General features: G+C 43.6%; 3 protein-coding genes across 6 annotated transcripts; 2 read left to right on the plus strand and 1 right to left on the minus strand.

Annotated features, from left to right (window-relative positions):
* Positions 1 to 30,857: 30,857 nt before the first annotated feature.
* On the plus strand, positions 30,858 to 49,678 carry LOC113178849 (histone-lysine N-methyltransferase SETMAR). 2 transcript variants are annotated; one of them, XM_026383133.2, is made up of 2 exons: positions 30,858 to 31,038; positions 40,141 to 41,764. In XM_026383133.2, the coding sequence occupies exons 1-2, from the start codon at positions 30,922 to 30,924 to the stop codon at positions 40,930 to 40,932; spliced, it is 909 nt and encodes a 302-aa protein (XP_026238918.2). In that variant the 5' UTR covers positions 30,858 to 30,921; the 3' UTR covers positions 40,933 to 41,764. The 2 variants fall into 2 exon arrangements, 1 of the variants encoding a protein (XP_026238918.2); XR_013342514.1 differs by lacking the exon at positions 40,141 to 41,764 and adding an exon at positions 48,618 to 49,678 and having other exon boundaries at positions 30,950 to 31,038.
* A 12,065-nt stretch (positions 49,679 to 61,743) lies between these two features.
* Positions 61,744 to 146,382, minus strand: Sumf1 (sulfatase modifying factor 1). 3 transcript variants are annotated; one of them, XM_026383109.2, is made up of 10 exons: positions 146,101 to 146,382; positions 136,026 to 136,199; positions 131,984 to 132,058; positions 112,000 to 112,082; positions 110,330 to 110,452; positions 109,488 to 109,602; positions 108,799 to 108,882; positions 102,487 to 102,600; positions 73,167 to 73,226; positions 61,744 to 62,841 (listed from the first exon to the last, which is right to left on the minus strand). In XM_026383109.2, the coding sequence occupies exons 1-10, from the start codon at positions 146,368 to 146,370 to the stop codon at positions 62,731 to 62,733; spliced, it is 1,209 nt and encodes a 402-aa protein (XP_026238894.1). In that variant the 5' UTR covers positions 146,371 to 146,382; the 3' UTR covers positions 61,744 to 62,730. The 3 variants fall into 3 exon arrangements, with proteins under 3 accessions (XP_026238894.1, XP_026238895.1, XP_026238896.1); XM_026383110.2 differs by lacking the exon at positions 108,799 to 108,882; XM_026383111.2 differs by lacking the exons at positions 102,487 to 102,600; positions 108,799 to 108,882.
* Positions 146,383 to 168,898: 22,516 nt separating this feature from the next.
* Itpr1 (inositol 1,4,5-trisphosphate receptor type 1) lies at positions 168,899 to 476,398 on the plus strand. Its single transcript, XM_077793448.1, has 61 exons — positions 168,899 to 169,035; positions 169,859 to 169,935; positions 194,092 to 194,199; positions 198,399 to 198,469; positions 283,555 to 283,670; positions 292,430 to 292,516; positions 294,782 to 294,940; positions 296,696 to 296,794; positions 297,912 to 297,995; positions 298,977 to 299,123; positions 301,891 to 301,986; positions 303,306 to 303,350; positions 307,142 to 307,296; positions 312,436 to 312,535; positions 313,546 to 313,706; positions 314,327 to 314,468; positions 315,742 to 315,900; positions 318,241 to 318,413; positions 319,383 to 319,502; positions 320,663 to 320,857; positions 322,665 to 322,916; positions 323,601 to 323,742; positions 324,437 to 324,617; positions 325,704 to 325,891; positions 327,981 to 328,119; positions 328,738 to 328,796; positions 329,614 to 329,775; positions 329,865 to 330,035; positions 330,501 to 330,563; positions 331,841 to 331,978; positions 334,807 to 334,932; positions 337,404 to 337,604; positions 339,703 to 339,954; positions 341,236 to 341,361; positions 342,868 to 342,996; positions 346,372 to 346,492; positions 349,762 to 349,946; positions 353,821 to 353,969; positions 354,860 to 354,971; positions 367,409 to 367,444; positions 368,785 to 368,832; positions 373,995 to 374,127; positions 376,068 to 376,258; positions 403,761 to 403,941; positions 406,095 to 406,348; positions 413,066 to 413,266; positions 414,867 to 414,977; positions 417,388 to 417,483; positions 420,167 to 420,289; positions 421,491 to 421,595; positions 424,817 to 425,009; positions 430,877 to 430,999; positions 436,514 to 436,689; positions 440,862 to 441,026; positions 445,490 to 445,685; positions 447,226 to 447,318; positions 448,711 to 448,850; positions 449,269 to 449,434; positions 451,459 to 451,619; positions 467,178 to 467,339; positions 475,085 to 476,398. Exons 3-61 carry the CDS (start codon positions 194,108 to 194,110, stop codon positions 475,169 to 475,171), a joined length of 8,238 nt encoding a protein of 2,745 aa, XP_077649574.1. The 5' UTR covers positions 168,899 to 169,035; positions 169,859 to 169,935; positions 194,092 to 194,107; the 3' UTR covers positions 475,172 to 476,398.
* Positions 476,399 to 546,072: the final 69,674 nt, after the last annotated feature.

The following is a 546,072-nucleotide window of genomic DNA, read 5'->3' on the forward strand; positions in this document are numbered from 1 at the left end:
CACTGAGTTAAACTGAGTTGTTTTGTAAAGCATCGGAATGTTCAGGAGCTATAACAAAATAATTATATAAATCAGAGCACAATGACAATCCCCACTGCTTTATATAATCCACACTTCCAGCCTCCAGGACTTCCTGATGGAAGGTGGGGAAGGGGAAAAGTAGAGATAGAGGAGATTAAGAATCAGACACATAATTCCAGAAATGAAAAACACTTCAGAGATAAACTAATTCAGTAATTCTCAAACCTTGGTTTATATTCTAATACATCTGAAATGTATTTAAAATGAATTATCCTCCTCATTCCCATTCTCCTTTCTCCCTAAAGAAACTCAGGAGTTTTGATGAATGGTGAAACTGGCCACCAGTAATTTTATCAAGTTCCTCAGGTTCTTCAGAAGCACAGGTGGGTTTAGGAATCACTGATACAGTCCACTGACATTATATAAAGTGAGAAAAATAAAATTTGAATAAAGAACAAGAGCAAAATGGAAGTCCCCAAGTTTCCTATGCCAAAAGACTTCTTTCTATTACCTAATCTATGTACATCATAATCATATTGTGCTTAATATTAAATGAGAACCAGATATCATTTTTGGATCTAAGGGAAAAGATTACTCAAGATTACTAATCTGTGGAAAGAGTCGGGTTGCAACAAGAGCTAGAAACAGTAGTACAAGACCTCCACTAACAAACGTAGGCCATAACCAGGTCACTGGTGCTGCAGGAAGAGCTTCCTCTGAGGGTTTAGCATTTCTGGGCAACTTCCTTTAAGAAAAACCCATCCAGCTAGGCATGGTAGAGCATACCTGAAATCCTAGAGGCTTGGGAGGTTGAAACAGGAGGATCACAAGTTCAAAGGCAGCCCCAGCAAACTTAGCTAGTTGTTTAGATCCTAAACAACTGGCTGAGGCAGGAGGATCATGAGACCCTATCTCTAAATAAAGTACAAAACTGGGCTGGGGATGGGGCTCAGTGATTAAGCACTCCTGGATCCAATCCTTGGTACCAAAAAGAAAAAAAAAAAGAGAAATAAAAGGAAGAAAAGCCCACCCAAAGTTCAAAGGTATTAAAAGTGATGGTTTAATCAGATCACCATCATCATTATCATCATCAATTCATGCATGTTAAAATATACTGATTATCAAAAGGAAAAATTCTGTAAAGGAAACTTGCACTATAAAGGAAGTTCTTATTTAGCTGAGATATAAGAAAGCAGTTTGGTCCCAAGTATTTAAAGATGTTAATTGCATACCCAGACTTGCTTATTTGTCTGACATCTTTTGCATTTTAAATTTTAATATTTTCATAGAAAAGACCTCAATGTCTTTTTGATGGCAGATGAGATCAAAGGACAATAGAAAACTTGAAAAGCTTGGAAGAACATTATGACATGTTCTATAATTTACCAATAATTATCAGTGAAAGAGGTGACGGCTTTTTAAAGCACTGGAGACTGAACCCATGGCCCTGTACATGCTGGGAAATTACTCTACCACTGAGCTAGGTGATGACCATGATGTTGTACCAAACACTGTATTCATCTGATAAAACTTTTAAAATATTATTTTTTCCATTCAAAGGGGATCCATCCCTAAGAAATTCATACACCTCAGACATAATATTTTCACTGAATGGTCATATAAATTTAGCTGTAATTTTAAAGGATAAATTGTTAGAATTAACTAGACATGAAAATTGAAGATGAATTTTGATAATACAGGATCACCAGCTTATTTTTAAGCAGAAATTTAAAAGGAATATCTTGAACTTGCTAAACTTGTTTTTAAATTTCTTGAACAGTCATCAAATACTTTTGAGAGTCTGGTTTCTCTAATTGTAGTGTCTACAAAACAGACCATAGAAATAGTGTATATACTCATTATTTCTTACAAGTAGAACTGTCATCAATCCAACTAAGATTAGATAAATTAACAAGCAAAAAGCAAATTTATTTGTCACACTGAAAATGTTGTATCTTGATGATGTATATGGTATTACTTCAAAGTGGGTATTATAGGCATCTGGCACTTGGAAACACTGTTCCACTTATAACATTTTGTATAACTATGATGATGAAACAGCAAACCATTCTGAACATAATTGAAATCCTCCATATGAGTTGTTCTCAAAGTTTTTAGTCCATTTCACATCTGAAAAATGATTGAGGGGCTGGGAGTGCAACTCAGTAGTAGAGCACATGCTTAGCAGGCATGAGACCTGGACTTCAAGTGGAAAGAAGGAAGGAAGGAGAAAAAAGGAAAGGAGGAGAAAAAGAATGAAAATAAAGGCTGGGAGCGGTGGCACATGCCTGTAATCCCAGCAGCTCGGGTGGCTGAGGCAGGAGGAGCGTGAGTTCAAAGAAGAAACTCAGTGAGACCCTGTCTCTAAGTAAAATACAAAATAGGACTGGGGAGGTGGCTCAGTAGTTGAGTACCTCTGAGTTCAATCCCTAGTACAAATAGGAAGGAAGGAAGGAAGGAAGGAAGGGAGGGAGGAAGGGAGGGAGGGAGGGAGGGAGGGAGGGAGGGAGGGAGGGAGGGAGGGGAAGGGAAGGAGAAAAATGATTGTGGATGCCAGACCACAATTTAAGAACAATTGCTCTATATTAAATCATATGGGCTTTGTATTTTATAGGTATTCTTTAAAATTCATTTCCAGTAATTTGCTTTTCTACATTTTAGAAAAGTACTGGTCTGCAAAGAACTGAACTTAAAAAAAAAAAAACAAACAAACAAAACCTCTCTTACCACAGAGAGCGTGAGAAAAATTGCTCTAATTCGACCTGCACAACTAAGACATTCCTATTTCAACACTGAATGAGTCATCAGCCATTCAGTTGACAGATTAAGTTGATTAGCATTACATTGAAGTACTACATGAAAGTCATGACAACCTAAAATAGCTCATTAAAAGCCAGGTATGTGAATAAAATTATCCAAATGCTCTTAACCTTTTTATTCTGTCAATTCAAAATTTCAGAATGTAAAAATAAAAGGTCAAGGCCTTTCAAGAGGTCAAATGTGTATTTTTAATTGAATGGAAACAGCCTACCTATCCATCACAATTAGATGTCCATATAACAGAATACTATAGAGTCATGATGAAGAATTAGTTTCATGGGTGCTGATGCACAATTGTTGCTAAGATATTAGAAGGTACAGAAGCAAGTCACAGAGAATATATGCTGTAATTCTATTTATCCTGAGGGATATATACATGTCTCTATGCTTATAGCTGCAGAAATTTTTCTGCAAGAATTCAGAACAACCAGGCAATAGTGGTTGCCTTCTAAATGGATGGGGGCTTGGGCTTTTAAATGGGAAAAGATGTTATCATATTCTCATTTGCCATATATATTTAATATATGCATATGATTATAACAAAAAGGATAATTAACTTTATAAATTCCTTAACTAAAAGAGAGAGAAAGAGAGGCCAAATTAGAAATCTAGAGAAACTACTGCTGCTAAAGCATCCTTAAAGGAGAAGACAGCACCCACTCAGGACAGTCTATGTCTCCAGGCTGGAGAGCTATACTTCACAAAGTCTTAAGACAACTGAAGGTGATAAATGACCCTTGATAAGATCCTGGGTTAAAAAAATTGGGGAACCTAAAGCACAAAAACACTACAAAACTAGGTAAGCTGTACATCATGAAAATTTAACACTGAGTGCAACAGAAGACACTACGAAGAAAGTGAAAAGACAACCCATAGAATAAGAGAAAATATTTGCAACCATACAACCAAGAAGGATCAGCATAAAGTACAAATACAGAAGGGAATGGAAGAGAGGTCACCAGAACCCAGGAAGGATTGGGGTTGGGGGGAACCTAGTTCAACAATTTACAGCAAAACAGTGGAGGAATTACACCTGTCTCTTCTTGAACACAGTAGGGTTAAGGCCACCTATGATGTGTTTCAAAATGACTAGAAAAGAAGAGTATAAAATCCCAACACATAAAAATGATTAATGTTTGAAGAAATGGGAATGCTTATTATCCTGATTTGATTGTAGATACTGTATACATACATTGAATTACCAAAATGTACCCAAGAAAAATATACAACTATTATGTCTCAATTAAAAAAAAAAGAATGAGACACTCCTACAACTCAACAATAAAAAAAAAAAACCAATTTAAAAAACAGACGAAGGATTAGAATAGGTATTCTTTCAAAGAAGTACATAGAGAGGCTCAGCATCATTAGTCATCAGGGAAATGCAAATTAAAGCTGCAATGAGATAAGCACTTCACACTCACTAGGATGGCTATATTAAAAAGACAGAAAATAGCAAGTGTTAACAAAGATGTGGAAAAAAAATAGAACACTCCTATATTGCTAGCGGGAATGTAAAACAGTGCCATTGCTTTGTGAAACAGCTTGGCAGTTCCTCAAAAAGTTAAACAGAGTCTCCATATGACCCAGCAATTCTTCTAGTAGGCATGAGCCCAGAGAGAACTGGAAACACATGATTACACAACAACTTGAACACGAATGTCCACAGCAGCATTATTTATGAGTCAAAAAGTAGAAGCAAGCCCGATTCATCAGCGGATGAACAGATAAACAAAATGTTGTGTCTATACAATGGACTATGATTCTGCTTTCCATTAAAATGAAGCACGGGTGCATACTACAATATGGGTAAACCCTGAAAAATGTTAACACAAAGTGAAAGAAATCGGACCACAAAGGGTTAGATGCTAGATAATGTCATTTATAAGAAATATGCAGCTATAAAGACAGTAGATGAGTGGTTGCCAGGGACTGGGAGAAGAAGGAAAGGAGAATGACTACAAATGACTTCAAATATTAGGAGGTTTCTTTTTTCAGGGTGATGAAAATGAGACGGTGGTGGTAGTTGGACAACCTGGCAAATAAACTAAAAAGCACTGGAGGCTAAGGTGGGAGGATCACCTGTTGGAGAGCTGCGGGGCAACATAGTGAGACCATGTCTCGGAACAAACAAACAAGGAACCCCACTGAATTGTACCCTTAAAAGGAGGTAGGCAGGCAGACAAGCAGGCAAATACAATAATACACCATCAGCTATTACTAGAGAGAGAGAGAAAGAAAGAAAGAATGAATGAATGAATGAATGAATGAATGAATGAAAAAATAGGGGCTGACTTCTTTTTTACCACAGGCAGACATCGGACTAGACAATGCATTTGCTGACTTAATATTATCAATTCAGGGGGGAAAGAGCATTAGATAGATATGGTATGACTACCATATTGGAAAAGGGCTAACTCTGCTCCCTTTACCCAGTAACCAGTTCCTAATAAACAGTATAAAAAATGGATCCCATTCATGCCTGCGAGAGAAAGTAGATAGATAGATAGGGGTTACATTCTTGATGAGGATCACCACAGCCCAGGGCAAAAAGAATGTGACATGGTGCTGCTGACTGGAATCAGCCAGAGAATGTAGCCAAGCCCTGAAAGGACCTTCATTGTCCAGAGGACATTAGAGTTGAACATATCAAAGAGTGGGACACTTGTCAGCAGAGACTGTGGAAGTGACTATACTTTCTATGGAGCTCAGTAACCAGAGTGGTTAAGGCCAAAAATCTGTAAATTAGAGATGAGATTGAGGATTTTAAATGAAAAGGACTGAGCTTTCAAGAAATGGAATGAGGCTGTTCTAATCAGAGTGCCTGAAAAGTTATGCAATTGAGCTATGGCTGCATTCTCTGTGGGAGGTAGAGGTTCATCACAGCAGAGCTGGAGGCTATAAATGCAAAAAAGAAAAAAAAAGAAAACCATTTTGTGTTTATACTCTGAGAGGGGACTCATAATATGATCCAAGCTACATATGCCACCTCTGCAGGCTGGAAGATAATTTTTGAAATGGGACCACTTTCTCCCAGCTCCTGGCTTTATTTAGGGAGCCAATTTCCTAAGATTCTCAACTTCAGAATGCATAAAAATTAGTGTACCAGATGGTATGCACACCAAAAAACTGCATGTACTATATTTTATGAGATATTTAAAAGGATTTTTAAAGGTAATTTTAACTATATCATAGAGCTGAATTTAAAGAATCCCCAAAGCTGTATTCTTTAAAAAGTGTGACCCAACTGTAGTAAAAACATACACATAAGAGAGGACACTAGTCATCTATTAAAAAAAAGAGCAATTCCAATTTTGAAAATTATTGAGAATAATTCTCAGTGTTCTCACCATCAAAAAATGCTAATTATATGAGCTGGTGATGAAATGTTAATTAGCTCTATTAAGCCATTTCTCAATGTATATGTATTTCAAAGTACCATGTTATAAATATTTATAAATTTATCAATTAAAGTTTGTTAATTTAATTTTAAAAAAAGAACAATATCAAGAATCATCTTATAAAAGCACTGCTTATGGAACCTACGATCTAATCAAAAACACCTGAGGCTTTAAAAAAAAAAAAAAAAAAAACTTTAGACTACTCAATTCATTGAACTTGGGTTTGTTTGGTCCATACTATGTATTATGGACCATTGGGATTTTAAAGATGAAAAGACAGAATGCTTCCTCTTGAGTATCTCATGGTAGAGGAATTTAACTTAACATGCCTTAATTTAAATTTTTTAATAAAACAAGTTAATCTAATAGAGAAAAGAACAAAGAAGATAGGCAGGAATCTCTTATGCAGGAAGACTTGATAAAGAAGGTAGGTACTTGAGATAAAAGTGTAAAAGCTTTGTATATTGCTTTCCTAGGCTGCCCTATCAACACACCACAAACTGAGTAACTTAAAAACAGAAATGTATTATGTCACAGTTCTGGAGAGCGGAAGGCTATGATCAAGTGTGTGCAAAGCCATTCTCTCTCTCTCTCTCTCTCTGAAGTCAGCAAAGGAAGGATCTATCCCAGGCTTCTTCTACCTAGCTTTTGGTAGTTGTTCGGCTTCTGGCAGGATAACTGCAATCTTCAAGTAGAATTTTCCTTGGGTGTGGGCTTGTGTGTGTATGTGTGTGTCCAAATTTCCCCTTTTATAAAGCCTCAGTCATGTTGGATTAAGGCCCACCCCAATGATCTCATCTTAACTCAATCATCTGCAAAGACCCTATTCCAAAAAAGCTCCCACTCACAGGTTTTGAGGGTTAGGACAGGAACGTTGGTGGTGGAGGGTAGGGGACATAATTCAACCCCTAACAACTTGACAAGTAGATGAGCAGAGAAGGAGAACTCTGGGCAGGCAGAAAAGCATGTGTGGTGGAGCAGGCGAGAATGAGGCTGCACAGGTAGGAAGAGCCTCCATCATTGAGAACCTCACCTGCCCATGAAGCCTATCCTTCATGGGGGAGATGCAAGACACAGAAAGACCTAGACCTGCAGTGTGAGGGACAGACAGAAGTACAGAAGCTCTATTATAAATAAGGACACTCTCTGTAAGGATACTGCACTTTTGATTCAGAGAAAGGATGACAGAAGGTGTTGATTTCACTGTGGGAGAGAGAAAAAGCCAGAAGAACAGGATGTTTACTTACTCACATACTTAGTAGGTAGCAGGGCCAGCAATGAAAACAAAAAAAGGCTTCTCCAAAAGAGTCAAAATAAATATCGGGACAATAGTTACAAGTCAAGGGTGAGAGAAATAATTGGAAGAAATAACTAGAACTGTTCAGAGAAATCTGTATGTTAAGTGAACTCGGTGTATTAAAAGTGAGGGTGGAAAGGAGAATAAATACATGTATTTACATAAAGAAAAATTGGAAGGATTTACAAGAAACTATTAAAAGTTACTGCCTAGAGGATAAAGTGTTGAGAATAGGGAAGGAAGAGAAGCAGGAACTGGGCCAGTGGAAGAGGGTTGGATGAGACTCCTTAACACATACTTTCTATATTCTTTTAAGTTTTTATCCATTTGAACATTCTTCCCTTTCAAACAACAATATAAAACATTTTGTAAAGGAAGAGCAATTCAGTAGAACAGCACAGACAAGCAAGAATACAGAAGATTATATAGGTACTTAGAAACGGGCTTTAATCTTTTGGCAAAAATCTACAACTTTAATTCTGTTTTCTTAACATGACTGATTTGTCATTATCATTACACGTTTTATTTAACGTTGTTTAGAGAAAACATCTTTAAAGACTTAGCATGGGTTAAAAAAAAGACAGCTAAATCCAATAACAATGTAGAAAAATTAGAATCAGTAATCCCTATTATCATTTTGTTAAACCACTAATCTCCATGAAACATAAAATCAATGTACTTATCCAGCCCCAGAAAAAAAATCACATTCAAATGAATAGGAGGAAAAAAAAAAAAGGCTTTATTGCAGTTTTACCAGAAAGAATGCCTGGCTACAATGAGATATAATACTAAGACTTTAAAATGTTATTTTTTAAGGCAAAGAAATGTACAGGGGGAATGAATGTGGAGTTAATGCGTGGCTATTCCTATTTAATTTCTACAGTCATTAATTAGAATAAAAATCGATTCACCTAAACTTTCCACAATTTCTCTACTCCCCAATTCCTGCATTATCAGAGCAAAGAAAAAAAAAAGGAACTGAGAGTAGCAAAAAAAAAAAAATCCTTAGGGCAACATGAATATCTCTTAGACCCTTTTCACTAAATTTCAACCCTTTCATACTAAATGGCACTTTTCAGTGAAAATGATACCCTCACAGAGTGGGAGGTGGGAGAAACGTCTCTCAGCCAATTTGTATCTAGAAGAAGATTCTGAAAGAAAATCTTATTTTGAAACTATGGTCATAAAACTCTTCTCTTAAAATAAGATGTCTGATTTTTGTCCTGCATCGATCAATCATATATTGCTTTCCCCGTGACTGCCTTTCAAGACTTAATATCTCCAAACACCCTGCCCAATAAGAAATCCAAAAATGTCTTCAATGATTGGATGCTCTATCCAATGAAAAATTATTTTCTTATTGGAAATGGCTGTCAAGCTATTTTTATTGCTCTCCTAAAGACTCAATCTGTGATCATATACTACACTTCTCTACTCCGAGAACAAAATGTTCAGATTACATATTTTGTCATTTTGAGGGCCCAAAAGGTATGGATACTCTGAATTGGGTACCTTTCCCCTGAGCATCTTTAGACTATTAGTGATAGGAGAAGAAGTCTGTAAACATGTGGACCCAGTTTGTTCCTCTTAGTGTAAATCTCTTAAGAAAACTGCCCCCATGTTCAACTTCTGAAGGCATCAACAGAGTACACAAAACCTCATGAAAGGTTCCAAGTGCCTATGTGTGTTCAAAGACACCAACGGCATTCCCTCTTCTATTACTGTCAAAACAGAAGTATATATTCAACTAGAACCATCTGGCTGGGTTTGTTGGTTTGTTTTCTGACTGGCTGTTGATAGGACAAACTGAAAGGCCTTAAATGTTGGCCCTGTCTCCAAATCGCCAGAAATTTCAACCTCATGTACTTGTGTTTTCTTGGATAGAGCTCTGCATCTATAGAAATTGTCCGTTAAATTTCAAATAAAAGTGAAATGTTAACAAGTTAAAATATTCTAAGTAACTAATGTCTTTAGAGGGATCATTGGTTTATTTGACAACATAGCAATAAAAAAATAGCCAACAAGGGCTGGGGCTGGGGCTCAGTGGTAGAGTGCTCGCCTAGCACACATGAGGCATTGGGTTTGATCCTTGGCACCACATAAAATAAAATAAAATAAAGGTTATTGTGTCCAACTACAACTAAAACAAATACTTTTAAAAGGAAAGAAATAAAGTAGCCAACAGTGTGGGTAAATTTTGATTAAGGGAAAAAGTACAAATATTCAATACCATCTAGAGAAGGCAGGGGTAAGTGTTACTACCAGAAAGGAACTGGCTTGGTCTATTCAAGATGCCATACAGAATGTCATAAACTGATGGCTTATAAATAACAAGAAATTATTGCTTATAGTTCTAGAAGCCAGGAAGACAAGATCAAGATGTTAGTAGACATGACATTGGGCGAGGGCCACTTGCTAGTTCAGAGGCAGTGGCTTCTTGCTGTGTCCTCACATGGAGGAAGGATAAGGCATCTCTCTTGGGCCTTTATCATAGGTGCATTAATCCCCCCATTCAGGAGCCCTCTGCCCTCCTGACCTAATCTCTTTTCAACCATCTCCCCATACCATCACTTTGGGAATTACGATTTCTACATGTCAGTTGGGGAAGGGGAAGACACAAACATTCCAATCATAGCAGGAACTCTAGGAAAAATACCAGGGGAAGCTAAGAATGGGAGAAGGCTTGCTCTGCTTTTCTGTTTGACACATAGCCAGCCCTGCCCTGCGGTCCACTTCCTGTTACCTGCATGTCAATGATCCAAGTTACATAGGATCCTTTACATATCGTTCACTCCTGTGAGATTTTCTTGCCACCAAAAATATCTTAAAGTATGTTCCTCCAAGGAATTTGTACTAGTATCAGTAATTACTTCAAATTGGAGGAAGATGGGGTGCAGATAAATCTTCTAGGGGGAAAAGAGGTACCACAGATTCCAACAAAAAATGTGAAGAAGCATTTGCTATTTGGGGTTATGTGCACCTTTAAATGAGAAAAGATAAGGGAAAGAAATATATTGCTTTGACTGTAAATGTAATTTCTTAAAAATATAAAGATTTACATGATTTTTATATGAACATGATGGATTTGCTAAACTTGCAATCCTGTGTAAAATACTCTAAGAAGCACCTGATAGTCCTCTCAAGTAAAATGAGGTTAACTTCTATTTCTGAGCTGAATTTATCACATTTGTAGAACTCTATGTGGATGAGGTCTCCTGTTCCTTAGCGACCAAATGATGATGTTTCATATTTGGGGCACAACTGTAAAGTTACCCCCATAAGCATAGCCAAACCATTATTATTCATAAAATAACTTGTGCTTACAGTAACCTAATAGTATTTCCTTCCCCAAGATCACTAGCAAGGGCTGCACAAAACATCTTTACATTATTCCTAGAATTGTGCCCAGAATGAGTACCTCTACATACTACGTTTCAAATAGAGCTACTTAAAATAACGAAGTGGCTAAGACCAAACATCAAAATACTAATAGGGGTAATTTGTTATGTGAAATTACAACTGATTTTTCTTCTTCTTTTTTATTAAGGTGGACACAATATCTTTATTTTATTTGTATGTGGTGCTGAGAATCGAACCCAGTGCCTCATGCATGCTAGGCGAGCACACCACCACTTGAGCCACATCCCCAGCCCCCTGATTTTTCTTCTTTGTGACTCCCTAGAGTTTATGAATTTTCCACAATGAGGATACATGATTATAATAAGAAAAAAATACATATGGCTATTTTTAATCCTGACAATGAAGGGGGATAGTAGGGGATAGGAAAGGTAGCAGAATATAACAATTACTAATAGGGCATTATGTAAAATTGTGGATGTGTAACCGACGTGATTCTGCAATCTGCATTTGGGGTAAAATTGGGAGTTCATAACCCACTTCAATCTAATGTATGAAATATGATATGTCAAGAGCTTTGTAATGTTGTGAACAACCAATACAAAAAATAAAAAAATAATCCTGACAATGAAATTTCCCAAGCAAAATTAGTATCTTTACATGAGTGTGAATTATATGTTATTAATACTTCTTTTCTAGTATTCAGTACTTTCTTTCACATATCCTACATGCTTGTGTAGATATGTCATAATTATAAGCTCTCTAAGGATACATGCTGGCCCTTATTCATATTCATACCCTCCCACAGTACCTCATAGTACCTCATATTTGGTAAGTGGTCAGTAGTTATTTGAGAAATACATGACATTTCCAAGATGCAAAAAAATTCAAATTGATTATCAGAGCATATCATGAAAATAAATCTAAAATTGTCCACCTATACTAGTGAAAAATGAGAAATAACTGCAAAAATATCCACCTCTCTGATCCACAATATAGTACACAGCAAGAATATATTGTACCTTCTTTGTAAGACTCCTTAAGATCCATCATACCTATCATTAACATAATACTTAATGTTCATTTATAACACTGTGGACTGCAAATAAGAGTCATCAAGCACTTTTTGACAATAAAAGTAAAGGTTATAATGAAAAACTATTTGTTTATTTATTTTGGTACCAGGGATTGAACCCAGGGGCGCTCAACCACTAAGCCACATCCCCGTCTCTTTTTTGTATTTTATTTAAAGACAGAGTCTCACTAAATTGCTTGAGATTGGCTTTGAACTTGTAGTCCTCCTGCCTTGCTCCCAAGCAGCTGGTATTATAGGTATATAACATCATACCTGGTGATAATATATTTTTTTTCAGTTCTTTCAATGTACCAAACCCTAAAACTTGGTCAAATGATATTTGCTAAGCTCAATGGTCTAAAAAAATGGTCAAAACTAAACTTTTAAATGTAATATTACAAATAAGTGATTTTCACAATTTACTTGAACCCTAGACATGGAATATAGATGCTCCTCAATTTATGATGTTGTTATACACAAATAAACCCTTTGAAAGTTGGAAACACCACAAGAGTTGAAAATATATTTGACATCTGACTTCCTGAACATCACAGCTGAAGACAGTGCACCGCAGACTAGCAATTGTGTGCCCTGTGATCCCTGGACTGACATGAAACTGTACTTGGCTACCACCCAGCGTCCTGAGAGAGGACTGTACTACATATTGCTGGCCCCAGAAAAGTTCAAAATTCAGAATTTAAAGTGCTGTTTCTACTGAACGTCTATGACTTTCACAGTATTAGAATGTCAACTTCAAAAACTGTGGACCAATTATATAGAGAGAAATTTCAAATGGTATTTATAAGGGTCAGAAAAAAAATTAATGTAAATTCTGTTAGTTTAACAGAAGCCAGGAAAAGATTTAGAAAAATGAACAAGACCACTGACATAAATAAAATCTCCTACTTATTTAAACTATAAATCAATTCACCTTTTTAGAAAATAACCAGTTATAATCACCAAATATATCAAATGTACAATATCTTTTGGTCTAACCATTCTATTTCTAGGATTCCGACCAACCAAATCATCTTATTTACATATAAGATACAAATATAAGAATATTCATTAAGACCTTATTTGGACTATGAAAAGCCACAAACATCCTAAAATCTACCTAAAGGAAAATAAGTTCAAATAAATTACAATAGAAATGTCTAATGGAATTCTGTGCAACCATTAAAAAGAATGAGATAGTTTAAAGGTTGTATTGACATGAAGTGATTCCATTTGGGGAAGGAAAAAGTATTTACATATATTTATACATAAAATTATAAAGTTCTTAGCTAGGCGCTGTGGCACACACCTGTAATCCCAGAGGTTCGGAAGACAGGAGGATCGAAAGTTCAGAGCCAGCCTCATCAACTCGGTGAGAACCTTTCTCTAAATAAAATACAAAATAGGGCTGAGGGTGTGGCTCAGTGGTCGAGTGTCTCTGAGTTCAATCCCCAGTACCAAAAACAAAGTTCTAGACATTAACTTGGAGACATGGGATGAACATAAGAGGACTTTAGGTATTTTTGCATTAATAGAATTGTGGGGTTTTATTTTGTTTGGGGTTTGGTTTTTGGTTTTTTCTGGTACCAAGGATTAAACCTAGGGGCATTTAACCACTGAACCACATCCCAGTCCTTTTTTAATTTTTTTATTTTGAGACAGAGTCTCACTAAGTTGCTTAGGGCCTTGATAAGTTGCTAAGGCTGGCTTCAAACTTGCCATCCTCCTGCCCCAGCCTCTCCAGCCACTGGACTTACAGGTGTGTACCACCATGCCTGGAGCATTAATCAAATTTTTATAACTATGTACTAATCTTTCATTCATAAAGCACATATACATGTGTACAAGCCACTAAGACATTTTTGTACACTACTCATAAGAAGTTCAAATATTAGTGATAAAATTAACTTGGGGAAAAGGGATAGAATTATGAATGATTTCAACTTTTCCTCTCTGTTAACCCTTCTTTCCACAACACACATGGCATATCTATAAAATCAGAAAGCATTAAAATTACTAAATAAAAATTCCAGTGAAAAAATTAGAGGTCTCCCAGAGAAGCTAACTGAAAATACAAGGTGCATTACAATAATAAGACCTCATTTTCCTAAAGCAGGGTCTACCCCCAGCCTTGTATATTAATAAATCATCATGCTACATGTCCTTGAAAAAAACGCAAAGAGACACGTTAGGTTGTCACTGCCTCCCCTGGAAGGGGAGGGAGAAGAGAAGTTATAGGGCTTGAGGAAATGGAAAAAATACTTTTTAAAACAGGTTTGTGATCACAGGTGTAAAATATCTATTTATTAGATAAAATAATGAAGAAAAATTAAAAAAGCTTTTAAGAAGGAAAAATGCCACCAAAACTGCATTTAAAATTGATTTAAATTATAGGATGAGAAATTTTTTTGTTCATGATGTCCAGAGGCCCAAAGAAATACCTGAGTGTTATTAGTCCCAAGCAACTTAATAACCATCTATGTCCTAAGCAAGAATACCCATTTGGAAGGATAATTTGCATAAAGTACAAAAATTATTCTTAACCACATTTACTTACTAATGGGATGTGTGTGTTTATTGGTCAACTGACAACTTCTCTAACCTTGGAATCAGGTTGGATGCTGTCACTCATTTCCTGTGCCACATTGATTTTTAGTGGTACTAGCTTTGTATCATAACAATCACTAAAAACTCAGCCACCCAAAGATATGACCTCACTGAAAGGACTATAGTAAGATCAGTGTTGAAACTATGAATATCTTCAGCTAGCAATTTACACAGGCATTGAGTACTATTATGTTTCCCTTGAATATTTAAAATATCCTACATAATACCTGTAAGTCCCCTTCTGAGGCCCAAGAGACCTAAGTGCAACTTGGGAACAATGGATTCTTAGAGCATAGAATGGTCTTCCCTGTCACCTTGTTGGTTCTACATTAGCCACTTATTTATGCTTAGAAAATTCTACTATATGAGCTAGGCATGGTGGTGCACACCTGTAATCCCAGCGGCTGGGGAAGCTAAGGCAGGAGGATCTCAAGTTCAAAGCCAGCCTCAGAAATTTATGAAGGTACTTAGCAATTCAGTGAGACCCTGTCTCTAAATAAAATATAAAAAAGGGCTCAGTGGTACAGCACCCCTGAGTTCAATCCCTGGTACGAAAAGTAAAAAAAAAGAAAGAAAAGAAAATTCTACTATATGGCAAGTGTGGTGGTGCACACCTATAATTCTAGTAACTCTGGAGGCTGAGGGAAGGAGGATCATAAGTTCAAAGCCAGTCTCAGAAACTTAGCGAGTCCCTGGGCAACTTAGGAAGACCCTATATCAAAACAAAAAATGTTGGGGATGACTCAGTGGTTAAGTGTCCCTATGTCCAATTCCTGGTGCCAAAAAAAAGAAAAAGAAAATTCTACCACATCAACTAAGCAAAGAGTAAAATAAATTAGCAAACCTTGAAGTACGGGGAAATGGGATGCTTTTTAAGCCTCTCTGATAATTAACAGATCTGGATAATTCATGATGCTCTTCTGGCACCCACAGTTCCTCCCCCAGCCCTTGTCTTTGAGCTCCCTCTTCTAACTCTACAGGGGCATGAAAAATTTTATAGTGATTCCAAGTAAAAGTAAAATCACGACTCCTGAGAGCTCAGGCACCTGTTATCTTCAGTTCACATCTATGACTATTTAGCACCATGTCACAAGAAAACACCTAGGAAAGGTGAGGAATATTTAATAATATTAACCAAGTTCCTGATTGCTTCATCACTGATACATAAATACCAGTTTCCTAATTTCAGTGCATATATCTAAGCAGTAAGCAAACACTCCTGAAAAGGGGGAGAATTATGCATGGACTGAATATTCCTCTTGGCAGAGTATAAAAATAACTTCAGCTTTAGGCAAAGAATTAAGAACTGGAAATTTTTATTTTTGTGTGCTTTTTCACTTAAAAAAAAATAAATACATTAAAGCTTTCGAGTGGATATAGAAGCATTCTGAAAGAATTACTGTGATTGGCCTCCATCCCCCAACCAGCTGTTTCCCTAAGGTTAACATCTAATTAGTCCCCCTGACCTAGGTCAGTATGGCAACACAGCGGCCTCATTCAAAGTCGAGAAGCTGTGGAGCACTGTATTTCTAAATGAAATCTAATTTCCACCCTCCAAGGAAGATGGTTTGGGGATTTTGCAAAGTTCCCTTTATTGATTCCCTCCTTATTTACTGTTTTTCTATGAGAATCAAGAAGGACCTCGGGCCATAAGTGTGTCACTGTTCTTTCTACCAACTGCACCTCATCCTTCATTATCTTGCAGCTTTTTCCACTCTAGTCCATAGCATAATTTGCTCCTGGTGGGATATAATGTCACTGCATTCAGAGTGAGGGCTATTTTAAACTTTATCCCAGGCTCAACGAATCCAAACCAAAACTGAAATACGTTAAAAACAAGTGGGGGGTGGAGGAGGAGATGGAGAGATGGGCAGTGACAGAGAGGAAGCCTGAGAAACAAACAGGAGGTGAAAGAGCAGCTGGAGGCAGAACACTCTCCCTCCCTTGGGGTTGGGCAGGAATCCACAGATCTCCCCTCTGTCTTGGCATTTAAAAAGTTGTTTACCATTCCCAGAGCATGTCCTGCATTGCCTGCCTAATTAAGTGTTCAGGTCTATTGTAGGAGACCGGGCATTATTTATCAATCCCATTTTACGGGTGAGGAAGCAGGCTCTATGAGAGCCAGGACTACACTGGGCCCCTGTGATGCAAAATGGAAACTCAGGATACCTTGAGGGCTGTTCTGACATAACCGCACCAACATTTAGAAACTTGAAGAAAGGAAAGGAACCTAAGAGTCCGGGCTTTCGCTCTTATCCTCAAGCAAATGTGTCTCAATTCTGTCACTTCTGTTCTTGAAGTTGTGCTGGGAAATCACCCCTTCCACCTCCTAGTCCAATCCTTCCTCTGATCTACCATCTGTCTTAATTCAAACCCATTTTCTTTGTTACTATTATCTCCATGGGGTAAAATGTGTGATTGTAAAGTTCTAACTAGAGCACTCTGAGAGTTAAATGACCACTCAAAATATCACTGAGGACAACGGCCAACACACAGCAGATGTTTAATAAACATGTGTTGAATAACCAAATGAACAATTGATAAAGGAAAACTTTCTTATTGTAAATGACTCTAGCATCAAATTAAATGTGTGACAGATAAAAAGACTTAACTTGTATCACAACTGTTTAAGTTGTATTTTTGCAACTAGTGGAAGATGTAAACACAAGGAAATCCAGATATAAGTCATGATGAGCAAATCACATGTGGTATAGTGACAGGCACACTGTGGCCATTCAAATCTAGTGAACGAATTTAAATTATGCTGTTTTGAGTTTTTAAATCACAGGGAAACTTAACGACATTCCTGATTCTTATTTATTCTCAAATAAAACCTGTTCCCTAGTTTCATATCTCTGTACAGCATCTTATATCTTTGTCAAACTCATTCACTCGGTCATCTTAGAATTTCATACATTATCAAGCTATCACATATTTCTCTTAGATTGTGTAAATGTGTAAATTCTCTAAACATACCACAGCAAAAGAAATAATTTCCCTGAAATTTCTCATCACAATTACTACAATCATTTTTTTTAACTCTTTCCTCATTTCCAATAAGGAAAAAACGTCCTGTCTGTTTCACATAAAATGGGTATTTTATCATTTGCAGCTAAAAGGAGAAAAAAAGCGGGGTTATTGCACCACCTTGTGGTTCAGTAGGGTATTCCCGTATAGAGCCAAGGCATATTTTAAGAATAAGATGAACACTGAAGGTTGGTTGTTCATGTTTTCCCCACACCTTCCAGTATGTCTGCCCCCATTTCTACATCTCCAAATCTCACCCATTCCTCAAAACATACTTAAATAGCCCCATCACAGAACCTTCTCTAACAGCAAAAAAAATGGCCAAGAAATAACTAAAAGAAACTATGCTCAAAACATCCATGCCACTTTATCTGGTTCCTCTTATTTTCTTCATATTATAATATGAATCTAGTAGCTCCTCTACTAGATTCCAAGTATTTTGAAGGCATGTGGACAACCACCTTCAGAAGTATGCAGAAGGCACTCCAGTCATATGTACTGATGCTAAGATTAATGCTAAGGTTTAATATTCGGAAACTTTTGCAAGTCTGTTGTTAAACCGTTGTAGGCTTGAAATAAACCACGTGGATTTACACAGTGGAAATCAGAAAACATTGCCAATGAGAACACTAAAAATTTGTTTACCAACTTTAACTTCTCCACAAACTCACTTTTTCTACATGTAACATGCAGTGGGGAGAGGAGGTGATATTGTATACCTCACAGGGTTGTTGTGAAGATTTTTTTTAAAAATAGTCCACATAAAAGGCTTTGTCTAGTGACTAGCATATAGCTTGTGCCCAGTAAGTATAATAAAACAATCCCCATAACCCTAACCTAGTGCTTTGCAAGTAGTGCATCTCAAATGCTTAATTATTAAGTATAGATAAAATCAGGAATTTCAAGGGGGAATTTTAAGATATGTTAACACTGATGGTAGTTTCAGATTAACAACAGGCTATATCATTACAAGGATGTAAGCTGTTTACTTAGAAATCATTCGGACATTTTGCTCTTCCCCATCCTCTCATCCTATCCCTGCTCTCAGGCTCTCCCCCACTTCTTCCTCACCCCCTTTTAGCTCTAACTAGCTCCAGATAACCTTCTGCATTTCTCTCCCATTCTGATTCACTCCCAAGTGCCTTCCTCTTTCCTTATTTTTACCACTGTTGTTCATAATGCAAAATAAATAATTTATGCCTCATTTTGCTTCATAAAAGGTTTGCAGTGAATAATAGATAACTTGGTTTTATGTTTAGTGAGTAAGCATTTTATATTTCTCCAAGGAAAGAAAATAAAGTAGTGTTTTACCACTTTTGCATTGATTCCATGTTCCTTCTTGGTCCTTGGCAGAAAATTTTGTATTGACCTTTGGGGACAGGCAAAATTAAGTTTCCAAGTGCAAAGTTGAAAACTGAATTGCCTGAATTCTAGATACTTTTTTTAAAAAAGAAAACAAGAAATACCCTTGTCTTTTAAGGTTGTATAAGCCTCATTCCCAAGTGCATGCTGTCTCCCTGCTCCTCTGATCTGGATTAAAATGGTTTGTATGTTCCATTTCTACCAAAGGTCTCTTGCCCGCCCTCCTCTGGGACTTCTCTCCCCTGCTCCCTCTCACCTCTCTTCACCTACCTCACCCCACTCCTAACATGGTATTTCTTTAGCTACCAGATGGCTTCCAATAGCTAACTATGTTTAAGAACCTTCCAGTAGCTTCATTTGCTTGCTAAAAAACAAAACTGAAAATTGAAACAACTCATTAGTTGCAAAAACAGGCCTAGAATATGATTTACTCCAGATGGCTTAGAATAAAATTACAATTGTTCAAATGTAAATGTATTCATCTAAAATAAAATTTCTTAATTATTATGAATTGGTACAGAGATGTTTTTAATTCAGGGGGGAAAATCAAGTATAGATTTTTCTCTAAGATGATTACTTGCCCTAGAATATACAAATGCTGTCCAGTTACTTCTCCTTTAAAAATTACAGACAGGCTGAAACAAAGAACATGTCATCAAGGCATTGGTCAAATATTAGGCATTTTGTTTGGTGGAATATCTACTTCAGTGCTGATTCACAGAGTGCCTGACCCCAGAATATGTAGACAATGCAGTGCATCAAAGGAAGAGGCTTCACCCAAGAAGCAGAAATAAGATAGGTGAGTCAGATATTAAAATTCCAACTAATACACAGGCATCTAGAAGATTAGATAACATAGTATTTGATTCATCTCTTGTTCTGTCCCCAAGGACCCTGTCAAACACAATGATTCTGTTCCCCACCAACTGTCATCACCAAGTTGGCTATACTCTGTACTTTCTCTTTTGTGTCTGAAAGCCAAACCTACAGCAGATGGCTGGACTCAGTGCCAGAGAAAAGGTAAAATTGGCTGTCTCACCTGAACAGGTGCTGCCAGATTTGATTAAGGCGAAAGTCCCAGCAACAAATACCTATAAAAATCAAGGGTTTAGCAAGCACTATCTGAACTTCTTTTAATTCACCAACTAGAAACAAAAACCTTCTTTGGGGGAAAATTTTCTCTAATTGACAAAGAGATAAAGAAAAACTCATATATTTCGTTTACAGTGAGACTGGTTTCCTGTGTCATCAACCCTGTAATTTCCAGGCTTTGTAAAAAACACATTATATTCAACATTCTCCAAAGCTGAGCTCATGGATGGATTCCAGAACATGAAATTTAATCCTCCAAAGCTGAAACTTCACTACAGCAAATATATTTGAAAATATTTGGTTCTTTTTGAAAAATCACTGCAAGTTAAAATTTAGAGCTAAATGAAAAGTGAGAGTTTCCAACAAGGGATTAAAACCAGAATTAGAAGAGAGAATTCAGTGCTGAGTGATATGATCAATCATTGATTAGCCACATAATATAGCTATAATATATAACAGAAAGTGGAAGAGTTTTAAAAAAAAAATCCGTCCTGAAGTTCACTTTCCCATAAAAATAACCTCCTGGCCTTCCACACTAAAGCTGAAAGGCTCTGGAGTTAGAAGAGCCACCTATGTTAGCTGAGTGACATAGTCACAGAGCAGTATTACCTCCATCTACTTATTTTAAAAGGACAAAATGATAAAGAGAATAGAATTAGAAATCATTTCCATGGCCATTCATAAGTTGATGATTTTCTCAGCATTTTTACTACTACCAAGAGAGACATAATCATACATTCAGTAGATTTATACCATTCAGCCCCCTTGGCTCTCAATTAGTTAAATCATAGGTAATAACAGTAGAATGTCACAAGGCAGAAACCTCAGTCGGTTAATGGACTGTTCTCAGTAGTCAGGCTCCAAAACTAGAATATTAAGTAGTGAGATCAATGTTGCCTTGGAGGCGATGAACCTGATTGTATTTTTCAAAGCCCAAGGGCAAGCCCTTAAGAAAAGCATCTCTCAAGTTACATAATGCCTTTCACTACATAAAATTACTGTACATTCAAATAAGATAGAAAAAATTTCATGTATTTTTTAATTTTATGATTTCTAATCCCTTACTTCCTCCACAGCAACCAGAAGGCAGCCTCTGAATATGGCTGAGGCTTAGCAATACAAACAGAGAGCAACTTTATCTTTAAAAAGCCAGAGTTTCAGATCTGGGCCCAAACCCCACTCTACCACTCATGTACATGGGATACTTAAAAAAATTACTTAAATTTATCTGCATTTCAGTTCCCAGATATTGTGCAATAAGGTGATAAGACTGCCTAATTGATGGAACTGTGGTGAGGATTAAATTTAAAGTATATGTAATGTTTTGTATGGTATCTAGAAGTGTGTTATCTTATACAGAAGCTACTAGCTTTATGTAGCTATTTAAATTAATTAAAATTGATTTCTCTGTTATACTAGCCACATTTTACGTATCCAATAGTCAGTGTGGATGGTGGCTATTGCTTTGAACAGCATGGATACAAAACAATTTTATCCTCAGAGAAATCTTTTGGATAAAACTAAAAAAACGGGGCAAGTACTCAATAAATTTGATATGATGATCATGTTTTTTCCTCCTAATCGATTTCTCTAAGTTCTCATGCTTGCCCCAGGTGTTACTTTGTCAAAAGGAAACCAATGATAAAATAGAAGTGTATTTATTGTTATTTTTTCACTCCCAAGAATACTGGAGTTCTAAAAGAACATGGGATGGAGAAAGCAGTACTTACCTCAAAATCTATCAAACAGAACTTTCCCCATTTGATGGGGATTTTAGATCTTGTGGTCAGACACTAAAGATCTTGTGCAATGAGGTAATAATAATAAGACTGCCTGCCTAATTCATGGAACTGTCTAAATACTTATTGGACTGTGAGTCTAGGGATACGAAAAAAAAAAAAGTCTTCATATGTAAAGATCCACCTACTTACAGCAGGGATGTTGACTTCAACACATTAACACTAAGATAGCAAAAAAGAAAAGGGCCTTTCCACTGTACAATTATTTTCATACCAAATTTTTTCCTGGTTTGCTTTACACCATACTTTTTTCTTGCTAAATATATGTATATATCTTTTCCAGAGATATTTTCACCAAGTTAGTCTTGGAAACTTGAGCAAAATGCTTTGCATTTGTTTCTTGTTTGTTCACTTGGTTGGTTGGTTTCATTCCCTTTTACTTTGTGTCAGCTGCTAGGCAGGAACTTTTAGAAGCAAATGCCTATGCTTGGTGGTTGGCGGGTGCCCCTTTCGATGACTTTTAATATCCCTTCAAGCTGTTTTGTTTGTTTCAGATAAAGCCTTCCAGACTTAACCACAAGGAACCAGCCAAATCCTGGAGGCACTCCAAGGCATTCTTCTAGGTGGCCTAGAGTGGTTTCTGCTCATTATAATCTCATAATGCTGAATTCTCCATCCAGGAGGCATTCTGTCTGCCATTTTTGAACATGGGATGCATACAGTAGTACAATCTCCAACAGAGCATACTCAGAAATGTGCCCACCCCTATGTGTGATGGGAGTCTCTCCAATATGAATATGCATACATTTCCCTAATAAAATCCCCTTGCCACCTGTGTTGAGGGAGACGGCTACTGTGGGAGCTATCTGGCTGCAAAGTAACAAACCTTCCTTCACTTTTTATCTCCTCGTTGTGCTTATTGCCTCTATGCTCAACAAGGGGCGAATGTACTGTGTGTGTGTGTTTCTTTACAGTTCCAAATGCCAAAACTGTAGCTGGGAAGCTACCAGAATGCAAAGGAGGTTAGGAATCTATAAGTTAAGAGACTCTTTGATTATAAGAAGGAATATATTCTCAGGTGACACTTGGAGGTATCTTCTGAAATAATTGTATAGGCACTTATAGATGTAGGTTAGATGTTTGGGTGAATTTCTTTGTAACATGACTAAAAAATAAAATTTAAAAATACACACACACACACACACACACACACACACACACACTCCAAACTTCAAAAGATACACATTATCTTTGCTTTCAAAATTACATGTAAGCCAGGTGCGATGGTGCACACCTGTAATCCCAGTGACTCCAGAGGCTGAAGCAAGTGGATTCCAAGTTCAAAGCCAGCCTCAGCAACTCAGTGAGGCCCTAAAAAACTCAGCAAGACCCTGTCTCTAAATAAAATATAAAAAGAGCTGGGGTTGTGGCTCAGTGGTTAAGCATCCCTAGATTCAATCCCTGGTACCAAAAAACAAACAACAACCACAACAAAAAAACTACATGTAGGCTGGGTGGCACACGCCTATAATTCCAGCAGCTCGGGAGGCTGAGGCAGGAGAATCACGAGTTCAAAGCCAGCCTCAACAACACTGAGGCACTAAGCAACTCAGTGAGATCCTGTCTCTAAATAAAATACAAAATAGGGCTGGGGATGTGGTTCAGTGGCCAAGTGCCCTTGAGTTCAATCCCTGGTACTGCCCCCCACCAAAACAAAAACAACAAAAAAAACCCTACATGACCATATGTAGAGAAGGCTGTCTGGGTATCTTATTGTAGTTGAAAAGGAAGAGTCAATTATAAGTTGGAAGATCCAATTTTAAAAATTCAAAAGTTCTCTTTATAGGTGAAAATGTTCAGGTATTATGAAAAGCTTACTATCTAGAATATAAAATGAAAGTGAAAATAACTCCAAGCTGTGCTTTTCAAGGTCAAGTTGCAAACAGGGCAACTCCATTCTCACAGCCTTGGCAGAGTCTGAATATAAATTTGTTCATAGGTTTCTCATGAGTGAAATTAATTCCTTGCTGATGCCATTTGAGGTTAAATAAATACATAATTCCCTTCTTTCACCCCTTCACCAATTATCAAACAATCTCCACTTGAAAGCACACCATTACGGAATATTCTATAATCATCAACCCTGGATATGACAGCTAATGTACTCACACTAACAATATTCTGACCATGATTTTATCTTTATGTTTTTTGCTGTCATATTGTCATGGGGAATTATGGATTTCATAAAACCATATGCAATATAAAAACACAGGACAAGATGCAATAGTTTTTTATTCTGCTAAAAGCATATTTACTAGCAGCCTAAACATAAAGTACTACATTTTGGAAAGCATAAATTACATAGGATCATAATTTTGGAAGACACAATTCTCAAGTTATTTTAATAAGATGCCATATTTTTTCTTATGATAAAATGATCCATATACCCTACACTCTGACAAAAAGTTTTAGCTACTAAAAAGACATTATTTTCTGAACAATTTACTTTATACTTTTGCTATTTTTCAACAATACTGGGCACAAATTATGTGCAATGTAACTAGTAACTGTCATTACTATATTATGTTTTCCACTAGATAGAAATTTCATAGTTTTTACTACTGTTTGATGTTGTAAATTTCTTTCCATATTATTTTGGAGGGGGGGTTCTTTGATGAAAATACATGAGAAACGCAATGATTTTTTTAAAAACATAGCTTACCTTTACAGTGAACAAAAATTCACAGACATAACTAACTTCTCTAAAGAGCTTAAAGCTAATTATCTAGACCCTGCTCTTCAATAACAATAAAAATAATGGTAAAAATGTCATCACAAGTGTACCTAGTACCTTTACTGGTCAAAATTCTTTAAGTAAAGTAAGAATAATCACTGACTTCACCTAAACTTAAAGGAAAATTTTGTTGTAAGAATACAAGGGTGATAAACAGACACTTCAAAGAAAAAGAAATACAAATAGACAACAAACGTGAAAAAAAGTTCAACATCTCTAGCAATCAGAGAAATGCAAATTAAAACTGCACAGTCAGAATGGCCATTATTAAGAATACAAGTAACAATAAATGTTGACAAGAACATGGGGAAAAGGCACTCTCAGATATTGTTGGTGGTACTGCAAATTGGTGCAACTACTATGAAAAGCTGTATGGAAATTCCTCAAAAAATTTGGAATTGAACTACCATTTGACCCAATTATCCCACTCCTTAGTATGCACCCAAAGGACTTAAAATCAGCATGCTACAGTGACACAGCCACATCAATGTTTACAGCAGCTCAATTTACAATAGCTAAGCCATGGAACCAACCTAGGTGCCCTTCAACAGATGAATGGATACAGAAAAATGTGTTATATATACCCAAGAGAATATTACTCAGGCACATAGAAGAATTACTTTATGACAATAACCAGTAAGAAAATGGATGAATCTGGAGAGTATCGTGCTAAGTGAAATAAGCCAGTCCCCAAAAGCCAAAGTCGAATGTTTTCTCTGATGGAAGCTAACCCAAAATAAGGGGAAGAAAAGAAGCTCAGTAAATTAGACAATGGGAAATGGAGGGAAGGGAGGGGGAATAGGAAAAGGAAAGACCGTTGAATTAATCTGACATAATTTCCCTATGTACATTTATGAAAACATCATAGTGAACCCCATCATCATGTATATCCACAGAATGGGGTCCTAACTAGAATAAGATATATTCCACACTTATATAATTATATCAAAATTGATTCTAATGTCACATATAACAAAAAGAACCAATAAAAAACAAATACAGCCAGGCACAGTGGTGCATGCCTGTAATCCCAGCAGCTTGGGAGGCTGAGACAGGAGGATCACGAGTTCAAAGCTAACTTCAGCACAAAGTGAGGCACTAAGCAACTCAGCGAGACCCTGTCTCTAGACAAAATTCAAAATAGGGCTGGGGATGTGGCAGTGGTTGAGTGCCCCTGAGTTCAACTGGCACACACACACAAAAAAGAATCCAAGTATACCATGTGAATCAAAAAGGGACTAGAATTTGAGACAGCTACCAACGACTAAAAAATTTCCTTTCGAAAAAAGGACTTTCATCTACTTCTCCATACATATAAAGCTACCTCTCAGCTACCAAATCAGTATTAGCTCTTATTTGGTCTCACCTCATAAAAAGAATCACGAGTGCACCTAGAGGCCAAACTCATGGGCCAGGGGTTAGGAGTTAATCATATTATATACACATAACTGCCAGTAACACACCTCTGTGAGATGGGTTGGGAGGGGACTTGCACATTCTCATAGGGAAATAGGCACAAAGTTGGAGAGAAATTCCCCAAAGTATCAACTATTTTGCATTGTTCTATTCCTAATGATTTCATTTACACAATTTTATTTGATAAAAGGATGCAGTGCCTATCTATGCCCACTTAATATGTAGTTATGCTAGTTCCTATTGGAAAGCTGACATTCCACACTATACTACTCCTGCTGTCATCGACACTGATATATAACTTCTGTTAACTTTAGTCCTTTTATTACTAGCCATACAGAATATCCCAGAAGATTAACTTCAGATAGTTCTTATGAAATTTTGATGAAAAAATGACTTCTGAATATAGTTCTGCAGAACTTCATAAAAACCCGTGCCCTGCCCTCTAAAAAGCAATGGTTAAAACATCTCAAAGGCCACTTTTGTTGAAAAAAATACAACAGGTCAGACAGTTACATCCCATAATCTAGATAATTCCTCAAAGATAATTTGACCTATAAGAAGTTAGTTTTACTATATTGCATTGCTTTCTTTTTATTTATTTATTTTTCTCTATTACTGAGCAGATTAGTTTCTGTTCTGCCAGTGAAAAGCAATTTGGATAGCCGATGTGATATTCAAGTCCAAGGCCCATTTATAGCAATCAATTTGGAAAACCGATTAATGTAGAGGGATACAGGTTTTTCACCATCCAACTCTAATGGTTTTCAGAACAAATTCTGATGATCAAGGCTCCAGGTCAGTAAAGAGCAGGTGTCCAGAGAAAACAAGATAGGTTTTTAGACCTAGAAAAGATGAAAGACATTCTGCTTGGCATTCCGAAGATTGGTTATATCAGCCTGCAAACAGCCTCTCATTATTTTAATCTCACACTCCATAAAATACGTTTGGATTCTTCGCCAGCAAGATAAAAACAAATTAAACTGAAGGACCAACATGAACTGAATATCTTATTGTGATAGCACCATCACTGACAACTTCATAAAAAAATTAAATGGATCCTTCTAAATATTTATCCAAACAGCAGACAGTATTACCAAGAAAAGAGACAAAAAAATAAAATAAAATAAAAGCAGCATAATGGACTACAAATACCAGAGTGAGGTTCTCCTCACTGTTCCTATAATTCTTTCTATAATGATCTTACTGTCCTTAATACTTTCTTTATGTATGTAGTTATTTGTTAGATTGCAGACTTTCCTAATTCCCCATGTCTTTTTCATGTGTGTATTCCCCAAACTGGTAAACAGCACTGTGTATATAATCAGTGTGCAGAAGCTTTTACTAAAATGAAACAACAGCATCATCTTTGAATACATGCAACATTCTCTGTGGTTCATAATTCCTGAAAAATGAAATGAATAGTATCTTCAGTCAATCAGAAGTTCCTCTTTCCTATACACACTTTTCTCTTCATTCCTTAGCTCTGTGATCTACTGTGTGGATAGCTCAAGCAGTATCCTCACAGAAAAGGGACATCTGAGGCCTTTCTGCTGCTAGTCTGTGGCTCCTGCCTTATAAACTTAGAGTGAACCTAATGCCAAGCATGGCCAATGATAGTCCTGTTAGTCTGAACATTTAGTTGAATTAAAATGACTCTATGGTAGGTGTTTCAAGGACACTAAGTAATTAGGTGGGTTGGTATGTATAACATTCTTAAACAGTCTCTAGCACATAAAAATAACTCAATAAATTTTAGCTGTTATCCATGATCAGAAACTGACAAAGTATGAAGTTAGGCATGTCCAGATCCTGTGATCCTCGTCATTACACTCTGGTTCTTTTCTTATAGAATTGACTCCCCATCTTCCTCTCTACATTTGCTCTCAAAAAAAGGAGTTTTTATTCAGATGTGAACTTCAGTGCAAAATTAAGTGACTGTATTACCTGCCCACAGATACCCACCTTTATAAGTCTGATCATTTTTTCAGCTGTAGATGCACACAATACCTTTATTTTATTTATTCTTTAAATGTGGTGCTAAGGATCAAATCTAGTGCCTCACATGTGCTATGCGAGTGCTCCACCACTGAGCTACAACCCCATCCCTAGAAGTCTGACCTTTTTTGGTACCCAGGATGAACCACATCCCCAGCCTATTTTGTATTTAATTTAGAGAGAGGGTCTCACTGACTTGCTTAGTGTCTTGCTGTTGCTGAGATTGGCTTTGAACTCTCGATCTTCCTACCTCACCACATCTAGCTTATAAATCTGATCTTAATGTATTCTCCCAAACCTATTAATGCCAGGTATAACCATTATTACAATTACCTGAGGAAATAATGATGAATTATGAATGCAAAGAGTTCTGTTTTTTAAGAAAACTAAACTGGAACACTCTGAAAAGATTTAGGAAAAAAGCAAGTCACCAAAGTTATGCTATTGAAGTGAGTGTGGGTGAGAAAAGCACAAAAGATGCAGTGAGGGTCGTGACCTCAGATTGCTTCGTTACCTTTTACTTCCTGCCTCACTTTTTACTGTTTTGGGGGGGGGGGTTTGTTTTTTTCAGTGCTAGGAATTAGATCTAGGTCCTTGAATACTTTAGGCTCCACCATTGAGCTACTCCCAGCTCTTTCCCCATTAAAGATCAAAACCAGATCCCTGAATAAGCATACCATTGAATTCTAATCAGTAACTATATACATACTCACATACAAACTCATGACCAAATATCAAAAGACTAGCAAATATATGTACTGAAATTGCTTACAGTGAAACAAAATGATTTTTTCTCCACTACCCACTCTGTCGTTCAATAAGAGGGCTTTGCCTGTGAGTATATTAAGGAGTTGCAGGGACTATGAGAAATGGCATAGAAAGTAAAAGAACTCAGGGAGTTTTGAGCTTGAGGAGCCTACAGGAGAGAAAGTAGAAATGCCCACTAATTAGGAGGAAATATGTAACTGGGGAAAAAAAAAAAAAAACATGGGAATTGAAGACTGGCCTCCTAATCCTTTATATCTGAAGGTATGTGAATAGATGTTTTTACAAGGACGGTGAGAAAATGACCAAATCTGAGTGACACCCACATTTTAGAGAGAAAGGCGGGAAAACGATAAAAGGATGCTGTTGATAAAAATTTTAGGAGTCCGTTGTTTTGGACTAAGCTTCTGCACTGGGCCACAAGGGACTAGACTATAAATAAAAATGGAGCCAGTGGCAGTGGCTCCTCTCTGTAATGCCAGCTACCCTGGGGGCTGAAACAGGAGGATGGCAAGTTCAGGACCAGACCTGGCAACTTAACAAGACTCTGTCTCCGAATAAACTAAGAAGGGCTGGGGACGTAGATCAGTGGTGCGATGCATGTACAGAGAGTCTGAGGTTCAACCTCCAGTAAAAAGATAAAAATAAAATGGAGTCACACTAAAGGTGCATGTCACTCAGCTGAAACTAAGCTGCTTATCTCATTTTCTGGAGAAAACAAGGTTGGGAGAGAACAGCCAAATATCTATAAGGACTTTCCTTTTCCTTAATCTTTACAGCACACACAAAGTAACCTGATTTAACTAATTGGTTACTTTTCTATTGTTCTTGTAGCCAAAGTAACTTTGAATAACCAATTGGTTTTTGCTCACTGTTTCCTTTTCCCAGCCCTCCTCTGTAAAAACAATCTCTTCTGCTCGGCCCATCAGTATGCTTATGCTTATTCTATTGTATGGAATGAAGTGTTGTCCGATTCTGGGATCAAAAAAAATAAAATAAAATACAAATTAAACTCACAAAGATCTTCAACCTGCTGTAATTGTGTCTTTTGACAAAACTAAGATGAAAAAGACAGCAAGAGGGACTGGAGTTGTAGCTCAGCAGTACAGCGCTTGCCTAGTACCAGTGGGGCACTGGGTTCCACCCTCAGCCCCACATAAAAATAAATAAAGGCACTGTGTCCATATACAAGTAAAAACATAAACTAATAAATAAATAGATAAATAGGTAGATAGAAAAATAATGCCAGCAAGACCCAATCGCACTCAAGATGCTGGTCCTACAGCAACTGCCAGGGAAGGTTTCCAGGAGAAGCTGGGCGAGGTGGCGCATACCTGCCATCCCAGCGACCCAGGAGGCTGAGGCAGGAGGACTGAAGGCAGCCTCAGCAATTTAGCGAGGTCCTAAGCAACCTAGTGAGACCCTGTCTCAAAATAGAAATAAAAAAATAATAAATTAAAAAGTGCAGGGGATGTGGCTCCGTCGTTAAGAGGCCTTGGGTGCAATCCCTGGTACCCCGCCCCCCTCAAAAAAAAAAAAGTGTCCAGGAGAAGCAAGACATCATTAGAGATAAGCTAAGGCTTCAAATAGTCCACTGGAGGCAGAGAATTGGAGGCTCCCCGGGTCCTTCGCTACCTTTTTGCGACGGTCAGGGAGCGGACACCCCCACCAGAGAGGAGGCGGTACCCTCACAAATTCCTCAAGGGACCCCAGAAGTCTGTTGGGACCCCTGGGCGCAAACACTAGCTGCCGTCTTCCCACTGCCCGGCGAGTCCCGGGTCTTCAAACCCCGCGCGCGGGTCTGCCGCCTCACCCCGTCTCCTCAGCCCCGGTCCACGCCCGCGCCCGGCAAGGCCCCTCCCGCGCTCAGGAGAAACTCAACACATCCTTCCGTGCTCCCCAAGTTTTGCCCGTACCTCACACGGTTTTGTTACTAGCGGCTAGGCTTTGGGCTCAGAACAAGGGGGAGACAGACCAAAGCCTTGGAGGAAAGCTGAGACAAGAGGCGGGAAAACCACAACTCCCAGGAGGCAGTGGGGGCGCGGGAACCACCGCTCCCGGCATCCTCCGCGGGGCTCCCGCCCGGCACCGCCGGTGGCGCCGCGTGAGAAGGCTAAGTGTTCGCGGGAGTTGTGGCGAAGAAGCGGCCTTTCGGGATGGCAGCGTCTGAGGAAGAGACTGAGGCCCTGACAGGACTGCTGGATGTGGCGCGCGGCCTGGAGAACTTGCCAGTGAGCGCCTGGCCCCCGGGGGCGAGGCCTGCGCCCTTCCAGGTAGGAGCGGGGCTAGACGGCCATGAGAAGGCTGAGGGCAGGGGCGGGGATAGACGGCCTAGAGCTGAGGGCAGGGGCGGACCTAGGCGGCCGAGAAAGCTGATGACAAGGGCGGAGCTAGACGGCCAAGAGAGCTGAATGCAGGGGCGGGGCTAGGCAGCCGAGAGAGCTCTTGGCAAAGGCGGGGCTACACGGTTGAGGGGAGAAGGGGCGGCGCTAAATAGCCTAGCGCTGAGGGCAGGGGCGGGGCTAGACGACTGATGGCCTGGAGGAGGGGCGGGGCTAAACGGCCTAACGCTGAGAGCAGGGGCGGGGCTAGATGGCTGGTGGAGTGGAGGAGAGGCGGGGCTAAACGGCCTAGAGCTGAGGGGAGTCCCGGGGGCGGGGCTAGAGAGCTGATGGAGTGAAGGGGCGGGGCTAGCAGGCTGAGTGAGCTGAGGGCAGGGGCGGGGCTAGGCGGCCCAGAGAGCTGAGGGCAGCCGCCAGGGGCGGGGCCGATGCCCTTCCAGTTCGGGGCGGGGCTAGATGTCTGCGACAGGTAGTCGCGCAGCTCCCCCACCTGGTGGCACTTCTCAAACTTACTGGAACTGCCAGCAGTGTGGACCTTTTTTCTTACCTAGCCACACAGTTATTGGCTCCTGGGAAAAGTTCAGAAATGCACAGGCTTGGGTCTTTTTCTATAAACCTGTCGTTAAGACCTTAGGAAGGATTTTGTCCTCTTCTGTCCCTCTGTCCCTAGACTGGCAATTGCCTGCCGTGAAATACCTGAGGCTTCCTGAGGTCCCTTGGAAAGCTCCCTTACAGTCTGGCTTTTTGTTCAGGCCTGTCCTCAGAATGCAGTGAGACATCCAGAGAAGATAAAATCAGTTACCTCTCTGGTCTCAGGTGCCTCAGGTGTAAGATAAGGCTTAAAGCCTAGTAAAGGATCTCAGCCCGAAGTTGAAAACAGCCCCTAGAATCTTGGCTGAGGGATCCCTCATGCTGTGAGGTCTTGAGCAAAATACAAATTACCTTTGTGAAACCTCAAAACCCTCCAGTGTTCAGTTTAAATAATAGCACCTCTGTTCCCAATGGCTTTGAGAATTAACATTAAAATTCTTAGTTTGCTGCTAGAACTCAATAATGCTCACTCCTATTACTATCCCGAAGACCTCTGTCTGACTTTCACACCACTCTGATCTTGGCATAAAAGTTGCCTGAGGAATTCAGAATGACAAAAAGTTTAAAAAGAAACCAAAGTATGTCAAAGTCAAGAGATTGATATTGAGAGATCTAGATTCAGATAGAGCTTAGCCATCTTAGTTATTTAAGAGCCTTAGTTTCTTCATCTGCAATAATTTAAATATTTATAGCCCTTTCACATCCAGTATTAACATTGAGTCCTATGTGCCTTTTCTTCTTCCTGGAGTTGTTGTGAATTTCAAATGAGATGACAAATTCAATGGCAATTTTCAAAGAGCATGTAGGATATTAATGTCAGAAATGGTTATTATTCTCTCAAACAATAGTTTATGGCTAATAATACAACTGTCAATATTTGTAGTGGCAGGTTATGGTTAATAATACAAGTGGCTGGTGCCATATGAAACACTAATCCCTGAAAGATTATTGAAGACCAAACATTGCTGAATGCAGTTCTGGTCAGAACACTGATGTGTGTTTCTTCATTCAACAATAAGGGAGTGCCTGTAGTGTGCCATGTTCTGTTAGGCCAGGCCCAGAAGCTGAGATGCTGAATCAGTTTCCACCCTAGGGCTATAGAAAGTGCTTGGGTACCTTTATGGTTTTGGCATTTTACTTAGAGCTTCTAACATGATAAATGCAGTTGTATTCCATTAATTATTATAGCAAATAGTTATTGAAAACCAAATATATGTAAGGTGGTGAGTTGAACCTCAGAGAACACAATGAGCAAAGAAATGTATTTCTGGCCCTCAAAGATTTAACAACTGAGTAATCTTTTATTAGGTTTATTAGTATTTTATTTTATTAGTATTTCTGCAACTTCAGTGTTGCAGAGTGTGGAGGTGGTGTTTCTATAATCCCAAGCAGCTCAGGAGGCTGAGGCAAGAGATTGACAAGTTCAACCTGGGCAACACAGCAAGACCTCATCTCAAAAAATAAAATAATTCACCTTAAGGATGAAATTAACACAAGAATAAATTAATTCATGTATCTTCTTAGAATCCTCATAATCATTAATGTTCATAAATCATGGGGTTTGACATGCTAGTTATAGTTTTCAAAATGCACATTAAAATAAATACTTGTCTGTTGTCAAATGGGGGAGGAAGGAGACAAAGGGAAGCCTTATGATTGATCTCAGACCTGCAGCTGACAGCAAAAATGAAAATCAAGAGACTGAAACACACTCCTGCAATATTGTAGCTACTTGTATATGTGCACAACTCTTGGCAGGGAGTATTACAAGAAGATAGGATACTTTCCTCAAGGAATATAGTCTTACCAAGAAGCTAAAACATGCTTGATAACATTTGAAAGACACGCCTTACAGTATGTTCAACTAAGGGTTTTGCATGAGATTTTAGGGATGGAACCCAGGACCTGGCACATGCTAGGCAAGTACTCCACCTCTGAGCTCCAGCCCAGCCCACCTCAGCTAAATTTTTTTCCATATATTCAGGGAACAAAAACCAGTCTTATAAAAGGTCAAAACAGCTTGCTTTTGCCAAACCCTTTCTTCACAAAAGTATGCACACAAAAGAATTAAGGCATGAAAAATGCAAGGTAAAAATAACTTTGTGTCTGGTTTGCTTTTGGGTATTGTGCAAAAAGGCAAAAAGAACATTCAAATATTCACATTGGAAACAAGCACATCATAATGTCATTGGTGTTGAAAGCCAAGTAGAAAATAAATTAATTGATTTTCTTAAGCTAAGAGTCAGATGTAATCATTTTTTAGGTCTCTGAAACCAGCTTCAAACATTATTTTTAAGATCTCAACTGGACCTTGATGAGAATTATCTGGCTCACAGTCTCCTAATAACTGCTTGGAGCAAAAACAAACTTAGAGGCTAGAGGCCAAGTACAAAGATTCTTGTAGCTGGGGTTTCAACACAACCAAAAAAGGAAAGAAGATTTGCACAAAACTTTTTGAGATTCAGAATGGAGGCACAGGTTTTAAGCCCAGGATATCATGCAATGTCATATTTCAGTTTCTAGGGCTTTGATACAGAATGTGACTCAAAAAGCCAAACTTCCAGTTAAAGGTTTTATCAAGAGCTGCAATCAAACAATCATGAAATATCTCTGCAGCTCCTGCTCTGTGCCCAGGACTCTGGATAGGTACCCACTCCATAGGTACCCACCAGGCCATATCCCAAACCTGATGACCATGCCTGTCCTATTTGTTTAAAAGACAAGACCTTCACACTAAGCACAACTAGAGGGCCCTACAGTCTGTGACACTCAAACCCTGAAGTTCATGCTGTTAATAAATGCTGATCTACTTCAGAGAAGGAAGAAATTATGTGGGCAAGAGTAGCCAAAGTATATTTGCTCTTCAACTTGCTGTTTCCTGTTTCCATTTTGGCTTCTTGGGTAATTATTGTTTTATTTTATTTTTTTTAATTCTCTTCAATTTTCTTAAAAACACACACACACACACTTGAAATCTCCACCCAGTGTTTCAAGGATCTGGTTTCTAGGGTATCATTTTGTACTGACTATTTTGCATGTTCCCTACTCTTTCCTGAGCAATTCAGTACTCTGATACATAAAAAGAAAAAAAAATTGTGACAATGCAAAAATGATAAAAGTCCCATTCTTCATGTTCTCCTTTATATTTTTCTGGGTGGTCCCACATCCCAGCACATGTATATGAGAGGTATTAAAGCAGTATTTGTTGATGAATGAAAGAAGTCTGGGCTGGGTCAGCTCTTGGCTTTTCAACACTCCTAATGTATAAGCAATAGAAAACTAATTTTCAGACACAGTTTTGGCTTGAATATGTCTGAAGCTGGAGAGTATAACTCCAGAACTTTCTCCTTTACCATCCTACTAAACTGCCTGTGTGTTTTTATTGAACACTGATATGACAGCCACTAGAGTAAACTTTTTACATGGAATCTTTCACTTTATTTTGCTTTACAGCAACCTATGAAACAGATCAAAGTGTTTAGAGGGGTTAAGTAATTTGCCAGAAATGTTATAAATATTACATCTAAATATAGTATCAAGAAGAATTAGGAGAAGCTAAAATTTACCACCCCAAGAATGAGTATCATCCCATCTTATCATTGCTCATCCATCCAAAGCTTAGCAAGTCATCTGCCCAGTCACCATGCTAATGAGCCTGGTTTTGTATATGTCTCCTTCAGGAAAGGCCATGTTCTGCACTAGAAGCTTTCCACCACTTGACCAGTATTCCCAACCACAGTCATGGGTTTTCTTTTTATTTCTTTTTTCTTTTGGAACTGGGGATTGAACCTAAAGGTGCTTTATCACAAGCTGCATCTCCAGCTGTCACACTCAGGGTCACTCCAGGTGAACTGGGCTGCACGAAATATCCCTATAAGAGAGAGATACCTTTTTCTTTGGGATCCTGTGATGGCTCCTCTGACCTGAAGGGTCTGCAGAAAGAGAGAGAGAGCATGTGCTGAACCCTTTTTTTTTTTTTTTTTTTTAAGAGAAGCCATTCAAATGAGACAAGGGGTCAGGTTTCAGGGGGTTGAGTCTAGCTTCATGATATCTGCTGTCAGCAGGTTGACTGACATCTATGAAGGCCACACCCAAAGGCAGAGCAAGAGAAGGAGACACACAAAAGGGTGTTTCCATGGACCATTCTATCCCACCAGGGCAAAGGGTAGTATTACAAAGGAATAGGTGATGTAGCTCAACTCCATGGGTGACATGCCTACATCTGAAGTCACGCCCTCAAACTTCCTGGACTGGGGCAATATCCAGGTCACTATGAGATGTAGCGACCGGTCAAAGCCTTTCTGCTCCAGGATGGAAGGCGCGAATCATTCAGAGTGTCTCCCCACACGCAGCCCCTTTTATTTTTTATTTTTAGACAGGGCCTCACTAAGTTGCTGAGGTTGGCCTTGAATTTGCTATCCTCCTACCTCAGTCTCCTGAGCTGCCGGGATTATAGGCATGTGCTGTCACAACTGGAAGTCACTAGTTTTCTGTGTGGCCTCCTGCACACTCTGGTCTAGTCTCACCCTCCATCTGGACACCATCTTTGACTACAGCCATTGCCTAGACCATCCTCAGCTTTCCCCCTACTGCATCAGTCAGGATGCATTTGTTTGTAAGAAACAAACAACACAAACTGCCTCAAGCAAAAGAGGGAACAAATTGTCTCGCATAACAGAAAAGTCCAAAAGTGGATAGGCATGCCTGGATCCAAGATTCTTGTCAGTGCCATCAAATGGTCCTTCCACCACATTCCCTCTTCCTCCTGCTGGAGCAGGCTGTCCATTCACACATCTGTCTATGTGGCAAACTGGGGGATGCCAGGCAGACACTCTGCAGTTTAGCAACTCCAGTGGAAAGAGAATGCCGCTCCTCTACTGTTCAGGAACAAGTCCCAGGGCTGCACGGCATGGATCTAGCTTAGGTCATGCGTCCATCAACAACCAAGCAGTGTTAAAAAGAACAGCGTCTAGATCCCTGTCCAACAAGGACCCTCATCCAAACCACGGAGGCCTCACTCTTCCCAGCAGTGAGGGGTCTGCTGGGAAGAGTTGGGGCTGTGTTATCAAAAGAATGGAGCTGGGTGGGTGGGAACCTGTCTGTATGGCTACCAGGCCCACACTGTGCTCTCCCCACACGATGGAGGAGAAAATGGAGACGAATAAAGATAAAATGATTTACAACAATCACAGCAGGATCAATGACTACACCCATCAAAAAAATCTATATTCTTTTTAAACAGGAAATTTACCCAGAAGTCTGTCTTATCCTCCTGAAGGTATCTGTGACTCATTTGGCATTTACTGTCATTTGTAACCTAAGCCCCTAAAGCATGTTAGATTGTGCATCAAGTTTAACTGCAGAACTTTTAAAACTATATCACATTTTTGCCCCCACCCTCACTTCAGGTACTGGGTTTTGAACACAGGGCCTCACAGGCTACAGGTACTCTACCACTGAGCTATACACCCCCATCCCTTAAAAATATAACATTTTAGTTGTAGATGGACACAATGCCTTTATTTTATTTATTTTTATATGGTACTGAGGATCTAACCCGGTACCTCACATGTGCTAGGCAAGCACTCTACCACTAAGCCACAACCTCAGCCTCCACATTTTAGAGTCTTTTAAATTAAGATTTTAATCTAAGATTTCCAAAAATTTTTTAGATTCTTATTTTTTTTAATTTGTAAGTAAAAGTAAGCAAATGAAACTATTTTTTTCAGCAAGAAATAATATGGTCTTCTAGTTAGAGCACTGCAGTAAGTCAAACTTTATTTTAAAAGGCATTATCTATGTCAAAAATATTTTAGTGATTTATGTAGTACATTAAAAATGTGTACACTTTGAAGAACAATTCCTTGTGAAAACTTTACAAAGAGATGGTGAAATCTTCATTTCACAAGTACCTCTTGTCAAATGTGACGCACACTTCTAATCCCAGTGACTCAGGAAGCTGAGGCAGGAGGATTGCCAAGTTCAAGGCCAGCCTCAGCAACTTAGCAAGATCTTGACTCAAAATTAATAAATAAATTAAATAAAAGGCTAGGGAAATAGGTCAGTGTCAAAGCTCCCAGGTTTAATCCTTAGTAATGCAAAGATGGGGGGCGGGGAGATGCCTGGGTAACCATTTACATTTCAACATTGAGAGATAACTTCTGCGTGAGAAGGCACTCATTGAATTTGACTGATAGAGGCATCTTTTCCCAAGCCTTCGTTCATCCCTTTAGAACATCCCTGCTGAGCTAAAACTGTAAGAAACACCAACAGGTCTTTCACTCTGCACCCCCAAATCACTTTTTAAGCAGAGTGTTAGCCTGCCCCCACAGGTTCTCCCACGCATCACCTCCTCAACTCTCGCCAGAGATGTCAATCCTCCCCCACCCCCAGCTCAGCATTTTTTCTTAAGCATAGGGTTCTGCACTTAACTGCATAGCTCCGCTGAGGCCTCCACAGGGTGTAGCTACATGCTGTTCAGTGCCTTTCAAAATCCTGGGTGGGAGACGTCGTGTCAATGGAGAGCTGGCTCCATAAATGAAGGATGTGCAGTAGGAACATTCCTCTAGGAGCTCCAAAGTCTGTCCTCAAAGGAAGGGCCATGCTGCCGGTGCCTTTCGGAACTGCCCTTACTCAGCTACATGGGGCAGCATGCCAGTGGACTTTATTAAGAGTCAGAAGAAAAATCATCCCTGGAAACCACTTCCTGGAAAAGAATGGAAGAACATGGGTGAAAGTTTTCTCTGGTGCCAATACTGGGAGGTCAATGCTGTATCTGAACAGTGAGATTATTCTTTACACAGAACAAGCCTTACATCTGATCACATGTCCATCTTGGAAATTGCTGCACTCAGATGGAGCTGAGAGCCTGCTTCTATTACACACATTGTTATGTCTAGGATCAATGGATTGGCTTGGTTTTATTTCCCCTCTCACTTTGTATTAGTCAGCTTTCTGCTACTGTTACAAAATACCTGAGATAATAAACTTTTTAAAAAGAAAGGTTAATTTTGGCTCACAGTTTTGGAGGTTTTGGTGTGTGCCTCAGTGGCTCCATTGCTTTTTGGCCTGTAACAAGGCAGAACATCATAGTGGGAGCACATCATAGAGGAGGGTACTCACCTCATGGCAGTGACTAAAGAGGGACAAGAAGAGGCTAGAGTCCCAATAACTCCCACACATACCCCCATGACCTCCCAGTAGGCCCCACCTCTTAGAGGTCCCACCACCTCTCAATAGCACAGCAGGCTGGGACCAAGCATTGAACACACAGGCCTCTGGAGTACATTTATCAAGCCCATAGCACACCTCATCTTCTCAATTGTTGTTCATTTATCTTACCTCTTTGTAAATCTCATTAAGTCCTTTTTGGAAGAAGGGGGTGTAAATAAGTTAAATTCCATATAAGAATTATTCTACATGTAAATAAATGTGCTGGGCTCCTGAGGGATACTCCAGTCTTCAGGGTTTGAAAACAGGCTTCATGGTGACGGTGAGGAAGTAACCAGAGACCAGCACTCACACAGATTCTAGCCTTAGGGTTTTCTTATTTCTCCATAACACTTTATAAACATGTTTTGAAAGTACAAGTACTTTTTAAAGACCAAGAAATATTAAATATTTTCATATTATCTTTTTATCCCTTTCTCACTTAATAAAAACAGAATTTACATATATATTCCATTTATAATGAATTTGTCTATTATTTATGTGAAAAATACCATTTTTTGAAATTTTGTCTGCAATTGACTTCTCATTTATCCCCCTGAAAAGGATCTGAAGTAAATGACAATAAAAATATGTACATGCACTGTCCTATAAAGGTAACTGCAAAATCTAAGCTAAAACACTGAAGTGCATGTATGTAGACATTAAATTCAGAGAAAGCACATTTATCTTGTTGTTATCCTTAATCCTAAAATAAAACCACACACATTTAAATCTAAAACTCGGGGCTGGGGATGTGGCTTAAGCGGTAGCGAGCTCGCCTGGCATGCGTGCAGCCTGGGTTTGATCCTCAGCACCACATACAAACAGGGATTTTGTGTCAGCCGAAAACTGATAAATAAATATTGAAATTCATTCTCTCTCTCTCTCTCTCTCTCTCTCTCTCTCTCTCTCTCTCAAATAAATAAATAAATAAAAACCTTTCCTTCTCTCTCTCCTCTCCCTTTCTCTCTTAAAAAAAAAATCTAAAACTCGATATCTTTTAAATTGGAGAGACAGCTTTTAGGGCAGTATTTTGGTGAATTATGTTTTGTTAGCTTTGTTTTGTTCTGCCCTCAATTTTATGTAGGCTAGAAATAGGAAGTATCCAAGCCAAAAGCTATATGATGTCACAGGTATATGACGTGTCAGGTAGCTTTTCACTACCTGATGTGACATGTGTATGAGTGAGTGTGCACATGACCTGCCAGATCGACTTGCAGTGTTTTTTTGCAGTATACTCCTGATCATGTCGTGGGACCTGGAGCAGACATCGATCCCACTGAAATAACCTTTCCTGGATGCACATGTGTCACCACTCCCTGCGTCCCTGGCACTTGCTCCTGTCTCCACCACGAAGAGAACTACGATGGCAGTCAGTGCCTTAGAGACATGGGATCATCGGAAGCCACGTATGCCCGGCCTGTCTTTGAATGTAACATCCTGTGCCAGTGTGGTGAGCACTGCAGAAACCGAGTGGTGCAGAGGGGTCTGCAGTTCCACCTCCAGGTGTTCAAGACGGAGAAGAAGGGCTGGGGACTTTGCACCCTGGAATTCATACCAAAGGGACGGTTCGTCTGTGAATATGCCGGGGAAATTCTGGGATTCTCTGAAGTACAGAGGAGAGTTCACTTACAGACAGCACAGGACTCAAATTACATCATAGCCGTCAGGGAACATGTTTGTGACGGGCAGGTGATGGAGACCTTCGTTGACCCCACCTATGTGGGGAATGCAGGAAGGTTCCTGAATCATTCTTGTGAGCCCAACCTGTTGATGATTCCTGTCCGAATCCACTCCATGGTACCTAAGTTGGCACTTTTCGCAGCCAAAGACATTTGGCCAGGAGAAGAACTCTCCTATGACTATTCGGGAAGATTTCTGAATCTAATGGACAGGGAAGCCAAGGAAAGGCCACATGATGAGAAACTGAGAAAACCGTGTCACTGTGGCGCCAAGTCATGCCTCGCCTTCCTGCCCTACGACAGTTCACTGTACTGTCCCTTGGAAAAGCAGGACAGCAATTAGGAAGGCAGTTGCCACCCAGTGCCTCCCTCCAGGTGCAGGAGTCCAAGGGCAGTGGGCACATGGGACTCAACTCACTTCTACTTTCCCCTCCGTAAGCAGCTTCCACTCTAGGCAGGTCTGCTCAGTGCCCAGCAGCTTGCCAGGAGGGCAGCGGTTGTCTGCCTGGCTGTAGTAAGTTAAATTCAGGAATGTGGCAGAGACTACAAGTTGTCCACCAATATCCTCCCTCCTCCCTGCCCTACTTTTATAATAGAATCCTCATTTTTACCTAGTTACGTGACTAACCAGAGTACTTGTCTTCCTAGTTAGATGTGGCTAGGTGATTGTGCTAAAGCTTACAGGATAGAAGCAAAAATGGTGTGTCCTTAAGTGGAGATATCCTGTCCTTCCCCCTCTTTCATCCTGTAAGCTGGAATGTATACATGAAGGCTGGAGCCAGGGCAGCCATCCTGAACTCCAAAATGACCCCAGGGAAGGGTCACAAATAGCAAATCAACACGAGAGAGGAGCATGGGTGTCTGGTAATATAGAAAATGCCACTGGTTACGATCAGACCCCTTTGGAGACTTGTAGGTGAGAAGTAGTCTCTCCCTTATTTAAGCTACTCTTATTCTGCACTTGCAAGAACCTAATCATGATTCAGGGTGCACACCTTGTCCTAGGATCTAAAGTTGGTCCTTTTCAACAGATTTTATCAGTAATAAAGCTAATTTTTCACCTGCATCTTATATATCATTTGTTTTTAAGCATGGATTAAGGAAAAGGCATTATTATCACCTGTTTAAACTCTAATAATAATCACCAATGACAAAAAAAAAAGTAACCATGAAGGTGACGTCGTGTCATACCTAAAAGAAAAGGAAGCACATTGTAAAATTTTCACTCTACAGTTGGCTGTACTCTAGAGCTTGTCAGCCTCACTTCTTCATGTATCAATAACACAAAAATAACTTTGTCACCACCACAGAAGGCTTGGAGGTTTCATCTCTCATAAGCTTCTGGAGAAACAAAGATCTTTGCCTTCCCTACAGCAAGAATATTGCAAAAATAAAATTACTATGGAAGGGCTGGAGGTGTGGCTCAGCAGTAGAGCGCTTGCCTATCAGGTGCGAGGCCCTGGGTTTGATCCTCAGCACCACATAAAAATAGATAAACAAAATAAAGGTATTGTGTACAACTAAAACAATAAATATTAAAAAAATTACTATGGACGTTAGACATTTTGAAGGACAGTTATTTGAGGCCCTACAGTATTATTTAATAAATAACTTGATTTCTTCCATGGTACATTTCAACCCTACCACCAGGAGGCCCTGCCCTTTAATTTAAAAGGGAAATCACAGATATCCATCTGAGGTAGAACACCCTATTCCTGCATAATATCATGTTAGCTGTGTGCTTTAACTTATAGTGAAATGATATATGAATCCTATTTCAGTAAAGCTGGGTTTTTAGTAGATGTGGTTAACATGCTCTCATAGCATTATCAGGAGTGATTCCCCGTGGAATGAGACAGCAAATCTCCATAAAATGCCCCCAGCTACAAATGTACAATGTCAAAGTCTTCCTCCAAACTAACAGCCTTCCTTTCCAACCTGCAAAGCTTCCTTTGATTTCTGTGAAGCAGTCCAATTTTTTATAAGTCAACTCGTAACCTTTCCTCCAAAATGGCCTTTCTCCTCAGAAATTCTCCTCATGACTGAGTACTTCAGAAACAATAAGGAGATGTCAGAAGGAAAATGTCTGCCTGTTTCCTACTTCCTCTCACCCTCATATATGGTGGGAATATCACCATCTGTGATCCAGGGATATTCACAGAGGACAATCTTCCAGTGAAGAGAAGTGGACACAAACACCACCAGCCGTCTTGATGCTTCAGCCAGAGAAAAGAATTTTTTGTTTTTTGTCCTCCTGCACTAGTTTATTCTTAAATAGCACCAAGGCCTGGAATTCCAGTTCCTAGGGTTAAGTTCAAAGATCTTTTACTCCAAGTCTTTTCTAAACGCCAAGCTAACTGCATTTGGATTATTGACATATTCTTTAAAATGTCAACATTTTTGAGAGAAAACATCAGAAAATACACTTCTGGGCTGGGGCTGTGGCTCAGTGGTGGAGCACTTGCCTTGCACGTGTGAGGCATTGGGTTCAATCCTCAGCACCACATAAACATAAATACATAAAGGTATAGTGTCCAACTAAACTAAATATATACATACATATATAAACCCAAAATCCCTAAAGCCTATTATCCCCACCTAATCATAAGAAAAATACTGATAAATTAAAATAGGCATCCTACAAAATTTATCATTATCAAAAACAAGGAAAGTCTGAGAACTGCCCTAGCCAAGGTAAACCAAGAGACATGACATCAAAAATGCCCTGTGGTGCCCTGGCTGGGGTGCTGGGGCTGGGGCTGGGGCTGGTGCGGGTAAAACCAAGGAATGAACTATGGGCTTCAATTAATAATGATGTATCAATATTGGCTGGATAATTACAGCAAACACAGCACACAAAGATGGAATGGAATGTGAATGTGCCATAATTAATGTTAATAATAGGGTGAGCTGGGTCTGGGTATATGGGAGCTCTGAACTATCCCCTCAGTGTTCCTGTCAATCTGAAACTGTTCCTTAAAGTCTGTTATAAAAGGAAATGTACAAGGTTGAATAACTATGTCTCCAAAGAAATGCACACACAGCCAGTAAGCACATCAGTTATTAGGGATAAGAATCTTGCAAATCAAAGCCACTATCAGATACACTTCACTCCCACCAGGCTAACTGAAAATAAAATGACTACTGTTGACAAGAATGCAGAAACTGGAACCCTCACATATTGCTGGTGGGGTCACATAATGGTACAACTACTTTATAAAGCAGTTCAACCCTTTATCAAAACAAATAGTTACTACTGCAGTATCTACAGCCAAGACAACTGAAAACATGTCCACAAAAAAACTTGTGCATGGAGCTGGGGTTGTGGCTCAGTGGTAGAGCACTGGCTGGCATGTGTGAGGCCCTGGGTTAGATCCTCAGCAACACATGTAAATAAATAAAATAACACACCCATTGACAACTAAAACATATATTAAAAACAAAACTTCTGCATGGCCAAGTGTGATATACACACCTGTAAACCCAGTGGCTCAGGAGGCTGAAGCAGGAGGGTCACAAGTTCAATGCCATCCTCAGCAACTTAGCAAGGTCCTGAGCAACTCAGTGAGACCCTGTTTCTAAATAAAATACAAAAAAGGGCTGGCGATGTGGCTCAGTGGTTGAGCACCCCTGAGTTCAATCCCCAGTACAAAACAACAACGTAAAAAATTTGTGCATGAATGTTCAGAGCAATATCATCCATGATAGCAAAAAAGTGAACAGTACCCAAATGGCCAGTAACTGATGAATGAATAAACAAAATGTGGGGGAATATTATGTGACCATAAAAAGGAATGAAATACTGGTATGGATCATGATGGATAAATTGGAGGCATTATTGAAATTGAAATATTTTGGATAAATTGAAAACATTATTCTAAATGAAAGACAAAATGTCATAAACAGTATGATTCTGTTCATATGAAATACCCAGAATAGGCAATTTGATTGATAGAAGAGACCAGTGGTTGCTAGGCTATGGGGGTGGGGATATAGGGAGTGACTCTGCTAATTTTGAATAGGTATATTAGCATTTTTGAAGGATTTAGAATTTAGTGATCATAATTATACAACTTATGATAATTTAAAGGGGTGGATTTTATGTTCTGTGAATTATATCTCTAAAGCTATTATAAGAAGAAGAGGAGGGAGTGTAGGAGGAGGAGGAGGATAATGTCCCACATGGGTGCCTTTCACTTGGAAACTGGTAGTCTGTAACTCTGAATGTTTGTCTCAGTATTAACACACTTTAGGCCCCATGAAAATGCTTCTCCACCTGCTTGTCACAAAATAAAACCTAACTATGCCTAATGCTGGGTGATGTTTGGGGACTGGGCCATTTGCTTTCAGAGTTGGACACTGCTTTGGGTACAGGCAGAACGGGAAGAACAGACATGCTTGGTTTGATAAGAAAAGATGTAAGTCCATTAACTTAGATCCATTTTCTTAGCAGGAATACACTTGCTCCTTGAATAATTGTGTCTGTTTTTCTTATAGTGTAGGGTATCATTTTTCTTTCTTTTTTTTTTTGTAGTTGGACACAATACTTTTATATATATAGTTGTAGATGAACATAAATTATTTATTTATTTGTTTGTTTATTTATTTATTTATATGCGGTGCTGAGGATCAAACCCAGGGCCTCATACCTGCAAGGCAAGTGCTCAACTAAAAAAAAAAGAATACTGCTGTAGGGGGCTGGGGCTGGGGCTGTGGTAGGGTATCATTTTTCTTGCTTTTCTTCCTCTTCCAGTTTGTAATTTCAAAGGTCTTCACAAACTAGCAAAGTATTCATTATAGTCGCATGAGGAGGCTGAGAAATATTTTGCAATTTTTGACAATTCATATTACATTTATATTTACATATTTATGAATTTAGAAGTTTGATACTGGCTCTTTTTATTATTACATGTGTTTAAGAGCTGGAGAAAATTACAATAAAGTGGTAGTAGTTTATATGATGAAATTAAAATGTTTCTGTTTTCTGAAATCTTTTTCTTTTCATTTTATTTATTTATTTTTAATTTATAAATGACAGCAGAATGCATTACAATTCTTATTACACACACACAGCACAATGTTTCATATCTCCGGTTATATACACAGTATATTCACACCAATTCATGTCTTCATACATGTACTTTGGATAATAATGATCATCACATTCCAGCATCATGGGTACTGGGGATTGAACTCAGGAATGCTTTACCACTGAACTACATCCTCAGCCCTTTTTATTTTGAGAGAGTGCTTGCTAAGTTGCTTAAGGCCTTGCTGAGGCTGGTCATGAACTTGCAATCCTCCTGCCTCAGCCTCCTCAGTCACTAGAATTACAGACGTGCACTACCACACCCTACTGAATAATAATTTATCATATATGACCCCGTTACAAGATTTGAGCATGATATATAAAATTCATGCACTCAGCCTTGCATGGTGGTGCATACCTGTAATTACAGGAACTCCAGAGGCTGAGGCAAAAGGATTGGAAGTTCAAGGCCAGCCTCAACAACTTAGCAAGGTCCCAAGCAACTCAGCAAGACCCTGTTTCAAAATAAAAAGGACTGAAGGCATAGCTCAGTGGTAAAGTGCCCCTGGACTCAAGCCTCAGTACAAAAAAAAAAAAATTTTTTTCATGGTTAGTTGTCAACTCTGTCTCAGTAGAGTAAAGCTTTTTCAAATTGATGTTTTAAAAAAAAATCAAAGAGCTACAGTGCTTCAAAAAAAATGGGTCTTGTTTGTGATCATGAACAGAATAGCTATGTGAAAATCTCATTTATAACAATACAATTTATAATTGCATTAAAAGGCCAGAAAAACAAATTTTATGGGAAAATATAAAATGACTTATGAATCAGGTCATTATTTTATTGCCAATCCAAACACCATTGGGTGAGCTGCGTGCCCAGGCATGAGCAAAGATAATTAAATTTAGACATTTTCCACACTTTTGCCAACTTTAAGTCACATAAAACCAAGGCTCTCTATGTGGTTTTCATCCTTGTAGTTATGAGGATACTCTCACTGAGGAGGAAAATAACTTGTTTGTGACTTTTAAATGTTCCCACATACTGCATGTGCTTCTCCCAGATTCTCCTGGCCTTGATGCTCCGTGGGAGGTAAGGAATCCACTTCCCTGTTATCAGAGTCAAATTATTACACAGAGGCTACTTTACACCCCCATTATCATATTTCAAGCCCCTGTCAACTGTTCCCTGCCACAGCCGCTCAGCCTCCAGCTTTGACATTGTCCTGTCCGTCCGTTCCCCACAGTGCATTCTGGACTCTCTTGATGACTGCTCATCGCTCAGGATGACAACTGAACTTCTAAACCTGACCAGAAGGTCCCTGCCTACCTCTGCACCTCACCTCTCCCTCTTTTCCTTCATTTCTCTGAGGAAAAAATGAGCCTTCCCTCACCTTGCCCCTTCACCTTGCCCTTCACCCTGCCCTCCACCCAAGCCTTGCCCTTAACCTTGACAACAGCGATACTTTCTGGAGGAAGCTTCAAGGTGCAGGTGGCTTAACTTGGCCTTCAGAGGCCTTGCAATGTGTGTGCAGCTTTACTTAGTGCTGCACTTATCTTTGCCTTGTTTGCAGAATACTCTATTGTTTTCCTCATTCTGACGTCTTTTTTTTTTTTTTTTTTTGGATATTGCTGGAATTTCTTAAAGCTCCATCTCCAGGCTTGTTTACATGGCTAAGAGGTAGCTAAAACAACAAGAGAGCCAGCCATCTCTCCTACTACCCAGTCTCTCCTTCCTTCCTTTAGAACCTGGCCCATGTGGGTGGCCCTCCTGTTCCTAAACAGGCCAGCAGGGGAAGCAGACTCTTAAGACTGGAGCACAGAAGATATTAACATGGGGTGCTGCTAGGACTAACACCTGTGGAATGGAACAGAGGGAAGAAGAGTGGACAAGGGTGAGGTAGACTCTCATCCAAGACCTCAGGCAACCCCCAAGGAGCTCTGAACGAGGCTGGCCCTTCAGGGTTGCTCCATATTGTAGCCTGGAGTGTGGCCTTCACATTCCTGCACCGATCAGCCATTTGCTGTAGTCTGCCCCTGGAAAGAGGGCTGCCTGTGAGGGCTGAAGCACTCTCAGCAGTTACAAGAAGAAATCTTTGGGGCTGGGGATGTGGCTCAAGTGGTAGGGCGCTAGCCTGGCATGTGTGCAGCCCGGGTTCGATCCTCAGCACCACATACAAAGATGTTGTGTCTGCTGAAAACAAACTAAAAAAATAAATAAATAAATATTTTTTTAAAAAAAGAAGAAATCTTTCAGGGGGATCTGGCAGTGCACACAACACCCCACCCAAGTCTCCCAGGAGGCTTACTACATAAAACAGCCTGCTTGGCCCAGACTCATACAGGCCTTGATTTTGTAGATGGGCAGGTGCCTGGGACTGTGCATTTCCAGCTAGTGCCCAGGTGATGCTGGGCTGAGGAGCACACCTGGAGCTCGACTGCTCTGCATGCTGGAAGCACAGAAAGCTTAGCCACTCATTTCTGCCCCTTCACATGGAGCTCACCGCTTGCTGCCCTGGGCATCCTTTTAGGAGCACATGTTATGGCTCATGTTCTTCAGTGAGTACATGGAGAGCCACTGTAGAATCTGAGCAGAATGAGGACATCACCATATTCATATTTTAAAATACGGCTACAATGGGGAGAAGACTCAGTCGGGGAGCAGAGGGAAGTGGCCAGAGAGGGTTCAGGTAGAGCAGTTAGGAGGCTGTTTAGAGTAGTGCAGTAAGAGTTGATAGTGTTGTGGTTTGGGTATGAAGTGTCCCCAAAAGCTCATGTGTAGAACAATGCAAGAACTTTCAGAGATGAAATGACTTGAGCATGAGAGATTAATCCATGATAAGGATTAACTGGGTAGTAATTGTAAGCAGGTAGGGTGTAGCTGGAGGAGGTGGGTACGGGGTTGTGTCTTTGGGGTAAATATTTTGTCCTTAGTGAGTGAAGCGCTCTACTTCTGGTTGCCATGACCTTCTGCCATGATGTTTTGCCTCACCCTGGCCCAGAGCTATGGAACCAGTATCTGTATGGACTGAGACCTCTGAAACCAAGAGCCCCAGATGAACTTTTCTTCCTCTATGTTGTTCCTGTCAAGTCTTTGGGTCATAACGGTGAAACAGCTGACCAGGACAGGTATCACCTTGAACTACTAAAGATGGAGAAAAACAGTAATTATTTAAGCGGCAACAGACGCACTACACATGGAGGATAAGAAAATAGCTGAGGGGAAGAAGGCGCTACAGATTCTGCTTATATAAGTGGATGAACTGAGCATTTCCCAAACACAGAAGAGAAACTTCTGGTAGGACATGACAGCCTCAGACACAGAGCATTCACAACTTTGATTCTTTCTTCTTAAAAGTCAAATTGCAAATGTTAAAAAAAAAAAAACTCCTTAATTGCTTCATTCCTGTTCTTTCTGTACACACATTGACTTTTCCCCCCACACACAACATTCCTAGCATAAGGAGATGTATGTGCTCTCGTGTGTGTCTTCAGGGAATGCCTCTTTGAATATTTGACTGTCAAAAACTGATTTAATTAATTGTTCATGAAAGAAACATCTCGTTCCGAACTGGCTGCACCAAAAAGAAAAAAGAACACAGGGGCTGGTGCTATTACCAGAAAGTGCACAAGAATCTCGCCAAATCTGTTCACCTCAGACCCAGCTCTAGCCACTGTGATGGCAACATTAAAGAAAGAGAAAAGAAGAGATGACACAAAGGACAGTCTGATCAAACAGTGCAGACACAGTGATCAGTTCAAGCATGTCTCCCACCTGAAGCAGAGATGCTTAGAATAATGATGCCCCCGGGAGATGAAGAATATCTCGGTGATTTAAAAGGAATATTGAAAAAACAAATTTAAAAAATAAAAGGAATATGGAATGCCAGGATGTCAGGCTTTAAACTTAGATTTAAGAGTTAGGAGTACTTCTCTAGTTCTCATAACGATATATTTATAGATAGATAAAGGTAGATACACACACAAACACACACACATATACTTTTTAAAAAAAATCTACCAAATGAACAAAAAGTGTTTTGTTTTCAGAACAAAAAGTGTTATATCAGACAAAAATAGGTTTTAAAAAATATCAGAATCTTGGAAGACTTGTAAGACTACAAGCAAGGGAGACCTGGGCACTTGTCATTTGCAATGGGTTAAGTTATGACAAGTATTCATTAGTCATCTCCTACTGGCCAAAAATCAAATGGATTCATTTTCCATTTTAAACACTTTTTATTTTTTTACTTTCATTTAAATATTTCTTTTTGCCAATATATTTATATTTCTGTAACTGGTTAAACTTCTTGCCTTCTTTCCTGGACACTGCTACAAAATATATAATAAATTCTCTTTGCACTATTTTTTTAAACTAAGAAAAAAATCACTAGGAATACTCCAATCCCAGTCTCACCTTGTTCATTTATAAGTAACACCACTCTGGGGAACATTACAGGTTAGTAAATCATTTATTCCTTTTTACAAACCCAACTTAATTATGAGACTAGACTTTTATATCTCATAGAGACTATGGTATCTAAAAGTCCCAAAGCTCCAAGTTCATATTGCAGATCCACAGGTTCTAACCAAGAAAGCTCCAAGTTCATATTGCAAAATCCACAGGTTCCAAAAAAGAAAGCATGTGTCAAGCAGATCCTAAAGGCCGTATAGCATTAAGAAGTTGCCAGCAGGCTGGCTTCAGGTTCTCAATTCAACAAATGCCAAAGGCTGAGGTCATAAGCTCACATTTATTAAGTGCCCACCACATACCAGCTATTGTCAAGGTCCTTCATTCAATCCTATGATGAAGCCTTCTGTCCTCATTGTTCAAAAGTACTATAAAGTAAGAATCACTCCTTAGTCATATGTGACTGGCGTCAGGTTTTACATCAGCCCTGGGTCCTATTTACAGAATTCGAGAGTAGAGGGGTCCTTAAAGAATGTGAATAAAGGCTCTGCAACAGGGCCATGCCAAGGCGGGTGGTTTCTCTAGCCTTGCTTTCCTCCTGACTGGTTTTCTATTATTCAGAAGAGAAATAAGGAAGTTTCCAGTAACAGGGCCATCAAGATGGACTCGGTAGTGCCCACCAAGAGCAAGTCTCATCTCACAACCCTCCTTTCCTTCCCCTACAGGAGAGCTCCACAACCCTCATTTTACAGATAATTCAACTAAAGCTCCCAAGAGTCCCCACAGCTTAGGAGTGAGAAGGGGGATGTGAAATTATATAATCCCAGGCCTCGTTTTTATACACTATACTTAGCTTTCAAGAGGGAAACCTTGCACAAGAAAGTACATCTTTCTGCATGTACTTTACTGGAACCCAGGGCTTTCTGCATACAAGGCAAGCACTCTACCTATTGAGCTATATCCTCAGTCCTCCCCTACCTCCCCCAGTTACTTCTAACACAACAAGCTAGGCCTGGTCCAGGGACCAGCTCTGAGAACCATCACATAGAGTGGGAAGAGGGATAGTTAGGGGACGAAGCTGATGAGACTAGGTATATCAGGTCCCAGATTTTCAAACCAGATTTTAAAAAAACCTCTCTGGGGCATATGAGGTCAGAAGGAGCCCAACCAAGCCATATGTAGGAAAGGTTGGAATTATGAACCCCGTGAGGGGCTCCGGATCACCAACCATCAGGAAAAGAAGCAAAAGGGTAACCTCAGCCAGTTAAGAGACCACTGTAAACTGTAGGCAGAAAGAGTTGAAGCACTTTACTCCTGAAGCCTGATTTCATTAACCCTGAATCACTTTTGCAGACTGGAGTCATTTGCAACCAAGACTGAACTGCTCTGATGCCTAGGGTTGAATGTCAGCTACAGAAAGCAGGCAGGCTGCAGCACTGGGCCACATGAGGACCTGTTTGATTTCATTCATTCCCCCAACAACTGTTTCTGAACCCCACAGAAGAATACCCACTTTGCCGAGTTACCTTAGCTGTCCTCAGATTCCTTTTAAGACAAAGAACCATTGCAATGCTGCAGATTCCCTGTGCTGGGAATGTAAATTCCTACTGTCTTTTCAGAGGGCTGTCAATATCAGTCACTATTTAAAATACCCACAGGGGCAGAGGGTGTAGCTCAGTGGTACACTACTGGTAGCACATGTGAGGCCATGAGTTTGATCCCCAGCACCATAAAATAATAATAAAAACGACAACCATATGCTTTGATACAGTAATTAAGACTCCCAGGTGTTTGCATACCATAGCAATATTTGCACAAATTGGCTAACTAACAGATACCATGAGGTTTCTTGGAACATATTTTAACAATGAAAACTGTATATAAGCCAAATATTCATCAATTGGGGAATGCTTAAATAAATTAACTCTTTTTTTTCTTGCTAGTGCCTCATATGTTCTAGGTGGGCACAGGATCAATCACTGAGCTATCCCTTCAACCCCAATTCAGCCAGAGCTACAACCAGCTAGAGAGGAAACAGGAAAAGAAACGTTGGGAGGGGGGACCACATGAAAATCAAAGGAAGATAGTAGAGGAAGGGGACCAGAGGGTAGGAGACAGGAAGAGAGGGGGAGAAGTGCTGGCAAGTGATATTGGCCAAATTATGTTGTTTTATTGTGTGCATGTCTGAAAATGTAACAAAAAATTCCACCATTATGTACAACTATAATGCAAAAGTAAAAATGTGGAAAAAATTTAAAGTAAATAAAATGTGCTGCACCTATATAATACTTTCATGAGGTGTACAAAATATTGAGTGAATAATATTCATAGTATGTGACTTGTTTTTTTTAGGATGCTGGAAATTGAACCCAGGACAGCACACATACTATGCAGGCACCCTCCCACTGAGTACATCCCTGACCTGGTTCGATTTTATTTTATAAAAACTATAAGCAAAATATACACATTTATGTATGATTTCTATGTGACTATATGTGTATATGTTTACAAATCATCAGTATTCACTATATATCAATATATGTGTTATATATATTTATAAATGCATAGAAAAAAGTCTGGAAAGATGGACTAACTATTGATAGTAGTAACCTACTGGCATGGGGTTGAGAGAAGAACAGAAGTCAAATGATAAATGACTCCTACACTACTTTTAAAAAATTTTTTGTTTAGTTTCTGGTCTTATGCATTTTATTGCTCTGATAATTTAAAAATAATTTTACAAACTTTTGTCTAAAGAAACTTGATGTTTAGGAATAATTCCTAATAAAGATAGTAGAACCCGGTGCAGTAGCACATGCCTGTAATCTCAGTGGCTCAAGAGGCGGAGACAGGAGGACCATGTGTTCACAGCAGCCTCAGCTACTTAGCAAGGCCCTAAACAACTCAACAAGACCCTGTATCTAAATAAAATATTTAAAAAGGGCTGGGGATGTGGCTCAGTTGTTAAGCGCCCTTGGGTTCAATCACTGGTACCAAATAAATAAAGGCAGTAGAAGAAGTTTAGAAAATAGTGAAAAGATGAGAATTCATTCTAGGTATCTCTTCCCTTCTCCTCCCAACCCTCCCAAATCCACAGCTCCCCTAAATAAAAGGTTCCCCAACTTTGGAGATGATTGATTTAAAAAAAACAAAAACAAAACCTACAAAAATACAATCAAGAAAACAATCTTGCCACTAGAGGGGGAACATTACACATAAAACATCTTTAAACTGACATTTCACAGAAACATTCCCACAGATGGCAGCACAACAATGGGCTCCCAAAGAGACTGTTCAAGGCTGAAAGCCCACAAGCCAATAACCAATGATTCAGCCTGTAGCTTGCCTAATATGTCCTGAAGCAGAGGTTTCATTAATAAATATCAAATTCCCACTGTGAATGTGGTTGCGTCTTAGCAAAGCTCCCCCTGCTGAATTGGAAATCAACACATGTTCCTGAACAGAAGCAAATGTGCAGTTGGAAGCTGCCCTGAAACTGTCTTAAGAAACCATGACGGATGTTGAAGCCACTGGTAGAGTTAGGAGAAGCGACTAAGAAACTCCAGCATCTTTTCCCAAAGACCAAGGACTCAATCTTGCGGGGGATGTCCTGCCACGTACTTTTTCCGATGGAGCAGGATGCCTCACACTTTCCACTCCATCCTCCACTCCCTGATCTCAGCCCTTCATCAGCTGCACTCCTCTCAGATTTGAGCCCGGCACAAATAAGCTGATAATGGACCATTTGATTGTCATTACTTCCAGGAATGAATGTGTCCCATATACTCAGCCTTCTCCCACTCCACCCCTAAAACAAATCCTTTAGTTAAAAAAAAAAAAAAAAAAAGTAGTACTTTCAGGGGGAAAAAAGATGTGATGAAAACATTTCTTTTGAAAATGTGGGGCCCTAACTTGGATTTTTCATGGCCACAGTGAGATGCTGCAGTGTGACTAAGCACCAACCTTGAGAGTGTGCTATGGATTTAACCCTCCTGCCTCAACTACCTTTCCTAGAAGTACTTGCACTTAATTCTCAAAATCTGAAGAACAAATAGGCTTAGCAACTTGTGACCAAAGTCACGAATCTGTAAGTGGCAGGATAAAACTTTAAACCTAGACACTCCGGCTCCAGAGCCCATGTTCTTAACCACTAATCCATTCCACTTCCTCACTCTTTCCCTTGTTTTCTCCCTGAGGCTATCTCTTGCCCTAGTAATCTCTAGTTGACCCATCTCTTCCCACCCCACATGCAGAATAAAACTGCAGATTCAGTAAAACAATAGGACAGAAATTACAAAAATGGCATGAGTCCTGATTCTGCCTTATTCAGCCCTGTCACCCAGGCACCTGCAAACACTTAAGAGTCCTACTTTCTTTCCTACTTGTACACTGGGAATTCAAACCAAGAATAACTACTTCCCCCTATTACTGTGCTTTGTATTAAATCAGATCATGGACTTAAGGCATCCAGCACAGTGCCTGGCACCTAAGAGATGTCCCAGATTGTTAGCTGGAAGGTAAACCAGAGAAGATGTCAGAGACAACAATTTCCAGCACAATGAAGACAGGGTCCAGCATGCAAAAGCAAACTGTTTCAGAAAGAAACACTTTGACCTTTTTTGGCTTTATTACACAGTCACCACTGGAAGGGAATAAATGCAGAGTCCCACCACCATGTAACCCACCATGTAACATTGGGTGGAGGCTGTAATAGTCCAAGAATTTTTTTATTTATTTTTTTGATGGGGCTGGGAATTGAACCCAGTACATTTGAGGCAAGCATTCTACCAATTCTACCCCACCCATTTTAAATATCTGTAGATGTAGATGGACACACTACCTTTATTTTGTATATTTAGTTTTTTTTCTGTGGTGCTGGGAATCAAACTCAGTACTTCACATATGCTAGGCAAGCGCTCTACCACAGACCCATAACCCCAGCCCCACTCCAAGAATCTTGCATAACATGTACCTAATACTTTGTGAAGCACTTTTTGGGATTCCTATAGCAAAGTGATTGCATTTGCAGAACTAGGTAGGGTAGGCCATGCTCAGAATTTTCTTTTGGAGAAACTGGATCCATTATCACAGTCTCTGTGAAAAATATGACAGCCCAAGTCAGCTTCTTAACTTGCTCTTATAGTCACTGGAACCCACTTCTTCATCACCATCCTCTGAAGAGCTGGAGAAGGGATGGTCATTTTCTCCCAGAAAAGACCTAGTCCTGTTTTCTTCCCTAGATTGGCGGCTATCAAATTTGGGGGTCTCAGGATTCCTTTATAGTACTCTGAAGAACATTTTTAATGTGGATTATATTTGGAGACATCTAACATATTAACAATTAAGACTGGGAATTTTTTAAACATAAAATCTTATAAAGCCACTCCAGGAGCTCTCGGGCTACACACCATGTAGTCTCTGGAAAATTCCGCTGTATACTCATGAGATATTATGAGTGAAAAGGGTAAGTAACATCATCTAAATACTACTAAAGAAATAATGCTGATGCACAGACCCATGTGAAAGGAGGCCAGAGTCCCTAAACCATACTTTAAGAACTGCTAAGTTAGAAAAAACCCACTACACCAATTCCCATCAGTCTCCTATGCCAAACCCTAAACTATTGTCCTTCAGACAGCATCTTGATGTTTACATTAGGTAACTGATGAAGTTAGAATCTGGATCCAGGGAAGAATAAAATGAGAATGTAGAATTGAAAAACAAGGCAGAAGTACCTGAACAAGTCTACCTCTAAAACTGATGAAAATGTCATTGTGCAAACAGTGATTAAAAAGGAAGGAGAACAGAAAAAGGAGGGCAGTGGTGTTGGCCATGAGTTTGTTGATCAGGCCTATGAGATTGTTTTCTGGTATGCCCACAAATGACATTTTCATCAGTTATGAGGTAGATTTGAGAGGACAAGCCTCAAAATTTCACAATATATTAATGACCAGATCCAACTTTCCTTTAGGAAGATAATTTTATGGGATGGATAGGCCGTGTAGTATAGGGGGATTTCCAAACTCAGAGGTCTGGATGCCAGCATTTTTGTTTTGTTTTGTTTTAATGGGGGTCAAATTCAAACATTCAAGTGCAGTCTTTTTTTTTTCCTTGCTCTAAATCCATTTGGTGTCTGTTGATGGCTGCATCTCTATAGCTGACCAGACCCATCTGATCAGCTCCTGCACCTACCCAAGTGTGTTGTGCTAAACAATTTAAGGCAAGTATTAATATTAATTACATTTTACTCTAGAGAACATTATCCCCTAAATGCAGCCCAGGTAAGTAGGTGGTCACGTATGGAATCCATCCTAGATATAATCCCAGGTAACCTCACCCCAAGGCTCTTGTTGCAAGATGCCCAACTGCCTGTTTAAAAAAAAAAAAAAAAAAGCAACAAAAGAGATTAAAAGGCATCCTTTCTATGTCGTCTAAAGTTAAATAGGTAAAATCATACTTGGCAAGTTTGGGAGTAGAGAAAAATTGTGGACTTTGAAAAAGCAATTAACAAGGGGCCTTCCCCACAGGCACAAAGGAAGTGTAGGTGCACTTTTTATCAGTGCCACCTGGCAAGGAAAGGCTTATCTCTTTTCCCCTGATGGCCTGTTAGCCAGTTTTACTTTTCCCCTAAGCATTAATTCAGAGCGTCTAAAGTTACCCTGCTGAGGTGCCAAACTGACATGTTGCGAGAGAGAGTCCCTCTGATCAGTCTTCCATTTCCCTCAGCAAAGAAAACAAGGGGTTTGTCAAACATGGCCCAGATCCAGGGCAGGGAGAGCAATCCTATCCCAACTTCAATTATTCTGAAACGGAATCGCCTTGTTGCCTGACAACTGTGACTAATTCCAAAGGTCCTACCGGCCTTCTCACCATGATGACTTTGGGGTCAATTACCATTTGGGGGCAGATTAGAATCTGATCTGAAGCTGAAAAATTCCAACCTTCATCGGTGCTAATCCCTTGAACTTTCTAATCCTAAAGAGGACAAGTTTCAGAAAATAGCATTTCTCATTTCATCTCCTACCTGAATATCGTCTGTAACAATTTTGCTTAATCAAAAAATTAATTAAACTCCTGCCCTAATGGTCTAAACAGGAGTCACAGGAAGGAAGGAGTGCTGGCTAGCTGCCAAGGCTCCAGCTGAGGCTCCTGGAGTTAATAATTTCCATGGCATTTTAAGCATGAAAAACAACAAAGGCCAGATTTCACTAATAGCACAACCGATCCTGGCAAACCCATAAAAACGAGGCCTGCTTTGGGGGCAGTTTGTATTACAGAGAATTAAGTTTTCATAAGTAAAATGAAACCATCAAGAAACTGGCCTTTCTTCTATTTTCTGATATTAATCTGCAAACTTTGTAATAACTACTGGCATTAATGAAAATGAGTCATGAGTGGCTCTGTTGAGATCACCCATCAGGGACAGGGGAACAGAGTCTTGTAAAATTTCTAGTAAAATGAGCTCCCTGGAAAACCACCACCTCTTCCTCACTCTTGTTTATTTCTTGTACATTACATGAGATTCTGTGCTCCACGGAATGAATCATCTCTTTATAACCTACGTTGTAAACTGGTACCCCACAGGCTGAATCTGGCTACAGAAGCAATTTATTAAGCTTTCACAGTGTTTTTAAAATCTGAATTGGCTGCCAACATTAAAAACTCAGAAGACTTGATGAGTTTTTAATATCCTGCTCCTCCCGAGTGTCCCATCATCAAGCAACTCCATGAAGCCTGCTTTACCTGGTGACGTTTCTTGCCTGGCTCTGCACCTCCTTTCAGCCTCCTGAGAGCCAGCCTGCACGTCAATTCTCTCACGAGCACACCACTCATGTCAAAGTTAATATCTGTTGAAGGAAGCAAAGAGAAAGAATCACAAGCACAATATCCCTTAAATATTTAAAATGATGCCAGACACGGTGGCTGATCCCAGTGGCTTGGGAGGCTAAGGTAGATGGATTCCAAGTTCAAGGCCAGCCTCAGCATCTTAGTGAGACCCTGTCTCAAAATAAAAAATAAAAAAGGCTGGGGATGTAGCTTAGTGGTAAAGTGCCCTTGGGTTGGGATGTAGCTTAGTGGTAAAGTGCCCTTGGGTTCAATCCCCAGTACGAAAGAAAGAAAGAAAGAGAGAGAGAGAGAGAGAGAGAGAGAGAGAGAGAGAGAGAGAGAAAGAAAGAAAGAGAGAAAGAAAGAAAGAGAGAAAGAGAGAAAGAAAGAGAGAAAGAAAGAAAGAGAGAGAGAGAGAAAGAGAGAGAGAGAGAGAGAGAGAAAGAAAGAAAGAAAGAAAGAAAGAAAGAAAGAAAGAAAGAAAGAAAGAAAGAAAGAAAGAAAGAAAAGAAAAGAAAGAAAACTTATACTGGTCCCTTGTATAAAATTCCTGAGGTTACAGAACAGAAAGCACCATAAACTATTGAAGGTATTTTTTTTCTCCCAAAATATTCCTTTTGCTAAGTCAACTACAGATTTACTACACAAAGTTTTAAATTGCAACTTGACAACTCAGGATAAAAACATGATCTCTTTTGAAAAGGTGATTAAAAAGAACTAATTCTGGAATTCTCATGGATGAAAGGCCACTACTTTATTATGTTAGCAACAGAATTATCAGAAAGATAGTCCCTGGAAAATAGAAATGAGCAACACACTATTCTCCCACACCCTTGCACAAATCAACACTTACGTAAATAAATGTTCCTTTCCATTTCTATTTTTCCTGAAGGGTCATGTGGACAATTGAACTGCTTTGTCCAAAAGGGGTGGGGAACAGGGAGGAGGGAAATGTCTATAATGATGTAGATCTGCATTCTATTCTAAGCTGTGGAATGAACCGTGCGAAGTTTGAGACATCTATGCCATTTGATGTTTTCCAAGAAGGAAATGTCACTCTTGATTACCACCACCATCATCGCCCCCCTCCCACCCCTTCTAATCATGTTTACAAGACAAGAAGGAAGATACGCCTACATCCCACTCAACTAACACCCTGAAAATAAGGAAAGATTGTCCAGGACTCCGGACCAAAACAGACTGGAGAACAAGCTTCAGATTCCTTCCATGCTTCCATGGGGGTGAAAAATGAGAGTTAGAAACCAAACTAATATGAGAGCTACCAAAGTTTCAATAACGAAATTCACCCATCAAACACATGATTTGTTCTGCTATAACTTTTTTTTTTTTGGTTTTGGTTTTGGTTTTGGTTTTGCAGTACTAGGAATTGAACCCAGGGCCCTGCTCACTAAGCTATATCCCCAATCCCAATCCTTTTTATTTTATTTTGAGACAAGTTCTTGCTAAATTACATAGACTGGCCTTAGCCTTCGGATCCTCCTGCCTCAGTCTCTGGAGTCACTGGGATTATGGGCATGTGCCACTACACTACACCCATATGTTTCTTTAATGCAAGTAAGAAACCAGGCATAGTCGCAAGCCTATAATTCCAGCTATGGGGAAGGCTGAGGCAGGAGGACTGCAAGTTTGAGGCCAGTTTCAGTGAGACTGTCTCAAAAATAAAGAGCTGAGGATGTAGTTCAGTAATAAAGCACCCCTAGGTTCAATTTCCAAACAACAACAATAACAAAAACCCTCCTGGGCTTGGGTTGTGACTCAGTGGTAGAGTGCTTGCCTACCATGTGTGAGGCACTGGGTTTGATCCTCAGTACCACATAAAAATAAATAAATAAAATAAATGCCTATCAACAACTAGAAAAAAAAATTTTAAATACCCTTCTAAGTGACTAGAAAACTGAAGATGGAGGATAGTAGGATGTGGAAGTCGTGCTGGATTACAGATGATCCGAAAAATGTTTTGGAACAAAGAGGCACAATTTAAGAGCAATTTCCTTGTAATTTAAGAGAAAATCTTAGCAATATATAAAACCTTAAGAAAAAAATTAAAAATTTTTTGGAAGCACTGCACCTTTGTGGATTCTAGAATTACAACACTTTCCACCAGGCTAAGCTTTCTGAAGGACTGAAAAGGCAGATAAAGATGCTAAGACACTGCCCCCCCCCCAATAAAAAAATCATGTAACCACATCTATACTCACTGGGTAGGCATGGTGAGGCCCACCTGCAATCCCAGCAACTCAAGAGGCTGAGGCAGGAGGATTGCAAGTAGGACGCCAGTCTCAGCAACTCAGCGAGGCCCTAAGCAAAAATAAAGAATAAATAAAAAGGGGTGGGGATGTGGTTCAAAGGCTAACCGCCCTTAATTACATTCCCTGGTACAAAAAAAAAAAAAAAAAAAAGAGCCTATACTCCCTTGAGCCAAATCCCCAAGCCCAGATTTTTTACCTTTTGATGGAAGCAGCCTCCTTGAGGAGCACATGCCTACAGGAGCTTATGTCTTGGAGGCGGAGGAAGGAGGCTCCAGGGTAGTGCTGCAAAGGACTGGCCAGCTACAACGCTGGCTGCAAATGCCAGTGGAGATTTAATTAAAGTGCTGGTTTCATTCAGATAATTGTTTTGCTAGTGCTCTGGCACAATGAATGAAGTTCCTTAAGTTCTGAGTGGTCTGCCTTTGCCCCTCTTTTTTCCTTATGCTATTTGTGCACAATCTTGCAGGAGATGAGGTTCTTCAGGAATACATCTATGGCACTAAAACCAAAATAATCATACTGACAAAAACATCAGTCTGCTCATATATCAGTATTATAAAGTGTAGTGACTACTGCTGTCATCAGGGTGCTCTTCAGTTGGTAACCTACACTTGTGGTTCTGAAATAAAGGGCTTGTTAGGATTTTATGTAAATGTGCTCTGATTTTTATGCTGCTGCTAAAACATGCAATTCTAAAAGGCTGTGCCCAAAAGCACCCAAAAATATTTATGCTACACAACATTAATTAACAAGACAAGAAATCAAAATATGCTCACTATAAATATAATACTGTAAGAAATGAATGCAGGTGGGAGGTAACAAGTAAAAACAGAAACTGTACAATCATAGTGGTGACTTTGAGAATAAAATACCTTCACTCCTACATTAGCTACTTTTTACCAAGGTTTCTTTGTTTCTTCCTTTTGCCTGGGATTAATCATCGATTCCTGGAAGTTCATAGAGAAACACTTTATATCCACAAAACAACTGACCAACAAATGTAGCTAAACAGACATTGTTCAAGATTGTTCAAGACAAAAGTTTCAATGCCTTACAAGGTTATGCACAAGGTAGCAACCACATGTAAACACTTAGGAATGTGACTTGAGTTACTTTTGAAAAACTGACATAAAAACAAGCTTTTCCTTCAAGTGATGAGCTCTCGGGGATCCCTAGGACTAAGGGACTTGGATGGGTTCTAACAACAGGGACCTGAGGTTGGAAGCCATCCCTCTAAGACAAGGAGCTGTGTCCTGGAAGTGAAGCAGCTGCTGGGTTTGACAGGACGACCGGACTGAGGCATTGGCCTTGGATTTTCACTATCTACAGTGGCATTAAGAAGTAAGATCATAGTATGGCTCCTGGCAGAACAGCCTTGCTTTTTGGAATAAAAATTGTCATCAACTGCCCATATAGCAAAGTTAACAACTAGCTAATGGACAAGAGAAGAAGTCAAAATATATTTATTAATAAGAGAAAAAGTCAAAATATCCTCACTATACATAAATGTATGCATGTGGGAAAGTTTTCTAGCAAATAAAATACACAAAGATCACAAAGTTGTTTCTTTAAAGAAAAACAGAAAGTAGGGAATGAGAAAAGGAACCAAGGAGAGTGAACTCTGACGTGGTGGACACCAGTTTATTTGACACAGAACCTGATTCGAGCATCTGATATTCCATAACCCCCAGGATTTCCCAGTTCTCTGTTACAAAATACAGCATGACCTGGATATGGTTAATCCAAGGTCTCTTTCTTCTTCTATACCCAGAGTTAAACAGGTTTCCCCATTTAGTACATATTTCACATTCACCAGAGGCTTTGGGGAGAGGGGTAAATAGGGCTTATAACTGCCCCTCTGAGCCAAAGGCACTTAATATTAAAAGATAAAGCACAGTAGAGTCACCCACGGACATTCCTGGTTCAGAGTACTGAACAGTAACATACCATCGCTGGTCCACGTGGGATTCATCATAACAATGTAAAAGACACCGATTTCCTTGGAAAAACAAAGTGCAGTGTGAATATAAACAACTCACCCCCCTCACCCTCTTCTGAAAATAATACTTAGAACTCTCACTTTACATGATTAGTATCACCCCAGATTCACACACAGAAAAAAAATAGCTAAAAAATAATCTGTCATAAATTTTCACTATGTAGTAATGGTAGAATCTGATACCACTCACAGAATCTGAAAACCTCAGAGATGATGTTGTCCATCCTCTGCTTCAATAACGTGAGGAAACGCAGGCCCAGGCATGCACTGTTGGCCCCGGGATCTAACCCTGTAATGGAGCCAGGTAGGACACAGGCCTCCGGAAGCTCAGTGCAAGGCCCCTGCTCTCCCCTTCCTCTTATTTAAAAGGCTCTCAAGAGTAACATACAGCAATGATCTGTCAAGATGCACCACACCATAAAGCGCATGTGCTGACACAAGCCAGCGATTTGGTCTTGCAAGACAGTTCCTTTGGCCACTGGGCAGATATGTCACCCACCTCCGTCTCGGGGTGGGAATTCTTTGCACAAGACTGTTCAAAGTTCTGACGGAAGCCGAGTGCAGGTGAGAAACCGACTTCCTGGATTTGGGAAGGCTCCTCTTGGCTGTCAGTCCCTGGTGGGCAAGTGGTCGGCAGCACAGCGGAATCCCAGATTGGAGGCAGAGCTGTCGGGTGTGTTCTGGCTCCGCGCGGCACAGCGATACCTATAGCAGTAGGTCTGTGCAGAGAGAAGAGGTGATGTAAGTGCTTCTGGAACCCTCAACTTAGGGCTCAGGGCTCTGAACTGCACAGAGGCACCAGCTGTGGACAAGCAATGCCACCCGCAGCTGGATTTCCCCACAAAGCTCCCTCGTGATGCTTACCGGGCATGCTCTGCAAAAAGCAGCCTGCTCCGGTTAACCTCACCCACCAGTGTCATTGACCTTATGACACACACACACACACACACACACGGAACAAAGAAGCTGGTGTCATCATTACTCATAACAACAAAAAAGAAAACTATACACCCTTGGTAACTTATGGCACACTGATATGAGAGTCAACAGCCACTGAAAATCGTGTTCTTATGCAATTATTTAATCACACGGGCAATTCTCATGCTGTGGTGTTAAATGAAAAAGAACACTAAATGGTATATATGGTTGACCCCCATCTGTATAAACACAGAAGCCAAAGTGGAGGGCAACTGGAAGACTTAGAACACACTACTATATATGAGGTCACTACCTTTGAGCAATAGGGTTTCAAATTTTCTATATAGTATGCATATATTAGTTTTGACATTATAATAATAAAGACAAATGGCAATCAAGAAAACATTAAGAACAACATGACAACATCACTTACAAGCCAACAGACTGCCAAAAATTAGCAGGAATACCACAGACAAGCAAGGCTGTGGGGAAACACTGCTTTAAAAAAAATCCTTGTGAAATTGAAATTACAGTAACTCATGGAGCTATACAGTTGTCTGTGTGTTTTGTTTATGTATAAATTGCGAAGAGCAAGGTACAAGTACATAAAGGCACACAAACTCACTGAGCACCGAGTACATGCCAGGCAAGGTGCTGGGTGTATTCCTCTGTTATTTCATTTGATTACAAAGTCTGGAGACACTGAACAAGTTATTCAAGATGACTGAGTTGACAAAGGAAGTAAGATCCCAACTCGGGTCTAAGTATGGCGTGCTTGCCTCCCCAGCAAGATTCTGCACCCCTGGAAGGAAGGGTACCACCCTCTTTTCCCACCATACAACACACAGGTCCTGCAATGTACACACACAAAACACACACACACACACACACACACACATTCAGGACAGCACACAGTAGGTATTCAGGGAATGAGGATAGATCACTGGATACAAACACTTCAAAAGCTCCCCGATTCCAAATATAACTAGACATAAAACTGGGATTGTTCTGTGGTCCAACATAACTGTAAAAATAAACTAGCTATCCTGCGCATCATGAGCACAAATTCTGAGCTGACGGGGTCAATCTCGGGTCCCTGCCAGCTGGGTCAAGACTCTGCACAAGAACCATGGAACTCATGCAAAAGAGATAATTTGTGGAAAGGAAAATAGGTCGGCATGCATAGTTCAAAAAAAAATCTCTATTATTCTCTCTTCTCTCACAAAAGTCAAAGGCTTCTCATCTTCATAAAAATTATCTCTGAAGTTGACAGAGCAATTATTTAGAGCACTTCCACCATAAAAAGAAAGACATTTGCTTTCTTTTCTAGAGACAGAAAAACAATAGTGACTAACCTTCTCATGTTCTTTGTGGCCACAGAGGAATATGACATATTACCTCAGGTAGACAAAGGGACAATGAATTTTAAAAAGTACTTAAAATAATACAAAATGAAAGGCATCTATCACTGTTTGACCCCAGCAGCATGGAAGCTCTCAGACGTTGAGAGGTGGCCACATGGGGGGACACAGCAGAAACCTCACTCCACACGGGCTCTACCCATGGGCTGCGGGGACACAGCAGCTCCCACAGATACCCCAGAGTGCCAGCAGCCACAGTGCATCAAGGATCAAGTTCCAGGGGAGACAGGCAGGCAGACAACTCTGATGTTCCTTCCCCATGATTGTGTCACATGTGTTGAGAAACAATCCAGCATTTCCTGATCGCCTACTGTATGCACCGAGAGATGAGATCCAAGCCAAGGCCCAGTCCAGTCTGCTAGAGAGCACAGGCTGGTTAGGAAACAAAGAGCACACATCGAACAGCTACCAAACACGCTCGGGTTACACCACCTCATCACAGGGGTGAAAGAACTGGCCTTGCAGAAGTCAGGAGAGGAAATACTACAATATTTGTGGAAGGCAATACTTGACCAAGGTGGGACATATATGATTGCAACAACAGTTCTCTGACTTTGGGACACACAAGAACAGCCCAGAGCACTCATTTAACATAGAGGTTCCTACGCCACACACCAGGAGATTCTGATTTCCTAAGTCTGGTGTGGGGCCCAAGAATCTGCATTTGTAACAAGCTTCCTCATGGGGCACACTGTGAGTGGCCCTGATTTATAGGACTTAGAAAGGAGGAAGGAAGAAAGAGTAAGTGGAATCAACAATGACGTTAGAAGCATGAAAAAGAAAAACATCAGGCAAATTAAGAAGATGACAACAAGACCATAACCTGGCCAAGTCACAGCATGCTTTATTTATTCATTAAATATAGGACAGCTTCTAATATGCTGGATGCTATTTTAGGCATGAGGGATATAATCAGAGTAAGACAAACAAGATACCTGTTATCAGGGACCTTCCACAGGGAGTGGCTGGACAATAAAACACTGATAAACCCAAGACTATTTCTGGCAGATGTCATCTCTGAAGAAAGTGAGGCAGAGGCTAGGGTTTGGCTCAGTGGTAGAGCACTTGCCTCGCACGTGTGAGGCATTAGGTTTGATCCTCAGCACCACATAAAAATAAATAAATAAAATAAAGGTATTGTGTCCATCTTGAAATAAAAAGAAAGAAAGAGAAACAGGGAAAGAGGACTGAGAGTGACAGAGGCAGCTTGACCTGGTGTTCTGGAAAGAGTGCTGAGGCTGTGGCACGTGAGCTGAGTTGCCCAAAGGCTTGGAGAATGGGGATAGCCATGACTGGTACAAAGATAGGTAAAGATAAGAGGCAGGAAATGCAGGTGGATAAAAAGGACAGAGTCACCTTACACTACTCTCAGCACAGAGAGGAGTTTGGACTTGGTAGAAATGAAAACTGTGGTGAACTTATATTTTGCTGATTTACTCATCAGCAAGGGCAAAATCCAAAGCTCCTTAATATTTAACCTTAGGCAGAGCCTTTCCGGATAAAATGGAGCTATTTCCAGAACTGTTAACACACCTCACCTTTACTTTTACAAAATCATGTAAAGCACTAGGCAAATGAAGTCCTTATAACTGTTACTAACACTCTCGATCACACAAACTCACTTTGCTTGTCTTATCTGACTTCTTGGGTCACCTCCTCCTCGCTAAGACAAGGGAAGCACTGGCCAGTTTTTCTTTGTCAGCCCTTAGAGATGCTGTGTTTGACTGTAGGAAAGTTTTATTTTTCCATCAATGGCAAAGCTGAGTGGTATCTCCAATGCTATGATATAAGACTCTGATTTCTGTTGAATGGGTCTATGCCCATGTACTACAAAACCCAAGATTTAAGAACTCTGAAGAACTATTAGTACTCATCCAGAGCACTGTGTTGAGAAAGATTTTCCAGCTATGCGGTAGAAGAAAAGAAATCTGTGATAGATTAAAAAAAAACTTCTACCATGGCCATATTTGAAGGAAAAATAATTCCTTCATTTTTAAAAAAAAGTACATAAAAAGTTTGACAGAAAACCATCAAATGGCAGGGCACAGTGGCACACACCTGTGATCCCAGGGGCTCTGAAGGCTAAGGCAGGAGGATCGAAAGTTCGAAGCCAGCCTCAGCAACTTAGTAAAGCCCTAAGCAACTTAGCAAGACCCTATCTCAAAATGAAAAATAAAAATGGCTCGGAATATGGCTCAGTGGTTAGGCACCCCTGGGTTCAATTCCCACTACAAAAATAAAAAGAAAAGAATACCACCATCAATAGTAGAAAACTATCAATAGATTTCTTTAGGAAGAAGATGGATGATTTTTGATATTTTCATTTTTATCTTTATATTCATTTTCCCATTTTTATGCAAAAAAAATTTGCTAATACAAAGAGAAGCTTAAAAAAAGAAAAGTGAAGAACTTAATCCTTAAAACAAGTCTCAGTGCAATAAACCTTGAGAGCCCAGGTTCATTACCTGTGAAGAGTCAATTCCCACCATCATTCCATTTCAAATGCACTCATTCACTCTGCAAATATTTATTAATAAGCTGTTCATTTTAAATGTTAATAACGAGCAACTAATAGAGCAGACAATTAGAAGAGTAAATGGCCTGCTTATAAATGCCCTCACTGCTCTTTCTTGTTTATCCTAACTCTACTTTTAGCACTTTCACTTTTAAAAGGTGGCTGAAAAATGGGTCATTCTATTAAGGACAGGAGTAGTAGGAAGGGCCTGTTTCAGCCCCATTTCATCAAAATAGCTAATTACTCTGTGAAATTGGTCTCCGTATCTGTGCTAAGAATTTGACCCTGGACTCAGAAAATCAATCCCTTTAAGATAATGACTTAGCAGCCTTGGGGCTCTGCAGTCAAGTGGGACCTTAATATTGCTCTTGTGAGGGAAAGGTTATTTTTAAGGTAATTGCAGCACGTCTGGAATAAAACCTTCTAGGGAACCATGCCCCACCACCCAGGTCTCTGGATTTCCCACCTAGAGCTCTTCTGACCAACACCAGACCAGCTCCTTCGCTCACCATCTTGGTGGGTGGGTGGGTAAGCATTTCGTCATGGACTGCTCTCAAGACCCCAGAGGTTCAATCTAACACCACCAACAACCACAAAACTAGTATTTCTCAAATACCTACTATGAGAACTGTTCTAATAACCTCAAATGCATATTCACTCAATTAATCCTCTCAATGATCCTATGAGGAAGGAATTATTTGTATCTGCATTATATACAAGAGGAAAAATGGAGGTTGAGATGTTAACAGTGTCCCCCTACGGTCACACTGCTTCACAAGCATGGATCCAGGATTCTAGCCAGCTGAATCCCATCCCCACCTCTGCTCCTAACTTACATTCTGCTGCATCAACGGCTTCTATGCCCTCATCTCCTCACTAAAGTTGTACTTTAGACAGATTTTCAGAAACTTATGGAGGTCATCAGAGTTCACTTTCCCAGGCAAACTAGCTGTGGACCAGGATCAAAAGTAAGCTATCTTCTGCGAAAGGTTAATTTTTCTCCTCTCTCTCTTTTGCTTTGCTTTTTGAGACTATGTTGCCCAAGCTGGCCTTGAGTCCCAGTCAAGCAGCTGGGATTAGAAGCCCATCACAGAGCATGGCTCTAAGCAAGGTAATAATAAAAAGTAAATTATATTTTTCTTCCTTCTTATTGAATTCCTTTCTTTTATTGATTTGTCAGCTATGACATGACAATATTTCTAGAATTCTAACTATTTAGGAGTTTGGTTTTGGTTCCTTCTTCAAAACAGAAGGGGTAAAACAATTATAATAAAGATAATGATTCAGGATAAAGATGAGAGGAGTAATGTGTGTGTGTGTGTGTGTTTACTGGAGACTGAACCCAAGGTCTTGAACATGAGAGGCAACCACTCTCCCACTGAACTGAATCCTCAACCCTCTATTTTTTAATTCAAGACAGGATCTCACTAAATTGCCCAGGCTGGCCTTAAACTTGAGATTCTCCTGTTTCAGCGTCCCAAGTAGCTAAGACTGTTAAGATTTATGTTTTCTTTTTTATCAAAGTTAAACCTGCAATGCAACAAAGTCATATTTACTGTTTCCCGGGTGGAGCAATCTTAAGTTAGGGAAATGTCAGATGGAGCCATCTTAAATTAAGGAATCATGTGATCAGAATGGAGCCATTTAAAAAATTCTCTAACGGGTACCTAATCACAACTGGGCCCTAGTCCATGCCTACCCCAATTTTAAAATTAGCTAATTGTGTAGACTGTACCCCCAAACTCTTCCTATCAGGAGCAAGGGGCAGTACCTCATTAGGGTAAACCCTGGTGGACTGCCTGCGCAGGCGTGTTTGCTCCCTGGTTTCCCCTTGGGAGGGCGCCCTTCTGCAGAAGGAGCTCTGACAACCCACTTCCCAGCATGTGTTTGGTTTCGTCTGGCACTAAATATTACTAAACTTTTACCAAGTACTTACATGTGCTGCCATTTATTCCTCATAAAACCTCAGAGTGACTGTGATTATGATGTGCCTCTTCCAAATATGAAAACTGAAGATTGGAATTTGCCCAAGGTCACATACCTAGCAAGCAACTATTGTGGCTCTCCTTCCCAGATCTAATTCCATAATTCATTTCTTAATCATTTTGTAAAAGCTGCCACTCTTAATCTGGTAGAAAGGCTAACACTGCTGTTTTCCTAAATTGATTGAAATAACCACAAAAACCTATAGTATGTACAATTTACTGGCCAAGATCATGGCATTGCCATTTTTCTCTGGAAAAGGCTGTAATTCCACGAAGTTTTGTCATTCTCTATTCTTTTCTTCTGAGGATACTCCCATCACTCTGAGCCTGACTAAATTCAAACTTACCCTTCAGGTGGACTAAGAAAAGTTTAAGTTATATAAATAAAAACTTTAAATCCACCACTATTTTTATTTAATTTATTTATTTTTGGTACTGGGACTGAACCTAGGGGCACTTAACCATTGAGCCACATCCCCAGCCCTTTTTATATTTTATTTTGAGACAAGGTCTTGCTATGTTGCTTAGGGTCTTGCTAAGTTGCTGAGGCTGGCTTTAAATTTGTGCACCTCCTGCCTCAACCTCCCAAGCCACTGGGATTACAGATCACACCTGGCTTACCACTAATTTTAAACAAAGACTTCTAGCTAATAAATCAAAGGAGAGTGATAAAAATTAATTAGCCCAAAAAAGACAAGAACAAAAAAAGTAACAAAAAACAGATGAGACAAAGAGAAAAACAAATATCAAGAAAGCACATTTAAGTCATCCATATCAATAATCACAATAAATATAACTGACCTAAATACCTCAATTAAAAGGCATATTGTGCCAATTAATTCAATAACTTGAATAAAATGGACAAATTTCTTTACAGTTACAACTTATCAGAACTTAACTGAGGGCTGGGGATGTGGCTCAAGTGGTAGCGCGCTCGCCTGGCATGTGTGCCGCCCGGGTTCGATCCTCAGCACCACATACAAACAAAGATGTTATGTCCGCCAAAAACTAAAAAATAAATATTAAAATTCTCTCTCTCTCTCTCTCCCTCTCTCTCTCACTCTCTCTTTAAAAAAAAAAAAAAAGAACTTAACTGAGTAGAAACACCCTATATAACCCATCTATTAAATAAATTTATAGTAACAACTTGTTGTGGTTTGAATGTGGTTTCAGTGTCCCTCAAGACTTCATGTGTTGAAATTTAATCCCCATTGTAAGGTATTAAGAAGATGGAAATTTAACCCCACTAGTATTTAAGGTGGGGCCTTTGAGAGTGATTAGGATTAGATAATGTCATTAGGTAGAGACCCCATGATTAAATCTTGGGGGTTTTATAAGAAGAAGGAGAAAGACCAGCACACACACATATATGCCCTACATATAGACCCCCATATCTTGCCTTTGGATGCCCTACACCACTCAGAACTGGGCCAGTAAGAAGGCCTTCACCAGATATGGCCCCTTGACCTTGGACCTCCAGAACCATAAGGCAAAATAAACATCTTTTCTTTAAAAGTTAGTCTGCCTCAGATATTTCATTATCGTAATGAAAAAAAAAGACTGATACACAACTCCAGGCCCAAATATCTTCACTGGGGAATTTCATCAAACATTTCAAGAAGAAAAAATATTATTTTATATGAACTCTTTCTGAAAATTAAAGAGTTCATTCACTCTATGAACACAGCAATTCCTTGTACTAAAACCAGATAAGAATATCAGAAGAAAACAATAGACCTATACAAACCACAAACTAGATGCAAAAATGGTCAACATGTTAGCAAACTGAGTCCAAACTATGTAAAAAGGATAACACACCATGACAAAGTGGGATGTATCCCAGGAATGTAAGTAGAGTTTAATAAGTAAAAATCAATTAGTATAAGTCATTATATTAACATAATGAAAAGACCAGACAGTTACCTCAATAGATGCAGAAAAAGCATCCATTGCTAATTCACATCTATTGCTAACTTAAAACAAAAACAAAACAACACAAATAAACTAGGAACAGAAACAAGCATTCTCACTCTAATAAAGAACATCATGAAAAAACTGGAGCTAATACCATGCCTTATTTAAAAAAAACTGAACATTTATTTCCCAAGATCAAGAATGAGATGTGTATAAATGTCTGCTTTACCGTATCCAATATTATCCTGGAAATTCTAGATGATGTAATATACAAGAAAAAATGATAATAGGCATCCAGATTAAAAATGAAAACTGTCTATATTCACTAATCATATGATCACTTTTGTAAAAAATCTAATAAAACCCATAAAAACACTACTAGAACTAATAGAAGAGTTTAGCAAGGTTGAGGAGAACTCAAGATGAATACCAAAAAACAGTTATACCACATAAGTACATTTTATAAAAGTATATATTAAGTTAAAAGACATTTTAAAAAGTCAACTGGGGGGCTGGGGATGTAATTCAGTGGAAGAACATGGAACTGATATATTTTACTGTTCTTTACTTATTTGAAATGTTTGCTTGTTTTATAATCTTAATCTTCCCTACTAATTCTTGATAGAATAATCTGGTTCCTAATTATTCAGATTAAACAGATTCTCAATTAATAAAAGTGCCAGATATCAGAGACATAACTGGTGATTTTTGGGTTTTGAGACACTACAAAGAGACATTCACCTGTTTTCCATGAAAGTCTGATTCCCCAACAAGAAGACTGAAATATACTTGTAGTAACAATTTTAATAAGATAAATAATCTGGAACTAAAGACTGTGATATGTATATGAACAAATAAATATATTAGAACACATGTGGTGATGCTTTTAATTTTAAATTAAAAACAGGATTTTAAGGTGGACACACCTATAGTCCCAGCTATTCAGAAGGCTAAGGCAAGAGGATCACTTGAGCCCAGAAATTTGAGGCCAGCCTGGGCTATAAAGAGGAACACCCATCTCAAAAATAAATAAACAAATAAAATAAAAAGGCTTTTATGAAGCTAAAAATGTCTGCTTCTTGTTATAATTGTAGGTGTAAATAATATATTGAAGTCAATTCTATGAACTTCCACTTGAATCAATGGATTAAAATTCTAAGTTAGGGGCTGGGGATGTGGCTCAAGTGGTAGTGTGCTTGCCTAGCATGCGTGAGGCACTGGGTTCGATTCTCAGCACCACATAAAAAATAAAATAAAGATATTGTGTCAACCTAAAAAACTAAAAAATAAATATTAAAAAAAATTCTAAGTTAAAATGCTGAAGGCACATTTACTGCAAACTCACACCTGTACATAATCTAGAGAGATTCTCTTTAGGACAGCAGTTCCCAACCTTTGCTGTAGATTTTCAATGCCTAGAAAGCTTTAAAAAATCCTGATATCCATGTGACACCCCAGAAAAATCAAATTAGATGAGATCTGTGGGGTTGGGGGCAGGCATCAGCACTTTTTAATAGATCTCAGCTGATTCCAAAGTGAAATAAAGTTTGAGCGCTAAGACTTTAGGGCAAAGTTCGCTAGTGCTTCCATTATCAAATTAGTAACTTAATTTAGAGCCATTATAGATAGTTTTAAGTCTCTAACAGCCTGTCTGAGTAAAATACTGTGCAAAGCTTCTTAGCAATAACCATCTTCTTATAGGGACAGAGATAGAAGCTAAAATTCTATGACTAGAAGAAAAAAGGGAGGAGATAGGAATCGATTTCAAAATGCTCCACCGAGTTTACCCAAGAAAACACAAAGTCACTCAGACTAACCAAGAACTGTCAGCTTGGACTATGAAATTAAGCCCAACCAGCAGACATGTTCTCAAACAAAATGACAGACTGACACTTATCTCACAAGGCACATCTTTACATCTGGGGTGCCTCCATTCTGGTATACCTGGAACACCACCCACTTAAAACTCTCACCCAAATCTTATCAGAGAAATTTATAGAAGGCTCAAATATTAAGGATGTAGTTGTAGAACTTGCAGGCAAGAAAATGTACTAAGCCCACCTTGACAGGTGGGACATCAAAGGCCTCCTATAGCATTTGGTTAATAGGCATTAAAAACCTCTACCTCTGCTTCTGCCACTTCTCCCCATGCCTGTGACCAAACTTGACACAACTCTCCTACTTGTGTTCTGGTTTCAGTGGGGATAGGTATGTATGAGCAGAAGTGAGTGTGGGGCTATTTCTATAATGGATCCATAAACTGCCAAAACAAAACGTAGTAACATACTTACCTTATGGCACATGTAGGAACCACCTTTCTTCACTCTGTCTTTCCCAGAAGGAGGGCCTTTCTAAGGATAAAGAGAAAAAATTCCGTTAGTCCAGACAACATGGGTGCCCCTCACAGAGTGGAGAGTCCACTTGGGCTCATCTGGCCATCTTGAGTTTACTTCAACTCTTCATATGCATTTATTTCTACCTGGGCATTGCACCTGTATCCTCACACCTTCCCAAATGCCCTCCCACTGACTTCTAAATTGCATGTCAAGTTCCCACTCTTTGATGAAGTCTTTGTGACTATAGGGAGCAATCCCGTCTCTAATCCCATTTCTAGCCTAGATGCCTGGGTACAAAGCCCTTTGGAAACATCTCTTGCCTTCTCAATACTGACATGCAAATTTATCCTGCATTATAACTGGTTTGTTCAACCAGAAGGCAAGATTTTTTGCATGATGTTGTTACAATTCCACTCTGCAATACCCAATAAACCCATTGCCAATTTAATAATTTTTTTATTATTGAGGCCTAACTTATAAAGAGTAAAAAACACTTTTTTTTTAAGACCAGAGATTGAACCCAGGGGCATTTAACTACTGAGCCACAATCCCAGGCCTTTTTATTTTTATTTTCAGATAGGGTCTCACTAAGTTGCTTATAGCCTTGCTAAATTGCTGAGGCTACTCTTGATCTGCTGCCTCAGCCTATTCCGAATCACTGGGATTACAGGCATACACCAACACACCCAGTTAAAATCACTCCCTTTAAAACACAATATCAATGAGTTTTGACAACTATATACAGCCACATAAGATAATCAAAAATAAAGAATATAGTACCTTTAAAAAATAGATTTGTAGAGTGTCAACTCTGAACAAGGCACAGTTCTGAGCACTTTGCAAATATTAACTCACGTGGCCCCACAACCACTCTGCAGTTAGGTTAGGTAAGTGGCAGAGTGGGATTCACACCCAGACAGCTCTACTGCAGGGTCCATGCTCCCAATCACTCTGCCTTGCTCCCTGTTAGCAACCCAAACTGAAGCAAACTGGGGACAGCCTAAAGGAGGCAAGAAGGAGAAGTGACTGTCATTAAATTAGGATCCAGATTGAGCAGCCTAAAGATGACTGTTTCTTCTAGAAAGAGCGTCAGATAACAGGGCAAGGCAAATGAAGATCCGGCAGCTTCCACTGCCAGATTAAACGCCTCAGCACCAGGAAAGCCACGCAAAGGGCATCTGAGAAGTACCAACAAGCTCCTGTGAGCCGGAGCCCCTCAGGGGAGCAGGCTGGGGTAAGGATAGCTATGCTTTTGCTTTGATCTTCAAAAAGACAACTAATAGCACAGCCTTCTGCTCTATTTATTGAAAACAAGAGAAGCTGGACAACCCTCTTCCTGTCTTGATCTCCCTATTTCTTGTCAACAACCTATTGTCAAGGGCCATTGCATAAGTGGCAAAAGTTACAAGAACCACATTTTCTCCAAGTATGGCTGATGTAGCTGTCCTGTGAATGTAACGTGTGGGCAGAAGTGCATGTTTTCTTCTAAGTATTTCCAGACACTCAGAAACTGTCTCAGGCAAAGTCACTGGCTCTTCGTTATTCCTCTACTGGGTCATGGTATTTCCAAGGCATTAAGGGCTTAATGTTAAATTAATAAACTTTATTGATTATAATAGGCAAGCGGAAAAATATAGAAAGCTACATGCAAAAATAAGGACTAGCATCACAGCTTTCTTTCCAGGAATATCCCAAACCTGACAGACATAGCAGCAGAATCCTCTGGTGAGTTTACTATATAAAAGCAAGACATTCACCAGAGCATAAATGGAAGTATTCACAGCTGTGTATCTGTCCCATAAAACGATCACACTCTCTTGGATTAAACTTGATTGCAAATTCTTTTTTTTTTTTTTAGTTGTAGATGAACATAATATCTGAACATAGTATCTTTATTTTATTTATTTATTTTTATGTGGTGCAGAGGATTGCGCCCAGTGCCTCGCACATGCTAGGCGAGCGCTGTACCACTGAGCCACAACACCAACCCTTGATTGGAAATTTTTGAATTACACTACTTCAGCTGGTTCTCCAAATGCTGTGACCATGTACTGAATGACAGATTAATTCTGATTGAGGCCTCACTGTATCTGCTAGTATGCAAGATTAAATTCTTCCGTCAAGATACATCTAAGAACAAGGAGCTGATTTGCCAACACGAAGATGTGAGAACCTATTCCAATAACCCAAGGCTGCAATCGATCAATGAAACACTCATCTCAGTGACAGCACTACTGAGAGTCATCCCATGTTGATTTGATAGCAGCAGTTAACACTATTCAGCTGGTTGCTATAAATAAGACTATTTTTGCTGGAAAACGTCATGACGCAAGATTAGCCACAACTGTCGAAAATGCTTACCACTTTGCCAAAAGGCAGAAAAATTACTAGGAGGATGGACTAGATTGAACAGAGTTCCAAAAATTCAGGGTCACTCAGAGCCTTAAACGTTGTGAATTATTTTACTACTCTACTAATGAAGATTTTTCTAATCTTCATTAATCTTTTCAAAGAACCAGCTCTTTGTGTCACTGATTCTCCCCTGATTCTTGTGTTTTCAATTTCATTGATTTCTGCTCTTTTATTATTTCCTTCTTTTTGCTTACTTTGGGCTTAGTTTGCAGGCTTTTCCTCTTTTCCTTTCTTTTTTTTTTTTTCCTCTTTTGGTGCTGGGCACTGAACCAGGCTAAGCACCTGGTGACCTTTCCTCTTTTGTAATGTATACATGCACTGCTACAAATTTCCTAATTAGTGCTGCTTTTATCAAGTCCTGCAAATTCTCATGTTGTATTTCCCTTTTCCTTCCATTCAATCTATGGCTTGATTTGCCTTGAATTTCCTTTATGACCCAAGGATTAGAAGTACGTTGCTTATTTCTATGTGTTGGGAGAGTTTCCTATTACATTTGTTATTGATTTCTAGTTGGATTTTATTGTGGTTAGAAAACACATCCTATGTGATTTCCATTTTTAAAACTTTTCTTAGTGAGGTTCATTTTATGGTATATGATATGGTCTATCCTGGTACACATCCCATGAGCACTTAAAAAGAATCGGTATTTTACTATTGCAGGGTAAACTGTTCCAGAAATGTCAAATAAATAGATCCTGTTGGTTGACAGTATTGTTGAATTCTTCTATATACTTGCTAATTTTCTAATTGTACTATTAATTGTTGATAAAAGGGGAACTAAAGTCTCCAAATATTCTTGTGGATTATTCTACTTTTCCTATTTGTCTTTGCTTCTCATATTTCAGGTATATTCATTAGGCCATAATATTACTCTGTCCTCTTAGTGGAATAAACATTTTGTCATTAGATAATGTCCTTCCCTGACTAGTAATTTTCTTTGCTTTGAAGTCTTCTTTAAATGCTATTAATATAGCCATTTCTGCTTTCCTATGAGTAATGTTTGCATAATACCTTATTCCATTTTCAATTTGCTTCTATCACTATACATGAAGTGAGTTTTTTGTAGATAGTCTATTATTGGACTTGTCTTTTAATGTATTTAGACCATGTACTTTTAATATAATTTTGATGTTGAGACTTACATTTGTGATTTTATTTCACTTTTTGTTTCCCATCTGTTACCTATTCTTTCTCCTGCCTTCCTTTGGATTTCCTCAAACAATATTTTGTTCAAGAATTCCAATTTTTTTTTTTTACTATAGGGCTTTTCAGTGCATCCCTTTGTATAGATTTTTTTTTTTGTAGTTGTAGATGGACAGCAGGCCTTTATTTTATTTGTTTATTTTTATGTGTTACTGATAATCGAACCCAGTGCCTCATGCATGCAAGGCAACCCTCTACCACTAAGCTACCGCCCCAGCCCATATATAGCATTTTTAACAGTTACTCTAGGAATGTGTGAACATATGTGAGAGAAATATACAGACACACATGCATGCACGCCATCATACAACGATATAACTGGTAAAATGACACAGTTAATGGATGGTTTGTTTTTGTTTTGTTTTTTTCAGCCCTTTGATTATGTCACACCACTAACTTCTGTTCTCTATTGTTTCTGATAAAAAATAGTAATTAATCACCTTATTATTGCTCTCTATATAATTATTTTTCTCTTATTGCATTCAAGATTTTCTCTATCTCCCAACAGTGTGGTTATGATTTGTCTAGCTGAGTTTCTCTGTTTGTTTATTCTCACTTACGTTCATTGAACTTCTTAAAACTATTTTTAAAAAATCAATGAGATTGGAAAATTTTCAGAATATTTCCTCAAATTTTTTTATCCCTTTGTCTCCTCACCATCTTGGGCTCCCATGAAACATACTGAAATTGTGTTAGAATGTGTGATACCATTGCACAGGACTATTCTGATTTTCTCCAGTATTTTTTTTTTTTTTTTTTTTGCTCTTTGATTTGGATAACTGCTCTTGATCTACCTTCAGGTTCACTGATTCTTCTATCATTTCTAATCTGCTACTAAGTTCATCTATGGAATATTTCATATCAGTTAGTGCACTTTCCAATTTTAGAAATTCCATTTGGTTCTTTTTAAAAATAATTTCCATTTGTCTGTTTGTAATTCCCTATTTGTTGACTCACAATATATTTTGTGCTGATTCTTCAAATGATATATTCTTCTTTAGTTCTTTAAATATATTAGTTGCTTTCTTTTTATTTTTTTTTAAAGAGAGAGAGAGAATTTTTAATATTAATTTTCTTTAGTTTTCAGCGGACACAACCTCTTTGTTTGTATGTGGTGCTGAGGATTGAACCTGGGCCGCACGCATGCCAGGCGAGCGCGCTACTGCTTGAGCTACATCCCCAGCCCCCTTTGTTTTCTTTTTTGGAGATAAGGTATGTCATATTGCCCAGAATGGCCTCAAATTCCTGGGCTCAAGCAATCTTGCTGCCTTATACTCCCAAGTCACTGGGACTACAAGCACATGATTCAGACTGGCCTTATGTTAGCTGCTTTTAAGTCTTTGTTAGATCCAACATCTGGGACTACTGAGAGTCAGCTTCCATTTAAATAATCTTTTTCCTTAGTACAAGTCGCACTTAAGTGACAGTCTGCATGTTCATCACATATTAGCTGAAAAGTGGGTATTTATGATGTTCCTACATATAAAATGCAGTGTGTGTGTGTGTGTGTGTGTGTGTGTGTGTGTGTTTGTTTGTGTAGATCAATACATATAACAGCAACTTTGGACTGTTTTTTTTCCCTGAATTTTTCTGAAGGATGTGGTTTTAATAACTTACCTGAATATTAACTGTTTAATCTGTTTTTTCATCATCTACAACCATTGATGGCTCCGCTCAAATTTTTTATTTTCCAACCTGGCTCCCTTGAGGTCGTACCTGTGTTGCATACTTTAATGTTCAGCCAATTACTTAAGCAAAGGTTCTGATAAAACACCTTGAGCCCATGAGGCTAATAAGGAATAGCATTCCAAGTGTGAATCATCAAATCCCCCAGACCTTCACCTTGCTTGGCTCTCCTGGGTCTTCCCCACCTTACACTTAGCAATGACTAAAGATGGATGGCTGAGCCTAGCAAAGCTTATCCCTTTAAGGTCTCTTACGTCCATGATCTCCCTTTTAAATATCTGGCTGGTCCTCCACCCATTCCACGTCAGAACTGCTAACTTGGGTTAGTAATGCTGCAGGATTTTGGGAAGTATTCTGAGGTGAAGCTGATGACTTTAGCTAACAAAGCCACACATTTTCAGTGCCCACTTTCTCCATCCGGAGTCAACACTACCACCCTTTTGCTGTAAGGCAAATGATTTTTACCACCATCTCAAAGCTACAATTTATTTTTGCAGACAGAGGATATGAGATTAGTCCCAGGTAAGAATGTCGGGTATTCCCAACCATTCTTGCCCAAAGGTCTACAATTTTCTCAAGAATAAACACATCTCAATTTTTTCTATGTCTTTGGTAGATTTCCAGTGCCATGTTTGTTTTCTGATTTAGGAATCACTTGATCTCTTCATATTGTAGTTACTGAAACAAGGACCCAACCAAAAATATCCAGATCCCCCAACAAGTATGAAACTTGTTGAAATCCTGATTTTCGACATGCCAATTATAGAAAAACATTCATCAGATATTAAGGAAATTTGGTAATATTAAAGAATTACTGTTAAACTTTTTTGAGATTTGAGAATGCCACAAGAGTTGTTTACTTTTTTAAAAAGCATACTGAAGTTTTTTTAGGAAAAAATTTCAAACGACATTTGGGATTTGTTTTAAAATAACCCAAAGATGTTAGATTAAACTAAAGTAGATAATTATTAATGTGACAGCTTTACAATATATCACCTTCGCTAGAATGAACCTCATGTCCCCAAATTCTCTCCCGTTTCTGTTTCTGACGAGGGTGACCTATAGGAAACATTTACTGGGAAAGCTGGGAGAGAAGAGAAGTAGCAGCCATGGTGTTTTCATGCTCAGGAGACTGATATGCAGACACCAGGCTGTCCTACAGCTCCTGCTACCCTGCTCTGGATCCTCCTTTGGCTTTTGTGACTCTGGGGCAGGTGTAGTCTGAGCCCTGGGATAAAGAACAGTAGATTCGTGTACATAAACCCACATCATCAAGGCTAAAGCCTTGGTTCCAATCCACCTGGATGGACTCGAGGGCATGTTTACAAAGTTCAGTTCACCTCTGCTCCCCCACTGGACATCACCTTTCTTTCCAACTGTTTTCTGCCCAGACCTCAAGTCCCTGCACTAGACTAGAGTCACTGCATAAGGTGACCACTCTGTAACAGATTCTGCATTTCACACACCTATATGACTGAATCATGGCTGGCAGAGTGAACAGTCATTAAGCTGATTTATGGGCATATTCTATTTTCAGTTATATTCTAGTATTTTTAAAACAAAAAGCCAAAAAGGTAACATAGGCACAATATGTTAACATTAGCACATACTCTCCTTATAAATGCAGCCATTAAAGAACTCTTACTACTGCTACCTGAAGAGAAAAAAAAAAAAAAAGAAGAGGTTCAGCGACAGGGTGTGAATTTCGTACCTTTGAAAATTTGCATTCATGAATTATTTGGGGTTATTTTATTTTTTTTAAGTTATGGATGGATACAATACCTTTATTTTATTTATTCATTTTATGTGGTGCTGGGGATTGAACCCAGTGCCTCACATGTGCGAGGCAAGGGCTCTCTGCCACTGAGCCACAACCCCAGCCCTACTTATTTGTTTTTTAATGAAAAAAAAAAAAATAGGAACACATTCAGTAGGATAAAATCCAAAATGCTCTGGCATGCATCAGGGTAGCTCGGGAAGAAGCATCCACCACACAGACTTTCCCTTTATACCCGTCACCTCTTGAAACACCAGATGCTGGCTGATAGCCCGTCAGCTACTGGTGGACAGTGGGCAGGTTCGGAAAGACAATGCAGTTTACAACCATTTGGATCCTTCCTGTACCCCTAATGGGAATCAGAGCTTCACAGAAAAGGTGGGTGCAAATGATTTACTTCTGGGGAGTAAGGTCCAGGTAACAGAAATTAGAAAACGCCTTTGGGAAGCAAAGAGTGCAAATTCCCTGCATCCAATAAAATAAAACTTGGACCTTGAAATTTTTCAAGTTTCCAAGAGAATGTTAGAAGACCTTTTAACATTTATTGATGAAATATCTGTTCAGGTTAGCCAAAACAGATGGTCTACAAACCCTACATCCTTCCTACCTTACATTACTACCATTTATCTTCAAGCCCTGGGACAATGAATTTCTCCTGTTCTTGCAGTGATACTTGATTATTTCTGCCTAATATGCTCATCTGCACTTGTTCATTAAACTCCAATTCATCTTGCATTATCCATCCAAATGTTAAAATGTTATCTTTTGTGTGAAAGAGGGTGGATTTGGGGATTGAACCCAGGGCCTTGTGCATGCTAGGCAAATGCTCTACTACTGAGCTACATAGCCAGCCCTCTTTAATTTTTACTTTGTGATAAGGTCTAAGTTTCTGAGGCTGACCTCAAATATGCAATGCTCCTGCCCCAACCTCCTGAGTAGCCGAGATTGAAGATGTCTACCATACCCGCCTGGCCTCAAATGTTCTCTTTTATGAGGGCATTGGCTCCAGTTTCAGACAACCTGCCTGGGTTCAAATCCTAACTCTAATACTGACTATGAGATTGTGGGCCAGTTAGAACCCCTCTATCTCCCAGGCTTCTCCTGTGTAAAATGAAGATAATATTTGAGCCTACTTACTGTATTAATATGTGGATTAAATAATATACAGGAAGCACATAGCAAATAATGAAGAATAAATGTCACTGATGATACTTTTACAAGTTATTAGTTAATAACTAACTCAGGTTTCCCAAAGGTAACCATAAATTTAGTAATCTTGGTGGCATATAATTAGCTCTTCAAATTCTAAACCCTCAGAGACCACTTGGCCTAGTTTTTTAAAGGTCAAATTCCCAAATGGCCTCCAAGTTTCTAATAAAATATATGGCATATTAATAACTTATAGGATTAAAGACAGACTTTTATATTACAATGAAAGTACTTAGCAAGGTACAGAGGCAGTCACCTCTATACCTGCACACAAACATCCTGTGGCCATTAGACACAGCAGAGTGAACTTCAACCTCGAGGCACTTTTAAAACTCTGAAGATGTTATTTGCCTTTGCACTACTTTCTTTTCCCTCACCCAGCTCAAATTATACCATGAACATCTGAGAGGAAAACTAAAGCTCATTATTTTCAATTTGACAAGGGCAGCTGTCCTTTATTTAAAATATTTGTGAGAAAATCCAGCAATCCTATTGTTACCTTATAAGTGTTTGAATCCTGGGAAGTAATTTTAGATTCCTCCCTTACCCTCATCCCAACATCCGACTGGTCTGATGAGCTTTGCCTCCAAAGAAGATCTCTAAAGGATTACAGTCCATCATCTCCATGGTAACCTGCCTGGTCCAGATCACCAGCATTTCTCATCTGGACCAACTACAATAGCCTCCTAACAGGTCTTGAGGCTTCCAAAACGGTACCTCTACTGTGATAGAAAGAAAGCAGATCAGGAGTTGTGTGGGTATAGCAGGCAGAGAAGGGCGGACCAAGGGATTACAAAGTGGCACAAGAAAACTTTTTTAGTGTCTTAAATGGTGATTTCATAGATGTATTTCCCTCTATCCATCAAAGCTCATCAGCATTAATGATTCTTTAGGGGCTGGGATTGTGGCTCAGTGGTAGAGCGCTTGCCTAGCACAGGTGGGGCCGGGTTCGATCCTCAGCACCACATAAAAATAAAGGTATTGTGTTGTGTCCATCTACACCTAAAAAAATAAATATTAAAAAAAATTCGTTCTTAAAAAAAATTCTTTAATGACTTCTATTATAAAGACAGTGTGTACTTATGTTAACATATTGGGCATATGTTACTTTAAAGTATTTAAATATAAAGCTGTTTGAAAATGAAAATAAAGAAGATGACTTTTTTTATTTTTTAGTTGGACACAATGCCTTTATTTTCTTTATTTATTTATTTTTATGTGGTGCTGAGGATTGAACCCAGGGCCTTGCACGTGCTAGGCGAGCACTCTACCGCTGAGCCACAGCCCCAGCCCCAAGAAGACGACATTTTTAAATAAAATATGACATCTAGGATTTGTTTCAAATAATCCTGAAGAAAAAGTTACCAGGAATAAGGAAGTTGAAAACACAAATAAAACAAAATTAGTCATGAGTTGATAACTATTAAAGCTAAATATTAAGGTCACTGGGGTTTAATATACTATTTTTTTTCTACTTTTGCATGTTTGGAATTTTCTGTAAAAAAAAAAACAATTTTTTTTTAAGTTAAAGGATACAAAACTGTGAACCAGGATAAATGAAAAGAAGAAAAGACTATGCTTTCCAGGGCTCCAAAATGTTAGCAATCAAAGACTTCCTTAGAAGTTCAAGTGCAAAAAACTTCAGAGTTCATAAGGACAGATTTTACTCTCCACTCTGTAATCTTGAGAGGTGGGTGTGATCCTTGGAGAGTTAAGCTGCCCTTGTCCTGGTTGGCTGAAGAGGGGCTCCCTGGCACACTTGGCTTCCAGGCAAGCCTTCAAGCCAGCAGATCACACGGGCTCCCACAGGCCTGGTTCCAGCAGCCTGAAGTTTAGGGTAACAGAAAAGTCATCTTGCTGTCTATTTGAAAGATTCCATGCACGCTGAAGCAGCATCGCTGTTAAGTTACCAGGCACTACAACAATAAGCAGCTCAGAAACCGGCTAACAGGAGCAGTGTTTGTATCAACAGACATAGCTTTGGCTCACCTACCTTGAAAAGGAATTCTCTTTTCAATTATCTCCACCATCTTTTCAGAAATACTTTGTTTCAAGCATCCCAGAAATTAAAATGACTGGCAACTCTGTTAATTATGCTACCTGATATTTACTGGAAACATCCCAACCCTCATCATCTCATCTGATTCTCACAATAACCCTGGAAAGCAGGAAGTATCATTATGCCTATTTTAGAGATGAGGAATACTGAAGCTTGGCAAGATGAAATAACTGGGGTGTCAGGTCACACGGCTGGTAACAGAGAACCATCAATCAAAGACCATCACACCACACACCTTCAAACTTACCCACCCCACCTTGCCGATTCCAGTCAGGTTTTCATCGCTGTGACCAAAAGACCTGACAAGAACAGCTTAGAACAGGAAAAGTTTATTTGGGTTCACAGAGGTTCAGTCCTTGGTTGGCCAACTCCATTGCTCTAGGCCCAACATAAGACAGAACATGGTGGAAGGGCATGGTGGAGGAAAGCAGCTCAGAACAGGACCACCAGCAAACAGAGAGATCTGCTCACCAAGGGCAAAATATAAACCCAAAAGGACATGCCCCCAGTGACATACCTCCTCCAGCCAGCCACTACCTAGATATAGTTACCTTCTAGTTAAATCTATTCAATTCAACTGGATTAATCCAACAATTAGGTTACAGCTCTCAAAATATAATCATCCCACCTCTGAATACTCTTGCATAGTCTCACACATGAGTTTCTGGGAGCCATCTCATATCCAAACCAGAATAGTGCCTAACCAGACCAACTGCCTTCTAGGCTTGGAAGCACCTGTAATGGAGGTGAGTATGTGAAATAATAAAGTAAAATATCCCAATAATGTCATTTTTTTATATCCAGTGTCAACATGACAAAGGATTTTAGGAGTGGGCAGATAAAATCATTAGTTCAAATAAAGCTTTTTGAATCATGTGGAATTTTATTTATCCCCTAGGATAAGGACCAACAAAAAAGAAACTGCAATTAGCTTCAGTTATTGCATGAAGAGAATAAAGAGGAAGGTAAAGCCTAAAGAAAGGTCAAAGATAGAAAAGCAGAGATCAGACAAAAGAATCACACATTAAACACATAAACCAAATTAACAACCCCCAAGCTATTTTCTCTGTGAAACTAGCACGCACTGTCACAGCAATGACCCTGTTAGTGAAATGAATGAAAACAGTCATTTCCTCCATGATAGGTTTAAAAGGAAAAGAATTCTCAAAACTAACTAACACCACACATGATGGCTCTTCATTTCCCAAGAAAGTATATACCTTTCATAGTCCAAGGTCTATGGTAACAATTCTTGCCAGTTTCAGAGTAATGCATAAAACTTGGTACTTAAAATACTAATTCTAATGGTAGAATAAGTGGCACCTACGTAAACAACAGTAGCTGATATTTACTGAGCACATGTTCTACCTGGGTATTGTTTTTCTTGTTTTCAATCTGCAAAACAACCTTAGACACAACTTCTATAAGTTGTGTAAAATCACGTAATTTATTATTCAGATAAGAATACTTTCAAGGAGTGAAAGGGAAGCTATCAACAATCATGCCAGGCACAGACAGAAACCATGAATGTCTGGGTACTGAGTCTTTTGTACCATTTTACAAATGAGGAACTGAACAGCCTGCCAAGGTCACTCAGCTAGTAGGTGGAGGAGCAGGGCTCCAGTCCAGGCTGCAGCTCCAAGGTCAGACTCACCCCTCGGTGAAGTGCACCCTGTGCCTTCAGCACTCTATGCTGCCTCATAGAGTACCATAATTTTTAAGTAAGTCTCTCAAGTGTTTCAAATTGTAGTGCATGAACATTTCTATATTTATGAACCCCTTTCGAGAAAACAGCTTAAATCCAAGGGAAATTTGAGTCAAGAGTTCATATTTGTTTTTATTTTAAAATATTTTTAGTCGCTGATATACACAATACCTTTGTTTTATTTATTTATTTTTATGTGGTGCTGAGGATCAAACTCAGTGCCTCACACGTGCCTGGCAAGCCACTGAGCCATAATCCCAGCCAGCCTCCATATTTGTTTCTATTCATTAGCCTGTGGATGGAGCCAACATTGCACCTGGCTCAGTGAGCAACTCTCAGGCTCTCCTGCTCCTTCCACTCAGGGTTATACACACCAAAAGCAGCAACACCTACCATTAGGACATCTGTACTTAGGGCGACACCACTCGTGTCATGGGTGGTTCACTGACTCAGGCCACCTGGGTTTTTCTCCCACACCATGGACGCCACTGCTCCACTTCACAAAACTGCTTGGTTGAGTTTCATCGACTGGAATGGTTTTCAAACACTTCCATGGACAGGAATAATAAAGTAATAAATACAGAGGAGTTGACATTTTCCTTTCTTTAAAAAATAAATGACAATTGCCCTAAAATTTCAATGAACCAGAATTCGGGTGGGAAGTGTTTTGAGACTGCTAATAGACATGCGGTTTAAGCAATGTTGTAGTGCACATTCACATTATACCCCACACAAGCAACATCTACTGTGCTTTGCCCTTACTATTCTATCTGTCCTCACATGACACAGGACTTGATTTGCCACTCCACCAGGGTCTCTGTTAAATGACACCTCACCCAATCCCTCCTTCCTGTGTGTACCACATCTCTCTCCCCTTTAATCCCAGTTGTGGTGTAACCAAAAATAAATATTTGGTCTTTTCCCAGTTCCTGGCACAGAGTTGCTGAAACCCTTGGCAACTCTAGAATGGAGAGCACCTTTCTTCAGTATGCTAATGAGATGACTCAGGGCCAGAGGGGAGAGTGGACAGAGGAGAGGCCCAGCAAGCGTCAGGATAGAGCTGGGTGCCACAAAGGCAGGGCCAGGATTGGAGGGATGGCACTTCTGGCCCCACCCGACTGGACACGGGTTTAAATCCCCCATGGCCTATGATTTCTAATCAGTTGAGCTCCCATAAATCCTGAGGCGGTGAACATGTGCACGTGCTGGGACAGGGCTTCACCTGGAGAGGGCACGGAAGCCCTGTGCCACCCTTACCTTGCCTGACGCATCTTCCCATTTGGTTCTACCTGGGTTGTATCCTTTATAATAAGCCAGTAACCACAAACAAAGTGCTTTTCTGAGTTCTATGAGTTGTTCTACAAATTATGAAACCTAAAGAGGGGGTTGTGGGAACTCCCAAATTTGCACTCAGTGAGGACACCCAGTGTCACTGGAGAATTGGGGAACAGGTGTAAGAAAAAAATATGCATTCCCTATTGGAGAAATACCCACACATTTGGTGTCAGAAGTGGTATCAGAAAAAACAAAACACATAGCTAAGCATGGTGATGCTTGCCTGTAATCCCAGCAGCTCAGGAGGCTGAGGCAGGAGAATCTCAAGTTCAAAGCCAGCCTCAGCAACTTATCAAGGCCCTAGGCAACTCATGGGACCCTGTCTCTAAATAAAATATAAAAAAGAGCTGGGGATATAGCTCAGTGGTTACGAATCTCTGGGTTCAGTCCCTGATGCAAAAAAAAAGAAAAAGAAATAAACAAACAAAACATACTAGTTCTTACTACTTCCTGAAAAATAATAAATTTATCTTTCTTCTACTACAAGGCAGATAGCTTGACAGTATGCTTTATCATTAGAACTTTAAACAGTGTTTGAGATTAGTGATGTGTAGCTACTTGCTGAATCAGTGGATGACCACTCTGTTATGGTTTAGATATGAGATGTCCCCAAAAGCTCATGAGTGAGGCAATGCAAAGGGTTTAGAGGTAAGAGGATTGGGTTATGAAAGCCTTAACCTAATCAGTCTTGTGAATCCACTGATAGGAATTATTAACTGGATGGTAACTAGTCAGGTAGGGCATGGCTGGAGGACGTGGGTCACTGGGGGTGGGTCTTTGGGGTTTTTATTTGGTTCTTTTTGAGCAGAGCACCCTCTCTCTCATCTCATTGTGCTCCATTTGTGCACAATGAATCCAAGAGCATTCTGTTGTCACATATAACTGATCCTTCTGCCATGATGCTCTGCCTCAACTTGAGCACCAAGGAAAGGAGCCAGCTGTCTGTGCACTGAGACCTCTGAAACCATGAGGGCCAAATAAATATTTCCTTCTTAAAACTCTTCTTGTCAGGTTTTTTGAAATGAGAAAACTGACTAAAACCATCAGCCTGCACTTAAGTTTCTATGTAATGACTCTTGGCCAGAAAGCAGAGATTCAGCAAACAAGGGAAGAAAGAAGAAAAATATGTTAAGAGGCCCCCATGATTCATCATTATAAAAGCACAAAATAAAAAGTCTTAAGGCAGACTGCAAGTAGAAAGTGACCACAAAACCTAGAGACCCCACAGGAAGATCCCAGGCAGACCCCACAGGAAGACCCCAGGCAGGAGGCATCACCAGGGTGCTGCCACCCAGGACAAGTACTGGGAGAACCAGTGTCTAGTTTGGTCCCTCCACTCCACTGAGTTCCCTCCTTTGTCAAAGGCAAGTGCTGCCCGAGAGACCCCATGAAGTCTTTCCTCCACTGCCATTTGCCAAGAGCTGGATCTTTGGATCCCCAGATCCTTGCATCTTGGCACCTTTTCAAATCAAGCTGTTTCACATACTCTGGGGACCTTTCCTCAGATTTTTGCAGAGATGTGAGATAAACAACTGCAACCTTCTGTAAGATGCCTCATTCAAAGGCCTCAGCTCTCCCGGCCACTCTCCCCAGCTGGCGGGCAGGAGGGAGAGAAGACAAAGTGGAACAAGGCCCCAGGAAAATGGCGACATGTGCTCCCCTGTGCAATGGCAAATACGTACGCTTAAGAGGCTTGCATTAGTACAACGGTGGAAAATCAATGGTAGTTTCTCAATGCAAGGATAAGAAGCATCTAGATAAAAAATGGTATGACTCTACTTCATGTACAACCAGAGAAGTGAAAAATTGAGCTCCATTTGTGTACAATGAATCCAAGAGCATTTGGCTGTTATGTAAAACTGATTAGAACAAAAAAGAAAAAGAAGCATCTAGGTGCTGAAAACCAGTCAACCTAAACCCAGAACACCCACTGTTAAGAGAAAGAATGTCATGCGTGGACCCTGCAAGAAGAAACTTTATCATCTATGAGCAGCTGGATGAAATGTGTCTCCTACTACTGTAAGTGGTTCTTTAATCCCAGAAAGTTTACAATGCTCATGTACAACAGAAAAGAACATTTACGGTCTGTCCAATCCCAGAGGGATTCCTTCTAGACTCTTCAGTCTGCTGCATCCTGAAGAGGAGTGTACAGTGGCATCATCTGACACAAAGACAACTTCTAGGTCAACTTGGACCAAACCATCAACATGACACCAACATCCAGATTACACTTGCTGAGAGATCTGCTCCAGACTCAGTCACTTCTATTTCTCAGATTGACTGTGAAACCGCTCAGTCCTATGAAGGCCAAATATAGCTCTAACCATCACTTGAAGTGAGAAAAATAACCAGTTACATACACTAAGGCTTTATCACATTCTCTTAGGCTCTCTGTCTTCTGTGTTCTGTTTTCAGGGACAATTCATTAGCAAGTTAGGAGAGAATAAAGCAAGTAGCTTGTATCAAATGATATTCTTAGTTAAACATTATTTTCAAAGAACCACTTGACAACTTCCATGCTTTTACTTGGACATTTCAAAAGTGCATAAGTGTTTAAAGCTCAATTCTGTATGTTCTGGCACTTGATTACATGCAGTGTTTACTTCCTGTGCTGAGTATAATGTGGAGACTGTCCACAGAAAGAAGTGTTGTAATTTATAATTGCATGCTACCAGATGGCATCTCTCTTTCCACATCCCTAACAAGGCCCAGAATAAATGTCTTCCATGGATTAGATTCAGAGCAAGGTATAATTTCATAGCTTTCTAGCTTATTTCATTTAAATTTCCCTTACATTTAAAACACAGTAGTCATAATTGGCATTTATCAAGAGCTTGCTACACACTGGCTTCTCCGCTGAACATTTTCTTTACAGTATCACATTGCAAACTCTTGATAATCCCCAAGGGAGACCACCATTTCCTTTCTTACAAATGAGCAAGCTGATTCTAAGAAACCTGCCTTGGCTTATTGCGCTCATGGATGACTCAGCTGGGACTTAAACACGGGTCCATTTCCAAACTACAAGCTCTCGACACTCCTACTTCGTTTCCTCCTTGCATGAAATTAAATACGCTTGCATTTCTATGGATTTGGTGTGTTTGCTGGCTTCCTTATCATTTACAACCTCCATGAGGGAAAGGGATCATGTCTGTAGATTCCCTGAACCCAGCACACAGATCCGACACTTAGCACATTGCTGATAATTTTTGCTAAATAGAGAAAAGTAGAGTCATCCCTCAGAGTCCCCAGGGGCCAGGTTCCTGCCTCCCAAGTCCCTTGTATAAAATGGTGAAGTGTCTGCCCATAACCTGTGCACATCCTCCCCTATACTTTAAATGATCTCTGGATTACTTACAATACATGATATAATGTAAATACCACATAAATAGGTGTCATATTATATTGTTTAGGGAATATTGACAGGGGAAGAAGTCGACACATGTTCAGTAAAGGCACAATTTTTTTTTTCCTGAATATTTTCAACCTGCACTTGGTAGAATCCTTGGATGAAGAAGTCAAGGATATGAAAACCTGGCCGCATTCACTTATGCAAAGAATGACATGTGGATATGCACGTCACTATATTAAAAATGAGTCCACATTTTTAAAAAATCACAGCATAACCTGATTAAGAAAAAATAGATAATTTAACTGTTCTATTTTTCTCTTCTGGTTTTATTTCCAGAGCCTTAGGGAAAGAACAAATGAGTCACACTGAGATACAGGGAAGTCACTACAGGTAAGCTACAGGAATGGGAAATGACACTACATTATTCTTCAATTCATTAATAAGCTAGATGCCAGATATAAAAACAACAACTTGGCTAGTCAACACTTTTTAAGAACAATTTAATGGAAATAAGAGATGAAGGTAAGAAACAAAAGAAACTGACTTAGAATCTCAAGATCTTGAAAGCTGTCGGTGTGATTCTCTGCCTCCCACTTGGTTTTGGAAGAAGTCACAGCATGACAGAGCAGTCCACGGTTCTTAAATTATCTCTCATATTTATAACATTTCTTGAAACTCTGATCTAACATACAAGGTTAATGGTGAAATATTAGTACATGGAAGGAGCATCCCTTTCTATTTTGTATTTGAAATAATGTCTGGAGCCCAGTAAACATGGACAGGTTTGGGGATCATAAGAGCTGGGATTAAATCCTGATGGTAAAGGAAGCTCAGAATCTGGAACAAAGTCAAACCTCTCTCCTATGGGGCGCAGTGGCACACGCCTATAATCCCAGCAGCTCAGGAGGCTGAGGCAGGAGGATCATGAGTTCAAAGCCAGCCTCAGTAAAAGCAAGGCACTAAGCAACTCAGTGAGACTCTGTCTCTAAATAAAATTCAAAATAGGGCTGGGGATGGGGCTCAGCGGTCAAGTGCATCCGAGTTCAATCCCCAGTACCCTTCCTAACCAGAAGAAAAAGAAAAAAAAAACCTCTTTCCCCTTCCTGAATTAACATCAGAAATGAGTGTGATATGTCAAGAGCTTTGTAATGTTTTGAACAACCAATAAAAAAAAATAAATGTTCATTAAATGTGAAAAAAAAGAGAAATGAGTGTGATAGTGTGGGCCTTCTTTCACATATAGTAACATTTTGAGTGTAAGTGAAGGGTGGGGGGCACAGAGGTACACAGGAAAGCATTTTGTACAATTTAGGAGGGGAAAAAAACTATATAAATGCACTTTGACTTTACTTCTCACAAAGGCACAAGGCAGTCTGGGGAACAGTCTGAACGACTACGCCAGGATGCAGAGTCCTAGGCATGTCCCTTCATTTAATCCAGTCTACATTTTACATTAATAATCTAGATTATTAATGAATGGAGAAGACCACTCTCCTCCTTCCCAATCCATTTGTAATGATTCCATCTCTGGCTCAGGAATACCATGGGAAAATTGTCCACGACTACGGAGAACTGAAAATCATTCACGTATATGGACCGTGAAGAAGAATTATTCTGTGGATCACAATATAGATGCACGTTAAACTCTTGAACACCAAATGTAATGAAAGAGACTTACATGAAAATGCAAAGCAAAAAAAAAAAATCAGGGCAGAAATACCGCAGGAATAATGAAGGATAAATTGTAGTGTCAACAAAACACAATCAGTCTAGGGAGGTCCCAGATATGAAGTCATGGGAAAGAAGCTCACAGAGGTGGAAGACAGGAAGCTAACACTGGAAGAGGAGGTCTGGCACTAGATGAGTGTTAAGCTGTCAGTTCCTCCCCAAAGCACACCAACACAAGAAGATTAAAAAAAAAAAAACTCAAGCAAAGTCAGGCCCGGCAGTACAAGACTGTAATCCCAGGGACTTGGGAGGCTGAGATAGGAGGATCACTAATTAGAGGCCAGCTTCAAGAATTCACCAAGACCCTCAGCAACTTGGCAAGAGCCTGTCTTAAAATTTTAAAAAATAAAAAGTTCTGGGGATATAGCTCAGTGGCGAAGCGCCCCTGATTTCAGTTTCTAGTATATTAAAAAAAAAATAAAATCCAAGATGGTAGAATGAGATGGACATGATTATCCTAGATCCATGACGGCACATATGCCTGGACGCTACATCCTGTATGACCAGAGAAATGAAAAGTTGTGCTGCGATTGTGGACAATGAATAGAAATGCATCCTGCTGTCATATACACCTAATTAGAAGAAATAAAGAGAGAATTCACTCAAAATGGAGGCCTGACTCCACCTAGAATTCGGAGTCTCTGCCTCAGCACAGAAAAACTGTTCACACCTGACTTTTTATCAGCTGTGGGCATAACTAAGGGAGCCAACAGACAGAGGCTCTGCAAACCCTTGGCCCTGTTGCCCCAGTCCATTCCACGTAAAGAAAGGTGCAACGAAGGAGTAAACCACCTTTGAAAAGAAGCCATAAACCTGGACTTTGGTTCCAGCTTCCTGAGCATCAGTGGACCAAAACTGCCTATTACTATGCAAATGGTAACTGCAATTAGGAATTCTGAAATTCAAACTTTGCGGGCAAGGGCCAGGGGATGTCTGTGTCTGCCGCCAGCACAGAATAAGTACTTAAAAATGCTGTTAAACAGAGGAAAGGAAGACAACATAATCCAGTCTATTAAACAACAAGAGATGGTGCTGACAGAGGAAGAATTTAAAGGCAATGTCCCAACTGAGAGATGCTGGAAATAACCATTAGTTCTCATTTATTGAGCACTTACTACGTGGCAGGCATAATGCTAAGAGCATTAGTCACTTTTTTTAATACTCAGAACAACGCAGTGTTGGTGAATTTTATTCTTCCTTCTGTTGTATAGATGAGGAAACAGAATCAAAGGACTTCACCATGCTGTCCCGGTCACCATGCCAACAGTGGCAGAGCTAGGATGTGGACCGAGGTGTGAATCATTTTAAAACCGTATTACCCTCGGCTTGGCATGCTCGCAGACGGCCTACTCTCCAAAGCAGCCACAGACCCTGGAAGGGCAGCTGCACCCCGGAAGGGCCTGCCCAGGCTCAGCACAGCCCACACGAGGAAGCATGAAGCCCCAGGAGGGCGAGAGGACTCCCCTGCAGCCCGCGACATTTTACAGCTACATGGCAGATGGAAACAGGCTCCTGACTTCTCCTTTGTCACTTAACCAGTGTCCCATTCCTCAGTGCAACGCGGGGAACTTGACCAAGGACAACAAGCAGCCACATTAGCAAGCTCTCTGCTCTTGTCACTGACCGATTCTGTTACAACCCAACCCATCGTGCTGACCTTCTGCCACCTCATTCACAGAGCATATGGCTCTCCCTTCCCAGGAGGGTGATGCGCTGTGAAAAACAGAACCAAAAGCCTTTTATTGCACATACTGAAGCAAGGAAGACGATTCACAAGTCACTGCAACACCCCTAGTTGGTTAGCCCACAGAAATTCCATAAACAGCTCCATGTTCCCACAAGGAGTGGGGAACACACTGCAGAAAGACAGAAGGAAACAACTCAGCGCACACAATATACACAACATGCACCCGCAAAGCACACCGGCTTCTTGTACAGCCACTGGGAGCACGGAGGAGGGCCTGCTCAAGGTTGAAGGGCCACGCAATGGCTCAAGGTGCACAAGGCAAGGCACTCACTGAAGGAACTGCTTGTCCTAAAGTCGCCAAAAGGTCAATGCCTGCATTGTCTTTCTTATCTTTGGAGCCCCCTAACCTAGCAAAGTGACCTGGTGATTGCTGCCAGTGTTCTAAGGGGACCTTGCTGAGAAGCCTTCAGGTCCCACTGCAGAGAACAAATATTTCACCAAGGCTCCGCCTCAGTGTTACCCACAGAAAATCTTAACCTGATGGACCTTTTGATCCTTGTGCTCAGCATCCAATCTTACAGTGGGACCTGTCATACATGCCTATATCCCCCAAAGCAGGTGTAGCTCCAACACACACCAAGTGCTCAGGAATGTGGGCTGACTCTAGTAGGCTCTGTCTTGAACCCTGTTCCATGCACAGTGTTATCAGCGACTTAAAAACAGCCCAGTCTGTTAGTTATAACAAGTTGGAAGGTAAAGCTACTATAAATCAAACATCCCTAATCTGAAGATCCAAAATGCTCCAAAATCTGTGACATTTTGAGTACTGAAATGATACTCCAACTCTGATAGTTCAATGTCCACAAACTTTATTTCCTCCCAGTATTATTCAAAAGTGTTATATACAATTACCTGAAGGCTATGTGTTTAAGGTGTATATGAACCAGATGGATTTCTTGTTCAAACTTGGGTTTCATCCATGGGATACTGCATTACGTATATGCAATATTCCACAATCCCCAAACATCCCAAATCTGAAACTCTTCTTGTTCCAAGTAATCTAGGGTGCCATTCATAGAAAGGGACTTCAGGGATGGGGCTGTAGCTCATCGGCAGAGCTCTTGCCTTGCACATGTGAGGCACTGGGTTCAATCCTCAGCACCACATAAAAATAAACAAATAAAATAAAGGCATCCTGTCCATACACAACTACAAAAGGGGGGGGGGGCTTTATTTTTCACTCATGATATTCAGAGGATTGTAACAATGTTGCCCTGAATAGTAAGTTACCCAAGGTGCAGCAGAAGAAATGGAGAGAGTTATCTAGAAAGAGAACAAATAAATGCTACAATTGCATTCAGGCATCTGAGAACTTCTGAGCTCAGGACAGAGGGAAGACATGTTCCCCTTCTCACCTAGGGCAGGATGAGGACCAGTGAGTCAATCCTCCAGGGGGACTGTCTTGGCTGCACACAGGCACCTTCAAAAGGTGAGACATCTGCTCACCCAGCAACCTGCCAGGTGTCAGAAAGTTCCTGCTCCCTGGGAAGGTTTTACCCTGAGGCTGCAGGATCACAGCTGCCCAGGGCATCAAAGAAGGGATTCCTGTATCCACTGCTCCCCCAAACTAAGGAGGACAGGGTGTACTTTGGTGTCCTGTTCTCTTTGCTCAAGGAGAATCAACAGTTATAATAAGAGGTTCTGAAGGCAATTTTATTGTGAAGTAAAAACAAAGACTATTTCTATAATAATAGACTAGAAAGAATTAACACCATTTGCAAGTAAGAAAAATGTATTTGGAAAATGTGTGTACAGGATGTAAATATCTGAGCTATCTACATTCATGGTTATTTCTATTTCTCAATAGTTTTTTGGTTTTTCTTTTAGTTTTTGTTTTTCTAGATGAAGAAAAAAGTGCAAAGGAGAAACATAGTACTTCTTCTGGAACATTTTCATCTTCCTCTAAGAAGAAAAAGATGAAATTATTTTCTGAAACACAGTCCCAAGAGGCTGACACTTTGATCCCCTTGCTTTCCCTTTAGCCCTTCTTAAAAAATCTTAAATATATATATGTGTGTGTGTGTGTGTGTGTGTGTAATATATTTTTTTAAAGAGAGAGAAACTTTTAATATTTATTTTTTAGTTTTCAGTGGACACAACATCTTTATTTTATTTTTATCTGGTGCTGAGGATCAAACCCAGCACCCCGCGCATGCCAGGTGAGCGGGTTATTGCTTGAGCCACATCCCCAGCCCAATATATATATATATATTTTTAGGGCTGGGGTTGTGACTTAGTGGTAGAGTGCTTGCCTAGCATGCGTGAGGACTGGGTTTGACCCCCAGCACCACATTAAAAAATAATATTTTATATATATACTTTTTTTAGTTGTGGATGCACACAATGCCTGTATTTTATATATTTCTTTTTTATGTGGTGCTGAGGATTGAACCCAATGCCCCACACTTGCTAGGCAAGCACTCTACCACTGAGGCACAACTAAGCCCTCCCCTTAGCCCTTCTTAAGTATAATTTGCAGCCACATTAATATTTTATTTTATTTTATTATTTTTTAAGAGAGAGTGAGAGAGGGGAGAGAGAGAGAGAGAGAGAGAGAGAGAGAGAGAGAGAGAGAGAGAGAGAGAGAGAGAGAATTTTTAATATTTATTTTTTAGTTCTCGGTGGACACAACATCTTTGTTGGTATGTGGTGCTGAGGATCGAACCCGGGCCGCACGCATGCCAGGCGAGCGCGCTACCGCTTGAGCCACATCCCCAGCCCCAACACATTAATATTTTATGAAGTGAATGCTATTAACATTTCCAAGCTGGTTTGCATTTTGAACAAGAGGCTACTCCTTCACCTGATTGACTGTGCCTGCCCCAGGAATGTCCTCTTTGAAAACAGTGAGTGAAGGCCTCAAGGGAGGTAAGGACTCCTCATCGGCTCCTTCCCAGCACCTACTGGACACTGGAGGGTGCTTGCTGAGCAGGTGAGCCTGTGGGTGGGCGAGGCAATCCCAGCAAAGGCAGAGGATGGCGTGACTTTGACCTTTTACCTTTGGTGCCAGGCTTTGTCTTATCAAGGGCCATCTAGTGCCACAGGGAGAGGAGGACTAGAAGACAGTCTGCAGAGCTCTTTAGTGTTTTCTTACACACTGAGACATGCATCGGTGGGAGGCCAGAGGCAGGGATGTAGGGAAGAGGAGCGATTCAAGCATAGTGGTTTGAGACACAAAAAAGGAATGCACGTGCAAGCCGAGGCCAATCATGGGACGGTGAAGTATCTAAGAAGGGTTAACAAGTCTGGCACCTTCCCACATGTGGATCTCAGTCAGAGGACTGGCACGTGCCCAAAGTTCATTTAACATGCCACATGTGGATAGGTGAACTTCAAAACAAGTGAAGATCAAACTCTACACCACCAGGGCACAGAAGGTAGGTTTACAGCTTGTCTCATAAATTCTACGCCAAATGGAAACAGCTCTGAGAAAAGGTGCACATTTCCAAAATGTCCAGCATTAATATAATCTACTGTACAACCAAATCCAAATCCATTGTGTAACAGATTCATATTATTTCTGTTGACAGAAACAAAACAGATCTCTAGCTAACATGTGGCAAGCTGCAGGGGTGAGGAGGAACACACTCTGGAACACTTTGTTCCCCCGGGCTCCGATGTTAGGATGACCGATATGCCAACAAAAGACACAGGTTGGAGGAATACCAAGAAATCACCACTTACAGAGCCAGATACGGTGGCGCATGCCTAGAATCCCAGTGGCTCGGGAGACTGAGGAAGGAGGATCAAGAGTTCTAGGCCAGCCTCAGCAACTTAGTGAGGCCCTGGCTGAAAAGAAAAAAAAAGACGGGGGGGCTGGGGATGTGGCTCAGTGGTAAAGCCCCTGGGTTCAATCCCCAGTAAAAAAAAAAAAAAGAAAAAGAAAAAAATCATTATTCATAATTTTCTTTCCCTTGCTTCCACGGGCCAACATTCCTCATTATCTCCCCTACAAGCATGTAATATATCAATAAAACAGCCAAAACATAAACAAAACAAGGAAAACACCAACAGCAGAGCCCTCAAAGTATAGAAAGTATTTTCCCACACACTAACAAACTTAATTCCACAACAGTTTCATGGGAGGGGTATCATTATTCCCAATTCGTACATAAGGAAGTTTAAGAAATATTTTAAGTTTAGAAACATAACTTTATTATTAAAGTTATTAAACATTATTATTAAGATATTATTATTTAAAACTAATATTTTGGGGCTGGGATTGTAATTGTAGCTCAGTGGCAGAGTGCTTGCCTAGCACATGTGAGGCACTGGGTTCGATTCTTAGTACCACATATAAATAAATAAATGTCCATCAACAACAAAAAAATTTAAAAAAAAAAAAACCTAATATTTTGACTAATTCCAAGACTGGAGTCTTTCCCTGGGGGCAGGGGTGGCAGGGAAAGAGAAGCCCCTTAAGTGCAGCAGTGTTTTCTCAGAGCAGGAAGAAAATATTTTAGATTACTCTGTCCCATCACATCTCCGTCTTCCTCAGAAACCAGCCTGGGACTTGTCTGCTGAGGGCGAGGAGGCAGATGTTAAGAAACTAGGATGTTACATAAGGTCTACTTTTTTTTTTTTTTTAAGAAAGCACTACGTGCTGTCACAGATTTTTTAATGGATTTTATGGATTTTGCATTTAGGCAACTGAAAAAAAAATACAGACCACATTTACCAACAAAACAAAACAAAACAAAAAACATTAGCAGGGCATGGTGGTGCATGCCTGAAATCCCAGCAACTCAGGAGGCTGAGGCAGGAGGATCACAGTTCAAAGCCAGCCTCAGCAACTTAGTGAGACCCCAAGCAACTTGGTGAGACCCTGTCTCTAAATAAAATAGAAAAAGAATACTACTAAGCCATACCCCAACTCTTTTAATAAAGTGCCTCTGGGTTCAATCCCTGGTACCAAAAAAATAAAATAAAATAAAATAAAACATTATTGGGTTAAAATATATCACAGTGATGGCCACATTGTGGGCAGCGCCTGTGTGGAAGGACACAATACCATTTTAACATGGGAGCTCTGAAACCACCAGAAAAGGACAGCCACAGGGACACATATACACACCCAGCACCAAACCAACCCTCACTTCATATGGTCAGATACCTCATCCTCTCAGGACTGTGTGTACACAGCACACAAGGCTGCTTCCATAAACTGCTTTTGCCATAAACGACTGCCCAATAAAATAAAAATTAATGATTAACTTTTGCTCCCTGAAAGCCACTGAAGAAGAAAACAGGTATTTCCTGAATAGCCTTTGCATAGAGGGAACTGACTTTTCCCAGGCTCTATAAAAACCTTTACAATTATTTGCCACCAGGACTTAGTCTTAGAGCTAACATAAATATGTGACACCTGAAGAAGTCAGATCTTGGGTTGAAATGCTTACTAATCATAGGTGTGTTGGGGGTCAAAATTTTCCTTAAAAATGCAAGCTCCTAACCAGCGTTTGCTTTTGAAATGCCTGGAGTCTGAACAGTGATCCCACCCCCTCCCACCATTTCTACATATCTGGAAGTGGAATATTGAAGAATCAATGACTACAAACTAGGTTCTTTGCTAAGCACTAGAGATACGCAGCCATTAGGGAAGAAAGGCAAATAAATTAAGACCTAAAAGAAAAATAGGAATTAATCAGACCAGACAAGAACTACTAGAGCTAGAATAATTTGAGTTCAAATCCCAGAGAGAAGGGAAACCCAGAAAGGTGACCTTATTTTCCCTAGAGGTCAACTGATTCAAATAGCAGTAGATATGCAAGAGGACTTTCAATAGACTCACAGCCTAAGGTGGGGAAAAGGAGTTCAGGCCTGAAAGGAGGAGAAACCATGGTAAAACCCCCCAGACAAAGTGGCTGGCACTTTGAAAACTCTTCCCAGGCTGAACTAAAAATAGACCGGTCCTCAAGGGACTAAAGCTCAACTTCAGATCTCAATTCCTGACTGCACTGAACTAAGATGAAATAGAAGTATCCAGAAGCAAAGGTAAACATGCTCTAGAGAAGGATCAAACTATCTAGATCTCAAATAACTTCTATAACTTTTTACATACAATGTCTGGTATTCAATCAAAAATAACTAAACATGTGAGAAAACAAGATGTAACCAAAAACCAAAAACAACAACTGACATTCCTTATCAGAGGAAGACATTAAACAATGATAACTAAGGGGCTGGGGTTGTGGCTAAGCGATAGGGCGCTTGCCTAACATGTGGGAGGCCCTGGGATGGATCCTCAGCACCACATAAAAATAAATAAAATAAAGGTATTGTGTCCAACTACAATCAAATTTTTTTAAAAAAATGATAACTAAAAAAAAAACAGTGAAATAATAGTACACCTTGAACACAACAGATGAAATTTTTGAAAAGACAATACCAATGAAGCCAGAATTAAAAATAGGTAGTCAACATAGATGGATGAATGGAGCCAAGGTGAGAAAAACAGACCAAACCGGTTTAGGTCCAAAAGGTTAAGACTCTGCTGAGGGAGATTGAAATGTGAATGTCCCCTGGTGGATACTGCCCTTCCCAAAGAACTGTTAATATAGCAACCCCTGAGCAGACAGGGAACTGCTAATTAATTCACCCTGCACCCTGCTTCCTGCTGGGATCACTCCCCCCACACACACCCCCACACCCTACCCCTTCAGCCCACCAGTTTACCACTTCTTCCTTCCCTACCTGCATCTCCCAGTCACTTGTACAGGATGAAGGGAAATGAACAAGATAAGGGGCAAGAATGTAAAAGAACAAAGAAAACTTTAGATGTATAAAGGGATGGGACTTCCTCATCCCAGGGGTTCCACCTTTTGGGTCCCCTTCCTCCTTAGGGGAGAAGTCTGTTCTACTACCCTTTAAATAAAGCTTCTCCCTTTCTACTCTCCACTTTCCTCGGGGGCTTGTCTGATGTTACATTTCAGCATTCAGGGGAGCAGGACTCTAAGCTAACGGATAACTGGAAGTTCACCAAGTGTTGAAAAGAACAGTTTTGTTCCTTTTCTTTGGTTAAAATGGAGGTAAATATAGCAAACTGTTAACACATCTTCAATCTAAGTGGTAAGTACATAGGTATCTATTATACTATTTTCTGTACTCTTCTGGATTTTTGTGACATTTCATAATTAAATGTTTAAAAAAGAAAAAGGTGTGGCTAAAGGGAGATGAGCAAGGGCCAGATTATTTTAGGCTTCAGAAGTCATATTCAGAAATCTTCATTCTGCAGACAGTAAGAAACCCCTTATGATTTTAAACAGGGAGGTGACAGCATTTGACTTGCTCCATGAAGATCACTCTAGTTGCAAGACAGCAAACGGGGTGAGGGTAGGAAGCCCAGCTGCCAGGAAACCTGGTACAATAAGCCAGGTGAAAGATGATGACAGCTCGTGCACTGGAAATGAAGGAAAGCTGTAAAGATCCGAAGGATGGAGTGAGTTTTCTTCAGTCCTTACAACTGCTGCCCGGTCAAATCAAGGCCACTGAGACAATCACAAATCTAAAGTATGAGCGATTTCATTAGAACAAGGGCAACTTCCAGGACACAGCCTGGGACTGGTAAAATAAAAATTAAAAAAAAAAAAATCTGGATTTTTCTGCAAATCCTTAGAAGAAGCCCCAGCAGTTATAAGACTGAAAGCTAATAAGCACTCAGCTCAACACCAGATGGCCAGATAGATACATTCACAACTTGCCAGGATTTCTGAAGCCTTGTGCACCCTTCCAAACATGCAGATGCTTTTTATCTGAGAGGGAAAAAAGCCTATTTCTGATTCTGATAGCAAATGCCAAGTCACATTTTGCCAGTAGAGAATGGCATCCACAAACTCCCTGAGAATTTTGCAATCTTATTCTCATTTTGAAGAGACAGGCTGTCTTTCAGTGCTACTTCCACAGGTCCCCCAAGAAAGTAAAAGAAAAGGAGGGAGAACAACAATTTCTGAAGAACTCAGCTGCTGCCTTCATACCCAAAAAAGTAGATCTGTGTCTCTAGATTATGCACATTTTTTTTCTGTGAGGACAAATTAAGCATATCCAACAGAAACTTATCTGCACTTTCTGAAAAATGACCTGAGTCACAGAGTCTGACAAGTTCTTCAATAACACTGAGCTTTTTGACCCTCCAGTGGGGAGAGGCTGGAAGAATTCATTTTCCTTATCATTGTGTTTTGTGCTTGTCCAAAAGTATTCACTAAGCACACCCAGTTCTCAGTGTGGACAGCTTACTGTTGTCCTTTGGGCTGATTTATGAATGCCTAGTTTTCTAGATATGGAATTTTACATAAAATTTTCCCCCAATCTGTTCACACAACAAAAAAATATTCAAAGATGTTCTTTTTAAAGGAAGAGCTTTCCAAACATATGCCCATTTAGCGTTTTAATTTTTATGTATCTTGTACGAGAGAGTGGTTTCAGAGGTAGGAAAATATACTAGCTTGCATTCAACAATCCCCATACCAGAATAGAAAAAAGGGACAAATTTGTGAATAATGTCATTCAAAGTCTGATATATGAAGAGGTTCAAGAAATAAATAATCACTGAAGGACCCAACTTTCTGGCTCAACATTTATTCAACATTCTCATTTTGTCGAAATAATTTGCTGAATCAAAAACTTGAACCCATCAAAATTCAGCCAAGTAGCTACAAGAAAAATACCACCTAACAGATCTTAGGAGTTAATACTAAAACATTAATGAATTTTGCACAGTTATTTATATATCATTCTTTGATCAAATTTATGAGATTGAGTATAATTTCTCAAGTATTAATGACCATTACCATCCAGCAGCTAACTGAAGATCATAGGGGCTGGGGATGTAGCTCAGTGGTACATATGCCCAGCACGAATGAGGTCCTAGGTTCATCCTTGACACCAAAAAGGGAAAAAAAAGCTCACAGACACTTTATATGACACTTGAAGGCTACAAGCAAGGTATGCTTAGTGTCCCTTTAGAGAAATTCAAGATTGATGTCGTGAGAACAGAAATCCTTGCTCTCGTCTGCCAAGAGGACAGAGCTACCTTCCAGGATACGAGCTCAGCGGAAGATACTCACTGGGTTGAGCACTTCTTCAGCAGAGTGGTGGACGGTCCACCAGTCCGAAGTCCACTCCCACGCATTCCCCACTATGTTGTATAAGCCATAACCATTGGGAGGAAAGGCGTCCACCTAAAAGCAGAGAAGGGAAATGCTGTCAAAGCACTGCCCTCGTTCAAAAGAACCTCTCTGGGGCAGAAATGTGCTAAGAGCTATAATTTCAGAGTAGAAATACTAATTTTCATTCCCAACAGTCAAAATACAATTTGACCAACATGAAAACAAAGAAAAAGGCATTTTTTATTTTACTTTGAGTCCTCAAAGGGATTGTAGGAATCTAAGAGGAGTTTACATTAAATAGCATGGAAGGCTGTGCAATTATTTCTGATAGACCGACTAGAGCTGATCATATGTCAAATCTCCAATGGTGTGTGTTTGTGTGTGCTGTGCACACACGTGTTCACGGATGACAGTGGGACCTTCAAGATCATTAAGAGGAATAGCACACTGGACTCACTGTGAGTCTTGTCCCCTGAGCTCAGCTCCCCGGCCACAGTGTCTTTCAGCACTGACCAACGCCAGGTCCACTCTGTCTTCTCCATCAGCCCCCTCCGACCTGCCTGAGCCATGACCATTAAAAACTGAGAGGATTTGTTTTTATGGAAAATGTGAACTCCTTATTGAGTGTACCTGAAATAGTGGGTTTGCAGTCTCTGGCATATGGAAGTCTGAAGCAAATTACATATTCAGGTAGGAATTATACCACATTTGAAAGGCAGGTCAGACAGTGACGCATAAAATTGTTACAGTCATAGCCTGAAAGCATCCAAAAAAAGGAGGGCAAGAAAAAAATCTTTAACTAAACAACAGTAAATGCAGAACAGATTTGCTAGTTTCATAACTTAAAATTTCTCCCAATCTTTTTTTAAAATTTTTATTGGTGCATTATAATTACACGCAATAGTAGCATTCATTATACCATATTTTTGTATGCACTTAATTTGATAGATCTCATTACCCAGTACCTTCTCCTTCTTCCCTCCCCTCCAATATTTTAAAAGAAATTGTGAGCAGAAAGGAAAATTTCATTTTTTCAATGAAAAAAACAATCAGGTTATCCTTGGAGCCTTTTATCTTTTGGTAAATGTGTGCTTTTTCCATGCTAACGAAGTAGGACTGAAAGAATGAATAAAATAACATTCATTTCTATGTGGCTTCAGATGGTTTCACATGTACACATGAATATGGAAGCATCTGCTGCTTGGGCAATTCAGAGCATTTCAATCAAAGTTAGGAAGCTACTCTGAAAAGAAGCTCATCTGATGAGTTGGAAAGTCGAACACTGTTGACGCTCTGCCTCCACAATCACCATTCATTCTGGAAACAGCAGTACTTGGGCACTGCTTCATTCAGTTACTCCAAGCCCAGCAACTACAGGCAGGGAGAGGTTCAGTGTGACTAAGATCCCGAGAGCGTAATGAGGGAGGAGAGAAGAAAATACCGGAAACTAAAAATCCAGTTCTAAAAGGCAGAAGGGACAAGCGGGTAACAGAGGGAGAGAAAATGCCACAGAAATTCCAAGAGGGAAACATTTCTGGCCCCAGGTACTGTCCCCCACAGAGGTGGAGGTGTCTCAGCAGACACTGGAAGACAGGTCTGAGACGGGGAGAGGCCACAACACGAGCTGTTTTTTTTTTTAAAAATCTGGAGAGGGTCAGAAAGAAGAAATTCATGTGCTTCAGTAAGGGAAGGGGAGAAGCAGGAGAATAAGCACAATTTTAAAATTAAACATCCTGGAGGAAGGATTTATGGGGGGGCCGGGGTGCTTCTAGAAAGAACAGACAGAGCCACTCTCAAGAGCCAGGCTGAGGTCCCAACTTACCAGTTAACATCAGGCAAGTACTTCAACCTCTCTGGGTGCTACTGATCCATAAATGGAAAAATAATGGGACCTACCCAAAAAATCTGGGTGTTTTTCTCCCCCCTTTAAATAATCTGATGTTTAACTGAGGTAAAATCAGAAGGTCACCAGCCCCTAAATTACTGTATGTATTTCTTTAGGAAAAGTGAAAATTTCAACTACTCAACGTTAAATTAATCATATTAACCAGAGCTTACCCTCAGGAGCCTCAAAAGAAAACAGATACAAGACATGGGCTTCTGACAAGCTAACCTTCAGGTGAACAAAGTGATACCCATTAAAACCAGAAAGAACTCAACGGTACGAGGGTGACCCAGCAAAATGTAAACTCAATTCTTTCTTTTATTTATATATATATATATATATATATATATATATATATATATATATACTTTTTTTAGTTGTTCATGGACCTTTATTTTATTTATTTATATGCAGTGCTGAGAAGCAAACCCAATGCCTCACACATGGTAGGCAAGTGCTCTACCACTGAGCCACAACCTCAGCCCCTGCATTCAATTCTTTAGGCTCACCGTGGTCCAAGTATTTTCCTTGGTTTCAAGTCAGATATGAAATAATTAAATGTATGAGTTATCCAGTGAGGAAGCCACTTTACGATAGTATATGTGCTCTCAACTGTCCAGAGCACATGAATAGCAGCAGAGCAGCTCAGGGGGACTCAAGAAAAGCCTCAATTGAAAGACAGAGGTCACAATAAGTCTCCAAACATAGGTGGGGGTCACCTCTCCCTGGCTTTCTTGCTTTCTCCTCAGGTCTGGTTTCTCCAATTGGTCCTTTTTTTTTTCTTTTTTGGTACTGGGGATGGAACCCAAGGGCACTCAACCACTGAGCCACAACCCCAGTTCTTTATATTTTTTATTTTGAGACAGGGTCTCCCTAAGTTGCTTAGGGTCTCACTAAGTTGCTGAGGCTGGCTTTCAATTTGGTGATCCTCCTGCCTCAGCCTCCTGAGCCAGTGGGATTACAGGCATGGACCACCACACATGTATCTCAAAAATTGGTTCTTTCGAGGCTCCTGGTAACTGTTCTAACTTTGTCTTAGTAGCTTCCATGGCAACTTCTTCAGGTAGGAAGATGTGCTGATCTCCCCCCATCCAATGTTCCAGCTCTAAATATCAGAAGAATGTCCTTATTTTGCCACAAATTTTGTGTTTTTCTGCAACAGTGCACTGACTTGAGAGGACCTAGCTCGATTTTCCTCGGCAGCCAGGTAAACAGAGCTAGGCGCTGCTGTAGTGGCAAGTGCTGTACAATATAAGTGCATGATGGCCCAAGACAGCTGTATCATGGCCTTCTGCTAAAACAGGCACTTCCATCATTTGTCCCATCCTTCAGAAACAGTTATCAAAGACCGATCCAAATGAGAGCAGAGATGGAGGCCATTACTCTCTCAACTGGGACTGGCCCATCTGGGGACCTCGTGATCCTGCCCAACTGCTGATCATGTGGCTGCTTCCACACTCTGGCCTTCAAAGATATCTCATGTGCATATCGACTACTGAGACCTGCACCTACCACCCGCCCAGGAGCACCCTCTTGGCTTCGAGGTTTACAGCAGTGGCCTTCCTTGTCACAGCATGCCATCCTTGAGTGGACCCAGGCTGCTGAAGCCCTTCTCCTGCCAGTCTCTCGTGGATCCACAGCCAAGAGGGCCAGGTGCCAGCTCTACACTGCAGTGCCATCCATTTTCAGGGATTGCTGTGTGTACAGGTGAGTTGTCACACACTCCCTGGCAGATTCCAACTCGGAGGACTGCTGCGGCCGTAACAGCCATCCCCTGTTCTGGGGTCTGACGAGCACCCACATCAGCACCTCCAATGGCACTCTGTTCACCCTGCAGCGCCACTTCTGCTGCCCCATGGTGGCCCACTAGGCACCCTCAGCACAGTGCTCCACGCAGCAAGTTGGGCTCTTCTCCCATTTGAAGTGGAGAAAAGGGCTGAGATCATCTCTTCCCGAAGACCTCCAGGCATGGTCTTCACTGAATAAAACTATGTCCTGGGAGGGCAGCAGCCGTCCTGAAGGAACCTTGGGAGGAACTGGCTACCTACCACATGGTTTGATTAGTCTTTGCCCCTGTGCAATCATGCATTTCCCATGGGTTTGTGTTAATTAATCACATGCATAACTCACACATATGGAATTTGATGCACACACATAAATGCACGCATACACTTACTAAAGGGCTATTCTCATGCAATTTCTTTTTTATTTCTATTCTGCTCTGAAAACTACGATGCTGAGGATCGGGGCAAAGTGGTCAAGGAGGTGGGTGCCGTGGCCTCCCCTCCAGCCTGGCTCTTTGGGTCCCGAGCTGTTTCCTCCTCTCCCCACTCAGCCCAGCTGCTGGGAGCACTGTGGATCTCCCCAGCTCACAGGTGGTGGATATTGTATTGTCCTGGGAAATAGAAGAGTACTTTGAGTAAAAGGTATGCCTCCCAAGTTCAAGTGCCACTTACATGATGAGGATGTCACTGGTTCTGAAAAGTGAAAGGGCGCATACCTAGGAGTGGAATCACGAAGTGATAAGTAACTCTAATGTTCAGCCTTCTGAAGATTCACCAAACTGTGGTCCACAATGGTTGCAGTTTCTTACATTCCCACGAGCCCCTGTGAAGATCCAGCTCCTCCACACCCTCTGCAGTGCTTACTGCTGTCTGTCTGCTGGGTGCAGTGTGGTCACATGTATCCCCCACATTCAGGTTTGTTCAATGAACGTGTCAAAGTTGCTGGTTTTCACATGTGTTTCCAGTGTACAACTATAATAAGCATATGTTCGTGTCATGTCTTCTAAACCAAGTAAGCTGGATCATAAACCATTTTTATACTTTGATCAGCTTTTATTTTAGATATGTTGAAGCTGTACTGTTAGGTATATAAACTTACTGCTCTTAAATCTTAAAAAAAAATACAATGCTGAAATCAGGACAGGTCACATTAATTTTCAGTTTCTGGTAGGTCACGAGCTTCTCTGTCCTTCATCTTTTCCAAAAATGACTTGGTCGTTCACTTATTTTATTTTTTAGCAGCAATTTTGTAATCCTTTGATCATGTACCAAATAAACACAAATCAATATGGGAAGCGTTATTTTTGTGTCAAACAAAAATACAAATGCTTTCAAAACATGACAATTGTTTGAAAGACTGTTGGAAAAAAAAATGATTCTCTAAACAACAAATTTAATATAGGGCTATTTTCCCAGAAGATTTATTTCCTCAGTGTGTTAAGAGAAAATGAAAATGTTTTGGCTCTACTCTGAGTGATGGCGTCCCCCTCAAAATTCATGCTGAAATTTAATCTCCAATGCAACAGTGTTAAGAGGGGTGGTCTCTACAGGGAGGGTGACTAAGGGATGCTGCGTGATTCTGCATGGGATTAGTACCCTCACAAAACAGCTCTAGGTTGAAGGAAGCGCTCCCCTGTCCTTCTGCCTCCCAGACAGGTGAGGGCACAGTGGTCAACCCCTCTAGAGGATGTAGCAAACACCACGGCTGCTGGTACCTTGATCTTTGACTTTCCAGCTGCCCGAACTGGGAGAAATAAATTTCTGTTTATAAATTGGCCTGCCAGTGGTGTTTTGTTATAGCAGCACAAATGGACTAAGACAGTTTTTTTAACACGGTTTCATTAGTGTATGATTATGCAGCAGAAGAGCAGGAAGATAGGAACTCTTGCAGGCCTTCTAGAAAACACAGGGCCATATATTCCAAAGTCTTAACCAAGGAAGTTTTGTAGGGCTAGGGATGTAGCTCGGTCAAGCACGTGCTTAGCCATGCACAAAGCACTGGATTCAATCCCCAGCACTAGAAAAAGGAAGAAGAAAAAAAAAAGAACATTTTCTAACCTTTGACTCTTTAATTTCACTGCTAGACATCTGTCTTTTTTTTTTTAATACCTTTGTTTTGTTTATTTAGTTTTCTTTGTGGTGCTGAGGATCGAACCTAGTACCTCAGGCATGCTAGGCAAGCGCTCTGCTACTGAGCCACACCCCAGCCCTACGCATCTGTCTTTTAAAAATCAGAGACAGCAATGCAGCTCCATATTTATTTATGAGATACTCACTGTATGTTTTACCCCCTCAAAAAAAATAATAACCTAAATCTGCAACAATCAGAGATAAATAAAAGTTTATTCCTTTGACTGTTTATCCAGCTGCTGAAAGAAATGTATTGGTGACAACTATTCATGTAAAAAAAAAAAAAAAGAAAGAAAGGAAGGAAGAAAAAAATGTTCCCTATATTAAGTAGGTAAAAACAGGATTTTAAATATTGTGTCCAGTGTGATCCAAATGCGCTATGTAAAAAAAAATCTATGATGTACATACACCAGAAACACGTATGCCAGCCAATACAGTAGTTCAGAGCACGAGCTTTGAAAACACACCGACCTGGTTCAAATCCCAGCTGTGCCACTTTCCTGCTAGTGCAACCCTGGGCAAGTAGTTAACCTCTCTGTACCTCAGAATGCTCACCTGGAAAATGGGGAAAATAGTACCTACCTTACAGAATTGAATCAACAGTAAAAGGGACAATTCATGCAAATGGCTAAGCACTATGCCTGGCACACTGAAAGCATTCAACATCCACTAGCCAAGAATGAACAGAAAGGAAAAGCACTAAAATGCTACCAAGGATTCTCTCTGGGTGGCACAATACGAGATCAATTTAGCTTTCTCTTTACGGTGGTCTTGTTTTTCTAAAATTTGTACAAGTCTACCTTATTAAGGGATCAGGGGGAAAAAATACAGTATAAAATTGGGGGCTATTGGCGATTGGTGGCCAATCGCCAATAGTCCCCACTACTAGGGAGGCTGAGGCAGGAGGATTGTAAGTTCAAGCCCAGCCTCAGCAACTAAAAGAAAACTCAGCAACTTAGCAAGTCCCTGTCTCAAAATTAAATTAAAAGGTCTGAGGATGTAGCTCAGTGGTAAAGCACGCCTGGGTTCAATCCCCAGTACAAAAAAAAAAAAAAAAAAGAGAGAGAGAGAGAGAGAGAACATCAGATTAAATACTAGTGTTGTCCCTGTGACAGCTGAACGCAGCCGCGGCCACCCTCCTTCACAGGGTCACTACTCACGGGTGCAGTTCCTTGGAAGCCGTCCTCGGCAGTGTTGGTCACTGGGAACTCGCCCTGCCAAATGTTGGCATAATGTTGGCCTCTCGGCTGCAGCTTGTTGCCCCAGGGGAAAAGTCTGTTGGAAGAGACACGGGCATCAGCCTGCCAAAGGGAACGGCTTCTGGGTTAAAGTCAAGGGACGAGGGAACGACACTCTTGCTCTGAGTGAGCTTTTAAAATATACATATATATAGAGAGAGAGAAGAGCTTTTAATCGGTTTTTCCTAGTTTCCTTGTAACAGCTCATGTCAAGTTACCAACAACCTCAGTCCTTCCTGAGCACTCGGAAGGCTGGAGGCCAATCCCATCACTAACAGCAGGACTTGGGAGAGCAGGGGAAGGAGGCCTCATCCTGGACTTATTTGGTAGCGTGATCAGGCAGCACCACACCACACTTTTTTATAAAGCCGTGGCTATTTTAAGGAGCTTTTCCTAGAAGATGTGACCCAAACATGAGTTTTCTGTCTCATAGCTCTAGAAGCGAAGAAATACCACCGCTTCAGAAGATGCCTAAAATAAGAAAATGCTAGCAGCGAGGCGGCCTGCCAAGCCACTCCAGGGACTAACAAGCAGCACGTGAACCGCTGGAAGTTGCTTCAGGGCTGCAGGGAGCCCTGTTGGCCAAAACCTGGCTTTGGGGACTGCAAAAGGTCAGGGGGTCGCTCACCAGTGTCACCTAAGTAACCTCACAGGGAAGAAGAAAACCCTGGAAGAACAAGAGCTGCTTGTGTTCAACTTTCTGAGCAAAGAAAGTTCCATGGAGTTAAACAAAAAAGGTTTGGGCAACATGAGGCCATCAATACCTATTCTGCAGCCCTCCTCGACAGCTGTACTCCCACTCAGCTTCTGTGGGCAACCGCTTCCCTGCCCACGTGCAGTAGGCCACTGCGTCATTCCAGGAGACGTGGAGCACAGGATGATTTGGCCTGGGGAGGAGGGAGAGCAGAGTGAACAGAGGCTCCAACCGGAACAGGAAACAGGAACTGGCATGTCTACTCATCCTCGGTTTGGTTGGTGACCCCGTGATGAAAAACATGACCATGCACACCCCAGAGCTCCATGCACTTATTGGGCCTGCATTAGAGTTTCTGTCCCCTCCACAGGGGGATCCACAATGGATATTCTACAGGTCAACTCTAGCTCAGCCTCAGTTTCCAGAGAACCCAACCTAGGGCACCCAGCCTCAAACTCTGCATCTTTTCTATGTTTCCACAAATGACTGACTGGTCATATTTGCCTGGCTGGAGCAGATCCCAACTTGTTCTCCCTTTTCCTCAAGGGACAGAGGGAAGGGGAAGGCATCTTGGATTGAATCCCCTGCTCACTTTGTCTTTAAGTGGTCTACACATTCTGAGTTCCTTCCACATACATCTTGGAGTTTTCTACAGTAATTACACCAGGACTTTCATGTATTCTTTCAACGAATGTTTGCTGAGTAGCTATTATCTGCCAGATACTATTCCCAGCACTGATAAAAGATGCACTTTTCTCAGAAGACTGACTCAGCCAGCCATTCAGTTTACTACATGAATTTAAAAATACATCCCATGGGGAGGCAGCGCCACGGTAGAGCACGTACTTAGTATGCACGAGGCCCTGGCTTTGATCCCCAACACTGCAAAAAATAATCCTCTTCGGATTTTTCTGCCTCCCTTCTGCCTGCTTTTTTCCTCTCCCCATAAACTCAGGAAAGAAGTTACGAATAGGGAGCTCAGGGGCCAGCCCTCCTGAAAGATTTCTGACTTTTGTCGAGGGGCCTAACCCTAAAGCTGAACTCATGTCCTCCCAGCTTCCAGCAATCAGGAGAGCCACCAGGAATGCTGTGAAGATAGAGACTTGAAAATGCCACCTGAAAAATGAGGTTAGGAGAGCAGTCTGCTTGGGCCTGGAGGGACGGATCCTAACCCAAACCCTCTCCACCTCCGGGCTTCAAGTCGACTCTATTTTTGCTCGAGATAATTACTTCCTTGCCACCCTGGAGACTTGCTGACCGACTTGCTGCTCTGTGGTTTTGTAGTCAGATGGTAGCTCCAAAGTATGTCAGCCCGGGACTACAGAGCACATGGATCCCACACTCAAGGGCCACCTGGCAGGACACAAGTGCCCATCCATGAGACAGTTAGTCCTTCCTCATAAAGATGCACTCACAAGGCAGAACAAATGGACAGACTGGAAAGATTAAACATGACATGAGATCTGTAACAGGCCTGTCAAAGGGGGAAATCTGCAAGAAGATACTCTTTGACAGGCAAATGAGGAAGGAAATAGGCCATCTATTAAGAGCCTGCTGGGAGGCCGCAGTGTTCAGGTCTTCACAGACATTATTTCCCGTCATCTCATTTTCCTACCAATCACTGATGGTTTGTCACTCTTGCTATAATCTTATAGCTGAAGATGGCCACTGGGTTCTTTCTCAAGAGCACAGGAATCTGTTATGGAACGAAGCGTGTCACCTGGGCCTCACCTGACTCACCTGTGCAGAACAGTAGAGTCGGGCCCCTCTGGGTGTCTCCAGTTAGCGCCTTTAACAGGTAACCACCAGGGAGCGGCTGCAACCTCGAAGCAACCCAGAAGAGGCTGATGTTAGCCACTGTGACGGTCAAACACTGCACTTGGCACCAAAGCCCCATCTGGGTTACCAAACATATACCTCTACCAAAATATCAAAAGATTGGTTTGTAAATCAGTCTTCAATGAAAGTATCAATTGATATTATAAAATGTTACAGTGGTGAAATAAGTATGTATTTAAATGATGCGTGGCTCTAAGATTATATATATCTGGCATGAACCCAGGGGCACTGTACCACTGAGCTACAAGCCCAGCTTTTGTTTATTTGTTTGTTTGTTTGGGATAGGGTCTTGCTAAGTTGTGAGACTATCCTCAAACTTGTGATTCTCCTGCCTCAGCCTCCCAAGTTGTTGGGATTATAGGTGTGCGCCACAGTGCCTAGCTTCTAAGAATTTTTAAAAGATGCACTACTGGGGCTGGGGATGTGGCTCAAGCAGTAGCGTGCTCGCCTGGCATGCGCGGGGCACTGGGTTCGATCCTCAGCACCACATGAAAATAAAAATAAAGATGTTATATCCACCGAAAACTAAAACATAAATATTAAAAAATTCTCTCTCTCTCTCTCTCTCTCTCTTAAAAAAAATGCACTGCTGACTAATCCTCTGTGATCTCTGACAAATGGAAGACAGCCTGTACTTCTCCTTTTTAAAACATGGGGAAACAATTAACCTTACCATTAAGTATGGGGCCAAAAGTGAACCAAGGTGGTCAGAAATCAAGTTGAATCACTGAGGAAAAATGGAGTATGTTTTTAAAAGACCTTGGTTCCATTTCTAGCCCCACATGGGCTGTGTGAGCTGGGGTAAATTCACTACTTAGCTAGCCAGCCCCTGAGAGCCTCATCTGTGAAATGCTTCCCCTACCTCAGAATACGGAGGAGGCCAGATCTTGGAAAGGCTCAATAAACTGTTACTTGGATCTTTAAGGTTCTGTTCATCTTCTTAACAAAAATAATAACAGCAGGGGTCCTCAGTTAGTGAGCGGTGAAGAACAAGTCTTTGAAGCCATCAAAACTAGATTTGAATCTTGGCTTTGCAGTTTACAGTGTGACCCTTGGCAACATGTTTAAGCTTGAGACAGCAACAGCACCTACATGTTGAGTTTTAGCAAAGAGGAAATACAGCACAAAGGGCTTAGGACCTCAGCTCTTAGCAGCTTAGGCTAATGACTCAAGGAGCAGTCAGTAAAGGGAACCATTCTCACATGATCTTCCCCATGACAATCAGTAACAAGGACAGGCTCAAAAGATAGTAAGTGAAGAACAGAAGTTTGCAAAGGAGTCTTCTAATATAAACTCCAGCGGTCAAGGTCATCTCCATGACAATGGTACTCTCCATCCACAGCATCCTGCTCAGCATGACTGAGTGGAAGTGACAAGGAGCTGTGTCCCTGCTACCAGCAATAGCTGTAACTGGAAGCCCCAGACTCCGTTCTCACTCATCCTTCCTCAGAGCTGGGATCTTCCAAGAAACCAAGGCCACATGAAGACCCCCTTCAAACCCCGATTCTTGAGACCAAGTCAGAAAGATTTAGACATGACACTCAGAGTAAGAGGAATGAGTTTACTGAGGGAAAGCAAAAGGGAAAGGGGACACTCTCAAGGGAGAGAGTGGGTTCTCTCAGAGAGGTACTATGTATCTCTCCTGCACACCAGGTTTATTGGTGATCCCAGAGAAGTTTCCAGACAGTTCCACCCAGGTCCACCTCTTGACACAACAGGGTGACTTCAGACTTTCAAGTCCCCACTGTCATGGCAACTGTAGGTCACCTTGGCGCATGCTGACCAGTTCTAATTGGATTCTTGACTGTACATTCTTATAGATTTTATGGTTAAGAGGAACTATCCTTACGTCCCAGAGTTTCAGGATCTGGTCACAAGAGTCTCCTGGGTTCCTCCCATCAGCATTATCTTGGGCCTGCATTTCTCTTGCTGAGGAATGTAACATAGCTTGTCCACCTAGGCCAGTCAGGGCTGCAGATAAATGGCTTCTTGGAAAAAAAAGCCCATGGGCCCATTCTATAGAATTATTCTCTTCATCTCATGTTCCCACTATCCTCATCGGTCTGATCCCTAACAATGTCAACGAGCTCAGGACATGCAAGGTCTCGATCACAATGGGATGGCAAAGTCCATTTCAACACAGAAGGCATTATGTCCTCAAACAGCACTTCTGCACGCGGGGTCTCACCCCAGAGAACACAGGGTAGAAAGGCAGAGTTTCTTTCTGTTTCATTTGTGGCACTGCAGAAACTCATCTGAGACATCCTCCTTGACTGGACCACTCCATGTTCAGGTGCCAGTGACAGACAGTTTGCCACACGTCAAGGGAAGATGTGCACAGAGAGCCGCAGTCACTCCACTCTTGTGTTTCAATGCGACCTTCAGATCACTCACCCGACCCAACTCCACCCCCAGCACTAAGCACCCCACAGGAAGTTCTAGTTCTTAAGTTTAAAAAAGAAAAAAGGCTAGCATAAATAAAAATGGCAAAATACAGAAACATGTAAACCTTTGTTAAATTTGGGGTAGCTTTTCTCCTCAGACCCTTTTGTGTTTTGAAATATTTTCTCTTTAGCAATTAAAAAAAAAAAAAAAAAAAAAACAACTCACAGTTGGGTGTGGTGGCCCAAGTCTATAAGCAGAGCTACTCCAGAGGCTGAGGCAGGAGGATCGCAAGTTCTAGGCCAGCCCTCGCAACTTAGTGAAACCCTGTCTTAAACTAAAAAGGGTTTTTTAAAAGGGCTGAGACTATAGTTGCAGTGATAGAATACCCGTCTGGGTTCAATCCCCAGTACACAGAAGAGAAAAAAAAAAAATCTCAATGGTTTATCTTTCCTACTACTAATGGGTACTTGGGCATTTCCAGTTTGGAGCTATTTTGAATTGTGCTGCTTCTGTGAATATTCTTCAAAGAGTCTGTGACCTTTAATAAACATGCGCATGCCTTTCCATGCTCTGTACACTGTGGAGAGCAATTCTGAATCGTGACACCCACACCCAGCTTCAGCAGAGACAAACACAAGCCTATCAGGCAGAAGTACCCCCCCAGGATTTCAGGACCTTTTTAAAAGGGGAGCTCCCTGGGTGGCTTACCAACAGAAGGCCTGGGCGTGTGCTCCAGGGGCCAGTCAGGCATTCTTATCTTTTTTCCCCTAATTCAAACTGGTTACAAATACTTATTGAGTGCTACTGTATGCCAGTCCCAGAGCCTAATCCCTGAAGGGGATCTCAAAATCCCAGAAAACCCCAGAGTACCACTCAGGACAGTTGGCACAGTCACAATTTTTACAATTATTTGTTTTACATAAAATAATTAATTCTGTGATTGCAAAAAGTGGAATACAAGTGTGACCCTAGTCATCTCTTTTTCCTTCAAAAACATGTCCAAGATTCAAATCGGTGGGTCTCTCTCACCTCTCTCTCATTCTAGACGTCTGCTTTCCATTGCAGAAAAAGAATATTTCTTTTCTGAAATTTATCACATTACTCTAGCAACCCATCCGAAACAAACTGTTAGCTTGCAAGTCACAGAGTCATAGAGCCATGAGATCCTTGGCAATCTCAGTGATGTGCACAGAGAAACAGGGCACAGCCTGGCTCAGGCCTGGGGAAGCCAGGACACCACTGTGCCTGACCAAGTATCAAAACCTAGTTCTTTGGTTCAAAACACTGAGATCTGAAGCAAGTATGCAGAGACATGTGCATAGCATATGACACTGTTCTAAACAAAAATTACAAAATAACCCAACTGTCCCTGGTGTTCATCCATACCAAACATACTGCGCAGCTAGTCACCCAAAAATGCTCTGACATGGGAACACACATGTTGTGTATTAAAGGTGACATGTACCATACACACTGATTCTGTTTCTACAAATACATACATAAAATGATACTGGCATGACCAGAAGAAAAAGATTCTAGAAGAATATACATGCATTTTTCAGGGGTGAAGGACTGGGAGAGGAATACTTTTTAGGAATGAACATGCAACACCAAAAGGTTTTCTCAACCTTGGCATTTACCAATTTTGTTTGTTTGTTTGTTTGTTTTTCAGGTACTGGGGACTGAACCCAGTGGTGTTCCACCACTGAGCGACATCCCCAGGCCCATTTTTATTTCATTTTGAGACAGGGTAGCCCCCTGTCTGAATCACCCTGGTTGACCTTGACCTTGTGATACTCCTGCTTCAACCTTCACTAGGGTTACAGGCATCCATAGTGCTACAGGCCATGATGGCACACATTTTAGGCCACATACTCCCTTGGTGCAGAGGGGTGCCTGTGCACTCTAGGAAGGTCAGCAGCATCTCTGACCTCCACCCACTAGATACCAGTTGTAGCACAAAACTGCAGAACACACAAAAAAATATCTCCACTGTTGCCAGATGTTCCCTGAAAGGAGCAAATCACCAGCTGGACCAATAATCAGGGGAAGAGATTACTCTTCTTAAGTGTTAACATATAGTTCATAGTAACAGAGGGTCAAAGCATCTTACCCAGAGTCAGCTGCCTGGGGTTTAAGCACAGTAGTTCATTTACAAGACACAGGCTCCTCTGGCTCTTTGCCCTCTCCAGGCCCGAGCTCACTCATCTGTGAAACAGATGTAAAAAATACTACCATCTACTTCCTAGGCTCGCTGTGAGGACTAAATAAGGAAACCTATGTAAAGCACTCGGGCAGGTAAAGAGGAAGAATCGCAGCAGTGTCAGCGTCATTATGGGTATTTTTCATTTACATTACTACAGGGTGCAACATTCTTTTGGAGCTTTCAATGAACAAGATCCTAACTAGTCAAAAGCCTTCCCCAGTAGTTCTTCAGCGAGGCTCACCCACCCACCACTTCACCCTTTCAGAATACTGACAGGCTAAGAAAAGTACCAGAGAAGAGGAGGTGGTCAAGGACACGCTGAAGAACTCTAGGGAAGAGTATGGAGTGGTGTCTTCCACCGAACCCACGATGTGAGAGTCATGTTCAGGGAAACTGACCCACTCCCTGAAATAAAATGCACAACGAGGGTGTCGGTGGTGCTTGGGCACCGGTATGGGCACCAAACAACACACCTCACCGAATGTGAGACAGGCCACAAGTCACCACTGGAACGGTCAGATGCAGAGTCCCAGTCCCCCTCTGACACATGCAGAAAGGAAGTCAAGTAATCAGAATCTGACCAGAAGGACTGGTGGGAACGGAGGCAGGGCCTCCCTCATCCTTACCAGCAGGCCCTGGAAGAGCCAAGGAATTTTCTGGTCAAATTCATGCAACTCCCATCTGATGACACCAGACATCTTTCTTTTCCTAATGTCACTGTTTCTTAACTCAGCATTAAAAAAAAAAAAAAAAAATTGTTCTTGAACCCCTGGTTCTGTCTTGAAAAATGAACAACTTTTGAGTTGTAGATTAACTAGTTTATCAAGATTACATGCAAACAATGACATTTTCCATTCCTTTTCCTTTTTCAGGAATAATCTCCAGGTGTGTTCTTTACAGAGCAGAAGCAACATGAATAGACTGACATATATGCTCCAACGCATCATAAAAAGAGAAGTTGTTTTGTGTGTGTGTGTGTGTGTGTGATGTGATTGTCCACCTACACATTTTCTGCTCGACTGAGACAACTTCCAGAGTTACAGACTCCCTTATATCCAGGGGGAAAAGGACTTTAACATGACCTATTTCTGGTCAAATCTCCATAGCAACTGTCTTGGGTTTTAAGTTGAAACAGCTGTACCAGCCAGCCAGTAACCAATTACAGTGTAAATGGGATCTGCGTGGGCACTGATGTCCCCTTGAGACATGGACTTGAGAGAGCAAAGACATCCTTTCCCACCTCTCCCAAGAGACATACCCAGATCTGTAGTAACAGCTTAAAGAAAAGGAAAGGGGAAGATAGCAAAGGTGCCTTTATTCTTGCCAGAGGTGATAAATTATGCTTCTTATACACACACAGCCCAGAATAAAAATGGCACTGGAAAAAGACAGAGTGTGGTGTAATTATGCAACATCGAGTGTAAAGATGTCAAGTTCACAACTTTACAACTGCTCTCTTAAAAATTTAATGCTTTTAGACAAGCAAATTAAAAAGATGGACGTTTCTTGAAATGTAGTATAAACATGACAGTTACCCCTATAAAAACAGCCTGCAAGAATTTTTCAACTGGCACCAGTGAACAATGAGAAATTACAGATCCATTCAAATTCATGAAGTATAAATAAAACTGGAGGGGAATCTAACAACTGAAAGAATCAAATGGAACTGTGAACACCCAATACAATGCAGAAGGTTGGAGAGGAGCCTTAAGTAAAGGGAAAGAGTGAACTGTCATCAAAACAGATAGGTAGTTGAGTCTGACAGCTTATTTCAAATTAAATCTTAAATTGGGTACCTTGACAACTTGATACATTCTATGGAAAGAAAAATGCATGCTTTTTCAGATAGGCCAACACAGTCATTAAAATTATATGAAGAAAAACATTTCTAGGGCTGGGTTGTGGCTCAGTGGCAGAGTGCCTGCCTCACACATGTGAGGCACTGGGTTCGAACCTCAGCATCACATGAAAATAAATAAATAAAATAAAGGTGTCATGTTCATATATAATTTTTAAAAATATTTTTAAAAATATTAAAAAATGAAAAACTTAAAACACCCACATAAAAAATATGCTAACTCAAAATAATTCAGATACTTAAAATGGCCTAAAAAATTCCATTAGACATCATCCCCAATCTCACCACCCAGAAATAATGATCACAAACATTTCCATATATATGCTACTAATAATTTTTTGATGTGTCTCTCTACATGTTGACATATCTTTTACTGAACTTTTACCATACAGACATTTTTATAATTGGCTATTTTACTTTTAGTAAATGGTGAAGATTTATACAAGTATTTACAGTTTTTCCTTTTAACAGATGTGAGAATTTACATTGAAAAACAAAAGCAGGCAATATTAAATGTTCGTTAAAAATTACTAATTTACCATTGAACTACACATTTCACTTTTATATTCATCTTCCAGTTTCACCAATAAGCATATATGTTTTACACAGTTTTCTCAAATTATATATGGGTCATTTTCATTGGTCTTACTAAATATTTCTCTAGGTTTTAAGTGGACTCACAACAATCATTTTTTAGTGATTTCATAATATTTCTGAAGACAATCTATCACAAATTACCAATCTCTAAACACTGAACCATTCAGTTATATTCAAGTTTGTCCTTGCCTTTTTGCTTTATCGAAAACATGACAGTGAACATCTTCAAACGTCTTCATTTACTTCTGCTAAATTTAAAGACGCAGGGACTGAGGTTGTGGCTCAGTGGTAGAGCACTTGCTTCGCACATGTGAGGTACTGACTTTGATCCTCAGCACCACATAAAAATAAATAAACAAAATGAAGGTATTGTGTACATCCACAACTAAAAAAAGAAAATTAAAAAAAAAATTTAAAGAAGCAGCATGAGGACTGGGGTTGTGGCTCAGCGGCAGAGTGCTCACCTAGCACGTGCGAGGCCCTGGGTTCAATCCTCAGCACCATATAAAAATAAATAAATAAATAAAATAAAGGTATTGTGTCCAACTACAACTAAAAAATAAATATATTTTTAAAAGGCAGCAGCATGACTATACCTAAGAGTATGTCTTTATAACTCTTGCTAAAAAAATCATCATCTTCAAAAACTCATCACATTAATTTATGGCATAGGTAATTTCCCTCTGGAAAGAGAACTGAGTATGTATGTATTAATCATGGCATCCCAGATGAAGGTATTTATTAGAACTCTTTAGAAGGAGGATCTATTTAGGATATTTAAATTGCTAATGGCTTATTTGTACATTTTTTTCCAACGTATGAGACAGGGAAATTAAATACAGTCTGAATGCCATTTGATTGCATCTGAGTTATTTCTTGATGCTTTACAAACGCCGAAGCTTCTGAGAAGAAGGGCCAAACAGAAAGTGAAACATAGACAAGGCGATCTAAGAGAAGATTCTCCTACACAGGTTGCCTTTAGAGTAAACGACCAAATAAATAATCAGAGCTGTCTTAGTCCATTGTTGTGTTGCTATAACAGACCACCCGATTCTGGATAATAAATAAAGAAGCTTACTGAGCTCTTGATTCTGTGGCTAGAAAGTCCAAGTGGCATGGCTCCAGATGTAATGACAGTCACTGGGCTGCATCACAACATGGTAGGTAAGTAGAAAGGAAACTGGATGCATACAGAAGGGGCCAAGCATGTGTGGTAGCCTCACACAGTAACAACTAGCTCTCCTGGGAATTAATCCAGGCACATGAGATCTCACCCACTCCCTAAAAGATGGGCACTAAAGCCTTCCAAGGACAGTGCCATCATGATCTGATCACCTACTAGGACCCATCTCTTAAAGGTTCCAACAGCTTATTACCACTGGGCCCAAGTTTTCCCCAGGTGAACTTTCCTTGTAAACCATATCCAAACCATAGCACCACCTATTATTTGAAAAACAATGAAAAAAGAAAAGCATCCTCACCCCACACAGCACTATAATAAAAGAGGACAGGCACTCTTGTTGCAAAGGCAACCCAGGCTCACATTTGGAGATGACCTACTTCTGTCCCATGGTTAGAGACAGGCATCTGCAGAAAGCCATATAATGCCATGGATCAACTGCTGCCCCTTTAAACAAGAGTCTGCTACTGTATCAGCTAATCTCAGCTAAGCCTGCAAGGACAGAGAACAGGCTGTGAGCACTTCACAGCTGACCTCCAAGGTTGCCGGGCTAGCAAATACTCTTTCTCCCTACAGCTGGATGCTATACACCAGTGGCAGAAGGGTGACTCCCTGGGGTGCACACTGTGCAGGAAATACCTGTACTTTTCATGATACTGTGTATTTTGCAAACTTCTGCAAGAATAGGGAGAACAAAACAGGCTTGGGGGGCTGGGGATGTGGCTCAAGCGGTAGCACGCTCGCCTGGCATGCGTGCGGCCCGGGGTTCGATCCTCCAGCACCACATACAAACAAAGATGTTGTGTCTGCCAATAACAAATAAATAAATAAATTTAAAAAAAAAAAAAAAAAAAACAGGCTTGGTTGGAGAGTGGAAACCCGGATCCCCAAGGCCAGGTATTGAGTGAAGTTCCAACACTGCTACATGCTTAACATGTGACTGCTTACAACGCCACCAGATTTTAAAGGTAGAAAGGATGTAGGACACATTCTACTGAAAGTCCCTCATTTTAAGATGGAAACAGAAGTACTGGAAACTTGGTAGTGGCAGAACTATGGACACAGGCTTTCAGTTCATAACTCTTTCCACTATTCAAGCATCTCCCAGGGGCTATTTGTAGGTATCTTCCATAAGATGTTAGGGGTGGGGGGTGCTGTAGCTCAGTGGTAGAGTGCTTGCCTTACACCTGTGAGGCAGTGGGTTCGATCCTCAGCACCACATAAAAATAAACAAATAAAATAAAGGTATGTTGTCCATCTACAACTACAAAAATAATTTTTAAAAAATGTTGGTGAGGAGAAATGGTTTACCATGAAAGTAGTCACAGTGGGTATAAAGGTCCTAGGTTAATCAAAGTTAAACTATTTTTAACTACAGGACTTCTGGGAGTCTTTAAAATGCTAATGTAGTGTGGGCTAAGTCTTGGTCAAATGCAGGATGTGGTTTGCACTTGAGTGGAGAGGTGAAGCATTCCTGGTCCCCATCCTGACTCTCCTATTACAGGATTAACCACGTGAGGTTGGCTTGGCAGTTTACTTAGAAGTTTCAGAGCCTGTGTTTTCTCAATTGGTAACATCAGTATTCCAAGAAAACTTACTTAATTGGCTTGCTGTGAGGACTGAGCCAGGTGTTGGTACATTACTGGACATCTATAGTATGGATGGATTCATGATGTTACTCTGTGCTCAGCCCTGGGGATACAGTATATGATCTAGAATGGAGACAGACAAATAAGCAAATAATTGCAAGTCTGTGGTAAGTGAGGCCAAGAGGAGCTCAGTGAGTCACGGGAGTCCAAGGAAAGGCACCCAATCAATGTCAGGGGATGATCCCACGGATTCTTCCCATTGTAGGTGAGGAGGTGGAGAAAGTAGAGGCGGGGTGGGGGTGTGCGCAGGGCTTTCCACACGGGAGGCCATCCACCACTATACACATGATCCAGCAAAGGTGGGCATTGATTTTTCTTGTCAAGTAAAATGTACCAAAGATCTTTAGAACCTTAGCTCTGGAGGGTGTGGGGAGATCAACTAGATTCAACCAGCACCCAAAGGCATCCTCTCTACCATGTTTCTGGGAAGAATAGGGATGAGGTAGGATGGATACTGGTTCCTATGTGACCTGGTAATTCAGATTTATACCTGTTACCCAAGAAGAATTAAAAACATTTCATTTCACTCCCAAAAGTACCCCAAGTCGGGCCTTTACAGTCACTCAACCAACAGTTGGTCCCCGCAGTCTCAGTATGAACAATCTGTCAGACATCACTTTCTGTCGGGCAGCCCATCACATGCAGATCCTTCTAAGAAACAGAGTTCTGATTTACAGCTAAACTGATATCCCTCCCAGAGACCTCCCACCTGCTGGCCCTGATTAGGTTTCCAGGGGCCACATAGCATGAATCAAATTCCTCTTTCATTCGCCTTTCAAACATCTGTAGAATAAGCTACACTCATTCACCTCTTAGGTCTTCTTTAGGTTTGGGAGCCCATTCAACCTTCTTTCAGCTCTCCCATCTCAAAGTTAAGGGCATCCCCATCTCTCCCCAGTTCCTCAAGCCAAAATCCAAATGCCCTTAGATTCCTCTTTCCTTTTCTAGGTTCTCAGAAGTTATTTTCAAATATCAGACCACTTTTTATCATCTCTACTCCAATCACCCTGCCTCCCAGCACCATCACCTCTCCCCCTGGACTATCACAAAGCCACACAAAGCCAGAGTAGTCTCTCTAAAAGATCAGTTAGATCCAATGGCTTCTAACTGATGTTAAGATGACATTCAGACTCCTCTGTAACCCACCACCTGGCTCCAAGCCCCACCTCATCTTAGGTGGCCCTCTTCTGGATAAACACCAATTTTAAATACAGTCTTTTCAGTGAAATATCCTTTTGTAGTGAGAGAATCAACTCCTGGCTTAAGGGTTGAAGCAGAAGTCTGTGGTGGGAAGAGTGGCAGGCAACAGGTGCCCCCTCCGATGGATCTTGAACTGACTAAAACCATTTCCCCTTCCTGGGCCATAGCTCACCTATAAGAGGAAGGCTTTTCTGCTGGGTCATTTTGGAAGTTCTATTCATTCTAAATACTTATTAATTCTTAAGTTGATCTTGAAGCTGGCCAGGCTTTCTGATCAACAGTCTACCTGTCTCCTAGGGAGGTGGATGGTACAAACCCCAACATTTGGGGCCAGGAGATATCAGCACCATTTTTCTTTCTTTTTTGTTTTTTTTTCCTTAACTTTTAAAAATTTAAGCTTTCATTTTTTATTTAATTTGTTTTTATGTGGTGCTGAAGATCAAACCCAGTGCCTCACCACACTAGGCACACAACCCCAGCCCGCCGTTTTTATTTCTTAAACCCAGTTAAGCATCAAAAGGCCCATGACTTGAAAAGAAATTTATGGATACCTTACACAGGCATTTCTAATCTGAACCTCTGGGGCTCAGCATGTCTCAAATAAATTAATTGTGATTAAGTGCCTTGGAATGGGTTGGGGAAAAAGAGAAGCTGTGTCTGTTATCCTCTTGTATGGGGCTCTCTTCCTCTAGCCTTATCATGGTTCACTTCCTGAGCTCATGCCACACTGACTGCTCAGTCAGGCGAACAAATGCTCTCTTCAGAAAGGCACAAGAGACAGTGTTACCTTCTTATCACATCCAATCAGCCAGGCCTGGACTGCCTCCCCCAGAACTCAGTTACCGTGAACCCACCTTAACCCTGATGACAGACCAGTGTCTCTAGCCAAGGAAAAGCTGACTGTGTAACCGACACAGGTCATATCAGGTCTGAGTCCTGCGGCTTTCAAAAACTAAATGCCTGGCAGATGATACCCAATGGTATGCTTTCATATTTTTTTTGACAAATACATATTAAGTGCTTATTAAGAGACAGTTATTGTGCTGAGGACATAATGGTGAATACAACACGTGAATTCCCACCTACCCTCACAGAATGAATGTAAGAGAGGGTAAAGTATTCAAGAAATATCTACACAAATAAGTGTCATCACAAATAAGTGGATGAACACTACGAAAGGAAGGCATGAGGAGCCACAGGAACACACCCGGGGAATGTGGATGTCAGGAGGGTGTTCTGAATGACAGCCCAGGGCAGGCTCAGCTGAGACCTGAAGGGGGGAGTTACTGATGGGCACGGGAGGCCTTCTGCTGCAAGCTCTGCCCTGTGGTTTCCAAAATGAGTTCCTCCTGAAGGGTCCCTTCAAATACCTCTTCCTCACTCAGACCTTCCCAGAGCAATAAGCTTGGAAAATCCCCAGCAGCCAACAGGTGTCACAGAAAAGCACAGGACAGTTTGAGAAGAACAGCACAACCAGAGGAACTGTGCCCACCAGTAACAAGTGAGGGGGAGCCCATAGGAAGAAGGAGTGAACACGTTTCAATAGTCCTGCCCCAGGAACCCCCTCATGGTGCCGGAGGCCCCAGAACTCGGCACCACTATCTGCTGACACTGGGGAGGGCTCCTTGGATACACCATGTCATGGCAGATGGGATCATGGTGGGAGCACACTCAAGAGGAAGGAATTATGTGGCAAGACGGGAAGCCAGAGGGGGGTTCAGAGGTGAGGCCTGCTCCTTCCTCACAGTTCACCTTGGTGAGACCAGCAGCAAACCTTCTAGTGGCAGCACCTGCAATGACCTAATGACCTCCCAATAGGCTCCACCTCTTATTTTATTTATCAATTTTATATTTATTTATTTATTTATTTTCATACTAGGGATTGAACCCAGGGCAGCTGACCCACTGAGCCACATCCCCAGCCCTTTATATTTTTGAGACAGGGTCTCACTAAATTGCTTAGGACCCTGTTTAATCGCTGAGGCTGGCATTACAGGCCTGCGCAATGGAGCCTGGCTAGGATATGCTGCTAAAAAGTCTACCACCTGTCTATACTGCCACTCTGGGGACCAAGTTTCTAGCACATGAAACTTTGGGGACAAACCATATCCAAACCAGAACAGATGTGGTTCAAATTAAAAAAGAAAAAATCCAACACACTGTTTCAAAATATTGGGAATGGCAATAAGAAAATGATATGTGAATAATAAAATAAATCCTAATCTGTGAACTCAGATGAGGTACAGAAATTAAAAAAAAAATACAACTGAAAATAAAACAAAAAGTCTTTTCAGAAATATTGCTTAAGAGGCAAAAGTCAAAAAGGAAGAATATGTTAAAGAAAAAGATAGAAATTGTTTAAAAGAAAGAATGAACACTAAAAATGGGTAAAAAGAATCCTACATGGGCTGGGGCTGGGGCTCAGTGGTAGAGCACTCGCCTAGTGAGGGTGAGGCACTGGTTTCAATCCTCAGCATCACGTAAAAATAAATAAATAAAAATAAAGGAATTGTGTCCACCTACAACTAAAAAAAAAATCTAAAAAAAAAAATCCTACAGATTCCTGAAGACAGGACACGAAAATAGTAATTTATTTAAAATTCTCTTGATGTTTAAAAAATTGTGAAAGTACAACACATAGAAAAAGCAAACTGTAAGTGAAAAACACTAACCACAAGGACCAACAGCAAGATACTAGATAATAAAGAAAAATAAATCCTTGGGTTTTCAGGCAAAAGTAATGAGTAACTCCGAAGATGAAGAACATGAGATTATCAGCACTTCAATCCAAAAGAAAAATAAGTATGTAAAACACTGAAGGAAAACATGTGAACTAAAGACTTCATGTCCAACAAAAGTGACTGTGAAGTAGAAAGAGTACTAACAAAGCACTGCCAACATGTGAAAGTCTGGAGAACAATGTCCCCTGGCTACTCCCTGAAGAACCTGGTTGAGAAGAGCTTTGTTCAGTCAAATGACTGGGGCCACACTGTCACAAGCACCAACCATGTGGTTCCTTGTATAGCTAAGCTTCAACAGGAGCTGAAAAGCAGAGAGTACTCTATGCATGGACATATGTTCCAATAATACAGAACTAGTGCGACTATTTTAAAACTGGGGAGAAACAGGAAAAGCATATATAAAAGTCTTGGTTTTTTTTAAACCTGTTCTTGGTAATTACACTGGTGATGATAGCATTGGTGTTGTTATTTTGAGACTGTTATGTATGTAATCTGAGATGAAACAAATGAGTAATTATGGACTACTCTAATTCTATCCCCTATGTCCTTGGGAATCAGGATTACCGGTGTCAGGAAAAGAAAAGGAAAAAAAAAAAAAGGAGGAAAAGATGTCATGCAGAACAGATTTAAAAACCTGACGTATCAATGTGGACTCACAGGGCATTGTATCTTAGCTCTGTCCACTGGGAGATCTAGAAACAACCACAAACCTAACAGCAGCAAGTTCACCTGGAACCTGGAGAAGGTTTTAGAAACACTATTCTCTAGAAAAAGTAGTGTCTGCTTAGAGTAATGGGCAATTCCAGGCAGGGGAGGGTGATATATCCTGCCTTAGAAAAAGCAAAGAAGCTACAAAGGGTTCCTAGGGTCAGTTCAAAAGGACTCAGAATCAGCTGTCCAAAGCAGAAGGTCAGAATGGGGAGTAAAGTGCAAGTGTCCTATTCCATTCTGTGACGATGGCACATACATGGCAAAACAACTCCATACATACATGGTAAAACAACCCTGGAACTGTTTGCTTTAAAAGGTATATTTCATAGCATGTAGATTATATCTCAGTATAGCTGTTAAAAAAGAGAGAGAAAAAAAAAAAAAAGGATTCCCAAGAACTTGAAATGGCATCCAGTGCTCAAAAATCAAGGGATCATGATTCCAAGTGAATCAAACCCACAACATGAGTTTAAATTCTGAGTTCATAAAGAATGATTTTAAAAATCTGGTTCCAAGTACATAAATCTACATTTATGATAAAACTGCACAGAACTGTATACACACAGAGAATGAATACATATAAAACTGGTGAAATCAGATGAAGACGAGTGGGTTGGACTAATTTCCAATTTTCTGGTTGTGAAAATATAGTATAATTATTTACTATGAGAACAATAGAGGAAACATAGTAAGGGGTATACAAGATCTCCCTGCATTATTTCTTTGCAACCACATGTGCATCTATAATTACCTGAAAAATGAAAAGTTCAATTTAAAAAAAGAAAAAGAAAAAACCCATCACCTATACAGAGTAATGGGAAATCAACTCATTATTTTAAAAGCTAGTAAAGATTCATTTACCTATTTTTCTTCTATGACCCATATGAATGGTTAAGAAAATAGTAAGAGGAGCGAACTTACCTCTTTTTTATTATTATTATTATTATTTTTAGTTGTAAATGGACACAATATCTTTTTATATATTTATTTTTATGTGGTGCTAAGGATGGAACCCAGTGCCTCAGTGAGGTACAGCCCCTGCTTGAGAACTGACCTCTTTATGAAAATATCCCCATTAATAAATGAAAAGAGTAGATAAATAAATGAAAAAGAACTATTTAGATAATCACTCTTACAACCCCCAATAAATTCCTGGAGTTAGCCACCAGGTATTAACAAGAGCTAGCATGAAGAGAAGCGGAAAGAGCACGTATCTGATGCCTCCTACGGGGGAAGACACCACTTTAATGTCTTGCCATGGAGCGAACATGGGTCTGATCAGACCTGAGGATGTGGTTACCAATTAGCAGGTCACCGATGACAGAGAGAAGAGCTGAACTGCACTGTCAGAGCACAATCAGCAAAATTCAGATATGGGCCAGTCTGCAGGTCCTGTATTCTTCCAGGGATAAACCAGGAGGGAAGACAGGGGGATGGGGCAACAGAAAGGAAACCTACAGATTATAAGAGTCTCAAAAGACACAGGTTTCCTTAAAATGGGTAAGATTAAACTTGGGACATAACCTGGATGATAATACTAGAAAGAAACTTAAGGGTGCATCTGCTTTAAAAAGCAAGATAGGGGCTACCTTAGGGACAGTAGGGGCTGCTGGACTAGGCAGCCAAATTCTAATCCCTGACCTGTGTGATGGTCACAGACATGTCTGCCCTAGGATAACTCAGAAAGCTACCCCTCTGTTATGTCACCTTTCTCCATTTGTATTTTATTTTGCAATAAAAAGGCCTTCAAAAGTGTGTGTGGGGGGGGCATTGTATCACTAGCATAACCTGCATAAATTCAAGGCAACATTTAACATAAATAATGAAAATAAGCAATACTATTTAATTTTTAGCTACAACGATAGCCTGAGAAAGATTCCAAGCCCTGTTTTCATCTCCGGGATATATAAAGAACTCAAAAAACTTACCATCAAAAAAAAAAAAAAAAAAACAACCCAATCAATAAATGGGCCAAGGAACTGAACAGACACTTCTCAGAAGAAGATATACAATCGATCAACAAATGCCAGGTGTCATTCTGACCGGCTCTCAACACAACATCTCTAGTAATTAGAGAAATGAAAATCAAAACTACTCTAAGATTTTATCTCACACCAGTCAGAATGGCAGTTATCAAGAACACAAACAACAATAAGTGTTGGTGAGGATGTGGGGGAAAAGGCACACTCATACATTGCTGATGGGACTGCAAATTAGTGCAAGCAATCTAGAATGCAGTATGGAGATTCCTTAGAAAACTTGGAATGGAACCACCATTGGACCCAGCTATCCCACTCCTGGATCTATACTCAAAGGACTTAAAATCAGCATATTATAGTGAGACAGCTACATCAATGTTCATACCAGCTCAATTCACAATAGCTGAACTGTGGAACCAATCTAGATGCCCTTCAGTTGATGAACGGATAAAGAAACTGTAGTATATATACACAAACTGTAGTATATATACAGCATTAAAAGAGAATAAAATTATGACATTTGCAGGTAAATGGATGGAGTTGGAGAATATCATGCTAAGCAAAGTAAGCCAATCCCAAAAATCCAAAGACTGAATGTTCTCTCATAAGTGGACACTGATCCATAACAGCAGGGACAGAGACAGGGGAAGAATAGAGGAACTGTGATTGGGCAAAGGGGAGTGGGAAAGGGGAGGGGGTATGGAGGCAGGAAAGATGGCAGAATGAGATGCATATCATTACCCTAGGTGCATGCATGACTGCACATATGGTGTGACGCTACATCCTGTGCAACTAGAGAAATGAAAAGTTGTGCTGCAATTGTGGACAATGAATCAAAATGCATTCTGCTGTCATATAGACCTAATTAGAATAATTAAATAAATATATTTTTTAATTTTTTTAATGTTAAGGACATGACAGCATTCAAATGAGACTCTATGACTTAATCAAATCTTGAGACACATCTGAAAAGGGAAGATACTGCTCATTATATGATTCAAGGTGATTTTATGCTTTCCCATATACCACCTAATATCATCTTAAATTTATCTTATGAATCATTTCATGTCCTATGCTTCTAGAAACACTGAATTTAAAAAAGATCTATTGCTGGCATGATGGGGCATACCTACAATTCCAGCAACTGGGGAGGCTGAGGCAAAAGAACTACAAGTTCAAAGCCAGCCTCAGCAACTTAATGAGACCTTAAGAAACTTAGGGAGACTCTGTCTCAAAATTTTAGAAAAGGGCTGGAGTGTAGCTCAGTGATACAGCCCTTGGGTTCAACCCCACTACTGAGATGGGGAGAGATCTGATGCATCAAACTAAGTCAGGCCTCAGGAGATGAAGAAAACAAACCTGAGCTCTTCTATCACCCACAGATTGTATTCATTCAGCCTTCTCCAAACAAGCTTAAAAGGTTTGCTTTTCCATTATGAGCATTTAAGCAAGTGACAACACTGAGATCCAGTAAGAGGTACTTGTCCTCATCCTGGTTACTGGTGCACACACTTCCCTATGCACTTACAAGGGCACCTTTGGAGCCCAGCAATAATTCACCTCTGCCTTCATGCCCAATGTGTTTGTAGGTTCTCCAGGGACAAGACGTCCTGTATCTGAACGCACAAAGAACAGAAATAAGCACATATGCCCTCCCTCGCCCCAACTCTGTATCTTAAAACAAGACACCATATCCCAAGCTGCTGGGTCATCAACACCAGCAAGAATTGACCACCAAGCCCTTGGGAAAAACAAAAAAAAAAAGATGGGGAGATCAGATTACATAACAGACCTGTAATATAAACTTGCAAAGAGCAAAGAAAATGTGATATTCAAATGGAGCCAAATCACATTTTTCAAACACTTATCTCAAATACAGAAAAAGTGACCTGACTCACTAAAACATGGTTTGAGACTTGTTTTACTTTATTCCCCTCCCACATCAAGTCTTGCTACATTAGTTTGAAATGAAAGAAAATGTGGAATGCACTAGCTCAAAAAAAAAAAAGAAAGAAAGAAAGAAAGAAAATGTGAGCCAGGATAGCTCAATCTTTCGGGTAGTGCTGCTCTCCAGAGAGGACATAATGCCGCCAACACATGAAGTTCAGGAGTAGGACTGTGGAGCTCAGTGGTAGAGCACTTGTCTAGCGTGCACAAGATGCTGGGCTCCATCCCCAGCACTGAGAATAATAAAAAGATGAAATGCAGGCAATAATTCAAAGGAAACTATAGGGAGGTTGGAACTAGATTCATCTTCAGATCTGTTTGTTTGTTTGGTACTGTGGATTGAACCCAGGGGTGCTTAACCACTGAGCCACACCCCAGTCTTGTTTCCTTTTTATTCTGAGACAGGCTCTCTCTAAGTTGCTTAGGGCCTCCCTAAGTTGCTGAGGTTGGCCTCAAACTTGTGATCCTCCTGCCTCAGCCTCTGGAGCTGCTAGGATTACAGGCCCATGCCACCATACCCAGCACATCTGCATCTTAGTCAGTCTCCCATGAGTAGACTAACCCCTCCCCCACTGTCTGCTATTGCCTCTGCGTTCTCTGCCCCCTTTGCTGCGTGACTTTCCAGCCTGGCCTCACACCTTCCCTTGTTCTTAAATTTTTGTGAGATATATACACAAGCAAATGCATAAACGTCACGACCTTGCTGAAATGGCTGGTACAGGAGTCTAAATTAATTATGATATAATTAATACATAATCTCTATATATACACTGCAGTAGTACAGCTAACATAAAATTGAATCTTCTCTAATTTTGATCAATATTCAAAAGAACAAGGAGGTAATTATTTAAATAGTGCTGTGAATTCACTCGTCCACCCAATGTATGAAATACTTCTATTATTATGGAAGCACACTGCACCATTTCCAGACTAAGAGAAACACACCTAGTTCAAATCCCAAGGGTCCTCCCTATGACACAGTACACCCCTGCCTCTAAGGACCAGTTCCCAGCCTTCATTATGAACATTCATAGCAAAGGGCCCTCCGTGGAAACTGCTGTGACCATGTGAGTTCATGAATGTCAGAACAGGAAGCTCCGTCTCCACCTGGCCCCTGATGATATCAAGAGCACGGAAACGGACATTCAGTTGGCTCTCCAATCTCCACACACCTATGATAAAGAACACCCACTAGTGTTTGGAGCTGCACTTAGGAACACAATGCATAACTGGGACGCCCAGGACAGAAGGCAGACAGACACTTCCTCAGATACCATCCACCTGTGGGCCTGTCACTCTGGGCAAATCTGTAGCCACAGAATGGCTAGGTATTAGGAGGGAGAGGAAGGGGGCCCTTGAGTTTGGATTTCTCACCCAGACCTTTTCCAAGGAACCATGAGCAGTAAAGGAGAGCCTGTTAAAGGTTACTTACTGCCTGCTGGATGCCAGTCTTCACCTGCTCGCTCAACATGCCTTCAAAGACAAAGGAGTCGCCAAACTTCTCAGCCTACAGGGAAGGTAAGAAATAGAAACCCAGAGAAGGTTGCAGTGATGTGGTGCACGCAGGCCATCTTCTTTGCACACTGCTAACGGGATTCTTCTCCCAATGAACCTGAGTTTTTCCTACATCTTCCCACAAGACCCAGAAATGACTTATAGTCATCTGGTTCCCTCTTAAAACAGGTTAATGTCGCTCTTTGAACCTATTTTCATTTAGTTGTTAAGAGTGCTTTACCACTGAGCTATATCCCCAGCCCTTTTTCCAATTCTGAGACAGGGTCTTGCTAAGTTACCCAGGCTAGACTCAAACTTGCAATTCTCCTGCCTCAGCCTCCTCAGTCTCTGGAATTACAGGCATGCACCCCTGCACAGGGTGCTGAGATTAGCTTTTTAGAACAAACTGTTCACATTTACCCAAGTTTACAAATAGCCCAGGGAAATAACAGAAATCTATACATATGAGATTGTGTAACCCAGCCTTGTCCTTTGTCCTCCTCCTGGAATTCAGCAAAAATAACTAAATGCCACTGCTGATATTCTGACACATTCTGGCTCCACCAAGGTATTAATTGTGTTTATAAATATCAAGTGGTTAATTTAAGCACTAGATGGAAACCTGAACTTTAATAATTCTATTTAATATGAACGTCTCAATCCCTCACAGACCTGGTTCTCTTCCTTGCGTGAGACCTGGTTCTGAAAACTGGGTCCTCTGTCCCTTGGCATCTGTGACTCTACTCCTCCTCTAGTTTTCCTCCACATATCTGACTATTCATCCTCATCCCCTGACATACATGGTCTCTTCCTACTGTTCCTAAGATGCTGCTGTTCTCAGAGCACTGTCCCTGCTTTCTGCACTTCTCACACTGGGCCAGCAGCCTCCAGCTCTGTGACCATACCTTGGCCTGTGAAAACCAGAGGCTGCTGCTCCCCATCCCTGGGGATTCTGATTCTGGGGGCTGTGGCAAGGCTCAAAAACTCTGCCTAGGTCACACCTGTAGTCCTGACACTAGTGGTTCCAGATAAACACACTGGTCAACCGCTGGGCAGCTTCCCATGTTGTTACTTTAATTATAGCCGCACTTCCCATGACTCCAGAGCTCTGCCCTGGTCCCATGCTGTCCTCACCTGATGAGACTGACTGAGCACTGCATCCTTGCACTTCAGGCCTTACCCTGGCACCTCAAGCTCCCCTTCTAGGTGGCGCTTACCATCCTTTCCTTGCCCCAGATGTTGTATTTGCTGGTGACATCACCATGCCTAAGAACCCAAGCCCTTTATTCATTCCACAAACACTATCTACCCAACACCCACTATGCGCTGGATTTGGAACTAAATGAGGGGACACAAGGTCAATATCAGAAAGGCATGATCCCTGTCTTCATTGTGCTTAAGTGTACCGATACAGAAAAAAATCATGCCCAATGAAGAAAGAAAAAAATGATTATAACTTCATTTCACCTTGTAAGGTAAAAAAAGAAAAAAAAAGTTCAACAAAAGCCTCCTTCTGACAGAGTGAACAGAGGTAGTCTCCTTGAAAAAGTGATAATCAAGCTGAGATGACAAGAACAAGCAGCAGCCAGGCACAGTGGACACATCTGCAATTCCAGCTACTCGGGAGACGGAAGCAGGAGGATTGCAAGTTCAAGGTCAGCCTCAGCAAGGTCACCCTGACTCCCAAAAAATTAAAAAAGAAAAAGAAGGAGAAGGAGACAGCCTTGTAAAAAGAGGATAAGTAAAGCAGCTGTGGATTCCAAGCAGAGGAAAAATACGAACTAAGCTCCCAGGCTGGGAAAGAAGGTCTGTTTCTCAAGGAGTAAAAACAAGACCAGTGGGGCTGGCAAGGGGCGTGGGATGCAAAATAAAGTTGAAGGGTGGGGGGTGGGGGGGAATCTGTAAAGTGCTACAAAAAAATGAAGCATTTTGTCCAAGATAGGGCATCTGAGCCCCCGTACCCAACAACCTCTGGCATCATTCTGAAGCTTAGAAACCTCCTTCTCAGAATGAAACATTTAAATGTATAAAATAAAATCAATAAGACTATTAAAACAATCATTACATCCAAATATTAATAAAACAAATGGCTGTTACAGTCACCTGTATGCTTTTTTTAAAAAAATATTTTCTTTAGTTGTTGATGGGCCTTTATTTTATTCTTTTTTTTTTTTAAGAGAGAGAGAGAGAGAATTTTTTTAATATTTATTTTTTTTAGTTTTCGGCAAACACGACATCTTTGTTTGTATGTGGTGCTGAGGATCGAACCCGGGCCTCACGTATGCCAGGCAAGCGCACCACGGCTTGAGCCACATCCCCAGCCCTTTACTTTATTCTTTTATTTTTATGTGGTGCTGAGAATCAAACCCAGTGCCTCACACCTGCCAGGCAAGTGCTCTACCATGGAGCTACAACCCGAGTCCCACCTGTATGCTTTTTATTAACATATTAAGTAAGATCTGATACTAGTTCTCATAATTATCCTGTTTCAAAGTGGGATGAATGCAAAAGGTATTTCAAGATATCTGGAATAATATCAAAATATCTGGAATAATATCAAAATATCTGGAATAATAACAATAAGAAAATAAATCTGTGATTTCTTTGTCGTTTTTTTTTTTTTTTTGTACCAGGGATTGAACCCAAGGGTACTTAACCACTGAGCCGCATCCCCTGCCTTTTTAAATATTTTATTTAAAGAAAGGGTGCTACTGAGTTGCTTAGGGCTAAGTTGCTGAGGCTGGCTTTGAACTCGCAATCCTCCTACCTCAGTCTCCTGAGCCACTGGGATTACAGGTGTGCGCCATCGTACCTGATGAAATCTGTGATTTCTATTGGTAACAAAGTCACAGTACTAAGTTTACCATGGTTTGTTGTCTGTGTCATAATTGAAGGGCATGCTAAATTTCAGGTAGAAATATCCAGCTGAAAATTTTCCTCCTCTGTGCTCATGGATGCCTAAATTCTGCTTATTCTATCTAATCTTCATGGAGAACCCTGGTCTAAGGAAAGCCTTCTTCCCACGAAATCTTCTAACTTTAGCAGAGTACTGGCAACTTGACCTTGGAATATTCTTTCCAAACAAAAAGAACACGGAAGTTTGCTTATGACAAATATTATAAAAAAGATTTATAACCACTTTGTATATTTGGGGAAATTTCAAAGAAATATGAGAATGCAAAATCCTATCTGAACATTATTTTGCTTTTCATATGCACTCTCAAATTAATGCTTTTAAATTAAAAAAAAAAAAAGATCGTTGGTGCTTAAAAAAGGAAAAAAAAGAAAAGAAAACAGGAACTCCACATACTCAAGACAAGGGGAAAGTTTTTGGCAAGAGAAAATGGGATGCATTTTAGAAAACAAGTCTATTTCAGAGCCTCATAGAAATGCTCATAAACTCCAAAGCTTCCCCTTCCTGTTCTCATTTAGGGCAAACATCCAGTTCCAGAGCCCTGATTGGTGGTTCAGTGACCACGGGATAATGCCAGGAACTGCCACAGAGGATCCTGTGAACCATCGAGGCACTGGAATAAAGCCACAAAAATGAAAACCTGTACTCCGGCATCTATCATTCCTAAAACATGTAATGCTTCTGGAACATCCAAGTTGCACGTTATTGACAGGGAAGAGTGGCCTTATTTTATGTGACGTCTGTTATCTCAAAAAGTTGAGTGAACAGTCACCATCTCTGGCATGCTTGAGCATTAACACAACATACCTTTATGGTTAAGGACACAGGCTCTGGGGTCCCACTGTGCAGGCTGGAATCCCAGTTCCATCAGTAACTAGCCCCACAACTTAGAGCAAATCACTTTTCTAACCCTCAGCTGCTACCTGAAGAATAACCCACTGCACAGGGTTTCTGGATAAATTAAGTGAAATACATAAATAAAGGGCTTATGTTCACTGTGATTTAAAGCATTTCTCAGAGCGATGGAAAAGGATTAAGTTCCCCCTCTTGTCCCCAATCACATTACCTCTGTCAAGTAGCCAGTGGAGTTCACAAACTTCTCGAATTCGGCATTACTGACTTCATAGGCATCCATATAAAAGGCATCAACAGTGACTCTCCTTGCAGGGGCTTCCCCGTCCTGCTTTATCTGAGGATCATCTGTGCCCATTGTAAACACTCCAGCAGGGATGGGGACCATCTGCAGTGAACAGGGAGACACAGAAGTCATGCATCCCAGACAAACTGTACCTGGGCAAGGCGTATAGTTCTCAGTCCACAGTAAGCACATATGCTTGCTTAGTAACCACGACCAGGAAATCACCATAAAATTAGCAAAATCACTCCACACCCCAATGAAGGTGAACCATGAACTAAAAAAAAAAAAAGGTGAAAATTCTTTAGGAAAGTAATTTGTTTAGTCCAAATTCTACGTGTCCTAAATTTGCACACAGGATGCAAACAGGATTAATAGAAACCAAATTGTCTAATGGGGAGCCACAGGTGCCGGGAGAGCATGCCACATTTTTTCATTACATACATGTATATATTTTCTTCGACATTTTCAATTCTTTCATATTAATTTTAAAAACAAACATAAAAATGCCATATATAATATCTCCAAATACTCACTGCATTAATTTTTTTTTCTTTTTTGGTTTAAACAATGGAAATTTATTTCTTAGGGTTCTAGAGACTAGAAGTCCAAGATCAAGGTGTCAGAGGTTTGGTTTCTTCTGAGGCCTCTCTCCTGAGATTTTAGATGCCCACCTTCTTACCATGAGCTCATGTGGCCTTTTTTCTGTGTGTGTATATCACTGGTATCTCTTTTGTGTGTCCTAATTTCCTCCTCTTATGAAGAAGTCAGATTAGCCAAAGACTTCTTTGTGTGTGGGGGGGTGGGCACCGGGGATTGAACTCAGAGGCATCACTGCATGAATTTTCCCCATTAAAGATAATGGGAAGGGCTTAAATCACTGAAACAGAAAAATCTGAAAAGTTTACTAAGGGCTTATGTTTTGAATAATTCCTTACTATGTTTTGTATAATTCCTTACCAAATTGCAATTACTTTCTTCCTATCTACCTTTACAAATGAACTTAAACTCCCAGGGGGAAGAGACTGGGACTGTTATGTTCACTAGTTCCCAGCTGTATTCCCAGCACTGAGGACAGGGTCTGAGGATGGTACAGAAAGTTTTCAGTTAAAAAATGCAAGTCCAGGAGCTGGGCATGGTGGTGCATGCCTGTAATACCAGAGGCTCTGGAGGTTGAGGCAGGAGGATCTCAAGTTTGAGGCTAGCCTTGGCAACTTAGCAAGGCCCTAAGCAACTTAGTGAGACCCTGTCTCGACATAAAATATGAAAGGGCTGCAGATGTGATTCAGTGGTTAAGTATCCCTGGGTTCAATCCCTGATACCCACCCCCTACAAAAAAAAAAATGTAAAATGGTGAAGGCAATACATAAAAAACTCAGCAGGTCCTCAAGAAATGAACAAAGAGTTAACATAGGACACCCCCTTGTCACCCCCAGATACTTATCCAAGAGAAATGAAACTATGTCCACACAAAAGCATTCACAGTAGCGTTATTCATAATGGGCAAAAGTGGGAACTCAAATATCCATCTTCTGATGCATACGTAGCAAACGTAGTGTACCTTAATTGGAAATAATGCTCAGTCATAAAAAGAATGAAGTGCTGATTCATGTTCCAACATGGATGGACCTCGACAATGAGACTCGAGATGCAAGAATCCATTTCTCAAAGGTCACATATTGTGTAAACTGATTCATGTGAAATATCCAGAATGAAAACACAAACAGAAAGGGGTTGGTGACAGTCAGGGGCTGGGGGAGATAGGAATGGGAAATGATTGCTAATGAGTATGGGGTCTCTTTCAGGGGTGATGACATGTTCTAGAATTAGATAGTAATAATGGTGTGACTACACTAAAAAAGCAGTGATTGGTGCAGTTTAAGAGTGAATTGTATGATGGGTCAATTATATCTCAATAAAAAGCAGACTCTCAACCATACCATCTGTCAGAAGTGCACTCTGCAGATGCAATGTCTAACTTTAAAATCACCTCAGAGACTGCTTGGCAGCTTAAGAATTGTCAGTCTCTACAAACAGGACTTCAAATCAAAGAGGAAAAAACAAAGAAGTCAAAGAGATAATTACTTGAGATAAAAAGAAAGAATACAGCTTAGCAATAGGAGTGGAAGAATCACAAAAACAAGATTGGAAGAAACAGAAATCAGGAAATGAATGATTATCTTTGATTCTACTTTCCATTCCAATTGACTCTCTTTGCTGGTGATTGCTACAATTCTGTGCATGCATTTCCTGATAAAAATGGTACTATTCTAATCTATGTGAGTAATAAACATAGCGTTTGCCCAATGTGTTTTACTATTCCAAGAAATCATCCTTGGCTACTTCCGTTCCCTAATCCCAGCATATATATGTCACCCAGCCTTTCTGATGCTGCTACACATATCTCCCTCACATCTCTCCCTCTTTTCTATTCCCAGGTAACTGTGCAGGTTCATATCCCTCCTTACTTCTAAATCATCCACCTTCCATTCAATCATTCATTCAGCAAGTATCAAATTCCCATGGATGGCTGGGGTGTTGGGGCTCAGTGGTAGAGCACCTGCCTAGCAGATGTGAAGAACTGGGTTCGATCCTCAATACCACATAAAAATAAATAAATAAAATAAAGATAAAAAGATCATTAAAAAAAAAAAAAATCCTGCAGGGCTTTCTGCAAAACTCAAGCCTTCTATGTCCAGCACAATTTATAACAGCTCCATAACAGAAACAGGCTGGAATATTCTCTCTCAGCCTCTTTCCACAACCTAAATGTTCATTAATTGTGGACTAGAAAATGGGAAATTAAGCAGACTTAAGAAAGAAGAAAACCAGCCACAGTGGTGCACACTTGTAACCCCAAGGACTTGGAGACTGAGGCAGGTGGATTACAAGTTTGAGGTCAGCCTCTGCAACTTAGGGAGACCCTATCTCGAAATAAATAAAATGAAAAGGGCTGGGGATGTGGCTCAGTGATAGAGCAATCCTGGGTTGAATCCCTAGTACCACAGAAGAAGAAAAAAAGGAAGTATCTAACATTCTGATAGGAATCGATCTGACCAAGATAAAGAGCTACGTGAACAAAGCACATTGCACAATCATACACAGGAAGTGCTGTCATTTGTAAAGAGAGGTTGTGGAAAGAGGCTGAGAGAGAATACAAGACTCATATATTTTTGTATTTGCTCCCATTTGTAGAACACAGTTCTGAAAAAAATACACAAGAAATGCATGGGGTGGTTGTTGGAGGGGAAGGTTAATAGATAAAGTGAAAATTTCTCAGTATTCACACATATATTTTAAAAAATTTTCAAAGTACCATCTATTTGAAATGTAAGTGTCAACCTGATCACATCATTTTCCTACTTAAGTTATTCAAGAATTCCCATGACCTTTCAGGGTAAAATATCTAAACATCAGAGTCTAAGTTCTCTCCACCTTTCCTACTCTGTACTTCAGCTGCACTTCTTTTTTTTTTTTTTTTTTTTAAAGAGAGAGTGAGAGAGGAGAGAGAGAGAGAGAGAATTTTTAATATTTATTTTTTTTAGTTCTCGGCGGACACAACATCTTTGTTGGTATGTGGTGCTGAGGATCGAACCCGAGCCGCACGCATGCAAGGCGAGCGCGCTACCGCTTGAGCCACATCCCCAGCCCTCAGCTGCACTTCTTGAACCACTCTGCCTCTGTAGATGGTGTCATTGTTCAAGGATTACCCCCAGGAAGACTTGCCTGCCTACCCATCCCTGGCTGCCTGGGTTACGGGTGTCCCATTTAGGTTCCTCTGATCCAAGCCTCTATCTATCCTAACAATTCTCTCTCTCTTGGTATCTTAGTTAGCCGTTTTCATCCCCCCTAGATCCTAGGCTCACTGGGAACTGGAAGTTAATATTCTCATTTCTATATTCCCCAGCACCTAGCATGGCGTGCAGTTCTTGGTAGACATGCAAAAAATCTTGACTGACTGAATGAGTGAGATCATGAATATAATGAGGATTTATTATTTGAATTATTCATAACTATAATTATAGAAATTCGATTTCATTTATAACACAGTCCCAGACATGGGTGACATGTCTGTGTCGCAGTGAAACCTGGGTAACAGCCTCAGCTCAGGGACTGAACTGGGCGGCCCCATTATTCTCATTGTTGTCTAAGTGTCTAGGACACAAGATTCCGCAGTCCTTAGAAGTCAGAATTTTAAGCAGCTCTACAAAGAAGGAGGAAAACTAAAGACTTGAGGCAAAAGTTTCCAGAATACTCTTAAAATGATTATTAAGTGGATCTAATAAAAGGTTCCATAAAGGACTTAGAGAAAAAAAATCACGCTTTCCAGGAGCAGGCAAGTGGGGCCCGGAATGAGAACACTTGTCCACCCCTGGGCTCAGACAAGACCCACAGGAAGCTCTGCCTGTTGTGCCTAATGGATTTTTACAATTACCTAATTTTTTTCATCCCCTTCTGCCTCAAGGTGAATACCAACAAAGCTAATACCATCGCCACCTCCACTGTGGACTACTGGCCTAGTTTCTTTTTCTTCTTTCATTAACCGCCACAGCACTGAACAGACTTAAGTTTCCATTCCGGAGGCGATACACAAAATAGTTCTGCACTGCTGAAATTTCTAATGTATACCAATAAAGTCAAGTTTTCTGTCCTATCAATATAAAATGTCCCTCTAGTAAAACCCGTAGCAGAGGCGGTTCACTCTTCAGGACCCCAATCCAAATAAAAAGGCCCTTTGAACTGAGTCTTTATGGAAAGTCCAGGGTCAAGGAAGAATTCATTCCTCCTGAGTCTCTTCAGCCACCGCACAGCATCTGCCACCGCCACTCAAGCCAGAAGCCTACCTGAGGTCAAGAGTGACTCTGTTATCACCGTGAATGGGCCACACACTCAGGCCAAGAGCAACGGGCATCTATCTTTATAATTTTTTTTTTTCAGTGCTAGGGATTGAGCCCATGACCTGACCTCATCACTGAGTTACGCCCCTCGTCCCTACTATTTTTGCCAGTTCCTCTACTTCTTTTTTTTTTTTTTTTTTTTTGAATTTTTAATATTTATTTATTTTTTTTTTTAGTTCTCGGCGGACACAACATCTTTGTTGGTATGTGGTGCTGAGGATCGAACCCGGGCCCCACGCATGCCAGGCGAGCGTGCTACCGCTTGAGCCACATCCCCAGCCCAGTTCCTCTACTTCTTGTGAAAGTACCCAAAGTCCTTTTTGAAAACCACTTTTTAATGAGGCACATGATTCTAATACCAGCTACTCAGGAGGCTGAGGTGGGAGGATCTCAGTTCAAGGCCAACCTAGGCAACTTAGTGATACCCTGCCTCAAGATAAAAGGGAGTTGGGGATATAAATCAAGGGACTGGGGATATAAATTAGCAACAGGACAACCCTGTGCTCAATCCCTAGTGCTGCAAAACCACCACCACCAAGAAAGGACAGAGAGAGAAAAAAAAGAAAAACACCTTTTAAACTAAGTACCTGTGGCCCAAGTGGGACTGGATGGCCCGACTCCACCTCCTGTGACTCAGGCCTGGCCAATCATAGCATTCTTTTTTCTTTTTATTTTTTCGGGGGGATGGGTACTGGAGACTGAACCCAGAAGTACTTTAGTCAGTTTACCACTGAGTTACGTTCCCCACTCCTTTTTATTTTTTATTTTGAGACAGGGTTTCACTAAGTTGCTTAGGGTCTCACTAAGGTGCTCAGACTGGCCTCAAACTCACAATCCTCCTGCCTCAGCCTCCTGAGTTGCTGGCGTGTACCACTGCAAATGACCTGTGGCATTCTTTGACCACACAGATGAAACTAGGAATAAGCCCATGACCCAGGGAAAGTTCACCTTAGAATGTTTGCTGGAGCTACCAGGAAAGAGGAATTCTTTCTCCTCCAACTAGTTTATCAGTAGGAAAAGAGATTACCTGAAGGCAAAGATAATACAAAAGAAAGAAGATCCAAGAGACAGAGAGACTTGCAGAAGTTCCTGATGCCTGAAATCTCACTATGTCTGAGGCCACAGAAACTCTTGAACTTCACAAGCGTAAGAAGAGTCCATAAGAGGTCCAACCAATTTTTTTTTTATCTGCTTATATCAGTTTGGCTTTTTGCTTTCATTTTTTGTTGGGTTGCCTGGTTTGGTTTGGTATTGGGGATGAAACCCAGTGGCACTTTACCACTTAGCCACATCCCCAGCCCTTTTTATTTTTCATTTTGAGACAGGGTCTCAGTAAGTTGCTTAGGGCCTCACTAAGTTGCTAAGGCTGGCCTCAAACTTGTGATCCTTCTACCTTAGCCTCCCAAGTGGCTGACATTACAGGCATGGGCCACCACACCTGGCTTACACCAGTTTTAATTATCATTTGTTTTTTAGTCATTCCTATAAGATTTTTGTCTTATACACAAAAAGAATATCATAGCCAACTCGCTTTGTGTAGGTCTGCTTCCTTTTCCTTCTTTCCACTCCTCAAATCAAATGCTAAAGGCTAAGCAGAAAGTCTGGTAAAAAAAAGAAAAGAAATAAGCTCTCCAGATCTGTCTACAAACTGCAGCCTTATCCACCCATACAGAGCTTATTTATTTTTACCATTCTCTCACCCTCCTGCCTCCGCAGACATTAATCACACATGGAATGACATTCAAAGTTTCTTCCATCCCGATGAAGCCTTAGTTGCCTCATCTGTAAAGTGGGAGATTCGATAAGTCTCACAGGGTTCTGGGGAAGATAAGTATAGCAAAAGTATATTTTATAAAGATGTCTTTCAAAAGTATCTGATATCCTTTATTCCTCAGGTAATCTTTCAATATTGTATCCACATAAAAGGCAACAGATCATTGGAGGAATTGTTACAGAATGCTTAAGATATGTGAGGTACCTTGGACACGCAGAGACTACAACGGGTCTAAAAATGCTTTCATTTTATCTATTTAGTTTGGCGGAGATAGACAACTCTGCCAATAAACTAAATAGATAAGTTGCCATCAGAAAACAACAACCACAAAATATGCTACGGAAATTCAGAGGAAAGAAACCCTACTTTTTGTAAGAAAGGTTTCACAGAAGAGATGGCCATCAATTGTGCTTTTATGCCAAGGCAGTGTCACACCATCAGAAACATCCTCAGACAAGCCATTAACTGACTTTATGCACAGAAGCACCATACACACTTTCGGCACCTAATGACCCTAAATGCCTTATAAGTTCCTCTTCTAAATGATCCATGGAGACTAAAACATCCTGTCACTTTGTTACAAAAGAATAAGTGATATGAAACATTGTTAGGATAATTTTCTCAGTAAGAACTGTATTTCTTAATCAGAGGGAATTTAAGTCAAATTTATAATGCACGTTATTTCCCGGAGATTCTTACTACCATACTTTTCAGTGAAAGTGCAAATTTCTTGAAAGCCTAGTATTACTTGCTTCTTTGTGTCCCCATTTTACCAAGTGCTCATTAAATCAATTAAAATGCAAAAGAGAGGGCTGGGAGTGTAACTCAGTGGTAGAGCCCTTGCCTAGCAAGCATGAGACACTGTGTTCCATCCTCAGCACCAAATAAAAACAAAAAAATAAAATAAAGGTATGTGTTCATCTACAACAACAAAAAAAATTGTCTTAATGCAAAAGAGAGAGAGAGAGAGAGAAAAAAAAAGGAATTGCATCTAACAAAGGTGTAATCCCAGCGGTTTGGGAGATTGAGGCAGGAAGATTTGGAGTTCAAAGCCAGCCTTGGCAATGGCAAGGTGCCTAGCAGCTCAGTGAGATCCTGTCTCTAAATAAAATACAAAATAGGGTTGGGATGGGGCTCAGTGGCCGAGTGCCCCCCGAGTTCAATTCCTGGTACCCAGAAAAAAAAAAGTGTGAAAAATGTCACTCCCAGGAAACCTTAAATCATTTACATGTCCCAGAACACACAATGCTTCCTACACAGTGCTTTGGGCCAAAGCTATTCTCCTTGGAATGTCCTTCAATATGACCCTCAATCCTCAGCTCCTGAAAATATCTCCTCCAAGACCTAGCTCAAATGACCTTTTTAAAAGGCACCTCTTAACATATTCAAGAAGCAGGAAACCCTTTTTCCTCTCTATGTACTCTGTACATTACTCTGCCTATCATTATATACAAAATTATACTGTTACTATTCACAAAATTATACTTATGTGTAGTTGTGTGTGTGTGTGTGTGTGTGTATGTGCAAATGTGTTTGTGTATCTGAAAGAATGAGAGACAGAACCTACCAGAGTGGAAATGCTATGAAGGTGGAGAACAGTTCTCTTTCTGTTCTGTATGCCCAGCACACACAACCAAACAAACATTGGTTGAACCAAACCAAATAAACAGAAAACCAAGAGGAATAGAAGAACTACCACTATGATCATTAGACTCTCCTACAAGATTGTACTTCCTAAAATTTAGAACAAGTGCTGCCAGAATTAAACTAGTCATTTGCATATAAACTACAACATTTAAAACCAAGGAAAACAGGTGAAGAACTACCTCCCATGAAGACACTGGCCTTGATAACAAGGTTACTTTAGGATCAATGATTGGGTTGAAAGTTTGTGAGCTGTGTTCTCATCAACTACTAATTTTATGAACGGCTTGGAATGCCTCCAAATATTATAGAAAGTGAATACAAGACTGGTCAAAGATGACCCAGGCAATATTCAGTAAGGGCACAGAACCACTCTATAGGGACAAAAGATATGTGTCTTGTAAATGTAATTCAAAAGATGATGGTGACTCACATTCCATTCTGGAACCCACAGAAAGGCAGAGCATATAAAGATGAGAAATGTTCAACACTGGCCACCAGTTTCAAGACAAATTTTTGAAAAAGATCAATATGCATATGCAAATAAGACAGCTGTCCTGTTAGTTACAAAATAGATTAATAAATAGGCTTTCTCCTTAGAAAGAGATTACCAGTTAGCATGTAACTTAGAGGGGGTTAAAATTAAGTATGATCAACATCAACTAAAAAAAAAAAAAAAGTAATCAGGACCTCCATAAAAAGTAAACACCAATAATGAGGCCCTTGCCCACATTATCTTTAAAAAAAAAAAACTTTAAAGGCCAAAAAGTGTACAGAAATAATGAGAAGCCCAGTTGTCAACCTCCTATACTCCATACCTCAAGGACTAAATCATTGTCCTAACTCTACCACCCTCAGTGTCTAGTTGAGGGAAGAGACAAATATTCTTAGTAATTGTTATGTCAAAATAAACACATACTACTGGGACAGGATATGGAAATAATGAAGGGGAGGGAAGCAGAGGAGGTCAGGTAAACCAGCAGTGGATGCTACCTCTCACCCAAGTCCTGAATATTGTCCAGGAAAAAAAAAAAATCCCAAAGGAAAGAAAACTGGGATGGAAAAAAGAATAGGGTACACGAGGTATACAGATGTACCGGAATGCAAAGTCCCTGGCAGGTAGGATCAGTACCACCAGTTGTTATTGCTGTTTATTCTGTACAAATCCTAGCCCCTCCACAACCAGCCACTGTGCAAGACATAACAGTTAAGTAAGAAATAATAAAGCAACCAGTTGGCTGCGACCTTCCTAGTGTTCAACGTGACAGAGTAAACTGTCCAAGTCCTTGTCCTCAGGTAGCACACCATACAAGGCAGGCGATTGCAAATCAGTGCAGTGCAAAGACGGAGACGCTGATCCTAATTTCCCTACAGTTAGTAAGAGAGGAATTGGGAATTTTAACCCGAACTTATCCGACTTAAAGTTCTCAGGTGGACCACAGGACGGGGGAGGGAGGAAGGCGGGGAACTGAGTCCAGGGCTCACAACCACGCGGAGCCTCAGGACGCAGCCCGCCCGGTAGGGGCGGGCAGGAGGAGCGCACGGACGAATGGGAGCGGCAGGTGCGTGGCGCGGGTGTGGCTCTAGCCTCGACTTGCCTTCCGGTAACCTTCCCCTGACCGCGCCCATTGCGACCGGGTCCTAGAGCGCGGCAGCCCCCCCACCCGCCAGAGGGGAGTCGAGGGCGCACCTTGGCGGGAGCGAGCGGCCGCTCTCCTGGGAGCGCGCTCGGGGCGTTCACCTCCCGCGAGTACCCGTGCGCGGCTGAGGAGCTGCCGGGGGCCCCGGGTCGCTGAGGCGTGCCGCAGCCGCAGGAGCCTGCGAGGGACGCCGCGCCCGCACCGGCCCCTGCCTCTTCGCCCCGCGCCGCCCCGCACATCAGCAAAAGCAGCGGCAGCAGGAGCTCGCGAGCGGGCGCGGCGCGGCGTTCACCAGCCGGCCCTGGCGCGGGCGCAGCCATGTTGTTCCATGAGCCATGTGACCCCCGTGGGTCACGTGGCCACGCTCTCGTTAAAGGGACAGCCCTTTATTTCTCAACATTTTCTCCTTTCATCCTCACATTTCTCCTGTGATATGGGTCTCACAGAGCCATGGAGTGGTTTTTGCCCAAAGTCACCTGGCAGCGAAGGGTCAAAAGCGAAATTTAAACTTAGGGAATCTAACTTCAAACTCTTGAGTTTTAAACTGTTATCCTCTCCTTCATGGAATTCAATAAATTTCCCTTGACAGGAAATAGAGATGTTGAAAGATACCACAGTAAGGGATAGAGTTAGGGAAATCCAGGCTGCGGGACATGCCAAAGGGTACCTCCCAAAGTTTTATCCCACCCCAACAGTATCTGTACCACCTGGTGAATCAATATTGTCTTTTTTTTTTTTTTAATATTTTTTAGTTCTCAATGGACCTTTATTTTATTTATTTATATGCAGTGCTGAGGATTGAACCCAGTGCCTCACATATGCCAGGCAAGCGCTCTACCACTGAGCCACAACCCCAGCCCTAGAAATGTACCTTTCCCTTGCGCAGTGGCGCAGGCCTGTAATCCCAGCAGCTCAGGAGGCTGAGGCAGGAGGATCAGAGTGCAAAGCGAGGCACTAAGCCACTCAATGAGACTCTGTCTCTAAATGAAATACAAAAGCGGGCTGGGGATGTGGCTCAGTGGTTGAGTGCCACTGGGTTCAATCTCTTTTACCCCCCACCAAAAAGTAAATGAATAAATAAATAAATAAGCAAAGAAATGTAGTCTTGACGGAATCTCTGGAAACAGTAACAGTAATGGGTGGTTTAACAAAATCTCCAGGTGATTCTAATGTACATCAGTTTTAAAAAGCACTGTTCAGTTTTAAGAGCTACAAAATGCAAAATTAAAAGATGAAAAGAGAATTTACTGATTAAAATTGACCTAGCAATCGTCTGCCCTGGTGGCAATGTCTCAGCTACTTAGCCTGCTGAAGTGGGAGGATCCCTTCAGTCCCAGGAGTTGGAGACCAGCTTGGGCAATATAGCCAGACCCTATATCAAGAAACAGACAAAAAACAAAAACAGCACCCAGATGCAACACGTGAGCCTTATCTAAATAATGATTCAAACTGAAGACATAAAATTTATTTATCTGTATATATTTTTAGTCGCTGATGGACCTTTGTTTTATTTAATTATGGACCGTTATTTTACTTATATGTGGTTCTGAGAATCAAAACTAGTGCCTTACACATGCTAGACAAGCGTTCTAACTCTGAGCTAAAACCCCAGCCCTACTGATATAAATTTTTTTGAGATAGTTTGAATAAGGGATAGAGTTAGAGAAATCCAGGCTGCAGGAAGTGCCAAATCTTACCTCCCGAAGTTTTATTACACACCAACAGTATCTGTACCACCTGGTGAATCAATAGAAATATTGTCTATTTTTATCTGGAATATTGTCTATTCTTATCTGGAATGCTTGGAACTGAAAGTTTTTGTTTTTCATTTTTTGTTTTTGGCACAGGGATTGAACTCAGAGGCACTTGATCACTGATCCACATCCCCAGCCCTATTTTGTATTTTATTTAGAGACATGGCCTCCCTGAGCTGCTTAGCAACTCACTAAATTGCTGAATCTGACTTTGGACTCCTGATCCTCCTGTCTCAGCGTCCTGAGCCACTGGGATTACAGGTTTGCACCACCACACCTAGTTGAACTAAAAGTATTTCAAATGTCAGATTTTTTCCAGTTTTGGAGTTCTGGCATAGACTTCACAGGTAAAGCATTTTTAATCTAAAAATGCAAAATCCAAAATGGTCCAAACTCCCAAACTTTTTGACCATAACATTAACACTCAAAAATCTTCCAATTTCACAATCCTGAAATTTTTTTTTTCCTGCAGTGCTGAGGATCAAAGCAAGAGCCTCAAGCATGTTACATCCTTAGTCCTAAATTTTGGATTTTTGAATGGATTTCAAAAATGATATTCAGCTTATAAGAATGAAAATGTGATCACTGAATCAAATTATGATATTTGAAAAAAAATAATTACTGAAAATTTGTTTTAGGTTTTTAGGAGTAACAATAGTATTTGTGACTGTGTTTCCTTAAAAATTACTTTCTCAGCAAAAAAAGAGGGGGCTGGGGTTATGGCTCAGTGGTAAAGCACATGCCTCACATGTGTGAGACCCTGGGTTCGATTCTCAGCACCACATAAAAATAAATAAATAATTTTTTAAGAAAGAAAAAAAAAAGTCCCTTTCTTAGAGGTATATATGTGGAGCAAAAGATACGTCATTGAGAATTTGTCTCCCCAAAATGGGCAATGAGATGAGTAGCTAAGGAAAAGTATAATTGGCCATCAGTTGATGACTGTTGTAGCCGCTTGATGAGTATCCAGGTGTTTATTTTATTATTCTGTCTTGGCTTTAACATATTTTTTTTTTTTAAGAAAAGTCCTTTCCTGGGCTGGGGTTATGGCTCAGTTGTAGAGTGCTTGCCTAGCATGTGTGAGGCACGGGGGTTCAAACCTCAGCACCACATAAAAGTAAATAAATAAAATACACGTATTGTGCCCTTCTACAACTAAAAAAATTTTAAAAAGAAAGAAAAGTCCTTTCCTCCTTGTGGACTATTTTACAACAGCTTTTACACATTTTCTCCTTCGATTGCAACCAGTTGACAAGAGCAAGCTGTACTCTGCCCATTTCATCATTGATGAGGCTGCAAGTTCCATGTCTGAACCAAAGTTTTACGTATTTACTGTGCACAATCTATATTCCACAATCTAGGTCAAAGGTCATCTTTATTCATCTCTTTCAAATGGTCAATCGCAGCACACGCTGGGTCAACTGCTCATCAGAGACCTGAAGGTCTTTATTGTCGTCCCGTGAGAGCATTAAGCTAGAGGCTCCATAAAGGTGAGAACCCCGATATTTTGTTCGTCTGTATATTGGCAACGTTGGGTGTGTGGGAGACTCCGTGCTGAAGTATAGCTTCCGCCTCGCAAGACTAGATTCCATCTCGCGAGAACATCACGGAATCCCTTATCCCTCTCCAAAAGGCGCCAACCGGAAGAGCGTCACCCTGCCAATCAGCACCCGCCACGTGGCTTACGCAAACCTTGTTAAGCGGAAGCTCTCAAGCTCACGCTGTCTGTCTTCTTCATCTCCTTTCTCTCCTCTCTCTCTTTCTCTCCGCTCTCTTCCTCTGCTGTTTCTCTTTCTCTCTGCCCTCCTCTTCTCTCTCTGCCTCTCCTTTTCTTTCCCTTCAGGCAGCCCCCCCCCCAATAAATCTCTTGTTTGAATCTCCACCTCAGGTGAGTCACGCGCCTTTCAGGCACAACGTGGCAAAGGTCGGCCCCATGATAGGCCCTCAGGGTGCACATTTCTTGAATTAATGGATATATATGAGTAAATGACAGAAATCACTATCTTTCTCCGAAGAGGAAGAAAATTCTTAAGAAAATGATACGGGTTGCAGACTAGCATAGAACTGTGTTTAAAACTGCTCACTTAGCTGGCGCAGTGGCTCTCACGTAACTTCAGGTAAGCCATTATAGAAGATAAAGTAACTTTACTATTAGGTAAAGGATGAGCAGTGTCCAAATAATCTCATTTTTAACAGGTTATGTCTCAGCAAAACCAAGCAAAATTACGCAGCGTACTGTGTTGCATATCTGTAATTCCAGCCATTTAGGAGGCTGAGGCAGGAGGATGGCAAGTTCCAGGCTAGCCTCAGCAATTTAGTGAGGCCCTGACCAACTTAGGGAGACCCTGTATCAAAATAAAAATTAGAAAGGACCGGGGATGTAGCTCAGGGATAAACCAGTAAGGTGCTCCTTGGCTCAACCCTCAACAAACACACACACACACACAAAAAAAAAAAAAACACTGGCCACTTACTAGAAATATGTGTGCATAAGAATGATAATACCTCCTTCTTGGGCTAAGAGTGCAGCTCCATGGTAGAGCTCTTCCCTCACATGCCAGAGGTTCTGGTTTTTGTTTTGTTAATCGGAAGTTGGACACAATACCTTTATTTTATTTCTTTATTTTTATGTGGTGCTAAGGATCAAACCCAGTGCCTCACACTTGCTAGGCAAGCGCTTTACTGCTGAGCCACAATCAGAGCCCAGGATCCTGGTTTAATCCCCAGCTCTGCAAACAAACAAACAGACCCTCCTTCTTAGAGGTTTTATGAGGCTTAAAAGAGATCAAGTATGTAAGGCTTAGCCTGATGCCTGACATTTAACATATCTCCAAAAACGTTTGCTGTTTTTAGGAATCACTGTCAAAGATGGAACTTTGTGGGTTCCCCAGGAAGAACATTCTTTGTCCATCATAGAACTTCTTTGTTGTCACTAAGTGAAAAATATTAACTGAGAAATGCTTAGGTGAAGAAGCCTCTGCTCAGTCAGCTCTGTATAAATTAGGGTGATTCTCTAGATGTTTTCCTGCCTTGTCTCCCACTGAGGTCCTTATGCAAGCTTTGTTTTCCCTTTCTCAGTGCTGGGGATGGAACCCAGGGCCTCATGCAAACAAGGCAAGTCCTCTACCACAGAGCCACATCCCCAACCCAAAAATTCTTATCTGTTGCTATAACTTTTAGATACAAGTCTTTTGTTTTCTTTGGTTTGTATGTGCATATGTGTTTGGTTTGGGTCCTACTGATACTGCCAGTTATGGGTGACTGAGTCCTGCTCCCTCACACATTGAAGTTTGAATGTTAGAGAAGCACACTGAGGCAAGCAGATAAAGCAGGGTTTATTTAAAAAGGGGTAACATAGATTTCTCCCAGGAGGGAGAAGCGGACCATAGCTGGTATCCTGGTATCCCAAGAGGCGAGCTGTTCTGCCCTTTTTATATGTCCTAGGATTCCTTTGTTCTCCTGCCTTTTGCCCCTTATCTTTTTCCTTCCCTTTGTGACTAGGCCTGGGAATGCTCAGTGGGATGGCCAAAAGGTGGGAAACAGGTGGGTGGAAGGGGGAAGGGCCAGATGGAGCAGTCCTGGACACTTTAATTAACAACCTTATAGCTCCCTGTTGGGAGGGGCTATTCCTGGGACAGGTTACCTTAGCAACAGGTTGGAGCAGGGGCAGGTTCTTGATCTGGGTGGAGGAAGGGCTCTGAAGGAATTAACATTTCAATCGGTCAGGGGACAGTCTCCAACTTCCTGGACTCACTCAAAATTGGCCTCCTTGATCTACCTGACTTGATTTACCTGTCTAGACTGACTGACTGTCTAATTCTGGCTTCAGTACTGGGGATCACACGCAGGGCTTCTCTCATGTGAGACAAATGTCTTACCTCTAAGCTACACCCCCTTTTCCGTGTCTATAGCCCTCGATGCCACTTCTCTCTAATGAAGTTAGTTGAAGGACCCTGGGTCTGGAAGTGCCTTGTGTATTCACTGAACAGCTAAGAGACTGGTGTGGTGACAGTGGCATCAGCAAGGGTTAGACTATGGGAAAGAGGGTCAGAGGGCCAGGTTGTGTGTTAATGGTAGAGAATTTGGCTCCCATGCGAGAGTCAGCCCACATGGTTCCTGAGTCCCCTTCCAGTTAGCTAGGTCTAAAGATACACACCCTTTACCAGGGCTAGCTTTAGGCTTTTCAGTTTTGCTAATTTGTGGTGTAGCCAGAGAGAAGGTGGTATTCAGAGAATGTTGTGTTAGTATTTGTGTCCGCTTTTGTCTTTCAAATACTTTTTGTCTTCTCTCCCTCCTGGAAAGCATATGTGTGCCCACATGTTCTTAAAATACTAAGAAAATACATTTCAAAGACCCATGGGGCAGGGGCTGTAACTCAGTGGTAGAGTGCTTGCCTAGGGCACAGGAGGCACTGGGTTCAATCCCCAGCACCACAAAGAGAATAATAAAAAACAACAACAACAAAAAAAAAAACATAAGGGTCTGGGTTGTAGCTCAGTGGTAGAGCACTTGCTTAGCACGTGTGAGGCACTGGGTTCAATCCTCAGCATCACATAAAAATAAATAAATAAAATAAAGGTGTTGGGTCCATCTACAACTAAAAAACATTTTTAAAAATTTTAAGACAAAAAAAGAAACCTAAGCCTGGCGTGTTGGCATATGCCTGTAATTCCAGGGATTTCAGTGGCTGAGGCAGGAGGATCCCAGTAGGAGGCCAGCATCAGCAACTAAGTGAGGCTCTAAACAACTTAGTGAGACCCTGACTCAAAAAAATAAAAAGGGCTGGGGATGTGGCTCAGTGGTAAAGCGCCTTTGCCTGGGTTCAGTTCCCCATTAACCAAAAATAAAACAAAAACATCTAAGACAGGATCTATAAAAAAGCAAAATTGTCAGGCTGGGGCTGTAGCTCAGTGGTCCAGCGCTTTCCTCACATGCATGAGGCCCTGGGTTCAATCCTCAGCACCACGTAAAAATAAATAAAAGTAAAGATATTGGGTCCATCTACAATTAAAAAATATATATATATATTAAAAAAAAAAACTGTCAGGCTTCAGTGGATAGGGGTATTACTCAGAGCAAAGCACTTGCCTGGTCTTAAGGCCACGGCAGGCAGCTCCTGGGACCTCAGAGGCAGAAGCACTTGAACTTACTTCCCACCCTCCAAGATCTGCTTCTCTCTGCATGCTTACTTCTTCTCTTCCGGTTGGCCCGCCTTCCTCACCCTCTCCTTTTAATAATTTGTTTTGTTTTGTTGGCTTTACAGCTTCTGCTTAGTCACATTTCCTGTTCTAGCATGCTCTTGACCTAGGTGGCCTCAACACTACCACGCAGCCTCCTTCAGCTGCTGCTAACTCAGGTGTCTGTTTCCCCATGCAGCTGCCACTGTGGGGAACCCTGGGTTGCCTTGCTCCTCCTCCTCAGGCCACCTCCCTCAGAGGAGTCAGGTTAGCCATCTTCTATCCAATCAGTAGGTCATGCAGACAAGGTGCTTGCACCAGAATCACAGAGAGGCATCTTTATTTTTTCACAGTACTGGGGAATGAGCCCAGAGGTGCCCTACCATTTTTAGTTTTTACTATTTGTGTATTTATTTATATTTTAGGAGTAGTTGGACACAATACCTTTATTTTATTTGTTTTTAATGTGGTGCTGAGGATTGAACCCCGGGACTCGCATATGCTAGGCAAGCACTCTACCACTGAGCCACAACCCCAGTCCCTAGTTTTTCTTTTGAGGCAGTGTCTCACTAAGCAGCTGCCCAGGCTAGCTTTGAACTTGTAAATCCTCCTGCCTAGGGCTACCTAGTAGCTCAGATTGTAGGCTTGAGCCACCCCCACCTCACCTGGCACTAGAAAGTCTTTTGAAAGCAATGATTGCTGGGCTTGTCCCCAAATGTTTGAGATGGGTCACAAGAATTTGCATGTCTATCATGTCCTCGGATGACGCTGATTCTGCTGATCTGGATATTTTATAACTGCAGCTTTCTTAAAGTAAGCCTCCTGCACTAGCCCTCAGTACCTGTGTTGGGTAAGGCTCCCCCCAACCACCTCTTAGCAATGCTGGGGGTGTGGTAGGCTCTGTAATTAACAACTCTAATACAGCTTTAAATTACCCTTCTCCAAACTTACCATATGTTTATCTTCTGGATGTTCCTAGACAGTAGTAATTGGAAAGAAAGATGAGAAGAAGCCAGAATGGGACCAAAAGAAATTTAGATGAAGCAAAACATGCTTTATGTATCTTTGGAAAGAAACAGGAAGGAATATTATCAGAAATCCCCATCCTGGGTCCCTGTAAAATCCTAGCTTTCACACTGTTTGAAGTCAAGTAACACAAGGGAGAAGGGAGTCCCGGGTTTTTCAAGAATCAGAGCTCAATTGTAAAGGCAAGATCGATAGATATTCCAGATGCTTCTATAACAGCATTTTTATTCGTATCCATTTATTAAGAAAACGAAATGTCAAGATGCTGCCATGGAGCCAGTATACGAACAAAGGAAACTGCAGAGTAAATCACATCGCCACCTGTATATCTTTAAAAGTCACAAATATGCGTCACACTCTTCCAAGCCTCCACCAATGCTGAGCATATGCACAAATTCTTGTCATTTGGTTTCCTGTGAGTCTGTGACCAAAACTTGGAAGATCAATGACAAAAGAACTTTTTTTTTTTTTTTTTTTGGTACTAGGGGCACTTAACCACTGAGCCCCACACTCCCAGCCCTTTTTTATATTTTGTCTAGACTGGGTCTCCCTGAGTTGCTTAGGGAGTCGCTAAGTTGCTGAGGCTAGCTTTGAACGCATGATCTTTTTTTTTTTTTAGTACTGGGAATTGAACGTAGGCACTCGACCACAAAGCCACATCCCCAGCCCTATTTTGTTTTTTTTATTTAGAGACAGGGTCTCACCGAGTTGCTTAGTGCCTTGCCATTGCTGAGGTTGGCTTTGAACTTGGGATCCTCCTGAGCCGCTGGGATTACAGGCGTGCAGAATACCTTCTTTCTAGGCAGATGAAAATCATCATCCCTATGTGGAGCAGCCTCGCTTAATGTGGTGGAACTTGCCACGGAGTTGAGTTGAAAACTGGACTTTGACTCATTATATACATTAAACTTCCATGAGCCTGAGTTTCTTTGTTTCCTAACAGTGCCTTACTGAGATCAAGTGTGCAAGTATAAGAAGAGACACATGAACACTAGAAGATAATTCTGTGGCATCACGGTGCTTCTAAGAGATGCTTCTTTCCCATTTTATGGTTTCTGAAATCTGGATATATTTTATGAGCTGTCAATACCTATAATTTGGTACAGTTCCATTTCCCTCCTTTTAAAAGTAGAGGTATTGCTGGGCACAGTGGCATACAGCTATAATCCCTATGGCTCCAGAGGCTGAGGCAGGAGGATCAAAGTCAGCCTCAGCAAAAGTGAGGTGCTAAGCAACTCAGTGAAACCCTGCCTCTAAATAAAATATAAAATAGGGCTAGAGAAATGGCTCAGTGGTTAAATGCCCCTAAGTTCAATCCCTAGTACCCCCCAAAAATAAAAAAAATAAAATTAGAGGTTTGTATTTCAGTAAATGGAATAAGGGAAAATTCCTTTCCACACTTTGCTAATTGACAAATAAAATGTGAGTTCATCTTCTCTTCTTGTTCCTACTGAATTTTGCAAATGTAATCTCTAAAAGAGAAGACTGCCCTATACTATAAGAGAAAATCCTGGCAAGCAGACAAATTGCCTCCAAAGATGTCCACATCCTCTTTTCTAGGACTTACAAATGTATTACTTTACAGGGCAAAAAAGGACTTTGGAGATGTGGTCAGATTAGATTCCCTGAGATGGGGGGATTAACTCGTATTACCCAATGTCCCACAACAAGGGTCCTCCTAAGCAGGCAAACCAGCCCTGGCGGTGCCTAGAGTAACATGCAGCTGTGGAAGAATGGTCAGGCGTGCCACAGTGTGGATTTTGAAGGTGGAGGAAGGGAGCCAAGGCCAGGAATGTGTGAAGGCTCTAGAAGTTGGGAAAGACAAAACAAGAGATTCCTTGAGAGCCCCCCACATGCAGAGAGAAACACAGCCTTGCTAACGTGAATCTTAGCATAGTGGAACCCACGTGGGATTCTGATCCTATTGCACTGTAAGGCCATATATTTGTATCATTGAAAGCGAGTTTGTGCGTATTGTACAGCAGCAAGAGGAAACTAGTCCAAATATATATTTCGGTTCCAGCAATTTCACGCGGTGAAGTTTGGAACTTTTGGGCAGAAGGGCCAGCAGATGCATGAGTCTCCATTTTCTTGGCAAACTTGGAAGAGGGAGGTGATGTGCTTCGGTGGGGACACAGCTGGATCACAGAGGAGCTGTGTGCCACTGGAGGGACTCTGTCTATCCCCTCAGCCTCTTCCCCTTGCTATTTTTTTTTTTTTTTTTTTTTTTGCTAGGAGAGGAGAGTAATTGATCTGCATGGGCTAATGGTGTTCATACCCATGGTGCTTAGAACAGTCTGAGCTCCCTGTTTAAGGGAATTCAGAAGATTGCCAAACTGCCCAGCCCCTGGGGTTCTTGAGGTGGTCTCTGAAACCATAGAAATTCTGCAGCCTCCCACTGAGAAACAGGAAGTCATGAGCCCCTGCCTGTTCCTGGCCAGGCAACTCAGAGCTCTGGAGTCATTTTCCAGACAGACTCCATTTCCCTAATTACAAGCATGGTACATAGAACACATAGCCAGGTGCTGCTGATTCTTCAGAGTCCATCAGAATGACCTGGAGGGCTAGTTAAAACACAGATTGCTGCCTACCTGTCCCTGCCCCCAACCCCTGGAATTTCAGACTCAGTGAATCTGAGGTGTAGCTTGAGAATTTGTTTTTCTAACAACTTCCCAGGTAATGTTGCTGCTGCTGCAGATGTTAAAAACCATAGTTTGAGAATCACAGACAGAGTGAGTGAAAGCTCAGGACTTGGTGCAATGACTCAAGAGGCTGAAGCAGGAGGATCACAAGTTTGAGGCCAGCTTCAACAGTTTAGCATGACCCTGTCTCAAGATAAATTAAAAGGGCTGGGGATGTAGTTCAGTGATAAAGTGCTCTGGGGTTCAATCCCCAGTATCATTAAAAAAAAAAAAAAAAAGAAGAAGTTGACGACAAAGAAAGAAAAAAGAAAGCTCAGGATTCAAAAGAAAAAGAAAAGAAAGCTCAGGATTCAAGCAACTTGTGCGAGTCCCATCTCTGCTTCTGATTTGCTCTTGGGACAAATGGCGACAGCAGTTCTTGACTTTCCTTCAAACCTGCTCTGAGTTTCCATGAGGTTACTTATTATCTGATTGCATGTGATCACATGAGAACAGACAGCTTGATGACCAGCTCTGCAAAGAAGCCCTGGTTGGTGTGTCTTGATGACAGATTTGGCTTAGCTCATCAAGCAACCCGTGCTCCTTCCCATTAAATGCTCTTGGGCAATATAAGTAAATTTTGGAATTTTTACCTTTCTTCATCCAACAAATAGAGTTAAATAAAACCCATTTCTTAAGCTTATAATGAGGATTCAAAAGGTTGGTCTAGGGGCTGAGGTTGTGGCTCAGTGGTGGAGCACTCACCTAGTGTATGTGAGGCACTGGGTTCTATCCTCAGCACCACATATAAATAAAATAAAGGTATTGTGTTCACCTACCACTAGAAAAAATATTTTTAAAAAAGGGTTGGTCTAGGCAAAGCACTGAGCACATAGTAATATTTTAATAAGTAGTTTCTATTATAATGCATTTACCATTATTATGATGATTAAAAGACAAGCTATGAGTGTAATAAACCTACAAGGCACCAGAAGAACACCCACAGACAAGCCATTTGTAGACAATAAGTGTGCCCTCACAAACTGCTCCCCCACAACACTCAAATTTTCCACCTATGGATTATCACCTTACTTCTTTTACTCCAGAGCACTCTGGGAGGAAAGAGTCTGAATAAAATGTTTAGCCCCCAAAGCAGAATGAAGAAGAAGCAGAAAGTTTTCACATATTTTGTGGAAAAAAAAAATGTGTCTAACAATAGAAAGAGGAAATTCATTTAGGTGTGATGCAATAGCTGTAGAAATGAATAGAAGTAAACTGGACCAGGAGCAAATTAATTTGCAAATAATTGAAGAGAATAAAAAGAAACTATGCCAGGCTCTCTCCTCTGGGAAATTTAACAAGAAAGAAAGGGTTTGGATATTTTTTTTCTCTCTCTCTCTCTCTTCCCATTCTAGGATAATTGCTATTACCATTGTGTGAACAAAAGAGGTCACCCCTGGAAGGACACCCTTTTCTTTCCATTATGAGGAATTAATTCTCTGGGTCACAGGAACAGAACAGGTTAGGTCATTGGGAAAGTGGGATGTTTCTATGAGTTCCCTGTGGGAAAATGTGCCTGGGGGAAATTAGTCCTATTAATGGACAAGCCCAAAACTCAGTGGAATGAAGCTCACTATAATCAAAGGTGGATTTATTATAACTTATTTTTGAGCATACATGGCTGTAGGTGTTGGGATGAAACCCAGAGCCTTGTGCATGGTAAGCAGGTGCTCCACCTGTGAGCTATACCTCCAGCTTCAACTTGTTATATAATAAAATTTATGTAATAAAGCAAGTAGCATTAGAACTTCAATCATATCTTCTGTTTCAAAAATATGAAAGAGGGCTGGGGATATAGCTCAGTTGGTAGAGTGCTTATCTCACATGCACACGGACCTTGGTTCTAATCCCCAGCACCACATTTAAATAAATAAATAAATAGATAGATAGATAGATAGATAGATAGATAGATCGATCTGCACCTGGGGTGGACTCAGCACCAACACGTTGAAGGCAATATATGCTTAAAAAATATGAAAGAACTGGTCAAGAGAATAGGTAGGAAAGTTTGCTAAATTAGTAGTTTGAATTGCACTGACTTGAGAGTCAGTGGACTGAGTTGGATTCTGGGATCAGGAAGTTTGATCTTCTCATCTCAGCATAGTGTGATCTGGAAGGATCATTGATTTTTTTTTTTTTTTTTTTTGGTACCAGGGATTGAACTCAGGGTCACTCAACCACTGAGCCACATCCCCAACCCTATTTTGTATTTTATTTAGAGACAGGGTCTCACTGAGTTGCTTAGCACCTCACCATTGCTGAGGCTGACTTTGATCCTCCTGTCTTGGCCACCCAAGCTGCTGGGATTACAGGCATGCGCCACCACACCTGGCCTAGGATCATTGATTCTTTAAGAGTCAGTTTTTATATTCTTCATCAGCCAAAGAAGGGATTGAGCAAGTTGCTCCAATTTCTAAAACATCTCACTATTAAGTATCCTTTTGTAGAAATTGCTTTTCAATCATTGATCATCAAGGTAATACAAGCAAACCCACAATGAGATGTCACCTCCCCCCAGTTAGAATGGCTATGATCAGAAAGAGAAGAAACAATAAATGCTGTTGTGGAGAAAGAGGAACTCTTACACACTGTTAGTGGAAATGTAATAATAGCTTGGCCATTTTGGAAAACAGTGTGGAGGTTCCTCAAAAAACTTAAAAGTATAAATATTAATATCAAGCAAATTCTCTACTGGCCATATATCCAAAGGAAATGAAATCGGTATATTGAAAAGATATCTGGACTCCTATGTTTATCTCAATAGTATTCATAATAGCGGAGATTTGGAATAGGTCTAAATGTCCAATAACATATGATTGGATTAAAAAAACCATATGATTGGATAAAGAAAATGTGGTATACACATGTAAAATGGAATACTATTCAGTCATAAAATGATGAAATTCTGTCATTTGCAACAAAATGAATGGACCTGGAGGACATTATGTTAAACAAAATAAGCCAGACTCAAAAGACAAATTCTGAGACCGGCACTGGGGAGACTGAGGCAGGAGGATCATTGAACTAAGGAGTTTAAGACCAGCCTGGGCAATGTGAGATTCTATCTCAAAAGAAAAGAAAGATTCTGAATTATCTTTCTCATATGTCAATTTTACAAAAGCTGACCACATAAAAGGAGAGTACAAGAGTAGTTACCAGAGATTGGGGAGGGGAGGATGGAAAGGGCTTGATAACAGGTACAAAGTTAGACAGGAGGGTAAATTCAGGTGTTCTATGGAACAGGAGGAGACCATTATTAATGACAGTATGTTCCAAAATAGCTAGAAGAGAGATTTTTTTCATGCCCTTACCACAAAGAAATGATAAATACATAAGACGACAGATATTCTATTTGCCCTGATTTGATGATTATATAGTATGTGCATGTATCAAATCAACACATTCTGCCCCACAAATACTCAGTATCTGCTATGTGCCAAGCATGTGGTAGAAACAGGGACCCAAGATCAGAAATTAATTTGGAAAAAGGACCCAAGATCAGAAATTAATTTAAAATTCATTATCAGTTCTACCCAAACCTCCTTATTATCGAGTGTTTGATGGATATTGATATTTGCCAAATACATGTGTCTAAAGGGTATCCCATCCTATATGCAAAAAAATTTTCTTCTCTTCCTGAGCGGGCTTCTTTCTGGGGGCATGATGGAAGTCCACTTTTAAGGCAAACTTTACGATTAATTTTCTCATTTCCTCAGGAGTCTCTTAGAGTGTAATTTTTTTTTTTTGGACCACATACCCAGCCCTTTTTATTTTAATATCTTTTAAATTTTGAGACAGAATTTTGCTAAGTTGTCCAGGCTGGTCTCAAAGTTGCAATCCTCCTGCCTCTGCCATTCAAGGACTTGGCATTACCTGTGTGTACCACCACACCCAACTCTACCAAATTTTAACTGGAAGGACAAAAAACAAGATTCATAATTTAACGGCTGCAATTCATCAACTTTACTTGCTGATGAAAAGTTATTCCATAGAACACATGAAAAGTTTTTTTTTTTCTATTTATTTTACCTTGCGTTGTGGATTAACACATCACCAGTACCACTATTGCTTCAAAACATTGTTCCCAAATAGGTTAGCATTGTAAGAAATCCCATTTTCTTTTTAGCATTGGTGTCTCTTCCCTTGTGATATGCTCTGAAAATAAGTGGAGGGAAATAAAAGCCCATTTAATCTGAGAACCTAGTTTCTAATAGTGATTTGGGGTCAGAATGTACAACTTCTTAAAAAAAGAAAAGAAAAGCCAGGACGAGTGTTGTAATACAAAGATTATTCTAATAGTCCCTTCTCATCCCAATTCTCTAACCAAAACCAGATGGCCTTTACAACTTTGCTTTTTCTGAAAGCCAAATAATTGTTCAGTGATGCACAAGTTAAAAATAATTAGTGAATTCTTACCAGAATCATTTCTTGGAAAAAAAAACAAATATATTTAGTTGCTACTACATAAAAATTCTTTCACTGAGCCTTGTTTCAATGTTTCTTTCCTCGGGTACAAGACATTGTATTCAGAATCTTAGAAAGAAGGGGCTAGCTTTTCCTATAAGAAGGACTCTTTAAGAAGCTTTAACTATTTTCTTTTGAATACCTTCTCCTCCTCCTCCTCCTCCTCCTCCTCCTCCTTCTGCTCCTCCTCCTCCTCCTTCTTCTTCCTCTTCCTCCTCCTCCTCCTTCTTCCTCCTCTTCCTCCTTCTCCTCCTCCTCCTCCTCTCCCCCCCATGGCCACTTAGCTACTGAACCACATCCTCAGCTCTATTTATTTATTTTTAATTATTATTATTATTTTTAGTTGTAGGTGGACACAATACCTTTTGTTTTTTAGTTATCTGTTTTTAAGTGGTTCTGAGGATTGAACCCAGTGCCTCACATGTGCTAAGTAAGTGCTCTACCACTGAGCTACGACCTTTTTATTTTGAGTTGCTGAGGCTGCTTTGAACTTGCAGTCCTCCTGTCTCATCCTCCTGAGCCGCTGGAATTATAGGTGTGCACCACTGCACTTGGATTAAATACCTTTATTGATTTTTTTAAACTTTATTTTATTTATTTATTTATTTATTTATATGTGGTGCTGAGGATCGAACTCAGGGCCTCACACATGCTAGGTGAGCACTCTACCACTGAGCCACAACCCCAGCCCCCTTTATTGATTTTTGATGATAAAATTTATAGAGTTAAAAACATTTTTTTTTTCCTAATGAAAACTGATCTTTACAGAATGGCTTCAAGGATAGTCAGTTTTTTCAGATGTTGACTCAGACCTAGACTACCTTTAAAATACATTCACTTTCTACTTCCTCATCCTTCTCCTCCCTAAAAGGTATCACAATTATCAATGTTAAAAAAAAAGATAGGGGGCTGGGGATGTGGCTCAAGCGGTAGCACGCTCGCCTGGAATGCATGCGTCCTGGGTTGGATCCTCAGCACCACATACAAACAAAGATGTTGTGTCCGCCAAGAACTGAAAAAATAAATATTAAAAAAAAAATTCTCTCTCTCTCTCTCTCTCAAAAAAAAAAAAAGATAGGTCAAGGGGACTGTTTATTAGAGAAGCTACTGGGAAGCAACTTTCTTCACTTTCTATGTTCAATATAAATGTTTCAATGACAAAGAATCATCCTTGTCACAGGTACAGTTTTTTTGTTTTGTTTTGCTTTGTTTTTGTGGTACTAGAGATTGAACCCAGGAATATGCTAACTCTGAGCCACAGTTTTTAGTTTTTATTTTGAGACAGGGTCTTGCTGTTGCTTAGGGCCTTGCTACCTTGCTGAGGCTGGCCTTGAACCTGCCATCTTTTGTCTCTGCATCCTGTTTATCATCCTCTAAGCATCCTGTCTGAAATTTTTTTTGCAAGGAAAGTAATGACAGCAAAAATAATTTGCATTAAAATAATAATAATAATTTACATTCTACTCCTTCTTTCCATCTTCCCCAGTACCCAGAGTAGCACCTGCTAGAGTAGGTAGCTACCCATTAAATATCAATCTAATAGTGACAGCCCAGCACTCAAGCAATAAAGTGTCCCTGGATGCTTCCTCCTGACCCTCCACCCATCCAATCTCACTTCCCTGGGTTGGACCTACCTTAAAGATCTGTTTCATGGGCCTCCAGCTCTTCACCTGGGCTAGCCTCATGAATTGCTGGTATCTTAAAAATACAACTAGAGGGAAATACTACCTAAAATCTGGGAACAAAATTAATAGGGAACAAAAGCAGTTAATTATTTTTTGAGTCTGCATAATTGGTACAGGATGGGAAGTGAAAGAAGTGACAGGTTCCCCTTGATTGGTAACTGAATTAGGTAGAATTCAGTTCCTGGGTTAGTGACTGAGTCTGTTGATCATTAAGAAGCCAGCAAAAGTTCTCAGGTTTTCCATTAACCCTTTCGCATACATAATTCCCTTTGCTCTTCTGGTTGATTTGAAAAGACCCTAAGAAGGATATATTACAGTAATAGAATTATTCATAACTTGGAGGCTATTGATATAAAAGTTGCTTAGTTAGAGTAACTAGCTTGCTTTTTTTTCTTTCTTTTTAAATTTATTTCTTACATACAAAACCCCAAAAGCTAAATAATTACTCTTACAGCCTACCTGTGAAACTCTCACAAAAGGAGGTAGAAATATCTACTAATTTCACAAAATTCATTTATTTTTTTCCCTCTTCTTTAGTACTAGGGCCTTGCATATGCTAGACAAGCTCTCTAACACTGAGCTACACATCCCCGCCCTTTCCATTTTATTTCGGAACTGGATATCTCTAAGTTGCTGAGGCTGGCCTCAAATTTTTGATCATCTTGCCTAAGCCTTCTCAGTAGCTGGGGCTATAGGTGTGCACCATCATCAAAAGCTACATAGCTTTTTTGAGGAAGATAGACAAGTGTAAATATAAAAAGAAGTAATATTCTATATTCTGTAAATTCCGTAGAGAATTTAGGAAAAAAATGTAGAAAATTATTAAATGTTCTATATTCTATAAATTAAATAGGCATTTTTGGGGAGAGTGAGTTTTAGATAACATGAGATTATACTTTGTGAAATCTTAGTCTAAATAAAGTATTCCATGGGAAGCTACAGAATGGTGATTTTTAATTTTATTATTTCTCCTACATCTACTAGCTGAATTCTTCTGTAATGAAGAGCTTCATGTTTTTCTTTTGACACACAGATTTCACTTCAGTTTGAACAGTAGGATAAGACAATAAGACATTCCAAAGCTCTAGATCCAGCTTGTCCACTAGAGCAATTAACAACGACAGTCTTACAGAGGGGAAGCAGGAGATTGGGAAAAGTGACAGAGTTGATAATAAACCCTGGATTCTGCCTATCTCACAAGAAAATAATGTGCAAAAAAATTAGCAGCTCTCTTTTTTTGCTTAGGTGACTGTAGACAAGATTGACAATGTTACCATCAGAGATGGTATAAAGTATAGCTCTTTCTTTTCCAGTTCTAAGGATCAACCCCTGGGCCATTCACATGATGCTAGGCAATGCTCTACCCACTGAACTATATCCCCAGCCCCAGGTTTGCATTCATTTGTAGCTACGAGGCTGCTTTCTAGATGTTAAGTTGTTGATAATTTATCCAAGTTCCCACCACTCACACGGTGATTGAAAAGCAACCTTTTCTGCACTCCAGAGATAGCACAACACAAATATGACCTGTACCAGCATCATAGGATGCCAGGAAACTGGTCTGAGAAAATGTCTTTCTCTTCCTAGCTCCATACCACATGATTCTCTCTCCTGCTCTTGTTTGAATACCAACTACATTCTTCCCATCTCAAGTAGGACTGCAATGTGTTTGTAGCTCATTTGTCCCATGAACTCTTGTAGCCCTACTAGTTAATTAGCTGCTAAAGCTGAACACACACTCTCTATCCAGATCTGACATAGGTGCTATAAAAGACACATAAATATAGAACCAAGTCCCTGTCTTCAAAGATCTTATCAGGTTGGCAAGATAAAATCACAGAAAGATGGAGCCAGGGCTGGGGTTGTGGCTCAGAGGTAGAGCACTCGCCTACCATGTGTGAAGCACTGGGTTCTATCCTCAGCACCACATAAAAATAAAATATTGTGTCCAATTATGACTAATATATATAAATAAAAGATGGATCTAGAAGATAATCTACTCTTGTTGGTGTTTAGGAAAAAAAACTCAGAGTGGCTAAAATTTTGAGTGTCTGTGTTGTGCTGGGACAAACGTTCATGAATTTTATAAAATTCTCAAGCTAGACTGACTCCACCCCACCACCACAGGAAATGGGTAAAGTTACCAAGAAAGACCATATTGGTATTGGCTGTATAGTAGCTATTTCTCTTTGCTGACACTTCTCACGGTCAATGATAATCTATCACACCAGGCAATAAGTTAGCACCAAAAAATAGATAGACTGTTATGACTTGAGTATTAGAAGTTCTGTCTTGCCATTTAAGAGTGACTTAGAGAAGCTATTAACTAAAGCACGTGAGGCATATTGTGACATTCATAGGCAATGGAAGTCTCCTGCCTGGGAAAAAATTGGGAATAGTGCTGTCCGGAGAAGCTGAGGTTTAGTTTGGAGGGGAGTAATGAATCACAACCCATCAGTTTCTCTGTACTAATTGATAATTCTCTTATTCTTGTGCAGCTCAGGTGAACTTTGAGAGTCCTTTCCTATCCTATAACGCATTGATTCATTGGGTTTGCAGGGGAAGGATTAGAGGTATCACCCTGTCAATCAACTCAGCAACATAAACCTGGATATTAAGAGTGCTACTATGTGTTAAGTCCATGTTTTCCCCCTGAGTCCCCCTTTTTCCAGCACATCTTGCCCTTTTAATCAGGTCAACACTTGAGGGTGGGCGTCTTGGCAGATGAATTCAGCCGCAGTTTTCAGCCATAGACTTAACGAAAACTGTTTCTATTTGTAGGGCTTCCCTGGGGGTAGGTTGGTGTGCTAGTTTTGAGCCTTCTTCAGACTTTGGCTCACTCTTTAACACTATAGTGACTCTGCGAAGCCCTCTACTTCCCTAAATGGGCATCTCAAGGGCAGAGTCATGAACAGCAATTTTCGTGGCTGCTCATCATCTTAAATTTTAATCTTGAGAATCAGGTTTTTAGTTTTCTAGATCTTTATGGTCTAATAGCATAGAATATGAACTTCATATGTAATTTTAAATTTTCTAGTAGCCATGGTAAAAAAAAAAGTAAAAAGAAATGGGCAAAATTGACTTGAATAATCTATTTTATTTAACCCAATATATTCAAAATATTATAATTTCAACATGTAATCAATATATAAATTATTGAGATATGTTGCTCTTTTTGACACTATCTTTGAAATTTAATGTGTACTTTGCACGTTGAATTAGTGTGTGTGCAAATGACCCTTTTATTCTGACCTTCATCAATCATACGACATCACAGAGAATCTCTTTCATCACAGCAAAATTAGTAAAATTACTTTCTAGTGACTTAGCAGCTTCCAGAACTTGCAAAATGATGAAAAGAACTGCATGCACAAACAGGCAGAGAAAGCAGGCCATGATATGAGTGGGCTGGGAGATTTCCATTGCTCAAAAATACAGTCGTGCTGCCTGCCATACGCCTGACACACCTTTCCTTTAAAGGCTTCAACAATTTTTTTTACATCTGCCAAAATGTGAAAGTAGAAGACTAAGTATTGCTGGGTGGGGGAAAGTGGGATATGTGAGCATAAATGAGACAAAGTCCCGGACTTTAATGAAACTTGTGAACTGGGAGGGAAAACAGTGGTAAAGCAAACAGGGGACAAATGTCCACTGTACAGCAAAGATGAAAGCTGCCTAACTCCAGCACTTAAATGTATGGGAATATTCTTTGGAAAACTCACACACGAATTTCATTGCATTTCTGAGTTAGAAGCATGTGAAATGAATACCCTTCTTGATTTACTTGTTACATTTTCACAGACTTGTTTTCTTTGCTAGCAAAGTAGAATTGACAACCCTTTGAAGATGGAACAGGTGCTTTTCACTAGAACAGATAAAGCTCTGTACTCCTTTGTTGTGGCCAGTTGGGAGGTGTTCTTGATGATGGGGAAGGATAGGGGAGACATTGGCATTAGACTCTATAATAACTGGGGGATTGTGCTGAGAGGTGGGGCGGAAGGAAACATAATGAACCTATATTGGTCAACTTAAGAGTTTTGCCTTAAATAATACATTGCATATGTTTAAACTCTCTGAGCCAGTAGAGGGCAGTAATAAAGGTCAAGGTTTTGGGAGTCCAGCTCAGCCACCTGTGTGACTTTGGGAACGTGATGTAACTTCTCTGTGCCTGTTTTCTCACAGATTAAAAAAAAAAAGAAAAAGGGGGAAAAAAGGTCACTAATAGGATTTACTGAGATGATATACATAAACAGTTTAAAACAATGAGTGGCACGTGGCACGCACCCAATAAATGCCAGTAATTATTAGTTTTGGCATTATTATCACAGTAATAATTTGTTACAGGTGGTGCATCTCTAATCTGTACCTAAATCTTCACAAGGCTCTTCTGTCAAGTGATCCAGATAGAAAGTAGGCAAATTCTAATGAGTAATTGCCTCTCTCTGGTGGCAGAACAGGAGCAAACAGATGAAAATGACTTGCTTAAGGGCTCAAAGACTGCTGCTAAAATGTGGAGGGAGACCGTTTAAGGAAGTGGTGATGGAGCCAGACTCTAGGGGGCAAGCATGCAAGGATTTAACTCTCTGTGAGTGACATCTTGGGACGTTACCTGATTTTTCTGAGCCCTCAGTTGTGCACCTGCCAGACAAAGATAATAAAATACACTTAGAGATGGTAAAACTTTCCATGCAAGATGCATGGAAAGCGCACGTGGTCTGGGGCTCGATAAAATAGCCGCTTTTTAATCATTATTATTACTGTCATTAGCAGGTCTTACGCAGCAGCAGGCAGCGCTTGTCTGGGATGCTGTGTTGCGTTTTGGCTCACCACTGTGCCCCAGCTCCTGGCACCCAGTAGACACTCAGGAAACGTTTGTAGAATGAATACACGTCATCTGAGGTAGGGAGCAAAGCCCTTCCTCTCCTTCCAAAACCCAGAGCCCAAGCTATCTCATAGCCTGAGACCTCAAGCACTAGTTGGCAGTGGGCTGAAATCCATTTCGCCCCTTTTGGAGATGCTGGGAGGGCGCCTCGCCTGGACGCGCATCTCTGTGCGAGAGCGGCTCTGTTCAAAGCCCTTATTTTTCTGTTTGCGGTTTATTTACTTAAGCATTTACAGCTTCCAGGAGCAGGGGGTCTGCTAGAAGCAGGCTCAGAAACGAGATTGCTATTTCTATTTATTTTCTGCGTCTCAATCGCTGCGCTGGCAAGTCACAACAGGGTTCCTTTATTTGCGCACCAGAGAGGTTTGCGTTCCTTTACCTCCTGCCGGGCGACGAAAGACGCACGCAGTTCAGAAAAGTGCTCTCAGGCGACCCGCCTCTCTTCCCGGTAGAGTGGACCGTCGCTTCCAGACTTAGGTTTTTTTGTGTTTTGTTTTTTCAAGAAACACTAGCAGGGCAGAGCAGATTAAGTAAAGACAACCTCGCGCCTTTAATCCTTGACCGCAAACACTGGCGTTTTTGTGCCCCGGATTTCTGAAATTCTTGGCTCAGGGACCCAAAGAGGGGGTGGAGGGGGTGGAACGGTGGACAACAGCTTGTAAAAAAAAAAAAAAAAAACTTCCCAAAGCAGAAATTCAAGCCCCTCCCCGCTTCCCGGTCCCCTGTGTCACCTGGATTCAGGGTAAGGGACACAGCCACAGGAGAAAAGTCCCCAGGGGTTGGGGGCGCCCCGGGCTGGGTGTCCTGGGGGATCGCGAGCTGCAAGTCCGGCGGGCCCGGGAGGAGAGCCGACTTTGCAGCGGGGCCGCCCCGCAGGACGCCCCTCCCCCGTCCCCGCGCGCATCTATTTAGAGCCCAGCCCTGGAGCCCAGGGGATTCTGGGACTTGTAGTTCCTCCCAGGAGCCCTGGGCGCCGGCACGACCAGGGACTCGGACTACATTGCCCAGGGAGCTTCCCGGCCTATAAAAAGCGCCTGGAGCCGCTTCAAAGTGCAGTAACCATGTGGATGTTCTGCTGAAGCGTTTCCTCAAGCTTGCTGGGGTGGGAGGAGTGGAGGAGGAGGTGGTGGTGGAGGAGGAGGAGGCAGGGGGTGGAGAGAGAGAGAGAGAAAGCGCACGCCGAGAGGAGGTGTGGGTGTTCCGCTTCCATCCTAACGGAACGAGCTCCCTCTTCGCGGACATGGGATTACCTAGCGGCTGCTAACCCCTCTCCTCGTCCTGCTCCCCCAAGTCGGAGTGGCTCCCTGGGCACCAAGGTAGAGGCTGGGGCCGGGCAGAGGGCGCGGGGAGTTGGCATTGGCTCCCCGGGCGCAGAAGTTTTTGCCCCGCTTTCTGGGAGTTCTTGCATGCACTTGGCATGTATGTGGGGGTTCTTTTACTGCCGGCAGTTTATTTGGAGGTCTCCTTTCAGGCTTAAAAAAAACCCCAAACCCAGATATCCTCCCTGGACTCCTGTGCCTGGCTTTTGAGGGCTCCCCATTCTGCACCGAAATGGCATTCCCCCAAGTTGGAAACTGTTGGAGCAGCTGCAGGAAATAGTTTTTTTTTTTTTTTTTTGAGGGGGGTTGAGGGGGTGTCATAAGTGAGTCTGCTCAAGGAAGCAATCTTTCTAAAAATGTAGCCCTCGCGCTGCATGGTTAGGAGAATAATGCATGCGTGGGGGCCCCCGCGGGGAGGGTTTTTTTTAAAAAAACGGAAGAAAACTGGGGGAGCGGTGAGGGCAGAAGTCTGGACTGAGCTCCTGCCCAATGAGGATGCGGGTTTCCGATACTTATGGTCCGCGCGGGGAATCGAGTGCTTTGGGATCTGTCAAACACTTCGCTTAGACCCAGCTTCATGCACGTTCGAAGTTTGTGTGTGCCCGGTCTCACTTGTCAGTTATGCCCTGGAAATAAACAAGCGAAGTTACCTGTAATCTTTGCCAGGTGATCCCACCAACCTTTCTGCCAAATTTGGAGGGGAGAGAGTCCTTCCAGAAAAGGGGTCTAAAGAGGGAAAACAGGTGAAATTAGGAGGAGCATTTCTGTTAAGAGACCCAGAGAGTTTCATACTCAGTGGTCTTTCTTTCTAAATATCTAGGCGCTGACTACCGAGGAGCAGGATTCGCATTCCTGGCTGGGCGTACTTTGGTAACAGAGTGCCTGACCCGGGGTCAGGTGAGTGTGGAAGCCTGAGTGCTGTAGTCAGTAATGAGTTTTTGTTGTTAATCTGTTTAGTTTTCTCTAAGCAGTCATGGGAGTGGGGAGTAGGAAAGAAAGGTAACTCCATGGCTGGGTCTTCAAAATTTGTCACTGCCTTTAATGAGGGCTTTAGGGAAGCAGAGAGCTGGTGGATAGCCCTGCTTTGCACTATTTATTTATTTGTACTGTGGATTGAACCCAGAGGTGACTTCACTATTGACCATATCCTCAGTCTTTTCTTTTTATTCTTTGTTTTGAGACGGGGTCTCTTGAAGTTGCTTAGGGTCTTGCTAAGTGGCTGAGACTGGCCTCAAACTTGCAAACCTCCTGCCTTGGCTTCCAAATGGCTGGGATTACAGGCGTGTAAAAGTGAAACAGCATGAAGGCTTTTGAGGGTATAAAGCATTAAATGGAGCTATAAAGGGGGCGGGGGACACCGCTGACCTGAGAAGCAAGCTGATGTTTTAGATTCTGATGATTGCAGTGTGTTTCATCTGCCAAGATATGTAAGCAAAAATTTAATGCCTCTCTCAAAAACAGTCACTTTTTTTTCTTAGTGTGAACATGTGTTTAATTAGAGTAGGTTGAATTCCAAGAAATGAGAGTGGTTGCTGGCAAGTTGAAAGAATTAGAACTTTAAAATGGGAAGTTAGTTCTTGAAGAATACCCTGACTGAAACTACCTGCATGTCAAGGAATCTGATGTGTCTCTACTGTTTTGGTGCTTCTTGTGGGATAGGAGCCAGGGCAGCGTTTATCTGTAAACACAACAGCTCCTATTTTTTTTCCCCAAAATGGTCAGACTGCACTTCAGGCGAGGGAGGTCTCAACGGGTGCATGTACATCCCCATTGCTGCAGATTTGGCTGACAAAAGTTTTTTCTTCTGAAATGGTCTAGAGCAGGGTAAACAACAGGGCCATGGGGGTGGGGGGGCAGAGGGCGCCTGGGTCTTGGTAACTTCTTTAACATTCTAAATATTTAGCTGTTCCCTGGGCTACAATCTTTGGGCTTTTCTAATTAGAAAATAAAAGCCAGACGCTTCATTATAGCAGTATAGTGCTTTTGTTTCCTGTTGATAAGATCCTCAGGAGTGCTGGTGGAGTGAGAAGCATTTGGATGTGTAAGGTCTAGTTCATTCTTGGAGTTTAATTGACTCATGACTGTGTGCGAGCTCATAGAGCCAAAGACAAGGTAGAGTTCTTCCCTTCAGAGTGAGGTGCAGACGAGGAGAAACTGGTCCATAGACTGTCCACTACTAGATTGCTAAAATATCAAGACTGGCACTTTACGTTCTTGTAACCTAGATGCACAGCCATATGTCATGTGGCTCATATATATATATATATATATATATATATATATATATATATATATATATATATATCTTTACCTGTACCTTTAAGCCAGGTATGTAAAGAAAAGGTATAGAGTGTGAAATTGCTCGGAAGCAACATGTGACCCCAAACATTGGAGCAATATTGCAGGAGTGGCTGGGTGGGAGTAAACTGCTGTTAATGAAATGATTCTTATGTCATATGATGATGAGCTAACTATACTTGGTAGAAGGAGGAAATGACATAGTCATAGATGGGGATAAAAGAGTGGATATTTGAGGAGGCCTTTAATAGTGGACAAGTTCATTTGGAAAACTATATGTCGAAAGTCTGAATCAGAGTACCACACAAAATCACCAGGAACATTGTCCACATTCAGCATTAGGCTTCTCTGAGGTCAATGTGTACCTGAGGTAGACATTTTTTGTTTTTGTGAGGGTGCTGAAATTGAACCTAAGGCCTTTCTCATGCTAGGCAAGTACTGAGCTACATCTCCAACCTTTTTTTTTTAATTTAATTTTTTTTTTATTCATTTAGGTACCGGGAATTGAACTCAGGAGCACTGAACCACTGAGTCATATCCCCAGCCCTATTTTGTATTTTATTTAGAGACAGGGTCTCACTGAGTTGCTAAGTGCCTTGCCATCGCTGAGGCTGGCTTTGAACTCATGATCCTCCTGCCTCAGCCTCCTGAGCTGCTGGAATTACAGGTGTGAACGGCTCAACCCTTTTATTTAAAGACAGGGTCTCACTAAGTTGCCCAGGCTGGCCTGGAACTTGAAATCCTCCTGCCTTAGCCTCCCTAGTTACTGGGAATACAGAGTGCGCCACTGTGCCCACCTGAACTACATATATATATATTTTTTTTAATTTTTAATATTTATTTATTTTTTAGTTTTCAGCTGACACAACATCTTTGTTTGTATGTGGTGCTGAGGATCGAACCCGGGCCGCACGCATGCCAGGCAAGCGCGCTACCGCTTGAGCCACATCCCCAGCCCTGAACTACATATTGATCATTTACATCAAGGTGTCCACGCAGGTTGAAAGGGTCACGTGTTTCTCCATGCAGAGAATTTAAGAGTTTAAACCGCATTTAGTCTGATCTGTTAAATACTGGTCGTTTCTCATCTACCCTCCCTTTTAGCTCGTCACCGGCTGCGCAGAATATTTCAGTTTTTCATCTCTTTCAAGTGTGCATATTTGCGCATGTGAGTGTGCACATTGAAAGAACAACTTGTTCTTTGACCAATTCAGTTCAGTACATAAAATCTAATCAAGATTTTCTTTATCTTGTTGGGAAAGATCGTCATGTTCCAGATTAATTAGTCTTCACATCAAGTCCGGTGAAAGTCTTTAAAGCTTGACAATAGTATCATCCATTTGAAATAGAATGGGTGTTTTTTTGGAGGGAGATGGATTTCTATTTTTTTTTTTTCTTGGTGCTGGGGAAATCGAACCCAGGGCCTCAGGCATAGGCGGGTAAATAAGTGCTCTACTGTTGCACAAAATCTCCAGCCTGAGTGTCTTCTGTTGAAGACTGAGAGATGAGATGGTTGCTCGGAGGAGAATAGACTAGTTCTACAAGAAAGATCTGTGGACTTTTCCCTTGAAGTATTTTCAGCTGAGGTAGATCTGAGGGAGAGACCGACTCTGCCTCTGATCCATGGAATACAACCCACTGACTTTCAGAGAAAAAACTCACGTGGCTTTTTAGCTCATTTATGATGAGCTCATGGAAATTCTGATTTTTTTTTTTTACATGCAGCTCTTAAAAAACAAACCAAATGAAACAACAAACACCAAATATGAATGACAGGGAAAAAATTTTAAAAGTAGGCCTAAAGTTAGGTTTCTAGGTCAAGCTATCCTTGGATACGTCTAATTAAGGAGTCTACACAAGGCCACTGTCCCATGTCTTTTGCTGTTGGTTTGATCTTTTAAAACATTGCATTTGCAGGCTTTCTATGAACTAAAAGTGCTTTTTTAAAAATTTTTTTTTTTTTGAGAGAGGAGAGAGAATTTTAATATTTTTTAGTTTTCCGCGGACCCGACATCTTTGTTTGTATGTGGTGCTGAGGATTGAATCCGGGCTGCACGCGTGCCAGGCCAGCGAGCCACCACTTGAGCCACATCCCCACCCCTGCTTCCCCCCCCCCTGCCCCAACACTTTTGCTGTTTTAAGTTTTGCTGTGGCTCTTTTGGTGACACTGATTAGGCTTGAAGTTAAAGACACGAATGACACAATTTTTATGATTCCTTCCAATTGTTACCGTGTCTGTGGTTCCTGGATGATTGCTAATGAGGATCAGCTGAATATACAGCCGTCATCATCATCATCATCATCATCACCACCACCACCACCACCACCACCACCACCATCACCATCACCTGTTAAACTTTGAGATTCCCAGAACGGGGTAGAGGTTAATGAACTTGGTGTGGCGTATCTATTTAGCAGATTCAAAAGCCTGTTAAAGTGGTTGCGATTCAAGCATTTTATTTGTTCAGCAGATTTTCTTGTGCATCTGCTATGTGCAAATCCCATTGTTAGGATAGAGCAGTGAGAAAACAGTCCTGTCCCTAAGAGGTTAAGTTTTAGTTGGGGAGGGGGGAGTCAATTTAAATAAGCAGGTAATCGAGTATGACGGGCTGTTAAGTGCTATGGAGAAAAATAAGGGAGCAGAAAATAACAAGCGTCAACAAGAATGGGGGGGGATGCAAAGTGGCACAGCTTCCGTGGAAAATGGAATGGTGGGTCCTCAAAAAAGCTGAACATAGATCACCATGGAATGTGGCACTTCTACTCATAGGTGTGTATCTAAAAGAATTGAAAACCAGGGAGTTGAGCAGGTATCTGCTCACCCTTGTTATCAGGAGTCTTATTCGTAGTAGTCAAAGGTTGGAACAACCCAAGTGTCTCTTGATGGATGAATGGATAAACAAAGCGTGTGTGGGTGCAGTGGAAGATTATTTAACCTTAAAAAGAAGCAAATTCTGACATGTGCTACAACATGGATGTAACTTAAAGACATGATGCTTTGATGAATTCAGCCAGACACACAAGGACCCAGACACATAACTCTATGATCCTGCTTACCTGGGGTACCTAGTAAGGTAGGAATCACAGAGCCAGAATATAGTGTGCTGATTAGGGCAGGGGGTGGGAGGGTTAGAAGGAAGGAGGGAGTTTGTTCAGTGGATACAGAGTTTCAGTTTGGAAAAATGATACAGTTGTGGAAGTGAGTGGCAGTGAGGTGAATGCACCACAGAATTGTGATCTTTAAAAGTGGAAAATTATGTGTGCTTTACCACAATAAAAAAATAATAATAGCAACAACACAGGGAATGGTGGGGCCAGCTAAGGGAGTACTTAGGTAGGGGTTGAGATCAGAAAGGGCTACTTTGGTGATGTGTGAGCAAGAGATTTGTTGAAGAAGGTCAACCAGTTAGCCGTGGAGCTATCTTGGAAAAAGGATACCTGTTAAGTCTAGGCAGCCTGTGCAAAGGCCCTGCAGCGGGAGCAAGTGGGACCTGTTGAAGGCAGTGCAAGGGGGCCAGGGTGAGCACAGCTCAGGGATAGTGACAGGAGTCTGGGTAGGCAGGAGAGTCGAGGTCCCCTGGTGAGAGGACCAGATTCCTCAGGCCACCAGTGATTTCCTGAGGATTTCTAGCCTCTGACAGAATTCTCAGTGTGGTTTTCAACATGGCTGGATTCCATCATCCTTTCCAAAGAGCCTCTGGAGAGGCTAGCAAGATCCCGTGTCAGATGGGAACTCTCTAGGTGGGAAACCCAGATTTCAAGACTGTATGGTTACTCACATGACTTACCTGGGATTGAAATTCAGTTTAGTAGGAAAGGAATCTTTGTCGATAAGTAGGGAAACCTGAATTTGGTTTGCACTTCAAATTTTTTTTTTTTTACTTTTTATATTAAAAAAAATTTTTTTGTAGTTGTTGATAGACAGATGCCTTTATTTTGTTTATTTTTATGTGGTGCTGAGGATCAAACCCAGTGCCTCATGCATGCTAGGCAAGCGCTCTACCACTGAGCCACAACCCCAGCCCTTGCACCTCAGATTCTAAGGATCTCATGGTAACACAGGGGGTTCGGCACAAGCCTTCTCTGCCCTCCTGCCACCCTGTCTTCTGTCCAGTCTCATTTTAAGGTTACAAGACGAAGACCACCATTGTGCTCTCCAACATTCCTGGGGAATAAGAAACCCCATATCAGTGACTCTTGCTTGTAACCCCAGTGGACATCTTCATAGGTGCAAACCTCAGACTGAGTTATTAGGGAAGAGACACACACGCGTATTTATTGTAGTGAAACATTAGGAAGATAAGCAATGGGATAGCAACAGTTCCAACCATCCAAGGCTAGGTTCCTGGCTTTCCTCTTATTAAACACATGTAAAAATTATGTGTGTATTTAAATTTCATAAAAAGGGACTCATTCATTAGCTTCCATATGGAAACTTATTTTCTGCACCCAGAACATCTTGAATACCTTCTTAATAGACATCTGTGACTTCATTTTTCTGAAAGTTGTCTGTCCTGCTGATGGGATTTCATCTGAGTGATGGCAGGTATGAAATCCCTATGGTGAAAAAAAAAATATATCATTCAGATCCATCACCACCGAGTGCAGCTTTTCTCACTTGCTTTATTCTGTTCTTTTCAGAAAAATAATTGGAAGATAAAACATTACTCATAGGTTACTATCTTATCACAGAAGTCAAGGCTGTATTAAGTATCACATTTCTCGTTTGTTCAAGTAAATTAATTCTGTGAGGTGATACCAGGGACTCTTTCCTGTTTGCAACTAAAAGAAAAACTTGACCATAGGAAATTTTAAGACATGTGCCAGTAGCCAGTGGTCTCAATATAATGAACCCTTTTTATTCATTATGCATCCTGTATCCTCAGCCATGATCAATGGATGACCCATCTTGTTATCTTCAGACTTCTCTTGAGTCTTGGATTGCTTTGAAGCACACCCCAGACACAGCATTTCATCTGTATTTTAGTAGGTAACTTTGAGATTCTTTATGTAGACAGAAAGAAATACTTAACAAACCTACAGTTGTTCTCTCATCCAAATGCTAACCAGGCCCCGCCTTGCTTAGCTTCCTAGATTTCAAAACCAATTTTAACTTTACTTTTAATTTAGTTAAAGCCACATTTAATTTTAAATCAGACTTCTTGAGATTATATGCACATAGGTATAAAACACACACAAATAGTAAGAATGCATATAATTTAAGCACATAGCAGTTTGAATTAATATCTAAGTAAATACACTTCAAATGGTTATCTCAGTTCATGTGTTTCCACTGCACCTCTTGTTTCCTATGCAGTTTGTGGTTGTGGATGAATAGACTGGGTTTTGTATTTCCCTATGGTTTAGATTTTGCCGACTTCATTAGTATGATTTAGCTGTGTTTCTCTGTTCCCTGTGTTTGTCGTCATTTGGTAGTTAGATGTGTAGTCCTAATCAGAGTCAGGTCTTGTTTTTTTCTAAGTCTCCTTGGTAAGGTTTACTCGGGAATGATGTCACATTCACTCATAATGGATGTCTCCTATTTTGATGTTGGTGACTGCTCATTGCCTTAATCCACCAGTTTGTTTCAACTTATAAAACTCCTCATTCTTACTTGTCCTGTTTTCTTTATTAGTTAAAATACTTTGCCTGGCACGCTGGCACACACCTGTAATCCCAGGCCAAGGCAGGAGGATCACGAGTTCAAAGCCAGCCTCAGCAAAAGCTAGGCGCTATGCAACTCAGTGAGACCCTGTCAAAATAGTGCCCCTGAGGCATTAAAAAAAAAAAAGGTTTTATAAGAATAAATTTTCATGGGTACAATGGCACACACCTGTGATCTCAGCAGCTCAGGAGGCTGAAGTAGGAGGATTGTGAGTTCAAAGGCAGCCTTAGCAACTCAGGAAGACCCTGTCTCTAAAGAAAATATTTTTTAAAAGGGCTGGGGATGTGGCTCATTGTTTAAACACTCCTTGGATTCAATCCTTGCTAGCAACAAAAATAATAATAATAATAAATTGAAAAAAAATTTCCACTGAGTTTTTGGTTATTCCAGGATAGAGTTCATATAGGAAAGATAAGACCACTGCTAAATCTCTTTTTTTAATATATATATCTTTATTTATTTTTATGTGGTGCTGAGGATCGAATCACAGGCCTCGCAGGTGCTAGGTGGGCACTCTACCATTGAGCCACAACCCCAGCCACTTTTTTTTTAATATATATATTTTTAAATTGTCCATGGACTTTTATTTTATTAATTTATTTATATGTGGTGCTGATAATCGAACCCAGTGCCTCACACATGCCAGGCAAGTGCTCTATCACTGAGCCACAACCCTAGCCCTGCTGAATCTCTTTATTTTAACAACTTGAAAGATACTGTGAACCCCCCCCACCGTTTTTTTTTTTTTGTACCTGCAGTTGAACCCAGGGGTGCTTTACCACTGAGTTACATCCCTGAACCTTTTTGAGATAGTGTCTCACTAAGTTGCCCAGGCTGTCTCTGAACTTGTGATCCTCTTGCCTCACCTTCCGAGTCTCTGGGATGATAGGTGTGCACCACCACACCCAGTTGGATACCGTTAATTTTTAATGAAAACTGTAGCATGGACCCATAATGAATCCGTAGCATCTTCATGACTCTGGTTCCCAACTGAGGCTCATCTGGCAATATCTGGGAAGATATTTGGTGGTCACAGATGATCTAGGCCGAGGATGCTGCTGGCATTTTATGTTTAGAGGCCTGGGTAGCTACTGGATAGCAGACTGTTCAGCGTTTCCCATTCCACAGGATCAGTAGTGCCACCTTGAGAACCCTGCACTGAGGTGGCTGATGCGCGTGGTTATTTGTGAACATCATTGTGAACCATGCATTTAAACATGTGTTCTATGCTTTATTTTGTGTAGTTCCCCTCTCACCCCCCGCTTCCGGGTACCAGGGTTGAACTCAGGATTAACCACTGAGCCACATCCCAGACCTTTTTATTTATTATTTTGAGACAGGGTCTCACTAAGTGGCTTAGGGCCTTGGTAAGTTGCTGAGGCTGGCCTCCAACTTCCGATTGTCCAGCCTCAGCCTCCCGAGCGGCTGGGATAACACTGTGTCATTATCTTGATTGAAGTTCACATTATTTGTCCTTGGTTAAGGAGAGGGATGTCACTCAAATTGGTTCCTGAGACTTTGGATACAGCCCTAAAGGTCTTCAGTATCATTCTTGCGTTGTATATGACAAGATATTCCAAGTTCATCTTCTGTATTTCTCAAATCAGCCATTTCATTAAGGGGCCCTCATTTTTTAAGAGAGAAATGGTATTTAGAGACTTCTGCTTATCCAAGAGTGCAGACTCAAAGAAGAATACACCTAGTAGTGGTTCATTGACGAGGTTATAAGGCAGAGACTCTTAAAATATTATGTTATACATTAACCAAAACAAAACTCTGACTGGGCATGTGGTGTATACATGGAATCCTGGTGGCTCAGGAGACTAAGGCAGGAGGATCCCAAGTTTGAGGCCAGCCTCAGCAACTTAATGAGGCCCTAAGTAACTTAGACTTTGAAAATAAATTAATTAATAATTGAAGAAAAACCTGAATTGTTTTTCTTTGTAACTCCGGGGCTCAAGTGATCCTCTTTCCTTAGCCTCCCAGGTAGTGGGGACTATTGGCGTGTTCCAATACGCTGTCAAACACCTAAACGGTTTTTTTTTTCTTTAATATCTTTTTAGTTGTAGATGAACATGATACCTTTATTTATTTTTATGTGGTGCTCAGGATCGAGTCCAGTGCCTCACACATGTTAGGCAAGTGCTCTACCACTGAGCTACAACCCCAGCCCCACCTAAACATTTTTAATGAAAGCATTTCCACAGAACATTTGGTACACCTTTGCCTGTTAGAATTCTGACATAATCTCAACTTCCTTATTAATTGGCCTGAGTTTTAGTAGGAATCTTACTTTGTTCCACATGCTTGTTTGTCTAGTTGTGTGACACTTTGCTAAGAAGTAGGGAAATCCATTTCATGGGCCTTGATTGACTTTTTTAAGTGGATTAAATAGACTAGAAAGTATCAAAGAGTGTTGTGTTGATACAGGTTGAATATTCTTTACCTGAAATGCTTGGAACCCGAAGTGTTTTAGATTTCTGATTCTGGAGTACTCGCATACGTGTAATGAGATGTGTTGGGATGGGTCCTATGTCTTAAAATGAAATTCATTTAATTTCACATGCTCCTTATACACACAGCCTGAAGGTAATTTTATACAATATTTTAAATAATTTTGTGCATGAAACTTTGTTACAACGGTGTGGAATTTTCCAGTCCCAGCATCACATCATTGCGTGAACAACTTTGAATTCTGTAGAACAACTTTGAATTCTGTAGCATTTCAGATTCGGGCTTAAGCGCACTCAACCCATACTTAAAAAGAATGGTGTATGTGGGGCTGGGGTTGTGGCTCAGTGGTAGAGTGCTTGCCTAGCATGTGTGAGGCCCTGGGTTTGATCCTCAGCAACACATAAAAGTAAATAAATAAAATAAAGGTTTAAAAAAAAAAAAGAATGCTTTACCTTTGGGGGAAAAAAAATGAATGGTATATGTTGCAACAAAATATTCTCCCCCCTCCCTCTTCTCTCTCACTCACAGTGAACGTGGGGTTGTGATTTCAATATTTTTTTCTTACTGTGGGTTGCACCCAAGAGTTCCAACAACACTGTGCTGCATCTGTGCTCCTCACTGTGCAATCCCAGGCCACCATTCCTGGCTTTCACCTAGGAACTTGTCAGCAGCTGCAGACTCTTCAGGCCCCACTGAGTCAGAACTGGAGGTTTTCGTGCTATCTCCAGGTGACAAGCTCACCCTTGAGATGCTGTACCGGGGGATGCTTGCTTGCTTGCTTGCTTGCCGGGTGCTTTTCTGGTACTTGTCTTTTTATAGTTCCCTTGTTTTTTTTCGGGGCTGCCTCTCACCTGTTGAGACTGACCTTTGAACTTGCCCAGCAGCCTTCTCCTTTTCAGTGAAGTGGAAAGGGAGCCCAAAGCACAGCCCAAGAGGAGATTGAGCAGGGTGGTCAGGTTCCTCCCTGACCAAAATGGAAACTTCATATGTTTAGTGATGCTTTCATTGGCTGTTCAGGTAGCTGTGGAAAGACATGGCCACCTGGGGAACCTACGAGGGCTGTGAGATCTCTGTCTCTCACACACACACACATACAACAACAACAACAGCAAAACAGCTGCATTTCAACCTGCTATTTTCAGATACTTCGAGGAATGGGCAAGTTATGTTTTAGGACCTGTCTCGTCAGCCAGATTCATGGATTCGGTACTGTTAATTACTACTCATCAGGAAAATCTGAACATACGAGAAAATGATCACTAGCCTCCAAGTTCCTTGGTGGTTTTTGGTTATTTGCATTTCAAGAAGAGCTTTTTATCTAGGAAGTGATTTTTGTTTTGCAAAAACAGCCAAGAAGCATCCCAGGCACCTATTTTCTGAACAGAAAAACCTGATAGGACACCCAGACTGAGGGAGGTCCATCTCTTTGCTTTGTGGTGTGTCTGTGCACATTCTGCCTGTTACTCTCTGCCCCCTGTGTTCTTCCACACCCTCTCTGGTTGGCCATTGCCATGTCCTGCTGTTCCTTATGATGCAGCCCAAATGATTTCTCCTCTAAGAAGTTTCCTAATACTTGAAACTCTATTATTTGGAATTCCACAGCACTTGCACTTGATCTGTTTTTCTCATGGACCTTCAAAAAAAATCCACAAGTGTACCTCGTACATAGAAAGTACTCATAAAATATTTGTTGAAAGAAGTATTTTTTTTTTTTTTTTAATACTGAGGATTGAACTCAGGGGTACTTCGTTACTGAGCTATATCCTCAGCCCTTTCTTAAATATTGAGACAGGGCCTCACTAAGTTGCTCAGGACCTTGCTAAGTTTCTCACGCTGGCCTCGAACATGCTATCCTCCTGCCTCAGCCTCCACTGCTGGACAATGAAGTCATCTATATACATGTTTTTTCTCCTTTTGAAGATTGTAGACTGTTTCTCAGACGAATCTAATTTTTTCTCTCTCTCTGCTGATGAAATGTTTCTTTTGTTGGCATTTGGCTTTCAAAAGCCCCTTTGCTATGGATAGCAACGGGACCAGGTAGAGTGGTGTTAAGCTATTCTTTTTGATGTGTTTTGAGATGTTGCTCAGTACCACTCTCTAGGGCATGTGTGGCTTTGGGGAGTTGTCAGTGTTAATAACAGGGGAGGGAATGAGTGCTGGGCTGCAGGATGCAGACTCCTGGGCCCCCATCGTAGACTGCTTTGTGGGTACAGGCAAAACCAGAACATCTGTGTGCCTGTTTCCTTTTCTGTAGACGAGGTACAAAAACACCTGCTTCGGGTCATTGGTGCCAAGATGTATAGTGATAAATGTTTGCAAAAGATCTTAGAGGAAAAAACAAAGAAAGCTAAATCTGTGCGCCACATCAGTGGCTCTCCACCAGGGCGGTTTCTGCCCTCCAGAGGACGTTTGGGATTGTCAGGGGACTTTCTGTGGCCCTATCCGGGGAACTAGGTGGAATGCTGCTGGCATCCAGTAGGTAGAGGCCAGGGAGGCTGCTCAGCACACTTAAGTAAACAGAAGTTTCCCCACGACCAAGAACTAAGGCTCCAAAGTGTCAATAGTGGCAGGGTTGAGAAACTGTCCTGGAGTCGATTTTTATTTTTCTGAGGACATTGACCTAATTAGATTTACTGGCTTTTTGTGGTTTAGGCAGAAGGGTATCTTCTTAGGCTGAGGTGGACTTAAGAACTTTCTTTCCTTTTTCTTTTTTTTTTTTTTGTGTGTGTGTGGTTTTGGGGATTAAACCCAGGAGTGCTCTACCACTGAGCAACATCCCTGACCCTTTTTATTTTTTTTGTTTTGAAATGGTCTCTCACTAAGTTTCTGAGGCTAGCCTCAAACTTGCCATCCTCCCTCTTCAGCCTCCCTGAGACTGTAGACATGAGTCACTGTACCTTGCTTTTTTTTTTTTTTTAAAAAAAAGAAGCTCTCTATCTCTGTTTAAAAAAAATTTTTTTTTAGTTGTTGATGGACATTTGTTTATTTATATGTGGTGCTGAGAATCGAACCCAGTGCCTCACACATGCTAGGCAAGCGCTCTACCACTGAGCCCCAGCCCCAGCTCCCTGTACCTTGCTTTTTAAACAAAAAAATAAACATCCTCTTCCCACCTCCCACAAGCACTGGCCTTGGTGTGTGGAGCCCTGTGGTATTGGACTAGCTCTCACCACTAATGGACCGTGTGACCTGTAAGAAATCACTGGACCTCATCTTGGTTGGTTGGTTGGTTTTTCCACCTATAAAATGAGGAATTTTGGCTCAGTGCTGTCTACCCACCAAATCTTAAGGTTGTCTTAGTGGCTAGTTTTGAGCTTTTGATTGGCTTCTCTTACTTTGGTTCCGAGAAGTTAAGAGCAGATGTCGGTTTGGGCATCTTTTTTCAAGGAATAACTTCTGGCAGGAGGTGTCATCTGTTATGAGAACAGACTACTTAGCAGACGTCTATGTGAATAAAAGTAGCTTTGTGTGTCTGGGTGTGTGAGCGTGTGTGTGTGTGTGTGTGTGTGTGTGTGTGTGTGTTTATAAGGAGCAACACTGAAGGTAGAGAATCGCTCTGAACTTGAAATTTACAGCGGCTGTTTCTGAGATTGTCATAAAGGGCTCTGCTTGAAGCCGAAACTTCTGACTTCCTTTCCGACTGGCTGAAAACGAAAGCAGAATATGATGTGTGCTCTGAGAGAAGCGGTTTTTCACCATAGAACCAGTTATGTCGTGGTGGGGACGGGCTGTGTTTCTCAGGATGGTCTGATTGGCAGCTAATGGGATGAGAAGGCCCAGGAGGGGGCTGCGTGTGGGTGTGTCTGGTGTGAAGAGGGTGGCACCGTGTCCAGTCCAAAAACGTCCTCCTGCCGATCCTCATTTCATAAAGCAGATGATATTGTCCAAGCATCTCTACTCAAAAGGAAGTTCTGAAATTAACCCCGAGGGAGCCTAGCAGCAGAAGCCAATGCTATCAAAAGGAAAACCTTTTTCTCAATCTTGAACGAGTCCAGCATAAATGTGTTGGGTTTGCGCTACCCTGTATTTACAGCTTATGCCCATATATGTACCTGGGCGAGGGCGACTTAAGGAGACTTGTGCTCCTCCAGAGGGAGCTTCCTTGGCCCCTTCCCCGGAGGTTGGTCAGACGCCAGTGGCTCTTCCTTCTCCTGGGCATGCTTTTATTTTCTCTTTGAAAGACTTCGTGGTTTGTCTGCTCTGCCCATCACGAACCCGCCCCAGAGGCAGATGCTCCACCCCAAAGTGAAGTGGCACCTTTTACTGTGGGTCCTTATCCGCAGTTCTCAGGGGCCAGCTGCCTGACAGCCTTCGGATCCCCAGGTACTATTCAAGCCTTCACGCCTGAGCCCCTGTCTGTGATCACTAATGTTAAAGAACCTTTTTGATTTTGTTATTTTTAAAGCAAGCAGTAATCAAAACCAGCACTAAAGGACTTTGCCAGGGGCCCTTAGTGTTACAGAGGATGCATTAGAATGGAGAGGACAAGATAGAAAGGATGGACCTTTACTAGCTACATGTTTCCATAGAAGAAAGACCGTCCACCTGGAGGGTGCTTGGGGCCAGGCGGCAGAGTAGTGCTCCCTGAGTGGCATGCAGGCTCCTGTTCCTCACCTGGCTGTGCTTTGGTGGCTCTGGTTCTGTTAGGAGGAGAACATTCCAGCTTAATGCATCTTATAATGGGTCCCTTTTCTACTTGCATCCACTTGGACTGGCTGGTGGGTAGGGATGATCCTCAGCTGACTGTGAACCCTGAGATGTTTGGAAAGAGTAGTTTATGAGAACAGAAGACAGAGCAGGTGAGAAGGTAGAGTGACGGCGACCAGGAGGAACTTGCTTTCTTGGACTTCCTGTGTGCTGAATGTGCACGTCACCTTCTCTCATTTAACCCTCAGCATAACTCCAGGAGGCAGCCCCTCTTCATCTCCATTTCATAGCAGAGAAGTTGCAGGCCAGAAAGGAAGTACGTTGGTCAAGTTCACGAACTGTCCATCTCTCTCTTAGAATAAAAGGAAACCTGTGTTCAGCATGCACAAGGCACTGGGCACCATCTCCAACACAAAGCAATAAAATAAGGTGGCAAACATTTCAGGCCTTTTTAAGTTGCCTGCTGAAGTCCTCTGGCCCCGGCTTCCCTCTTCTCTGACCTTACTTTGTACCTTCTTGCTTTCTTCAATTCTGCAGACTCTGTGGCCAGCCCTCTTTCTTGAACTTGCCAAGATCTTGCAAAGCCTCTGCCTTTGGGTCTTTGGACTAGCTGTATCTTCTGTCACAATGCTCTTTTGCCTGAAAATTTTTTTTTAAATTTGCATAACTTTCTTTGTTTTGACCTTCAGATCTTAGCCTAAATGTCTCATCTAGTTTTTGTTTCTTCCTCCTGACCAGCCAAAATTAAGTTGGTGCTCAATCGTATCACCCCGTTTTAATTTTTTGTATCTACTTTTCATATCTGATCTGCCTTGCTTGTTTTAGCTGGTCTATTTGCTGTCTGTCTGCCTTCCATAGTATCAGGAGGGCAGGGACCTTTTCTGGTTTTGTTCTGTATCCCCAGCTACTGCAACAGTGACAGCACTTGGCAGAGATCAGTACGTGTGTTGGATAAAACAGAAGATGTAAGTTTCATATTGAGGGTCCCACTCTCTAAACCCCTGGCTGTTTAGTTTTATGTTTTGTATTTTCCTATAGCTAATTTTTCCTATTTGAACAGTATGAGTCCTAAGCACTCGGCCATTGCTAGAGCAAATCCCAGAGGAAAGTACATAGCAGTGTTTTTCAAACATTTGGATCTCAGGATCTCTTCACATAATTAAAAACTATTGAGGAACCTCAAAAAACTGTTAATTTTTACATTAGAAATTAACAACACTGTAACTGAGAAAACCCCTGACCGGTTAACTTAGTAACATTTCTCATGAAAAATAATATTTAAAGTTTTGAGATGAATGACATCATTTTACATTTTTGCAAATAGTCGTGAGGTCTGGCTGAATCAAGGATTTGCCCAGTGCATATCTGAACTGCTTTCCGTGTTTCATGACAGTCTTGCAACCCCTGGAAAAAACTCCACTGTATGTGTGTAAGACACTGAACAAAAAGGCGGATACCGTCTCGGTGTTTTTAGGAAAAGAGTTTTGACCTTGAAATTCCCCTGAAGGAGTCCCAGGAAGCTCATGGAGAGCCACTGGCTCTTGGGATCCATGGGTCATTAGAAGGCTGGATGGTAGCATGGAACAGGTGAGAGGGAGAAGCTGAAGGCTTTAGTGGCAGGGTGCAGCTGAACGTCCCTGTGTCTGGATATTGTATCAGATCTTTCTGTTCAAGAATAAATGTACAAGCAATGCTTTTTAGCTATTTTTGCAAAATTAAAAAAAAAAAAAGACTTCCCAGCTAAATCTCCCCTAAAATATAAAGGAACACAGAGAACTTGAATGCCGATGATACTGGTCTCGTGTTCATCTCTTTCCCATAGCAAGATCATACCAAGCAGCCTAGATGTTCTGCAGTGGGAGGGGACATGAGAAAATGATGGAGCATGGGTTCCTTGCTGTGAGAATAGCAGCTTCAAGAGTAAATTCCTTGATGGCTGTTACTCTGCTGTCCCTCCAAAGTTCTTCTTAGAGCGTTTGGTCTCAGGTGAGGTGGGTCCTTCTTCTGAAATGAGGTCATCTCACAGCTGCTTTGCACTTGGGTGTCTGTTACAACCGGTGTGGTAGGAATCCAGGTGAAAACTCTATAACAGAGGACATAGCCACAGGAGCCAGCTTGACTGTTTAAGAGGGGTCAGTGATTCCCATTCGGGCCTCTGGAGACTATGTCTTGGCTGTGATACGACTTTCTCTGGTCATTGGGCCCTAAAGCACTCATGAAAAGCTTGGTAGTCAGGAAAGGGTGCAGATGTGGTCAGAGAGTCCTCAGTTCCTGACTCCCAGGCCTGCCCCATTTCTGAAAGCCAGACTGCTCATCCGCAATGGCTAGGTGCCTTCATCTGAATTGAAGGAAGGAAGCTTGCCTCTTGGTGGATTTCTGCAGGTCTGTGGCTTTGAGGTCCTGGAGCTGGCTCTAAGTCATCTTACCATTTCTCCCTCGTCTGTCCACCTTTAAAGATGAAGTGACATGTGATACCTTAGGTAATGTCTTAGTTAATGAAAGTGTTCTAATTTAGTCTCAGTTTCAGGAGTTCCTAAACTTTTAAATGCTGCATGGTGTGTAGGCGAAAGTTAAAAAGTTTTTTTTCCCCCCCTTAGGAAAATGAATATAATGTAATTAAAGTGTGTGCAGGAGAAATAAAAGATGAGAAAAAGTACAATAAGTGAGTTTTCTGCCACAGTCAAAGCTTTTAGGGGAAAAAAAAATTTCCAAAACCTATCTGAGCTGTTTAAAAATTAAATGAAGCATTTCTTTTTCAGCAAAGCTATGCTTCTGCCCATTTATAACACCACAATGGGAAAGAGTCTAAATAATTGAATTATCACCCCTTTGAAGATGTTCCCACCCTCCCCACCCCCTGCAGGGGACCCAGTTTGATGTTAAAAGAGGGAGTTGGGTTGTGAATTTGGGTACCAGAAAACTACAGGACCTGAGCCATGCTGTCCCAAGACTAGCTACCTCATGGGCATCCAGAAGATCTAGAGGTTTCTGGGGTCCATGTTGTCTTAGGGTCAATTTCCAGCAAGTAAGAAATGTAGATCAAGCATAGGAATCACAAGTTAAAGGCAGAGGTGAGTGAAAACTTTGAAGCAACAGAGTAAATGTTTTCATTTCAGTCTCATTCGAGAGTACAAAAATGAGCTCTTAGTAAGGTTCAAGCATGGCATTGAGCACATGATGGTGGTGGTTGATACCTCATCATAAACCCAGGAGAGGTGAAGGATCGCCCCCATTCCACCCTACATATAAGGGTGGTAAGGTTCAGAGAGGCTCTCAAAGTTGTTTAAGGACACACAGCTGGTAGATGATGAAGCTGAGAGTCGCACTCAGGGTTCTGAGTCTGTGTCTCTGTGTATGCACACTTGTCAGCATTCATAAGCCATTTTAGAAAGATGGAGGGGATGGCCAATGGTGTTAGTGTGTTAGTCAGCTTCTCTTCTCCACTGATGGGAATGGTGTTAGTCAGCTTTTCCTTGCTGTGATTAAAATACCCCATGAGAACAACTTAAAGGAAGTAAAGTTTTCTTTTGGATCATGAGTTTCAGAAGTTTAATCCATGGTAGGCCAACTCCATTGTTCTGGGCCAAGGTGGAGCAGAGCAAAATGGTGGAAGGTTGTGGTACAGAAGTGAAGCTCTGCTCATGGCAGCTGGAAGTGGAGAGGGAGGAGAGGAGAAGGGACAGGGCCACAGGGAAGATGCACCCTTCCAGGGCTCGGCCCCAGGTGACCCACCTCCCACCCAGCCCTGCCTGCCTACCGTCCCCACCAGTCCATGTATTCAGACTTGGATGGACTGCTGAGGTCACAGCTCTCCCAGTCCCGTCACTTCTCCGGTGGCTATTCCTGCATCAACAGGAGCCTTTCGAGCACAGCCCAGATCCGAATCATAACAAGGACGAAAGTTGGAGTAGCTTTCCAGGGGTGAAATTTAAGAATTTTTGTTCTTGCTCCCGTATTTCTCAGAAATTTGCTAAAAAAAGGCCTGTAGGCTTCCGTTCTCTGTCCTCAATTCAGTGACGTACAACTTGGCTTTTAATTTGCTTTAGAAAACAGACTCCTAAAAAAAAGTCTCAACTCACTTAGGCGGTAGATAGTCTGGTACTACTGTTCCATTGAAACCAGGCTTGGGGGCTGGCTTGGCACAGGCGCTAGGAAGATGACGCCAGTCCCTGCCCTCGCGGGTTTGTAGTCAGTGGAGAAGAGAAGTAGGTCAGCAAAGAAGTGAAAAAGCCACGCTGGGACAGTGGTAGTGGAGACAGAGTGGGCTTCCTAGAAGTGGTGACATCAAACTGGGGCTATAAAGATGAGCGGGAGTTAGGGACAAGTCGTGTTGGCATAGGAGGGAGAGAAAGCTCTAATGCCTTGGGTACAGTGTGTGCAAAGCCCAGGGAACAGAGAAACATCCAACATGTTGAGGGGGCCTTGGAGTATAGAGGGTGGAAGGGAAGTAGAGAGATGAGGAGCCAGAGGCGGGCAGAACTGGATCCTGCAAGCCCAGAGATTTTGGAGGGTTTTTAAACGGGGGGTGGGGGGAGTGATGTGGTCTGATTCATGTTTCTAAAAGATCATTCTGGCTCTTATATGCAGAATAGATTTTGATAGCTTCAAAGAGATAAATAGGAAGGCTGTATAGTGAGTGTCCCGTTAAGAAATGGTAGACTCGGGGAGGTGAGAAGGGGTTACAAAGAATTGGACGGTTCAGCAATATTTGAAAGATTAAAATCAGTGAGATCTGATGGTCAGTTCAGCTTCTTCATTTTTTTCCCCCATTGGACAGATATTGACTGAGCACCTACTGCGTGCTAGGAATTGGTGTTGGGGATGTGATTTTTGTACAAAACAGATCCTACTGTGGATCTCGAAAATGAGACTTGGGCATTGAGGGTGTCAGGCCGAAGTATCACAAATATGAACCTGGAACTGAAGCTGGGCTGGAGTGATTCCCAGGGCAGAGAGTGTAAGAGTGGGGTTTGTCTTCACGGGGGCCACTGGGGGAGCATTTCTGGTGGAAATGGCAGTTGATGGAGATCTGAAGGGAGACTCAGCCTTCACTAGAGCCAAGGGTAGGGCCAGGGTTGAGAATGCTCTGGGCTCAAAACATGGGCAAAGGCCCTGCAGTAGCCATAAGGAGAGAAGGGAGACTGGAGGTGTCACTTGGCCTTGGTGTTGGCAGCTGAGACAGTGCACAGGCGGAGGAAGAGGAGCAGCTGGGCAGGCAGGTGGGTGCTTTTTTGCAGTTGAGATGCTGTGGGCATCCAGGAGCAGAACCCTGGTATCTACAAGCTGTGAGATGTAGACCCGGGAACCCTGGACACACGGAGGTGGCTGGGGCCAGCAGAGTGCACCAGGAGATGCAGGGAAGATACAGAGAGGGCAGAGAGTGACACAGAGGGGAAGCCCACCACCCCTGGCTTCTGTTTGCCCAGGAGATCTGCGACTGTTGTCCTTGCTCCCTGCTTAGGAACGGACTCCCATTTCCCTTTTCCTCAAACATCGCCCAGGTTAGACATTTCTCCCAGGGCAAAGGGGAGCTCAGCCAGTGGGCAGGATGGCTGCTAGGGCTACATCTGTGGGCTCCCCTCCCAGGGGCAGCACTCCACCTTCCGCTGCCCTGGCCATGCCCCTTGGGAATAAACCTATTTTACCAGGGGCTTCAGCCTTCCCAGGGGTAGTGGCTGGTGGCAGCTGCGGTCTCATAGTCGAAGCTTTTGTAGATAGCATGTCCACTGCATGCAGGGTCCTTTGCTGAGTGCTTGGTGAATGTGATGATGGGTAAATGGCAGAGTTGGGTTGGATGCAGTCACTTTGAAGCCGTACCATCGGCTCCTTGGGGCAAAGGGTGTGTCAAAGGATAGATGAGTAGCCAGAGTTCCAGGAGACGCCTGTCCTTGTGGGTGTGTGTGTGACGGGGGGACAGTAGAGGTATTTCTATCAAGGTCAGATGCTGAGCCAGAACTTGAGTCCAACCAGAAGGGACGCCGTGGGGGGATTGCCTTGCTGGACGAGAGATGTCACTGCATGCTTTATACCAGCATTTGTTCTGCAAGTCTGTGTATTTTGCAAGGCCAGCATCCTCTGGTAGGGAGCTGCATATAATTCTGTGTTGTTCAGCTTTTTCCCTACAGGGAAATTAAGGAGGATGATTATCTTCCCTGAAGTAAAATACATGTCATGGGTCAGACAGGAGACGATTTGTTAAAATACCCAGCTGACTCTGTATACAGCAGATCCTCACCTTCATGAAGAATATTTGAAACCCTGGAGTCTTCCACAATTTTACTTTTTTTTTTCCTCATTGAAGAGAAAATAGGTAGTGTTGAGCAGTGCAAAGGGCCACTGTACCGGGCCCTTTGCAAGCATGCTCTCCTCTTTTGCTGAGACACTCCCTTGAAGTTAGCATTATCCCCAATGCGGAGGAGAGCTATACCTATAGAGCACCAGGCTGGCCCTCCCAGACTGACCACCCGATCTGTTCTCCTGTGTGTCAGAGCTTGTTAGCCAAGAGCCCTGGGTGTGTCCCCAGAGTTGGAGGCACCACAATAATGCAGCTCCATGGCAGGCTGGCTCTGTTTTTCTCCCGTGTGGTCCACAGCCATTGTGTGAGTGACACCCAGCCCTGAATGCAGCTGCTCCAGGCTTGCAGACACAAATGGTCCAGAATCTGATAAAGAGTCAGGCTCGCCCACCCAGCTTCCCAACAACAGGAAGTCTTCCTAAAGATTGCTCTCAGGGCCCTGCTTCCCACCTCTTCCCCTCAACCCCAGCGGCCTGTTCTCTTGACTTTCCCCGGCCTTTGTTTTTCCTTCCCGGACCTCACTGGTAATTGCACCAGCCCCCTCCCTCCCATGCTCTTCATTAAAGGTAGGCCAGGGGAGACCTCCAGAGGTTACCAGAGAGACCGGAGCCTTCTTTCTGGTTCTCAGCAAGGGGGATTGTTGCCGATTCCCTTGGGGAAGAATCTGTCTCCTACTGGCTGCTTGCCTGGTTGAGGACTGTGGGGCAGGCAGGGGCCTGTGTTTTCAGGGGAAAATGTAAAATGTGGCTAAAGGTTACTTGTTCAATTATCTTGTCAACTTAATAAGCATATTGGTGAGCGAGAATCTGCTTAATTTTTTCCCTGTGACCTATGGAAATGTTACATTGAAAAGTTAGGAAATGTCACAGTAGAAAAATTAGGAAACTGAATTGTGCATAAAGAAGAAAATTGGTCCCCCATAATCTCACCATCCAGGGAAGAAGAATAGTGAACAGTTTGGCCTGTGTTCTAGGGATTGTTGATGAAGACTTCATTTAAGAGTCAGACTCGGGTTAAAAACCTTGGTCCACCTGCTCGCTAATTTTATATGCTTTGGGCATCTTAACCTCTTTGGAGGTCATTTGCTCAGCAAAAGATGAGAATAATGGCAGTGCCTGTCCCGGGCTATGGTGGTGAAGATTCAGCGAGAGAACATTTGTGGGCATGAGAGTGCTTGGTTGGCTATGGTTAGCTCTTGCGATCAGGAATGCAAGTCAGGCAGAATCTTGCTGTCGAAATTCAGTATCTAAGCATCTGTTGCCATTATCAGCTGCAGGCGACATTGGTGACGTCACACTTTGTCATTCCAGAATCCTGGATTGTGTCTGCTGCTTCGCTTTACGGGCCTGAAACCTTTCAGTAGGGTACCCAGATGGTGATGAAAGTTCCTAACACAGCAGTCTCACTGCTCTTTCCTGGCCTGGTCCCCACTGGGACCCAATGCCCATTCGAAAGGCAGGCCCAGAGGAGAGTGTTAGTCACCCTGGACAAGGAAGGCCCTGGTCGTCTTGCCCAAGCACATACCTGCTCTTTTGTATTTGGCAGTTCCCCCTTGTCCTTCTGGGAGGCTGGAGTGTGCAGACACAGATTTGGTCTGACTCAAAATTCAAACATTGTTTTCCAGTAATTGGTCCCAGGGGCTGGGAATGTAACTCAGGGACAGAGCACTTGCCTAGCATGTGCAAAGTCCTGAGTTCACTCCCCAGCGCTGGAAAGAAAAATCATTTTGTGCCTTCATGATACATGATACCCTGTTTTTGTTTTGCTTAAAATATATCAGAATTGACTAGCGGTGTCCCCCACTGGTAGAGTCTTGCCTATCATGTGCAGGGCTCTGGGTTTGAGCCCTAGTACCATAGCAAAATAGGCTGACTTTCTGGTCCTTTAAAGATAAAACTTTTAAAGATAAACTCACGGAGAAAATATTAATACCCGTTGGTGTTTGCCACTAGTGCCACCAGCAGGGATATTGTTTAAAACCTTTGTGGGGAGGTAATTACTACAGCTACTGGGGAGGCCGAGGCAGGAGGATTGCAAATTTTAGAGGCCAGTCTGGGCAATTTAGTAAGATCCTGTCTCAAAGTTCAAAAAGGGCTGAGCACATAGCTCAGAGATAGAGCACCCCTGGTTCAATTTCCAGTACTGTAAAAATGAATAAATTAATTAATTAAAAATTCTTAAAAATTGCCTTCCCTTCGGTGTAGTACCTAGTTAAGAGGAAACAACCAGTGATTGACAGGATTCTAGAGGGCAGCCCTTGGCCAGCCCTCTCTGTGTCTTTCCTTCAGGTTCACAGATGCTGGCTCTTTGGTTTGAGTTTATTCTGTATTCTCAGTTGCTCTCTCCCTCTATTAAGTTTGTGTCTGGTGAAATGCTCTTTATCTCTCTTGCAAGGTCTGTATTGTGTGGAGGGGGAAAAATGAGTCCTCCCCTGCAGCTTCTCACAAGCAGGGGACTGAGCTGAAAGGGTTTGCTCTCAGTAGCTGGCATTCCTGCTAAGGGAGGAGAGTGCTTCCCCAAGTTCCATGGTGATCACTGCTGCCTGATTCTTCCTAAAAGAAAACTTGGCACCCAGAAAGCAGTTGAAGGGGAGAGAGCACTTTTCCACACCATTGCAAGTCCCTGGGCTTTGCCAGATAAATGACACCTGGGAGGGGAGCAGGTGGTAAAGGTGTTTAAAGGGGTCTGGGCTTGGGGGAGCCCTCTGTTTCTCTGCACATCTACCAGCCAGGTGTCTGCGGGGAATGAACTGCTCTCCATAGCAGCCCGCCATCCTCCCACATGAAGGAGTTTGTTTGGTCGATGTCAGTTCAGCTTTTTAAAATTGGCTCCCACTCCTCAGTATTCATGGCCCTGATGAAAAGCTGTTTTTATGAATCACTTCAATGTTTTTGTTGATATTTGTGTGTGTGTGTGTGTGTGTGTGTGTGTGTGTGTGTAATGATTTCTGGGCTTTGTAAAGGTTTCGTGGAACTTAACTTAGTATTTTCAAAGACTGCCTCTGACTAGCTCTGTCACTGGCCTGGGAACCTTATTATTTTCACCCAAATACTGAAGGGTTTGGAGCCAGGTGCTGTCCTACGACCTTTCTCTCTCTGGAAGTATTTTTGGTGAAGGATGCACCACCACCACCAACAACAACAACAAACCATTTAAGTAACATTTGGGTGAAGGGTGTACAGTTGAATTTTTAATAAGGCAGCTAGGGTTTGGGGGTATTTATGACACCGGGTTTCCTTTTGTTAATATCATTTTGTTCTTTGGTACCTTGGCCCTGGGCTATTAGCCCTGCCAGATTCAAGTTTTATACCAGGTGTTTCCTTCTAACTTAACATTCCCAGAGGCGCATTGACTGTTAATGTTTCATAAGTCAGACTTTCCAACCCCTTAATTGCTGTAAGTTCTTGTCCAAGTTCCTGCAGTCTTTATAGTCACTGTTTATTATTGAGGGTCCGAAACTTGTAGAATCCAATTCAGGCTGGTTTTGCTAGAGACGAATGTTACTGTGGTTGGGATGTCCTGAGATTATGTCCTTTCTTGGCTCATGGAATCTCCTGCCTGTCAAAGTCCTATTTAAATTTGGTTTTTAAGTAAGGCACTTTGGAACATTGAACTAAGCCAGCTCTCGGTGACCCCCGCTACCCCTACCAGCTGGCATGGCTTCTAACCATGTTGCATATTTTATTTTGTCTAGGATTTTCAAGGAAGCCATGTCTGACAAAATGGCCAGTTTCCTACATATCGGAGACATTTGTTCTCTGTACGCCGAGGGATCGACAAATGGATTTATCAGCACCTTGGGGTAAGAGCACACAGTTTCTTGTGTGGCAGGATCTTGTTTAAGATATCATAACATCTGCTTAAAAAAAAAAAAAAACAAAAACATTTTTTTTTCCCTAAGATAAGCATGTTACTGTTTTACTCGGCTTTCCCAAGGGCGGTTGAAATCACAGATTCCAAATCCCAAGTTAGACAAGTTTAACCTCTTACACAAGAATACTGTTTTCCATCTGTTTTGAAAGAACAAACCCCTCATTAGTTAGGACTCTATGAATTCAGAACTTCTATGATGCTTAGGTCTCTTTGAAGCAGAACCTTCCTTAACTCTCCTACTCTAAATTGCCGAATGCATTTGAAAGTTACAAAAGACACCAAGTTGTGTCAATTGGGTTTCTCTATTTGTGCTTTCTTCAATCTCGATTCCACTTTTTTTCTTTTTAAAATTTTTTTTGTAGTTGTAGATGGACAGAATGCCTTTATTTTTGTTTATTTTTATGTGGTGCTGAGGATCGAACCCAGTGCCTCATGTATGCATCCAGTGCTCTGCCTCTAAGCCATGGCCCCAGCCCTTGATTCCACTTTTAAGGATATAAATATATGCCATTATGCCCTCTTTGAATTATCTTCTCCCCTTTCCTCCTATTCCTATTGTCTAAAAGAGGAAATGAGAAGCCAAGTGGCCCCCCAAGGCAGACAAGAGCAGAATGGAGGATCAACATGGTGAACTCCGGACAGTCAGGAATGGTGTGTACTCTGTACAGAGGAGTACTTAGGCCTGGGGAGGCTTTGTTGAATTTGGCAAGAGCTGATCTCAAGTAAATGGGGAGAAGGCAGGTCCATAGTATCTCCAAAAACCTCTGTTTTACAGCAGCCAGAGTCTTCTTTTTAATTATAGCTATTATGGAAATCAGGCTTGTTTTCTGGTGTTGGTGCCATGAGTATTCCCAAGGCCTCAGTCAGCTTACTCCACCCTCAAGGAGGAAAGTATTTCAAATAAAGAATTATAGCTCAATTAGACCTGGGTTCTCACTGTACAGAAAGTTTGGTTTCCAGTCATCTGATAAAAAAGAAGTCACTGGGTCTGCCCGGTCACCAGTCTAGTGACTGCTTCTACATTTGATGTCCCTACCTGGTGGACCTCTTCTTCCTCTCTGACCGCCCCTTCTTTCATCTCAGCTGCCTCCTCCTCCTTTCCATCCACCATGGTTGAATTTTTCACCCTCTTATTTTTCAGCAATGGCGACAGTAACATACAGCAGCGGTAAGCCCTGCGTGAGCCCCGTGGGTGTTCACTGTGTGCCAGGTGCTGTACTAGGTCCTGTGCCCACACCCTCCTCTTAATCCTCAACACCCACCTCTTCACGGTGTCACCATGGTTCATGGGGGCTTCACCTCTGCACTTCAGAGAGGTGCAGTTGCTTGTCCAAGGATTCACAGTTTGGAAGGCTCTCGTCTCCAAGGCCAGGGGTCTTGACACTTACCTTCTGTAGGGCAGCCTTTCCCTTCCCAGCTTCTCAGAGCACCCCTCCTCTCTGTCTGCCCACAGCTCTGGTCTGGATGTCAGGGCTGTCAGACTTCTGCCCCACTGTATGCTCACCATTCCTCAGGGTCCCTTGTCCCACCAAGCCATCCAGGCTCACATGCATGCGGGTCAGATGCAGAGTCCCAGTCAGCCCCTGAGATTGTACCTCTTTTTAGGGTCCTACCTCTTAAAACTCCAAGGTTCGAACTCTTTGCTTTATGTTTTCCTATTAAAAAGTATTACAAACTAATTAATGAATGAGCCCCCCTCACCCCCTGCACACACATAAAGTGAAGATATGGATTGATCCCTAGCACTGCAAAATTAGTCTTTAAAAAATATTCCTAGTTGTAGTTAGACACAATATCTTTATTTTATTTATTTATTTACTTAATGTGGTGCTGAGAATCGAACCCAGTGCCTCACATACGCTAGGCAAGCTCTTTACCACTGAGCCACAACCCCAACCCTGCAAAAATGTTTAAAAAATTTAAAATGCAATCAAGAGAGGGTGGCTGTTCTTTAAAATTTAGATCTCTAATACTTTTTTTTTTTTTTTTTAACCTGGGGATTAAACCTAGGGGCACTTTATCACTGAGTCACATCCCCAGACCCTTTTATTTTTTTCATTTTGAGACAGGGTCTCACTAAGTTATTGAGGCTTGTGATCCTCCTGCCTTGGTCTCCTGAGTCTGTGGGATTGCAGGCATGTGTCAGTGTGCCCAGCTCTGGTACTTGCTTTGGATGAATACTGTGTTCACCTTTTTATCTGCATATATTGGAGGATAGTTGGCATCAAAATTGATTTGGAAAACTAAGTTTGAGCCCCCCTTCTTCCTTTTTGATATGATTAATGTTATTTTATGAAGGACCAGTCATGGGGCTCAGTGGGACTTGGTATCTGGCTCCTTGGCCCCTCCTATTGGTGGAGATGGGTGTGCTCACCTCCGAGTGGCTTCATCTGCTCCTTGAGCTTTAGAACTCCAGCCCAAGGAGTCACAGCTGAGAAGAGAGAGCGAGCCAGTGTGTTCACAGATGCTAACTAGTGATGCGCTTCTGAGTCACCTCCAGATCCTGTTAGAGATAAAAGTTCTTGGGTCCCTTCTCTTCAGTAAGCCTGAGGGATGACAGGGTCCTGGGATGAGTGTTATTTAGACAGAGAAAAACTGATGAGCGAAGGTGAGAATCTTTGAGACCAAGTCTTCCGTTTTACAGATGAAGAGACTGAGATCAGAAAGGTTGAGAAGGACAGTCACATCTGCAGGTGGCAGAGAGCCCTCAGCAGTCTAGACCTGAACAGGGCCTTTTGTCCTCCTCCTTCCTCCTGGTTTGAGAATTGGATGAATGACAGCCCTGCCTGGGGTTCTGCGCCCACCTTTTCAAGTCTTTTGTTGGCTTTGGTGGTATTACCACTAATAGGATTGAGGGTGGGTTTGTTTTATTGGTGCATTATGCTGTTACCTAATGATGGGATTTGCCCTTGCATTTTAGTCCATGCACACAATGTAACAATATAATTTGGTCAATATCCATCCCCTGTACTTTCTCCCTCCCTCCCGCCCCTCCTTCCCCTCCCCCCCAACTCCAGGTCAGATTCCTCTGGTCTGCTGATCTCCATTTGCTTTTCATGTGATTACACCCCAGGGTGGAGTTTTTATATGTGCCCTTTATACTCTTTTGAGTTTTTGCAAAAATAAGTAAATGAATAAATAAATAGAAATAATAAAAAAATAAATGATAGAAAAAGAAACAGAAAGCCTCAGACCCTGGACCACATCCGCGCTCCTGTTGATACACACTGAGGTCTTACGCTCTGAAGCCCGAGGAGGCTAGATGCCCGTGGCTACTCTGGACACTGGTTCACTCACCAAATGGACACTGACTTCCATCCTTGGGCATCTTGTGGGCTGCACACCAGGCTCCCATGGCCTCCATGGCACTCGTAGCCTAGAGCAGCTTTGCTTTCAGCCGGGGAGGTTGGGAGGTTGGTTGTTTATTGGTAATTTATTTTCCTGCTTTGTCCACTCATCACGTTTGAAGCTCCAAATCCTTCCGTCCTGATCTCTGTGGGTTTTCTCTGGGCTTCTGGCACCTAGAGACGTTACCCTCCTTGTCTTCCCACCTCTATTTCAACACTCCCACTAATTCCAGCGTAACTTCCTCTGCCTCCTGCTCTGGTGGCCTCAGCCACTTTGGGTTTCTGGCTGTATTTTCTTCCTTCTTTTACAGCCTTTTCAGTTACACTGTCCTTATCAGTTTGCTTTTGTGGCTTCTGCAGTAGCCTTAACGCTCGCTAAGGGCTGGGGCCGGGCTCGTTTTCACCCTCACATCTCAGGGCCTAGTACAGTGCCTGGCGCAAAGTTGGCACCTCAGCTAACCATTTGTTGGATTGCACTCGCCCTCTTTTTTTTGATGTCTTCTGACCTTGGCAGTGTAGCAGATTGTACCCACATCTATCACGAATATGGTTCAGGGCAGAGAACAGTCGCCTAATGCATCCAGCATAGAAACAGAACCTTGGGCTTTTGGATTAGATGGAACTCCATTTCCTTTATTGCAAACAGGTCCCTGGCAGAAGAACACGAAGTCTACATTTTGTGCAGGAAAAGCCCTGGGATATTTAATTTTTTGTGTAGCGCCGAGAGTTTTATTTTCCTAGACTTGGTTTGATCTGGCACTCGTCTCTGTTTTCTTTGCAGCCTGGTTGATGATCGTTGTGTTGTACAGCCAGAAGCTGGAGACCTTAACAACCCACCTAAGAAATTCAGAGGTAAGGTGGTGGCCTTCCTGAGGGGTCACCTTGACTTGCTTGAAGGGCATTGGCTCTGTGGGGCTGGAGGGTGGAAGGTGATAAAGCAATGATAGGTTTACTTACTTACATATTTTTTCACAGTGTGAAGCATTACAGCTTCTTGAATAAGACATAAATTTATTGTCAAGAATGGGATGGGTTCTCCTAGGGCTTTAATGTGCCTATAAAAAATGTTTGCACTAATTCAGTTTAAAGCTTTTCATTTGTGCATGTATTCCTCCAGCCGGATAGGATGTATGGATCCAGTTATAGGAACATGAGTTATTTCAGTAGATCTCATTGTCCCTTTGGGGGGGGGGACCTGATAGTTTTAGATACCTGACCTGGAATGAGCCATTCTTAATTATTGTGCTTGCTTTTTAAAGTGAAAAGATAAAGGCAGGAAGCTTTCCCACCAATGTTGGATTTTCTTTTTTTTTTTTTTTTTTTTGCCTCTTGGTGTTGGTGTCTTGAAAGGTAGCTCAGTTGATTGAAGAAGGTGTTTAAAATACAGTTGCAATCTCCCAGGATAAGCACTTTGTTTTTTGATGTGGTGGGGTTCGTGATAACCACCTACTGGAATTATCTGGGGAAACTTTCAAATTCAGTAGATACTCAGGGCCTCCCTCTAGATCAAATAAGTTAATCTCCAGAGGTTGGGACTGGGGTATTGGTGTTCTTTGAGGCTTTCTTAATTGATTGTTTTATGCAGATGGTGTTGAGGACCCCCTGGGTTAAGCATTTGACTTATGGCCTCCTCCTCAAAGGACTGAAATCTTGCCATTTGCAGATTGGATCATTTAAGTTATAGGTCCTTATTGCTGAGTGATTTAGAAACTGGCTTTTTAAAGTTGAAGACTAAAAAGAGGAGACTAAGAAGGCAGACGTTCAGATGGAAAGAAGCCCTTTGAGGCCATTGGTGTTGACCTGTATCCAGTTGGCACGAGGCTGTCAGGAGAATGTTTTCATCTGAAGATGCGGGGGCGGGGGCACAGGGGGACTTTGAAAAAAGAGTTGTTGATGCAGGCCCTCAGTAACAGGAGCCAGAGGTGGCTGTTGCCTTGGCTGCCTGTTCAGCCTTAATCTCTCCTCCGTGTCTCCTTCCAAAACAAGACCTTGAGTGCAGAAGGGAGAGATTTGATCCCATGATGGTGATGCAGCCACTTAGAGAATTAATTCCCTGTTCCAAGATTGATTGACAGTGCCTGGCAGTGCTGAGGATGCTGCCTGCGTTAGCCCAGGGAGTCCGCCCTGCACCCTGGAAGAGGATAGGTATCCTCAGGCGCAGATACCTTGCCTGGGTCATGCGGATGGAGATGGATGATTCTCAACTTTGGCTGCACAGAAAAAGCACCAGGAGAACTTTTTCAAAAATACGGTGTGTGTGAATTACACTCCCAAGGATCCTGTTTCCATGGGCCTAGGGATTTTTAAAAGCTCCTTAGGTGATTCTCTCGTGCAGCCAAGGTTAAGAACCACTGCTAATGGTGCCTGAGCTGTAAGCTACCAGCTTTATTGCTTGGGAGAAGAGCTCATCCAGGCTCAGCTTTTGTGTTGGGGACTCAGTGGAGCAATGTGCATCAGGAGCTTGTCGCCGGGCTCCACTGTGGGTTCTTGTCCCTTTTGACGAAGGTCTTGGGGGTGGGGAAGTGACCCTGGGAGAGATGGTAGTGCAGCATGCGGTTAACCAGTGGTTGTTTATTTCTGTTTGTAAAAATAGTGGAGAATACTGTTTCATTTCTAATTGAGAAATAAAAATTGTGTCTAATTATGATATTTTGAAATATGTGTACATTGCGGAATGGCTAAATGGCTAAATTGAGCTAATTAACATACACATTTCTTCCCATGCCTTTTTTTTTTTTGGTGAGAGCATTTAAAATCTTTGCTTGAAAGATTTTTCAAGTAGATGTTGTATTATTATCTATAGTCACCCTGTTATACAGTGGGCCTCTTTTTTAATATTTATTTTTAGTTGAAGGTGGGCACAATATCTTTTTTCATTTTTATGCGTTGCTGAGGTTTGAACCCAGTGCCTCATGTATGCTAGGCGAGCACTCTCCCACTGAGCCACAACCTCAGCCCCTACTACAGTCAACCTCTTGAATAGAATCCTTCTAAATGAGATTTTGTATTTTGGACCAACATCTCCCCAGTCCTTCAGCCCTTCCACATGTAGCTGGGCGCGGTGGCCCACGCCTGTAATTCCAGTGGCTCAGGAGGCTGAGATAGGAGGATTGTGAGTTCACAGCCAATCTCAGCAACTTAGTGAGGCACTAAGCAACTCAGTGAGACCCTGTCTCTAAATAAAATACAAAAAATAGGGCTAGGGATGTGGCTCAGTGGTCGAGTGCCCATGAGTTCAATCCCTGGTACCCAAAACAAACAAAGAAATAGGACCATCATAGGGGAAGTGAGAAGAGAGATGTTTTCTTGGTTCTGGGGTAAAAGTCCTCTGGCTTAGATGTCTTATCTGGTGGCTGACTTGAAGGGACCGTTTTGAGATGAAGGCAGCAGTCTGATACAGGTCATTTAGAAGAACCATCTCCTTTCATGGCCTGGCCTGTTTCTACAGGTGGTCACATGGAAGTGGCTGGATTTGTTGACCGCCTTTCTCCATAAATTAAAATAAAGGTTTCTAGGTTGTGAGCTGTTTTGCACTGGTGGGAAAATGTGGTTCCAAGCTAGCTGTGCAGCGGCTTTGTGAATGTGGGTCAGGATGTCCTGACGCCATGTGCTGTACCAGAGGCCCCTGAACCTAGGTGAGAGCCCCGGGCACACCTGCCTTTGCAACTGCTGCAGTTGCTGGGAGGATCAGCTCTTCCAGATGCGACGTGGGCATTGAGGATTTCGCAATATCCCTTCAGCTATGGTGTAGCAGACTTAAAACAATTTTTTTTTTTCCCTAAAATGAGGGAAAACCATGTCTCTTTTGGATGAGAATGCTGCCCTTTCAAATATAAGCATATTTTGAGGTTGAAGTCATTTTGATGTTTAGAAATGTCACAGAGGGCAGTTGGGCAATTTGGAGGCATTTCTAGACCATTTCCATGCAGTGCTGTTGCTCCCTGGAGTTTAACAAACACATGATGGAAAAGAGAGACGCTGGCCACAGCCCAATGGGATGATGGAGCCCTTAGGTCAGCAGTCACAGGAACTGCCTTTAATCACTGGGGTCGCCCCCCACCCATTTTACTGTTTACTTGTCAAATGATTCTCTGTACGGAGAATCAGCGTACCCCATTCTTAAGTCGATGGGAATCAGGGTCCTATTTATGTCGTGTTTCCCTGGCCTCACTCTAGGGCCCTGACTTTGGCAGCTCCTCCTGAGGTCTGCAGTGCCATGGTTAATAACACAAGTCCTCTGCCCAGGCTTCCTGGGTTCAAGTCCAGGTCCCACTAATGCTGATCCATGTGGCCTTGGACTAGTGGCATCTGCCCACCTTGGTTTTCTCCTCTGTAAAACAGAAGAGAATTGTCCCTGCTTCACAGACTTACTGTGAAGGTTAAATGTGTAAAAACTGACGAAATCCTATCGTTGGTGACAACGAGGATAAACCCAGAGGACCTTGAGCTTAAGTGAAACAAACCAGGCACAAAAACACAAATACTGCATGATCTCACTCGTGTGGGGAATCCTAAAGTTGATCTCTTCGAAGTTGAGAGTAAAATAGTAGGAGATGGAGAGAGAGTGGTCAACAGGTACAGAGTTACTATGAGGAGAAGTGAGTTCTGAGGTTCTCAGGCACAGTAGGGAACTCTAGTTAATGGTAATCCATTGTCTGTTTCAAAATAGCTACAAGAGAGGATTTTTGAATATTCTCATGAGGAAGAAATGATAAGGTGCTGGGGATGTAGCTCAGTGAGAGGGCACTTGCCCGGCATGCATGAATCCTTAGGTTTGATCCCCAGCTCTCAAAAACAGCAGAAGAGCTTGGTACAGAGGCACACACCTGTAATCCCAGCTACTTGGGGGGTTGAGGCAGGAGGATAGCCCGTTCAAGGTCAGCCTGTGCAACTTAGTAAGAAAAATGAAAAGGGCTGGGGTGTTGCTCAGTAGTTACACACTCCAGGTATAATCCATGCTACCGAAAAAAGAAAAATAGAAAAAAAGAAATGGTAAGTATCATTTAAGGTGATAGGTTAATTATTTTGACTTGAGCATTCACAAATGTATAGGTGAACTGAAACATCACATTGTATCCCAATCACGTACAATTACTATGTCGATCAAAAATAAAAATGATTAAAGGTAAAAAAAGAAAAAATGAATGCTGAGGAAGCCCTGGCCCTTGTTAAGGGCTCAGTAAGCCATAATTTTTCTTATCTTTTTATTCCCAGTACTTACAACAGTGCCTGGTACTCATAAATGGGAGCAGAAGGAAGGGAACCGAATGTGAATCCTGTAATGATATGGTGTTATTCTTGTTGTCTTTAAATGGTTCTTGGGTAAGGATGTGCACATAGACCCCAGGGGCCTGGGTTTGAGGACCAGTGCTCCCCTATACGAGCTGAATGACCATTAAGAGGTGGTGTAAGTTTTCTGAGCTTGTTTTTCCGTCTGTAGAATGGGAAGAAACAATTGCTTCCTTACAAAGATAATAGGATTAAAGATAATATTGATTACAAACCTCATAGAGTCCTGGGGACATGGTATTTCTCAGTGATGGGCAGCTGTCGTCTTTCACAGTAGATGGAGAAGGGTTAAAATGGAACACACTGGCTTTTCTCTCATGGTTTAAAGTGCCTATCCAGAATGAATTGGCCTTTTTTTTTTTTTCTGATTTCTTTGAATATATCTCCTGCCCCTAACTTTGTAGGAAGAAAAGATTGGCTGCACATCTGTTTTCACATAAGCCAAATCTTTTTCATCATCTGAATGAATTTTGGACAGTGTCATTGTCCTCCAAGTGACAAGGAGAGCTGAGATGTAGAGTAATTGATTTACTTTGGTTCCTTCGTTAAGGTGTTGTGGAAGATGAGGCAGAATCTCTGCTCTCCCTGATTTGCATCGGCTTTGCCCATGATCTTTCAAGAACAGGGAATGCAGACAGATTGAAATTAGGAATAGAAACTCGGTGGTTAGCGAACTCTCTTCTCTACATTATTTTTCCTTCTTCCTACTCCTGCCTACCCCTCCCCCCACCAAGATGCTAAATATAAAAGGCGTCTCTCGCAAAGGAAAGATGGAAACTGACAGCTGTCTCCATGTTGATCCCAGAGTCTCTGCTGTTTTCTGCAGAACCTTCAGGGGTGTGAGAGTAGAAACGAGGGACTAAGGGGAAATAAAATTGGCTTCAGAGTCGCTCAAGCCGTTTGTTGCATGATCTCCTTTTTCAGATTTTTTTGCCCTCAAAAGTTGGTCTTTCCAATTTTCTTCAAGAGACCAACCCTGCCCCAAATTGTTGACTTAGGAGAGGTGTTACCATATTCATGTTCAGAATAAAAGCTGTTTGAAGGGAAGCCGACTTTTAAGTTGGGGAGAGACAGGCGAGGTGACAGGAAGCATGTTCCATCATCAAGTGGTCTCATGAACAGGGAGGACCTGGCATCGGACTGATAGTGTATGGTAAGCGCCTGCCTGGTCACCTGGGTTTCTGTTCTCTTCCAGTGAAACAGGCTTCAAGCACAGTTACCCAGTCTCAGCTGATATATTGTTGAGGCCCTACTGTGTGCCAGCAGCTTGCCTTGGTGATAGGGGCAGGCACAAGATGAGTGAAATACAACCCTCTGACTTTCAGGAATCTTAGGGAGAGGTCTGTGTTGTAAGTAACAGTAGCTCCCATTTTTAATGTTGATTAAAAACCTCATAGAGGACAGGTAGTTTCTCTGGTCACCTCTAAAGCCTCTAAGTGAGGAAGGGAAAGAGCCGACTTTTCCGCTCTCATCTGCTTCCTAGCTCTAAGTTAGGAGCAGTTAAATGAGGAAGAATACCAGGTGGAAAGACAGAAATCTCAGACCCTTTCCTCTTCAGGTATCTTTAGCCACTGCGAGGACACACTATAGGATGCACATTGTGTAGCCTGTTGCGTGGTTTGAGTTCTGTTTGTAGTGCCAGTGAGGGTCGAGCCTGGGCCTGTCCAGAAGCAGAAGTTGGTTTAAGGCCTCTGGTTCCCCAGCATGTTCCCCATATGAAGCAGAGAGAGCCCGGGAGCCGCCTGGTCAGGATGATGCTGGGAGAAGAGGTTTCATGGCTGTGAATCAGAGGCTCAGAGGCTCAGATTCGTGGCCTTTTTATTTATTTTTACTGGACCTTTCTTCCTCCGGTCCCAGAGGGCTAGCATGATGTCAGCCCACCTGCGAGGGGACTTTTGGATTTAGTAGGATGTCTTGATGACAGAAAAGCGTTTCACATCTCATGAAACTGCTGTATAATTGGCTTTAAAACCTCCTGACAGCTCTGAGATGAGCTTAACTAAAAGTGACCTTTTTCAGGGTGCAGCAAGAAGAAATATTGGAGTGTCAGTAACCTACTCATCTGATCATGGTGCTGCCTGTAGTTTAGTTGAAGGCAGGGAACACTTCTCAGCATATGTAAGAAAACTGCTAAGACTGGTGAAGAAGTCAGCTAGAGTCGAGCCCGGTGACTGCTGCCAACTGTTCTCATACCTTGGGGGAGTCATTTCCTCTCTCTGGGCCTCAGTTTGCCCATCTGTTCACTTGAGTTTATGCGAAGTGACCTCCAGCTTGATACTTTGCAGTCGGTGGCAAAAATCAGGCAGGTTGACCTTGCACAAGAAAGCAGTGGAATTCGGGAGGGTCTTGCTGTCAAGAAGTAGGTTCTATTTCTTTGGGATTACAGGTTGTCTTTGTCAAGATGAAAGTGAAGGAAACAGGCCCTACCAGAGGCCACATGGGGACACAGCCAGGATCTTGGATCATGCAGGTCGCCCAGGGTGGCCGTAACCAACTTGCTGGCTTAGCTTGCTTTCAGACCATCCTCCTTGGCTTCACATTGTTTTAATTGTTGCTAAGCAACATTTTCTTTCTTTCTTTTTTTTTTTCTTTCTTTCTTTTGGCAAGGCCTAGAAGGAATGAACCCATATCTTATTTAGTTTTTAAATACCCATATGCAAAGAGGAGGGCCTCACTTAAATGTTGTTTGCTCTTTGGATTCTAATCCTTGAGGGGCCTTTCACAGCAGGGGTACAGGACTTCATTTCTGCCAGTCTTGTTAAATAAGGCAGAAAAATCAGCTATTTAAGGTGCCTGTCAAGCGGATGCCTCGAGGCATATTTAAGGTTTTTTGTGCATGCAAGAAGTTGCCTCACAGGAGAGTCTTTTGCAACTTCTTCTGTATTCACAAAATCACTTCAAATTTAATAAAAAGATTAGTAGGTTTTTTTATGATCTTCATTTCAGACTTACTAGCGTATCTCAATCTTTCACCAACAGACTCTGTTTAAAGGGAACAAAACTGTAATTTAAATTGATTCCATGGGCAGCATGGAACGCTCACAGCATGTTACACAGTCACTAGGGATGTTGCTTGATTATTCAGGAGTCCCACACACGCAGTGCGTCCCTTGATAGAGTGCCACCCACTTGCTCAAGGCTGAGATGCACGGCTGGGGCTCTGGGCATGCTGAGCGTGGGCTTTATGCGTGGGTCCATTCATTTTTGGTTTTAGCACTGGGGATTGAACCCAGAGGTGCCATTCCACTGAACCACATCCACCACCTATTTATTTTTTTATTTAGAGTTCGTGAGGGTCTCAATAAACTGCCGAGGCTGACTTTGAACTCGTGATCCTCCTGCCTCAGCCTCCTGAATTACTGGGATTACATGCATGAGCCACTATACCCTGATCCACATATTTTTTCACTTCCTGTGACACCCTTAGAAAATTGATCTCAGACCTCTGTCTTATGTTGATTTATTCTCTGCTTAACTCAGTGGCGAATGAAGATCAAGTTTCAACTCTGTTTGCATAAAATACCTGCAGTGCAACAAACACATTTATCTTGTCATCTGATTATATCTCAGAATTGCTGTTGTGCCTTCTTCCAAGGCAAAAATGGATTTGGAAATCATTGGGTCCCATGGTCATGTTGCTACATGGTTCTCCTGACAGCAGCGTGTAGTGGTTGATGAAGGACTTTTCTTTTGGCAGAGGGTTCTTAAGGTCTGCTGAGCATTGACGAAGACGTGCGGTGAATGGCTTGCACCCATGATAACTCTTTCCCTTCCTCATTTGACAAGTGAGGAAATTAGAAAGATTTAGGAAGTCTGCTGGAGTCAAAGAGCAACGCTGGGTCAAAGCTGGGGTTGGGTCATACTTCAAGTTTCCTCACACACTTTTGGATCATGGGTTAAAACAAATATTTCTTGGCCCCATCTCTCTGTGTAACTTATGATAATCTATGACAATCTGTTTCCTATAAATGCATATAATACTATCCAAGTCCTTACAGGCATTACTTAATTTAGTTACTTAATTTGCATAGTTTGTTTCTTTTTTCTTTTGTTGCGGGTTTTTTTTTGTTGTTGTTGTTGTTTTTTTTTTTTTTTTTTTTTTTTTTTTTTGCAGTGCTGAGGATAGAACCCAGGGCTTTACAGATGCTAGACAAGCTCTGGACCACTGAACTGAACCACAAGCCCTGAGTAGTTTCCTTTATGTATATCAGTCTGTTTAAGCTCATTACAACCCTGTAAGGAAGGGACCATTTTATAGATGGGGAAACATACAAGATGCTGAGCATTGGGTTCAAGACCACACAGCTAAGCAGTGGCCAAGAAACCCTCCTCTTCACACCTGTTCTAAACTTTAGAAGGGAACTGGCCTCAAGAAAAACCTAAACAAAATTACTGGGTTTCTTAATCATTCTCTCCTCAAAAACTCCCGAACTTGTCATTCTGAGCTTGCGGGGAGCAGACATCCCTATGCTGGAGATGCATGCTTACCACTAGCTTAACCCGGAGCATAGCACTTATCATAGCTGGCTTCTTTTTCTGTCTCGTGGGCTAGATTTTGAGCACCTGCGGGGATCACACCTTTCCCTGCACTTATGGCCCGATGCCTGGTATCATGGTGGTACCTAGTTAAAAAGTCAGTGGAAGAGGAATCTGTGTCTTTTCTGATGTTGTTTTTCATGGTTCCCAGTTTTGGGGGCACTAAGTTTTTTACTTGGCTATCTAACACTTTACTGTAATCTTTGTCCAAACTAGTGGAGCCTGGCAGTTCTGAGAAGAATTATCTTTGCCCTGGAAAATGGACTCATTGCTGTGGGTGTAATGAGCAATTGCCTAGTGTGCACAGGGCCCTGGGTTGGATCCCTAGTAACTAGAGGTTGGGAGAGAGAAAGAAAGAAAAAACAAAGTGGATTCTGATTGACTTCATCCTGGTCTATAGGTTGGGTCTTGAATGGCCCCCAAAGACCTGTGTGTTAAAGGAATTGTCACCAGGGTAGTGCTCTTGAAGGGGATTGAGGGACCCTGGCTCCCTCTTCTTTAACTCTCATTTCCTGTTGATGGATTGAGTGGTTTTGCTCCACCACATGCCCCTGCCATAAGGTGCTGCTTTGATCCAGACTCAATGCAACAGGGGCAACTGATCATGGGCTGGAACCTCCACAACTATGAACAAAAATAAACCTTTTTTCTCCATAAGTTGATTATCGTGGGTATTTGTTATAGTTTTGGGAAGCTGACTAACTCATTGTCTTATTTTCTTTTACCCCAAGTTGATCTTTTTTTTTTTTGGTAGTTGTGTATGGACAGCATACTTCTATTTTATTTTATTTTTTATGTGTTGCTAAGGATTCAACCCAGTGCCTCCCACATGCTAGGCATGTGCTCTGTCACTGAGCTACAGCCCCAGCCCCAAGTTTGATCTTGATTTCCTCCTTCATGCATGTAGTTTTGCGATTCCTTGGCTACAGTCAATATCTGATCAGGGAAAAACAAACAATTATTAACTACCTTCCTCCTTTATTCATGGAGTCCTGGTAGGGTCATGCATGCTTTTGCTCTTCATCATCCCCATTTTACAGTTGAGCACCCTGAACCCAAAGAGAGTGGGGAGCCAGGCTGGACTCAAGTCTGGAGGACTGCACATTGTCTGCTAGCCACGGGAATTCATAGAGTTGTCCTCCTCAGAAGACATCTGGGCTCTCTCCTCACCTCCTGGGTTGAACATTTTAGGAAGCATATTGCCCTGTGGTAATAAAGCTAATAAGAGGGTCTCTAGGAAGAAAGGTCTCAGATTGATAATACAGATGAAATTTTATCGGCAGCAGACTCCTCCCTTATTTTTGCATTTCTACCTTTGTTCCCTGTGCCAGAGTGTGGGCATCCCCTGTACCATCCTTCAGTGCACCAGAGCGGTCAGTGCAGAGTTGAAGGTACCACTAGGCCTCCTGGATTCCCTCACAGTCCCCAGTTGTGCTTTGGATCAGAGACATCCTGTGTCATGGGGATCACAGAACTCTGCCCAAGTCACCCCACTTGGTTCTCTTTCTTTTTTTTTGGTGGGGGGTACCAGGGATTAAACTCGGATATACTTGACCACTGAGTCACATCCTCAGCCCTATTTTGTATTTTATGAGAGACAGGGTCTCACTAAATTGCTGAGGCTGGCTTTGAACTTGGCAATCCTCCTGTCTCCGCCTCTAGAGCCACTGGAATTAACAGGCGTGTGCCACCACACTTGGCTTGACCCCCAGTCTTTCTAATGCTCACTCATCCTTCAACACTAGAGATGTCCTCAGAGCTATCTTGCAGACCCCTGCCCTGCCTTGTGCACAGACGGATACCAAACTGTGAATTTGGCTCTGAGATCTGCTTTTTACTGGTGAAGTCATCTCGGACAACTGTTTAACCTCTTGCTTTCTGAATTTCCTCATCTAAGGATGGAGGAGATTGAGTTAATCCATGTAAAGCTTAGGACAAGTGCCCAGTGTTAAATGTCACAACCCTGTTTTTGCCAAGTCTCACTTTTTAACTTTTGATTGTTACTTGCTCTTTTTTGGGGGATAGGGTGTGGGGGGGGGTACTAGGGCTTGCACCTGAGGGTGCCTCAGCACCCCCTGCCACTACACTGGCCTATTGCTGGTTTTCCCTTAGTCCTTATTTCACCCCATTACATTTGAGGGGTTGGTACCTGTGCCTGTCTCCCTAAAGCTATGCACAGGTCCTGGCCTACAGTAGACATTTGTGGAATAGATGGAGAGACAGCCTTTAGGCATTGCTTCTGAAACGTGTGTGCATGGGAACCTTCTGGGGGCTTGTTAAAATGCAGGTCTCATTTTGGGTCTAATTTAGTAGACCTAATCCAAACAGCCTTCTGCTCCTGGAAGTCTCTCAGGGAACCACTGACATTTGTGTTCCCTTATTTTAGGGTCTGTCATATAAAAGACAGATGTTCTGAGTCCAGAGCAATAGAGAATGAGGGCCAGTGGATAAAAGTGACCAGAGTTGATACAGGTGTCAGGAACTTGATTCTGACTGTAAGTGCTGTTTGGTGACCCAAGAAAGAATCCTGCATCAAATTATTGAGTTTCCCCGAGTTTTCTCCTGGTTTGCATGGGACTGACCATCTGTTGGGGATTTCGGAAAGGGAATTTCTGTTCTGGGGCAGAGGTTAGGTGGATGATCCCATTTGACTGTAAGTGTCTGTGTATTCCCACCACAGGACCCAGCTGTTCTTCTGTTCTGGTTTCCGGAGGAAGCCCTATGGTTGGGTCTTTGGGTCACCAAACAGCTGGGGGAGTGCAGATCCAGCCCTAGATGAGCAGCTCTCAGGAAACCAAATGTGTTCTGGGCAGTAGGTGGAGAACATTGCAAAGCAGTGGAAAGCTGGAGTTATTGAATGCTTGAGAAGATGAGCAAATAGAAAAAAACAAGGGTCTTTCCAAGTTGAGGTCCTGCCGAGTCTGGTTTTAATGATTAGGTGGGATGCTTTAGGGACACAGGGCACAGTGGTTAGACACACTGGCCCTGGAGTCGGACACAGATCCAGCTCTCTGCCCTGTCTTCTGTTGACTAGATATGTGGCCATGCACATGTCACTGAATCTTGCAAAGTCTGAGTTTCTTCACCTGATAATGGTAATGGTTTATAATAGCAGGGAACCGGTGGGCATTATTTCAAGATGAGAGGGTGCATGTGTCACCCACCAACACAGGTAGCACAGCCTAAGCATTCACTGAGTAGTAGCTATTGTGACTGGATTTGCAATTAGCAGCTTTTAGGACATCTCTCAAGAAGACCCATCAGGGATCCTGTTATCTAGTCAAACATTGGTTATGTCTAAGAATTCAGTTCTTGGAGGTAGCTAAAGGTATTCATGGGTGGGCTAACTGGATTTCTGAATTTCTTCAATTTTCTCCAGTGTGGCTGGAAATCGGGACATGCTAGGCCTTGTGGCTTTTGGAAGAGAAGCCATCAGACCTTTGCTGTCCTCCCACGAGCCTTGTCAGTCTGAGTAAGTGACTGATGGTGAGGCTGCCTTCTGTGTAGAGCTGCAAACCCAGCCTAGTCAGGAAGTTGTGTTTATCTTACCCAAACAGCAGGCATTCCAGAGACTCCTGACACACACTGAAGATACTGCCAGTCTGCTCTTCCCTTAGAGCCGCCCCACATGGGGTGATTTTCCCCCCTCCTTTTTGCGAGTTTGGAGAGGTTCCTGCCAGGCAGGATGCTATTCTCCACCTGACTCTGGGGGCAGCTGTGCTTCAAGAAGCGATGTCCAATGGTTGGCATTTGAGGGTGGCAATGTCTCTCCAAGGTGAGAGGTCAGCAAGGCTCCATTAGGAGGCAGAAATTGTGTTCGTGAGATTCACACTGGAGGGGCGGGGGAGATGAGTGGGGAGGAAGGAGCCACAGGTATGGAGAAAAGAAGGCATCTCATCCAAGAGCCAAACCTTTTTCCTTTCCAAAGCAATAGCTGGAGATCCGCAAGGAAAACCTCCAGTTTGAGCAGTTGTAATAGTTGGGAAAATAAGTTGGGCAATTATTCCTCTTTCTGAGATTTAAAAGTTCCCTTTTCCCGTCTGGTATTTTTCCGGGTACATATGAGTTCCAATTTGGGTGCCTCTGAAATGTCTGGATGTTTTGTGCTGCTAAAATTATGTGTGTCTAAAAATGTTATTGGTGATGACACATGGATCCGTCCCACTTGGACTTGTGCTAGCAAATCTCTGCCTCCAAGGTTTCCTCCTCCCTCCCCTCACCATCCCCACCAACATGGCGTTTGAGGTAAAGGTAGGAAGTGGAATAATCCAGCCCAGGTTTAGGCATTATGCGGAGCACGCTCTTGAGAACTTGAGTCTTGTCAGCAAAGAATACCGGGGTTTTGTTGCCATAGTTTCAGTGAAAAATTTGACCTTCGCTACAATAACATACAGTTAGAAAGAACCAGCTAATCGGTTTTCTAAAATTAGTGTTCTCTAGTACATAAACCAGTAGGAACAGAGTATTTAATTAAATATTATACAAGAATACAAAAGCCCAAGGGAATGCAGTGTCCTGGTCCGGGCAGGGGGAGGGAAGAAACCCATAATCCTTTTGGGCTGGTGTTTTTCGAGCCTGAAGAACTTTACTTTTTTAAATTTGATGTTAGCATTAATTTTATTTTCAAATCTGTCAGGAATGAATGTATTACAGCTTTCCCAGAGAGAGAGAGAGAGCGAGCAAAACAGAACCTTCAACATTATTTCCAGTTGTCCCCGACAGGGTACAGAGTGCAAGACGTAGAGATGATGTGGGACCAGCGTTCTGACCAAGGGCAGTTCTTGGTGACTTGCAGGCCGCTTGGTGGGAAGGGAAGTTCTTTCCTAGCTGAAGTCTGGGCGTTGTTCGAGCAAAGTGTTTGTAGACTCTTGATCCTTTGAATGCTTAGTGTGTCCTTAAGCGGAGCCAGCATCTCTGCGTCGTGAAAGCAGCTGGGCTCTGCCCCTTCCAGCTCCACGGCCCATTCGTCATCGATGTAGCCTCAGACAGCGAGCTCTGTGTCAATTTCGTAAAACTTGGCATCTCTTGTCAACTACCTATTAAGAACGCTTGCAAGAGTTTGTCCTTCTGACGCTGGCCGAAAGTGTCACCAGTCTTGTGTCAGCTTGGAAGCCGTGGCACTGTTTGTTCTTGGAGTGAAGTGGCTTTCAAACTCGTGGCTGTAGGACAGTGAGGTTTCTGGTCCTCGATTGACATTCTGGTCTACGAGTTCATCCCATGCCATGAATGCCGCGAAGGCGCAGAATTGTTCATCAGTTTTCCTGGTTTATCATGGATGGGAAATGTTGCCCTGGCTTTTCTGGAATCATCATTGCTATAGCTCCATCTCAATGACATATTGATGAATGTTTCTCTCCAGTTTTATTTTGATGATGTGGCTTCTTGTTTTGCCTTAAGATGGTAACTTAGTGGAATTTGGAAGGGTGAGGTATATTTAAAGAAGGCTAAACTTTTTCTCTTCGACTCTTGCACCATTTTGCATGTTTCTGTGGCAGCATCTTAACTATGGCCATGGAAAGTATGTCCTTGGCAAGACTCTCCGAAATGCAGCCCCAGAGGTCGTTGTTGTGCAAACTTGTTGACTGTGTACATGCTCATCCACCTGATGGAACAGAAATGTTCCCTGCCCTTAAGGAATTTGCAATCTTAGGAGAGGAGATGAGTGAGAAGTTCTTTGCAGATGATTCTTGGGAAACGTTGAATTCCAGACACGATTTTACTCCCCTGATGTTTGCTGTTTTCATTTGTTCCGCCAGGTCCCTGTGCCCAAATAATTTGAATTCATCTAAATGATAGCTTAAGAGGATGCAGTTAGAGAGCTCACAGGAAAAGTGACAGCCTGCATTTTGAAGTACTTCCTGTCTCCTTACCCATGCATTCTCAGGCCTCACGTTCCTGATCAGAGGTGGAGGTGCCATTTAGTATATATGATTGGAGAGGTTACATGTGCCAGGCTGGTTGGTGGCATGATGAACTAGTCAGGACTCTGACTTTTTTCACTTTAAAAAAGTGCTTTATATGGGGCTGGGGTTGTAGCTCAGTGGTAGAGCACTTGCCTCGAATGAGGGAGGCACTGGGTTCCACCCTCAGCACCACATAAAAAAATAAACAGAATAAAGGTATTGTGTCCAACTACAACTAAAATAAATGTATATAAAAAAGGTGCTTTATAACTTATTTGTATGGTAGATAGTAGGATCATTGTTTTATTAGTCCTTTAACGCATAAGGGACTGGCTTTAGAGTCTCATGTAATCAGTTTTTATACATATTCCACTGTGCTTGGCAGTATTTATTTATGATCTGGGATACAGTATCCTCTATGGAATTTGACTTTTTTTTTTTTTTTTTGGTCTGCTTGATTTATCAGTTGTTGAAAGACATTTGCTAAGATTTTCTGCTGTTAACTTTTGTTGTTGCGAGGCTGCTCTATATCCTGATTATGGGAGTGATTACATGAATTTATGTTTGCTTTAAAACTCATGGAACTGTGTTCGGAGAAAAAAAGTGAATTTTACCGTAAGTAAAATGTTGAAAAAGATTAAAAACTTTTCTACCATGACAGTGAATTTGCTATTTTGCCTTGTAGTTTTAAAGTTTTTTGTTTTTTTTAAATGTATAATAAGGTTATGTTAGTATTGGCTTAGACTTAGAAAATTGTTTTTAACTTCCCAGTGAAGCAAATGTTTATTATTATGTAGGGAATTTTTATCTCTAATGTCTAATGTCTTGAAGTCTGCTTTGTCTGGTATTAAAATTAGAATATTTTTAGTTAGTATTTCTTTTTAGGTATAACTTTTCTTTAACTTTTCAGTTATTATATTTTAGAATATGTATGTGTATAAAGTATCTGTCATATTTTAGAATACATATGTCTCATAAACTGTATGTAACCAGATCTTTAAAAACCATCCTGGCTGTCTTTGTCTATTGATTGGAATATTTAGTTTTTTTATATTTGTTGTAATTACTAATGTATTTGGATTTATAATCTTAGTTTGTTTTGGACCCCCCCCCTTTTTTTTTTTTTTGCCTGACATAAGTTTCATCAAAGGTTGTTTTGGGGCTGGGATCGCGGCTCAGTGGTAGAACACTTGCTTAGCACGTGTGAGGAACTGGGTTCGATCCTCATCACATGTAAAGAAAGTAAGTATTGTGTTCACCTACAACTCAGAAATATTAAAAATAAGGAGCTGGGGCTGGGTTTGTGGCTCAGTGATAGAGTGCTCATCTAGCACACATGAGGCACTGGGTTTGATCCTCAGCACCACATAAAGATTGTATTGTCCTGCCACTAAACAAAACAAAAAAATTAAAAAAAAAATTATTATTACTGCTCTCCACTTTTCCCCCTCTCTTAGCTTGGAAGTCATACTGTATCTGTTTATTTTAGCAGTTATCCCACATGTTTTAATTTGTTATTTGATTAAGTCTGAGATTGATAACTATCATTCTCTCCTGCAGCATCAGGAATGAGAACATTTATACTCATGTCACCCTCTCTTGGTATAAAACTCTGGTTGTTCATAGTAGAATTGCTTATTAATTTAAACTTTTAAGTTAGATATGATGTTTAATATCATTTTTGAAAATCGACTTACATATTAGTGAATGTTTACTAAGAGCGTTTTCCTTGGATAATTTTTTTTTCCTTCCTTCTTTTTTGGTTCTGGGATTGAATCCAGGGCCTCATGCATGCAAGGCAAGCACTCTGCCTTGCTTGGTATAGAATTAAATTAATTTTGAATTAATTTAGAGTTAAATTAATTTTGCTTGGTATAGAATTAAAAATGGATGCTTTCTCTCAGTATTACTTTGTTCGTATGTTTGTTTGTTTTTTGGGGCTTCCATTGTACCTGTTAAGAGCAATAGAGTATATACTCTGTATTTTTTCCTCAGGATCTTTTCTCTATCTTTAATTTTTTTTGCAATTTTATGAGTTGAGGTGGTGTTTTCATTTCTCCTGCATTATAATTGTTAGATTTCTAGATTTGAGGTTGTTTTTTTGTTAACAACCATGGAGAATTCTGAACCATTGTGCAAATTCAACCTTTTTCTGTACTCTATTACCTTCAGGAACTTTAGGCTGTTTTTTCGTCTTTTTTTTTGCTTTGCTCTCTAGGATGGACTTTCAAGAATCTTTGATAATCTATTTTTTTAAATACCTTTAGTTTATTTATTTATTTTTAAAGTGGTACTAAGGACCAAACCCAGGGCCTCACACATGCTAGGCAAGTGCTCTACCACTGAGCTACAGCCCCAGCCCCCATAATAATAAGAATCTATTCTTATTTATTAACTCTGTTCTAATCTGCTCTTTATTCTTTGAGAGTTTAATTTGAATTATATTTTTCATTTCTAAACATTCCATTTGAATCTTCTGAAGATGATCCGTCAGTCTTATTCCTCTGTATTTTCAAGCCTCTTTTATTTCTTGCTACATAAAAGGCATACTTTCAAAAATGTTCTGTCTCTATAAATTCCAGTGGGTGAAATCTCTGAAGATATCATTTTCTATTTTCTATCTTGACTGTTTCTAAAAATGATTTTTTATTTCCTTTCATGTTTTGTGATTTTGATTATCAGCTCATGTTGTTTTTGGGAATTTCATCTGTGGGAATTCTTAATTCTTTGAGGCCTGGGTTAAAGCTATGCTCCTTCACAGAAAATTGTTTTCTTTTGCTGGTCGCCTGAGGTTCTGCCAATTCAGGATTTCTTTAAGTTGAATTCTCAGCCTGAGTTTTTGAAGTTTTGTTGTGCTTATTTTCTTCTTGAACTTTCGAGGATTTCCAACAGCATGTGAGCCATGGTGACAGCCCAATGTGGGGGCCCGCCCGGGTTATAAATTGCTGATTTTTCTCTCCTAAACCCAGTGCCACATTCAGAAAGAGAAAACTACCTTTCCCTTCCATTGTTCAGGGTGAATTGGAGTGTTATTCACCATTGACTTGAAGGTGTAGTTTCCTGGGGTAGTTTTCTGAGATAGATACAAGCTTCTCTTAGAGAACTCTGATCTTGAATGGGCTCACAGAGCCTCATCTTTTCTGCTTGGCATAATATCACAATGGAAGCTGAGGGTCCTTAGGTTTTCCAAATGTCCCCAGAGTCAGTGCTAGTTCTAGGACTGACACCCTCCCAGGGTGTCAGTGGTTTAAAGCAAAAGGACTTTACTATGCATTAGAAATTCAGTACTATGCATTAGAAATTCTGCTTCAGTACTGGCCTCTCCAAATTCCCTACTGGCTCACTCCTTCAACAGATCTTTTTAAAACGTGTTGTAATAGTTCATCGAGATTTTTGTATTTTTAAAAATATTTTTTAGTTACCTATGGATTTTTTACTTATTTATTTATATGTGGTGCTGAGGATCAAATCCAGGGCCTCACACATGCCAGGCAAGCACTCTACCACTGAGCCACAACCCCAGTCCCTGAGCTTTTTGCATTTTAGTTGAGAGGCTCATTCTGGATATCTTCTGTTGCACTAGGAAAAAAATGGAAGTGTATACCTTCTACTCTGTCTCACTGAAAACTCTCATTTTCTGGGTGATAGGAAACATGGCGGCTAGTAGCTGTTGAGGTTTATTGTTCTATAGTTACAATCATGAGAGAGAGACAGAGCTCTTTCATTTGAAAATTTAAATTTTAGGATATTGTAAGAAAGGGACTTCAGAGTTGAGCTTGGGTCAGATTTCCTCATTGGGATCAGTCGCCTTAGGGTTACCTGTGTTAATATGGAAGTTCCCATGAAAACCATCCGGGACAGATTCGGTTCCTAACAAAAGAAGGTATGGCCCAGATGTCCCCTGTGATGGTAATCAGAGAATTAGGAATAATATTTGAGTATTGTCAGGAATGATTCTGACTGCAGGTGATGGTTTAAAGCAAAAGGACATTACTATGCATTAGCAATTCAGAGACGGGCAATAGCAGGACTGGGCTGCATTCCCAGCCCTTTTAAATTATATTTTGAGACAGGGTTTCACTAAGTTGCCCAAGCTGGCCCCTAACTTGTCATCCTGCTGCCTCAACTTCCTAAATAGCTGGGATTGCAGGTGTGTGCTGTGATGCCTGGATAGCCCTTAGTAAAAAAACTACGTTCATGCTCCGGAAGTCTCCTTTCACGTCATCCATCAGAGCTGTGTATCATCTCATTGCAGGCTGCCAAGAGTTTGAGCGGGAGCAGGATTCTGTTTTCTTAGGCTCCATGTAAGGAAGCAACCAAAGAGAGAGGTATTGGAAATTGTTTGCACAGACAACAGTTTCCGTATGGTGATGTATTGATTGTACACCGAGGGTTCCTCCTGAATTTCTATTTCAGAGTGTTGGTGATTGAAGATAACTGGCCTCTGTCAGTCAGCAGTATCCATAAGAACAAACAGATCTTTCTCTAGCTCAAGTTACCCCTGAGAAGTCCTCTTAAATGGACACAAGCAAACAGTGTGTTCGCCAGTTGCTAGCATATACCATTAGTAGTGTGACTGTTTGTGACAACGGAGAATTTAGTGAGTAATAGCCATTTTCTTTGTTTCATTGATCAACATTGGAGAAGTGTGCCCCAAGCTAATAATTTCTGCTTTTTGTTTGTGACTCCTTAGTTGGGTTAAATAAGTCAGGCTAGGTAAAGGGAAGCCTTTCATGTAAGTGACTGGGTTTCCATCCATCAAGTCTAGGAACCATTCATCTCAATAATTTTGGAAGGCACTACCAGGTTTGCAAAGGGAAATGGATAGACAAAATCTCCTCTTGGCCTCTTGTCCCTTTGATGTGATGGTCCTTCCCGGGGGGTCATTCTTCAGCTTGCTTGTAGGTTTGCTTGCCCTGTAGCTGCTTTGTTAAGAACCAAAGCCTCACTTGCCATATCCAAACAGTTCAGTTAATACTTTTCTTTTCTTTTTTTTTTTTTTTTAAAGAGAAAGTGAGAGAGGAGAGAGAGAGAGAGAGAGAGAGAGAGAGAGAGAGAGAGAGAGAGAATTTTTTTTAATATTTATTTTTTAGTTCTGGGCAGACACAACATCTTTGTAGGTATGTGGTGCTGAGGATCGAACCCGGGCCGCACGCATGCCAGGCGAGCGCGCTACCGCTTGAGCCACATCCCCAGCCCCGGTTAATACTTTTCATCCTCAAAAAAAAATGACAGAAAAACTCCAAGTAAATGAGATGATCTATTTCTAATTCATTGTCTTTTCCCTTTCTTCCTGACCAGGAGGTAGTTTTTCTTTTTTTTTTTTTTTTTTTGCTGGTGATTGGTAGAAAAAAAGAAAGGCTTCTCTATCTATACTTATGTGTAAGTGGATGCATATGTTGTTATGAGTGACTTTGGTTCTGGAAGCATCTTTTATTGGGTTCCAATCCTGACTGGTGTGCTCCCTTGTGCAAAATACCTTTCTGTCTGTACTTACATTTAAGTAAGTGGTAACAACAGCACGACACCTTTTGAGAGCCTGGGAGACTATGGGTATGGGGAATGTTCTTAGAACAATGTGAAGCACATTTTGAGTGTGCAGTTCCTGTTCAACAGTCTCATGATGATAAGGATGTAGAGTTTTCTTTCCGTCTTCTCTTCTTTGGAAGGATAGAGGAGGAGAGCAGAAAGGATCTTGCCCGGACACTGGAAGAAGACCCACGACGAGGGTGCATGGGAATGTGTGTGTGTACACAGACTTCTCATTCATCTTTGTTTTTTTTCCCTCCTCTCACCTTGATAAAGTTGGAATACACCCATTTTCCTAGCGGAGGGAAACTCATGGCCTCCTAGGTGATAGAATCTGCCCCAACCCCTCTCCCCCCCCCCAAAAAAAATTCTAGCAACAGGTAGAGCCTGCACTTGAACTGAAGCTAAGGAATAGTTCCTGAATCTTCCCTCCTCTGCAGAAATGCTTGCCTCAGAATTCACACTCCTCTGGCCTCTCAGAAGCAAGTGTGTTCTCTGCCTTCCCTCATGAATCTGCAGGCAGTAGGGTGCTTTTTGTTGTCTCCTTGTAAGGATCATCTACTAAAACAAGGGTCTGTCTTCAGAATGGACAGATAATCGAACGCAGAGGTGTAGGATGCTTATAACTCAGTGGGGAAAAAGAGAAAGGCATTGAGAGAACTGTGGCTCTTCTTCCCATTAGAATTGCTGGGCGCTGCATTCCGATATGAATCTTGACATATCTCCCTGGAGGACATGCTGTGCGGAGAAGTGTGGGCATATAAGAAAGGACAGGGGACCCGAGGGCTGACTCCCAGCAGTCAGAAAGCAGCCTGGCCTGAGGAGCTGGAGGCCCAGCCTTTGCTGGGACTAGCAACTTGACCCCCAGCAATACCCTCAACCTGTTCTGGGCCTTTTATTCTTCATCTGTGATGTAAGTTTGCTGGACTAGAAAAGGAAACAGGATGCTTTTGTAATGCATATTCGCCACTCTGGGCCTGGGTCAAGCACCGTTTTACGATTTCATTTTACAATTCTATCTGCGGTCTCTTCATAGTTCTTTATGTTCCGGATAAATTTTAATCTCTGTTTTATGAAAGATTAGCTCTAACGTTTTGTTCTTGCATCATAGTTTTAAGTAGCACATAATAATCCATCAGATTTATTACTCATATTCATTTATATGAATAAATAATACATATGTGCATTTATTAAACCGCTTTAGCCAAGAAATTGTATTTGTCTAAACTTAGTTTCAATGGAAAATTCTAACATAAATAATGAAAAGACTAAGCCCCTTTTGTTAATGCTATCCCCTAATTCCATTTCCCTCTAGATGTCATGGATTTGCCTTTTTTTGTTTGTTTCTCAGTGCAGTTTAGCTTCAAAGGACTCTGGCACGTAGAGAGACCAAATGGAACTAGAGTTGATGGTTTGATTTTTTTTTTTTTTTTTTGGTACCTGGGATTGAACCCAGGGCACTTAACCACTGAGTCACATCCCCAGCACCTTTTTATATTTTATTTAGAGACAGGATCTTGCCGAGTTGCTTAGGGCCTTGCTAAGTTTCTAAGGCTGGGTTTGAATTTGTGATCTTCCTGGCTCTGCTTTCTGAGCTGCTGGGTTACAGGCATGCACCACCTGCCTAGCTTGATGGTCTGATTTTGTTCAGCATTGCCATTTACTGCTGCCTAAGCTACGGTATAGCATCCCATCAAAGAAGACGGTCTATTATGCATGCAGTAAGTATGACCTGTACCCTTTTCCTACTCAGGTACCCAGGCATCTAAGTTATTTATGTGCCTCAACTGCATCAGAAAACTCTCCATTTCCTCCTGAGGCAGGATGGTAGGCAGGATATGAAACGGGATATCCCCTGAGCTCTTTTTCCTTCTTTTCTTTTTTTCTTTCAGGACTGGGGATGGAACCCAGGGCCTTGCACATTAAAAAAAAAAAAAAAAAAAAAAAAAACAAGTACCCTATTCTGAGCCACATCCCCTGCACATATACATTGTTGGAAGATGGCCTTGAAGACTATCACTTAGATTATTTTACTCTGTTGATTTCAGGTTACTTACTTATCTACCTGTGAAGCACAGCTACAAACTGAGCTCACTCAGTGTTCTTTTCTGGGACTAAACCATCCTATTTTTTTTTTCTCCCTCTTGTTGGGTTAGTAATCCAGTCCTCTCTTAACTCCATCCTCTTTAATAACTCTGGTCATCATTATGCAGGGGACTGAGAAAGCACAGGCCTAGAGGTTATTGGAAAACACCATTTATTTGTATTCCTCTGAATGGAGTCTTCTCCCCAGCTCTTTGTTCTTAGTACAGGATAAAGTGAATAAGACTTTAATCTGACTGTAAGCAGAGAGACACTGCCAAGATTAGGTTTCAGTTGAATTAAAACCAGGCGAACTGAATCTGGTTAATTAATGCCGAATAGTGACTGAGAGTTCATCTTCATTTTTCACCTTTGTGCTGTGGTCAAACACTGAGTTTGGGTTGGTTACATATTTGGATTAACTTTTCCCCATTATTTTTTTTTTTTAGTGGCACTCAAAAACTTGTAAAATAAAGAGGTATATGCATGTGGGCGAAAGCAGCATATTCTTGTCTTTGTAGTAAGAAGTTATTTTGTCTCATTTCTCTGATGGCATTGAGCTTTAATTGAGCCCATTGAGTTCAGCAGCTTTAATCTCCCTCATGCAGAAAGTGGCTTTCAGCACCTTTCCCCGCAGCCCGTATGTCTTTATGAACCGTACAGGTAGCGATGAATGAACCCTTCGTCCTGTTGACCGGAGTTGTGCCAGTGGCCACCTTCAGTGTTTTTTTCAAGGTGACATGAAAGGCATTCCATTTTAGGGCTAGGGCCACGTGACCGTTTTGAAAACCCCACATTCTTACTGTCACAGAAACAAATTTCAAGAGGGAGTCTGGAGTTGACACTTGGAGTGGGACTATTCTCATTCTCACCTAATCCTTAAACCTGATTAAGACAGTGTGGGTTGTTAACGCTCCCTTCTCAGCAAAAAATGACTTATTGAAGCCGGGTGTGTGTTCTCATGTTACAGAGGACTCACTTGTCAGTAGGGTTGGACCTGTTTTTCTTCTTAGTCACTTCACAGATAATACTAGGCAAGGTAGCAGGAAAAAAATCCTAGCCCTCTTGATTTTTTTTAACTTTTAGAAGTTACATGAGAGTTGTAGTTTGCAAGTGTTTTATAAAAACTTGTAAATACCAGTTTGCAATAACTAACTTAAATAAGCATGATGTTTTTTTTTTTGGTAGGGAGGGGATCCTGGGGATTGAACTGAAGGGCTCTTTACCACTGAGCCACATCCCCAACCCTTTTTATTTTCTTATTTCAAGACAGGGTCTCACTAAGTTGCTGAGGGCCTTGAAAAGATGCTGAGGCTGTCTTTGAACTTGTGATCCTCCTACTTCAACCCTTGGAGCAGCTGGGATTATAGGCATGTGCCACCGTGTCCAGCCCCTAATTATGATGTTTTTCTCAATTGAAAGATGCACTGACAGGAGTATTTAGTAATCATTCTTACCCCTTTGTCACCAGAATATTTATATTTAAAATATTTGAAATCACAGATAACTTAAAAACATACCAGGTCTGTGTAAGCAGAGGGACTTGAAATTATTTTTCTCTGACAAAAATAAATCAAATAATCAAAGGATTTCTGTGCTTCTAATATTCTGGAAGCTCCAGCATACATGAACCATTAAATTCTTTTGTTTATTTCTTTTTTTTTCTTTGTGGGGTACTGGGGATTGAACTGATCTGCACTCCACCACTGACCCACATCCCCAGCCCTATTTTGTATTTTATTTAGAGACAAGTTCTCACTGAGTTGCTTCATGCCTCACTGTTGCTGAGGCTGGCCTTGAACTCCCCATCCTCCTTTCTCAGCCTCCTGAGCCCCTGGGATTACAGGCATGTGCCACCACACCCAACTCTTTTGTTAATTTCTTACCAACGTGAATCTGAAGTTTGAAGTTATTATTATTATTTTTTTTTAACCTGAAAGACTTTGGTATCTCTGCACAGATTTTTCCCAAGCATATTAGATACCATCTTTCATATGAGATGTGGGGCTGCTCCCTCTCCATTTTGGGAGGTAGAGAACTCTGAATGGGAGACAGAATTGAATTCTGGTGCAGTTGAAGTCTTTGATCCTGGGTTTTCGTCAGAACCTTCTGGCTCCTTCTTGCCTGAAACTGTGATTAGTGCTGAGAAGCAACAAATTGTCAAGAGTTTAGCTATCACTTTGTTTCTCCTGGCCATTTCTTTGCATTTCCTCTCTGGGAAGGGGATAATTTTCAGTTAGAAAATGCCCCATGTTGTGTGAGCCCAAGATAGAAGGAAAGGAAGGGGGTATTTTTACCACCTGAGAGCCAAGGCTTGCTGGTTTTTTTGCTTTAGCCCCAGGAAAACAAAGCAAGAATTTTCTTCTTGAGAAAACCTCTCAGTGCCCCTGTTTTCTTTGGAAGACTGTTTTTTGCTTATGAAATCCATGTCTGCAGCATTTCCTGTGCTTTCAATCTTTCTTTATAGTTACAACACTCACCTGTCAGTGAATCTGCCAAGAACTTGGCACATTCCCAAAAGAAAGCCCTTCTTGGCCAGGCGGACTGCTGGCCTTTAAAAGTTCCCCGAGACCCAGGATCCCTCTGAGCAGGGCCGGATGGGACTTTCCAACACATGTGTGGCTGCTCCCCACAACGGGAGCACTGAAGGTGCACGTACCCCAGAGCACATGGCACCCGCGGGTGTGCCACCAGAGCACACAGATCCACTGGCATCTACCTGACGGGGTCGTGGTGATGGTTTTACAGAGTGCTTCATGAAAATCGTGTAGTGCCCCCTCCATAAAAAATGATGGCAAACTACGGTATCCTGGCGCCTGGCACATGGTAAATGTTCTTAAGCCACTAAATGAACCAAAGATCCTTAAAAGAATAATGAGACCAATTGTCTTCAAGTTGGAGCTCATCCACGAGGCAAGTGACAGCCCTGGCTACAGAAGTAAATAGGCCACACTGACTTGTTCAAGTTGCAGTTGACTCTGGTAGAACCCCAAATGGCTGAAGAGAGGGAGGAGGGCTGGCTGAGGTAGCGCCACCTGGCTCTGATTACACAGAGTGGCCTCCCTTTTGTGCAGAGCTGATGTGGCCGAATGCTCCAGGGTGCATATGGCAGGGTGTGGCCACGTGGAGAGGCAGCCAGCTGTGGCTTCTCACAGTGGAGGTTTGGAGGCCAAGGACAGAGCTGCAGGGAAATGACTCTTCACAGCATTTGTGTTTCAGTGGTCCCCATTCTGGTCCCATTGTACATGTAACAAGAAAAAAGACCCTCTGGCGTCTGCAAGGGGAACATAACAGGAATGCAGAGAGGGTGCTGGGATCACTGTCGTTAGGGGGTGAGCTCTTGTATATCTGCACCCCACTTTTGAGGCTAAGAGTGAGAGAGGTGCAGCCCGTGGAGCTATTCCAGAATGTTCCCTTATGAAAACAACCTGCTGATATCTTCGGTGCACGGAACTTTTTATGAGGACAGATCTTTCTCATCGCCTCAGCATGGCCAAGAAATCGTCCATGCTTCTTACTCAGAGAATTTATTTCATGTTTTAATTCTAAAGAGTTAAGTAGATGTTTCAGGGTTGACATGGGTCCTTGCTCGTGAGACAAGGTCATGACAGAACTGCCCCTTGGCTTTGGTCAAGGACTGAGCACTCATTCAAAAACATTTCCCAGACTCTTGCTGTATTTCTTGCATGTGCTAACGTAGTGCAGTGGATGCAGAGGGAGCACCAACAGGTTCAAAAGGCTCCTTCTCTTACTCCAGTGAGGAATCTAAAAATCCGGGGGGTCAGGTCAAGGTGGAGAGCAAGAGCCTCTACCCACCTTACCCTTTGTGCATCATCTAAAGCTGCAACTAACCTTTTTCTTTTTGCTGCTTCTGTGTTTTCTGAGACAAGGTCTCTGCTCCTAAACAATTGAACTTTTAGTAGAAAAGGTTAAGTAACCTCTGGGTTGTTGAAGCAGGCTTGCTTCTCATCCGGGTCTCTCAACAGCAGAAGTTGTCCTGTTTGCATGTTTATCTGTTTTGATTAGGGTGCTTATCAAATTTGAAGGAAGAATAGTTTTTTGGGAAATGATTTATTTCTTGCCTGCTTCCCCTGGTAAATTGTGGGCAGAGTGACTCTATCTTTCTTGTTGACCCCAGCATCCTCACACAAAATTAAATATCAGTCACCAAAAAAAAAAAAAAAAAAGGTCTTCAAGCAAACCTATAATCTCAGAGACTCAGTACACTGAGATGGGAGGATTGCAAATTCAAAGCCAGCCTCAGCAAAAGTAAGGCGCTAAGCAACTTAATGAGACCCTGTCTCTAAATAAAATATAAAATAGGGCTGGGGAGGTGGCTCAGTGGTGGAGTGCCCCTGAGTTCAATCCTTAGTACCTCCCACCCTCCCAAAAAAGGTCATCAACCAAAACTTAATGAATGAATGTACTATGAGAAAGTACACCAGGTGCTGTAACTGATTGATAGTCTGTTGGGAAGGGGTGCTGTTAGGAGTAGGTGAGATGGTGAGCTAGGTGATGAGGATGGGTGGGAATTAAAGAAGAATGGAGTGAGAGGACTTGGGGTAGAAAGGAGAGGGACATTCTTAAACATCAAATTACAAGCCCCAATCCAAGGATGGGCAAGAGTCTAGAGGTATCTTCTTTTCCAGGTGGACAGTGTATATGATACTGAGTGGTTGATTGGAATCAGATTTTGAAGATCTTGACTGAGACATTTGGGTCTTGTTGTTACTACTATTATTCATTGAAAAAAGAGCATTTCATAATGCCTCACTATGCTAAATGAGTTATGTACATTATCTCATCTAGCAAATAAGGCAGTCCCATAAAATATAGTGGAGGTGTCTCCATCTTCTAAATGAGGAAATGAAGGCTTAGCCAGTTTAACTTCCCAGTATTACACCCAGCAAGTGGCAGAGTTGGTGATAGATTCTGGTCCACTTGGTAGGAGCAGAGGCCGGCTAGTTTCCATGAGCCTAGCATTTTTCTGCAAGATTGGAAGCAGCATACCTTTCTTTTTTTTTTTTTTTTTTAAATATTTATTTATTTATTTATTTATTTAGTTAGTTATTGGCGGACACAACATCTTTGTTTGTATGTGGTGCTGAGGATCGAACGCGGGCCGCACGCATGCCAGGCGAGCGTGCTACCACTTGAGCCACATCCCCAGCCCTACCTTTCTTGATATTGTCAGAAATGAGCTCAGTGCTTGGCACATGATGGGTGCTCCAGTTTTTGAGATGAGGAATTCTTGCCCAGTCACAGTGTAATCAGTATGGTAATCCTTTATATTAGCACAGGATTAATAAATATATTTTTGTGTGTGTGCAGCATGAATTAGTTAATATTTTCTGGTACTAGCTGGGTGCCATGTGCAGTTGTAGGTGTTGGGGACCCACTACAGTGGTTCAGTTCAGGAGTGGGTAGAGCTCGAGGGAAAGAGGTTTGGGGGCAGCAGGAAGGCCAGTCAGGAAGGAGGAATGATGAGATTGACAGTTGCATCCATGGGAGGGAGAAGAGATGGGCAGCAGAGGAGACGGAACCCTGAGTTTCAGTTCACCCTGGGGTGACCCACAGTCATGATGGGGACAAGTGACAGAAGCGAACTCTCCCTGGCCACTAGGAGGATGAAGAGGATGTGACCCTGGTGTTAAAACAAACAGCAGTTTCTTGTCTTCCTGCTTGTGATGGGTGAACTGGGTTCCATTTGTTTATGAATTGATGGTATCAATATGTTTCTGATGACAATCCAGAAGAGAAGCAGAAATGGCAGTGAAACAAGGAACCGTTGCTCACGCGTCAATGGGTAAAGCAGTTCTCTTCTGTGAGAGCACGTGGAGGCTGGGAGGGGAGGAGGATTCTGTTTCTGAGAGCATGATGGAGGGGGGATGGGACTATACCCACACCGAATGCGCTTCCATCTGGCACCGGCTGTGCTTTTGAAATGATGCGCCCTGTTCCATGGGGTTCCTGGTAAATACTTAGCAGGGTGAGAGCATTGAAGAATTTGGTATTTTTTATTTATGGAAAGCACCAGCATCCCATCATCCGAGTCAGGGCATTTGCGGGAGTGGAAGCAGTCACAGGGATGACTGAAGCCACTCTTCCCTCCCTCCTTGAAGATGGGGGAACGGCCCTGAGTGTCCCTAAGGTACGTGTCCCTGGTGAGGATGTGCAGCCAGTGACTGCAGAGACCAGGGTACGCCCGGGTCTCCACTGTGAGGGGTTTGGTGTGGATCTTTCCGAAACATTTCCTTTTCAGTGGAAGACATGCAGAAATCTATACAAAGGCACAATTTTATGAGTTTTCTTAATAAACCTGTGATTGCTTTCTGCAACTTGCTGTTTTTGCCTGGGAGAACTTCTCTATAGCTTTATTGTGGGGTACGGGGGGAGGGTGTTGTCAGTGCCTATATACCTACCCCTTGGTTCTTTTTCGTTGTTCAGGATTACTCCGTAGTATGGATACACCAGATTGTACTTATTTCTTAATCAAAGACATTTCAGTTGTTTGTTTTTTTTACTATCGTGAACACCATTCCCAATTTATTTAGCAGAGGAGACCTATGTGTATATCATCTATGGTAAATATCATAGATCTTCAAGGAAACTTTTTAATGGAAAAGTGGCCAAGTGTCCAAACCAAGGTCACTTCTGAGCATCTACAGTAATGTCAGTGACTAACCTTCACTTGACATGTGCTCAATGCTTTGCCTCATTTGGTTCTTCAGACATCTGGTCAGACAGAAATTCTTAAACAACGCTGTAGTAAGATCTTTGTGGTCCCAGATCAGTTGATGACTTGGATCTTTCAGGATCCTTTTTGACGGTGTTTAGTTAAGCCTTCTTTTTTTTGGGGGGGGTGGGTGTACTGGGGATTGAACTCAGGGGCACTCCACCACTGAGCCACATCCCCAGCCCTGTTTTGTATTTTATTTAGAGACAAGGTCTCACTGAGTTGCTGAGCACCTCACTTTTGCTGAGGGTGGCTTTGAACCGTAACCCTCCTGCCTCAGACTCCAAAGCTGCTGGGATTACAGGCATGTGCCGCCATGCCCGGCAGGGCCTCCTTTTTGAGGGGTGGGGATACCAGGGGTTGAGCCCAGTGACCTTTACCATGGAGCTACACCTTCAGCCCTTTATTTATTTTGCAGTAGGCTCTTGCTTAGTTGTGGAGGCTGGCCTTGACGTTTCCATCCTCCTGCCTCAGCCTCTGGAGGCACTGGGATTACAGGCATGCATCTCCACACCTGGCTTGGGTCTTCTTATGATGAAATATATTGGTTAAAACTTTGGACTTCTAAATAGTGAGCTGTGGTTTTGTAGCTTAGAGCATATTATATTTCTTTAGCATTTGGAGTTAAGTTTGAAAAGTTAAGTGATTCTGTTTCAGTCTCCTTTTTCCTCTCTGATTATTTTTGGAGATTTTATATTTTTTCCCTCTGTGTTATCATATAATGATATGACTGAAAGCCCAGATATAGGGGTAGGAGTATTCCCAGTTCTAAATATAAATGTAAATTAAGGATTTCGTGTGGTTATTTCAGCAACTGATGGTAAATTTACTGAGAGTGACAATCAACTCGTGATGCAAATCCACGAGTAAGCCGTATTGTAGTCAGATAAGTGGCTGTACCCTTCTTAACCATCTTTTTCATTTCTTATCAGAACATCCTCCACTCCTTCTGAATAAGTTTAGAATAGTATTTGGACCATCCTCAAACTGGCCAGAGTCTCAATTCATTTTAAAAGCTGGAAAAACATGCTTTGGAACAGATGTTCTAAGTGGGAATTTTTCTGTCCATTGACAGGTTTAGTTCGTGTAAAATGGAGGAGGAGGTTTCATTGGAAGTCAACTTATTCCAGTCTTATTATATGATGAAAAAAAATGGGGGGAAAAAGTTGAGGGTTCATTAAAGTACAGGGAAAAAGAAAAGCACTTAGGAACTCCAGGAAAAATTGAAAACTGAGCTCAGGAGGAAATGTGTACTTTATGTATTGGACAATATTTATACGGCCATAAGTAATATAGACACAATTTAGAGACAAAGCAAGAAGCTCATGGTTTGAAAACAATGCTAATTCAGCCTGCATGATATAAAAAGAAAAATATGGAAGACAAAGATGGAGAGGACCACAAACAGTTTCAAGGTCGAGAGCTCGTGTAGTGAAGCAACAGGAAAAGGACTCTTGCTTTTTATCATGTCATTGACTTACTGAGTAATATTTGATTGTAAAATGTACACCTATATTAATTTGATTATACACTTACAATTTTAAGAACCTTTAATTAAATTAAAAAATTAAAGAGTATAGCAGATATATATATATATTTAAAATCCTAAATGACAATGCACCTACTGTATAAAATATTTCATGTTAAAGAATATTTTTATTATAGTGGCGTGTCCATTTCATGAGTAGAATACTTTAAATGTAGATTTATTCTAAACAAAATCATAGATGAATGAGTAAAGAGATTACTATTAAAAAAATAAAATCCTAATTGTGTTCTTCTTAACTTGAACTCTATTTTATTAAAAATTTATTTTCAGAGACTAAATTTAACCATCTCTAATGCAGGAATATTTACTCATCGATTATTTAGGCAGGATTCTTCACTTATAAAGTTGAATAAAAAAATGATTGTTCTCAGGGCTGGGGTTTACTGGTAGAGCACTTGCCTAGTATGTGTGAGGCACTGGGTTCGAGTCTCAGAACCACATATAAAATAAAGGTCCATCCACAACTAACTGTATATATAATTGTTCTCTAGGATATTCAGCCTAGTTAACAAAGACAAGCTGAGAACTCCCAAAGCATTCTGCCGTGGGGAGTCATAGTTGTGTTTAAAGCTTATCCCGGGCCAAGCCACTGCTCCAAGTGCTTTAAGTATGTTGTTGAATCCTAACCACAGACTACAGGGAGACTCCACCTGAAGCCAAGGAAGGTTAAGTAATGTCGGAGCCCCTAAGTGGTTCCGCCTAGGAACAGTCCTGCTGATCTGCATCCCCAAGTTGGACAGAACTTCTTGCCCCTTGAGAGAGGCTCCTCTCTCTGCATAATAGACTTCATCCCCTATGGGTTCCCAGCATGAGCTCTGCACCTGACAGCTTGGCTTTGACCCTGGCTCTGACAGTAGTTCTGTGGCTTTGGATGAGTCATCTGACCTTGAGTTGTCTCAGTTTTTCCCATCTGTAAAATGGAAATAAAGGTCCTGATTCATAGGATTATTATGAAGATTTAATGATTTCACATTTTCACAGATCTGAGAACAGTTCCTGGCGTATAAATAAGTTTTAAAATTGCTTAAGTAACGGTAGCCTAGAAATACTGTACCTGGCAGATGTATGGAAGGATGGACAAATGGGATGGTTGGATAAATTAGAAAAAATGAGAAGCAAGTTTTAGGCCACTTTTCTCTCTATTTTATCAATGAAGGGATTGACAAGATTTTTCCATCAGGTCCAGATGATTTCATAGATTTAAAAAAAAATCGTAATAAAATTTTATTACCGATATTACTTATGAATTATTTTGTAGTTTACTGTTTTTTTAAAACTTTATTTTACTTATTTATTGTATGTGGTGCTGAGGATCGAACCCAGGGCCCTGCACGTGCGAGATAAGCGCTCTACCACTGAGCTGTAACCCCAACCCCATGTAGTTTATTTTTAAAATGTTTTGTTTTCTGTATTTTACTGGTGCATTATGATTTTACATAATGGTGGAATTCATTGTTACATTTTCATTCATACATGCACATGATGAATTTTGTAGCTTGCTCTTTTTTTTTTTTTTTTTTTTTTGGTACCAGGGATTGAACCCAGGAACTCTTAACCACTGAGCCACATCCCCAACCCTTTTTTATTTTATTTTTTTTAATTTAGAGACAGGGTCTTGCTAAGTTGCTGAGGCTGGCTTTGATCTTCTGATTCTCCTGTCTCAGCCTCCTGAGTTGCCGGGATTATAGATATGCGTTACCGCGCTGGGCTAGATTTCTTTTTAAAAAAAAAAAAATTTATTTTTTAGTTGTAGTTGGACATAATGTCTTTTATTTTATTTATTTTTATGTGGTGCTGAGGATTGAACCCAGGGCCTCGCACATGCTAGGCGAGTGCTCTACTACTGAGCCACAACCCCAGCCCCTGGGCTAGATTTCTTAATGATCAATGTTCAAATCGGTTTTGTGATCACTTTTCAATGTGGAGCAAACAGAACTGGGTTTGGGCTTCTCTCTCAAGGAGAAAGAGAAAAAAATCTCAAGTCATATTACAGCTTTCAAAAATCTTCTTGAAAGGTTCTAGAGGAGCATCTAGTGGGTTGTAGATGTAGTCATTTGGCCTTTGCCACGTAATCTGTCCCCAAGGTCTCATGAAGAGAGGGAGAGGTGATAGTGGGTTGTGATAAAGTGACTCATGTGGTCAGCCAATTCTTGAGAACTATTGTGGTTTGACTTTTTTGTTTTTTAATATTTTGAATTTTACTGCTACAAAATTGCTAGAGTCTAGGAGACTGGACCCTGGGAGATCAAGGAATTGCTTGCAGGTTTGCAGGTGGATGCTTGGAAGACTCGGGCTGTTACCTTCACTCTGGCATTCACAGATCCTTCTGGACATGTACACAGGATGAAATCTAGAACCTTGTACTTGGTTTCTCCTGGTCCATTTTCAGCAGCTCACCTGGCTCGCTGTGATCTTCTGATTAGTCCAGTGTCCTGTGTGTTTGTAAGGGCCAGTTGGTTTGGGATAAAGGAGTCTTGGATAGGGAGATGATCTCCTTGGGGTGGCAGTTGATTCGGCCTGTAATTGGTGACCACAGGAGTGAAATCCGGTCTTCTCTGACAGCTCCCTAAGTGAGAAGGACCACGTGGAGTTTCACCTCGTCTTCCGTCACTGTACCAAAGACGCATGACCAATTCTAGGGACTGATGATGATAATGATAATGTGAGCTCAAGAAATCCTGACTGTATTTGACTGGCTTTTTTTTTTTAAAAAAATCTTTTCAACTTTACAGATATGTAATCTGTATTTAGAATTTGGGTACTAAGAAGCAAAAGTCATTAAAATACATTTATGGATTCACACTTAATGACTCTTCGGGGGAGAGATCCAGAGTGATGTACAGTCTGAAAAAAAAAAAAAAAGGAATTAGCTAATTTTGTCTGATACTTTTTGGATCTGGGATGGCTTTGGACAGTGTTAAATTTGCCTAGGAACTTCTTTTTTTTCTTTTTATTTATTTATTTGATTTTTTTTTTCCGTACTGGGGATTGAACCAGGGGCAATTGACCACTGAGCCCTATCCCCAGACGTATTTTGTATTTTATTTAGAGACAGAGTCTCACTGAGTTGCTTAGGGTCTCGCTTTTGCTGAGGCTGGCTTTGAATTCGTGATCTTCCTGCCTCAGCCTCCTGAGCGGCTGGGATTACAGGTGTGAGCCACCATACCTGGCTTCTTTTTTTTTTTTTTTTTACTTTTTATTTATTTTTGTCATGGCATTGGCTTGTAATATTAATGGTTTAGTTTGAATAATGTAAAGGATTTTTTAAAAATTTAATGCACTTTAAAAGAACATGGACAATAGACCTCCCCATAGCTATTTAAAAATTAAACAGAGAACCTTTTATTATGTTGTAGTTGTTGTTCATTTTTTGTTTTCTATAAAAGTTACATTTAAAAGATTTAGAGTTCATGGGCTGGGGTTGTGGCTCAGTGGTGGAGTGCTTGCCTAGCATGTGTGAGGCACTGGGTTTGGTCCTCAGCACCACATAAATATAAATAAATAAAATAAAGGTATTGTGTCCATCTATAACTTTAAAAAAAATTAGAGTTCATGACCTTCTGGATACCTGCTTTTCTTAGAGAAGCGTTTTAGACAAGGTGATTTGAACAGTTCTTTGGTGGTTGACGTTCACCTTGTCTTTAACCCTTGTTTACTTTCTGAACCATATAGAAGATTGGAATTTAGATGCATCTCAATAAAATATCTTGGTATTTAAAAAAATTCTTAATTCTTACATTTGTATAAGAAAAACTGTTAAACCGTAATGTCAAGTTGCAACGAGTAGTCTTGCATTTTGGATTTTACTAGTCCCCAGTTTTACTATAAAAGCTTGGCTTGTGATCACCATAGGTTTTTTAATTTTTATTTTTTCCTGATAGTGTGCAGAAAAAAGTACTGAGTGGGTGAAGCAGTTGGCCTAATTGTTTAAACTGAGATCACTTAGGAAAGGATAGCTGACATGTTTATATTACATTGAACAAATTGTTTATAGTAGAGATCATTTAAATGTGCATTACCAATATCTCGGGTTTTCCTTTCACCAGCTCTGTATGTTGAGATTTTCCAGAATCTTACAATGGCAGCTGCTGGTGGTTCCTCCTTGAATAAACTGCAGGACTTTGCACTTAGCTGAAAATAGCTCACCTTTGAAGGTGGGACTCATTTGTTCATTCAGGAAAACATTCCGTGCCTCCAGGGCACTGGGCACTGCTCTGCTGCTATGAGGCCCTGATCTCTGCTTCCACCTTCTTGTTCTTCCTGAGCGGGTGTCATTCTCCCAGTTCACCTTCTTCTAAGGGCACCAGCTATATTAGAGCAGGGGCCACCCTGCTCCAGTGTGACCTCATCTTCACTACTTATTTCTGCAATGAATCTCTTACCAGATGTCACATTCTGCTGCGGTTTGTGCCCTCAAAATTCATATAGTGAGGCCAGGCATGGTGGCACACACCTCCCAATCCCAGCAGTTTGGGAGGCTGAGGCAGGAAGATCGCAAGTTCAAAGCCAGCTTCAGCAAGTCAGCAAGACCTTGTCTCCAAATAACATATTTAAAAGGGCTGGGGATGTGGCTCAGTCATTAAGCATCCCCGTGGTTTATTCCCCAGTACCCCCCCTAAAAAAATCAAATAGTGAAAGCATGAGACCTGATCTGCAATGTAATGGCATTAGAAAGTGGAGTCTCTGGGAGGTGATGGGCCTTTTGGGCTGTGACCCCCATCCCTGGTATTGTTAGTGTCTGGTGAGGGCCTAGCAAGAAGAGGCAATGGACCTTTGCAAGACTCTGAATTGGCCGGCAGAACTGTGAGAAATGCATGCTTGCTGTTGATCAGCCGGCATAGGGTGTTTTGTTGGGCGGCCTGAGTGGAATAGGGAACTATCTGAATTCCCGGGTGTTCGGGCTTCACCTCAGGCTTTGTGGGGTGGCACATTTCAACCCTGAACAGCTGCATGTAAGTTGGCTAAACTCATTGGCACTCACAAGTGTAAAATGGACATTGCCTGCAAATTTCCTGAAGCTGTTGAACCCTGAAGCCAAGACCCGCTTCCAGTGACTAGCAGCCCGTATTTACTGAGCTCTGCTGGGCAGCAGGCACCTCCTCCCACGGAAGCACCCCCGGAGATGACTCTGCTCTTGTCCTCACTTTACATTTGGGGGAACCCAAGAATCTTTGGCTTCATGACCTCGTCAGCTGTGGTGTTCGTTTCTGTTTTTCCTATTGATTTTAAACTTGTGTCTGCTGGACCTCTAACATAGGTGCGCACTGCATCCACTAACCCTCCAGGTGAAAGGCATTTCTTTTATTTTTTTATTTTTCTTTTGACTTGTAGGTGGACACAATACCTTTATTTATTTTTACGTGGTGCTGAGGATCGAACCCGGTGCCTCACACGAACTAGGCAAGTGCTCTACCACTGAGCCCCAGCCCTAGTCCCCAGTGATTTCTTAATGTTTCTGAGCTTCCCATTTCTACTCTCTGGTCTTGTCCATGCCTCCCTTGGTCTGTATCCCTGAAAGATCTTACATAATATACAGCAGGACTGCAAAGATTAATTAGTTAATATTTGTGAGGCACTTTGAAGATGAAAAGCTCATGAACACTTAAATTAAATTTTTCCTCTTGATGCCAAGAAATAAACAGCCTTTCTCATTCCTGCTTGGGGCCAGAAACACCTCTCTGCATGCAGGAGAGAGTGTTCTCAAGGTGAGCGGGCTTATTGATGATCTTCCCAAGAGGAGCATACGAGTGGTTGCAGATTGGCTTTTGAACTGCTTTGGGGTCTGCAAACTGGTAAATAGTGGACACTCTGCTAAATGGAAGTAGGATTGATATTGAAACAGATTTTAAATAAGAACTTCTAGGGAATTAAATCAAGTGCAATCCCTGAAATTTGGAGATGAATATCCAAGTAGTTTAAAAAGCAAATTCTTATGGAGATCAGCACCAAAATTGATATCGATGTTTTAGCACATTAGGGGGCAGGGGTGCCCCTTAGCCTTTTCATTACCAGGTTGGCACAGGATTGTGCCAGGAAGTGCAGATTGGCTCATGGTGAATCTGGGTGGCATGTTATGGTTTGGATGTGAGGTGTTCCCCAAAAGCTCCCATGTGAGACAATGCAAGAAACTTCTGAGAGGACGTGATTCGATTGTGAGAGTCTTAACCTAATCTGCGAATTAATCCCCCAAGGGATTAATTGAGTGGTAACTGGAGAAGGTGGGCATTGGGGGCGTGGCCTTGGGTATATATTTGTATCTGGCAAGTGGAGGCCTCTTTCTGCCTCCTGATTGTCATACAAACTGCTTCTTTCCACCACATTATTCTACCATGCTGTTCTGCGTCAACTCGAGCCCAAACCCTGGTCCCTCAAATACACTGTTCCTCCTCTATAATTGTGCTGGCTGGGTACTTTAGTCACAGCAGCAAAAAAAGCCGACTAAAACGGTGGCGTAATATTGGCTCTGTCTTGCCCACAGCCCTTCCTGGTAGCCAAATCTCTACAGGATGAACTGCTACCTATCCTCAAATGAGCTGCAGAAAAGTATGTTGGGGATGGGAGGACAAATCCTTAAATTCATAGGACCCGCCCCCCCCCAAAAAAAATGAAAAGTCAGTGACTTGGAGGCTGGATTGTGGCTCAGTGGTAGAGCGCTCACCTGGCACGTGCGAGGCCCTGGGTTCGATCCTCAGCACCACATAAAAATAAATAAGTAAAATAAAGGTACTGTGTCCAACTACAACTAAAAAATAAATATTAAAAAAAAAGTCAGTGACTTGTAAGAATTTGTAAGCCACATTGGGAACCAAATGTTAAATATTTTTTAGACTGTACTCTCTCCTGTGCCTGTTGGGTAGGTTCTGAAAACGCAGCCCTCAACACCCATGTCTAACCATTGCTTTTCAAATGAGCAGTTAAGGAACCCTGCCTGTCTATATGAGCAGTATTTTGTTGCATAGGACTTGTTTTCCTGGAATTTATTGACCTTTATTCCAGTCTCCCCTATGAGCAAGCCTCTATCTGTTGAATCAGCTTCTAGAACCTCAGCTCTGAGTAAATAGAGAGCTTAAAGTCAAGTCATGGGTTGGGGGGTCAGTGGAGGCCAGACTGAGGCCAGGTAAGGTCAGAGTTTGCAGCCAGGTCAGAGTGGGGGACGCAGGGGGTGAGTAATAGCCAGCACTGTTTGGCCCAGGACGGATAGACAGACCCCTTGCCACACTCTCAATTAAACTCACTGAAAAAGCAGAGGTTTCCCAAGCTTCTAACCTCCCAGGGAGAAAATTAAGAGAAGCAAAACTGGTCTCCACTGGTCTTTGTGCCAGAAGGAAATCTAGAAGTGGCCAAGGCCCAGGGTGAGTTGGTTACTGTCCAGCGTCACACGGGTTGGACAGGTGGAAGGACACAGGGAAGGTGAGGAGAAGGCGTTTGTAGGACCTTCTGGAGGTTAGAAGCTTGGGCAACCTGTCTTCCTCCTGTCCCAGCCTTTCCTCTGGGTGCACATCTGGAGTGGGAGGAGAGGGGAAGCTGGCCCTGGAACCCTGCCTTTCCACTTAACAACCCATATGGCCTTGAGAAAGTCCTTCCACCTCTCTGCCTCAATTTCTTCACCTGTAAAGTGGGGCTATTAATAATACCTGTTTCATAGGTAACATTGGACAGTCTCGTTCTTTATTATCACTGGTTTTCTTTAGTTACTCCTCTCTTTAATCTCTTACTGTGATAGTAACGATTAAGGAGGAAAATCCTGATTGCTAATAGGTTGATTCCTGGTTGAATTCCTGAAGCTGTAGGTTGGATACAGCATGAGAAGGTACGTTCCTTTCCTCTTGGAACTTAACTTGTTGCAGGAAAACAACATGGTAGACACCAGTGGAAACCCAGAGTGGAGCTGGAAAGGAAGACGGTAGTCCACCCTGTGGCGTGCACTTGTGGCGAGGTCTAGGAGGGCTTCACAGGGGAGGTGGCGCCTGAGCTGGTTCTCAAAGGCTCAAGTCAACAGGCAAATGACAGCAAATTTAGTTGTTGATTGAACTGACTTTTTAATGGATTAATTTTTTTAAAGAGAAAGAGAGAATTTTAATATTTATTTTTTAGTTTTTTGGCGGACACAACGTCTTTGTATGTGGTGCTGAGGATCAAACCCAGGCTGCACGCATGCCAGGCGAGCGCACTACCATTTGAGCCACAATACCAGCCTGAATTGGCTTTTTTATGATTTGTGAGTGGAGCGGCCCCATTCTACAAAACAGAAGGCGTTTTCCTGGGGGGCGGGGGCAGTAGCCGAACAGTGGGTATTGTCAAGTGAGCAGGGAGACAGGATAACAGAAGAGGAAAAAAAGTAACATCATGTAACTTCCAGTTACTTTTGGGTAAGGAGAGCAGAAGACCTTCCTTATCAAGCCGAGTAAAGTTGGCTTTTTTTTGGAGATTTGGTTATTCATTCACTTACTCTATGATTTCTGATATTATAATGGTATATACATGCGTCTGGGTATTTCAAACAGTATAGTATAACCCTGCAACTACTTTTATGAACAAATCGTAGTTAAGGTTTTTTTTTTTTTTAATCAGTGAAATCATTTTTGTGACCACACTTTCTCTGTAAAGTGGATTTCGTCAAAGGCTCGGCGTGTGAGAGGTTTGTGCCTTGCTGATCATCACTCGTGGCCTCTGAAACTCAGACCTCCGGAGGCCGCCTTTTAAAACATGCTTCACTCTTTTTGTGTATTAAAAAGAATCATGACATCCATGGTCCCCAAACCAGGAAGCCCTGAGTCTGTGGGTCTGCCAGCCTTGGTAATGCAGCTGTTCCATGGATGTCTTTGAAAGGGCACGTGGATATTTTGTTATTTGGGAATAGGGCTTTGAGCTTGTCCTGGGAGCTGCAGAGTTTTGGGACTCAGTTCTCAACCTTAAACTTTGTTCACATTGAACTCCAGCTGTGGCTTATGAAAACAAGCTCTTGCTGTGCCTTCATGCATGTTTATTTTTTCTTGTTCTTCTTAGTTGTACTTGACAGTAGGATGTAGTTTGACATATCGAACATGCAGTACAACTTCCCCTTCGTGTGGTTGTAAACGATGTGGAGTTAGCAGTGGTCGAGTATTCATATATGAACGTAGGAAAGTTATGTCCCATTCATTCTACTGAGTTTCCCCTTCCATTCCCCCTCCCATTCCCTCTCCCATCCCCCCACCCCACTGCCCCTCCAGTCTGGTGGACCTGCACTCCTCCCATCCCTTGTTGTATGTTAATATTCATATATCAGAGAGCAGCCTTTTTTTTTGGGATTGGCTTATTTCACTTAGCATGATAGTCTTCAGTTCCATCCATTTTTTGGCAAATACCATAATTTCCTTTTCTTTATGGCTGAGTAATATTCCATTGTGTATAAATACCACTTCATGCATGTTTAATTAGGTCTTTTTGAATGTCTAGGAAAGATCTGAAGATAATTATATTCAGGCTCAAGACCTTTCTGTGGGGATTTAATATTTTTGAACTGTGTTGGCTAATCACAAGCTGATATTTGTTTATATTTTTGTGTTAATGAGTCCCTGGTATAACAGGTAAGGGTTATATTGCTATTCACTTCATCTCTTCTCCCGACTCTTGGGTGTCTCCTGGATTTGGAGCACTGCATGTAACCACTGAGCTATACCCCCACCCTCCCCTGTATTAATTTATTGATTTGTTACTCTACATGGGGCAGATCAGCCTGGGTCATTTTGATCTTTTCAAAGCTCCAACATTTGCGTTATCATTGACTTTTTTGTCCATACTTGGCCATTTTGGGGGGGTCAAATTGTCTTCCCTTATTGAGGGTGATAGTTGTGGATAGGCAAACAGTTGACCAAATCTAATCCGTGTATTTGTGATGGATCCGTCGTCTTTGCCACGAAGCTGTTACACAACTTCATGGGCACACACTGCAGGCTTTCACTGCTCGAGCGTCTGGGTCACAGAGACTTTGCTGATCCTGCATGAGCCTGTCCACGTGCCTGGGGGCTGGCTGACTGGACACTGGACAGGGCGAGGTGACTGGGTGACTTGGCTGTGCTCCACATGGCTCTGGTCTTCTAGTCCATGGCAAATCCAGTGGTTCCAGAGAGCGAGTCCCGGTGCACAAGCCTGTGAAGCCTCTGCTCGTGTTTTTGCTGACCTCAGCTGGTCACGCGGGGCCAAGTCCAAAGTCAAGGGGCAGAGCACGTCTGCCCCCCCCCCATGCTGGCAAGGCACTGCCAAGTCACATGCAAAGGCCCTGGATGCAGCGGGGAGTGGAAACCTAGGCCAGACGATGCAGCGCATCTCAGGAGACTTGGAGTTTTTACTGAGAACAATTGATTTTACATAAATCCCATACACGTGATCCGCTTTCCTTAGAGGTTCATCAGGGAGCGTTGCTTGGTGGTAAAGAACAGAAACCTGCTCAGGTAGCTTCAGGATGACTGTACGGGCACCAGGCACAGGAGAATAGGAGAGCAAGATTGCTCTGGTCTCACTAGAACGGGGACTTTGGAGCTTTTTCTTTATTCTGTGAGAGTCTGCGTACCTCTGTCTATCTGTGATCCTCTGTCTCATCCCTCCTCTCCTGACTCATTGCAGCCACCTCAATCCCAATTCTTCTCAGTCTGTGGCTTGAACCCCCACCCTGATCTCATGGTCTGTGTCTGATTCCTGTCTCAAAATCCTGGCGAGTGGACTGGTTATTTTTGGGTGTGCTCTTGGATAGGGCTGAATTTTCCTTTTCCATTCCTGATCTGCTCCAACCCATGACTTTAAGTGCCATCTTGACGCTGATGATTGAGTTCCTGTCTTCTACCTAGACTTCTCCCTGAGCTGCAGGCTCTCATATAAGTGATCCTGGGTGTATCTTGGGGGCTTCTCAGACTTCTACTCAAATGGACCACTTGATTTCCTCCTCTGGAGCCTGCGTCTCCCAATCTTCTCTCAGTAAATAGCAATTTCAGTTGTTCAAGCCTTAGAGTCTTTTAAAAAAATACTTGACTTGCCAAGCATGGTGACATACACGTATAATCCCAGTGGCTCGGGAGGCTGAGGCAGACGGATGTTCAAAGCCAGCCTCAGCCACTTATTTAAGGTCCTAAACACCTTTGCGAGACCCTGTCTCAAAAAAAAAAAAAAAAAAAAAAAACCCTTGGCTAAATAATTTTTAATTATATTCACCTACTATAGTTCTAATACGTTAGTTGTGTACATTATAAAGGAAAGTACCTTGGAGAATATAATGTGATAATGTGATGAGATAAAGTAGATCTTTAAAGTCTTGCTAATTAACATTTTTTAAAAAAATTTTAATGTCTTAAATGCAGTGGCTATTTGACTTTTTAAAAATTATGGTTTAACAAATATCACAAAAGTTACCACCAGTCCTGAGCATTTTCTTTTGTTCGGTGCTGGTCATGGAACCAGGCATTGCACTTGATCGGCAAGTGCTCGGCCACCGAGCTACACCCCCAGCCCCAGCTGAAGCATTTTTAGGTCTACAGTTTAGTAGTGTTAACTATTTTCACATTTTCAGGAAAGAATTTCTCTAGAACTCTCTGATCTTTCAGATCTGAAACTCCAAATCCAATAAACAGTTCCCCTCTTACCCACTTCCTGGCCCCGGGTAGGTACAAGTTGCCCTCTGTTTCTAGGATTTTGCCTCCTAGAGCTACCTCACCTAAGAGGAGTCATGTCGTATTTGCATTTCTGTCGTTGGGGTGTTTCACCAGGTAACTTCACTGAGTTTATCTGTGTTGTGACATGTTTCTGCTCATGTCTGTCCTGGCTTCTCTCCTCTCTCCCACCTCGGATCTAATCCATCAGCAAATCCTGCTGGTTTATATTCAGATTATGTCCCACTTCTGACTGCATCTCTTCTTGTCCATCAATGCCAACGTTGTCCTAATCACCATTGGCTCTTGCCTGGACTTTGCCACTAGTCTCCTACCTGGTGTCCCTGCCGGCCCACCTGCCTCACAGTCTGTACTCCACAGAACAACCAGATTGATACTTTAAAAACTAAGCTGTATCTTGTCACTTGTTTGCATAAAACCTTCCAGTGACTTCCATCACGATGAGGAGAAAATCCAAAGCTATCCCTTCAGTTAATAATGTCCTAAAATGTTCTGATCCCTTAGTTTACTTGATTTAAGACATCCTGGTTTCCCACTGGGCATTAAACAATAAGATTGTTTTTGCCCCAGGGCCTTTGCACTCCATATACTGCAAACCTGAGCTGCTTTATTCACTGACAACTTGCTTGATTCACAGCTTCCCTAAATTCAGGATCTGCTCAGCGGTGACCTCTCCCAAGAGACCGTCACAAAATCCCTGCTCTAAAAACACTCACCCAGATCCCTCTTCTCTTACCCTGCTCTTTTCTCTTGAGCACTTGCGCCTGCCTGGCCCCATGCTGCATTTATTTGTGACTTTCTTACTGGTGGCCTCCCCCAAGAGCATGTAAACCGCATGAAAGAGTATCTTTGCATCTCAGTATCTGAAAGAGTGAGTAGCATTTAGAAGGTACCTAGTAAAAGAACGCTTTGTGTCCTTGCATCTAAACTGCACAGGCCATCGTGACAGATACTGCGTGTGGACGTGGTGCCCTAGGTGGGGGTTATTTCCAGGGAAATGCCTGTCATCTCCGTGTCTGGCTTCTTCAGCCCTGGTTCCTCTGTGGGCCATCCCTCACAACATCTGAGTGGGAAGGCGCAGATGCCTCGGAGGGAGGGAGAGGATTGCTCCTCTCTGTTCGCTTGGCCCCAGCTCACCCTTCCTGGCCGAGTCTTGGCTGTTCTTCCTCACCTGGGATCACATTTCCTATTGCACTGGGAGGACGGGCCTCATTTGCACAATGAATGCTGGAAGTGGGCATCCCAGCTCAAAGCCAGGCATTCCTGCCGCAGGGGAGATGGTCTGCGGACAAGTCTGTGAATTATGCAGCAAAATCCTCTTATCCTTCTCATAAAAGATACCAAAGTATCAAACAATGGGCATTTCTTCCCAGTTTGTTTGGGATGTCCCTGGCATCCTCCTACCTGTTTCCCTGAACTTGGGGAGCTCTTGGATTCGAATCATGTGTAATAGCTTTGTTTTTTCCCTGCTGGGTTTATGATGAAGTGAATGCCAGCAGAGCTGCACACCCTTGTGACCAGTGTCCTTCTGCCTTAAATGGTCTTCCCTGCCATCCAGGAGCACTTCGGATGCGTCAGGCACGGTGGCAATGTTAGAGGATGGGGAGATCGCCTTTGCCTCATGGCCTTCAGTGGGCAATTTCGGTCTTACTGATCTGTTAGAAGAAGTGGTATTTACAGTGGGCCTGTGGGACCAGGGGTCTTTGGGTAGGTAGTCAGGGGTCTGTCTGTGCACGTGAGTCAAAGATGACTTGCAGGTGCCACGGGAGGAGCACCCCTGATATGCATGTGACGTCCAGTGCCTTGGTCTGGGTACTTACATAAGTGTGTTCATTGGGAAAATTCAGTCCTCTACTTGGGATTTGTATACTTTTCTGCCTGGGTGAATAATAACTGAAACTCAAGACTGGGTAACCTCCCGCTGATCTGTTTTGTTGTTTTGACTATTTAATATCAAGAGCTTACAGTGACCTTGCATTAGAGGAAGGCGACGAGCGAAAGAGAGAGAGAGAGAGAGAGAGAGAGAGAGAGAGAGAGAGACAGACAGACAGAGACACAGACTGTGTGTGTGTGTGTGTGTGTGTGTAAGAGTGGTGAGGGTAGTAGTGGCTAAAAATATTGACCTCTCTCTTTAAAAAATGTTACGCTGGCTCTGCAAGAGGTTCCTAGTTTAATTAGACCCAAAATAGTCTCAGTTGCTTCTGTTCATCCTGGTGAATGAACAAAATTATAATAGTAATCAGCAAGCCTTGCAAGGTGGTAGAAAATAAAATAAATTACTGGAAACAACATTTGCCTCATAAAAGATACTGATCGAGGGGCTGGGGTTGAGGCTCCGCGGTGGAGCACTCGCCTAACACGTGGGTTTGATCCTCAGCACCCCATAAAAATAAATAAATAAAATAAAGGTATTGAGTCCAACTACAAAAAAAAAAAAAAAAAAAAAGAAGATACTGATAGATGGGGCATGGATCCTTGGGCCATTAGAGGCCCCAAACTGGTCTTTGGATCCTTAGGTTCGCGACTCAAGGGTATCTAACAAGGAAATACTCGGTGATAAGTTGAAGATGTAGGTTCCTGAGTTCTACCCCTGGATCCTGTGGGTGTGGGCAGGGCCCAGAGCCATGCCTGCTCAGAGGCAGGTGTAGGCGGTTCACACACGGAGCTGTGAGAAGGGATAACGGGGAATTTCGGTAGGGAGAGACGGCAGCATCCGTGGAAGGCAAATGTTTAGAAGGAGGAAACCGTCATTCTGTGAGGAGGCAGGCGAGTTTCTGAGACAGGAAAAGAAAATTTGAACTAGAAGGAGTGAAGGTCGTGGGACAGGTCCTGGCCGTTGGGCACTGTCACATGTGGGCTACTTCACTGTGTGCTTGATGTTTGATTTGAAGATGGCTTGAGAGTGAGGTTGACATTTCAGTGGAGCTATGGCTCTGAAGGAACTTTCCTCCGCATGCATCAGAGCTGGAACGAACCTTCTAGATAAGCTCTGCTCATCCCACCCTGTCATTTAGGAGACACTGGGACACCCAGAGCCAGGGAAGTCATTTGCTAAGGGATCCGCAGAGATTTGGCTAAAAATCAGGAATTTCTTGATGAGTCATTTTTTCTCCTATTTCTTCACTTATGTAGCGTGTCCCTACTGTGTGCTCAGGGATCCTCCTGTATAAAAACAAAGGAATGAACAAAAAAATCTTTGCCCTCAGGAGTTTGCAGTCTAATGAAGGTGACTGTAGAGCAAGTACAGGAATTTCTCCTGTGGTGAGGGGGGGAAGTTTCAGGTTGTTTGGGAAAAGCTTTGCATTCCATAGATCCCCCACTGGTTACAGTATTAGATTGGGGACTTAAGTACACAAAGAAAAGACACTTGGAACTCTCTCTCTAGCTGCACTGTTGGAGTCACAGGTTGCTAGTTGGCCCTGGGTCCCTTTGTTGAATGCAGTCTGTTTGGGTTTTGTGCATGGTGTACAGCAGCATTTCTTGGGCTTTAATGTACAAGACTGTCACTCAAGGGTCTTGTTAGGAATGCAGATTGTGTGGGTTGCAGGGAGGGCTGAGGCCCTGCATTTCCTCCAAGCCCCCAGGAATACTGATGCTGCTAATAGGTAGAATACTGTCTTAGCTTTTTTGCTGCTGTGACTCAAAGATCTGATCAGAACAATTGCAGAGGAGGAAGAGTTTACGTGGGGGCTCAGGGTTTCCGAGGTCTTATCCATAGAAGGCCAGCTCTGTTCCTATGGGCTCCAGGTGAGGCAGACCATCATGGTGGGAGAGTGTAGTGAAGGGAATCGGATCACATGATGATCAGAAAGCAGAGAGAGAGAGAGAGAGAGAGAGAGAGAGGGAGGGAGGGAGGGAGGGAGGGAGGGAGGGAGGGAGGGAGGGAGGGGAGAGAGAGACTCCACTCACCAAATACAAAATAGAGGCCCCAAAGGCAAACTCCCGATGCCCACCTCCTCTAGCCACACCCTACCCACCTTCAGCCACCACTCAGTTATCCCATCACAGGATTGATTAACTGATTGGGTTAAGGCTTATGCCATAACCCAGTCATTTCCTCTCTGAACCTTCTTGCATTGTCTCACACATGAACTTTTAGGGGACAGACATCTCATATCCAAACCTCAATAATCATGCTGACTAGCAAGAGTCCAGAGATCAGGAGGTTGGAGAGACCCCCTTGGATCACTCATAAACTCCTGAATGATATTTTGATTTTCCTTAGTTTTGATCAACTGCATTGTATTTTTTCAGCTCTGTGACCACAAGGTACCCTATAATAATAGCTTATTATAACAAGGTGCTCAATAACTACAAAAAGTACTTTTGCTATTGAGATTTGTCCAGGAAAATGACTTTATGATGGAAAGTCCTCTCACCTCCAATCTCTTTTGACCTCATGGAAAAAAAAATTATTATATCATTTTCAATCAAATAAGATTTCGAGTTCACTCATTGTCACATTATAACGGAACCTACTGAAATCACAAGAATAACAGATGTTATAAAGTAAATGAGATGGTTGCTAGAGGGGATGAGTATTGGGGTACTATCACTGCAGTACATTTGAGTGGTGCCATCTTGGTATCTTGGTATCTACTCCCCCCATCTTAATGCATAAAATAGCATATGCTGGCACAGAAAATCTTGAAGAGTATTAGCAGTTTTTATCTGAAGCTTATCTGACAACCAGTGACAATAAAGACTACATATTCCATATGCATTTTGAAATACTTGTCCTTCTAGATCATAGTTCTTATAGAGCAAGAAGAATGAGGAAAAAAAATATTACTTTCATATTGGTACAATGCTCGGCACTATTGGGCTCTTTAAAGGTCATAAGTGAATAAATTGAGCTTTTGAGTAGGCTAGTTTCTTTTTTTAAATTGTCTGATATGAGGTTAAAAACATAATTACATAAAATTCTATAAACAGATTCTTTTTAGTTTTTTTTTAATTTCTGGAGACATTTCTTCTTCTTTTCTTTTGAGTGACAGAGAATGCAAAGATATTGGAGGGAACGGCTCAGTTGACCCTCTCCATTAATTTCCTCCCATTGTGTATTGGCCTCAGTGTTCAGGTGAGAAGCTCCACCTTGGACCACAGCGGTGCTAATCCAGTTGTTCTTCCAGGTGGTTTTGCCAGTGAGAACTGTGGGATTCCTAATGTTCCCAGAGCAAGCAGGGGCTTTGGTGTTGACCAGCCCCGTGGTCCCCTATTCTGTGATGGGCTTCTTGAGGGTTTGAGTTGTCGCCGGTCACAGTGCCATAAATGCTCCAGCCAACATTTGTACCTGAGATTGATATGTTGGCGGGGACCCCCGTGATTGCCATAATGAAATGTTAGGGTTTCCAAAGAACGGAAAAAGAATTAAAGCCACAGGTTTTCCTTACTGTGGATTTTCTGTGTACTTTGTCTTCACTGTGAGCCCTGGATCCTTACACTGGTCTGCGTAGGCAGACACCAAATGAAGAAGGTAATTGTCATCGAGAGAGTGGGGCTCCAGGGGTTAAGCCATCTTTGGTTTTTATCATGTCATTCAGAGGTTTCTATAATTCTGACTGAAACAAACAATTTGACCCATGTGATATTACTGATTTCAGGCTATCAAAATATTGCACTCGGGTGTAGCTGTCCTGTGGCTACTCTGTGGTTGTCCTTTAACATCCTGATTCAAAGAAGCAACATTTGGCCATGGGCTTCTTGTGCTGGGCTTGGGGTCAGATGGCCTGGGCTTGGTTTCGAGCCCTATGGCTTGTTGGCTGCGTGATATTGGGAATTGTGCTGACCCTCTTTCAGCCCAAGTTTCCAAAGACTGAAAGACCCATGTTCTGATGGTGAGATGAGATGATCCTGTAAAGTGTGTGCACAGACCATCATCGACCCCCAGTATAACTAGAACCCTTGAACTTGAATGTCAGTTGAGCTCTGTAAATATCGATCACACAATGATATGATTACATCTTAATATAAGTAAATATTTCTAAAATTGTCATCCTTTAGCATCTATGGGGGATTGAGTTCAGGACTCCCAGAGGTACCAAAATTAACGAAGCTCAAGTCCCTTAGATGGAGTGGTGTAGTATTCGCCTATAACTTAAGCAAGTCTTCCTGTATACTGTAAATCATCTCTAGAGAATTTACAATACCTAATCCAGTGTAAATGCTATGTAAATGGTTGTGTTACTGCATTGTTCAGGGAACGGTGACAAGAAATGAGTTGGTACATGCTCACTCCTGAATATTTTGGTCCTCACGCTAGGTTGAATCCATAGATGTGGAACCATCGTCGATAGAGGGCTCAGTGCTGTCTACATCAAACACCTTAATATGTATAGGATATAAATACACATGTACATGCTGGCCCGGGTGTGCTTGGAGGAGGGAAATACTGATCATCAATCCTGTGTGTCCATCTTCAGTGGGGTCCCTTTAAATCGAAAGCCTGTTACGGATCCAGGTTCCTTTCTGCAGCAAGGTTCAGTGTATTGAGCTAGCCTTTTGGTTTTAATGAGAGAGAAATGAAAGCTGGCATTCTCCGATGGAATGACGGTGCTCAGATTTTTCTGGTGCTGTATGCCCTGAGGTTGGAGGTGGACTTTATGGGGGAATGGTGATCCTCCTCTTTCTTAAAAGCCATTCCCCATTCCCTGCAGATTACAGGCACATTTTATCTGGATTGGACAATTAGCTCTAATTGCATTTTTGAATGGCTAAATCGAATTAAGCCTTGAAGACATTTTTTTTAGCCATATGATATGTTTCACAGAGCTCCTCATGGAGAACATTAACATGATGAAACACTCGGAGCTGCAGAGGAAGGTTAGTTCCAGGTTAAACACGAAGCTGTGGTCAACAGTCTAGGCCAGTGGTGTTTCAAAGGACATATCTTGCTCTCCCTTCTGCCCTTCCCCACAGGAGAAAGGAGAACCCCACGGACTCCCCCAGTTTTATTCTGTAATTGTTCCCATTAGCATAGTGATCTAATCTCCAAATGTGGCTGGTGGGGAGAAAGTGTTTCAGGGAGGAGATGGGTGAGCAGAGGTGGGGGAGTATGCCAGGCCTGGGCTCCCCAGCTCACTGTTAGGGCCTGTGAAGGAAGTGGCTTTCACCCGTTTGTCTCACAGGCTCCTTAAAAGTCCCTCCCAGCTGTCCTTGTCCTTCTACCCCACGCAGAAGCAGAGTTCCTACTGCAGAGCTCATCAGAACCGCCCCACTGTGTGGCAAGCTGCAGGGTTAGACGAACTCGCCCAGCCTGCCCATCACTGAGTGGGGCCACCTCTCCCTGGGAAAAGAGGGATTGAAGGGGCAGAGAGAGGCCACTCCTGGGCAGACTCTCCTCTCATGGGACACGTCAAGCAAGAGGACTGAAAGTACCCACCTCAGACCAGACAGAACTTTTTTTTTTTTTTTCCTACAAATACAATGCATTATATTAGGTGCAGCTAATTAAGCCTAGAGAAGTTGATTAATTAACACTAGACTCCATAACCCTTAGGACTTCACTGCCTGGGCCCTAAGATGGAAACCAGTCCTCACCCTTCTGTGCCAAACTCAGAGCTCAAATACCACCTGTTCCAAATACTGAAAAAAATTTTCAAGTAATTTTTTCCAAGAACCTCTCCACAGGGGCCCAGATCAGTCCCTACTGCCCAGCCAGCTTGGATGGGTTTTTGCAGGGCAGAGGAGCCTTGTGAAATGGCAGCGGCTCATACACTCCCGTGAGCCCCCTAGACTCGTGTGCAAGAGGGCTGCCTCCAGCCACAAAGTATGTCCCCAGTGTAGGGTTAAAAACTCCCAGCAGACGTGTCTCTGTTGTTCCCAGCCCGGCATGGTAGATGTTGGCTGCTCACACAGGTGCCCTGGCTTGCCATGTTCTATATAAACCTCTTTTGGGAAAATTTGGGATGATAGTGGTAATCTATATTGGGACCATCTCACAATTCAGTATTAAAGAAGTCTGGGACAACAAGCAACGCCCACCCCATTACAAGTTTTATATGAAGCAAACATCTATTTTTGCATTGTACAGTCTCCACTGTATGAAGGGCTAAAAATAACTAAATGCTCAGAAATCATTTGTGATGCAAAAAATGACTGTGGGGGGAACTGTGTTGTTTTCTGCCCTGGTTATAACTAAACCCTGCAGGCCAGAACTTGTGTCCTCTAGAGCTACCACTGTGGGGTCAGTCCAAGGCTCTTCTGGTGTCGGAGGGACCTACACATTTTCCCTGTGGGCTTGAAACATCACAATGCCTACACAGACTGTCAAAGACACTTAAAATAATTTAGACAACTTTTTAAAAAGTTGTCTAAAAGAAGTGTTCTATTCGATTTGGGTATTGAAGATTTTGTGATTTTTTTTTTCAGATTATTTTTGGAAAAAATAGAAGATGGGCAGGGATAGAGATAAATAGATGAGAGGCTAGAGTCATCTAAAGACAAGGTTGTGCTGCCTTTTCTGATGCTCAGCACATTTCCTGATAGCTCTTAGGCTATGCTGTGCAGGTAACTTGAACAGACCAGTGCTCCCGACCAGGAAGGGTATCCCAGTATCCAACGTGTGTTGTCAAATCACAAAACTGACCTCAGAGATGGAGCCCTGCATCCAAGAGGCTTGACGCCTCTCATTTTATCAAATAGGCAATTTCCCTCTCCTCCTAGGAGATAAACAAGCTTTTGGATCAGAAAATGTCCGAGCATGCCAAAGGAACAGCTGGTTAATTTAATGCCTAAAGGCTGTGTTCCTGCTGCGGGTGTAGGAAAATGCTCTAGCCCCAGTCTGAGTACCTCAGGATGAGCCAGTTGACCCAGTTCTCAGCGAGCTGGGAGGAGATGGGTAGCACCTCCTCCTCTGTCCGCCCACCCGCATGCAAGGATTCAGCCTGTTCTGCAGCGTGGGTGAAGGTGGACAGAGTTCTGTGCGCCTCTCTATTTTTAGCTGAGATCCGAGTTATCTCCAAACTTAAAAAAAAAAAAAAAAAAAAAACTGAAGCTGATAAGTGAGTGACTGTGTGATATGAAAAGGAGACAAATGCAGAGGACTCGCTTTGTGGAAGGCACTGGCAATTGACAGGGGCCATGTGGTTTCTCCTAGGCTGTTTAACCCTTTGCAGGCATCCCTTTGTGGCAATGAAAGTTTCTTTGGCATCTCTTAGATTTCTGTGTGAGATGATTTGCTTTCAGAAACCCAAGTGACTCAGGGGAAGTGAAAGCAATGCTAGACTTTCTGGAAAAATCTGTGGAATGTGTTCTTCTCCCAGCTATTTGTGTGTGACTCTTAAAGTGTCTGGCTTTGGGACCGATGGCACTTCTCAAAACCTGCAGAGGACAGGGGCGAAATCTAAGAACCCTAGAGGGAGCGGTTTGTTTTGTTTTGTTTTGTTTGTTTTTAACACCGTCAGCCTTTAACTGTCTTTCCAATATTTATTTAAAAATTTCTCAGCATATCCAGGAATTTCGTGTATGTAGGGAGGAAATGATTTTTTTTTTTTTAAATCAAGCCATTTCTCTTATAAGGGAGATTGCTGAAACAGAAAATTTGGACCTAATTTGAAAGAAAAAAAACAGTGAAATAAATGTTTAAATGGAAGTAGTCTCGTAAATATTTTCACTTTGAAAAATGGAAATTTCTTGTGTGACTTCATCTACAACAACATCTTACTATGTTATATCTGAACTTTATAATATGAACCTGGACAAATGTGGAGTTGGGGAAATAGCTAGTGTTTCAATCTTGGTACAAACCCCCGTCCCCCCGTTGGCCTTCTGCGTTTCACGGAGCAACATGGAACTCAGTGGTTTTGAAATTTCCTCAAGATTGTGGCTGGGCTGGGCTAAGCGAGTCCCAGGCCTCTCCTTGGCAAAGTTCTCTTCTGTTGGTAGTTTCCTAGCATTTTCTCTTCCTGTGTGTGATCCAGGCTGGTGGGCTTGGGGTCCTCGCATTTCTATCATCCAGCTGGCTGGTTTTAGCAAAGATGCCGCCTGAGCTGGTCCCCTTGGATTTTAGCTTTCACTTGCCTTATTTGGTAAAGCTGTGGGGTTCTGGATTCCTGGAAAGGACTGTTTAACCAGTTTTGAGGGCTGCATCCCACTTCCATCTCCTCCTGAGCTGGGAACTAGAGCTTGCTTGCCCCGCTGGGGCATCTGTTTCTGGTTGGGGTATCCTTAGGCATCCCCATGATACACAGGGCTGCTGGGGATGCCCCCTCACCAAAGAGATGTTTCCTCATGATCCAAATACTTCAGTGGAAACTTGCTTTTCTAATCAGGGACTCCTGGCGAATACAAGCGTTTTGATTTTAGTCTCTGATTCTCTTAAGTACCTCTTTTCGTTGTTGTTCAGATGTTGATAAATTATTTCATTCATTTATTTATATGCAGTGCTGAGAATCGAACCCAGGGCCTCACGCTTTCTATGCAAGTGCTCTACCACTGAGCCACAACCCCAGCCCCTTAAGTACCTCTTTAGATGTCATTTTTAGGAAAACTTCTTCCTACCCTATTCATGATATACAAAGTCACATTCTAAACTCCTGACCAGTCCCAAATCCTTAACCACACGGAACCTAGAATCCTGACGGCACACCCCTTTGGGGTATCTTAAGTAGCATTGCTTTAAAAGTAATTTTTAAAACACCATAAGTGATATGGAGATGAGGTGTGGCTTATTTCTTGGAGCCTTTATTTGTTTTGTGTTTTAACCTAAAAAGGAAGTTTCTAGACCCTCCAGATGAAAGTTATGTCCTCCTATTGGAAAGGTGGATGGAGAAGGGGAAGGAGAGGGAGTGGAGCTGGTGTGAGCCAACCCTCCACTCTGGCCCACAAAGCACTTTTTTTTCTTCCCCTTGTGGAAGGAAGTCGAGTTTGTGCAGCGTTTAGAGGGAGAGAGCTGAAGGAAGTGTCTTTCCCTCCGGGAACGCGGAGGCTGCCGCTCAGTGGGAGAAGGAGCCAAGCTCTTGCACTCACTTTCATTTTCAGGAACCTGTTGGTGGAGGCTTTTTCTGTCCTGCCTCCCTTTCTCCCCCCTGAGCCCCGCCCCTGGCAGAAGCGGGCCCCTGCTCTCCTCGCCACCGCACCTCACCCTTCCCTGTGGTAGCACATGAAGTCGAGGGATGCCAGCATCCTCAGAGATGCCCCGGAAGGCTCATGAAGAGGCACAGGGGTGCCAGGCAGTTTGCTGGGGTGGAGAGAGAGGATATCATTGCCACCAGGAAGCAGAAGACACTGTCAGAATGCAGTGCTCAGCCACCCAAGCCAGGGGGAGGCGCGCTGCTGTGGCCCTCCCCAGAGGGACTCACGGGTGCTGCCCCTGCCCGTCAGGCATTATGGCATCTGAATACTCTGATTGGTCCTGTGTATCTTTGGCATTTTGTTTCCAAAAATGAGGAGACCCAAAGCAGTATGCTAGGGACGTTACGGCCATGTGTGCCTGACGCTGGGGCAGCTGTGTACAACCAGTCAGTTATCCTACAGGCTGAGTAGGAGTGTTACGATTTAACTGCCCAAAGTCTTTTCTGCACTGGAGAAGACGATCTTTTGGCGAGAGTTCGTTCCTTGGTTCTTCTGACCAAACTCTGATCTGTCCAGGTGTCCATTGCTACGGGTCATTCTACTAAGGGCTGCTGCTGCTACCAGTAGATACTGAGCACTCACCTGCACTGAGATGCTAACCCACGTATTTCTGTGTCTCCCGCAAGGCTGGGGCTGTGCAGATCCTAGTTTTCCCCTTGAGGAAACGTCCTTAGAGAATAGCATGCCCAGAGCTGCAGCCAGCTAGACACATCGGCCCTGGCAGCCAGACTCTGGAGACGGCCCCACCAGCTTCCATGCCACACGCCTCTTAACAATGGGTAATAAGTCACCTTCTGGACCCAGATAGTCTTGAGTGCTTTTTCTTATTTTAACTAGTCTCTGGAACTTGGACTTCAAGGACTCCCTGGTTGAATGAGCACAAATTATTATTTTTTATACCTTTATTTTGTTTATTTTTAGGCAGTGCTAAGGATTGAACCCAGCACACTTAACCACTGAGCCACATCTCCAGCACCCCCACCCCCACCCCACCTTATATAAAATTTATTTAGAGACAGGGTCTTGCTGAGTTGCTTAGGGTCTTGCTAAATTGCTGAGGCTGGCTTTGAACTCCAGCCTTAGCCTCCCAAGCTGCTGGGATTACAGTCATGTGCCACCATCCTGGCCCAGTCCTTTTTATTTATTTATTTTTAATATTTGAGACAGAATATCTGGCTACGTTATTGAGGCTGGCCTTGAACTTATGGTCCTCCTGCACGGGCCTCCCAAATCTCTGGGATTATCGGTGTGCGCCACCACGTCCGGCTCTTGTTTTGCTTTTTGTCTTGTTCATTTACCATGTAGGTCTGTCTCTAATCTGCAGGTCGGTGAAGGCCTTGATTTCCAGGAATGACCTGGGAGACCAAAGAAATTATATTCTGCCCCAACATAGGAATGATTTTGTTTTACATCTCCCTGAAGATTTTAGTGACCATCTGGCATCAATTTAAGGCAGTGTTTCTACACAGACATCTTCAAAGACAGAGTCTGAAGTGGCCAACCTATTGTCCTGTCCATGGGGGAGGAAGATCCTGCGTTCTACAAGGCCCTGGGGTGCCGATGCTATGCATGTACCTGCCTCAGTTTGAATAGTTGGGCTGGACCCCTTGGCTGGACAGTCCTCTGGCACCTTTCTCACCCTTCAGTGGGCTGCTTCCCCTGGTGGCTGGAATGGTTTCCAGCAACTTTCTTGGAGGTTCTCGCCTTCCAGGTAAAGGGGAGAGAGGTGGGCAGAGAATGGAAGGAGAAACCGCCTCCATTTGGAAAGGACTTGTTCAAAAGGCAGCTTTGTTAATTGGTAGCTTGGTGTCTAATCTTTCTCACTGAAGCCTGCAAATCATGATGCCTGGAGTCTTCCCGAAGACAGCTTTTAGCTGCAGAGGTTGTTAACACCTCTCATCTGACGTTTGTTAAATAGCCTGCTGGAATCCAAAATAGAAGCTGTGTAGGGAGATCCTCCCTGAGCCTCTTCCAACTGCCAAGCCTGCTGAGTGAGGGTTGTATCGATTTGTACCCCTGGGGATGCCATCAATCACAGAAAACCACAAAGCCCTCAGAGACATCCACTTCCATCTGACACTTGATGCTGGTCCGCGACCTGGAGCATCTCCACCCAGTGATCGCTGGACCTAGCTGCTTATCAGAGTCATTTAAGGTTTAAAAAGACTTGGTCTTTATCATTATCAAAGAAGCAGGTGTGTATAGTCTCCTCATAGACATTACCGTGCTGCAATAAAGACTTAAATATGGTAAATGTGTGCGTTCCCTGCTGACCCTAGAGTTGGCCACTGTGTCGAGATGGCTCAGTTACCTTCCAGACTTCTGTCTTTACACATGGTCACGTGTCTGTAAAAGAGCCTCCTACTCAGGGAGCATCTTGGCATTACACGGGGCCTTTAAACTTGTGTCAAAGCAGCAGGTAAGTCCTGTCTTTGGGGAAGCTTTGTTCACACTGTTGTCTGCTGTTCTCCAGAATCTCCCTGATCTACCTTCTGGGTCTTCCTGCCTGCCTGTCCCTTACCTCTGGGGCTTCACCCTGGCTCCTCATCTCTTCATTTATATTCACTCTGTGGTCGATCTCATCTAGTCCTGGAAGTCAAATGTGCTAATGACAAAGAAATGGGTTTCTCCTGGTCCCCATCTGTCTCCCAAGAGCTGAACCTGCATATCCAGCTGACACCTCCACTTGATGGGCCTCACAGGCATCTTAAGTTCATGATCTGCCTCAGAGCGGCAGGTTTTCCCTGCCCCACGCCTGTTCCACCGCGTCTTCCCCGTCTCCACGTAGGGTGACTCTTGGCTCAGGTGGTGACCTTTGCATGTGGTGTCCAGTTCCTCTTCTCACATCTGAGCCACCTGAGGCCTGTCTGCTCAGCTTTGGGTGACAATTCTGGTCTACCCACTTCTCAGTCTGGCCAGCTGCCCTACCCTGCTCTAAGCCACCATCATTTGTTCTCAGGCTTCAGGGGGACCTCTTAGCGAGAAACGTATTTCACATTATAATCTCCGTATATCTCACCCAAAGGTTTACAAAGCAGCACTTAGTCTTTCCTGTTTGGAGCAGACCCTGACACTCCATTCTGTTATTCCATGAAAAAAAGATGTTGGTTGAGACCCACCTCATTCATTCAGGCACAATCTATAGTTTGAGAAACACAGCTCTGAATCCTGTTTAAGGTGACCCCTGAAAGCCAGCACCATGGGCATTAACTGGGAGCTTTTGAGAAATGCAACTCTCAGCCCTGCTGTGGGTCTGTGGAATCAAAACCTGCATTGAAGGATGTGCCCAAGTGGCTGGCAGGTTGGAATGTCCACTGTGGTCCTGCCGTAGGTCCCTTGGCTTAGAGTCTTCTCCATTGAGAGTATGGAGCTGGAATGCTCCTCAAAGAACCATTCATGTCATGCTATGTCCCTGTGTAAACAGCCTCTCCCCTTCACTTAGAGCAGAACTCTGTAGGACCCCCTATCAAGTCAGGGTCTCGCCCCAGGGTGGCTATACATAAAGATCACCTGAAGAATTAAAAATACACAAAAACCAAATGATAGGATGCATCACGCAACTGGCCTAGAATCTCTGTCTATGCAGCCAGGATTGAGAACAGCGATTTGACAAGAGCTGGCCCCTTCCCGCCTCTAAGAATGGACCTCCCTAAGGCTCCAACCATCGTGGCCACCTTTCTGTTCCTTGCACACAGGTGGCTCCTTTCTGCTCCTGGGCCTTTGCATTTACCATTCCTCTTGGCTGCAATTTGCTGCCTCTGTGGCCCTTCCAGGGCTTGTCCCATCACTTTCCTGCTTTTCTCTGTGCAGATGTCAGCACCTCAGAGAGACCTCCTGACTGTCCCGTCTTATCCTCTTTATCCCTTTAGCTGCCTCGGGGGGTGTTTTTTGGTATCTTCAGAGACTTATTACTCCCACTAGATTTTATGTTGCTTCCTGACTTGACTTCTTGTCCCCATGTAGAATTCAGGTGACATGAAGACAGAGACCATTCCTGTCTTGCCTACCACTGTCCTTAGTGCCTGGTGGACTGTGTCCACTAGTCCTTAGTGTCCAGCCCAAAGGAGGCTCTGAATCGCATATTTGTGGATGAAGGAGACTGGAGTCAGGGGTTGATCCATTTGTGGTCATCCTGATCTTTACCACCAAATCTTCCCTGGTCTGCGCAGAGGGAGGAAGAATGGTCGCTGCTAATTTATGACATGGTTCCTGTCCATGTTTTCTGATTCAGGGCAGTATTTCCTGGTTTGCTTTTAGGGGAAGAATGTAAAGAGGAGAAAGAAAAATATGGTAGGATAATGTGATTATTTTCTTAATGGAATCTGACTGTCTTTAAATCACCAGAACTTTGGCTTGAATTGGGCTTGCTTTTTAGATAGGGATTGGAAGACTTTTTCATTTACCTGAGCTGGCTGGTATCTTTTCTTCCTCCCTCTTCTGAGTCCCCACAGCAGCTAGGGGTTGATATCCGAGTGTTAAATGTCAGACGTGGTCCTGGGCTGGCTTTGGAGGTGACGTATGGTGCGTGACGGCTCCCTTCAGACTTGGCTGATCTTTTTAAAGTCTTCATTTGGAGCAACGTCGGTTGAACAGTCGGGTCTGACGTAACTAGATTACATAACCAGACATTTTCAGGATGCAAATCGAAAAGGCTTTGCAGTTAGGCTTTTGAACTTTTTTTATTTGGTCTGCTTTGAGGATTGGTCCTCCTGCTTTTCATCTTTCACCACCGATGCCTCCTTCTTTGGGAGGTTAATTCCAAACTAGGGTTCTGAGGGATTCTTCAACTTAAAAGAGAGGAGAAAGTCCACATGGAATAACAGACTTTGGGGGAGGGCAGGGGACTGCGTCCGTTTTATTCTGGACGGTTTCCCCCTGGTGCCCACCTGCCGTTCCTGAGAAGGCCGGGAACTCGTTGGAGCACCTGTTGCTCTGGTGGGAGATGGTGCTGTCCTCATGCCCACAGTCCTGCTTTGTATAGGGTGTTGAATCTCAGCTGGGCTCTGTGATGCTTTTAGTTCTAGCACATGGGTTGTGTTATTGGTTGCACCATAAATGTTGGCATTAGGTTTTGCTCATTCCCTATAACACGAAAGTTCTTTTGTCGACTGTGGGCTGCCTTCCCAGCCCAGTCCCACCTGTCCATAACTCAGGTGCCCCCAGCTGTGCTGGACCCAGGAGAGTGGCTCCTCCCACTTCATCCACCTGTGAGATCTGCAGGCTCTGGGGCCGTGGGCTCCCAGCGCTGAGTCCAGGGTCACCGTTCCTCTTTGACCAGGACTGGGTCACAGGCCCACTTTTGGAACAGGGAATTGAGTGAGCTCCATCCAAGAACCGTGGTTTCTGAGTGGCCGAGGACCAGTTCCCTTGGAAAACAAGAGTAGTGTTATTCAGAGAGTAGAGGTTGCCCTTGGCTGGGTGAGCTGGGGATAGTCGGCTTCTCTGGTGTGATCACGGGAAAGTGGTCCGTGCTCTCCTGGCTCAGAACATGCTGTGTTCTACAAGAGAACCTGCTGAAAACCAGGAGGTTCACCTCTCTCACTGGGATGTAGAAATTGAAGTCCATCTTTATGAATCCACTGAATGACAAGATGTGGCATTGCGTTAAGGGAGACTTGGGCTCTTCTGATGGCTGCTTTGGTGCCTGGTGCCATGCCTGATGATATCTGGCGTTTCATGTGATAAATGTCATATAGAATCCACGTGGGATACCTGTCATTTGTGAATATGGACTTATATTTCTCTTCTCTGAGTAGCTGTTACATTTTGTAAACGGTAGCCTTAGGCAAGATCACTTTTAGCCCCCAAACTTGATACTGTCATTTAGGTCTTTACCTCTGCTTTCAGAGAAGCTGTGTGACACCCAAGAGGACAAGTGACCAGAGTTGGTTGGTTTTTATGATTTATCTAAGAGTAGAGTCTGGTGGTGTCTCGTGTTTTATCTAAGGGCTGAGATTACAAAAGATTGAACACAATTTTAAGGAGGCTAGTGACAGATTTTTTTTCTGATAGTCTTTGACTCAGAAACACACATCAAATAATTATGTGTGAATTTCAGATGTTAATTTCTTAATTTTTCATTTGTTTTAATTAGTTATACATGACAGTAGAATGCATTCAGTCACTTTGATTCATACTTACATGGGATGTAATTTCTCATTTTTCTGAGTATACATGTTATAGAATCACATTGGTCATGCACTCGCATAAATACATAAAGTAAAAATGTCTGTTTCATTCTATATCCTTCCTAGCCCCACATCCCCTCCCCTCCCTGCACTCCCTCTACCTAATCTAAGGTAACTCTGTTCTCCCCCGCTTTATTGTGAATTAGAGAAAATATTTAGCTTTTGGTTTTGGGGGATTAGCTTATCTCTCATAGCATGATATTCTTCAGCTCCATCCATTTATTGGCAAATGCCGTAATTTCATTCTTCTTGAAGGATGAGTAATATTCCACTGAATATATAAACCACCTTTTCTTTATCCATTCATCTGTTGAAGGACACCTAGGTTGGTTCCATAGTTTAGCTATTGTGAATTGATCTGCCATAAACATTGATGTGACTGTGTCCCTGTAGTGTGCTGACTTTACGTCCTTTGGGTATAATCCAAGGAGTGGGATAACTGGGTCAAATGGTGGTTCCTTTCCAAGTTTTCTGAGGAATCTCCACACTGCTTTCTATAGTGGTCATACCAATTTGCTACCAGCAATGTATGAATGTACCTTTTCTCCCACATCCTCGCCAACATTTATCATTGCCTGTATTCTTGAGGATTGCCATCCTGACAGGAGTGAGATGAAATGTTAGAGTAGTTTTGATTTGCATTTGTCTAATTGCTAGAGATGTTGAACACTTTTTTTTAATATATATATTTGTTGATTGATTGTATATCATCTTCTGTGAAATGTCTGTTCAGTTCCTTGGCCCATTTGTTGACATCAGATGCTATTTTCTTGGGAAATCCAAAAAGATGGAGCTACACTGTCGTTTGGGCATATAGAATATCGTAGAAGACACAGGGCAGCTGTTTTAGTCAGTTTAAGTCACTGTGGCCAAAAGACCAGATGAGAACAATTGTCGAGGAGGAAGGTTTATTTGAGTCTCATGGTTTCAGAGGACTCAGTCCATAGGTGGCTGACTCCATTGATGTGGACCCAAGATGAGGCAGAACATCATGGTGGAAGAGTTGGAGGAGGAAAGCAGCTCGGGAAGCAGAGAGAGCCGTGCTCCACTCAGGGACCCACCTCTTCCAGCCACTCCTACATTCCTACAGTTACCACCCAGTTCATCCATTAAAGTGGATTAATCCACTGACTAGGTTAAGGCTGTCACAACCCAATCATTTCACCTCTAAACTGTCTAGTGTGGTCTCTCACATGAGCTTTTGGGGGGATAGCTCATATCTAAACCATCACAGCATCTGTGTCCTGTGATCGAGGTAGCATAAGGATGGTAACAATACACACTGAGCAGACTTGGGTAACACATCAGGACAGCTCAAAGAGAGAGGAAGGGCAAGACACGATTCAGCTCAAAAGTGACCGCTGCAGACCAGTGTCCTCAGGCAGGACCAGGCGGAGGCGAGGCTGGACACTCACGATGGCTGGCAGGAGCGAGGCCTTAATCACTGGCAGTGAGGACCTCTGAAGACTGCTGGGTGGGGAAGGATGTCACCAGCAAGTGTTTCCGAGAGCCCACCTGGCCAGTGACTGAGAGATTGGAGCTGGGGCGGTGGCCAGGAGGGGCCTGCAGGGACAGTCAGACTCGAACCCCTGTAGAAGCAGCAGGAAAGCAGGGGGTGGTCATGGGTAGGAGGTGGACTCTGTTGGGCTTGTTTGTTGGCTTTGGGAGATATGGGGGTGGGGGGAGAGGTCCAAAGGAATGGGAGTAGTCCTTCCTGTCTCTCCAAGAGGAGACAGCCACCATCAGTCAGGACAGGTGGTTGGGAGGAGGACTAGATTTGGAATGGGGACAGGGACAGGAGGTGATCTGACACTGGTTCATGCTGCCATGGCCATAGGCATGTATCGGCCACCCAGGTCCTTGAGGGGTCCAGCTGAGCCCCGAGCAAACATGAAGAGGTGCCCTTGAGTTCTGGTGTGGAGTTCGGACGTGAATGTCTCCAGCCAAGAATCTGTGGCCCTGAGGCCCCCTGGGACAGACGCACAGATCACAAGACGGGTGGTCCAGGGCTGCCAGGGCTCTGCCTGGGAGCCCTGGGGGCCTGTGTGTTTCCCCCAGGTTTGGGGGTCACTCGGCAGCTCTAGCATGAGCTCCTGGCTCAGAGGACTGTCTTCAGACTCGGAGAGCCCAGAGTGCTGGGGAATCTTGGCTGTCCCCCACCCTCCGCAGGGACTAGCTGTGCTGAACGCCCAGTGACCCAGCCTCATGTGGCTCAGAACTCCAGGAGGCATCATTTACTCCAGAGATCCTTGTCGGGTCAGGCTGAAGTCATCCTCCGTAATCACTGCACAGGTTTCCACCCTGGTGGGCCGTGACCCCTTCCTGGTTTGCTCCTTCAACCCCCTTGTGGATTTATCTTGCAACTCTTCCTTAATAAGGTACCTATATGTGAATCTTTGTTCCAGGATCCCCTTCTGCAGGATGTAACCCGAGATAGAGGTTCATTTTTATCTCAGGTAGATGAAGTCCAGGTCTAGTGTGGCAGCTGCATGGTTAGCAAGAGCTGGGCCTCTGTCTCTTTCTTACCTCCTGTCCTTAGGGTGTGTGCCTATCCTCAGATTGTCTCTGTATTATCAGATGGCTGCTCTAGCTCCAGCCATCATGTCCACATTCCAGGAAAGAAGAAAGGGCACAAGCATCCCCTGTCTACTGAAAGGGCCTCCTTTCCAACCCTCGACCAAAAGCCTCTCCCCCCGGCCACCTGGCCACTGGTCCCTGTACAAGGAATTATGAAATGTGTGCTGTTCTGTGTTTTTGAATCTGGACCCGTGGCCATCTCCATGATAAAGTGGACTGGTGGTGAGGAAAAGAGGGGACGGGGCACTGAGTAAGTAGCCTCAGACATCAGAATGGAAACAGATCACAGGTGGTGCTGCTCACAGGAGCCTGGGAGGGGTGGGCAGGAAAGCAGAGGGGTCAGGGGTGTCTTCCTGCCTTCAGACCTGACATGGAACCCCATCCCCAGGCTGCTCTTTTTCAGATGCATACCTTTGGGCTAATTGCTAAGCCTCAGTTGCCTCATCTGAAAACAGTGAGGATGGTGGTAACAGGGGAACCTAGCTCAAGAGGTACTTGTGAGGGTTCCTGGGGGCAGACGTCATGCAGAACTCTCAGCCTAGGACCCCGTGTAGCCTGTGGAATGTAGTTACTTGGGGCCATGTTATAAATGGGGGTTCAGGGGCATTTTTAAGGGCAGAGAAAGAGAAGATAGAGAAGATGCCTAAAAGCGAAGGTTGAGCCAGAGGGTAGGGGCTTGGGATTTGCAGGGGAGCTGATGAAGAGGGTCCAAATGGTACCAAGATGGATCTGTAGGATCTAGGTCATCGATGACCTTTGAAAGAATTCTGGGCACATGGCTGGGGCAGGATACTCTTTTGAAACCAGAAAGACCAGGTATGCCTGGTTTCCCAGACGAGGAGCTCTGTTCTGTGTTTGTTTTTCTTTGAGATTTGTTAAGTGTTTCCCTGTCCCACCATACCCGCCAGCAATAGCAGACGTTCGGTCCAGCTCCATTCTTGAACACCAGGGGCGTTGACCATATGGTGATCAGCCCAGTTACAGACGAGTGCTGTTCTGAAAAGGCCTCTGTTTCAGAAAGTTCCCAGATTGAAGTCAGTCGGTCTCTCTCAGACAAGTGTCTACAGTAAAATTCCTCTAGGAGCCAAGATGGAGGACAAGTCCATTAGGGTTTGTTATGGCAGGCTAAGTGCAGCGCACACCTGTAATCCTAGCGACTCAGGAGGCTGAGGCGGGAGGATTGCAAGCGCAAGGCCAGCCTCAGCAATTTAGTGAGGCCCTAAGCAACTTATCGACAACTCCCTGTCTGAAAAGTAAATTTTAAAAAAGGGTGGGAGGTGCCTCAGTGATAAAGTGCCCCAGGGTTCAGTCCCAGTTCATATTATGCACATACATACCTACATGAACAGTTTGCATGGAGGGTCTGCCTCGAGAGTGGAAAGCCAGGTCCTTATGCTGACTGATAAGGGCTTTCCATGAGTTTTGCTTTCCTGCTTCTCAAGTGTTAGTTTTTAGCAACATTTGTGTCATTTTTGTTTGCAAATCTGGAACTTAGTAGCAGAGTGAAATAGTAGAAGTTTGTCATTCCCCCGAGAGGTCTTGTGTAGGAAGATTCTTGTTTACAGGAGCCAAGGTTGGGACCTGGGATTTATTTATGTTCCGAATGGCTTAGGAACTGCTCACAGATGGGACTTCCGGTGTCAGAACCAGGTGACCATCCTAATAAAGGTGTCAAGTATTCCCTCGGTAGTTTGGTGTTGGGTGGCTCCAAAGGCTGCTCCTGTGCGGGTACCCTTTTCCTAACGATGATGATGACGGAAATCTGTCCCTTTCCTAAAACCCCGGGCAGCTTCTTGTGATCAGAAATGCTCCTGAGCTGCCTGTCTCCCCACAGTCACCTTCCCCGGGTACACAGGTCAGTATGGAAGCCCAGGGAGCTTGTTACACAGCTGTCCCTCTCCAGCCTACTAGGAAGGGGTGTAATTTACATTATGACACATTGATTGTATGTTGTTTCTCTGTGTCAATAAAATTGCACAAGATTTCAGAGGCTAATCTCCTCAGTGTGTTGAGAAGTCAGCGGGGACTTTGTGGCTTAGGGCGTGTGGCATCCAGCAAACATGAGTTAGGAGTGCAGAGCAGTAAGCTGGTTGGTGACTCAGGGAGCGCTGGCTGGGTGGACGGGAAGGTTGAGCGCATGGCCTGTCTCGGAGATCCCCTCTCCTCCAGCCACTGCTGCTGCCTGAAATGGGAAATCGCCCAGCTTCTGCAGGGTGGCAGTTAAAGTGGACGATAGTCCATTCAAAACATCCCGCAGACGCACTGTCCGAGAGCCGGGCTGTACCGAAGTCCACCAGATGGCAGATTTTGCTTTAGATAGTGTTATGTTTTAGATGAAGCCACGGTGAGGTCAGTGCGTGTATTGGTGCAGAGAGCAGTGAGGGAAGTTCTGTGGGCTTGGGGTACACGTGGTGTTGACGGTGTCACTGGAGCCACCGAGGAACTCCTCACGTAGTAGAGAGATGAGGCAGTAACCCAGGGCCATTTATAACAAATGGGCAGACCTGTCCTGTGGGAGTTGCCAAGCTGGAGGGGTGACTTCCAGCTGGTGTCACCAAGGAAAGAGGGCATTTAGCTTCGGTCGTGAAGGAGACTGGGCAACGGGGGCCTGTGATAGTCAGCCTTCCGTTACTGCGACTCAGACCCAAGAGAACCCTGTTATGAAGAGGAAAGGTTTATTGGAGCTCACCATTTTGAAGGTTTCAGGCCACGATCAGTTGGCCCTTTTGCTTTTGGGTCTGTGGCAAGGCAGCGCCAGGTGGTGGGAGCTTATGGCAGAGCTGAGGAACTTGCAGATAGATGCGCCATCAGCACACATGCTGTCACCTGGACTCGTCCACACAGCGTGATTGTAAGGTCCATTGAGGTGTCCTGAGTATCAATAATCCAGTCCCTCCCCCCCAAAAAAAAACCTGTTGTGTGCTTCGTCTGGGACACCTTGGCACCTGGCTTCTGGTCCACACAGCCATTCGCTGTGCACAGTGGGTTAGAATCCATGTTGAGGATTTCCAAGGTCTCTCAGTAATTCAAAGAAGATGCCAACGCTCAGATTTTATTTGGAGTGCCTGCCTACTGTCTTTTGGACCTGGAATATTCCCAGGCTTGGTGCTGTTGAGAGGTGGGGAGGACTTCAGATCACTGGAGACGTGCCCTCAAAGGAGATGATGGAACTGTGGTCTCTTGCATTTCTTTTTTTCCCCCATTCCCAGCCAGGAGATGAACAGGTGTCCTCCAGCATGTGTTCCCACCATGATAGGGACAGGTTCAAAATCAAAGGGTTCAACCAGTCAAGGACTGAAACCTCCAAAACTGTGACCCCAAATAAACCTTTTCTCTTCATAACATGATTATCTCAGATACCTGTTGTAGTAATGGAAAACTGACTCACACGCTATCTCAGTCTCTTTTCAGCTGATACAACAGGTGGCCACAGACTGAGTAATTTATAAAGAAATTTATTCCTCATAGTTCCAAAGGCTGTGAATTGCAAGAATCTGGTGCAGGTATGGCAAAAGCCATAACTTAGCAGAACAGCAAGCAAGCCTGTGTGAGAGAGAGAATCTTGGACCTGACTCATTATTTTTTCTTTTATAGTTGTAGATGGACAGCATGTGTTTGTTTATTTTTTATGTAGTGCTGAGGATCGAACCCAGTGCCTCACACATGCTATGCAAGTGCTCAGCCACTGAACTACAGCCTCAGCCAATGACTCATTCTTTTTATTGGGAATCTATTCCTGAGATAACAGCATGGTATTAGTCCATTCATGTGGATGGAGATGTCACGACCTATCACTTTTTAAAGGTTCTATCTTTTTTTATTATTATTTTTTAGTTGTAATTAGACACAATACTTTTATTTTATATATTTATTTTACGTGGTGCTGAGGATTGAACCCAGGGCCTTGCGCGTGCTAGGTGAGCGCTCTCCTACTGAGCTACAACCCCAGCCCAGGGTTCTACCTCTTCATACCATCACACTGTCAACCAGACTTCAACAAGAATCTTGGAGGGAACATTCCAACCATAATAATGACCTTATTGGGGAGCATGTGGGTGGGCTCTTTGAAGGGCCACAGGTTAAGCTCAGAAAGAATACCATCTCTTTGGACCTGCCATTTTTTTTTTTAAAGAGGAATTTAAAGAGCTCTAGATTTTAGCTCCTAAGTTGAGAACACCTTCCTGGCATTCATCAAATATATGTGAGTGTTGGAGTCTTCCACCTAAGGTGATAGTCTGTGGACTGTTGAGGAATTTCAGGGAGATCCCGCTGTGAAGCGTGGTGTCTTGGAATGTACAGTCAATGAGGGTGGACATCATTAACTATTCCTTGGAAGGACATCAAGATTGGGTCCTAAGAGCTTAGTCTTGTGGTTGTCCCTCTAAGATTGATTTGCTTTCCAAGAATGAGCCCGGTAGACCTCGCTGGCCTCAGAGCTCAGGAATGGAGGGATGAAGATCCGAGTACCACTTCATTTCCTAACTGTGGCCTAGAGCACTTGGAACCACGTCATGATTTTTGTGGTCCTCAGGGAAAGCAGTGCAGTGTTACAAGTTGTATTTGTTCCTGGAAGAGAACTTGATCAAAGGTAACTTTAGCAAACACAGTCTCTGGTTGATTGCCGGAAAAGTCATTCACAGGAAGAGTGGCCTAGGAACATCATGGATGTCAGTCTTATCCACCAACTGGACTTACTTTGAAGACCTTTCTTCTTCTTCTTGTCTTTGAAAACCTGGATTTTCCAGATGTTCCACCTCACGTTCTTACAGTGCATAGGGGTATTTTGTTATTGCATATTATGTTTAATTTTCAGAGGAATTATACTAATTTTACATTTTCAAGTGTATTTTAATTTATACGTATAGGCTTCCTTAGTTTCTAGAAGCTAACTTTTTGGTAGTAAGAATTGATCCCAAGGCCATGCTAAGCTAGGGGCTGCCACTGAGTTATACCCCAAACCCTAGAATATTTTTTAAAGTTAATGATGGAGAAAATTCTCTTGTGGTGTTGGTGGTTGCATGTTTGGATGGAAGAAGTTGACTTTCATAAGTTGATTTTTAAGATAGGTGCCAAAATAAAGGAGTGCAAAAATGTTCTTTTGTGGCAATTTATGTTGGGACAATTGAATTTCCACAAAGAAATAAAAAAACTTTTGTGATTCCAGGGATTCTGTCAAGAAAGGCATGATGCAACTCCCAGGAGGGGAGAAAATATTTGTAAATCAGTTTTTTGATGAGGGACTAGTATTCAGAATATATAGAGAGTTCTCATCATTCAACAATAAAAAGACAAATAACTCAGTTTTAAAGTAGGGAAAGGTGTGAATTAATATTTCTTCAAAGAATTTCTATAGATGATCAATAAAGGTCCATTAACAACTAAAAAACAAACAAACAATGAGAAATCACTAGAGTAGCTGTAATAAAAAAGACAAGACTAATAATAAGTATTGATGAGGATGTAGAGAAATACATTGCTGGTGGGATGGTAAAATAATACAACAACTTTGTAAAACATATTGACAGTTGGTCAAAAAGTCAAACATACAGTATCCCTACAACCCAGCACTTCCTCTCCTAGGTGTATACCCAAGAGAACAAAAAACTTATATATGCATAAAAACTCATTTGAATGTTTATAGCAGCAAACTGATAATTGGATAAACAAAATGTGGTATAGCAACATAATGGAATATTATTCTGTGTTGAAAAGGAGTGAGGTACTACTGATACATGCTATAACAAGGATGAACTGTGCAAACATTACGCCTAGTGAAAGCAGCCCATTGCAAAAGGCTACGTATTTCATGATTCCATTTACATGAAATGCTCAGAATCTATAGAGGCAGAAAGTAGATTACTAGTTGCTAGAGTCTGAGGGGAGGGGAGAAAGACTAATAATAAGCATAGGGTTTGGGGGTGGTAATGCAGACATTCTGGAACTGGATTGTAGTCACAGTGGTACCAACTATGCATTTTCTAAAAACTGCTAACTTACGCTCTGAGTTTTGTTGAAGGTGAAGGAAATTTCAATGAAAATGGCTACATGTAAAACGTTCATGTTTACTGGTCACACAACATGTTCAGCAAGACATAAAAAAATAAAGGATCAACTTTTTGCTACAAAACAAGTAAAAGGAGAGGTCAAAGGGAGAGAAATAGGGCATGGCCCGCTTTTCGGATATCAGTTTTTGAGTGCACCTGAGGCTATATTTTAGGGTGGCCGTACATTCACTTAACAAAGGTCATGGAAGGCCAAGGTGCCGGCGAGGCCTCGAGGGACACAGTGATGAACAAGCCCCAGGATCTGGGCTTTTGGAGTTGAGGAGGAAGAAGCCCCAGGACACTGTGGGTGATGCCTCTGTGGATCCTCGGAGAGACATGAGCCGAGAAGGAAGTTCCAAGTGGGTTTCTAGGAGAGATGCTTGTGTGTCTCCTGCATTTGGGGACAGGTTTATGACAAAAGCTAACCGGCCGTGTTGACAAGCAGAGCAAACTTGGCGTCAACGGGCCTGAGCAGGGAATCCACGATTTCTCCACTGACCACATGGGGGCCATGTGAACCAGCTGGTGTGGGGGTCGCCGTGGATGGAGGTGGTGCGCTCTTGGGGTGTGGGAACTTCAGGGCTGAGGAGGGACTGGCTGCCACCACCAGAGCATATGTCTTTCCCCTGCATAGTGCAGAGAAGGGACCTCTGGCAATGCTGGGCCAGTCTCCAAGATGCCTGTTTAAGTGCCAGTGAGAGCAGGTGGATCCTGGGAGTCTTTGGATGGGATGCCCTGCTAAAGGCACACTCTTCGCTGAAGTGTTCTAGCTGAATTTTCCCATGAGGGAACCCTGGACGAACCCAAACGAGAAGCGTTCTATTAAAATAAAATAAAATCCAGGAATAGGGGAGAAAACCTTCCCAACCAAATGCATTTTAAAGCAACAGCAAAGGATGGAAGGCAAAGATGATTTCTCACAGTGTCACCTAAGTCTTTTGTGGTTTACAGACCCATTATGTAGACAGAGTGCTGTGCTCTTCAAAAATGTCACAGCCATAAAAGACAGAAAACTGCTGTGGAAAGATCACAACTAAATGTAGTACTATCCGAGGTTGGATCCTAACCCGGGGGTGGAGAAGAGCTCTAGAAAGGACACTATGGGGTCAAATGACAAATTAGGAATATGAACCATAAACAAGATCATATTATGCCATCAATGTTCCATGGGCTGAAGTTGGTAAGTGTGGCCAGGTCCTAGAATATGCATGTTCTTACCAAATGGACACTGAAATAAGAACATGATATATACACCTTGCTTTCAGATGGCTCAAGAAATTATTTTGTGTGTGTGTAGTAGAAATATTTGAAAATTGGGAATGGAACCATCATTTGACCCAGCCATCCCTCTCCTCGGTCTATACCCAAAGGACTTAAAAACAGCATACTACAGGGACACAGCCACATCAATGTTTATAGCAGCACAATTCACAATAGCTAAATTGTGGAACCAACTTAGATGGCTTCAATAGATGAATCGATTAAAAAAAGTGACATATATACACAATGGAATATTACTCAGCAATAAAAGAGAATAAAATCATGGCATTTGCAGGTAAATGGATGGAGTTAGAGAAGATAATGCCAAGTAAAGTTAGCTAATCCCCCAAAACTAAATGCTGAATGTTTTCTCTGATATAAGGAGGCTGATTCATAGTAGGGTAGGGAGGGGGAGCATGGGAGGAATAGATGAATTCTAGATAGGGCAGAGGGGTGGGAGGGAAAGGGAGGGGGCATGGGGTAATTAATGATGGTGGAATGTGATGGACATCATTATCTAAAGTACAGATGTGAAGACAGGAATTGGTGTGAATATACTTTGTATACAGCCAGAGATATGAAAACTTGTGCTCTATCTGTAATAAGAATTGCAATGCATTCCACTGCTGTCATATATAAATTTGAAAAAAAGAATATCTATGACAAAGCAAGTGGGTAAGAACTGTGACTCAGGGCATGGGGCCATCCAAATACTGTTAGTCTCCTAGCTTTTATATAAGTTTCCAATCATTTCCAAATAAAAACCCGAGAAAGAGTGCCCACGAGTGAAGAAGTCAGCTTGGAGCCTCCGTCCTCGAGGCCGGGAGCGTGGGGCCAGCTTGCTCCTGCAGCCTGTCCTGCTCTGCTTGTGGTCACTTCTCTCATCCTCTGCATCCTCTCAGTTGGGACCAAAAAGTGCAGGTGGCCCCAAGGAGAGGGGCGGGTATGGGGCAGACAGGAGAGGAGGGGTGGGGACAGAACCTCAGGTGGAGACGGTGCTGGCGGCTCTGGTCTCTCCGGGGTCTGGGTACTTGTAGTTTCTGCCTTGCTCTTTGCAGTTACTCCTGTGACCAGAGGCTTGACCCACTTTTCTTTGTTCTTTTATCCAGGAACAGGGGAAAGAACTTTCCCCGCTGAGTATGTTTTACAGTAACAGGGGAAGGTGGGAGACAGATGTTTTGTCACTGTGTCACCTAAGCAGTCTTGGATGGTTGACAGACCCATTATGTGGACACATTCTAAGGCGCTCCTAGCATAAAGGCACTTGAGGTGCTGGGGGGAGAAACGGTGGGCACTGTGGGGTGGGGCCAGGGGGTAGAGGGCAGGTCAGCCTTCCCTGGGGGGCTGAGCTTTGAGGTGAACTTAGTGCAGGATAGATGGAGCGTGTCCTCGGTGGGTGTGACAGCGACGCTGGCCGAGGGTTGGCATGGAGTATGATTTCTGGCACAGGAGGAGGACAGCTTGGTAAAGGACCAGAAGAGTGCTGTTATGGCCTATTTGTGAGCCGTGTGACTTTGGAAGAGCCAAGTAGGGGATTCATGGGGGTCGGGGCATTTTAAAGAAATGGAACTGGAGACGTGGATGAGTCAAATGAAGACCCTTGTGTTCCTGACTGAATTTCTTCTGACAGTGGACAGTAGTTAATATTTGACCCATTGTGTCACTTTGTGTCCCACTCCTGATACACTTTTTTTTTTTAATTGGTGTTTTATGGTTATGCATGACAGTGGGACTTACTGTTACATATTCTTGCATGCACACAATGTAACCATAGAACTTGGCCGGCCAAATCTCTTCCCTAGCACCACCCCCCCTCCCCTCCTCCTCTCACCTGGTCCCTTTCCCCTACTGATCTCCCTTTGATTTTGATTAGACACCCCCCCCCCCGGCTTACTTTGCATTTTTCTCTCTAGCTTTCACATATGAGAGAAAATGTACCACCCCGACTTTCTGAGTTTGGCTTATTTTGCTTAACACAATGGTCTCAAGTTCCCACCATTTTCCTGCAAATGACATACTTTCATTTTTCTTTATGATTATATAATACTCCATTGCGGTATGCATACCACATTTTCTTTATCTGTGGATAGACCCCTGGGCTGGTTCCATCATGTGGCTATTGTGAAATGGTGCTGCTGTGAACATGTCGCTTCTATGTCTGGACAGCTTGGGGGTACACTGCAATGGCTGGCAGTGACATGTGTCTGTTAGAGCCTTGCTACCCAAGTTGAACCCTAGACTAGAGGTTTTGGTATTACCTGGAACCGGCTGGAAATGTAGAATCTCAGGCGTCTCCCAGGCCTTCTGAATCAGCCTGCATTTTAACAAGATCCTCAAATGATCTGTCATTTGAGAAGTGCTGTTTTTAGAATTGAGTTATCCTGTAGGTGACTGTTTCTCAGAGCAGCGTGGTTAGAGGGTACCTGCACTAGAGACACCTAGACGACTTGTTAAAAATGAGGATTTCCTAGGGCCATTCTTGACACCCAGACATCTGTATTTTGGTAAAATCTCCTGCAAATTATGATCATCGACTCCCAGGACTGAGCTTGGCGGCTGTGATATGGAATCGTGAAGAAGTGGTTTCTAATTGAAATCACCGGGAAAGGTCATGGGGCCCTTGTTCATGTCCCCCCAGCCTCCAGATAAGTGCATTAGGATCTCGGAGGGAGGGGCTGCAGCATGGTATTTGGTTAAGGACTCCCCCATGTGACTGTCAGGAGCAGACAGGATCGAAAGTCACAGCCCTGCAGGATTTTAGGAAGTCAGTTTTGAAGGGATAATTTCAGCCATCAGGTAGAATCCTGAGGATAGCCAGCAAAGACCTTTTGAGACAAGATTTAAAAGCAGCTACGTGCACTTTGCCACTCTTTTTTGTTTCTCAGTGGGGTTTTCTCATCTTTTTTTTTTTTTTGGCATTGATTCACAAAATGAATGGGGAAGAAGATTTAATCCTGTGATTCTGAAAGGGGATGATTTTAGCCTCCAGAGGACATTTGGCAAAATCCGCAGTGACTCTGGATTGTTAACTGGAGGTGGGGCACTACAGACCACTTACCTGGGAAGCCCGAGGATGCTGCTCAGCATCTCATAGTTGCTCTTGTGTTGCTTTATGAAGATACCTGAGGCTGGGTAACTTATAAAGTAAGAGGTTTATTTGGTTCATGATTCTTGTTCCTGAAGGGTCAGGGCTGCTTGCAGAAGGGAATTAGGAAGTGAGAGGCTGGGGAGAAGCTATAACCACCTTCTCCAGCAGGAATGTACCCGTCCTGTCCTTCCAGACAATATGGATCCATTCATGAGCTTGGAGCCCCATAACCCCATCACCTCCCATTAAGCCCCACCCGTTAAAGGTTCTGCCACCTCAGCACCCCCACACCGGGGCCGAGTTTCTGATACACAGACCTTTAGGGGACAAACTGTATCATATATCACATGATAGCAGTATCCTACAGTGTATGGGGGCAGTTCTTCACAGCCAAGAATTACAGATGATGCTGAGGATGTAAATGTCAGCATTGGGACATCTTGTGCTAATCCAAGCACCTCGTGGAGGGTGGGAATCATTCCTGAAGTGCCTTCCTGGAGAATCTTGAGGATAATGAGCCACTATTAGGAATGTGAATGCAAAGTATCTTTCAGGTAGGCGTTCTGGGGAGAGAAAAGTCTTGACAGTCATTCTTTTTTGGCAGATGCATTGACTTAGAAAGGCAGTTTGGTGGTGGGCTGTGTTTGCAAGGATAAAAATAAAGTGTAAGCAAATGAAACATAGGTCATGAAATAAATTAAGAAAGTGACTTTTCTCTTTTTTTTTTTTTTGAGATATATACATGATGTCTTGGAGTGGTTCCTGATTTAAAAAAATTAGTCCCTTTTTTTGTTGTTGTTGTTGCATTTAGGGTTGGTAAAGGCTCTATTTGTGATGAATCTGTTCCATTGAGGGGAGGATTAAGATGTAGAAATGTCAAAAATATGTGAGGGAATGTCTCTGGTCACACCTGGCAGGGGCTGGCTGGGAAATGCTGGGATGGCGGGGAAGGAACGAGGTGCTCAAGGTTGGGTCACCAGGACTTTAGTGGAGCAGGAACCAGAGGAACAGAGGAAAACGGGTGGGCAGTGTCTTCCTGTGGTCCTTTGTGTTTGTGGAGAAATGGGTCCAAACCAGCAATGGCAGCTCAGCCCAGCCGCCTTGTTGCCTTGACCTGCACGTGAAGAACTGGAGGGAAAGGTGATGCTGTGGTCCAACAGCGTGCATGGTGCAGGTGTGGGAGGAACGAGGACCTGCAGGTGGGTCGGACCCCACCTTTCCATTTCTAGACAGGGCTGCCACGTGGAAGAGGAAGTTCATTCTTCAGCGCTGTGCTGGCTACCATACAACCCGTTTCTCTGACCTCTCATCCTTTGTATAGTGCCTATTTCTCTTCCTGCCCTGTCCAATGGCTTGTCCAGTAGATCTTGCAAAGCTCACGTCAACAGTCTCCCACATCTCCACGTGAGGTGGGTTAGGTGCGCCTCTGGGCTCAAACACCCTGGGCTTACCAGTTAGCCCCTCTGTCCCCCTGTGATTGTTGGACACCAGGTTTCACTGACTCTGTCTCCCCAGCACGTGGGCACTCGATCCGTGTTTGTAGAATGAGGGAGAAATCAAAATTCTTTCAAGGGAAGCAGCCCCCTTTCCTTGGTGTAGTGGGACTTGCTGATGGGAAAGCGCTCTTCCAGGAGGGTCTCCAGATGTCCAAGCCTGGCAGCTTATGCAGCCCTCATCCTGCCTCCTGCTCCAGGCCTCCCAAGTGCACTTGTGTGGAAGGGACCTATCCCCAGAGGTTCTCAGGGCTGTGAGATTTGAAATAGTGAGGGCAGTGGACAGGGGCTGTCATGTGCCTTAAACTCTGAGAGGTACTGGGGATGTGCTGACCACTCTTTGGATCCTCAGCACCTTCCACACAGCAAGAGTTTTCAACCCAAGGCCACAGTAGTGTTCGCTGTGTGCAGGTCTGACGTACAGCCAGGCGTCTCCTCTGACTTTCCCTGCATTCCTGTCTGTCAGACTCTTACAGGACAGATCCACCCAGCCCAGTTCTCTTTCCTAGAATATGCGAGTTTTCAAGTGGAAGGCCACCCCTCCCCCACTTGGTGTTAAATCAGGACTCAAAGAAAAAATAAACTTTAATCAGCTTTGAACGAACTCAGTGAATACGTTTTGCTTAGTTTTTGTAAAAAACTAAAAAAGGAAAGAAATTATACTCAAAAGTAAATTTCAGAGGTGATTTTTAAGACATGCTATTATGCAAACATTTAAGCCCCTAGGCAGGTTGGAGAGGATGGTAATGTAATGAATCTACATGTTCTTATGCCCACCTTTGACAATAACCTGCCTGTGCTTGTGTTGATTTTTCTATATCCCCCCCCCCTAATTATTTTGAAGCAGATATCAGAATATCATTTCGTTGAGGATTACCTTTTCCAGCCATTGCCTTTAAAGTATAAAGCTGTTTGCAAAGAACAGGGAATCTGCAGAAAGCCCCCTCGGGCACAGTCCCTCTGGGCACTAGCAGTTGGGCCAGTGTCCTGTGATGGAGGCCATGGGGGGACTGGCTGATGAACCCCCACCCCAAACCCTGTTAGAACGGAGTATGCTTTTCTAGTGATGGAAATCGGACCCTCTTAACCTTTTCCACAAAGGGAAAGATTGGTTTTTCATTGTCAGCAAAATCCTGCTTCTTTTCATGAGAACATAAAAGGTATTTCATTTCCTCTCTGATTAAGGTATTTCACACATGTGTGCGTGCATGCCTACTTATATGTTACTGCGAGTAACAGCTGCGGCGTGTTACTCGATGGAATTTTATATTTGTAGATTGCACCGTAAGACCCCTGCCCAGGTGGAGAACATTTCCAGTTCCCCAGAAAGCACTTCTCAAGAATTCCAACCTCATCCCTGAACAAAGGGCACCACTCTTTGGATGCCATCAATGAGTTTTGCCTCTTCTTGAAACTTCTAAAAGTGGATTCATTGAGTACAAATGGACTCTTTGTTTGCTTTGGCATCTTTCACTCAAATAATATCGGTGATATTTACTCGTGTCTTGTGAAACCATCTTTGTTTTCGGAGGCAGCGGTTTCCAGTGGTGCAGTGCCACATGAATCTGCTGCTTGTTTACCCATTCGGTCACTGCAGCCGTATTTATTGAGTGTTTCCTCTGCGCTGAGATCTATTTGAAGGGCTTTAAGGGAAGTAGTTAATTTAGTCTTCTAAGTTAATGAGTGAGTTGGCCATTGTGATTATTCCCTTTATGGGCAAGAACCTAAAACTTTGATTCAATAATTGTCCCTGAAATCATACAGCTGACACACGTCAGAGCTGGTTTAGACCTGTCGGCTGGTTCCAGGCCAGCATACGCTTTACCACCTGCCCATCTGGGTCTCTCCGTTGCATGGTGTAGAACGTGAGCTTGCACATCCTTGGTTGGATCCTAGGGACCTGCAGACCCAAGGAGCGATCTGTCCTTTGGAGGGAGACACACACAGAAAGGTCCGGCTGCCCAGGCCAGGTTGTTCAGGCTGCGGCTGGAACCTGTGTGTGCAGATTCCCTGTCTCATCTTTTTGGCATTCTTTTTGGTGATGGTAAAAGCCTTTGTTTATTTCCATTGCCAGCGGAGTCAAATAGGGCCAAATATTTTCTCTCTCTCTGCAGATTGCCCTAGGGTTTTTTTTTTTTAGGGGTGGGGGGGGGGACCGGGGATTGAATTTGGGGGTACTTGACCACTAAGTCACACCCCCAGCCCTTTTAATGTTTTATTTAGAGACAGGATCTCACTGTGTTGCTTAGGGCCTCCCTAAGTTGCTGAATCTGGCTTTGAACTTGCAATCCTCCTGCCTCATCCTCCCGAGCTGCTGAGATTACAGGCATGTGCCACCATGCCTGGCTTTCCTAGGATTTTTTTATTTCAAATAGTAGCAACTAACAGAAGCCCCAAAAGGAAACTGTGGCAGGATATTGGGTAACTCAGTAGGGAGGCTGGGAGCCAGGCCCTAGTGCTGAGGGTGGTGGTGTTGTGCAGCCAGGTGAATGCTTAGGAACCCTTTGAAAGGGGTGCTATCCTGCTCTCAGTGACCTCTGAGCCCTCCAGATGCTACTACCCTCACTGCCCCTGGCCATGTCACCCCGTGTCCACAGGTGGTCTCTCACTGGCCCTGGAACTCTGTAGCTATCTCTGCAGGCACAGAGGCCCGGGAGGAAAGTCTGATTGTCCCAGTGTAAGCGGTGTCTATGTTTAGGCTGTTGGTTGGAAGCCACTTCTGGCCCCTGCTGTTTCCTACAGCAGAAAGGGGAGCTGCCTTGCCAGCTGATCGGTGGCTGGGCTAGAGCCGATCCTTGTTCCATAATCCTTGCAAATTGGTAAATCAAAATGTAATTGCCTGAGCCAGAGGAGGTCGGAAAGGAAGTCGCTGCCCACGTTTCCAGTTCATAAGTGCCTGTGAGCCATGGTCCCATACAGGAAAGGTGATAACCGTGGGTGTTGTCAGCTTGGGGATTCTATTCAGAGAAAGCCTTCACTCCTCTCAAGTGGAAAAAGATTACTGCATCGCCTTTTGTCTCTTAAAAACAATGTTTATGTTTTTTGCAGAAGGTAATGGAAGGTTTCTTTGGCAATCCCAATCGGTAAATGTCACTTAACTTCAAAAAGCTTTTGTCACGTCTTGGAAACAGGGTTAGGGTGCCGTACAGACACAGGAGGGGGTGACAGGCTTCCGCTCACTGCGACTGGAGTGGAACGCTTGCTCTGGAGGCGCCTGTTGAAGTAGGGGTGGGTTCTCCCCTCGCTCACTGCCACTTCAGACTGCCCTTCCCCTGGCGCCTTTATCCACATGTCCACTTCCCCCTGTGCAATGAGCACCCCGAGCACAGAAGGGCAAGAGAGTAGGCAAGTCCTGACCTTGTGAGACTGAGAGTGGTTGAGACAGTTCAAGCATGGATTATCTCACTATGTCCCGTTCATTGGTTTGGAGGGAGTGAATCACCTGAGTGGGGAAGGATGCCCCTGTTTCTCGATGTTGAATGTCAGTCATGTCGTCTTCTGTAATTTTTGTTCCATCAACTCTGTCCTTTTCAAAATAGGCAAGCTGTGAACAATCAGCACTGAAATGCTTCATATTTATAGCTTACATATACTTAACATATACTATATGTATGTAATACAGATATATGATACATTATTTATACATGTAACACATCATGTATAAATATGTAACTGTAAAACATTTACACGTTATATATCATAAATGTGTAATCATATTACATTTAATATATATTACATATATATTATATATATACCAATTAAGTGTAATATCTTACATTTATATTATATTACAACATATTTATATGTATCAGTTATGATATTATAATAATATATATTATAATTTGTATGTACACAAATTAAATGTAATATGTATTAAGTATATAACAGCATATTTATAAACATATTTGTAAATTAAATGTTATATATCTATACACTATAGACTACAGATACATATGTAAATATATACACATAATTCATATATGTAAATTATATATTGTGCATGTATTATAGTAATATACAAATTATACATATGATTATATATTATATGCTATGTATAATGTGTAAATATATAACCAAAATTTAGTCATGTTTATATATTATATATAATACACATTATGTTTATATTATTTTAATGTGTGTTTATATTTCCCTTGATCTCTTTCTATATAAAACTGAATTTATATGTGCTGACTGTAAAATTTTTAAATAGTGGCAGCTTGTTGATTTTTTTTTTTAATATTTTTTAGTCGTAGATGGACACAAGACCTTTATTTTATTCATCTGTTTTGTGTGGTGGTGAGGATCGAACCCAGGGCTCACACATAGCAGACCAGTGCTCCACCACTGAGCCTCTGTTGATTCCTTTTTGGTCATGTGATGTTTCAAAGAGTTGAAATTCTGGAGAGAGGACACTGTTGGAGGGCTTCCACTCCCGTGGTGGGTGGGTCAGGAGGTGGGTGGTGAGAGAAGGAACGGTGTGGTCGCCCTGAAGGAGGGACGTTTGACGGTGGCCGAGGCTGGCTGGGCACAGAGATGCACTTCGTGTACCCTGGTGGGGTCCTGGGATTGATGGTCAGGGATGCTGTGTGAATGCAGCTGTCACCTGATGTCCTATCCAGGGCAGTTAGAGCCGGGTGCCTCCTTGCTGCTCTCTTTCCCACTCTATGCTCCTGCACGGGGTGTGCGAGCCCGAGGCCTGTGGAAGAATTTCTTAGGAATGTGTGCCCAGTAGCAGAATTCATGGCGTGGTACATCCGAGGCCATGTATCTTCCTTCTCTGACTCGAGCCAGCTTGCTCTCCACAGCGGCTGCCCCACATCTGTGTACCCATCAACAGTCTTCTCTGTTCTGAGACTTGGATCTCAGTCCATTTGTGCTGCTGCAGCACAGTGTCACAGACTGGGTGACTCTGTTCATAATGAACAGAAGCGTATGTATTGACTGACAGTTCTGGAGGCTGGAAGTGTCTGTTGAGGACCCGACCTTTGCTGCCAAGATGGCACCTTGAGCATGGCACCCCAAAGGGGAGGCGCTGTTCCCCACATGGCAGGACAGTCCGTGATCAAGAGCCCACTTGCCAACCCCTTTTATTTGGGCATTAAATCCATCCTCATGGCCTCATCACTTTCCAAGGGCCCCAGGTTTCAAGGCCATTCTATTGTCGGTGGTTGTGAGTTTTGTAGGAGTCGGACAATTAGAGGGTAGCGTCTGTCGTCACAAAGTAATGTCTCAGTAAAAACTGAAGAACAGGCGAGTACCAGAAGGCAGTTTAAAAATTTAAATATTGTCAATGAGACATGCACATCCTTTAAAAAGTCTAGAGAATGGGTGTACATTTACTAGGTACCAGGTTTGCTCTTGGGGTGATGAAAGTATTTTGGAAGTTGACAGAGGTGATGGTCACACGACATTGCAAATGTGTTAAATGGTTGATTTTATGTAACATGAGAGTCACCCCCAAAAGGTCAAAAACCGGCAAAATACAGAATAAAAGTAACAGGCCTATGCCCCACCCCTCACCCCTTCCCACTTCCCAGGATCAGCACTTTGAATATTTTAACATTCCTTCTAGCATTTACCACTATAGTTCTAGATGAGGAGTGTCCCTGGATGTCTGTAGATTAATCTATTTTAAATATCATTTGTCGGTTTACTATTATTATAGATGAGCTTGGCTCTGGGACTCTGTCTCCTCTTCACCCTCCCTTTTTTTTTTTCTCGCACTAAACTAATACTCAGTCTTCATATTTTTATGACTATGTAAATACGGTTCACCATTGAGCACGGGATTTTAATATGCAACTCTCCCCTGGAGTGAATAATAATCTTATTTTACTTTCTTTGCATAGCGTGTTTGCAGCATTTGCTGAGTCTTCTCTCTAAAAGCCTTAGTATATTTTCCATGTGGCACCAGATCCCATGACCTGCCCCCCTTACCGTGGTCCTCTGTCCCTGAAGACTTTTCTACCTGTGCTCCAGGTTGTGGCATCGAGAGGCCCTGCCCAGCATCATTGTAGGACTTCCCTCAATTGTGACATTGGTGACCAGAATTTAGCCTCCTGTCTCTGCCGCAGAGCAGGAATAGGCCAGGGCCACTTCTTTGATGACCAAAGGACTGAAGAAATGTCTTCTCTATGTTTGGTGGAGGGTGGCCTTTAGCTGCTTCCTGACTGCAGACTCGACTTGATTCTTCTCCCACACGAGGTCACTCGTTGAACACATCTCAGAATTCCAAGTGGAGAATTAACTTCATTCAGTTCTGGGGAGTTAGTGGGGTTTTTGTTTTGTTTTGTTTTTTCCTACCTAGGAGGGTCATCTCCTCTGGTTCCAGGAAATTTTCTTGTATTTTTCTTTAATTTCTACTCTCAAACTTGTGATCCTCCTGCCTCAGCCTCCTGATCTTTTTGGGGGCGGAGAGTACCCAGAGTACTTAACTGGGGAGTACCAAGGGTCCTTAACTGCTGAGCCAAACCCTCCGTCCTTTTTATTTTATATTTTGAGATAGAGCCTTGCTAATTGCTGAGGCTGGCTTTGAACTTGCGATCCCCCTGCCTCAGCCTCCCGAGTCGCTGGGATCACGGGTGTGCACAACTGTGCCTGGCCCCCTGGCACCTTTTCATACCCGGCTGTTCTGTGTTTTCGGCCTGTCTCTGGATGGTTGGCCTGGTCCTCAGTCAGCATGAATGTTTCATGAGCAGCGCCAACTGAGCAGAGCCAAAATGAAATGATTGGCTTCTGTCGCTCTCCCCCAGCCCTGCTCCTCCCCAGCCTTCCCTTTCTTGCTGGGCGCCGTCAGCGATGAGAAAGCTCCCTTGGAAACATGAGCCAGAGCAAGTCCGTCCTTTGCTTAGGATCCTTGAGTGGCGTCCCTCTGCTTTGAATGACTCAGATGGCTTCCCAGGCCTGTGCACCCTGCGTGAGGCTTTATCCATCTGCTTCTGCAGCCACAGCTTTCCCTCGTTATCCTCCAGCCCCAATTTTCTATTCTTTTGCCGCTGTCAGGTTTTTTTTCTGCCCAGCCCAGGGCCTTTGCATTTGCTGTTCTCTCTACCTGGAAGGCTTTGCCCCCAGGTTTTCCTCCAGGCGGACTCCTCCTTGCCATCCTTCAGCTCTGCATTCAGTCTCAGATGCCTCCCCTAGTACCCCTGCTGCAGGCTGCCTCCACCCCAGGCATACTGTGTCCAGAGATGGTTCTTGCTTCTGCAGAACTTTGAACCTGCCCCAATTCAGCTCGTCTATTGGACTCGCATGTGTGTCACTAGGATTGTGTTAAGAAGTTTGTGCGATGGGTTCAGTGTTCTACCTTGAGCATCCAGGACTGAGCTTGCACACACGAGGCATTTTGATAATCAGAAACCAAATCTGTGAAGAGAATCCTGGAAGCTGAGAGCCAGAACTGGCTCCAGAGGACCTGTCTGCCATTGCTTCAGGGGCCCCAGGGATCACGAGTTCAGCACCTTGGTTGGGTTCCTGCTGTCTGCCTAACCCCTGAGACCCTGGCCCCAGGAACCTGGGCTCAGGAGTGCAGAGTAGTAGAGATAGAGAGGATGGCGTGGAGATGCAGGGTTCACCCTGGGCAGCCTTCATTCTCTGAGAGATTCAGACCTGGACGCTTCTCAAGGGCTGCTCACATTCTGTGACCTTGCCTCCTTCTGTTCCACCCCAGGGGGCTCGAGGCACACTGTGGCTCCTCTTGCTCTCATCTGCTACTCACTGTACACACCAGTCCCTATTTGATAGTTAACTCCTTTCTCGGCAGCTAGGAGAGTTCTAGAATGCAACTTTCACCATGGCAGATTGCCTGTGGCCCCTCTATTCAGCTGAATTCTATCTGCTCACTGAATGCGGCATACGCTAAAGCTTCAGAACATTCCAAAGTAGTTTCTTGAAAGCTAAGTTTAGTTTATTCCTCAAAGGCCCAAAAATAACACCTGTCACATAAGATTTCCTTTGTGGCATTTTTTTGGGATGAGACCAAACCACAGTGTGCACACTTGCACACATACATGTACGCGTTCACCTTCTTCCACAAAGATATTATATGTAGACTTCTGGATTTCCTCTATTTGTGCATTTCTATATCTAGTGCACTATTAGGACCCAGCCAAACTTTTAATTTTGCCCCGTTGTACCATCCAAATAGCAAAGGGCAACATGGAGCCGCTGAATTGCAGAATTTCGGAAGGTTACTTTAACATTACATTTGAATTGCTTAATTTAATTTTCACTTTGAATCTGTTGCTAAGCAACCAGGAAGACAGGGCAAAATCAGCAAGGCTAATTTGGTTCTGTTACTAGTATGTTAGCATCTCTTATATTTACATAGACAGTTGGTTGTAAATACACTTTAGCCAATGCAGGTCTCTGTTCTGTTCAAGGAAAATAGTTGGTTCTGAAGCTATAGCGAGGCTTTGTTTGGATTGACGGTGCTTTCAATCTACTCGCTCACCTTAAGGGATCGAGGAGTTACCTGAAGTTCTGCACTTGTATTGTCACCCGTTGTTAAGCAAGGGGCCCAGCTTGGGAGTGACGTGCACAGTTGGAAAGTAGTGCTTCCCGGACCATGTTCCCCTCACCCTTGTAGATCTAGCCTGCCTGTTCCCCAAATCCACTTAAGTCGATTTTTTTTCCTTGTTGGAATGCAGAGCAGTTAGCTATCAGTCTGAGAATAGGTTAGAAGGGGAAAAATAGGTCATTGTATTCTCCATTTCTTACTATTGATGAAGATTGACATCGTTAGCTCCATTTGGTCCACAAGGTAAGCTATATGTCAAATGACAGGGCTGGCGACATCTTTTAAACAAAGACATCTAGTTATTAAAGAAGTTATCCCGGTCCAGTCCAGATGACACCCTGGGCCCTGTGTCAGAGATGGGGCGTTCTGGCCAGTGGTCTCATGGTTTGTGGTTATTCTGGACGTTCATTCTCATCGGGTTGGTAGAAAAATCTCTGTAGTCAAGTTGCCACTGAGACATTAAATGACCATGACCTGTGGTTTTCAGAAGAGACGGAGGGAGCAGCCCGTCTTTTAAACTGTTTTTTTTTTCTGCCATATCCTTTGTTTTCCCAAGAACTAGCCAGTATCTTTCATATGCATTGAAAATTACTTGGAGTAGATGGATCAGATTTCTGATAAAGATGAATATCAGCTTTCCTATATTTTATGACTGCCCTGACTAGGTGGAGATCCTGAGTTGATGAAGGAGATAATAGCCATAGAGGAAGTACCTTTTGCTGCTACAGTTAGGTGCTGTTTCACTGTTTTCCTGAATACTATTGAGAATTTGGTCCTGGAGCACGTGGTTAACAGTTCATTGATCATGACTGGAAGGAGGAGCCATCTGGAGTAGAAGGAAAGTCTTAGTGTTGACGAACTTGACAGCAAATGAATTTCTCTAATTCTGAGATATTTACTTGGCTGGAACAATAGCTAGGTATTAACCTGTGAAAGGTCCTCAAGGGCAATCTTTCATAATGAGCAGAGAAGTCCTGTGGGTAGTTCTGACCTGTTTTCAAGGTGCAGTTTTTCCAAATCTGAGTATTTGCTTGAAATTTATTAATTTTACTCTACAAATACTTAACCATTCAAAAACCCAGGATGTCAAAATGTAAGCTCTTCAGGAGGCAAGTGTCAATTTTGGATATTAATTTTCTCGGGAAATTATTTCTGGACGTATTTTCATTGTGCTTTGTTTTATTCTGTGCTGGGATTGAGCCAGAGCCTCATGTGTGCTGAGCATTGCTGGACCACTGGGCTAAACCCCCAACCCACTGTTTTTTTTTTTTGTTTTTTTAAAATCTCCATCCCAGATTTGGGTGAACATAGTCCTCAACTCTGTGTATGTGTGTGTGAGTGTGTGTATGTACTTTTAAAGCTACATATCCATATTATTGCACTAGTATATTGTACACATTATAAAACTAGTGAGGCAGAGTGGGGTTCACCATGGTGATTTGCAAGACCGCATGCCTATTGATACTTCACACACATGCTATAGGAAGGATAGAGTTCGTCATTAAAGACAGGGTCTTAAATGGTGATTTTTAATTTCTGGATGACTTCTATTCAGATCTGATTAGATCATCATTATTTTTACCTTTTGAGTGGCTGCAGAAAACTGGGCTCAGTTCTGCTTTTTCTTATTTCTTGGGCTTGTACCCCTCCTATCTTTGATGTTTTACTGTTTTAAAAAAATATATTTTTTAGTTGTCAATGGACCTTTATTTTATCAATTTGTATGCATTGCTGAGGATGGAACCCAGGGTCTCACGCATGCTAGGCAAGCACTTTACCACTGAGCCACCACCCCAGCCCTGATGTTTCGCTTTCTTCACATAAATCTTTGGAAGCCACTGGTCCGTGTTGGCTGTGCTACCTAAGACACTGTACAAAGTCACATGAGCCCAGGCACCCTGAGCAGAAGCACAAAAGGATATTGATAATGAGGGTCAGCAAGGGCACACTCTGTCTCAAGGGAGGGAGGTGTTTTCGCTCTGCACCCCAGGGGTCCTCTTAACCTGACACTCTGCCCCAGGAGGCCTAGGCCAAGTGAAGCTGTTACTGTTGCATCCTTTAAACTCTAGGGGCACCAAAGAGACTGGTTTGTGCAGTGAGAATTGGCTGTCCTTCTGTTTTTCCACTAAGAAGTGAAGCAGATGGGGGGGGCGGTTATTAAGAACACTGGATTTGGACATGGAGCCCAGCTGTGCCAGTGGCTCTGTGACAAGGGATGATTGACTTCCTCTCTGTGAACCTCAGTTTCCTAATCTGTGACCTCACACTGTGGTGGTGAGAATTTAAAAGAGAGCTATGTGGAGGGGTTTTTCAGCATTCCTGAAGAGCAGCATAGGTGATGATACCCTACGTCAGTGCAGGTGGGAAGCCTGGGTCCTTGGGTCGCCTCTGGGCCTCCATGGTAACCATTGCCCTTTGTCACTTTGCTCCTAGACTGCCTCTTCAAGCTGTGTCCTATGAATCGCTACTCGGCCCAGAAGCAGTTCTGGAAAGCCGCCAAGCCAGGGGCCAACAGCACAACCGACGCAGTGCTGCTGAACAAACTGCACGTAGGTATCGGGATGGCCGCGGGCCACTGTGGACTATGGTCGATGGTGACCTTGACTGGTCCCTGGGTGGTGCCCGAGTACAAGGGCTGGCACCTGGCTCAACCTTCCTCTCCAGCTGCTGGCTTTCTTATGTTCCTTTGTTAAAGGGGTACGAGGGAGAGGACCCCGAGGAGAGGCTCATTGTAGCCCTCTTGAGATGTCTGGGAGCCACTCTGGCCCCAGCCATCCCCTTTCACGGGCAGCTTTGGGCACTAGAATGGCTACCAGCACAAGATCATGAATGCGATCTTAAGCAAGTCTCACAGCTATTTTCCAACTCTGTTCCTTACCTGTAAACTGGGGATGATGGTAATATATGCCTCAGGAGGATGACCTGAGGATTATAGGAAAAGTGACATAAAAGGCACATGAATGATGCTTACTAAACTTTGACTTTTATCATTATATTTATCCAATTTGTCACCTAAGCAATGTGCTATGCCACTGCTGATGGGCTGTGTGACTACAGCAAGTTTCTGTACCTCTCTGAGCCTGTTTCTCTTGACATGATTTCTTTAGTACCTGGCGCTCAGAAGGTAATCTGTGTGGAAGTTCTAGATGTTTAGAAGGCGGGTCGGATGGACATCCATTATTGTGGTGTTGAAATTGCCACCCAGCTCCTGCTTGTCATCTGTCATCATGTTCTTCTCCACGTCCCTGTGGTCTTCCTAATGTGCTTCATTCCCTGGTTGTCCATCCCTGCCAAGGAAGTAACCAGCATGCGGCATTTTGCTTGTTGCTGTATGTCCCTTGTGCCTACAGCATAGTAACGCATAGTAGGCCTTCAAATAGGTGAGTGAATAGAGGTGATGGGCTTCACTAGAGTAGCCGTGAGCACCAAGGACCTTGCCAGGTCCCCCAGGTCCGCCTGCCCTGTTTGTGACTTGATAGGACAGTGGCCTAGCCAGCGGCGTTCACTAAGGTAGGGGCTGGGTGGAGGTTTGTCCTCTTCATTCAGCACCTGCTGTCTCACGAGGCGGTCATACAGGAGGGGTGAGAGCCCAGGTTCCTAGGCTCAGTAAGCTGAAGCCCCTGCCTGAGGACATGCGTTGCACCAAAAATAAGTGCACACTTCTTGTGATTTGCAAGACCACATGCCCAGACCCTGCTTGACCCTCCAAAGCTTCTGAACTGCCTTCCAGCCAGACTTGATTGATTTGAACCCAGGGATGCTGAACCACTGAGCCCCATCCCCAGGCCCTTTTACTTTTTTAAGTTTTGAGACACAGCCTTGCTAAGTTGCTTAGGGCCTTATTGAGTTGCTGACAGATGAGATTTAGTTCATTTTTTTTTTCTTTCTTTGAACACCCCAGGATTATACCAGTCTCTTGACCTTTGCACCCACAGTGTGTCCTGTTGGGAGAAATCGTCTCCTGGCTTCTCTTGAGCAGGGACCTTGCATCGTTCCTGACTCACTGTGCCTCTCATCTTGGCAAGCCACCCCCGCCAGTCTAAGATCTGTCCTGCCTGTTTTCCTCACTGTTTATACCATCCCCAGCGCTGATCATAGGCTGTAGTTATATTTAGTCATTTTTTAATTATCGGTCACTCATTAGAACAGCAGCTCTACAAGGTCGGGGGCATTGTCTGTCTTGTGCACGGTCACTTCCCTGTTTGTGACTTGATAGGACAGTGCCTGGCGCGTAGTCAGAGCTTTGGAAACAGTTGTTGAGTGGGTGAGCACTGTGCTGGGTGCTGGTGACAGAATAGTGACAGTCTCAGCCCTCTGGGAGCTCCTTAGAGAAGAAGGGGTCAAGGGGTGTGCTGCGGGTGTAGCTCTGTGGTACAGCACCAGCCGAGGAGGCACCAGACCCCGGGCCCCAGCCCCAAAGTGGGGAAATCAGGTAATGACAGTGTGACAGAGGCCATTCTGCAGGGCAGACCACCCGAGGGAGGGAAAGCACACAGAAAGGATACCACAGTCTGGCTTTGCTGGATGAGGAGGTGCAGTTCAGTGGTCAGGGAGGGCTTCCTAGGGGGACAGGGAAGGGACTCGTGAACCTGAGCTTGAGATGACTGTGGGAGTGAGAGGGGAGAAGACGACACAGGGGGTGAGACCCAGGAGACTGGACACTGCTCTGAACGCTTCAAGAACAGCATCATCCTTATAGCAGTGATGGTATTTCCTGGACTTAATTTCCACACGCCCATTGCTCCCTATTCACAGCAAATAGATAACTTTCTGAATCTGTGATACAGTTCATAATGCTAAACTTTAAAAAGTCAGTTATAGAGGACAAATAAAAGGAAAAGAATAAATTGCATAAAAATTTGGATACCTAATGCTCAGGACAACGATTCTAGAAGACATGAGGGAATCTGGCCCTGCGTCTATTTCTGCACGCTGCAAGTACCCAGTCCTAGTTATGCAGAAAGCATGTTACCTGTGTTGTGATTTTTCCAAAAGGGCCAGCAGCTCTCAGAAGCACTACGAAGAATGCAAAGTGACATTTTCCTTTGTCCAATAGTACTTGCCCTTTTGTAAAATCTATTAACAGTGTTAATCAAACCACACAAGATTTTATCTTTGTGTAAAGTGGAGTGAGGTGCTAGATTAAGACGGTCACAGACACCTTTTAACTTAAGTGAATGTCCAGCCAGCTCTGCACTTAAACGGCATGAGTGGCAATTCCTTGGATAGATCTGAGCCTCGGCTGGCCTCTGATGGCGGGCAGCGTGCCTGGCTTCTGTTGTAGGAGTAGCATCCTTCTCCTCTTGGAGTCCTTGTCCCCGTGCAGAATCCCCCTGAAGTCTATGCTGGGAATGTGGGTAGGGAAGGGTCCTTGCATGTCACTTAGGAGAGAGCTGTTGGGTGTGGGGGGTGTCTCTGTAGAAGGTCTGCATGTCTTGAGCGTTTGCTTCTCTAAAGATCGTTCTGTTCCACGAGGTCTCCTTCGTGTACCTCTCTTTCTCTCCTACACTTTTTCAACAGGGGGTGCAGATTCGTGTCCCTTTTGGCCAATCAGGAGACCAGCGGGGAGAAAGGGGGTTGGATGGCAGTGTTGCCCACGGAGGGAGCCTGTGTGCGGGTCTAGAGGGGGCAGTTCTCTCTCCCTGCGGTGACTGTGTGGGAACCAGGAGAGAGCCACACACTGTCTTCTGCTTTTTCAAGAGAAGATAAGAATCCATGCTTTTACGTGTAAGACCTCCATTTAGAAAACATGTTGGCAGCTGATTCAATTAAAGCTGAAAATGTGCACTCAACACCAATCCCAAAATGGCTCAGGCCGAATGGGATGGTGGAGTCTCATTTGCCACCGGTGATCTTTTTTTTTAATATACTTTAGTTGTAGGTGGACACAATACCTTTATTTTATTTATTTATTTTTATGGGGTGCTGAGGATTGAACCCAGTGCTTCACATAATGCTAGGCAAATGCTCTACCACTGAGCCCCAGCCTGTCATCTTCAGGCTGTGTTTTATCAGTAATTCCTTTTGATGTTCCTTTTCTGCCAGTGGATCGTGAAATAAGTAGTAAAGGTAGGGAACAAAACCCATCTGGTCCTTCAGGTGATCAGGAACTTTGAGAGAGTGTTGAGGATCTTCCAGGCTGTTTGTATCTTGAAGTCAAAGAAGACCACGTCTTCCCCCGACTGAGGGTTACCCGTGTGACTTTTCCAGGCCCTGCGTGTTGGTCTGTGCTGGACTTTGTGTAGGTCCCTGGAACTGCCCTCCTGTTGTCTGAAAGTCATTATGTTTTGGTACAGTCATTAAAAGGGCTGTGTTTGGGGGCAGCCACTTGCCTTCGGCCTTCATTTTTATTTCTGTCCATTGCTGTGCAGTATCCCAGTCAGAGGTCAGATTATTTTAAATTAATGCCATTTAAGGAATTGGTTGTCTAGACCACTTGACTTCCTTTTGACCAGGAAAAGCAGCACCAACAGCCCTTTGAAGGAGAATGACATCTAGTGGCTGGTCCCAGCATTTGCTCCCTCTGCAGAAAGAACTGGATGTTGAGTCTTTGGGTCATGATTTCCCGGAAGACTCTTGGGAAAATGAGCTTCCCAGGCCCTTGCATCACCGAATTCCTCCTGAAGCAGGAGCTCCCTAAAGCCGTCCACCTGTCCCCAAGAAACAGGCACCTACGTTATTTGGATTAGGACAAATGATCACTTAGATTAAGCCGTACCTTTGTTAAGGAGAATCAGAGGACTGACAGATCTTCACTGTCTTTTAAAGCTTGGTTGTTTATTATTTTCAGGAGCCTGGATTCATTATCACATGACGTGATCAGAGCTCGATGACCTTAACTAACCTTTCCTCAGTGTTCCAGTGACCTTTCTATGGTGATTCAGTAATGGTTTCTGTGTTTCTAAAATAAACTAGCAGGTGACTATGATGGGGTTGACCTTGATGATGTTCAGGGAACACAGGTGGTGGATAGTGTGGCAGAAACCCTAGCATGGACTGTTCTCTTCCTTCCCCATGAAAAAAGAGCCCCCCTCCCCCCACCTGTGTGAAAGGAAGGGAGTCCCGGGGATTCCTGTTGTCAGGATTTTTTAAAGACTGAAAAGGTAAAAAAAAAAAAAATAATAATAATCCAGGTTATTCACCACAGACACACAACCAAGATGTTTTTAGCTTTTAAACACATGAGTACTGCAGGAGAAGAATTGCAAAGTAGGTATGAGTAGAAGGAAAGAAACTTAATTGATAGGATCTATAAATCTCATTCCTTGGTCAGGTGCTATGGTGCACACCTGTAATCCCAGCAGCTCAAGAGGCTGAGGCAGGAGGATTACAAGTTCAAAGCCAGCTTCAGCTACTTAGTGAGGTCCTAAGCAACTTAGTGAGAATCTGCCTCAAAATTTAAAAAAAATTAAAAAGGGTTAGGGATGTGGCTCAGTGATTAAGTGCCCCCTCGGTTCAATCCCCAGCATGCCCCCTGCCCCTAAAAAAGACAAAACTCCTTAGTGATAACCTTGATTTTTATTTTGGTATGTGCCCTGCTTGCCCACAGGGAGATTTTTATATAGTTAATAGAAACATATTTTTTAACTTTGCTTTAACTCGTTTCTTTCACTCTGACATGGATAAACAGGAATCTGTATCTACCCTCCCACCCCAGTACTGGGGATGGAATCCAGGGTCTCACATATCCAGGCAAGTGCTTACTGGACTACATTGTCAGCTATCCATCTATTTATTAATTTAATTCAGTTTTGAGGCAGGGTCTTCCTAAGTCGCCCAAGCTGGCCTTGAATGTGAGATCTTCCTACCCCACTAGCTGGGATTGCAGGTGTACACTACCAAACCTGGTTATATCCTTATTTTTAATAGCTACATGATTATTCCATTGTGTGGCATGATTATAGTTTTGAATAACTAGTCCTTGTGACAGGGTAGGAAGTGACATTCAGGATCCTGACAATTTTTGCCACTTTGGGGAAAAAAAAATGTGCACATGCCAGGTTATGTAAGCAGGAGAAACTCCTAGAAGTAGAATTGGTAGGTCAAAATTAGACCCACTGAAGGGTCGCATTGGTCAGTATTGCTGGACTCCCCTTTAGAAGGGTAGTGTCAGTCTTTGGCAGTGTGGGTCAGCATGTGGAATACGTTTATGCGGTATAACACAGCATGTGTTCCTTCCAAAGAACCAGCCTTCACCGGTGAATGCATTTGATGTTTATGTATTTAGCAAAAGGAGAATTACAGATTTTTCTCCCTAAACAAAGGGCTAGGAAAAGTGAATTCTTAGAATGGTCCAAAAGTTGAATGCCTTTAGCGTTTCTTCAGTAGTGACATGTAGACCTGGTTGCCACTAAAGTTGTTCATAGAGATGAAGAGAGTCGTAATTTTTATTGTAACAGAGAGCCTTAACTGAATTTTAGATGCCACATTTGAGAATATCTCTGTTGAAGAGAAGTCCTTCTCCAATTTTGTTTGATTTTTCTGTTTATTTTCTATGTGTTTTTAGACAACTGCACTTGCTCCATAAAGCTGCTGTCTTTAATATTACACAGGCACCTTTCTAATGCTTATTTGACATTTTTAAGTTATAGTAGTGTTCAATGAGTTGCTACTTTTACATCTAGTCTAATAGGTAGGAACTTTTACATCTAGTCTAATAGGTAGGAACTTATTGTATATTAAACTGTCTTAAATTGAGATCTTTGGAAATTTCTTAAGAGTAAGGGGAATGTCCACAAGAATTTTTTTCCCTTAAATAATTTGAGTCCAAGAAATGCTACTTATGAATTCTCTAGCTGATGCAATGGTTGATACGCACCTGTAATCCCAGCGATTTAGGAGGCTGAGGCAGGAGGATTGAAAGTTCAAGGCCAGCCTCAGCAATTTAGTGAGACTCTAAGCAACTTAGGGAGACCCTGTCTTGAAATAAAACATAAAAAGGGCTGGGGATGTGGCCCAGTGGTTAAGAGCCCTTCCAGGGTGATGTTTGGAACAGAGGAAGATCCTTATTTGCTTCTTGAAAAATGTTAGGTTTAGTTACACAGAATCCATTGATTTTATTTTTCTTCCTTTGACTTTTTTTCCCCCTCTTGAGTTTCCAGTCAGTGCTTGCTGAGAACCACTCGGCAGAAAGTACAAATTACTCTGTGTACAGTACAAACTCCCATTCCAAATGGATCCACTCCAGTGTTTTGTTTGGAAAACGGCCTCAGAATCTGTGGGTATTGTGAAGCTCTCTGGAAGGAATGAAGCCCAGGCAGGAAAATAGGGAGGAGAGAGAGTTTATGAAGAGGAAGGAGAGAGGGCAGAACTGTGGCCCCGGGCAATGCCACGTGGGTCTGCCCTGGTATTGTTTCTGGACCTGTCTTGAACCCAGTGGCTCCGTTGAGTTGGGGTGACCCCCACACACATGGGCAGATCATTTCCTTCCTGGGGTAAGGTTCTGTAGGGGGTCTGGATTGCCTCCTGACCTACCACTTTTCTCAAAAGATGTGCCTTTCTAAAAACACGTACCCCTCAGGTGGAGCTAGAGCAGATGCTGAAATTGAAGGGAACGGGAAGATCCCTGACCCAGCTGACTTGAAATTTTGATCATCAGAACATTCTTAGTTTTAGAACTTTGTACATCATGATAATAGTGCAAAGTCATTGAAGGGGATAGAAGGAGGGCCCAGTGTAGACGGTTTCTTTGCCCAGTTCATGTGAGGTCTGGGTTCTGTCTCCAGCATGGCCCCATTTATTTAATGAATAAAATATTACAAATGCCTATGATGTCCCTGGCAGGCACTGTCTCAAAGCCTAGTGTGGATTCCCATTTTCTGATGACTACACCGAGTGAGATTAAGTGACCAGGGCAGAAGGACACAGGTGGCACAGAGGAACCCATGACGAAGTCCAGAAGGGCAAAATGAAGACAGGTTTCCTGGGAGAGGGACCCACTGACCTCCACAGCCCCCAGGGAAGGGGAGAGTATTTGGAAGGTTCCTGAAGCACACTGTGGTCATCAGGGTTTCCTTCCATACAGATCCATCCTGACCCCACCCCATTATTTGACTTCTCTGACATTCAGTTCAGGGTTGAGAGTTGGGGATGGGGACAGCAGTATGCTAACTGCCTGGGCCTAACTATTCCTCTTTCAGCATCACTGTAAAATGACAGCAGTGCCCTCAGAGTGGCCCAGGAAAATGCACAAGAGACAACTGTTCAGGATGCAGGCCCTGGCAGTGTTCTAGAACACTCTATTCAGCCTGAGCACATTTCCTTGCGTGCCAGTGTTGGACTGGTCCTGTCTCCCAGCCTCACTGTAACAGCACAGATTTGGAATGAACCCAGTTGTGAATTTGAGAATTCTCTCAGCCACTTCATAAATGGGTGATTCTAAAAATATTTCAGCAAAATTTCTATTGTCCTCAGTAGAGAAAACGGTTTAACAAACCGAACGCTGGCTGTGGAACGTGGACCACACTGCTTATACTCTCTGTGTCTCGTTTCTTTTTTTAAGTTGTTGATAGGACTTTATTTTTATTTTATGTGGTGCTGAGAATCAAACCCAGGGCCTCACATTTGCTAGGCAAGTGCTCTACCCCTGAGTCACAACCCAGCCCTTCTGTCTCTCTTTGCTTTTTCTCTCTTTTGTCTCTCTCTCTCTCTCTTTTTGTGCTATAAGGCTCAAATTCTGAAACTTGTATCTACCAAGTCCACATTCTACTAAACAACCCTGGTGACTTATTATTATCATTTTTTTTTTTGTAAATTGTGGTAATGATCTCCCCTCAAAAAACTACTACATAAGTTGCCTAGATTATAATTAATGTCCGACAAGACTAGCCAGCAGTCCACGTGCAATGTGAGGTGTAGGTATCATTTTTATTATCATGTTACAAAAGAAGGAAGCAGGCTCACAGATGTTAAATAACTAATTCAAGGTCACAAAACCACAAACTACCCCCAAACCCAGCATTCAAATCCAGTTTTATTTTACTCTAGAACTTTTAAAGAGGACTTTTGCCAATCACAAAAGGGTGCTCCAGTGCTGTTACCCTCACTCTTTTCTTTAAAAAACACAAACTTTGAAGAAGTCTTTCCCTAAGCAAATGTCCATGCATTCCATCAAGAAAAAGCTCATTTTAAAGAAGTCAGAGAGACCAACAGGGCCGAGGCGTGGTGGAGGCTCCTTTGCCACAGCCTGGGGCGCACTGAGGGGTTTGCCTGTGTGGTTCTTGTGTTGCGGGCATGGGTTCAGTGTTGCAGAGGAGCAGAACCCACAGATGCCTCTTTGTGACCATCTTTCTCCCCCTGCCCCGCACAGCATGCCGCGGACTTGGAAAAGAAACAGAACGAGACAGAAAACAGGAAGTTGCTGGGGACCGTGATCCAGTATGGCAACGTGATCCAGGTAGGTCAAGTGTGATCTTCTCTTCTGGAGGTGATGCATGACAAAGAATGACACTGAGAAAGTAAACACACGGAATAGAATTTGGACACTCTGCCTGTGCAGAAGGACTCCACGGATGGAGTCAGGCAGTTTGTTGCAAAAGCCTAGTGTTGGTTACCAGTGATGCACTCTTGGGCTTTGTAGCTGGCCATCTCTCCATCTGCTTTGGCTACCTCCACCTGATAATTTAAGATCGGTCCAGATAGTTCAAATGGGAACCTTCCTACCTGAAAAGGAGCCTGTCACAGTTTTGCTGAACTTTCAGGAGCTTGGAAGTTCTTTCTCTTTGGTTTCCCTGTAACTTCTATCTTTTGTTCAAGAGTTGTTTGCCCAGAGATGATAATATGACCAATTCTGAGCCTTCCAAATTTTTAAAGTCTGAAGCATTTATCATTTTGATGCATTTTATATTAATGAAAAATATTAGATCATTCCTAAATCGTACAGGTTGGAAGCTTTACTTGACTTATCTCTGCTCTTCAATTCGTCACCAGGATAAAACATAAGCCAGGAAACAGCTTTTGCAGGTCTGGCTCAGAAAATCCATCTGAGTGGATCCTAGTCTTGCAGAAGAGAATGTGAGGAATCCCAATGCCTGGGGACCTTCTCCCTTTATCCATTTAGCACATCATTTTGACCCAGGCACAAAGAATAGTGATTACCAACTTTGGAATACTTGGCCCCTTAGGTTTCCTTCATTATTTCCCTTTTTGAAAGATTTTGCTTACCCTGAACCTTACTTGTTACAAAGGAATTCCTTCCCATTCTTATTGCTAATAGTGCTACTCAGGAGAGTGGGAAAAGTAGTTAAAAAGAAAACCCCAGACTTAAAAGGAACTTGTCATAGTTAAATGGGTTATTTAGATGAGGCTTTCTGGAATAGTGAAAGTAGCTCCCAAAATCTGTTTGGAGGTTAAGTCCTGTTGGTCCCACTCCTCTTTAAGTTCCATCTGATTGAGAATGGCCACAGGGGTCACTTGGCCCTGGAATTCAACATGAGCTCTCTTGCTGAGCAAAGCCAGTGTCCTGAGACTCACGGCTCAGGGTCCCTGGTTTGTTTAGACTGGAGATCATGGCTTGAACTGAGAATGAAAGAGGCATACAGGGACCAAGCACCTAATCTCCTAAATGCATCTCAGTGAAAGATCTGTGAGATTTTGGGCAAGAAATCTTGCTATATTTCACCTTGCTCTCCAACAAAATGGAAATGGTAATGGTATCCGCTTCCTTGGATACTTGAGAGGAGCCTGTCGGAGAGTGAGCCTGAGACTTAGCAACTAATGCTTTTTATTACTGCCCCCAAATCTGCAGCTGGGGATCCACCTCTTGGTGATACTGGTTTGTCCTCTTCATGGGGATCAGAGGCCACTCACCTGAGCAGTGAGGATTTGGAAGGACATTGTCTCCCTGTGTTTATCTTGGCCAGAGGTTGTCTGGGGCTCAGACAAGCTTGTCACCCTCCCTTGACGACCCTGTTAGAATATCTGGGGACATCCTGGGAGTGCCCTGGCAGTGGTTTCTGTTAGCAGGTGAACGGGGTATGGGAGTTGGCATTGGAATTCCAGGGGGTCCTGCCATTTGTTTAGGAACTGGGCAATCCTTGTCCCCCTCCATTGTTTCTCTGGACTCATGACTTGAGAAGCCATGGTCAGCTCTTCCTGGTCTAGACCAGCTTGTAGGCGAGCTGTCTCCCACTTCATCTCTAGTCTTTCCATCCCTTCTCGTCGCCATCCTCCAAGACTCAAGTGTTGGAGACTACGAGGTGGAAGTCCATGGTTACCATGTTCTTCCATGTGAAGTGACAGTCCCCTAATGGGGTTACCCTTTAAAGGACCTTGTTTCTTGTGCTCAGAATTGTCCTGATTAGCTCCACGTTGGTGGCAGGGCATACTCGGACTGCAGTTCGTCAGCTCCTTTGCACAGGGTAAGGCTGCTCCCCTCCAACAGCTGGCCGGTGACAGTACCTTTGACCTGAGCAGAATCCATATTGTCTAAGGCCGTGCAGAGAAAGAAAACAAATTTTTTCTTCTATTTTTCCCTCTGCTCCCTTTGCTATTCCTTCTTTTCGCATCATCCCCAGCCTCCGGTACTTTGTGGGCCTTGTGCTTCACAAGCCACTCAGTGGTTGAATGAACATCTGATGCATATTTTATACATCTGAGAAAGAAATGTCAGGGAATTCAGAGGTGGGCTGACACTCCTGGTTTTCTCTTGTTGGGTTTTTAGCTCCTGCATTTGAAGAGTAATAAATACCTCACTGTGAACAAGAGGCTTCCAGCTCTGCTGGAAAAGAACGCCATGAGGGTGACCTTGGACGAAGCTGGGAACGAGGGGTCCTGGTTTTACATTCAGCCCTTCTACAAGCTGCGGTCCATTGGAGACAGCGTAAGTGTCGCACGCTCCAGGCCTGGACACCAGGCCTCTCGCCATCCCTGGGTACGGGACTCAACTCAGAGAACTTTAAAGTTGGAACCAGAGAAGTTGGAATCACTATGGAAACGAGTGTTTGGGAAACAAGGAAATGTGAGGAGAATGTGACCTAAATACAGTCGCTATGTTTTTCCTCCTGGGCCTCTGAAACACTCCTACGGAGAGTCCATTACCTCATTCATGTTACCACGAAAACAGCCACCCCGTGTTAACATCCTGGGGAGGATCCCCGTCATTCCAGATCCATCAGCAGGATAGCAATGTCTGTTTTGGAAATAAACCTAGTAAGGAAGGAGCATGGAGAAGAAATGACAGCAGTGGGGAAGGAGAGTGGACTTGAAGTTTCCGTGTGGATTAGCAGCCAGGTGTTCCGCCGACATGGTTGGTCCTGAGCTGGCCCCAGTCCTGAGGTCTCTACAGAATAGGAAGCCACAGGAGCCTCTTTTCAGGGCTGCTTAGAATAGTCCCAATATTTGTTAGCTAAATTAGTGAGCCATTACGTGGGCACACACTTAACAATGAATATGTTTGAAAGCTATCAGCTGTATTCTTGACCTTGTTAAGGTTCTAAAATAGTTGCATTTTTGCTAAAAAGAAATTTGTGCCTTAAACAGCATGAAGTGTTCTCAAAATACTGAACTAGCCTTAATCTAAAACTAGGTTTCAACATTTTTTTTAATACTGCCATTTCAGTTTATAAGCTGTAAGCAGTTTAAGAGTGTGTGTGTGTGTGTGTGTGTGTGTGTGTGTTATAAGATAGAGGAAAGCATTCCCTCACCGTTGGTGTACAGTGAATATTGAACCCAGACTGGGAATAGGAGAAAAAAATAATATCTAGGCTTCACCACAAGTGATGGTTTTATTAAATATTTGTTTATTCTTCTGGAGAAAATTTAGGAATGCATGATTCCCAAAAGTATCGCACCAAAAATAGATGGGGTTTAAGTCTAAGGAAATCATCTCCTCCACTCCCTTTTCTTCCACCCCTACAATGAAAAACAAATGTGCCTTGTTCTGAATTTCATTTTCATCCAGTTCTTTGCTTTCCTATTCTTTAATCCATTTAGCTGTGACTTAGCTGAGAAGATGACTCGAATAGTTATACTATTGGAAAAGTCCTTCTCATACGGCAGGTCATAACCTATTCCTAAGCTGCGGAATCAATTTAGTGGCATGTAACAATAATTTTGGGAAGTAGGATACAATGGAAAATACCAGAGTGTGATACCCATGAAGGCAAATATTGTTTTAGGAATAACTTTTGCTTCACACACACATACACGCACTAGAGTGTGTGTTGCTGTATATGTAAATGAGTCATACTAGGAAATCTATTGCAGTCACCAAAGTATGAAGGTCATTGCTTTAGAAACACGTAAGTATGGTTTTGATGTTTGCAAAGGAAAAGACTTAGTAGCCTACTTTTCCTAAAATTTAGTCAAGCACTTATTTTTGTATACATACCTTAACTGAATGGAATGGAGATAGGAGATTTTTCTTGCGGCTCTGGACCAACTTGCACTATAATACTGTATAAGTATTGACAGTCCTGTACCAGAATTCAGCCTTAGCCTCTGGGCATGACCCCACCCCACCCCCTGCCCAGAGCCAGGTTTTAAAGCTGCCCGTCTGGCCACTCTCAGACCAGACCAGCTTTCAGTCTATAGTCCAGATCCATCCTGTAAAAACCTGTTGCTCCTTCCTTTCCAGGTGGTCATAGGTGACAAGGTTGTTCTGAACCCTGTCAATGCTGGCCAGCCCCTGCATGCCAGCAGCCATCAGCTGGTGGACAACCCTGGCTGCAATGAGGTAAGGGAAACCAAGTCACGGCTTTTGGGAAGCGGCAGGCCTTCCTGGGGCTAGAGCTTGTGCATGCTGAAAGGGACTTCAAGCTCTGTGACATCCTGCAGGTGAAGAACCTGAGGTCCAAAGTCAGAGCTGCCACACTAGGTGTGCATGTCTCTGCAGTGAGTGGGGCGGGTAGTTCACCCTAGTGCCCAGCCTTCCCCTTGGACGTACCATTTCCTCATCTGTTCATCTTGAGAGGGCTTCTGTTGCCAGTATTAGAAAGGATATCTCTTTCTAATTTGCTTCTCTAAAGAAGAGGGTGCCTTTTTCTAATTCCTAAGAAGGGTCCATTATAACACATGAGTGGCCCTGCAAGGCTGTCTTGCCTCTAAATTGACAGGTACAGGACACAGGACAGTAACTAGTTGGTGACATGAGTATCTGTTTAATGGATAAGAACTCAGGCTCTGGGGTGGGACAGATAGGGATTCAAATCTCAAGTCTGTCATTCCCTGGCCCTGGTAGTGTGTATTAGTTACCCCACTCAAGGTTTCCCTGTCTCTGAAATGGGTGTGATGGGTGTACCTGCTCTTTAGGGTATTGCTGAGTGTTAAATGACATAGTGTTCGTATGCAGCTGAGTGCACAAGTAATGGCCCTTCTGATAATGATGGTCATTAACATTTTCATCTGTATACACTGGATTCATTTCTTGGCTTTGTGGCTCATTCTATTTGATCAGTCTTTGTTTTTGTTTGGCCTTTACTTTTTTGGCTACAGAATGAGAGACTTGGAAGAAAAGGAAAAGATCATTGCAGGAGGGGTGGGGGGAAGTTTTTCCCTCATTTTACTGTACCTTGCACATGTGGGAGAAAACATCCAAGCCTTGATTTTTAAGTCTGGCTTATTTCACTTACCATGGTGTTCCTTTGGTCTTATTGAGAGCATACGTGGGGTTGGGTGCAGATGAGCCGTTTATGATGAAATACTTCTCACTGGCCAGTTGACTCTGCCGGTGCTGGGTTCTTGATATGGTTAAGTCTGTAGGGGTTTGGGGCTGAGGCACACCCTTGATTCTGGAATGTTGGGGCTGTGTAACACATCGTGGTGAGGAGTGTGATAACTAATCTGTTTTCTAGGTCAATTCCGTCAACTGCAACACAAGCTGGAAAATAGTCCTTTTCATGAAATGGAGTGACAACAAAGATGACATTTTAAAGGGGGTGAGTTTTCCCTGAGCCCAGGAGAAGCACCAGACCTCTCTTTGGGCAAGATGAAATTAACGACTACAGAGTGTGCTCCCCAAGTCATCACAAGGAACATTTTCAAAAGTGTACCCAAGGATCATGATTTAGTGAAACCAAAGGTTCTTACTTAAAAAAAAAAAAAGAAAAGGAAAAAAAGAAAGAAAAAGGGGGTTAGTTTGGTGCTTTATGGGCTTGGCAGCTTTTTGATACTTGGTTTTTCTTGGGGTAGCAAGGCCATTTTCTTTTTAAACCATCTTCCTTAATTCTTTTTTCTTCTCTTTTCAGTGCATGATAGTTATGCATAATATTCGGGTTCATTTTGACAAAGCAGCACGTGCAGGGAGTTTCATGGACTTCATTTCTGTTTCCAGTAGCCACCCCCTTTCCCTCCTTACCTCCGTCCCCTTATGGTCCTTCCTCGACCTTGCAGGTCTCCTTTCCCCTGTTCCTCTGTGTGTTTTCGATTGGGGCTGTAGAGGTGTACATAAGCATTGAACTCACTGTGCTACATATAGGAATCCACAAAGCTGAATTGATTTGTTCCTTATTTCCTGCCTTTCCCATCCCTCTTCCTCTGATCTTCTCCTCCTACTCCACTGATATCCTCCCTGTATCTTTACGATATCCAACCTCCCCCCAAGTTGTTCCCTCACTGTACTGTAGCTTGCACACATGAGAGAAAACACCCAACCCTTGATTTTTAAGTCTGACTTATTTCACTGACCATGGTGTTGTCCAGTGCCATCCTCCACCAGCCAGTGCCATGATTACATCCTCCTCCTGGCTGAGTCCAACTCCACTGTGTAAATCTGCCGCGTTTTCTGGATCCATTCATCTGTGGACAGGCTTCTGGACTGTTCCTTCACTTGGCAACTGTGGCTTGTGCTGCTGTGAACACTGACGCGGGTGAAGGCCTGTAGTATGCAGATTTTCATTCCTCCTTGTGTTGACTTTTAGGGTGATGTGGTGAGGCTGTTCCACGCTGAGCAAGAGAAGTTTCTCACCTGTGATGAGCACAGGAAGAAGCAGCACGTCTTCCTGAGGACCACAGGCCGGCAGTCAGCCACATCTGCCACCAGTTCAAAAGCCCTGTGGGAAGTGGAGGTAAGGAGTGGAATGGGAAGACAGGAGAAAGGACATGGGGGCTCATAGGACTTAACCCCATATGGTTGTAAATCACACCCAGGTCCTCAAACCTACCTCATCCCAAAAGCGGGTTGGGATGTTCTAGCAAAAGAAGTGCAACCTGACCTAGCAGTGAGGTACTGTGTGTCCTTGTGTGGAAACAGTGTATCCACTTGGGAAGGATTCAGACAGACTGGGAATACTCTTTGTCTGGGTCATAGAATCATGTCTTCTATTTCTTTTCCTTTCCCTTGCTCATTTATCTGCCACCACAAGCCTTAGCCAAATGTCCACCTGATAGGTGATTCCCCATTGGCAAAGGAGCAGACAAGCACTCAGGTACCTGGAGCGCACAGCAGGATGGTCAGGGTGATGGTCAGCAGATGGTCAGGGTAGTAGGAGGCTCATTCCCTGTGCTCTGGAGGTTTCAATAACTGAGGAGGAACCTCGTGTTTGCCAAGCAAGAACTCTACCGCTGAGCCACAACCCCAGCCCCACAGATAGTGTTTTTAAAGTTCAACCATATTGTCTCGTGTATCCACACTTCATTTCTTGCCAAATAACATTCTCTTGTGTGGATATACCACTTTTTATCCTTTTATCGTGTGGCTGCGTTTGGATCATTGTTGTGGTGAAGAGGGAGGCTGTGAAGGATCCTATATAAGATTTTGGGTGTGCATGTTTCCAGGCCTTTGGGAGAGGAATCATGGGTGATGTGTAAATGCGTGTTGGAGGAGCCCCAAAAGGTCTACGCCATGTTATTCTCCCAGGAGGAGTGTATCTCAGTTGCAATTTCTACATGTGGCCTTGAATTCAGAAGGATATTTTTGTTGGGTATAGAATTCTGGTTGAATAGTTTTTTCTTTCTCTACTTCCAAGATTTTGATCCATTAGCTTTCAGCTTCCATTGTTTTTGATGTGAACTCAGTGATTTTTAAGATCTTCATTCCTAATATGTAGTCTCTTTCCCTTCCCTTTCTCATCAGTTACTTATAGATTTTTTTTAAATTTCTGTTTTTCATGAATAGGGTTCATGATCTGACTTGGGATGTCATACATGTCATACATGTTTCATACATGTGTCATACATGCCATACATGTTTCTCTTGCTGGAGTCCCTTAATTTTCCTAAATCTGTGGGTATGTCACAATTTTCCTAAATCTGTGGGTATTTCACAATTTTCCTAAATCTGTGGGTATGTCACAAAATGGGCAAACTTGAGGTCATGATTTCTCAAATATTTTTCCTGCCCCCACCAATCCACTCAGACATAAACCCAGACATAAATTATATCATTTGATATTATCTGATTGAGTTTATGGGTCATGTTTTCCTGATTGTTTGTCCAGTACTTTGTGATTCTTTGTTGAACATGGTACCACTGTTTTATTGGGTGTCTGGAATCTGTTGTTCCTTTAAAGAGTCTAGAGAGTTTTGTTTGACAGTCAAGTCACCGTGGTGGATCAGTATGGTGTTTTGGAGGATCATTTTCATGCTATATTAGGTCAGAACAGTGCAGCCTTTATCCTGGGACTGGATTAGCCCTATGACTAAAGGGGACCCTTTTGCTGTCTCCATTAGTGCTCCAGGTGGTCCATAGAATCTCTCTGCCTTGGCTTTCTGAATGAGGAGACTTCCAATTGCATGAGTTCTGGGACTTTGGAGCTTTGCATTTTCTTATCATTCTGACTTTTTGTGGTTCTGGGCATTAAACCCAGGGGCTGGCACATGTTTTTGATTTGGCCTCGTGGGGTCTTGTCTTGCAAATACACTGTTGGATACTCAGCCCACAACTCAAAGGAGGCCTCTCTGCACATTTCTGGGGCTCATTCTGGATGTAACTCCATATTCTTCAGAGCTCTACCCCACAAATTCCAGCTGCCTCAGTTTCTCTAAACGCCACTTCATCTCCTCAACTCCATGAACCTGGGGCGCTCAGCTTGAATTCCCCAGTGAGAAAACCAGAGACATCCTAGAGCTTGCATTGTTTGTGCCTCTATTCTCAGAAATCACATGTGTGTCACCTGTTGTCCGACAGGTTGTTTCGTACATTTTACCCAGATATTTGGGCATGGGATGTAGCTCAGTGGTAACACACTTGCCTAGCATGCATGGTACTCTGGGTTCGATCCCCAGTATGGGGTGGGGTGGGGTGGGGGAATCTGAGACGATTTGCCCAGTTTTCTACTTCTGAATGGAGATTTTCACTACTTCGTGTGGTATCTAATTGTCACAGTGCCACCTGTCGATGCTGATTGTTGTATTGTGGCTAGAAACTGAAGTTACACGTATTTTCTCAATCAATTGGCCCAGACAGAGATTTGTGTTTCTGAGCACAGGCCTGACTGTGTGTTCTGGCACAGGAGGATATGTAGATTGCTTTGAAAGTTCCCCATGAAAATCCTTTTTATCAGCTGTGTGTTTTGTGGATGAGTTTCAGAATCTTTTATTTCATGAGCATTGAGGTAAAGAATCTGAAATCCATTGAAGCTTTTACCCCAAACACTGCATGTTAACTGGGAGACTTTACACCTTCTCTGGAAAAGTATCATTTTAATACTTTCAGGTGTTTGAATTTGAATGTTACATGTGACACTTGCAGTAGGTTTGTTGGAAGATACTGATACTTTTTTTTTCCAACTTGAAAATGCCCCTTTCTGAACTCAACTTGTGATGTCTCAGATCGCACCATCTTGGTGTGAGCTGGCATTTCTCCGACTCACTGATCTTTTCTAACACTCTCAGGTAGTCCAACATGACCCGTGCCGAGGTGGAGCCGGGTACTGGAACAGCCTCTTCCGCTTCAAGCACCTGGCCACAGGGCACTACCTAGCAGCGGAGGTAAGTGGCAGCCCTCGGTTGTTCGCTTTGAAGCTGAGGCATCCGATTGACGTTCCCGACTCACCTAGTAGATGGAGGCTCCGGGTTCTGCTCGGTCAACTTGCTTTTCTGCATCCTTCTGCCTCATTTCCCTAGAAGAAAAGATATAAAACTGACTCACACGTTTAAGAACTTGGCAGGGGTTTTGATCAAGATGTGGGAAGAAAGCAAGTTAGAGAATAAGGCTCTTCTGTGTTTGGACGATGATCTTTGTATTTGCCCTGGGATATTTCCCTGTCCTCACATCTCATCTGTCAGCCCCACTCCTGTCCTGAGACTAAGTCATAGTGGAAACGTGGTATATAAAGTCAGAAGCATTAAAATGCATCAAGAAATGGACAGTTTTAGGAAAAAATTCTGATTATTCAGAGCCTTAGTGAAATAGAATGTCAGAAATCAGAGAAATTAACTTGACCTTACGTGTCTATAAAGGGCCTCTGATGAAAGGACAGGAGGAATTTGCCTTATAATTTTTATATTAAATGAAGGAGCTGTCCTACTGCATGGCAGATGTTGAATCTGTCTTTGGTCCTGCTGGATCATGTATGATGCAAATTCATGTCAGATTCTACTTGTGCCTCAAATGACCCCTCCTGTTACCTGGTCCACCCAGCAGGACTGCCCAGAGGTTTCCCGGTGTGCATAAGGGTGTTAGTATTGCTTGTGTGGCTGACCACCCCCCACCCCACCGCTCACCCCTCACCCCCCCGGAATGGGGACTCTAACCTGTGACTCCCTGGAGCACCAGAGACTGGAATGGACCAGTGATTTCAAAATATTTAACCAAAGATCAAGAAGGCTAAGTTGAAATTCATAATGGAGCCTCAGGGAGTTACAGACACAGCTAATCCATTGTGAGAAACTTTGATTACCTGGTTTGCTGAAGATCAATGGTGTTTGCTTTATATGTCTTGAGGTGAATGTAGCTCTTCTTAGAGACCTCCTTTTTCTTTTTAACTAACAATCAGCGGGACTCTCAGGGACCGCGTATTGATCTTTTACTCACCGCAGGCTTCTGCCTGTTGCTTTGCCAGTGACCTGGTGGTGTGTTCCTTGTGTGTACTCAACAGCGTCCTCTGGTGGCTGGTGGATTGTTCGTGTGTGTCGCACCTGTGTGGCATGTGGTGGTGTTGTGGCATGCTGGTTTCGTGGATAGAGGGGGGACAGCTGCTCAGCTGTCCCAGGATGGCTGCAGGAGTGGAATTCTCCTGCAGATGGGTCCCAGTCCTTGTGAAAGCCGGAATGGATGTTTTAATATCCTCATGATTCTTTTTCATCAGGTAGACCCTGACTTTGAGGAAGAGTGCCTGGAGTTTCAGCCCTCAGTAAGTATGGGAAAGAGCCTTCTTGTGTCCGTGCGGTAGGGTGAGGCCAAATGATCTGAAACCCCATTTCAGAAGCTACCAGGGTGGCCATGGAGCACTGGGAAAGGGGAAAGAGGGTCTCATTCTGTGCTTCTCTTAAAGGAAATCATGTCCTCTTATGTCCCAATTCGTCCAAGGGATTGCTGGGCTGTGTGCTCAGTCCAGTGTCCCACTTCTTAGGCTGGAGAAACACGTGGCATCTTTTGGAGTCCTCCTAGGCTGGAGATGGTGCTGTGGCAAGCAGTTGTCTTACTGCTGTAAACCTCAATCTGTGACTATTTTTCAAGAAATGAGGCTAAATGGATAGTAGAAGTAGCCCATGAGGCCTGGCGGGCATTGTGTCTGAGGGATAATTGTCTGACCCCCTGTCCTGCTTTGTACATGGTCAGGAAAAGGCTTCAGGGTATAACATGATTTACAGTGTGATTTGGAATAGCAACAGGAGATGGAGTTTTCTCTGAAGACCATCATCTGCCAGGTCATGCTGATACGTAGGCGCGTGGGGTCCAGGAGTCCATGGTCACGGCTGAAGAAGGCAGTGGCAGTGTTTTATGGTATAAAATAGTTCTCTCGTGGAGTGCTTGGTTCTGGTCTGGGATTGAAAAACAACAAAACAAAACCAACAGTGGCTGCTCATGTGACGTTCTGTGCATCTGGTAGATGTGGTAGGTGATCTTGGGGGTGTTTCTTTTTCTAGAAAAATTTTGGTGAACATCGAAAGGACTTTAAAATACTCATGAAGGGAGTAGAGGTGGAGTGGGAACTGTGAATTCTGCACTAACGGCTTACCTTCTAGTTGTATTCGGGTGGGAGATTGGCTCTGAAGGAAGTTCAAGAGCTGTCTCTCAGGGCCTCTGCTTGTCAATACATGGTCTTGCTGGGGCTTCTGTTCCTTTTCCTGCTGCATGGTGGAGCCCCCGGGGTTCCCCTTGCTGCTTTTTGTCCTCGTCACCCTCACGTTGGAGGCATTTGGAAAGCTCACCTTGCACGGTTGCTGTGGCTTGGAAAGCACTGACTTCATCCAGCTTTCTGGCGCCATGTGAGGAAACCCATCCTAAAAGCCCTCAGCAGGTTTTGGGACACGTGGGCACTATGGGGCAGCTTGGCCTGACAGGGCTTTCTTTTTCGTATGTCATTTCCACTTCTATCTAGCACCTTCTTAATGTCAAAAGCAGGGACTGTCTCTCTCAACTTGTATGTGGTGCCATCAGGTAATACGGAGTGTCACCTCTGAGATTAGGCAAGCCTTGGCTTCCTGCAGTGGGCGCTGCTATCCTAGTGACCCCTGGGTGCTGAGGGGAGAAGGACTGCCCTCCTGGGCTCTTAGTGTTCAAGGGGGGACAGGTATTTCTGGTGCAGGAAGAAGTGCCTAGCAATGACAAGCAGGGAGCAGGGGAGTAAGACAGACCTGAGTTTAAATACCAGTCCCACCACTTAGAAGCTGTGCCCCCTTAAACCAGATACTTTCCCTCCCTGAGCCTCAATTCTTTGCTCTCTACAAGGACATTTTAAAAAGCTGTATGAGATTATTAGCATTTTTAGTACCTTCACATCCACCAGGTTATGTTCAGAGGCATGGAGGGGGTTAGGACAGGTCTTAAGATGTTCATCTGACAGAGGAGGAAGCTGCTGTTTTGAGTTATCCCGACTCTTCCTGCATTTCCGGGTTCAGCAGTCTTTCTATGTCTCATGCTTCTCTGTGCCAGGGAGGTGGGACGAGCTGCAGGGTGGGGTACAGGTCGGAACTGCATTTCTAGCTAGTCTGAGACGGCTCAGGCTGCGGTCCCATGGGCAGGAGTGTAAGAGGGCCTTACCTGCTCCCCTCAGACCAGTGCCACACCTTCTTCTGCATCTGTGGGCAGGGCTTTAGTTTGGGGAGGATCCTGCACCCTGAACCCTCTTCTTGGCTTGGAAACTTAGAGGGAAAAGCTAGGGTTGTATAGTCGGACGAGGAAGCATCTCACTCTCCTCTGCTCCTTCTCGTCCCCTAGGCTGGCCTCCCCTGCCTCTGGTTTTTCGCTTCAAACAACACCTCAGCTTTCTTAGGCTCATTCTGAATTCAGTAGCACCCCCAGGCCACTTACTTGCTCCCAGGGGGAGGAAAAGGGCACCAAGGCTTCTTCTGCTCTTTTTGCACAAGCACTCTCTCCCCACTAGGTGGCAGGCGCTGACTGCACCTGCAGTGTGAGCTTGTGGAATTTCCACACACGCCAATAGAATTCCATACACATTTTCCTGGAGGGCTGCTGCAGGTGTCTGAGATGCCACCAGCCGCTTGGAGCCGAACCCTGTGTCTCAAACCATAAAATCGGGTCTGACTTGATTTTGAAGGTGGTGTGTGGAGTGATTGACAGGTGATGGCAGTGAGGAGAGAACAGAGGCCCCAGGTCCTTTATTCTGAGCTAAGGGTGCAGAGGTGGCCTAGCCATATTCCAGCTGTTAATTCAGCGTAGAAAGAATAAAGGAGCTTGGGTTCCTTTAGGAAGAGGTGTAGTTTACTAGAGGGCAAAGCAGGAGGGAGGAAAGGAACAGAGGTTGGGGGTATTTTGTTTGTTTGTTTTTGAGAAGGGGTCTGGCTATGTTGCCCAGCCTGGCCTCGAGCTTCTGGGCACATGGGCTCTTCCTGTCTTGGCTTGCTAAGCAGCTGGGGCCTCAGGTGCACCTGCGGGTAGTCACCAGGCCTGTCTACCCTACAGAAGAACTTTTTGATTCTAACGGACAGAAATCAGGGCTGCTAATGAAAGGAATAAGCAGGCTACTGCCTGTGCTCCTGGGTCTCAGGCCGGTTGAGTTCAACTCTCTCACGCCCTCCCCTTTGCCTTTAATTGACTGGTTTTCTCGATTCTCTTGTCTTCTTGGTCCCCTTCCTCTGAGTGGGAAGGAGATGTCGCTTCAGCCTGAGAGAAGCAAACTACTGCTGGGGGGAATGTGGTTTTCCCAGTAGATATGGGTGGATGTTGTCATCTTGCAGGGATGCCGGGCATTAAAATGGTCCCATGCACAGTCACCGTGCTGAGGGGGAGCTTGCAAAGCTCACATAGAGCAGGTGCCCACGCTGAGCTCGCTCTTTCCATGTCCTTGGGCCCATGGGCTCCGTTTTCCCAGGGAAGCTTTCGTCATTGCTCCTCAGCCTGCCCATTAGGGATTTTCTTCCACCTCAGCCACAGTTCAGTGTACTAAGAAAGCCCTTTCTCCCTGCACGGCCATCAGCAGTCCCAGCAGTCCCCCAGTTAATTGCACATAGTATTTTTCAGGGCTCGTGACATCATATGTATATAATTTTTGGTTGTGATTAAGCCACACTGGGATTGCTGCTTATGAACACTTGGATTCAGGTTTCATTGTATTTTCTCTCCTGGGAAGCAGCTGTTCTGTATAGTTGGGAGACACCTGTCACTATAGATCAGCAACTGTGAATGACTAAATCCACCAGATAGTTTCCTCAAAGTGCATTCCCTGTCCCCAGCTGCTGCAGGTGGGCAGCTCTCTCAAGATCTTTACCTCCCTCTTTCCATGGAGATTATTGTCGCCCCCTTCACGTGAATGTCTTTATTGCAATGCGACGAGGTAGAGAGCCAGTGTTCTCCTCTCAGGTGGCCGATGATCACCTTTCAGGACTGCTCTGAACCTGGTCCTCCTGCCGGCTGCCACCGTTCCATTCACTGTGTCCCTCCTGCTCCCGTGGACCCAGGAATGGTTATGGTGAGGGCTTTGGCATACGCAGGTCTTCATTGGATGACTTTGACCCACAGGTGGACCCCGATCAGGACGCCTCCCGAAGCAGGTTGCGGAATGCCCAGGAAAAGATGGTCTACTCCCTGGTCTCTGTGCCTGAAGGCAATGACATCTCCTCCATTTTTGAGCTCGACCCCACCACGCTCCGTGGAGGTGACAGCCTTGTCCCAAGGTATGATTTAAGTGTTGCTTAATCAAACAAGAGGATGGGGGGGTGGGCGGGGTCAAGGCAACCGGGCCATGCTTCTTGGAATCCAAATCCTAATGGCCTTTTCTTTAAGCCTTTATAAAGGATTCGGACTGGCCGCCCCAACAGGGCACCTGATTTTCAAATGGTCAGCAGTGGTAAGTTCTCCATGGCTGGATAAGTTTATCATCTGTAGGTAACAAGCCAGACCTTAACCCTTAGTGGCACATTATTGCCTAAGTTCCTCTCTCCCTCCTTCCCCATACCTGGGCCACCTCTTGATCAACTGAATAAAAACTTGAAATTTTAGAAGACAAACTACTAAAATTCACTCTGTGTGTCGTTAAGTTTTACCCAAAGTAGTGAGAAGTTAGATCAGCATTCTTAGAATCTTCGATTTAACTCTTGTTTTTGTTGCCTAAGAATGCATTTTTTATTAGGTTTCTTACTAGGGCATTTTAACTAGGTATAATAGCAGGTCTCATTGTGACCCGTTCATACTTGTGTGTAACATAATTTGTTCCGTTTCATGCCTGAATACTCCCCTTTTCTTCCCCCCACCCTGCCCCCTTCCTCTCCTCTCCTGGTCTCCCTCCTAGTTATTTATTTTTAATTGGTGCATTATAATTACACATAAAGTGGGATTCATTATGATACATTCATGCATGCACATGGCACAGTTTGTTGAGAATGCATTTTTAAATAACTGGACTATAGATGGGACAAAAGCCTATTCTTAAGGTGAACAGCAATATTATTACTCGTAGCTAACATTTATTGAACACTAACTACATGGCTGACACAATGCTGAGTATATAACTTACATAATTTTGTCACTGCAAGAAATTCTGCCAGATGTAGTGTCCACACTTTATCTATAAAGCAACTTGTTGCACATCAGAGAGTCTCATAGGAGAACCCAGATCTTACATGTCTATGGCAGGGTTGTGGGGGCAGCCCCTCTAAGTCTTCAGCACAAGATTGGTGGGTGGGAATGTCCCTGGTGCTGGTGGGCTCTACGTCGGGCTCTCTCACTGAGTAGTTCTTGGTGTTTCCTTCCTCATGGATGCATTGTAGGTCTCCTGCTCAAGGAAGCTAACAACCACAGCTTGGGTGGCATCAAGATTCAGCTTGTTGTAGGTTTGATTTGCATTTCTCTGATGTTGATGATGTCTATCATCTTTCCATGTTTTTGGCTACTGGTCCGTCTTCTTTGAAGAAATATCTGTTTGGATCTTTTGCTTTTTTTTTTTTTTTTTTTGGAGTGGGGGCAGGTGCTGGGGATTGAACTCTCAGGAGCACTCCACCACTGAGCCCCATCCCCAGCCCTATTTTGTATTTTATTTAGAGACAGGGTCTCACCAAGTGGCTTAGCACCTCGCTGTTGCTGAGGCTGGCTTTGAACCTTCGATCCTCCTGCCTCAGCCCCCTGAGCTGCTGGGATTATAGGTGTGCACCACCGTGCCCGGCCCTTTGCTGTTCTTTTATATTTAACAACTTCAAGTTTTATGTCTTTATCATTGAGTGATAGGCATTCTTTATTCAGCTGCAAACACCTCATCAGATAAATGACTTGCAAATATTTTCTTCCCATTTGTCTTTTTATTTCCCTGATGCACGAGAGTTATAAATTTTGTAGAAGTCCAATGTATCTGTTTTACTGAGCTCATGGTTTTGTTTTTGATACAAGCTCTCAAAAATCGATGGTAGCGTTTTCTTGTAACAGTTTTGCAGTTTTCATTCTTTGCACGTAGGTCTTTGATTCATTTTGAGGTCCTTTGAAGTGTCTTGGATGTAGGGTTTATTGCTTTTCAAAAGCTTCCTTTCTCATTGATGGCCTCCTTGTCACACCTGGATGGGTATTGGTCTGGAGAACCCACCTGCATTTCAGTTTAAGTGACTTTCTACATGTATCTTCAGTTCTGAAAGTTCTTTAAGGAGTTTTTCTTAGCATCTCAGAAGACAGGACAAAGATGTTCTTATTTTTTGCTAAATGTGGAAGTTTGTGAGGGCAGAGAACAGAAGGGTATGTGTTCCATGGGAACCTTCTTCAGGGGTTCCCTTGGCGCAGGCAATGGGAGATCGGTTGGCCTGTCCCCCTGGGGGCTGGAAATCCCCCTGACGGGGAGAGCACGAGTGTCTGTATCAGCTGACTAAGCAGTCTTGGCTGGTTGGTGTCCCTAGCCTCTGTGTTCCCTCCATTCTTTTCTGTCTGTTGGCCGACTTTCTTTGTAGACAGATGTCCTTAGACTGATTCTGGACTCAGAAGCCAAGGAAGGCTTGTGTTCAGCCCTGCAGGGGAAGCATCTGGCTCGGTCCACTCGTCTGTTCACCTGTGGTCTTGGACTGGGTCTTGGCTTTTACATTTTTTCCTTCATTCTTGCCCTTGGCCTCCTACTTCAGAGCCAGAGGAGAACAAGGCCTCTTATTCATAGATTCTAAGAAAGACCTTTAGAAGGAATATATTTATTTCTCTCCATTTTAAAGTCATGCTAAATTTTGCTTGAGGATCAGAAAGTATCAGGTTAAATGCATGAACATATGAGAGCTGTTAGTGGGAAGAACATTTTGGTGGCAGTCACTGATTGAAAGAATCCTCTGAGCCAAAGTGAGAGGGTTAATGGCCAACCCTGGATATACTAAGCAAGATAATAAAATTGCAGCATGCATAAATCAGATGCATTCATGAGAGCATCTGCTTGGGCTTTTTTGTCCTGCCTCTCTTTCATATTTTTTAAAATATTCATTTGTTATTGTACTTGGACATAATACCTTTATCTTAATGTGGTGCTGAGGATTGAACCCAGGGCCTCAGTGCTCTGCTGCTGAGCCACAACCCCACCCCTCTTTCCTGGTTTTTGAGTTAAGGATTGGGAATGAGATTTTAGATTTTAAAAGAATCAATAGCATGCCCTTTGGGTCTTCAATGAAATCTGATCTAGAACTGTGTAGAATGTTACCAGCTAAAAGCTAAGCGCTGTTCTTTGGTTTTGTCTTGAAAATAAAGAAAATGAATTCAAGTCACTCAGAACAACAACAAAACATAAATAAATGCTGATCTCTTTGTTAAACATCTCGTTCCTGTCGTTGAATTTATATTCATGCTCATCAGAGTAAATGCCACCCTGGTTTGCTCCTTCTGGCTTGGCTTGCAGGGTTTGGGGCAGCTCTGATGGCAGGCAGAGGGTGTACACAGGTGTATGTCTGGTTTATCTGCTCCCCTGTCCCATGAATGTAGCTTGTCATTGTTCTAAACTCCTCTGGGTATAAATGATTTCCATTCTCCCTCTGTGCCCCTGTCCCAGCTCCAGCTGGTACAGAGAACTTTGTGCTTCTCTGGGTCCTCTCAGTGCCTCTGTCCAGTCCTCTAACTTCTAATCACTTGGTGTGTATTCACCTTGTCTCCCTAAGGGGATGATGATAGGCTCTTGAAGTGCAAGAATTATGTCATATTTTTTCTGCTACATCTTCAGAAGAAAAGCATGGTAAACTTGATTCACACTCGTTGTAGGAACAACAGCAGCAGTTTTGTAAACCCTGTGGAGAACAGAGAAGCAAGTAAAAATTACGTACAACTCAATCATTCAGAATTTATGACTTAAAATTTTGGTTCAGGTAGTTTTAGTGAGGTTCCTGGGCACACAGAGATGATTGTGATTTATCATAAGCTATTTTTTACTTTTGGGGGGATACTAGGAGTTGAACCCAGGGTGACACTCCCTGCCATTTTAATTTTATTTTTTTGAGACAATCTTGCGAAGTTGCTGAGACTGGACTCTGACTTGCAATCCTCCTGTCTCAGCCTCCAAGGATTATAGGCATGCACCACTGTACCCAACACTTTTAACATTTTTTTTAACTTATAAATAACATGTTTTGAACATGTTTCCAAGTAAATAATCATCAATGATCATATTTTAAATAACTGTGTAGTATTCTCTTGCTGTACTATAATTAAATCCTCCATTCCTGAGGCATGAGATTGTTTATAGATTTGTGCTATGATACATAATGCTTTGTTGAACATCTTTGGGCCACATTTTACACCTTAGCTATTATCTCTTAAGGAAGACATGTAAAATTGCCATTGTTAGATGAAAGGACAGGTACATGTTACACAAAGAGCCAGACTCTTCCCCAGTTTTACCTGGTTATACTCTCACCAACTCACCAACAGTGCACAGGAATGGGGTGTGGCTCAGTGGTAGAGCTCATGCTTAGCATGTGTGAGGCCCTGGGTTTCACCCCGAGCACCAAACAACAAAAATATACAAGAGAACTTATTTCCCTAAGCTCTTTTTGATACTAACTTTTATCTGTCTTTAAGATCTTTGAAATGTGATGGAATAAAATGGTATGTTGTCTTAATTTGAGAAAATTATATACTGCAAACGTTTAATGTAGAACTTCCTTGTTTATCTGTCATTTCTATTTTACTTTTGAATTACTGGTTTGTGTCCTTGTCCCATTTACATCAGGTTTTTCTTATTGATTTGTAGGAATTCTTTATATGTGTGGATTAGTTAATTACCTTTCTATGTTATGTGTTATCTTTCTTTGTTCAAAATATACACACGCATGCGCGCGCGCACACACACACAGCCTTCTACAGAAGATGTAAAATTTATCCTTCTTTTAAAAATTTAGAGACTTCATACTTTATTACACACTTCAGAAAGCTTTCCTTCCCAAGATTAGCAAATAGTACTCATAATTTTCTTCCAGGAGTTTTGTGATTTCATTTCTTTCTTTATTGGCGTATAAGGAAATCTTGGTTATTGCCTCTTGTGACAAGCACTAATAGATACTGAGTAAGAACTTCTTGCTGCTCTGTCTCATGTTCCATTTTTACTGAGATGTTTATTCACAGGGTACAATCTTACATTTAGAAATATAGACCATTACGGTAACCCTAGAGTCCTTATGAATTATTTTCTCTTGTAAGTACTTCAGACTGTGCGTGACTTGGACCAGAGCCAGGGACTCCTGAGTCCCTACTGTGCGGTATGCAGGGAGAAAACCTGGGTGTCCCTTTCTCTCTTCAGAGAATGTATTCTAGACCCAGGGCTGTGGAGTAAACCTAACTCTTCTTGTCCCTAACCCTTCTCTTTTATTATCCTTTAGGAACTCCTATGTCCGGCTCAGACACCTGTGCACAAATACCTGGGTCCACAGCACAAACATTCCCATTGACAAGGAGGAGGAAAAGCCCGTGATGCTGAAGGTGAGTCCTGTGCTCAGCTGCCTCCCCTCTGCCCCGTGCTCCCTCCTGAAAGGGCTCCTTTGAGCACAGATGGAAATACGGAGCTGTGAAGTGGGCTCTTTTTTTTTTTTTTTTTTTTTTAAGCTTTAACAAAAGCATGATTATAGCCAAACTTGAATATGATGAAAGAATTTTCTCTAAAGGACCTGGATGAAGCAAAGTAAGGGCTTTTGAAATAACTAGAATCTTTTATTGACTTATTTGTTGGTTGATGGCTCCAGCCCCAGCAGTTGAACAATTGTCTGTAACTCATGTCTGTCTGAATGATAATTTTGGCGAGGAGAATGTTTGCTGTGGCTTGAGGTACCTCAGATATCCAGTTAATTTTCCCCAATATTTATTTTTTCTTTATCTCTCTATGTATTTAATTTCATGCTTTTGTTTCTCAAAACTTCTCCCAGTCTCTTATTCCCTCTCCCCGCTTCTCCTACCCCACAGCCTCCAGGTTCATACAGCATAAACACACTTGTCTTTAAAACATGGAAGCATGGTCTAACATAACTTTTTTGGGGGGTGGCGGTGATGGGGAAGGTGACTGGATTCTTTTTTCTTCTATTTGAGTCTTTTCAGCTTTCTAGAAAAGTTGAAAGAATGGCACAGTTGTCTATCATTATGGTACTCTGTAATTGGTATTAAAATCACCCACCATTTGTATTTTCTGTCTTTTTTTTCTGTAATAATAAACATTTTTCTCTTTAATTTCAAGAATCTCATAGGCTTCCTTTGACAAGTGAAGCTGTAAACTGATAATAGTGCCCCTTTCCTACCTGAGTGATCCCTATGATACGAGCTTTTAGAGACAGCTATTAGCCATTTGAAGTGCATCCTTCAAGATGTGTTCCTGAATTTTATTTAATTGCAAGATAGCTCCAAGTTGCTTGGATTGCGCGATACCGGCTCGATGAGTTATCCACTTAATGCCTTACCTTCTCCACCCAAGATTGTCCCACAAAGACCATCTTGACTTTCAGATTGGCACCTCTCCCGTGAAGGAGGACAAGGAGGCGTTTGCCATAGTCCCAGTTTCTCCTGCTGAAGTTCGGGACCTGGACTTTGCCAACGACGCCAGCAAGGTGCTGGGTTCCATTGCTGGGAAGCTGGAGAAGGGCACCATCACCCAGAATGAGCGCAGGTGAGGGCCCCTGCGTATCCCCACCCCTGTGGATCCCAGAAATCCCCTGGGGAGTGAGAGGATGGAGTCTTCAAATAGCCATGTCTGCGATGGCGGCTCTGAGTGTCCCTGGGTGGCTTCCATTTGTGATTCCCAGGAATAGGTCATTTTGCATTTGGTTTCTTGAGAGCTTCCACAGTTGTGAAGAGCTCCCTCCTCCCACTCTTTCTCCGCCCCCTCCCTCCATCCTGGGATTACTTTACTAAATGTCAGGGGTTACTCTCATGGCTGATATTTTGTGAAGGTGGTCCTCTTATGGAAAACACTGCCTGGTTTAGGTGTCAGTCATTCGAGTAAGTGGACCTGGCTGTGAATTTTTTTTAAATATTTTTTTTTTAGTTGTGGACACAATACCTTTATTTTATTTATGTTTCTATGTGGTGCTAAGGACCGAATCTAGTGCTTTACAAGTGTTAGGCAAATGCTTTACCAGTGAGCCACCACCCCAGCCCTTGGTTGTGGATTTTAAGAAAACTGGAAAGAAGGGTCCTTTCCTGTCCAGGGGGTTGAGGGAGGCCCAGGAGAAGCTTCCATCCTTTTAGAGGGTGAACACTGTCTCTCCTGGCCTCTTTCCTCCTAAGGTCTGTAACCAAGCTGCTGGAGGACTTGGTCTACTTTGTCACTGGTGGAACCAACTCTGGCCAAGATGTGCTTGAAGTGGTCTTCTCCAAGCCCAACAGAGAACGGCAGAAGCTGATGAGAGAACAGAATATTCTGAAGCAGGTGGGTGAGCTGTGGTGTAGCGGGGATTAGCTGTCTGCTTTCCATAGAGTTATCGGTGGTTGCAGGAAATACGGAGATGGAATCAACTTAAACATACTGGTGTAAGGACAAATTTGAGGTAGGAAAGTCCTGAATCCAGGATAGAATAAATATGTAGAAATACATACCAGTTCTCTAAGTGGTTGGAGTCTTGTCTCGGGTGTTGCTGGCTTACAGTGCCAAAAGAGAAATGCACTAGTTGCAAGCCCCAAAGTTCTTCCTGGGAACTAGGCATTTGGAAGTCCTTTTCCTTTGGGTCTGTGATAGACAAAATTCATGTTTAAACAAGGATTTTCAATCCAAGAATAAATTATATCCAGCAGGTTCAAGTGTTGAGTAGACAAATTAGACATCTGGCTTACTGCCAACACTCAGTTCCACAACAGCAGTTCCTTGAGGGGCCAAGGCAGTGTGATTCAGTGGCAGGAGATTTCAGCGATCTCTACGTAGGCCACCGGGCTTCCAGATGGACAGTTATCTGCTCTCTTCCCTCTAGCACCCTTGTGATGCAGGGATTATTTTTTGCATTTTACTGATGAGAAGACAGAATCTTACTTTGACCATGATCTGTACTGCTAAGAAGTATCTACCTAGATCAAATTAAGAATAAAGAAAGACGATGTTCACCTCCATCGCGTTGAGTACAATTATGGAGGCATCCAAATGAAGCATCTTTGAAAAAATGCTCTGAGGTTTTATAAGATGGAATCTATTTATAGCCTGAACTGTGAGGGGGTTTATTAATTACATCTCATCTGGAATTCTGATTGGTGCAGTAAAGGTCAACCTGTCTTATAAGAAAGGGACCAGACAGAGTCTCAGGAAGCAAGGGCAATGGCGTCACAGATGGTTACAAAGGCTAGTGAGTTTCCCAGAAGGTACAGGTCAGCTGTTTCCCAAGATCAGCATGTACCTGGGTGGAGACCTGCAGACACCTGGGTTCAGAAGCCGTCCTGGAGGTGCGTCTGAAATCTATATGGGCAGCCTCTGCCCTTCACTTCCTTGCTCTCAGCAGTGTCCTCTCATGCCTGTGAGGACCGGGAAGGGATGCTGACTGAGCCCCTGATGTCAGTTGATGGACTGAATGCAGGTCTCAGGCTGTTGACTTGCTGGGGTGGGAAAGCTCTCTGATGGGATGGATGCAGGTGTCCCGAGGTAGTATCTCTTCCAGACGGAGGGCTTGCTCCTGCCAAGCATCCAGTGAGCAGTCTATATTCTTGATTTTCACACGCAGATCTTCAAGCTGCTGCAGGCCCCATTCACAGACTGTGGGGATGGCCCCATGCTTCGCCTGGAGGAACTGGGGGACCAGCGGCATGCTCCTTTCAGACACATCTGCCGGCTCTGCTACCGGGTCCTGCGACATTCGCAGCAAGACTACAGAAAGAACCAGGTGGGGGTCAAGGGTGGTGGGAAGTGACTGTCTCCCCCCTTGAGTTCATGTGCCTTGCTCAGCAGCACAGGTAGTTTGCAAGCCTGGGGAGAAGATGTATTATAGAATCCTTAAGAAAGACACTGGGGAAACATCATATGGTGCCACCAAAATAGGTCCAATTACGAAAATGAAAAGAATAAGAAATTAAAAAAAAATTAAGAGGTACCAGAAATTCCCCTTTCAGTGAGATTTTTTGATTTTGAAACTGATAGGACATTTATGGTATTTTTTTTTATGGCATATTCCCTTCCCTGAAGGGTGAGTGGTAAAGTAATTATGTTATAAGTACAGTGGAATCTTAACTTTTTACTGCCTTCTAGATCCTGTATCTCTGTTAATAACTTGTTTTAGTTTGGTTCCAGCTCATGTTCTATGATATCCTAAGCTATTAACTATAACTACAACCATGTGTGTGTGTGTGTGTGTGTGTGTGTGTGTGTGTGTGTGTTTGTTTTTGTATCTATGCACACATAATACAATATATTCTCCCTATGAAATAAATGGGGTAACTTCTTGGAGTGGCATTCCAAAAAACACTGAGATCCAATGAAACTGAGAACTCTGTGGCTACGTCATTGGTTCTGTACCAGGGGTCATTGTGAGCCCAAGAAGCAGCTGGCATGCCTGGAGACACTTTTGACAGTTACAGCTGGGGAGTGTTACTGTCATCCAGTTGGTAGAGGTCAGGATGGTATACGATATTCAGGACAGCCCTCTGCAGTAACAAGTTATCTCACCCCAGATGTTGATAGTGCTGAGATTAAAGCCTGGTGCAGTGACAGATGCCTGTAATCCCAGTGATTTGGGAGCTGAGGCAAGAGGATAGTGAATTCAGGTCAGCCTCCAACACTTTGCAAGACCCTGTCTCAAAACTAAACACAAGGTGTAGCTCAGTGGTAAAGATCCTTGGGGTTCAATCCCCAGTACCGAAACCAGAATAATAGCAGTAGTAATAATAATAATACTGAGATTAAGAAAGCCTGCTCTGTGTACAATACTATAGATGGAGATCTTACTCTGCTCCTCTCTCATTCTTGGGAGGAGGATTCTGCAGGCCCCATCGTGTCTGCCAGGACATGTTGCTTGTTTGCGAGGAAACTAAACCAGTCCCTCTTGGTGCTGCTGAAGTGGATGTCTTTCCTTAGTGGTTTATGGATCTTGTGCAAGTTGGCAGAGCTGTATCTCTGAAGGCCAGTGAATTCCCAAACATGTACTCTTATTGAGTATATGTGGCCCATGGCCACCATGTTAATCCTGAATTGCCCCCAAGATGTAAGAACTAATAAAAAATAGAGCCAGTTTGAAGAGTCACTTGAACTTGGAGCATGCAATCTTTTTTATTGTAATTTTTTAATTGGAAAACAAATACACAACTTGGAATGGATTCGAGGCAAATTATACCATAGCAAACAGTCTTTTTTGGGCAGGGAGCTGTTTTTGAATAAAAGCAAACAACTATTTGCAACAGGTTCCTTGAGTTCACAGATATTTTTTATGGAATGTGATATGTGAGCCCAAAGAAAGAAGGCCAAAGATGGGCTTGTTTATTTATTAATAGGAAGTAGCCTATTAATATGATCAATTGGCTTAGATATTCCCAACTTTCTTCTATTCATTGACTTTAAAAATGAATTTCTTGCCAGACGTGGTTGCACACACCTGTAATCCCAGTGGCTCAGGAGACTAAAGCAGGAGGATTGCAAGTTCAAAGCCAGCCTCAGCAATTTAGGGAGGGCCTAAGCAACTCAGTGAGACCTGTATCAAAATGAAAAATATGAAAGAGCTGGGGATGTTGGCTCAGTGGTTAAGTACCCCTGGGTTCAATCCCTGGTACCATAAAAATAATAATTATTATCTCCACCCTCCCTCCCCATGTAAGCAAAATATGGTAACACGATTCCAAATGTCTAGATAGGCTTTGTCGGTGTTAATTCAACAGCACACAGAGGAACAAGGCACAGTTAAGTCCTGTTGAATTAGTACTAAACACAGAACTGAATAATAACTTTTGACCTTATGGAAAAATAAGTCATCTGATTAAAATTTATACCATATACTTCAAAAATCCACATGTAAATACAAGGAGTTTTGATTAATGATATCTGTGGGGCAGGTTTAGTAAAATAAGGGGTACCAGGGAGTTGGCAGCTGTTGCCCCAGGACAGAAAGCTGTGGAAGGTGGCCCCTGGGATCTGCCTGCTAAGGGGTACTTCTCTTCTGGGGGTGCTGCTGCTGTCCTGTTACATGGGAGCCACACTGTCGATCATTCTGCTGACCTTTCTTTTCTGCCCCTTACAGGAGTACATAGCCAAGCAGTTCGGCTTCATGCAGAAGCAGATCGGCTATGATGTACTGGCCGAGGACACCATTACTGCCCTGCTCCACAATAACCGGAAACTCCTGGAGAAGCACATCACAGCGGCCGAGATAGACACATTTGTCAGTCTGGTGCGAAAGAACAGGGAGCCCAGGTGAGGTGCTAGCGGGGTGGATGGGGAGGTGTCTGGGCATCTCAGGTATGGGTTGGTGCTCTTACCGGGCTCACTGTCCTGGGGGCTGCCAGTGGCAGGTTTTAGTTAGGCAGGTCTCAGGTGGCTGTGGATGATTGGCAGGGATGCAGTAGTGGATGAGGTACCAGGTGGGATCCTAGCTCCCAACATCTTTCCCTGTTGGAGGACTGTGGCTTTCCTCCCCAGTTTTAATTCCCTCACCTGCTCAACAGGTAGTTATGAAAATCAGACACAAGTAACTATTCGTGAAGAGAGGTTAGCCTGTAATGGATGCAGAGTAAACTGTAATTACAGTTGGCCACTCATTTCCTTTTTGGCACCCCATGAATACCAGGCAGATCCCACCCCCAGGATATCATCGGTAAGTCTTTTGCAGACGCAGCCATTGCTGCTGTTACGAGTGCCCCCACTGGAGAGCTGCTTAGGGCTGCTAGAGGACATGACTGCACCCATAAAAACAACCCGCATCTCACAGGGCTGCTGGGGGCCAGGAAGGGAGCCCAGGAGGCACTTCCCGTACCCACAGGATGGAGCTCTGGAATTAAACCTCCTTTTCTGTAGATAGGAAAACTGAAGTATAATGAGGTTAAGTGATTTCTCCAAATGACTGTCCCTATCAGCACAGTGAGTCAGCACCCCGGCCAGGCTTCCCAGAGCCCAGCCCAACCACTCAGGCTCTCACCACCTCTTCCTGACGTGGACTCTTTCTCCTGCTTTCCCCCTCCTCATTTTGGCCTGATCGGCTCTTCCTTGGCCATAATCACTGCCATCTCTCTTCTTTGACTCCTTTGTTCCTTCATCCGGGGTTCTGGTGGTGCCGTGGTCACAGGCACCCTGGCCTCCGTGTGGGAACTACCCACCTGAGGAGGAATCAACCCCTCCCGCCAAGCCTCTGCTCTCTCTCCAGTCCTGTTTTCCGTCTCTGGTTAGGTTCCTGGATTACCTCTCTGACCTCTGCGTGTCCATGAACAAATCCATCCCAGTGACCCAGGAGCTGATTTGCAAAGCTGTGCTGAATCCCACCAACGCCGACATCCTGATTGAGACCAAGTGAGTCGGAGCTGGGGCTTAGGGTCAAGTGGAGGAAGGGGTGTGTGGGTGGACGGGGAGGCTCCGTGGAGGTTTGTGCCCCTTCATTTCTTGAGTCAGTCTGAGTCAGGCTGGCTGCCTTTCACTCTTCACTTTGCAGCTCTTCTCGGGGGGGGGGGGAGGGGGGGGCATTTGAGTTTGTGGGGTGGCCTCTCTGCAGATTTCGAAGCGTCCTGGCTTAAACATCATGTAAGCTCATTGGGGAGCACTAGACAGATGCTAGTTTAATTTTAAGAGGTGAAAATTCTTGAAGTGGGATGAGCAATTAAAAATTTTAAAGGATATCATTAATATTCAGTGTAAACATGAAATCAGTATTGAGAAGAGTTTTAAATGATCACTATTCACAAGTGTTCATTGGTCCATAGATGTTCTGGGTATGGCAGTAGTTTGTCTTAGGAAGAAAGCAGGCTTTTTTTTTTTTTTTTTTTTTTTTTTTTGGTGTTTTTCCTATATTTTACCAAGCAGTTTTTCTGGTAAGTATATGCAATAGCGTGGATAGTCTTTTATTTATTTATGGTACCAGGGATTGAACTCAGGCATTTAAACTCTGAGCTATACCTTCAACCCTCCCTTTGTTTTTTTTTTTTCTTTTAAAATTTGAGACAGGGTCTTGCTAAGTGACTTAGGGCCTTACTAAGTTTCTCAGGCTAGCCTCTAACTTGCAATCCTCCTGTCTCAGCCTCCTGAGTCTCTGGGATTACAGGCATGCAGCACTGTGCCCAGCATGGGTAGTCTTAAAAACTGTATATTTTTTGTTTCTTATGCATAACTTATCATGGGGCTTGGATTAATGCAGTTTTTTAGCTTCTCTGGGGCTGGGTAATTCTTTGTGGTGGGGGATTTCCAGTGTGTCGTGGGATGTTTAGCAGTGTTCCTGACTTCTACCCATTAGATGTCAGAACAACCCCTCTCTTTCAGTGTGACAACCCAGATAGTCTCCAGACATTTACAGGGGTCCACTGGAGAAGCAGAACCAGCTAGTTGAGAAAGAGGTAGAGGTTCTACTCCATGTGGCTCTGCTGGAGGGAGGATAAAATACGAAGCTGCTTCATGTGTGTAATGGAGCTGGATTTCAAAGAATTTCAGAAATAACGCCTTCCCCTTCTCCCCATCTCTAGGCTGGTTCTCTCTCGTTTTGAATTCGAAGGCGTCTCCACCGGGGAAAATGCTCTGGAGGCCGGGGAGGACGAGGAGGAGGTGTGGCTGTTCTGGAGAGACAGCAACAAAGAGATTCGCAGTAAGAGCGTCAGGGAGTTGGCGCAGGATGCCAAGGAAGGGCAGAAGGAGGATCGCGATGTCCTCAGCTACTACAGGTGTGAGGGAGATGTGGGGGGCTCGGCTGGAATATGCTGCTTGCTTGTTGGTTGCTCCAGGGAGTCACCAGGCTGCTCGCTCTGGGAGATCGCCCAGCAGAAAGACAGAGGTGGTGTTTTCAATTTAAGAGCATAAGCTGGGCCTGGTGACACACCCTGATAGCCCAGCAGCTTGGGAGGCTGAGGCAGGAGGATCACAAGTTCAAAACTAGCCTCAGCAACTTAGGGCCTTGCTAAGTTGCTTAGAGCCTTGCTATCTATATATAAAACACAACAGAGCTGGGGATGTGGCTCAGTGGTTAAGTGTCCCTAGGTTCAGTCCCTGGTACAAAAAAAAAAAAAAAAAAAAATTTGCAAGCATATGATCTCCTGAATATGTAATTCATTGATAGCGGGGCATGCTGGGGTCACAAGTAGGAGGAAGGACTGCGAGGGCCTGTCAGGGCCTGGGATCACCCTTCATCACCATTTATCAGTGAAGGCTGCGTGTATTGTGGTAGTTAAGCGTCAATCTGTGTGGGTTTAGATCCTGACCTATATTCTTACTAGTTTTCTGACATTGACCAAGATTGACTTCATCCTCCAGTTTCTGTATCTGCAGAATAGTGGTGATTGTACCCATCTTTTGGAATGATTACAGACCGAGCTAGACAATGACCCCATGTGTGCACATATCTCTGCATTACTACATCTGTTTGTACACCTCTGTGCGAGTACGGAATGAAAACTGTGAACATTCCTTCTCCTGAATCTGAAATTGAAATCGGAAACTTCAAACCCCGACATGACGCTCAAAAGGTTTCAGATTTCGGAGTCTCTCAGACTTTCAGATCAGTATAGACTGCAGGTCTTCCCAAGTCTAGAAAACTCCAAGGCCTGAAACTCTGCTCCTGAGCATTTCCAACAAGGGATGCGTGACCTTTGCTTCCAAAATTTTAACAACACTGCGGGGTCTGTTCTAGCCGTCACCCTTCCTGTGATCATAATACCCCCTACTCTCGTCATTCCTGGGATGTTTCCTGTTGGTACATGCCCACTGCCACCAGTCTCCACCTCTGTGTCATCTCCCCAGCTCTGAGGATGTCACCCCGCCCCCAGCTCTGAAGCTTCTCGCCCTGCCTCCTGAGAGGAAAGGAAGGAAACAGGAGGGAAGTAACTCAGTAGATACTTCTAAGAGGAAGAGAGAAGAAAGTAGTGCTTCTAGTATTTTTCTAATAAAATAAATAAAACTTAGCAGTTAAAATGTCTTTTCTTACCTCAAGCGTTCCAGTTTCTTCCCTCCCATTGTACATGATATTCATCCCTTCAATTTCTACTACATCCGTATGCCCCATAAATCACATAGTTTTCCCTTATTAAAATTTCATACAAATTATACCCTACACCAGATACCCTTCTAAAACTGGCCTTGATCATTCAATATTGTTTCTGAAATGTATCTGTGTTAATAGAGGCAGACAGTTTAATTTTGAGTTAGGTGGTATTCTCTTTTATTAATGTACCATCCAAGAGAACCATGGAAGGCCTAGCCATGTTCCTCTGATTATTTTATAAAACATTTCAGGGTAAAATGGAATCAAGTTACGACATGATTGCCCTAGCACGGCTGGACTCGTGAGATGGTTGGCTGTCTCCCCTGGCTTTCTGGCGTAGCATGAACTTTGTTTTATTACAGGAGCCAAAGTTGGGTGTAGAAGAGTCACATGGGGGTGTGGGTGTAAGTTCAGATGGCCAAATGTGTCCCCAGGGAAACAGGGCCTGCCTGGATACCTAGAGTGCCAACCCGATGCCCCTTTTCTTTCCTCAGGTATCAGTTGAACCTCTTTGCTAGGATGTGTCTGGACCGCCAGTACCTGGCCATCAACGAGATATCAGGCCAGCTGGATGTGGACCTCATCCTGCGCTGCATGTCTGACGAGAACTTGCCCTACGACCTGCGAGCCTCCTTCTGCCGTCTCATGCTCCACATGCACGTGGACAGAGACCCCCAGGAGCAAGTCACTCCCGTGAAATACGCCCGCCTCTGGTCCGAGATCCCCTCGGAGATCGCCATTGATGAGTGAGTCTGGCTCCTTCTTGTGGAGACCCCAAAACCTCGTGTTTATAATGTTCGGTGCAGCAGTAGCTAAGCCACGTGTGATTTCTACTGAATCATGGAAGAAAGATGAAGTTTTTATTTATCTATTTTTTGACATTGTTCAATTTAAAGTGAAATCATTTGCTTGGCAAATATTATTTCATTCCTTAAAGTAAGAGATGGCCAGGCACAAAGCTATATGCCTATAAATCCCAGCAGTTCAGGAGCCTGACGAAGGAGGATCTCAAGTTCAAGGCCAGCCTCAGCAACTTAGCAGATCTAAGCAACTTCGTGAAACCCTGTCTCAAAAAATAAAAAGGGCTGGGGATGTGGCTCAGTGGTTAAGTGTCCCTGAGTTCAGTCCCCTGAAAGAGATGGCATGATTGTGTTTTATACCTTTCATATATCTCTAATAATCTCTACATTTGAATGTGTACTGTGTGCCAAGATCAAGGAATATTAGTGAAGAAGCTGGACACCTTATTTCTATGCTAGTGGGGAGGATGGGAGAATAAGGTCAGTGACTGATGTGTATGTGGTGACGTGCTGAGGAGGAAGAGGAGAACCAGGGTGCAGGGATACAAAGTGTCAGGGACGTTGACTTTGGGGCTGAGCGGCCTGGGCACAGCGTGACACGGTGTTCCCTTCCCCTGTCCCTCCTTGCAGCTATGACAGTAGTGGAGCATCCCGAGATGAAATCAAGGAGAGGTTTGCTCAGACCATGGAGTTTGTGGAGGAGTATTTACGGGACGTGGTTTGCCAGAGGTTTCCATTTTCTGATAAGGAGAAGAATAAGCTTACGTTTGAGGTAACGCACGATGTGACCTGTGTGTTTTAGTTCCTTTTTCAGTGGTTTTACGGCAACGGGGCAGATATAAAATATGTTAGTAAGTGGTGATTTTTGTCACGATGCTCTGATTGGTGTCATCAAAAAGAATTTCCACTCAGTTTTGTTCCAGCCTAAAACAGAACCAACACCAGTCACGTGGCTCAAGGAGGCTCTTGGAAGAAACGCAGGAAGACAATTGGGTCATGTAAAATGACAGAATGTGACGTGCGCTCTGTATTCGTGTTAAAAGTGTCAGGGAGAAACACACTGTGCTTGGGATCTGCCATAGATTAATCCTTTGAGGAACATAAAACCTTATTACCTTTAACTTAAAATGTCTCTGGGACCACTTCCGCCTTTTGGGGTTGTATTTCTGAGGATTGCAGTGGTGGTATTTGGGTCCATGTCGGTATTACTTGGTTTGCTCAGTGTTAGCCTGGGGCAGCTGCACACACTCGGTGACTAGGACAATTTTATTAACTAGTCATCAGAGCAAATGAGCAGATTTGCAGGATTCTGTTTCTCATTTACTCATTAACAGAGACTGTAAGGGAAATACCTGCCTTCTCTTACATGAGGAAGGTCAGGTCTCTCGGCTATTACTAACTAGTCGACCTCAGGTGGAGCAGGAGGGTGCTGTTCCTCTAACGCCACCTTCTTTCGCCCACGGTAGGTTGTCAACTTAGCCAGGAACCTCATATACTTTGGTTTCTACAACTTCTCTGACCTCCTGCGGCTGACCAAGATCCTCCTCGCCATCTTGGACTGTGTGCACGTGACGACCATTTTCCCCATCAGCAAGATGGCGAAAGGAGAAGAGAATAAAGGTAACGATGATGTGGAGAAGCTGAAGAGTGAGTATCTGATGGTGCCCGTACATCTGAGATGCCCTCCCAGCCTTCCCTGTCCCTGTCACATCCTGCCTCGCCTTGTGACATCACGTCCTTCCCCCCTCCATTCCTTCCGCTCTTCATCATGAACATTCTCAAATGTTAAAAAAAGTCCCAGGGACCGTTGTGTGAATTCCCACACCCCTGGCGTCGAGTCTCATGATTAGTGTTTTGGGATCTCTCCTGTGCATTCACCTGTGGGAGCCTGTGTCCACTTTGTGGAACCATTGGAAAGTCACCTGGCATTTTCAGTGTTTAGTTCTCAAAAACATGTGTGTCCTCGTTTGTTTGTGATGTTCTTGGACCCTGGATGATAATAGTTATGCATGAAACATGATCCAGGCTTGTGTCTTGGTATCTGTTTCCACTTTGTGAATAGGAAAACCCCCCTTATATGCTTATTTCTTCCTCGGTTGTAGGAAGAAACATAGCACAGAGTCGGTCTCATTTTTCAACTGGTTTTCTGTATGTGTCTCCTGCTCTTTGTTAAGCCCTGTGCTGTAGCCATTTTGCATGCATAATAATGCTATTCTGTTGTTGAGCTCTTATTCTGCTTTAAGGATTGGGGTGTAGCTTAGGGATAGAATTCCTAGTTTGCACTAGGTCCTGGGTTTGATTCTCAGCACCACACACACACACACACACACACACACACACACACAAATATTTCTCGTTTATATGTGAGAAAACTGAGGGATGATATGACGTCCCCATGATCAAGCTGCCTTTGAGAGCAGTGCCAGGTTTTGTGCCTGGTTGGTGCTGAGATCTTAAGTACTTTGCACATTAACAAGCATATATGTTGCTGAGGAATAAAACCTGGGTGTGAATTCATATCACCCACGGGGGCTAACAAAACCCAAGTTCTTTCCACTGTTCTCAGAAGTCTTCAGCTTTGGGGTAGGCACCCACCTTTTCGGGTTCCTGGGGTCCCGAGAGTGTTTTGGAAGGGGCCAGGTTAAAGGACCTGTTCAGAGCGCCCCTGCCCCTTGCCAGGTGCTCAGGGAACTCTGCAGAGGTCTGACCCAGGTCTGTCCTGGCCCTTCCCAGGCAGTAACGTGATGAGGTCCATCCATGGAGTCGGGGAACTGATGACCCAGGTGGTGCTCCGGGGAGGTGGCTTTTTGCCCATGACCCCCATGGCCGCTGCCCCTGAAGGCAACGTGAAGCAGGCGGAGCCGGAGAAGGAGGACATCATGGTGATGGACACCAAGTTGAAGATCATCGAGATCCTGCAGGTATGGGAGGAGGGGCGGGAAGGTGCTCCCAGAGGCACTGTTTGCATCTGCCCTCTGCTCTGACGGAGTCCAAGGCGTTCTGAGAAGAAATGGGAAAGTCTCTTAGCTCAGCTCTCCCTTTGCTGTGGAGCTGACTCCTCGATTCCTTCACTGCCATCTCCTGCCCCTGCCCAGCACAGCCTTGTCCCTCCAGCCACACCGGGACTTGCTGGAGTCCCCTTAGCTTCCCAAGGACACTGCCTCCCTGTCTCTGCCTGTTCTGTCCCCTTGCCTTGGAATTCACTGATCCTCCTGCTCCCGGCTCCTGAGCTCCCTGTCAGGGATCCTAAATCCGTTCGGGGTTCCACTGATTTTGCGAACTTTCCTCTTTTCCTTATTCCCGCCATTTTTCTTGTATTCATTCATTCATTTGAAAAATATTTGAGCCCAAGCCAGTGCCAAGTCCCTTTAAGCACTGGGAATCCTAACAATGAACCAAGTAGATTAAATTTCTGCTCCTAAGGAGCTCATTTGGATAGCAAGTGTAGGCATATATATATATTTTTAAAAATCAGTGCTCAGATGTTAAAATACAAAGGAGGTTCGGGGTGATATTCAGAATTGTGGGTAGCTGGGCTTTGGGGGACATTGTTTTTGATGGCATTATCAGAGAAGGCTTCTCTAGTGAGATGTCACTATCAGAGACTTCAATGAAATGAGGAGCTGCCCTTGCAGATATCCAGGAAGAGTCTCAAGACAAAGAGCAAATTCAAAGATCCTGAAGTGGGGGCAAGTTGGGGAACAGGTTGTTCAGGGACAGACGGGAGAGGGTGGCTCAGGTGGACGGAATGCCCGAAACGCTTTTGGATGTTATGAGTTCAACAGTGAGCAACTCAGGATGGCTTCTGTGTGTCTGCTCTAACCCGAACCTGCTCAGAGTCTTACCATTTGGAAGATGACTTTGTTCAGGAATGAAAATCGCCTACAAGGAGCGGAAAGGGGGAGCACAGGCGCAGGGGTTTCAAGCTGTAGTGAAGCCAAGAGGGTCACAAACCCAGGACAGACCCTCCCCTGTGCACAGAGTCTCCGGCTTTTGCCTCTTCAAGGACCGTGCTCTTGGAATGGTTCCCGGCCTTTGTCAACAAGTTCTCCCTCATTCTGTGATGATTTCCATGTGCCATGCAAACTTGCTACAGTGTCATAACTTAAAAAAGATTACAGCAAAAATGAAATCCTTCTGTTACCAGCAGTTGCTCCTTGCCCATCTTCCTCCCTCTCTGTGAGTCTTTACAGCCAGCTCACCCACAAGAGTTCAGTGTGTTCACTCCTCCTGTCAGCCGCCCGGGTACCCCGTAACCCATTCATGCCGACACCTACAAGTTACCATCGTAGTGAGTTTTGAGGCTCTGGGAAGATACCAAGTGGGATGTACAGAAGTTGTTTGGAAACTTAGACAGGGAGTCGGGAGGCAGGCCAAACAGCCCTGAAATGGGGTTAGGTTGCCAAGAGGGCTACCCAGAAACAAAGACAGTACGGAAGGAAGAACGTGAGCTCCTTCAGCAGAGCCAGGTGGCTGGTCTTTCTTTTTGACCTGAGCAGCCATCCTGGGAAACGCATCCTACGTCTGCTGGCGTAGAGGGAATTCAGGACGTCAAAAAAAAGGAGTCCAGGGATCTGTTCCCCAAATCAGGGGAAACAGCCAGAAACATGTTCAAAATATACACTCAGTAGTAAAAAGAAAACTGCTGTCAGGGCTCCAAAGCAGCCAACTTTACTCTCCCCTGTGTTTGGCCCAGAGCTGGCGGTTAGCAGTGGCTGAGAAGTCCTGCTTCACGGGGCGGAGCAGGGAGAGGTTGATGTAGCTGAGTGAGTTGCCGGATGCCGAAGCGCCCTAGAAACTAAGGTGATGTGGCCCCACTTGGTAGGTCCCGTGGAAGTTCTGCTGTTGTTAACGTGACTTGAAATCTAAGCCAAGTATTTGCCTCACTTAGTGCTTAAGGGAATTGGTGCAGCTAATGCTGGGCCCTGCCCGAGCACAATGGCTTGGCGAGGGGCTGAAGGTGGCATGTTCATATAACCAACCTGTTTCCGTTTCCTCTTCCATCTTTAGTTCATTTTGAATGTGAGGTTGGATTATAGGATCTCCTGCCTCCTGTGTATATTTAAGCGCGAGTTTGATGAAAGCAACTCCCAGACCTCGGAAACATCCTCCGGAAACAGCAGCCAAGAAGGGCCCAGTAATGTGCCAGGTTGGTGATCCCAGAGTGGGGTTTTGGCCATAGAATGGGACCTGGGAAAACTAGAGATGCAAATGGTGTCTTCTAGAAAGGAGTGTACAGTGGGAGTGTTTTTGAGGACAACTGTACTTCAGAGACATGTACCTGAGACTGATTCTTTTGGGGCAGGACAAATAATGGAAAGACCCCACATGGCTTCACTGAAGGATCTTATCTCCTCCTGTCTCGGGGACTTGAGACAGCAGAGGTTTTGGTGTTGTCCCCATAAAACAGAATGATGAAAAAATAAATTTCCCAAGAAATGTCAGTGTCATGAGCAGTTTTACTCATGTTGGAAGTTTTTTCCTGCCCAGGAAGTAGTGGAGACAGGTTAGGCAGAAGGTTGTGGTAGGAAAAAATCCCCTGCTAATCCCACGCTTCCTTGGGTGAGGTCACCACACTCCCCTTCAGCACGAAGAGAAGTGGCAGCAGTGAGGCTCTAGAGGGTGTCCCCTGGGTTAGCGTGGCCCCCTACCTGGGCAGTGGGTGATTCCGGAAGATGTGGGTTAGCCCCGCAGCTTTGCCCTGCTCACCTTTTGAGAGGTTCACCAGCCATGCACGTGTCTCAAGTTACGTTCTCTAACTTTTCAGGGGCTCTTGACTTTGAACACATCGAGGAGCAAGCGGAGGGCATCTTTGGAGGAAGGAAAGTGCACTTTCAGTTGCTGTGTCATAGGTGGGACCGGGAGGTGCAAGGCCACTCTTCTCCAGCTCCAAACGGCTTGTCCTCGGCCACATTAGTAGCTTCTTAATCTCTGGGCTCTGCCTGCTTTGCTGATCTCTGTGTTCTTAGTTCTCACATCACTGTGAGGTGGCCCGTGCGTGTTTCTTGCCCAGGACAGAAAGGATTTAAGGAGGTGTCCCCCCAAGTGCATACATCACAAGATCATGTTTAAATGAGAAAATTATGTTTAAGTGAGAAAATAGAAGCAAAAGAAACAGGGGACTCAAAACAGAGCTTCCAAACACACAAGCTTCTTCACTGGTGGGCCGTGGTGTTAGCAATGCAGCAAAGAAACAGTCTGTCTGTTCCTTGTTCCTGTTGTTGAATCCCTCCTAAAATATCACAGTACTCAGTTTTGAATGAAAATATTATTATTGTTGTTGTAAACGAATACACCTGCCAGCTTAGAATTTAGCATAAATACCCCATTCCATCATTCTTATAGTAACCCACACTGGGGGGATTCTTTGTTGATGCGTAATGGCCTCCTCCCAAAGCCTTGAGGATTCAAAAGCTTAGAGTTTCGTGTGGCTCAGGGTTTAAAAAAAAAAAAAAGTTTGACAGTTAAACAGCCTACTGTCCCCTCCCCTCATGGAATAGTTGAAGGTGAAGTAAGTTTTTAACACTGAAGGAGCTAAGTCCTGTGAAATGGGATAGAGGGTTAGAAACCCGTCCAGGCCGGGTATGAGTGAGGCCCCCGAGGCTCACTGGGCCTCTCCTCTCCTGTGTGCTCTTGCAGTGAGGAGAACACCCCACTGGACCTGGACGATCATGGCGGCCGGACCTTCCTCCGCGTCCTGCTCCACCTGACCATGCACGACTACCCGCCCCTGGTGTCCGGGGCCCTGCAGCTCCTCTTTCGGCACTTCAGTCAGAGGCAGGAGGTCCTCCAGGCCTTCAAGCAGGTAGCTCACGTGGCCAGCGGGTGTGTGGTGTGTGACTAGTGGACTGTGTCCATTAAGGCCCGTGCCGCTGACGCACTGCACTCCTCAAGGTTCAACTGCTGGTCACCAGCCAGGATGTGGACAACTACAAACAGATCAAACAAGACCTGGATCAGTTGCGGTCCATCGTGGAAAAGTCTGAGCTCTGGGTTTACAAAGGGCAAGGCCCCGACGAGACCATGGATGGTGTGTCTGGTGAAAACGAACATAAGAAAACCGAGGTGAGAGAAGCACAGGTTAGGGCACCGGGCAGGTGGATGGGCCTCTCAAAGCAAGGACACTCCCTGTTGTCCTTAGATACAAATTCAGATTATAGCTGGGCTTCATTTGCAAAAGTTTTCCTTGTTAAGACACCAGGGTGGCAACTATTCTTCTAGGAAAAAAAGGTACAAAATCAAAGGTGACCTGCGTCTCTAGGCCACCCGGGGCCATGTAGGAGAGACCCGGATGTGGAGGGAATTAGCGCCATACTTCTCTTCCTGACGCCCCAGGAATAAACCTATTCTGCAGCCAAGGCCTGGCATCCTCTTCCTGTTGAGTGTAGATGTCTTAGGGGCAGACCCACCATGGCTGTTGGACAATAGCACAGAACTCCTGTTCTTTGATGAAAGGTGGTGCTCACCCTAGCAATCCCACACTTGCCTGAGAGCTGTGCAAACCACAGTTGTGTTCCTTTTGGTCCCTAGGAGGGGAATAAGTCAGAAAAGCAAGAAAGCACCAGCAGCTACAACTACAGAGTGGTGAAAGAGGTAAGCCCTTGGCCTTCTCCCTTCTTTAATCCCCCAAAATAAAGTGCCTCTCACTGCTAGACAAGCCCTCTACCTCTGAGCCACGACCCCAGCCCCAGGAAGTTCTCTTTGACATGTGGGTGCTAACACAATAAGTGGGGAGGAGGCGAGAACAGACGTTTACTGGATTAGACAGAGGGGAAGGAAGAGGGATGGGAATAGGGACGACAGTAGAATGAATGGACTTAACTTTCTTGTGTTCATACGTGAATACTCGAGCAGTGAAGCTCCACTCCACATCACGTTCCACCCCAGAATGGGAAGTTATCTGCCATGTGTGTATAATATGTCAAAATTCACTCTACTGTCAGGCTACTAAAAAGAACAAAATAAATTATTCTCTAGGGAGCTCTAGTTAGTGGTGGTCCAGTGGAAGGCAGGAACGCCTGCACTTTCTTTTTCATGTAAAATTTAGCAGGAAGAAAGTAGAGCTCACGGGTTGAATGCTTTCAGCATCTGAATTTGAACATGCCCTGCCATTTCTTGTGTGGTCCGTTTCTCGCCTCTCAGAGGTGCAGCCTTTTCATAGGCACCCCGTGTTCCTGAAACTTTGCAGTCAGATACAGGATTAGCTGGTGTGATTGTCAGGTGTGTGTCTCCACACCATGGTACACACCAGTGACAGCCACAGCTCTTTGGAAATCTTTGCATGAGGTGGTTCAGAGTTGGCAGGTTGGGGCCTTTGTGTTTTCGCACCCCAGAGCAAACTCTTCCCCCTTCTCGGCTGTTGAGGCCTGCTCGTAGGATTGGCAGTGCTCTCTCTGAAACTGTCCCGCTTGCTCTTGAAGCCATAATTGGCTAATTCTGGAAGGCACATTCTTGATCTTGCATAGGTTTGGTTTAATGTAATTGACAGGGACGCTGCATACAGTGTGGTGTGGGTTTGCCCTGGTATTTTTTTGGGGGGAGGGGGGTGGCAGGGGACAGGAGTGGTACCAGGGATTGAACTCGGGGGCACTCGACCACTGAGCCACATCCCCATCCTTATTTTGTATTTTATTTAGAGACAGGGTCTCACTGAGTTGCTTGGCGCCTCACTTTTTTGCTGAGGCTGACTTTAAACTCAGGATCCTCCTGTCTGAGCCTCCAGAGCCTCTGGGATTGCAGGCGTGCGCCACCATGCCTGGCTATTTGAGGTTTTTAATGTATTGTGGTCCCTTCCGCCTGCCTGCCCTGTGGTCTTTTTCTGATTTCTGAGGTGCTTTTTCTGATTTTCTGAGGTGCTTCTTTTCTCCCAGATTCTGATCCGGCTCAGCAAGCTCTGTGTGCAGGAGAGTGCCTCTGTGAAGAAGAGTAGGAAGCAGCAGCAGAGGCTGCTGCGGAACATGGGCGCCCACGCCGTGGTGCTGGAGCTGCTGCAGATCCCCTACGAGAAGGTGAACAGGCCCCTGGCTCGGGGCTGTGCTCCCAGGGGGATTCCTCTAGCCCTTCAGATGGAAATCCTCCGTGGAAACCCATGCAGCTCATGGGTTGTTGTGACTATAAGGCAGTTTTAGGTAGCTTGTATGAAACAGACCAGCTGCACCATTTTTAAGATTCTCTGATGGAAGAAGAGTCCATTTATTCTGATTCCCAAGCCACATTGCATAGATGTGTGTCTATCAGGGGTCAACCCTACACCTTCAATGGCCTGGGCCTCCGTGGTTTCATTTACAATACTGCGGCAGCAATGTAAGTGTCACAGGTTGCTGAATGCTGGTGGGAACATGGGACTTGCCCATCCTTGACATCTTCTGGGTGCGTGTTTGAGGTGAAGACACTTGGATTGAGGTCTCCTGTTTGGTTGCTGTAGATTGTCCTTGTAGTGGATGGAGGTTGGGTTTAGGGAAGCAGGAGCCTAACTCCTTGGCATCTGGTTCGCTGCTGCTCAGGCCCTTGTGAAAGCATTCACTCCATCCTGCAAGAGCCAGTGGGGCTTCGTGCTGAGCCCATTTGACAGCAGAAACTGAGGCTTGTGCAGGTTCGGAGTCCAAGGGCCACAACTCAGGTGTGTCAAGTTCACCAGTGACTTCAGAGAGGCTGGCTTGCTGGTGAAGAGGCCCCTAAAGAGGGCTCACTGCCCATCGAGTGCTCGCAAGCTCTCTTGAGCTCTCGTGGTCCTGCAGATGAGACACGATGTCATCAGCCCACCTTAGATGAGGAGGTTCAGGGGGATACAGCTACCTATAGCAGGGCCAGCTCTGCTCCACCATGGAGTTGAGCCTGTTGCTGTGTTACATTCCAGAAAGTTCCTGCAGAGAACCCTCCCCCTCAGTCACAGGGACCTTGAGAATAAGCCAGGTCGGTCTCAGCTTTCAACGGCCACAAGTCCAATGTAAGCTCAGTGCCCTAATAGGACAGTGCAGGCTGGAAAGTTTAACTTGCAGTTAATATGGGTCATCTGTCACTCAAAGTCTGGCTGCCAGGAGGACCAGAAGGGTGCTTCTGCCTCCCCGTGTGGGATTTTGCCAACCATAGCTGGGTCTCCTAATATCATTGGTTTCCCTAATGAGCAGTGGACATCTTCAGAACAGCATCAGGCTCCATGCACCCAGATAAGGTTGCAATCTGTGGTTTAAAGGGGTGTATGTGTGTGCGCCTACCTTTTTTCACTTTGGGATGGGCACAGACATCCCTGTGCATGAGTGGTGTACAGGGAGCCCATCAACAAGGAACCCTGTGAGATGTGATGTCTTCAAAGCTTATTTGCCTTAAAAAATCTGAATTCAAGCCCGGGAGGCTCTTTGGTGCCTTGAGCACCTGGAGGTTGCTTTTCAGTGGGCAGAGGCAAGCGTGGTACTATTGAAGGTTCCCGAGGCAGCAGCTCTCTGTCCTAAGCCCTCCGATGTCTTCCAGCTGGAAGGTTTGCCACCTCTCCACTCCCACTGGCAAGGGACAAATGTAACCCCCGCTCCGTCATGCTGGGACTTGTGATTCGGATCCCTTATCATTCTCCTGTTGTTGTTCCATGATCAGAGCTGGTCACTCAGATTCCTTCTGTCACTTGTTCCTGTCCTGTTTTCTCCCAGAGTTATTTTTTTAGACCAGAGGTGACAAAGCCATAAGCATGGGCCACATGCAGCCCACTGTCTGTTTTTGTAGGACGCGTCAGAATGATGGCCATATTTTGGAATTGTTACCTGAGTACTCTCTGTACTTGATTTTGCTCCTGGACCCACTAAGCCTGAAATATTTACTGTCTTGCCCTTTGAGAAAAATTTGGCTGACCCCAATCTAGTCCAGAACCAATGGCAAACATGATGTGCTTTTAGTATCTGTTTTACGATAAGGAAACAGGCCCAGAGAGGTTATGTAACTTGCTCCAGGTCACATAGCAAGGAAGTTGTCAAGCTGGGATAAGAGCTGAAGAGTTGTTTTCCAGGCCTGCATTCTGCACTCCCCACTCTCCTGCCTCTGCGATGGGACGATGGATGTGACATGTCTTGGGGAGACTCTTGGGGGCTGTAGGAATCTGAAGGATGATTTCCACTGAGGGACTCTTTCTGTTTTTGCTCTCTTAAATGTTTTCTAACTTAGAATTGGGCAGAATAACAATTGGTTTTATATAATTGTCTTATTACAGGATATTTAACTTTTTGCAAACTGATGTTTTAAATGCAGGAAATACTTTTGTTATATAGAATGAGAATCCCATCATCTTGTCTATGGAGAGTCACATCATGATGCATGTGCAATGCTCAGGGAAGGTACTGTCCCCATTTTGCAGAGGGGACTGCTAACTCTTGGGTTTAAACAGCATGCCTGAGGTGACAAGGAGGTGTGGCAGGTGCACTTGCTCCCGTTTTTGATGCACCCTGCCCTGTTACCTGCTTCTGGAGAGTAATGTGCCACTGTAGGTTAGGAACTTAAACAGGTGAGCCCAGGAGCTGGGGAGACGAGGGCTCACCAGCTGGGAGGAGGTCGGCCTGGCCTGCTCTCAGCCGTTTTCAGAATCGGGGGTTTAGAAGGCATAGCCATTACTGGGCAGTGAATAAAGTCTTTTCTGATTGTACCCTAAGGCTAGTGGGAGAGAATTTGGCTCATGGATGAGGCTTAGATAAGTGACTGGCTGCCTCTTGGGGCGGACCATGCAGTGCCTCAGCATTTACCCACAGCCGGCCCTCAGCCGGGGCCTGAATTCTACCTTCATGGGAAGTGTTGGTGTGGAAGCTAGTGTCCTGCCTGGCCTGATGATCAGTGCTTTCTGTCTCTGTCCCCACCACAGGCTGAAGATACCAAGATGCAGGAGATAATGAGGCTGGCTCATGAATTTTTGCAGAATTTCTGTGCAGGCAACCAGCAGAATCAAGCATTGCTGCATAAACACATAAACCTGTTCCTCAACCCAGGGGTAAGGCTGGAGGCCCGTCTGCAAAGCTGTTGGGGAGGGGGCTGGAACAGCTTGTCCTTTTGCTGTTGTGACTTCTGGGACTTATAATGCAGTATTCATTCCAAAGGGGAACATTGTGACCAGCTGTCAGGAGGACATAAATATCCCCCATATTTTGAGGATAGGAAAGGGGTGGTGCAGGAGAGGGGAGAAGGGAGGAAACCATAGATGCAGAGGAAGATAGGTTTCTCTGTTTTTCCTAATCATATCTCTTATTGTATCAGACTTAGCAATATGGAAATGCCAAGTCTTACTACCTAGCCAAATGCATAATGTATCTACAAAAAAATCTATATTCCATGTGAGTTTGTTCAATACATATTTAAAGAAATATTAAATATGTGTTACACATTTAAAAATATTTATAACTATATGACATATGTATTACATGTTTTAAATAGTACTTTATCTTGCATTTCCTTTTTTAAATTTAACGCACAATGGCTCCCTTTGCAAATCAACTCTGTACATTTTTCTCATTCTTTTTTCTTTTTAATTTTTAATTTTTTTAATTAGTTATACATGATAGTAGGATGCATTTATGCACTTTGATATATCATACATAGATGGGATGTAATTTCTCATTTTTCGAAGTGTACATGTTGCAGAATCACATTGGTCATGCAGTCACATAGATACATACAGTAATAATGTCTGTTTCCTTCTATCTTTCCTATCCCCACATACCCTCCTCCCTCTCCCCTCCCATCACTTCCCTCTACCTAATCTAAGGTAACTCTGTTCTTCTCTAGTACCCCCCACCTTATTGTAAATTAACATCCACATATTAGAGAAAACATTCAACCTTTAGTTTTTTGAGATTGCCTTATTTTGCTTAGCATCCATTTACTGGCAAATGGCATAATTCCATTCTTATTTTTTCTCATTCTTTTTCATGGCTAAGCAGCATTCCATTAAATGGCTGTAGCTTTTTAAAAACCATTTCTATATTAATGGGTAATGAGGCAATTTATAGTTTTGGGCTTTGTAAATAATACTGTGGAGGACATCTTTGTACATGTACATAAACATAGAAGTTTCCAGAAAAAAAAAAATGATTGCTGGGTTGTAGGATGATAATACTTGTTTGCCTCGTTAAGAAAAAGAAAAGGCAAAAGATGGAAAGATTGAGTGAGTGTGGAGGTGCATTCCTATAATCCCAGTGGCTCAGGAGGCTGAGGCAAGAGGATCACAAGGTCAAAGCCAGCCTCAGCAACTTAGTGAGACTCTATCTAAAAATAAAAAAGAACTGGGCATATATAGTTCAGTGCTTAAGTGCCCCTGAGTTCAATCCCTGGTACCAAAGAAAGAAAAAGAAATAATAAAAAGATTGAAGTCCCTTCCTCACACCAAACATAAAACTCAGCAACTATGTATAAAGGGTCCCAGATAATGCTCCTGAAAGATAGCCTGAGAATATCTCATGACTGTATGATAAGTAAAGTTTTCTTAAACAGTGTGCAAATATCACTGATTATAAAGGAAAATACTAACAAATTGGAGTTTGTTAAAATTTAACTTCTGGTCATCATTCCTAGTGGCAAGCCAGAGAATGGGACAAGATATCACATCGCACATGTTCAACAAAGAATTCATGTGCAGAACATGCATAACCAATTCAAAAAGATCAATGAGGGAAAAAATAGACAACCCACTTGTAAAGACTGACAAAGCTCTCAAACAGGGCCTTGTTAGTAGAGAATGTTGAAATGGCCAATAGATAGGACAGCATGCTCCATATCATGAGTTGAGTCATCAAATGCAAATTTATCTGATGCATCTGTGTGCACTGTAAGAAAAGACTTCAATTTAAAAGTCTGATGATACTGAGCACCCATAGGAATATGGAGTAGCAGTATTGTAGAGCATAGACGGGAAATACCTTTTCCAGAGCCTCTAAAGACAAACATATTCATATCCTGTGACTTGAATTCTACTCTTGGGTATGAACCCAAAACAAATGTGTGGTAGTCAGATCATGGGGTGGGTGTGGAGAAGGCCTGTTTCTGTCGTCCGTTGAGGTGGATGCTCTTGGGTGGTTCATTTTTCTGTGCACTTATCTTAGGAAAAGCTGACTAACCAGGTACGATGGTGCACACCTGTAATCCCATTGACTTGGGAGGCTGAGGCAGGAGGATCATTAGTTCCAAGTCAAAAGCCAACCTCAGCAACTTAGCAAGGCCCTAAGTAACTCAGTGAGACCCTGTCTCCAGAAAAAAAAGGTGGGGGATCTGGGGGTGTGGCTCAGTGGTTAAGTGCCACTGGGTTCAATCCCTCGTACAAAAAAAGAAAAAAAAAATGAAAAAGCACAGGGTGAGACAGTGGAATAGGAAGCCTCCCTGGGGGTCATAGGCCTCCCTCTGACTGTTCTCACTGACCTGTGCCTGCCTCCTCCTGACTGTCCCCCATGCTCTCATCCCTCCCTGCGGCAGATCCTAGAAGCCGTGACCATGCAGCACATCTTCATGAACAACTTCCAGCTCTGCAGTGAGATCAACGAGAGGGTGGTCCAGCATTTCGTCCACTGCATCGAGACCCACGGCCGCAACGTCCAGTACATCAAGTTCCTGCAGACGATCGTCAAGGCTGAAGGGAAATTTATTAAGAAGTGCCAAGACATGGTCATGGCCGAGGTGACGATCACACATTTCTGGGAAGCTCCATCTGTAGGAATGTAAAACGGGTTTGGTCTTCGCTGCATGGTCTGCATCCTTGGCAGGAGTCCTACGGGAGGGTAGCTTGTGATGGTGTGTGTATGGTTTTGTGTCTGGGGCCCCAGCAGGAGTCTGATCCAGGTTTTCATTGCAGTGAAGCTGTTAACTCTAAGGACATTTGACTTGCATTCCTCTGAGAGGGAAAAGGAAGAGGAACAGTGAACCAAGAACGTGGTGCATGGGGCTTTAATGTGGTTAGGGGCCAGGAAGCCAGTGCAGCTTTCCTGCTCACAGATGATGACTTTTATCTACAGTTACCTGAATCATTAGCTTGAATTTTTTCTTTTTGGTACCAGGAGTGCTTAACCACTGAGCCATAGCCCCAGCTCTATTTTTGTATTTTATTTAGAGACAGGGTCTCGCTGAGTTGCTTAGGGCTTCACTAACTTGCTGAGGCTGCCTTTGAACTCATGATCCTCCTGCCTCAGCCTCCTGAACTGCTGGGATGACAGGTGTGTGCCACCACTCCTGGCTATCTCACATCATCCTATCGAACCATGACTGCAGTGTGTTTAATCTTTTCACCTTAGAAAAAAGGTCTGTCCAGAAGGGAATCCTTTAAAATAAAATCTCTGATGATACCGAGTCAACTCGGTAATGCTTGGATTTCTAATCCGTTCTACTTTTGTGATTCCGGTGGCAGCAGAATGGTGGTTAGGAGAGTGGGCTTAGGAGAGGATAGGAAAGCTGGCTGGGGTGCTGTCCCGGCTGCATGATTTGGTCGCGTTACTTGGCACCTCAATGAGCGTTCCCATAAAGTGAATGCACAGCGGTGTTCACTTGAAAGAGTCAGTATGTAGATTAAATGAAATAAAATGACAATAATAGCTAACATCTACTAGAAGCCTGCCATATTCTGGAATAGGCAGTAATCTACTTATTCTACACAACAGCACCCTGAGTTAGAGATTGTATTTGTTCCCATTTTTATTTATGAAGAAACGGAGGCACAGCAAGGTTAGGTAATCCATCTATTTTAGTCAGCTTTTTCGTTGCTGAGACTAAAAGACCTGACAAGAACAATTAGAAGAGGAAAAGTTTATTTGGGGGGCTCAGGGTTTCAGAGGTCTCGATCTATAGATGGCTGACTCCATTCTTTGGGGCCCGAGGTTAGGGCATCATGGTGGAAAGGTGTGGTGGAGGAGAGCAGCTCGGGATGTGGCACCAGGAAGCAGAGAGAAAGACTAAGCTCACAAGATATATTCCCCAAAGTCCCACATCTTACCTAGCCACAAGCACAGGTCAGTTAATCCCTGTTTGTGGATTAAGGCACTGATTAGGTTAAGGCTCTCGCAACCCAGTCATTTGTCCTCTGAACTTTCTTGCCTTGTCTCACACACGAGCTTTTGGGGGACACCTCACATCCAAACCGTCACACCATCTAAGGAGTTTATCTTGATATCTGGCCCATAGAGCATGAAGGTTAGCTGTGGTTAATTAAGTAACATTGACCTTCTTTATTTTGACTCCTGGGATCTTCTGTAACTTGTCTCGTGCTGAGTCGGTGTCTTGTCTTCGATTTATGAAGAACTGTGTCCTGGGGGCACGTTTATGAACAGGAGTCCTCAGGCTCTTTGATGAATGTTGAAAGCATATCTGAATTGGCAGTTCATAATCGGTGTTCTCAGAGATAAGACATTAGATGAAAGACTTGTAAAGATACTTGGTTCAGTAAAACAAGGAGATGAAACATTTAAAACAAAAAAACCGTAGCCTCATTAGGTTTGGGAATACAGGTGCTAGTTTGCAGTCTGTCTTTCTGACTGATGCGTACATGGTGTATAGACCTTCTTGTCCCCTAATATTTTTTTAGGAGCACTGTGGTATTTCTGTATCCTGGGGGTAAAAGGATCATTTAGGAGATTTTTAGTCGGTCAGTTATGTGAATGAATAAAAAATCCAGACGAGTCTAGGAATACAGTTCCCATGGGTTTGGGAAGGTAAAGGCCAACAGAGCATGCCTCTTTCTGGGCACATGGAATCTGGTAAGGCTGCCTGACCCCTGCCCTTTCCACAGCTGGTCAACTCTGGAGAAGATGTGCTCGTGTTCTACAACGACAGAGCCTCCTTCCAGACTCTGATCCAGATGATGCGGTCTGAGCGGGACCGGATGGACGAGAACAGCCCTCTCATGTACCACATCCACCTGGTGGAGCTGCTGGCCGTGTGCACCGAGGGCAAGAACGTGTACACGGAGATCAAGTGCAACTCCCTGCTCCCGCTGGACGACATTGTCCGTGTGGTCACCCACGAGGACTGCATCCCCGAGGTGAGCCAGCCCAGCCCGGCGGGACCTCCCCAGCTGCCTCCACGTGGCACCTGGGGCCATGGTGTGGTGGGCCGTTGGTGGTGTTCAGACCTGCACTCGTTTTGCAGAAGGATACTGTTCTGCTAGGACAGCAGCTTCTTGGGCATGAGGTTGGTGTGATCGGAACATGGGGAAAGTCAGTCTTTTTCTCTGTCCCCTTCCCTGGGGGAGACAGCCTCAGCTCTGTGGAACTAGTTCAACCAGTGTGCAAAGAGGATGTGCCCTGGGCCACCACCTTGCACACGGGTGGGGAGTGGAGTGAGATACAGGTCACATGAGTGTCCCTGAGCTCTGTCCAGGAGGGAATCCTTTAAAATGAAAACTCATGATAGAAATAATGAACGACCATTATGAGAAACTCAGAAACAGCAGGTAATCAGTAAGAAAATCAGAATGACCCAGAATCCCATCCCTTATCACCAGTCACTGTTAAAATTTGAATTTAATCCTCCCAGGCCTCTTTCTTTTTTTTCCCTTTTCACATATATTGGTAACAGAAAAGTGGATCACACTGTATATATCTTCTCCTTGTATATTTGAAAAGATAGATTTTTAGTTTATATTGTAAACTAAAATCATGTGTAGCATATGATGCATACGAGATATTTATACTACTATGTTTTTAGATGTCAAATACATATATGCTTTTATGCAGTGCTGAGGATTGAACCCAGTGCCTCTCATATGCTAGGCAAGTGCTCTACCACTGAGCTACAACCCCAGCCCTGAGATATATAATATTCCTTTAAGAAAACATTCTATCACATTTTTCGTGTTTGCTCTCTTGGGGTGTCCATCTCATAGCTGCTGCTCTAGATTTTCTTCTTTGATTCAAGCATCGCAATCACCTCCCAACCCAGACCACCTCTTCAATGGTACCTTGTCACGAACACACGTTCTTAATGTCTTAATGTTAGTGCATTATAACGATACATGATAAGTGGGTTCATTTTGACATGTTCATCAGTGCACATGATATAATTGACTCCATTTCAATCTCAATGAGAAGTTCTTAATTTTAATGTGGTCAAACTTGCTGCCCTCCTGTGGTCGGGGTGTCTGCATGGGTCTTTACCTAGAGGTCATGAACAACCTCACTTCCTAAAACTTGTGCTTTTGAATTTTATAATCATACACTGGGGGTCTAAGAAAATGGATGGATCCTGTCCCTGGCTCCTCACTTGGAAGCTGATTCCCTCCGTCCCCCAGGACGGTCCCCCAGAGGCGTGTTTCTGCCTGCAGGTTAAAATCGCCTACATTAACTTCCTCAACCACTGCTACGTGGACACGGAGGTAGAGATGAAGGAGATCTACACCAGCAACCACATGTGGAAGCTGTTTGAGAACTTCCTCGTGGACATCTGCAGGGTGAGTCTTTCCGGAACCCAGGAGGCAGGGTGGTGAGCGTGTGTCCCGCTGGCCGCAGCCCTGTGCAGACATTTGTGGGGAAGAGGTGCCTGTGGCTCTTCTCTCACGTCTCCTTCCTTCCTGTCCTTTTAACTGAGTATGGATGTGAGTGGTCAACCTCCGGGAGGACGGGTTGCCCTGCCCCTCACAGCTGGGTTTGTGATGATGGCCTGGGACACATCAAGATGAAGCCCTTTCCTTGATCATCTGTCTGTGCTTGGGGACACCTCCCTGAACTTGAGCCCAGTCTGGTGTTGAGGGTCCCGCAGAGCCTGTCACCTGTCCCTGGCCTTCCTGACCCAGAGGCAGGGTGGACCTCAGGACACTTATGTGGTTTTGACAACGAGCTTAGTATTTATTCTCAATATCTCCCAGTCTGAATCCCACCAGTCCAAGGTTCCTGGGTTTCTTTAAACCAGGCCTTTTAGCTCTTTTGTGAAAGGCCAGTCAGCCTTGTGAGTTGTGTCCGTGTCCTGAGAACCAGGGGGGTGGCTGGTGTTCCAATGAACCTCATTTATACAGATGGCAGCTGGTCCTAGATCTGCGGAGCCCTCCATTAAATTGTTGAGAAACGCTGTAAAACCATTTCTTAACCTGATTCAACAAATGGGTTCTGACACCGCCTCGTGTTAAGATTACAGCATGACCGTCTGAGAATGAAGCTTGATTTTTTTTAATCCATTATTTTAAAATTCTAACCAATGCTATATCTGAAATTATAGGACTAATAAATCCAATAATCAGACATAGTCTCCAGTCCTATAAATGGCTAATCTTACTCTAAGCAGCAAAATTTAAGTAGGCTACAGGGGAAACCTCAGGTGTCTACTCACCCTGAAACCCACGTGGTTGGTGGTGCTGACCTGTGGCACACTGGGTTTTTGTTTTTAATATTTTTTTAGTTTCCAATGAACACAATGCCTTTCCTTTATTTATTTATAGTCATGTGGTGCTGAGAATTGAACCCATGCCTCACACATGCTAGGCAAACCCTCTACGACGGAGCCACAGCCCAGCCCCCAGGGCCCACTGTTTTGAACAGTGAATTTCAGTAAAACTCTAATAAAATGAAACAATATGGTGGGACCAGAGCCCCATGGTGACCCCAGGCGGGAACAGTCTGGCCTACCCTAGCTGAAGGCCTTTCTCAGGAGAGCAGTTCACCTATGGGGGCCATGGAGACTCCGGTGGGTCCCCTGCCGCCTCCTGCTCCTGGGGGTCTTAGGCTCCCTGGGCACAGCTAGGAAGTGACTGACGATGGCCTTGCAGCCCCTTCCCACTCTGAACATTCTGTGATTCTGTGCCCTGCTACCTTCCTTTTCCACTCTGCAGAACTAACTTTGTATTGTTGTGATCTCTTAGAGGGATGAATACCTCTGCCCTTGCCCTTGCCCTTGTCATGAGTGGTCAGTGGGAAAGGCCTGTGGTAGGTCTGGGGTCCACTCTAAGCGCCTGCTCGTCTTTCAGGCCTGCAACAACACAAGCGACAGGAAGCACGCAGACTCCATCCTGGAGAAGTACGTCACGGAGATCGTGATGAGCATCGTGACCACCTTCTTCAGCTCGCCTTTCTCGGACCAGAGCACCACTCTGCAGGTGAGGAGTGCGGGCGAGGGCCGGGTCTGTGCAGGAGCCCCGCAGGGCGGAGGTGATGCAGACGTGGGAGCCTGCAGCTGCCAGTGAGCCACTTGGCAGAGCACTGATCAGAGAGGCACTCCTCTCCCTGAGGGCCAGCGTCACAGGTGCCCTGGGGTAGACAGGGTACCCACCCCTCAGCAGCAGTAGGGACTGGTCCCAGGGCTGGCCGGCCACCCGGATTCCAACACCCATGGCTGCTAAGCCACTTCTGTAGAATGGCACAGCCTTGCACGCACACCTCCCACGGATCCTAACTCATCTCTGCGTTACTCGTAGTACTTACTGCAACGTCAGGGCTGGGAAAGTAGTGGTTACATGGTATTGTAGAGGGAACAATGACAGGAAGATACAGTGGACGTGGGATTGGTGCAGGTGCAATGTTTTCATCCCAGAGTTCCCATCCTCGATGGGGGTAGCCTGCAGAGAGGGAGCCTGTAGTCGGGACTGACGGTACCTGGGAGGTTTCCTTATCCCAAACGGTTCTCTTGGCTGTAGGTTTTGTTGTTGTTGGGGGGTGTTTTTGTTTTTTTTTTTTTTGAACCAGGGGTTAGACCAGGGCCTCCTGCTTGGTGTAGCGCCATTGAGCTCTGTCTCCAGGCCTGGTTATTTTTTGATTTTCCTTAAAACCCCTTTTCCCCTTGTCAGTGCTCCCTTCCCTCCTTCCAGTCTTAGAGAAGAACCTGTTAAATAGCTGCTAGCTTATCACCTCTTTTTAAAACAACACAAACACCTGGAACTCTCCCTGGTAAGCTGGAATGTACATGGAGAGTTACTCCGAAGCATTGTGTGGCTGGAATGAGAAGTTGATGAGCTGCGACAGCAGGGCTGCTGCGTTGCCCAGCTCCCCATGCACTGTTCCCATGGAATTCTTTACCAATGGCGCTTCTTGGATTTGTGCAGTGCACAACCCTGCACCCTTCCACAGTGATTCTCAGTGTTATGTCCCTTGTTAAAGCCTGGAAGAAGGTGATGGGCCACTGTATTAGTCAGCTCCAAGTTACTACAGTGAAATGGTGGAGACAACTGACTTATAAAGAGAAAAGGTTTCTTTAGCTCACAGTTTCAGAGGTTCAAAGACATGGTACTTAGATTAGCTCAGTTTTGGTAAGGATGCTGGGAGAATTTAGGAGCAAAATGAGCTGAACTTGAGCAGCAAGGGCAGAGGGAACTGGAGTCCTACAATCTCTGCCAAGGACAGATCCCGTAATCTAAAGACCTCTCACTAGGCCTCATCTCTCAAAGGTTCCAACCTCTCCAATAGCACCACCTTGTGGACAAAGCCTTCAATTACATTTAGCCCCTACTGGACACTCAACAAATCATAGCAGCAGTCATGCCCTTCTGCATAAGAGGTCAAGTGAGCTGATGCCCCCAGAGTGCCCATGGCTTTTGAGCAATGAGGAGGCAGGTCTTCAGAGCCATCTGTTCATCTCGTCTCTACTCAGATGTCAAAGGGAACCAAGCAGATGTGCAGTAAATGTTGGCTCACTCGAGTGAACTGGTCAGGGGATGCTTCTCTCCAAGTCAGGCTGCCGGGCTCTCATCCCACGTCCAGCACCTGTGGGACCACTCACCTCCTCAGGGTCCTGGCAAGGCTAGGTGGGACAGGGGTGCAGCCCAGCGCCGCTCTCCTTGGGCCCTTGGAGTTCTCAGGAGCAGCCACAAAGCTCAGGGGCTAAAACTAGGGTTCTTGGCCAATTTCCCAGCCTCCCTGTGTTCCTGTCTTGGATGGCTTGAGGTATGGGGGAGATTCTGAATATTTTATTAATGTTCCATTTTCTTGCAATATACCTTTTATTTTATTTTATTTTTTTTAAAGCAGGAGCACCATACCACTGAGCTACGTCCTGAACCTTTTTTTTTTTTTAATTTGAAACAGGATCTCCCTAAAGTTGCTGAGGCTGGCCCCAAACTTGCCACAGCCTCCTGAATTGCTGGGACCACAAGCTTGTGGCACCCCCACACCCAGCACAATGGACTTCCTTTGTCCCCCCTAGCACTTTTCATTGTTTTTCTTTTTCTTTTTTTTAAATAACACATTTATTTTATTTATCTATTTATTTATTTTATGTGGTGCTGAAGGTCGAACCCAGGGCCTCGTGCATTCTAGACACGCACTATACCACTGAGCCACAACCCTAGCCCTCCATTGTTTTTCTTTTAGCTCAGAATTTTCAATGTTTTTTTTTCCTTTGTTATATTCAATTCCAGTGTTTTCTGGAGGGGCTCTGTGAGTCCTCTCCCCCAAAGCAAAGACCAGCAGAGCAGCTCACCATTTATAGTGGCCTTCTCCTTGAAGGCCCAAAGCCTCCTTTGGATGGAGACCAAAATTTACAACCTTTCCATACATTCAGAAAAATCAGTGTCAGGTGGAATAAGTGGATGTCTGGGGTCTTGTACTTTAGAATGAGCACAAATTTATTCCTTCCCAGAGGGATAAATCCTCCTATGCAGTTAAATTCCGAATATTCCTCCCTAGTAAGTAAAGACTACCCATCAGACTTCTCTTGTCTTTATACATTGAAGATATTTTCAGAAATAGAGACTTGTCATTCAGGCTCGATCCCTCTTCTCAGTTTGTTTTTTACCAATTAAAATATATATGTTCTGCTCACAGGATATAATGAGTATAAGTTAACTTTGGAGTTAATTTGCCCCCATCCACTTACTTTATGTATGGGATGAAGCTAAAGCTCAGGGAGATGCAGTCATTGGCCTCAGGTCACACAGCTAGCTGGTAACTGGACAAGTTTTGGGACTTTGATTCCACTGTCCATTTCTGTGGTCAGACTCCGTTAGATGACATCACATTTATCACTGTCTTCAAATGCTTCTCAGTGTTTCTTCTCAGATAGGCACTGTTGGTCAGCTCTCTGTCACTATAATGAAACACCTGAGGTAATTATAAAGAGAAAAGGTTTATTTGGGCTCATTGTCCTGGAAGTTGCAGTGTGTGAGTGGTTGGGCCTGGGGGAGCAGCAGGCCATAGCAGGAGTATGTGGTCCAACAGAACCACCCATCTCATCGCAAGCCAGGGTACAAAAGAGCACGAGGAAAAAGATCAGATTCCCCCAGTCCCCTTCAAGGGAGTGTCCCCAGTGACCTAAGGGCCTCACTAGCCAGCACCACTCTGGGGACCAAGACGTGTGGGCTTTTGGGAGATGTTGGACATCCGCACTAGAGCAGGAACCCTGGGCTTTGGCCCCAGAACCTCCCAATCCTCCTTGGGGCCTAGTAACTCGCTTGAGGCAGCGTCTCTTTCCAGTGAGGTCTTTGGAGACCTCCAAAGAGTCACCCTGTCCCCGTGCCCCCCCCTCCTGTCCTTTCTTGCAGACTCGACAGCCTGTCTTCGTGCAGCTGCTGCAGGGCGTGTTCCGGGTCTACCACTGCAACTGGCTGATGCCCAGCCAGAAGGCCTCCGTGGAGAGCTGCATCCGGGTGCTCTCCGACGTAGGTGAGATGTCTGGGGTGACGGGATCCCGGTGTTCTGGATGTATGTGAGATGTCCGTGTGGACGATGGGGTGATGGGCGTCGCCCACTGCCCTGGGCGCTCCCCGGGCCTTCTAAGGCTGCACATACTGACACTGCAGAGCCTCCCTGAAAAGGTCTCCTGGGTCCTCAGCCTCCCTTTCATCTGCCAGGCCAGCACTTCCTGCAGTGAGAGCCACACCTCCAGAAGTAAGCTAGGTCTTGAGAAAGAGTCCGTGGTCAAGTGTGGGGTGGTTCTTGGCAAGTCTCAGAGCGGGCGGGTTCTTGAAGGCCCCGGGAAGTCCCCCGAGTGTTTAATCCAACAGAAACATTGACCACGTCCTAGCCCTTCTTCCTGGAAAGCACTGATCAGAACCCCAGGAACATCCCTTCTCAGAAGTGACGCTCCTTCCCGCTGGCCCTTCTCTAATAAGTGGCCCTCTGTCCCCTCTCCATTCTCCTGTCACCTTTCATGGGTGGCTTTGAAGGAAGTTAAGAAAAAAGTTAAGAAAATTACTTCTCTTGATGTTATTAGTGGTCCCCTCCTCTCCAGTACTAGGGACAGAACACAGGGCCTCCATATGTGACACAAGCCACACCCCCTTCCCATATATATAAAATCCCAGCAGCTTCAGAGGCTGAAGCAGGAGGATTGCGAGTTCAAAGCCAGCCTCAGCAACTTAGCGAGGCCCTGATCAACTCAGAGAGACCCTGTCTCTAGATAAAATATAAAAAAGGTCTGGGGATGTGGCTCAGTGGTTAAGCAGCCTTGGGTTCAATCCCAAGTACCAAAAAAAAAAAAAAAAAAAAAACCCTCTAATTTCCAACTGATACCCCACATGTTTCTGGGATACAGCGTGACTATTTGAAAGTTGCATAATAAAGTGTGTACTGATCCCGTGGGCAGAATGAAGCTTTCTTTCTGGTAGGAGCTTCAGGTGACCCTCTTCTAGTTAATTTGAGACACACAGTTAACTGTTGTAAGCCGTAGTCACCCTGCTGTGTGCTAGAGCACATTCTAGAACTACTTCCTCCCATCTAACTCTACTTTGGTACCCAGCATCAACCTGTCGCTCCCCTTTCTCCCCTTTGCCGTTGCCAGCCCCTAGTGACCACTGTCTTCCTCCTCCTGTGAGATCTGCTTAAGCACCCAGCCTGCTGTGTACCCATTTCCCACCCTGTAAGAGCCGTGTGCAGGGGGTAAGACTTCCTCTTCTTGAGAAGGATGTCACCTCGGAGTAGCTACTTAGGTCCCTGCAAAGGAGTCTTGGCACTGTTGAGTGCCTGTTCAGCAAGGATAGATCGTGTTTATTAGGACCGTTGCCTGGTTTCTTTTGTTCCCTCATGGTAGGTACTGATGCCTTCTTACTTAAGTGGCAGTGTTTCACAGTAAGAGATGAGGATTTGAAAGTCTAGGTGCTACACGTTCGTGATGAAGCACGGGATTTCTAGCTGAGATGAGTGAATCCTGTGTCCTGTCCTGCTTCTTAATTTTTATATCACTTGTATCTTGCTTCCAAACTTCTCATTTTCTGTATTCAATCATTAGGAAATTCTTGAAAGGCTAATAGTTCTTGCCCTAGGTGGTGTATTTTTTATAAGAATTTAAACAGTTGTTTCTGTGGTTCTTCTTCCAGGATGTTAAAGTTGTTCCTTGGATTAGATGCAGGTAGTAGAGCACCTTCTTTCCTTCTGACATTTGGAAGCCCTGACGACAGGAAATCACTATTTTGATGTTGGAGGTTTCCCTATAGAGCATCCAGGATTGTCCGTCTCGGTTTCCTTTTTTTAAATAAACTTTTAATTTAGGAATATTTTTTAGATTTATAGGAAAGTTGCAGAGATGGTGCAGGGAGCTCCTGTGTACCCTTCACCCAGTTCTCCCAGGGCCAGCACCTCCTGGGGGACATTGGTCTAAACTAAGGAACTGGCACGGCTTTTAGTTGAGCTGTAGACTTGGTTTGGATTTCACCAGTTTTTTCCACGAATGTCCTTTCATGCCAGGGGTGAGTCCTGGCTGCCACCTTGCACACGGTTGTCATTTCTCCAGATCTCCTCTGGTCTGTGGCTGTTCTTGTTCTTTGCTTGTTTCTCATGAACATGGCCGTCTTGCCAACGATGGTTAGTATCCTGAAGAATGTCTCCTGTGGTGATCAATGGATGTTTTTCTCATGATTAGATTGGAGTTTGCTTTTTTGTTGTTGTATCAGGGATTGAATCCAGGGGTGCTTAACCACTGAGCCACGTCCCCAGCCCTTTTTATTTTTTTTCAGACAAGGGTCTTGTTGATTAGATCTCACTAAATTGCTGAGGCTGACCTTAAATTTGCCATCCTCCTGCCTCAGCCTCCTGAGCCTCCGGGATTGTAGGTGTACACCCTTATGCCCAGCATGAAGTTTGTCTCTTTTTTTCCTAGTTGTAGATTGGACACAATCCCTATATTTTATCTCTTTATTTTTATGTGATGCTGAGGATTGAACTCAGTGCCTCACATGAAGCACTCTATCATTGAGCTACCTCAGTCCAAGTTAGTCGTTTTTTTAAGAAGGGAAAAGAAGAGTATCTCAAAAGAGTTTTATGTGTAATCACGAATGCCGCCTGTGTGATATTCATCTCACATCAGCGTTTTGTGGATAGCTGTGTAAAACAACAAACTTGAAAGAGAATCTTTAGAAAAATAATCCACTGGCCAAACGAGTTCCCTGTTTTGATTCTTAAAGTAAAAGAACACGTTAGTGCACTGAAGAAGGCATGTATGGAGGGAACCCATGAATCGGTCAACCCTAACTTGTCCAAACTTGATGACCTGAGATCATTTTAGTGTTCTGAAGAGCTCCCATCCCCAGAACCTTGGGAAGCCCAAACCTAAAAGATAGTGAAGTGGATTCAAGCACAGTGGCATATGCCTGAAATTCCAGCAACTTGGGAGGCTGAGGCAGGAGGATCTCAAGTTCAAAGTCAGTCTCAACAACTCAGTAAGACCCTGTCTCCAAATAAAATATAAAAAAGGGCTGGGGATGTGGTTCAGTGGTTAAGTGCCCCTGGGTTCAACCTCTGGTGCCAAAAGCTGAGTATGTAGCTCAGTGCTGAAGCACCCCTGGGTTCCATCCACAGTGCCACAAAGATGGTGGGGTAGTGTCAGGATGTTCGGTCTTGACCCTCGATACCATGCAAGCTGGCATGTGGTCGGCATGGACAATCTGCCTGACGGGGGATAAGGGGTAAGGCCTTCACAAGTCCTCTCTCCTGTGCAGCCAAGAGCCGGGCCATTGCCATTCCTGTGGACCTGGACAGCCAAGTCAACAACCTCTTCCTGAAGTCACACAACATTGTGCAGAAAACGGCCATGAACTGGCGCCTGTCAGCCCGCAATGCTGCTCGCAGAGACTCTGTTCTGGCAGCTTCCAGAGACTACCGGAATATCATCGAGAGACTGCAGGTAATGCCTAGTGCTGAGGGAAGTGGCGCTTCACCTGGCTGAGGTGTTCCCACATGCTCCTGTGCTTCCTCAAGCCTAGGAGCATCCATGCTCAGGCACAGGGAGACATCCATGAAGTATGTGAAGAGTGACAGGTGGCCATAGATGAGTAGCAGGAACACAGAGCTGCTTAGGAAGCCTACTGCTCCTGATGAGGTCAAGGTCTTCCAAGGTCATACACAGAAGTGCAGCTCTCTCTGTGAACACTGGAGACTCTGCCCTCATGTGCAAGGCATGTTTAATTATGACAAAGGGATGCTCAAAATAAGGGCATCGAAGGTCCATTTTTCCCAACACCCCAGAATATCTAGGCTCTTGAATCAGTGGACAAATGAGTATAGCTGATCCCTGAGGGAAGTTGTAAGAAATGAAACTTCAGAATGAGAACGTGAAAACAGAAGTATTCTTAGAGTCTTTGTTTCTGTCCTCCCTCCATTAAAGCATGGTCTCAGGCAAGTGCCTGGGTTCAGATTCTGGCACCACTGCTCAGAAGTGGTACCACCTTGGGAAAGGTACTTAACTCCCCTGTACTTCCCTTTCCTTATTTGTAAAATAGAATGATGGTAGCCCCTGCCTCCTGGGGGTGATGTGAGCATTAAGAGAGTTGATAGCATGTCCCAGATCTCTACATCTTGTGAAACAAAGAATGATAGTTCCTTTATTCTCTTTGACTGTTACTTCGCTGGGCTAGTCAATCCTCGTATCTTGTTCAAGGTCTTTCATGAGGTTGCAGTCAGGTGGTGGCCATGGCTAGACTCACCCTTAAACCTTGTTCTGTCACGTGTTGATCACTGGATACTGATGGTCAGCTGGGACTTGGGCTAGAGTCTGAAACATCCACATGGAGCCTCCCCATGTGGCCTGGGCTTCCTTACAACATGGCGGCTGGGACCCAAGATGAGCATTTCTGGAAGGAGACGAGAGAAGGCTGATTGTCTTTATCACCTGGCTGTCAGAAAGCACACAGCATTACTTGACCTGTGCTCTCTTGGTCAAAGTAGCCTCAGAGGTCCACTCTGTTTCAAGGAGAGGAAACATGGACCACCATGGAATGAGAGAGATGTCAGCGTCACATGTGAGAACAACATGGAAAACGGGATACCGTGTAGACATCCTTGGAAAATTCAGAACCCATCAAGCTAGTGGAACAGTCCCTGGCACGTCCTGAGCACTCTATTAAGAGCTGCCAATGTAATTATTATTATTACAACTTTTATTACTGCTGCAACTATAATAATAATTACTGTTATTAGGTGAAGTAACTGAGCCTCTGTGAGGTTAGACAGCCAAGTTTGCAGATGCGTCCACCAGCTCCTTGCTGCATACTGGGGATATACAGTGAGGAGAAAACCCAGAAATGATCTTTGTCTCCTAGAGTCTCACGTTTTGGAGAGGAGGCAGACATTAATCAGCTAATTGTGCAGGTAAATGTAAAATGGCAGAGGCACAAATCCTGTGGAGAAGTGAGCAGCTCTTGCAGGGCTCAGATGAGGAGCCGATCTTGCTTGGGCTGGTTAGGGGTGGGGACAAGGAAGGTTTTGCTGAGGGAATAACTTTTGAACTAGGCCAGAAAACAGTAGGATTTAAAGAACTAGGCAGGCAAACAGCACTTTCGAAGACCATTATACGGAGAAGAATAGGGAGCATCCAGAGATATGAGGGAGGTTGGTGCAGCGGGCGCTCTGGGGACCAGGGAGGCTGGCAGGCTTCACACATCCAACTAAGAATGCCATCCTTAGCTATCATGGTGGCGCACATCTGTAATCCCAGTGGCTTGGGAAGATGAGGCAGGAGGATCACAGGTTCAAAGCCAGCTTCAGCAACATAGTGAGGCCCTAAGCAACTTAATGAGACCCTGTCTCCAAAAAAAAAAAAAAAACCTGGGGGGTGGGAGGTACTGGGAGTGTGGCTCAGTGGTTAAATCCCTGTTACCAAAAAAAAAAAAAAAAATTCTATCCTGTATCATGATAGAACCCGTTCTTGAGCAAAGGTAGCTGGATTCCAAACGGAAATGCTTCCTGACTTCACTATGCTTTTAGAAAGGGGAGGAGTAATAATATATACTGATGACTCTGAATGCACAGAATCTTCTCACTCAGTCTACACCAATTACTGCAGTCAAACATAGCCGTTTCTTGTGCTTTTCTTCAATCTATTATGCATATTCTTGGGATGAAATAGATCACGTATGTAGGTAATACTAGCTAAAAAGCCTTGCTCAGGGGCTTACAGGATCCTCATTCTGCAAATTATTATCCAAGCCTTGCCACGATCCAACAAGAACTTTCAGGATATAAGAACTTTTGCTGGGAAACTGACCCCTTGTACAATTAAGTCTTGTTTAGACACTCTTCCCCTGAGCATCTTCCCCTACCCATCGCTTTGCCGTCTTGGCTGGCCCCTCCTGATTGCCGGATGTCCTGCATTTGACAATGCAATGCAGATCAATTGCTGTGTCAAGTTCAGATTTTGCAAAAGATGCAAGATTTCATGAAATACGTGGATGTCATGAGAAAGAGCTACTTCAGTCCGTCCCATGCCAGTGCCTTAAACAAAGATTTGCCAGACTTAGGGCCAGTAGCTAGTGAAGAAGAGAAAGTTGAGTGCTTCTCAATGGGAAGCTATTAGGGAAAAAGACCCCCAGAGAATGTTGCAAAAATGACCCCTCATTTTGACTGCTATGAAAATCACACAAATTAATAGATATTGCAATCTATTGTCTTCCAGTTCTTACTGGGAAAATTGCCACTCCCTGCCCCATGCCAAAAAAAAAAAAAAATTGATTCATTTGTCTATTCTTTACGTAAACTAAACATTATTGAGTGGTTACAATTATCACCTAATTTTGTTAAATATAAGGTAAATTTCTCTCCATGTGGTTTAATTTTAGTTTCTGAATAAAAGACTTGTCAATTCTTTCTTGGTCCCAGTGGGTCCCCAGTGGAGGTGAATGCCGATTTAAGCAGCTTCTGCCATTGCAAATCTTGTTTAAACACCCCCCTCCACCCCCCACCGATGATCCAGTGTGCTCTGCCCATCTTAGCATGCTTCCAGTTAAGTTCCTAATCAGCGAGCCACAGAACAGGCTTAGCATCTTTTGAAGATGATTTCTCATCTGTTTTTCTATCATTTGCCTTTAAATGGTGTTTGTTGTGTTGGTTTTGCTGCTCTTTCAACTTCTCTCTGTTTTCCTTTCCTGCAGCTGTGTGTTTTGCATTTGAAGACCATCATGCTATCAGGGTACATGTATTTAGCATGTTGATACAGCATGTTCATTCATATGTGTGTTCTCATGTTGATATGACTTGACTGTGTGAGTAATCCATGCTCATTGAAAATACATGACACTGACACTCAATAGAGGAGAATCTGCATCACCTGTAATGCCACCACCCAGAGAAAAGCAGTAGTGATGTTTTCAAAGTAGTCCATATGTATCCTTTAGTTTGGGATTTTGCTTATAAAAATAGCATCATGGTCCATGGTATTGCTTGACCATTTTTACACTTGTATCGTAGACATCTTTCCATACTGTTAATTGCATTTTTGCATCCTATCTTAAAATATGTGGAATGATCCCCCGAGTAGCACAAAACCATCTCAGAGGAAGGGGAGGCGGGGCGTGATTTGTCCGTTCGGCATCTTCTGCATCAGGAGGCAGTGCTTCAGGTGACCATTGCACAGGGTCTGAGCCTGTGAGATAAATGCCACACAGTACTGAAGTCACCCTAACCCAGCCTAGCCTGTGCATTGTGGCTTAGGGCAGCAGTGGGCTCCGGCCCTGCTGCCACCAGCCCTGGCCAGAGCTGGCAACCAAGCCATGCTTCCATTGCAGGACATTGTCTCGGCCCTGGAGGACCGCCTCAGGCCACTGGTACAAGCCGAGCTGTCTGTGCTCGTCGATGTCCTGCACAGGCCCGAGCTGCTTTTCCCAGAGAACACAGATGCCCGACGGAAATGCGAAAGTGGTGGTTTCATTTGCAAGTAAGTGACCCCTTTCTCGGTGGTAGTCAGTGGCCAGAAGTCTGGTGACCAGACTGAGCCTTTGTTCCCGCAGAAGGAGACGCTGTCCTGGTGTTTGACTTTGCAAGGTCATGTGCTAGAGTACTGTTCTGACCTTCCCAGTGTCAGTCCTTCTATTAAATCCTACTTAACTGACAACTTGTTTTTCTTTTTCCTTGTTCTTTCTTTTTTGGTGAGACTCTCCTTTTCATTGCATGCCCATTCATTCGACCTCCAGCAAGTCTCGACAGAGCACCCTCCACGCTCAGCAGCTCAGACGTAAAACAATCACGACTTCTCAGCCTTTACAAATCTCAGGCCCACATGACCTCAGATCTTTTCCTAACAGTTGGGTAGTTCTTAGTTTGTGCCGTGGGGCATAATCTGAAAGATGCAAGTGGTTCCATGACTAGGGAGCTCTGTTTGATGTTTTACCCTGAGTTTGTCTACCTTGGGGGTGGCCCTTGCCTATGAGTTTCTTCCTTTGGAGAACCCCTCAAAGGCTGTGGGTTAGGGAACTTTATCCTGTTGAGCTTATTTTTTTATACCCTGTTGGCATATCCCAGCGGCAGTCCTCAGTGGATAAAAAGCCTCACTTCATGAGTGGACCTCCTGGTTTCTCAGCTGCATATAATCTCTCCATTGTACATGGTCACTTCCTGCCTGCTGAGCCCGTGGGCTGTTAACGGCCAGCAGGTGTCGCTGTTGAGCCACAGTCTGGGTCTCTTCTGGGAGCAGTGACCATGTCCTCAAGTCTGTTTAACTTTAATAAATATTGGTTCTTTAACCGACTAGTTCCATAAGTTTCTTGTAAAGTGTTTTTAACGGAAAGATCGTGTCAGGGTTGTAATCTGTGGTCTTCCCTCATTCAGGTTAATAAAGCATACTAAACAGCTACTAGAAGAAAATGAGGAGAAACTTTGCATTAAAGTCCTACAGACCCTCAGAGAAATGATGACCAAAGATAGAGGCTACGGAGAAAAGGTACCGTGTTTTATTTTCCTGTGAAAAACATGCCTTGCTGTTAAATTGAAGGGATGAGAGTGCTTAGAAATAACCTTAATTCAGGCATTAGAGGAGCTTAATTTTTTTAAGCTGTTTAACCTGTTCCTAAAGGTAGTTGAATCATATGAGTGTCTCCTTAAAAGTCAGATGTGCTGGGCTGGGATGTAGCTCACTAGTAGAGCTTTTGCCTAGGGTGTCTGAAGCCCTGGGTTCCATCCAGAAAGCTTGAATGTACTTGGTTGTCTCTAAAGGGCTACTCGCCATGTAATGTCAGAGGTTTTCCTCATTTAAGTTCCCAGTGAGAAGTACATACCTCTGAGTGTCACAGTCCATGTTCCTGGACTGGGGCTCCAGCTAAGTGCACCTGTGGGGTTGCTTGCTTCTTTCCAGTGAGGGGTTGCACAACCCCTCCAGAGCATGAAGAAACACTGTCCGGTTCTAACTGGAAACTCAGCAGCAGGCAGACGCTTCACCATTTCTGAGTGGGATTGTGAAAGGGACAGTCCCTGTGACCTGCTGCTGCTGAGGATACACAGTGAGCAGGCGTCTGCCGGGATGTCCTCCTCGTCTCCCATGTTGGGCCACATGGGCGTTTCCAACCACACTGTCCCTTCAGTGTCCAACACAGCATCTCAGGCCTGCGCTCCAGTGACACCTGGTTGCCTTGGGAGGTGCAAAGTCTGCTCAATGTCTGCTGGGCCCTTTGGCAGTGGTTGGTGCTTGGTGGCCTTTCAAAATTCCCAGGAACTGATTTTTTTCAGCTCTATGAAGAAGCCTTGATAATTAAATGACAGCCTTCCTTGTCATAATAGGTGGTGCCCACCGGGCCATCCCACATATCAACAACTGCAGGAACCTTGCTTTCTGAGCTCCAGGACTCCTCTCATTCATATTAGAACAGCTTCGGACGAGAGGGTCCTTGGATAAGAAAACATCTGATCCTCTGAGCGCTCAGCCTTCCTCCACTGCCCCCCAATCACAAGGCTTTTAAGTGTTACTCTTAAAGTTTAATATACATAAATTAAAAGGTGAACAAATATTGACTAATTAGAAAACAGTTTTCTATAACTCAGTAGGAATTTTTGGAGGCATCATGCCAGGCAAGAGTTTATAAATATAAATAGAAGCAAAGAACCCTAGTACATTGGAGAAATATGAGAGGGTCTATTCAAACAGCTGTTGCCTAGACACCTAGGCAGGTCTTCCCCCTCCCTCCCTTTTTCCTAGCATTGGGGATTTGAACCCAGGGGTGCTTAACCACTGAGCCACATTCCCAGCTCTTTTTATGTTTTATTTTGAGGCTGGGTCTCACTAAGTTATCGAGGCTGCCCTTGAACTTGCCATCCTCCTGTCTCAGCCTCCTGAGTCGCAGGATTGTGGACATGCATCCCTGTACCCAGCCCCTTAACTCAAGTTTCTTAATATGGTGAAGAAATTCATCACACCCAAGCAGAGAGGCTGGGAGGAGAGAGCTTTCTTTCCAGAGGTTGGGCCTGTCATCCCCCATCACCAAAAGGAAAATCCTATGGATGAGGATGGTCATGAAGCTGAGGAAGGCATTCTGGAAACCTGTGTTTGTCTAGCAGCTCCCAGTACAGAGCTTTGGTGGCTGCAAAATGCCAACCAGCCATTCCCATGAGTGCCACTCTAGAGGGGACTGAGGACACTAAAGCACTCTGCTTCTCCTCCTCTGGTCTTTAGTATTAACTCTGCTCCCCCCAGGCTTTCTGAAGATATTTTTGACACCTTACTAACTGTTCCCGTTGACAGAAGAAGCGTGATCCACAGGGCAGGCCAACTTCGTCAAGGGTGGAAGTCACCCGGAGCCAAAGAACTAACCTTTCCCAAGCAAACCAGTTGGCTCTCGTTGGTGAAATCAAAGAGGTATTCTTTGGCCTGGGAGCTGAGGCGTTTTCCTCCTCCCATCTCAGCTGCCTCCGATGGGCAGCTTGTCCCATGACCGTCACCTTCCTGTAGGTGCCAGGGCTGTTTGGTTTCCCTGCCCTCCCCCTGCACCCAAGGAGCCCAAGCTGAGGGCTAAGACGAGAGTCCACAGTTGCATGAAGTGTCTGTGGTGGGGTCAGGGCTGGAACCCAGGTCTCCAGCCTCCCCAAGGGTCATCCACCGGCATGGACCATGTCATCTGGTCTTTTCTAAGCTGTCATCCTTATAAGTGATGAGGCTTAGGTAGCCTTCCCTCATCTCTACATTTTATTCAACCTTAGGATAGAGTCAGGGTCACACATAAATAATACACTTGAAATCATCATGTATGTTCCTGTTCAAAAACAGTGGTGTGCTTAGATGAGTCTACTTGCCTGGAAACAAAATTAAAAAAGAAGAAGAAGCCATTGAGAACTGTTACCTGTATTAAAAATCGACTAAAATATACCAGAATCCCCGTCAGACTGTGACTACTGTGTGTACCCACCAGTTTGGTAGAGGACGTCTTTAATAACAATGGTAACTTTTATTGGCTTCTTGTTGGGTGCCACAGACTATACTGAGCACGTCTCCTACCTTATCTCAGATCAGCCTCAGTGATAGGTATCATTATTGTTACTATTTTTAAACATGAGTTACAAGATTCCAGTTCAGAGAGATTCGGAAACTTGCCTGGGGTCACACATCCGATAACCAGCAAGACAGGAACTTAAACCCAGACAGACAGGCTGATTCCAGAGACCAGCTCTGCACAACTGGATCCCAACTAAGTGAGCAGACACCATTTGAGTGTTTTAAGTCCACCTACAGGTTTAACATCTAAGTTTTCATCATGTTACATGATAGTGTCAATGGGGCCACTGGACCCAACAGCACCAGGTATAGCAGATCTTAAACACTAGGCTTTAGCTTACTTCTGATCCCTGTGCTGGTGTATTTTTCTCTTACTATAATAAACTACCAGGAGCTGGTGATGTTGTAAAGCAAAGAAGTTTATTTAGCTTCCAGTTTGGAAGACTTAAAGTCTAAGATCAGGCGACCTCATTAATTTGCCCTCTGATAAGGGCCAGATGGGGATTGGCACCAGGTGGAGCCTCTGGGGGAGCCAGAAATCACATTCTGAGCCAGCTTCTTGATGGAGAGGGAACTCACTTTGGCAAGTAACTCAAAATTGTACAAGAAGAACCTTCATTTCTTCCAGGGAGGATTGCCAGTGACGTAAAGGCATCCTGCTAGGTCCTACCACCTCCCGGCATCTCTGTACTGAGGTCCAACCTCCCATGTGTGACCGTTAGGGGGACACATACCCAAACCCTAGCAATCACTTAGGAACAAAAATATCACTAGTTATTAAGACTCTAAAATGCAAATGACCAGAAATGAGTGTTCTCAGAGTGGAATATGAGATAAAGAAATATTAAAAATCATCACTGAAATGATGGTGGAATACATTTTTGTATGATGCTTATAGTAACTGTATAACCTGACTATTCAAAGTAAACTTCCAATTTATTTGAGTTTATCTCAGGACTTTATAAATACTTTGGGGGATTCCTGCTAAACTCTGCTTTTAATCTACAGATTAAAACCAAGTCCATATTTAAGGAACAACCAAATAAAATAAAATTTAAAAACCTCCATGGCTAAGCATCTCTAAAATTTAATTCAAATCTCTAACACACACAAAAAAATCTTCAGGCCCCTGGGCCATGCCGGAAAAGGGGACACGGTTATTTCATGAATTGGCTACCTGTACTTGACTAGGTTTTTATTCAGCTACTGTTGACTTAAATTATTAAAGAGCTCTGGGAAGGAATTTGGAGTCCAGGAATTCGTGTAAAAGGATAGCTCAGAATTTTTTTAAAATTCCATTTTCCCTCCTAGCTGTTTGGTAGTAGAGAGCCAGGATCCCAGGTAAGGCCGGGGTCTCCCTTGCCTGTAATCCTTGTTAATTACCAAAGCTTCTTTGTTCTAGGTGAGTAGAGCATTGACATTTCAAGCCAGTAATCTTTCCGACAGCCACTTCAATTCGCAGAATATACTAAATACAAAATGTGGTAAAATCACATGAGAGTCTTCCCTCTGTCCTGAAACAGGGATCATTGTGATCATTCTCTTGTGAGTCTTTCCTTTCCCTAGTATTTGAGCTAATACGTGCTGTGTTATGGGTGTGACTTGGGTCAGTGCCAACTGTGCTGTCCCCGTCCCTCGGTCATCAGCAGTATTAGCCTAGGACTGCTGGGTCTCATTGTGCTCATCTGCAGGGTGAGCTCCTGACCCCACTGAAACCATGAAATGAGTCTCGGGCAACAACTTCCTTCTAAATTGAGTCAGTCCTACTCTAGACTTCCTCTCTGTTCTTCCTGTCCTCTGCCAAAAGAAGCGTTGCTTGGGGAATTGGCCCTTGTTCCCACCCAGTCCTACCTCGTGTCCCCGTCAGGGAGCGCAGGGCCCTCTGGACCCGTGGCCTAGTGACTTGGGAGGTTTGATACCTGGATGCGAATGAACTGTGGCAGCATCCTGCCTGCTTTGATCTGGATGTTCACAGATGTTGCTGCAAGCTGTGGTCATGTCCACGATGCCCCAGACCCTAAAAACCATCACCATCTCACAGCCCTTTAAGGTGACCCACAAGAATACATTTGCAGAGTCTCTAATGCTTAGCAGGCTATGTTTCTTTTTCTAACCTCTTTCTTTTTCTCCCCTTTTTTTCTTTTCCAGCAAATTTCCATTGATGAGTTGGATAATGCTGAGGTCCTAATTTGGTTGCTTTTTTGTTCTGAATGTCCCATGGTGGCGTTTCCATGACGCTCTTCCAGTTAGCCTGTGCCTTTGTCTTCTGGTCTCCATGTGTCTAAGTACCTGACTCTGTGTAGCGTCCTTTGGGGAGTAAATAGAATCTGTCCTGTCTCTGTGAGCATTTCCCATGAGTTTGTTTGCCATTTGTCACTGAAGATCCCATCTGAGTCTGGACAAAGATTCTCAAAACTCTGATAAGATTCCATTCATTCACCGTCTAGAATCTAAACTGAATTTGTGGTTGACATTGCCATTAACTTATCTCTGAAACTCGATCTTGATATTAGCCTAAGGAACCTTTCTGCCCTGTAAAGCTTCTGATGCAATGAGAATTTAAAAAAAAAAAATAGTTTAAAAGTGGTTTAAACAACAACAACAAAAAGGAGCACTGCTTTCTGGGTGTCTGGTGATAAGTATTGAGTTGGGGGCCCACGTAGACGGCTTCGAGAGGCATTGTGAATTTGGAAGTGGTGGTTAGTCCAGAAATGAGGAATTCCCTGTACCCATGGCTTCCCTTATCTGTACATCCAGAAATTGAGAGGTCACCAAGTGGCTTCTGTAGGGATGTGTCACATTCGTTGCATTTGCCCAAAATTATCTTGGAGACGGAAAAGTGGGGTGGCCATTTTGTGTGGGACTTGGGGGCTCCTTGCATATTGTCTGTCTGTGAATTTTTTCCCCAACATTTCTTGTCATGTTTTTAGGCTGCTGAGTGAATGGTACTGGGAAAAAATTAATTTGAGGACCTAATGTGTGTGATTGAGATTGTTTAATTGATCTGCAAATTGAGCACACTGGAATAGAATTTCATTTGACATATTGTAGTCATTTTTCTGGTCTGTTTTAATGATCTACTTCCTCTTTTGGTAGACTAATTAATACCTTATTTTGAGTGAGAGAGAGCGCTATCAGACAGAACATTGTCTACCATGATATGTATTTTAATTAATTCGCCCTAATGTCAGAGGTATTAAGAAATAGTTCAGATCACCAGTGGAGAGCTGGAATCAGAGACTTAAAATCAAAAACAAGACAAATGGTTGTGAATTTGGTCTGGTTGCTTTGGGAATGGAGCACAGAGAGGCTAAGTGGCAGGTCTCAGCCCACACAGCAAGAAAGTGGCAAACTAGCATGCAGCGGGCTCAGCTCCTGGCAGGTCAGCACAGTGAATCTTTGAAGCACAGAGATCACAGACATGGGCAGGGGAGGAGGCGGTGCCTTCTGGAAAGAACAGAAGGTGAAGAAAAAAGGGATTCAGCGGTTTCCTTAATTTTTTTTAACTACACTGAAAAATACCCTATGCTGATTTCTACGTTGGCAGCCTTCGAAATCTTGTCTCTACCTAACATTGTAAATGCCTCACTGATTTGCATTTTTTCCCCTGAAATATGGAGGATGAGTTTCTCTCTGCTGAAGTACACGTAAAGTCAAGGAAAGAAGCCCTTCCCTGGCGGGTCAGAGTCCGCGGTGTTATTAATACTCTTGTTTTGCACTGTAGTAATGAGTTGTTGTGTTTGCTTGCTCAAGATACGACTTGGTCCTCCTGGCTGGGAGTTTATGGCTTGCTTATGGAAAGATTCCACAGTTGGAGCAGGTGTGTTTATAATTATACTCTAGGAAATAGAATACTGTCTGTTTATAAAAGAAGAATGTTCTGGCAGGCACTGGGATTCTTTGAAAATTCCCTGAGGAGGCAACTGTGGATCCCCTCTGCGTTGTTACCCTGGTAACCGTCAGAGCCCCAGGACACCAGCACCCTGTCCCCAGTCCCTCAGGCTGTTGGGTCTGGCCCTCTAGGCAGAGATGACGGATTGGCCTTTATCATCAATGCTGTTCTGGACACGAACGTGGCTCCTGTGGTTTCTCCCCCCACTGGTCCTTTAGTCGGCGAGTTCTGCTGGAAGCCTGCAGTCACAGCCATGGCTCTGCAGGCGGTTAATGAGAGCTCGGGCTGGGCCAGCGTCGGGGTGGCCACACTGCAGAGCCTGACGTGGGGGACGCCCCGAGGACAGAGGAGGGCCTGCCTGGTACCCCAGCAGCCCTCACTGAGGACAGGCCCTGCCCTTTGATGATAAAGGCCAGGGGGGCATGCCAAGAGAGCCTATAAAAAGGCCCAGTGCCTGCTGCATCCCCGTCCAGGCTCCCGAGAAGACAGGGTGAAGTGGGGACAGAGGCGGGGACTCCGCAAGAAACGTGCATGCGATGGGCCCTTTGCAGCTGTCTTCTAGAATAAAATTCCATCTGACACTGGGAAGAGGAGGGGTTTGGGGTTTGGGTTTTGGTTTCTTGGCAAATAAAGGGGCAGAGTCCCCTCACCCTCTGGCTTGACCTTTCCACTGGGGCCCTGGGGGACAGTGGGGAGAGGGGCTGGGGAAGGAAACTGCTTGCCTTGTGTCCCTTCAGCTCCTCCTCAGGTTTGAGTCTTGATGGATTGTTCTGTGGGCACACGTCTGCGTCGCCATCCCCCAGGCCAAGGTGTACAATGTGTCCACCTCCCCAGAACCACCCCAGCTGATGGTGAAGGCATGCATCTCTAGGACTCAGGTCCTGAGGGCCTGTTACATTTGAGGCAGGTGCTGGAGAACTCAGATACAACAGTGTCCCCAGGGAATGCAGTAGCTGCCACCCTGGAGCCTGCACTTTCATTGGAGAGAGAGACAGTGATACAAATTAGTGTAAAATGACAGCTGTCAGGAGAAATGTCGAAAAAGAGAAGTCTGTGGAACCGTGAGAACATGTGGTCTGGGAACTCCTACGCAGGAGGTCAGGTAGGACGGTAGCCCCAGGAGATGATGGCGGGAGCCACTTTTCTAACCTGTAATGAGAGGCTCAGACTTGAGGCAGAGGTGGCAAGCTCCACCTAGGTATCACCCATGTGTCCTTGGAAAGGTATGGGCAGTTTAGAAAGTGTGGGCTGTCGCTCGGTGCATGTGTCCATTTCTTTGCATTTGAGGTGTCCTCTCCATTGAATCGTGGTCCCTTGGAGCTTCTGGGGACAACTAGCAACTTGGGCTGCCTACTGCACAACAAAAAAGCTAGACTGACGTTCCCAGTTATCCAGAGAGGCGGCCGCCAGCTTCAACTGAGCCCTCAACTTCTGCCGCCCCCAGCTGCTTCTGCAAAGATGCCACTGAACTTGGTCAAACTCGGAGCCGGGAATAAAAAGGAGAGTGCCATAAGAATTGTGAATTTCCACCTTCAGGGGGCGTTCTCATGACGTCCTGCCCTGGTGGAGGTGCCCTACTTTTTTACATCGCTGTGAACTGCTGAGTTGGGCACCTGCCAACACTCGGGTGGCAGTTACATAAGAGCTGCTTTTTTTCCTGGAATTTAGGCTCACTGCTGATGTGTGACCTTCAGCAGTAATTGCCAATAAATGCAGTGAGCTGTTTACTGTCAGACACTGGCAACCACAGAGAAAGCTCACCTCGGAGCGCACAGAAGCGGCCGCAGAGCCCGCACAGGCCTTGTGAGCATGACTTTTTGTCTTAACGCTGAGATTATCCCATCATAACCCAAGTTGTCTCATTTAGTCAAATCAATGCCTTAAAAAAAAAAATACGAACAGCACCATCGAGCTCTGAAACTTGTGTTAGCTAATGTAGGTAGGGGCACGTTATTGGAACAGAGCAACTCATTTTTGTTTCTAAAAGCAAATAGAGTTAAAGAGAATCATGTTAGTAGGTGTGAAGATTTGAAATTGTTCGAGTAAAATGCTAGTTTGGTTCAATTTGCTTTGAAAGCTTTCTGTTCTCTTAATGAAGGGTTTTCAAAGGCTAGTGAAGGGCAGGTCCTGTTAAATCTACCTGCAAACTTATCCACTGTTCTTGATCTCCCTCTCCTGAGGTTGTAAGTGGATAAAAAAGGAGCTGAAGACTTATTCAAGGGTTAGAGGTGGTAAATTTTCTGTGACGTGCTGATATCTGGCCCTGTCGCAGTTAAATTTCTTGACTGTGTCACACTTGGTGCCAGGAGAGTCCATGCAGAGACCTTCCATTTGAAGGAACATTGTAGGAGCCTGGGGACTGTAAAGGGGTTCCTGTGGAGGCCAGCAGAGAACAAAGGGTACCTGCAGACGGTGTTCTGTGCTGGTTTGTGACATACCTGAAATGATGGATGGAAGGACGGACAGGTGAGGGAGGGCAATGTTTTATAAACACCAAGAAATAGTTATTCAGAAAATGTGGGCTCGCTTTCGTTTGAGAATTACAAAGTGCGGTAGAAATGCATCCCTTGATAAAATATTAGGTGTGTTTATATGTTGAAAACAAACGTAGCAGCGTCTTATTGGAACAGATCTGGGTCCTGCTCTGGTACCCTAGTTTGGAGGCCCTGATTACCGAGATGACACTTAGGATTTGGTGACTTGAGGTGCGCCAGTCACTTGGACTGTTTTTTTTTTTTTTCCTATGAAATTAGATTTTGCTGACCTTGTCTGAAAACATGGGGAAGACTTAAAACCCAAGAGCATGAACATGAAGAGGCAGTCGAGGACCATGCCAGGTCTCCAGGGTCAGAGCTGGGCAGGATCAGCTCGGTGCTGATCACTCATAATCTGGGAGATGCCAGGCAGTGCTGGCTTGACTACCGTGGCTGGCTCTGGCACTCCCTGTGGGGACAATACAGGACATAGGAGATTCATACATGCCCATACCCTCAGTCTTCCTTAACATGTTTACTGAAGCCTTTACCTTTCATATAAAAAAGAAAAAAAAAAACCTTTGATAATAAGACTGTGCTGAGAAGTTCAATTAATTTATTAAGTATTACCTTGTACTTTGGGTATTATGTATTATATTCAGGTGTCAGGTGCCTCTGTCTTCTTTGAACATATATAGCTGATCAATGTGCTTCTATTTACCGAAATAACACCTTCCTGCCATAAAAATCACTTTATCCTCAAGGATAGTTCCTCAAAGGCTAAAATCCTCTTAAGAGGAAATCCTGACAGACTGTTGGTTATTTTACCAAAATATAAATTAGGTTTGATCTGGTCTTTCCCATGCCTAGAGCATTTTCTGTTTTAGCAGGTTGTGTTATTTAGGGAACTTGCCTGTTAGATTTTTATGAAGTTTACTGAAAATACACCAAGCGAGACTTCATATTTTAGCTGGAAGGAATCCCAGAGAGTACCTGCCCCCATCTCCTTGAACAGGTAACTAGTGGAAGCCCAGAGATGTTCACTAATGGCACAGGGTCTCACAGATCCAGAGCCGAACCCTGGATGGTCCTCAGTCAGTGGACACCTACCGGTGCTCTTGACTTTTCCATTCAGTGTCCCAAATGAAGCACATTAAAAATTGCCTCCCTGCCTGCCAGGCACAGGGGTGCACACCTGTAATCCCAGCAGCTTGGGAGGCTGAGGCAGGAGGATCCCAAGTTTGAGGCCAGCCTCAGCAACTACATGAGGCCCTAAGCAACTTAGTGTGAGACCTTGTCTCTTAAATAAAATATAAAAAGGGACTGGGGATGTGGCTTAGGGGTTAAACACCCTTGGGTTCAATCCTTGGTATCAAAAAAAAATAATCAAAAAGAAAAGAAAATCACTCTTCTGGTTAGATAATGATTCCTGAGGCTGCAAAGCATCCCCTGCTCTCTCAAACCACTTCATGATGTTTTTAAGGTGGAGGAAAAAAATGCAGTTATTTTTAAATTTAATGTTTATGTTAACAATCAATTAAACTCATTTTAAAGCAAGCCCAACAATCATTTTGGAGGAAATAGAATAAGATCACAATCATTAAAAAAAAATCAGAAGCCCCTACTTTCAGAGTGTTTAGGAAATAAAGAATATATTACCTGTGATCATTGCGAAAGAATTCTAGATGCTTCGTTGGACTAAGAAAGCCCAGGCAAGAGGAGAACTAAAGCAAAGAGGAGCAACACTGTTCCACTTCCAGCTCTTTTATTTAGCTTTGGTTTTGATTGACAGGGGACTAGGCGGGTGAGTCCGTGGAACCCCATCCCTATGGCAGCAGGAGTGTGCTGATGTAATATAGAAGATAATACCGTTTTCTCAAACACACCGACCCTGGCTTTCATTCTGCTTCCTCTTATCAGTTATTTATTTATTTATCTATCTATTTATTTATTTATTATTTTTTTGCAGAAAGCACAAACGTTGGCAGTTTTAATTCTTCACCCTAAAGTGTGAAGAATTGGATTGTGTTGTTATTTGTAGTATTTAGGAAATACTGACCCCAGTATTTTCTTGGTTTCCCTCCAACACTGGTGTCCTGGGTCCCACCCCCTAGCAGGAGGCTGGGTCTTCCAAGGGAGACTCTTCTCCCTGAGACTCCTGAGCTGGGCTCTGGCAGAAAAGGTCTTCTGTGGAGAATTAAGTGAGCAGCTCTCAAGAACATCCGGTTGACTTTGTTGAAGCAATTTTGATACCCTGGTTTCTCTCTCTCTCTCTCTCTCTCTCTCTCTCTCTCTCTCTCTCTCTGCATTTTACCTGTTGAAAAATAAACCAGAAATTCTTAGGTCACGTGACAGTGGTCTTAGATTAAGAGGGTTTTTTGCACCTTGGGGTTGCCCTGAGCTGGAAGATGATGCCAGCGGATTGTGACACTGCAGTTCCTGCTGCTCTCCACACATGCCCTGGCCTGTCCCCTGCAGCCACCTACTGGCCTCTGAGGGCTGCGCTGCACTGCGGGAGGGCTGCCCTGCATTGCGGGAGGGCTGCCGGAGGCCAAGGTCCTGCAGTGAACGTGAGCACCCTGCGCCCTGGCTGCCGTCCAGAGCCCCAGCCTGCACCTTGCTCCAGCCATGCCCCTGGTGCATGGCTTGGGTCTGGGGCAGTCCGTGCACAGTGTGGCAGTCACACCCCACATCAGCTCCCTCCCTGGGCACGTGTCCTTTGGCCAGACTTGTGGCGCTGTCCCAACATGCAGTGGTGGACGTTTTTCTTAGAGCTACCAGATGCTCCTCCGAGGTCACTTGCAGGTCCCTGCCAGCACCTTCTCTCCTCTGTGGGTTAAAAATTGTGATAAGGAGGCAGCGGTGGAAGCGGGGTGGCTGTCTCTGTGGTAAGGCAGGCGAGGGTTCGAGGAACCCAGCCCATGAGGCCCCCAAGGAAAACAGGCAGAGGGGATGGGTGTGCACGAAGTACCCTGGATCCCAGCCTCTCCTCCTTCTCCCAGAGACACTGCAGGGGACTCTCTGTGCCCTGAGCCCGGGCAACACATTCCACCGCATGTAGGTGGGAAAGGGGAGAGGGCAGAGAGCAGAAGCCCTCCACAGACCCCCGTCCCGAGGAGCAGCAGTGCCCACTGTTGCAAGCTCTTGGCCGCCTGTCACCCGCCCATTCCTCTCTTCCATGAGCCACCGTGGGTGTGCACAGTGTGGTTTGCCTTGTTCCCTTTGAGCCTTGATGTGTGTGGTTCTTCTTCAGGGGCCTTTTAAGACTCGTTCCTTCTTGGTCAGCAGTACACATTTTTTAATTTCTCATTTTGAATGTGTTCCCCCTCTCGGGCTGGTCATCTATTCCCGCACAACCACGTTCAGTTGAAAAGAGCAAGTGACCCGAGTGACCGGGGTGGGCCATGCAGCGGGAACACCTCATCTTTGGTCTTCGCCATGTGTCTCGTCCTGCAATGTTGTCTCTGCCCTTCTCTGCGGGCCCGTGAGATGCAGGCGCCCTGACTAACGCACTGCCTTTTCTTCCCAACCAGCTGCCACAAGCTCCGGAATCCGAGAACGCCACAGAGGTGTGTCGCTCACCTGTATTGGTTGTGCCAGCAAATACGGGTGCTTCTGGGTTGTCCTGGCTGCGTGTCTGAATTTCAAGGGGGATGTCTGTCTCCATGGTAGGCGTGGGAGGGAACTGATCATGACTGTGCTGGATGGGACTCTCAGTGTGGAAAGAAAGGCCCCCAGAGATGGACCTTGTGCCAAGTGTCCTCCAGGTGGGGAATGAATGTGCCTCTTGGAAGGTCTTCACACAGAACCGCCTCCGTTGAGGTGTTCCATTGAGAAATTCTGGGACGATGAGATTTTTCTCTTGTCACACAGAATTGACTTTGGACCCTGTACAAAGATGATCTGGTTTTGAAATTCTGGATATTGATTTATAGTCGGAGTCGAAACCACGGAGAAAGTTGTAGTTTCACAACCAACACCTCCTTTCTGTTCTGTCCTTCCTGCCGCCAATGCTGCGCACTAGACGAGGGGCTAGAATGTGTTGAAGTGTGCAAGATCAAAGAGAAGCTCTGGGGGGGCGCGTGTTTACTGGGTATCAGAATTTGCTTTCAGAAACTGAAGATCACAGGAGCTCTAGCTAGAATGAGATGCACTTTGTTGGAAAGTCGCGTAAGGAAGATCTTAAAAATGAAGCACAGACATAGATGGCTGTGTTGAGTGTGAATTGTTCTAATGATCAGTTCATCGTATTCTAATCAGCTCTGCGCTCAGTTTTGATTAGAATACTTATTTGTCTGTTGGGGGCTTGCAGGGAGCTGTGGTCTGTGTGTGCGTCTACCCAGAAGCGTGTGTACTGCATGAACCGTGCCTTAATGCATGCCTGAATCCTGAGGCCTGCCTGATTGAGTCTTGCTTGTCAGCCCCCTTTGGGGTTAATATGATACCTTAGCTTACAGAACTTACATTTTATAACCTCTGCAAAACATAATGCAAAAAAATGATAGCCAAGCCCAGCATGGTGGTGCACGCCTGTAATCTCAGCCACTTGGGAGGCTGAGGCAGAAGGATTGCAAGTTGAAGGCCAGTCTCAATAATTTAGTGAGACCCTGTCTCCAAAAAAAAAAAAAAAAAAAAAGAATCTGGGGATGTGGCTCAGTGGTTAAGCACCTCTGAGGTCAATACCAGTGATAATGATGATGATGACTTTGTTTTCTAGAAAGTCTTATTAAAACATGCAGTAGAGTTGGTTGGGCCTAACATAATTTAGCATTGGTATTGTATTTGAAGAAATGCACAAAGAGGCCTGCTGTCTATCTGACTGTGGCTGTGTATGAGCCTGCTGTGTGTTGGTGAAGATGGTAGTCTCCTCAGTGTGATAATTAAAAAGAAATTTCTGCACACTTAGCAGGAGCTTGAATCAAGTCCACCCCTGAGACAACTGGAAGACCATAAAAGGGTAGGTAGCCACGAGTCCTCTGCGTTGGGAGCTCTTGACTGACCCTTACTGCCCTCTCAGCCATACCCTGAGATTTAAAGTCAGCTTTTGTTGTTGTTACTATGGTTAAAACATTCCTTGGCCCAATTGTGGCCTTTGGTGTAAGTGAAAGTAACTAGCAGTTCTACCTATTATCTACCCAATCAGGGCACTTTAACCAGCCGGGCTCTAAATAAGGACCATGTAAGCTTTTCCTTTCTACTTAGGTGGAGTCTAAACAAGTTTTTTTTTTTTTTTTCCTATAGTAACTGATGATTTTATAGATAACAATAAACACAAAACTACAACAAAGGTAGTTCATAGTGACACTACCCTGCTGTAAATGCCGATGGCTTTTCCTTCAACCATGGGACCACGTGTTCCAATAAACATGGGCACGTTCTCTCTGAGATTATTCTAAGCATGTCGCTTCTGTTCCTGGCTTTCATCATTTACTGTTGCATCTGAGTTTTCTGTTGAAAGTCTTCGAAAGTTAACAGCTGCACACAGGTCCTCAGGTTCATGTGCGGCTTGTAAGGTTTTCATTTGATAAGGAGGCCGAGCAGGCGTGTATCTGAGTGGATTCCTAGGAGGGGACTGTCTTGACCAAAGGGTGGTTCTTTCTTACAGTGCTGACTCCACCCTGCAGAACTATTTTCTAAAAAGTCATCTGTATCTACCGGCACCTGGACCAGCACCAATCTTCATCATATCCATTTTGGGAAGATAATCAGTTTTGTGAGAGCTTTTTCATCTGCCTATGACCATACTAAGATTGGCGTCATATGTCCATGCATCAGTTTTTATTAATGCTTGCCCTGACCCGATGCCATGACCTTTATCCCCATTTCACAGATTAAGAAACTGAGACTCAGATGGGTTCAATACCTTGCCCAAGATCATGGGGTCAGGAAATGAACAGCCACGGTAAAGAATTGGGGGCCTCCGTGTCCCAGAGAGTTCACACCTGCGATAAATGGGCAGCCTGATGCTCACACACTGATGCGCTGGCCAGCCCTACCATATCCCTTTTTGTTCTCTTGCTCTGATGGAGAAACAATCTTTATCGTTCCTCAGACTGTGGCTTGAGAGGAGCTCCGGGAAAGTTTGCATTTTGCAGAATTCAGGGCACAGTCCTGTAGCCCCTCCAGCATCCTGTGTCTCCTGCAGCTCATCAACCAGGGGCACCTTGAACTCTCATAGTTTCCATCCTGGCTGCCACTGATGTCCTATCCTAGGTCTTAGAAGTAGCTGGCAAAGGCACCTAGCTGTCCCTTGAGGTCTAAGCTCTCAGGAGACTGAGTATTGAAAACCCTTGGCATTAGAAACAGATGCCAGTCTCTGTTTGCCAGGTACTTGCTGTGTGCTGTGGAACAAGTTAGTTAACCTCCCTGTGCTTCAGTTTCTTCTGTGCAAAACGGAGGGGATACTAGTCTACATCCCTCTTTGGACGGTCATACAAACTGATCCATAAAGCACTGAGCACAGCGTCTGGCATCCAGTGAAGGAGAATCTATCAGATTGTAGTCAGCCTTGCATTTTGAAATGCTTAGGTTGTCTTGTTCACAGCAGAAGTAGAAAAAGCAAGGTATTTTTAAATTCAGATGCCACCTTAGCACTGACCAGGGTGTGAGAGACTCAGAGCTCACCTGAGAAGACCCATTTTGCGGGAGGCATGTGGCTGGGACCTGGGAACCCAAAAGATGGCTTTCCCTCTTCTTAGTACTTGGCTGTGTGAACTCAGTGGCTTTGTTCCCACACAGTTCACAGTCCCTGGTTTAATTGATAGAAATAAAAACTCAGGGGGGTGGCAGGGTGGCTTTCGTCACTGTCTTATTCCAAATGAAACTCCCTGTAACTTTTCCTTTTTCTAAGTCTTAGGTAACAGTATGTGTGGAATTTCTTAGTGGAGACAAACCCGATATTTGTTTTCATACTGTACATGTAAATTACTGGGGAGGGGAAAAATTAGCTCTAAAAAAACCCCTTTATTTATTTATTTATCCATCCATTTATTTATTTATTTATTTATGGTGCTGAGGCTTGAACCCAGCACCTTGCACGTGCTAGGCAAGCGCTCTACTGTTGAGCCACAACCCCAGCCCCACATTTTTTTTTTTTTAATGCACAATCAAATGCTAAAGCTCTAGAGGTGACACTATTTGGGAAGGCATTTGCCCCTCCTCTGCCATCAGATTTCTTAGCCTGGTAGATTGTGATAAGCTCATTCCTTTTGAGTGATGTTTATCAAGATGATTGGAAGGGCTTTTCTGGGCAGATTTTGATTTTTTCTTAAATTAAACCAATGGCTCAGAAAAAGGAAAACAACCACAGAAATTTTCCTTGAACCTAAGTGTTCACACCAGGGATTTGCATAACTTTTAATAATGATGCTTAGCCATTTTTTTCTCTTCCAAATCTCCTCCTTACCTCCAATTTTCCATCTTTATTCTTTGAGGAAAATAAAAGCATCTCGTTTGTTATTTAAAAAAAAAAAGTAAGTCCCCCTTGCTGGTTTGTTTGGGTTTTTTCCTTCTGTATACATTTAAATTTTGCGTGTGTGCAGAGAGCAGGTGAGATGACTGTGCGCCTGAGACCTTATAATTAAGAGGGGGCAAAGTTTGCGGGGAATGTGCTCCTTTTTTTCTTTGCCCCCCCCCCCCCAATAACGAGAACGTTTCATGATATTCTCTTCTGGGGGAGATGTACCATTTGATGCATTGGTTACCATGGCAACTTCTGGGGCTTTTCTGCTAGAGGAGAGGCTGAATGGTAACGTGCAGTCCCTCCGTAGCTGCAGCCTGGCATCCAGTCCTCATAAACGTGGACTTCCTCTTCGGCGTCCACGTGCTCCTGTCTTCCCCTCCTGCCTGTCGGACTGCATGCCGCTGCCCAAGGTCTTGCTGTTTCCCCTCCTCACTATGTGGAAGGAAGAGAAAAACATCCACCAGGAGGTGGAAACCTAACTGAGTCACTCTGGCCCATGCGTGGCATGGTGGCAGGAGGCGCAGGGCAGGTGCCCAGCAGACTTCATTCATCAGACCATCCGGCCCTGTGGTCTTCCCGACTCTTGCCTCCAGCTGTCATCGAAGCCATCTGCCTCCCAAACAGCCTCTTCAGGGTGCCCGGGGATTCAGCCAGCGACTGGGGAGGGTGTCCGGCCAGCCACCTCTCTCTTGGGAACTTAAAGTCTATTCTTCCTACAAGAACATCAGCTGGATGCCCCGGGATATATTTAAAAGGGGAAATCATTTTCATCTCTGGTATTTAACATGTGGCTGACTTTTTCTTTTCCCCGTTTCTTTCTTTGAATGTTCTTTAAAATCTGCTTCTCTTAGGAAGACCAGCTTTTAAATCCCCCACTTCTCAGTGACCACTTAGGAGAATTTTGTTGTGTTTCTCCTGGTGCCTGAGATGGCAGGCAATACCAGAAAAGGTGTCTCAATATCCAAATGGGGTTTTCTCAGCCATCAAAGAATCTTGTAAGGAAAGCTTTTTCCCCCACCAGGGCAAACAGTTTCTTTTTAATAAAGTGCATAAGATATTACAAGGAACTTCCTCATTGGATCTGGTCTTGGAATTTTGAATTGATAGTACAGATGGGAAATGAGTTTTATGAGCTGTTTCCCTCATTTGCGGCGGGGGGGGGGGAGCTTTGACTTTTAGAAACATACAGGTCAGAATGGAGAAGGGAAAATTGGAATTTATTTTTTTCATTTTCTTCACATTCGTTTAAAACTCAGCATCCCTCTTCCCTGGCTTGTCCCTCACCACACCTGTTTACCTCATTCTTTTTGTCCCTGAGAAAAAATCTTTGATTAGCAACGTGTGAGTGAACCAGGGAGAGGAACCTAGCTGGATGGCCAGGTACTCTAGGTGATTTTGTTAGCCAATAGGGTGGGAGCGTCCTCTGCCCTTTCCTCCCTCCCTGGCCCCACCTCCCCAGACGCCCTCCCTTGGAGTCTCCAGACTCCAAGGTCTTCTTCTCAGAGCTTATTAACAGGTTTCTAAAAATCCGACTGGCTCCTGTTACAGTTGCAGGTCCCTTCTGGAGTGCTCTGGCGTCTCTATTTTAGAGACCTGCTAGATTTCAGCACCTTTCTCTGCTAGACTTCTCACTCACCTCTCTCCATGACACACTGCAGGATCTCCATGCCTTCCTGCTTTGTCCCTGGGGAACAATGCAGAGGAAAGCTACCAAGCCTTTGACTTTCAGAAAGATCCGGAGGTAGAATGGGAGTCCCTGGGGGAAAATGCCTGAAAATCAGAATGATCAGAATATAGGTCCCTGCTAGCTCAGCATCCTAGTATTAATGAAAAAGTCAATCATCTATTTTTTATTAGAGTTATGAGAGTTATTGTCATCCTGGTCCAGTATTCCTTGCATGCTTATATTGTCAAAACTTTTTATGACAAAGAAGTTGAAATATGGAGACTGTTTTGACAAGCCCTGTGGTTAACTCACCTTCACCAAGACGCCAAATCGGATCCACTTACCTTATTTATATTCCTCCTAGTTTCTCCTCCCATATTATTTTAAAGCAAATTCCAGACCACAAAGTCATTTGATGATTATTTTTGATTGACATATTTGACACCTGCCACTAACTTATCCCCTATATTGTTATTTTCTCTTTACCATTTAGCCTATCAACTATCATTGTAAGAAAGGCTTACTTTGGGTTTATGTCATTATACTGACTTATTCTCTCTTACTGTGGTATCTTAGTATTTTCTTGGGACCTTGGTAGGAAGCCCTGTGGTTGGAGTAGCATTTTTATATCAGCATATAGAAGCTGACCTGTAGAATTTTCAGTGTTTTCACATTTTCCATACGTCTTTATTATTGTTATTTGCTCTTCAAAATTAGCATTCTTTATCAATGTGTGATTATCACTTCAGATATGTCATATTCTAGATTGCTGTCCTTTAAAAAATCCATTTTTCTGGAGAAAATATTGAAGTTAACATCAGAGTTTTCAAATGCTTTTATTAATCATTTATTTATGTTCATGGAGTGAAACTGCGCCAATTATACCCAAATACCCCCTTGTTGTTGTTGCTGTTGTTTTCTTTTTTGAGTATTAGTCGTTCAGTTATGCATTAAATCTAGAACCTGATTTCATTATCCTGTTTGAATCAAGGGTGAGGCGCTCAGGCAAATTCTGGTCAACCGTTACTATGGAAACATCAGACCTTCAGGAAGAAGAGAGAGCCTGACCAGCTTTGGCAATGGCCCACTGTCACCAGGAGGACCCAGCAAGCCTGGGGGAGGAGGTAGGCTGCCTACCGTGCTGATGAGTAGCTGCATGTATACTGCTGCTGTTGAACCTAGATGGATTTGTGTTTTCTTAGCAATGTGTTTGGTCTGTGATCTGCAGTCAAACTGAGGTCTAAACCTGTTTCCCTGAAAAATAGCCCTGCCCCGCAATTAAGTATTGATGAAGGCTTTGTCCCTCTTTCCCAAGTGATAGTCCTCTTGGTGATGTTTGAATGACTCAAGAAACTAGATTTTATTGTACATTTCCCTGTGGCCATTAGGACTCATGTTTTCCCATAAAATGAGGAGGATGTTGGCAGCCAGGAAGGTGAAAAGTGCCATGTATTATGTACTTACTGAGTGCCAGGGGCTTTCCCAAGTGCTCTGTATCCTTCGTCTCATTTTGTCTTTCAAGTTGCCCATCATGTGAGGGGTACTGTCTTTATGTCAGTTCAACAGAGGAAATGGAAGCCCGTGAGGGCTCATTTGTAATTTGAACCTGGCATATATAGTTCCAATGCGCGTGCCATGTGCACCCCCAAACTCCTGTGGGAGTTGACAAGATAACTAAGGGTTCCTATTCAAAAGGGCTTAAGAGCAGATCTTTGAAGATGTTCCAAATCAGCGTAAGCACAATCAAAGTGAAAATTTTTAAAAACTTTTATGCCATGCTGGGTCCTACATAGTTTTGAGTTTTGGGGTGATCTGGGAGCTCAGTGCCCAGAGCACCAATGAGAGTTGTCTGATTGCCTGGTGATTGTTAAGTAAGCTTCAGATCCTTGATGGGGCAAGCAAAGCACAGAGATACTTTGTGCTTCAGGTTGAATACATTTATCCTAGCAGCCCCTAGGGAGGGAGTGGGGATTCCTCACCAGCTGGAACTTCAAGTTTATCTGCTCAGTTCCTGGAGCTGTGTGCACTTTGGGAACGATGGGATTCTCTTGGCACATCCCTGAGCTCAGCTTTTCAAACCTTAAAATCCCATGTCGTTCTCATGCACAAGTTTCTTGGGCAACATCTGAAAGTGTTTTCTCTTTACCTTCTATAGTAGGGTCCTTTGACAATAGGTGAGGCCATTGGGAAGCATCATGGGGGAATTCGAGGAGACAGATTCAGCTGTAAGAAGCTGTAGCAGAGAAGATAGTGCAGGCCATTTCCACCTTGTACCTACTGGACAAGCAGTGCAAAGGAAGGGCATTTTACTTGACCTCAGCAGGGAAGGGCTGATGGACAGTTTTCTGCTTCCTGATTCTGATCAACCCCTTTATCCATGTGCACTAACATTTGTGGCATTGCCCATGGTCATACAAGGCATGTTCTTAAATACTTTGCAACCATGCAGAATCCTTTCCAAGGAATGGCACAGGCTCATTTTCTTAGGTGTATCCATTTGGTCTGAAGCTGTATGAAAACGGAGCTTCCAAGTTGCCCATTATGTGATAGGGATGGTCTTTCTGTCAGTTCAGCAGCCCATTCTCCCTGTCCCCAGTGCTTGGCTCCATGGTGAAAGAATGGACCAGATGAGTCTGGGGCTATGGTGGGTTTGGAGAAAGAGGGCTGCAATGATCATTACAGTCATGCTTCCTTAGGAGTGTTTCATAGTGGGTCAGTGTGGTCCATCTCTTAAACCAGTACTTGATAATTCTGCCCCAAGTGATTATATTTTAATGGACTAGTCCTGGCTAGAGGACTTTGAAGGAAATGTCATTTTTCCTTCATCTTATTTACCTGAGTTCAGCACCATCTCTGCCACTTTACTGGAGGATGGGCATCCTTGAGCACCCCACTTCTTCTCTCTGTGTTAGTAAGTAGCACTTCCTTCAGGGGGTGTTGAGAGGGTAAGGAGAGCTCGTTCAGGGAAAGCGTGAGTGTCTGATGTGTCCGGCAGCGTGAGCGTGCAGAAGTGTTCATTCACTACCCTGTCTCGTTTGGTGAGAGCAATGTTCTGTCTTCTCAGGGGGAGGTTCAGGATCCAGCTCCATGAGCAGGGGTGAGATGAGCCTGGCCGAGGTTCAGTGTCACCTTGACAAGGAGGGGGCCTCCAATCTGGTCATCGACCTCATCATGAATGCGTCCAGTGACCGGGTGTTCCATGAAAGCATCCTCCTGGCCATCGCCCTTCTGGAAGGAGGCAACACCACCATCCAGGTAAGAAGGCAGCTGTTGGAACATGTCTGCTGAGCGGGAGGAACATCCTCTGGGGCCTCTTACCTGGGAGGGGCCAGGCCTTGTATGAGGGACCGCCCACGTTGATACCTCGCTTTGAATGTTTCGTCATTTCACTTATCATTCCAAAACATGAGTTTCATTTGAGAACTGAGAAAACACTGAGGGTGTACAAACAAACCTGACCCAGGATTGTTGAATGAACCGTTAAATGAATTTTATTTATAGTTTTCATCCAACAATGGGGATGAGTTCATCACCAGATGACCCAAAGAGTGTTTGGGCTCTGTGTACTATATAGAAGATTTAAATTTTAGCCAAGTGCCTGTAATACCAGCAGATCAGGAGGCTGAGGCAGGAGGATTGCAAGTTGGAAGCCAGCATCTGCAAGTTAGCAAGGCCATAAGCAACTTGGTGAGACCCTGTCTCAAAATAAAACAAAAAGGGCTGGACTGTGACTCAGTGGTTAAACACTGCACTGGTTCAATCCCTAGTACAAAAAAAAAAAGAAGATTTAGTTTTTATATCTGTAGACACTTCAGATGCTGCTTAGTATAGATTTCTCTACCTTTTCACTAAAGTTAAATAAAACTATTTTAAACTAATAGGAACAAATAAGGAAGAACCCGAATAATCAAATATGAGTAGATGAGTTTTTATTAACTGGGTGTGATATTTATTAAAGATTAATGTTTAAAGCTAGAACCTTGGTAGAAGTCATTCAAGAGACAATTTAATGAATTTTAATAACATTGTAAATAATACAACTTTTAAGAAAAAATGGCTTTTTTTTTTTTTTTTTGGAGATATGGGAGTCCCTTGTGTTGCCCAGGCTGGCCCTGAGCTCCTGGGCTCCAGTGATCCTCCTGCCTCAGCCTCCTGAGTGGCTGTGTGTGCCCCACCTCCATGTTGAACTAGAAATGTCATTTAAGGTGGTTCCCTTAAATACTTTTAACATCCTGTTCTGCATGCATCCTTTGTTGGCTCTCTGAACAAGGGTTCACTGGATTCACTGGATGTTTGTGTGTGCGTGTGTGTGTGTGTGTGTGTGTGTGTGTATGTGTATGTGTATATTTGACCAGAGGTATTGTGAGCCTTGAATTGAAATCCAGGGTCTGGGTCACTAGAATCTTGGTTCTTTGTGCAAATCAGAAAAGAGCGTTTCCTCCAGGGGATAGAAGGACCCCAGGCCAGGGCACTGGCACGGCGGGTGTAGCACAGGTGAGCTTTCAGCCTGGCTCACTCTTCAGCCGTGCATAGCTGGCAGTGGTGGCCCTACCTCCTGGCCCTCTGGCCTCCACTTACCCCCATAAGCACTTCAGGATTGGTTATTATGTACCATGCAGGGTTGAGATTAGTGATAATGACAGTCACCTGTGCCAACAACAGAGCCTGCAGCTTATCTTGAGTTGTCATGTGGACACATAACACATTGGGATTGCTTCTCGATTCTGCCACTGAGAATGGCCAGGTCCTCTGTCCTCCTGGTCTTTGGGGTGTCACCCCCCACCAACCTCGTGGTGTTGGGTTCACGTGTTGGAGTGCTGAAAAGCAGCTTGTCTGTGAACCCCATGGTTTTCTGTGCCCAGAGCAGCTGCACTGAGCACCCATTGAGTGTTTCCTGTGTCAGTGTCTCTCTACTGGGGAGTGCAGGGCAGTGGGGTCTTTAGGCCCTGGAACCAGTTGGTCTACGAGAATTTTCTTTAGAGCAAGTGTAAAAAAATTAGGGCAATGTGGGTTTTTCATAGGCCAGCGTGTTGACGGAATGCCAGATCCTTTCATTTTGAGGTTATCTCTCTGCAATGTTCATTTTTCACTCTGGAGTCTTTACATGGATGAAATACTATTGATAGTGGGTGATGATTCCCCCGCCCCCATATTGGGCCAAATAAGAAATCCTAGGTCATTTCCTCCCTTCCCCAATTTCTAAAAAAGCTAATTTGAGAAATTCCAGAGTTCCAGAAGCTATCTCAAGAACTGGAACAGCAAGGATGTGAGAGTGCATATAGACACAGGAAACTGTGGCTGGCACATTATGTAGTGTGAGCCACAGAGTAGGATCGATAGTGTGCATCTAAGAGGTAGCAGCAACACCCGGGTGAGGAGTCCATGGGTCTGCGAGACAGAAACTGGGATTGGAGCTTGCAGCCCAGGGAGATTTGGTCACACTCCATGAAAGACAAGGCCCAGAGAAACCAGGGGACGATGTGCAGGAGAGGGGAAGGGCTGAGGGATGGAGGCTGGAGGTGTGTGCCCTGAAGCCTCCATGGGCCTCGGAGCTGTACCTCAGGAATCCAGCAGCACAGCACAGGTCAGCTCAGGGACCCAGGGTCGAGAAGGAGGCAGTCAGTAATTGCAAACTTAATTTGCCAAGTGGCAGGTGTGTGAGATCAACAGGTATAGAGATCTGATGAGCACTGTGAGGACTCTGGGTAATGAAGTCACACCGGGTGTGGACTTCTTTCTGAATGAGAAGACTTTAACTGCTGTTGTCACACACACACACACACACACACACACACACACACGTAGCTGTGATGAATGGTTAATTTGCTTTGCTATAGCAACCTCTTACTGTCTGTGTGCATTTCATAATAGCATGTTGTAGACCTTAAGTATACACAATAAAATTTATCTATTGAAATTACTTAGTAAGTTAGGGGAGAGGTAATAAGAACCTGAACTCCAGATGAATCTCAGGCCACAGCTCAGGAGAGGGCATTCTCTAGGAGGGACACGAGGGAGCTCCTCGGGTGCTAGAAACACAACCTATGTGTTTGAGTGGCGGTTGCACCAGCGCACCCAGGTTGACATATGGCACGTACATTTGAAGTTGGCGTGCTTCGCTGCACCTAAGTGATACTTCAGAAAACTGTGGTGGAGGAAGAGAGAACCTGGGGCTTCTTGGGACCGATGGGGGAGGGAGGAGGGACAGGGACACTATGATGTTCCCTCCTGAGGTCCAGCCTGGGCACCAGTGGATGTTGACTGAAGTGGCACCTAATGGGAGGCAGGCAGTTGAGTCAGAGGTCCCAGGGTCTCTGGAGGCTGCACATCCCAGGGATGGGTAGGTGCCTGAGACGCCATGGATGAAGGATTCATGGGGCTGAGGGCTGCCAGGGCTGGGGCTGGCTGGGGAGATGAAGTCTGGGATTCCGGTGAGAAGCTGTGTTTTCCACAGTGCACCCCTGATGGCAATGGCGAGGCACACAGAAGCTGGTTTTCCTTCGAGTTCTTTATCTTGTACAGTGATTATGAATATTAGTTCATGTTTTCACACATTCATGACTCACTTGCTTGGGATCCAGATGAAACCCCTCAATGGAGCGGCAGGAGTTCAGCCTCTTGGGAAGTGGAGCTGCCATCCCTCCAGGGAACCGGTGCTCAGGAGTGGGGGGCCTGGGGTGGTGGTCCGCAGGCCCCGGGCCAGGATGGGAGGGCGTGGCTCTGCACCCACTGTGACTTCTGGGGGCCCTGTTCTGACAGAGTGCCTAGTAGGAAAATTTCTTCCAGCCTGGAGTTGACTCTGTGAGCTCCCCTTGGCCCCAGGCTTCTCTTTCTCTGAGAAATTAATGTGGAACTAGGGTTGTGTCTGGGGCCAGTTGAGGACAGGAACCCTGAAGCCCCAGGGAGGGTGATTCACAGTTTCATCTTGCTGGAGCGAAGCTGGTTCAAAGTAGTAAATGAGCAGCTGGGAGGCCAGTCTGGCTTTGGCTCAGCCTGCAACGGTGGCTGTTAATGATTGCTAAAGTGCTGTCATCCATTAAGGGCAGGGCTGCTCCAGCTGAACTCCGTGCACATTATCACTTCCTGTTCTGCATGATGTGATGACGTGCGCAGCCCCAGGAAGGGAAACTGGCCTCTGGTCGGGTGGGCTCCCAGTGTTCCCAGTGACAGGTGACAGAAAGGGCAATCACCAGGAGGCAGGCAGGCAGGATTAGCTCTTGCCTGTCCAAGTGTCATCTGCAAAAGGTGCATATGTCTAGCAAGAAATCCTCCCAGGACCTGGTTTCCCATGGGCAGGAGAAAAAGAGACCAGCTTTCAGATTCAGTTTTGTGTGAGGTTAGGCAATTTATCCCTGGGCATTGGTTCCCATGTCTTTCGAGTATGAGGAATGTGTGGACTTCTGGGTCCCTTGCATGCTTTGAGTCAGGACACTATTCAGCAATCATCAAAATTTCCCCAGGGAGTCTTAGAACCTAGGAGTGAAGCACAGCTGAATCCTTCCTTGGCTTATGGAAATAATTATTTTAAAAAGTGATAATTCAGCAAGTCAGCCACAGTATAGCCATGTGGCAAAATACTATCCAGCAATTAAAAAGGAGCACATTGTTGATAAATGCAGTAATTTGGATGTATCTAAGCAGTATTAGTAGGCTCAGTGAAAGAAGTGACACACAGTGGTTCTAAGAGTGTAGTGAAAAAAGAACAGAACACCACTCACCAGGGTTTGGGGTAAGAGGAGAATTTAGCTATAAAGGAATATCACCAAAAAGTATCTGTCGAGAGAGAACTTGATGTGTGTCTGCCTTTTGATGGGGGGAGGGGGAGCACATAAATCTACACAGGTGTGAGAATTGATATAATCAAAAACCAAAAAGTCAATTATTACCATATGATAGTTTTAGAAATTAAGAAAAGTAAAAGTTTTCTGGGCGTAGTGGCACACCCCTGTAATCCCAGAGGCTCAGGAGGCTCAGGAGGCTGAGGCAGGAGGATTGCAGGTTCAAAGCCAGCCTCAGCAGTTTAGCAAGGCTGTAAGCAATCTCGTGAGACCTTGTCTCAAAATAAAAAGGGCTGGGGATGTGGTTGAATGGCTAGGGGTTCAGTCCCTGGTACCAAAAAAAGAAAAGTAAAAATTTGAGGACGTAATTATAACCAACATTCATTAAGTGCTTATAAAGTGGTAAGAATTAAGTGCAGCTGCGTTGGATAGAGCATCTCATTTGATCCTTACAGTCTCCCTCAGAGGTGGAATCCATGATGATCCCTTTTTATAGATGAGGAAAGCAAAACTCAAAATAATTAAGGAATTTGCCGGCAGTAGATATGAGCAGGAAAAAGCGGAGCTAAGATTTGAACCAAGGCTCTTGACATCCCAGACTCCTCCATCACTCTGTGGCTTCATTCTTCAGCATGATCTGAGCAAGAGTGGCAGGTGCCCTACAAAGGAGGATGGTGTGGCTCCTCCTGGAAGGGTCAGAGCTTGTCACTTCCAGAGACAGAGGCATAGGGGGTGAAGTCCGAGTTGGAGAGTTCAGTAGAGAAGATCAATAGGACTAGTGGCCAGCTTCATTCTGTTGGTGGTTTACCATTTAGGAAGCCCTTGTATTCAAGGCAGCTCATTTGAGTGCCCCTGGGCCACTGTGAGATGTGCTGGGCATGCAGCATCCTCGTGGTTGAGAAGTTAAGGAAGCTTTGACTTAGAGATACTGACTAGATAAGACCCCACCCCAGGGGTCTTAAGCCTCTTTCCTCCCCACCCACCATGTCCATTTTTGTTATCTGAGAAACCACCTCAAAACTTAAGCCATGACAGTGTGATTCCTGTGCTCGGGCTCAGCTGGGCGTTTCTTAGGCTCTGTGTGGCTGGGCCAGGGCTGCCGGGGCTCTATCCAGCTGGAAAGCCAGGGGAGCACTTGGTGCTGTGACTTGATTCTTGGTGTGGTTTGGGCTTCCTAGAGCATGGAAGTCTGGTTCTGAGAGCAGAGCTTCAAGAAACAGGAAGTGGAAGCGCTCAGTCGCTTTAAAGCCCGAGTTTGGCCCGGGTTTGGAATTCCTAGAATGTCACTTCTGCCCCATGCATGGTGTGGTTCAAAGCTGGTGGTGAGTCCCGTTTCAAGGGTGGGGAAGCACACTTGGGCCTCAGGTTGTGAGGGGGACATGCAGAGCAGGAGGGAGGCAATTGGGTCTCCTTGTCACCCTGTGGCAAGGGGGCTGATTGTGACTGAGGGAGCACCCATCATGAGTACCTCAAGCCTCCCAGCACGGTGCTGCAGCTCCAGAGTAGGGGGACACCATCGTCAGGGGAACTGAAGAGTTTGGTTTTCCTTGGAAGTTCATTTCCTCCTTTGCAAAAGTGTTGACTCATCGTCCCCTTTTGGAAGGTGTGTGAAAAATTCAGTCCTGTCTTAAGGGTAAGGTCCCTGGGACACAGCTCTTTAGACATTGTGAATCTCATTGCCCAGAACCTGAAGGATTCAGTTTGTGGGAAACCAAAAATAATGATGAAGCAGGGCTTGCTCAGCCTCCCTGCAGTCTGCTCCCTTCTTCTGAAACCCAGTCATCTCTGCCCTCACCACCCAAAGCCCTGGGATGCCTGGAGGGCAAATGGAGGTGGTTTCCCAGTCTGGCAGAATGGGCCCCTAGGGACAGTGCCTCCAAGGCTTCCAGCATCTTCTCTGCCTGCCCCAGCTTCTCTAATGGAGGGAACATCTGAGGATGGATCTCACCTCTAGACCCTCCTACTTGGTGCCATCCAAGCGGCTCAGGTGTCACACTGAGCCCTCTGCTTGGAGGAGACCTTGGTTTCTCCGGAAACAGGGACACAGTTATCAAGCCGTGGGATGAAGCTCATCTCCCAGCGTGCTTCCTGATTCTTTGTCCCCACTGTGATGCCACCCCCTTCCTGCCAGCCCCCAGAAGAAATATTTCCTTTCTGCTTGATGTTTTGTAGCAAGTGGGAAACTATAAAATAAGCATTTGCTTATGAATTAATTTCTGGCACACACAGGGCTCCGCAAGCCTCACAGCACTTTATATCCGTCCTTCGAGTCCCTGCCAATTTCTCTGTTCCTTCCTCCTAAGATGTTCCCACCAGCACCCGGGGGAAGTTCCCCCTGCTTCCTCTTGCCTGCAGGAGGACAGTGCTGTCCTTACCTGGAACCCAGAGGAGGAGAGTCTGTGGTTGCACATGTGTGGCTTTTTTTTTTTTCTTTTTCAAAGCAAATACAGATGTTGTGAGATGTGTGAGCCAGCCCTGCTGTGGAGGACTTCAGAGCCGACTGAGGGAGTACATATTTTTTTAATTTTTTCTTGGACGACTCGCTTCCGGTTTACAGAAGCTCAGTGAATTTTATGTATCGAGTGGCTGCCCACAGCTCTTTCTCTGCCAAGGTCTAAGCTCCAGACACACCCCAACAGAGTTTTCCTTTCTGCACGTAGGCAACCAGAGATGGAAAATGTGAGAGGCGCTCCTTCAGGAAGCTGGCCTGCAAATTGGGTCCTGGGATAGGGATCCCTGGTTCTCCGGGGCCTTCCCCCAATCACTCTTTTGCTTTCTGAGACTGACTTAAGAAATCAGCCCAAGAGCTGGTATTAGAGATGACATCTCGCACCCCTTCCAAGAGCTACGTCTCGGAGCCCAGCGTGGGAGGGACGCGTGGGTTGGGCTGCCCCTGACCCCACGGAGCAGGGAGACGAGGGTGGAGAGGGTGGTTTGATTTGCCTCTATGGCAGCGGAAGGTCAGCTTGGGAGGAGATTGGCCTTGGTTGGACAGGGCGGTCACCCTGAGGAGGAGGAAAAGATTGGTGTGTGAGCGAGTTACGTAAATGGGTGTTGTTTTTGGCAGGGAAGTCAGAGATGAGTCAGTGTGAGTGGTGTTTTCTAACCTCAGGTTTTATCCATGTGGGAAAGGAGTTGGCCAGCAGGGGAGTCGGCAGCTCTCTTCCCAGCATGCGGGGGTTAGGGAGCTGCTGGCAATGAGGAGGGAGGGAGGCAGCTGGCCGTCTCCTGCAGACTCCCCTGGAGGATGAGCCCCTGCGTGGAAGCCAGGAGGGGTCTGCCCCAGGATGGGTGTGGGGGCCCCACTCGGGGTGCTGGCCCTCCTTTGAGAAATGGTGGCCTGAAGCTTGGGAGTCTGGGGAAAGGACCTCGGCCTCCCAGGCAAGGCCCTCGCCGGCCTGTCCTGCTCTGTCCTGCCAGCCTCGGATGACCCTGGCTATTCCCAGGACCCCTTTGGAACTCTTTATCCTCTAAAATGAGGGTTAGAAAGACCTGGTCCTCCCATCACAGGGTGATTGAGAAGAGTAATGAAAGAACTTAGGGGTCAACTGAATGGCCCAGGGGACCCTGCAGAGAGGCTGCTACTGGTCTAAGTTCCGTGGAGTGGGAAGGCCAGGTCCCTGCCTCTGCCCCCAGTTTACTCCAGGCCTCTGGGCAGAGTCCTTGACCTCTCCCTGCCTGGTTCTTAGAGAGCAGGCTGGTGGCAGCGCCTACCTCAGGGGGCTCCTGGACCAGTGGACAAGAGATCTCGGAGAGGACTTCCCATGTGCCAACTCCTGCAGCACACCCAAGATCCATGGTGCTTATTTTTTTTATTGATAAGAGATATTTTGTTATTCAGAGGCAGTCTTCATTTTATGACATTTGTTTCTGTCAAAAATCCTACTCTGGCTGGTGTGTTGGCACATGCCTGTAATCCCAGCAGCTCTGGAGGCTGAGGCAGGAGGATCCTGAGTTCAAAGTCAGCCTTAGCAACTTAGTGAGATCTCTAAATAAAATATAACAAAGGGCAGGGGATGTGGATGAGTGGTTAAGTGCCCCTAGGTTCAGTCCCTGGTACCAAAAAAAAAAAAAAAAAAATTCTACTTCTGGTTTTTGTTTTGTGTTGTGAAGTGGCTTATCATCAGTGAGCCTGCAGGATGCTGTCTTTCCTGTTGTTTGTACACTCATTTTCCCTAACTCCATCCCGTTGTCTGTATATTTTAAATGAGTTTGGAGACCCAGAGGGTTGGGAAACTTGGTTGCCTTCAGTACAAGTGGCTTAGACCTGCGTTCCTTCCGGATGAAGCAGAAGGCAGAAGGACAGTGCCCTGGCTTCTCTGTGGTGCCCAGGGCTCCCTGGCCCCGTACCTTCCCTCTGTCCCTCTGGTGTTTTGGACATAAGCACTTTACCATCTTCTCCATCCCCAGGAAACCAGAGGGTCCTTGAACAAGTTCTTTAGGATTATTGGTCTAATCCAGGTCTTGAGATAGAAGCTCCAAATTCCAAAAGTAGTTACCGTTCTTGGGCACGTCAGCCTTGAGCAGCTCAACCCAGCCCTGGTTGTCATGAATGTTGACTCTTGAAGTGTCAGCACACACGCAGTGACTCCTGAACCTACTGACCCTCGGTTTTGCATTTCAAGGAAGGATGTTACTGCAGCAGTGAGCAGCCTGCTTCACCTGGGTTAGAGAAGCGCAGTCCCTTTGTCCCTTGGAGGTGGACAAATTCACCCTTTTTGCATTCATAGAGCAACTAGAAACCTGGTATTATTCTCTTCCTTCGTGAGTGTCAAGCCAACCACATGAGCAGAAGGGGACCTCGATGTACATCTTCCCTGAGGACTGCAGTTGTGGGGGAGGAGGAGATCTTTGGAAGCAGAATTCTAATTCTTCCTGCCTTCCTGGGAAACCTATAATCAGGAAGGAGTTTCTAAGGGGAGATGTCTTCAAAAGAGCCCTCTTGTTTTCTGTGGTCTCCAAAATTTGAATAAGAAGCAGGGAGGGGGGAAAAAAAAGAAAAAAAAAAAAACATCCGCAGTAAACTAAGCTACTAAGCTGGCGTTTCATTTTATGTGCTTGGGTCCACACTGGGTCTAGGTTGCTCACCATGTTTTCTTTTTCTTTCTTTTTTTCTTTAAAGACCACTCAAGTAGCTTTATGGGTGGTGTCCCACATACAATATCTCTATTTTGTCTTATTCATTTTTTATGTGGTGCCGAGCATCAAACCCAGTGCCTCACATGTGCGAGGCAAGCGCTCTACCACTGAGCCCCCGCCCTCTCTTTCTTGTCCTGCAGGTCCAGCAAGAGTTCTGAGCCCCTTCTAACTTTCTCTAATGACTTCTGAGTATGGGACACCTCTTAGGAACTGCCAAGCTGACCCCACTATGTCCTCTCTATCTGTGACATGTCCAGGGATGGGCAGTGGTGGCCCCAGGGCCAGATCCAGCCGGTGACTGAGTTGTATGAAGCTTTATTGGAACATAGCCAGGGCTGGCCCTTGAGGATTATCTGCAGCTGCATTTGTGCCTCAAGGACAGAGTTAGGCAGCTGTGACAGCAACCCTGTGGCTGACGACACCTAAGAGATTTGCCATTTAGTCCTTCAGATCCTGGATTTGCCAGCTCCTGGGTTTGCTGAATTTATTGCCTCCACATTAAGCTGCTTAAGGGAAAGAACTTTTACCCCTCTGGTGTATGGTCTTCCCCATCCCGGAGATGGTGATGACAGGTTTTAGGTAAATATTCTTCAGGAGAGCCATGTCCTCAGTCACTTAGCTAAGTGGGGATTAAGGGAAAGAGAAATCTCTTCTTTTTCTTTTCTTTTTTTTTTGGGGGGGAGGGGGTGGAGTGGGTCAGATGGGATTCATTTTTCAGAGGACAGTGTCCTCCCTAAGGTTGGTCCTCCCTTTCCCTTCACGGTGCCCCCGCCCCTGCTTGCCGCCTTTCCACAGGGATTGGGAGGCAGGCAAGGCGGTCATCCCGTCATCCTCCGGGGAATCATCCTACAAGCAGCTTGAGAGTTGAGATACCTGAGATTCCAGGCTTGTGATATGCGAGCCCTTCCCACTGTCCTACCCAATGCATCTCATTTTAAGGTTAGTCACTTCCTGGTGGCCTCACATTCTATTTCTGAGCCTCCACACAGGTTTTCTCGGTGGTTAACACCAGGCTCCCTGAGGCAAATGCCCTTAAAATATCTGAAACGTGGGAATCTCACCTGCAGCCCTTTTGGCTTTTCTCTGCATACTTCCTTCGTGATCTCATTTTCTCCCAAGCCTTCCAGATAACATTCATGCCAGCAGTTCCCAAAGATCTAGCTCCTGCCCCACCTCTCTGCCACTTTCTTGATTTCTGTTCCAGTCCCTGTTGGTTGTCTCCACCTGTGAATTTTGAAGTTGGCCTGACCCCAGTGTCCCTTCTCCTCAGCTCATTGCCTCTTCTGGTGCCACGTCTCTGTCAGTGGGCCCCGGTCACCCCAGCTAGCTACCTTTCTCTCCAGGAACCAATTCTGTGCCATTCTGCCTTCCGGTGGTGTGACACCCAGCACCCGGTTAGGGCATTCAGGGAGCATCAGCACTGTGAAGTAAATATCATGTCTGAAGTAGCCCAGGCGGGGATGGAAGAGGCAGGATTGGGAACGAGACCCTGTGGCTTCTGAGTGTCCTCTAGACCACCTTGCATATCACTTGCCAGCATAGGGCCATCTGAGTCCTGGGGCTGATGGCCTTTCACCTGGAGACTGAGACAGACTCCCTCAGCTCCACTGCCTCTGGGTGTTTCTCTCTGATCAGTGTTGTCAGTGAGGCCCCCCAGGGACGCCTGACCACCTCATTCCCTAGAGGATGGAATGCATTGCCACCTTGGTGAAATCCATGGCATCCTGCAGGATCTGGCACTGCCTGGGTTCCTGCACTTAATCCCTCCACTCGGTCCTTCCACTGTGTCTGCCTCCTTTCCATCCCAGGCCTGGCCATGCACTGGGGTGCCTCTCTGCATCCCAGTGAGACGTGCTTGCTTCCCCTTTGCCTGGCAGGCTCCCCAAGTCCTGGTTGAAATGTCTCCTTCCCTAAAACTTCCTCCTGACCCCCTGAGGCAGAGGTAATGGTCTCCACCTCTGGACAGTGCTTTTTTTGTTAATTTTTTTTTTCCAACTATAGTAGTGACAGCTTCTCCACTCCGGTTTGATGGTCCAACCACACCAGGCAAAGTCCAAGACTGTCTTCATCTCCAAGTGCCCTGGAGATGTCTCTACAAGTGGTGGCTGAAGGGTGCTCAGCCTGCGTGTGACTGATCAGTGTGCACATTCCTATCCTGTCGCTTCTTCTGGGAACCCAGTGAGATCATATGCAGAAAGCTTGGCTCAGCTTGGTGCTTGACACATAGTCATTGCTTGTGAATAACAGCTCTGGTCACTTTTGGGTTGTGTATCTTCCCTCTCCCACTTACTTACCCAAGACTGTAATTCCTTCTGGAATTATTCCCCATCTGACTTCCCAGCACATGGGCTTTGGTGGGTGCTCCCTGAAGGAGGAGGCAGTCTGACCCTGTGAGGTCAGTGCTACTTTAGCTCTCCTTATCCATCCTGAATGTCAACATGAAGATGTGTCTTAATGCTTGTTACCATTTTGACAGGGGACTTCTTCAGGAGTGGGAGAGAAGTAAGTTAATGTGAGCCCAGGGGAAATAAATACATAATGTCAATTTGGAGAAATACCCTTGCAAGGTCAGAGACACCTCCCTAGGCTCATTTCCTCCTCTTCTTAATCATAATTACAGATCCTAATGATGGGTTCCAGAATCTGAGGAGCCAGGCTAAGAAGTGTTCTCTACCTGAGCTCACGTCCTCTTCTAGGTGGCCTTTTGAGGTTGGTGCTGATCTGACCTATTTTTGCTAAAGAGGATTCAGGACCTGAGAGGTGAAGCTGTTAGCTCAGAATCCCGAGCTAGCCAGTAGCTGCCTCAGGGGTGTTTCCTTCTGGAGCCTGAGGTCTGACCCCTGTTTCCTTATTTTTAAAGACACCACCATTTCTGATGTGGCTTCTTCAAGGACCTTGCTCCTCTTCACCTGGCAAAGTGGCCTCTGAGGCTTCCTGCCTGTGTTCCCCTGAGTGGTGGGCCCTCTGTGGAAGATGCCCATGTGTTGACTTTGTTTATAAACTTGGCTGTGAACGAGAGGAGGAAACCGAAACGCTTTTTCTTTCAGACCAGGTGTCTCTCGTTTGCCACCTAAAAATTATACATGCCGTGCTGGCTGCTTCCCCTCCTGCGAGTTCCGGGTTCTGGGTCTATGAAAGTTAATGAGAAGACTCTCCTGTGTAACTTTCGCTCCGTGGAGATCGAGGGCAGCTCATTTAATGACGGCTCTTGTGAAAAGTTAGATTATATTACCAACGAGTTTTGTTTTTTATTTGCATCTAAAGAAGCATATGTTCATTGGCATAATGTGAGGCTTATCAGATCTCAGCGTTTGCCCGTTTTGCTCAGCGATGCTAAATGTACCAGATTCTCCCCAAATCTGAGCCTTTGCTGGTTGAGGAATATTCACGTTGAGGGAAGGCAAAGGAAGGGCGTACTTCTTGTCTCTATCTTGTGCCCATAACTGTTCGTGGTGCTGGTATGTGCTTTATCTGAGCTACATGGGATGGTCCCAATTTCAGGGGAGGAAACGGAGTCTCAGAAGAGCTTGTGTGTTATCCACGATCATCCAGTTGCAGAGCAGGGATTTGAACACAGGTCTGTCTGGACTGCTTCTCATGCTACACAAGCTTTCATTTGCATGGGTCCCTTGTGAGGACACCAGCCTGTGGTCTGTAGTCACTGTGGTGCCCTGTTGCTGGGGAGCAGTGTCTCTCGTCGTTGAGGGTTTGTGTGGGTTAATAGATCTTCGAGGCAAGTCGGTTCTGCCCAGTTACCAGTGAGTTTTAAAGGTAGTCGTGAACCTCCACAAAGGAAGCAGCTTTCTTTGGTCAGAGGTGAACTTGTCCCTCAGAAAGGCTCTTGATCCATTAGTTCTTGGTTTTCTGGAATCCGTCGTGGACACAGAGGGGTGCACTGCAGATGGCTGCTCAGGCGGCTCTTCTCTTCCCAGTGAGTGGATGCATGTGTCAGTTGTGTGCCTGTGTCATATTTACAAGAGGAAGTATCCCATTTAATTTTATTTTCACACCAAAAGCCCAAGTGTTAAGAGAACATGGTGTTTTAACACTCCCTCGGTTATCAGTTGCAGAGCGGAGGTTGTATATTGTCACATACAGTTTTCAGAGTACATTTCTACATTTGTTACCTGGCAACATTGCTCTGTCGGCACATGAAGACGTAGTGGTTCCTGCCAGATCCTTACTCTTCAGACTGGAGAAGGGAGAACATGTGCTCTCTGCGGGATGCAGAATAGGGGAAGGCACAGGGGCTCAGGCGAGACCTCAGACCAGGGTTTGGGCAGCAAGTATGGCCCCCTGTCCTGTCTGGCAACACATTCCTTGAATTCTGTGTCTGGTTCCTCACACTATAGCAGAGGGTTTGTAATTAGGTAACACTGGATACGTTCTGATTTTTTTTTTTTTTTTGCGGTGCTAGGGATTAAACCCAGGACCTCACACATGAGGCAAGCGCTCTGCCACTGAGTGGCAGCCCTTTTTTGCTGATTCTTTATCTCCTTCAACTAAAAACAACAACAAACCCTAGCTCTGGTCATTGTATGAATCATCTAGACACCTAATACTATAATGGCAGCTCCCTGATATTCTAATTGCTCGTCTCTGATACCCAGTTCCCCGCCTGAGAGCGTGCACTGTTGTGTTTTTTTGGCCACCCACTAGTTCTGATGGGAAAAGACATCCCACAGTAGGAATGACAGTCACACCATGGCTTGCTAAGGTCACAGTCTGAGCTGATTAGAATCCTGCAGAGTCTTTTGGTTCACAGATAGATTTGAATGCTAAAGGGGGCTTCCACATACTTGGGGGTGAGGGGTCAGCATAGCTCCCCTCTCCCATTTGGCCTCGGCCTACCTGCCTAACCCTTGAAGACAGCTGCCTCTGAAATCCTTGGGTGAACGTCTTCCCGGTTGGAGCCACACATCCGAGGACTCACAGAAAGCCAACTGAGACCAACGGCAGCAAATTCTGCAGCACCTGCAAAGTGTCTTAAGGAATGCTCATGAGGGAAGCGTTCCCATGGTAACCGATTCTGAAGCAGTCTGGTGGCATCAACAGGTTAGATAAGGAGTCCATCCTGGGGCTCTGCAGCGTATCTGATGAGTGCAGGCTCCTCTGAAAGGAGGAGGACACAGAGGGAGCCTGACAGGCCTGGAGGGTTTGGCCAGGTTGGACTGGACCTGGGGGCCCTTGGTCTGAGCATTGAGTGCAGCTGTCTTCTGTTTCAGCATCTTGGGGAGCAGACACGTTCAGTCCCCTGGACTCTTACCTGTCCTGGCCTATTAAGGAGGAAAAGACAACTGTTTCTGTCGGGGGCGTATTTAGAAACCCTCAGCTCTGCAGAGCTGGATCTCGGCCTCCTTTACAAAAACCCCAGTGCCATTTTTTTATGGTTTTCTTGGACCCAGGTGCTGAGTTGGTATTCCTTTATTTTCATGAGGAGATGTTCTAAGAGGTGGCCCCAAGATTCCTTACCTTTTTACTTTTTTTTTTGAAGTATACATAGTGGATTTTTTTTTTTTTTTTAATCCAAGGAGGACTCAGCCCTGAGGGTTTCTGACTTGGGCACCCACCCTGAGCTCCTCTAAGCTGGCCATGAGCATCCTGCTGTTGGAACTCTAAGACGATTCCTCAGTGGCTCACAGTCCTCAAGCAGCAGGCCGAGGCAAACTGGAAAGGAAAACCGGGTCATGCCGCATGTTTTCGGTGAGCACAGGAATCAACAAAGAGATGTTATATAACTTCTATTTATATCCTCCTTGCTCACTATCTGCAGGCAGACAAGAGTGGCTGCACAGGGATTTAATGAGCTCTATGGGTTTGCTCACCTTCCTGAGCTGGTACGAACCAGCTTGTTCTCAAATGCGTCAGTAAAGAATCCGGCTGTGGGTGGGCGGCCAGGGTAGGTGGACTGAGTTGTTGCCATGGTATTTTTTAATTCCCCTGTCTCTCAAAAGTCTCACTTCCCCCTTCCCTGACTCCTTCCTCCCCCCCTCCCCTCCTTTTCTTCTCTTTCCTTTCTTTTTAATCCATAAGCTTCCTTGTTTCTTGCACCTACTCATGATTTCTTGGAGCTGCCTCCGGAAACAGAATATTTTTCCCTTTCCCTGTCAAGAGCTCCCCAGTTGTGGAGCTCCAGGACATCACAAGAGTTTGGGGTTTTATTTTCCCCCCTGTAAAGTATATTTTTCCCACCATCCCCTATTTCTTCTTCCTTGATTGTTTAAGGTCACTCACTCCATTAGAGGGGCCTGTCCTGGCCGTCTTCCCTCTCTCCCGTGCTGGATTGCTCTGGAACCAGGTGGATTCCACGGCTCATTCCACTGTGCTTATGCCCTGGAGGAGGAGAGCTGCTGTTTCAGTATGTCCTCCTGTGTGCTCTCGCCTCAGGCAGAGTGACCTCTCCTGTCTCCCCCGGCATAAAATAGAACCACAAGAAAACAAGAGAGTGAGTTTGATAATTCCTGGAGTTTGGGCAACTGTTACCTGAAGGTTGTGAGTTGAAATTACTCAATCCACATTTAAAGGAAAAAAAAAAAGTAGTGGGTGGGCTAGGGGTAGCTCAGTGGTAACACACACTTAGCATGTGCAAGGCCTGAATTTGATCCTGAGCACTGCAAAAAATAAAAAAGAAAAAAGAAGAAGAAAGAATGAAGACAATGACTATTCCATCAGATTCTCCTCAGGAAAGCCAAACGCGCCATCCTATTGAACTTGCAAAACTCTGGCTGCTGGGGACCAGAGAGCCTTCTGAGGAGGCTTCATATTGTCCCACCAGAATAGATTCTGGAATGAAAGATCCTTACAAAAGAACAAGTAGTTCCATGATGACAGACTCAAAGAAAAGAAAACTTAAAAAAATCTGCAAAGCCAAACTCACCCCTGCCTTGCTTAGAGTTTTGCAATCCTCAGCAGAAGCCTGTTGGAATAAAGGCAGGCCGACTTCCCCTTATTAACTTGTGCTACAAACATCTGCATAGAATAGCCCCAGATTCCAGACCATGTAGGTAATTTTTTGCCCTGCTCTGAGTAACTGGAGGGACTTTCCCTTTGGACTTCTTCCAGCAACAGCAGGGTTAAATTATGGTTGCAACTTTTAATTCATTTAATTAATTTATTTTTTTTTTGAAGGGCTGGGATGGAACTCTGGCCTTGTGCATGCTAGGCGAGTGCTCTACCAGTGAGTGACAGCCGGTGGTTTTCTCATTACAAACTACCAGCTGCTTGACTCCTAATATGGGGACACGTCTCCCTCTGAATTCAGGGTTTTCAAAAATTCTATTGCTATTCAAGGAGGATGTGTTTGAGCTGCCCTCACCATCCAGCATTCGAGAAGCATGTTTTTATTAGTCTGCCTGCAGCCCAAGCCCACTACCTGTTCAGTCAGAAGCTTGTAGCTAACCATCCTGGGAGGAAGCCAGGTTCTGAGGTGGGAGGCCCATGGATGATTGTCCTGCCTGCTCCCTTGTTAACGATGTGGGCACTTATGTCAGTGGGGCCACAGTAGTGAACCACTAACTAGGTGGATTAAGGCTCCCCAGCCAGAGTTATGAACAAAAACCTGATAAGCCTCTGAGAGGTGCCAGTACCACATCCGATGCCTTCAGCTGGTCCCTGGTGTGCTGTGTTGTCCCTGTTTAGCAGGACTTTTAGCTTCCACATAGAGGAATCTTCTGGTCACTGAGTTAAACTTCAGCTTCCTGAGACGGAGACGTGAAGCTTGACATTTTTGAAATGGCACCACCCTTAGGATTATTGTTCATTTGCTCATATAGTAAATATTTATTGAGCACCATAGGAGGTAATCTGGTACTTATTGAGCACCGTGGGAGGTGGCTGTGATACAGCTGGGGACTGGCTCCACATGAGGGAGTTCCTCTGGGAGCTTGCTGGGGGGCACAGCAGAGAGCTGGGAATCAGTTCATCGAGTGGATAGCAGGTTGGGAGCCCTCGATGGGCGAGCACACAGGGTTCACTTAGGAAAGTTTCTCTAGGGAGGCTCCTTCTCAGCAGAGCCCTTGCAGATGAGAAGAGCAGAGAGCGTGAGTGTTCTGGACAGCTGGGCTGCCGTGGGTTTGGCACACAGGTGGAGCCGAGGAGGCCAAGGTGGTGGGACATGAAGTGACTGTCAGCCACAGTAATACGCCTGTCATCAGGTGGGAGGCTCAATTAGGTGATCCTGGCCATCCCTGCCAGCCCCGAGTCAGTGCTTCTAAAGGGCACCGGGTTGGCTCAGGCCCGTCACCTGCTGGGATACACACTACCCCTGCCAGGGCCATAGTATACAGAGCAGTGCATACACGGATGAGCGCTGTGTAATTCCATCCTGCACCCCCGTCCGTTTTGCCATCAGCGTGTGTTACTGCCCGATGCCTCTGCAGCCACCAGGCTGTGTCCTGATGGGCTGGTGCGCTGTGAAATGGGCCTTCGGGGCTGGGAGCAGGTTGACAGGGTGACTGCAGGTCCTGGTCAAAGAGGCAGTCATTTCAGCTGATCCTTTTTTGTTGTGAACCAATGTCCTTGCCTCTGGCAGGCCTGGGTGTGTTTATTTTTCTTAGCATTTTATGGTCCAGTGGCCTTGCTGTGCGGTTGGGTGTGTTGAGAGCAGGGAAGGAGTGTGACAGTGTGAACACCTGCCAGGTGTCAGGTGCTAGAGGGGCTCTCACCTGTGCTTTGTCCTTGACTCCTCTAAACAGGCCTCTCCTACGGTCCTGATCCTCCTCCTTCCCCACTGCAGGTGGGAAACTGAAGATGGACGTTAGTCCAGACTCACCCAGTTCTTCAGCCACCCCTTGTGAGGATATAGGGTCTCTGCTTCTAGGAGAGAGGCTTGGTGCTCTCTCAGGCCTGTGACTCTGCACAAATGTAGAAAATGTGTGGGTCAGGATGATTCTTGACCTTGGTGTAGATCTCAAGTCACACTCCCTGGGAACCTTGGAGCTTTGAGGGCAGGAAACATGGATTAGTGCTAATGTGTAATCCCTCGGGTACAGAAAATGGAAATGTGATCTAGAGGATTCGTCCCCCAACTCCTCAGACCCTCCAGCTTCTGCTTCAGTCCTGTTTTTGATGGTTTGGGACACCTCCCCTTCCCGCCCCCACCGTGGGAAAGAACAGGGTCTGGTGGCAGCCAGGCCCCAGTACTGGGCCCTGCTCCCTGCTTCTGGCTCCCCAGCACCCTCCTAGGCTGAGGTGCAGGATGGATTTCTTGGGTGAGGAGGGGCATGTCCAAGCACCACAGGCATTTTTCAGGGATTCATGGTACAGATTGGAGGCCTCATGAGAAGAGGCCTCTGTGTGTCCCCAGAACACCGCCTGTGGCAGGGCTGTGGGCCAGCTGCTGGGGGCCTGAGGGTTTCACCCAAACTGCTAAGAGACTTGCCCGATGGATTGTAGAATCAGCCCTACCCTCTGGCCAGTGACTCCTGCAGCCCCAGACACACAATTCAGATGGTGGTTTATTCTCTTCCCCTCTGGGATGTCCATGGACCAAGATTCTGAAGCCTCCTTGAGTAGTTGTAACAGAAGTCCTTCCTGAAGGCTAGTGGAGATTTAAAGTACCTTTTAAGAACAAGCCTTGTGTTCATTCAAAGAGCCACCAAAATCCTTGCATTTATGGAAGATTACCAGAGTGGTCCCTACTGTTCCTCTTTCCATTTCTGCAAATTTTTGGATTGCATCTGTTTTGGGGGGGCGGCGGGGGTTACATGTAGGTTGCATTCCATGGGTTGTCTCTGTTTTCCCTTGGAAGATTTCAATTTTTCTCTTCATGGAGACTGTTATACCAGGGGATCCCCATGAAACATACAAGTGTTGATAATTGAACCTAGAGAAAGTTTGGAGTCTCCTTAACTTCCTGTTTCTGGGGCAGGGTCCTCCGGAGCAATGCGTCTGAGCCCTCTATCTGAAATGTGTTTGGTTTGACTTAAATATTACGGGAGATGGTGATCGCTAACAGTTTACCTACACAGTTGGAAGCTTTTTAAGATATGCCTTTTTAAAAAAAAAAAAATTTGTTGGAAAGGAACACCATACCTTTATTTATTTGTTTTTAATGTGGTGCTGAGGATCGAGCCCAGTTCCTCAGATGTGCTAGGCAAGTGCTCTACCGCTGAGCCATACCCCCAGCCTTAAGATATGCCTTTTTAATTTTATTGGCTGAGGTGCTGATGAATGTGGGTGAGAGTATCTGTGTTCTGATCTACACAGAGAGCTATCATGAAGGTCCCCTGCTTTGGCCTTAACCCTGAGGTCCAGTGTCCCTGTTAATCCTGATTGAAGGTCTCCTTGTTCCTTATCCCATCTCTCAGGCATGGGCCAGGACATCTGTTCCAGTCTTGCCTGGCTGAGTCATAGAAACAGTGCTTGCCTCTAAGCTGTCAAGAGGTGGCTCCATTGGGTGAAGGAGGGCCTCGCTTCAGGACCATGACGTTGAAATGCCAAAGCCTTTCCAATGCACGCTTGGTTCACCTGCTCACCTCCTCCCTTTCCACTTTGAAGTCCATTTTATTTCTGGACTCGTCAAAGCTGGAGGCATCCTCAGAGAGGTTGTTGGTAAAGCGAGAGCTCCAGATGTTCACTGGTCAAAGCCCATCAAACCTTGGAAAACTTGACTTCTGAAGTGTACAATAATTTTTTCCTAGGGAACATTCAATTCTGAATGACCATTTTATTCATTATCAGACCCTGAAGTCCACAGTTGTTGCAAATACCAGGGGAAAGTTCACCTTGAAAGACTGGGGACTATCTAAGAGGAAGATCTTAAATTCTGTTCTTGGGTGAGAATGTTGAGAAATGGAAGCAAAAAAATGTTTGCCTGTCCATCTACGGAAGTCTGGATGGTCTCTGTAGCTAGAGAAATTCCAGCCAGATTTCTCTGTGAACTTCCTATATTGCTGTTCCTTGTGTTTCACTGTCAATTTGGAGGCCATCTTGACCTACCAGGCCCAGCTAGAATTATTTATCAATGGATGTTGTTTAGTATCAGATTTTGGTCTTCCCATCACACTAGCTCATTCATAGATCCATCTCCCCCCACCCCCCGCCCCCAGCCTTTCCTTTGAACAGGGTATTATTGTTAGGTAACAATATCATACCTACTGTTCATAACCTCAACCTTGATGGACCCTCAGCTTCAGACAAGGAAGGTGGTCTGACCTTCCTTTTTTTTTTTTCTCAGATAAGGAGCCTCCAGGGCACAAATGAGAACAAGTAAATTTCCCAAGATCAGAATCTTGGCCAGTGGGGAATCAAGGCTGAAATGTAGGTTTGCTCACCTCCGGTTCTCCATGTGCTCTGGGCCTGACCAGCTGTTTTATTACTTAGTTTGTGATTCCTGATCTTTAAGTTTTGGATATTTTCCTTAGTTTCTAAGACTCATGACAGCAGTCATGGTGTGACAATGGCTTTTTTAACAATTCATTGCCCCCAACTCGGCAAACCTTCAAATAGCAGACGGGTTGTTGGGAGTCCCTATGAACAGATGTGTCATCTGTCCTGGGTGAGTCGAGCATTGGCATGAGTACCTGTCCCAGCAGTTGTTCCCTAAGAGAGCAGTGGGTGATTGTGCCTCTTGGAGGAACTTGGAGGTTGAGGATGATGGGGATTATAGAACCCAAAAGGTGTTCACGGTATGACAGAGATGCGTGCTCAGCTGAGAACTGTTGCACGAAGAAGGTGGTTGAGGGCCTGGGCTGAGGGTCAGGTGCATGACCCCACTTTGTAGATGTAGAACTTGGCAAGTTCTGTAACTTCTGGGTGCCTCAGTTTCCTCATCTGTAGAGCAGAGATAATAAGGGCACTTACTCCTGGGATGTTGTTTGTGTGTGTCAAGCCCTCGGGCAGTGCCTGGCCAATTGGAGACATTCAGTTGCCATCACTGTAATTGGGTGACAGAGGGTCCCTGGGATGTGGTGCATTCTCAGTTCATCACGGGTGAAGAGCCGAGGCCTAACCCACATCTTGGTGGCCACTGACATCACTTGGTTTCAGCAGGGCAGGGACACATTGTTCTAGTGGAGATGTCCTCTTAAATCCCAGAGCTGGTGTGAAAAGAGACAAGCAAAGACTCTAGGGAAGAATTTCCATCAGCCCTTGGACACTTGGGTGCTGGCTCCCTGCCCGGCAGCCACATTTTCTGAATTCTTGGACTTAGCCTAAAGACTTAATTCATGTCCCAGCAGATAAGCACGCAAAGGCAGCGAGTGCCACGGGCTGTGCTGGCCAGGGTCAGGTCTTGGAAGGCAGTCAGATGGAAAAACTCATTCTCTGGATTCTCCCAAGGCCCAGAGCAAGTGCTTCCAGAAGGTGGACCAGCCGCAGGGAGAAACGCCTTCCTTTAGGGTAGGAACGAAGTCCCGCGGCAAGACTGGCTCTGGCTGCTGTCCCCAGGCCCTCCCTCTCCTGCCAGGTGACTTTCTAATCACTTCTATGTCTGCTTCCTGCCACTGCCCCGTCCCCTAGCTGAGATGCCCACAGAGGGGCTCCTGCCATCAGAGTGGCCTCTGCCTGGGCAGGTGTGGGCAGGCTGCCTGGTCTGCCAGGGAGCACTATGGTCCTTAGAGCTCAAAGCTGGTCTTTCCCCCGAAGTTCCTTCTTTTTGATGCAGAGGATGTTGCCCGCTGTTGGTTTATGTTCCAGGGTCTGTGTCCAGTCTCTTAGCTCCTGTTAGTCTTCTCCCCAGGATCCCTTACCCGATTAGTTTACTTCAAGCTGTGACCTCCTTGTGCCAAAGAAAGGCGGTGTCCACCCCACCCCCTATCCACTGCCTTCCTGCCGTCTATAGAGTGCTAGGCCCTAATCCCATGGGCCTTCTTGCCTGAAAGCAGGCTTCATTTCTTTGCAAAGGACTTGGGCATCGGTAGTGGGTGTCTGCTAGGCTAATTAACCAATATCTTATTATTTCAAGACTTGATATGAAGAGCTAGTTGATTATCCTTTTAATCTAAGACCTCTGTTCCTTGGTCCCTATCCAGCTCAGTCAGCCCAAGGAGGGACACCTGAGTGCTGGTGACAGTTACCAGAGGGCAGGAAGGTCAGCGCAGGCTGTTTGAACTACCCCCATCCAGGCAGGTCGAGAGGGTGGCTTGGGAAGTTGAGGAGTTGATCTCTCTGCAGCCTCAGCAAGGCCCTTTTCCTGCCTGGGTCTCAGTTTCCTCATCTTGAAAAGTGGAAGGATGGTCTCCAGTGGTGGTTTGCAGAGCGGAGTCCAGAGTTAGTTCCCATGGCGTGACGGAGGGTCCTCCCTCTGTTTCAAGGGAGTCACTCTGCCTTGTCTCTCTCCTGCCCAGCTGGCGTCTTCATAGAGGATGTATCTGGGAAGGGGAGTGAGGAGTTTCCCTGCTGGGAAAACCATTTGGAAACTGCTGGAGCAGAGGGCTTCCGGCTTCCACATTCCGTGATGTGCATTCGCCTGCTCTTTTGTTTTATTTTGAAGCTCGGCTGACCGCAGCCATGCCTGCTTCCTCTCTCACAGCTGCCGTGGAGATGCCCTGGGCCACTGGTCACTTCCTCGCCCTGCCCCTGACCCCACTTCCTTCCCCTGAGCATGTCCCGGGCAGGCCTGCTGTCCATGGTGTCTAGCCTTGGCGCTGAGCATCTGCCCCCCACCAGCTCCACTTCCTCTGCTTTCCCAACCTTCTGCTCCTGTCTGGCGGGGGCCAGGCGGCTCATGTGGGTTGAGAATGCAGACAGGAGGTGGAGAGTATGCCACACCACAAGCCACCGGCCTCTCCTGACCCTGGCGCTCTGCTCTGCACTCTGATGGGTTTATGAATGATGCTATCTGGCCTGGCAATCTCCTCGGCTCCGATGAGGCAGCACCTATTAGAAGGGCTTTGGAATAAAATGTGATTTGGAGATAAACGGCAGGGCGAGGACAGGTCAGCCGTGGGGCGGTGCATGCTGTTCCCCTGGGGGTCAGGGGGTCTCTGAAGGCGGCTCCTTGTCTGCACATCTGTTTGTAGTTCCCTAGCTTTCCAGAAGCAAAGCAAAGCAAAGCAAAGTATCTCTTCCCTCTCTTTTTATTGTGATATGGATTACGATTAATAGCCAGCTCAGGGTAGAGCTCAGTTACAGTTGACAGCTGTTTTATGCCTGTTGGGTCATTGGCTATGGCTGCAGCAATAGATGACCACAAATGTAGTGGCTTTGAGTTCCTGAATTTTTTGTTTTGCAAGTTGGACTCACTAGACTGAAACCAGAGTGCTGCAGGGCTGTCTTCATTTTTGGAGGTGCCTGCAGCTCTGGAGGCCACCCACGGTCCTGGGCTTATGGCTTCTTCCCCCTGTTTCCAATTCAGCAACAGAGAGTTGGGTCCTTCTCATGATGTGTCTGTCCCTCTTCCACTCTGAAGGACCCTGGTGATGACGTTGGGCCCCCTGAGTAATCCGGGATCCGCTCCTCGTGGTGAGGTTGGTGAGCAGCCTTTGTGCCCTCTGCTGGGCCAAGCCACTGTGCCCTGTGAGGTGACTCATTTGCAGATTCCAGGGATGAGCATGTGGATGCCTTAGAGGGGACATTATTCTGGTGGTTATCTGTGTAACCTTCACTCTCATCCAGATGATTTGTTCTGGAAGTTTCCATTGCTGCCTTTGTAGTCCCTTCCCATGCATGCCCCTTGAGGCAACCACAGTTTTGATTTCTTTCTATCTCCCCACCTTGCCTGCTCCAGGCCGTATTTATGCTGAAGGGCTGTCCCACCCCTGCCTGGTGGGATGGAGGGAAAGATTTGGAGAGGTAAAACCTCCTTGTGACTATAAGCTCTTGGTTTGGGGAAGGGGAGATGAGTTGAAATAGGTTCAATAGGAACAAAAGTGGGCATTTGGCCAGGCAGACCAAAGCTGGGATTCCACATACCCACCCGCTCTGGTCTTAGGTCCCACCTAGCATGCGAGTCCTGAGCAGAGCACTCCCTCTCCCTGTCCTAAGTCCTGCAAACAGACTACTACAGAACAGGTTTGAACAGGTCCAGGAACCATGTGGAGGGCCCTGTTCTCCTGCTCACTCCTGCTGACCTCCCCTTGAAGTGCTGATTGCATTTCTCCAGTGGCATAAATGATAGGCCTCTCAGTTCCTCCTGACCGTGGCCAGGGATTCGAGCCAAACCTGAGACTCCCCTGAATCGACTCTCTGCCCATCCCCACCCTTTTTCTAATTTTGCTTTTCTAATCTTCTTCGTGTTTTCTAGAGCCTGTTATCCATTGGATTGTTTTGTTGAGCACCTTCTGTTGGTAAAGCTGTTTCCAGTCCTTAAGGGATTACTGAGGACTGGTATAAATAATACAGAATAAACATACTGTCCATTGCAGAAACATATATAGAAGCACAAAATCCTCCGTCCCCTGCCCTTCTCCCATTTCAGAGGCGCTTCCCTTACCCTGAAGGTGTCAGCTGACGTGGGCTGGCTGGGCTGGCTGGATGCTAAGCAGCGTGGTTTGCAGCCGGGTCGAGCGGTTGTAGATGACAGGTGGCTGGCTTCATTTGTCGTATTTAGTTTCTTACTGAAAGTGCTTTTGTTTTCTTGAATGACCAGCTCGTCCCCACCTGCTTGTCAAGCAGCCTCCATGCTGGAGAGGTGACTGGTGTGTCCTAAGGGGGCAGCCCTCTGGTGGCCCACCGCATTAGTGAGCAGCCTCCTGTGACCCTGGGTGTGGGAAGATGGGTCTTGGTGCAGAAGTTGGGTCCCTGAGATTAGGCAGCTGGAGGTTGCTTTCTCTGCCCTCATGTACATCATCTTGTGTCTGTGGGTGTGTTGGCTCTAAAAGAGATGAAGGGTTGAAACTTGGTTCCAGGTATTTGAGCAATTTCCCAGAATTAATTTATTTGGTGGCACTTATTTGTGTCATGTCCACTCCGTACACAGATCTGAGCAGGGGGATCCACTTAGGAGGAGCCACCATGTTCTGGGTTATTAGAGTCACTATTTCATGAGACATTTAAGGAGTGCTGCATGTGCCAGGCCCCTTCAGGGTGCTCTGGAGGCAGCTGTCAATCACAGGTGAAGCACCTGCCTTCCCAGAGCTTCTGCTCTGTGTGAGACAGATGTGAGCAGGTGAACGATAAATATAGCAGCCGTGCGACTCAACAGTGTTCTGCAGTGAAGAGAATAGAACACAGCAGTTGGCCTGGGAGCATTAGAGATGGCTTCACTGAGAAAGTGACATTCATGGTGGCTTCACTGAGAAAGTGACGTTTGTGGTGAGACCAGAAGATGAGGACCCAGGGAGAGCAAGACACTAGGGCAGTGGCATCACGTGTCTGCCACAGGACCGTTCACTAGCACATTCTTGGGTCACTTTCATGGGGACAGAAGGCTGTGTTATAACGTGGTCAGTGGTCCTTAGGGTGACTGGCAGTACTGTGTCCGTTTCTCACCAGGCTTCTGGCTTTATGGTTTTCTTTTTGCACTCACTGTTTTCTCTCTTGTGTCTGACACCGTGCCCCAATCATGATGCCTACCCCATGATGGTGGGTGGAAGGAACAGTAGGAAACTTAGCAGGAAATAAGGCAGTAAAGGACAGTGGAGGACACTCGCTCAAGACTTCTGCTTGGTTCAAGGCTAAGCAGCTGCAGACATGGAGCCTGGGGGAGCACTCGGGAGTGATTGGCAGGCAGGAGGACCAGAGAACACAGGTAGGAAGTTGGTCCTGTATAAGAAGCATCAGAGTCAAGACCGGGGAGGGGAGAAGCAGGGACCTGATGGAGAAGTGCTCATGGGACAGATGTCAGTCAATGTGGCCTGAGGGTCAGAGGGCCAGATTGGCTGCGGTTGTGTGGTGGCAAACGAAGGTGTGGTAGTCAGGTGGTGACTGAATCAGCCCTTGGCAGGTGGATACAGGCTACAGTGGGGGAGCCTGGGGAGATCGAGGGGCTGGTAAGGCTTGAGTTTTTTCCAGGATTGGAAGCTAAAGACCACCATGCAGGGGAACGCCATCTTTCCAAACGGGAAGATGCAAAACTGGCAGGAAGATCGACCTAGAGAAGCAAATACATTGTTTGGAGCTTTGTTTTATTCCGCTGGAAATGACCGTATTGTATTTTTATGTAAATAACTCACAACAGTGTGGAACTTGCAAGGGGGTGAAAAGAGAATACTCATAAATGAAGTTGAAATACCATATTGTGTTTTCATATCAACAGTGTATACTATTGCTTGCAGTGGGTCCAAAAGCAAATGCGTCTCCATGAGACGGGCTACCTGTGCATTTGGAGCTTCTTCCTCTAACCACTCTTCCCTGTCCTTCGACACTTACTGGAAAATCCACCGTTTCCATGAAGGTTTTGAGATGGCTGCAGCCCAGCGTCGGCCCCTCCGGCTCTAAGCATCTAGGCTCACAGGCCTTCCCCGGGTGCTTTTGACTCAGTCTGACTTAAGAATGTGTCATCCTTACCTGTTACAGAGGCCTGTGGGGCAGGTGGCCCATCTGAGTCATCCATGCATTGTTCACGGGGCTCTGTGCTGGGGAGGAGCCCAGGGGACTCCTCGAGCAAATGATGGCCCTGCATTTGTCTCCAAAACATTTTCCGTCTCTATTGTTAACAGCCTTGTTTTGTATGCTTGCAGTAGAGGAGCGGCTCTCAGCAGGCTGCAGTCTGCCCACCACCCCCGGGCAGGCTTCCAAAGCCCATGTGCCTCCTCCACCACCACAGGTTTAGAACTCTGTGTTGATGATCTCTGATGCTCGACCCAGGGAGCGAGAGTCGGGCCACCATGTTTCACCTTGGGCCCACCCTGGGTCCTCTGCAAGGCTTGGGGCTGGCTCTGGTCTCCAGTCAGTGTGGTGGCCAGTGGGGCTTACGGGGGGCCTGTTAGTGTTCAAACTCTGTGTGTTTGCCCCTCCAGCACTCCTTTTTCTGCCGGTTGACAGAAGATAAGAAGTCGGAGAGATTCTTCAAGGTCTTTTATGACCGAATGAAGATGGCCCAGCAGGAAATCAAGGCAACTGTGACTGTGAACACCAGTGACTTGGGAAACAAAAAGAAAGATGACGAGGCGGACAGGGAGGCCCCGTCCCGGAAAAAAGGTAATGCTCCCCATCTTCCATCCGCTGGCCTGGGAAAGGGAGAGGAGGCTTGGTTTCCTTTAAGTTTTTTCCATCATTTTTAGACTCTAGGATGCATCACGACCCGAATTCTCCAAAGAAAACAACTGCTCTGGTTTTGAAGTAATGAGCTGAAGTCCTGTTGCGTAGGAGAGTCTTCTTGTTTAATAAATTTGTGGACATTCTTTTTGGTCAAGCTGAGGGTTTTATCGGTAGAGAATCTGTGGATATTCTTTTCCTGTCATTTCCACGTAGTCTTAGAGTAATGCATACTCTAAAACTGGTGTCTTAGGGAGCTGGGCACAGTGGTGCACACCTGAAATTCCAGTGACTCCAGAGGCTGAAGCAGGAGGATCACAAGTTTGAGGCTAGCCTCAGCAACTTAGTGAGACTCTTAGCAATTTAGCAAGGCCCTGTCCCAAAATTTTAAAAAGATGTGGGTGGGGAGGGGGTGCTGGGAATGTGGCTCAGAGTTCAATCCCCAGTGCCACACAAACAAACAAGTAAACAAAACTACCAGTGTCTGTCCTTGGTCAGGTGATCTCTTCTTATTTTCTAAAGGACAGAGCTTTTCCGTCTGTCATCTCCCAGTAGTGCTACAGGGAGTGGAAGACCCACAGTTTTGGGAGTCAGACAACCTTGAATAAATTAACCATTGTGAGTCTTGCTTTTCAAGTTTAGAGCTAGATTTCTCAACCACAGCACTGTTGACCTTTGGAAGTTTCTTTGTTTTAGGGGCTGTCTTGTGCATTATAAGGTATTTATTTATTTATTTAAAATTCTTTTTCTCAGTGTATTGGGGCTTCAACCCAAGAATGCTTTACCACTGAGCTACATCCCCAGCCCTTTTTTATTTTCAGACAGGGTCTTGCTAAATTGTTGAGGCTGGCCTTAAACTTGTGGTCCTCCTTCCTTAGCCTCCCCAGTTGCTGGGATTATGGGCATGTGCCTCCATGCCCAGCTATATAAGGTATTTATTAGCATATGTGACCTTTGCTCAATTAGATACCAGTAGCACATCCCCACCCTCAGCCAAATGTGTCTCCAGATACAATGTCGTTATTCCCTGAGTGGGACTGGGGAAGGCATCTCCCTTGATTGAGAACAACTAGTCTAGAATGGGGATAAATGGAAGAAACATGAAGGATGCCTAAGGACTGAAATGAATTAGTCATACATTAGCCAGCTTTCTGTCACTATAACAAATACCTTAGATAATCAGGTTATAAAGATAAAAGATTAACTTGGAAGTTTTGGTCCATAACCAATTGGCCTCTTTGTTTTTGGTCCAGTCCTAAGGCAGCATGTCAGACAGGAGCATGGGACAGAGCAGAAGCACCTACCTCATGGCCAAGAAGCAGAAAAACAGAAAAGACCAAGGCCCCCCAGTGAATCTAAGATGTCCCAAGAGGCCATGCTTCTTACAGGTTCCATCACCTTCCAGTGGCACATTGGGATGGGGATCCAGCCTTTAACCCACTGGGGAACTTTGCAGACCCAAAGCATAGCAGAGCCCCTCTTCCTGTTCATTTCATCTAAAGCTCAAGCCAACCTTGCAGACTAGGTAGAACGCTGTCTCCATTTTACCAGTGAGGAAACAGAGGCGCAGACATGGTCCTTGACTTGTTAGGGACATGCAGCTGGAAGGTGTGGAGCTGGCATCTGAGTCCAGGCGATCTGACTGCAGTCTATGCTCCTAACGACGATGCCACAGTTAGCTCAGATATCCTGAGGACTGGGTCAGACAAGCCACATAAAGGACCACCAGTGTTAGGTGACCGCTTGGCGTCATGGTGAGCCTCTCCCAGCTGCCTGAGATAGAGTTCACTGGTGCTCACCAGGGTGCAAAGGAGGACCCGAGACCCAGAGCCTTGGTTGTGGGGTCCACAGAGCTGTACCAAGCTCTTCTCTAGACATGGGCCTAGCCTAGACGGGACATGGGGACCAGGAGCAGCTGACCAGGGTCCACTCCACCCTCATCCTGCCTAAGGACTGAGAGGAGACTGTGGCTTCCCAGGATGTTGTGCCAGCCTCACGGGTCTCCAGTGGAGACCCAGGTTTCTGAGGTCCCTTTGGAAAGGAGAATGGCGCTCCTGAGGATGTCCAGTACTGACCATCTCAAGCTTGCCTTCCAGCCAAAGAGCCTACGACGCAGATAACAGAAGAGGTCCGGGATCAGCTCCTGGAGGCCTCTGCTGCCACCAGGAAAGCCTTCACCACCTTCCGGAGGGAGGCTGACCCCGACGACCACTACCAGTCTGGGGAGGGCACCCAGACCACCACCGACAAGACCAAGGACGAGCTAGAGATGAGCGCGGTCATTACCATCATGCAGCCCATCCTGCGCTTCCTGCAGCTGCTCTGCGAAAACCACAACCGAGACCTGCAGGTGAGGGCCCGGGCAGGTGAGGGACATCAGCCACCTTCCTCCCACACTTCAGCACCTCTCCTGCAGACAGCTGGCTTGAGCTGCAGCGTGGGTGGCTGACTTCGGAGTCTCCAGGCCTCGGTCCCCATCCAGTGGAGGTGCCTGTGAGTGAGGGGATCTTGTAGCCTGTCGCCGTGCAGCGTCTAGAGTCTCAAGTAAATATCAAAGATGTTAGCCTTAGAAAATCAGGTGCATAGAAAGTTCTCATGAACTCAGTCGCACGCTGCACAACATTACCTCGGTCAGTGGCAGACCACGCCCGCGATGGTAGGTGCCATCTGCCCCAGGAGGGTAGTAGACTGTGCCATCTGGGTTTATGTGAGTATATTCTGTGACGCTGGCACCAAGAGGTTGCCTAACATCTTGTTTCTCAGCACTTATTCCCATCCTCAAGCAAAGCATGGCTGCCAGTTGAATGGAGTAGTTGCCTTCCAGAGTTTCCACAAATAGTCAGGAATCATTACTCACACTCTTGGAAATCCTTTGTTCATTTCTTGTTTGGGGATGATAACCATAGCCAAGGTTTATTGGGTCTTCTGAGTGCCCTGGGTGCCATGTGTGGCTTTGGGTAACTACATACGTTGTCGTACTTCAGAGATGAGAAAATTGAAGTGCGGGGGACGCGGGACGCAGGACGCGGGAAGGAGGGCAGGACAGGGCCTTGGACCCAGGTGTCCCAAGGCCGGAGCTGCTGACCACACGCTACATCAGAGGCTCGCTAACTCCCTTGCAGAGTTTCCCAGCCAAAGTGCCCCAGCTGGGTGCCAGAGACTGGCCTCTTTCTTCCAAATGGGCCCAGGTATGTGGAGGCCCAGTCCCACCCAGTAGAGCATCCTGGAGCCCTGGGCCCATGGCCACTGCCTGGGTTGGCTGCCAACTCTTGAGCCCAAGGACATCACCTGCGTTTGCCCTAATAGAGAGAGGATGAATAAGGAAAAGGTGTTGGACAGCTCCTCCCACGTGGAATGCTTCCTCCCAGGATCACAGTCAGCACTGGGAGTTTCTGAGCTTAGAATAAAAAAGGGGAAAAAAACAGTAGGAGGCTGAAATGACACTAGTCACATCTGGCAAGGGCAGGGTGTCACCTATAAGTACTGCCATCGCTGGCTTTCCCACAGGTGACCCAATGGCCTGTCACACATTGACTGTGGCAGACCATTTGGTGTTGCCACTGTGAGTTGCTGCCACCCAATCTCTGTGGGGATCAGCCAGATAGGAAGGACTTGTTATGGAGGAAGGCAGAGGAGTGAAGGAAGAGCCAGAATTTGGAAAAAGCATCTCAGATCTGAGGTCATTGTCTGGCCAAGTCTGACCCACGACTTAAAAGGAAGAGATTGCCCACAGACTCTGCAGGTGGCCACGCTGAACCCCCAGGGCCAGGGGGTATGAGTGGCTGAGGCAGAGGCCCTCCAGACAGGGCCGGGGTCTTTCTCCTGCTGCTGGTTGATGTCAACCATTGACCTTCGTGCGCTATGTCAACCCCTGCGTGTGGGATCCTGTCAGTTTTCTAGCCCCTCTGCAAGCTCCCTTCCTGTGGCCGAGAGCACTTTAGTTCCAGACCCCTGGTTGGATCTTCGTGGCTCAGTCAAGTGGAGCAAGAGGCTCCTGCCCCGACGCCCAGGTGTGACTGTTGCCTTGTTAGCTGGTCCCACTGTCTGAAAGGTGACTGTGCCCAGAAGTCATCTGCCCCTCTGTCTTATAAGGGACCCCGTTAATTCTGAAGGAGGCCTGTGAAGGTGGAGTTAGTGCCCTGGGGAGCCAGGGTGGCTGGGTGTGGCATCTTTGTGGGTAAAGGGCCCACCCTGCTTCTGGGGCCATTTCTAGACTAAGCATAGAGACAGTTCCCAGTGCTGCTCCTCTGTGTGACATCACCAGTGACATCACCAGTAGGGAAGCAGGGATGGATGATTGTGCCAGTGAACAGTTATGGGGCACCTGGTGACGGGACCTCATCACAGTGCTGAGTGTCTGGTAGGGAGCCCGTGGGCCCACCAGAGATGGCAGCCAGTGCTGGGTGTTGCACGAGTTCATCGTAGGGCATTCACCAGGTCAGAGGAAGGGGGCCGCCCTGTCTGTGCGGCCCCGGAGGGCTTCTCGGGGGTGCTGATATGGGAGTTCTGCGCTCACCACGCCCAGGGCTGTCCAGGTGGACCCTCCTGCCACCCAGGGCAGAGCCGCGAGCCTCCCCAGTATGGTCCTGGGTGGTGCCCCTGCCCTGCTCTCCGCCTCCCAAGCTCTCCCTCGCCAGCACACCCGCCCTCCTCCGCAGTGGGAGTAGAGTGAGGTCTAAAATTCATTATTTCTTATTTGGAAGTCTTCAGAATTGTAGTTTCATACTCTAGCTCTTCCCACAACTGTCCTTCAGACTATCGCCCCGGGAAGCCCACAGGCAGAAGCTCCTCCTAATGAAGTCTTTTCAGAACTTGATTCTCCTGTCTGCAGCTCTGTGGGATACGGTGCTGTGGGGAGGGGTTAAAAGATATTTTCATATATTGGGGAAAAAAAAGACCTGGTAATTTAATTTCAAGGTATATAAAGATGATCCAATTTGGTGCTTTCAAATTCCTTTTTTTTTTTTAAGCCATAGAATCCTTTGTTTGAAGAACATTTATGCAGAAATGCACTGAGCAGATGAGAGTAAAGCTGCTCTGTTCAGAGTGGAAACCAGAGAGTGCTAGAGGCCCCCCTCCATCTGTAAGAGCCCTGGAAGGTGGGGGCATTCCAGGGACCTCTCCCAAGGTTCCACAGGCCCCGTGAGAAAGCCAGTGAACGGGACCCGTGGGTCACAAGGATGTAGGTCAAAACTCCCACAAAGTCAGGCTGGGTGTGGTGGCACACACCCATAAACCCAGCTACTGGAGAGACTGAGGCAGGAGGATGACAAGGACCAAGGATGTGGCTCAGTGGGAGAGTGCCCGGGTTCATTTCCCAGGGCCACCAAACAAAAACACCTTCCACGAAATCCTTCAGGTGGTGAACTTGCCCCAGTGAAATCAGATTTTCAGGAGTCCAGTTCCCCTGTGACGGTTTTCCGTGGGGATCCACTCTTGTGACTGACACCTGTTTCTAGCATTCCGTCCGGGCAGTGGGTCCCAGGGAAGCGGAGTTGTCTCTGGAGGGGTTTCTGGCTCCCTGGTTTGAGAAGCGCAGATTGACTAGAGAGAAGGAACGGGCCTCCTGAAGCCGCAGCCCCCGGGCTCCTGCTCAGAGCCTCTTGTCCTGGGTACAACCTTAACTTTGCTGTTGGTAAATGTGCAGTAGAGAGGCCGCCGCGGAGTTTGTGCCAAGTGGCAGTTGCTGCTCTAAGGAAAGCAGGTCCAGATCTCTGGGTAGACTTAAGCCTGGGCTTGGGCCCTTGGCTTCTTTCCCTGCCCTTCCCTGCTTACTCTCTCTCGGCCTGGCCTGGCTGATGGGAAGACTTCTCCAGCGCAGCAGGTGGCTGGTGCTGGCAGCACGTGGTAGCAGCCCCTGGGTACGCTGACAGCATCCCTCTGTGTGTGTAGAGGACAAGAGGACAGGGGTCTGAATTAGGGAATGGGAGGTTCCAGCAAGTCACCTCAGAAACCCTGGGAAATGGGACAGGCTTTGGAGAAAGGGCAGCTAGCTGGCCTCCATGGGGAGCTGGAAACGTGGGTGCAGTATTAGCAGGCGGCTTCCCCAGGGCCCTTTCCTTCCTCTGTCCCACGGAATGCAGAGATTCAGCCAGCATTTGTAAAGTGCCCAGGAGGCACCAGCCCCCGTGCCAGCTGCCTGGGGACTCGGTGCTGTCAATATGGTTCTGGGGAGAGCCGTCTAGAGCTGTGTCACAGAGGTGGGGCTGCAGCATCTGGGGGCTAGCCACATCCTAGAGGAGGAGGAGGCAGGGTGGAGGCAGGGGGATGGCGCAGTTGGAGCCCCAGAAGCAAAAGAACAGAGTGCATGATGAGCAGCAAGCTCAATGCAGAGAGGGGTGTGATGGGAACCCTGCTGTCACCAAGCAGAGAGGGTGTGGTCATTCAGGTGGCCCCACTGAGCAGAGCAGGGTGTGGTGGGAACAGTGACTGGAATTTGAAGGAGCTGCTGAGAAGGAGGCCCTCTCCACCCAGCGCTCCTCCTCCAGACCTGGCCAGGGGCTCCTCCAGGCCCTTAGGCAACAGCACCCTCCCAGAGGAGTGGGTAAAATGGGTCTGAAACCCTCCTCTGGCTGCCTGTAGTCCTGAGAAAAACAATCCTTGACTTCAGGAATACGTGAATATATCCTCTTTATAAAGGTTCTAACAAAAATACACATTTAGTTTTTTTTTTCTTACATGACAATAGTGGAATGCATTACAATCATAAAAAAATAAAAAGTGCATAGAAGGAATAAAAAAATAGTTTTAGTTCAGACTTCTCTTTCTTCTATCCAAGAAGCATCATCTCAGTCTTTTTTCTTTATATTTAAAAGGAAACATTTAATACAAATGTGTTTGTGTCACCAATTAACCTATTTGCCAATTTCTTTTTAACCTAACACTGTGCCCTAGATCTTTCCTTATGACACACATTGATCGACTTGGTCTTTCTAGTTTACAATCATGAATGATATGGGTAGTGTCTTTTATTTATTTACTTATTTATTTATTATTTATTTTAAGTCATTGATGGACCTCTATTTAATTTATTTATTTGTATGAGTTGCTGAAAATTGAACCTAGGGCTTCACACAAGCCAAGCAAGCACTCTACCACTGAGCCACAACCCCAGTCCCTGACTTTTATTTTTAACTACACCTCAATTGGTAGGCATTGAGTTTTTTGTTTGTTTGTTTGTTTTGTTTTGTTTTTTTAGCAGGAATTGAACTAGGGGGCCACATCCCCAGTGTCTTTTGAAAATCATGATTTTTCATTTTGAGACAGGGTCTCGCTAAGTCGCTGAGGCTGGCTTTGAATTCGTGATCCTCCTACCTCAGCCTCCCAAGCTGTGGGGAGTAGAGGCGTGTGCCACCACACCCGGCTCCTTGAGGTTACTTATAGTTCTTCACCATTATCAACAGTGCTGTAGTGAGCACCCCATGCACATACTTTGTTAGTAAAAATGAGTATTTCACAAACGTGGAATTACCAAGTCAGAGGTTATATTCATGTCATCTTGTGATTTTATCTTTTTCTGTTTTTCATTTTCTGCAGTAAATAAGGTGTCACTTTTGTAACCGTGAAATGAAGAATATCACCTTATTATTTCCCCATGCTTTAAGAATGGGAATGGCCAAGCAGGATAATCTAGGCTCCCTCCATGGCCCATAAACCAACCTGTAACATCTAATACCATGGGGAACTGTCCCCACTGCTAGGCTCTGCGTGTTCAGCACCCAAGCCGCACCATCATCTCTTTTTTTCTTTTCTTAGTGCATTACAGATATATATAAGAGTTGGGTTCATTTTGAAAAAAAAAAAATAATAATACGTGCAGGGTATTTGATATACTCCATTTCATTCCCAAGTCCCCCACCTTTCCTCCTCTCTCCTCCCTTCCTTGATGTTCTCCTTCCTCTCCCTCTTGGTCTTCCTTTCACTCCTTTATCTAAATTTATTTTGATTGGCTCTTGGTAGTGATACAGATGCACAAAGGTGGAATTCACTGTGGTAGACTTATACACACAAACAACATGATTTTCCTACCTTCATTCTGCTTTTCCCACCTTTCTTCCCTTCCCCCCAATTTCTTTCTTCTGCTCCTCTTATCTTCCCTGTCTTAATGATATCTTTACACACACACACACACACACACCCACACACATGCACACTTTTTTCCCTTATTTCTCTCTGGCTTCCACATATGATAGAAAACATTCAGCCCTTGACATTCTGAATCTGGCTTATTTCACTTAACATGACGTTCTACATTGCCATCCCTTTTTTCTTTTTATTTTCCAAATGCCATAATTTCATTCTTCTCTATGGCTGACTAAAACTCCATTGTGTATTGTGTACATACACCACATTGTCTTGACCCATGCATCTGTTGATGGGCATCTGGGCTGGTTCTAGCTTGGCTGGTGGGAATCGTGCTCCTGTAAGCCCTCACGCGCATGTTGTGTCACCGTGGTCTGTTGATTTTACTTCTTTTAGGTATAGAGAGAGGAGTGGGATAGCTGGGTCATGTGGTAGTTCCATTCCTGGTTTTTTGAGGAGTCTCCGTATGGCTTTCCAGGGTGGTTGTACTAATTCGCAGTCCCACCAACAATGTACACGTGTACCTTTTCCCCCACTTTCTCACCAATGCTTATTATTGTTTGTGTTCTTGATGGTTGGAATTCTGACTAGAGGGAGATGAAATCCTAGTGTAGTTTTGAACCACCTTTAAAATGTCAGACATCACTGAGTGGGAGGTTGGTAGAGGGAGGGGTACAGAGGGGTAAGAATTAAATGGAGAAATGAGAACTCGAAAAGACTGTAAGAGTTGGAACTGGACTACAAGGAGAAGCCCTCCTCCACTGTATCCCAAGCAGAAACCCTGGAGAGCAAGCCACACCATTCATGGCCATTGCCACTCATTAAGTCCATCATGGTTAGTGGACCATCATGGGAATCATACAGACTCTCTGTCCCATGCTGCATCTGTCTGCCTAATTGCTGACCAGTCCAGGGCACAACCTGTTAGAGATTGTAAGCATGGCAATGACCTTGACCCTCTTCTCTCCCCCACCTCCACCTGCAGAACTTCCTTCGTTGCCAGAATAACAAGACCAACTACAATTTGGTGTGTGAGACGCTGCAGTTTCTGGACTGTATTTGTGGGAGCACAACTGGTGGCCTTGGGCTCCTTGGACTGTACATCAACGAGAAGAATGTCGCGCTTATCAATCAAACCCTGGAAAGTCTGACTGAATACTGTCAGGGACCTTGCCATGAAAACCAGGTGATTCCATCTGCAATTGCTTTATCATTTTGGAAGTGTTGATGAGACTAGTTCAGGTCTCATGAAAACAGAAGGGAGATCAGTGGAGGAGAGGAAATGGGAAATGCCGGGAAATGATGTTGGCCAAATTATATGGTTTTGTTTTGTGCATGTACAGATAGGTAACAACAAGTCTTGCCGTTAGATATGGTTAAAACACACCGATAAAAATACAGGGGAAAAAAAGAGGCTGGTTCAGAAGTCACCTCACATCTGTCTGCTGCCCTAGGGAGTCAGTGGGACTGGAGGTGGAAAGACCGTTCCCCCCTTTGTCAGCCCTCAGAACTTCACCTAATGATGGACTCTGGAGGGCTTGACATTGGCCTCTGGGGTTGGTTTGGTTTGTTTGGACATTCAACTCTAACTTGACTTTTTAGGGGTCAGTGATAAAGTGGAAGAGGGGGGGCTACATTAGCACCAGAAAAATGGTGATTTATTGTAAATACCAGGAAAGATTAAAAAGAGGCTATTTGAAGGGGATGTGAACTTAGATAGAGACAAGGTCTCCACACAAAACAGCTTGAAAGCAGCATGAGGACATTTCTAGTTGCCATGATAACGCTGTGGATATTGAGGCAAAGCAGATGGGTCTCTGGCCCCCTGGAGGTGTGCTGTGGAGTGGAGCCCGGAACTTCTCTTCCTGGTAGGGTTGTGGCTTGTAGGTGGCATCTTGAAGACGGGGTGAGTTTGAGCCTTGGTGCAGGACCGAGTGTGATTCACAGTTCCACGCTGAAGCTCCTTTCTGGCTGGGGTGGGCAGAGCAAGTCTTCAGGTGGCCGGGAAGGCGTGCAGTGCTGATTACCTGGAGAGACAGGACCTTCACTCCAAGGACAGTCGTTTTCCAGAGACGTCTCGTGGCCTGCATAAAACCTGGCCTTGGTCACCTGGGAATGTGAGACTAGTGTTTTGCTAGGTCTGCTTTCCCCTCCTGGTGTCCTGATGGAGCCGATGGTGCAGTCCTAGCTAGGAGAAGGAGCACAGAAATGCCCCAGGCTTCAGGGAAAGGCTCTCTTTGACATTGCAGGGAATTTCCTTAAAACCTCGGGTTTGCCTTTCTGCCAAACAGAGGCCTGGAAAGCAAGAGGCTGCAGGGGGTTGTGCTTTGGGAAGATGATTAATTTTGATATTGTGTGAATTAAACTAGAAGTTTGCTTTCTAAACTTATGCCTTAAGCAAAGACACCAAAACAAAATGAGTGACGTCAGAGGGAATGGAATACACTTTTAAAGGGGAAAAAGGGCTCAGACCCTAGTATCAGTCACGCACTGTATTTTCCTTTTAAGAACAAAAGCTTACTGCACGGCACTATTTGGATCAGATGAGACCAATTTATCAGTTAGCATACATGGGGACTTTCCTGCTGTTTACTGTTAATTCTGAAACTAGAGATGTTCATCTGTCTTTTATTTTTACCACTTTCTCACGGAAAATTGCAGCCCTCCCCTAGAGACATTGCTGGGAGCCGCAGACGTTGTGTTGAAATAGCCGCTGAGCCTCTTGGCCTTTGACTTCTGATTTATGTCCGGCATTTGTGTGAATGTCTGTGTGTCTCTCTGCCCAGAACTGCATCGCCACCCACGAGTCCAATGGCATCGACATCATCACAGCCCTGATCCTCAACGACATCAACCCTCTGGGGAAGAAGCGCATGGACCTCGTGTTAGAACTGAAGGCAAGTTTGAGAGCCCTGAGAGGAGGGGTGCTGGTGCTGCGTCGTTACATAATCAGGGTCCTGAGCTAGGTAGTAGTGGTGGTTCTGTTGAGCTGCATGAAAGAGCCAAGTCACATGTACTCACTGAAATGTGGCACTATCCAAATAAGGGCCTTGGGACAGGTACCAGCTTTTCAATTGTTAGGTCACATGTCACTCAGAGATGAGAAGCGAAACTGGCATCCAAGAACCAGAAGCCCGCATTCCAAAAGCTACAGGCCGGGAGACGATGGAAAGATTCTTCTCTCTGGGGTTTCTAGATTTTTCCCCCTTTGAGGATAAAGGTTAGGTTTGGTTGTACTAAGCTTCAACCAATCTAGTAACTCAAAAAATCCATTTTTACTTAATCAGGATAATACATTTTTTTTAAATTCAGTCCTGAATTAGCAGAAGGGTGGCTAGTAATGTTTAAAGTAAGGACAGTACAATGAGAATGTGCCTTCAGGCCCATGATGACCCATGTGTGGATGGAGGCCTTCACGTAGTTGATACGGAAGCACCACCGGCTTTTGACTCTCCGTAAACACTGAAGTAGCTTTTCAGAGTAAAAGCAGTGCTTTCAAGGTCCCTAAGCTGCAGGGTTTATAATCTGGTTTTGAAATATGTGAACAACACATATACCATCCCAGAAAGTGACTTCTTGAGTGAGCCCCCAAACTCTCCCCTTGCTTTGAGGTTCCAAAGGTTCTCACAGAATCCAAAGAATTAGGACTTGGGGTATAGTGTAGCAGTAGACCACTTGCCTAGCATGCACAAGACCATGGGTTCCATTCCTAGCACCCTACCCACCCCCCCCCAAAAAAAATACAGAGGTTCACTTCTGAAACTTGTACTTGAAACTCACCCTGGTGTGTGCAAAGGTGTTATTGTCACTGAGCACATTCCCTCCTAGCTGTCCCCATGTTGGTGCGAGTTGAGATCTGTACCCTTGCTTACAGCCACATACAGCATTGAGCACTTTGTCATTATCATGGAAAGGCCCAGAACTACAGGGTTCACTGGAAAACTGCTCTGTGTTTGCTGCATGGAAGGCCCAGTTATTTTTATTTTTTCTTTAGTACTTCAGTGGAGGGTCTAATTAGTTGATTTGGGTATATGGATTTTTTTGGGGGGAGGGGGCAGTGCTTTTAGCTCCTTTTGAGAAATTTTGCTGTACACCTGATTTGAACATCGTGCAAACACACCGTTTATCAGCCACTGGACTACCCTGAGACATTCATGTGCTCCAGGGCAGCATTTCAGTGACCTGTTCTACTAATTCAACAGTCTGATGATCTGAGGATAATTATAGAAAGTTCTGTCTTATGACAGCACAGCAACCTAACTGAGCTGCTGTGAAGCTTGGGGAGGAACACCCCCCCCCCAAAAAAAAAAAAAAAAAAACAAGATCTTTGGAGTCCTATAAACAAAAAGCCTAGAAATCCTTATGGCCCAGGACCTCAAGTGAGGTCAAGCCAAGATCCACAGGGTGTAGCCACATGGGCACTGTTAACAGGATGGGAACACAGAGCTTGGCAGGCAGGCAGTGTTCCTCTGGGTCACTCTGGTTAAGTGTGTTAGTTGTACTCTCATGGTATTTGGAGTTATGGGTACTGATGGAAATATTTTCAGACCACGAAGAACTATCCTGGTTGCCTTGTCTTCTCTGGCCTGCTGGGCTGAGCAGCAGTGTCCCTACACTCATCTGCCCCTGCAGAGAACTTGCCACTCCCCTCCTCAGGAACATCAAGTCAGCATGGGCCTGTGCACAGCCATGTCACCAAGAGTGACAGTCCAGTCAGGCCTCCACGTGTGCCTCTCAATATCTGCAGGGTCAGCCAACTGCAGGATCAAAATATTTGAGGAAAAATAATTGCACCTATGCTGAAAACGTACAGACAGTCTTGTTCTTGTTATTATTTCCTAAAAAAATACAGCACAGCAACAATTATTGACCTTGTACTTTTACATTGTGTTATGTATTATCATAAATAGTCCAGAGAAGAAGTATTTGGAAGGATGTTCTCAGTTATATGCACAGACCATGCCATTTTCTATAAGGGACCTTAGCATCCCTGGGTTTTGGTTCCCCAGGGGTCCTGGGACCGATCCCCCATGGAGACTGGTGGGTGACTGGCACCCGCCAGCACCCAGGTTTAGAATTCCAATACTAGCTAGTCTTCCATCAGCTGACACCTGCGTCTCTTTGACCTGAATCGGATTGTGTGCATGTCGCGGGGTCTGAAGGTAGCACCTCTTCTGCCTGTTGCAGAGCGTCTGTGCCATCCTCTCCCCACCAGGTGGACGCCTGTCTGACTAGCCAGGCTGCACACCTGAGTCCCCCGCCCTTGTAATTCCCCTGCCTCTCTCACCCTGGCTTTTCTCCAACTAGAACAACGCTTCCAAGTTGCTGCTGGCCATCATGGAGAGCAGACACGACAGTGAGAATGCCGAGAGGATTCTCTACAACATGCGGCCAAAGGAGCTGGTGAGTTGGGAACATCAAAGCAGGACCTGGGACCCACTAAAGGAAGCTTTCTTCAAGATTCATCAAACCAGAAGGATGAAGAAAACTCGCAATTCAGGCCCCTGAGCGGGTGGGGAGGTGAAGCGTAGGGCACTGGACATGTGTTCCCTGTCCCTGGAGCATCCAGAAGCCACCCTCTCTGTTTTCCGCTCATGGAGGACTGGGTGCAGAGCATGGTCAAGTTCACTGGCCAAGTTCAGATGCATTACGGTGTGGTTTTGGCAGCCATTTGACCTCTCCGACTTCACACTTCCCTGATTCATAAAAGAAAGATGAAGTCACCTGGGCCAAAGCGTTGTTTTCAAGACTAGATGAGAAGGTTCACATCTAGCCCAGTGCAGTGCTGACACACGATAGTCCTCTGTGAATCAAAGCCCCTTTTCTGCTCACTCCTATTCTTTGCTGATATTTTTGTCACGTCTTTGTCCAGGGGTGACAAGATCACATCCGTTCTTGTTGCCAGTGGTCTGGACAATGGAAGAGAAGTTTCTTGGATGGCTGGCGTGCTTTCTTGGCTTGAGTTTTCTTTGGAGAAAACACGATCTGGTTTATTTTTGAGGGGTGATATTCACAGGGGGCTGTGACTTCCAGGTTGGAGTTGGGGCTGCAGACTGTCAGACGAGGAGCGTTCAGAGATGGTGACATGAGCAGAGGGCAGAGCTCTCTTTTTGGACTTTTCCCCATACAAACAAACTGCAGCTGACAGACTTAAATGAGGGCATTAAAACAGCTCTGCCTCCTGCTGACCTAGATGTGCACAGGCCAAAGTCCCTTCATGTATTTCTTTAAATAAAGTTAAGAGCAGCCCAGTTCTTTGATCTCCGAGGTCAGGGAGTAAGGTCTCAGCCCGAGCTGGGAGTCCTCTGTGCGTTTGCATAATAGCTTGTATAACTGGGAGTGCTGGGGACTCAGGGTTATCTTTCTTGAGTAGGGTCAGCATGACCTTGCAGAGATCCCGTTCCTGAACTAAGAAAGCACCCAGCTCTTCTGGCCTGTCCTGGGTGGGGGAAATGCCAGCACCCCATACTGTGGCTGCCTCTAGCTCCTGGTTGGCCCCGTTGTGCTTGGAGAACATCATTCTGGCTCATGGGAGGAGTCGGACTTCCTGGAACAAACATGGCTCTGAGTGTCTAGATAGAGGGACGCTCAGATGTCCAATGTGTGTGTGCACGCGTGCACTGTGCATGTTGTGGCCCTGCATCCTACACAACATGCTGTCTGCCTGATTGGATATTAGAGAGAACTTGGCAGGAATCAAAGCTCAGAGAAGGAGGCTTTGTCTCCAAAGTTCAACCCAGTGCCTGAACTGGCCTTGGTGCAGAAATGGGTGGCTCTCCACGTACTTGATTTGGGGTAATGAGAAATAATTCCAGATTGCTGCCTTGTGGCTAAACTGCCTTCTGAACCATCAAAAAAGCCAAAACACCAACAAACAAAAAAAATGAATCTTTCGTACGACTTAGGGAGTGGAGGTGTTCTTACTCTTTAAATGATGAAATCCTGAACAATTTGTTCATTTAATAAATCCTGGCCAGGCCCTCCATCAGCCAGGGCACCGTGCTGGGCACTAGGGCAGGGTCTGGATACAGGCAGACTCGGCTCCTGCTCCCTGGGAGGTGAGGTGAGTGGAAACGGCAAGATAGGGACAGAAAGGCTCCAGGATGCTGGGGGCATGAGCCAAGCCAGGTGCATAGAACCAGGGACAGAGCTGTGGCACATTAACTGTGACTTCATCAGTGTTCTTTTCTCTTAGTGTCTTTGTCCATAAAGAAATGGAACCTCTGGTAACTTTATAAAATGTTTGTGAGCATTAATTTTTTGGGGGGTGGTGGTGCTGGGGATTGAACCCAAAGCCTTGCGTCTGCGAGGCAAGCACTCTACCAAGTGAACTAGAGCCTCAGCCCTATGAGCATTACATTTTTAAAAAGAACATGAAAATAGTAAGCACGGTGCCTGGCACCAAGGAGAAGCGGTCAATAGATGTTACTAGTTGTCTATTATTTTCACATAGTGTAGGCTTGTGGGGGAAGGGAACTGAATAAGAAAAATATTTCACAGCCAGGCACAGTTATGCACATTCCAGTGACTCAGGAGGTTGGGGCAGGGGGATTACAAGTTTGAGGCCAGCCTCAGCAATTTAGCAAGACCTGTTGCAAAAAGGTGGTGTAGTTCAGTGGTGGAGTAACCCTGGGTTCAATCCCCAGCACCAAAAAAAAAGAAAAAGAAAGAAAGAAAACAAGCTGTTATAAAAAACAAATGGATTTCTTAGCAGATTTTTCCTAAAAGGACAAAATTGGGATTAAGGAGAGTTGATGGAAAGATGGAGATAGGAAAATTCAGGCTTCTAACTTACATTTGTATCATATTTGCCTTTTCAAAGTGCTTTTATAGCCATTGCCGCCTTTTAAATTAGGAGCCATAGAATATCTCTTGCTCCAAGTAGAGTGAATGAATTTGCTTCTTGTCTGTGGAGGGTAAAGGTCTCGACTGCTTGCAGCAGTGTTAGGAGGATTCTGAGGCTGCGTTCCAAGCCCGCTAGGAAATGCTGCTGCACTGGGTGGGCAGCATCTGCCCCGGAGGGAAGATTACCACCTGGGTGCTACAGACGCCAGTCTTCAGAGGGTCCCCTCGGCCCTTCTTGCAGGTGGAAGTGATCAAGAAGGCTTACATGCAAGGCGAAGTCGAATTTGAGGATGGAGAAAACGGTGAGGACGGAGCTGCCTCCCCCAGGAATGTGGGGCACAACATCTACATATTAGCACACCAGGTATGAGCTCCTATACCCCTGAAGACTCTGCGCCCAAGGCCACCACTCCAAGCCCAAGGGCCTTCCCTGAGGGCTGTGGACCTGGGACTGGCCCTCCTTGATGGCCTTCTCTGAGGGCCGGCTGCACTCATGAGAGTGCGGCTCCCGGGAGTTTTGGCATCTGATCTGAGGCCCAGGACTTTTCTGTGCTGGGGTCACAGACTTGGAAATCCCCCTTATAAGCACCCACCCCTGGGCAGTAACAGTCGGTAGTTTATGATCTTGTCTGGAGTCCTGTGAAAGGCGTCCCAGCCTTTCTTATAAACACAGCCAAGTTTCTCAACAATCTAAAGGAGTAAACTCCAGCTTCCCCCCAGCCGTATGTGAGGTCCGTGGGAACTTGTCGTTAGGACTTCCTTCTGCCTTGGGGGATAGGGTGATGCTCCGTGCCCTGGCATCCCAGTGTCTCCTTTCTTTATCCTGTTCCCTGTAGGAGGTTCTTAATCCTCCTCTTTCTGGGTGCTGATGTCTCTTGGATTTTTGGGGGGTCTGGGCAGGCCGTAGCTCAGCTCCTGTTTCCTGTCCCCCTTGTCCCTCGAGCAGAGACCCAGCTATATGCAATGATGGGGTTGGGCCCGAGGTTGGTAGGTCCCCACCCCATTTCTATCCCATGATTAGCATCTGACCTCCAAAAGGGCTTCTGAACATTCCACATGGAGGCTCTGCAGGACTGTCCAGAAAACCCTCCTGTCTATATAGAAATCAGGGGACCCTCATGCAGTGGCACGGCCTGTAATCCCAGCAGCTCCAGAGGCCGAGGCAGGAGGATCGCAAGTTCAAAGCCAGCCTCAGCAATTTAGCAAGGCCCTCAGCAATTGGCAAGACCCTGTCTCAAAATAACAAAAGAAAAGGGCTGGGGATCTGGCTCAGAGGCCGAGCCCCTTTGGGTTAAATCTCTGCTACCCCCTGCCCCCTGAAAAAAAGAAATGAAATGAAATCAAGGGGAAGCAAGGACCCTGTATGAGCTTCCAGGACTTTTCTACCAGGCTCTCCAAATGACCCCTGTGCAGAGGCACCTGGAGAGAAGGTAGCAAGCCTCCCAGCTCCTTTGCCCTCCGCTTGCTGCTGGTTGCGATGCACTGTTTGAAACTCGTAGCTAGAAAGAGCTCATGCATTCCTGTTGTGGAGATGTTGCCCCTGTGTTTCTGTACTTGTGTTCTAGTTGGCTCGGCACAACAAAGAACTTCAGACCATGCTGAAGCCTGGTGGCCAGGTGGATGGAGATGAAGCTCTGGAGTTCTACGCCAAGCACACGGCACAGATCGAGGTAAGCGCCGACCTTCAGTGCTAAGGCCTCCACTGAGCAATGCCCTGTGCCGGGCCTGTGCACGTTCTTTATCTGAGCAGTGAAGGTGCTGTGAGCACCTCCTCTATACCAGGTCTTGCGTAAGGTGTGAATTAACCAGTGATGGACGTCGCTCGTGTCGCTTGAGGGCTGGAGATGAGGTGGGCTCTGAGCAGAGCCACACAGAGACATCTCACTCATGTCAGATTGTGGCCAGGCCACAAGGATATGGCATAAAAGAAAGCCCAGCAGAGGGGACGTGCTGCAGACTGTGATGCCCAGGAGGCCTGTTCTGAAGAAGTGGCCTCTGAGTGCAGACCCTCATGAACGGGCGAGGAGCTTCTCAGACCCTGGGAGGGGAGATTCTCTGGAGAGTGGAGACGAGCAAGGCCCAGGGGCTGCAATTCAGGGAGCTGAAGGGAGGGGGCAGCCCTGAGCCTGCAGAACTGGTGCACCATCCCTGGGAGAAGTCCAGACTGGACCCCAGGGCAATGGGACCACTAGGGAGCCCCTCACTCAGCGACACTACAGTCACATCTGCATGTTAAACCAAACAAAAAAGGTCTTACTAATAATCCTCCTTGAACTGGTTGGTAATGTCCCCATTTTTCACACGGAGAATCACTGCCGTAAGGCTCAGGGGAGTCGTGTTCCTTCTCCAACTCTCAGTGACAGAGCTGGAATTTTAATCCCCGTCTGTCTGACCCCCGAGCCTGGGGATGCGTTTTATGTCCCCTGAATTGTCTCTTAGCATCCCAGGGAACACGGGCTTCCATCTCCAGTCCTGTGGCAGTAAGGGATGATGTGTCACGTTTTGCCAACAAGGAAATATCCAAGCTCAGCATCAGCATTGAAAGGAGCGTTCACGTTCACAAGGACTAGCACATTCCTTTGAGCAGCGAGCATGTTCAAGATGGAGATTTTTCATGTGTTCTTCTCTGATGAATCAGGTTTCCAGGTCATCCTAATGTCATGTATCATTTCACTCATGTGCCAGAGTAGGTGAGCACATATTCTTGATTCATCATGCATGTCAAGGAGCTTGGCCACAGGGCCAGTTCTGTCTTCTGGAACCCTTGGAAGACACGTGTTAGGTGTTGGTGCCATAGAATGTCAGAGGAGACCGGAACCTTAGAGGTCATTTTGTTGAGCTCAATGGTTTACTGGGGAGAAGACCCACTAGAGGCTGGAGAAGCACTAGAGAAGTTCTCCTGCCTCCCACTTCTAAGTGGCTTTTAAAAAAAAAAAAAGGACAGAAATGCCTAGATGTCCCTGCCTTTGGCCAACACCCTCCCCTTCCCTCAGGTTTCCCCTGGGGTTACCTGAGGGAACCAGGGAACAGTTCCTCACCTCCTGGGGCTTTCTTTGCCGCCCCAGTGTCCTCACTGGGAGTCGGGCTAGGTGGCCCCAGGCTCGGGAACTCCTCCTGCTCCTTTTCCTCCTGAGCCCAGATGCACATCTCTCATGGTGTCCTTCAGGAGAAGGCAGGACTGATTCCCAGTGGATTGACTGTGTGGAGCAGACAGGTTCTCCATAGCAGGACACTGCAGAATGGTCCCTGCCCCCCTGTTTACACCAGAATTACCTGGAGAGCTGGATCACGGGCAGGTTCTGGTCACTAACCCCTCACATTGTGATTCTAGTTCTATGAGGTTAGGTCGTGGGCAGAACTAGTGTGAGAACAAAGGCTTCCGAAACCTGAGTTCCAGCTAGATTCAGGAAGCACTGGTCTACAGACCACGTCCCTCAGAGAATATGGAGCCAGGGCTTGGGAACCCGTCCCACCTCTGGGACACCTTCCCACTTGTGTTAGTCAGCTTTTCGTCACTGTGACCAAAATACCTGATAGGAAAAATTTAGAGGAGGAAAAGTTTATTTGGGGCTCAGTTTCAGAGATCTCAGTTCATGGTTAGAAAGTTTCATTGCTCTGGGCCCATGGCAAAGCAGGACATCATGACACCAGGTCCCAGCTAAGGGAAACTGCTCAGCTCATGGCAGCCAGGAAGCAGAGAGGGAGGAGGAAGGCAGAGGAGAAGAGAGGGGACCAAGGGGCCACAGGGACGATGCACCCTTCCAGGGCACGCCCCCGGTGACCCACCTCTTCCAGCCACACCCTACCTGCCTGTGGTCACCGGGACCCCGTCAGCCCATTAGGATGGACTGCTGAGGCTGCAGCTCTCAGTCCAGTCATTTCACCCTGTGGATTCCTGCATGAACACAAGAGCTTTTAGGGGACACCTTGCACCCACGCCACAACAGCACCACGCCATGGCCTGAGTCGTGTCTCTTGCTGCAAAGTATTGGGAGAATAAGAACCAGCTCTTGTTATAGGGCCTTGGCCCTGGGCCTCACCTGACTTCTCCACCTTCTGAGGAGGAAGACTGAAGAGAGGTCATGCCTCCTCTGTCCTGTGGCCCATTGTCCTTTTGAAATTTCTACACCTGCCCGGGACTATACAGTATCCTAGAATTTGGACAATCCAGAGCAGACTGTCCTCTCTGCTCCCTGAACCTGACTAAGGTATCCTGCACCCCAGGGGCCCAACAAAGCTAGCTTAGAGGACAATGAGGCCATCTCAGATCACATGGACACCTTGGCTCACATACCATACGTTTTAGATGCCCTGACAGGTAAGAGGTCACTGCAGCTGGATGTAAACCAAAGGTCTCTGCATAAAGTTCCTCTGGCGGAATAACTCAGCTTTGCTATCTGAGAAAGGATCTTAGATTACACCGTGGCCCATCAGTGCTCCATCCAGTGTGAGAGTTCTGTGTGGCTGCTGAGACAAAAATGAAATATAACAGAATATTCAGCTCCTCAGTTGCAGTAAGCATATATGCTAATGCCCAGAGGCCACCTGTGGCCCACCGTCCTCCTGGGCAGCATAGATGGAGAACCATCCCATCTTAGAGAAAGTTCTGTCTGGCAATAGCAGCCTCATGTGAATATGTATGGGAAACGCAATGTGAGTTTCCTGTAAAAGCTGGTCACGTTAAAACGAATGGGGTCTGAGGTTAGAAAAGCAGAGTTAACCAGAACTGGTTTTTACATTAGTCTGAGAGAGACGGCCCAGCCAAAGTCATCGAATGTGAAGAGTTTGTTCTTTAATGTTCTGAACCTCGAACCCCAAGTCCTCCAGCAGCCTGCAGCCTGCACAAGGTGTCGGAGGCGACCGCTGAGTCTCCCCTTTGTTTTTATCCCAGATTGTCCGATTAGACCGAACGATGGAACAGATTGTCTTCCCAGTACCCAGCATATGTGAATTCCTAACCAAGGAGTCAAAACTGCGAATATACTACACCACGGAGCGGGACGAGCAGGGTAGCAAGATCAATGACTTCTTCCTGCGCTCGGAAGACCTCTTCAACGAAATGAACTGGCAGAAGAAGCTGCGAGGTAGGTCCCAGTGCGGGGGACTTGCTCCTAAGAGGTGTGGTCCTGGGCGTCTCATGGACTCGAGCTGGGGGGTGCCTCTGCCTCCCAAGAGAAGCCACGTGGGGGTCATCTGTGTGCTTTCCCGGAGGCCAGTGGCCCTTCAGTAGCTGATAAATGGGGCCAAGCCTCAGTGTGACAGTTCCCCAGAGAGGCTTCCTTCATGCAGCATCTGTCCTGACCGGATGTGTGGCAGTTCCATGGATGACTTAGAATGCCCTTTTTTGTTGTAATCTCCATGTCAGAAATAGAGGTGGGGCATGGTGTAATCCCAGAAACCCAAGAGGCTCAGGCAGGAGGAATGCAAGTTTGAGGCCAGCTGCAGCAACTTAGGGAGGCCCTAACCCACTCAGCAAGACCCTGTGTCAGAATTAAAAAGGAGCTGGGGATGTCGCTCAGTGGTCCAAGCATCCCTGGGTTCAATCCCTGGCACCAAATAAATAAATAAATAAATAAATAAAGAGGGCGATGAAAGACCAGGCCCTTGAGCGCCCAGGATGGTTCAGTGGGCAGGAAGTGCACTCGGCCTGATTGCTCATTTACTAGTTCACCTGCTCTGGAGACTCCCATGTTTCCCCTCATACCGAGGAGCTCAGGTTTGAGGCTCTAAATCATTTTATGGGCAGTAGAATAACTTTTTATGTACGACACATTCTTGCCCTCCAGCGAGTCCCGTGGAGAGGCCCAGGCAGGCCTGGCTGAAATGACTCATGGTAGGCACCTTTATAGGGCTTCCGCAGGGGGCTCCCCTGCTCCTGTTTTTCATTAGGGGTTTAATGTGGTCCTTCAGCCCCAACGACAAGCTTGGCACCAGCTGTTGTGGCCAACTTAAAAAGGATCATGTTTTATTTCTGTCTGTCAGGAGCCAGGCTTTTATTTGAAACACTGAAGTCCAGCTACCACTGTGATCTTCTTGGCTCTTTCTATGGGGTGCAACTAGGTTTGGGGAGAGATGTGTCATAGGTCAGTTTCGGGGAACTCTCATCCTCTCCCTGATCCCTGCTAATCTGAGGACCAGACGTGCCTCCTCTGCTGCTGCTTTGCTTCTCTCCTCACCCACCTGCATCCTTAGCTTTGCTAGTGACAAAGAAGGTTGTCCAAGCAGATTGGCCAAAAGGTCCTATTCCCACCTCACCCCATCCCTATCCCATTCTCTCCCGTCCCTAAGGGGCATCTTAAAACATTCTGGGCCACACCATCCTGTACCCACATGTCTCGAGTCTGACCCAGGGAGCAAGGGCTCACAGCAGCGAGCATGGGTATCCTCCTTGGTACAGACCTCAGAGGATGCAGGCACGATTCTACCACTGCCTGTCCTTGGAGCCTCCTGTGGATTCCTCCGACACTCTTCCAATTCGGGCATCACGGTGAACACTGGCACTCCTGATAGCACCATGCTGGGCTGTAAGAAAGAGATGCCCCTGCCACAAGGAGGAGAAAAGCCCCATCTGCCTCGGGTTCACCTTTCTAGTTCTGTGCTAGAGAGAGGAGAGAACTGCTTTGTGGCTTCTGCCTGTCAGCGCGATGTTCCACAGTCGCAGCTTTAGGGAATGGTCCCAATTTCATGCCTCCAAACCTTATCAATTAATTTTATGCTTATCAGTGAATGTGGCTGCTGAGTGGATCAGATACATTTCTTCTCCCAGAATTGTTCGTCAATCCATATATATATAGGGGGTGTACGTGTGTCTATCTAAAAATCTGGTAAACCAACAGAGACCTTTCTGTTACGGTGTCTCACGTCGCTCTTTCTGAGATGGTGTCTCCAGCTGGGGAGATTGGGGGGACCTCAGTCCCAAGGAGGAGGATGTCAGTTCCATTCTCTCTCTGCCACCCCCCCAGCTCTGTGGCCCCCAGCAGGTGGATTAACTGCTCCCAGACCTTCATCCATAAGTCGAGGAGCAGGATGACCTCTTGGACAACTTTTATTCCAGAATGGCCATCTCGGCATTCCCAGATTCATAACACAGTGTCACTCCTGCCTTCCTTTATTTTCAGTCTTTCTGTTTTTGGAAAGCAGTTTTTGTTTCTGTGAAGCTTAAACACAAGTATAGTTGTCAACTGGAAGATTTTAATTGGCTTCAAAGCTATCCTCTGGTAAGAGAGAAATTGAAAATAATAACTGAATTAAACATGATTTGCATATCTAGGGAGGGGAGAAGTATACTCATTAGAAGTGCAGTGAAGTTGAAATGCATTCTCCCCTTCCAAGGGTCTATCTTCTCTTCTAGTAATTCTGCAGAAGAGGTCTTTTCTGGCTTACTCACATGGCAGCTCAGCTTTACCTTTTACTGAACGTCACCTGTGCTTTGGGACATCTGTAGCTGAGACTCCACTGTTAACGTTGCTTAGTGTTTTCTTCTGCAAGAACTGAGACACCCAGTTAGATGCTCTGCCCTGTAGAAACCCTGTTCTCTGCTTTGCTTACCCAGCACATGCAGCAGGCACGCAGGCACACACACCCTTCTCCCACCTGCATCCTGCCTCTGCCTCCCGCTCTGACATCCTTTCCTGAAGGTCACAGCTCTGGTGAAGTCCAGACTGGGCTGTGAAAACTAGAAGAGGAAACTGAGATAGAGTTGCACATGCTGACGCCTGTGCCCTGTGACTGTCATTCTGATGGGCACAGAGCTGGGAAATGCTGCTTATACACATACATGTGGAATCCAGGTCAGCTAGCAAAGCCCAGTTCCTTTAAGCAAAAGGCTAGGAAAGAGTGTCACCAAAACATGTCCTAGGTATAGTGAGTCAAATCACTCGCCCATCTGGGGTCATGGCATCCCACTGTCTTGCTGGACATGGCAGGATGTTGTTGATCTAGGCAACTTTTAGCCCCAAGGACATAGAAAACATGCTGCAGGTTACAGTGGAGAACCCAACATGCGAAGGTTGTGGCTCCTTCCTCTGGAAGGGGGCAGACAACACAGGCATATTTTAAGTGGCTACATACCAAGCTGATTATGATTAGGCCTGTAATCAGGCAGTGGCAGGTTATGTGAATATGGGAAAGGAAGACTTGGGAGGACAGGTGGGACCGGAATAGCATCTAGATGGGAAGAGGGGACTTAGCACAGCCAGAGAGCCTGCAAGAGGGGGAGATGTATCTGTCTTCTCTTGCTGCTGAAACCACTGGCCACGAATTCTGGTGCCTACAACACCATTCTCACCAGCCTGATATCAAATTGGTAGAGCCATGGCTGCCTGAGGTCCTGGGCTTTTGTCCCCTCCCTCCCCAAAGCCCAGAGTGTCTAGCAGAACCCTTCTTGTGTTGCATGGCTTTGGCTCTGAGATTCCTGCTTCCGTCTTTCACATGCAAGGACTTGCAAGTCCTTTCTGTCATGTAAGGTAAGACAGTCACAGGCCCTGAGGATTAGGATAGGGACATTTAGGGCCCATCATTTTGCCTACTCTAGAATGCATGTTCATTGCGTTTCGTCACTGTGTACCAAGTTACCCACCAAATTTTAGTGGCTTGAAAAAGTAAATATTGATTTTTCTCACTGCTTTCTGGGGTCAGGAATTTGGGGGGATGGTTCTGACTCAGAGTGTTTCAACTGAGACCCCAACCAGGGCCACCATCTGTGCATTTGCCTGGACTGGAACATCCACCTGTTGTTAGCTCACCCAGGTGGCTGTTGGCAGGGGCCTCAGTTCCTCTGCACATGGGCCTCTGGGTGAATCTGCTGCAAGTCCTCACAACCCAGCAGAGCCAATGGCCGAGTCCAGAGAGTGAGGAAGGCCACAGAGCCCTTTGTGACTACCCTTAGAAGTCAGGCGCCAGCAGTTGTGCTGTGTTCTGTTTATTAGAAGTGAGTTGCTGGCCCCACACACACTCAGGAGGGGAATTTAGCCATACCTTGTGAAGGGAGGAGTATCAGAGACCTTGTGGACATGGTTTTAGATCCTCACAAAGAGCACAGGGAGCCCTGAGGGACAGCACCTGTATAGACAGAACCATCACCAGACTGGGATGCAGAGGAGAGGGAAGGGAAGAGGGAGAGGGTCCAGGCAGGTGGATGGAATACTGTTCCACGTGCCCCAGGAAATAAGAGATGGCACCTCCAGGTGGGTCTCCAAGTACCTTCTTGCTCTTGGATTAATGCCACTTGGTTTAAAGGGCTGAATGTTTGTTCAGATTCAAAATGGTAGTACAATTTAAGTAGAATGCTAGTTTTATAAAAGTAAGATGTACTTGTGAACTGCACATTTCTCAAGGTTGTACTGAGGTATCCTACAACAGACACTCATATTGGCTCTCTGACCATCCTGGGCTTTGCTGGCTCTTTCCCCAACCCCCCAACTTACCATCTGCTTTTGGTACATCCACGATGGGGAGAGATGCTGCGAATCTGTGCCTGTTCCTTAGCCTCAGCACCTCCTTACCATTCATCTCTTCCCTCCAGTTCTGGAGTTTTCGTATCTAGATCAGAAAGGGGGCAACAGCCCCAAAAGAATCGCAGTTGCTTTTGTTTTCAAAGCCAGATGATCTATCTTCTCAAGTTCGCTTCCTCAAGATGAATTATTACCCAGTGATTGGCCGGATCCTGGTCGGCCTCTCTGGAGTGGTCACACAAGCCATTTACCTTTATCCCCGGCACTGACCCCAGAGCATCGATCCCCTGGGTGATGGCATTGCCACATCCTCCACGCATTGCTGGGCATTTCCTTGTGTGTAAAATGAGGCCTCTTAATCTGAAGGCTGGGTTGCGGCTCTGCAGTTAGGAAACAGTGCCTCTTACCAAGTACAGACCTGCTGTGAGCGATTGTTAAGCACCCAGGGATCTGTCTGTTTGGACCCTAACTTAGTTCAGAAGGGAAGCTTCCAAAGGCTTGGCAGCTGCAAGTATCATTATAGGTCCATAGGGTTTGTCATTGGCCTCTGTGCTAAAGTTAAATGATGACTTCACTGGGGAAGGAGGAAAAAAAAAAAAAAAAAAAAAGCATGTGAGGGACCCCTGCCCACATGCTCCGTTGTCTCTGGGGAGGCTGATGTTGAGTGAGATGCTAGTGCTACACTGAAATCAGCTCTACCCTGGCACCAATGGAAAAGGTGCCCTGGAGCTGCCGAGTATGGTCATAGCCTTGTTATTCTGAGAATATCCAGCCCACGTGGTGTCACCATAGGGCACAATGGATTGAGAAGGCAGTGGTTTCCACAGGGTGCCTTGCCCCTGTGTGACACATGGTGCCACACCCTTTCTCTCCTGGAGCCGCTGGGAACGTGGACTCCAAGCTGACCACCCAGTCGGCAGCCTGTGTTCCTGCTTCCCCGGCCCCCTGAGAGTGACCATCAGGCTTCAGGGAAGTGGCAAGTGACTCAGTGTTGGAAAGAGGATTGTTGTTTTGCTGTGGGGCATTAAGAGCCAGGAGGGATGTGAAAAGGGGACCAGTCCTTGTTTGAGGCCCAACTGGACCAACTCTGAGCGCTGTGTCTCCCCAACATTTCTAGAGACCTAATTGAATTCTTGGGTCTCTCTGGGCATCTCATCCAGTCCCAGCAGCCCGAGGGGAACCAGGCCCTCCGTGCATGAACCCTGGATGACCCCCAGCCCCTGCAGCTGGTGCTGTTGACTGGGGCACGCAGAGCTTTCAGATGTCCCAACTTGTCTCCTCCTCCTCTTCAGTGTCCCCCAATAGGCCTTCTGTTCCCGATTTCTCCAAACAGAAATGAACCCATGAACCGATGAGATGTCACTGTGTGCCAATTTGGAAACAAATGATCGTTTTTACTGTTGAGAAGGAAACCAGTGGCACAAGTGGACTTGGGGGGACGGAGGGGAGGAGGGGCTGTGGAGTTCCAGCTCTCTGACGTGGCCTCTGCCCTCCCACAGCCCAGCCTGTCCTCTACTGGTGTGCCCGCAACATGTCCTTCTGGAGCAGCATCTCCTTCAACCTGGCCGTCCTGATGAACCTGCTCGTGGCCTTCTTCTACCCATTTAAAGGAGTGCGAGGAGGTACCGATGGCTTAAATTTTGAAAAAATGAGTAGATGCAACTGGACAGCTGTGACCTACACCTTTAGTACTGTCCCTGGAAGCATTTATGCCATGTTTAGGATCGCAGGTCCCCATTTTCAGGCAAGAATGAGATGGTAGCTTTTAGTTTTAAGTCTAACTTAAAATAATTTAAATATTCTATTACTATGTATGTGTATTTTAGCCAAGAAAGAAAGAGAAGGAGTTATTGAACTTGAAATATCATCTTAACCCCATTTTTTTGTTATGTTTTGGTTTTGGGTACTGAGGATTGAACCCAGAGGCACTCCACCACTGAACCACATCCCTAGTCCTTTTTTTTTTTTTTTTTTTTTTTTTATTTTGAGACGTGGCCTTGCTCAGGTGCTGAGATTGGCCTCTAACTGGCAATCCTCCTACTTCAGCCTCCCGAGTTGCTGGGATTACAGGTGTGGCCACTGAGCCGAGCAGCATTTTTCTTTTAAATGCTATTTCAGGAAGCATGAGCACCCATGTCTGAAAAGATCTGATAGGAACACAGGGCTGCAAGCTATTTTCTGAGGGGTGTCTGCCCTCACTAAGCTGCCAGGTGGCAGGGGTGTGAACAGGAGAGGGTTCAGTGGAGGACTCCATTGGCTGTGATGGAGGCACCGACACCTGCTCTTCAAAACAGGTTATTTAGCCACTGCCTTGATCATGTTTGTATTTACCTTTGATTTTTTAAAAAAAAAATGTTTCAAAGAGGTTTTTATTACTCACCGTGACCATTTTCTTCTCTGGTTATTTGTGGCAGCACTCAGGCCAGCATCTAGGGACAGTGGGTTGACAGGCCTCACCTTTCAGTGTTAAGCTTTCTACAGTGGAATTCGTGGTCAAAGAAGTCCAGAGACTTAGCACCCAGGCCTGGCTCTGCCATTCCACCTCTGGGCAGGCCACTTCCTTGGCTCCTGGTCATGTGCCTCTGCATTTCTGGATACTGACACCAAGCTAGAGGCTGGGAGACTTGAGTGTGGCTGTTGAACTTCCTGCAGAATTCAGGGAAAACTAGCAACCTAGTCAGGGTTCCCTGGAGCCTCCTGCTTCTTTCCCATCAAATTTGAGACCCACTGGATGAGCTAATTGCTGAGGATCCTTCTAACTCTAACATGGTGCCCTCTGAGTTGGCATCTTAAAAACCCATGGGAGACGAGGCTTCCTGTTTGGAAAACATGGGCTTCAGGATTTCATGGGGTGGGCATGTGGGATAGCAGGACCAGATCTCCTGGGAGGGAAGGGAGGCCAGTGTGACCTAAGGGGGCCCTTTCTGTCCTTCCACCATATGGTGACTGAAGTTACCTAAAGCCCATCGGTTCACCCTCAGATTATTTTTTCCTTTTGTAACATGTGTTGAATGCATTTGCTATACTTAACCAGTAAACCTCTGGAGGAGAAAGCTTCTATTAACCCTGATTAGAAATAACATCTGGTCCATTGACCTGAAAATATTTTTTTGAGATCCATATCTGTTAGGGGCCAGAGTTACAGCTCAGTGTAGACCACTTGCCCACATGCACAGGTCTCTGTTTCTATCCCCACTGCCACAAAACACACACACACACACACACACACACACACACGGATTTTTGGCATCTTAAGAATTTCCAAGATGTCCCTCTTGGTTGTGAATAATGACCTTATAGTGCGTACCATGTGATTCTGTGGCTCATCAGACATGACTGCCAAGAACAGCAGTGGCCTTAAAAGCTCCTTTTCAAAAGTATCATCTCCCCAGCCCCCTCCATCCCCTTTCATTTCAGAATTGGTGAGTTGTCGGGGCTGGGGATGTACCTCAGTTGTTAGAGTGCTTGCCTCGTATGCACAAGGCCCTGGGTTCAATCCCCAACACAACAAAACAACAACAACAAAAATCAGAATTGGTGAGTAGCTAAGTCTTTAAAAAGCGTGATACTTGGGCAGGCTCAGATGTTTCCTGAATTTGTAGGCATGCATCATGATTAAAGCAAATGCAGTACTACTTTTTAAACTTTTTTATGTGGAAGTTTTCTAATACACACATGAGTAGGCAGCACAATATAATGACCCACATGTACGTATCAGCCCAGCTTTAAAAATAAACATTTTCCCAGTCTTGTTTCATCTATCCCCCTGCTATATTTTCTGAAACATTTTAAAGAAGTTTAGACATCTTGTTGTTTTGACCATAAATATTTCAGTGTGCCTCTCTAACTTATAAGCATATTTTAAAATCTGTATAATCACCATGTCATTATCATATCTAACAGAACTAACAGTAAATCCTGTAATAGTCTGTCCAAATTCAGATTTCTCCAGCTGTCTCAAAGATATCTAGAAATTCTAGAGTTGCTTTTTGGAATCCAGCACTCTTTTTTAACACAGCTTTTATAGTGGGGAGACAGGTTTTTACATTGGCCTCTTCAGGATCTGCATATATGGTTATATTTATTAGACTGAGATATTAAGTGGTGTTCATGCGCTTAAGAAAATGCAAGGTAAGCCAGACATTGGGAGAAAAACACTTAGAAAACAGGTATCTGATTAGAGACTTATATCCACAACATATGAAGATTCCTTAAAACTTAATAATATAAAGCCTGCCCCATTTACAATAATGGGCAAAGTATCTGGTCAGAGAGTTCATAAAAGAAGATAAATAGGATCGGGGGTACATAGCTCAGTGGTAGGACTCTTTCCTATCCACGTGCAGGGCCCTGGACTGGATCCTCAGCACTGTAAATAATAATAATAACAACAACATCAACATACATACATACAAATAAGCACGTGAAAAGACATTCATCATTACTAGTTGTTAGGGAAATGCAAATTAAAACCAATGAGGGCTGGGGTTGTGGCTCAGTGGTGGAGTGCTTGCCTAGTATGTGTGAGGCACTAGGTTCAATTCTTAGCCCTGCATGTAAATAAATAAACAAATAAAGATCCATCAATGACTAGTAAAAATATTAAAAACAAAAGAAAACACAGGGGCTGGGTTTGTGGCTCAGCGGTAGAGTGCTTGCCTAGCATGCATGAGGCACTGGGTTCCATCCTCAGAACCACATAAATGTAGAATAAAGATATTGTGTCCACCTAACTAAAAAATAAATATTAAAGAAAAAAAGACATTTAAACACACACACACATACACACACACAATGACACATCACTGCAAATCTACTAGAATGGGTGAACTAAAAAGACCAACAATACCAAGTACCGGTGATGACATGGGACCAGCAGAACACTCATATGCCGTATGCGGATATGCACGGTCACTTGGGAAAGCAGTATGATAGTATCTTATAAAATTACACCTATACTTAAAACCCAGCAGTCTCCTTCCTCACCTTAGTCCAAGAGAAATGGAAACATACCTGCTCCAAGATTTTCACTTGAATGTTCTGGTTACATTATTCATAACAGCTCCAAGCTGGAAGTAACCCACATATCCTTTCATTGTTGGATGGATGGATAGGTAAGTTATAGCGTATCCATTCTATGGAATATTACTGAGCAATAAAAATAATGAAATATCAGTAGAGTCACCTGACTCAAACAAGTTTAATAGGTGAAAGAATTCAGATGCATAAGACTACCTACTTGTGTACTTTCCCCCCATTTTTATAAAATTTTAGAAAATGAAAGACTAGCATAGCAGAAGAGCACATCAGTGAGAGGGGTTGGGGCAAAACATGGAAAGCAGAGAGGTACAAGGAAACTTTAGGGTGATGATATTTTGTATCTCAATTGTGGGGCCAGTTTCAACTGGCATGGCTACATACACTGCCAAGACTCACCAAATCCAACCTTTAAATTGGGTGATTTTTTTTTTCTTTTGACACTGGGGCTTGAACCCAGGGGTGCTTAACCACTGAACCGCATCCCCAGCAATTTTTATTTTTTTAATTTTGAGAAAGGGTCTCGCTAAGTTGCCTAGGGCCTCACTAAGTTGCTCAGCTGGCCTTAGACTTGCAATCCTTCTGCCTTAGCCTCCAAAGTTGCTGGGACCACAGGCATGTGCCACTGTACCTGGCATGGGTAGATTTTTTTATTTAAATGATGATTACACACCATCAACTTTAGAGACATGTAAACTCCAGCCATTCACACTCTCTCTTTGGACAAAGTATGTAACCCAAGATTCAGTTTCCTTCAGAGTAAAATAGAGAGCTAGAGATGTGGCTCAACAGCGGAGCTCTTGTCTAGCACGCACAAAGCCCTGGGTTCCATCCCCAGCACTGCAAAAAAAAAAAGAAGTAGAGCTACCAGTAGCAACCTCACAGCATAGTCGAGAGGACAGATTAAATGACAGTCAACAACAGAGGGCCAATAAGATGTTCAGTAATTGTTAAATGTGCACAGAGTGACACTTTGGATTTCTGAAGAGCTTGTGACTCTTCGTGCTCATTTCTAATCAGCTTTTCCTTTTGAAGAATGTTAAGGGGCTGGGAGCTAAGTGGCTGGGTCTGGGGGAAGAGCTGTGGGGGGAGAGAGTGCATCTGTGCAGGCATCTGTGGCCTCAGTGCAGAGGGCGGCCAGCAGCTTGTGGAAGAGCCGGAGTCTGTGTACTGGTCTCTCCGTGGACGGTGCTGCAATCCCAGCCGTCCTGACTATGTGAAACCCCTTTATATAAGTGGCCTTAATCGTGTATTGCTGCTTGTTTACATCCGAAGGAGACTCAAGATGTGACAGCATTTGCAATAGGGGTGTTTTATTTTTTTTAATGAGTGTTTTACAGAACTGTATTTTTAGCCACATTGGCTCGTGTTATATAACCAAGCCATCTCGTGGGACACTCTAAATAGAACTTGCAATAGCAAGAGATGACAAAAAGTGGTAGAGGCTCTTTGACTGCAGGGATAATCTAATTGTAGGATGATGCTCATGATACGGAAATTGTCTTCCTCTTTCCCTTGAAGAAATCCGATTCAGGCAGGGGACCTGCAGTGTTCCTTTGCATCACTTTTAATAGAAAGTAAGCTCAGGCTTCCTGTTGGTCCTGCCTGAGAGTGAGTCGGGACCCAGGTATGAGTTGTAGTCACTGAACAAGCCTTTGGTGGGGGCCTCCTGGCACCAGGCACTTCCTTCAGGGAATGTAGAGTCTGAAGAGTGAGAGAAACACACATTGATCATTAGAATGTAACGTCTGCAGGGATGACCAGAGTGTGGGGGGATGTGGAGCTGGAGGGAACAGCTGGATTGTAAATTCTGCAAGGAGGGAAGGGGTGGGGGAGACTTCCCAGAAGGGGTCACCTCTCAGCTAAACCTACCATACATAGGAAGAAAGAGTTCCCCACGTGGGGAAAAACGTGTGGTGATGGCTGGGAAGTCTGAAAACACAGATGTGACCGCATGTATCTGTGGCAGAGAGTTTGAGGTGACAGCTGGAACAGACAAGGCTAGCAGGGAACTGAAGAAAACGTTAGCAGAGCTGCCTTGACCTTTGCCCACACTCCAGGAAAGCACTGATCCCTGAGAGCCCTGCTCTGCCCTCCAGGGACGCTGGAGCCACACTGGTCAGGCCTCCTATGGACAGCAATGCTCATCTCCCTGGCCATCGTCATTGCCCTACCCAAGCCCCACGGCATCCGGGCCTTGATTGCTTCCACAATTCTACGATTGATATTTTCGGTCGGGCTGCAACCCACATTGTTTCTGCTGGGAGCGTTCAACGTAAGTATGAGTGTCCTGGTTGCTGCTGTTTTCTGTTTGTGGGTTAACGCCTTCCGTTCTGGTGCCTGGCATCTTAGCCTGAGCTTTCAATCCAAGAAAAAGAAAGATTTTGCCTATGTCAGCTGCTAAAAGAGCAGAAGGACTGGGTACAGTGGAGCACACCTGTCATCCCAGTGACTCCGGAGGCCGAGGCAGGAGGATCATAAGTTCAGAACCAGCCTCAGCAAATAGGCAAGACCCAATCTCAAAGAAAAAAAAAAAAAGTGGGGTGAGGGGGATTGGGGATGTGGCTCAGTAGTAAAACACCTCTGGGTTTAGTCCCCCATTATAAAAAATAAAACAACAAAAGGAAGAGATGGTCACGGCCGCACACTCCCTCTTGGCCTTCTTGGGGCATTCGAGCCTCCTGGTGCATCATCCAGGCGTCGACAGGCTCAACTATAGGAACTATCCCTCCCGGGAGTGAGGCAGATAGGGTGATACATGATGAGATTTCAGGTAGCTTCAGCAATCTAGCCAAAGGTTTGCCCATAAGTCAAACAAGCAGATATTAACCCAGCACCATTTCTGGCGGGAGCCATGTAGAAAAGAGGAGAGAGGTGAATGGGAGTGTCCAGAGCTGGTGGAGCAGCTGGAGAGGTAAGAAGAGCACCAGGGACAGTTAGTGAGTCGGTGGTGCTGGGGGAAATGCTGCCTTGGTACGCTGGAGAGAAGTCCAGTGCCTCTTCAGGAGCAATCGGGAGGTGGAGGTAAATGATGTCAATCCATTCATGGGACAGGGTGTCTGGTGAGGGGAAAGATGAAATTTGGCCATGTGAGATACTGTCGGTGTCTGAAAGTACCGTCCAGAGTTTTGTATCCCGAGTGTATAAGGAAGCTGAGGTCCCTGTGCAACAGTGGAGGTGGTTTTACCAAATAAGGTAACCATGTCCCCAACTGGGTCTTTTTATGGCGCAGGCAGCAAGAACTCTGGAGAGGAGACCATGTCGAGAAGATAAGCTTAGTGGGAGGAAGCAGGGTTAAGTTGTGTCTTGAAGGGCACAGCCAGAGAACAGGAACCGAGAAGAGCATTCTGGTTGTCGTAGGCCTCGTTGGCCAGCGCAGAGCAGCGAGGACACCTGGGTGTGAGCCAGAGATCGTTAGAGATTGAGGCGGACCTCATTCGTGGTTGTGTGTATGAGTTGCCTTTAGGAAGAAGCTTTTAGACTTCATCCTAAGGTCCACATTTCTAAAGTATAACCTGACTTGATAAATGTTGGGTCAAAACAACAAAAAAAAAGTGGTCAAGTCATTGTGAGAAATTAAACAAAATTGAAGGATATCTCTGACCAGAGGACTTTTCAGAGACTTTAGTATACTTATATGGATTTTGAGTCTCCAGGAAAGGGAACTCACATATTCGTGTTTCCCACGTTTGCCTGTGATTGTTTCTGTTGTTGTTGTTTTTAAGTATTACTGGGGACTGGTTTTGCATTGAGTAGATGTTGGGAAACTCTGTTCCTATTGGTGAGAAGTGTTTTTGAGCCAAGCCATTGGTACACACGAAGGTATTTTTCAGAAAGGTCATCATTGGTGTGTGGACTCCGGAGGCAGGGAGGCCCTGGGGTGATTTTGATCAGGTGCGGCCAGCCTGAGCCCAGATCGTAGTGTACAGTATACACTGATGGAAAGAGTCCTGGGTGGGGCTTCAGAGTCAGGGCATTCCCCCACCGAGGTGCAGCTGGGTCCTCTTCTTCAGGACAAGAAGGCATTGTGTGACAGAGGAGACCAATAGGACTTCAGGTTTCCAGTCATGGGTGACTAAGAGAAGAATAACACTGGGTAAATGCTAAAAGGAAGTCATGAAAATATTGAGTTTTCATGGTGAAAACATATTCATATTGGTGACTTATTGGGCTTGAGATGACAAGATGTGCTAATACTGTCAACTGTCACATATGGAAAAGCCTGGCCAGAAGTGGCAGAGAGATGTTGCTGGGGAGGGGGATCACCAACAGCAAGAGGAAGCTATTGATGAAGACATACTGGATGGGTGGGTGTGTCGATAGATGGATGGAAAGGAAAACCTCAGTGTCTTAGAGGTCGTCTTCTCTGGACTGCCTCATTCTCTTTTACTCTAGACTTTAATCATCCTGTGGTCATCACTTCTTTAACGTAAATCGCTTATGGGAAAGTCTCAAATTAGACAATTTTCTTGTGTAATAATAATTGCTAGAGGGGGAAAGGGCCAGACAGTTATTAATATTTAGATGAGATTTGAGAGACAGACCAACCACCAGAAGCATATGGGAGAAGGAAGATGGTTGTAGATAAAGAGAGGAGGAACGCTGGAGGTCTGAGCGCTGGGGGAGGCTGGGCTGGTGTCCTGCACGTTGAGCGTGCTGTTGTCCTGAGAGGGACGGGGTGGTGAGCCCTGCTGTGCTGTGGGGAGCTCAGACAGATGCTCAGAGCAGACAGGGGAAGATGCAGATAGAAGATGGCAGCCTCCCTGGGGGACTTGACAAGGGCTGCTTCTGCAGCAGGGTGGAGCTGGAAGCAAACAGAAGGCCAGCCAAGCAGAGTGGGTAGGGAGTGGACAGCACGAGACCACCCATGTACAGGAGATGTTTGCTGGGTAGCAATGGAAGTTAAAGGATTGAGTGGATTCGGGGGAAGTGGATTGCTTTCCTTCCTGTTGCAATGACAGGAGCTGTTGCATCCAGTGATATTAACCAGTATCCTGGTACCCTCCCTGCCTCCTTGGACCTTCCCCAAAACCCAATCAATATGCATCATCCAGAGTCAGCAATGTGTGCCCACCCTAGGGAAGACCCTCATCAGCAAAGATGAAAATATTGGGGGGAAAATAACAGGCAGATTGCACATCGGAGCCCCAGAAAGCCAGAAGTTCTCTTTGGGTACTGCCTCTCTGATTGCTGAGAGGCTCTGTTACACTGACCTGCCAGGTTAACTGGCAGAATTTTCCCAGCACCTGAGGCCAGGGGAGCTGGGGTAGCAGAAAGTGGCTTTACCAAGGGTGTCCAAGGTGCTTTCTGTCCAGCCTCCTCCAATTCAAGTTTTTCTATCAACCTGTTGAAGCGATGGACTTCTAGTAGTGTAGCAGCAAAGGTGGGACTGTTGTACAGAGCAGATCAGTTAGGACTCCTTCAGTTACAGGTACCAGAAAGTCTATGCAGAGGAGACAATGGATTGGTTGGTTTTGACCAAAAAAAAAAAAAAAATCAAGAGCCTGGCTTCAGGCATAGCTGATTGTAGGATCTCAGACAGTGGCATCAGGGCCTGTTGCTCTGTCCCTTCTTTCAGATCTGTGTCCTGTGTACTGGTTGTGCTTTCTGGATCTGTGGTATGGTAAGAGGCTGCCAAAAGCTCCAGAGGTTATTCTGTCTTATTAAGATCAAGGGGAGAGACAAAATTGTCTTGTACTGCTATGCCCGGGAAGGGCTCAGTAGACTTTATTGGCTCCCTTTGATCACGTGCCTATCCCTGAACAATGCAGTAGCACAATCCCAGAAGATTCCAGTATTCTGATTGCTCAGGGTGGAGCCCCACCCAGACCTCAAGAACCGATTCCTGGAAAGGGATGGATCCCCCAGGGAAATTAGAAGTGATTCCCAGAAGAAGGGGTGGGGAAACTGAACTCATCTTGACATTCTTTATTTGCTTTCCCCCCAAAGTTCTTATTTTCCCTATAAATTTAGAAGCACTGAAAGACAAGAATTGCCTGCTTCTCATTAAATTGCAACCCTATAATGCCTAGAATGTAACAAATTCAGAAAACACTTCTAATCATGCTGATCATGAAGTTCGCGGGTAGAAGTTACTTCTGTGTTTGACTAACTCACGTAAGAATGTTAGAAATGATTCATATCTCATTTTGAAAATCATAATCTCAGTATGTGTTAATTTTGTTTTTGCCATATACAAATGCTACTTGATTACCGTTGCACATGACATCGTTTGACTACTGTGCAATTTGTAATATGCCTGAAAAAGCAAAGTAGTGAAGTGGCTTGGAACTACAGAATGGTTCTTGGACACGGTGGGCACTTGGCACCAAAGCAAGCTCTTGTCAGGCGGTGGAACCTAACTGCATTCGCATGAGAATCTCCCTGGGCTCACGCACACACTTTGGCATGGTCTGTGCCATCTGACTCTTCTGTCCTGGTTCTCAGGTCTGCAATAAAATCATCTTTCTAATGAGCTTTGTGGGCAACTGTGGGACGTTCACCAGAGGCTACCGAGCCATGGTTCTAGATGTCGAGTTCCTGTATCACCTGCTGTATCTGTTGATCTGTGCCATGGGACTCTTCGTCCATGAATTCTTCTACAGTTTGCTGGTGAGTACCAGGTGTTAAGATGCTTTACGTGTCCTATGCCCCCTCTCATCAGAGACCCTTCCTTGTAATGGCGACTGATGTGCCTGGTCCTGCAAGGTCAAGCCCCCCCTATACCCAGCTTTTGGGGAATCTGAGGTGCAGAGTCACACTGTGCTCTAGGCACGGCACACCTGTCACCTGGCACCAATGTACGAGGCTTACTGTCTGATTCAGGAGCTGTCCCCTCAACATACATCTTGGTTTCTCAGGGTGAGCCAGCACCTACTGAGGACAATATTCATGAGCCTGTCCTGTGCAGTCTTTGTGGGATCCATTTCTCAATGAACTATGCAGTGACCATAAGAGTAGGAATGACTTGCCAAGGCCCAGGAGATATTTTCAGTAGAAGTTCTTTTTGTTCCAACTGCACCACGTGGTTAAGGTCTATCATGTGAGTGGTTCTGTCTCCTTTCTTCTGAGCAGGTTTTTTTTTAAATTACAGATCACATAACTGCTTCCTGTCCTGTAGTTAAGAGTAACCTAGATCTGTAGAATTGGGGAAGAGAACCATCTCCTGGGCCTGTCTCACATGACAGAAACTGTAAAATGACTATTATACACACCAGTTCTAGTAACATGTATATAAAAATGATCAAGGCCTCGTACTGATGAACAGAAGGAAAGTTCTGCAAGGAGGTGCTACCCATGGGACTCTGTGCCTCAGATTCCCCACCTAGGTGTGAGAAGCATACATCCCACAGGACCTTGGCAGGGATTATGTGCCACTGTTCATGTCCACGTCATAGAACAGCACAGCCCGAGGGTCACTAGCCACAGATGGCTCTGTCCCCTTCCCATCCACCGCGCCATGAAGAGTTCGCCAGGATTAGCTTACTCCATTAGTGATGGATGTTGGTGGGCTAAATGGAATGGATCCTTTTTTTCTCATTTTAAAACAGGTCTGGCTGTGATCAGGTTTTGGGCAAAGAGGTCTCGGGCTGCCCTTGTTATTGCCATTACCTGGTCTGTATCAAAAATATTTAGAGCCTTGTGTCCATTTCTGAGCCTTTTTGTATCATGCAATAATGTTCCTGGAGGGAGATTCAGCTTGTGTGTCAAGGAGACCCACATCTGCCAATCCAAAAATCATCCTGTCCTGCCTGCCAGTGGCAGGAGCACAGCTGGTCGTCTCTCATGTCCCTGCTAAGGGATCTCTCCCAAGAGGCAAGAGATCCCCTTTAGGAAATTCTGGGGAATGATGCTGGTCAAATCGTATCATTATACTGTGAGCATGTATGGATATATAAATACAAATCCCACCAGTACGTAAAACCCAAATGAACCAATTTTAAAATATAGGAGAAAAGAAATTGAGGCTTGGCAAGATCAGGTGGATTTTGTCACCCAATCAGTCAGTGGCAGACACAGGATGGCACCTCAACACTGTAGATCCCCAAGTCTATTCCCCTTTCATTTGGAACATGTGAAAAGGTCCCTGCCTCTGTGAAACTGGAATTTCATGTTCCATTTTGCATTCATGTTATCAAATCTCACTTGTCACACAAAGTTACAGAGAAACTTGAGCTTGAGACCGTATTGCCTGAGCTCAGTTCACCTTTAGAAAAATGGAATTTGGTTTGTCTAGATGGTGACAGATAGCTCTCTGTGTGCTTCTGGGACCTTTCTAAGCCCTCTGAACCTTGACGTGTCAGTGGCCTCAAGTGATATGTCTGTCCCTTTTGGTGTTGAAGTCAGACCTGGTGGACATACCTGGTAAGAACCACAGACAGAAGAGTGGAACTGTTCAAATGATTCCCCAAATAAGGAAAGCCAGGCACCCACAGAAGCTGGGCTTCTGTAAAGGGAGAGAGACTTGCAGCATAGAAAACTCAGCAGACTGGAAGGGAGGGGAATCCGGTGACAAATAAAGTGCCAGGAGCCCCCAAGAGACTGTCTGATTGTGACCTTGGGCCTCCATTCAAGCTAAGTCCTTAGAAAAATATTAACATCGAAGAAGAAATGTACAAAGTTCATAAGTAGGTAATTAGCCAGAGGAGCAGTCCAGATGGGCAGCAAACACAGGGAGACGTTCATCTTTACTGCTAAACCAAGATATGATGGTTAAAATGACTGCAGGTCCCACCACAGATCTTACCTGTGATGTCTGTCAGGGGTAGTTAAAAAACACTATCGTGGTTAGTACTGGTGACGCTGGGGATGACATGGGGATGATTCTTTGCTGGTGTGAGTATGCATGGATCCTGCCTGCCTGGACGGTGGTAGGCAATGTGCTTATGTTAGAACATGTGACTCCAAGTTTCCATTTCTGGAAATGAACCAAAGAGAAATAGACAAGTGTGTATAGAGGCATATACAGCATTGTTTACAACAACACATAATTTTAAAAATATTGACGACTTAAAAAAAAAAAGATACTGGTTATTTTGTGTTTTTTTTTCCATACAAATACTAGATGATCATTTTTGACATGAAAATGCTCATTACTGCTGGGCATAAGGGATTTTGGCTATGTACCAAAAATAATATGGTATAATATTTTTCTAAAAAAAAAAAATGCATCTATTATATTTTTAAAAATGTGAGCAGGAAGTAACTTGGCAAGTGAAGGTAATCAGGTTCTCCTTTGTATAAACAGTAAATGTTCATTGTTTTAAAATCAGAAATTCAAAAAGTTAAAAAGGGGGGGAGGTTGAAAAGTCATTTGTCCTTTCTGTGATTGGGAGCTGTGCAATTGCTATTGCTTTTGACCACGGAAAACAAGGCTCTTTTGTTATGGTGTGACGGTGTTTTTACTGGCCTCTTAGGATTGAGTTGCTAGAAAATATTTAACCAGCATTAACAGTAACGCTCAGCCTTTTGTTCCCTCCTATTGACTAAGTGCATCTTCCTCGCTTCTTTTTAAGGACCCAACTTTGCCTGGTTCTCTTGGCAGAACTAGTATTTAGAGCACAGATTGGTGTTAGAGCAGCAGAAAGGCTAATTGACCAGAAAATGACCTCAGATGATACAATTCTAAATTGGAAGGGACTCGGAGATCAGTTAGTTCAGTCCACGTATTTTTACAGGTGGGAAACTGAGGTCCAGAGACGCTAGATGGCTTGATCAACATCTCGTAACAAATGGGAAGCAGAGAGTCGGGAGCCAGACCCTTTCCACTGAATGGCTTCATGGTGACCAACAACTGCGGCAAAGGCTGGACCTTTGAGAGAGGTTTCAGCGTCAGCTCAGAGGCTGTGCTGAAAACTAGACTCCAGCCAGGCCCGATGGTGCACACCTGTGATCCCAGCTATCCAGGAGGCTGGGGCAGGAGGATCACAAATTTGAAGGAGGATGTTGGGTGTCACATGCTGAGGGCAACAAAGGGAAACCCAGAATTTAAAACTAAAAATAATAACCATATAACACACTAGATTTCATGTCTAAGAGCAACCCCATAGAGCTCTCCTCCTGTAACTCCCCATCATTCCCCTGCTGCAGAGCTATAGCACAGCTCTTGGAAATCTAGCCAGGGCCTCTCAGACCTCCATGGTCCAACAGGATTCTGCACTTGTCACGAAGCCAGCTTCCTGCAAACAGTAGCTCCCTTGGCAAAGGCCAGGCCCAGACTGTAAACTGCAGGGGTCTCCCCCACCCTGGGGAGGACAGAAGGGCTGAGGCCTCCTGGTAGGTCAACACCATGACTGTCCCCGCCGTCTACTGATTATGTGACCTTGTCCCAGTCTCTTCTTCAGGAAACTGATAATTACCATGTATTGCCTTACTTGGCATGAATGCTGAGCCCTGGATACACATTGCCTGTTTACTGTCTGTAAACTGCATCCTCTGCTCTGCAAAGAGGACGGGGACAGTATCTAGCCCAAGATGGCAGTGAGGAGCTAAGATCCAAACCTATTATGGAAGCCCAAGGTTCTCACTGCTTGCAGTAGCTTGTATGATGTCTGCCTTCCCCAGCAGACACTCGGCTTCCGGAAGGCCGGGACCAAGCTGGCTGGTCCTTAATAGAAGCAGTAATTATGGCCTAAATAAATGTATCCCTTTACTCTCTGCATCATATGTGCTGGATTTCCAGGACCCCTAGCCTGCTCCATGTGCGCTGGAAATTGTTCCTACATCCTCGCCCCTCTTGCATGCTTATTTTTCCTTTTTTTTTTACCATCTCAGTTCTTGCTGTGAAAATAGGCAAGATGTGAAATGTTGGGCTGAAGTTGTAACTTAGTGGTGGAGCACTTGTCTAACACATTTGAGGCACTGGGTTCGATCCCCAGCACCACGTAAAGAAAGAAAGAAATAAACAAAGGTATTATGCCCATCTAAAAAAAGATGTGAAATGTTAAGATAATGCTTTTCAGTGTCCAAGAGGGTAAATGGTCTGTAAGCCTTGCTTTCACCATGGGGTAGTGATGTGTGTGTAATATAGAGGCTTCTTAAAAATTGACGTGCCATCTCTGTGTGTGTTTTTGAAGCTGTTCGATTTAGTGTACAGAGAAGAGACTTTGCTTAATGTCATTAAAAGCGTCACCCGCAATGGACGGTCCATCATCCTGACTGCGGTTCTGGCTCTGATCCTGGTTTACCTGTTCTCGATCGTGGGCTATCTTTTCTTCAAGGACGATTTTATCTTGGAAGTAGACAGATTGCCCAATGAAACAGCTGTTCCAGGTAGGTCTGGGATCTTCTCTCTTTATCGTTACAAGGATATGTCCTGGTTATAGCTCAGCTAGAGAACAGTGCCATTGGCATCGTAGGCCTCTCTAATGCCCAGAGTGTGAGTCATGAATACAGAATTTGGTTCTCCCTTTGCCGGAAGGGGGATGTTGTGTGTCACATGCTGAGGGCAAGTGACCAGACGTTACGATCGCTCACTAATGTCCTGTTTTAAACCAGCACAGCTTTTTCCATAAAGCAGTTGGAGCATGTATGTTGAAAGCATCGAGATGTGCAGCCTCTTGACTTAGCCTAAATTCTCAGAAGTAGGTTTACTAAGGAAAACCCCTGCTGACGGTGCATGTGAAAACCTGGGAGAAGGTTCTCTGCAGTGCGAAACTGGAAACAACCTAAGTGTCAGGGGGCGTTTTCATAGATTATGGCCCATCCACTGGGTGGAGTCTCCTGCACCGAGGGTCCATTTTTATAAGGCATCTTAGAAAAATATCACAGAAGATACCATGAGAAATTATGGGATAACAAGAGTAGGACTTTTTCTTTTTTTCTTTTTTTTTTTTTGTTACTGGAGATTGAAGCCAGAGGCACTTTACCCCTGCACTGAGCCACATCCCAGCCCTTTTTAGTTTTTATTTTGAGACAGGGTCTATGTTGCTTAGGGCTACACTAAATCGCTGAGGCTGGCCTCAAGCTTGCAATCCTCCTGCCTCAGTCTCCTGAGTCACTGGGATTATAGGATTGTACCACCATGCCTAGCCTTTTTTTTTTTCTTTAAGTTAAAAAATTTATATGTATCTTTTAAAATGTAAACAGATATACTATCAGATTGCTAGCAGTGGCTATCCTGGGCCCTTTTTTTTTTTTTAATTGTATGCAGGTTTTATAGCGAGCTGATGTTATTTTTATGTATAGCAAAAACAGAAGAGGTTTCCAGTTTTGAGAGTGAGGAACAGTACTCGGTGCCTGAGTGCTCTCTTCTCCCTCTTAACAGAGCTGCCACTGGTTAGTGAACTATGACAGGCGTTCGATCAAGCTCCTTGATCTCAGGAACAAACTGACGGTGACCCGAGAAGGCAGGAGCCTGGTTTCCTCCCTTCCAGAAGCTTTTTTTGGCATGTCATTCAGCCTCCAGTTGACATTTCGTGGCACTTGGGTTCTGAACCAACCTGGGCTGGACCTTGGCTCTCCATTGGTGCCCACTGAAACTTCCCCTGCAGTCTTGGTCTAAATCTTGCTGGAGTCTGTACATACTGTAGTGTTTGTCTGAAAGTCTCAGCTGTTTGTCTTTAAAGTCGGAGAGGTGCTATTTAAGTGCGATATTTCTAGTAAGCCTACAGGAATTGACATTTTTGGCTTTTTTCCCATCCAGATCACCAAATGAAAGTGTAAATCGCATCTCTTGCTTTGAATTTATATGCAGGACTGAAGGGTGTTATTTATGTAAAGAATTGTTTAATCAGCCGTGAATTGGGGACTTCAAACATTTTAACTGTATGCTGCCAGATTTTTCATCATGAAATTTCCTTCTCTTTCCCAGAAACCGGCGAGAGTTTGGCAGGCGAGTTTCTGTACTCTGATGTGTGCAGGGTGGAGACGGGGGAGAACTGTTCCTCTCCTGGACCCAAGCAAGGTAGGGCCCCATGTGAATCTGATGCCAAGACTATGCGGGTAATTTTGGAGGCAGAGTGCAGTAAACATGCTGCCCACAGGAAGGCTGGTGACAGCTGTAGGGGGCTCAAGGGGAAGGCAGGCCCGTGCTCACCTGATCCGAGCACCCACTATCTTCCTGTCCTGTGTTGTTCTGAGAGCCAGTAGAGGAGTAGAGGGAGCAGATCAATAGGGATCGCCAGAGAGAATGCCAAGTGCTGGGAGTCAGGACAGAATACAGAAGACAGGCCCCCACACTCACACCATCAGGACCAGTGCCATCTAGTAAAACAGGGGACTCTTGAGCAGAGGGGGACAAGTGCTCCTGGTGGCGGGTGTAGGGTATGGAAAGGCGTAATAGTGGAATCCAGCAAACTTGGGGAGATGATTATGCAGAACAAGAGCAGCAAGCAACAATAGAAGCAAAGGGCCAGGTTAGGAAAGGTCTAGCTGGGCTGGGAGTTGCTGAAAGGGGCAGGAGGAGATGAGGTCTGTGTTTTAACAAGACCGTCCTCGGTGCAGCTGGAGAAGGGGACGAGGTGGGCAGCATTCTCCATAAACAGTGAGAGAGAACAACCCAGGGTAAAGCCAGTGGACCTGCTGTGCAATCTCACTAAGCCCTGCCCACAGCATTCCCATGTTTTACTGTGACCAAAGGACCTGACAAGAACAATGCAGAGGAGAGGAAGTTTATTTTGGCTCATGGTCTCAGTCCACAGACAGCCAACTCCATAGCTCTAGACTGAGGTGAGGCAAGGCGGAAGGGCATGGTGGAGGAAAGCAGCTCAGGACATGGCCCCAGGAAGGAGGGAGAGCTGCTCCACTCACCAGATACAGAATATAAACCCTGAAGGCACCCCCCCAAGGACCCACCTCCTCCAGCCACACCCCGTACACCTACAATTGCCACCCAGGTAATCCCTAGTGGGATTAATGCACTGGTTATGTTAAGGCTCTCATACCAGTTGTTTCACCTCTGAACCTTCTTGCATTGTGCCACACCTGAGCTTCAGTTGGGACACCTCACGTGCTGACCATAACAGGGAAACCTGGATCCTGTGACAGACCCTCATCTGAGAAGCAAGATGCCTGTAACCCAGAGTGGTAAACAACTTACCAGACCTCAAAAGACTTCTCTGTTCATAGGCAGGACATGGAGGGCCATCCTGACCTGGCTTGAGAAGTTAGCAGGGGGTTAAGGGGTGAGAACAGAGTGGCCCCTTTGTAAAACAGGTCTTTGACTCTTGATTCCTTCATCTGGTTCTTCCTGGCACCTGCTGGCTGCTCAGATGACATTTGGGAGCGTCATTTCAGAATCACAGTACTGCTGTTCCCCCTCATGTTTTAACTGTGTCATGACTTGCCCCACTGACAGAGCTGGTCCCTGTGGAAGAAACGGAACAGGATAAGGAGCACACGTGCGAGACGCTGCTGATGTGCATTGTCACTGTCCTGAGTCATGGGCTGCGGAGTGGGGGCGGAGTAGGAGATGTGCTCAGGAAGCCATCCAAAGAGGTAGGTGGATCCCCAGGGGAAGAAGGGCAGAGGGGGCGTGTGGGGGCAGATGGTGGTGTAAACTGAAGGCACAGAGGAAGAGCTGGGAAGGGGGAGGAGCAGCCATGCAGAAGTAGCTAGGCAAGGCTTCCCTGCTCCCTCCTTTTCTCATGTTGGGGCCACGCTTCGTGGAAAGGGCCCCCCACGTTGCCCCATTCCCTAGAATTAATGGTTGTCTCCTTCAGGCTCGAGTCTGGCCTAAAGGAGACATTTCCAGAACCCTCCTGGGTGTACCAGACAATACCTGGAGAATTCACAGTGTAGACAGACCCAGGGTATGAAAAGAGACAGTGTAACCTCCACTCCAGTTGGTGCTGGGCCCCAAGCCCTGCAGGGGACAGTGAGGGAAGCACCTAACTGCCTTGCCTCTCTTCTCCAGGAACCTCTCTTTGCTGCAAGAGTGATCTATGACCTCTTGTTCTTCTTCATGGTCATCATCATCGTCCTGAACCTTATTTTTGGTGTCATCATTGACACCTTTGCTGACCTGAGAAGTGAAAAGCAGAAGAAAGAAGAGATCTTAAAGACGACATGCTTCATCTGTGGTGAGTGGCCTCCTGGGCTCTGGACAGCCAGGTGGAGGCAGGTGGGGTCATGGTGGGCTGTGCTGGGTGCTCTGTGGGACAGTGACAATGACTATGTTCCCCAAGGAACAGGGCTGTGCTTCACCTCTGTTCTGGGAAGTATTCAGAGTGCCTACAAATTCTATGCAGCCATTGCTCCTTTATCTTTAGGAATGAAGTTCTGGGAAGCAGAAACCTGACTGCACATTATTTAAATAAAAGCATCTCAGGGTCTTTTAGGGTCGGGCTGCCTGAGCTTCCCATCATAGTGAACTAGAAGGGAGATCCTGTGTCCCCTCCAGCCCGCAGACATCTTCACTGCTGTTGGAATCAGACTGTGTGTGGAAGAGTTCAGGGCTCGGGCCCCAGACCTAGACTCTGATTAAACATCTGCCACTCACCAGCATGAAGCATGGTGCAATCACTGAGCTGCTCTGAGCCTGTTCTCCTTGTCCGTGATATGGGTGCAGCTTGCATTACTGAGGGTAGGAGAGCGCTCAGGTGAGCACCTAGCACAGACCCTGGCTTAGGCATCTGAGGCCAGGTAGCAAGCTGTGCACACAGAGGGCTTTGGCTACTGAAAAAAATCATTTTCAGTATAACAACAGGAAAATATATGCAAATGAAAACTAATCCTATAAACATAGGAACTGAGTAATCACTGCAGGATTATTCATAATATAGTTATAAAATACGTATATTGTTCCCTGGTAGGGACACTAAAAACAAACAAACAAAAAAAAAAACCAAATGAGTATTTCCCCTTTAAAGATTTAAATTTCTTTTTGAAAGAATTTTTTTAGTTCTTGTTTTTTGCCCCCACTTAAAACTTTTTTAAAACTTTTCTTTTTGACATAATTTGCACTAGTCTTATGACTCTTCCATAACAAAGAATTTCTAAATACTCTTCACCCAGATCCTCCAGATCTTGTTTCTCATTTGCTTCACACACACTATTTTTCTGAACCATGTGTCTGTGGTTGACACATGTCCTCTTATTCCCAAATGTCTGTTACATATTTCCTAACAACTAGAACATTCTCCTATCTACAATATAATTACCAAAATAGGGAAATCAAAACAGATTTAAAACTATCATCTAATCTGTAGACCCTCTTCGAATTTCACCCTTCTAAGACCCAGGTCATGTGTAGCATGTGGTCGCCCTGTTTTCTTGTGCCTCCTTTGGCATTTTTTGATTTGGGTCTCTCTAGTGTTTCCTGATGGTAGAGTCAAGATTATACATTTTTTTACAGGAATATCAGAGATGTGTTCTTGTCAGCGTGTCATACCAGGAACATATGACACGGGCTCGTCTCATAGCTGGTGTTGTTCACTTTGATCACCTGGTTAACATGGTAACTGCCAAGTTCTCTCCACTATGAAGCTTATCTTTATGGGGAGATACTTTGACACTAGTAAATATCCTCTTATTTCTTAAAGGAAACTTTCAACCACTAGTTTTGGCATCGCTGATGATTCCTGTCTGAATCTGTTATCACAATGGTGACAGAAGGATAATTTTCTTATTCTTGGTATATTTGGGGTTTTTGTTTTGGTGCTGGGGAATGAACATCTCAGTGCTCTACCACTGAGCCACCTCCCCAGTCCTTTTATTTCTTGCTGAGGTTGGTCTTGAACTTGTGATCTTTAGCCTCCTGAATCACTGGGATTACAGGCATGTGTCAAGGTCCCTGACCTCCAAAATCTTGTAACGTGTCTGTACCTTGGTATTTACCTGGTTGCCTGTGCAGGCAGGAGCACTTCACACGTTCTCATTCAACCCTGAACACCCCTGGAACCTAGATGGCAGTCTTCTTCCCCTTTGCTGACAAAGCAGTCAAGGCCCATTGAAGAGATTGAGCATCAGAGGTGGGATTCACGCCCAGCTGCGTCAGACCTCACCGCCTGTGTTTTCCCATCATAAAGTGAATGTGTTGTAAAGGTTGGCATGAGACGATGGATTTTTCAAAATTGCTCAATGGGTTTTCCTGTGTCTCTTCTAGGCCTGGAGAGAGACAAGTTTGACAACAAGACGGTCACCTTTGAGGAGCACATCAAGGAAGAGCACAACATGTGGCACTATCTGTGCTTCATCGTGCTGGTCAAGGTGAAGGACTCCACCGAGTACACTGGGCCCGAGAGCTACGTGGCAGAGATGATCAAGGTAAGCCAGCCACATGGGAGGCAGCCCGAGGGTGAGCTGTGCAGCAGTGGCTCATATAGCTGTTGACTGAGCCCTTCTCACCGTGGAGGCCGAGTGCTCTCCCAGAAGGTGGCTCTCAGCCCACATCCAGGGAGGAGACGCTGAGGCTCAGAGACGTCAGCACAGGACCTTTTCTGTGGGGCTAGGGCTGGGGCCTGGCCCAACTCTCCATCTCTGTTAAGGCGGCCCTCCTCTTGGTAGTGCCCCGCCCCTCCATAAGACCTGGCTTCCCCGAGACATCGTAAAAGCAAAACGCTCACTCGGTGCAGTGGGGCACAGTTGGCCAGTGTGGGCTCAGCGCTGTTCTTCAGCAGGCAGGGACACAGGCTGGTGTAATCTGCCTCCCCACTCGATCTTCTTGCTGATGGGACATGGGCCACTGCATCCCAGGAAGAGGGCAGGCTGCTGCAGGGCTTGAGAGCTCTCGCCCACAGAGCTCGGTGGTAGCACCAGATGCGTGCTGTGGGGGTCCCAGGCCAGCTGTGCTTTCAGTCCTGTGCTTTCCAAAGTCATTACAATGTGCAGGGGTGTGTGGTGACGTGAGGCGGCAGAGATGTGAAGTCAGGGATCTGTGCACTCGCTCTCTCAGTTGCGGGGGTGGGGGAGGGACTGGCGTCCTACTGCCTTCCTTCCTATCCCAAGGACTAGCGAACCACCCGGAACTGAGCTGCTCATGTACGATGTACTGTGAAGCTTGTCTTGTCACAATGTGGCATGCAGCTCGGGGGTTGTGAGCACCACTGGTGTGTGTGGTGCAGGCAGCAATCACTTGGTAGTATGGCTGGAACCCCCAGGTTCTGGAGGGCTTTTTGGGGGTGTCCACAATGTAGGAGTCCTGTGCTGTCTGTACCCTTGAGGTCCTCAGGGTCCAGTTCCTTGTTTCGTATACGTATGAATCACCTGTGATCTCACTAAAACTCCAGTTGTGACTAGGCAGTCAGTGCCAGGGCTTGGCCATTTCCATCCACCTCCCTGGGGGGCTCTGAAGCCCACAGAAGAGGCAGGACGGGTCCTGGTCCAGCCTGGATGGTGTAGGGAAGCATACCTCGTCATGTGCCTGCATCCAGCCTGCTTCCAAGTGCCTGGTTCTTTTACTTCCTGCGTCGTATTCAGTTATTAAGATGACCCTAAGTGGGCAGCGAGGAGCAGGAGAATTTGGGGTTGAGGAGAAATGGATGAGGGTTCACAGCAAAGATGACTTGAAAAAGAGGAGGAACCAAGAGAAGGAAGGGGAGAGAAACGTACGAGGACAAGGGTATGGTGTCTCCTTTTGCACATGAAAGCCCGGCAGTGGGTAGGTGACTTGAGTGTTAACTGCCCCAAAGGTCCTGAGCCAGGATTCAGAGAAGACACTTGAGGTCCGTGTTGTGGGAGGCAGCCGGAGGGTGTGTCGGGATGTTGGGACTGTGGAGGGGAGCTTGTGCCACCTCCATAGGAGACTTTCTCTGAGACGCCCTCAGGTGCTTTTTCCTCCTCTACTTGGTGACACTGGCAAATCAAACCATGTCCTCAGCCCAACACCAATCTGTGCACCTGCATGGAAAAGCCACTCTTGTTTCTCCTTACTCTGTCACCTTCTCTCTCAGTGTCTGAATGTGCCCCGTTTTAAAAATCTCTCTGCCGCTGGGTAGGGTGGTGCAGTTCAAGGCCAGACTCAGCAAGATAGTGAGGCCCTAAACAACTTATCAAGACCCCATCTCTAAAGGGGCTGAGGTTGTGGCTCAGTGGTAGAGCACCCCAGGTTCAGTCCCTGCTGCCGAAGGGAAAAAAAAAAATCTCTCCAGGACCAGTACTGATGTTTTCTGTTAATCACCTTACTTTACGGTCACAGGAAACTCTCGTGCCCTTGTGGGCTTCTGTCTCAATTGTGCAGACTTAAATGAGTCTTGTGAGCAGTCACTTGATGAGGATTAAGAGCCAGGGTGACCCTGCCTGCCACCCGCCATCAGAGCCTTCTGCACGGGATGCTCTGAGGCTCCAGGTCTTGGGAGCACTGCTCTGCCAGCACCATTCTTTGATTGTATGAGACGTCCTGTCAGAAAGCCTCAGGATCTGTGGCATCAAAGAATTCTTATGTGTGAATGTCAAAGCTGCTGAGCAGCCAGGTGTTTTGTGCGCTAAGCGATGGCACAGTCAGTATTGGAACCACCAGCCGACAGGAAGTGCCGCTCAGGGCAGCACTGATTTCAGTGGTGTCTGATCTTGATGCCACATGAATCCAAAAGGGCATTAGACAAATGAAGGTAGGAACTAAGGTGCTCCGTTGAATTGTTTGGCAGGGTCGGGAGTCCTGGGGCCCTCAGAGCTGCAGTGGAGCAGGCTGCCTGCCCCCTGGTGGACCCGACTCAGTCACACCCTAAAGTCCCCAGGAGCCTCTCTCTGAGGAAGTGTGCCTGCTCTGCACTGGTCCTGGGAAGAAAAAAAAAAAAAAATCAAGTGATCTATTCCTAGAGCCACCCTCAAGCCTGCCAGGAGTGCCTCCTGGATCAGAGAGAAGGGACAGCTCACCATCACTGAGGGCAGAGGAAAGAAAAGGGGGGGTGCCACCCTTCTGCTGGCCTCGTGTCCCAAAACAAATCTTTAAGACAGGTCCTTTTGGAGTATGTGGCCCTCAGGAAAGCCACCCTTTGCCTAATGTGAGAGGCAGGGAAGTTCAGTTCTGCCAGAGGCCAGCCGCCAGGGCCTGGGGCAGTCACTGCGTGGGAGGTCCCAGTGCCCTCAGAACAGCCCCTTGCAGACAGTGGCATCAGGATTGGCAGATAGGTTTCATCCAGCTGGTAGAATCTGCCTAGAGTGCTGTGTTGAGATGAGTTCTGGGAAACCCAGGGTGGCTCTAGGGGCATAACTGATGACTAACCACGGATGGAAGGGGAGGAGAGGACGGCAGTGTCCTGAGCGTTGCCCCTCCAGCCTAGACCCAGGTCCCAAGGTGCACCTCCTCCTTTGCTCACTGTCTGGCTGTATCAAAACAGACAGGCTGGCCAGGTCACATGGGTCACCCTCAGTAACTCCTAGTCAGGGGCAGGATTGCTGCTCGGTAGAGCTGGAAAGAGGGTATTTCATGCCATCCCTGCAGGGAGGGAAAGGAGGACCTGTGTCTTAGTTAAGAACTTTGTGGTAGCTACTCAGAAATTAACAGGAGATGGAATGTTGTCTTCTTCCCATCATCTCCTCTTGTGTTTGATTGAAGATGGGAATGTCCCTGACCAAACCAGGGCCAGACTGATGGACATGACCAACTTCTCCCTCCCCAGGGACTGGACTGGAGGCAGGAGGTCCAAGCTTTTTTTCAGTCCTGCTGGTCCTTAGCCATGCAAACTTGGGCCAGTCAGGGGACAGTACTGACCTGAGCTTCCCGTCTGTAAATCAAGGTTGATCTCTCCACATCTGTTGAGGGTGGCAGTGAGATGAACCATCAGAACCTGGTGGGTGGTGGGCACTCATGGAGGGAGGCCTCAGATCATGGAAGCAGAGGGCCGTGGGTGACAGAAGAGGTACCGGAAGCTTCGTTTCCTGTAGTTCCAGGACTGTGTGAGACACCTTGATTAGCTGTTGCTCACAGAGATCAGAATGGGCATCTGTCTCTCAGAACCTGCTCCCATGAAAACCCATGTCTTCCTCTAACTGTCCCTGAACTGTGAGGCAGGGCATGGTTGCCAATGTCACTTTCCTCTTGGACCCCAAGAAGGATACCTTCGGATTCTGTCCTTGTGTCTGGTGGTCTCCTCATGCTTTCCCTGCTGGGCATCTGAGCTGCACTTGATTGGAGAAGTGGTCTCAGGTTCTTGGGGTGTGCTGTGAGGTGCCACCTGGTTCACTGGTAGACTTGTCCCTTGACTTAAGCACCTGATGGCAGGTGCTGCTGTGATTCCAAGGCCAGGCCGGCTCAGGCTCCTCCACTGTTTCTTACAGCACCACTCAGGAGGAGAGGGCCTGTGGAGTGACCTCACACAACCCTTGGCCGGCCAGAGAAAGAGAAGACTGCCAAGTTCCCTTTCCACAGGGGAAGGTGGATTTTGATGCTATTGTAGAGTTTGGGTGGTGCTTTATCTTAATAAATAAACGTTCATGATTATTTAGGTGACACACCCCCTTTTTCCTATTATTTTAGCACCTTTTGTGCCAGTAGAACAGAATTTGTGCTGGCCAATCTGCAGATGGTCATTGGGAAGGCCGTGCTATTGGATGAGAAATTCGTTATGAGCACTTTGCCCAAGAGTGTTGAAATTCTGCACAAATGGCAGTTTTATAGGAAAAAAGAACATGATTCCCAGGAAAGAGGGAGCAGTCCCTTATTCCTACTAAGTCAGATGCTGGAAGACTACCCACTTGGCTTTTAGAGGATAATTTAAAGAAAAGCAAACTGAGTGAAAAAGGAGACTTCTGTCGATTTCACTTCTTTATCTTGGGATTCCTCCCTCAGTAACACGTCTTATTCATGTTTCTGGGGGAATTGCATTAGAGACAGAGTATTGTTCCTTTGCTGGTATCTTGGGCTGCTGTGGCCACTGCTGTCCAGGAGGGCATGTTCAATCACCACGAATAAGGGCAGTAAGACCACTGGGGAGAAGCCACCACGCCATGAGTGGCTGGGAACCCTGCGGCTGCTGGGAGAGCCGGCTCTGCTTTGCTACTGCTAGGGCTGATTGGATAACAACAGATGATAGGGTTTTGTTTTTGTATTTTGCTGCGCTGGGGACCAAGCACCTAGTACATCCTGGGATCTACCACTGCACAATGTCCCCAGCCCACTAACAGGTTATCTTTAATCTTCATGTGCAAAATAGATAATGTAAGATCTTGTGTAATCCTCCCCTTGATGTAGCAGGTGGCAGTACGGCCACTTTTCAGATGGGAACTTCAAGTTCCAGAAGGTTGGCTGGGCAGCTTCTTTCTCTAGGGCCACTCGGCTGGATCAGAGCTGGAGTCAGAACTCAAGTCCTGGGGTGTGCAGACCCATACATCCCCGAGTGCCTGCAGGCGGGACCACCCCTATACCTGCACACAGGGCCCTGTGTGTCAACAGCCTGTGGCATTGGTTGCCTGGCTGCACCTGGTTTTTCTGACCCAGTCTGGCCTAACTCCCAGACTGTTGGGGCTGAATTAGCCTCTAAAGAGGCAGGAAAAGGCCCTGTGGGGAGAGGGAGGAGGGTGTGAAAGAGGATCTCCTGGGGATGCTGGCTGACTCCACAAGAGCTTCTAGTTGGACTGGTTTCATTCTCAGAGCCACTCCCCTGCACAGCTCCTCAGGCGACCACTTCAATCAAGCACCAGAGGGGTTGTTGAAGGACAGAGTGGGGGGGGGGGAGGGGAGCGTGTGGCTCTTGCCACAGATGGATTTAGAATATATGGGAATTTTGACTGGTTAAATTATCATAAGCTCCACTGCCTCACTTCATCTTGAGACAGGGAATATGTGTCTTCTGGTGGCCAGATCTGGAGGGCAGAGTGGTGTCTGAGTCCCAGGGAAAGGCGACTCACCAGAACCACAGCCAGACGAGCTCCACGCCCAGGTGACTCATCCCCTTGAGCAGGACTTTCTAGTCACTAAGCAGCGTCTGGTCAGGTCAGCCTTTAATCCCAGGGCCGACTCTTTCTCACAGTGGCAGAGGGTTCCCTACTCTGTCTTTTCTCAGGTCGTGGGGTGCTCAGGCATGGCAGAAAGGAGCCAGCATTCCTAGAAAAGAACTTTCCTAAAAAGTTTCCTAAAGCCTGGCACAGTTGGCATGAGAAAAGCAATATGCGAGTCTTTATGACTCAAAACATCTCCTGGGTCAGTTTTCCAAGCAACTAAATTATTTTAGCAAATTAAGTGCCGCTGAACATCTGTGAGGATGCAGTGGGACAGCTGGCCCTGGCACCGTGTTTATCTGTTTGATGAGAAGACAGTGCATTAACAAGGGCAGGGGATCAAAATGGGAACTGAGCACCTACATGACACTCCTTTCTGTTTGAAAGCAGAACTGGCCAAAGTCTTGCCCCTTTCTTGACCCGAGAGGGAGCCTGGTGCTGTAAAAATCTGCAGGCTGGCACTATGCATGGTGGGGACATGGCTTTGCCGAGAGGGGTAGTCCAGGTGACCCACAGGGGGGAAAAGAGACTCAGAGTTCATGGATCGTGATGAGATGGGAGTGGGGCCCTGGATGTCAGAGGGAAAGGTTGGCGAAAGTGGTGGCCACTGTCAGGAAGGGAACATGAAACTTGGCATCGCCATCCTGAGGGGTCTCAGTTCAAGGAAATTAGAAATCGGGGTCCCTGCCAGATGGGAGATGAGGGCGAGCCCTGCAGGCCATGTGGCCTCACTCTCTAGACGTTCCCATGCCCCGGGTGGCACCTCCTCTGTGCTTTGTCAGGCAGGCAGGTCATGGCAGTTGGTAACGTGACGCTGACAACTTTGCTTCATGCAGATGACAATAAGGGGTTTGGACTTTTATTCGAGAATTCTAGTGAGGATGCTGGGGGGGGGTGGGGGTTTAGTTCTGGGGCTGTGGATCTGGGTGTTGGCAAGTGCTGTATCAACAGCTTCGTTACTAACCTAGGAGGCCGTGAGCCTTGGTTGAAATGTCATCTGGGCTCCGAGAGCCATGTGTGGCGCCCTGTGCTGCTCTCTAAATATGATTCTCAGAATGCCTGCTGGAGTTAGCTGACACCACAGCAGTGCAGGACTATCACAGAAGAGAGAAATGGAGAGCAAGTTGGCATCCGCTTCACTGTGGCTGGAAAGAGCATGTCAGCATCCTTGGAGCTGCCTCCCCACCAGCCAGGCCCTCACCCCACCCTCTGCACTTGAGCTGGGGTTGCTGAGCTTAACTGTCCCCACCCAGCCTCGTAACATGTCCTACCCTCTAGTCCAGAGGGGATGCAGTCGCCTCACTCTCCGAATACCTTTCTTTTTATCATGAAGCACTTAGCACCTGACCCCAGCTCCCAGGCATTGACATGCGGCTTGTAACCGTGACAGGAGCAGAAGCGCAAAGCATTAAGGCAGAGCACAGAGGGCCAGGTTACTGGTCAGGGGCCTGTGCACAGCAAGGGTTAGGTCTGGCAATAGAAAAGAATTGGTTTCTCCCCATTGATTGTTTCATCCAAGGATATGAGTGGGAACGCAGGTTCCCACACCTGTCTGTAAATGCATACACAACACGCACTTTCCTCAACTTGGCAGGTTTGATAACTCTCAAAATGCCTTTTTTTTTTGCCTCCATACCTTGAGGCTTCCTCTACTGCAAACTCGGAGTTGTCCCACTGGCCCCTTAGATTCCAGGCATCCTAACTACTTTTACTGCCTACATTTCCTTTTTATTCTAAAATTGACTTTGACAGAGCTAGACCGCAGGGTCCTCTGCTACTGAGAGGTTTGCATCCATAAAAATACTTCATCTGGGAAAATGTTCTGGATTTCACTGTCTTTATCAAGTACATAGAATTTTTACAGAATTCTGAATCTCTCTGAAATGAAGCCTCCTAGCATGCCCCCCGGGAACGTGAGAAGGACAGACAGACTTGAGCTTTCACCTTACATAGACCTTCGTGCTTCCATGGGTCCAGTGAGGAAGTTGAACCAAAGAGGCTGTAGTCCCCATTTGAGCTCTGAAATTCCATGATGCAACTTTCAAAGTTGAGTCAGGAGTTCCTGAAATACCACAGAGGGCAGCACAGGCCTCAGGGTTTGTAACTGGAACAAGGTATCCAGGAGGAGAAGGTAGACCTGGGTGACCTGGTAAATACTGTGGTCAGAATGCACAGGGGGGATTAGGAAATGGGGGATTTGGAGAAATGGTCCCTGGAGGATGATCTCTGTCACCCTTAGGAGACAGCATGGCCTTACTTGGCAAACCACTCTCAGGGCAGCAGACAGCTGCTTTGATTCCTTATGAAGTCCTGTGGACGGTGATCAAGATCACACCTGCCTAGCACTTGTTTCTCAGTGTGTCCAGCAGGGCTGACCTTGAGTAAAACCATTGTAGTCCTGAGCTGTCCCATCTATGAACCCATCAGATGCAAGGCTCTGTCATGTGGAACAGCTTGATATGAGGCTCGTGACTGCTTATCTTTGTGTACCTTCAAAGATAAACCTAAGTGCGTTCCCCTGAAATAAGAGCAAAGAACTTCGGAAAGCTGTCTAGGTGGGCTTAAAAACTGTATTTTATACCAAATTAATAAGAGCAAGATTAGAAACTAATGGAAACCAGAAAAGAATTTGAGAAAACCAATGAAGATTGCTAAAATCCCCCATCTCACCACTGAGAATGTTCTGGTAAGTTTCTTAGTTAATTGAGAAGGCCGGGGAGTTGCACAAATGGAATCTCCAGGGCCAGCTGGGACGCTGACTGGGGAGGGGCAAGTCAGCCTGGTTGTTGTTAGGCATCTCCAACGGGCTAGCCCTGCCCTCCACCTTTCTGTCCTCCTCTGTGAGTTCTGGTTTCCTCACATGGCAGCCCCAGGTGCCTAGGACCCAGCTGTGCCACGCAAGGTGGTGAGCCCTGCCTTTTCACTGCCTAGGGGATAGTGCACCTGTGGCCCCAGAATGACTTCAAAGAATGATTTTGCAGCTGGGTCTTCTGGGGATTTCATCAGAAGTGGGTGTGGCTCTCCCTGCTGGCAGGAGCTCCTCTTTGTTACTCTCTGTCGTCCAAGAACAGCTATTAACCCAGTCTGGGAAGGGTAATTGGTCATTAGTGCCTAGCTGAAGATTATATAACATGGCCTGTTTTGGTAATGTCACTCAGAGCTCAAAACAGAACTGTACTGATACCTCACCTTGTGAGCACCCTGGACAGCCTTTCTGGGGCTTAGTTAGTAAAAGAGAAATCAGTGTCTCTGAAAGTCCAGAGACAGAAGCTGCACAGAAGAGAAGCATTGAAACTCGAGTTCATACCTGGAGTGCAGTGCTCCCTCGATGCTGGCTTTGTGACCATGGGCTGGGGACATTATTGATTAACGCCTTTGCACAGTGCTTTCCAGGTTATGGGACACAGCCCTGTGATCTCAGTGCAGTAGCTGGTGATCGCTTTCAAAAAACAAAACCAAAAACCCAGGAGCTAAATGAGCTGACCCTTTAACTCTCTGGTACACACTTGGAAGAACCACACCTCAGACTCCACTTGGCTTCTAGAAATTTCAGGCACTAATCCTTATCCTGTCACAGGCTGCTGTAGAAATATAGGGACTGTGTGACAGATAGTATCCCTATCTTTCTGGTACCTGAATTTGCGGGTAGACAACAAATCCCCAGGTGTGAAACCTTTCTTAATAGACTTTCAGAATAACAGAAGGATGGAGAAGGAAGTACACATTTCCCATATGCCTCCTTCTCTTTCTACTCCCCCCATCCCCTGATTATTAACATTTCATATCCCTGTGGTATACACATTGCTAGGCCGGAATTCTGCACTGTTTTATTTACTGTTTTGGTACTGATGATTGAATCTAGGGGCGTTCAACCAGTGAGCTACACCCCTAGTCTTTTTTTGAGACCGAAGTTCCAACTTGCAATCCTCCTGCCCCAGCCCCTGCAGTCTCTGGGATTACAGCTCACTGCAAATCTAGAGTTTTCATTCGGTCTCGCTCTTGGTGATACACAGGCTACAAATGTGTGATGACATGTACCCACCATCAGGGCATCACACAGAATAGTTACAGTGTGCTGAAAAGGCCTCCATGCTCCACCTAGTCGCCCCCCACTATCTTGATGTGCCCAGAGCTGGGATCTATTTTTTCATGGATTAATTTTATTCATTGAGCATAGAGATCAACCCTAGTTTGTTACCGAGAGTGGTAGATTGTGGCTTTTTCTTTTACTGTGATCTTAGAAAAATGAGCTCTAACTGGTAATTATTTCAGTGGAAATAACAATCCTAACTCACCAAAGGGGCTTAAAATGTACCAAGTGTTCTGTGTCCTGTCTTTGTGAAGTTCAGCCCTGACTTCAGCTGCCCCCCCCAGGGATCCTCTGAGTGGGGAGACTGAACCTATTTCCACCCCCCTCCCCAGTCATTCCTATCCCTCTTCCTGTTTGTAAGGTAGGCAGAAACGCAGCTGCCACCTCCGTTGAAAAGACAGTCTTTCCTCTAGAATCTTCCCAGAGGGGCTTCTCAGGAGTAAAGAAGCAACTTCTCCCTTTTCCTAGAAACCATCTTCCTTCCATGACCCTATCATCATCAAGCCCCCACCCCACCCAAAACACCTCATTCTCTCATCTGGCTAGAGAAGAACAAAGCGTACAACCATTAGTGTTCCCCTGTCCAGTTGGTAGGCTTCTCCACCTGGCAGAGTTGGTCTACGGAGGTGAGGGATTCTCAGGAGTCTTTCTTAGAATAGCCTCTCAGTTGAGCCTGGAAAGGGGGAAAAACAAAAAACTTCTCAGAATGGCAAACAGAGTGTTTGCCTCTTACAATCCAGCCTCCTCCTCCCTCCTTCCAGTCAAGGAGGTTTCGAGAGGCTGGTCAGTGCCGCCCCCACGTCCTAAACTTCAGGGTGTGCCTTTGCAGGGACTTTTCCAACTTTACCTAGAAAAGAAGTAACCAGAACCCAGCGCTTGTGGTCAGCCTGCTTCCGGCTGTGGCTTCAGTTAGTCTGTCTGCTCTGACAGAGGAAGCAGTGACAGGAACTGCCCTGGTTGGACCAGGAGGTCCGTGCAGACAGGGCTGCATCACACTGGCATGTGAGATGCCAGCAGTGAGGAGAGGGAGGGGAGCAGAGACGCATGCCACCCACAGACCCTCTCCCAGCCCTGCAGCCACACGCACTGGCCCCAAGGTGAATCCCTGTGTAAACAGAGGGAGTTTGTTGAACGGCACTTTCCAAAAAGGCAGTAGAAGCCAGAACAGTGAGACGTGGGATTGTGCAAACATCCTGGACCTTGGGACACCGGCTGGCTGGAGAGCTGTGGGTGACAGGCCTCCCTGGAATGACGGAGCACACAAGCTCACCATGTTGAAAGTCTTAGCTAAAGAGGAAGTCCCTGGATTCGGGCTTTGTCTCTGCTCCTGTGGGAGGCACTAGGAGAGTCTAAACATTTTCATTGGGGGATTTGGATTCCCTGTACTCAGGTGGGTCAGGCCAGTGGAGTTTCTCCTCCTGAGCAGGAGGCAAAACCAGCTGGAAAGGGAGAGGACAGCTTGGCTAGAATCGCTAATTAATTTGGCTACTGTTTGATAATTTGAGATTTGACTCAACAGCCCGGGATATTTGTTTAATTAAAATGCTAGGGTTGTGGCTCAGAGGTAGAGCTCTTGCCTAGCACTTGGGAGGCCCCGAGTTCGATCTTCAGCACCACACAATAAAAGAAAGGTATTGTGTCCAACTACAACTAAAAAGATATAGATATCTATAAAAAATAGTGGCAACATCCGGGATCTACCCACTTCTGTGTGTGCTGTCCAGGGCGTACCATTCCCTGCAGTTTGAGTTTGTTTTGTGCAGACTGGGATATTGGAGGGGTCTCACCCACCCAGCTTTTCATAAGGTGGCCTTGGAGAGGAGCCTGAAGCAGAGGGCTGGTAAATAACTAGACCAGGAAACTCCTTTCCTACCTTTGCATTGAAGGTATGCTGGGAAATGGAAGAGAGGGTTATCCCTCATATGTGGTTCCCAGCAAGCACAGCCTCCCTGTGAAGGGTTGGATTTTTGAAGTTTGATTCAGTTGCAAGGCATTTTTTGAATTGGATATAAAAATATGTTCAATCATCTGCCATCAAGTAAAATGGACACTCTAGAAAGATGTGTTTTTTCTGCGTGTGCTTATGTCTTCTTGGGCAGTGCCTTCATGCCCCAGGATTATAGGTATCCTACGGACAAAAGCACAAATCAAGTAAAAAAAATTAAAAAATCACAGGATCTGAGAGCCTCTGCTTCAACAATGAGGTGAGTGGCAGTCATCCTCATGCCAGGGTCCCCACCTCACCCCCAGAACACCTGTAGGCACTCAGGCCTTGGTGCCAGCTAGGTGGTTCAGCTAGGGAGCTCCTTCGACTCAGACGTTTTCAGGACAGAGACCCCGTCTTTCCCATCTGTACTTCCTCATGCTCTTAGGCCTGGGCTGGGCAAAGAAATTGTGCAAGTTCCCTAAACAGCTCTTAAATGGAGGAAGTCTGTGCACTTTGCACCAATTTGTTTAAACACCTTTCTAAAGTTCTTCCTGGGGCCAGGGAACCACATACACTGTGAAAGCAGGTAGGAATCTGCCACAGAACAATTCTCATTTTCATCTGTCATTGTCTGGTCACTTGTCATTAGAATAAGGAGGAGACGTTACTTCCTGAGCTTTCGCTGTGTGCAGAATTGTGCACGGATCTTCCAGAGACTTTTGAAGATGTCATTCATGTGGACTCTGGAAATCTTCACTTTATATTTTTCTAGAGGGTTTGCTAAGCAAATGCACCCAGGAGAGGTCGGATTCACTTGCACCTCCATGCTCAGTCAGCTAAAGTCCTGGCTGTTCCCTGAAATGGCAGCCACAGGTGTCAGGCAGAGTGACTGGACCTCTTCCTGCCCTCTCTGATGTGTTGAGGCTGCCTTCTTGTCTGTTCCTTTCTAGAGGGTCCAGGGTGCCAGACTGGCTTCCTACTGCTCTCTGCTGTATCCTCAGCATAGAGCAATGAGGGCTCCTGAAGCGCTTGTTGAGTTTGCCACAAGTATTTTTAAAAAAATACTTTCCAGTGTTTATACTTCTTATTCGAATTCATATAACTATCAAATATCTGACCCCCACCTAAAAAAAAAAATACTCAGTTGGAGCAGTCTATGATTTCTAAGCACTAGATAATTTTCAGAATCTGCTTTGAAAAATAGCCATTGGCTTCTTGCTGCCACCTACCCCTACCCTCCCCAACCCCTGACAAACTACTCTTTCAGAGCCTCGGATTTCCGCATCTTTACGTACAGTGGTGGGACTGGTGATCTCTTAAGTTCTCTCCTGGCAGTACATTTTGTCACATCCCAGTTGATGGCCTAACTATGGGTACCCCCCTTTGACAAGGCAAGTGAGACTTTTGTCTCCTCCTCTGGAATTAGTAGCATTCACTGGGGTGTCCAGGACCTCTGATGCCTGGGTTGGGCTCCTGGCTCCTTCAGGTGGGTGCTCCCCATCCCCACTCCACAACTGGCCCAGGGGGAGGGAGCTCTTCTGAGAAGGTAGCTCCATTCCTCCAAGTTGTACCAATATTGAATGTGGGCTGTTTCCTTGGTGGGAAAATGGGGCTATCAGATCTGAAGGGTGGACACTGGGGCAGTGAATCTAATTAGTGATGGCCACACCGGGGAAACTGATTACCAGTGGAGAAACACTAATGTTTGTAAGATGGTAGCTTAAAAAATGTTATTTTGTGAAATGATCTTTTGCCTGTTACTCTGTGGTGGGAAATGAACAGAGGGGTACGTGAAGGCACTTGTGAATGAAGCGCTTATCTCAAAGTCTGGGAAGGCAGAGATCATCTCTTTCCTCTCCTGCAGTCACTGCAGGCAACTCCAACGTGCTGTTTTCACATGTCTTATCAAGGGTGCACACAGGACACAGTGTTGCTCCATCCTTCCACAAACCAGGGCAGAGTGTTGTGTCTTCCCAAAGGTGGCCCCAGCCCTCATGATGCAGGTGGGCTAGTGAGTTCCTGCCTGTGAGACTCTCCTGATGTCTTGAGTGAACACCCTAAAGTAGATGTGCTGCGCCTGTTGTGACATTTTCCAACTAGTTCTTATATGGTTTCTACCCTGTGAGGTTGCCTTAGGTCATGACACAGTTTAACCATTTCACTTGATTCATAATATTTAGATATGCCTTATGGATTTTACCTTTTTTGGGCGGGGAGGGGTACTGGGGATTTAACCCAGAAATGCTTAACCTCTGAGCCACATCTCCAGTCCTTTCTATTTTTTATTTTGAGACTGAGTCTTGCTAAGTTGAACAGGCTAACCTTGAGCGCCTCCTGCCTCAGCCTCCCTAGTTGCTGAGATCATAGACATGCACCACCACACCCAGTTGAAGCCTTCTGTGTATAACAGAGGTTGGCAAACTCTGTCCAGCAGACCGAACACAGTGGCACCATCCACTTATATATGGTCTGTGGTTGTATGGGGACTACAATACAGAGTAGTTGTAACAGAGACCATGTTGTCCACAAAGCCAGGAACATTGACTGTCAACATTCTCATTATATTAAAAAAAGTTCCTGACCCCTGGTGTACACAAAGCAGAGATAACATGTTCATTGTGCGTGTTTGGGGAGGTAGAAGCATGATTACTTCTGGAAAGTCTATTAAACTTAGCCTGCCAAGACCAAAATGGGCCAGGTGAGGAGGACACCAGATACATCTGGAATGAGTCAGCTTTCTTCCTCTGGCTGATTGAGCTGCTCTTTTGCTCATACCTGCCTCTCTGAATAGAGCCTAGGTATGAAGAAAGCTGTGAAGGAGAAGGCGTATATGGTGGGAGGAAGTGAGGCCAGAAGAGAGGAAACCCATCCTGCTAACCAGCAGTGAGAAACACTGTGCCCTCGGGGAAGGAGGCTGAACGGTCAGTCTGCCTCCTACAGTGGACAGCTCCCATTAAGCTTTTCAGCATGGGAAGAACAGGAAACCAGTAGGGTGGTGTCCATAAGCTCTGAAACTGGGAAAATGATTGGGGAGCCCCCCAGGCCTTGTTTTCAGCCTCTTCAACGATCCCCTTACCAGGCACATTATATTGCACTATTCTGTTGAAATGCCAGAACCCGTGGGCTCTTAAAATATGCAGCCTAGCATGTGAGAGACCCTGGGTTTAATCCTCAGTACTACGTAAATAAATAAAATTTTAAAAGTTTTAAGAATATGCAGCATAGTATGAGCTACCTAGAGTAGGCAAGTTCAGATTATAAAATGGAGGCTGCCATCAGTGGTTTGGGATTTCAGTTGGGAAGATTGAAAAATGTTCTGGTTTCCAGGTACAGTGGTGCATATCTGCAACCCCAGCAATTCCAGAGGCTGAAGCAGGAGGATGGCAAGGTGGAGGCCAGCCTCACCAATTTAGCAACACCCTGCTTCAAAATAAAAAGGACTAGATTATAACTCAGTGGTAGAGCACTCCTGGTTCAATCCCTGGTACCACAAAAAAAGAAAAAAAAATGTTGTGGTGATACTTGCACAGTGGTGTGAATGTACTTCATACCACTTCGAAATTTCAAAAATGGCTAAAGTGTGCTGTGCACATTTTACCACAATTTAAAACAGAACTCATCACCAGCCTTATCCTGTGAAAAGACCAGAGCCCCCGCAGCAGTATTCAGAGTTGCAGATGAGGACTCTAATTTGGAAACCTTCCCCCCTCCCCAGTTAAATGTTAAAACAACTTCCTTTTCTAAGAATTAAGAGGTCCATTATGTTCTCTTTAAAAGATCATTACTGAATAGTTAAAAAGCATAATACCACATTTGTTTCACAAGGGACAGATCACATAGAGACGCCCCGTAGTCCAAACGGCATGGTATGGCGGCCTTTCTGACCCTCTACTAACTCCCACTCTTTCTTTTTCCTTCATGTGGATTATAGGAAAGAAACCTTGACTGGTTCCCCAGGATGAGAGCCATGTCCTTGGTCAGCAGCGATTCCGAAGGAGAACAGAATGAGCTGAGGAACCTGCAGGAGAAGCTGGAATCCACCATGAAGCTTGTCACTAATCTCTCTGGACAGCTGTCAGAATTAAAGGACCAGGTAAAGGAGGGAAACCCCGACTTCCCAACACACACATGCCCCTGAAATGGGACTGCAGGGACAGTGCTGCAGTCGTCATGTTACCATGTTAAAAGTACTTAGCCTGAAAGGCAGGGGACTGGGCAGGAGAGGACAGACCCGGCACCAATCAAAAGATAAGGCCATACTGCTTTCAGTGCTGCTAAGGACATGGTTTTAATATGAAAAAAAAAAAAAAAAAAAAAGTCAAAATGCAAACTACTTTACCCAAGTACTGGACAAGAAAAAAAAATGCCTAATTCTCTTTGCGGAGACATAGAATGAAAAGCTCTTTCTTGTTTGGCTACTTAGCCCTCAGATTTCTCAAATCTTCATCGAAGAGATGTAAATTCGGCATCCTGGGATAAACTATAGTCATGGAAAAGCCTGTTTGGGTTCATTCGTTTGCCAAATGCTTATGAAGTGGCTGCCAGGTTCGTGATAGAAAGTGACAGAGACATAATCTCAGGTCTCCCAGAGGGTGGGAGTCCACACTGCCCTTCCTGCTCCTATGATAAATGCTTTACCTTTTAAGGTAAGGGGAGCAGATTTAAACCAAACCCTGTATAACCCCTTAAGTTGAACACTCTGTCACCAGGTGATTACCTAGTTATAGGATGGCCTGTGCCCTGCTCCTTAGCAGACTGATCTTGCATTTCTGTAGCTGACAGGGATAATCATGTACAGACAGGTACAGTTCAGCATTTTGTTTAAGTTTCTGAAAGCTTTCTCTGTAGACTAGATGAATTTGGTCCAGGCAACTTGGCCCCGGAGGTAAGTTGCAGGATGCACCCCCAGGTGATTGAGTACATAACTGGCGAAGGCTTCATCTACCACCAACTCTTCGAGATAGTGCACAGAGCCTAATTAATAATCCTGCTTTAAGTTTATTCCTTTTGAAACTAAATTATTCCCAACTAAGCCCCCCAAATGCCAGCTGGCCTCAAGTTCTTTTTTTTCGTATGTATTCAGATATAAATTTTAAAAAGACGAATAAAGAAAGCAGACCTTATTGATGAAGGCTGCCTACATCCCTGAGCTTGGTGGCATCCTAAAATGAGTAATACCTGAAGACTAATCAAGATCTAACTAGATTACTTTGTTTATTAACTGTTCGCCCTGCTGTGCAACATTTGACAAATCTTGGCAAGACTGAACTGACATGTGATGCTGCAGCTGCCTCTGTCCTTGCCAGTCCCCAGGGCAATTTCTTAAAGACCCTCCCAAGCTGGAGTTCTCATCCTTTCCCTCTGGAGATAGTTGTGGCTTCAAGAAATTCAATTTTATCAGATGTTTTAAATTAGGTTCCCAAAGAAGCTCACACTGATCTAGGACAGACCAATGAAGGAACTGGCTCACCAGAAAGTCTGGTGACACGCATCATCTGTGCTAGATGCGTGTAGCACCAGAACTACAGCTATAGGGATATCCTGGCTCCTAAGTCCGACGGCAGCCCAGGTTTGTTCTTGCTCATTCATGACTAATTCTCATTGTCACACCTGGATGCTCTTCAAGGGCTCATATCTTAATATGAGGAACTAGATGTTTCCAGTTTACTAGAGAGTCTCTTAAAATTTATCATACAAAACTGCTATATTTTGGGGTTTGCTGTGGTAAAACCAAGCAAGCCCTTCCCTCCAGCCTCCCCCAGTCCTTTGGGTGATGAGAAGCTGCTGCACCGAGGACGACTCGGGAGACGCTTCTGTGCCTGCTTTGCACACCAGTGAGCATGTTGCAAGAGTTGAGCCAAGTCATTTCACCCCAGGAACACAGGAGGCTCTTAGGAAACTTATGCAACTTTAGGGGACACTGCCAGGGTGGGAGCTCCTGACCCCCCAGCGTGGGCTTGTTTTTGTGTTGTGTATGTGTTTGTTTTGTTGCTGTACTCCATTTTCTTGTTCACTGTTTAAATTTAATTTTTTTTTTAAAGAGGCGTAATGTTTCACAAGTTGCATCCTGCCCATTGGTGGAATGGGGGTTGCATTTATTTTACACCCCTGAAACGGGTAGAGACTTGGCATTTTTTAAATACAACGTAGAATCATTCCTATTAAACTTAAGATTTGACTAAATATAGATGTTAGAACTAGAATGGTCTTATACTGCTTAATCCCAGTGCTTTTTCAATTTTTGGTTTTAAAGTTGAAAGCATGCCCCTCCCTGAGAAAGATCGAGATTGAACTATTTTTTTCTTAGAAGATAGCAAAAGCTACAAAGAAACATGAAGAATCAGTAACACATTCTTCAGCACTTTTCACAGGATTGCTCTGCTTAAGTTCTAAGGTGCCCAGAATTGCAGAAAAATTCAGCATAGCTTCTGCAGGGAGGGCACTTGCTTCCTTCAAAATGAACCAGTCAGTGTTTTCTTTCAATTATATGATTTCTAACAAACCTTTAGTGCATTTGCATGTTGAATAGATTTGAATTTTAATGTTGTTATAACAATCAAAATTTCTTAAACCATTTTGCATTTAAAAAGAAATCACACAGATATGTTGGAGAGCTCCTGGATCTGAAATAATTGTGAGAATTCTTGCCCTCAAAAGGGAAAATTTTAGAATTAAGCCCCAGGAATGATTAACGAACAAGAAACTCTAATAGATATTTTCTAAAACAACCATGAAAGAACACCATTCACTGAGAAAAATGTGGGAAAACAGAAGCTGCTTCATCACTTAGATATTTTGTAGATCTTCTGAGCCCAAAACCAGCGTAATGGGACAAGGGTGGTTTCAATGTGGCTGGCTCTGGTTTTAATCCTTACTGTCCCTGACCTCTTTGGTGGTGGTTGTCTTAAATGACCAACTGGGGGAGAAACTGCTCCTATAGAATATTAGTCCACAGGTGGTTGGTCCTTTTTCTGTTATGCTAAGTAAGTATTAATGATGCATCTCATCTTCAAGTTTCCCCTCCCAAGAGATTCTGAATACTAAATGTGATTCTCTTACATCCTTATTCCAAGGAGGAGAACTAATGTAAGACCTTAATATTTCTTTTTTGCATGTTTCCTTCATAATGCAAAAGAGCCTATATTGAGCAAAGGGTTAACTTTCTAGAAAATGCGTCTGGCTTCCCATAGGACAGTCACCCATCGTTGCTAGGAATATAAGAAGTGCTTGGAAATCTGGATCATGTTAGCATGTTACAGCATTTGGCATTTTTCATGCAAAAAGGTTATCTTACCAACATTAACTGCTTAAGGAATAATAATTTTTTTAAAAAAGATTAGAGAATATGGTCCCAAGTTGTGGAATGGAGGATTGAACAGACCTTACTGAATGCATTCATGTTCCTTATATTATGCTGGGATCATAAAAGAGGACTAAAACAACGTCTGCCCTCTCGGGTCCCATAATTAGCGAGCGAGATGGAGAAGTAGATGTCTCAGAGTATTGTGTGGTGTGAGAAGCAGGTCCCTGGTCCACAGTGAGGCTGAAAGGGAAGAGTTCAGCTTCCACAGCCTTAAGCAGGTGGCTTCTGAGCTGGCAGAGAAACGCAGTAAGGGGCTTCCCAGGAAAAGAACTGGCATGAGCAAAAGCATGACAATGCATGGCATGCTCAGGAATGGCAGAATGTTCTGGTTAATCCACATCACTTCCTCAACCAACATTGCAAACCACAGAGTGATCAGGTACAGGGACACAAAGATGAGAGGTCTAGCCTCTGCCTTCCAGAGCCAACAGTCTAAATTGGGAGACAAGGAAGTTCAGCATGAATTATGCTTAAACCTAAGCAGTGTACACCAGAGGTCTGCACAGATCGCTCTGGGAATGAGGCAACAGGGAGATGCCTACGACCTAGCCCAGGGTAGGGAGAGGAGCAGACAGTGCTAGGCAGCCACTCCCAGATTCTGAACGCCATCATCCACACAGTTCTATTGAATCAATATTTGTATTCAAGAAACGCTTCAGTTCACTGTCTCAGTTTTTCAGGCACATCATTTCTGAGCATAATTTTTCAGGACTGTAAAAAGCAACTCTGACAATATCTCCTGTTTAGAATGATTGAAATAAGGACCCTATTGTAACTTGAAAGCAGCTCTTCAAACACTCTAAAGATCTGTTACAGAGCCAGGCATGGTGGTGCACACTTGTAACCCCAGCAACTCAGGAGGATTGAAAGTTCAAAGCCAGTCTCAGCAACTTAGTGAGGCTTACACAACTCACAAAGACCCTGTCTCTAAAAATATATATATATATATATAAAAGGACTGGGGATGTGGCTCAGTGGTTAAGCACCCTGGCTCAATCCCCAGTACAAAAAAAAAGTTATAAAGCAGACTGGTGTTTTAGTGTCATGGGCGAACCTTCCTCCTGTGCCAGCCTTTGCTACCAAGATGCTGTGCTCATTTGTGCCCTCAACCTATGTGTGCTTGCATCTGACTTGTACAGCTACAGTATTCTTTGCTTCTGGTTTAGACTGGAATGAAAAGGGGGAATAAAGAATTCTAATCTAGTTTATATATTTGTATAGATACTAAGGTCAGCATTGCTTCCACTGCGCATTCTCAACTACGTGGGAACTCTGATGAGTGTACCTGTATTATAAGTGGGACTTTTCTAAATATGTTTTGATGTTAAAATCTCAACTGTGGTTACTTTAGATGTGAATGTTAATGGATAGCTTTGTTTCAGATGTCCAGAGAGAGAACCCTGTGACGTTAGGCAGAGGATCAACTATTTGCTCTGATATAGGTAACAGATCAGAATGCTGTTATAGTAAGATCTATAGATACATATAGCATGTGTGTGAATAGGCAGAATTGAGAAAATAACAGCCAGAAGCTAAGTGAACCGTGAAGGACTGGGCTGGGCAAACCTGGATGGTCAGCAGTGTTGGCCCACTTCCTTCTATCACTTAAGATGGCATTTAAGTCAATGCTATTGTCACTTATCTAAAAAGCTAATGAGATGGATCAAAACAGGATTAGACATTGTGTGTGCTTGCTGTATACACTAGCTATCAAGAATTTCCTCCCATGCCACCTTTTAGATGAGAAAAAGACTATATATACCACCAAATACTGGACTCTTTCAACTTATTCAAGTATAGGAAAATGTACCCAAAGTGATTGTGGCTGATTTTGAAAATTATTAATGAAAAGCTGTTCTAGAACAATGGTTCTCAGAACATATTCCAGGCCAGTGGCGTCTTTGTCCCTTGGGAATTTGTTAGAAATGCAAATTCATGGGCCCCACCTTAGACCTACTACATCCGACTCTGCACGCCCTTTGATCTATGTTCTAACAAAGCCTCTGGGATTGCTCTTGAACTTCAGTATGAGCCACAGTTTTCTTTTTTAGGGCAACACAACAATCTTGGATAGATATGTATGTGGTATTTGTAATGACCCGTTAGAATTACTTAAGAATTGGCCATTAACCTCTATCAGTGGGGAGCATTAGGGGTTGGCAGATGTGATGACTTGGGCAAACCTAGAAAGCTTGAGCAGGACCTCAGGCCAGCAACTTAAGACTCCATAGTGTTTTAGAGGCTGTAAATTTAAGAGAAAGAATGACCAAGTAATTGAGGAGTCAAGGAGCACCGATTTAACAACCGGGAGGTAAATATGTATACATAAAAGAAAGGTTATCTCTAGTACCAATAATTATGGAAAGAAAAATGACAGAAGAAGTTTTAATACCCAGCTTTGAATTAAAAGAGCTCAGCAGCTTTAAATAGAAATTTCAGAAAAGTATTTTTCGTAGGGGATGAGCCTATCAGGCTTACTAAATCCATCTGAATGCTTGGGATTATCCACTTAAGGGTTATTGGATTCCCTCTCAGGATTACCTGTCTAGGGCATAGTTGGCAGGGAGGGACTCCGAGCTAAATGTCTGAGGGATCAGGCAGTGAAAGGATTGAATGGCTGGTTTTTGAATTCAATAGGGAATAGTATTCCTTGTGCACGCAAAGCTGTCCTTAACCTAGCAGAACCAGTGAATGTAGTATAGTGGGTGACACTTCTCTTCAAGAGTTGTCACTCACCCAAGGAAACTTTAGAGGCATCTGAAACATCCTCATTCAGTACCCAACAAAAAGCTTCTATTGAAAGCTTCCTTTTGGAAAAGTCTATTATAATTTAGATAAGATTTACCAGGAGAGAAAGCATTTCCACAGGAGCCTAAAAATAATTACTTGAGAGGATAACTGATGTTCTAAAAAAGAAAAAGAAAATAACCATTTCACACTGAAGCTAGGATATTTTGTACCAAAAATCAGTTCAACTAAAAACTAAGATTTAAGCCAGGCATGGTGGCCATGCCTGTAATTCCATTGACTTGGGAGGCCGAGGCAGGAGGATCCCAAATTCCAGGCCATTTGTAGCAACTTACCAAGACCCTGTCTCCAAATAAAACAAAAAGGGCTGGAGATGTAGCTCAGTGGCAAGGCACACCTGGGTTCAACCCCTAAGACTGAAAAATGACAAAGACCGACTTATTTTTGAGACAGGGTCTCACTAAGTTGCTTATGACCTCACTCAGGTTTTGTGGCTGGCCTCCAACTTGCAATCTTCCTGCCTCAGCCTTCCAAGTAGCTGAGGTTACAGGTGGGCACCACACACCTCACTTATCCTAGGTTATCTGCCTCCATCTTCCTATGAGATAGAAATGACCTGGAAATGTGGAAAAAAAAAAAAAAAAAAAAACAGTTCTGGTTCCAAAGCCCCTATGCTCTTTTTACTCCTGTCCAGTTTTAGGAAACCAGAAAGCTTGGAGTAGGACCTTAAGCCACTTGCATACAACAATTTAAAAAAAAAAAAAGGCTCTAGGAAATACATATTAAAGACAGAATTTTTTTAATATTTTTTAGTTTTCGGCGGACACAACATCTTTATTTGTATGTGGTGCTAAGGATCGAACCCAGCGCTGCGCACATGCCAGGCGAGCGCTCTACTGCTTGAGCCACATCCCCAGCCCTCCTAGAGCCTTTTAAATCTATAGTCTCAAAACCAGAGCTAGCACCAACTGGGTCAAGGAAAAAGATCAGAATGCAGAAGATTAAGTATACCCTATCTATTCCCGAGACTGTGCCCCATCCTCAGGAGCACTTCAGAGTGGAACCCTCCCTTTTTGCTTTGGGTTGCGCAAGCCTTTTTTCATTGGAGCCTGGCTTAGGAAGTGGTCTCTCCTGGCCTTCAGTTACACTCAGCAGCTGTTGGTGGCCAGGGCCTTTTGGACAGTATTTGGTTATTCTGGATCTCAGGGAGCTGTGAGGACATTTCTCATCTTCCCAGATGACTGTCACTTTTTTTTTTTTTTTTACCCCCTCTAACCAACCTCACAAGCATCACTGGGGAGAGGAACCCAGCGAAGAGCGTGGACTTATTCTCTCTCAACCCTGGGATTCTGACCTTGCTGCTTTTCTGGGTCGTATGGCGTGTTGTCACTGTCGTACAGAGCCACCATTTTCCAAAGAGTCCTTCAGTCATTTGGAAATGGGTTTGGGAAACAATCAAGAATCCTATGCTTTTCCCTTGTTGTGAAACAAGGAGCAAGCTGTACCTGTGACTGTAACCATTGCATGACGAGGTCACAGAATTCCCCACTCTGCCTCGGAAGATTCCCTTTTTGAAGCTGTGTGTGTTTGATACGGTGACAGTACACTATTTGTAGAAAGTGGGTTTCAGTACAAACCGTAACCACAGAGGTAAATCTATGGTTCAGAATATGATTTGACGTACAGGAAGTGTCTGGGTCTAATGATGAAACTTTTTAACTTTCCAGATGACAGAACAAAGGAAGCAGAAACAAAGAATTGGTCTTCTAGGACATCCGCCTCACATGAATGTCAACCCACAGCAACCAGCATAAGCAAATGAGAGAGGAACTATATTGACCTTTTTTAATTATTATTAGCGTGGGTATGGCTAATTAGTTCTGATTCACCCACTAAGTGACATTTATGCTTAGTATATTTGTAAATAACTCAGTTTTATACTGTATGTATATGATTGCTACTCTAAAGGTTTGGATATATATGTATTGTAATTAGATTTGTTGAACGGCATGATGACATTTCATTTGTGCCAAAAATATTAAAAATGCCTTTTTTGGAAGGACTAAAGAAAGCACCTGATTTGCACTTGAACCAGATTATAGATTTAAAAGCATATGACATGTATTTTTTATTTAAAACTAGAATAGCCAGTATTTATGTTTTTTATAAAACTGTGCAATATGAATTACGCAATCACAATAAGTCTGTAACTCCCCAGTGTCCTACAGGGAGTGCACATCTTTGAAGCTGGTGTGTTAATACTATGTAATAAATGGTTAAATATCAAATGATGCTGCTGCCAAAATTATATTACTAGTGAGTTTCAGGCCCCTGGGCATTTTGTACCATGTAATTATCCTACGGTGAAGCTGTTTGTCATAGCTAGTGGCATCCGTGCCTGACAACGCTCCATGTCTATCAGCTGTTCAGCTGGCGTTCATTTTAAGAAACGCAACTTTAGTTTCAAGAATACTTTAAGCTTCTAAATTGATCACTTATTAAACTCTTTCTTTAAATCAGAGGCCACAGTAGATGCTCACTACTGTAGCTTGTGAGGAATGATGTTTTTAAAGGGAACTTTTTACACAACGTTGGGAATCATCGTCATCTCCTGGGTGAGTTTGGATGTCACGGGATAGAGAAACGAGGACTGGATGGTTTCTAGAGTATTAGTCCAAACGGTTTTTCCTTCATCCAAACCAACATGCCCTTGTAGCTAAAATAATTAAAAGTATATACAGCCACATGAAGGTGAAATGGGAACTAGCCCCTTAGAACCCAGAGTTGAACACTTGACATGTTATTCTTCTGGAAGAGCCACGTTGTGATTTTCTTTCTGTGTCACATGATTTCTTTTTGGGATGGATGGAAAGTATGAAAGGAAACTTTTATACCTGTTGCCTAGTTTTGTACATGAGTCTCATTTTACTAAAGAATCTCTCTGCAAAAATGTTTTAAAAAATGTATTGAAAGCAGAGTTCTGAAATGAGTCAAGTTTGTAAATGCATATATGAAAGTATTTAATAAATGATGCAGAATCATATGAAGTAACTGGTGGCTTTCATTGGGCGTTTCTTTGTGAGTTACTTTCTTTAGGACCAACTTCAACCCCAGCTGGTTTGGTTATCAAAATGATTCAAAAATGCTGAGCTGGATGTTTAAAAAAAATGACAGTAACTGAGAACCACTGGAACAAGTATTGGGGAGTATCTGATACACTATTCCTTTTTTCATCTAGAATGCTGACTGCCAGTCTGACTGTCATGGGTACCCTGATACTCTTGACAAATCAGGCATGTTCTGTCTCAGAGGCTTTTCCCATGTTTTTTTTTTTTTTTTTTCATTTTAAAAAATTCTTTATAATATTGGGATACATTTGTCATGATCACAAAAGCATGGAATATAATTTGCTCTAAGGCTGTCCCAAGCACTGCCCTCCCCCCCACACACTGATCTTTCTGTAATTTATTCATAGTTTTTTTATTACTATCCTGTGGGTGTACTTGGTATTGAACATCACTGTGGAATACCCACACACGCACATGCAAAGGTTCAGTCAGACACATTCCACTGTTCTTCCCTCTCTGGATCCCTCCTTCCTCCCCCTCAATCCCCTTTGTCTACTTCTCTCTCTCCTTTCTTGGAACTGGGGCTTGAATCCAGGACTTCTTGCGTGCGAGGCAAGCCCTTTCCTCTATTTTAATGAGATTCCCTTTTCACCCTTTTCTCTCTCCTTTCTCTCCCTTCACCCATAGTTTGGACTTTTGCTGGGGATCTTTCTCTTTGTACCTACCAGGTGTAAGCATCACTAACAGCTGGTTTCGGGCCACCTGGTCAGGGTCCGTCCTCCAGTAGAGAGTCTAAAATGTTTTTTTGTTGTTGTTGTTTTGGATGTGAGAGTTGGCTTTGGGGGAAAACAAATGTAGAAAAACTGTTCCTCCTCAAGGCAGTGCTCACGCTGGCTGCTGTTTTTGACACCGATTTTTGCTATACTTTGATAAGTATGAATAATTCCCACCCAACGCTGGGAACTGGATCTGGATGAAGTTACAGCTAAACAATGACTTTTTATAACCAGTGCTTCTCCTTTATAAATTCAATACAAAATGAATGATTTCTCAGTACAGTCTAACTCTACCAAATTTTTCCATCATAAGACCAGCCCAAAGTAGACGCCTGCTTTTATCTGAACCCAGAACGGCTTCAGTGCTCAACCCCACGACAGGCACCTGAGCCAGCAAGGACTTGCTCTCCCCAGGGCTTTCTCTTTGATGTCTCCCGCTGCCCGACACAATGTGGCAGCATGTGTGGTTTGTCTCCCAAGCCCCTGCCAGTTCTCTGGAAAGTTCTGCAGTGACATGTCGAGGTAGCAGCTTTTACAGGTTTGTCATGTTTAATTTGAATCCTGTCACTGAAGATACAAATCTTCATTTTGTTTGCCAGCTTCAGCAGAAAAATCACTGAAATTGGAATGTCACCCCACCCTGCATGCAGCAAGTCCTGCCCTTGGAGTCAGGGGGTCACCACTGGAGTGACTGCCCCCAAAATGGGTCTGAAGGTCAAGGCTGTGGCCCTGCTATGCAAATGCCACTCTGCCCATCTTCTCCCTCACCACCTTCCCAACACCTCTCTTGGCTTTCCTAGCCTTTAGAGTCACCTGTCCAGACAGGAGTGTCTTCAGACCCAGCATCAAATATGGGGTACAGGACTAACATGCAGGAAAGCCATTTTGCTTCCCTCTATTTGATTTTAAAAGTTTGCCTAGCCAGGTATGGTGGCACACACCAGTAATCCCAGCAACTTGGGAGGCTCAGGAAGGAGTATCACAAGTTCAAGGCCAGCCTCAGCAACTTACTGCAGCCCTAAGCAACTTAGTGAGACCTCATCTCAAAAATAATAAAGGGATGGGGATGTGGCTCCGTGGTCAAGTGCCCCTGGAGTCAATTTGCAGTACCTAAAACAAAAGTCTGCTGCCACACACCAGCTCACGTTTTAAACATTGTCAGATTTCCTTCTCTAATACCACTGGCTAAAGAGCAGGTCTTAGAAATTCCATTCCATTTAACATGTATGGTGTCTTACCCTTTTCTACTTCTGTTCCTGAAATTGTACAGTTATAAACCTGTTTCCCTCTATAAGGAAAGCTGCCATTCTGGCTATGGTCCTAAATGATATCCCCTCCTGTATGATTTTTCTTAGCTCTATTTTTTCTTAGTTCTATCTTTACTCCTCTCAAACATGCTTGCTTTTGTTTGTTTGTTTGTTTTGTTTTCCTTCCAAGTCCATGTTCTTTATTCATTATTCTTCATTTGACATTTTTAAAATTTGGTTGTACTTTCTGAAAATGGACTATTTGATTTTGCTCCAGTAAAACCCACACTTTCACTCTGTTTAAATTACTAGTTCCTATCAAATAATAAAGCAAGCTGACTTTATTTGCAAAAGCTGATCAGCAACTCAGTCTTTGCAGCAGCTAACCAAACAAAGCTTTACTTATAAGCTAATGGAAAACTATCAAGATCTTTTCAATAAGTAATTAACCTGTTTCAAAAAATTCAATTCTTGATTTCTGAATCCTTTCCTGTAGATACTTTGGATAAAGCATTAATAGGAAATAGCCTAAAAGTTTCTGATAGTTATTTCAAGTCTAATCAGAAGATCATTAATTAGGAAAATGTATTCCTCTAAAAATATTAGGAGCAGTCCAGGCACAGTGGTGCACACCTGTAATCCCAGTGGCTCAGGAGGCTGAGGCAGGAGGATCACAAGTTTGAGGCCACCCTGGGCAACTTAGCAAGACCCTGTCTCAGAATATAATAAAAAGGCTATTATTCAATAGTAAAGAACCCCCGAGTTCCATCCTCAAAACCAATATAGAACATAACAACATAGAAAGAAGTTGGATTTTTGCCAAAATGATGTTTTTACAGATTAGGAAAGAAAAAAATTGTGTTTATTAGAAAACTTTATAATAGAACTCACCTTACATAAGAAAGCATATAAAGATAGACCCTTATTGGAGGCTTTTGAGAAAATATGATCTACTAAGCCATATGACAAATGAAACTTTTTTTTCTTTTTTTGGGGGGGGGGGCTGGGAATTTAACCCTGAGGTGCTTTACTACTATGCCACAACCCCATCCTTTTTTATTATTTTTGAGACAGATTCTCACTAAGTTGCTTAAGATCTTGCTTAGTTGGTAAGGCTGGCCTTGAACTTGAGATCCTCCTGCTTTAGCCTCCTGAGATGTGTTCCACTGCACCCAGCAGGAATGAAACTTGTTTTAAAGATAAGAAATTGAGCCCCAAATAGGTAACTTGCCCAGAGACTTGGCTCCAAAACAAACAGGATATCCTGGCTTAGACAAATACATAGCTCTTCCGATTGCTGTCTTCCTTCCAGAACAGAGCTCTACTATTTTATCAGTCACTACTTTCCAGAACAGTTCTCCCTGATTCCTACATGAGGGACAACACAAATTGACTCACATTTCTTTTCAAATGTCTCTCATAAGAGAATCTACAAATTAGAAAGTATTGACTAGGAATCCCTTATGAAGACTGAAAACTCTGTGGCAGAGATAAGAACCAGGTGATCTTCTAACACTTCTGACAACTATACATTGCATATGTAAATACCTCATAGTTAGCTGCATTTTTCCAAAGGAGAATCATTCTCCACCCAATCAGGATGGCTGCCTCTAAGCAAAAAGTTTCCGGTCTGCTAGTATTCTGTCCAATGCAGAAGTTGGTATCTATTAGCAAACTCTTTGCTCTTCTTCTTTACACTGATAACTTGCTAAAATCAACTAGAATGTTGGAAAACCCCCATCAAGATTTCGATTTTACAGAAAGTACCCAAAATTCCACCAGTTTTGCATCACAAAGTAGTGGTTTCAGTCAAGTTTAGAGTAAAACACCATGTGTGTGGTTTTTGTGGGTGGTTGCAACTCAAAATGACTTAGGCTTCATCAATTATCTGACAAGAGAGAGCAATGATGGCAATTATAATTAGGAGAATTATGATCCTAACAAATTCTTTTTCCACCTTGAGCCATATTGACCAACTCTCATAACTTAAAGGCCAACTCAGAAGTGCAACTAGCCTCCAGGTCTGGACCTAAAAACTTAACAACAGAAAGAAAATTAAAAGGTAGACCACTGTCAGGTGTTTCACATTTATTTGATCAGCTCAGACAATGCCTATGGACTCTCCCCATGGTGGCATTTTAAACTCATTTGGTACAACAAATCTCTAGCCTACTGGAGAGCCACTTGAAAGAAAAAAAAAATACCAAGGGAGAAACTAACAATTCTTTAAGTTCATGACAAACTAGTGTGAAAGAGAATCCTCACACCTAGAAGTGAAACTTCCTCATCCACCCAGCCTGGAAAGAAAAAGAAAGCTAAAAACCACTATAGAATAAGATTTCAGAGTTTGAGAAAACCCCTAAGGTGGGTTCTGAACAATAACACAAAGAGTCCCACAACATCAGTGCTCACTGCATGCAAGAACCGCAAATGGAAAGAGTTTGCCAGCATTTTTTGTAATTGACCTCACCAAAAAAAGAAAATTACACACACACACACACACACACACACACACACACACACACATATTTATAGTTGGTCCCATGTATATGAAACTTAAGAAAATTCAGGATTTTAATCTGTTCACTCCTCAGCATATGCAAGACATTTATTTCTTTTTTCACAAATGTATCACCAACAGCATCTCAGAAAAGCTGGGCATTCTCTGTCAAAGATCTCTATAAGAAAGCTTTAGATTTGGTTTGACATTGGAGGCCTGAGCCACCCAGGGTTTAGGAGCTGAGTGCACCAGAGCCCAGGGGCAGCACAGTGGGGTGGAAAGAACATAGACCTTGAACTTGAGAAGCCTTAATAGCTCAACCACTTCCACGTTATGACCTTGAGCAAATTATTTAATCATTTCCATTTTCAATTCCCCCCTTCCAAAGAGTAAAGAATACTTGAATTTGGTTCTTTGGACATGATGAACATTAAGACAATACATGCCAAATGTCCAATACGTACTCAAGTCACATTATCACCCATTCCTTCGCAGCATAACCATGTCCTATTTCTCTCCTATCCACAACCCCAGCTAACAACTGCATGACCAAAAGCTACTTTCTGTTCCTACTGAATTGCTTTGATGTTGTTACTGTGGGATCCTATATCTGTAGTCTTCACATGACATGTTTGGGTCACATCCAGTCATTTTAAAATTTTATCTCAACCAAATTCCATTTTAACCATCGGTTCGAACTGAATAATTCATAAAGAATGAAACCTAATCATACAGCACATGACTTCCAGATAATTATTCCTCATATTTGTGATCAATGTGGAATTTGAATCTAAATTCTCTAAAGAATCTGCAAGGAAAGAATTTTTATCTTGGGGATATGTATTTCCTTAGTTTATGGAGTGCTGTCACCTATATTCTCATTTGAGCCTCCCAACTTTGGCAAGTAGTATCTTGGGGTGACTCATATCAGAGACACCATCTTTCATTTAACATTCAAATACAAACTCTGCACCATATTGCACAGAACTACAAAGGCCCAGAACCTTCCTTAGTAATTTCAAGGACCCTAGAAGGTACTTAAACCTTTCAAATGATACCTTGCCTCTTTTTAATCCTAAATCCTGATTTCAACCCAAATCTCTGTTCCTTCTCACCATCTCTCCCTCTCTCTTGGTGGGGAGCAGGGAGAACTACTAGGGACTGAACCCATGGGCACTTTACCACTGAGCTACAATCCCAGCCCTTGTTATTTTTTGAGACGGGATTTCGATAAATTGCTGAGGCTGGCCTCCAACTTGTAATCCTCCTGCCTCAGCTTCCAGAGTTGCTGAGATTACAGGTGTGTGCTGTCAAACCTGGCTACATCTCCATTCTCTTTATTGCAGTTCACCCCCAGGGTGGGTCCAGCCCTCTCTCTGTTCTGCCCCCAAAGCATCATTAATATCTGGATGTTGTGAAGAAAAGACCTTTACTGCAAGAAAATTACAGTAAGAAATAGGAAACCATTTGAAACAGCCATCAGGGCTCCCTCCCCTTCCTTTGGACAGACAACCTCTCAGCCTGCTGGGGGCCACTATCTCTCTCCCACTCTTCTTGCTCAAACAAAACAAACCTTCAGTTTCAGGTAAATCAGAAATTCCTATTTACTCTGTAGATCCCTCTCCCATCTAAATTAGCCCTTTACCTTGGCCCAACAGACTAATTCTGCAGTCCTTAGCTGCCAACTCACAGAGCAAACTGGCCTTTAAAATAGCATTTTTTTCCCCTTCCTGATATACTCCTATCTTACCAAACAAGAAATCGCGGCCAACACAGAACTAATCTGGGATTCACAGCCAGATCACCCGATTTCACAAATCATCTCCATTCTTCTGCATTCTAGGGCTTCACTAGCTGGGTGCACCCAGCTGGGGTCCCATGCCTCCACCTCCCCTGATCACCTGCCTGGGGAAATCTCTTAAGTATCAGACGGGAGTTCTTAGGGCTAAAGTGGCCACTAGATCATTTCTGTATCCTCAGGAACCTAGCACAGTTCCTCCCAGAAAGGCGCTCAATGCATTTGAAGGGGATCTTCCCTTAATCTGTCTGAGGGTCTTGGAGTCAAGGACAATGAAGTATTCTACTGAGGAAAGAAAAGCTAGCAATGGCCCCCAAAGGAGTGGCATATACAACTAAAGATCAGGCAGTATCTACAACCTGAGTGCTGGGCACGACACTATTTGATCCTGAAACCAAGCAGCTACCCAAGAGAAATGAAAATTTATGGCTACACAAAAACCTCTATGCAAACTATAAACAATTTTGTTGCCAGGTGCAATGATACACACCTGTAATCCCAGAAATTCAGGAGGTTGAGGCAGGAGAATCACAAATTCAAAGCCAACCTCAATAACTTAGCAAGGCCTCCTTCTCAAAAAGAAAAAAAAAAAGGCTGGGGATGGAGCTTAGTGCTAGAGTGCCCCGAGTTCAATTCCTAGTACACAAGCAAATAAATAAAAACAGATAATTATTAACACTATCCCAACTGGAAACAATCCACATGTCCATCAACTGGTAAATGGATACACTGTGGTAGAAACCTACAATGTGGATTGTGAGGCAGGTGGCCCACAGCCCACCTTCTGAGAAGCGCCCCTCATGTTCGGGTTGATTCACAACACAGCCTTTTTAGCACATTCAGTGCACACACATTTTGAACAGCGTATTTCACAGAGTTGGGTACAAGAATAAGGGCCAAAAATCTGCTCACTGGAGAGCCTGGTAGAGCTGGCAATGGGACTTTGAAATTTTTTTTAAATGTGTGCTACCACTTAATTTTTTTTTTTTTTTTACTTACTGCCTGTGTTTTAGAACTTGTAAATGTCATGTTGCACTAGTTTCCTATTGATGCTATAACAAGTTACCAAAAACTTAGCAGTTTAAGACACCGCCACTAATTTATTATCATGTAGTTCTGTCTAGGCTCCTTCTGGAGGCTCTAGGGAGAATCCACTGCCTCGTCTTTTGCAGCTTCTTGGGGCTGCCTGCCTTCCCTGCCAGAGCCAGAAGTGTCCAGGTGAGTCTCCTGCATCCTGCTTTACTCTGACCCTCCTGCCTCCCTCCCTCCCTCCCTCCCTCACCAGAACCCTGGAGTACCTGGCTTGGCTTCCACCTGCATGATCCAGGAAATCTTCCATCCCAGGATGCTTAATCACACCTACAAAGTCCTTTTGCCATGTTTGGTAGCATAGGTCTTAGTGGTTAGGACACGTTTACTGTGGCCACCATCCCGAGTACCGTGTTCACCCACATAAAACCTAGGCAGATTAGGTTTAAGACAACAATGCTCGAAGGTGTATATACACACGTGTGTGTGTGTATATATATTTTTGTTGTTTTGTTTGGGTTTTTTGTCTAGCTCTGAGAGACTTAAATTCAACCAGAAAGGTCACATTTTCTCATGGTCCAAACAGGCTGAATGAGTGAATTCAATAAAGATCATATAACTAATAAAGCTACATATGATTACTTAAGATCCTGTTGCTCTAAGACACATCAAAAACAACCATAAAAAGACAAATACATGGACAAATACATTAAAATCTTTTTACTCAGGTTTTGTGAGGCTTAGCACTTTAAAAATGAGTAAGATCCAGGTTTGGGTCTAGCTCAGTGGTAGATCACTTGCCTAGCATGAGCAAGGGTCGGGGTCCAACCCCTACACTTAAAAAAAAAAAAAAAAAGAAAGAAAGAAAAGGAAGATCCAAAACTTCTCCATAAGATAATCCTTACTGATTAAAAAATATATATTAAAGCATACTCATATTATGAGATTAGAAAATTTAAATAATATGCCATCCATCTCTCTTGTTTGGTGAAACGTCTATTCAAATGTTTTAGTCACATTTCTTTAATTATTACTAAATTTTGAAAATTAAGTTTCTTGTGTTTTGATTGCCAGTTCTTTATCAATTATGTTTTGCAAATGTTTTTTTCCTGATTCTAGTATGTCTTATTTTCTTAAGTTTCCTGAAGTCTAGAAAGTTTTTAATTTTGCCAAGTTCCAATTTATCTTTTATTGTTTATATTTTTTGAGTCCTAGGAAATCTTTGCCTAATTAAGATTCCAAAGTTTCCCCCTACATTTTCTCAAAGAAGAGTACACAAAAGAACCTTCTGTGCTGATAGGAATCTTCTTTAATCTGTGCTAACCAATGCACTAACTAGAGCCACCCAGAGTAGCTGCTGAGGCCTTAACACTTGGCCAGAACAAATGAGGAACCGAACTTTAAGTTTTATTTAGTTTAAATAGCAGGGACACACACACACACACACACACAAAAAAAAAAAGTATATGAAACAGTTCTAGAAGTGTTATAGCTTTAGATTTGACATGGTCTATGATACATCTTTAGTTAATATTTGTGAGAGTACTACGTATGGGTAAAGTCTTGTTCTTTAAAATATAAATACCCACTTATTCCGGCACCATTTTGTAGAACAACCATCTTTTCTCCATGGATAAAAATGAGTAAGATCTTTTCTGAGTCATCTCAGTACTTTTGTCAAAAATCAATTGGCTGTGTTAATATGCTTCTATTCCTGGACCCTACTCTGTCCCGTTGACCTGTGTGTTTCTGCCCTTTTATCAATATTAGGTTGTCTTCATATATGTCTAATTCATCTTCAACAATGGTGCCAAGATGATACAATGGGGAAAGGATAGTTTCTTCAACAAATGGTGCAGGGAATACTCAATACCAATGTGCAAAAAATGACACTGGGCCCTTATCATACATCATGTGCATGTGTGCGCGCGCGCACACACACACACACACACACTCACACACATACACACACACAAAAAAAAAAAAACCAACTCAAAATGAATTAAAGACTTAAACATAAGACCTGAAACTGTAAGGGCCTTGGAGAAACTTGTCAATATGACACCAAAAGTACAGACAACACAAGCTAAACTACACAAGTGGGTCTCCATACTAAAAAAACTTTGGCATAACAAACAATGTAATAAAACTGCAAGCCTATAAAATGGGAGAAAATATTTGCCAACCAAAAACCCAACAACTCAACAGCTAAACAAAACTATGCATAATTTTTAAAGTGGGCAAAAACTTACATAGATATTTCTCCATTAGAAGACCTACAAATGGCCAAGAGGAATATGCAAAGATGCTCATCATCACTAATCATCATGGAAATGCAAATCCAAATCACAACAAGATGTCACTTTATGCCTGTTGGGATGGCGTTATAAAAAACAACAACAACAAAGTAAACAGGAAATAAGTGTGGGCAAGGATGTACAGAATTTGAAACCTTGTGCACTGTAGGTGGGGATATAAAATGATGTAGCCACTATGGAGAATAGTATAAATGTTCCTCAAAAAACTAAAAATAGGGGGGCTGGGGATGTGGCTCAAGCAGTAGTGCTCTCAACTGGCATGCGTGCGGCCCGGGTTCGATTCTCAGCACCACGTACAAACAAAGATGTTGTGTCCGCCAAAAACTAAAATAAATAAATAAATAAATAAATAAATAAATAAAACTAAAAATAGCACCACTGAATGATCCAGCCATCAGACTTCTGGCTCATCTGTACGAAAGAATTGGAATCATGATCTGCAAGAGATATGTGCACCACCGCATTCCTTGCACCATTCTTCATGATAGACAAGACGTAAAAACAACCTGGTCATCCACTGATGGTTAACCATTAAAAAAATGCTATAAATATAAAGACCTATTTTATGTATTTATCTATCTTGATTTATCTATGACATATATAGATAATATGAATCTACAATATAGAGATAATAATAGATAATTTCCTTTCATAAAAAAGAATAACTTACTTCATGTACTTTAATATGGATGAACCATGAAAGCATTATTGTGGGTGCAATAAGCTAATCACAGAAGAACAAACACTGCATGATTCTACTCCCATGAAGTGTCAAAGGAGTCAAACTCATTAAAGCATAAAGATGAATGGTGGCTGCCAGGGCCTGGGTGGGGGGACAGTAGTCAGTTACTGATCATTAGGTCTAAAGTTTTAATCATACAAGATGAAAAAGTTCTAGACACCTGCTGTACAACTTTGTGCTTGTAATTAACAGTGCTATATATTTCAATTTGTCAAAAGGGTAGATTTCATGTTGTTATTTAACCACAATTTTTAAAATATTCATTTTGCCTTGATTATTGTAGTTTTTAAGAAGCAGTCTTGAGATCTGATTGAATTGGGTTCTTTTTCTTTTCCAACATTGTTTTGGCTACCTTCCCCACTTCTGGATTGAAGTTTTATAAATAGTCATAGATTGCCACAAAAACTGTCTTTCAATGAATTTTCACCGAATCTATACATCAATTTGGGAAGAACATTTTGATAATATTGAGCCTTCCAGTCCATGAATAAAGTATATCTAGCCATAGAATAGTCTTTTTTTTATGTTGCTCATCTCTTTTTTGTAGATTTCAGCATATAACTCTTGTACATATTTTGTTAGACATCCATAAGTATTCACATTATTTGGAGGCTATTTTAATAGTACTTTCATAAGTTTTAAAGGTCAAAACATTTGCTGGTAGCATAGAAAATCATAATTATTTTCATATACTGAATCTGTGTCCTATGACCTTAACAATATACTAAATCCAGTAATAGTGTTACCCAACTAGCTCTTCATAGATTCTTAGACTTTTCTGTAACAGACAACCATGTTATGTACAAATAAAGACATTTTCATTTTTTCCTTTCTACTCTGTATGCCTCTTTACTTGTCTGCCCTTAATGTATCAGCTAGAACCTCTCAGAAAATTCTAAATGGGAATGATGAAAGCCAACACCCCTTGCTTTGTTATGACCTTAGGGAAAACATTCAACACTTCATTTATATTTATATTTTTAGTTTTAGATGGAGACAATACTTTTATTTTACTTATTTTTATGTGGTGCTGAGGATCAAATCCAGTGCCTCACACATGCTAGGCAAGTGCTCTCCACTGACCTATAACCCCAGCCCCTCAGTATTTCATTTTTAAGTATGATATTAACTGCAGGTTTTTCATACATCTCCTTATCAAGTAGAAGTTGTTTCCTTTTATTCTTTGTCTTCTGAAGATTTTATCAGAAATGGATTATAGTTTTGTTAAATGCTTTTTCTGCATCGATTGAGATTATATTTTTCTTTTTTAGTTTATTAACATATCACCAACTTATGAATATGGAACCATCCTGCGTTATCACAATAAAACCCACTTTGTCATGAACCCAGAGCCATTTAACCACTAAACCATCTCCCATCCTGCTTTTTATTTTGAGACAGGGTCTCGATAAGTTGCTCAGGGCCTCACTAAGTTGCAGAGTGTGATTTTTAACTCATGATCCTCCTGCCTCAGCCCCTCCTCAACTGGGATTACAGGTGTACACCACCTTACCAGGATTTTCTGTTCTTTTTACAGGCTGTATTTTATTTGCTAAAACAATCACTCCTTGGTACCAGTGGGGAACTGGTCCCAGAACACCCCATTAATGCCAAAATCTGCATATGCTTAAGTCCCATATATAAAATGGCATAGGATTTGCATATAACCTACACAATCCTCCCATTAACTTAAAATTAATTGTTTTACTGTATTGTTATCTTGAATAACAAGGAAAAACTCCCATATATGCTCAGTACAGGTAAAACATTTTTTTCAAATATTTTTGATCCATAGTTGGTTGAACCCATGGATATGGAAAGCTGACCATACTTGTTTAAGATTTTGTATTGCTGGAGTTGTGGCTCAGTGGTAGAGCGCTTACCTAGCATGCGTGAGACCCTTGGTTTGATTCTCAGTGTCACATATAAATAAATAAAATAAAAAGATCCCTTGACAAAAAATATTTTAAAAAATAAAATATTTCTTTGCCTATATTCAAGAAGGAATTGGGGCTGTAATTTTCTTATAAAATATTTGCCTGGTTTGGTATCAAAGTAATGTGGTCTCCATAAAATTGTGAAGTGTTCACTCATTCTCTGTATCTGGAAAAGTTGGTGTAGAATTGGTAAATGTTTGTAGAATTGGCCCATGAAACCCTAAGACTTTTCTTATGGAAAAGATTTTATATAATCTAGCCCTTCTTAAATTCTTTCAAGGAATTTGTCCAGTCAATCCAAGTTATCAAATCTATTGACATGAAAAAAAATGCTCATAATATTCCCTATTTTAACAACTGTAGGATCTATAATGTCGTCTCTTTTTTCATGACACGTTTTTTAAAGGTGGACAGACAATAAAAATTAACATTAAATCTGACCTCAACTTCTGTCCTAGAATTCTCCCATCAAGTTCCAGTCTCCAAACATTTTTCGTTCAGTCATCATCATCACATTCCTCAGAGTCCACTAACTATCTTTTGTTGAATTCAACTGTCATTTTTGTTTGTTGGCTTGCTTTTCCAAGAATTTATTAAACCTTGTTCTGATAGCTTCCCACTTAGTTGCCCATATCTTGATTTCTGTATAAGGTAATTCTCCATTGCTTTCGTTTTTTCAGGTGTTACAAATGCTAGTCCTTACCCTGGCCTGGGTGGCGGATCCAGAACCTGAACGGAGGTATTCTCGTTCCCGCTTCCCTCCTGGAATGCCCCCGTTTCCCCTGCAGCTGGACTTGCCTTGTCTTCCTCAGCACCTCCAACTTCTTTTCTGCAGCCACTCTCAGATTCACACAGATGGATCTCCCCTCTTCATTCTTTATGCTGAAATTTATGTCTTCTCTTTTGTCCTAGCAATAGTCTGGCTACAGTTTATCTGTTTTATCTTTCAAATACTAGCTTTGGATTTCATTAACTATTTCCATTTTTATTTTGAATATTATTTCTGCTTATTATTTCCTAGTTTATGCTCTTGGGGGATCTGAATTTGCTCTTCTCTTTAAGATACCAGCTCTGGACACTGATTGGGGCCTTTTAGTTTTCTAACATAAGCATCTAAGGCTATGTATTGTCCTGAGCACTGCTGTAGTTTAGTCCCACACATGTTAATGTGCTGCACTTTTACTGCCACTCCATTCAAATTCCACTTGAATTTTCTTTATGCCTTTCTCTAGATTCATGAATCATTCAGAAGTTTGTTTTTTAGTTTCCAGATATTTGAAAATCATACATATATCATTATCAATTTCTAGTTTGATTATGTTATGATTAGAAAATGTATCTTATATGATTTTTAATATTTTTTAATTTGTTCTTTCTAGATATACATGACAGTAGGGTATATTTTATATATACATATTATATACATAGAATAAGTATAACTCGCTCCAATTAGGATCTCATTACTGTGATTGTATATGATGTGGAGTTATCTTTTTATATTTATTGAGGTTTGTTTTATGTCCCAGGATATGATCTAACTGGGTAAATTTCCATATGCACTTGAAAAGGCTGCATGCTCTGCCATTTTTTTATATAAAGTATTCCCTACAACTCAATAAGATCAAGTTGGCTGATAGGGCTATTTAGATTTTCTATATTCCTATTGATTTTCTGCCTCCCAGTTCTGAAGATTACTGAAGGAACATTGATATTCCCAACTAAAATTTTGAATTCATCTTTTTTTTACCTTTGGATCTTTCAGTTTGGGGATTTAGAGCACTAATACTTATGACTATTGTGCATTCTTGATTGACTATCATTGTGTAATATTCTTTTTTTCCTGATAATATTTTCTGAAGTCTACTTTGTGGATGATGGCTACTTCATCTTCCTTTTAATTAGTCTTTCATATAGCATAACTTTTTCTATCTTTTTACTTTAAACATATCTATGTTTTTGTTTTTGTTTTGTTTTCTCTTAATATAGTGAGGCAGGGTTCTTTTACAGAGCAAACTGGTTGGGTCTTGATTTTTTAATCCAAACTGACAATCACTGCCATAGTTTTGAAAACAAATCATCTCTTCTCTCTCTCATTTTTAAATTTATATGTCTGTAGGTATTAGGCAACCCTTCAAGGTACTAGCTCTAATTCTATGTGATATGACTTTTTCTTGTTCTAGAGGTGGCTTATAGACTTGTTATGCAAACTAAACAATAGTTTCCTTCAAAAAGAGCTTGAATACTTGACATTTCTATTCTTTTCCCAACACCAATGAGATAGCTAGAAGCAAATATTGTCCTTTCAGTAAGTTCCCAAACCTTCCTGCAAGTCAAACCTCCCAGTCACAGATCCACTAAGAACTCTACTTAACCGCTTTGGTTGCATGTTTCACAGGTACCTCTTACTCAACATGTCTAAACCTGAACTGATCTTCCCACCCACATTCTTTCTTTAAAATTTGTACCCTTGTTGTACTATTTCTCAGAGAACAGTAGTACTATTCTCCTAATTTCCAGCCCAGAAACCTGGGCATTGCTCTCTTTCCCCCCTCCATGAAACCTATCAAAGAACCATTAACTTTCTCCCAATAAATTGTTTTCAAATATCGCCCCTTTTCCTTACCTACCTCATACTCTTTCAGGTAACCATTATTCCCTACCTGGATTATGCAACCGTCTCTGAAGAGTTGTTCCTCCTACTTAAAGCATTCTCTTTCTTTCTTTCTTTATTTTTATTTATATATAACAGCGTAATGCATTACAATTCGTATTACATATATAGAGCTCATTCTCTACCCCGCTCTCCAAAAACCTTTATTCACAGACTTGAAGTCCTTTCACTCCTCCTTCCTTATCTATCCTCATCTCTCACCACTTCCTCCTTCATGGAAGCCACTGCCCCCCCACACACACACACACATACACACACTATAAAAATGAACACTGAACTTTCCAGGCCTTGAAGTGATGGGTGCTTTCTTTTGCCCTGTGTCTTTTCTCCTGCTGTTCCTTAGGAAATCCATTTCCGCCAGTCTTCACTTGATAATACTTTGACTTATGCTCCAGGTGTCAGTTAAAGTAACTCTTCTCCTGGGAAGTTGTACGAGAACCTTAATCTGGGTTGTGTCTTCTTTAGCACTTAACACACTGAAGCAATTTTGCTGAATCCGCCACTAGACGGATACATCCATGTGCACTGGGCTGCTCCACTTCTTCCTTCTATTCATCACTCTCTACCATTATTGTTAGATTCTGTAATTCTTAGTTTATTAGCAGAACCAGTTACAGAACAAAAGGAGTAGACGGCAGAGTGGGGACCATCATCTAGGCATACCGATTCTCAGTCCACTATGCTGACCAAGGGCTCAATCAAAAAATTAGTGCCTACAGTGTCTTATAACTATAAAAGGCAAGACTTGGACTCAGATGACTTTAGGCAATTCCCTTTACCCTCTCTGAAATTTTTTCCTCATTTCTTAATGGTTTAAGCAACACCAATATCAAAGCAATAAAGGAGAAACAGATGAAAGGAGATAAAGTGAGTTTGTAAATTGAACAAAGATGCCCAACATTGTATACATGTGTATGTGTATACATATGTATACACACACATGCATACATATATACATATGTATGTATGCACACATAAATAATCCCTGGTGCCCAAAGTCTGATTACTTTTTACCCCACCATTTTTTTATTGGTGCATTATAGTTGCACATATACAAAGTTGGTGTGATTTGTTGTTACTTATTTATACATGCACACAATATAACAATATAATTTGGCCAGTATCACTTCCCAGTACTTTCTCCCTCCTTCCCCAATAACATTGGAAGATTTATTTACTTCATTTAAAACAAAAATGGAAGAGGTAACTAGTACTTCTTAATGAAACATTATAAGTAACCAGGCCTATTATATGTTTTCTCCTACCCTAATGTATGTTTTTGGCATCCTTGTCAAGGATCACATGACTATAGATGTGTGGGTTTGTCTCCGTGTCTTCTATTAGGTACCATGGATCTCTGTGTCTGGTTTTATACCAGTACTATGCAGTTTTTGTTACTGTAACTCTAATATAATTTGAAGTCCGGTATTGTGATAGCTCTGGCATTGCTAATATAATTTGAAGTCGGGTATTGTGATAGCTCTGGCATTGCTCTTTTGGCTTAGACTTGCTTTTTAGGGTCTTTTATTCTTTTAAATGAATTTTAGGACTTTTTTTCTAGTTATGTGGAGAAGGTTATTGGTATTTTGATGGGGATTTTGTAGAATCTGTATGTTGCTTTTGACAGTATGGCCATTTTAATAATATAATTCTCCCTATCCATGAACATGGGAAGTCTTTCCTAATGGGTTATTTTTAATCTCGTGTATAGCAATTTCCTATATTCTCAAATTTTTTATTTTAATAAAGCACAGCATAAATACAGATTTACCTTTCCTTTTCTGAAGTCTAAGACCTTTATTTAAAAATTTCCTTATCTGGTATCAGTTGTAAGAGATTTTCAGTTAGTTGCTATGTCTTAAGTTATTCCTGATTCCTTTATTAAAATAAGAAATTATGTGTTTTATAAGGCCCCAATAACACTGGCAGATTTATTTATTTCATTTAAAACAAAAATGGAAGAGATAACTAGTATTTCTTAATGAAATATTATAAGTAGCCAGGCTTATTGTATGTTTTCTCTCACATGTAGAAGCTAGGGAGGGAAAAGGAAAGCAGGGTTGGGGGATGTCTCATGAAATGCAAAAGACTGATAGAGGAAAGGGACCTGAGGGAGGGAGGAAAGGAGGGAAAGGGAAGAAATACTGCAGGATGATATTAGCCAAAAGATATTGTTATAATGTGTGTCTGTGCAAATATGTAACAACAAATCCCATCACTGTATACAACTACAATGCACCAATAAAAATATGGGGAAAAAAGAATTATTAAGACTTGTATCACAATTAAAAGGCATAATTTTTCAGGAAGATTTGTTCTTAAACAAAAAACACAGAAAATAATACCATAAATTTCCTAAGGTAGAACAGCATATAAACATTACTCTATCTCCTTGTGTCCAATAAAGTAATATGAAATCGTAAGTCTAATAATACAATTCATAAGTCAAATAATACATTCTCAGTGGATGTTTATGATCATTAGAGTTATTCTACAAATTATACTCCCTGTTAAATAATGTATATTGATCTGAAGTGAGAACAAGGACAACTAGCTGTTTCATGCCCATCTCAAGAAAGTGAAACATGCAACTCTACAGCAACTATTTATAATATTGAAATAAAAAATAGATTAAATGAAAAAACAGAATCCTAGGACCCTTTATGTATTTTAAATAGTTTAATGCTATTTATGAAAAATAATTTTAATCAAATGGCTGCTTTTTCTAAAGGCAAGTCACATGTGAGTGGACCACAGACTTTAGCAAACAGTTAACCAAGGGGATTCAGGATCAATCAGCTACTTGTACATATTTTAGATGCAAGCCAGTCATATACCATGGGTACTCAAGGTAGGCTCACAAAAAGCTAGTCACAGAGCTGGGGGTGTGGCTCAGTGGTAGAGTGCTTGCCTAGCACGTGTGAGGTACTGGGTTTGATCCTCAGCATCACATAAAAAATAAATTAATTGAATAAAGGCATTGTGTCCACCTACAACTAAAAATATTTTTTTAAAAAAACCCTAGTCACATCCTAGGAAAACATGTTGTATGATAAATAGACCAGAAGCCAGCAATCAAGGGTACAATCCAGCTGGGTTTCTTTATCCCTAATCCTAGTTTCAACTGCAGGTTTTTTCCAGAAAGAACAGTAGTTAGATTTACTCAACATTCTGTAGAAACAGGGTGTGGTTATCCTTCTCTAAATAATATTGCAAATGGATTTTCCCTTAATTCTTGTAGCAACAGGATCTGAAAGTGGTTACTGGTAGGAGAAGGTGAAATTAAGGTCAAACACATGTCTACAAAATAATAATAATAATAAAAGCTTTCAAGGACCACCTTGAGAAATGGAAGGAGGTATAAGAATTTTTGATATTTGTATCAATGCCTGTTGCACTATTTTTCAAGCTTTGAACATGGGTCACAGGAACTGTTGAAAAGCATCTGGTTTTGCCAACTCTTAAATCCTGATAAATGTATCCCAAGTTCTACCAATACACAATAACTGCCACAAAGATCAATCACATTTCCTTCCTGTTCATTATTATTATTATTTTTTTTTTGAGAGAGAGAGAGAGAGAGAGAGAGAGAGAGAGAGAGAGAGAGAATTTTAATATTTACTTTTTAGTTTTCGGCGGACACAACATCTTTGTTGGTATGTGGTGCTGAGGATCGAACCCGGGCCGCACGCAAGCCAAGCGAGCGCGCTACCGCTGAGCCACATCTCTAGCCCCCTTCCTGTTCATTAGAAAAGGACTAAATGTAAGAATTTGGGGTGGGGGGAGTCAATGAAACGTTTCCTTTAACTTTCCTAAAGCAGCGCTTGAACTAGAGATATTAGAAAAGAAAGGTTGGGAAGCCTTTTCTTCGGCAGGGATCAATGGGAGTGTGCTTAATACATGATAATTGCATTCCTTCGCTCTGGCTAGCCAGAGTGGAAACTGACCTCTGCTCCGCGGTGTGCACACCCAGCTCACGTGGTCTGGATTTCCACTTCCCCAGACTGCTGCTCTGAAAAGAACAATTGCATCTACCAGCTCCTGGCGTGGCTTAAAGCCTGTACCTTGGGTTAGGAACACACACTGTGCCAGGGACTACAGGAAGTACGTCACAGACCTCACCTCTTTTCATTACCTCTGAAGCAGGTTCTGTGCCCTGGCGAGGAAACTAAGGACAAGTTCGCAGCAACCCCCACGCCCCGCCTCCGCCCCAACTCGGAGCCCTGCACTAGGGACCCCTGGCACGCAGCGCACCATAGCGCTCACAAGAGGCACCCAGGTCCCAGGGTGAAGGCGTGGCTGGACACTCAGTACTCAGCTAGCGACTTGACTTTTCTGAACCAGCCTCAGGCCCAAGGCCCTCAGGAAGACTGGGGAAACCGAGGCGCGGGCCAAGTGACTTGCCAAAGGTCACGGGGAGGTGTCAGACAGAGAAGGGCTCAAGACCAATCTTTGCAACTCATTTAGGAATACTGCCTCAAACCTCTGCCTCGCTTACCCAGTAGACCTAGGCTCCCGCAGCCTTTGAGGGGAAAGGACCTGGGCACTCCGCTCCCAGTCGTTTCCCCGTCAGCGGCTTTCATCTGCGGGTGAAAGCCGCAGCCCCACCCACCGCCAGCTGCAAGGAATCGCCACACTCAGACAGCCGGTTCCCAGGCACTCCCTCCTCTGCCTTCACCCCTTTGCCACCTCCGCTCTCGCCCCAGCCCTGCTGTGCGCCTGCGGGAGCTGGCTGTGGGCCAGCGGGAGGCAGCTCACGTGGGCCTCCACATGGCCCAGCTGCCCAGGACGTGCAGGTGCTCACCACGCCCCCTGCAGCTGCTCAGGCCCGGCTCCGCGTTGTGGTGGCACCTCCGCCTTCAGAGAAGTGTACCCTGGCAATGCAGGGATTGGGCCAGGGGAGGGAAGCGGTTGAGGACGCTGAGGCTGAGGCCGCAAGCTCTGGGAGGAAGGCGGAGGAGGAGAGGCCTATAACGTTGGAGGCAGGGGCGGTTCTCCCAAAAAGGAAAGAAGTGGGTCTCCCAGGTTGTATATACTGCCCATTTGGCATCCTAAGAAATCAGAAGGCGCAGCTCCAGATTTTTCCATTTTATGGCTAAATGCAAATCATTAGAACTCTCCCTCTGACTACCCCCACAGTGTGGGGGGAACATAAGCAACTCCTCAGCTCAAAGCTAATATCATGATCACCCATTGATCTACTCCGTGGGCCACGTGTTCAGGCCTCTTGTTAGCCTTCACGACTTTGAGATTGTCTCACTTGAAGCCACCCGGTTAGCCAGTGACCTGCTCTTAGAAACTTTGCTTTTCAGGTTTCATCCATGAACTTAACCCAATTACATGGATTCTCATGCAGTTTTATGTCGGGTGCTTTCATCCAGGGAGGATAAGACTATATCCAGACTGCACTGCGATATTAAAAATCGGAAATACGCACCTTGGGTGGGCTGTGCGTATGCTTATACCACGGGTCTTTCAGAACAGGGAGTTCTGTGTTGTTACTGATGTTTCTAGCAGTGCTTTGAAGCTGGCCTGATGACATGTGGTAACCGGGGGCATTCCTGGGATAGGACTTATGTGATAAATGTGGGAAACGTTCCCTTTTGGCAGCAGTTAGTTTGGCTTGTTTATAAGTTTCTGTAGACAGTGTTTTAGGTTGACACCTGGGTGCAGATATTATGGGGAAGTCACTGAAGAGCTGCTACTCATCCCCAGATTTCATGTCCCTTTTAATACTATAGATTTGCTACTAGTCCCTTTTTTTCCCCTCCATCTTCCATTATGGTGAGTACTAGAAGATTAATGTCCAAAAGGAGAAAAGAGCATGGTACAAGGATTGAGGAACAATGAGAACTGAATAACAAATACCCTCACTGATTTGGTTCCTTTATTTTTTGGTTCCCCAACATGCTGGATGACTGCTCACCAACTGATTTTATTCACATCTTTGTTCATAACATGAAAGAATCTCTTTTCTATATTTGGTTTGTATGGTCTATAGTGAAATTTTGGCAGGGGAAATGCAGTAGAAATGGGGTAGGAGGGCATGTGCTTGTAATCCCAGCTATCAGGAGATCCGATGCAGGAGAATTGCAAGTTCAAGGCCAGCCTCAGAAATTTAGCAGGATGAATGTCAACTTTTTAAAAATTAAAAGGTCTGGGGATTTAGCTCAGAGAAAAAGCCTTCCTGAGTTCAATACTCAGTGCCCAAATAAATATTTAAAAAATTAAAATGAGGTGGGAAGAAGTGTCAGGTAGTAGGGAAAGGAGGAAAAGATTTTGGTTTAAGGACATACAATGACAATTTAGAAAATACAAAAAAAAAAAAAAATAGGGTCAGAAGGCAGATCTACCAGATTATTCTGTTTTATAATAAACTACATTTCTGAGCATCCAGGATTTGAATATTGTTCATAGTGACCAAAAAAAAAAAAAATTTACCACACCTCATTTGGGGAGTCATTTTGGTTAAATAGGGCCTGAGAGTTCCTGTCCATAGAATAGGGACATCATAGGGAGGAGTTGGTAGCTTAATGCCAGAAAAATAATCTAGGCTCAAGTGGATCTGAGTTTCCATTGTTTTTGTGTCTCCATAATGCAAGAGTCAGGAACTGAAGCCAGGTTCACAGGACTCTGTCTCAACCAGGGGTTTGTTGCTGAATTTCTTGAAGCAGGTATACCCAGTAGGGGCTCAAATGCTACCCCTAAACTTAGGCCCACAAAATTAATTTACCAGGTAATTTACTGAGGTCTTGAAGATGTGAGCCCTTTGTACCCAGCATAGATATTATAACAACAAACCTCATTAAATACTGATCAAAGATCTAATTCAGGAGGGCCTTGTGGCAATTTATAGTTTTCCTAAAATGAAATATAGTTATATTTTAGAATAACTGCTGAAGGAATTGTATATTTCAAAAATTATAAAGAACATAGTTGAAAATTCTTAACAAAAACTCTGTTTCAGTTCACTCTGGGGGTCTCATCTTGTTGCACGTGTCCGACATGACATAATGTTCTTCAAGTGTTGAGTTGGCTACGCCATACCCTGGTTTCCAGGATCCTTTCCCCAACTCCTTTCCAAATCCTAAAACTTGGAACTTCTTACATGGTTACTGAAAAATTGAACGCTCTTTTGAATTCCCACCCTGTGAATTCATTGAAGAATAAGAAGTTTAACAGGATCAAAATCCTGAAGATAAAAGAACAGGCCTCAGAAACAGAGGTAATTTGCTGACTGATGAGGGAGATGTCACTTTTGTCCACAGCTAATAGCCCCAGCTCACAGCTCAGAAGAGCACAAATGGATGATTAAGTCTTAGTGACTGTTTATATCCTCTCCCTCCCAACACCTTCTAATATAGATGATGACAACTTTGTGCCGTAAGCTGCAAGATCCTGTCCAGCTCCACATTCTCCTCACCTGTCATTTGAACAAGCAGATGAAGTACCATCTGATTGGCCAACACCACATAGCTACTTAATGGGAGAATCAGGATTAGAACTACTTTCTCCCTATCTAGGGCCAATTGCTCTTCCCATTTGTCTCCAAAATGGCCTTTGTCAATTTCTTTCCACCCTACGCGTGCATGACACACCATTCATTAAGAGCTGGCACAGTGGCACACACCTGTCATCCCAGCAACTTGGAAGGCTGAGGCAGGAGAATTGCAAGTTTGTGGCCTCAGCAAATTAATGAGACCCTATCTCAAAAATAGGTTAATAAATAAGTAAGAAAAAAAGACTGGAGATATAGCTCAGTGGTAAAGTGCCCAAGTTCAATCTCTAATAACATTAAAAAAAAAAAAAAAAGGGTTTGAGCTGGTCTACTCTGAGTGATGAGCCCCAGTGCATGGACTGGGAGAGGTCTGGGTAGAGTGGCAGATGAGAGGGAAGGAGGCGTTCTTAAGCTAAGCAGCCAAGCTCTACCTCAGTTCCTGACCCAGAGAATCACCAAAAGTAGACAACTCAAAGAATGCTGCAACCTCTGCATCACTTTATAAACTCATCAGAATTAAGAAACCAGAACACATGTCTATGGTTAAGTTTGAGAAGTCTTATTAAGAGACCTATACAACCAAAGCTTCCATGTATGTCAACAACTCCTATTAAGAGGATTTTCTAGTTTAATTCAGCAATTAATTTGTAATATAAATTATATTTTCTTTATTTGATGATCAGCCAACCATGTTTTGAGAATGTTAATTTTTTTTTTCCTCCTACCAGGGATTGAATCCAGGGGCACTTAACCAGTGAGCCACATCCCTGGCACTTTTAATTTTAAAAAATATTTTAGTTGTGTATGGACACAATACCTTTATTTTATTTATTTATTTTTATGTGGTGCTAAGGATCGAACTTAGTGCCCAACATGTGCTAGGCAAATGCTTTACCATTGAGCTGCAACCCCAACCCTTTTTTTTTTTTTTTTTTAACTTTTCAGACAGGGTCTCACTAAAGTACTTGGGGCCTTACTAAGTTGCTGAGGCTGGCTTTGAACTTGTGATCCTCCTGCTTAGCATTTAACAAAATTTTCTTCAAATCCTTATATGCCAGCTATCTAATGGTATGCCAAAGACTCCCAGAAAACATTACAATCATTCCTTAGTATCCACAGGGGATTGTTTCTAGATACCAGAACCCACTCTAGTTCCTTACATAAAAAGGTGTAATATTTGCATATAACCTACCACAGAGGGCCAGCTGTCCTTATTTAGTTGACTACTTTGCAGTCTGGGAAGGGGTCCATGGGATCAAATAATCCCTGTTCCATTCAGCATCAGCAAGGGATGGCTTGAAGCCTGGCTCTCTGGTAACTGGAGGGTGTTGGGGAAAAGACTGGAACAGCGAGGGCTAGGATGGCTGGGTTCCTGGGTTATTTCTATGGAGCCTTTCCGTATGGCCTTCCAGCCTGGTGGCTTCAGGTTGGCTGAGCCTTTAGATGCTGGCCAGGACCCTCAACAGAGCAATTCCAGCAGAATCTGTGTCACTTGGTATGCCTTAACTTTGAAAGTCATACAGCATACCTTATGCTCTACTGTTGGTCTATTCAAGGAACCGAACATAATAAGTCCCACTACTTGAGGAAGAACAACAACATCACATTGTTAGAACGCTCTGGAGAGGCTAGGTTGGGACTGCCATGTTTGGGTAGCAAAATCTTACCTCACTCAAATTCCAAACTCTGCATATGAATTTCATGTGAGGGCTATAAACCTTGATATTAAAAAAATCTAATTCCAAGAGCTTTGAGTATTTAAGAACACATTGCTAGTTGCAAAACTTCTAAATGTTAATTCAGTTTCCTTACAGATGACTTGGTGTGGGGCTATAGTTTAATCTCCCTCTCCCCTAAGGATTTGGATTAGAAATAAAGAAAAGTATGAATAATCCACACCATTACTGCTATTTTGTAAACTGCTCTCTTTAAAAAAAATTGTTCAAATAATTGCTTACATTCAACACAAATAGCATATTGAGAGCATAGTAGAGATGTTAGGAATTTAATCTGTTCTGGTTGCTACCGTTTTAAAAATCAGTTATGTATGTTCTGTAACAGGATTTGGATGAATATGAACAATTTATAGTTTTACATGGACATGCATGCAGGTCTATACACACACACACACACACACACACACACACACACACACATACACACACACACATAAACACAAACACAGTCATGTAGTATCTTTTATTCCTAAGTGATTTCCAGTTTCTCAGCACAGCTTGATTGGCACCTTTTTTCTCAACCCTAGCAATGCAGTACCAAAGGGACATGGTGTCTTTTCTAACTGTTGCCCAGTAACACTCAAATGGTCAAAACAGGAAGTATGCGGCATCTTACTTTAATTCCAACAGGAATCACACAAGGGTTAAAGTTTAATGAGTCAAACTGAAGATTTTGTATGAACAACAGAACTAACATTTCTGTAACTGCAAAAATGTGCCCCAGGACTTATACCAATTGCAGAAAGATGTTATGCTTCTGTGGCATCTTGTAGTCATTTTGTGAGACAGCTTCTTAAAATTTAAAAGTAAAAATAAATGTCCAGTAAAAAATCTCTCTAAATTCCTTGAAGATTATGTTGCTTCTGTTGAAGACTTCTGTGTTATCATTTCTAACCCTGTTTTTACAGCTTGTTTTCCTCTACAATTGAGCTATGTTATCATCATAACCTGAAAATATGATTTCATGAATATTTTAACATTGGCTTTCCAAATACTGTTGATTAAACTTTCATGTTTGCCAAATAGTTGGATATTGAAAACTTTGGGATATATCAAATGTTTGCATTTTAAACCATCTTCAACAATTTTATTTCAGATTTTGCTGGTCAACTCCTTATGTTTCATAGCTATAGACAAAAATAATGCTAACAGAACTCAATGAATAAAGAACTCTTTCCCCTTTTACAGTTGCTTATTGGGAATTTCTCATTTTCATAGTTTATCACTTTTAAAGCTAAGCAATCCCAGAACGCTTTTGCAAAAAGCACAACAATAGCATGTGGAGTTGGTTCCTGGCTGCAACATTTTAACATTTTGGTTCATTCTAAAAGTAATTAATTTGTTTTCAGATTGTCAGGGAAAAATGTTAGGTTAAATGCCAGAGAATGGTGAAAGAATTCTGTGAAGAGGGAACTTTAATCTTGAACAAGAAATATATTAGCTAAGAGGAATCACAGAGCACATCTTTGTTACAAGCGGATGAGAGCCGTCAGTCAAACAAAGCCACTAGATCAACATATCTCCTGGCCAAATAAGGCAAGGGCCACCGACCTCCAGCGGGAAGGCTTTTCTGTATGCCCCCTTTCAAAGCCACATTACCAAGGAAGCTGAGTTTTGAAAGTAGCTTTTATAGCTACACATTCTCAGAAGTTCTCAGACAAGTAATTTTAATTTAGAGATGAGAAAGTGATGGGAATTATTACCATTTATTTTCATCATACCCCTCAACTCATCATTCAAAAAAAAAAAGTAAAGAACGAGTTTGGTCTGTCCTGTTAATGCTCAGCTCAAGTTGAAGTTGAGGCCATTGGCTATGTATGTGACTGCATAGAAGAGCTGACAGTATCAGATCTTGAGGGCTTCTGCTAACCCCACAGGAGTGGTTTGACGGGTGTTTCTGGTTCCCTATTTGCCCCACCCTAGAGAAAGATCCCAGGAAACTCACCTGATTGCCTTTTCCAGTCTTGGCAGTAAGACTGCAACTGAAACTCAGTTTAAAAACTAAAGCGTCACTTGTCATTTCAACTAATCTCTCTGAGCACAATTTCCCTTTGGTAAAATGATGATAATCCCACATGCCCTACTTTCTCACAAGAGTGTTGGGGAGAAAAAAAAAAGAAGTGGGGCAATAAATAATGTGAAGAGAACATTTACTATAACCTAGTTCCTGTGAGTTACACAGGTCGTTCTTCCAAGTACCCATAATGATGTCACGATAGGACACAGGTCAAACTGGGGCTTAGAGGAGGTCCACGCTTGCCCAAGCCATGTCTGGTAAGTGGTAGAGCCATGATCATAATTGTGTGATTTCTAACTACTAAAGCTAGTGCACCTGAAGTATAGCATGTATGGTGAAATGCTAGAAAAACATCAGATGTCACTACTAATAAAGCTTCTGAGCTATGAAACCTTATTTTGAAATTATATTTTCTATGTATGTATGTCTCCATGTATCATTTGGAGGGTATAATATTTTTTTTTCAGAAGATTTGTTATAGTAGGCTGGGAGTGGTAGAGCACACCTGTAATCCCAGTGTCTCTGGAGGCTGAGGCAGAAGGATCACCAGTTTTAGGCCAGTCTTAGCAACTTAGCAAGACCCTGTCTCAAGATAAAAAATAAAAAGGGCTGAGGATGGGGCTGGGGTCGGGGCTGGGACTTAGTGGTAGGGCCCTCACCTGGCATGCGTAAGACACTGAGTTCCATCCTCAGTACCACATAAAAATAAATTTAAAAAATTAAATCAAGGTATTGTGTCCACCTACAACTAAAAATATATATTTATAAAAATATATAAATATATTAAATAAAGGCGAGGGAGACTGGGGATGTAGCTCAGTGACCAAGTGTTCCTGGGTTCAAACCCCAGCACAAGAAAAAGAAAAAAAAGGTTAAAGAAAAAATGTGATGGCAGAGAAGTACACCAGACAAGCAGCAGCCTACATGTCTGAAAACATAAGTGAGGCATTACAACACTTTCCTCAGAGGAAGAATAAACCATTGTAGTAGTAAGCATATCTTAGAACTGATATTTGTTAAATGAGGGTTAGGATGACATATTGACCACGGTAAATTGTCCTCGATTTTCAATTGTAATTAGATTAAAAGAATAGACCACTTTGCCATAAAACCTTCAGTAGAGGTAGGGTCTGGCAGATACCCTGAGACTCTGCATTTGCTAACATCCTTAACATCCCTAAAAAAGCATTCCTTTCTAGAAAATCCAGATCTAGATTCCAGCAGTCTGATAGTGTGTACAGAGTGACTGAAAATGACCTGAGTATTTATCTAGGCAAACGTTCATTCTGGGACCAGAGCAAGGGGTCAGAACATTCCTAGAATTCAGAGCTGCATTTTGGACTTCAGAAGTTCATCTGAGGCAGAAGTTAAGAGTGAAAAGCAGGAGACTGGACTCTGACCATGAGGGGTTCTCTTCAAAAGAGGAGATTATTCCTAGAAATGAACTGCAGCCAGAAATAGGCATTACCACTTTTTCCTGGCCTTTCTCTTTACCACCTCTGTCCCTACCTTGGCCATGTTTGGCCACTAACTCAAGAAAGAGAAAAGTTTCCGGGGGCTTAAAAAAAAAGATTGAGGTGGGGAGCACACACCCTACACCCTCAAAGTGCCCTCCATGACAAGTAGACTTGTTTCCAAGATTATGTAGGAAGTTTCCGAGTCCCATAAATCCTGCCCTTTATTTTTTTTCTAAGCACAAATAATTCACTTCTCTGAGAAAAGACCTGACTTTAATCTCTTTCAGGAAAACTTGCCTGGGCTGACAGTTCACATAGTCTCTTTCTGAAATTCTGAGACTTGAATCATCTTAGATATTTAATATAGACTTAAATATTACATATAAGAGAACATACATTTTTGTCACCCAAATAAAATAATTTGCTGAAAGAGAAGGGACTAAGCCTTCTTCCCTTAAACATAGGAAGCACTTACTAAATCCATTAAAAAGGACACAAACCTTGGAACTTCTGCAATAAGTTAGGAGAGGAGGTTTAAATTAGTATGACTGTATTCTGTTATGCACTAGCTAAAGAGTAATTTTATCTTATGCCAGTGAGTTATGGGTTTTTGTTTTTATGGGGGCTGGAGTAACCAGGGATTGAACCCAGGGGTGCTTAGCCACTGAGCCACATCCTCAGCCCTTTTTATTTTATTTTGAGACAGGGTCTCACCAAGTTGCTTAGGGCCTTTCAAAGGTGCTGAAGCTGGCCTCAAACTTGTGATCCTCCTGCCTCCCAAGCCACTGGGATTACATGTGTGCCTGGCATGCCTATGTTCTTTTCTTTTTTAAAAAAGAGCTTTTCATTTCTCACATACAGTTTTAATGAAGAACCACCAGGATAGAGATCCAAGGTGCTCAGGCAATAAAATCAGCTAATAATGAAAGTTATATCAGGATTGGCAGCTATTAAAAAAAAAAAAAGGCTGAAATTCCTGTCTTGTTGTTTTCCCACAAAACAATCACCTGTTGCCCACAATTTCAATCATTCTTGTGCTTCATATCAGCAACTCTGCAGCTGCCCTCCCCTCTCCCACCTTACTGCAGTAATTTCTTCACCAATGGTAACCGCCCAGGCATTTCCCAACTCTCCAGTTACTGCAGTTGTTACCTCACATAGGTTGTTTCACTACTATATGGACAAGTCCCCCAATATGCTATTTTTTAGAGTTCAATAGAACATTTAAATGACCATAGCATGTCAATCTTCCAGCCTTCTAGTGCCTATTTTGACTCACTTATTTCTATATACTCAAAAAAAAAAAATTCACATTGGTCAATTTTCACATAAGAAAGTGGCTCAGTGCTCATATTCATTTTTAAGTTTGAACATTTTCAAGTGATTTTTTTTGTCCTTTTAGTTATGAAAAATACAGAGTAATATACATTTACTGAGCAAGGGCTTAAAATTAACTTCATTTAATTATACTGATGTGTGTTGTTGCTTATGGGCAAAACTATCCAGTATATAGTTATTGAGATTTTTCCCCCCCTCAAGTGATCAAATTATATCTACAAGAAAGAAATCAGATCTATATTTTTTATGTGTTCTCTTTAATTTCAGGGTCAATATTCTGAAGAATAAAGATATTCTGACCATAATTTACAGAGTAGCTTTATTTATTTTTTTTGTACCAGGGATTGAACTCAGGTGTGTTTAACCACTGAGCCACATCCTCAGCCTTTTTTTGTATTTTATTTAAAGACAGGGTTTCACTGAGTTGCTTAGGGCCTCACTAAATTGCTCAGGATGGCTTTGAACTTGCCTCAGCCTCCCAGAGTCACTGGGATTACAGGCATGTGCCACTGAGCCTGATTTATTTTGTATTTCAAGAAAGGGTCTCACTGAGTTGCTTAGGGCTATGCTAAGTCACTGGGACTGGCCTTGAACTTGTGCCTAAGCCTCCCAAATTTTTATTTAATTTAAATTCCAAATGTAAAATCTAGCTAAGACTAACTTCAACTGCATGTTCTGAAACTAATGAAATTGTTTATTTCTTCCAGGAAGACTTCAAATCCTGCAGGCCTCATATTTTCACTATAATCCTGAAATTACAATTATATGACCAGTCATGATTGTTTCTATGTAATTTTCCCCCAAGTATCAGAGAGTCATTTTATTCTTATAAATATCCATGTTTATATTAAACTTATCATACATTGGGGAGATCATACATTAAGCCCTGTAAAATGCTATTGTTAATGTCTTCCCCAGGAAGAATGACAGCACTGCATTAGGTCTGGGCCATTTATAGTGACAACCTAGCAAAGTAACCAAGGGAAAAAATTCCAAGTTTCTGCTCCATTGATTTCATTTACAGCATGCCAGCTGGTTTCAGCACATCCATCCCTGTTTATACAAATACTAATTTCAAGCTTTTCCAACAGACCTTACTTGATTAAGGAAAGTCAGGAATAGAACATGAACAAATCACTCAGCATCAAATGCCATCTATGTACCTGATGCTTACAACTAACATGTAAGATTCTGGTGTCTCAGGGATTTCCATTTGATCTCATGGTTAGTTGTTTTTAAATTATTTTTTAGTTGTAGATGGATACAATACCCTCATTTTATTTGTTTATTTTTTATGTGGTGCTGAGGATCAAACCCAGTGCCTCACACATGCAAAGAAAGTGCTCTACCACTTAGCCACAACCCCAGTCCCATGATCTCATTTTTAAGATACATAATCTTCCAGATTAAATTGCACCAGAAATAATCTGTGTATTCCCCACGGAGTACAAATAGAACGGACATCTCTTTGCTCCTCTCTTTCCCACTGTCATACGTGACTTTGCACACGATTATCTGAAACCTGCAGGCATCATGTTTTCATTATAATCCTGCAGTTACCAATATTACATAGCCAGCCATTGTTGTTTCCAATTAAAATTGTTTTTCAAGTTGACAAAACCACCCTATAACAAATGCCATTTAAAGTTAAGTCTCCAACTCACCACACTGGGGTATTCTGACACAGATGGAAAATACTTCCAACCTTTTGCCCCATTGATCCATCTTTCACTTTTAAAATACATGACGTGTCATCAAAAAATGTTTCTGGTGTGAATATATGGAGGTTCCTCTGCATGGAGGGGATTTCAGGTGAAGGAGATTTTTCTTTCTCACAAGATTTCAACTTTGACAGAATTGGTTCTGATATGAATAATATTTTCCACATAATTGCAAACATGTTTTTTTCATTCCATGTAAATTCTAAAGATATTGTTCAAGAAAGCAAGTAAGGCAAACTTTAATTTTGTATCTTTTTTTAAAGATTTTTTTTTTTTTTTGGTGTCAATGGATTTTTTCACTTTATTTATTTATATGTGGTGCTAAGGATCAAACCCAGGGCCTCACACATGCCAGGCAAGTGCTCTACCACTGAGCCACAATCCTAGTCCTTTAATTTTGTATCTTAAGGATGATTTTCCTGTTTAACACCACAGTTACCTAAAAGGAGCCTAAAAACAGACACCACATGGCAACACTTTTAAGAATTGAAACATGTAAAAATATGTATGTAAAAAGTAGAAAAGAAAAATAAAAGTTCAAAAACAGATCCATATAGACAGGAGTTAAAAATTACATCTCAAATCAGCCTGGAGTTGAGGGAGATCAGTTTAGTATTTGATGCCGAGATAATAGGGTAAAACTCTAGGGAAAAGCCCCTTTTATCTGCCAGGACAGATTCCAAATGAATTGAGGGAAAAAAAAAAAAAAACATACACAGAAAAGCATCCAAGACCTAGAAAAAAAATAGGGTATTCTTTTTTATTTTTAATTGTTAATGGACCTTTATATTATTTATAAATGGTGCTGAGAATCAAACCCAGTGCCTCACACATGCTAGGCAAGCACTCTACCACTGAGCCACAACCTCAGCCCCATAAAATAGAATATTCATTAAGAATGACCCTGGAGTATACTATTATTTTCCAACCAATCCAAAAGCTATGAAAGAAAAATTTGAATGGCCATATTGCCAAAAGCAACCTACAGATTCAATGAAATCAAAATACCATTCTTCACACAACCAGAAAAAAAAAAAGCAATCCTAAAATTCATATGGAAGAACAAAAGACCCCAAAGAGCCAAAGCAATTCTAAGAAAGAAAGGAAGGCAGGCAGGCAGGCAGGCAGGCAGGCAGGGTGGCTGGAGGCATCACAATACCCACTTTCAACTTAAACTACAGAGCTGTAGTAACAAAAGTGGCATGGTACAGTCATAAAAGCAGACCCACAGAACAGAGACAGGACTGGAGTTGTGGCTCAGTGGTAGAGCACTTGCCTAGCACATGTGAGACACTGGGTTCCATCTGCACCCCATAAAAATAAATTTAAAAATAAAGGTATTGTGTCCATCTACAACTATTTAAAAGATGACGACAACATAGAGACAAATCCACACATACAATCTCATCTGATCCTTGACAAAAGTGCCAAAAACAGTCTTTGCAACATACTGCTAGGAAACCAGGATATTCATAAGTAGAACAATGAAACTAGATCCATCTCTGTCATCCTACAAAAGTCGACTCAGAATGGGTCAAAGAGGGCTGGGTTGTAGCTCTGTGACACAGCACTTGCCTTAGCATGTGTGAGGCACTGGGTTCAATTCTCAGCACCACATAAAAAAATAAAGGCATAATGTCCATCTAAAACTATCAAAAAATTTTATAATTTTTTGCAATTACACCATAAACTTTTCAACTATTAGAAAATATGAGCTCATCACTCCAATACACAAGTGCAGGCAGTGACTTCCTCAACAGGAATCCTAAAGCTCAATAAATAATATCAAATTATTAACAGATAGGATGACATCAAATTAAAAGAAGATTCTTCAAAGAAAACAAAACTTACACACCATTGGTGAGATTGTAAATTAGAATAACTACTATGAAAATCAGTATTGGGGTTCTCCAAAGATGAGGAATGAAATTACCATATGACCTGCTCCTCAAAACTTATCTAAGAGAGCCAAAATTAGCATACTACAGTGACACAGCCACATCAATGTTTACAGCCCCACAATTTGCAATAGCCAAGCTATGGAACCAGCCCAGGTGCCCATCAACAGATATGTGGGTAAAGAAATGTGGTATATATACATATCATGGAATTCTACTCAGCCACAAAGATATCAAATCATTTGCAGGAGAATGGTTAGGACTTGAGCGTATCTTAAGGAAAATAAACCAGGTTCAGACAGTCAAGAGTCCTGTGTTCTCTCTCACATGTGCAAGACCAGTAGAGCAAAGGAAAGAGATTGGAGGCAGAGAAAGGGAAGTATCAGGGAATGAATTTGACCAAATTATATGCATGTACAAATATGTGACAAAGCTCACTATTATGTACAATTATAATGTACCAATAAAGGAGTATCTTAAGAAAATTTTGATGAATTCCACTACATAAAGAAACAACTTCTGCTAGCGATGATGAACATTTTTTCATATATTTGTTGACTGATTGTATCTCATCTTATGAGAAGTGTCTGTTTAGGTTCTTGTCCCATTTATTGATTGGGTTATTTGGATTTTTTTTTTTTTTTTGGTGTTTAGCTTTTTGAGTTCTTTATATACCCTAGAGATTACTGCTCTATCTGATGTGTGAGGGGTAAAGATTTGCTCCCAAGATATAGGCTCTCTATTCACCTCACAGATTATTTCTTTTGCTGAGAAGAAACTTTATAGTTTGAGTCCATCCCATTTATTGATATTAATTCTTGTGCCACAGGAGTCTTATTAAGGCAGTTGGGGCCTAATCCCACATGATGGAGATTAGGGCCTACTTTTTCTTCTATTAGATACAGAGTCTCTGGTTTTATTCCTAGGTCCTTGATCCATTTTGAGTTGAGTTTCATACATGGTGAGAGATAAGGGTTTAATTTCATTTCTAGCACCACTTGTTGAAGAGGCTATCTTTTCTCCAATGCATGTTTTTGGCGCCTTTGTCTATTGAATCAAAACTACTCTTAAGATTTCATCTCACTACAAGCCAGAATGGCAGCTATTATGAATACAAACAACAATATGTGTTGGTGAGGATGTGGGGGGAAAGGTACACTCATACACTGCTGGTGGGACTGCAAATTGGTGCAGACAATATGGAAAGCAGTATGGAGATTTCTTGGAAAATTGGGAATGGAACCACCTTGACCCAGTTGTCGCTCTACTTAATCTACACCCAAAGGACTTAAAAACATCATACTACAGTAATGCAGCCACTTCAATGTTTACAGCAGCACAATTCACAATAGCTAAACTGTAGAACCAACCTAGATGTCCTTCAAAAGATGAATGGACAAAAAAAAAATGTGGTCTATGTACACAATGGAATATTACTCAGCAATAAAAGAATAAAATCATGGCATTTGCAGGTAAATGAATGGAGTTAGAGAAGATAATGCTAAGTGAAGTTAGCCAATCCCCAAAAAACCAAATGTTTTCTCTGCTATAAGGAGGCTGATTCATAGAAGGGTAGAGAGGGGGAGCATGGGAGGAATAGATGAACTCTAGATAGGACAAAGGGGTGGGAGGGGAAGTGAGGGGGCAGGGGGTTAGAAATGATGGTGGAATGTGATGGACATCATTATCCAAAGTACAGGTATAAAGACACAAATTGGTGTGAATAGACTTTGTATACAATCAGAGATGAAAAATTGTGCTCTATATGTGTAGTAAGAATTGTAATACATTCTATGTCATATATAAATAAAAAACTTTAAAAAAATTTTTAAAAACAAAGAAAAGTCACCATAAGCAATAAGATGATGTTTTAAAAAAAAATTGTAACTTATTACCAATGAAAGGCTTATCTTCCTACTATAAAAGAGTGCCTTATAAATTCAGACTAACAGAATAGAAAAATCTTATGAGAAAATGAGATAGCAATTTCTCCAGTTGTTCACATACACAAAATTCTAGAAGTTTGATAACATCACATGGAAAATAAACATTCTCACATATTTCTGATTAAAGTATAAGTCACTACAACTTTTATGTAGGACATTTTGGCATTATCAAAATTATTAATGATTACTCCTTTGGCTAAGGATTCTACTTCTGTGCATATACTTGTGATATTACTATCACAAGGCTATACATTAAAGAAGCTTTTTTATTTGTTCTAATTACCTTTTTAATATATTTTTTAAGTTGTAGTTGGACACAATACCTTTCTTTATTTTTTTAATGTGGTGCTGAAAATTGAACCCAGTGCCTGGCACATGCTGGGTGAGCGCTCTACCGTTGAGTCCCTGTTCTAATTACTTATACATGACAGTAGAATGCATTTTGACGCATCATACATAAATAAAGTTTAATTCCTCATTCTTCTGGTTGTACATGATGTAGAGTTTTACACTGGTTGTATAATCATATATGCACATAGTGTAATAATAGCCGATGTCATTGTTAATTATCATAATTATCATTATGATAATTATCATTCCTATCCCCATACTTCCTCCCCTCTGTTCACTCCCCTCTAATACACAGTATCTCTATTCTTCTCTAGCCCCCCTCCTTATTGTGAATTAGCATCTGCATATCGGAGAAAACATTCAGCCTTTGGTTCTTTTTTTTTTTTTTAACTTTTTTTAAATTGTAAATGGACACAATATCTTTATTTTATTTATTTTTATGTGGTGCTGAAGATTGAACCCAGTAACTCACACGTACAAGGCAAGCTCTCTACCACTGAACTACAACCCCAACCCCCAGCCTTTGGTTCTTTGGGATTGGCTTATTTGCTTAGCATGATATTCTCCAACTCCATCCATTTACTGGCAAGAAATAAGTGGGGGTTTGGGAGATAGCAGACACAATGTATCTGTAATATACTACAAGTAAAATTTCAAACTAAATTCAAATATTTTTACCTAATCTGAGACAAAATAGTTACATTTACTACTGATTATATATCTCTTTAGTGAGACATTTTCTAAAACTGCATGTTGTATTAGACATTTAGAATTAATTACACTTCAGGTTGGAGATGTAGCTCAGTGATCCAGCACTTGCCTAGCACGTGTGAGGATCTGGGTTCAGTTCCCACAAGAAAGTAATTCAGCTTGGTTGGAATTCATTATTGTGAGAAACTTGCAAAATTATTTTAATCATATACTTGACTTTTCTTAGTCAATGTCGACTTGCTGTGTCTAACTCTGTCATTATACTTCAGCTTCATTTTGCTTAGAAACAAGTGAGAACATTCACTGATCAAAGAGCCAACCTTGTCACTAGAGTATTTTAATCAGTCTGAAGCTTTTATAAGTCACCATTTTAAAGTTTTTTAATGTTTAAGTTACATCTTCATCACGTGCATAAAGTTTGACTGAAGTTAATTGACCATCTGCATTTTTTAAAAATCTATTTTCCTCCTTCGAGAGTGGATATAAAATCCTTCTTTTATCCTAAGGTTAAAAATCTTTCCTTCAAACTCTAAGATACTGTGTTCAATATATGAAAGGATATTTTCTTGCCCATATAAGATTCACATCACACTGCATAGTTTGTTTCCAGATTATATTTGACCCTTTACATTTAAATACAAGCACTTTTTTATTGACATGATTAAGATTTTATTCCAGTTCATCTCAAACACAATTTAAACTTCAAGAACTGTTTTCAAAGCTGGATGCAAACTGAATATAGTGATGCATGCCTATAATGCCACCAGCATGGGAGGCTGAAGCAGGAGGATCATGAGTTTGAGGCCAGACTTAGCACCTTGGCAAGGTCCTAAGAAACTTAGAAAGACCTTGTCTCAAAGTAAAAAATAAAAGGGCTGGGGATGTGGCTCAGTGGTGAAGTGCCCTTGGATTCAAGCCCCTTTGTATCCCCACACATATGCACACACTCTTAAAGAAAAAGCTCACTTCTCTACCCTATTTGTTATATACCCTCAACACACCCAATAAATATCATAATTATTAAATAATTAATTGTATATTATTTCTGTTTATCTCCCTGATAGAATGCAAGGACAGACATCAAATCTCTCCCCTTCAGCCCAGCGTATTCCCCGTGCCCAAGTAAGCATAACAAGGGCCCTGTACACAGTGGATTCCTAATATCTATTTGCTGAACAAATGAATTGCATTTATTTCTTCCCAAGATCTTTCCTCCTGTTAGAATTACTCGTTCCTAGAGGTGACTGTTTCCAAAGGGTTGGTTAGAAAAAGGTAACACAGTGTGGAACCAAATTTTATAACCAATTCATTTATCATTAACGAAGCAATCACATACAAAACGAATATGGACAGGCCCAGTAAGTCAGTACCATTAAAGAAATAGAACTTGGATGGTTACATTGAAAGTAAAAAAAAACAAAAAAAAACTATATTTTTCACAAAATCATTCAGACAATTATTGATACAAAATATATTGCATCAAATATGCACCAAAACCAGACATTTTGAGCTTTATCAAGACTCTCAACTAGAGCAAGGAGTAGCTACCCACCTCCAAGGTGGGCTACTTAGAAAACACAGTGTACCTCCATTTGATAGCCCAGTATCTGCAGAAAGACCAGCAGAACTGTACTAGGGTTGGATACTAAAAATATTTACAGTATATACAAACAGAAAGTCTATCTTCCATTCAAAACTACTGAATTTTCTTTGAATTGGCATAATGGTAACTTCCTTAACCTGATAAGATAACAGATTTTTTAAAATATAATCATCTATTTATTTTATGGTTTGCACAAGATGTACCTTTAATACATCCAGATTTTCATAACCCGTCAAACAGTTTTTCAGTATGTGTTATGGCAGGATATTCTAGAACTGCCAAGAAAAGTAAATTCACAGAGCTGCCTGCGATTCACTAACTATAACAAATTAGCATAAGCAACCCCATTTTAGAAGGAACGACTTTTACAAGTTACACAGGAAAAATAAAGTGGTTTTGCAGTTATATCATTAAAAACTGTCCATGCAGTATATGGTTTCATTGTGAAAATTAAATACGGCCCAGATAATTCAACCAAACTCGTCTATTTGAGGTGAAACTCCTTAATGAAGCATTTGGTTATGATTGCAAGACTAACTAGGAAAACTAGCTAACAAGTACCTATTTTTACGGAGGTTTTTTTCTACTTAAAAAATGCATATCAAATAAAACCTCTCAACACTTGTCAGCTCTCCTGTGAACATACCATATAAATGGACTGGCACCGGCTGCCAGGAAAAACGAAAGGCCAAATTACTCTCTTCCACCCATGCTGTGAAGTTCAGAGAGAAATCTGTCCTAGACCCACACCGTCCAGAGAGCATACAATGAGCCTTTCAGCAAGAACCAAAGAATGGAGAAAATTCTTCAGATTTCTCTCCACAACAGCAAAGATCTTATTTTGTTAGTCATTGTCACAATTTAAAAGGCCTCTGGCTGGTGGTTCACGGCATAAAGCCAAGGTGAGTGTTTTCATATATTGAATTTGCTTAAACACCATTAATATCAGCCCAAACTCTAAAAGGCATGGAAAATGGTCGCTGCTGGCTTACCTGGTTGTGAACATCTCCACTGTGCCCTGGCTTGCCAGTGTAACGCGAAGGAGATATTATCACCATCTGGGACAAATGAATAACAGAAATCAATGACGAGTCTGTTTTTTGTAAGCTATTCCGATCAACATGAAACCAGTCATAACCACTGGACAAAGATTACCTTTACTACCAAATCTTCCAAGTGCGGAAGCTTAGCATTCAGAAGCTCCCGTGTACCCATGCCTGTCACGCCAACAGGTTCAGAAAGGTGCAAGGACTGGGATTATAAACCCACTTAATGAGGGGCAGGAGAGACTCAAGAAAAGCTCAGGGAGAGGCGGGATGCAAACTCAACAAGATTTAAAGAGAAATCAGGAGGCTAGTTATTGCCACCTGACTCTCATTTGTCTGTGAGCCTCCAGAACTCAATTTGTTCTCTCCAGTTTCAAAATGTCAGGCTTATCCTTCACCCTCCTACATAGTCCCCACAAAGTACTTTCCTGCTGGGGGTTCCTACTGTAATAAAAAAAAAGTTGAAACCCCTGCTAGAAATCTGGGAGGTCCCAGATAGGCCCCCTTTCAATCCATGGCCTACTTCTGCAGAACCACCTTTTAAATGACTTCCAAGTGTTTCCAGTTTTCTCTGTCTTTATAATGGCCACCTAATTCAGGCTACTCTGGTCTCTTAATTGAATTTTAACAAAAACCTCCTAAAATTCTTTTTACCCCCCAGACATACCCACTTCCAATCCATTCATTTTTAAAAACCAACACCCATTCCCCCACTGATAACACCATTCCAAAATTAACACCTAACTTCACAGCCATAATAGTTTTCTCATCTTCTAAAGCTTGGGGTTAGGTGGGGAGGCACAGCTAGGGATAGAACTCAAGGCCTCTTGCTTGCTAGCAAGGGCTCTATTGCTGAGACAATTTACCAGCCTCCTCCACCCCCCACCCTGCTTTTTTTTTTTTTTTTTTTTTTTGTATCTAGGATTAAACCCAAGGGTGCTTAACCATGGAGTCACATCCCCAACCTTTTAATATTTTATTTAGAGACAGGTTCTCACTAAGTTGCTGAGGGCCTTGCTAAATTGCTGAGGCTGACTTTGAACTCATGATCCTCCTGCCTCTGCCTCTGGAGCCACTGGGATTACAGGTGTGCGCTACCACGCCCTGCCCCCTTCTTATTTTGATCTCAGTTTGCCTCCCTAATTTCATATTAAGGTCTTCTGTACCCAAACACCAAAATGCTGTCCTGTTTGGTTGTCTGAGAGCATGTCCTGGATGTAAACTTGAGAGTGTTGTCTGTATCCTTTTCCCTCTGCCAGGAACACCTTTCTCTCCATTGGCTCCCACCCCCTCATCCTTTTTTCCTCAGTATGGAAATGTCTACCTTCCAAAGTCTTCCCCTCAGCCCTGGTATCAGGGAGCATCTGTGACACCCTAGGTATACCGGCTGAGAGTGGCTGGTGACTCTAGTGGACAGCAAGCTCTTGTGTGCTAGGCTCTGGGCTCACCACTGAGGGGATTGGTTCTGCAAACAGCTAAGTGCACAATATAAGCAAGGTACCCAGAACAGCGTCTGACTGATACCAGCACGTGCATGACCAAGTGAGGTTTTCCAGCTGATTCATCTTATTATCATAGAATAGGGGCATTCCGAACAACACACCAGCTTATGTGAATCACCTGAACCACTTGTCAAAACAACAGTCTATCTCTGAAAGAGACACATAAGCAACTGGTGAAGTGTTTAAATCTGCACAGGAGAACTGGCTATTAGATCAGAAGTCAACTTGTTTTTTGGTATATATCTTTTTAATTTGCCTTAAAAATACATAAATATTTCCCCTATATGTTTTATATATCCATATGTTAATGAAGGAATGCATAAGTAAAAAACTAGTTAACACTGATCACTTCTAGGAAGGTAAATTAAGATGTTAGAAGGATGCAGTAGGAAAAGAGACTTTTTTTAGTGACACTCTTTTATACCTTGTAGAATTTCCTATAATGTTGGGGATTGGTGTTTTGGGTTTTTTGTTTGTTTGTTTGTTTTTCTGGTACCAGGGATTGAACCCAGGGGAACTTAACTTCTCAGCCACATACCCAGCCCTTGATTATTAATTGATTTTTTAAAAATTTCTTTAGTTGTATATGGACACAATACCTTTGTTTTTATTTATTTATTTTCATGTGATGCTGAGGATTGAACCCAGTGCCTCACACATGCTAGGCAAGTGCTCTACCACTGAGCCACAACCCCAGCCCCATTAATTGATTTTTATTTTGAGTCAGGGTCTCACTAAGTTGCTTAGAGCCTTGCTCATTTCCTAAGGCTGGCTCTGAACTCACAATCCTCCTGCGTCAGCCTCCTGAGTCAGTGGAATTACAGGCGTGTGCCACCACAACCAGCCCTTCTCAGTCTTGTATGCACAAAAATTTTGGTGGTAGTCAGTCTCGCAGAAGGCCCCCAGTGATTCCCATCCTATGTCGTCCATTCTCACAGTGAATAGAGCTGACGCCTATCACCAACAGGATATTGTGGAAATGATAGAGTATGATTTCAGCACTTGTTATAAAAGCTACCATGGCTTCTGCCCTGTTCTCTGTTGGACTGATCACTCTGGAGAATACTTTAAGGAGAGTGTTGTGAGGACACTGTAAGCAACTGATCTCTCCTACCAATAGCCAGCAGTGCCTTGCTGGTTAAGTGCATAAACCGTCTTGAAAATGGACCCTCTGGCCCCAGTTTGGCCTTCTGAGGACTGCAGGCTGAGTAGCCAACCTCATGAGAGACCCCGACACAGAACTACCCTGCTAAGCCACTCCTCCAGTCCAGGCCCATTGAAACTGTATGAAGTAGTCAGTGTTTCTTGTTGTTTTAAACTGCTCTATTTTGGGGTGAGGCAATCAGTTCTCTGTGATCTTTTTTTGTAGTGATGAAGGGCCCTACACTTATCTACTGTAGCCCCAAACCTGACATTCTCCATGCCTCTCTCTGACATTTCCTTAGACACAGAAGGCAGGGGGGCTGTCAAAGCCCTTTAGCTTCTGATGTGGGATCTGTTAGTTATACTCTGCTGCATTCTGGATCCTGACCTGAAAATGTTGTTCTTGATTTTGACAGAGAAGATGTGCCTCAGATTCTCATCTGGAAAATTATATGTGCACAACATCACCAGTATCAGAAAGAGTATTCCCCATGTAAAATTACCTTCCAAGTCTTAGGAAACCCAAATCCTAGGAAAGAAAGCAGCCCTGTCTCTGTCCTTGTGTCATCTAGAGAGTCAGGAGGGCAGGAGTCATGCAAAGCATCAGTAAGGAATGATCAGCCAAAGTCTTAGAACAAAGACTTGTGCAGACCATGTCCCCTTTTCTGCCAGCATCTGATAGTTATGCCACTTAGCTTCTATTCAAGGGGACACTTGATTATTTGAAAAACCAAATTCCTAAACTCACTTGTGCTATTCTGCTTGCAGATGAAAGCAAAAGTCCATTTGTGAAACATCAAACAGAATTAGGAAAATGTGGGATGTGTGTTGCTTGGTGTTGCCTAGCAATATGTTTAGGGCACAGGAATCACAGAGAGGATGAAATTTACACCCACAAGGAAATCACATTATTCATAAACACACACACATGCTGACAGCTCTGGAAGAATGTTATCAACTCTAAGAACAGAATTATTGTCGCAAGTAGAATGCTCTTCAAAGCAGTGTAGAATAAACATTCTAGGTGATTGATTATTTATGTCTCAGTGTCTGTTTGAATGTATCTGTCACTCAAAGGCAAAAACATGCCCATAAGTTTACACCAACCCTTGTAGACTTGAACCTCATCAATATAAGTGAAACTCAAGTTAAAACTATAGGAGGAAGTATTTCATATATACTTTTTTTAATATTTATTTTTTAGTTATAGGTAGACACAATATATTTATTTTATTTTTATGTGGTGCTGAGGATCGAACCCAGTGCCTCACGTATGGTAGGCGAGAGTTCATTCTATCTCTGAGCCACAACCCCAGCCCCTAGTATATAAATACTTTAACACCCTTTGTTCCTCTTTATTTTAAACTGTTTGCCATTGAGTGTAATTTTCTTTTCTTCTTCTTTGCTGCTGGGATTGAATTTAGGTCATCCTGCACACTAAGCACACTTCTACCACTGGGCTACATCCCAGTCCACCTATAATGTTCCTAAGAGCTCACTCAGCATGCTGAAAAAAGGTGTGGTCAAGGTCAAACACCTGGTTTCAGACCCTGTCTTTTTCTGTGTCACCATGAGCAGGTTATTTAATTTCCCCAGACCTGAGATTTCTCATCTGCTGATTCAAAATAATAATAATAATAATAGTAGTAGTAGTAGTAGTAGTATGTTTAGCTTATAGGGCTTGTGAGGATGACGGTCAAGGACTGCATGTACAGGGGCAGGGCTGGGTACTCCGAAGACATCAGCCTTTCTACTCCTTACCAGCATAATGTACAGAGGCCTCTTGATTCCTTCCAATAAGTACAGAGACCCTCACCCCAGGTAGCCCAAGCAAATGTGGGAAGTGGAGTTATGGCCTGTGAGAGGGCTTGGAGGTGATAGGAATAGGCAATTATAGCTTTTAGTCCCCTCCCTGACTAAAAGGAGGAGTAGCAAGTCACCCCTACTCATTCTTCTCCTGAACCAGTTGGTTCTTCCATGGTTAGACCCAAGCTATCCGTACCTAAGAATGACATGATAACATGGCCACTCACTGAAGGAAAACTCCCAGGCCACCAGGCCACGCCACTCTGTGTCCTTCCGGGTCCAGACCCCCTCCCATAGCAGTCTTCTCCTGCACCCTCCCAGGTAACAAATATGGCTGTCTTCTAAAATGCCTCCACCTTCCAGTTCCCAGCTAATGCTGGAAATGTTCTCAGTTCTGGGCAGAGCTTTGGTACCTGCTGCTTCCCCAGTGGGGTGGGGGAAAGGGGAGGCGCCTGCTGCCTCTGCTGCTCAAGCTGGGAGCTCCTATTCCTAGAACAGCTTGTCTCTGAAGATCTAGCTCGGAAAGAACTGGAACAGCTGAGTGTTTCCCCTTCCCCGAGGGGAGAGTAAGCCATCAGAAAGACCACCCCAAGAAACAATATGAGTATCCAACCAGGCAAAGGACAGACATGAGGGACTTGTGAGGACAAGAAAAGTATATGGTTTCTATTTTAAGATTCAAAAGTCAGTTCAAGAAGGGCTGGGGATAGAGCTCAGTTGGTAGAGTGCTTGCCTCACAAGCACAAGGCGCTGGGTTCAATCCCCAGCACCACACACACACACACCACACACACACACACACACACACACACACACACACACACACACACACAGTCAAGAAAGAATTTAGAGAGTTTTTTTAAAGTTCTTCCTAAAATCATTTTACTTATATGAATTTGGGGAAGGGTTTTCCTCCTTACCAATGAACTATTTGGGACAGAATTAAATTACAAGTGCTATTACTAATGGTGGTTTAGAAACTTTCACCTGCTGCCAGGTGTGATGGCTCACATCTGTTATCCCAGCAAGCTCAGGAGACTGAGGCAGGAGGATCACAGGTTCAAAGCCAGCCTCAGTAGTTAAGTGCCCCTGAGTTTAATCACTGGCACCCCCCCAAAAAAATTCACTTACTGAGATAGGATTTATCCTAAGAATCCTTGAGCTGGGGTGGAGGGCGGGTGTGCTGGAGATATAGCTCAATTGGTAGAGTGCCTGCCTTGCATGCACAAGGCCCTGGGTTCATATTCCCCAGCACCACCACCACACACACTCACACACACACCAAAAAAAAAAAAGAGTTGTTGAGGGGCTGGGGTTGTGCTCAACATTAGAGTACTCACCTCACCGTGTGAGATCCACATAAAAATAAATAAGTGAAATAAAGGTATTGTGTCCAACTACAACTAAAAAAAAAAATATTTTTTTAAAAAAGAAGAATCCTTGAAACAATATTAGGCTAGAAATAGGAGAAAAGACCCTATTTAATTAAAAACAAAAAGATTATATTCCTAGAAATAAATTTAAGAATAGGAACTAATGAGAAAGACTTTAAAACACTACTGGGGCTTACAAAAGAAACAGGGCTGGGGCTGTGGCTCAGTGGTAGTGCACTCATCTGGCATGTATGAGGCACTGGGTTTGATCCTCAGCAGAACATAAAAATAAATAAATTAATTAAATAAAGGCATTGTGTTCATCTACAATTTAAAAAATTTTTTTAAAAAGCATACCTTGACAAATGGGAGAACCTATGTGCTTTTAGCTAAAGAGACCCAACTATATACAGATGTCAATTCTTCCCAAATTAATGTTTAAATGCAAAATACTCAATTTGAAAAGGAGTTTTTGTTAAATTACACAAGCTCATTATAACGTTACTTTGGAAAAATAAAGAAACAAAACAATGTAGAGGACTTCTGAAAAGAAAAAACGGGTCTCTTAGCTATATAGGATATTAAGATATAAAGCTACAACAGCTAGGCATAGTGGTACATACCTCTAACCCAGCAATTTGGGAGGCAGGAGAATTGCAAGTCCAAGGCCAGCCTCAGCAACTAAGGAGACCTTGCCTCAAAATAAATTAAAAAGGGCTGGAGATATGGCTCTGTGGTAGAGCACCCCTGGGTTCAGTCCCCAGTATTCTGTTAAATAAATAAATAAGTCAAGCTACGACAATCAAAAGCTTATGATGTGTAAATACAAAGGTAGCTTGATGGATCAGAAATGAAAAGCCCAGAAATGGACTCAAATATAAAAAGAAGTTTGGTTGATTATGAAATGGCATCTTTAAAAATAAAAAAGAAATGGCATCTTTTATCAGATGGAGAGATATGGACGGCTCAAGAATAGCACTTCAACAACTGGGCAGCCCTGTAAAGGCAGAAAAAAAAAAATCAGATTGGATCCACTCACACATGTCCATGTGATCAATTCCAGATGAATTGATACCTTTAAAAAGAAAAAAAATTGGGAGTGCCATGATAAATATTAAATTTTAAATATAATCTTGGGGCCTGAGGCCTTCAGAAGTAGAAAATACATGCCAGTACTCATAAAAGATTGATTTGCACATAAACTCAAACATTTCTGCATGGCAAAAACAAGCCAGTTAAGCGAAAAACAGACAAAGCTGAAAGAAAAACAACAAACTAAAGGAACAAACTGCCATTCATGTAACAGATTATGAAGCTCTACAAATCATTTAGAAAATATCAAGATTTTAACTTAAAAATTTCATGCAAAAGAAATACAAATGGAAGGCAAAGAGTGTAGCTTTGTGGCAGAGTGTGTTCTTAGCATGCATGAGGCTCTGTCATATTCCCAGAACTAAAAAAAAAAAAAAAAAGGTACAGTTCACTTCTAATGTAACAAGAGTCCATTTCCCCTGACTAGGGAAAAAAAAAAAAACAAGTAAAAGTCACTATTGGAGAAAGCATTGTCAAACAGATGCTCCATCGTCACTGTGACAATATAAATTGGGACAATTCATCATGTTAATTATAAATGAACATATATTTTGGTACAGAAATTCCACATGCAGAGATTTATCCTGCATCTGGTCTGGCCTGATCATGTATGGAATGCTGTGTGTACAATGTTATTGAATACATGTTTGTCTATAATAGCAAAAGAGGAGAAACAATCTAAATTCCCACTGATAGGGATTTGTTAAGTAAGAGGTTCTGTAACTGTACAATGGAATATTATTTATGTAGCTGGTAAAAGGATGAGGAAGCTCTTTATGTATTGATGTAAAATGACTTCCATGATCTAATGCAAAGTAAGAAGTCAATAAGAAACTAGTCATTTGTATCCCCAAAGACAATTGGGAAGAAGATTTTCACTGTACATCCATTTATCCTTAGAAATTTAAAGGTTTCGAATGATCTACCCACCCCTAACATAAATAAAATTTAAAATAATTAAAAGCCTTTTCCACTCTAATTATGTCTATGTACAGAGTATAGTAGTTCATTTGGTACATTTACAATCTTGTGCTTTAAATATAAATCCTGTGCCAGGTGCAGTGGTGCACATCAGTAATCCAGCGACTCAGGAGGCTGAGGCAGGAGGATTGAAAGTCCAAAGACAGCCTCAGCAACTTAGTGACACTTTAAGCAACTTAGTGAGACTCCGTCTCAAAATACAAACTAAAAAGCTCTGGGATGTGGCTCAGTGATACAGCATGCCTGGGTTCAACACCTACTAACAACAACAACAAAATAGATAGATAGATAGATAGATATAAAAAATATATATGTATATATATAATTGTCCAGCTGTCATGTTTATATATACGTGTGTGTGTATATATATACACACACACACACACATATATATATATATATATATATATATATATATATGTATATATACACACACACACACATCCACTAAGCCTGGAGAGTACCAAATAAAGACTATTTCTTCTAGATGTGTGGTTTTCTAGAGTGAGATACCTGATTTCATTTTTCAGGGGAAAGCTGGTGGTGGGCAGAATTCCAGGATGGGCTACAGTTCACTGAAGTTTGATTAGAACACAGATATATTCATTTCTTTACATATTATTTATGGCTGCTTTTGAGCTTCAACATTTAGTAGTTAAGACAAGAAGCCATAAGCCCCCCAACCCCTCAAAGAAACAAAACACTACAGTACATCTGTCCCTTTTTAGGAGTTTCCCCACTCCTGGCTTCAGCCTTTCTCTGTGGGGTCTCCTAAAATACACACCTGAGGTCCCTCCTCTCAGCAGTGGGGTTAGGGCAGGGTGAGACTAGAATGTGAGCCTATTCCCTTGGTTAGGTTACATTCTGGGAGGCCTTGTTTACAGACTGGAGTGAGTTGTTCTGCCGCCTTGGAGAAATGAGATGTTTTATTCTAAGGGGCCTGTGGAAGGTACAGAGTGGCTTCTGGGAGCTGCCAGGGCCCCCAGCTGACCACCAGCAAGGAAACAGAGACCTCAGTCCTACAGCTGCAAGGAACTGAATTCTGCCAAAAATCACATAGGCTTGGAAGAGGATTCCTGGCTCCAGGAGGAAATAAAGGCTTCCGACTTCTTGATTGCAGCCATTTGAGACCCTGAGCAGAGCACCTTTCGCCTTGCCAGCTCTCCTGGCCCGCAGACACTGTGAACTGGTTTGGATGTTACGTGAGGCTGCTAAATGTGTGGTCATCTATTACAAAGCAATAGGAAACTAAACTCTTAATGTGAATTGCCTGTCTAAACACATAGTTCATCTCCTTTCCCAGTCTTAGAAAGTAAACCGAGTCTCTGCGATGGCATCTAAAAAGTTTCCCCTTGGTCCTAAAAAGGAGACCCATGAGAGACCTTTGTGACCTTTGGATACCTGTGACAGAGCGGGGAGTGCCCTGGTTCCCCCACTAAGGTTTCCCTCCTAACACAGGCTGCTTTCAAAAAAGTTTCCAACAATGACCAGGTTCAGGAGCTGCTGACTCCTCCTCCAAGCTTTCCCACAACCCCACCTGCACAACATGCCCGAAATTGACAGATACATGAACTTCCTGGGGAGACTGTAGGAACCACCTCCCTCATTTTAAAGGAGCATGATGCAAATTTTAAGTTTGCGCATGAGCAAATTTTAAGTCCATTGCAGACCCTGGAGCCAAAAGCAAAGAATTGACAAGACTTGTGCAGGAGTCCTGAGATCATGTGCAACTGCTGACTATGCATCTGCACACACTCGTCCCCTTTTATAATATCAGCTTTGCTCCTTGCATTCTCAGAAGGTGGGTGCAGAAGCATGACCCCATGTGCTCCTTGCCTGGTACCGGAGAAAAGCCCCAGTAAAGCCTTGACGGGTGCGTTTGCTGCCTTTCCTTGATTTCTGTCTCCAATGGAGCACTGGCAACAATAAGAGCTGAAAACACCAAAAGAAGATGGTAATACTGAAATGAGCTGTACTGTGCCTTTTCCTGATTTCTATCCTGAATTGAGCAAAAGAAACCCACACTGATTGGTGACAGTGTGAAGATAAGTGTGGAGGGCCATCAACCTCTCAGCACTGGGAGAGCCCAAGAGAACACAGCTGCACAAAGCCAGGCGCAGCAGATGGAAAGAATTTAGATTCCAGAGTATATTGTGGTGCCACCGAATTAACCAATCCCCAAGCTAATGCTCCCCTGGGACTCCTTCTTGCAGTAAGATAATAAGTCCACTTACTCTTTAAATTAGAGGCCAGCAAACTGCAAATCCAGCTCACCACCTGTTTTGTGAATAAAGTTTTATTAGAACAATGGGTTGTTCACTTGCTTACAAGTTTGTTGCTTTCTTGCTCCAACACAAAATCAACCTTCCTCCCTCTCCCTCTCTCTCTCTCTCTCTCTCAATTGAATCCAGGGGCATATCCCCAACACTTTCATTTTTTTTTTTTTTTTTTTACTTTGAGACAGGATCTCATTAAATTGCTGAGGATCTGGCTAAATTGCTGAGGCTGACCTCAAACTTGGAATCCTCCTGCCTCAGTTTCCCAGGTGGCTGGGGTTATAGGTATGAGCCACCAAGAACCTCAATCTTTTTTTTTTTGACACAATACCTTTATTTTATTTATTTATTTTTATGTGGTGCTGAGGATTGAACCCAGTGCCTCACACATACTAGGCAAGTGCTCTACCATTGAGCTACAACCCCAGCCTCTCAATCTTTATTATTTGTCTTTTTATATGAAAAGTTTGTCAGCTCCTGGTTTAAGTCACTTTATTTGGTTTTGTTTGGTACTGGAAGTTGAACCCAGAGGTGCTTAACCACTGATCCACAGCCCCAGCCCATTTTTTATGTTTTATTTTGAGTCAGTTGCTTACCATCTTGCTATTTGCTGAGGCTGTCCTCAAGATTACAATCCTCCTGCCTCAGCTTCCTGAGACACTGGGATCACATGTGTGTGCCACAGTGCCTGACTGGGTTAAGCTATTTCAAATTGAGTCTCCTGTTATTGGCAGCTTAAAAACATTCACACGATCTCATTTCAATGAAAAGTAAAATAACACCAAACCATAACTGGTAATAATGATTATTTCATTTCATTCCAGAATTGCTGCTATAGAAAAATATCATACACTGGGTGGCTTATAAACAGAAGTTTGTTTTCTCGTGGTGCTGGAGGCTAGCAAGTCTAAAATCAAGGTTTTGCCAGATATAGTGTCTGGTGAGGGGCCCACTTCCTGGTTCATTAGACAGCCATCTTTCACTGTGTTCTCCATGGCAGAAGGGAGGAACAGCCCCACAGGCCTCTTTTATAAGGACTTCATTCTCACTTTCATGACCTAACCATCTTTATTACCTTTCAAAGACCTCAACTCCTGCTACCATCACCTTGAGGGTCAAGACTTCAATATATGATTTGGGTCAGGGCACAAACACTCAGACCATTGAAAAGACTAAACATGTTCATATGCAAAACTTAATTGAAGTATATCATGTATAGAAAAAAAATTTACAAGTCATTATCATTAATGATTGTCACAAAGTAAATATATACTTGATTAGCTACCACCAAACCCCAGAAACTCCTCTTACCCCTTTCACTCATTATGTCCCTCTCCCCAAAGATACTCACTGTTCATGCTTCTAACAAAATAGATCTCTACAGATTTTGTCTGTTCAGGATATTCATACAAATGCATTGATAAGTGTGCATGGCTTTGTGGCTGCTTTTTTTAGCTCAGCATGCTACTGGTGAAATTCATTGTATGCACAGGAGTGGTTCCTACATACTACATGAATATATCACAGTTCATTTACTCAGCTCTACATGTGATGGATGCTTGAGTTGTTTCCAGTTTTTCACTATTAGGAATAGCGCTGCTGTGAACAATTTAATTTGGGGGTACATGCATACACACCTTCCTGTTGGAATAGAACTATGGATCCTGCACACATGATTTTTACTATGGATCTGTGACTGATCCAATTTCAGAAGATACATGATTGAAGTGGAGAGAAATTCTGTCTTGTTCCCACTTTAATGCTGAGATTTAATTTAGCAGAGTGTTGGGTTGAAAAGACCACACCCAACTGGATGAAGAATTAGTTACATGAAAAGTTAAAGCAATTAAAAAGAGGCTGATTTCCCTCCAAAACCTAAATCATTATTTTAAGGAAGTTTCAAGCTGCTGCCTGGAGAGGTGGTTCTTTTAAGCAGCTGAATTCAAACCAGTGTTGCTTTTGGAATGCAGAGAAAGTGCCCATGGACCTGGAATGTTGCTGAGTCACAAAGGCAATTTTCTGGGAGACGCGCCTTACTTTGAAGAAAAAGTGATGAAAAGTGATGGATGGACAACTGGTTAGCAGGGGCATTGGTAACCTTGAGCTCCCAAGGCAGAAATGCCGCAGTCAAGTTCTAGTGAATTTAATATCAAGCTCCTTGATCCATTTTGAGTTAACTTTTGTGCACGGCGAGAGATAGGGATTCAGATTCATTTTGGTGCAAATGGATTTCCAGTTTTCCCAGCACCATTTGTTGAAGATGCTATCCTTCCTCCATTGCATGCTTTTAGCCCCTTTATCAAAAATAAGATAGTTGTAGTTTTGTGGATTGGTTGCTGTGTCCTCTATTCTGTACCATTGGTCCACCCGCCTGTTTTGGTACCAGTACCATGCTGTTTTTGTTACTATTGCTCTGTAGTATAGTTTGAAGTCTGGTATCGCTATACCGCCTGATTCACACTTCCTGCTTAGTATTGTTTTTGCTATTCTGGGTCTTTTATTATTCCATATGAATTTCATGATTCTTTTATCTATTTCTACAAGATATGCTGTTGGGATTTTGATTGGCATTGCATTGAACTTATAGAGAACTTTTGGTAATATCGCCATTTTGATGATGTTAGTTCTGCCTATCCATGAGCAGGGTATGTTTTTCCATCTTCTAAGGTCTTCTTCTATGTCTTTCTTTAGGGTTCTGTAATTTTCATTGTATAAATCTTTCACCTCTTTTGTTAGGTTGATTCCCAAGTATTTTATTTTTTGGGGGGATATTGTGAATGGAGTAGTTGTCCTCATTTCCGTTTCAGAGGATTTGTCGCTCATATACAGGAACGCCTTTGATTTATGCGTGTTGATCTTATATCCTGCCACTTTGCTGAATTCATTTATTAGCTCTAATAGCTTCTTTGTAGACCCTTTTGGGTCTGCTAGGTATAGAATCATATCATCTGCAAATAGTGATAATTTAAGTTCTTCTTTTCCTATTTTTATGCCTTTAATTTCTTTTGACTGTCTAATTGCTCTGGCCAGTGTTTCGAGGACTATGTTGAACAGAAGTGGTGAGAGAGGGCATCCCTGTCTTGTACCAGATCTTAGAGGGAATGCCTTCAATTTTTCTCCATTCAGAATGATGCTGGCCTGTGGCTTATCATATATTGCTTTTACAATGTTGAGGTATGATCCTGTTATCCCTAATTTTTCTAGCGTTTTGAACATAAAGGGATGCTGTACTTTGTCAAATGCTTTTTCTGCATCTATTGAGATGATCATATGGTTCTTATTTTTAAGTCTATTGATGTGGTGAATAACATTTATTGATTTCCGTATATTAAACCAGCCTTGCATCCCAGGGATGAATCCTACTTGATCATGATGTATAATTTTTTTGATATGTATTTGAATCCGATTCGCCAGAATTTTATTGAGGATTTTTGCGTCAAGGTTCATTAGAGATATTGGTCTGTAGTTTTCCTTCTTTGATGTGTCTTTGTCTGGTTTCGGAATCAGGGTGATGTTGGCCTCGTAGAATGAATTTGGAAGTTCTCCCTCTTTTTCTATTTCCTGAAATAGCTTGAAAAGTATTGGTGTTAGTTCCTCTTTAAAGGTTTTGTAAAACTCTGCTGTATACCCATCCGGTCCTGGGCTTTTCTTAGTTGGTAGTCTTTTGATGGTTTCTTCTATTTCCTCTATTGTTATTGGTCTGTTTAGGTTGTCTATATCCTCCTGGCTCAATCTGGGCATATCATAAGACTCAAGGAATTTATCTATGCCTTCACTATCTTCTATTTTATTGGAGTATAAGGATTCAAAGTAATTTCTGATTATCTTCTGTATTTCTGAAGTGTCTGTTGTGATATTGCCTTTTTCATCCCGTATGCTAGTAATTTGGGTTCTCTCTCTTCTTCTCTTCGTTAGCATGGCTAAGGGTCTGTCAATTTTATTTATTTTTTCAAAGAACCAGCTTTTAGTTTTGTCAATTTTTTCAATTGTTTCTTTTGTTTCAATTTCATTAATTTCAGCTCTGATTTTAATTATTTCTTGCCTTCTACTTCTTTTGCTGTTGTTTTGCTCTTCTTTTTCTAGGATTTTGAGATGAAGTATGAGATCATTTATTTGTTGGTTTGATATTAAATCTGAGACACGGCATCTGATAGAAGAAAAAGTTGGTTATGATCTACACGCTGTGGGATCGGGCTCCAAATTCCTCAATAGGACACCCATAGCGCTAGAGTTAACAAATAGAATCAACAAATGGGACTTACTCAAACTAAAAAGTTTTTTCTCAGCAAAAGAAACAATAAGAGAGATAAATAGGGAGCCTACATCCTGGGAACAAATCTTTACTCCACACACTTCAGATAGAGCCCTAATAACCAGAATATACAAAGAACTCAAAAAATTAGACAATAAGATAACAAATAACCCAATCAATAAATGGGCCAAGGACCTGAACAGACACTTCTCAGAGGAGGACATACAATCAATCAACAAGTACATGAAAAAATGCTCACCATCGCTAGCAGTCAGAGAAATGCAAATCAAAACTACCCTAAGATACCATCTCACTCCAGTAAGACTGGCAGCCTTTAGGAAGTCAAACAACAATAAGTGCTGGAGAGGATGCGGGGAAAAGGGCACTCTTGTTCATTGCTGGTGGGACTGCAAATTGGTGCAGCCAATTTGGAAAGCAGTATGGAGATTTCTCGGAAAGCTGGGAATGGAACCACCATTTGACCCAGCTATTCCCCTTCTCGGTCTATTCCCTAAAGCCCTAACAAGAGCATGCTACAGGGACACTGCTACATCGATGTTCATAGCAGCTCAATTCACGATAGCAAGACTGTGGAACCAGCCTAGATGCCCTTCAATAGATGAATGGATAAAAAAAATGTGGCATTTATACACTATGGAGTATTACTCTGCATTAAAAAATGACAAAATTATAGAATTTGGAGGGAAATGGATGGCATTAGAGCAGATTATGCTAAGTGAAGCTAGTCAATCTTTAAAAAACAAATACCAAATGACTCCTTTGATATAAGGGGTGTAAACAAGGACAGGGTAGGGACGAAGAGCTTGAGAAGAATATTTACAGTAAACAGGGATGAGAGGTGGGAGGGAAAGGGAGTGAGAAGGGAAATTGCATGGAAATGGAAGGCGATCCTCAGGGTTATACAAAATGTCATATAAGAGGTAAGGAGGGGTAAGTCAAGAGAATACAAATGGATGACATGATTTACAGTAGAAGGGGTAGAGAGAGAAAAGGGGAGGGGAGGGGAGGGGAGGGGGGATAGTAGACAATAGGACAGACAGCAGAATACATCAGACACTAGAAAGGCAATATGTCAATCAATGGAAGGGTAACTGATGTGATACAGCAATTTGTATACGGGGTAAAAGCGGGAGTTCATAATCCACTTGAATCAAACCGTGTAATATGATGTATTAAGAACTATGTAATGTTATGAACGACCAATAAAAAAAAAAAAAAAAAAAAAAAAAAAAAAAAAGTTCTAGTGAATTCCCTATTTAGCAATTCTATTGTAAAGAAAAGCCACAGAAATTCAAGATTTTATAGGCAGGCACTTTCTCCTATTCCAGGCACCTCTGACTGTTCCTTCTGCCTCTTTCCCTTCTTGACGCAAGCAGCATTCTGCAAGGGCCTCCAAACATTCTGATTTTTTTTTTTTTTAGATGTCGATGGACCTTTATTTTATTCATTTATTTATATGCAGTGCTGAGAATCAAACCCAGTCTCACACGTGCTAGGCAAGGGTTCTACCACTAAGCCACAACCTCAGCCCCGATTTTTAATTTTTTTTTTTTAACTAAGCAGTCCAGGAGGATCTCATGGATAACATAACTTTCTTAAACATATAGGGAAATTTAGGCAACCCAAAGAAAACTTCCCAGAGCAATAAGGGAGGCCAATTATCAGCCATGTGCACTCCATGGAGGTTCTTTTCCCATTCATCAGTTGTTATCAAACCAGCAGAGAAGATTCAATTTGATAATTATCAAGATGAGTCATCATTAGCCACAGAGTTCTAGGGTCAAACTCAGGGCTCTGTGGTTTTGAGCTGCTGTCCTCTCAGCAAAATAGCAAATGGAAGTATTTTGGCCCCTCTCTCCTCTCTAGCCAACCTAAGTAATGATTTCTTTGAGAAAGAAAAGGAAGGAGAACAAGAAACAGGGAGGCAGGAAAGTGGTTACTGTCAGGATCCTAAGAAATCTTTCCCCACCCAAGCTTTCCAGAGCAGAGCACGGCTCAGATGCCAGGAGTCAGCTCCAGGTGCAGTGTGGGTGTTTGTCAGAGTTTGTGTGCAACTTTCTTAGAGACTCTGGCATCTCACGCAGCCTTGGAGCGCAAGCAGCAGAGGCTGGATGTAGCCTTCTAGCCAGGCTACCCTTTGGTGTGCGGACCCTGCCACCGGTCCTGCTCCAGGACAGACTCTGAAAATCTGAAAAGAAGGTGCAGAAGGGAAGTCTTCCCACTGCTCCTTGAGAACTAGACATTACTCAGGGGCATTGAGCAGAATATTCCAAAAGTTGTAAGCTCTGGTAGAAAAGACACGTGGTCACATGGTCAAGAGAGCTGCTGAGATTGAATCTTGAATCTTCTCTCCCATCAATAAACCAACTGAAAGAACAAATGAAAGGCGACCTGATTTTTCTACAGAAAACACTGTCAGAGAATTTGGTAGATTCTGGGTACCTGTAGCAATCTGTAGGCTTTTCATCATTCATCAATAATCATTTCTATTTTGAAAAGCCCTGGCTTTTCCAAGCCATAAAGGGAATCATATTTTAATGTTGATCATTTAATTATTTCCTCCTCAAACTGTCCAAAGACAGCTTTCTCCCCCTCCCTCTTGAGCAGTTTCCCCAGACATCCTTACTCTGCGTCACACTCCTAGGAGGTGGCTGAGGTCTGTGGACCCCACTTCATTGGGGAGGAAACTGAGACAGGGAGCCCTGGAGAGCAAGAATTCAGAGGCAGAACTCCACGTTCCTGGCAGCCTCCCCAGGCTAGGCTGTCTCGCCTCAGTCTGAGCTGCCTCAAAATAGGACTTTGAAGAAGTCTGATGAATAGATTGAAACCCTGAGGGCTTTCTTAGTGATGACTTGGTAAGTGCATATATTGTTATTCATGGACTTACAGCCAAAGCCATTCATTTACCAACAGGGACCACTTAGTGACTTTTTTTTTTTTTTTTTTTGGATACCAGGGATTGCACCCAGGGGTCCTTGTACACTAAGTCACATCCCAGCTCTATTTATTTATTTAGGTACTGGGGATTAAACCCGGAGGCATTTTACCACTAAGCCAAGGCCTTTTTACTTAGAGACAGGATCTCACTGAGTTGCTTTGCTTAGGGCCTAAATTGCTGAGGTTGAATTTGAACTCATGATCCTCCTGCCTCAGCCACAGGCATGTGCCACCACACCATGCTTGTCCTAATTTTTCAATGATTGCAATAAAAGGCTTCTGGGTAACTGCCAGAGGAGAGGTGGGATGGTCCTTTGGGCCTCTCAGGGAGTGGCTCTCTCCCTTGTAGGGGGTGCCCACCATGGCTCTATCCCATCACCCTCACTCACCTTCCCACCTCCCATCCATCCTCCAGTCCCCCACTGAGAAGGAATTCTCAGGGCTCCAGGACACACCTCTGCATTCTGGGTCTCAGACCCCCACCCCCTCCACCCACCTTTATCCCACAACATCTTTTTATCTTCAAGGTTGATCGGCAGAGCACCTCCCTAAGAAGCCACTCCCTATTTCCCCACCAACCCAGGCTTCTGTTCCCTAGAAGCCCTTATCTAACGCCATCTTTCTTTACCTCTTGCATACTGGCCTTTTCCTTTAGATAATAAATTACTTAAGGGCAGGGACAGTTTTACTCACCTTTGCCTAGTCTGAGATGGCAGTTTCCCTCACACAGTAGGGAAATCTGAGGGTTGCACATTTTTTTTTTTCTACAAGGGACCAGTTAATAAATATTTTAGACATAAATGATCTCTTATGCTTCTTCTTTCTTCTTTACAATTCTTTAAAAATATAAAATTCATTTCTTCACTTCCAGGTTAATTGGGGGGGGGGGCGGCTAGATTTCTTGCAACACATAGTGCAATTACATACTGTGTGTGTGTGTGTGTGTGTGTGTGTGTGTGTGTGTGTGGTGCTGGGGCCTCGTGCTGGCTGAGGAGGCACTTCACCCACCACAGAACTACACCTCCAACCCCAGATACTTGTTTTAAACTCAACTTTTTGTTAAAGCTCTCTGGAGAGCTTTTCTCTGAAATTCCACAGGATAATATCTGCATTTGTCTTGTCTCCAAAAATCCAAACAAGGAAAACAGGGGTGAAACCCAGTGTTTACATATATGGAACTATGAACTTGCAAAATCCATGCATGCATCCTTTTGCGTCATTAAAGGGCCAAATTCCATCAGGTTTACCCAGATTCTTCCAGGGCTAATGAGGTCTTGTGGCTTTTTTAGGAAGTGGGATAATAAAACTAAGCTCTAAAACGCTGATAGGATTGTTTTCCTAAGGTGTTGCAAAATGTTTCATCTGTCCCTGTCAATGAGGGCTGTCAGGCAGAATCTTGGACAGGTGGATATTTATAATGCCAGACTCGCCAGAGAGAAGGACAAAGAAAATGTCCTTTCTAAGTCTCACTGACTCTGCTACCATAGGTGCCCACACAATGCCATGCACACCATCTTCCTGACTCTGGGAATGCTGCAAATCATAAGCACTAAATGCTCAGTCATTTCCTGCCTCCCATATTGGTATCATAGCCTTCCCCCATTAACATATCTAACTGAGTTACAGTTCAAACAGCCGGTTTCCATATCAGCAGCTGTTTGGTCTAACATCTTTTCAGCAAAGGTGCCACAGGGAGCCGCTCAGAAAACCTCGTGCTAATGTTCCAGCCTGTTTTCCAGAGGAGATCCAGCTGAACATAGTGTTGACTCGGTATTGCTGATGATTTGCCAGAGTATATGATTTGGGAAACTTTTTCAGCTAGAATTGTGTGAAAGGTGTCACCTATGAGCCCTGATCTGCACTGTATTGTGTTTATGTGTTGGAGGGCAGGCAGTGAGGTCATTAACAGGGGGTCGGCTGGTCTGTCTTGGTGCGTGGGACACATTATAATGGATGGATGCTCTGTGTACACGAAAGTCAGATGGACAGGAGTGTAATAATCTAAGCCATGAAGATAGCAGTAATTACAGCATGTTGGTTTCTTCCTCTTGACAGGGAAGCCAGAGTTTCACTAGAAAGTTCCATTAGCTAAGTGACTGCCATGGAAGCAGAACACAACAAGGAAGGCATAAAATTATGTAATTAAAATACTCTTTGAAGTTAGAGTTATTTAATACATAATGAAAATATATGGCCAGGTGTGGCAGTGCACACCTGTAATGCCAGTGACTTAGGAGGCTCAGGCAGGAGGATTGTAAGTTTGAGGCTGGCCTCAGCAACTTAGCAAGACTCTGTGTTAAAATAAAAATTAAAAAGGGACTGGGGATGTGACTCAGGGGTTAAGCATCCTTGGATTCAATCCCTTGTGCCAAAAAAAAACTGAATATAAGGCAGCAGAGAGTTTTATTAAAAATGACCTGGTCCTGTAAAAGTTAAGCTGATCTATGCTCAACTTTTAAAAGCTCTCTGTCTCATTAAAAGATAGTGAGTTTTCACACTAGCAATCGCTATAATTTGAAAATCTATATATCACTTGTGGTTTACTTCTATACTTAGGAAATGCCACTTTTTACAGCTAAAATGGCTTTTGAAAATGAAAAAGGTAACACACTGAGACTGTACCGAATTAATTATCCTTTCCAAGCTTCGAACAACTCTAGTGAATCACCATTTCCCATTCTATTGTTTATTTTTTGCTTCTGGTTTGTTTTGTGTTTTCAAAGAGGGTAAGAAGAAACCCAGAGAATGTATTGTCTGCTCTGGTGTTGAACTCTTAGTCTGATATGTCTGGATTCAGGGTCTATTAGGTTGAATCACACAAAATTGCCTTTTGTTCAGGTAAAATATCATCAAATTTTGGCGATTTCACAAGTGGTTGCTAGCTACCAGTTGGGTGTTTCTTCTTTGTCCTTTCTGTGACATACTCTTCTTGACCCTTGTCAATTGGCCAGGGGTAAATAGGACAGTTACAGGATTAAAAAATTCATTCTTGGGTAATAGATAATAATAGATAACAGACAGAAACTAGAAAATGATACATAATAGACATGTGGATGATGGGAAGTAGATAGATAGTAACAGATAATAGGTAATTAGGGATAGGATTTCTGCTCTAAGCATTGTATAGCCACACAAGTCTTTTATCCCTTCCAATCTTCCTTTTTTTTTTTTTCCTTTTTGATCTGGGGACTGAACTCAGGGCCTTGTGCATATAAGGCAGGCACTCTACCAGCTGAGCTGTACGCCCAGCCCAGAACCTTCTCTTTTTCAGAAGAAATACTAGGACAAGAATTCATTCCAACTGTACCAACTCAGGGTTTTGAAGGCCTCCATTTCTTTCCTTTATGATGGATCATAATGACAATGATAGTTAACAGTTATTAAACACCAAGTTCTTCCCACTTTCATATTTCTTCAGAACTAGTATTATAACCCTTATTTGAGAGATGAAACTTTGGGGAGAGCAAGACAGCTAAAACCTTGTTTTTGAATCTACATGGGTTTAATGAAACGGAGGGGCGGTGGGAAAGATGGATCAAAATTCGGGCCAGGCCCACCTGTATGCCCATGATTACGTCAAATAAATGCAGCTTGGCGTCAGCATGTGGCAATCTCTACTGATGTGGTTTAGTGGCAAATCATACCTCTGATACTTGAATTTGAACTTTGAAATCCTAATTCGGGGTTGGGTGATATGACTCCAGGACTTAATTAACCTCTTAGTATTTCATTATCTTTATCTATAAAAATAATATATAAAATTATCTACTTCCTAGAGGCATGGAGATTTCCACTAATGATTTTCCTTCTTCAGAGGCAGAAATACAAAGCACTATAACCTATTTCAAAAGTAGGAAGGACCATGCTTTGGTTCGTCTGCCTTCATAATAATTGCTATTTCTCATTTGTAAGTTTGTGGCAACAGATGGACACGAAAAAAATTAAAAAAATCCATAGAACACATTTTAATAGAGCTTTAGTTTGCCCCTGACAAAATTCATGTTCAGTTTTTCTTCCCATAATGATGGTGTTGAGAGTTGCTGAAATCTTCAGAGAGGGTAATCAGTTCATGCAGGGGCTCTGTCCTTACAAAGGGACAGATATGGTTCCCTCAAAAAGTTGGTTAGTTTTTGCTGAGAGCAGTGGCCCACACCTATAATCCCAGTGGCTGGAGAGACTGAGGCAAGTTTGAGGTCAGCTTCTGCAACTTAGCAAGTCCCTAAGCAACTTATGGAGAGCCTGCCTCAAAATAAAAAGGGCTAGGGATGTGGCTCAGTGGTTAAGCACCCCCAGGTTCAATCCTCAGTACCAAGAGGAAATAAAAAGAGTTGGTTAGTTCTCATGAGAGCAGGTTGTAGTAAAGGGAGCCTGGCACCTCCCCTCACTCCCCCTTGTACATGTGTTCCTTCTTCTTTCCCACTGTTCATAGGTAGCTCATGACCCCTACCAGAAGCAGAATAGGTGCTGGTGCCATGCTCTTGGACTTCTAGAATCATTAGACAAAACAAACCTCTTTTCTTTATAAATCACCCAGCTTTTGATATTTTGTTATAGCAACAGCAAACACACTATGACAGACATTGGTTTTATAGATTAATAGTTTCTTTTCCCAAAAGATACAATTCAACAAAAATAATAAAAATCTTTTGACTAGAAGATGCATTTTACAGGTATTTGGAATCTTAAGTCATTTATACCTTCCTATATATCCTCCACATTTCTATATTACAAAGAACAGGAAAGAAAAACAGACAAAATTATTACTGCTCTCCAAGGAACATATGTTTATGGCTACCTTGCTACAAAACCTGATAAGCCACGTGAAAATGATTTGGCTTTCTGAAGTTTGAACATGAGAGAACAGCATAACTAGACAATACTGTTTTAATTCTTTGGGTTCCAGAATTATCCAAAGAAAAGAGAGCTGATTTTTTTTTTTTTTAAGTGATAGCAAAAGACATCTCTGAAGACAGTTGAATCTGGGTTGGCAAGGCAAAAAGTCAAACAGCAGATCAAAACAAGAGAAGAAAACTGTGACTTAAAATAAAAGTGATGATATGCTCATCTAATTTAAACATTCAAGTCTGTGTAAATGAATTAAAGAATTCTCTCTGAAAGCTTCTGGTAATTTCTCACCAGTTGTTAGATAGACCAAATAATTTAAAACAAACAATCTGTGGGGGTTGAATTAAGGTCCTGGTTTTTACAACATTATTAGTAAGCAGATGGTGACTAAATAATTTATCACGAAGTAATGATTGTAGACACTGCTCAATCAATCTGGCTGGCTGGCATTGGCTGCTTCCTATATCTCCACCCTACCACCCTGTACATCTATTGTCCTGCCATTTTACAGTTACTGTTTTTTTCTTTTCTTTCTTTCTTATTTTTTCTTTTTTGTGGTACTGGGGATTACACCCAGGGACATTCTACCACTGAGCTACATCTCCTGCTCCTCCCCTTTTTTAAGACAGGGTCTTGCAACATTGCCCAGGCTGACCTTGGCCTTTTGATCCTCCTGCCTCAGCCTCCCAAATAGCTGAGATTACAGGCGTGAACCACCACACCCAGCCACAGTCTTTACTGCCAACAAGGACTGAGTCTTTGCAGCACAGTGGCAAAATGGACACCTGAAGAGAGAAGGAAGTCTAGGATAAACACCTGTTCCGGGGCTCCCAGAACTATTCGCCTCATTCACATACACAGCTAGACTCTAGTCTGCAAAAGCACTATTCATGGAAACGTTCTATTACAACAATTTAAATACTTTGCTCACTCATTTTTCTTGGGATTAGCTAGTGTACAAGAGGACATAATTGATTAGTTAAAAAAAAAAAACAGATATGACTAATGAGTGAGCTCTGGGAATAGACTTCTGAATATCCAAGGAACAACTTATCATACAAATAATGATTCCAGCTGGGAGAAGAAGAAAGTCAGAAAAAGTAGTTGCCTAGGGCAGCAGACTCTCCAAGTGGCTTCTGTAGGAGCAAATGCAGCCTCTGAATTCAGATATGACCCACTAGGCTCTGAGTAGTTGAGTTTGTCGATCATCAGCTACTTATGGGAAAGATGAAGCCTCCATTTTGCTGGGCTCAGTGGATGGATATTTTAAAAGCAAATGTTCAGAATTTAGGGTGCAATTACATGTTTTCTTCAATGTCTCCACAGAACTACACAGCACTGGCTATACGCCACACTCTATTCCACCCCTTCTCTCCAGCTCAGCACAGGCTGCTGACTGCAAGCCAATCAGCAATCCCCAGTTAGCAATGATTCATCTTTGCCCTGGCCGCTAGGAAGCTGAGTCTCTCCTGGCCTCCCACCCCCTGCATCTGAGTTTGGCTATTGAATATACATGTCTGGCAGAACACCCTATTTCCTTATTGATATTTTTGTCTCTCCTCAACACACTTCATCTTATTCTATTCTTGGACAGAACATATATTTGTATACACTGCAGAAGGCTGCAAACAGAGAAATACATAAAATATAGTATAAAAATGAGGTTACTATGAAAGATGGTGAGATGGCAAACATCTATTTGGCTAAGCAGAGAGATGGCTCTTGAACCCAGGAGACCCTGAGAGTGAGCAAATCCCTTAAGTTGCAGGGCTCTTGAACTCAGAGTAAAGAAGAATTCACAAAAGGTCTGAAAAAAGAGAAGGATTTATTGGCTGGCTGAAATACTAATGCAAATCCACAAAGAAGAGTTCCGTTTCCTTTGTTAAACTGATTGTCCTCTGAACATCTTTTTTTCTTTAGCTAAAAAGCAAAAAAAAAAAAAAAAAAAACTATTTTTTTGAAATGAGTTTCATTAGCCTTAACCGTTCACACTGATCTCTCTTGGCATTTTATGTTTTACTATATTTGGGGCATTGTCTGAAAAGAAATGGCAGAATCCAGCGTCAGCATACAACTTCTTTGGGCAGTTACTGGATGAATCTAACTGATCCTGTGACTGTTTTGAATGTGACTCTGCACCTCTGTACTGGGGCCTGACTTTCACCATTCTCAGGAAGGGGCAGGTGCACTAGTCAGGAACAGACTGGGTGACTCCAGTGGTTTCTGGCTCTCAATCCCCAAACAGAGGGGCCTGATGCAGAGCATGACAACAGAGCTGTAGAATCCACCCCTGCTTGCACAATCGTGCTCTTGATCTGCCTTGCAGCCCTAAAGACAGGCAGGACAGTTATTTAACAGACTAGGAAACGAAGGCAGAGATTCAACAACATGTTTAAGATCTCAGAGCAATTAAAACAGAGCACCTGAGACAGGGCCTAGTTCTCACTCTGGAGATGGGTTTTATTGCAGTTTTAGCACAATATAGTTCTATGGGAATCGCCTATCTCACCGAATATGTAGAAGAAGAGAAAAACATCCCTCGGTCCCACTGCTGGGGTGAATACCAGGCTGAATACAGTACTTGTTTGACTCTGGTGGGTTGAACTTTGATCTCATCAAAGAATGTATGGAGTCCAACTTGAGAGAGAGCCAGTTGACTGACAGCTGCAGGAAGCTGTTTCCGGTTTGGATGATGATGGGTTCCACTAGCACTGCCTTTCTTTGGGTGGGGTGCTTAGCAATGCTGCTACCCCAGGTGGCTTCAAACTGGAACATATGTTCAACCTTTTAGTAAAGGCCACGGTCTTATTTAAAGACAAAATATCCAAATTTTTCTATTATGAGCTTCCCAAATTCCCATCAAATAAAAATGCAGTATTTTCCTCACTCTTTTTCCTATGCTGACATTTCAAAATACCAATTGCCTATTTCATTTCATACCTTTAGACAGGAAACTACATCAAGTAGCAGAAAGAACCTCATTTGGAATTCAAGAAAACTGGGCCCCCAACTTTATACTCATCACAGCTGTATGATTTTGGGCAAATTACTTGACCTCTATGGACCTATTTTTGTACAGGAAATACAGGGGTTTTCCTATCTAACCTTTGAGATCTCTTTTAAGTCTCGAATTCTATGATTCATTTCCAGCTTAAGTTTCTCTTATTCAATATTTGCTATTCTGTTGGATTTTGGTTCATTTTCATAAGCCACTTCAGTTTTCAGTTGGTAATATTTTTATTATTATTTCCACTCCATGATTACTAGTTACAGGATACTATCCCTGCTGAATTCTGCTTTCTTCTTTGGAATCTATACATCATATCGATAAGTGCCACAGGTATCAATGTGCTTAGGGCCTGCAACAGAAAGAAAAGAGTCAACTCGAACTGCCTTAACCATAAAAAAGATTGACTGATTCATATAACTAAAAGTTAAGTGGCAGGGTGGGTGTAGGTAAGCTGGGATTCGGGTTCTTGATCCACTTCTCTGTGGTTCTGTTGACACTATCAGTTTGTGTGCACAACTTTTATCCTGAGACAGGAAGCAAGAAAAGTGGGGGCATACTCTTCATGCCCAGTGGGAGTTATAGGAAGAACACCCTACTGTGTATTCTGATTTAGGAGCCAAGGAACTTTCCCTGGAACCTTCGGGGAAAGTCCATTTTGGGTCTCATTGGCTTAAATCAATGCAATGTGTCACACAACCATTCCTGAATCAACCACCTTGGGCAGAGGAATACTGCGCCGGCTAAGGGCTGGGTGTCTCCACCAATCACGGGAATGGGGTGGGGCCACTGTGACAGGCTTTGACCAATCAGAGCCCTCCTGGAACTGCTGCCAAAGCTTTTCTCTACCTACCACATGGCAGCTACGAAATGGTAGAGCATAGGACATTGGAGAGGCCCACTGTTGTTCCCTGGTGCTCTCCCTATCCCAGCCTGAGAACATGGGGACAGACGAGGTTTTCTGATCCTCTGTGGGCTAGGCACAATTAATGTCTGATAAATGGAATGGAACTGCATTTCAGGTAGTGGTGAAGATCTAAAACCCAAACAGAAAATAACGCTCAGGTTTCCTTTCCTCTTCCTCTCCACCCTATTCTTGTCGTGGCTGCTGTTCCTGCTCCCTATCTTTCCCCACTATTTATATTTTACCCCTCTTATTTTTAGCAATAAGTTTTACTTAGTCTGAAGATAACCAAATATTTCCTGAATAATAAGCCTCTGAATATGCATATTCTCTAAATATGAATATAAGCCTATTTGCAAATCTAGCACTTACATTTAGAGTGTTGTTGGCAGGACTCTGAAAATCAGCTTTTTTTTTTTTTTAATGGAAAAATGTACTACAGCAGAAGGCTTTGTTTTCCACAAAGCAGAATCAAAATCCTTTGATTTCAGTAGTTTTGATAATTCCATATATGCTTATACACTCAAAAAATTAATATTAAACCTGATGTTATTGATTATATAAATCTCTGTCACTAAAATTTGAACTTAGAACCAACAGGTTAACCTCAATGAAGGGGGTCATAGAAAGGGGGAATGATTTTTTTTAAGTTTATTTATTATTTTTTGTTTTTTTTTACTTGGTCTCATGGCCAAGCAAGGCTGGGCTCCTGGATTTATTCACCTCTCCCACCCACTCCAGCACCTCGGGTAGCCCTGTTCTCTCAGAAGCCATCAAGGCACTGAGGCCTGGCAGGAGAGGACATTCATAAGGGGGTTTAGTAGCACCCCACTTCCAAAGCAAGACCACAGCGTTGGCTGTTGAAAACTGTACTCAAGAGTGCAGGACGCAGGGCCACCGGATAGAACAGTGCAGGTCAGTCCTTTATGAACCTTTACTGGGCACACACTATGTGAAGATTAGTGTTTCAATGGGTGCAGCAGGACACACCTGTAATCTCAGCTACTCAGGATGTTGAGGCTGAAGGAGAACAAGTTTGAGGTCAGTCTGCAGAACTGAGCAAGATCATGTCTCAAAATAAAAAGGGCTGGGGATCTGGCTCAGCTGTAGAGTGCCCCTGGGTTCATTCCCCAGTACGTAATCCGTGAAATCAGTGGAACTAGTGCGCACGGGGTGCCAAGAGGGGCCGGAGGGGAGGGCTGCTTCACTGCCTGCCTCCATGAGGGGTCAACAGCCACTCAAAACACAAGGTATAGGACGCCCTCTACAGGTGTGCAACATGGCAGCCCTGGCCCACACCCCACCTGAGGCTGCGAAGGAAGGCTTCCCCGCAGAAGGGATTTCAGTTGGACTTTGAAGATAGGAAAGGCAGAGGACTGGGACGAGGGTCTCCAGGTGCAGGAGGGTACATGCACACACGGAATGTAACATGGCTCGGCCCTTAAAGGGAAGCGTGGTCGGCACAGACCTGGGGAGCAAATGGGACTCTGCATGCCATCTCCATGGCAGGGTGAGATGCATGGTGCTTGTGGGCTGCTCTGAGGCTATGAACCTGGGATCTTTTCGAGTACTAGCTGGTACTTTATGAGCAATTATATCCCTGAATCTCTGCATATCTGCTAACACTGGGGAGTTTAAAGGAAGGGGAAGAGAGGGCCCCAAACTAGGGGCATGTCCTAAGTGTCTTAAGGACACATTATCCCTGTCAGGAAAGCAGAAACAAATGACTATATTAAAGAGTTAATCCTTCCCTGCCTTTAGAAAGCCCCACAGAGCTTGTGTTTGGCAGCCCAGACTGCCTAGAAAATAGTAAAAGAAATGAATTAGTAACTATCAAAATAAGAAATTCACTATCATAATTCAAGAACCTAACTCAGTGTAGGTTTAACAGAAACAGATGCATCTAAACATAATCAAATAAAGAGTATAATGTTCAATATGTATTAAAGATACCTCGAGTAACCTGAAATGAGATCATATAAACAGTTGCATTTTTTAAAAGTGTGTTTATTACATCATTTTTAGAAGCCAAACCACTGTTAACATCATAATGTCATTAGAAAATCTGGAATTAGATGAAACTTGGTCACCAATTATTACCTTTATTTTTGTGACAAATCACAATCCTGCTTATATTTCTTCGGTTTGAAACTGGAACTACTGGAGTTGGCTCTTAGAATGCACACTTGCAGAGATAAATTACAGACTATAGAGTCATTTTCTGAATAATTTTAGAGATAAGTGCTAATGGTTCCAGAAGCATCCTTAAAGAAAAGATTGTTTCTATGGGATAAACTTTAGCCCTGATGATGCATCCTCTGGGTTTGTAAGAATTTCCCTGGAAGCAAGTAAAGACAGTCTTTGAGGCTTTGGACTTAAAGGAGCTCATTTTGATTTCTGTTTCACATTGTAACACTGTGTGACTCTGAAGAAGAAAATCTGAAGTCCCCGGTCTTTCTGTGCCACTGTAGAACTTTGATGTTCTGCATGATGACTTTTCGCTCCCCAGGACACAGGGAAGCAAAACACTTCCATTTCAACATCAGGCACTGAAGAGTTTTGTCAGTGACCCTCTGGCCACTAAAGGAACCACAGTAGTATTCAGGATGAATGCAAGTCCCCATTATCTCCAATCACTTTACCTTTTGCAAAATGGAACTAATTTAAATTCTTATTTTGTGCAAGATGAGCTTCATTTCAGGTAGATAAGTGCATTTTGTTTGAACCTTAAAGGGCATTTGTTGCAGATATATGTGAACTCTACTCATTAGTAAGTATAAAAACTCATCATTGTCCCCCCTTCTTTGGGGGGTCCTGGGGATAGAACACAGGGCCTTTTGCATGCTAGGCAATCTCTCCACTGAGCTACATCGCCAGCCTTCATCACCCCTCATTTATTGAGATCTGTCAATCCCCTCTTAAGTATTTTGTTCTTAATCTCAGTGCATAGCCAGAGATATACAAGGTTAAGTTTTTGATAACAAAAACCAGACTTCTTTGATAGGTTTGCAAGATGATTGTGTTGTTAAAAATGGACAAACACCTAGGTCAGACTGCCACCCTTGAAAGGGATCATATTTGAAAAGTTCATATGCCCTGATTTTATTTTACAAATGGAAGGGACCACAGTGATCACCAGGGCACTGGTGAAGAAAATCTTCCAAAGCAGAATAAACAAATTATCCTTTTATAAAAGATGAAGCCGTTCCCATGAAACCACTAGATCCATATGGTCCTCTGAAGCCATTCGCCTGAACCAAATGCATTTTTGCATATGTGGTTTTTAAAAAACTATTTATTGAAGTATAACATGTGTTGAGCTTCACATTCTAAGATTACAGCAAAATCAAGAGATGAACAGAAATTTTTAGCAGATCAATCTTTGTGTTAGGGGTCTATATTCTTCAGAGGCCTTTTTTATGTAACCAAGTCCCTTAGAGCTTTCCACAGCTGATGCTGAAGGTTCAGGGAACTATAAAGACTATCTTAAGCCTTAGAGGAGTGGACTATTACCCAGAGAAGTTACATGGGTTAAGGTGACTGATCCTTTAGTGGTGGATTAGCAAATGAAAGCTTGGTCCCTCATCTTGATTTGCAATGCAGTAACCTTTCCAGTGACCCTTCAGTGACATCATGATCACACCCTACCACTTCAGGTTATAGAATCCCACATGATCCACTGCACTCCTGCTTCGCAAATTCTATTTGTACCTAAAAGCCTTCTGAACCACTAATTGGAGTTGAGATATATAAGGAATAAAAGAAACCAATGGATTCCCCTCATCTCAACTCCCCCAAATCTTTGACATATGATCATGGTTAAAGAAGTGGCTATTTCACAGCTTAAAAGGGCAAAATGTGTTTCTTCAACAAAGAGTTCTGGTGGACACCACTAGAATCAAGAGATAGCCCTGTGTAACAGTGCACACCCGTAATCCCAGTTATCAGCAATTTAGTGAGACTCTGTCTCAAAATAAAAATATAAAAAGGGCTTGGGGTATGGCTTCAGTGGTAGAGTACCCCTGGTTTAATCTCCAGTACTGGGAAAAAAAAGAAAGATAAATAGTATCATTAATAGGGGAAAAGTTGGCACTATATGCCTCTTGATAGAATGCAGTGAGTTTATATCTTCAGTTACTAAACAATTTTTCAAAAATATTTAACTTGGATCTGATCTAAAAATTCAGAATTAACCTCTAAATTTGCAGAAAATACTGGAATAAAAGAGTAAGGTAAATAATACCCTGAAGAAACCATCAGAAAAATCCAGAATGTACAGCATTCTAGGAGTCAAGTAGCTTAGTCTCTTCAAAATGTCAGCATCAGGGTTGGGGATGTGGCTCAATGGTAGTGTTTGGCTAGCATGTGTGAGGCCCTGGGTTCAATCTCCTGCACTGAAAAAAAAAATTAAGCCCAAAAAATCAGTATCATTAAAAATAAAAAAAACATATGGCAACTGTTTTAGTAGGTAAAAGACACTTAACAGAGGTAACCACCAAAAGACAATGTTTGGAACCTTGATAGAGTCCTAGTTTTAAATAGCTATAACAGACATTTGGGGGGATAAATAGGAAAATTTTAATATGGATGAGATAAGTGATGCTATTTAGGAAGAATGTGTAAAATTTCTGGGTGATAATAATATTGTAGTTATGTAGGAGAATATCCTTATTGGGGGGAGAAAATGTTAAGAAATTTGCAACTTACTTTCATGTGGTTCAGCAAACAAAGCAAATATACCTATCATTTCAGATAAAGATGGAAAAATGTTAATTATTGTTGAATCTAAGGAATTGTTATTTGATTTTCTTTTTTTTAAATATTTATTTTTTAGGGCTGGGGATGTGGCTCAAGCGGTAGCGCGCTCGCCTGGCATGCGTGCGGCCCCGGTTCGATCCTCAGCACCACATACCAACAAAGATGTTGTGTCCGCTCCGCCGAGAACTAAAAAAATAAAAAAATTCTCTCTCTCTCTCTCTCTCTCTCTCTCTCTCTCTCTCTCTCTCTCTCTCTCCTCTCTCACTCTCTCTCTTAAAAAAAAATAAATAAATAAATATTTTTTTTTTTCTTTTTAGTTTTTGGCGGACACAACATTTTCGTTTATATGTGGTGCTGAGGATCGAACCCAGGGCTGCAAGCATGCCAGGCCAGCGCGCTACCGCTTGAGC

The sequence above is a fragment of the Urocitellus parryii genome, chromosome 16 (genome assembly GCF_045843805.1).
Source record: "Urocitellus parryii isolate mUroPar1 chromosome 16, mUroPar1.hap1, whole genome shotgun sequence".
Taxonomy (NCBI): Eukaryota; Metazoa; Chordata; class Mammalia; order Rodentia; family Sciuridae; genus Urocitellus; species Urocitellus parryii.

What these genes read in the sequence shown, in the direction of transcription:
- LOC113178849 (XM_026383133.2), top strand. Translation starts at nt 30,922, where the DNA reads ATGGCAGCGTCTGAGGAAGAGACTGAGGCCCTGACAGGACTGCTGGAT. An exon ending in CGAGGCCTGCGCCCTTCCAG is followed by an intron (nt 31,039 to 40,140) that starts GTAGGAGCGGGG and finishes GTTTTTTTGCAG; the next exon opens with TATACTCCTGATCATGTCGT.
- Sumf1 (XM_026383109.2), bottom strand. Translation starts at nt 146,370, where the DNA reads ATGGCTGCGCCCGCGCCAGGGCCGGCTGGTGAACGCCGCGCCGCGCCC. An exon ending in GCTTCCAAGGAACTGCACCC is followed by an intron (nt 108,883 to 109,487) that starts GTGAGTAGTGAC and finishes CCCATTTTCCAG; the next exon opens with GTGAGCATTCTGAGGTACAG. An exon ending in ACAGCTGGGATTTGAACCAG is followed by an intron (nt 102,601 to 108,798) that starts GTCGGTGTGTTT and finishes CTCTGCTTTTAG; the next exon opens with GTGGACGCCTTTCCTCCCAA.
- Itpr1 (XM_077793448.1), top strand. Translation starts at nt 194,108, where the DNA reads ATGTCTGACAAAATGGCCAGTTTCCTACATATCGGAGACATTTGTTCT. An exon ending in GGTGACAGCCTTGTCCCAAG is followed by an intron (nt 307,297 to 312,435) that starts GTATGATTTAAG and finishes ATTATCCTTTAG; the next exon opens with GAACTCCTATGTCCGGCTCA. An exon ending in AACTGGAAGACCATAAAAGG is followed by an intron (nt 368,833 to 373,994) that starts GTAGGTAGCCAC and finishes GTTTGAATCAAG; the next exon opens with GGTGAGGCGCTCAGGCAAAT.